We start from the raw sequence: 576,716 nt of genomic DNA, 5'->3' as shown, positions 1-576,716 counted from the left end.
GAATACTTGCCTATATGCATTTTCTTCGATTAGAGGTTTGCCGAAATCATGAGATGCAACTCTGAATTAATGTGTTTCTGTATTAAAACACAGATTAAAATAACAAAACCAAATAGCATCTAAACTACTTAACTGTTATAGCATAAAAAGAATACAAAATGACTGAGATCAATACATCATATCATTACTAAGGTCTAAAAGATTTTAGTTATACAAGTAATCAGTTTAAACACTTAAATAGGGTTTCTTTTAGGTTTAGGTTTCAGAACTAACTGTTCCAAGGTGGTGCTTCTATGTGTTCCTTATTCGTTGTAATTGTTGTCCATGATGTCGGAAGAAATCTTTCCCATAGGAAACATTCCAATCACCGCAATATACTAATAAGTTTAACCTAGCTTTAAATATTTCAATGAGTTATACCTACTCTATGGCCGCATGCAGTGACTCGGTAGCGTACGGAAAAGAGTAGCACCTACTTTGATGTCAGTTTATTTTACATTGCGACATCAACATATACATTTTCTAGGATTTGGTTTGAGTGGTACTTTCTACTAATTTTTTGTCCTTTCGTTTTCAAGCTGGACCAATCGATCCGATATTATAAAATTACATTTGTTCGTTGCAGCTGTTCATCTTAAACTAATATTGTATAATTCATAGGTTATTTATCAGTACAGTACATGAGAAGTGTAACAAAATTATTATGCTTTTGAAGTAAATAATGATACGCAATATGTGTAATTTTACATGTTTAAACAGCGTAATGTATCGATAAATAGAAATGAGATAATCTAGAAATAGTAGTAGTATATTTATAGTGATTCATCTACATTATTTACAAAATAATTTCACTTTTCCTTTCGCTAATTTAAACACCATAGATTTTTTAAAGAGAGGGGGAGAGAATACAAGATGCAGCATGGTTTTGACACTCTGCAATAAAAGGGTGAAATTAACAGACGTGCAATATCATGTCTATTTTACAAAATTAAATCCAAGCTAGAAAACAAAACAAACAAGAAACCATTTATTATAGCATGCTTTCCATGAGTTTGCACGGTAGGATTATCTCCTTAGTACGGCCTACATGTTTTGTCACGGTTTTGTTCGTGGAAAGCATGCAAAATAGACACCTTTACAGCTAAAGACTTTAGTTTACACGAATAAATTTGATTTCATAATTGAATTGTATAATATGTACAAACACATTTCTGAATGGCATACTTAGACACTATAAAAGTAGACAGGGTGAAGCAGAACTATTTTTAAAAAATGAGTTCGGATCTAAATGATTCACATACACAAATGCTGATTAGAAAAATCAGAAACTTGATTCATAATTAAATAGATTCTTTCTTTCCTTGATTTCTATGGAAAACCTAGGATCAAGGCCAGTTCATAAAACATGTGTGTGCGTGTTTTACTAACATGTATGTTTTTGTTTGTGTTTTTTTTTTAGTCTGTTAAATTTCTCGGTTTGTTGCCATTGTCTATTGCTTGGTTTATTACAGTAACTTTATTTTATCATATTGTAAAGAGCAAACTTCTGGGCATGTAATGTTAAACAAAAGTACCGTTATGTGGACAAGGACATTCAAACAAATTGGGAATAGATTCATCTTTACATGTGTCTCGTTTTTCCGAGGAAAGTTATTATTAGTATACATATTTTTTTGGAAAAGCTCGTTTATAAAATAATTCTCGGATTTCAATGTTTATCCGGCATTTTCTGGCGGAATTCAAAGTTTCAAAAGAAAAGAAAAGAAATTTATTTAAATGTTTTCATTTTTTGTTACATGACAACACGAATTTCGCACGATCATAAGCTAACATGATGTTGTTGTCTTTTTACAGAAATGTAAATTATATCTTTGCAAGAATAATATTTCCATATGAATCTATAAAACAACATGATTTGTATATATAAATAAAAACTGGCTACATGTTTTGTTGCTTTCTATAGAGTAATATGCGACCTTATTTTCCGTGTGTTACCCAAAGAACAATATTAAGATCAATGCAAATTCCGCGACAAAAAATATTGACTTGTGTCATGTATGAAACGACTTTAGCTAATGTAAGGGAGATAATCCCATTTGAAGGGTATCGCTTTAAGATAGTCAATAATTAAGGGAGAGAATTCTTAAAAATTCTCGTTAAAAGCTGACCTTGTTTGTCTTCTGAAAAGTGATAGAGCGTAGGATTTTACCTTTTTTATTCTTACATTGTTTTATGATTATATTAGCAAGTTTCGTTATATTATGAACACAAGAACATGAGGCTATGTTTCTAAACTATCTCAAAAATGCAAGATGATAAAACAAACATGCCCGAAGCTTGAGCCAGATTCTTATGTTTTTCCATTACATATAATCTGTCAGTAACTAAGTTTTAAAACATTCTTAAGAAATATAGTAATAGTTTCAAAATATCTAAAAAAACATCTGTTGTCGTACGATCTGGCGATCAGTGCCTTTATTACCATTTTACTGTTTTTTGAGTATGGACTGGCCTATAGGAACACAGAGATGTTTTTAACATTAAAATCCTAATCAGTAATCAACAAAATTAAATCACATACGCTGATGATATGATATTGTTGAAAAACAAATTTGATTTACAATAAATGCTTTTGTTCTGTTGTCAAGAAAAATTCTATGAAAGCTACAGAAATATATTTTGCTTAATTAATCCAAATATGTATTTATTCCTATTACTTTCAAATACAAAGAGATTAAGATATCAATCTCCTTATCATTCAACGTTATGTATCAAAAGACTATCGACATAGATATGAAATATACCAAAACATATCAGTTTTTCGTTCGTTTTTGAATTAGTACGAACTAGTTTTTGTTAGAGTAAAGTTTCCAATTAAAATAATTCAGCATGTTGCCCATTGAAAACAAAAACACTTGTCTTCACACATTTCCCCCTTTAAATAGAATGGGAATACAAAATGCTTGGATATTTGTTTCTAAAGGTAAACTTTGCTACTAACCTCTATATACGGCTAGAACTGAAATGAAAATTTTGTGACTAGAGTGCATACCAAAAAAAAAAGAGAGAAATAAACATGAACACATTTTATATCTCAAAATATTAAAAGGTCAAGTTTCATTTAAATAACATATTAGTTCTAAAATATTGATATTATGCACTCCTAAATTTGGTATCCAAAAGAAGTTGAAGTTAAAGCGATCCGCTTATATATTTTATATAGCATATGTACTGGCATACAAGTGCATTACTTTTTCAACTTTCAACAGATTGCTGATCAATTTGCCGAAAAATTTATAAACCCTGTTCTAATAAGATATTATGGCATATGGTACGAGATATAAGTATCATGAAATGAAGTATAAATTGACATTTTCTAACTAAAATGCATACAACGATGTGATGCTGAAGCTATCATCACATGTACTAGACATTGCAAGATGTTTACAAAGCGCTAGTTAAGTCCAGCTACATAAAAATCTAGGTTAAATGCACAATATGACATACCCGTAACTACTCGTCTGTTAAATTGTTTAATCGAGGCACGATATATGATATTAACAGGTTCTAAATGATAACAGAATAAGCAGAAATCATAGTTTTGTGTGCATACTAAAAATAACATTAATTTATTTCACAAGAGAACATAAAGTCCTTTAACTGTTACATAGAAACGTTTCCTTGTATACATAAATAGAAATTTGAAAATTATAGCATCCCTTAACGATTTTAGGATTCCATCCGTTTTGGCAGCAAAATCAAAACAGATTAGATTTCCTGATACTACATATCATTCGCTGTCAAATGAAATGAAATAGAAAGTTTGCATGAGCTCAAAAATGTGAAAAAAATAAATGCCCTGTCTCTTTGACTAAATATGTTATTTACCCACCTAGTATAGGTCATTCCCATACTAAACGTAAGCCTTATTGATGAATGATTGTAAATATGATTGGGATATTTGTGGATGATGTTTAGCAATTTTATATACTTCAGAGATTGTTATGGACATGCTGGGTAAGACGAAATTTAAAAGTATGTTTTCCCACAATATTAGCGTTGTTGTGACAAACCTCAGTCACGTGACCATGTTTTCCTTGCATATTGGTCGGGTTTATAGTTTTTGACTTACTAAACACGTCTTCACAACAGTGGTACTCTCGCAATGGATGGAGATTTGAAATACTTATAAAACTTTGATCTGCATTATTATGTGCATTGTTATGTTTACATAGAGCACAATAGCATAGCCATTTAGTTCTGTCTTATCTATATTATAATGTAGGCGAATTGCTAAAGCCTTTCAGACAATTGGTTCATGTAAAATATTAACTTTCAATCGTCTGTATATGATGAAAAGAAGATTTCTTTGCACATCTTTATTAAATGCACAAGACATTTGCAACTTTTAACTATAGTTTAATATATTACTGACAGCAGGATGTTTTGAACTTCTTTGGGTTTTACTAAAGTTTATCAAGTTTTCTGTCTTCACTTTATATCAATTTAAACATTAACTTCTCTCTGATAACAGCGATTTTGATAATGCACTTGAGTGAACACACTGAAAGCAAATAATCTATTTTGCAGATGATCTAATGCAGCGTTATCAAGTAAATTTGTCAAAACTATTTTATTCTGTTACTTAAACAAGTAAAAAGTTTATATTTCCATTATTAAACAATTAATGGCCGCCAATTTTAATTTGCCACGCCAATATGTGGCAAAAACAGCAAGTACTTCTGTACACGCTATCTTAAAAATTCTTTCACAAAAGTAAAGTACTTCAAATTCTGATGCACGCCATACTTTTCAATTTGATTTTATGCCACCAACAAAGCAGCAGTCAACATTAAAATCTTAACTTTCCCATGGGAAATGCTATTTTCCCATAGGAATGCGGTCTTTTCCCATGGGAAATCCACTTTCCCATGGGAAAATAACTTTCCCATGGGAAGAACATGTGATAAATTTTCCCATGGGAAAGTGGATTTCCCATGGGAATTTCCCATGGGAAATATATTTGTTTCTTAAAATGATAAATCATTATCTTTTAAACTTATTCTACACCAGGCACATCATAACATGACTTTGGAAAAAGTTATTTGTCTTTTTATTTTACAGATTTTCCCAGGAAACCGCCCATATTCGGCCATGGGAGGACTTCCAAGGGGAAATCACCCCTATGGAAAAATTTTTTCCGAGGGGAAGACTTTAGATTATTCCCAGGGGAAATATTTCCTAGGGGAATTTTCCCCCAGGGGAAAAATTTTTCCGGGGGGAATGAATTCCGGGTGGAATATTAAATATAAAATAAGCAGTTAAAATTTTTCTAAGAAAAGTATTTTATAAGAAACGAATATTCAAACTAAATAATACCTTTTAGATATAAAGCTTCGAACAATCTTTTAAATTTGGCATCAAAGGGGAAATAGAGTTGTCAAAGGGGAAATAGAGTATGGTCTGTGTCTTCTAAAGGCGATATTTCTTTTCTACATTTACTTACGAAAAATTAAAATCTAAACCGCACGCGTGACGGGAGTTACTACTCGACTACTCTAAAAGCGGACACGTTGACTTCTTGCGGCCATTTAAATCAACAATTTGCACACCGTGCAGCCCGACTGACTGCACGCCCTTCAGGGGTTCCTTTTGTAAGCACCCCCAAAAACATTAATTGTACCCCCAAAGTAAAAGATGGACAAGTTTTTGTAAAAATTCACGGGAAGGCTAAAATATATTTTTAATACTCCCTTTCCTTATACGTTCAAAAAGGCCAAAAACTCCAAAGCGAAAAAAAACAAACCAAGCTTTAATTAAAACCCCAAAAGTCTACTCATTTTCTTTTAATCATATTTCCTATGCCCCTTTTGTTTTAGCATACAATAAAAATACTGTAAAACACGAAAAAAAAACAAAACAAAAAAACTGACATAGCCTTTTTTTGTACTCCTTAAACAACCCCTTTTTCAAATTATTTTGATCGATCTGCACGTGACACATGGGAAACAGTCCATTAAACAAACCCACAAAAATGCTGGTTTGCTTCATTATCACAAACAAAAATAAGATCAAAAATTTATACCAGATGGTGTGCTAATTTTAAATCTAAAAAAAATTTGCAATTTAAAATCTTGGGAGCCTTGCATTTTAGCGTCCCTATAATAATAGTAGTTTAATAATGTCTTAAATTCAAAATTAAAAAAAGGAACTTTTTGTGAGAATGAAAATATTTGGGGGCAGCGCCCCCAAAACCCCCGCTTTACCCTACCCCCCCAATTTGCTGGCATGCGCATTGAAACTTCCGGGACCGCAAAGTGCATTCTACCCAAATTTTTCTTTTAAATATGGTTGCTATTATAATCCAAAACATATTTATTTCTTTCGAAAAAGTACTATTTATGTGTGCGGCCTTTTTTTTATCTTAAATAACAGGGATACTTTTTTTCGAGTTACAATTATAACTTGTACGAAAAAAAAATCTAATTTTAAAAATTACCCCCAATAAAGAATAAAAGTTTCCAAATACGAGGCTCACAATCGTCTGAGTTTTTACTATTTAAAAAATGAATCAGCAAATTGGGGCCGAGTTTTGGTAGCGACAAAATACGCTGCAAAGGACATATGATTTATTAAGGACCAGGGTAAACTATTTTGGTGGGTTTTTTACTCGGGGGCTGTGCTCATTTTTACAAAATTGCCAAAAAAGAAGGATAAAAGGAGGGAATGTTTTCAATAAAAATGGTGGGGGGGGGTTTGGAGTTCCCCTGCCGAATAATTTTTTCGTAAAAAAAAACCAAAATGTAGATTCCGGGGGCGTTTAAAAGGGCCCATAAACCTTAAAAAGCAATAACATTGTATTATTTTGTTTTTTAAAAATGTGCAAAATTTGTCGGAGGATAACCCACCGAGACTTTTTAAAGCACAAAAATGTTGAATTCTGTAAAACGAAGAAAAAATGGTTGAAAGACACGTGGGTCCTCCCCTGGGTTTTATTTTTAAAACATCCTACATAAACATAAATGGAATTCTGGCGTGTTTTGGGGGTTTTAGATAAAATTTCTTACCCCCCGGACTGGCGTTTCCCGGGTGTTTTACCACCCATGCCGGCAACGATGAAACTCATTGCAGTTTTGGAGCGTTTTCGCGCATCCCCAAAAGGGAAATTTCAATTGTAGCGCACGGGCAAAAAATATATTTTCATGCCGCACCTTTTAGTGTCAAAATACATAAAAACTGCCAAATTTTAGGGTTAGTACAATGGTTACAAAATATAACATTTAAGATATTTTTCGTTAAAAATTATTAATCCGGAAAGAACCGGAGTCGAAATTTTAGGGCCCTCCAATCGCTTTGTAAGCGCGCAAAACCTTTCGGGGCACCCCCATGTTAGATGATCTCGTGCTTTTAAAAGACAACCTAAAAACGAAAAAAGCAGGTCCTTGATATTTTTCTCCCATTCCTTATAGAAATTTTTCTTGATTCAAATACGTTGGTTTAACAAACGTTACGCAACAAACGATAAAACAAAAACTGGAACTTTGTTACTAAGATTCGCATAACGCAAAACATCATGACGTCACTTCGTTTTGGGAGTTGATTTCCCCGCCCCTTTGTACATTCTCTACATAAAAAAGGTTGCGGGGGCCTAAGTATTTCTACATTTATTTGTAAAATAGGATAAAGGGAAAATAAGGGCCCCAAATAAAATGTAAATGATACGATATGAAGCCTCTTTACCGCCCAAGCGCAGGTGCCTCTATCCGTTTCTAACACATACTGATATTATTTCCGACACAAAAAGTTTTTTTTTCTTTTAAAAAGGCGGGGGCGCAGCCACCACAAATATTTAAAACACAATTAAAAAGAAGGTAAATGTGCCGGGGGCTTACTCGAATAATTTTCCAAAATAAATTTCCCGACGTGATTTAGTTTTTATTTGGTGTATACATGCGAGTGGTGTTCTGGAGTGCCCCCGGAAAACCATGAAAATGGTGGGTTCTTGTGTCAAGAGGGGTTAGAAATTTTTCATTTACTCTAACTGAAGCTTCCTCGCAAAAAGGTATAAAATGTCAGTATAAATTTTTTTTTTATCTACAAATAAGCAAGATTTTCATAAATTTTTTATCGCAAATTTTGGGTTTTTTCTTCTTTTTGTATACGACGATAGAGAACACCCGGGGCGGGCGGCGGCGGGCGCTCGAAAGGTTTTCCAAACTAACTTAGCATTCAAAATCCAGTGTTCACCCACTAAACTTGGTCCGAAGTTCAAAACCGGGGAAATTTTTCGATAATCCCGGGATTGTCATATTCTGGGGGTACACCCCTTTTAATTGCTTAAAATTGAAAGTATTGACAACGCCGCTTTTTAAACTTGCCAATGAGCTTTTTATCCTATCCCCCAAAACTTTGTCAGGATGTGTTTTGAAATAACTCGGCCAAGACGATAACTAGTCGGACATCTCAGTACTCGGGAGCTATACCACTCGAATAACTAAAAATTGCAAATTTTTTTACAGTTTCCGCTCTCTTACTTGGGCATTCTTTGTCCAATTCCCACCAACTTGGTAATAATTTTTAGGGGCATAAATCCCGCGCAAGTTAATGACCGCTGCAAAAAGCATTTCCCCTTTAGCTTTTTGTAGTTTTAATGTGTTTGTATTTTTTCCTGCATTACGGGCGTTTTTTTGTGACAGTTTCGCACTCTTGTTTATCTGTGAAAATTGACAAGCCTTTTCACAAATAAATTTGGGAACGTTGCCAATTTCCCCTTTAGTATTTCCGTTATGTCAAAGTTAATTGCTTTGACCCTCTCACGGGGTTTTTCCAAATGCCTTTTCGACTGATTGGGGTCGTTAAAATTTTTAAAAGGCAAAAGGCCAAAGGGCGGATAGCGACAAGTTCCATCATGATTTTTTTGAAATAATAGTCCATCGTCACAAAATGTTCTTTTTGTAAATGATGAAAATTTTTTAATACGTTTTGCTTTGGATTTTATATATCCATCGATTTTGGTACTAATTTTTGTAAAGTCCAAACGCGTTGAGGAAACGCTTTTTGGTAGAAACCAAAACTGGGGCCGAATTTCGGTAGCGACTACCAAAATCGTTGCCCCCATTTGAGATCAACAAAGCACTGTAGCAAGTCAGAACCAGGGTTAGTATAAGAAAAATTTCCCCAGCCCCCGAAAACGCCGTATATATTTATTCTTCTTTGTTGCCCTGAAATTTTTACCGGGCTTTTTTTTCGAGTTTTGGGTTAGGTTTTATGTCATCCGGAGACTGGTTGTCGCAAGAAAAAACACAGCACCAGAATCATCGATATTCCAAATCGGGCAAAAAGTTTCGTAATGAAAACTGTATATATGCAAGGGAAAAAAGCAAACACCTTTTAAAAAAAGAAAAGGAAGTGTAAATGATTCAAGTTTCTGCCCGCGTGAAAACAAACAAAAATCCAATCCAGGCGGGAACGCGGAATGACCCCACCGCACACCACTCCCGAAAATTTTTTGCAAAGTATTTTATTTGCGTAAAGTATGATGACAATAATGTTAACTGTTTCGAGCGTGTTTCCCCTTTTTAGAGTGGCGAATATATAAAAGAAAATTCCCATTCTAGGGGTTCTAATTCATAAAAGGGAAAAAATCCCGAAAGAAACGTCCGATATAGTTATTCTCTTTGTGCCCGCATATATTGAGGCAATTTTTAGATTTTTTTCCTTTTCCGGGTTTATGTCAGCCGCAGACGGTTTACTGCTTTGGAAAACGGGGCCCCCGATCATTTTACAAAAATTTCAAAAACTCCCAAACAAGTTTCCCCTTTTTGGGCTGCGACAGTCCACAATCCAATGTTTTAAAACCGATAAGGGAATTTTCTTTAGCTCTTGTATTACAAAGTTTGTTTGGCAGTGGTGCGGGTAATCGCGTGCCATCCCCTTTTTCGCGGGCCTGTAATTTTCGCAATATTTGTGACAGCGAAGTTTCCTGTGGAGTTCCGCAGGAAACATCCCTGAAAAGAGCTCTGGACAAACAGATGGGCGACATAGCATGCTCCCGATCCTTTTCAAAAATCATTCATACCGTTTACCTGGGCTTTTTTCACAAGCGCATCACATCCAAATAAGCTCTATACGGACGACATCCCTTTTCGACCATAGAGCTTATCCACATTAAGCCATCGTCACATTTTTGACGCTAGAGCCACATTTAAGCTCTAGCCTGTAAGCCACTGCAGTTCCCCCTGACTTACACAAAAACACAAAAAAAAAGACTGAACTTCCGGAAACTACCAACTCAATTTACTATGTTTTATAAACTTAAAACCTTTATAAAATATAAAAACAAAAAAATATACATTTAAAAAACAACTTTTTTACGACCGATTAGTAGTTGCCAGTACACAAGTTTTTTTAAAATACATATAAAAAAATTTGCTTACTCATATACTTAAACCATTCTATTACTTTGAGGGTAACGTTTTTATTCTTTTTTTTAAATTTTTTCCTTTCGTCAATTTTATTAATGTTTTTCTATTCTGTCTTTTTTTGCATTTTCCCAGCAAAAGCTAATTTTTATGACCGTAGGGGAAAAGATGATTTACTCAAAAAAACAAGATACTATTTACATCGCGCGTAAAAATTTACAAAAAATTTAATTGCTTTTTTGCTTTCTTTTACTTAATAAAATACAAAAATCCCATAGGATCAAGCTATATTTACTGACAAAAATACGTACCACTGCGCATGACCACCGAAGGCACGGAGGATGGTGAAAAGCAGGGACGATGTTTGAAACGCGAGGGTACGAGGGAAAATGCATGGACAGAAGAAAACGCGATGACACGATGAAAAACAAGATGTATGAGATGAAAAGCAAGGGTACGATAGAAAAAAACGGATAGTGCGATGATAAACGCGATAAAAACATAGATTTTTCACCATCGTACCACGCGTTTTCATCATCGGCCATCGCTTTTCACCATCATACCTTTTTGATTCACACGTACCCTCGTGCATCGCGGGGTTTGGGATTAGATTTTTCCAAACGGGAAAACCGATTTTTTAAACAACTTATATAAAAAATTTATTTCGTCCGATACTTTTTCCATCCAGGTTATTTTTAGATTACACGCCACGCCATGTCATTCGAAAAAATTTACCAAAGCACTTACTGTTCGCATTTTAAATTAACAATTTCGCTTTCTGTATGTTTTTAAACTGATGCATTTTTTTATTATTAAAGATTTTTCCCATTTTGGGTTTTTTCCTTTTCCAGCAAAAGTCTAAATTTAAAAATTGAGTATTTTAAGTTTTTTACTTTAAAACATAAAAACTATTTACGATCGCGCTGTATGAAATTTTCCCGGAAATTTACTGCAAAACCCGTTTTTTTATGTAAATTTTTTGATTTTAAAGTTTTTACTTTAAAGAAAATGCCCGATTTCAACTATTTTATCCTTTATCAAAGCGAAAGTTGAAGCAAATTTGAAATATAAAAACTCTACCCGTTTTCCCGGTACGGGACACCTAAATTTTGAGATAAACTTTTACTAAAACTTTTCCCGTTTCCTGTTGCATGCTTAAGTTTTCCTTCGCGTCTGCTTTTTACTACTAGTTTATCCATGGGGTCTTTTTCTTTAAACCGTTACTTCGGTCTGAAAGTTGTTTATCTCACCATAAAATCCCTAACATTATTATCTGCCTAACTTTTTTTAAAATAAATTTACTACTGGGTTACTTCTTGATTCTATTAAAACATGTTAAAATGTGTAAAAAATTTTTTTTAAAACTGTTAAAACAGCTAAAATTTTACCAAAACGAGTCCCCCTTACTGAAAACGAAAAACAAAACTCATTTCTATATTTCTTGTGCCAAAGTTTTAAAAATTTGATAAAAATTATATTAAAACTAAAGTAAAAAACAGGTGACCATCATTGCCCAAAGTAAATGGGTGCCGGAAACTCTTATTTTTTAAAAAAGAGTCTAAAATTTTCCTTAAAATGGTTTAAAATTACGTAGTTTTCTTTAATTTCTTTTATTTTTGAAAAAACTTCTATTAAAATTTTTAAATGATAGTTTTCAGTAAAGGTCTTTAAACTATTTTTTATAAAAAAATAAGAAATACAGTATATAACATTTATTAAACAAAAATATAAGATAAATTAAAAAAAATAATAGTAAGAACCCTTTCGGACTTTTTTAGGGTACGCTCATTAATAATCAGCTCCGTAACTAGTTTAATATTTAAAGTAATAAAAAAAAAATTTAAAAGATAAGAATAATTGCGATTTACACATCTTCATTAAACGAGTGAAGACCCAATTTCAAGAAAGTTTAAAGCTATTTCCACGGCCGCAGGGGCTAGCGTCCAATTTCCGCAGTCTTTCTCACTGCTTTTACTGGGAGTTTTTGAAATCCCAAACGGTTAATCAGTGGGCGTATGCAGAAAAATTCCCGGACCACCTTAATCCAAAAAATTCTATTCGCAGATAAATTTCCCTTTTTAAAGCACATTTTTTGTTGGGATTTTTTATATGAGCGGATCAATCTTTTTTTTTCTTAAATTTTATTAAAAGAAAGTAGTTTAAAAAAATCTAAAACTCAAAACATGTTTTAGAGAGTAATCAAAACTGCTTCCGTTTTGGGGTAATCGTATTTCTTTCTTTTTTTTAATTTTAAGGTTTATCATAGCGCAAAGTGAGGTTTTTAAAGCCTGGCACCAAACCTTACCGCAAAAAAAAAACTATGGAAACAGGGGGTTAATCATATTTTTTAAGGACCTTCGAAAATTTTTTTCTGGCACACAATTTTTATGGAATACACAAGATTGATTGTTATTTCAAATATTTCATTAAAATTGAAAAACGTTTTTGACGTAAACCGCTTTTTTAGATATTAAACCGTTCCGAGTTTATTTGGGAATTTTGTTGCCGGATTCCCAATTTTACCTTCCTGGACACCCTTTTTAGATGAAATAATTTGATATAGTGTATTGTTTTTTATGCTTAATAAAGATCAAAAAATATTTTGTCTGCCTTTGTCAGATTAGGAGAGGAGAAGATAGCCGGGAATTTATACATCCCAACCTTCCGCAAAAGAAAAAATACTTAATCATATCTTTTATCTATTACATTTTATTTTATTTTTTTATTTTTTTTTTTCTATTTCCATTTTATTTTTTTTTATTGAAAAATAACTTAACAATTCACAATTTTCGTTTTGAGTGATATTCAATACTGAAAAAAAAAAATTTTAATTTTATTTAAAATTTACACTAAAAATTGAACTTGAACCACAAAAATTTAAAACCATTACTTATAATACACCGAAGCCGGGATGGGAAAAGCAACCTCCTAATTTAAGGGCCCCATTTTTTTTTAACAACATGAACACAACACCGCATGCGGTATAGCATTTGAACTTTCTTTTGGACCCCCGGATATTGGCCGCGTGTCATCACAGGGGATTCTCGCATACCAAAGGGCTACCGGGTTCCCCGGATTTTACGAACATCTGAGAAAATTCAAGGGCGCCTTTCAAATTTAAACATTTTTTCAAAAAGCAAAAAAGGATTTGTTCGTTTTTTTTTTTTTTTGGTGTTACTCATATACCTTTACATTTGTTCTTTTTAATTTTTTTGGGTTAGTTCCCTTATTTTCCAACGGAATAAATACAATTTTTAAAATTTTTAGACGTACGCACTCAGACGGTATAAAAACCTAATATTTGATTTCTATAAGGGGAAAAAAAACCGCTGCTCCACCCCGTATTTAGTTATCAAAAAAAAACTAAATTTAGAAAATATAACAAGCTTTAAAAAATTTTCATGGAGAGGGGGTTTCATTTTTCAACAGACTGAAAAAATTTAAAAAGATCAGAGAAGCAGATCATAATAATTGGGGGGTTGTGGAGATGGGATGTGCATAAAAAAGGGGTAAGGGGGGGAAATGTGTTTTGTGTGGTTGTTTCGGTGGCGTCAAAGCTTTTTCCGTTTCTCTTTTAAATCTTCGAAGGGCGAAAATTTTATTTCTTCTGTTTAAGAATACCTTTTGCATTCATAGATTCAAAAAATCAATTATCTAGTTTCACAAAGAAAAATTTTCAGGGTTACATAATGATTATATTTAAAAAATAAAAACAACTGGCTTAAAAAAACTTGAATTCAATCCCCCATTCAGATTTAAAAAAAAAATCCCGAAGAAGAATCTTTTTTAAGAATTTAAAGTGTGCATGGGGGAAATTTTTAATAAAGAAATTTTAAACTTTCTTTTGGAAAATGTTTAGAAGAGAATATCCTTTAGGGGTTGTTTTTACGGATGCCCTTTTTTAGGAATAAGTGGAACATTTTAACCCAAATATTATTATTTTGAAGAAATTATCAGGGGAAAAAACATTTCTTGCTTTAAAACGATTTTATAGGTTTTTTTTTTTTGCGGTTCAAAAACAGTTTTCAGATCTGTTTGCGGGAAGTTTTTAAAGAATCTAAACATAGCCTTTAAACAAAAATTAAGAAAGGGAAATGTAAAAACAAAAAAAAAAGGTTGCATAGCAACTGCTACACAAAAAAACAAGTCATTAAAACGGCTCAATTTTTCCCTTTTATTTTTGAAAAAAATTGAAGATGCACTACAGTGGCAAGTAAAATCGACTAAAATAAAACGTTTATCATTTTTATTATTCATTTTATCAACAATTTAAACCTATTCGAAACAAAATTTTGGTTGGGAAATTTTGGCCCTATTTAAAAATATTTTCCCCCCTTTTAACCTCAAATTCTCCCAATTTTCGCCCCAAATTCCCAAAAACAACGGATGTCGGGTCTGTCTGTGCTTATAAAAATCACACAATTGCACTATATAATGGGAAATTTAGGTTATTAAAAAAGATGTGTTTGATAATTAGATTTTTTTTTTTCAAAAGCTTCAAACAAAACGTAAATAATAAAACAGTTTTATTGAAAAAAAAATTGGAAATTTTTCTGCCGACGGCGAACTTCGGCGAGTAAACAAAACTTAAGTTTAAATACAGCCGATATCATGTCGCTTTTTTTTGTGTAAATTTAAAGTTTTATTTGATGCTACATATTTTGATATTTTGAAAGTGGGGAACCCCGAAAACGATCACACTTTTGAAAATTAAACTAATCTATTTTTTATTTTTTACCCGTACAGTCCTGTGAACAAAACTTATTCAAGGACGGGAGAAATGTCACGGGCACAAAAAAGTCAAGGCTTCCCCTATTTGTAATCATTTATAACTTAATCAAAGGGAAAATTAAAAATGTTTTCCCCAAAAAACCCCGGTTTTTTAAAAAAATGTATTTTAAAAAAAATAAATTTGCTGGGCTAGTCTAGCTCCTAACCTGCATTTTTTTCTTTTTTATTTTAAATTGGGATGTCCCGTCTATATCCTAGTTCGATCATATATAATACAATCTTCCTTTAAAAACCTAAAAAGACATCATTTGTCACATAACAAATCAAAAGAAAAAATTTTCAAAATTGAAATTTTCGACAAATTCTTATTTTCGTTTTTTGGGTTAAACCCTGTCTTAAAAAAAAATCGACAATTTTATGTTTTTGGACAAGCTTTGCCCCGGAATAATGTTTTACAATTTCTACCAATTGCTTTCTTCTGAAAATTTTTGAAACGAGAACTCAACGCCAATATATTCTTTTTACGCGAATTTTGTGGGAAAAGGATTTTGGGACAATAATTTTAACTATTTTTTATTGATTTCCCATAAACAACTTTTTAAAACTTAACCTCACAAAGCAATGCGGCAAATTTTTCGAACGTAAATACAGCTTCCCCGCACAACTTTCAGTGAAAACTAGAGACGCATAAAAGTTAGAAAGAAATTTCCAAACTGTTACTAAAAAAGAAAATGACATGGTTTGGGCAAAAAGAAAAAAAATTAGCACCGTTCTCTGATTTGTTTTTTTTTTGTATAATATATTTTTTTAAAGGCATCTTTTTAACAACATAATTAAAATCTTTTTTCTCAAATTAAAATTCTAGACATGAGGGAAATACATTGCAGTTTACGCCTTCCACACTTAATATATCACAGAATCATCATTTTTGGCCCGTTTTGTTTTTTTTTTGTTTTATCATTTTTATTTGTTTACCTGCCTGCGTAGAGACGTTTTCCCTCTAAATAATCAACGTAGGCCCACGAAATTTGAAATTTTTAGACCCTTGCCCCGTTCAGGGGTCCTGGGGATTCCAAAAAAATTTGATTCATATTTTATGATCAAAATATATTTTTGCAAAAAATGGAGAAGTTGAAATTAAAAAATTTTAAAAACATCGGCGATTAATAATCCCTTGAACAGCGGGTCGATGCCCCTTCTAAGGAAAAACAAAAGACCGAAATTTTAACAATGGGTTAAAAAAGATTTCAAAAGTGAAAAAGGGAATTTGTAAAACCCTTTTTTAACGAATTGAATACATTTTTTTTTTAAAGAATAAATATTCTAAATTCCTTTTTCACTTGCCACTCTCAAAGGGTCATTTTAACAAAATTAAACACTTTTTTTTGAATTCAGCTTTTTGGACCTTTTGGGGATGTGATGGAAAGGCAAAAAAATTTATTAAAAGAAATTTATCTTTTTTCCAGGGGAAAAAAATATGGTCAGGGTTAAGTGCCTTTCATTTTGTCCAAAAGTAAAGACCTTTTTAACAAACTTTTCCCAAAAAAAGCAGTTATAATTGTTTTAAAACAATTAATTTAAAAAAAATGATGCGTTTTTTATCAGGGAATGTTCGTTACATGAAAGAACAGTTTTTTTTTATAGGGAAGGGAAAAAAATAAACTTAATTTGGAAAAATTTTAAAAAACTTAGAACTTTAAAATAAAAAACAACAAATTTTCGATAATATGTAATAAAAAAATTTCTGATCGTGTTTAAAAATGTGTCAAAAGTTTCAGTTTTTGAAAACTTTAAAATAATGTTCGTTTCATGAAAAAAATTTTTTTTTTCAGGAAGGAAAAATTACATTTCTGGCTTAAAAATTTTAAACAAATTTGAACAAATTAAATAAAAGAAAACCAAAATTATCGTTTTTTGCGTAATTCAAAATTTCTAACGTGTTTTAAAATGATAGGTCAACATTTTATTTTTAAAAAAAACTTTAAAGAATTTTCTTACATGAAAGAACGTTTTTGTTACGGGAAGGGAAAAAAATTTCACATTGGGGCTGGTAAAAGTTTAATAAACTAGAAGATTTCTAAAAAACACCAACTTTGTCGTTAAAAGCGTAATTCAAAATTGCTGATATATTAAAAATTAATGTCAACATTTCTTTTTTAATCTTTAAACTTTTTGCTACACGGAAAATTTTTTTCATTGCAAAGAAACATTCTAAATGATCGAAAAAACCAATGAAAATCCAGTCAAAGTCAGTGCTTTTGGGGACTTGACATGAACAAACAAATGTTAAATTAACATTATTTTTACCACTGACGTGTAGAAATTTTTACATAAAGGATGTTTTATTATAGGGTGAATAAACACCAGGATTACATCTAGCAATACTATTTGTAGCCCCTACATTTTTTTGGGGACGACAGTCGAATGAACCAATTCGGTCTTTAAACTTTTTTTCCCCAAAGAAAGAATTGTTTATTTTTTGCCTTTGTGTCATACAGCCTAAAAGTTTTTGGGGGCATTACTTCCCTCACAATATCAACATAGGTTTCCCATTTAAAAATTAAAGAAAATTCAGATAAATTCTTGTACAAATGTATGTCATATATTTTTATATATATTTATTCAACAATGTTGTAAAAGTGAACTAACACTGAAGCAATTGTATTTTGATGGATTTGAAAAAAAAATATGGATTTTTACATTGTCGTTTTATTTCATATTTCAGTCATATCGACATATTAGGAGTTGCGATCTTTAAAGTGTTATAACTTTTTTTAAACGGTTAAAATCATTTCAAATTTTGGATATAATTCACTCAAGTGATACAGATAATAAATATATAAAGTTTTGTCATATTTGAAATGTGACCTATTGGGGTCCTAAAGCCTTAAATAAACATGTGCTCCTTCGATATCTATATCTTTAGAAACTCCATTTACATCACTATTTTGTAAAAAACTTTCAAGATCATTCAAGAAAATTGAAAATAAAAAAGGTGACAAATTTTCCCCTTGACGCAAACCGACAAGGCAATCAAAACAAGGTGTACATCCATCAGAGGTTATTACTCTTGACTTGATGTTATTATAAAGACTTTGTATAACATCAAAACATTTCCCATTTATGTTCTCTTGTCTCAATTTTTGCCAGAGTCCAACTCTCCACACAGAATCAAAAGCTTGTTAGAGAGACAACTAAACTCAAACTGAGTGTTGGTAACAAAGGGTCTTAAATAATTATTTCCCTACAAAGGTAACATTTGCTTGTATGACATAACATGTCAAAGTATACATAAATTTAAAGCATGGATTTGCTCAGTAGGTACAGCAGAAGACTATAAACAGAATTACCTACTGGCTTCTTAGTTCCGATGAGGTCTATATTCACCTTATAGACCACTTAAGAATAGCACTTTGTAATATTTTTACAACCCGCATATGATTTTGATATCATATTAAAGTAGAAGTTATCCCTGGCATGAATGTGTAGCTGTTTTCTTGATTATTAGTGAAACTTTTTAGCTATGACGTCGCAAACATTACCATGCACGTCTGTTTTGGCGCCACGTTAGCAAGCGATAAAAAGTCGATTTATTTTCTTTCATTTGTTTATATTCAATTTACGGCAATGAAACTTACATCTTTATGTGTGTTATACAAAGATCTACGGCGCTGGATAGTATTTGTCACTTATGTTTTCAAAACGATGGTAAAAATGAAGAAAAACGACATTCTCAAAATTTTAGTTGTATTGAAAACATCGCACACTCGTTAAATTAACGGGAAAACGGCTCGAAATTTTTTTTGCCAAAATTTTATATATTCAAGATAAAATAATGTTTGTTAAAATTTCAAAAAATTGAGAACGTTTACCATCTAGTATTCTTTTTAATCACTGATTTTGTCCCCTATCCGACGAACAAAAAGTGACGTCAAAGTGCGTTTTTAGATACAACGCAGGTAGTGTTTCGTAAGAATATTCTATATACTTAAAAAGGCATTATGCACTGAATGTTCCCCTATAAATGTAATTCATTTTTTCCCAATTCCTAATTGTTTTATAACAAAAATATTTCATGAATGAATTTTATAACAATTTTTTTTCCAGATCTTGTTTAATCTGGCAAAAATGTGCTGTCATGTAGGCAATCAAAATCATTTATAAATATACTTTTTTTTTTCATTTTTTACGAAAAACATTTGCTTGAAAATTTTAATAACTAAAGAATGTAAAGCTGAAGAACATTAAAGAAGGATCTTGAGCCCGCCCGCTTCGCTCAGTAGTGAGAGCGCAGATATGCGGGTCGCGGGTTCGTGAGTTCGAGCCCTGAGCGAGGCGTACGTTCTCCGTGACGATATGATAAAAAAACAGCTGAAATCATTCTCCTCCACCTCTGATTCATGAGGGGAAGTTGGCGGGGGGAACATGTTTGTACTGGTACAGAATCCAGGAAGACTGAATTGGTCAACTGCCCGCCGTTACATAAATGAAATACTGTTGAAAAACCCAAGACAAACAAACAAAAGAAGAATCTCATGACTACAGTGAGGTCACACGAACATGTGACATAACAGATTTAATCAAGTGTAGTGATAAAGACAATGTCTTACAGGAAGACTTTTTCCGCAGGTAACATATCTTTTTTACTAAAATGTAGTAGTGTTTGACAATTACTTGTTTTCCTTTAAAATTATAATACTTTGCAGTGATAGGTGTTGGAATATAGATGTTTAGATTTTCCCTTGCTAGTAACTTAAGGTTTTAGTATATCACAAAACAACAGATATTTTAACGAATGAACAACATCTTGACACACAGCTTATCTGTCCAATACATGTTTTACTGTTCACCCCACAGAGTTGGTACTTAAAATATTCTTACTGAGTTGTCCCCCTTTAAATAAGAATGCCATTTGTAAAGAAATAAATGTAAACAATTGTCAAAAACGATGTTTTACCTAGTTATGTAAAGTTTAAACACTCGCACGATGTTGCAAATGCATCAAAACGAAGACGTGTAACAGCTTTTAAAAAATGGTGAGTTTTTAAAGGCGCTGAACTGTCCAGAAGTGTGGCCCCTTCATGCAGTCCCTTTCCGGAATTCAATACATATATCAGTAAATTTACAATGGTTTTGTAGAATAATATAAATTAATGTTTTATACACTGTTAAATTTTCATGTAAAACAATGCTTTCTTTCTATGATTTGATGACGTTCGAACTTTTTTCTCCGAAACATGGACCTATACCTCAAGCAAGAGTTCGTGCATTAATTTGTTGATCATTAGAGATGTCGCAGTTTTGATCATTTCAGTTTCAGTTCACGCTTATTATTACATTGATGAATAAAATTCAGACGTAGGTGTACATTTGTGATTAAAAGCGTTTTCAAGCGGATGTTAATACTACGGTGGTATGTTTAGGACATTTTTTGAAGATTAAAACATTTCACGCGCACGACATCTTATCTCGTGCTCTCGACAACTTATCACGTGTGCAAGATATATTATCTGGAGAGCACGACATTTTGGCATTTTAAAATTAGCATGGCGCACCGGGCTTCCGTAGTCTCATTACTATACTACTATAAACGTAACCCGCTTCCAAAATAATAAAAATTGAATTTCTAAATAATAAATTATAATATATAAAAAATAGCCGCTGTGCCATTCAGTTCTTTCGTCTGTCTGAACACCACAACCCCCCCCCCCCCCCCCCCCCCCCCCCCCACCCAAAAAAAAATATATATATTAAAAGAAAAAGAAACGTCGTATCAAGTTTGGCCTTCCGGAATAACGAAATCCGATTGTATTAATCAAATTTGAAATAAACAGTTGTGAAAGTAATGAAAAGTTATAATATATTTGTCTGTCCCCAACGAAATATTACTACTCTATCCCCACTTACCTGACCCCCACCCCACATCACTCAGTTCATCGGTGAGTCAACAGTGACACGATATGTGACTTTTGAATAACAAAATTTTTCATGCTGTATAGATACAGGGAAATATTCACGCGTGATTGCATGCAAGCGTACGTGCGTCCGTCCGTCCGTCCGTCCGGGCTAATTTTTGTCCAGATCGTAACTTCGTCGTATATTTTGAAAATACTTCATGCTTTACTTAGTGAGATCGATTCTCGCGAGCAAACATAGGACCTCTATCTGTAGGGTAAATTTAACATTTGACTGAGGGGGTTAGAGGAAGGTTGTGCTCACAAAAATCATTATACTGAGGCAAGCATGTAGCATTTTCCCAATGCGGAGCAACAAAAATTAAACTAACGGATGTTGAGAATGACGTCACACTGACACAATTTTAGTCATATTTCTAGCTTTTGATGTTCCCGTTTGTGCATTATTCAAGCGAAAAGATAAATTGTCATGCGCAGGAGATAAAATGTCGAACACACAATATAAAATGTCATGCGCTCGATATAAGACGTCGTGGGCTCGAGATAAGATGTTTTAGTCTAAAATAAATGTCTTTTCCCTAAACATAACGTCGCATAATACAGTGCTGGTATCCTTAAAATATTAACAGTGTAAAGTTCGATCTTGTTTGTAGACAGGGATTGTTTCTATAAAGAATCAAAACATTAGAAGTATGTCAACATTCAAATTATTTGCAACTTTGTTTTCCAACAATGCTAAAATTGGCACATTGTCGTGACCGCGAGCAGGGAATATGCACAATATCAACTGAGAAGGTCGGAAAAGGTGCTAGTGTAACTAACTGGTCAAAAATAATGAACTCATTGTCATCATATTTTGATAGGAAATGAAAATGCAATGTCCAATTTTAATGTAAGTTTCAGCGCTATTGTAAGTACACATATAAGAGTAGCATTTCATTTCTAAATTTCATATTTTTTAAACTCCCGAGTTGTTGAAATTCAGAATACGACAACTTGTGCAACTTCATTGTACACGCTTAAAATGCACTTGTAAAACAAAAATTTGATAAGTTGTACTTATAGCTATGTGTAGCGGGCAAAAAAGGTGGAATTTATTTGTAAAAAGTAATATGCAAGTTTTTTTTAACATCCATAGAAGTTCACTGCACATACGTGTAACAGTTTGGGATCGCATCGATATTGCGCGGAACAATCTATATCAAATGTTTAATCAAATGCTATGTGTCTTTCAATCTTATCCTTTCGTACTTCTCTTGTTCAAACTATGATGTATGTATTTAATTTGTATATGTATTACTGGGAATAAAATATGTTTAAACTAAATGCAATAATACATTTTCCCAACTGTTATGAAGATGAGTTAATGCGGTTTTTTTTTCCATTCAATAGTGATTTTTGATTTATTCTAAAAGCAAAGTTGTGACATGCAACACTTTTTTCACTTGTGTTCAGTGGTTTAATTTTTTCGGTAATAGAAATGTTTTAAATAGAAAATAGAATAGAATTTTTTATAACCTCCACACAGGAAGAGTAGGTAATAATGTTATACATGTATAAATACATTAAATATAAAGTAATTCTTAAAAAATAATACATAATGCAAAAATACTTAAAGCTTGATACTTTGCGATTTCTGTCATATGCACAATACAAACAAAGCGTGAGTGAAAATGTATTGTGTCTGTTTATCTATATTATTCTATTGACGCAACATTAATTAGGTAGAGTTTATATTTCGACGTCACATTTACTGACGGATATGTTAAATAAACCATTAATTAAAAAATAACTGGATGGTAAAGGTACTTATTTTTTTAATATTCTATCAAACATAAGTCTATCTTGAAAATATAAAAAATGCCAAAAAAAAAAAAAAAAAAAAAATTCGAGCCGTTCCTCCGTTAATTAGACAAGTGTGCTATTTTTTCTAAACATCTGAAAATTTGAGAATGTCGTTTTTCTTCATTTTTTCATAATTTTAAAAATAAAAGTGACAAATTCTGTCCAGCGCCGTAGATCTTTGTATTATACACATAAAGATATAAGTTTCATTACTGTAAATAGATAAATAAACAAATGAGATAGAATAAACCGATCTTTATTGCTTTTTAACTTGGCGCCAAAACAGACGTGTATGGTAATGTTTGCGACGTCATAGCTAAAAAGTACTACACATTCATGCCAGGGATAACTTCTACTTTAATATGATATCAAAATCATATGCGGGTTGTAAAAAAAATTACAAAGTGCTATTCCATCTTAAGAGGTCTATATCAATTTCCAGACCTGTCCTACCTGTACTGTTTACACGAAGATGACGATAAATCTCAATTGCCTGTAACGGGAATCGAACCCGAGTCGCTCGGATGACAGTCCAATGCTCTAACCACTGAGCACAATTGTCGACACACTTACGCACTTGTCAGAGATTAAATTTATGCATAAGCGACCGAAACAATGCAGTAGAATCGTGGGAAATCCGTGCCTGTCATTGCAGGTGAATGCGTGACTGACTCCGTAATTATAGTATCACTGGTTTCAAAAAAGTAAAGTTTAAACATTCAATTCTAGAAAGGTCTTTGTATTTGTCTGAAAGTTAATACGGACAAACTCGTCCTTCTAGGAGGAGAATCCTTCACGAAACAGGACTTTTTATTTTACAATGAAAAATAATGACAATGATATAATTGCAAAAAAATACAAAACACAAATTTCCTCCAGGTTAATCAATAATCTCTATTGTAAATTGTGACGATTTTCTGTACAATCAACTTGGAACATAAATTTAGAAAATAGCCCAGTTTAATGATCCTGATACATTCCAAACATGTCTGAAATAAGATTGACAGTTTAAACATATGTAAAGGCAGTTTTTAGGTAGTAGTAATTGATGGGTAACTGGTCATAGTACATTACTTGTTTTCTGAAAAATGTTCTTTTTTTGCTGAATGTCGTTAATTCATATCAAATTAACAGTTGACATTTCATTCCTTTAAATATCCTAAGATAGTTTGCACTGTACAAAGTTTCGTCGACCTAAGTCTTTCATTCGTGTAAAACTGTCAGTTTCCTGGATTATATACTTGTATTTACATCCACATATATCTGACAACTTCGTAACGTATATCAGACGTGGAGGACCAGAACGACTTTAAACTATATAATATATATTCAAATCGTCGTCATGACAATTAAGGACTATGCTATTTTGACAATGTAAAATTCCTATGTAAAATTGAGATTGTCGTAACAACACGAGAAATGCACGGGGATCAAAGACTAATAATAATGAAAAAAATATATCTCCGGGTAAATTATAAAGTATCAAAACACCTAAAAGCCTGCCCTAACAGTGCACTAGAAGAAAATGCATAGAAATTTTCGGTGCAAGTATTTGGTACCGTAAGTCCGTAATATTTATACAAAATATATATTAATCAATCAAGGATATGTCAGTGTAAATGAGCTGAGTGTTAGTTTTCTAAGAAATTGTCGTTAAACTGTGTTACACAAATCACACGTGCACCGCTTTTTTACAAAAATATGTCCGCCATGTTTTCTTCAGTGAACGAAATAAAAGTAATTTACCTTGGATTTCCTTATTGTATAGTACGATTCACTTTCTAATCTAAATAAAGCATATATTTTTTATAACATCCCACTGTCCGATCTTTCTGATCACTTAACGATCACTCACAACTATAACATAAATCCAACGTGTCACCAAAATTATCAGTTTACACGGCTTCATGTACATCACGGCCTACTAACATTAAATTTGTAATCATGCGCCAACCAAACAAATGATGAAAGATCGGGACTTTTTCAAAGGTATGGTTTTTTTCTGTAATTTCCTGATATTCTAACATGACGATTCACATACTTGCTCGCAAGTTTACCTACAGATATATCATTTTAACTTTTATCATATTTTTCTTTTGTCCTTGCATTTCGAAAGCTATTTTGAGAGTTCTGTTTTTTCACATGAATTTCTAATTTCAATTTTCGGAAGTACCTTAATGAAATAACTTTTATCAATTATATATAAACATTGTCTAAACAGATATGTGATTTGAATACTATGACCGCCAACGGTTTCGTCGGGGGACCATCTCAAAATGTGCCCCTTTTCGTTAAAATATGCACACTTCCTCATGTAATATTGTAATATGTAATTAACTTAATATATATAAACATACTTCTTCATGCCTTGTCAGAGGAGTCCGATTTAAATAAATGATAACTTGTTGCAAAGGGCAAGCCAGTACCTAGAGAAAAGAGGAGTGCCTTGACTGCTCTGAAAAAGTTCATATTTTGAGAATATTACCGGAATTTGAACTATGGCCTTGACCCCTAGCCCGCCAGATTCGAACCTGACGTGGCCTGTTTTCTCTAGGTACTGGCTTGCCTTTTGCACCAAAGTATCATTCATTAAAATAGGACATCAAATTATAAAGATTATGATTCACTGACAAGGCCCATCTCTCTATTTAATATATGAAGAAGTATGGATATTTTCACGACAAATGATACATTTTGAGACTGTCTTCCAACAAAACCGTTGGCGGTAAAAAGGAGATATAAAAATTACTTATCTGTTTAGATAATGTTAAGGTTTAATTCAGAAAAAAGTTATTTTATTAACTTGTGTTTGGAACATTCTACAATTATTTGAAGTTAGTGAAAAACACGGACTTTTCCGTGCGGAAAAGTACGGAAATACAGCTTTTATCCTAAATTACATACAGACGGACGAACAGATGTTGTCTTTTTGTCATAAATTTTCAGATTTTGTCACTTTCTACCAAAACAAGTTTTTATTTGCAGTAATTTACCCATAAATAAATATTTTATAAGCACTTTTCCTCATTTTACGGCTAATATTTAAGCCAAAAATGGCAAAGTTCAGCAAATGTTCCCGACGGCGTGTCCGTCGGAGAAGAAAATTGTTTTTCATATTCGATTAGACAATATTTTCAACTACTTATCAAAAGAACTGTCAGTTTGATACCTTACTTTTAACGCTTTTTACAATAAAATGAAATTAATATTTTTTCGAAAACAGATTAGCATTATACAATCCCTATAGCAAGTCTGCAGATCGTACAGACGGACAAAACTTACCTAAGCTATTTATTTCCATAGAAATAATTGATATTCACCAAAGTGTGTTGCTTTAGAGCCTAAGTTGATGTAAAATCCTTTTTTGTAGGAAAAATAAGGTGTATTTTCATGCATTTTTTCTTTTTTACATCATGACACCCATGTTCGAGCCCGAACGACCCTTAGGGTTGCGTTGGAGCATTGCGCTATACTTTTTTGAAATAGTTCCATAGTAGTTCTACAAATGCATGTAACTTTTATTAAGATACCTTAAAATACTTGAAAATGACCGATTTTTGAAAAAAGGAATATATTAACAACATTTAACCTAAATTACCTGGACATGTGACAATTCCTGTCGAGTGTCATTGCCCGTTAAACTTTGAATCTTCAATCTTGAATCCCGTTGTCGTGTGTCGCATTGAATGTCGTGTGTCGTGGTTAATGTTGTGTGTCGTTGTACATTGTAGTGTGTCGCGGTTAATGCCGTGTGTCGCGTTTTCAGGACAATACACACTCAAATGTTAAAATGTCGTGTGTTCTTGTACATTGTCGACCGTCACGTTGAATGTCATGCGTCGTGTCGTGTGTCGCGTTGATTGTCGTGTGTCGCCCTCAATAAAATTACTTCGACATGCGACAATTCCGCTACATTTGCGCTATATCATGTTGAGTGTCGTTGTTCCATTACCAACTTTTAGTAACATCGATCTATCGGAAAATCGATAAATTTGCCTATATAAACAAAGAAGGAAAAAATTACTTAAACTTAAATAGAAAAAGTTCTATTTGGAAATCAAAAATTCGATACCCCACAAATTAAACTTTAATTTATTCCAGATATTATGAATATTTTTTTTATAAAAATATTTTAATATTTGGTTGGTCCTTTTTGGCTTTAAATAGACCCACCTCAGTTCATATAGACTCTGTAGGAAACCGGTAAAAAAACTGACTTTTTCAAATATAACAGATAAAATGAGATATTTTCCGCAAATAATCAAAAAATCGATACCCCTAAAAATGTAGAAAAATTATTCAATTTTCGTTATGTGAAATTTGTTTTAAATTTAATAATTGTTTGTTTGCTCCTTTTTGCATGGCAAATGTAATTTTCTCGTACTGATTTACAAAAAACTAGTAATGATATCATATGAAAACATACTAACTTTAAAATAGGTGGGTTAATGTAACAATTTAAGGTAATTTTCATTTTTGTAAAGCGCGTATAAATATGGGCTGAATTTGCCAAATACCGGCGTGGCAAAAAGAAACCGGCGGCTATTATATACGTTCAAAAACGTAAATTTCGTGCTTTCCGATCCACATGGTGTGTAAAGTTTTGTAATTAAAAGTACGGTGTATTCGGCAAACCATTTGTAATTTCTGACGGTAAATATCATTGAGAGCATCATTTGATAAATATGTTCGCGAAATTTAATCAAATATTTAAGTTTTATACTTGCAAAAAAGAAAAGAAAAAAAAAGAAAGAAAAAGTGATGGTCATGGTCGCTGGCTTCGAATTCCCCGCCCATTACCGACGTGGGATGGAACCGTCACTTGATGTGTAAAACTTTTCACGTAAGGAAGCCATCCAGCTGAGGTTAGTGTTTCGATCTAGATACTAGTCTGAGCCACAATAAATGTCTGGAGGGGCACTTGGAGTATTTCCCCACCAACAAAACCTGGGAAAACTTCACTGTTTCGTTTCGGTGTTACTCTCATTATACAAAACAAACATTATTCCCGTTTTTATTTGTTTGTTTATATTTTTATACAAATGAATATGCAAAATGATATTTGTTTGTTTCAGTGTAATGTTAAAATATATTATTACAATTATATATCAACAGTTAACGCCAGATGTATTATTTTTTCACGAGAGGTTAATGCTTTGATCTTACATGTAAAACAAACATATTCCTAGTGTATAAAAGGTAAAGGTAAAGGTCTTGTTTATTATAGTGCCACCTCTGTTGAAATGGTCAGCCAATTTGGCTTATGAGACACTGTAATTGTGCTTTCCAATTACCTCCCAACTCCTACCACTATGCCAGGCGCCATGCGGATAAAGTCGGTAACTATTCATTCAGCTCGCAGCTCAAGACCTGGCCTTATCGGATCGAATTCCATGACAAACACCCCCATTTATATATATACTATATGAGTATGTACTCGTGAAATTATATGTTAAGTGTAAGGAGTATGTATTCACAGTGCAAAGCATCCATGCTAAATAATACGTACGATCTGTTTGCTTTCTCATTGTCTAACATGTCCGAAATGATTTATTCGATTTTTATGATAGAGTTCTAATTTAATTTTCACCTTACATTAAAGCAAACGTGTTCAATATAATTTTAAACTTAAGCTTTGAAGTTTAGTAGGTTGTAGCAGTCTTTAGATTAAGGGTATTTTACTACCTTCTGTAGTCACTTATTTATTGTAAAAATGCATTTTTAACGAAAATGGAAAATATCAGGTTGAAAGTGCAGCTTTCTAAAAGGTCAGTAAGAATTTTCGATGTCATTTGTCAGACATACCTTGTAAATAAATAATATTATTACATAATTAATAGTGATATTTCTTTTGTTGCACTTTGTGGACTTATGCTGAGCAGTACAATCTCTGTAAATGCGCACTACATAAGCGCTCAGGCCCTTCTCGCACACCATACCTATACTTCGGATTTCTTTAATGTGTAAAGGCATGTGCACAAAAATGACAATTTTGCCAATACCTGGTAAATTGTAATGTGTTTTTTAGAAAAGTAATAAATGTGAATAGAAAAATAGCTCTCACCTCATTTACACGGATAGTTCAGCTTTATTATGTATGTTATAGTTTTTCGCAGTTATGCATGATGACATAGAATACTGTCCCCGAAAATTGTGACACGAACTTACTGATAACTTTTCCCACTTTAGTCTTTTAATTAAAGTAAGAGTTCAACACTTAATGTGTTTAATGTATTGTCACACTGGAAAAAAGTTTGTTTTACAGTAGCTTCGAAATTCCTCAGAAATCATATCATGTACCCCACCCACCTAATTCATAATTTCAAAATAGCATAGTTCTTAAAACAGAGGCCTTGAACTTCAATCTTGTGAATTAGTTGTACTCATTACTTGCATTGTCAAGAAGACTGAATGTTTTAATATATTCTCGATGGTGTGCGTGCAGTATTTTTAGCATTTCGTTTTGTCTTTTTGGCGTGGGCCTGATCACGGTATATTATGATAGCATTTCTTGTGATAATTAATGATAGATCTCTACTTTTGTATATGGAAATGTATATTTAGGTAGCAAATTCAAAAACTAAATAAACGCAAAGTTTCTTAAAATAATTATGAAAAACAAGAGCTGTCTCTATTGGTGAGAAGTGTCCCTGAAGTAGGCCCCAGTTGTATGCGTAAAAAGTCAGATATCATTTTGTAACCTTGACCTTGCCCAAACAGGCCTCGGTCATAAACGTGACACATCTCCTCAATATGGTAAACATTTGTGTCAAATTATTTTCAAATCCCTTGATAAATGGCAGAGTTATGAACCAGACAAGAAACACCTTTGATTTCTAAGTGTGAACTTGACCTTGGAGCTAGGGGTCTGGGTCCCGCGCATTACACCTCATCTCATTATAAATCATGGAACATTTATGCCAAGGAATTTCAAAATTCCTTCATCAATGGCAGAGTTATGGACCGGAAAGAAACAAACCATGTTAACATTTGACCTATAATTGTGACTTTGACCTTGGAGCTAGGGGTCTGGGTCTTGCTCGTGACAGGTCGTCTCCATATTAGGACAAAGTATGCCAAGTACTATTAAAATCCCTTATTGAATGGAAGAATTATGAACCGGACACAAAACATACCCTGTTAATCTTTGACTTATAAGTGTGAATAAGCGTGACCTTGACCTTGGGAGCTAGCGATCTAGGTCTAGAGTATGACACATCGCCTCATTATGATAAACATTAATGCGAAGTTGTTTCAAAATCTCTTCATGGATGGCAGAGTTATGGACCGGACACGAAACAGACCATGTTAACTTTTGACCTCTAAGTGTGACCTAGACCTTGGAGCTAGGGGTCTGGGTCTTGTGCATAACACTTTGTCGCATTACAGTAAACATTTATGCCAAGTTATTTCAAAATCCCTTTATGGATGAAAGACATACATCCCAGACAAGTATTTACCGGACGCCCACACGCACGGAGGCACGCGCGGACGGACGGACGGTGCGATTTTTATATGCCCATCTTGCGGGCATAAAAAAAACTTATAAAATACCATTTGCGTCAAATTCTAACTAATTGACTAGACAGACATTGATGATCTCAGAAAGAGACTATAATCTTCCGAATATTTCCCAAATGTGCACGGATTTTTCATGCAAAACAAAATGTCATGTACTAGTTGCTGACAAATATATTTACAGGTGCGTAGCAAGTTGGGCCTTTCGTTATATTAATAGTATCCGATAAATTGTAGCACATATTGCCTTGTCCCTTCTTCTAACTATTTGTTTGTAATCTTACATACACGTTACAAACGTTCTTCAAATCCGAAACCAATCTGGACTATGGGAAACAAAAAAACATGTAGGTAAGTCAGTTATCATTCTCGGAATAGATCTGCATAGTGTTTATACGCTCGCTTGGTTCACAAATCCCTCACAGGTCTTTAAACACAATGCAGACCTATTCCTTGAACAATAACTATTACATGTCGCAACCAAATCCCTCTTTGACTGTACGTCTGGACACAAACAAATTAAAATTGTGTATTATCTACCTCTTACTCCTAAAGGGAACCTTATGGGAGTGTGTCAGTTAGTTACTGAGATCAGATAAGTACTTGTACTAAAGGAACGTATCAATTATAAATGTTTTAGTACCTAATGGGTGACTGTAAATACGTAACTACAACAATTATACTAATTTATTTTTGAAATCATAAGGGGAATACCCAAGCCCTAAATGAATGACATTTATGGATAACTCGTGCTCATTATCGCCGATTAACCCATTTGAGATTTTGTTTTATTTCAAGAAATGTAAACCGTAATATCTTATTTATGTAAAGTATGTAGATTTGTACCAATATAGCGGAGAAGACACATTTTAGTGTTACTAAGGCAATTGAATTAAATTGTCTTGTCTAAAATAGTAGCCATAAAACAGTCCGTCGTTTTCGCCAGTCTTATTCTTCAATGAGTGTTTCATTACGTGTATTAGACGAAGTAGTCTCATTTACATGCAAGATGTAAATGGATCACTGAAGCTGGCAATGTATGAAAGAATATTACAATGACTTTGTGCTGAGGAGCTCAAGTACGTGTACAAGTGACTTATTTTGTTCGTGTTGAATAATGCCCTTTCCGGGCATTATTCAACACGAATTGCCAACTTGGTAGAACCACTGACCTTCTGTTCATCATACTATATTTAGGACCAGTGAAGAAAAAGTATTTCTAAGCAGTCATCCATTCATTTAGTCAAAAGTAATTCAATATGCCGGTGATCATACTGTGACTTTACCATATTTCATATTTCATGAAAATACATTAAAAAGATAAGAAATAAGTCTGAAATATATTTGGCCTTTAAGTCAATATACTGACTGACAAATCATCAATACAAAATTGTATGATTTACCTCATCTCCGTATACCAAATATCAACACACCATGCGCAGAGTGGATCAGTGACACAGTCTTCACAAGACGAAAAGTATCTGCACGACTCTACGGGCACCTTCAATACCTGCAATTATATGATAATAACGTTTATATGTCGAAGCTGTTTCATGCTTAGTATGAACTATACCCGATCCATGCTCTTTGATGCACATCAACCCTTCCCTCCCCCCCCGTACGTCCCCCCCCCCCCCCACACACACACACCCCCAACCCCACTCCCCTTCAATCTTCCAGTAAGGATAATGCACAATGATCATTTATTATTATATATACCTAAGTCGCCATATTTGAACACGAGACAATTTTTTTGAAAACTTTTAGAAATTTAGTAGTTTAATGAGAGCTTTGATAACAAAGACTGAGATATTCGTGAAGCGGAGATATTGAGCTAACATTTGACAGTGATATCCAGTGAAATTGTGGTGCGAGTTTTTCATATTTCGTCAAGTTGTCGGAACGAACTATCGACACGAGGTGAAGCATCTGTTTTCATCGGATCTAAATAAGAGTAACATTAGATTTCGCGAGGTCAACATAGTCAATTCTTTCGTCTGTTTCATGACTGTGTGCATCATTGAGATTATATTGTATGTACAATGGTGGTGACAGATAATCGGGTACTGTCAAGGGGTGCTAAGAAGGCAGACAAGGGGAATCAACAAGAGAAACGGCACTCTGAAAATAATTCTGTGATAAACAATGGTCAGATTGACATTAACCTTGATGCTGATAATTATGTTGATAGTGTTTTCTGTTCTTAGCCAGCTGCTGTTCCTGTTATGAGAACTCCTGTGACTAACAGCAGAAAGAGAAATCTTTCTGCCCCAGAGATAGATAGTGATTTGAAAAAGGTGAAGGTGGCGTCGTTGACAAGTCTGGATAGTAAGAAGGAAAAGCGCTCCATCAGCAAGGCGAGACGTAATCTGACAAATTCATCATCATCCAAACATTGTGAGAAAAGTGCCGACAAAAGCAGTAAACAAGGTAAAGCTGGTTCAGTTACAAACAATGATAGTGCTAGTAATTCAGTTAACAGTGTTATACATGTCGCTGAAGTTCACTTCCCTTCAGGTGAAAACCCAGACTTTTCGCAAATGGACATACAAAGTCTGGCAAAAATGATATTCACAATGACATGCGACATGCGGACCATGTCAACAAACATGCAGAGAATCAACTCTAACATGAGTGACATTATCGGTAAAGTACATGAGAGAATTGATGTAATGGAGAAAGCGGTTGAAGAGAATGTTACCAAGAAACTGACAAACACCATTGATAAACAAATCACTAGTGAGATAAACAAGTTAAACAAAGTAGTACATGAAAAGGTGGAAAATGCCAAAAGGGACGTTTTAGCCGAGTGTAACTCCAACATAGACAGCGCCAGTGATAACATAAAGGACCTTGTGGATGATTTGACTGTAAAAGTCTCCAAAACTGATTCTATAGAAAATAATATCATTCTCCGTAATGTTACAGAGTCGGAGAATGAAGATGTCTTGCGGAAAGTAAATAACATACATACAGACGGTTTGAGGGTGCAAGCACGAGCGGTTCGAGCAGTACGAAAGGGAACGCAATCTCGGGGATCACAGGTCATTGTGGCAACAATGAAAAGCAGAGCAGATAAAAGTGAGGTGATGGATAAAAAATCGGTTCTGAAAAAAACAGCTGTTTCGGTAATGTGTTTATTGATAGTGATAAATCTAAAAGTGAAAGAGTTCAGTGTGCTAATTTCAAAAAAGTCATTGATTCATTGAAAAAAGGTCAGTTGGCTGATCTTGAAGTGCGTGGTGTACATGAAGTGTCAAAAAGTGATAATTCAAGGAGGAGTAATTCAGGAGATAGATACAGGTCGAGGCGCAGAGATGCCTCGAGGTAGCACAATAACAGACATGACTCTAGGGTTTCACCTAGAGGTAGAAGCAGACATGATCAGGATCGGCAAAGAGACTATTGACGTGATCAAGATCGGGTTATAGACAGTCAGCAAAGATATAGGGGAAAAGATAACTCGTACCATCCCCGGCGAAATTAGGCCATATGCGGGTTTTGGAACGTTCAGAACTGGAACTGTGATAATCTTTCAGAAAATCATAATTTTAGAGAACAATGTGTAAATGATTGTAATTTTGATATTTTAGGCATTGCAGAAACGCATCTAAGGAAAAATGGAGAAATTTGTATTGATGGTTACACTTTCATTGGTCATAACAGAACTGATTTACATGTAAATGCTAAAAAAGGGTCAGGTGGAGTTGCATTTTTAATTAAAAATGAATTTTTAAATGATTTTAATGTTTCAGTACTTGATAAAGATTTTGAGGGAATATAATGGCTAAAATTTACCTGTAAAAATGGTGAATATGATAATTTAATTGTATGTGTTTGTTATTTACCCCCAGAGAATTCTTCTAGACAGGTTGATGGTAATGACTTTTATGAAAATCTTCTTTGCCAAATAAGTGAATATCATGAGGAAAATGCTGTAATGTTTTTGTGCGGCGATTTTAATAGTAGATGCTCAGATAATTTGGATTTTATACAAGGCATTGATGAACTGCCGGAGAGAAATATCGTAGATTTTGGCATTAATCAGTATGGATCACTTTTGAATGAATTTTTAGTCGATGCCAATTTTGCAATTTTAAATGGTCGGAATGCTAAAAGTAATGATTTTACCTTTATTGGGCCACAGGGTGCATCTGTGGTCGATTTTTGTCTAATTCCGTATGAAGGTTTATATAAATTTGTTGAGTTTGAAGTAATGTCTATGTCCAATATTTTAGATAGCTCACATAGATTTACTCAGCTTTGTACTTCTGTTACACCCTACCATTCAATTCTTAGATGGAATGTTGTTTTTAAACACCCAGATTGCAGTAGGACTCAGGCGAGACCCAACTCGGACATACATTGTACTCGAACTATCTATAATACGAAATCTGTAAGTGATGATTTTATGTCTGGTCCTGATTGTCAAAGAAGCGTTTTCCAGACCATAGATCAGCTAGAAAGTGCGGCTATGTCACAGGTGGGTCTTGACGAGACATATAGTACATTTGTTGGAATTATGCACAATGAGATGTCAAACAAACTATCACATAAGTCATTAGTTCTAGTAAAAGAGCAACTAAGAAGCATAAAGTCTACAAACCTTGGTGGACTGAACATTTAACTGTTTTATGGAAAAATATGTGTTTAGCTGTTGGTGAAAAGAAATGGCTTAAATGTACAAATGGTAATAGGCGTTAGCTTAAACATGTATATGTTACAAAACGTAAAGAATTTGATCGTAGCGTCCAGAGAGCTAAGAGGCAATATGTTTATCAAGCTCAGGCAGAGCTAGAAGCTGCCGTTTCCAGGGATTCTAGAAATTTTTGGAAAAGCATAATAGGTAAAATTGGGGTTGGTAATGAAAGATTAAAAAAGATTCCGTTTGAAGTCCCACAACTTGATGGGTCCATTTCTTCTGATCCTAGTTTTGTTCTTCAAAAATAGGGTTCTGATTTTGAAAAACTTCTCAACCCTCAGGATGCTACGAGCAACTCTAGCTGTTTACCACCTTTTGATGAGACTGTCCGTGGTGCGATGGACGGGTTAGATTTCAACAATTTATTCACTATCAAGGAGGTCCGAAAATGCATATTACAGGCAAAGACTGGAAAGGTACCTGGTCATGATGAAATACCGAGTGAATTGTTGAAAAACGACCTGGCCTTGGCAATGCTGTATAGTCTCTTTAATAGGTGTTACACCAGTGGAACTGTACCATCAGAGTGGTCTAAAGGTATTAAAACACCTATTCCAAAGTCATCTACTTATGACACTAGGGATCCCTTTTCCTATAGGGGTATCAAATTAGCACCTTGTCTGTACAAGATTTACTGTAGTCTTTTGTATACTAGATTAACAGATTGGTGTACACAAGAAAATGTTATATGTGATGAGCAAAATGGCTTTTGTTAGGGAAAAAGCACTGTTGGCCAAGTACAGTCTCTTACAACAATTATAGAAACTCGTAAACTTAAAAGGCTTCCAACTTTTGCCGCGTTTATCGATTTCAAGAAGGCGTATGACATGTTAGATAGAAATATTTTGTGGAATAAGTTGCAGCATCTTGGCGTGCAGGGTAGACTGTTTCATGCCATAATGTCACTGTACAAGGATGTTAAATGCTGTGTTCGTCTGAACGGCTTTGATACACATTGGTTCGATATAAAGTGCGGCTTGAAGCAGGGTTGTCCGCTCTCCCCGATGCTGTTTAACTTGTATATTAATGATTTGGCATCTACAGTCAATAGTTTAGATAAAGGTATTAGGATAAGAGATACAAAAATAAGTATTTTACTATATGCTGATGATGTTGTACTTATAGCTGAAAATGCTGCGGACTTAAAGTTCATGTTAAATCAATTGTCAGTTTGGTGTTCTCAAAATAAAATGATGGTAAATTGTGAAAAGTCTAAAATTATACATTTTCGCACAAATGGTACTACAGTGTCAGATCATGTTTTCAAAATTGGAACAGATGTATTAGAATATGAACATAGTTATAAATATTTAGGAATTGTACTGAATGAATACCTTGATTTCCATGAGATAGCTAAAACTGTTGCTTTGTCGGCTTCAAGAACTCTTGGACTGATTATTTCAAAGAGTAAAGCTTTTGGTGGTTTTCACTATTCGACTTTCACCAGGCTGTATGATAGTATGGTGTGGCCAATTATTAGCTATAGCGCTCCATTGTGGGGGGACAGGTCATTCTCATGTATCAATGCTGTCCACAATAGGGCCATGCGGTACTATCTTGGGGTAGGGAAATATACTCTAAATGCTGCTTTGGTTGGGGAGATGGGTTGGAAGCCACTAAACGTTAGACTCTGGGGTTCAGTATTCAGAAAGTACTTTAGAGTTATGAATATGTCAGATGCAAGAAAGAACAAAGTTATATTTTTATGGTCAAAAAAATGAAAATATTAGGAATAGTTATTATAGAATGAAAAACTGTCTTCAGAATATTAACTGTGTTCATTTGTTGAATCATGTTGGTGGAAACTATAAACCTGTAATTAACCTTATTGAAGAAAAATTGTTAAATGTTGAAAAAGTGAAATGGAAAGCATTGTTAGATAGAAATACTTCTATCAGAGGAAATGGCGGTAATAAGCTCAGAACCTATAGAATTTGTAAGTCAAAATTTTTGTTTAGAGAAATATTTAAAATCCAATATGCCTTTTCATTATCGATCAGCTTTTACAAAATTTAGATGTGGTGTAGCACCATTACGAGTGGAAACCGAAAGATATGAAAACTTAGAATTAAGGAGAAGATGCTGTTTTAATTGTCATGATGTTTTAGAAGATGAGAAACATGTTTTATATAACTGCCCCTTGTACAATGAATGTAGAACTGAACTGATTTCTGCAATAAATAGTATGCCAAATGTTACCTATGACAACTTGTCAGATGACGAAAAACTACTTGTAACATTTAAACATGATAAGAATGCATATATTGCTGCCAAAACCTGCTATAAAATTTTATCCGAACGTAGGAAATTCTTATATTCTAGGTCATAAATGTACTTCTATATATATATATATTCTGAATTCCCAGTCTCTTCAAAAACTTGCTATATATGATTTGTACACACTATATATATATATATGAATTAGGCTTCTTACAATTTTAGCATTTGTGTACAGTAATAAGTGTTGTTTTTATAACTTGATTTTTAAAGTTAATATAGAGGTTGAGTATTTCTGTTGCTAACAGAGTTATTGACTTTGAAACTTAATACTTATTTACTATCAATTCTCTACCAACTTTAACAATACCCGTAACTCTGATTTAAATCTTGATAGATCTATGTCCCTTTAGTGTTTTTTTTTTTTATTTTTACTTGAGGCTTAGAATGGTGATATACTATCACAGTCAACGCCACTTAGATTTTTTTTGACAATTCAATATTTCTGTTAATATCAAAGATTTTAACGTGAAGCTTGAAATAGTTATTTACTATCAGGTCTACACTAGTACAAACAATTCCCATAGCTTAGACTTGAATTCTGACATGGGTTATGCCCCTTTTTAACTTAAAATTCTTTTTTGTTAGGGTTTTATAAAAAATTTATTGGCAGGGCTCTAATCCAAAATCAAACACTAACTAATAGTGTTATTTTAAACAATCATAGAAACGTTTTAAGATTCTTTGATGTGATTTTATGGTATATCATTGGTTTTAATGATGATAAGGTTTTTATGGTAGAGTATTGTTTTATTGTCATAATGTACAAACTGCCATATGTATAGTCTCATAAAAATCATTTATGATTGGTCACATACATGTTCTACTGATATTTCGATAATTGTAAATTGTAATGTACATGTAATATGAATGAGACTTTAATAAAATATTTGAATTTAAATATTTGAATTGAATTGAATTGAATTTATTGGCAAAAGTTGAAATAGGTTTGTATGTTTATCTGCTTTATTTCGTATAATATGTAATGCGCCAAGTCATTAGCATGTCAGAGAACCTGAAGATAGTCATTCACTTGCCTATAATATCGTCGGATTTGTTTTGGGACATTGGTAACGTTCTTTATAACGTCATTGTAGGTGCTTTTTTATTTATATACCGGTATGGTAAAAACATTTAATTGGGTGCACAACGTCTTAGAATGATTCTTTTTAAGCGCAATTTTAGTTGTATTTTTACAATGATATTTATTTATTTATTTATTTATTTGTGTAATTTCATATTCATTAGCTTACACCTGTCATGAGATAAATATGAGAAGTAAATTGCCTATAGCAGATTAAAATATGTCTCTTCTTTGGAACTCAAAATTTATGTTCAGCCATGGATCACTTGTTTCCAAACGTGAGAGAATGGGACGCAGAATTGTGCAAAAATGAATTGATGATTTCGTCCCGAGCTAATCTTGAATAAAGAGAAAACATAAATTTGTTTTAATTTATTTTTATTATCCAGATATGATTAATATCAATAGGATTTTAATCTGATATAGTTTTACGCATATATTCGGTGTCAAGCAATATTATGTCATTTTTACAAAGATTTGAATTTCTTGGGCTTTTTGTCTTTATCATTATTCGTTTCAGGGATTGAAGGTATTTTAGTTAGAATACAAAACTCAATGCAATTTAGGATTAAGCATCAAGTTGAATGCAACAGGTTCGACAAAGTTGGAGTTATAATAATATGAATTTGGCCCATCGTTTAAAATGGTTTCATATCCTGCAATAAAAAGTAAGAAAGGACTGAATATATTTGTATCCAACGACAGTTTTCATTTCATTATCATTTGTAGAGATCCCCATAGTTACCAATCGTACTGGTGGAGCTGACAAAGCTTCCAAATTTCCGTGCCTGGGAGCTCTCTGACGGAGCTCCAAGAGGTCATAGAGCTCATTAACGAAACCCTAAGACCTCCATTTGGAAACAAATGTACTACACCGGCACCCTCGCCCGACCATCCCACACCCCCTTCCGGACGAATGGCAAGCGTTCCATAATTGTATTATTTTCTAGAGCTACAATAAATACTACGGAAGGCTCTTGATAACCTGTTGGGGAGTCATTAAAGCTCATCTTCAACAAAAGGGAACAAGACTATGAGTGTCTTTTGAGCTCAGTAACGAAGTTGTTAGATCTCCTTCAAATTCACTGGGTGCTAGAGCTCTTGAAACTCCGTCACTGAGATTTAGAGCTCTTCATCAAGTACAACAATTGCGAACTCTGATGTTCGATGAGGTAGATATGCAGCTATGAACCCCTCTCAAAAGAACCCTGGTAGGTTAAGTAAGCCAATTACCTTGATTTTAGTGCATTTCTACATACCCTTCGGAAGTCTTGGAACTTTTCATTTACAACAGAAAGCCAGAGTTCTTGCAAGTCAGTTCATTGATGTCTTGGACTTTTCCGCAAACAGTTTTAAGGCAAACATCACTGTAAACTTTACCAAACGAACTTTTATATTTTAAATACTAGGAAGCACGTGTAGCTCGTTTACATCCATCAGATATTTCTGAGATATCTACGCTAGGAACAGAAAGCAAATGCATTGGAAGTTCCAGAATTCATCATAAATAACAAGCGGTTCTCGGATCTGACAAATAACTTTACGTTCTGGGAGCTCAGTCAGATAACTTTTAACTCCTTCACATTGTTAGGCGACCATACCTATGGCCGTTTGCCAAAAGAACACTAGACGATTTGGGATATGTTGAAGCCTCTACTCTCAGGATCCACAAAAAGCTCTTGGAGTTATGCCAGGGAATTCTTAGAACTCAATCAAGGATGTCTTTGAATCCTCCACTTACTACTCTGAAAACACTATTGCTAAGGTTGTTTGACAGCCCTTGGATAGTATATGTGAACACGGACCCAATCCGATATGAAAATTTCATGACGAATCAAGTAATTGGATACATATACATTTCAATAATTTGTGGTTGTTTGATAAATAAAAAAAAAAGAAATATAAAAACACATCGTTTAATTTATCACTTCAAATTTCACCAAATTTTAAAAATTTGTTCATTCAAACACTTTTTATCAAATTTGACTATTTTGTTAATAATCGGAGACTAGAATCCATAGTGCAGTCCCTGAGGGGTGTCCGTGTGCACGAGAGGTCCGGAGAAAATTTCTATAGAAATGATTAGAAGAACATCTTAGATGAAAGATCGACGATGAAGATGTGGTCCGAGAAAATCCAATATGGCCCAAAAAATCTACCCTTTTTAATTTCCACATTCTATAAATTTCTAGTGCAAATATTTGTTTTGGTTTGTCATCATTCTGAATCAAAGTTTGTAACTTCAGAATGAAATGTAACATTGGTTTTAATAAAAATACAATGAAACTTAGTTTGGCCTTATAATTATTTGTTATTTGTTCATCGTTTTCTCTGTATTTTTTGCTGAAATTATGTTGAAAATGTCATTAGATATCATATTGATAATGTATTAGTATATATTAAGAGTTTATGTAACATAAACCGAAAGTAGCATGCAAAATTTCAACCGTTATGTAACATCACCTTCGATGATTTTCTTTAACCTCATATGGTCCACTCATCCATAACTGGAGTCAGGTTCAATCGCTCATGATAAAGGGTAAAAATACTGATAAAATATTTCATAAGTTTTCCCCACCCACTCATTGTACTATATGTTGATGTTTATAAGGTCAATTATGAATTTATGCATTTCATAAAATTAATATCAAAATTTTAATATTTGGCACATAAAAATGAAATTTGAATGAAAATAATTCTATTTATGTGAATTCCAAATTTGCTGTTTCAGGGGTAGTAATTGTAAATAAGCTTATATTTGTTTCTAGGTGAGTGTTTACATAGCAAAAAACGCATATATGGATATATTGTCGATAAAATGAAAATCTATAACAAACGAAACATTTTAAGAAACTACTTGATTTTAAGCCATTGTTGTTTTTTTTTTTGTCTCACCAAAACTCGCAAATATTTGAAATTGCTAAAACTATTATAAAAAAAGTTGCTATTTTTGTATAATTGAGACATGTGTTGTCAAAAATGAGCAAGAATAAAATCTTTTGTAGCTTTGACTTTAAATGGTAATCGAATTTTAGTGAAAATAATGATTGAACCAGCTTACAAAGTATACTATGGTAAAACAATAAATATCATCTGGAAAGTAGATCCCTCGTAAGCACCGATAATAATGCAAACAGTGAAAATTGCAGACACGGTTTGATTGACTCTGTTCATCAGCAGTAATGGAAAATGCAACACTGCCCAGCCCCCTAGCACCGGCTTAAGCAGAATTCAATTTTCAAATCTCAATTAGTTGAAATCAATGATCCCGAAGGACCAGAAAATACAACAACAGCCTAACATATATAAGATAAGCTAAGCTAATTTTCAGGGAATGAAGTTTATGGATACACTCGAACAAATTATAATTGAACGATAACGGGGCTTAATTGTAAAAACAACTGATAACAAGGACAGTGGTAACTTATTTTTATACTGTTAGGTAATGTCACTGTCATGATTATATTTAGCAAGGATTCGAATTCGGCAAGAGAAAATGCTTCTATAGCATAAATACTGTATATCTGTGCATAGATGTTTATCATAAGCATCATTCTAAGTAGTGATACAACATTTGAAAATAGACTGTTCAAGACAAAACTGAAGATAACGTTCTGTAATATTAAATTTTGTTGAAAACGCAAAGACACGCAGGACAATGTCGAGCGGATCCAATAAGATACATGTACATCTACTCCCCTAACCTCTCCCGCCCCCGTACACACACAAAAGAAGAATTGAAATAATTGTTTTAACTTAAAAATGTCCAGATATGTACCATTGCTATCGTTAATGACAGTTATGACGAAAATATAGAAAACTATTTATTGTATAGAATAACTGATAAACGGAGGTAGTTGGTGAATTTTCTTTGACGACAAAATGACATTGTTTGCTTATTAAACTAGAAATATTATGGCAGAAATACAGGATTCAATTGCACGCTTTTCGGTCGCATATTTCGGCATACTATAAACTATACTATAATCCATTTTTCCTATCATTTAGCCAGACGTAGTCATATAATTTTCGTTTGTCTGTTTCATCAATTCATATTTTACATATATCACTATCCAAAGATATAACTAAGTTGGATTAAACTCGCATTTATAATACTACAGCCATCTCTAGAAACTATGATTATACATAGAAAATTCAAGTTATTTTATATTTATGTAACGCTACAGGGGTTTATTGACGAATACAAGTGATGGTGATAGAAGAGTACAGGAAAAGCTCAACAAGTGTTCGAAACAATAAAAACAATTTGTGAATTTATTCACTATTCTCAAGAGACGGTATCTAAAATACTTGTCACCGAAAAGTTTAATATAATTATAAAGATCGTATAAAGAAGGGTCGATTTGAATAGGTCTGTTTAAGAGAGAAAGTGCAGTTTGCTACGCCATTCACACCTCCAGCACTGGCTTAAGCTGATTATATTATCTTATATTATCATAAAATTAAACTGCCTACAAGATCCTAAATGTTGTGTGTGTGTGTGCGTGCGTGCGTGCGTGCGTGTTCGGGTTTAACGTCTATTCTAACAAGCTTTCTGTCATATAAACGATGGTGTCTACTTGTAGCAGTAAGCACTATTTCCAACTTTATAGTGCAGCCTCACTGGAATATCAAGCCGTAGACACGTGACATGATACCCCACCCAGTCACATTATATTGACACCATGCTGACCAGTCCTACATGTAGCACTACCCTCTTAATGCTGAGCGCCAAGCGAGGAAGCTACTAGTACCATTTTTACGTCTTTGGTATGACGCGGCCGGGGATCGAACCCACGACCTTCCGCCTTCGAAGCGGACGTAGATCCTAAAGGTCTAGAAAATACGACAACACTGCGTCCAAGTACGGGAATTATATCTGGATACCAGGTTAGATTCCACTACATTTTGATATCAAATTTTGCTTTGGAATGTAATATTCTTTCTCAATCAAAGCTTTAATGATTTTTTTATTAGTTTTGAATACATGGGTTTAGCAAGAAATTGTTCAGTCCATATGAATAGAAATTCAAAAAATTCAAGTTGGTACGATACTTCTAATAATAAACGCATTTTATAATTAATTAGTAAGTACACTAAGATATTTTTTAAACTTTTTAAATTTCAACTTCATAAAAATAGAATAAATGAAATGTCGTGATATTGTGCTGCTGACTCAAGTGTACCAGGTTCGCGGAAATTCTCCCCGATGCCATGTAAATTCAAATGAGTACTACAGAAACTGTTTTTATTACGGTTTATTAATTATTACACTTTTTATAAAACAAAATCATGTGTATAAGATGTAATGGCTATACCTGTTTCGTAGTTAGCACAAATATATGTTTCTGATCTTTCGAAGTGTACATGTCCTGTAGGATCGTATGCCCAACTTTTCGAATTACTGGTTGCTTGATTGAAACTGCTGATGCAGTAGGATATACAACAGCCTGTACCATAAAATAAGAAAGGTTGTAAAAATATAAAACGTTTTCAAAATGAGCACAATTGATATTTTAGCATGTGTTAAGGTACCGTTTTGACTGAAGAAGAATCAAACTGTTCTGTTTATGTCAATATTAACACTATTATACAGTGTAAACAATTTACCTTTAAAATTGTTCTTGTTGCGGTGCCGAAAAAGGCAACTACTTTGGAGTCTACAACTGACACTGTCACTGCCGTTAGTTGTACGTCATACTGGAGGACCGGCTGCGAGGTCAGAATCTTGGTGCCAATTACATGATGATATAATTCCAGATTGTCCTTGTTACACAAAAAATAATCATCTGGCTTTCTGAAGGTTTCATTATCTGCCTAGAAATTATAAATAAACGCTAATCAGACATAGATAAAACAAACGTAATAGACAGAAATGGGTCTTAAACTATCACCTGTTAATACATCCTCGGTTGACTATAAGATCAGACAATTCAAAACATTTGCCTTAAATTGTAGTTTTAAAGGAAAGGGATTTGATTAACCTGCTAAATTTTGGAGTGTCTTGACGTAACAAATCTTCAAAGTGTGTATTTAATACGGCCTAACAATAGGTAAATAAAATCTTTTGCCAACATTTGTAACTCAAAATATATATTTACAACCTTTAGGATGCAGCGCCAGAACACTAATGTAATGTACTCAGATATTAATGCTTTTTTCCAACTTTATTTTGTTAAGTCCTTTTGGAATTTTAGAAACATGGAAGAGCTCACTGATACGTGCTATCAATGCTTTTAAAACATATTTCATTGAAATTTCATCTGAACAAAGATAAATACAGTCTTAAGTCAGAGCTCCGACATTCAGTGTATATTTGTGTCGAAATAAAACATATTTAAGTTCGTATAGACAACATTGGTGTAAAAGTATCAAGAATGGCCCTGTCCGCAAGATTACATGCGCAATCTGACGTCATTCATAAAAGAAAAAAATCTACAAGATGGCGTCGTTCGAAGAATTCTTTCCAAACTGGACACCTAGATTTCAAAAACGAACAATACAATATATCTAACATTTGTTTTGTGGTGGTGCATACCAAAATTGAATCGACGCGACTCTATGAGTGTTCACTTTAGTAAACGACATTTTAAACGAAAATCTATTTTTATCGGAAGGTTAATTAAAAAAAAGATAATAGGTAAGGGTAGATTACTCGGAAGCACACAGCACTAAAACACAGCCTCAGAGTCATGCATTTGCGAAGTAGGCCCACAACAAAAAGAAGCTGTGACAGAAAAATAATACAGACGGGTTGATTCAAAAATCTAAGAAGCACATACAAATTTATGGCAAATATAGATAGAGGGGGAGGAAGTGGTAAGGGGTAGAAAGGGGATAGGGGGAAGGTTGAAGGGGAAAGTAGAACAAGGATGAATATACGAAGGGAATGCTATGTTCCTTAATCAACCCTAACGTTAGCCGGTCTTTGGGCTGTTGTCGTACTTGATGTTGAAAAAATGTTGGAAAGATCGATATCCTGACATTCATTTAGATTGTCTGATACTCAAGGAAAGCAAACAACTTACTTTTGAAGCGAACTAGAGTAAGAAATGTCGGTAAAAGAACACACTGCTATTTTCCCGTATTTATTCGGGTACATACCACATTAGGAATTTTGCAAATCATCAAATAAATTGCTATTCATGTACTTGCTAGAAGTCGTATGATTGAGAACTGTACGTGAACAAGAAAAAGAACGAATTTATACAGATGGCATTGTTCAAATTCGACTAGCCAAACACCAAACACATCTCCTTAAAAAACATTCATTTGATAACAGCCAATTACAAATAGTAAATGAGCTACTATAAAATATACTGAGAAGAAATAGAGAGTGGTGATTGGGCGGTGAAAATATTATCAGAATATCATAAGAGGGTTACTAATGTACCATTTTGGATAACTTGACATCATTGTATTTCTAAAATAGACTATACATCCTGAATATATAGAATATATAATTCATTATATTTTATATTCTATGACCTAAAATATGTGTAAAACATGTGCGATTGTTTTGCCTGATATGACACGTAATGCAGTGAGACATATACTTGTTTGGATTTTAATCAGATTTATTTATTCATGATTCATTTACTCTTCTTCATGCGTTCTTTCGTATTTATGATACACGTACGAAAGAATGTGTTGAAAAGAGAATAAAATGTGTCTGACAAGGTAACTATAATTTTTGAAACATGTTAACAACAGCAGATTATTTGATTGATGTGAAGATGTCAAATGTGAAAGCACAATTAGATATCTCCATGCATTTCTTGACGAAACCTTGAACTTAAAGATCATGTAAGTCGCGAAATACAACAGTTCTAAACAAGCATTGTATCACTTAAATTGGTTGCCGGTGAAAGCAAGAATTATTTTCAAGGTACTTTCTTTTAGGTATAGCTGTCACATTGGCAGAGCACTTATGTACTTACGATGGCACCGTTAACCGGGCGATGGGGATGAACCTCTATATGCAGCCCGTCTCTGAGCGTACCATGTAAGGCTTTAAGCGCCGGTATTTCCAATATAGGTAAAATGACCTCAAGGAGAAGTGTTTGGTCATGAATGTTTGTTAAAATAAAGCAGTTAATATTATTATTGTCATTTTTAATATTATTTTATTAGAATTATTATCATTAATCGATAACATGTATCATTAACCTATACTGTGGTGTTGCGCCGTAAAACCCAAATAAATAAATAAACATGTATCATTAGCATACGAGGAATGTTCGAAAAATATTGTGTATTGTGGTCTGAAACCTTGAAAACTGATGGAAACAATCATGTTGTCATTATTTTCATACTCTCAAAATAATCCCCGTGATGTGAGAAATGCAAAATTTTAGTCAATGGATCCATTTTCAGGAACTGTCACGTTAGACTGATTTCAGTAAACTACGCAGGTATTGACGGACCGCAGAACCGAGAGTTGGTCGCGATCGATATGTACGAGCAGAAAGGAAGTTTTTCAGTTTCGGAAACAGAAAGTAGTCGCATGGCGCCAGATCTGGGGAATAAGGTGAATGTGGTAGCGCAGTAACTCTCTCCGACTTCAAAACATGTGTTACTGTAATAGAGATGTGCGCTAGAGCATTGTCATGCAACAGTCGAACATGTTTGAAACGTGTGACTGGGCGTCGTTTCTTGTAGTATTTTTGTTACCTTTTTCAAGATAACGTCATGGTAGTACTCACCAGTGGCACTTCAACCTTTTTAAGTTGAATCCGTACTCCTATACCTTCGTTGGATTAGAATATGGCATACAACTCTTTCTGTGCATTCAAAGTGCGTTTTGCAATTATTAAACTTTTGTTATCAACCTTTCTGACTGGTTCAGAATAATGCACCCAGGTTTCATCACTTGTCACAACATTTTCAAAAACCTTTTTGCTGTAATTTTTGGAACATTTTTAGGAATCTTTTGGCAGTTTCAACATGTAGCATTTTTTGTTAGTGAAATTCCAAAAATGCGTGCAATATCGCGTACAGTATATCGAGCATCATTTTGAAGAATTTCTGTCATTTTCAGAACATTTTGGTTACACGTTGCTGTCTTTGGCCGACCTGACTTTGGGACATTTTCAACAGACTCTACAACATAATTAAATTTCTTTTTCCACCTGCTAACCGTCTCATAAGACGCTTTACTAGACCCATAAACACAGGTAATATGACCGAATTTCTTCAGTGTTTGTTGTTTTTTTTTTCACCTATTTTTGCTACAGTGGAAAAAGTGAGGTTACATATTTTCCCTTCACGCATCTCCTCAGTTACATGAGAAAAATGGAGATATATAATAATTGTTAATTTTTGAGACACATGATTAAAAGATATATAAATTCCCAACTTTATATATGCATATATGTCAAATTACTTTATAGTATATATTTAAATTTGTGTACAATGAAAACCAAATTTATTTCTAGCAGAGTATGTATGTGAACTATCACTTAAAAGTTTTTTTAACAAGGAACTGTTATTCGTTTAGTTCATTTTTATCGTGAATGTTACTACAAAAGGACTTTTTGCTTATGTATTTAGTCAAGTAACATTCATTTGATGAGGATTTTCTTAATTCACAGTGAGTAAAAATGTAACAATAGCTCCACCAAGCTGTACACTATACGCCCGAAGGTATATATCAGAGGAGGACGGAAGCAATATTCAAAACGGAAAAAGCACAATTTAAAGGTTTATTTCCCTTGGAGGGGGTGTGTTGTGTGTATGGGTAGGAGAAGGGTGTGTATGTGATGTTGGTGACAGGATACTAAAGGGCAAAAACTAAATTATAATTTTTACATTTTAGGGGGTTGGGATGGGGGTGTTATATACATTATTGCAGTGACCAGGTACCAGAATACAAATTAAAGGGCAGGAAACTAACCTTTTTATAGGTGGTAGGGGATGGAAGCAGGATATTTAGTGGCGAGAAACTTAATGAAAAAAAAAAAAAAAAAGATCTTTTGCGGGAAGAGAGTAGGTGTTGTCTGCGTATTGGTGAGGGTTGTACAAGGGCGTGGAGGTATGAATGTGTGTCTTGGGGAAAGCAGTGCGTATGTGACAGGATACGAAATGTTAAAAAATTATGAACTTTTGTTGTTGCTTTTTAGGGGTAGAGGTGTGGGAGGATTTAATGTAGATTTTTCATAGTCTTATCACTATTTGCCTATATTACCCGTTTCAAGTCAATACCTTTGCTAATTTTTAAGTTATGCTCTGGACACAAAATTGGACGGGCATATTTCACCTTGCTGTAACCTTGACTTTTGACCTACCACGTCTTATCACCGCCTACATACACCTAAATCTTGTAGTTGATATATTAAATGGATAAGAAGTTATGCTCGGACACTAGATTTGATCATAGAGCTTACTTTGCGACCTTGACCTTTGACCCACATTTCCACAATTCTAGCCTCCATAAGGTTATCCGATTCCACAAATAGGGTAATATTTCAAATGGTGACCCATGATTTTTTTTATTTTTTGTATCATTTGAAAGAGTTGTGTCTGCTACAAAGGAAATAGTATATAAAATGACCAAAAATTATATGCAAGAATCATTACAGTCATGTTTTTGATTGCGAAATGATAAAACTTACACTGTAATAACTGGATTTCTTTTGATGTATCGTTGAAGACTATAAAGTACCTAAAACAAAATTTTGTTTTTTCAGTAGGCAATTTCAAATGATACCAAAATGATATGAGCTTACCAGTCATTAATATCTCAATAAGTATTTCAATAGCACTATAACATAGAACTTACCTAGTTGCGGATCAGATACCTTAATCGAACACTTAAAGAAATCAACAAAGAAGCAACACTAGTATTTATATGCCTGTTTATGAAAATATGGACGCATTTTCTGACTCTGCAAGGCGTCCGTCTGTCTGTCTATCCGTCATGTCCCGTTTCCGGAGCATAACTTAACAACAACCATTCAAGATAATTATTGACTTTTAACATGGCAACTAGGTGGCGGTGCAGCAATGTGCAGAGGTCAAGGTCACAAATTGAGCTCAAGTATCAAATTTTTCGTCATAGTTCGTGCCGGTGCATATATTATTTGTTACTTTTCACCTGGCATATTTGTGATGACAATGAATAATAGATGAGATCGGTAGGTCAACTTAAGGTTACAGCAAGGTAAGATATCCGTCAGATTTTGTGTCTGAGACATAACCGTTCAAGGTGTTGAATTCAAATTTAGCACGTAGGTAGGTGCTGATGACATAATTATGCGAAACTCATGACTTTGATACGAAGGTTAAAGAATAACGTCACAGACTGAGTTAATTATTACAGCTTTGACTTTTAACTTAAAATATAGATGGATAATGATGAGATCCGCATTACTCCTACTGCCCACCACCACCCTCATACCTTCCTCCCCCCCCCCCCCCCATCCTACCCATAAAAAAAACGGACACAGTATTTCCGTTTTCTTTTGTCGTAGTCTTCTGTCAGTAACCCAGCCCAAACCCACACTTCACACTACATACACCAAAAGGAATTTTTTTTTATCCCTCGTCCTCTGATCTAGAAAATACAGGAGTGCATTTCACGTTTTTCTAAGCACTTGCTTTATCATGTTTATAATATCGTAAAATCTGTATTATTGAAAATAATGTAAGTAGATGTTGTATAACCGTTACTGTCACCTGTGAACTGTATTATTTGATAAAGCTATTCATTTAAAAGAGAAGTAAACTGTTTACTTAAACAACAACTCAATAATGTGATCGATCTAAATTTGTCTGAATGGGGATTCAAGATCAGTTTTATTCATATATTAAAAGGAATGTTTATACCTTATTGTCATTTTGTTGGTGAAATACTAGTACCTGGTTTCTAGGTTTCCATTGAAAGAAAATACATCATTCGAGACCATCTTTAATTAAGATCTTTTAACGGATTCATTCAATAACTTATCACTTCCGACTGATTAATTAGTTTCCAGATGCCTGATGCATTATATTCTATTTCTTCTTTTGAGATGTATGAATTTGATATAATTTCATCGTCTGTTAAATAAATATTTTTATATCTCAGAATAATCTTTGTTGAAATCCTAAACAATTACTTATATTTGAAAGAACCATACATTTTTTCTACATATGGCTGCTAAACGCGTTGCATTTATTTTCTGATCAACTAGAAATACTCCTTGACTGTTGTTATTCATAGTTTTCAGCTCATTACCATCGTCAGTATCAAAATTACTTACATGTTTACGAATTTTTGCTTAATACTTGTTACATGCGATTTATACGCTAGTCTATATGCTCAGAGTGTCTGTTATACCTATTCCTTGCGCCCTTATACACGTTTAAGCAGTTTTACATTCTAGTCCGATCCATGATAATCATTATGTTTTTATTGCGTAATATGTATTTGCTACGAAAAAATTCATCAGCACTTTTTAACGGCCTATTAGACAATTATTTTCAAATTATCAATGTAGCGTTGGTCAACTTGCTTTTCATTTGTGCATTTTTCAGACTTTCCATTCTTTATTTTTTATTTTTTTATTTTTTTTTTTTTTTTGAAAATATCTTTCTCGAATTATTCTGCTATCCACTGTAAGATAAAATTATCAAACCCGAGTGAGAATTATACTAAAGCATGGCAATAAGAATTGTCCTCGATAGTTTTCAAGTAAAAAAATGCAAATATCCAGATCTTAAAGTTTTTTATGAATAAATGACAATATATGATTCGGTGCATGAAATGGGCTTAAACCGAGTCTGCAATTTTCACTGTTTGCCTTGTTCTCGATGCTTCCGAGGGATCTATTTTCCAGATTTTATTAAACGGTCTGCCATGTTTGTTTTGTGATTTATTTGATTTTTACCTCATATTTCACTAAAAGGTTAAAACAGAAAACAAATTAACAAAAGTTTTTTTCTTCATCTTTAAATGAATTACATATATATGTACACTAGCGTATAAAACACTCTTATCGAAAAGGACTGAACATCGGAAAGGATTTCTAATATATTTATCACAGGGTATTATTTAAGTATTTCTTTGTATTTCATTTATCAATTGGAAATGAAGAATAATTTTTGTTTTTAAATGAAAGAAAGACAAAATACTAGTCAACGCATAAAACACACTGATCGTAATTGGAAAATACCTGATATATACTTATCATTATTCTTTTATGAGTCATATAAAACACATAAAGAAAATAAATGCAGTGTTAGCCAAATAACACAACAAACTTAACTACGCGTCGTAAAACAGGTAACAAATACGATCAATTTACGAAAAACATGCTTCGATTAGTTTTGATTGAGTTTGATTAGATTATCACACTTATTGATTATAACCATTAATACGGATATTTGCAAGTAAAATGTTTGCACGGGAAAAATTTTCCGCACACTTTTATTACAATATCATTCTGACATATCCTACGCTAATACACCGGTAAATAAGGAAAGAAGGCTGATTTGGGATAGTGATAAAGTTTTTGATTATAAAAACAAACTCATGAATAATAATGAGCAACTACAACAGTTCACTACCGATATAGTTACCGAACCAATTGATCACGTGGTAAACGGATTTTCGAAACTATTGTATTCAGTGGCAAATGAGATTTTCGGCAAAACTAGTTATAGTAAAAATAGCCAAAGCGGCGGACAGAAAAGGCAAAATAAAAAATGGTTCGACGAAGACTGTTATTTAGCTAAATGCCAATTTAAACGCGCGCGTAATAGTTTTAGTAGAAATAAGGACGAAATTTCGCGAGAAAATTTTATTTCATCTCGTACAAATTATAACAGAACGAAGAAAAAGGCGAAAAGAAAATACAAAAGGGAAGAGGGAAAACGTATAAATGATATGGCGGCATCAAACCCACGCATGTTTTGGAAAAATATTAAAAAGTCCTTAAAAAAACAGGAAGTAAACCTGATTCACTCTTAATAAATGATCTATTGCAGCATTTTAAATCTTTATCTGGGGAATCACGAAATGATGAGGGCACGCATACATACGAGGATATGCCAAATATTACAAATATAGATCTAGATAAGGATTTTTCTGAGCAAGAAATTAGAGCGGCAGTCTTTTCACAGAAAAATAATAAAAGTCCTGGTATTGATGACATCTCAGCAGAAATGATCAAAAGTTCTTTTGAAATTATATCCCCATTACTATTGAATTTATACAATCGTATTTTTTCAACGGGAGATTATCCGCGGACATGGGGTGAAGGTATCATATCGCCAATCTTTAAAAAGGGAGATCCAAACGATGCAAGTAACTACAGAGGAGTCACATTAATTAATGTTCTTGCTAAAATATATTCGCAACTTTTATTGAACAGATTAACGAAATGGTCAACGGAATATGAGAAAATATCTAATAACCAGTTTGGTTTCCAAAAGGGTAAATCTATTGTCGACTGTATTTTTATTCTTCATTCTGTTATATCAAAAGTGCTCGCCTCTGGCCAAAAGTTATACTGTATTTTTATTGATTACCAGCAATGTTTTGATAGAGTTGATAGAGCATTTCTTTGGCAGAAACTCATAAATGAAAATATTAGTAGCAAACTAGTTCAAGCAATTAAGTCAATGTATGCCATGGTAAAATCATGTGTCCGTTATAATTCAGAATATTCCGAATTCTTCGCGTCCGAAATAGGCTTAAAACAGGGAGATCCGAGTTCTCCTCTACTCTTCATGCTATTCGTGAACGATATCTCAGATAATATTAATTCTGATCTAGATGATATATTCACTTATAATGAAATAAAGTTTTTCCTTCTGTTATATGCTGATGACCAAGCACTTTTGCGAAGTCACCAGAAACGCTACAACTTATGCTTACAGATGTTGAAATGTTTTGTAATGCTTGGGGTCTTAAAATAAATACAACGAAAACCAAAGCAATGATATTCGAGAAAGGGCGACATACAACATTTGATTTTTACATATATAATTCAAAAATAGAGATAGTGAATTCATTTAAATACTTGGGAATTACCCTGTTTAAAAATGGTTACTGGTCTAGAACCCAAAAAGTATTGCTCAGCATGCATCATTTGCATTGTACAATTTATTGAAAGTATTCAGAAATATAGAATTACCTGTGTCACAGAAATTTAAGCTTTTTGACACCCTAGTTGCATCAGTTTTAAATTTTGGAGCTGAAATATGTGGTTTTCATACTGCAAAAGAGGTAGAATTAATACACACAAAATTTATAAGAAGTATACTTGGTGTTAAGAAATCAACAAACTTGTCGGCACTGTATGGTGAAAACAGGGCGGTTTCCATTTGAAGTACTAAGAAAGATGATAATGCTGCGATATTGGATGAAAATATTAAACCAAAATAATACTTCACTAGTAAAACAGGCATATTTCTTACTTAGGCAAGATGCGGATTTAAACAGAAATTATAATAACAATAATTGGGCGTATCAGCTTAAACATTTCTTAGATTCTCACGGATTCTCTCAAGTGTGGATTGATCAAGATGTTATAGATATCCCATATGAAATTATTAAGCAAAGAGTTTTTGATACTTATAAACAAAACTGGTATTCTGATATAAATAACTCTGGTAGAATGCGGTCGTATGCATTGTTTAAACATGACTTTGAATTAGAGAAATATTTAAGGGTTGTTCCTGAAGGTAAATATAGAAACGCACTGTGTAAATTTCGAACTTCATCACATAAACTCCGCATTGAAACAGGAAGGTATGAAAACGTATTAAGAGAAGATAGAATATGCACTTTTTGCAATATGAGTAAAGTGGAAAGTGAATATCATTTCCTACTTGTCTGTCCATTTTATAGTGAAATAAGAAGAAAATGTTTAAAACCATATTTTTGTCATTGGCCAAACATTAACAAATTCGAAAGTCTTATCTCTTCAACCTCTAGTAAAATCTTAAATGATTTAGCAAAATTCATTTACCTGGCAATGGAAAGGAGAAACTCATAATATATTTGGTTTACAGTATAGGTATATATAGGGTGTATATACCCCTGAACACAGGTTTAATTGTTTGATATCAAAGTGAAAATATATAAGTTTTGTGATAACATTGTGACAAATTGTTTGACTTATTAGTTTATTATCTCTTCTGAAAATATCTACGTACTCTCTGTGCTCCATATTATATGATGTTTGTATTTGCTATAGGCATTGTATTTACATGCTTTATGCAATAAATCGAAAATTGAATATTAAACCTTTGACTTGTAAACAGCTGACCACCTCTATGTCTTTAGGTGCTTTCTTCAAACAATTTTGCTTTGATACTATGGATGTAAAGTGTTTTAGTTTTTTACTATACATGATTTTAGATAAAATACACAAAGGATTATTTGTGCTCTGTTTGCATGGAACAGTGTGACTGCATATCCTGTAAGGTAAATGCATTTAGATATGACTGTGCAACATATGACATAATTATCCATATCATTTAAAAGTGAAGAACAACAGGTAAATTTGATATAATAGTCTATTTTTACAGAATGAAGATACAACCGTATTCCTGTAAATTTCCAACGAATGATATGTCAGAGCAAGATGGATTTTTGTTTCCGTTGTTTATTTTATTCCTCCTCTTTTCTCTCAGACGTTCATGTTGACAGAATAAGACCAGTCATTTTCCAAATAACTCACATCTCTATTTCTTAAGTTAATTTATCGGAAAAGAAAGTTGCTTCGAAATCTACATTTCTCTTATCAAAATTTGTAACATTTGTAAGCATCGAGAAGTTGGCACTGACATCGAAGATCGAAAATCGAAATTAAATTTCTAGCCAGCTTTAAACTTCGAGCCAGCTCGAAGATCGAAATTCAACATTGAATATGAATTTCGTGCTAGCTTTTAACTTCTAGCCAGCTCGAAGATCGAAATTCAAGATAAAATTTCGAGCTGGAATTGAATTTCGAGCCAGCTCGAAGATCGAAATTCAGATTTTGAAAAAGTTGAATTTCGAGCTGGGGTTGAATTTCGAGCCAGCTCGAAGATCGAAATTCAGATTTTAAAAAAATTGAATTTCGAGCTGGGGTTGAATTTCGAGCCAGCTCGAAGATCGATATTCAGATTTTAAAAAGGTTGAATTTCGAGCTGGGGTTGAATTTCGAGCCAGCTCGAAGATCGAAATTCAAATTATGAAAAAGTTTAATTTCGAGCTGGGGTTGAATTTCCAGCCAGCTCGATATTCAGATTTTCAAAAAGTTGAATTTCGAGCCAGCTCGAAGATCGAAATTCAAATTATCAAAAAGTTGAATTTCGAGCTGAGGTTGAATTTCGAGCCAGCTCGAAGATCGAAATTCCAATTATCAAAAAGATTTTCAAAATCTGAATTTCGATCTCCGAGCTGACTCGAAATTCAACCCCAGCTCGAAATTCAACTGTTTAATAATTTGAATTTCGATCTTCGAGCTGGCTCGAAATTCAACCCCAGCTCGAAATTCAACTTTTTGATAATTTGAATTTCGATCTTCGAGCTGGGTCGAAATTCAACTCCAGCTCGAAATTCAACTTTTTCAAAATCTGAATTTCGATCTTCGAGCTGGCTCGAAATTCAACCCCAGCTCGAAATTCAATATTTTTTTAAGATTTTGAAAAAGTTGAATTTCGAGCTGGGGTTGAATTTCGAGCCAGCTCGAAGATCGAAATTCAGATTTTGAAAAAGTTGAATTTCGAGCTGGGGATGAATTTCGAGCCAACTCGAAGATCGAAATTCAAATTATGAAAAAGTTGAATTTCGAGCTGGGGTTGAATTTCGAGCCAGCTCGAAGATCGAAATTCAAATTATGAAAAAGTTGAATTTCGAGCTGGGGTTGAATTTCGAGCCAGCTCGAAGATCGAAATTCAAATTATCAAACAGTTGTATTTCGAGCTGGGGTTGAATTTCGAGCCAGCTCGAAGATCGATATTCAGATTTTGAAGAAGTTGAATTTCGAGCTGGAGTTGAATTTCGACCCAGCTCGAAGATCGAAATTCAAATTAAGAAAAAGTTGAATTTCGAGCTGGGGTTGAATTTCGAGCCAGCTCGAAGATCGAAATTCAAATTAAGAAAAAGTTGAATTTCGAGCTGAGGTTGAATTTCGAGCCAGCTCGAAGATCGAAATTCAAATTATCAAAAAGATTTTCAAAATCTGAATTTCGATCTCCGAGCTGACTTGAAAGTCAACCCCAGCTCGAACTTCAACTTTTTGATAATTTGAATTTCGATCTTCGAGCTGGCTCGAAATTCAACCCCAGCTCGAAATTCAGCTTTTACAAAATCGTAATTTCGATCTTCGAGCTGGCTCGAAATTCAACCCAAGCTCGAAATTCAACTTTTTCATAATGTGAATTTTGATCTTCGAGCTGGCTCGAAATTCAACCCCAGCTCGAAATTCAACTTTTTCATAATTTGAATTTCGATCTTCGAGCTGGCTCGAAATTCAACTCCAGCTCGAAATTCAACTTTTTCATCATTTGAATTTTGATCTTCGAGCTGGCTCGAAATTCAACCCCAACACGAAATTCAATTTTTTTTAAAGATTTTGAAAAAGTTGAATTTCGAGCTGGGGTTGTATTTCGAGCCAGCTCGAAGATCGATATTCAGATTTTGAAAAAGTTGAATTTCGAGCTGGGGTTGAATTTCGAGCCAGCTCGAAGATCGAAATTCAAATTATCAAAAAGTTGAATTTCGAGCTGGGGTTGAATTTCGAGCCAGCTCGAAGATCGAAATTCAAATTATGAAAAAGTTGAATTTCGAGCTGGAGTTGAATTTCGACCCAGCTCAAAGATCGAAATTCAGATTATGAAAAAGTTGAATTTCGAGCTGGAGTTGAATTTCGAGCCAGCTCGAAGATCGAAATTCAGATTTTGAAAAAGTTGAATTTCGAGCTGGAGTTGAATTTCGAGCCAGCTCGAAGATCGAAATTCAGATTTTGAAAAAGTTGAATTTCGGGCTGGGGTTGAATTTCGAGCCAGCTCGAAGATCGAAATTCAAATTATCAAAAAGTTGAATTTCGAGGTGAGGTTGAATTTCGAGCCAGCTCGAAGATCGAAATTCAAATTATCAAAAAGTTGAATTTCGAGCTGGGGTTGAATTTCGAGCCAGCTCGAAGATCGAAATTCAAATTATGAAAAAGTTGAATTTCGAGCTGGAGTTGAATTTCGAGCCAGCTCGAAGATCGAAATTCAGATTTTGAAAAAGTTTAATTTCGGGCTGGAGTTGAATTTCGACCCAGCTCGAAGATCGAAATTCAAATTATCAAAAAGTTGAATTTCGAGGTGGGGTTGAATTTCGAGCCAGCTCGAAGATCGAAATTCAAATTATTAAACAGTTGAATTTCGAGCTGGGGTTGAATTTCGAGTCAGCTCGGAGATCGAAATTCAGATTTTGAAAATCTTTTTGATAATTGGAATTTCGATCTTCGAGCTGGCTCGAAATTCAACCTCAGCTCGAAATTCAACTTTTTGATAATTTGAATTTCGATCTTCGAGCTGGCTCGAAATTCAACTTTTTGAAAATCTGAATATCGAGCTGGCTGGAAATTCAACCCCAGTTCGAAATTAAACTTTTTCATAATTTGAATTTCGATCTTCGAGCTGGCTCGAAATTCAACCCCAGCTCGAAATTCAACCTTTTTAAAATCTGAATATCGATCTTCGAGCTGGCTCGAAATTCAACCCCAGCTCGAAATTCAATTTTTTTAAAATCTGAATTTCGATCTTCGAGCTGGCTCGAAATTCAACCCCAGCTCGAAATTCAACTTTTTCAAAATCTGAATTTCGATCTTCGAGCTGGCTCGAAATTCAATTCCAGCTCGAAATTTTATCTTGAATTTCGATCTTCGAGCTGGCTAGAAGTTAAAAGCTAGCACGAAATTCATATTCAATGTTGAATTTCGATCTTCGAGCTGGCTCGAAGTTTAACGCTGGCTAGAAATTTAATTTCGATTTTCGATCTTCGATGTCAGTGCCAACTTCTCGATGCTACATTTGTAACGCTTACAAGATGAACAGGTTCAATGTAGATTCAATATAACTCCATTACCTTGGCATCGGGTGCATAACGAAACTCCATGCTTAGCAACAAAATGCGAAACACTATACTTTACTTTACAGGGACATATTAGAGGATAGCAAACCCACATTCCATCTCTATACTACCTCCACGGGTCATGTTCCTTGGAACTGGATCCGCCCCTGACAATCACCGTGAAAATGTGCTCCTGACAATAACCGTGAAAATGAAGACTGTGTATACTCTTTCCATGCAGTTTATTTTTGTGAAAGTCTGTTTTTCAGTTAATTAATATTTAAGAAATAATAAGTTCCCAATCGTGGTTTATCGCAGAATAACCCGTGATTTGAGTTCTTACGCGTAATAATATATCAGGAAGGCCATAGGCCTGAGTGATATATTGTTTCGCATAAGAACGAAAAACTCGGGCTATTCTACGATAAATACCACTTTAGAACTTATTATTTCGATTCTAACACAACACACTAGTATCAACAGTTACTACTTTTTACGACCGTGGTACGCACCTGGATAGGATAACGTCATTGCACGCGCGTCGGTTACTGCAAAATAATCCGCGATAGATTTGTCTCATGTATGTAGGTTCTTTGCTGGTTAGAATTTTTAATATAACAAGTTTGAAGCGTAGTACACTAAAGAAAAAATCTGGTGTCGCATTATGTGAGCCGTGCCATGAGAAAATCAACATAATGGCTTTGCGACTAGCATGGATCCAGACCAGCCTGTGCATCCGCTGTCTATGCTGTTCGCTTTCAAAGCCTATCGCAATTAGAGAAACCGTTCGCGAACAACATGGATCCTGACCAGGCTGCGCGGTCTACGCAGGTTGGCCTGCATCCATGCTGGTCGCAAAGCCATAATGTTGATTTCCTTATGATGTGGCTCATGTATATATAGATATTTTATGATTATATTTAAGAGTTTAGAATAATTGCTGATTTACGCAATGTTAAGGCGAGATTGTTGATCGTCAATAAAGTGATAAAGTTTCGGACACACGGTCTAGTGTCCCATGTGATACGCTTTATGTACGCATCTGCATTCTCTGACATACCTTATCATGCTGATAATGTGACCTACGACCTAAACATTTATCCGGACCAACTCTTTCTGCTATATTCTATACCATTTCGCCTTAAAATACGTTCTTAATATTGAAATCGAAAAACATTATATCATATAAATTGCTAAATAGTGATTTATACAGTTAGATGGATGTCTAATACAGTTAGATTTAAGGGAGGGATTTTGTCCGCTTCATCATTCATATTATACTAGTATATGAGGGTGTCTTTTTAACTGACATCCCGATATTAATGAACTCCGATTCCTTAAACAACATTTCTACATAGAATTATTTTAATAGGTATGGCTCGAGATAGAGATGTCCCCACTCTCTCCCGCAATATATCCTTTTTTAAATATTACCGTTAATCGAAATTATTTGCAAAAATAAATTGAACATATTCAGTTTAAAAATCGAACGCTTACAACAACAACAAAAATAACATCGACAAAGATGTTATCATTTTCACATTTACGCAAAAATTTTACCAACTGAAATCGCATTAGAAATACAGAAGTCATGTAGCATAAATGATTTCTTTCTTTACACACTATAACGGTACGGAAGATAACATCAAGTTTGTGCCTTTGTTTTGTTTTATTCATTTTTATTTGTTTACGCTGCGCTGCGTAGTAATGGCTGTTTCCAGCCAAACTAATCAATCGTAGGCCCAGCGAATTTGAATTTTGAGACCTGTTATCAAATACAGATCGATGACTGAATATGTTCCAAAATGTGAAAGATGTATGATATATGAAAAATGGGGGCCTTAATTCAAGGTCCAGATGTTATTTTAGAACATGTCTGTGTATTGGTGGAGGTGTTTTAATTTGTTTTTGTTTTTGTTTTATTTAATTTTGCTATAAATTAGTCTAAATTGCCCAATGTTATATAAAGTAATAATAATTTCATTGATTTAATTTAAGAAAAATCATCTGAGAGGAGCCTCGTGGTTACCCTCCTGACTTACACATAAGCCACGCAAGACTGCCACTGCCCATGAACTAAGTCTATGCACTACTAATTTATTTGATAACTTTTAAACCTTTAAAATATATTAAAACTTTAAAAACACCTTTACAACAACAATTAAGTTACGTCCGATACATTTCCATACACAGGTTTACTTTTAGATTACACGCCACGCCTAAATGTCATATCGATAAATATGTTACTCCATGTACTTTACTATTCGCATTATGGTTAACGATTTCGCTTTACTGTATGTTTTTAAATTGATGGCAATTTTTAATTATTAAAGATTTTCCTATTCTGTTTTTTTTTTTCTCTTTTTTTTTCTTGCCTTTGCTAGCCGAAAGTTCAAATTAAATGTTCGTATTGATTTCAATTTATTTACCTTCAAGACAAAATAGCTATTTACGATCGCACTGTATGAAATTTTACCGGTAATTTTACTGAAAATCGGTCGTTTTTATGTAATTTTGTTTAGTTTGATGTTTGTATCTTAATGAAAATGCTCTGATATTCTAGCTACATCTATCTTTTATCGATGTTAAAAGTTTGAAGCAAATCTGTTGGATATTAAAAGCTCCACACGCGTTTCCTGTGTACAGGACACCTAAATTTCGCGGTATAATTCTTAGCTAAAATTTACCTGCCGTTTACTGTACGTCCTCACTACTGGAATTTCCTATGGTGACTATAAGGATCTTACATGCCTGCCTGTGTAAGACGGGGTTTTCCCTACCCGAGGGACAGTGTGGAATGGAAAGCCGAGCGTTAGCGAAGTTTTTTATCTATGCTGTCCCGAGGGTAGGGAAAACAGCTGTCTTACACAGGCAGACATGTTAGATCATTTTTCTTGCCTTTCATGTTCAAAATAGATCGTGGAGACAAATAGGTTTTTGCTATTACCTGACATTATTTATAAAGTTTATGACGTCACAATGGTACAAGTACTGTGTGACGTCACCTGAGTGCACGCTATTTTAGACAAGGTTTTTCCCTAGGGAAAGACAGGAATATCTATCCCCGGCGCGTGCTCGGATAAATGAATACTGTCCACGCTAGGTAGGTAAGACTTCTTTTTATGGGCCCGAAGGGAGGCATATTAGTTTTCAACTGTCCGTCCGTTCGTTAGTTCGTTAGTTAGCTCGTTCGTCACAACGTTAACTTTTTGCATGAAGGCACTTTACTCGCGAACCACTGCACCCAGGACCTTCAAACTTCACATGCTGATAGTACGTATTGAGTACACGACCCCTACTGACTTTAGGGTCACCAGGTCATAGGTCAAGGTCACCAAGTCAAAGGTCAAGGCGCTGCGGGGGCATTTGTTACCGTTAGTGCCAGCTCTTCTTTATACCTATTACCCTGCTTTGTATTTTGTTTATACCACCATAGGTCCGTAACATCCATTTACAAATGCTGGCCTAACTTTACTTTAAATGATATTTTCTTCCTGTGATTACTATTTGATTTCTTATAGTTATTTCTTATTAAAGTTTTATTACCTTCGTTTCTGTTCTATGTAAAACATGTTAAAGGTGTTTAAAATTTTGGTTAAAACTGTTAAAACTAGCTAAAATTTGATAAAATCAGAATCGGCCTTTGCCGAAAAACGAAAACACAAAGACTCTTATTTCTGATTTTTATTTTGCCTAAAGAATTAATAAAATCTAGTTATAAAAATATATTTAAAAGTTATTTAGTAAAAACAGGTGACCATCCTTGTCGAAATATAAAGTGGTTGGAAGGATATGTCTCCTAGTTTTAAAATCATGGTCTAAAATTAGCCTAGTTATGGCTTAAAATTATGTATATACTTAAAACCAGAATAATTTAAAAGTTACTGTTTGATAAGAAAGTTTTTTTTTGGCCTTTTGACTATATAATATTTTAACAATAAAAATAACATATGTATATATACATTTAAATTAACTACAAATATAAAGTAATATAATAAAGTTTATGATATTAAAACCTTTTTCGGGCTTATTTCTTTAGATATGCTTCATAGATAGTCGGCTCCTGATACTATGTGGTTTCTGAAATTGATTATTGCTATTCATAGTTGAAGCCCGACCCTAACAACTTTAATAGATAGCGCCTTTCACCCTGAGGATATATAGCTAGTATTGTCCGTACCAGTGCCTCTAGCCTTACATGTTACCCCCAGACGGGGTGCATATACAAGCTCAACCCCCACCCTCCCCTGATTATTGACGCCATCTCTTTTGAACGAAGTTTAGGATTTTAATATGATTATACTCGTTTCCCCTGAGATTATATTATCTCTATTGACCGCACCAGTGCCGTTACGCCTTACATGGTACCCCCAGACGTGGTGCATATAGAGATTCAAACACCCTGGTACTTTGTCAAATTGTGATATTAAATTAAGGCCAATATTATAAAATTAGTCGTCCGGTCAGGCCCCACCTATGTAATGTTTATGTTTTGATTATGTTCTGTTCAAATAACCTATTTTTTGTAATGAAATGTATAAGGAGGCTGTAGACATGCTGCTAAACTTCCTTTGGAGGGAAGAGGAGTGTTTTTTGTCGAGCCCGCTTGCGGAAGCGAAGACATAGTTGCCCAAATGATTGTTCGGTGTATGTGCGTGCGTGTGTGCGTGCGTCCGTCCGTGCGTCCGTCTGTCCGGATTTGTTTTTCCGGACCATAACTTTGACTTGCATGGAGCAATCTTGTTTATATTTAGCATGAATGTTAACTCAGTGAGACGGAGTGTCATGCGCAAACTCCAGGTTCCTATCTCAAAGGTCAAGGTCACACTTACAGGTCAAAGGTCAAATTCAAAAATGACTTTGTCCGGAGTATTTCTTCTTCATGCATGGAGGGATTTTGATGTAACTTGGCACAATTGTTCACCACCATGCGACGGAGTCACAAGAATCACGTCCCTAGGTCTAAGGTCAAGGTCCCACTTAAAGGTCAAAGGAAACCAGAATGACAACTCTGTTCGGAGCATTTCTTCTTCAGGCATGGAGGGATTTTGATGTAACTTAGCACAAATGTTCACCACCATGAGACGAAGTGTCAGGCATAAGAACCAGGTCCCTAGGTCTAAGGTCAAGGTCACACTTAGAGGTCAAATTTCAGATACAAGAATGGAGCATTTCTGTTTTATGCATAGAGGAATTTTGATGTAACTTGGCACAATTGTTCATCATCATGAGACAGAGTGTCATGCGCAAGATCCTAGAATTACTTCCCTTTGTTGTTACTATAAATAGCTTATATTCGTAACATTTTTATTACTGATCTGATCTGTAGTACAACATGCATGTTACACCCAATTTCCAAGTGTATCTCTACTGGTGAAGATTTTTGTGTGGACTTAGATTTTTTTTTATGATTTATGTCCTTTTGTTTTTACTTTATTTAAATAACTTATATTGTAACTTTTTGCAGTCTCTTTTTTATTTGGCATAAATGATTCACGCAGTGAGACAAGGACTGCCATGTGCAATTCCAATTCCTTTTGACAGCTGGCGGGCTCGACATGTTGCCCGTGGGCATCTAGTCTGTCTATACAGACCAACCCGAGTTTCAGGAGTCCACATTCCAGTTCCAATCTGTGTTCTGCATTTCGTGTACACTCTTTGTGCATGTCAGAGAATACGTGGTTGAATGTTTCGTATTCTGGGCATAGATATTTATCTGAGTAATTCTCCCAGCACAGACCGTTCCGCCCCAGTCTAATCTGTTAATGATCTTATCATGGCCGGTCTTTGTGCTATAAATTTGCATCTTACTGGAATATGTTCTGAAAGAGCGCAGCGCATTGTGTCTTGTTACAGCCATCTCTGTCTAAAAAACTCCCTTGATTTGGCCTTTATTATGCTGTTTACTTCAGATACTGCTAATTTGACCTCTAATTTGACGGTTCCATTTTCGGACCCTTGCTTTGTCAATTGATCGACCCTTTCGTTTCCCATAATGCCTACATGACTCGGGACCCATATTAGGGAAACATGTATACCTATTTTATTGAGATGGCTGATTTTATGAATAATGTCAACTATTATATCAGATCTTGATTGTGACCTGCCTGTACTTATTGATTGTAGCACAGACAAACTATCTGTAAATATAGCTATGTTACTGGGCTTGTTTTTGGGTATCCATTTCAGTGCATATTGGATGGCTACTGCCTCACACGTGAATATGGAGACCCTAGGGTCTAATTTGAGGGCCGACGAGCAAATTTCTTTGCCAGAGGGATCAAAGACAACAAAGGCCGAGCCCGCTTTATTTTTGCTGGGATTTTTACTTCCGTCTGTGTAAATATGGTGATGTGACCTATAATGCTTCGTTATATGCATTTCTGTTATATTTTTGGCCTGGGTGGTATCTTCTGTTTTACTGATGAAGCATTTAAGGCTTAAATCTGGGGTTGTGACCTTGATCCCAGCATTATATGAAAACACCGGCTCTTGTACATTTACGTCATTTAATTGGTATTTATCTAGTAACCTATTAACCTCTCGAGTGTACGACTGTGTTCTGAGCTCTTTTCTACCAGTGTGACCGTTTCTAACCCTTTCAATGGTACTGGGGCAATCTTTCAGTGCTTTGATTGTATTATTTATGGGCAGATTTTCACCTAGTCGGCTTGATCTGGCCCAATATTTGAGCATATTAACCTCTCTTGTTAGATCTAATGGTAACTGGGTCGTTTCTACTAGTACTGCCATTTTATTAGTTGTTTTATATGCACTAATGACTACTCTTAGGGCCTTACTTTGTATTACATATAGCCTTTTAAATTGTGTTTTGCAGGCTGATGCATATGCTGTGCTACCATAATTAATTTTGCTCACAATTAAGGAGTTATATAAAAGGAGTTTAGTTTTCTTATTAGCTCCCCAGTTTGTTCCTGATATTAGTCTCAAGAGGTTAATATCTTTTTCACACCTATTAACTAGATCATTTATGTGATGGTGCCACGTTAAATATTTATCAAAATACATTCCTAAGAATTTGGCGGTCGGTGCTATTTCAAGGGTTTTACCACATAATTTAAGTTCGATTTTGCTAGAACTTTAAGATATGGTTGCCGGCACACCATTAGCGCTTGGGTTTTATTAGGGTTGATGGTAAATCCCTATTCATTGCTCCATTTTTCTATATCCTCGAGGACCTTTTCACCTTTTAGTAATGTACTACGAGGGTTCGGTGATGTTACCCATGTGGCTCCATCATCTACAAATTGGGCGAGTTCGGCCCGGTCACCGGGAGGAGACTGCTTGTTGTGTGTATCTATAGCCGTGTTTAGAGTGTTCATGATGAGATTAAAGATCAGCGGAATAATCACACTTCCCTGGGGGTGCCATTGTCAGGTTCCACTGTATCTGACAATTGGCCATTAACCTTTACCTTAATTTTTGTGCCTTGCAGGAAATTAGCGATCCATGTAAGCATTCTCCCCTTAATGTCTAGAGATATTAGATTTAAAAGAGACCTTTTATTCCAATGCCTATAAAATGCATTACTTAGATCTAAAAATATATGCCTAGTAGGTAATAACCTTTGCGAAGGGCCTCTTTACAGTCTGATTCGAAGCGAAGGAGGTGATCTTCGCACGAATGGGCTTTCCTACATCCTGACTGATATGGGGAGAACAAGTTATTATTTTCAATATAAGTTTTCAGTCTTGGTTTTATCATTCTTTGCATGACCTTAGTGAGGGTTGACGTTAGGGAGATGGGGCGGTATGAAGCAGGGTTAGATTTTTCCTTATTGGGTTTAAGTATTGGTACTATAATGGCCACACCCCAGTTTTCTGGGGTGGAGCCTTCTTCCCAAGACTGATTGTATAGCTTTAAGAGTTTTTCTTTGCATGTTTTGGTAAGTTTTTGATCATATCACGGTGGATCGCATCTTCGCCTGGGGCAGAACTATTACATTGATCAAGGGCCATGTTTAATTCAAGGAGGGAGAATGGTTTATTATACTCAATATCATCTTGTGGGGCTGTGTTGTTATCATTGTAGAGATCGTATTCCTGCTCTTTAGATTGTTTATTTGCCAAAATTTCAGCACTGTAATTGTAATTACTGCTGATTTTCTTTTAGTGTTGCACCAGAAAATTTGCCTTATCTTTTCCCATAACTACCGGAACGTTGTCATTCAGACGTGTACCAATGGAGCTAGAAGATTTGCCTCTAAATTTATTGACAACGTCCAATACTTCTTCTGATGTTGTTTTGTGATTTATTTGCGTTATGTGCTTTTCAAGACTGGTCCGTTTTGCTTTTTTGATGATCTCTACAGCCTTATTGCGAAGTGACCTGTATTTTTGAAGATTTTCATCATTCTTATTTCTACTATAATTTTTCCTAGCATTCTCCCTTTCTTTAACTGCATTTGCGCATCCCTCAGTCCACCAGGGTATAACCGTTTTCCTATTGTTATTGCTTTTGACCACTGGTATACTCTTTTTACTAATACTATAGACACCGTGTCCAACGTATACGTCGCATTTACGGTGGGTACGCTGCATACATGGTATATTGTACGCTCCATTACCGGCATTTCCTGTTGATTTTGTCAACATCCCGTATAGTGAGGTAAGAAAAACTACTTATTTTCATAAAAATTCAACGTGTTCAAAGAAGCGACATATTCAGTACGAGCTGCAGATCATTCAAGTTCCCCATGGTAATGTGATTTTGGTCATTAATTCTCTAGTTTCTTCAAACATTCGAGTAAACTGACGTGTGAAGTCGGTTTCGAACTCGGACGTTCACTTTCAGGTTCTTTTTCTGTCTCTTAAAATCATTCTATTGACTTTTCATCTGTTTAACGTGAGAATAGTATAACAAGTTACAATTAAAAATATATATCATGGCGTAAATTCATGTTTTAGGGGAGCTTTATGCCAAAATTAGCGATGTACGCCCCATAAAACGGCGCGTCTACAGAAGTACGCCACATAAAAAGGCCGTTATCTGTATCTAAAATTCAACAGTTACTGTCATTATTGTAAGGAATTTCCGGGAAGGATACATAAACCCCACCACTGCGTACTATGATAAATTCCTAGCAAAAAGTCTCTTTAAAATATTAACTTTAATGTCGAATGTTATCAAATAAACTCGGCTAAATATATGAAATGACTGTGTTTGTAGAGTTACATTCACAATTAGATATTATGTATAATAATTTTCAGTCAGTTGTCCATAAGCATTTACCTGGCACTCATTAATCTTCGCCAATATTTTTGGGCGTTTACGTTAGCTTGCGAAAGAATCGTATCCTGAAAATAATTACATGTGTAGAAAATACATTACACGATGGCGTAGTGGTGTCTCCGTATAACGCAATGTTATTGGCATTGATTTTATTCTTATATTATTTCACGTGCATGTAACATATTTTACGAATTTTAATTGTTTTCATTTGTAGATTTGAGCTGCAACATCAGAAAACAAACATGCAGTGGCTTTGCGACAAGCATTCTGGTCAGGATCCATGCTATTCGCTTATGGTTTCTCTAATTGTAATAGGCTTTGAAAGTGAACAGCATGGATCCTGACCAGACTGCGCGGATATGCAAGCTGGTCTAGATCCATGCTGAAAGCCAATATGTTGGTTTTCTCATAGCGTGGCTCATTTTTACTTTCTGGAATCACTTACAACAGGAAATATGTCTTTCTTTCTTCTTAGATACTTTAAAAGAAAAATCGACAATGTCTTCCACGGTTTTCATGGAAACAAGTGTTTTTCATTCAGGAAATGAACAAGAAATGATGATTATTAGTTTGATCAGATAAGTAAGGGAGAACGCTGTTGAATGTGCCACGGGTTGGTTGTGCCACACGTGACATAATATTTATTGAAGAGCTTAGATGTCATTTGCAAATATTTTAAAAACGCCATTTTTTCAAATACTCTTCTTGGAAAGCACAAGCATTGTAAACAAAAGGTTAACGAAACTGTGTTTGAAATACCGACTTTGACCGCTATAAGTAATTTTTGACGTATTACACATTTGTGTTCTGACAGTTCGTTATCATGTAGATATATCGACATAAGATATATTATGAAATTCAGCATTTCCCTAAGGTTAAATGCCATGTACTTTCATACTGCTATACCATACTGAAAGGTAAGGGTGTACCCCGCACAGTGTACCCCGCATACTGTCACAACCTACCCCAGACGCGGGGCAGGTTGTGAAGTTACAGGCCATGTTCACACTAGCAGTATTCGTTTTGTCCGCACTCTACCTGAAAATACGACATTATGTTACTTGTGAAATACATTTTCAGTTTTTATTCGTTTTAGGTTCCGACGCCGAAGATTACTTTACGAAAATATATGGAATGTTCATGATTCCCAAGTAAAAACTTTAACGGGCAATTCTATACCGGACTGTTTATACAAAACAAGCATGTTTATTTTATCTTTCGAATAATTAATATTACTGTTATTACATTATGTAATTCCAAAACCGTTTATAATTGTTAAAAATTGTAAATAAAATGAAAGAATAGATGCGAGTGAGGACATACGTAATCAGTTGCTATAAATATAACGGCCGTTTTATGTGGCGTACTTCTGTAGATGCTCCGTTTTATGGGGCGTACATCGCTAATTTTGGCATAAAGCTCCCCTAAAACATGAATTTACGCCATGATATATATTTTTAATTGTAACTTGTTATACTATTCTCGCGTTAAACAGATGAAAAGTCAATAGAATGATTTTAAGAGACAGAAAAAGAACCTGAAAGTGAACGTCCGAGTTCGAAACCGACTTCACACGTCAGTTTACTCGAATGTTTGAAGAAACTAGAGAATTACTGACCAAAATCAAATTACCATGGGGAGCTTGAATGATCTGCAGCTCGTACTGAATATATCGCTTCTTTGAACACGTTGAACTTCGATGAAAATAAGTAGTTTTTCTTACCGCACCACATAGGATGTTGACAAAATCAACAGGAAATGCCGGTAATGGGACGTACAATATACCATGTATGTAGCGTACTCGCCGTAAATGCAACGTATACGTTGGACACGGTGATAGATAGCATTTATAAATTATGTGTGATTTTCATCCACTGTATTTCCTCAGTGTTATAATGGAAATGCCTGATTGCGAAGTCATGATATTGGTCCCAGTCTGCTTTACCTATCTTATATTTGCGGGTGGTATGAATCGCCTCTGTTTTTATTGAAAATTCTAATCCCAGCAATATTGGAAAATGTTCACTGCCAAAAGTATTATTAATAACTCCAAAGAATGCATAATGTGCCAAAGTATGAGAAACTAGTGCCAAATCTATTGCTGAGTCTTTTCGATTTGGCAAATCACTTAACCTTTTTTATATTTTCATCATTTAGTACAACTAGAATTGTTCGTGATAATGAATTTAACATAGTTTCAGAGGCCGAGTCACACCCTGGATCGTCCGGGGGATTCCAGAGTGGGTTTTTTAATGTTGAAATCTCCCAGAATTACTGAGTGGTTTCGTATGTTAGAGAACATTTTTTTTTGGTAGTGTTCTTCGGTGTTATATTTTTCAAGTGCTACATAACAATTGTAAATTGTTATGTTTTTGCTGTGACCAAATATAGTTATGCCGTTAAGGACCTCGGACATTTTCCTATTCAGATTGCCTATCCGATTAAGGAAAAAGTGACATAGGGATAGACTTCTGAAATCGCATAGCTACGATAGTTGAAGACCATTCTTGATAAATGCGACTTCATTTTACAAGTTTATGAACAAAAAATAGACTTTGTAGACATTTCTCATTCTCTTTTCTATTACAATATGAACATAAATCATTTTTACGTTTTAAACATCTTTCCCCCCAGTGACGCAACAAAATAGTTCACATGCCTTTGTAAATAATTATTATATACGTATGCTGCAAAAATGGCACTTGGTCACAGGTTGGAAAGTGTTCAAAATTGAAAAAAAACTACGTACAGGGTGTCAGCAAATAAATTTTTACATAAATATTTGACACTTATTGCATGCGTTTCCTAAACATATCTACAGCTTTATTCATTTTTGTAAATATTTCAAGCACAGAAAACAGTAAACTAAATAATTAGGGGACATAGAAAGTGAAGCTAGAAAGCAGACAGATCCTTATAAGTATATCTTATGAATTTTTCAATCAGATCTGTTACCTCTTGACAGTCTAAGTCCGTCGATTGAGTGTCATCATAACTGCATCTGTCGTAAGTCAAGAACCAAGCAAGTGGCTTCGACATATTACATATGTGTCTTCAACGTAAACATGACAAAGAAATACAGACGAACTTCTATGGGAATAGTGCCACTTAGGTGCAATTTTTTTACCTTTTGTAGGACACAGTTGAAGCGAACCTAGAATGCATTTTAAGAGCAACATTTGCTTTTATTCGATCCAGCATCCTATACCCTAACAGAACTACACCAGACACCATCTCATTAACTAACCTAGTTGCTTCCAGAACTTACACTGACACCCATAGAACTAATACTGACTCGCCCATAACTAACACTGACACCCCCGGAATTAACATCAATTCGCTCAAACGTCTGAAACTTATTTCGAAGCCAACCGAAATACTAGTAAGGACCTCAAAGAACTAACACAGACACCCCAAGAATATCTATATAAATGTGGATACTAGCTAGTGAAGTTCTGTTCCACTGATATAAAATGCTAAAAGTAAGGCATCCCTGAACCCGCAGTGGAATAGGCAGTCTCCTGCACCCCTCCGTTTCAACTAAAAAAGGCCAACTACGCCAAAGTATGGCCAGCTACACCACTACATGTATTCAATAATAATCCTCCACATAATGCCCGGTCAGTATTGTACATGTGTATAAATACAGTATAGCAATAGATGTATAGAAAACAAACAATAGGATATGATCAATGCATCAGTGTTATCATGGGCACTCGTGTGGAAATAACTGAAGTACAGTTAGGGACCAAAAGTTGTGTTCCACTTTTATTTTTTCCGTTTCGTTTATTTTCAAAAATGTCAATAAAACTGATTATCTGCATGGTATCAGTTTATTTATTGTGTTAAAATATTTCATAGTAGACATACCTTAAATACCAATGCTTATTTTAACTAAAAATACACATTTTAAATTTTTCAAAAATATGACCCTTAGTTACAAACTGTTCGAATTTCAAGAAAACGAATATAAAATAAAACTTTTTTTGTGACAGTTTGATAGGAATATAACTTATTTATCAGTATTTGAAGCTGTTATATAAAACTATCAGCTACTGAAGTCAAGAAATAGCAGTGAACTTAGGGCAAAATCCCTAGCATAATGTCCGATGTCCTTTCATATTCATTGTGAATTATTGATCTTTCGACTACGAATTTGATGCCCTGTTTGACATATATTTTTGTACCGCCTCCTCTTTGATCTGTGCGTTTTTGATATGTGGCTATTTCGTAGTCATAAAGCTTTGGTGGTGTTATTATTTTTACCATAGCTAAACACTTCCTGGATACATGCGGCATGTACTGTATTTGGATTGACTTAAGGAAGCTGTTTAATTCGGTGACCTTTGTATTTTTGTCCACTGCAAACACCGGGCGTACCAAGACATAATATTAAAATTACGCTTACCTGCCGTCTTGGAACCTACACCGGACATTATTAATTAATTAATTGTATGGGTTTATTGTTAATTAATTTTTTGGCATTTAGATCTGATGTCACCTAATAGGGGCCATATCCGGCATACCACTGGTGGTGGCGGGGGTGGGGGTGGTGAGGGACCCACCGAGGGCGTCTGCGACCCATTGTACCCTGTGACCTTGCATGTCTGTTTACCCTGTTGTATTGACGAGGTCCAGCTGACCTTCTGTTATGAAATCTGGTTGCACTGCCTGTTTGTGATGAAGTGTGTGGGGTGGGGGCTTTCCCTATTCCAGAGGCCTGTGTGTTTTCCTGTTGCTCTGGTGTAATGTTGCTCTGCGATATGGCTTCATCAACCAATTGTTCAAGTATCAGGTCGTTTATTTGTTCACCTTGTATCTTAGGTGCTATGGTTTTGCTGCTTTCTTTGACCTTGGACTTGTGTACATATTCATGATTGTTGTGTAGTTGTTGGTTTTGAGTGTTGTTGTTTGTTGTCTGTGCGGGTGTGAGGCCAGCATTTCTCATTCTGACCTCATATTCAGTTTTGATTGCATTGTTTTTCCTGTCAATGTTCTGCAGGTAGTTAGTGTTGTATGTTAAGCACCATTTGTATGCTGCACTGTGTGGACCATTGCAATTTGCGCATTTTTAATGTTACGATATTTGCAATCATAGTGTGAGTGTGGGCCTGCACAATGGGGACACATTGGTTTTCCTGTGCATTTGACTGCCGAATGTCCGTGCTTTTGACATTTGTTGCACATTAGGGGTGATAACAAGTTGGGGCATACTGGTATTTGAGTGCCGTCATTGCGTTTCACCTTCAATGGTGCTTTTTCGGAACTAAACGTGAGTTTTATAGTTGATGATGGTACCTTTCTTCCATTGACTATCTCAAATCCCCGGTGGTAAACCTTTATGTTGTTCTCTTGTGCCACTTGTTTTACATTATCATTGTAGTTTATGTCCTTAATGTATATGACCCCTTTAGATTCTATCTTTTTTTTTCGGGCTAGAGCGTTTATCTGCGTTCAGCGGCTCTAGCACGAAGCCATATCTTTCATATGTAAATTGCTCGGTCAAATCCAATTTGTCTTCACGTGTCATAAAAGAGGGGCATCCTCCCTCGGTGGACGGGTCCTTAATGAAAGACCCCCCTACATATGCTATGAAAGCTGAGGATATATCTTGTATCCTCTGCTTGGGGAATACGCATGCCACCGTGCGTAGTGTCATAGCAACAAAGCATATAGTGGCAGGGTTGGGCACTGGAGTTGTTGCTTTGTGTTTTTTGGCCATGGTCCTTCAGCATCAGCTTGCACCGACATGTTTGTTGACGGTGCACTGGTGGTACAGGGTGGTGATCCGTTATGTAATGGTTCATGTTGCCCAGGATGGTGGTAGACATTGTTTACCAGGCATGGTAGGGTGGGTGTAGCCGGCTTAGATGGACTGCCAAGCTCTGGGAACTGCTCTTTATAAGGGGCGGTGCACCAGGGTGCTCATGACCCGTTGCACAGGGTGTTGACTCAGCATCATCATCCTCAAGTACATTATTGGTCCGATTGTTGTGACCATCTTGTGTTGGGTTTAACCTGGGCAGACTGGGAATTGGCGGTGTCTCAATTGATCCGACACCTTCTGGGGGCGCATACTGAAGAATTGGGCAAACATCGATTCTATTATCTTTCCTTGTTTATTGAGATCAACGCTATACCTTGTTGTCTCCCTTCGACCGTCTAGCTAAATATCGATCACTATCGGATATTTTTTAGATCGTTATGGTTCGGCTATCTCCGCTTATCGTATCACGGGAGGTGCCGATCATAAAAAAACAAGGATTATAGATTAGAGATCTCCTGTAAAAACGTAGTGGGAAAGGTGATTTATTTTACACCAATTTTAAGTACCGGTAAAACAACAACAGCAAATATAGTCATTAACTTGGTTTAATTCTGTCTTTCAATAATGTAAAATAAGGAGCGGAAAAAAGAAGACACTACGTTATTTATTCTTTTATTTTGCACAAAGAGCTATAAAAAAGTGTTTTATACTTCTTTGGCATAGTATATGAAAATATGATCAACACTATATAATCTTCTTTATATTTTACATTAAAGAAACTGAGACATAAAAACAAATATAAATACACAAAATCATGTATATTTGGCGAGCATAACATACATGTACGTGAAACTACTATTATCTTAAAAAATAGAAAGCAGGAAAAAAAAAATATTTTTTAAAAGTGCTTACAAACTTGACAATTTCATTTTCAGTTATTATAAATAGATGTAAAATGCGTTTTTTATTGTTGTTATTAATCATATTTTAACTTGTCAAAATTAATTTTGCTATGTAATGAACATTTGAAAAACATATTGTCACACACTGATGAAAAATGAACAGAAAAACAAACTAGCAAACATACTTGACAATGTAAAAGGTAAATTGTTGTTTTTGCTGAAGGTAGACAACCTATATATAATTTTACTTTTAAAAATGAAGCCCTAGAGGTCGTGAATGAATATAAATATCTTGGTCTGTATTTTAATAGAAATGGCTCTTTTCTTAGTTGTAAAAAACATATTTCAAACCAAGCAACTAGGGCAATGTATAGTCTTATTAAAAACTCCAATCGTCTTAACCTTCCAATAGATTTACAAATAGATCTCTTTAACAGAACTATCAGACCTATTTTACTTTATGGAGCTGAAATATGGGGTTTTGGTAAACTAGATTTAATAGAGCGTGTACAATTAAAATTTTTAAAATATGTATTAAAATTAAAAAGGTCTACTCCTAATTATTTTGTTTATGGTGAAACGGGATGTATGCCATTGTCAATAGATATAGAAGAAAAAATAATTTCGTTTTGGTCCAGGCTCTGTGTAACTGAAGGTGGAGACACCCCAAACAAATTATCAACTGCAGTTCATAAAAATTATTTACAATCAACAGAAACCATACCTATTGAAATGCTTAAAAAAAGTACCCATGGTTATACAATGTTCGATCTATTTTGATTAAATGCGGCCTTGTTAATATATGGACAGATCAAAATTTTCCGAATGCAAAATGGTTAAAGATGACCGTTAAACAAAAACTACAGGATTTATTCTTAAATAATTGGTTTTTTAGTTGAAAATTCAAGCAATAGCACATTCTACAGAGTATTTAAGAACTCTTTTGGTATTGAACCTTATTTATCCAAACTACAACCCTCTCTATTATATAATTTCATTAAATTTAGAACAAGGAATCACCGCTTACCTATTGAAACGGGAAACTGGTCAAGAATACCAATAAATGAAAGAACTTGTAACTCATGTAGAAACAAAATTGGGGATGAATTTCATTATTTATTCGAATGCGATCAGTTCTCCGATGCCAGAAGACAATTTATCAAATCATATTTTTATCGACGTCCGAATATGTTTAAATTAGAAAAATTAATGTGTACTAGCAACAAATCAGAATTTTTGAAGCTTTGTAAGTTTGTAAAGGTAATCCTACGAATTGCTAGAAATTAGAATGTAATCTTTCCTCCATATTTACAGATTATTATTTCTATTAATATGAATTGTGCATATAGCATGTGTTTAATATTAATTGTTTATAACTGATATACTGTACTTTGATGTGTTTATATATGGTAGCCTCGTAATAGATCATATTGTCTATTGTAAATTCCTCATATTTGCATGTGTGTACATGTATTGAGAGAATAAACGAGATGTTCTGTTCTGTTCTGTTCTGGTATCTTTTTATGACACCAGAGCCTGTTAATTGGAAGTGTGACCTATTTGCCCCCGAGCCAGTCATCGTGTAATAAAGTATGTGCGAATTATGACTTCTCAAGGTTTCTCAAAAGGGACTGACTGACTGATTTAATAAATGTCAGATTTTTAAAATAAAAAGTGGAAAACCTAAGAATAAAACAAGCACACCATAGAAAAAAGTCTTTTAGAAAAGATTTAGGATAAAGTGACACTAATGTAGTGTAAAGGTTATTCATAATAACTATCACGAATATGTTTACTACATTAACCGGGGATTACAGATTTTTCATATCTTTTAGCGCGTGCTATACCTTCTTGAGATTAGCTGTGCGTACATTCAGTTCAATTCAATTTCGATTTATTGCATAAATACAATGCCTACAGCAAGTGAAAGCATTATATAATATGGAGCAGAGAAAGTACATAATAATTTTCAGGAGAGACAATAAACCAAAGAGCTATAAAAAAAATAAAAATGTATTTTATACTTCTTTGAATAAACTAATAAATCAATAAACGACAATTTTTCACAATGTTGTCACAAAACTTCTATAGTATAATATTTTCACTCTTAGGCGAACTTTTAACACGTGTTCTATATATCTATACTTTAATATCGAACAATTAACCTGTATTCAGGAAAAAATACTGTTAATCAAATACAAGTAAATACTCAATCACTGTCCCATTATCTTATGAAAAAAAATATTTATTGTGTATTTAAGTCTCGTTCATTAAACATGTTACAATTTTCAAAATGCTCTTACGCAGTCACCGAGAAGATTATTATCTGTGTAATAAAAAGACCTGATCGTCCCTAATCCCCTAATAAAAAGGTGTTGATAATCAATAAACTTGCAAAAAGCTATTAATTGGTAATAAACAACTATTGAAAAGCGCTTTAATATGGCTGTTTCAGAGGCTCTGAAAACAATTTACTCAAATGTTGCATTATATAAATTCTTTATAACATATTTATGGTTAAAACTTAAACTAAGGGGTATAAGTATAATTAAACGAATCTTTAAAATACGAGACAGTGGTTTAGAAAGAAATATATATAGTTGCAACGTGCATCATGTCTTATATTTTTTTTATTTATTAACATATGATACGTCAGCATCTTTCTCTGTAACATTTATTTTGCGGAAAGCTTGTAATTCCCCAAAACTATGGTTCGCCTTAATATAACTGAAATTATTCCCGCACTGTTATTATCACTTAATACTATACTGTAACAAACATATTTTCTGTATCATCGGCAGCTAAACTTCGGGCGAGTTCGTGCGTTTCCGCGCGCGTCCGGAAATACTACGGACACGGCAAATAAAGAAATAATACAAAAATCACCAACTTTTAAACGTCTAGGGAAGCAAGAAGACATTAAAATAATTTCAAAATAAAATCATATATAAAAAGTTTATTGTCTGTAGAATACTTCAATAGGATAATAAATATTCTCAAAATATGAATAAAGTGGCTACAGGGAAAAGAATAAGATACGTATCACAGGTTTTTGCTTATTTTATTCAGTAACTATATGCCGTAAACAGAGACTGATAGTGATGTTTTTAATCGCCAAGGGAAGCATTAATTCTTCATTTTAGATAAATAATTTTTATATCTTTGTAAAGAGAAAAGAATGACGAACACTTCAATAGGATAATAAATATTGTGTGTTCATTCTAATTAAAACAATATTTGTTCAAACTTTTTTTCCTTCTTTGTTTCTATTGGAAAATATCAACCAGATGAAAATCGATATCGCACTACCAGGTGATTTCAAGGGGGATAATTTTACCGATAAGACGACAAATTTTACCTAATTGTTGATCATGGGTATACCAGTGTGATAATCATCACCTGATATTGACAGAGGGTCACTGTCTATTGTAAGCCTGCCCGGACTCCCGCATGAGTTTGAGTCATTGGGATTGGTAACCGGGCTAGGCACAGGGTAAGTTACATTACACAGGGGATGGAGTCATGTTGTTGACAACTCCAGGGATTCATCAACTGAGTCTGAGATGGCCTGAGCTTTGTTTACTGGGCTCCCAGAGGCACGGGGGAGGAACTGTTACACGAGACTCGGTTGTGGAGGATATCATGTTACAGATTTAGGATGCTACTGTTACAGTATTCCTGGATAACGTTACAGCATTCGGAGGATAAAAATCACTGTTGGTGTTTTGTTTGCCAAAAAAATAGTAAATATTTATCTCTTTTTTGCAAAAGTAAAATTGTTTTTCTAGATCAGTGGTATGTACGTTTGCTGAGACATGGTTTAACACGTGAAACACAGTATATTCATGTCTATCAAGCGTTTAATGACAAAATCCGAAATTTTGATAGAAAATTAACTAAAAGAAGTTGATTAAAATATGTTTCAACCATATTTTGTGCTCATTTGCATCGAGAAAGACCCTCTTTAGGCATGCAGTTATAACACGAGGTACAAAAATAAATGTGGGTCTAATTTTTCGTGGTTTTATAGAATGTTACAGTTGTGGGGTGCTTCTTCTGGGTGTGTTACAGATTTAGGATGATACTTTTTATAACACATTTTGACAATATACAATACCAGGATAGCAAATAAAATTTAGATATCATGAATTATGCGGGATTTTTTGTAAGATGTAACAAATATATTATACCAAGTGCATCTTTTTCTATTTTCGAAATTCTAAATCTGATTCAACAGCTATATATAATAAAACGATATATAAACATTTTCAATGGAAAGCTAGTGTTCTATATCTAATGTATATGATACCATAATCACCAATTCGCATTGAATCGTCGTTTGCACTTTAGTAAGCTGTTCTTTCATAAATAGTACCTGTTTATGCTACATGTGTTAAGCTAGCAAACGATGTGTCCTAGCTTCAGAAGAGTTTGGCAATGCGTGTCTTTGTCAACGATTTCAATTACTAATAAGCTTAAAAGAAAATATCCTCACGGAATCGGTAATGGAGAACTTAAGAAATTAATTGGCTTTTCTCACGACAACTCGCACATGTGCAATAAAACTTTATTTCAAATAACAAAAGATTCTTTTTTTTTGTTAAACATGTACACGTGTTTACTGTTGGAACAATCATCGAATCATAGTCTGCTTGCAGGCGCGTAGCTGCCTACAAGCAGATATGCGTCTGCGCAATGAAGATTTGGCAAGCATGCACAATCAAATAGGCTAATCTGAAGCACTGAATCTGTTTGGTCACAGTTAGGAGCCTAAATCATTTAACAGAGGATTTTATACGCAATCATTTAACAGAGGATTTTATACGCAATTCATAGTTAAAATGGATAATGTTTCAAGATTTTCATCTAAAAGTATATGCATCTTTGTCTTTGTGTGTATGACGGCGGCAAGGGCTTATCAGAACTGTGCGCCATGAGAAGGCATGTCTCAGGACTGTAGGCATTGCGTAAACGCGAGCACGAGCACATTAAATTCGGGTTGTTCAAAAATTAGGAGTTACCTTATAAACATAGTAACTCACTCTCTTTTTAGATTTGAACGAAAGTAATTAATCTATGTGAATATAAATAAATACACACTTAAAACAATTTTACACACTTAACAATTTTATGACTTTAATCCTCTCATGCCCCTGACAGATAGTTAACTACTGTTTGAATCAACATGTGAAGCACAACTGTCTTCCAATGCAGATTATTGACCAGTTTATGTCACCGAGAAAGCTTGAAAATTATACTATTGTTTATTTTCAATTCAATTCACGCGCCACTGTGACATTTTACACTTAAGGCAAAGAAAAATATCTCTGGAGTATGTGTAAGCAGATCATTTAAATAAAATCTACTTCTCCTTAATTGTTAGCAAAAGCAAATCGCAAATTAAAATCTTATTGATAAATTGAATTGTGGAATTATGCCGCTGATAATACGTAAGTAAGTATATGTTTTATTAACGTGACATGTGCATAGGTATTACAATACATATACACAAAATAATACAGCACCCGGCTATATGTGCCTAAAAGTCACCTAAAATCATATAAATGTAATTATCTTAAATTAAATATAGCGAACAGGCTTTACCCTAAAAGTATATTTTGTGGTTCATATTCATATACAAATCATCTATCAGCTGAGAAATATATATCACTGACATATGCAGACAACAATAAATTAGAACGTCTTTTATTAACTAAATGAATAAAACCAATGTATGTTAATGATGAAACAAAAGAATTTGAAGGATTACATGTTCAGAAAAACGATTGATTATATTATTGAAAGTATATTCTATAAGTTTCTGTGGTTAATTTGCTTACTTATAAGCTATCGTTTTACATTTTAAGTAAAATGGAGGGAATTCATAGTTTCGCTGAGATTTCCTTAATTCACGAGATCACTTAAATCTGATTTTATTGACTTATTACAAAAATTCGACCTTAACACAAATCCGTTATGGTAATAGATGATAATGTCTCTATTGAATGATACGATTCAGATTTTCACGGTTATCGTTTCTTTTCTCGCTGCGCAGGCGCAGTAAATTCTCGTTTCACGGCTCTCGTTCAACGGTGCGCATGCATATTGCATTTACACTTTTCACAGTTATCGTTACATGAACACTTACCTAACGAATACCGTCTCTTTTCCCGAAATCACGGAAATTTATCGCAAGCGACACTGGTATTGATAACTTAAAGACGCTCGCTACAGTTTCGTTTTTTTTTTCCCCAGAAATAGATTTTGATGAAATGTTCTATATTTATTAACAAGATCATGTTATGATGTATTGAAAAAAGAAATATAATTGCTAGGTCACCGGCACTGTTTCAATTTAATTAGCCCTTAGATATCGTGCTACATTTTGTATTTTTAACATTTTTCAAAATTTCCATACCCCGAAAATAAAATTCAGTAAAGTACAATAATGAGTATAAATTTGATATCTAAGCATTCTTACAACGGAAAACAAATATCTAGTGGAAACATGCTCAGGGAAATCAAAAGAAATTGATTTTGTAAAAGAGAATACTTTTTCAGCAGACAAAATGGGTATTATTTTCATATTTTTGTCAATCTTACGTTGGTATTTCTGCTATTATATCGAGTTTTATATAATAGAATTAAATCAAACTCTGCACACACATTTGGCTATGTCTACCTAATCTAAAACAAGAAGAAAATTAATAGGTCATCGTATTAGATTTGGCTTAAATCAAATTACAACGAGGCGGGGTGTGGCGGGCATTTATACAACGCATGTTGGTACGAAATACGTAATCAATTTTTATTTCATACAAGGGCACATATTCAGCCAAACTCTTGACAATATTCTGTATTTGTCCAGAGCTAAAGGCAGAGATAGTTACCAAGGCCCCAGGGAGATCACCTGGGAAACATCCGGAATAAACTCGCTGCAAGTGTGACTGGATTCACTTTTGTTTTCTTTATTTCTATAAGAAGAAATCATGTTTGCTGCTGCATCCTTTACCTTTACCATATTTATCTTAAAAGCAACAGGGGTTGTATACTCCATATAGCCAATCACCCCTTTATGTTTGAAAAACGCGGGTTAAAGGTTTTTCGACAAATGCTACGGAAACTCTTTAATTGTTTGTGCAAATGACCTAGAGATATATCAAATTATCAAACGGCAGATTTCTTGATAAGCGGATTTTACATGTTTCTGAAGTATTTTGATGTCATAGAATGATGTAGGTTTCCGCCATTGTCCGAGCAAAACCTATAGTTTACGAATACGGATGTACGGTATGGGTACGGTAAGCTAATTAGAAACAACCAAAATGGCACGGTGTTTGGGTAAATATCGACCCGTTCGAAAAAACTACCGCAAGCGTCTTTAAAAGTAAAATAACAAACAACTGATACGAAACTCACATCATAAGTACTTTTCTGTATTTTGACACTCTCCTGGTTGATACTTTTTCAGTATTTCAAAAACTCTCAATTTGGGATTGCTTTTAAATATCACATAAAGTTTTATGATCATACTAACATTAAATTAACTAGAAATAATCATTTTCTATATAACTTAAATCTCAAGCGGAGCTCTGTATATTTCGAATATTTGTGTTTGTTTCTATAAAACAGATATTACTCTTTATATGCTTGTTAATAAATTCTTTATTTATTTCCGTTATATAGTGTTCATCAAGGTTACTTTCAACAATGAAAAACATTTATATATTCAGATAACCGAAATTCTACGGACATGATTCGTCTGTTAAAGCCACACACATTTGCGTCTTTGACATTTTTAACACTTTATTGTTAACTCACTGGTTTATGATTGTAGAATATTTCAGATTTATCTCACAATGATATGTGTCTACGATTGCGAGCTTTCCGTTTAAGTATTGACTGGTATGGTTGTTTTTGCACTTAAGACAATAGGTGGCAGTTTCGATCGGACTCATCATCAGTCATGGCTTATCTTCCAATGCCATCATAAATTTTAAAAGATGTAAGTTTTTGACATATTTGTAGCATTTGTATAGGGTTCTCTATCTTATATAAACCATTTTGCCGAATTTCTTCCCAGTAAGAAAATTCGTGTCAGAATATTTGTTTGTTAAAGATAATTTTTACGGAATAATCGATGAAGAGAGTTCCTTTCTCTTGCTTTTGGCCTTCATGTTCTTGTATAGAGGTCAAAATCTGGATAGCGCCTGTTCCGTCACGGGATAGATATTCTCGGTTGATGTCGAAATCTGTCCCCTTCTGTGTGTACTTTTTTGACTAAATTAGCACAAGTTTTTCTCTAACAGAGGAACTTATCGACGATGGGTCCGATCTGATTTTACCGTTGGGCAGGAGCGACAACTTTTGGTATTATGTTTGATCGGTAATAAATTATTGGGCAGAACATTGACAGTCAAAGCATTCATCAAACGACGAAAATGAACTCTCAATAACTCCTATTTACCCGGAAGCTTTATTAGTCCTCAGATATTAACATTAATGAAACAACGATTTAAACTCTCAATTGGAAAACAATTGATTACAATTACATGCAAGAATAAGGGACTCATTAAAATGATTTATTACATTTAAGTCAGCGCATCTCCAACAAACAATACCTTAAATGATAAACTATTATCATAACGCTACGATACAGAGTAACTCATTTTAAAACACAAGTGTTCATGATATCGAGTTTATAAACAAAACGTTTATTAGGCCTTTCTAATTCACAGTAAGGACACACTCACTTCTTAGTTTATCAGTCCATCTTTGTCCGTTCTTTATTTGAAACCCTACATTAATACTTTTCACATGAAACTTATCGTCATGCTTTTACCGAGAAAATACGTGGTAAGATGTTGTTATTATTTTCTATATTCAGTACACAAGCTTAGTCTGAAACAAAAACAAAATATATATTTTAAGATAAACTCACAATTGCTGTTTTGCATGGGATACTTGACTGTTGGAAGTCGATATAGTCCTCCTTTTCTGATACACGAATGCCTCTGTAACAGTCTTTAATGTTTTCAACAAACCTGTAATATATCAAGGTTAATATCATGTAGCTGTAAATCGTGGACGTTCTTAAGTTTATATGTCGGAAATATATAAAAATTTTAAAAATAACTGAGCAAATAACCTATATAAAACGATATAAGATTTTTCTATAGAGGTAAAGAATGGAAGCAGCCTTGTTTTGGCCAGCTTGATCGTTAAGGGCTTTCAGACTTCATACAGAAATGCGGAAGGGGTGAATTTTAAAGTAATTGATGGTGGGTAGATAAAATATTTATTCCTAAATTGAAAAAAAAGCTCATTTACACCTGTAATATTCAGTAGGTTGTTGATAAGCATATTAAGCAATGAGTGAAATAAAGGCTCCATGAAAGTACAGCCAACACAAAGTATCAGCTTTTGTATAACGAAGGAACATATTTTGTACAATACCAGTGTAACAAAAAATGTACATGCATTTTTGAGTTTTTCTTTCTAAAGTACCGGCTTTGCTTAAACAGGTCAAAATTTAATGGCCGTCATCTCAGCTTAGGATGAACGCCATTATTTTCTCATTGATAGACATATTAACAAAAAAAAATCAAAGTGGGATCAGCATTACAGGAGCAAAGCGTGAATTCTAAGAAAAAAGAATAGCTCAGTACAGGTACCAAAGATACTTCTGTGGTCTGGTGAGTTAAAAACATAATGTCAATCACTTAAAATAGATCTTGAAAAAGTGGTTAATCTTAGTTAATTTACATGGTGTTTACTCCGGCTATTCGCTGCAAAATGTATCACTCCACCGGACGTATGGTACCTCTAATCATAGAATAGAAGGCGACATAGTTGGAAGAACGCTTGTACTTTTTAAAATTATCGATGTTAAGTATTTCTTGTCAAATAATGCATTTTATTCAAACCTTATACATGTATCTTAAATACTTTAGTATCTGAATTATAGTTTTAATTTTTATTGACCTGTACCAAAACATTTAACTTACAGCGGACTATTTCCCAAATCGAAGTCATTACCCCTTTCAGTTGTGAGGCTTTGGATAACAGTAACAAGTACAATAAATAATGACTGCTTCTCCAAAAAGAGTAAATATAGTTGTTAATACAACATCCTACTTGTTTATTTTCTTGAACTGCAGTATAATTAATTAAGTACGTTTAGATTGTATTGCATTTACAAAATGTCTGACCCCGATACTGTTACGTGAATGACAGCAGTCTCTTGCAACACGCAGAAACAAATTAATGAAAAGTACGTTGGGAAATTCCAAGACAGTTTAAATGGCATAACAGTGAGGATAACTGTATTTGTGTTGAGATTTGGTCCTTGACATTCCTGTTGTATATTAATGGATATTAACTTTTGTGACATAAGATAAATAAATGACTGGATATTCACAATGAGTCATATGTAGATCAACAATATCTTTCATTTTTAAACTATTTTTATCTTTATTTCGATGTGCGTTCCATTGTCTACTCATAACAGTTGAAAGTGTGTCCATATCATATACCGAAACTTTGTACTTTTTCACTGACAAGTTTTATCGTACCCCATCTACATTTTTTCTAATTTCAAAGACTGCGTCCCCTTAAAGGTAATAACATGTATATTGCCGTAGGCGGAACTCCTTCATTATACCAAAAGGTTGAATAAACACTATGGTTCCAAAGTGAAAGAAAATGTAGCAACACTGAAACAAAGCATGGTGAAATTTTTACAGCACTAACACTACAATTTAAGGCTACTGTTGTACACACCTTTTAAAAAAGCATATAATGCAACAGATAGATATAGATAGATAGATAGATAGATAGGCTGCTAATATTATACAATTACTCTTACTTTCTTTTTACATTCTCCATTGTGAAAACGCAAACAGCCGAAATACTATTGTCAGAGAACACAATCACGAAAAGCTTTTCTGTTCCTACTACGACTTTTTTTACTGCTTTAATTTCCTTTAATTGTCCACACTGCACTTGCATATCAGCATATGTATATGGTGTTGAATAATTGTTATCTCTTTGAATGAAATGTTGGCACACTTGAGCTATCTGACTTCTCCTCCTTCCTGTTGCTTTCACTGTTTGCTTACTGAAAAATAATCTTAAGTTATCCACAGTTAACGCATCAATGAACTCGTCTGTCAAAACTGGAGTTTTATCGAACGATTTAAATCCAAACCATGGAACACTTTTGTCATTTCCATGGTTCAAATACCATGCTATACCAGGTTTTGTGCATTTGCCACCAAGCTTTTCTTGACCTTCTACATGCGGACATCCGATAAATAGAAAGTTATCATTGGGCTTTCTGTCGTCTGGTTTAGCATACGTTGCCACAAATGCTTTTACTCCATTAATTCTAATAGTAGGCTTAAAATAATCACCAAAATCGTTGATTCCGTATAACCATTGATAACAAAATGGAAACCCCTTGCAGCAAAGGAAAAGATGATTTTTCGTTTTATCATATATCATTTGTGTTGTTCTACACTTGACATTTCTTTTAAAAGCGAGATTTTCAGGACTAATGTAATATACATATCTTTCATCAGCTATAAACAAGTGCTCTCCATCGCTTGTCAGCAACATGCTGTGTAGTGAGCTATATTCTTCAGAGGACCAGGCGACAAGTTTATTTTGCTCTAAACATCTTACTGACATGACACAACAGCAAACACAGAAAACTAGTTTTAACAGACTCATTGCCATTGTATCTGAAACAAATATTTGATTAAAATGTGAACTAAATAACAAATAGTATATTCAAGAAACGCCTATTAAATTTTCATATCACCTGTGATTCATGCAAATAATTTGCTTCTTACGCGTAATAAACACCTACCATTATTAGTGACCAACAGCAATATTGTAAAAAAAAAGATATTTTACATCCATACCTTATACGCTGGCTTTATTCTGAAATGATTTCTTATCACAAAATGCTAGCAACTTTATTATGAACAATGTTACCGTAATGATTTTTGCTATTAATATGTTTGTATGTTTGCTTCAGGTTTTCTGCCCTCGTAATATCTAGTTTCTACCATATCAAAAGCATTTTAGCCTTTATAATTTATAATTCATTAACTTTTTAAACCAGCGCTATTATTACAATGCGATGAGTAAAAAACATATACCTGAAAGATGTAACCCAATAGTCATCAAATATTTGCAAATGTCATTCAATTTTGATAGAATATTCAATCACAAACAAAAATAAAAGAAATGAATATGTTTCTGTATTAAATAATCAAATTCAATAAATGTAAAAACATGACATTGTTCATTAAACTAACTTTGTAAATAATACATTGTAAATCAATTGACGTAAGTTGTTGCATAAAACACTTGAACTTTGAAGCACGTAACACTTAAATCAGTCCGCTATAAATCAGTAGGTTGGCCAGATATATATTTTTCTGTTGATCGCGCACTTCGGAGAGACAAAATCACACTATATTGAACAGTATTACTTTTTGTTTATATAATATGTCTGTGGCATAAAGATGTTTTACTTCAATCCTTAAACGTGTAAGAATTACGAATCTCTATACATAAACCTATTTGCCCGAAATATTCAGTCGAGCCTCTTGCTACCTTAAAATTGTAGTGTTGGATTTGACAGGCACATTTTAAAAGCATAAAGCTAAATTGTATATATAACTTACAGTTCTCTGAATTCGGACTCATTAGACGGTATGAAATCACATAAATATGTGAAACTTGATTGTGTAATAAGGTTTGAAAATTTGATATACGGTATAGCGTTGTAATGGATTTCGGAATTTTAATACTTATACATTGTATATTTTATACATGTATATAATTTCACAGTGAGATATCAAAATATTTTTATGATACGGAACTATTTGACTTTTAATTTAGTGACATTGTATTTCATTCAAACTTATTATATTGACATGAAAAACGTCACTCGTTTCCTAGTCCACTTAGCATGTTATCCTGTATAAGTCGATTATATAGGAGGTAACAGTAATTGTATTTTCCGTACTAATAATAACAATTTTGCCTAAGCTTTAACTCCTTTTATAAATGCATCATTGAATAAATATAACTATCATTACTTATATATATAAAACATATCAAAGGAAAAAGGTTAGGTATGATTTTCTGGAAGAACTGTACAACCCAAACGAAGCCATAGAGCCATGAAAACTGAGGTGAAATATAGCCGACGGGTTGTTTCAGAAATCAAACAACAAATACATTTTAGTTATATGCTAAATATATGCATTTATTTTCTGTTTATTTTTTCGTTTATGTTTGTTTGTGTTGTCTTATTGTGATAGGAGTGAATCGTGTACATGTACTTGGATCACTTGAATTATTGATGTTTTATCTACCGGGAGTAACAGTAGGTAACTGTCATAATTGACTATTTACATCGGGTAAATATTGCCGGAAACTGCAATGAAACTGTTGCTAACTGCTGAAACTTTTGTTGCTCTTATCCTAAACAAAATGTTGTTGAAATTATCATTACCAAACTGATTTCATTATATCAGTTAAACAAATTCCAGTTGTAGGAGATGAAAGTGTATACTATTTAACAGTTTTGACAGACTTCGGTTAGTTCTGTCAATCGTTACATCGTGTTTTGTTCTAGTTTCATGGTAGTATAAGCAGTTTCCTTTATATTCTACCAGTCGTGCAGCTATATTTCTAAATGTAATACAATAACAAGCGCAGTATTTCTAAAACATCATTTGTACGCGTTTGATATCGTAACGGTTGTTTCCAGTACATGTAGTTAACTTCCTATTTCTGAAAACAGATTCATTCATGAACTTTCTACCAGCGGGAATATTCATTTGTATTTATATAGCAGTTACAGCAATAATTGCCTCTAGTTTAATAATTGCGTTTACCAAAAATCAGTTCAACTCATGTCATATTTTTATTCATTTCGAGGTAAATTTTGTTTCTAATACTTATATTATTTATATAAGTTCATTTAAATATGTTCCATTGTCTTTCTTACATCTTTTCAGTTAGTTTCCTATCGAAAATAGCCGCCGGTTTCTTTTCTGGTATTTGGCAAATTCAGCCTATATCTATACGCGCTTAAATAACGTAAAATTGTAATGTATAACAACTGTTTAATATTACTTTGAGTTATATTTTCTATTTCTAAAATTCATTGCCAGCTTTTGTACTATTGAAAGATTGCAGTTGAATACATATGTAATGAGGGATAAGGCTTCAATAATTAATTTTGTTGATCAAAACATTTTATTTTTTTTTCTTAAGCGTTACTGTCAGCCTTGTTACAACAAAGAAATGAAGTGCCTATTTTGCCATGGCAGAATTCTGCTATAACAGCGTCATTGCAATAAAACTTCCATAAAGATTGCAAGTTCATGGCAAATAAATGCCAACTAATTAAACCAAACCAATTCCAGTGAGTTTCTACTAGAATTTAATCTGATTCATACAATCTCTGCAAATTGTTTTTCGCGGCATTTGAATCCTAAAGTAAGTGTAGGTTGTTGAATTGTTCCCTAGAAAATCTTATCCGTTTCCAACAGTTACTGCCTGAAACTATACATGTTGTTCTAACAGTTTGTACCAGTCTTATGGGTTTTAACAAACAATGTTTTTCATGAAAGCAGCTTTGTACACATTTATAAAGCCTCTGTCAGCAGTTAAACAAATTTTTTCAACAGTATTTGTATCAGTTTTCAAACGTATCTGCAAGTAATATAGTTTCTAACTACATAGAAATCGATTTCAACCTGCTGTAAGATTATTCCTATAGCAGTTCATTTAGTTTAATATCTATTGTTACAGCAAACAATTTATCTGTGCTATATATTGCAAGTTTTATCAGTTTCATGTAATTATTGCAAGCTGTTAAGTTACATTTTATCATCAGTTAAATCCATTTCCATAGATATTGTAAACATGAAATAGTATTTCTAATATCACAGATTAACCGGCTATCTTGACGCCATCTGGTCCAAATAAACCCGCTTGTCAATGACAAAATAAAACTCGCTGAAAAAATAACCCCGCTTTAAATGAGTATGTAGAGCTTTTCATTTATTTCTTTTGATAGAAGGCCAAATCCTTGCAATTCAACTTGGCAGTTTTGTTAGATAATGGACACGGCGAGGCTGACTACCGATCAGATCATCTTCTTTTTTAATTTTAATTCATTTCTCATGTATTCTGACCGATCTTTTTTGGGTCCAGTGATTTAAGAAGAAAAGGGACATAACTATACAAAATTTTAATAGCCTCAGGAGTTATATCCTGTGCTCAAAACACAGGGTCTGAACATAGACTAGGACATGGCTTACATTTACAACTTCTGGCCTAAAAACTTTTTTTTATAATTTTAAAACATTTTAACAATTTCTTAAGTTTGAAAAATCTAACAAATTCCAAAGTTTTAAGCAAATGCCTTTGTTTTTTAAAAATCTGTGAAAATTTAATCTTTTGGGTTAATAGATGTATCTTTTCGGCGAAATTTCTAGGCACTAGGCTCTTTCTGAAAAATAAATAATAGCCGTTAATCATATACGGGTGATAAAATATGACTGCCGAAAACGGCAACCGACGAAGACGGATATTAGTTTCAGAGTGAAGTTGTACACGTATATGAATTTCCCGAGCATTTAAGTAATGTTAGATATCAACAGGAAGTCGTTTTGAATTCAGACTTTTGTAACCTTGTTTTCAACGAAGATAATTGTAAAAAAATCAAAAATAAATGTAAATTTATGGATAAACTTAGAATAAATAGATAAACTATAGAATTTTAGGCGTATTAAAAATGCTGTATTATACGAAAGAGCATTAATGCCAGCTACGAGTTATTTGATAAAGTATGTAACTCTTAATCTCGAGTTCTAACCCTATATTTTGAACAGTTTCATATACCTTACTCGAAATTTCGTCTTACTATTTCGACATTTCGAATTAAATAACTCGAAAATTGGATTTTCTAATATCTAATACTCAAAATTTTGACTTAGTATCTCGAGATTTCGTCTGAACAATTCTATGATAAAACTGGATTGCGATAACAGGCATTGCAAGTCCCATCTCCAGATTTGGCACTGTCCACGCAAAATGCCACTTACGTAGCCATATGGTGACCGCAAGATATTTTTGTCGTAGTTTTTATTTGAAAGTCATATGGCTGATCAACCGGCAATTTGTATTTTCTTTTTTGGAAGTCACATGACAGGCCGATCGACCGACATTCGCAGCTTGTATAGCTCCAACCCAAGCTAAATATTTCATATCACGCGCCGATCGTATATCATTTCCGTATTCGCACATAAGGAAAATTGGAATCACTGTATCACTGTATATCACTTTATTTTCTGCTGCCATTCTTTTTGTATTGTGTTTGTTCTGTCGCAGTGACATAACGACAAACGTCGTTATGGCGCCATGCCAAGCCTCGCCCTGCAGAACATCGTTATGGCGCCCAGTCAAATGTTGCCTCTCCGAACGTCTCGTCCCGCCAAATGTTCCCCGTTGAATGTTGTCCCACCAAACGCCGCCCCGCCTAACGTCACCCCGCCAAACGTCGTTATAGCGCCCCGTCGACTGCCACCCCGTCGAATGTCTCACTGCCGAACGTCGCACCGCCTGACTTCAGTGCCTGTGTTTTGCATAGCACTAGCCGTATCATTGAGGAAGTTAAACAGATTCTGTATTAAAGTGACTGCTCGGATAATACTTGCCATAATCTTTGCCAAACCCACTCACTCAAGTGTAGAATTAACCTTTCGGAGAGGGATCTGGTGCTCGCACGACAATTTATCTTGCGCGTATTGCCCTCTATCTATATTCCAAGAAAAATCGTGTAATTCAAGATCGTGGCGTGGGAAAGTTTGCGAAGGGGGAATGGTGGTGAGATTGAGTAATATTCTGGTAAAACTTCATAAAAGACAAATTTCCATCAAATTTAAAATCTTACAATCTTTTATCTCCAATTTAATTGATACTGTCATGTCGACGTTTGACTGGACATTTGGCGGGCCGACGTTCGGCGGGCGCCATACCGACGTTTGCCGGGGTGACATTTGTAGGAGCGACATTCGGTGGGGCGACGTTTGGTAGGGCACCATAACGACGTTCGGTGGAGCGACATTTTGCGGGGCGACGTTCGGCGGGGCGACGTTCGGCAGGGCGCCATAACGACTTTCGGCAGGACAACATTATACGTTGCGACGTTCGGCAGGACGCAGTAACGACGTTTGTCGTTGTTACGCTGTGACAGATCTAACTAATGAAATATCAAAGATCAGCCACTATTTTTCATTTCAAGTTATTTTGTCGATTAATAAATATATAAATCCTTAAAGGTCGATAATAATAATCCCAACAACTTAAATCATTTAAACATACAGTTGTTCCATATATATATATATATATGCAAACATAATTGGAAAGCATGTAGTGATTCTAGAAACAGTGAACATACGTGTGTCTTTTGATTATTTGCAGGCACGAACAATTAAAAGAAGTTAAATAATGCTATATTTTTATTAGTTATAGTAACAAATCTATCTGATTTATTTTCTAAAACAATGTATAATGATCCTTGGAAATAAATTACCGTTTGCTACAGCCCTGTATCTTTATATGCGTATATACTTAAAATGCATTTGAGAAAAAACCCAGTATTTAATCAGCATACGACATTCGAGTCAGCATCGTGATAGGCTAAAATGCCTATTACTGACATTTTCATGGAAAGAATACGGACAAAATTCCCGTGGATAAAAATGACAAAGCGGGCAAACCATACTATTAAACATTGTCCTTGCGAAAAAGTCCTGACCTTCGTGGTATTATGAATTTTTGTGTTATTATCCTCTTTAACGCTAGGACAATTCTTTAATTTGTACATCTGCACTGAACTCAAAACAAGTCAGGCAGAGCTATAGCTAAATTGCACATACAGATTTACTGTAATTAAAAATGTTTTATTTTTTAACATTGATGATATTCAGTACACAATCTGAGAAAACGTTTTAATACATGTTTGTTTCATTTTAATGTTTAAAGTGCCTTTACAGAACTAAATATGAACTTGGCCTTATAATACGTGCGTCAGTAGTTACCCATGATTTGTCCGTGCTGAGTTTACAGTTTAATAAGTCAAACAATTTAATACAATGACGGGTCCAGGTGGAGTCATTATGAATATTAATTTAGGAAAATAAAATCTAATTCAAATTTATGTCTTCTGTTGAAATTCTGTTTTGAGTATGTTAGGAAGGAAACCCTTACTGCTTGTTTTGAACATTCTGTCCTTGTCCGACCGTCTGTCCGTCCGAATTTGTTTAATGCATATCTCAGAAACGTATTTGATACAGAGTCATCACACCTCACAGGACAGTTATTCAGCATGGTGTTTTAATTTGAATCTCACACAACAGACCAGACTTGGTAAAAATATGCATAAAATGCCTTAAAGTTGGTGCTGCATGTATCTCCAAAACTGTTTTGACCTGGAATTATGAAAATTACACTGATAATGCTTTGTTGTCGTTCTTTTTTTTTTTTGTCTTTGTAGCAGAAGGGTGAAATTACATATTTCTGGGTAGGAAATGTATAAAAGTATGTTATGTCAAAATTTTTAACCAAGTTTACACGCACACTACATGAGAAAGATAGATCTGCAGCATATCAAAACTAAAGGAAAATTATATTTTTGTACATTAAGTATTTGCTTATTTTCAGCTGTTTTCGACCGAAAATGTCATACCAAGAGCTTTTCTGTGGTACAATTCTAGGGCAATTTAGGGGCCGTGATTTACAGAGAGTATTTGGCCTAGTCTTTTTTTTTCTGAAAAGTTTGGTGTCGACTTTGGCAAAAGTCAAATGTTTCCTTCAGACTTATTATTGCAACTATAATTTCTGTAAAACGTTTCAGTTTATATTTCTTGTAATTTCATAGTCGGATGTACTTGCACCTCTCCATTAATCTAAGAATGGACAGTTACATGTTTATAATGGATAGTTATAGTAAAATAATCGGGCGGTATCGCTACAATAACCTATATAATGGACAAAACTAACAAAAGATTATGTCACAACCGTGTTTTAAAGACTGAAAAAAGCCTCAAACTAGAAAATGCTTTTGTAAAAAAGCGCATGTCACCCCCAATGCAAAGTCCTATAGGCAGGAAGTCAATAGGGGTCAGGAGCGAAAGTCAAAGAGACACTGATGGTTGGCTGCAATAGGGATCATCTACTTGACATGTCCAGTAATCCCGCTAAGTTTCAACACTCTTGGCCTAGCGGTTCTAAAGTCACTGTTCAGGCTCCTGTGACCTTGACCTTTGATCAAGTGACCCCAAACTATATAGGGGTCATCTACTCTGCATGTCCATTCATCCTATTAAGTTTCAACATTCTAGGTCAAGTGGTTCTCAAGTGATGATTTTACATGACTAGGCCCCTGTGACCTTGGCCTTTAATAGACTGACCCAAAAATCAATAGGGGTCATCTACTCTGCATGTTCAATCATCCTATGAAGTTTCAACATTCTGAGTCAAGTGGTTCTCAAGCTATTGATCGGAAATTGTTTTCCATGTTCAGGCTCCTGTGACATTGACCTTTAACAGAGTGACCCGAAAATCGAAAGGGGTCATCTACTCTGCATATCCAATCATCCTATGAAGTTTCAATATTCTGGATCAAGAGGTTCTCAAGTTATTGATCGGAAATTGTTGTCCATGTTCAGGCCCCTGTGACATTGACCTTTAACAAAGTGACCCAAAAACAACAGGAGTCATTTACTCTGCATGACCAATCATCCTATGAAGTTTCAACATTCTGGGTTGAGAGGTTCTCAAGTTATTGATCGGAAACGGTTTTCAATGTTCATGCCCCTGTGGCCTTGACTTTAACAGAGTGACCCAAAAATCGACAGGTGTCATCTACTCTACATGACCAATCATCATGTTAAGTTTCAATGTTCTGGGTCAAGTGGTTCTCAAGTTACTGACCGAAAATGGTTTTCAATGTTCAGGCCCCTGTGACCTTGACCTTTAACAGAATGACTCCAAAATCAATAGAAGTCATATACTTTGCATGTACAATTATTCTATGAAGTTTCAACACTCTTGGTCATGTAGTACTGAAGTTATTGATCAGAAATTGTTTTCAATTTTCAGGCCCCTGTGACCTTGACCTTTGACAGAGTGACCCTAAAAACAATAGGGGTCATCTACTGTACATAACCAATTATCCTATGAAGTTTCAACATTCTGGGTCAAATGATTCTCTGGTTATTGATCAGAAATTGTTTTCAATGTTCAGGCCTCTGTGTCCTTGACATTTGACGGAGTGACCCCAAAATCAATAGGGGTCGTCTACTCCAGCATCACTACAACGCTATGGAGGTTGAAGGTTCTAGATCAAATGGTTCTCCAGTTATTGATCGGAAATGAAGTGTGACGTACGGACGGACGGACGGACAGGGAAATAACAATATGTTATGGTGGGGGGGGGGGGAGACATAACTTTCAATTATTTGTTGTAACTTTCTATGGATATACAACTTACACGTGTTAAGTTGAAATAACATTATCGGTTATACTTCGTGATACTCCGCTTTCAAGCTACACAGATACGAGATTTTAGAATGACAATCGAAAAGAAGTTATCATGCACGTAAAAATACATGATATAAAGTAACGTCCGTTTTATATTAAGATTGATGAAATGTCCTTTACGAGAATTTCGCAGAACTTTCATATACAAATATTTCAGTATCTGCGATAAACTGGTATATTTTCGGGATGTATTTGTTTTCGACTTTAATACCAGTCTTTTCTCTTTGTTGATCTCATCCCTGACAGAAAATAACAACATAGAAATACATACAATGATCCAATGAATTTTTACGAATTTGTTACATAACAATGTTGAATCTTTCGGATTGGATAGAATATAAACATACATGCGGCATTATAACTAAATTCTGACGGAGATGTCTATGCATAAATGAATATACGTTGTTTTCGGCGCCAGCCGACGAAATATTAATCGGTGTACAAATGTATCAGTTATTCAAGATGAATATATCTTTTCAGGCGTTTAAGATATATTTGATTGAAGATTTACTATTCCACTGTAACGAACAAAAATACGTTGTTTCTCAAGTGAGACAAATGTTAATTTTCATAATCTTACATTGAGAATAAAGCTGGTATGTATATCCTCCTACGCACACGAACTAGGTATCTGACAATTTGATAAAAAAAAAAATCTCACATATGGAATCAAAAAGCTTTTCTGCAGGCGCATTTACGATGTTCCGTTAGGGCCAGCGCCTGCTCCCTGTGAATATGAAGCACGGTACGACGGTACGATGGCAAAGCGCGACAGTAAAATGGTGATAACACGACATTATGATGGCGAAGCGCGACAGTACGCTGAATTAGTTGAGATAACAATTTACACTGGCTTAGTTAATGTGACAGAGGCTTTTGAAAAGTCATGCTTGAATATCCATTATTTGATGCCAGAATATTATAAATACATGTTGTTGCAAAGGACACGCTAATTTGCATATTATGTTGTTTTACCTTTAATAAGTAGTCTTGTTAAACAGTAGTAGTTGACAGCATGCTACTTGTCCAACAAAACAGTTCCGTGAAATGACATTAATTAAAATAATCACAATAAGACATACCTTACATATTCTAACACGACCAGCAAATAACCTACATGCATGTGGAGCAAAATCTATCTCAGATTATTCTGCAATAACCCGCGTGTGCAATGACATCATCCAATCCAGGTGGATAGCACGGTCGTTAAAAGTAGTTACCGTTTTTCACACTACTGATACTAGTATGTCGTGTTAGAATCGAAATAACAAGTTCCCAAGTGTGATTTATCGTAGAATAACCCGAGTTCCTCGTTCTTATGCAAAACAATATATCACTAAAGCCTATGGCCTTCGTGATATATTCTTACGCATAAGAACTCAAGACACGGGCTATTCTACGTTAAACCACGATTGGGAGCTTATTATTTCTTAAGGCCTAAATAAATTTTATTTTATTTTATTGAGTAAAATGCATTGAGTATATCAAACGAAATGCGTACAAGCGCAGGTTGCTAACAAGTAAGAACACGATATATGCTGTTGTTATAGCAATATCTGTGTCGAACAGTATGGGCAGGTGCTTCGTTTTGCAGCAATTGCATGCCACGTCAATGGGCTCGTAGGTGAGGAAGATGTCCTGCTGGTACCTAGCTGCTTTAAGGTTCTCGCGAACAACTATTATGTATGTCTTGCTGTGTAACGACTCTCCGGCCCGTACTATCACGGTCAACAACATACAAGTCCCGTTGAAACACACACGCGTCTATACACTTGTATCCTTCCGCCGTTGTGGTATAAGGTTAACCGACTCTCGTCCGTGAACAGGACTTTCGACTACTCTGCCGAGGTCATACACTAGTGCTGGCGTGCCCATTGCTCCCGTTGTTGTCGGTGACGTGATGTCAAAATAAATCCCCTGAAGGCCGCTTAGCTCTATTCCATAAAGGCGGAGCCGCCCTGCGACTGTTTATCGACTTATGGGTCTACCGTGCGTGCAATTGGTCGCCCTCGCCTCATGAACGCATGTCTGCCAAAGACTCGCGCAACCTGTAAAAAAAAACTCATGCTTAATTTCACTGATAAATGTACATTTTATTACAAATTTTGTAAATATTTGCAATTAAGATATCGTTATATGAATGCATGTCTAGCTTGCAACATACGCTACTGACTGTTGGGCCTCAGTGGCCGAGCGGTTAAGGTCGCTGACGTTTAATCACTTGCCTCTCACCGATGAAGCTTCGAGCCTCAATCGGCGCGTTGAGTTCTTTGTGTGAGGAAGCCATCCAGCTTGCTTACGGAAGGTAGTGGTTCTAACCAGGAGACGGCTCGTGATGAAACAATGCAAGGAGGGGCACATAGGATCATTTCCACTCAAAGCTGGAAGGTCGCCATTTGACCTATAACTGTTTCTGTTTGGGCGATGTTAAACACAACAAAACAAACAAACGCTGCTGACTGAAGCTTTAGTAGGCTAAAAGTCAATTTCTGCACACGTTTTGATTTTCGGGGTATGGGGTCTTTTAGGCTATCTTTCGGTATTGCCTGCTTTAGAAATATCAGTGATGTAATGTATGTATGGAATGAATTTCTTAAAATATTTTTAATCGACACATTTTTCAATTACACTTGAGACATTTTTCTTACTTTTCCATTCAGAACTTATGCGATTAGTATCAATTCCTAATGATTTTCATGCTTGAATACAAGGCCATTCAAAGTATGTAATCCTGATCTGAAGTGTCCGAGAAAGTCAACATACTCTTTATAGGGGCACCTGAACGAGCCTATGCAGAACACATATGATTGTCTGCATCTCCACATAAGCATTCCTGTGATAAAATATTCATGGAAATCATGACATATTCATTTTAGAATATTTCTTTATACAAAGGGTGTGCTTGTGCCTACAACGAAAGCAAAATCTTGAAATAATTGATTCGAATCAAAAGCAAAGATCAACAATAACCTTTAAAACACAAGCGTTCTCAATTTTTCAGTTGTAAATATGATTCTTCACTTTAGAAGCATAAACATAAAACGTATCATTAAAATTGTATAAACAGATCAATAAGACAGTTGTTAATTGATATATCCGACTGCGTAAATGATATATAAAATTAGAAACAATGTACTTAGCAAACAGCCTACGATTAGCCTGAACAGGATGTGTCTCTTAGTAGTTTGTAATACGTTAGGAAGACTGTTTGAAGAGATATTTTATCACATGATATAATCAGTCTGAGTGTTGGTTGACGTAACAATTGATAAACGGTATATTATATTTTTATCACATAGTACTCCAAACCGCACTTGCAATGTCAACATATCTTCAATATTAGGTAACAATATCAATGAAGATAACCATTTTGCTTCAGAAGATAAAAATATAAGTCTTAGACTATTTTTTCCATGTTTCGAACTAAGATCCCAAGCCTCATCATGCATTTTCCGTACCTGATTTGAACTTAATCAGTAAATATGAATAATCTCAACGTTTACCTTAGGACTGATTTTTTTTCTGTTGTTCTTGCATGTGCAAAACCTAACAAATAACGCGCCCACATCGTTAAGACGTAAGGAATCGTACAAATATAAACAATGTTGTTGTTCTTGTTGTTGTTGTTGTTGGTTTCTTTTCACCAGAATGTCAAATAAGCTGTACATGGTTAGTCGACGTTTAACTTAAATGATTTCTGTGCAGAATTTTATATATCGGTTTCGTGACACACTCCATGTGTGCAAATTTAAGTTCCACTGTGTTATGGCCATAGCAGTAAAAAATATTTTCGCTGTAAATACCAGCAGTTAGCCTGAATGACTGAGTGTTTACTAGAATATTCAGAATCTATGAATAGTAAATGATTTTGTTTTTAAGATTGGCTATCGGAAATCAGTGTTTTATGTTATAACTTAGACATAAAAGAGTACCGCATACGGGTGCCATCGCTCTTCTGTAAGTACTGGTCAGTCAGTAAGAAAAATACAATAAAAAATACAGAAGGGCTATATGCTTCGAATAATACTGATAATTTAGATATTATAAGTCAAAGGATATGGAATCTCGCAAACGACATACTTTGTGGAAAGTTTAATATGATAAAGAATATAGATGAAAACTTAAATGTCTTTGTTTGCTTTTGTTTGCCCTAAAAAGCCATTTAGTAACAATTATGTTGTTATACCAGATTGATATAGCGCCCTTGTCATGATAAACACGTTTAAAGGCGCTTACATATAGCAAACGCAGCCTCACAGGGCGCGAAATTCTCTACTAGTAAAGACACAGAACGATCTGACAACAGGGACAGAGTGAGATAAAGCCCCCGGAACAGATAGAGAGAATTCCTTTTTAGATACAGGCCTGTCCGGCTAACTTAGCCTAGCTCTTTGCGGATAGACAGTCTGGTTCTTTAACGTGCCCTGTGTATAGTACCGGTACACGCGAAGCCGTCTTTCCTGGGAAGAACCAGCACATGCCTCTTAGTTAGGTGGGAGACACTCAAGAGAATCTCAGAAATTTCCAGTGCCGGGACCGAGATTCGATACCCGGACCTGATTCGATCCCCGGACCGGTCCCATGGACAATCCATGTTGTATCTAGGCACTTTTGAAAGGGCTTTCTCTAAAGTCATTTTGATTAAGTAGGAACATGTACGCAATCAACCACCACAATATTTAAAAATTTATGCGCAGCGATAACATTCTGGCCACGCCTCAGCCAATTAAATTACCTGACTCCGCCTTTCAAATGATAAGTTTACTATTCATCTAATCGGATCTAAACGCTCTATCGCACCAATAAACCACGCGACATTTACCCTGCAATCACAACAACTAGAAGATTTTTGTTTGTTTGTTTTGGGTTTAACGCCGTTTTTCAACAGTATTTCAGTCATGTAACGGCGGGCAGTTAACCTAACCAGTGTTCCTGGGTTCTGTACCAGTACAAACCTGTTCTCCGCAAGTAACTGCCAACTTCCCCACATGAATTATCAGAGGTGGAGGACTAATGATTTCAGACACAATGTCGTTTACCAAATAGTCACGAAGAACATACGCCCCGCCCGAGGATCGAACTCGCGACCCCGCGATCCGTAGACCAACGCTCTTACCTACTGAGCTAAGCGGGCGGGCGGTCACAACTAGAAGAAGGAGGCAATTAGCTTGTTTTGATAACAAGTAATGCTTGTAAACTACAATTTAAGTTGTAATTCACACATCTGTTTATAGTCTATAACTGCAGTCGGAAAGTTACGGTTTACCGATACGACAAACAAATCAACTGTCTCAGATTCTTATCATTTCCTCTTACCTTTACTAAATATTTATAAATACCAAAACATAAAATACTGTAAATGCTGATTTATTGATAAGTATAAAAGATAATCAGTATTGTTAACAGTAAAAAAATGTTTTATCGATCAAACTCATTTGCATTAAAGTATTTATAATACTGCTTATACTGCATGCTACCCATTTAATTAACCTTACACTGTATGTAGTAGAACTGTTTACGACAATCATCATTTATTACAACCAGGTAGGAACTGTATGTAACGACATGGTCAAATAATTACAAACAGCTTTTACAAAAAGGTCAAAAACACCTGCAACATTTAAATATTTCCTTAAGCCTCGAACAGAGAAAAATATGTGTATAATCTAACGATGATCTGCTGAGTTTCCGCAGTTGATTGTTGACAAAATTAAGTCACAGAACTTTAACTCGAAACATGGTAATCCAGGTCCAAAAATGTATTCTGGGATACGCTCAGAGCATGTATATGACCGCTTATGTTTTGTGTCATAGCTTTTTTTTTAATATCTAAGACTGAACATTTAAGCATCGTAGCACAAGATTCAAGCTCAACCAGGGGAAGTTTTTCGTCATTTATATTTTGTTTTCTTATGTACATTTAATATATGATTATGTTTTCCTCAAACACTTGTCTACACATGATTTTAACTGGTCAGTTAGTCAGTGTATAAATAAAAATACGGTCCATCCACCCTTTCAGACACAATGAAGCATATGAATGCCCCCATAGGGTATAGATCGAAAACTTGTCCCTTTTCATGTGCTTTAAAGGTGCTATCACACCCGTCGTCATCATTGTCGAATCCTTTTCGCCATTTTGAAATTGGAAAGTGATCTAAATTGAAAGCAAATAAGAGAAAGAGGTTGCCAAAGCTTTTTGCCAGAATTCAGAGTTTATTTAAAACATTCTGTCTAAAAACATCTATAATACATATATTTGTACATCGAAGTGAAGACAACACAACAACTAAACCAATCATAACTATTATTCGAGTTTTTCAGCCATTTTTTGGTCAAACAGAAGCTTGTTTTTACTTATAAATATTTTATCATGTTTATCTTGTTATTTGTTTTTGTGACACTTTTTGTAATGTGAAGGGTATTGCCGAATAGCGTTACACAATTAGCTAGTTGTACTTTGCTCATTCCATTCAAATCAGTTTTCTTCTTTTTGTTTTATATTTCTTAAACGTATTGAATTGTATACTGTGTTTACCTTTTTGTATAAAAGGTGTTGGCTTTTATGCAGGCTTGAAATGTGCTTTTACAATATCAGTAATTGTTTATTAAATAATGAAATTTTATAGCAGTAGGTCTATTCAACATTTCTTCTTTTTGTTTCATCAAACGTCCAAACGTTTGTTGTTAACTACTTACATGTACAATAGCTCAGTGTAACTGCGTTCTGATTGTTTGAAAAAAAAACTGCCTAATTTTAATTGGTTCGTCAAAATGCAAAATTCTGTGAGTCCTCTCAGTACAAGGTTTTATTATACCCGGTATACTATAAAGGTTTGGCGAGATGATATTCTACCGGGTTTCGTGTCGTGCTTTTCATATTCATAAGGAAATGCTTACAGTCCGGGATGGGGACCCGGTTTCATATCATCTTTGATGCTCAGTTGGTGTCCGGGCTTATAAGTCGACCTTTATTTGTTTGGGTAGGGTATGACCGTGGTACTTTCGACTGACTGAACACCTGCCTTTAAAGTTACCTGCTTACTTAAGAGCAATGCATATTGACTATGACATTAAACTATTACTCGGTGCAGACAGTCAATTTGGACAAAAAAGGTAATTTGGTCTAATGATATTTCACATTGTTGGAACTTGTTCCCATTATTTTGTTTTGGACGCATTGCGGTCATTTTGAACCATGTTTTGTATCATCCATTCTATAAATCCTACTTTCAGCTTTTTTACCGGGCAAGGGTCGGGTCCTTCTTTATTTGAGGAAGTGGAGCTGGGAAGGAAGATTGCGACTGTTGGCTTATCAACAGCCCTGTCCTGCAGTTCATGAATATTTGACCAAACTTGATGTGTGCGTGCGTGTGTGTGTGAGAGTGTGTTGAGGTTAGTTACCTTCGCAACCGGTTGAAAACCATATTGGCGAGCATAACTCAGCAACATAACAATTATTCAGCTTTATTCCATTTTGCTACGTGTAGAGTGTGTACCATAGTTCACAACCTAATATCAGTCTATTTAGATCTGATATTAGGTTGTGAACCATGGTACACAAAGACAATTGTGACTGAGATGGGAAGCCATTGCAATACCTTTACTTTAGAAACTACAGTTAGATATAAGGACAGACTTAAAAGAAGTAAAATTAGTATCAATATATTAAAACACAGTATACGTGTCACGTACAATGTATAATGTGTCTAGATAGTTTGTGTTCCCCCATTTAGCTTCCAATGTTTTTTTTTTCAAACTCATTATAATATGAAACAACAAATTAATAACTAACCCCTAAATATATGAGCTGACAGAGACGACAGGGTCAAATTACTTTAGAAAGTTACATTGTTTACATTTTTCAGCCGAACAGCATATATATTAGAAGTTTACTGATTAGCTTAGAGCGCATTGTCTTCTTTGTCGTGATTGGACGGCTGAAAGTTGTTTACAAATCAAGTAGGTTAATCCGATTGTCGTTGAAATATCTGAAATAAAAAACGGATTGACCTGCATGACATCGGGCCTGAAATATTATTGAATAACGCAAAAGTCATGCTAGCATTCATTATGCTATTTACGTGTCATGTGTTGATTCCGGATATTCTGTATATTTGGAAATATTTCTTTTTATTAAACATACTATGTGATAATGTCACTGTTGCCTTACCTGTGTCAGTTGTTTAGAATCATTATAGTAAACTGGAGAAATGTTCTGGATAAAAAATATGGAATAAATACCACTCCAATCTTGCGGAAAAAAGATAAAATGTGTCAAAATCAAATAATTTGAAATAGAGATTACAACTATATATGGATGTTTCAGATGTGCTTATACCTAGTGCCTTGAATGGTCAAATAAACAAAATTAAAACAGAAAGGGTGAAACGGTTGCAATTTTATGGAAAATCTAAATAGCAAGAAAATATTTTTTTCTGCTAATGTGGAAAGAACAAAGAAACATATAAACAACTGAAAAGAGCTATAACACAGAAGGCTAAATGACAGATAAGAAATTAATAGACTGTGTAACTTGTATGGCAAAATAGCAATATTTACCAAACACATATGACAGAAAAGGCTACATTAAACATTTGGAATTTTGACAATGTAAACAATTTAAAGTAGAGATAACAACTATATATGAGTATCCTGGGGTATTTTCTTTTAGTTGGAATTTTAGTTAATATTTCGAAAGGTCAAAAAAGCAACAAAAATAAACAATATCTTAAAAAATGTAAGACAGATTTTATGAAAATTGCAATTCATAGGAAAATAAGATATTGTTCGCATAAGTGAAAGTGATAATGTTTTTGAGAAAAATTTGTATTTTAGAGAAGCATTCTTTAGATAGAATACGAATTTGACATTTTCATGGAAAATACCAAAATCATGTATGTAAGAAAATGATAATGAACTAGGTATTTTGGCAATAAGTCAGCAATATAAAACAGAGAATGCATATATATAGTAATGTTCTATGATACTTTCTTTTATAGGGGTATATAGTTATTGATTTGAATGGTCAAACACACAAAAAATATGAAAATGTCAAACTGCCAAGATTGTATGCAAACTTTACAGGAAAATGAGCTTGGTTTGTATATGTAAAAATACTATTTTTTGTGAAAATTGTTTTATCTCCATAAATATGTACAAAACTATAATTACGTAGGACAGGCATTTAAATGAAGAATAATTGGTGAAAATGTCATGACAAGATAACAATTTTAATAGAAAATAAGCATGAAAAACATTAATATGGTGCTCTGCAAACTTTTGGCAAAAGTAGATATTTTCATGTACAGATAAGAAGTATAAAAACACAACCTAAAAATATTTCCTTATACAGACAAGTAGATATGAATTCTAATGCCTAAAAACGAACTTAAAAGTAGCAAGCAATTAATTTTTAATGAAGAATTGAAAGTGGGGGTAATTTGGTATTTTTGTTCTTATTTTTTTCTTCAGATGTGAGATTTTATTCCTGCAGTCGTAAAATCTTTGAGAAGAGAAAAACAATTTGAATTTTGAAGATGTTATTTAGAAAAGAAAAAAAAAAACGTTTTTTTCTAAATTAAACAGATGTCTTTTAGCATTTCTAAAGCTCGCAAACTTTTTGGGTGATAAAGGAAGTTATGACAGATAAAAAATGGTGCCTTTAAACTGTATATTCTGAAGGTTTGAAATGGAAATATTGAGAAAAAAACAATTACACATATACTTTATGAACAAATAGATACGGATTTAAATGACTAAAAACCGAATATAAAAACATTAAGCAATGAATCTTTTATAAACTATTTAAAGTGAGCTAAATAAGGGGCTTTTATCAGATGTGAAATTTTGAATTATGCAGTCGGAAAATGTTTGAGAAGAGAAAAAGTTTTGAATTTTAAATACAATATTTAGATATTCAGGAAAAAAAGCTTTTTTAAGTTGTTCTAAATTTCACAGTTCTCTTTCAGCCTTTTTTAAACCTTCTCAAACTTTTTAGGGGATAAGGGGAGTTATACCAGATATGAAATATTGCCATTAAAGAGTATATTCTGAAAGTTTGAAATGGAAATATTAGAAAACCCGTTTTCTACACATATATAAATCTTTAAAATGGCTCTATTTCCTTCAGTTTTGAACAAATTTAAATCAAATTTCTCCATGATGTACATACAGTGGAAATTTACATCGATATAATCAAATAAATTGGTTTTATTAATTTATAAAGTTACTATATCGATTACAAATTTTGAAGATTTTTGTCAGAATTCTAGCCGTATAAATTGTATTTCCTCCCGTGGTATACCTCAAATTCACCTAATTGTCGCCTCAAATTCCATAAATACCACGTGATATCTGGCGTTTGTCTACACTATTACTACAGCAAGGTCATCTGCACTCCGCGTAGTTCTATATATGAGAAGGAAAACAAACAAGAAAACTTAAAAAAGTATTTATGATCAGCCAAGGCGCTTGAAATTCTATCAATGAAAATATGCATTATCATATCCCACCCATTCAATTTACTATTAAGAGATCTAACCTGCATAATGTATTTTATTTATTGAGCTAAACGAAATAAATTTGCAGAGAATTGGATTCATATTTTACTGCCGTCGGCGAACTTCGGCGGGATACAGTAAGGTTAAAACTAGAAATGTTTATTTTTAATATAGCCGATATCGATGGTGTGTTTTTTTTATTGTGAACAATATATAAATATGTTTGATTTGATATTTTCTATATTTATATACATGTAGTTGCCCCATGGTTGAAAGAATATTTGTTTGAAATAGCGCAACTACTAATGATTATGATGATGATGATGATGATGACGACAGTTTTTGTAGCATTATTTGATGATGATGATGTTGATGAGAAGTATCTCCTTTGCATTGTTTTTTTTATAATGCTGATGATGAAAATACAGCTTATGATATTAATAGCACTGATGATGTCTGTGGTGATGAAAGTGTAATTGAAACATTTGTTTTAAGTGAAACTTTAATTAAATGTTATAACTATATATAGGGTTTGAATTTTCAATCATCATCATCATCATCAGTAACATCAGCATCAAAAAAATCCATTGGAAAACAGTTTATTGGAACTTTTTTTAATTTTCAAATTATTTCTATATCAAATTTGAATTTCTCAACAAACAAAAATAAAAAACAAAACAAACAAGCAAAGGGAAAAGTGCAACAAAAAATGCATCGTGCCAATTTGGACGCATGAAAACAATAACCATGTTTATATTATACATCGAAAACACTGGGTTTATCAGTGCCAGTCATGGCATAATTCCACTGCTGCATACTTGGGTACTCCTTTATTACCGCTCTACTTATAATATCTTCTCCTTAGAAAAATTCATGATCGATAAATTGCAATAATGAATAAAATTTGCTCTTGCTGTTGAAAAAGGACCATTAGAAGATCAACAGTTTTTCATTTTCCACACGTTTCAGTTGTTACAGCTGCAAATTGTTTCTTTAGTATGTGCCTTATAAAATTTATTCATTATGTAATATTTTATGCTTTTACACATTGAAGAGTCACAGAAACTTGAATACTATTATATTGATTAGTGTCGTCCTCATTATCATCAACATCAGCATCATCACAACAATCACCACTATCATAACAACCACAACAACAATCATCATCATCTTCATATTTATCACCACTATCATCATCGTCGACACTATTATTACAACCATACGACAATCATCATCATTACAAACACTATCATCATCATCAGCATCATCAAGATCATCATTTGAGTTTCTTCGTTGAAATGTTTGAAAAATAATTCTACTGCTTTTAATTTTAATAACTTTCAAACTTTAAATCAAAAACCATATTAAATTTGACTCCAAAATATCACTCCAAAATTAGCGATCAATGTAACTGCAAGATGTCACTCCGGACTCCACTCTTAGACTCCAATCTATATTTTCTCGTATGCCAAGTCTGATTTTAGAAGTTTAAGCTGGGTAAACACAAACACTTTGCTGTCGAAGATCGATGAAATATAAAATTTTAAAAAGAAGCACAAAAAAGTACATTTTAATCCAAGTTGTGGGACATTTTTCCACCTTATTCCACTTCTGGCCTACTGTCTGGAATTTGGATTGATGATAATTATGGCACACACCTTAGCACATGACAACACGATCAAGACAAAACTAAATTATAGATATATGTTAGAGATGTTAGTGATGCTCGCCCGTATAGGTATACCCGACTGCGAGGATAAACATGTGAAAACACACACGCATCTACTTGCACATGTAACATTTGAAATAAGTCAGGCCTGCGCTATATCTGTAACATCTGTTTAAAGACAAGAAAAACTTTTTGCAAACTAAAATAAAGGAAAATTAAAGAAAGGGAAATGTATTTCAAGCTGCAATTTCTCTGTCAGACTGCGTCACTAAATATATCGCACTTACACATTATCTGAGCATCATTATTAGTAGAACACCTCCCTTACTGATGACCATATAAGAATATCTATGTGGCCAGATATCACAATGAAATTCTAACCTCTCAACAAAATTTGAGAAGTAATAAAATTTCCCCATTCCGCTATATTTCAGTTTCCTATGTGGTGAGGCTTTTTTAATATACATAAAGTTGTCTCACAAACGCTTGTGATAACGTTAGCTCTATATCATTTACAAATGAACATTTTCGTAGTAGATTGATAAAAATATACATATTTAAAGAGAAACTTAAAGTACAAATATAAACAATATGGAGTCTTTTGATTGTAGCTCCCGTTCTCAGCTACAATTTGTGCTGATCATCAGACTGGATACTATTTTAAAACAATGCCTCGCGTGTGTTTCCGGCCTACTTTTCAGGGCCACTATAAAATTATAATGATTTAAAAATATAAGTTCATATAATTTTGTATACATGTTAAGAAATGAGTAACACGCATTAATTACGACACTATCATTATCATTGCGATATTACAAATGTACATCAGGATGTCTGCAATACGTAACATAGTGGGATGAATTAAACAGCGGACATCTTTGTTTACAATATCAGTTGATGGACTGTCCGGATGAATCTATCATCTATTTGGCTAATACATTATCAATTAGTGATTTGGGGCGACAAATGGGAGTAATTACGGGGTTACAAGCGGGAATGCTATTAAGATATTTCATTGCGTGTAATCAAACTATTTGCATGTTAATAATAGCTGAATGCGAGCACATTTTCAAATAAAACTTATATATTTAGATAGGAGTACATACCACCTTTATTGCTTATATCGTATAGCCTCCTGATATATTTATTAACAGAGCCAGAGCCATATTAAGAAATTATCGGATGTATTTAAAACGGTTTCTATGCAACACATTTTTTAAGATTTTCTTTTTAAACTTTCAGGTTTTATTGTTCAATGGTAGAAGTTTACAATTGTAAAAAGTCCAATATGATTTCCCGGATGCTCTTTTGAATGGTGGAGGGTCAATATATGTGTTTTTTATGGAAATGAAAAAGAAAAGAACCTTTTCATTCTTCACATTTTCTTCAATTTTTTCAATCAAATTTCCTCATAACATTCCTTAACAATAAGTGTTTCTGTTGATATTATGTTTATTAGATTATGTGATCTTTTGCAAAATTTTCCGACACGAAAATCGGTAAATTTGTAGTTCTAAAAATCTTTTCATTTTTTCACATTTTTTATATTATGTTTTTTTTGTTTTTGTTTTTTTTTTTGCATTCAATCATTTCGTTATTATTCTACTTGTTCATATAAAGAATCTTTTTGTAAATCATTATTATATACTTGTAATCTCTCATATAAAGTTCCTATATTTGACAAAATCTTTTAAACAATCATAATACAATGTAGTGCATTTCTTATCTAAAAGTTGCATCTTTTCAAAGAAATCTTTGCAATCTATTCCTTATTTGTGTGTCTTACATATGCCAGCTTATTATTTGCGCTCTTATATGTACAAATACTGATTCTTCTTCAAAAACGTGCATGCATCTAGCCTTTCCTCTAACATTTTGTATTGTTATTAGATGGTTGTCACATGTTTGGAGAGTATACTAATTTTCAGATGAATAAAAAGATAATTAAAATAGAAAACATATAATAGATTTATAAAACAGATTTGTAATTTTTTGTTGTTTTTTATTTACCGTACTACCCACAATAGTACTCTAAGTATAAAATCTAATATTTTTCCTGATACAGACGAGTTGATATGGATTCAAACGGCTAAAATCAGAAATAAACAAAATTAAATATATTAAATAATGAATCTTTTATGAAAAATTTAATGTGGGGGAAGTTTTTTTTCATATATGAAGTTTTAAATTTTGAAGTAGGAAAATATTTTAGAAGAGAATATCCTTAAAAGGTTTATTACCTTTGTATATTGGATACACATACTATTTAAAAAGCATGTGTGAAAATTTCATATATATCAACAAATATAATTTTGAAGACATTATTTAGAAAGGAAAAACATTTTGTTTCTGTTTTCAAATTTCATAGGCATCTTTCATCCTTTATAAAACTGGTTAAACTTTTTTGGGGATAAAGAGAAGTTATGACAGATAGATCTTATAGCCTTTAAAAAGAATATTCTGAAAGTTTGAAATGAAAATATAAAAAAATGGTTTCAAAGCAACTGTTTCTACACATATATATAAATCTTTAAATTGGCTTCATTTCCTTCAGTTTCGAACCAATTCAAATCGAATTTCTGCATGATGTACAGTTACATCGATATGATAAGGAATTGGTTTTATTAATGTATTTAGTTACTTTATCGATTATAGATTTTGAAGATTTGGTCAGAAATTCAGCTGTATTTCCTCCCGTGATATACCTCAAATTCACCTAATTGTCGCCCCAAATTCCATAAATATCACGTGATGTAAAGGTCATCTGCACTCGGCGTAGTTATATATATGTGTGTGTGTGTGTGTGTGTGTGCGTGTGCGTATGTGTGTGTGTATGTGTGTGTGTGTGTGTGTGTGTGTGTGTGTGTGTGTTCGGGTTTAACGTCTTTTTCAACAATGTTTCAGTCATGTAAATGACGGTGTCTACTTGTAGCAGTGAGAAGAATGCGCAACTTTATAGTGCTGCCTCACTGGAATATCACGCCGTAGACACGACATGATACCCACCCAGTCACATTATACTGACACCGGGCTGACCAGTCCCAGCACTACCCTCTGAATGCTAAGCGCCAAGCGAGGAAGCTGCTAGTGCCATTTTTACGTCTTTGTAATGACGCGGCCGGGGATCGAACCTACGACCTCCCGCACTCGAAGCGGACTCTCTACTACTAGGCTACCGAGGCGGTATAGTTATATATGAGATATACATTATGTGTATGGAAAAGGAAAAAAAGAAAACAAACAAGAAAACTTAAAAAACATAGAGTATTTATTATTAGCACAGGTGCTTCAAGTTCTATGAATAAATATATGCATTATAATATCCCACCCAATTAATATACTATGAAGAGATCTAACCTGCATATATTTTATTGATTAAGCTTTAAAATCCTGTGTTATAAGGAAGAACAAAAGAAAACAATTTGCAGAGTTTTGGATTCGTATTAAATGGAACATCAAACTGCCGTCGGCGATCTTCGGCGGGTTACAGCAAAGTTAGAACTAGATTTTTTTTTTAAATATAGCCGATATCATGTTGTGTGTGTTTATTGTAAATAATATAAATATGTTTGAACTGATATTTTTTGATATTTTGATAGTGTCCCTACCGAGGAAGCGGCCGTCAAACGGAAGAACACATTTTAAGAATATATTTTAACATTTATTGACAACATGTGAGGCTTTATTTTACTGTATAATTCTTGGAACAAATAGATTTAGAGATGCTGTGGTTGGGGTTTCACTTGAAATCTAGTATGTTTAATTTCTACATACTTGTATATAATATATACCTTGTATATACCGCAGAAGTGTAAATCTCTTTTGTTTACAATTGTAAAAAGTCCAATATGATTTCCCGGATACTCTTTTGAATGGAGGGGAAATATATGTGTTTTTTTATGGAAATGAAATAGAAAAAAAACTTTTATATTCTTCACATTTTCTTCCAATTTTAAATTTCAAATTTCCTCATGACATGCATTAACTTATTAATAAGTGTTTCTGTTGATATTATGTTTATTAGACTAAGATCTTTTACAAAATTTTCCGACTCGAAAATCGGTAAATTTCTAGTTCTAAAAATCTTTTCATTATTTCACATTTTTTAAATTATGTTGTTTTTTTCTTTTTTTCTTTACATTCAATCATTTTGTTATTATTTTACTTGTTCATATAAAGAATCATTTTGTAAATCATTATTAACTACTTTCATATAAAATTCCTATCTTTAACAAAATGTTTTAAACAATCATGTAGAGTATTTCTTATCTAATTTTACTATAGGTTGATCTTTTCAAAGAAATCTTTACAATCTGTTCTTTATTGGTGTCTCTTACATATGCCAGCTTATTATGTGCACTCTTATATGTACAAGTACTGATTCTTCTTCAAAAACGTGCCCGTATCTAACTTTTCCTTTAACATTTTGGTATTGTTATTAGATGGTTGTCACATGTTTGGAGAGTATACGTATTTTCTGAAGAATAAAATGATAATTAAAATAGAATACATATAATACATTTATAAAACAGATTTGTAATTTTTTGTTGTTTTTTATTTACCGTACTACCCACAATAGTACTCTAAGTATAAAGCCTAATATATTTCCTGATACAGACGAGTTGATATGGATTCAAACGACTAAAATCAGAAATAAACAAAATTAAATATATTAAATAATGAATATTTTATGAAAAATTTAATGTAGGGGAAGTTTTTTTTTCATATATGAAGTTTTAAATTTTAAAGTAGGAAAATATTTTAGAAGAGAATATCCTTAAAAGGTTTAATACATTTGTATAATGGATACTCATGCTATTTAAAAAACATGTGTGAAAATTTCATATATATCAACAAATACAATTTTGAAGACATTATTTAGAAAGGAAAAACCTATTTTTTTTAATTTTTTTTTCAAATTTCATAGGTATCTTTCATCCTTTATAAAACTGGTCAAACATTTTTGGGGATAAAGGGAAGTTATGACAGATAGATGTTATTGCATTTAAAAAGAATGTTCTGAAAGTTTGAAATGAAAATATAAAAATATGGTTTCAAAGCAACCGGTTCTACACATATATATAAATCTTTAAATTGGCTCCATTTCCTTCAGTTTCGAACCAATTTAAATCGAATTTCTGCATGATGTACATACCGTGGACAGTTACATCGATATGATAAGGAATTGGTTTTATTAATGTATTTAGTTACTTTATCGATTATAGATTTTAAAGATTTGGTCAGAAATTCAGCTGTATTTCCTCCCGTGATATACCTCAAATTCACCTAATTGTCGCCCCAAATTCCATAAATATCACGTGATGTAAAGGTCATCTGCACTTGGCGTAGTTATATATATGAGATGTAAATTAGGTGTATGGAAGAGGAAAAAAGAAAACAAACAAGAAAACTTAAAACATATAGTATTTATTATTATAATAATACTGCAGAAAGGTAAATCTCTTTTTTTCTGTTTATAAATAAATATGGTTTTAGCAGATACTGCTTGTTTATGTACCTGACAAAAATAAGGAGCACACGATATGTCGGGTCCATACAAGAGTGAGACAAACTTATATTTATTTCATCAGTTTGTCCCACCACGTGTTAGATAACCCAGACATTTCTGATGACTTCAGGGGTAAACATTTAAACAGTTTTTCCAACTATATGGGAGAAAACAGAATTTGAATGCAGTCATCTTACATGTTCAATTGACTTGAATTACATATTGTTTATTCAGATAAGAACTTAAGTTCATACCAACAATCATCATTCTTATTATAGATTGCAATAGCAACAGCAACATTGTATTTCGTCTTATGAAATTTCAACAAAAATTCCAGTGGTTAAAATCTTAATTACTTTTCAAACTTTAAATGAAAACCCGTATTTAATTTGACTCCTAAATCTCACTCCAAAATTAGCGATCAATGTAACTCCAACATGTCACACCAGACTCTACTCCAAGACTCCACACCATATTTTGTAGTATCCCAAGTCTGAGACAGTATTTTAATCTAAGAAGCTTAAATTGGCTCAGGCCCGGATCCAGGGCCCTGCCGAGGGGGCCCGTGCCCCCCCCCCCCCCCCCACCCCCCAGTTGGCCGAGAAGTGACTTGTACTCATCAAAGATGCCCCTCAAAATTTAGACCCAGAAATGCACCAGAGGCCACCATTTCATACCTGTAGTTCATAATTTTCCAGGGGAAGATTTCTCTGACCCCCAATCAAGACGGGAGTATCATACTCCTCCAATACCTTAAAATTTAGACCTAAAATACACCAGAGGCCACCATTGTATGCATGTACTTCAAACAATTACAGGGGGAGTCAATCTGATCCGCACCTGACCCCTGAATCCCTACCTAACATGGGCAAAGGCGCCCCCTCGAAAACCTTGCGCCTCGGCGTTGATGTCTTCGTTCAAGACTGGTGCCCCCCAGTCAAAAATTTCTGGATCCGGCCCTGTGGGTACACACATAGACCTAGCTGTCAGAAATCTAAGTATTTTAAGATAACAGAATTTTAAAAGAAGCACATAAGTAAGTATTGTTTAAATTTTAATTTGAGGAAAAGTTTCACACCTTAGTTTTAATCCAGCCTATTGGACTGAATTTGGATTGACAATTGTGGTACACTCCTAAGCACATGACAACTTAATGAAGAAATAAATAAAAAAGTGAGATAATTATATTAGTTATGCTCGCCTATATGGATATACTCGGTGGCGAGGGTAAATAAATGTAAAAAAACAGACACCTTCTTGCACGTGAAACATGCGTGCGAACCGGATGGAAACAAGTCAAGCGCGCGCTATTCCTGTAACATCTGTTTAAAGACAAGGAAATCTTTCTGTAAGCTAAAAAAGGGAAAATTAAAGAAAAGGAAATGTATTTTAAGCTGCAATGTCTCTGTCAGACTGCATTATTAAATATATCGCACTGATCAGCATAAAATCAGCCAGACTGATGACTATATAAAAATATCGACGTGGCCAGTTATCACAATGAAATGCTAACCTCTCAACAAAATTTGAGAAGTAATAAAATTTCCCCAGTTTGCTATCAGCTAAATATTGTCTAATATGTGGTAAGGCTATCTTATTTAATATATATTTGATCGACTCACACTTGTATGAGCTCATGATAACGTTTGCTCTATATAATTTACAAAACGAGCTTATATTGCAGTAAACTGCTAAAAATATACATATTAAAAGAGAAAGATCAAGTATAGGTACATACAATATGGAGTCTTTTGACATAAAGGGCAACTTGTATCTCCCGTCCTGCCATGCAATGTGTATTTGATCATTAGGCTGGATACTATTTTAAAACAATGCCTCGTGTGTGTATCGAATCAAAGCTACATATATAGATATCAAAATAATATTTGAATGCTTCCGTCCCCAGATGTACATTTCAGGGCCACTTTAAAGTTATATAATGCATTAAGAATTGTGTCACATGCTTTGGCAACCTTTTAAACGACGCTGTTATTATCATTACGATATTTCACGTGTACACCAGGATGTATGCAATACTTATATTTAAAAAAAAACACAGTCGGATGAATTAAACAACAAGCAATCAAGATTTTCCCACGCTCTTCTTTTTTATTTGTTTACAATATCAGCTGATCCGACTGCCCGGATGCATCTCTGTTATCTGTTTGGTTAATAAGTTGTCAATTAGCGATTTGGGGCGACAAACATGAGTAAATACAGGGTTACCAGTGGGAAAGCTATTAAGATATTTCATAGCTGGCAAACAAATTATTAATTTGCATGTTAATAATAGCTGAATGTGAACTTACTTTAATATAAAACCTATATATTTAGACAGGTGTATATACCACCTATATCGCTTAGAAAGTAAAGCCTTCTGATATATTTACTAAAAGAACTAGAGCCATTCTTAGAAAATATGGGGATGTTCTTCAAACATTTTTTAAGATTTTCTTTTTAGACTTTAAGGTTTTATTATTCAATGGTAGTAGTTTACATTTGTTAAAACTTTTAAGTCCAATATGATTTCCAGTATGTTATTTTTTCCATGAAACCTTTATCATGTTGTGACCTTGCACATTTGGCATTCTTCTTGAGAATCTTAGCACATATTACAGAGTTATTGCGCTTTAAATAGCCAAAATAGTGGATTTTTTGTTTGTGATGCTCATACCCCAAAAAGTATATGGCCTAGAATAATGAGTCCTTTAATAAAATGTTCGTTGAGGCTATACCTCATTAAGACTGCAAACATTTGAATTATTGCCCCTTCTTTGTGACAAATATATCAGTGGGGGCACACCTTGTGTCCTACAGACACATTCTAGTTTCACAGTGCTTGCAAGTACCACATGGTCTCCGGGACAACGCATTTGCAATTTCATGACGATTTCCACTTTTATGTTCCACTTCCAAATCATAGAGGCTAAGTGTGTTTATCCACCTACTCATCTGTCACATATGTGTTCTAAATTTCAAGTCCCATGATAGAGCCGAACGATCTGCACGTATCAGAAAAATGTACATTGACGCTCTGCATGGTTAAAGGTACGACTGTTATATGCAACGACGCGAATAGACTCGTCTTGCTTCTGTTGTTGTTGTAGTACACTACCTAAACAATATGAACTGCAATCTGTATCTAGTATATAAGTTCATTAGAATTCGGGTAACCTAGAACTGGTGCCTGTCAGTGCTCTCTTCAACATGTCAAAAAAAAATCTATAAAACGATCCTTTGAAAGCAAAGAATGCAACCAAAAAGAATAATAGCAGACTCGGTTTGATTGAGTCTGTTCATTAGAGGTAGCCAGCTGACAGTCCTCAGTCCAAGCAAATCTTGTATCTTTATTGGTTAACTGGTATAAAGGCTGTGCAATCTTTGCAAAACCCATTTATATTCCACGGTAGTATTAAACGAGCCTTAACAATTAGGAAATTTAGCATTTTTGAGTACAGGCCAGTCTTGAACGGTTTTGACCTTTTCATTATTAGGAGATATTCCATTTGATCCATTATATGGCCAAGAAATTGCAATTTTATCTTAAATAGATAAACAGTCTTAGGCATTTGTTTTAACTTGGCCTTTCCAAGTCCTCTGTATACTTCCTCTAATTCGGTAATATGTGTCTTAAAGTCAGCTGTGAAAACCAAAATCAACATATATGAGTACTGTCTGATATTAAAGGTCTGACATTATGCATTTCATAAACTGCTGAAAAGTAGCTACAGCATTGGTAAGGCCGAAAATCAAAACTTTGAAACGATATTTGACTTTCTGGCATACAAAATTTTATCCATATCATCGGGGTCCATCTGTACTTAGTGGAAACCAAACGGGCAGTCTAAAGAACTATAATATTTTGCACCTTTAAGGCAGTCTAAACAATCTTGTATTCTTGGTACAGGGTAACTGTCGTTAAGAGTCACAGTATTCATTTTCCTGTAGTCTACCGGAAGCCTAATTGATTTATCTGAATTTCGGACAGGTACTGTAACAATGGGTGCAGCCCATTGGCCATTGCTTTCTTCAAAGAGACTCGCCTCGAGTAGTCTGTCTACCTCACTATTAACTTCCTCTTCTACCTTTGGTAGTAGTCGCCTTGGATGCTGTTTGATTGACAGTGCCAGACCGGTATTTATCTTGTGTTTAACACATTCATGGAGTAGTCTCTTTTCATAAATGTCAGTTAACCAAATTTGGAAATTCTGACAATTCTATTCCAAAATTTAAGGATCCCTGTATAACCGTTTCACTGTATGGCGGTAACTTCCTGATCTGAATAGTTCTAATTATGTATACCACCGCAGATTTTATTCTTCTATACTTTTTATAACTATGCCTTGTCACTGGACCTCACCATTTCCTATATTCAAGGTCAAACTATGTTTTGCATAAAATCCCAACCAATGATACACGGCAACCAAAAAAATCATGCTTAAATATCAAAACACCATCACTGGATATCCCCCCCCCCCCCCCCCCCACCCCCGCCACCTGCTGAAAACTGAAGCTAATGTAAGGTCTCTAAAATCTGGTGGTATAATTTCCAATTCTCAAATCTTAATATCATCACTGAACTCCCAACGTCTAAAAGTGCATATAATAATAAATTGTTAATTTTAAAGGGCATGCAATATGTCCCTAATTGTCTAGTTGTAATTGAAGGGTTTAAGGTTGAGGGATTTGCCTCCCTTAATCCACTCCTAGAATTTGTAGGGTCTAAGGCCGACGAACTTGTCTCCCTTCTTTTATCAATTGATCATTTTCTAAAATTTAACTTAGCTGAAGGTCGGACTTCTCCCTCAGTTAATAACCGTTTGTCTGGTTCTGTGGTCTAGTATCTTTACTACTTTTCTTCTGGTATTAATTTCTAGGCTCTTGGGTACCTCTATATTGTGGTATATGTTTTAAGGATGATGTCTGGTATCCTTTAATTGGGGGCAATTGCTTTTGTAATGACATGCTAGGCCGCAAACAAATCATACGCCTGATTTGGGTTTCCGTTGTGTTATTCTGTTTATCTAACCTGTTATTTCTGGCTTCATTCTTTACCTGTGCATTTTCAATTTGGGCTATTAACAGATACATTTGAGTTTCTGAACGTCTCTCCATCTCGTCCACATTCCGCAATATGCCATCTAATATTTTATTTTAAACCATTCGGGAATAAGAACCTTGACTTATACAGTTTAATTCTGATTCTACAGCTAATCTGAGTGTCTCGGATATTGTTTAGGGGCCTCCTTCTATCAGGGCTCTGCAAAACTAGTCGTCGTTAAGGGCCTGCGAAAAAGCGTCATCTCTTCCCTGCAATTCATGGCTAGATCTGGGATGGCTAGTCTAATTAATTTCTTTACGTCATTGGCTAGGTCATCTAAAGACTCATTGCGTATTGATATTTCAGTGGCATTGCCCCGTAGACTAATGGCTAACTGGAGGGTCTTTCTATCACTGCTTCAATTATCTAGGTCACTTGTCATTTCAAACTGTGTCAAATAAGAACTATGGTCAGAAGTATCGTTATAAGTGGGTGGTTTAATGCTGCTTGATGGCATAGTAGTCATAGTTGTCATAATCGTGGTTTGTACTAGGTACTGTAAAGGTCCAGGTGGCATGTCTGAAGACAATGGCCTTCCAACATCTTTATTCCCAGGTAAAGAAGCATTGAGGTCTGCATCAACACGAGTATCACCGGGACAAAGGAACCGTTCTGTACTGGCCCCTACAGTAACTCGGCTCCTCGCACTCTTAAACCCCGTCAAAAGCTCATCCAGTGGGCCTACATCTGGTTGTGACCAGGGATAACACGGGATCGTACCGGGTACCTATGCAAGAGGTGCAATATAATTTGACGTACAATTTTAACTTTTTTTTAGAAATCAGCTAATTCAATTCGTTGAGTTCTCAGTATACTGGAGTGGTTAAGAAATTAATACACCATCATTGCAGTAAATATCTTGGTCAAGTTTACGAATGTTTAAAAACACTCGCTTAATGATCGATTCTGGTAGTACATTAGTTATGCTGCAATTCTATTTCGGATGTGTGGTTCTGGATACTACTAAGCTGCCACCATTCTATAGTGCTCCGAGGTTCTGAAATTGGGTGGAGTAACTGTCAAATAAATAGACCAACGGTAAGGGGCCTACAATCAGGGGACTAAGTTCTTCAATTACAATACTATAGTGCTATTTATTATTGGGATTACAATATGTTGAGTAAACTAGGGTCTGACCCTATGGGCTGGTAGTGCCCAGGACAAGGCTCGTAGCGCCCTATAAATGCCTTGTAGCGCCGAAGGTAAAAGGCTGGTAGCGTTCAAGGTAATTCTTAACAATAATAAATATATATTATGACTGAATAAAATAGATCGGATGAAATATGGCACAAAATCGAGAAGCAGGCGGACCGAGACTGAAACTTTAAATTTACAAAGTGTTTCTATGAGAAAAACAGCTAAAAACAGCTAAAAGATATAACTTTATAATTTAATAATAATAAGTACTTAAAGTTTCCAGATACGGATAATTTACAGAAGTATGAATGAAAAAATGTTTAAGAGCAAACTGAAAAAGAACCAGCTTATACGAGAGACGATGCCAAGTACAAATCGATTTTGGTCCGCCTAGAAAGAGATAGGTCATAGGCACAAAAATATCCAAGATGGTTGACAACTATCAAAATTTCAACTGACAAACTTTTATCAATCTTTACACAGTCAACAATGGACAAATCATGAAAACGTCGATTTGATTTAATACAGCAGGTAATTGTTGACTGAACAGTTGAATGATGCAGGCTGACATTACGTACTTTTATAAAGAATCCCTGTGAAAGCTACAATTAAAGTTTCACTAACTGATACAATCACGTGACCTATCATTTTGGAATGTACAACTTAGTAAATAACAATTTAATATTGTAAATGGTTATCTGTCAATACCTAGCTCAGGTGAGCTAAAAATTATACTCTATATAAATCAATCTTCAGAATGTTCATTACAAAACTGAATATTTAAACTCTGTTTCTTAGTATGAATAGTTATCTCAAATTAGACCTATACTTTATTCTTATACTTGACAAATCTGTTCTCAAGGCTGAAAAAGTATTACTTTGCTGCTGTTTATAACCATTTATAGGACAAACTCTCAACCGAAAGTATATTTATTCTTAACAATCTACTGTTGAGCTTTATTTTTTAAATGATAACCTTATACTTACTAAATAATTTCAGGGATCAGGTAAATCACTAAATATTTCACGCTAACAATCAGTTTATAATAATCAATTCAAACTCCTATAGGCTGGAGATACTATACTTGACTGGTCTTTCCCGTCAGACAATCTCTTTAAACAACAACGCAGGAGTCCTATCGCATAGATGCCCAGCCAATATTCTCTTAATTAAAGCTGCTACTCAATATATTTGCCGTGTCTCCTGGATGCTCAGCGCCTATATGCTATCACTTGCGATATATTGCTATAACTGTGGATGAAACTTTCCTGTCATCATATTGTCTGTCTTTATGTTCCTGATCTTTCTTTCTCTAGTCTTTATGTATTGCGTTCCATGCCTATCTCTCTGTCTTTCCTCATAGGATATCCTGCTGGCTAATGCAGCACCCTTTATTGTTCTATTGGATAGGTCTCTGCATTCCCGTGTCATATGACCTTCCTTATTACATACAACACATGTATGCTTTTTAAGAACTGGCCTTTCTCTTTATGTAGGCTGAGATACTGGCTGGACCTCGGTCGAAACTGTAGGTCCTTGCCGCATGACAAATGACTTTTATTAGTCCGGTTAGATATGATAGAGTCACCATGAGCTTCAATATATTGTTCTGCCATCTGTGAAATCTCAGCTCTCGACTCTTTCCTTAAAGAATAAAGCAAGGTCCTTGGAACAAGTTTGGATGAATTGTTCTCTGATCATAAGGTCTTTCAGCATTCAATATAATATTCAAAAATTATAAAATTATAAAGGTAGGGGGTTTACAGACAGCGATCTGCATACATTTTAAGGTATTGGAATTAATGTTTAAAGTAGCAGTCCTAAGGCGGTGAGTTTTATATATTTTTAAGGTATTAATTAAATAGGAAACGAAAATAAAGCAAAAAAAAAGGCGTCGTGCATTCTTAGCCAGCACTACAGACACTATCGTTCGGTTCAGCCTGTGCTGGAAAAAAAAACAACAAGAATATATGACATTATACATTCCTTGTGAAAATGCAGTGGTGCCTTAAACATGTTTTACTCAGCTGAAACGCTCGGCACTCTAATGTCACACATTCAAAATGCAATCAGCACAACAGACATCACTGACTAAGGAGAAGACACAAACAAAGGATAATGGAATATTTTAATAAAGTAAAGCTTCTATTTATATTATTTAGTTTTTTTAGTGAAGAATGTGCTCATCTTTAATTTAAATTTCCAGTTGTGTGGGCAATAAAAGTTGAATTTATCATCTATATTTTTTAGTTTCTCTTGAAAATAAAACAGGGGGAGTGTTGGTCTATAAAATTTAGTTTCATTTAAGTGCAGACTGTGCAGTTCTTTAATTTTAGTTCCCAGTTGTATGTGCAATAAAGTTGAAATTATCCTTAGTTTTTTAGTTTCTCTTGAAAATAAAACAGGGTGGAGTATTGGTCTATAAAATTTAGTTTTTCATGAAAATAAAACAGGGGGAGTGTTGTTTTATAAAATTTAGTTTATCTTAGTGCAGACTGTGCTATTTTTAATTTTAGTTACCAGTTTTATGGGTAAAAACAGTTGAAATTAATATCTATATTTTTTAGTTTTTCATGAAAATAAAACAGGGGGAGTGTTGTTTTATAAAATTTAGTTTATCTTAGTGCAGACTGTGCTATTTTTAATTTTAGTTACCAGTTTTATGGGTAAAAACAGTTGAAATTAATATCTATATTTTTTAGTTTCTGTAGAAAATAAAACAGGGGGAGTGTTGTTGATTAAACAGTAACGTATAACACAATAAATAAATGATAGTCCATCCATCTTTTAAAATATTTTAGCCATGTGTACAGACACTATGAAAACTTAAATACCAGTCTGCTGTATTAAAACACATATGATCCGAGAAACGAATGTAACCATGTAGCCTGTTGTATTCTTGAATCTCACAATATTTACATAAACATTTCATCCCAGTCCTAATTAAATAGCTAAAAAATGAAATGGCACATACCTAGAGCTGAACAGTTTCCAAAGACATCTTTACTTCTAAATTTCTATATCATCATTTACAGTCCATTTATATAATGTATCCTTTCTTGGCGGATTATATCCGAACTTGACTACACTACGGCGCAGTGTTCACAGAGGCATCATGTACATTTCACAGTCTAAATAGATATTTCTAAAGAAAATTTGACTATAATAATTAAAGCAAATAGCAATGAAATCATAATAAAACCATTCAATTCATAATACTTTACATAAACTTGATCATTTCTATCGTCTGCTTCGTACACCGGAAGGCACGGAGTGTAGCTTTCCTGCCGTACCACAACCGTATTTCAGTATGAGTAAACTGTATACTGACCTAGGGGTCTATATGAAAATTTTACAAATATCATTAGGAAATGAGCATTATGATAAGAAAACCGACTGATGTAAAATGTAATACTGCCTGTATTAGAACATTTAGCTGTACAAGTAGTATTTAAGACAAACTGGATACTGGATCAGGTACTATAACTGTCCATTATCACCTATCACCGACTATTGAATTGTGACGATAATCAATGCATTCTGGTACAAAAATAATAAAGAATTAAGGAGAATAGTGATGATAAAATTACACCAAAGTCACAAGAATATGCAACTATTTAATTAATAAACTGTAAAATAACCATATTCGGATATAGTGATTGTACCCACATTATTGCCACTAGAGACTGTATAGTTACAGAAACACGCCTATCATATGACACTTTCTACCTGAACAAAAAAAGAAAAAAGAGAATAAACACAGGCATGGGGAATGGTTAATGTAAAAAACATAACTAGTGGAGCATAAAAAAAGAAGCCAAAACTGAGCATAATGAAATAATCCAGAATAGGGACCCTCACCCTGTATTCATGAATCTTGTAACATCAAGTCATAATAATGAAATGAATGAACTGGCACGCAGAAAAGTGCCATTCAAATATTCCAAATATAATGTAAACACAAAGTCACCGCATCCGGTTAGATATGATAGAGTCACCATGAGCTTCAATATATTGTTCTGCCATCTGTGAAATCTCAGCTCTCGACTCTTTCCTTAAAGAATAAAGCAAGGTCCTTGGAACACGTTTGGATGAATTGTTCTCTGATCATAAAGTATTTCAGCATTTCAAACGTATTATCAACGTCTGCCGTCTCTGTCCGTCGACTAAAATACCTGTCCAACTTTGCCATGAATTGAAAAACAGTTTCACCTTACTCTGGCTTACATTCCCTGAACTTCAATCTAAAACCGTCCACTGTTTACTGATAACGCTTCAAAACTGCTTTCTTTATCTTGTTTCTGCATACGCTTGTCACGTTCCGTATATTCCTTCTTTTTCCTATCCACATAATTGCTCACCTCCGTACCAGAAATGCCCATTCGTTCACCCATTGCTACCCATTTATCATCGATCGTCTCGAACCCTTAGACGGGACTATCTCTGAAACGCAACTACATGTATATGTAGCTAAGGCTACCTTCATTAGCGCCTTCTGGTACACCAACAGAATGTTAAAACCACCAGTCTCTGTACCTCCTTGGATATAGATTCCGGACGAGCCCCCAAATTGTCAGGATACTAGTTATATGACCCAGGGAAGTGCTACTGCTTTAGTACATGTATCTTGAACAAGGAAATGGATGCAATTGCTAATAGGGTGACTATGTCTTAGACTAGCTGAAAAACGATGTAGAAAGTCCTTTGTTACAACGTATAGCTGGTGAGACTAAACATCTCATATAGTGAAGTTTCCTCTGGCTACGTTGCCTAAGTGATTAGTTAACCAATGATTCGTAAATGATTTCAATTAGGAGCTAAATAATTTCTGGGATCAGGCAAATCCCTAGATATTTCAAGCTAACAATATCAGTTTATAGTAATCAGCTTAAACTCCTATAGGCTGGAGATACCATACTAGACTGGGCTTTTTGTCGAAGTTTCCGTTATCAACAACGTTGCAGTCCAATCGCATAGATGCCCAGCCTATGTCATCTTAATTAAAGCTGTAACTCAATATATTTGTCCTGACTCCTGGATGCTCAGCGCTTATATGCTATCATTCAACTACCATTTAGGTATAATCCGGATGCGTTTGAGACTAAAATGCATTAATTTCGTATTAGTACTCAAAATAAATTATGTGCAGTTGATACTTTTCAAAGAGATTGCATGATATTGTCGGATGATTGTAGGTGCCTTACGGTCAGGAAATTTACAGAGAGGACATTTACATGATACATTTGTATCTGGATAAGCATAAACTAAGAGAGAGTGATGATGTACAGGATTTTAAGTCCAACTTTCTCATCATACTAAAAAATCAAAATCATTATGTTAGATGGCTACCTGCAAGTGTTATTTCTGTCATAGTATCGTAGAGTTAAAGGTTTCATATCATCAAGACAACCAATTAAATAATAAGCTTCATATACAGCACATTTACTAGATTAAGACTTCTTCCCTTATCTCAACTACGTCATTTGCTTCTAGCTAATTGTAAAAGCATTGTTCCTTTACCTGAAGTCTTGACTTGGACTACTAAAGAAGCGTTTCGGTAGAATGCACAAAAACTAGCAACGAAACCATAATTTGAAACAGTCTTGTTTTACTGGTTAAAACATTACTCTAAGTATAGCATGATAGTATACACAAGAACGGTACTCTGATTCCTTGGGCGGCTGAGGCCGGCTGGTGTCCATTCCTAGAAGACCTGCAAGCAATTAATGGCCCTGGGAGGATAATAACGTTTTAAGTTTAAAAGGTGTGTGTTCGAGTTTAACGTCTTTTTTAAAAACCTTTTCAGTCATATAAACGACGATGTCTACTTGTAGCAGTGAGCACAATGTCCAACTTTATAGTGCTGCCTCACTGGAATATCACGCCGTGACATGATACTCCACCCAGTCACATTATACTGACACCGGGCTAACCAGTCCTAGCACTACCCTCTTAATGCTGAGCGCCAATCGAGGAAGCTGCTAGTACCATTTTTACGTCTTTGGTATGACGGGGCCTGGGATCGAACCCACGACCTCTCGCACTCGAAGCGGACGCTCTATCACTAGGTTACCGATGCGGTAGAAACATAGCTATTGATCTATTTTTTTCGGTGGTTTATAGAATGTTACAGTTCAGCATGATATATTACAGTTGTGGGTGCTACTTCGGATGTGTTACAGAGTAACACATCGAACACATCGAGCACACTGGGCTTTTCAGGGCAAGTCATGGCATTATTCCACTGCTGTATGCTTGTGAAATCCTTTATTACCGCTTTAATTATAATATCCTCTGATCAGAAAAAAAATCATGACGATAACATGCAATAATAAATATAATTTGCTTTTGCTGTGTGAAAAGGACATTTGAAGGTTTTAGGATCAATTGTTTGTCATTTTCCACATGTTTCAGTTGTTACACCTGCAAATTGTTTCTATAGTTTGTGTCTTATAAAATTAATTATGTAAGCCTTAATGCTTTGACACACTGAAGAGTCACAGGAACTTGAATAACATTATATTGATATTCATATTTATCATCAACATCATAATCATAATCATCATCATCATCACCACCATCAACAGTATAAAACCAACCATCGCCGCATTCATCATCATCTACATTTTCATAACCACCATCTATCATCATCATCAACACTATTATTATAACAAGTACTATCATCACCAGCCGTATCGACGAGATCACCACTGAGTCACACGTTTTACCAACCTTTAAAACGACACTACACTACTATTTTCATTACGATATTACAAGTGTACATCAGTATGTCTAAAATATGAATGACTTAAACAACAGACAAACAAGAATTTCCCACGTTCTTATTTTTTTCTTTGTTTACATCAGCTGATCGGACTTCCCGGATGTATCTCTGTCATCCGATTGGCTAATACATTATCAATTAGTGATTTGGGGCGACAAATGGGAGTAATGACGGGGTTACCAGCGGGAATGCTTTTAAGATATTTCATGGTGTGTGACCTAACTATTTTCATGTTAATGAATGCGAGCACACTTTCAATTAAAACCTACATATTTAGATAGGAGTACATGCCATCTATATTGCTTATAAAGTACTGCCTCCTGATATTTTTATTAAAAGAACCAGAACCATTTTAAGAAATTATGGGGATGTTCTTAAAACGGTTGCTATGTGATTTTTTTAAACTTTTAAGTTTTATCATTCAGTGGTATCAGCTTACATTTGTCACAGCTTTCCAAGTCGAAAATAATTACCCGTTTACTCTTTTGAATGGTGGGAAATATATGGGGTTTTTTTGTGTTTTTTGTTGTTGTTGTTGTTGTTGTTTTTAATAATGAAAATAAACGCTTGTTCATATTTTCTTCAAAATTAAAAAAAAAATAATCACATTTCCACATAACATCCGTTAATAGTAAGCGTTTTTGTTGATATTATGTTTATTAGAGTATGACCTTTTACAAAATTTTCCGACACCAAAATCTGTAAATTTGTAGTTTTAAAATTCTTTTTTTTTTGTGTACTTAATCATTCCGTTATTGTTCTGCTTGTTCTTGTAAGGAATCATTTTCTAAAACATTATTATATGGTTTAATCTCTCTTACAAAGTTCCTATCTTTGCCAAAATGATTCAAACGGTCATAATAAATGTTTTTCTTAATATCTTATTTTGCTATAAGTTGAAACTTTCCAAAGAAATCTTTACAATCCATTCCTTGTTTCTATTACATATGCCAGCCTAATATGTGTGCTCTTTTACGTACTAATACTGATTCTTCTCCAAAAATGTGCATTTGATATTGTTATTAGATGATTGTCACATGTTCTGAGCATACACTCATTTTCTGATGAATAGAAAGATAAATAAAATAGAAATCAAATAATAGATTCATTAAACAGACACTCCCCGACCCCCCTGTGTGTAATTATTTGTTGCTTTTTTATATTTTTATTTACCGTACTGCCAACACTAGTATCTAAAATATTTCCTTATACAGACAAGTAGATATGGATTCAAACGGCTGAAAAACAACAGAATAAAAAAAAGAATTTAAATATTACATTAAAGAATTAATGATTTATGAAGAGTTTTAAGTTGGTGAAAAAAAATTGGCAGATGTGAAATTTTAAGTTTTGCACTCGGAAACATTTTGAGCAGAAAATAAAAGCTTTATTATTTCGGATACTGATACTATTGAAGAAAAATGTATGAAAATTTAATTGAAAACAATATAAGTTTGAAAAAATAATTTAGAAAAATCATGGTTTTTTTTTTTTCGTTTTTTTTTTCTTTGGTTTTCTTTTTTTCAAATTTCATGGGTATCTTTTAGTCATTCTAAACCTTATTAAACATTTTTAGCATAAGGGAAGTTATAACAAATATAAATAATAGTGCAAATGATAGGCAATATAATGCCTCCTTAAGGAGGTAACCGGTCTACATCTGTAAACAAAGGTTTTTATATATCAAAATGTTCGTAAGGAACTGTAGATTATAGAACTGCTTGACGCAGTTGCAATTTCTGTGGTAGATTCCCGATATTCAAGATGGCGTCCAAGATGGCCGCAAAAATAGATAGGTTTACATTTATTTACTTTTCCATGTAAAATAATAGCTTTTATTGTATTATTAAGCTGATACTGGCTGGATAGTAACATATAAATAAGAAAAATGCAGTAATATAGAGAAAAGAAGCAAATAATACTATAATTAAGGAAGTTCAGGTCAAAAACAAACAGAAATAGTACATTTCATAAGGGTTTCCAAACGGTTTTGCTCTGTATATATTCAATATTGCATAAATATATTAACTACAGGAGGTCCCGTTTAATACTTCTTAAACATTATTTATTTATGGTACACAACATACATTTACTTTCCAAGCTGGTTATTCATCCGTGTATTTGACATAGTTATTTCCCTTGTTACTATTTTTGCCATGAAAAAAATCTGAGAAAGAAAACAACAATAAAGTATAGGCGCATAAATAATTTCTTGTAAGGACAATCTTTCTTTAAGATGTACTGTCCATATGTAGATTTTGAACTGAATTTAAGAGTCATAACTTGTTCATGCAAAAGTGGTGGTATATATGAACAAAAACAAGAACACCTCCGTTTTCAGACAATTAAAGGTATGGCATCCTTCGTACGATGTACAAATGCAAGTCATATGTAACTCATATAACTCTAGAAACTAGTAAATTTATACAGAATCATTGTATAAAAACCCAAATGGTCTAGGAGGGCTTGATTCCATTTTATGTATTTATCAATGAGTAGTTCCATGGTAGCTTTTGATCACTTTTTGGAACTGAAAACCCAAATTGCCTAAAATGTCTAGAGGTACGTCCAAGGATAATTTATAAATCTAAGAATCACTTGGGTAATTTGCTCAAGATGTGAGTCTCACGGCTTCACATGTATCGCTCAGATATAAGGACAAACTTGTTGAGGACATCAACTATGGTGTGGGAGAGGTAATTGATTTGAAGTTAGCAACATTAACCAATCCACTAAGGAAGTTCTTATTCCAAATTAAATTGTCTTTCTCGTTATAAGGTCACTATTTCTGTACTGTATTTTCCTTTTTCTCTTTTTGCCGACAGATCTTAATTTGTTTTGACAAGTTAAATTCTTTCTGCAATTGTTTAAAATCATATCAGGTCAGGGCACAGCAGTTCATATTATGTTTTTGCGTTCAACAGGGTATGTTTCAAAACAGAAATTAAATATATCTTCTTAGTATTGTCTTGGTTGTTTCTTGGTGATATTAATATCTGCAATGTCTAATCATGTTACATTGAAGTACAAAACAGACTTGACATATCTAAGTATGCAACGAAGAGAATATTTTCAAAGATGCTTATTGGCGGCTGTAAAAATTCTCCCCACACTGTTGTATTTTCTGTTCCGTTTTAATCGAAGGGTCCATTCAAAGACTATATATGATAGAGATCTGCTTTAGTTAGATGTGTCAGGCGTGTTGCACATTTCATTTTTGCATTAGAAAACTCAGTCACATGTTTTATTATTTTCGGTTGTTCTATGCTTTCATAAGATCTGCTTATCGAGTCTCTGAATGAAGCAATAGTAACAGATTAGATATAGATACCAACTTCAATCAGTTTGTGTCATGTAAACTGTGAACTGATGAATGTTACAGTTGAATCTATCATTTACCCAATTGCTTTATCTGTTATGAAATACACCCAATTTGTGTTGACAAAGAGTGCAATGTTTAAATGCATTTTCATAGGACAATCCTGATTATTTGATATAAAAGGAATTAAAACATTGTTGTCTTGAAACTAAAATCTTATTCAATATCAAAAGGTCAAGTTGTACAGAGGTCAAAATCAGTATTACAGGCAATTCAAAACTATCAAACACCTCATCCAACAAAAAAATAGGTTATCTTATAAAACATATATCAAGAACATTCTTGACATCAAACAGACTAGTAAAATTAACTCGGAATGCATTGGTTAAGCAAACATCTGAATAAACAGGTTCAGTCTGGGGTTTTTTTCTGGAGTTTCTACACTCTCACTGACCCAACTATGTAAGAATACCCAACTATGGTTAATATTGTCTTTCACCCCAGAGGTATCCTGAAACTTATCCAAAACCTAAAGGTGGATAAGGCAGCTGGCCCAGATTTGATAGCCCATTGTCCTGAAGGAGCTCTGATTTGAGATCCTTGACATAGTACAAGTTAAAGCATACCAAAAGTTCCTTCTAGGGCACATCTATATAATAAATATAAAATGACCATCTTGTAAAATTTTGGTTGCAATGTCTGTTTTATACTGCCAAAAAATACCAGGTAAGTATTTACGCTAGTTATTTAACATAAATTGTTAAATCCAACAACAAATTAAATCTGTTATTGGCAAACTGCCTCTTAATGGTGCATTCTTCATAATTCCCCAAAAATTCAGTAAGAACCCGATTCTTATTTCATAATTTTTAACTGACAGGTTTAATTGGGAAGGTCATGATAAGACCACAATCAGATGATAAAGGCAATGTATTTATCAGACTAATTTATTGTGGCATACTTTACAGGAATGAAGTGACATACTGATATTATGAAGTGTGAAAATATTTAATTAAACATTTAATTCTTCGCTCAACATAATCCTCTGAAACAAACTGAAAACGGTCCATCATTTTGCTAGACTTTGGGCTCCAAAAATTACAGACAAAATAAATGATGTAATTCACACTCAGCATACCTCTAAAGACACAAATTTGTTTGACAACAGCAACTTCATGGTTAATTAGGAAGGTCAGATTTCTTCACACAAACATATGTGCCAATAAGTAGGTAAGATTGAGAAAGAATAGTTTAACTTAGAGGTTATTTCTAAGGTCACGGAGTTTCATTGGCCAGCTTGTAATTACAACAGCTTTCGGCATCAGTAGCTCAGTCAAGTGTGACTTATTGAATTAAGATATTCCTTCTCAAGAGAAGGAATAATTACTGAATTTTCAAAGATCCCTAAATATTGGTCAGCTCCTATCGGAATGGACCAAGGAAAATGTTGCCGCATAGTTTAAAAAAAAGGTGATACTAGTGACTAAGCAAACTATAGGCCCATATCTCTAGCGTGTGTTCTGTGCAAACTCTTAGGACATATTATTGCTTCTAGATTATCCACACACTTCTCAAAACAGAACATTCTATATGAGCTGCAACACGGGTTCTGGGAAAAACGGTCCTGTGAGACCCAACTACAGAACTTGTTGATGAAATATCAAGGAATCTTTCCTCAGGCAAACAAACCGACCTTATCCTAATAGACTTCGATAAAGCCTTCGACAAGGCTAACCACCTTACATTATTATTCAAACTCCAAGAACATGGTGTCCCCAAACAAATCGTGTCTCGGATCAGGTCCTCCTCAATAGGCAAATCCCAATCTGTCGTGGTCACCGGTCATATGTCTGATCAAGTCCCTGTTGCATCAGGGGTCCCCTAGGGCCCTGTCCTGTGGCCCCTGCTCTTCCTACTGTACATTAACGATCTCCCTGATACAGTCATCTCCCAGGTACGGCTATTGCAGATGACACAGCTGTGTACCTTGCAGTTTCCTCCCTCACAGATTGCCAAAGGTTACAAAACGATCTTCTGAACTAAGAAACTTGGGGAAAATGTGGGATGGGACATGGAATTTAACCCCAGCAAGTGCCAGGTCCTTCACATCAAACGTAGAAGAAAGCCCACCCAGTTCCCCTATAAACTACATGGTCAAACACTGTCCCCAGTTAAGGATGCAAAATACCTTGGTGTCGACATCAGCCACGACCTCAACTGGAACACACATATCAACAGAATACTAGTAACAACAAATGCAAACAGAACACTAGGTTTCCTTAAACGCAACATCAAAACAAAACACGAAAACGTCTAAGCAATATCATACAAAACACAGGTCAGATCACAGTTGGAATTCGCCTCATCTGTGTGGTCTCCCACATTCAGGTTAACATACATAAGCTGAACATGGTCCAGCAACCCACAGTCAGATGGGTTACAAACGATCATTCACGATACAGTAGCTAGCGTAATGGACCTACAGAACACCTAAGGCTGGAGCTAACTTGAGAAGAGACGTCTAGACTCCAAACTGGTCATGTTCTACAAGATTTATCTCCATCTTGTAGCCATCCCGCTTCCAACTTACGAAGAAGCCCCAACCAGGTTCACCAGACAGATGCACCCCTCAGTTTCCGCCAAACTCATGTCAACACGGACTTCTTTAAATTCTCCTTCTTCCCTCACACCACAGTCCTATGGAACAGGTTACCCCCGCATATTGCGACTCTGTCTGATCTTGAATCCTTCAAGCAGGCAGTGGCTCTTTCCAGTATTAAATATAGCAGTTGTTTTAACCTTCTTTTACACTAGATCTTATCATCTATTACTGTTTTTAACATTCTAACAATTATGCTATGTCTCATAGTTTCACTATATCTGGAAGATTTCTTCCAGTTCAACTTTTATTCTTCACTAATACCCGGCGTGCACCCTGCCCATAATACTCACTAGAGGCATGAGGCAGTAACAAGATAGATAGATAGATTTGGCAGCTATCATGAACACCATTTTGGATATTAGTAATGTTCCATAAAAATAACCTTTTATAATCGTCTTGACAACATAACATACATTTTAGTGCATTTCAATAAGATATATACAATTTAGCACTCCTGTATATACATAGTCTCCATATACAGAAATTTAACAATTTTTGGCGGCCATTTTGGATGCCATTTTTAATATCAGTTATCTACCACACATGATGCAATTGCATAAAGCAATCAATTCTGTAATCTAGAGAGTGAAATGTGTAAATGCATTTCCAAAAGACAGTATTGATTATTTGTTAAAGGAATTATAACATTGCCAGTTTGTCCACGAAGTCTTGAAACAAAAATCTTACTCAATTTGGCAGCCATCTTGAACGCCATTTTGGATATTAGTATTGTTTCATACAAATAACCCTTATATTATCCTCTTGACAACATAAAATACATTTTAGTGTATTTCAATAAGATGTATACAATTTAGCAAACCTGTATATCCATAAGGCTCCATATACAGAAATTTAACAATTTTTGGCGGCCATTTTGGACGCCATCTTGAATATCAGTTATCTACCACACATGATGCAACTGCATCATGCAGTTCTGTAATCTACAGATCCTAACAATCATTTTGGTATATAGAAACCTTTGTTAGACCGGTACCTTGTCAGATATGCTTAGGTATTTGCAGTAGTAAAAGTATATCTTTTACAAAGAATATTCTGAAATCAAAATGTAAAAAAATGGTTGCAAATCAACACATTTATATAAAACTTTAAAATGGCTCTTTTTCCTTCGTTTTGAACCAACTTAAATTGGATTTCTGCATGATGTACATACTGTAGTCAGTTATATCGATATAGTAAAATAATTTGGTTTCATTAATTTATTTAGTTACTATATCGATTGTAAATTGTGAAGATTTTGACCAGAAAATCAGTCGTATAGATTGTATTTCTTGCCGTGGTATACCTCAAACTCACTTAATTGTCACCCCAAATTCCATAAATACCACATTATTTTAAGGTCAACGGCACTCGGCGTATATATATGAGATGAAAATTAAGTGTATGGAAGAAATAAAAAAAAAGAAAACATAAACCAAAAAAAAGCTTAAAAAGTTATAGTATTTATTTTAAGCACATATGCTTGAAGTTATATCAATAAATATAGTCATTGATCATATCCTACCCACTTAATATACTATGAAGAGATCTGACCTGCATAGATATTTTATTGATTAAGCTTCAAACACCTGTGTTATAAAGAAGAACGAAAGGAAATAATTTGCAGGGGTGATTCACTGGTCATCTAATATGTTTAAAGTCTCAATAGTTATGTATATTGTATGTCTTGTACCGCAGAGATGTAAATCTTCTTTTATAAATAGATAAGGTTGAAGCAGTTTACTGCGTATTTATGTCCTTGACAAATAATATGGAGCACACGTTATATCGGGTCCATACAAGAGTGAGACAAACAAGCCCAGACATTTCTGATGACTTCAGGAATGAAAATTTAAACAGTTTCTCCAAATATATGGGAGAAAACTGAATTTGTCTCGTGTGTATCTGAATGCTGACATCTTATATCTTCACTTGACTTGAATTGTATAAATTGAGTCTTGGAGTGGAGACATCGAGTGAAAATCATATGTTTCGTATCAGACATATTAACTGCATAATGAAGGCCTTAAAGACGAAGAGTGGAGAAAACATAGTGCTGTTGGAAATATAGCAAATGAGGATAATGGTGATGATGATGATGATGATTATGATGATGATGATGATGATGATGACGACAGATTTTATAGCATTACTTGATGTTGATGAGATGTATGCTGATATTACCTTTGTCATTACTTTTTTTAATGCTAATGATGAAAATGCAGCTGATGATGTTAATAGCACTAAAGATGATGATGTTGTTTTTTTTTGGAATTAAGAAAAGTAGGAAGAGAATGACATGTAGTTATGCCTCTTCTTTTTGATCATTCTATTTTGATTTTTTATTGTAGATTTTGTCTGTTTAGGCTAATAAATTGGTTTTCAGGATATTAATGATGATGATAATGTTGACGGTTACATAATTGGTGATAAAAGATTTCATCCTATAGAGACATGCAAAAATCAGTGGTTTCTGTTGTAATAATAATTATATAACTAAAATCGTCATCATTACCATAATCAAAAGTATAACTATCAGTCTTACATTATATTATTAAAAAATATCAAAATTGATTCTTAATATTAACAATCACCATTCTTATTATAGATTGCAACAACAACAGCAACATTGTATTTCCTCTTATGAAATTTCTACAACAAATCCACTTGTTTTAATCTTAATAACTTTTCAAACTTTCAATGAAAACCCATATTCAATTTGACTCCAAAATCTGACTCCAAAATTAGACTCATGTCACTCCAGACTCTACTCCAAGTCTCAACTCCATATTTCGTAGTCACCAAAGTCTGAGACAGTATTTTAATCTGTATAAGTAAGAAGCTTGAATTGTGAAAACACAAAACATTGCTGTCAATAAGATCATAGAATCTTTAAAAAAAAAGCTCATAGAAAGGTACTTTTTAATTTCAACTTTTAGAATATTTTCTTACCTTATTTCTAACCGACTTCTGGTCTTTTGGCAGGAATTTGGAATGATAATTATGGCACACACCTAAGCACATGACAACTTATTGAAGAAATGAATAAAATAGTGAGATAATTATGTTAGTTATGCTCGCCCATATGGATTTACAAAGTGGCGAGGGTAAACAAATGCAAACACACACATCTACTTGCACATGAAATATGTGCGCGAACCGGATGGAAATAAGTCAGGTGCGCGATGTACCTGTAACATCCGTTTAAAGACAACGAAACCTTTTTGTGAGCTAAAATAAAGGTAAATTAAAGAAAAGGAAATGTATTTTAGCTGCAATGTCTCTGTCAGACTGCATTATTATTAACAAACGAACCCATATATTGCAGTAAACTGCTAAGAATGTACATTAAAAGAGACAGATAAAGTAAAGACATATACAATATGGAGTATTTTGACATAAAGGGCATCTTGTACCTCCCGTCCTTCCCTACAATTTGTGTTGAAAATAAGGCTGGATACTACTTTTAAACAACGCCTCGCGTATGACTTGAATGAAAACTGCATTTATAGATATCGAAACAGTATTTAAATGCTTCCTTCTCCCGGCAGTAGGCATATTTGAAAAAAAAAACATTGATGAATTAAATAACAAACACTCAAGATTTTCCCACGTTGGATTCTTTGTTTACAATATCAGCTGATCCGACTGCCCGGATGCATCTCTGTTATCCGATTGGCTAATACGTTATCGATTAGTGATGATTTGGGGCGACATACTGGAGTAGTTACGGGGTTACAAGTGGGAAAGCTATTAAGATATTTCACGGCGTGCAAACAAACTATTTACATGTTAATAATAGCTGACAGCGAACACACTTTCAAATAAAACCTATATATTTAGATAGGTGTATATACCACCTATTCTAACATGACTCGGGTTGATTTCCAATAAAACAAAGAAGGAAATCAAGCTCTGTATATTCTGCGATAAACAACGGTTGACGCGCGGACCGGTAAGAGAACATTTTGACGTCAATTATGACGACAAATTGCCACATAACGTCCGATACATTACTCCTCGGGTGAATGAAGTATAGCATAATATTCTTTAAAATATTTCAATAAGCATGTCAGAATGAAAACAGTCAAGGCCTTCTTGCGATTTATCATCTAATTTACCACAGTTCATCGTTCAAATGCTTCAGTATTTAACCACCTGAGCTAACGTCCTCGTGGTTCAATTCCTACGCATCTAAACTCTGATCAGACGATAAACCACTCGAAAGCCTTGATTATTTTTTTTAAACATATCGCTTATAAAGTGTAGCCTTCTAAATATATTCACTAAAAGAACATAAGCCATTCTTAGAAAATGTGGGAGTGTTCTTGAAACGGTTGCTTTGCAAACATTTTTTAAAGATTTTCTTTTTAAACTTTTAGGTTTTATTATTCAATGGTGGTAGTTTACATTTGTTACAGCTTTCCAAGTCCAATATCATGTCGAGCATGTTTTTTTAATAGAGGGTAAATACGTGTACTTGTGCTTTCATGGAAATTCTAAAAATACGTCTTTTCTTCATGTTTTCGTCAAGTCAAAATTTGAAATTTTTTCAAACAAATTTTCACAAAACACCATAAGCTGTTAGCATTTCTGTTGATATTTTGTTTGTTAGAGATTGATTTTTCTGACACCAAAATCTGTAAATTTGTAGTTTTCAAAATCAAATGATTCACTAAATTTAAATTCTTTATAAAAGTTGCATTATTTCACATTCACGTGGTGTCTTTTTTTCGCATTTGATTCATTAAGTTTTAATTATTTTACTTGTTCATATAAAGAATTATTTTCTAAAGCATTATTATATATTCTAATCTCCTTATAATGTTCTCATCTTTGCCAAAATGTTTTAAACTATCATAATGGTGTTTTTCCCATCTCATTTTGCTATAATATGATTTTTTTCAAAGAAAATCTTTACAATTTCGTCATTAATTGTGCCTTTTTTCATATGCCAGCCAATTATATGGGCTCATTTATATAGTAATGCGGATTCTTTTACAAAACCGTGCCCGCATCCAGCTTTTCCTCGAACATTTCGGTATTGGCGGGAGAGTATACTTATTTTCTGATGAATTCAAAGCTAAACAAAATAGAAATAAAATGATATATTTATAAAACAGACAAGAACCCCTGTTTATTTGTGTGTTGCTTTTTATTTACCGTATTGTCCACAATAGTACTCTGAGTGTAGCTTTTTCCTTTGCTATTGGCGCATTAATACATTTTTGACAATGTGAGTTATTATTTTTTTCATTTTTTGTCTGTATGTTATAGATTCAAGACAGTTCATACCATCCCTCAATGCAAGAGCTACAATACTGTAGTGCCCCCGCGGATCTGTACTTAAGCGGGGTAACTGTAAAAGGACAAGGGGCCTACAGTCGGGGGACTGAGTCTTTCATTTACAAGAATGTAGGTTTATTTATTATTGAGATTACAATATGTTGTTTAAAATAGGCTCCGCGACCCTATAGGCTGGTAGTCTTATGAGCGCCCAAGAAAAGGCTGGTAGCGCCCGAGTTAAAATATTCTTCAGTTAAATGAACTACAGACAACATTTGTTTCGGCTTCAAATAACATTTATCTAAGGAAAACCTACAAATATATATTGATTAAAACTGAATAAAAGAGATCAGATGAAATAAGGTAAAAAGTCAAGAAACTGAAATTCTAAATCTATGCGGAAAATAGCCAAAAAGCAGCTAACACATATAACTGCATAACTTAATAATAATAAGTACTAGTACCTAGAAATTTCTAGATATGGATAATTTACAGAAGTATGAATGAAAAAAATGTTAAAGAGCAAACTGAACAAGAGCTCATAGAACACGAAAATGCCCCTCCCCTCACACCCGCCTTGATGCAGTCAGTAATTGCAGAAATTATTTGGTCACTGTACACAAAGGTTCTACTGTTCTTGGTCAATTTGACCTTGACCTTTGACCTATTGACCTAACAATCAATAGGGATCATCTGCTCGTCATGGTCAACCACCCAATCAAATTTCGTGACCCTAGGCCCAAGCATTCTCAAGTTATCGACCGGAAACGGTTTAATTGTTCCGGGTCGCTGTGACCGTCACCTTTGACCTACTAGCCTTAAATTCAATATGGGTTATCTGCTGGTCATGACTAACCTCTCTATCTAGATTCGTTATCCTAGGCCCAAGTGTTCTTGAGTTATAGTCCGGAAAACGTTTAAATTTTCTGGGTCGCTGTGACCTTGACATTTGACCTACTGATCTCCAAATCAATAAGATTCATCTGCTGGTCATGTCCAATCTCCCTGTCAACACATATGATCCTAGGCCCAAGCGTTTTTGAGTTATCATCCGGAAAACGTTTAATTCTTCCGCATCACTGTGGCCTTGACCGTTGACCTACTAATGTAAAAATAAAAAGCGGTCATCTGCTGGTCATCACCAACCTCCCTATCAATTTTTGTGATCCTTGATCTAAGCGTTCTCAAGTTACCATCCGGTTTTACTGTTCCGGGTCAATGTGTCCTAGACCTTTGACCTACTGATCTCAAAATCAATAGGGGTCATTTGCTGGTTATGACCAACCTCCTTCATGATCCTAGACACAAACATTCTTGAGTTACCATCCGGAATCGGATTGGTCTACATACAGAATGACCAACCGACCGATATCTGCAAAATAATATACCCTCCTTCTTCGAAGTGGGTGTGGGCATATAAAACAACCTTACTATACGAGAGACGGATGCAAAGTAATGATTCTTACGGTCTGAGAATTAATATGCGGAATGCAAATGAGGATATAATACCATATTTAAAGGGCTATAGTCGGAAACACCAGGATAGGTCCTTAACCGAGTTGAGACTACGAACTTACTTCGGTCGACCATGACGTCATACGGAATCCGAACATTTCCTTATAATTATGTAAATAAGGCGGAGCTTACCCTCTAAACAAATGTAAACAGCCTAAGTCGAACGAAATGTAGTAAAATATTTTATAAAAAACACTGAAAACATCGCGACATGCCAAGTACAAATCGATTCCTGTACGCTTATAAAGAGATTAGGCACCCGGTACATATTAGGTACAAAATTCCAAGACGGTTGACAACTGTTAAAATATTAACAGATATAAACTTTAATCAATCTTTACACAATCAACAATAGACATAATATCACACCCTATAAACGACTATTCTACCCCTCTTGCTCTTGCGAGTTATCAAAACAATAAACTGACAGCTATAAGTTGAAAAACAGCATTTTAAAGTGACTGATTTGCTTTGAAGGTATGTATATTTATATTTTATTGGAAGCTGAACATGATATGTTTCTGTATATAATGTGTTAGTTTGATTACAGGTAGAATTATAGAAAAAAAAATCGAATGATCATTTATTTTGTCCAGAAATTGTACATTGTCGGCGTCAGAAGTACATATTTCCTTGCTTGAAGAATGACCTACTTGTAAATCCCACTGTTTAATGGATAAAGAAAAAATACTAGTTTGGTAAAATAAAATAAAATCATTGATAAATTCTCCAATTTGTTTATAACCGTCAATGAAAGAAGATTTGGTGTTATTTCCTGACTGTATGCATGCTTGCTCAAGAACTGTACAAGTGCTTGAGAGTTTCGTAAAAAGACTGTATGCCTGTTTGAGAGTGACTTGTTTATAAAGTATCGGCGTTTCTTATGTTCCTGTAGTATTTCTTCATAATTATAACCCGCAAACAAAGTTTGAAGGAAGGCGGTATATAGCAGTCAACATGCGGCCTGTCTGTTAGGTCTGTTTGTACATGTGTCCTCAAAAATTTGGTCGTGCAATTACTTGAATAGTGTTACACCTACCTATCTCAACATTTACACACAAGCATCGTCAATATGTAGTTAATGTCTGTCTTATTCTTTTCATTTTCTTTTTAAAGTGACACTTAAAGGTGAAACAGGGTCTGTTTTTCGTGTCCGTGCCATAACGTCTTTGTGCATTAAGGGGTTCTGAAATAACTTGGCACAAATGTTCACCATCATGAGACCACAATGAGACGGAAGCTAGTTAACAGTCTAGAGGCCACAGTTGTGACCATTTATTAATGACAATTTTCAGAATGTTACTTTTGGTGATATTTAGGTCGAGTTCAAATCTGGGTCAAATAGGTCAAAAACTTGGTCACTAGGTCAAATCAAAGGAAAAGCTAGTTAACACTGTGGAGGCTACATCTATAACCATATCGTAAAGAAACTTTGTCAGAATATTAATCTTGATAATCTATAGGTGCCTTTTAAATTTGGGTCAACTGGGGTCAAAACGTAGGTCATCAAAATCAAAAGAATAGCCTGGTAACTCTTTAGAGGCCATAATTATGGCAATATCTCTATGGAACTTGGTCAGAATGTTAAAATTGATGATCTTTAGGCAAAGATCAAATCTTGGTCAAGTGGGGTAAAAAAACCAGGTCACCTGTTTTGACATCAAAGGAAAATCTTAAAAACACTCTAGAGGCCAAATTTATGATTGTATCTCCATGAATCTTGGTCAGAAAATTTATCTTGATGATCTTGGTGAAATTGAAACGAAGACAAGGTACAACTCACGCAATTTTTTAAACAACGGAAGTGTATTGAGCCAGGCTTAGCACTGAAAACGACTAAATCCGCAAAGACAGATTCCCGATGTATGCAAGCGTTATCACTATCAAATGTAAATTATTTTAAATAGAAATAACAGTTAAATCTTGACAGGTAGTAAACACGATGGTTGTACTACTCGCGCACGGTAATTGTAACGATAACATATTTATGTTATTATCGAGAAAGGGGGAATCGGGTAGTGAAACCATTAGGGTATTTGTGACAAAATAATTGTACTTTTTTTAATCTTGTCGACTGATTTACCATGAAGTATACCCTGAATTACTAATAAGGACTTCATCGACTTTTCCGATAATGTTTTCGTTAACAGTTTTCTATTTATACGTCCATTCGCAGAATACAAAAATCTGAAGATCATTATGTTGGTAGACGGACACACAGGTGAATGTCACACTATAGTCCCCTCCTGTCTCATCTCATCGATATTTTAAAATCGTCAGGTAACATTTCTTCGCGTGATTTCCATAGGGAATCGACGGTTAATTTCTTGCATGACATAGTATGGACCCTGTGTAAACTTTCAGTTTCTTATTCTATATTTTATGATAGTATATGTGTGTAAAACCAACACTGAATACTTACAAGTAAACGCATTCCATTCATTATATGCCCCCCCCCCCCCCCGCACCCCCCACACTCACACACACAAATATATTTACATTAAAAAACGCAACAGATATGAAACATCTTACTTGCAAATATTTATGGAGTATGCATACGTATTTCTGGAAACATGGGTTATTTGATTACAATCAATTTGACGTGTTATTCATCTGTTTTGTGACTTGGTCGAGCGGATTTTCATGCAATGAGTTTGATTCAGTCAACATTTTGTAAACATTATCTGTCAATTTCATCCCTCATATTACCATATACACATATTTATGCTAGACTTATTGTTAAACTCAAATACACATACAGTGTAAAGCAAAATAATTAATTTCAAGAAGAATTCTTACCTTCCGCGTGTCTGTTTATTGTTTTGATCACTCGCAATCAGTCGTTTATAGGGTGTGAATATGAAAAGCATCGATTCGTTTTAATGCAGCTGAACTGTTGAATAATTCAGGCTAACATTGGGTACTTTTATCAAGAATCCCTGTTAAAGGTATAATTAAAGTTTCACTTACTGAAACAAGTTCGTGACCTAATATTTTGAAAATACAATTTAGTAAATAATAACAATTTCATAATATGACAGGTTATCTGTCAATACCTAGAAATGTTACAGAACAATGAACTGTGATTTAAGAGTAACTGACAGATAGCCTATCAATTTTGAAATCAAACATGAAAAACTACTGAAAGGCCTAAAAAGCAATACAAGACAATTGTATGAAACGAGAACGTGAGGCCTCACGCCTCACAATATATAGATTTTAAAGTAAAAAAGATTTTCTATATAAATCAATCTTCAAAATGTTCCTTACAAAACTGAATATTTAAACTCTGTTTCTTAGTATGAATAGTTATCTCAGTTTAGACCTTTACTTTATTCTTGTACTTGACAAATCTGTTCTCAAGGCTGAAAAAAGTTTTGATTTTCTCCTATTTTTAAACTTTTATTGGATAAAATCTCAACTGAATGTATAATTATACCTGACGATCTATTGTCAAGTTTATTGTTTTAAATAATAAGTTTATGCCATTAAATTTTATAATATACCTTGCAATTTTATTGACAAGAATAACGTGTTAAGCGTTAAATTTATACTTAGACTAAAATCAAAAGGAAGGAGCACCTGTGGGCAGCTTATTTTAGTTTGTATATTTAGATTTTACAGTCAATCTATAATCTAAAATGAGTTTTTTCCAAAGCATTGAAAAAAGATGCACGATTAATTTTTGGTGGATCAAGAATATTTTAGATATTAAATTCTAGGCCAGAGGATTCACTTTACACTGGGGACAACCCCGTTCAATTCCATTAATATACTGCCCGGCAATGCATGACAGCAGACAGACAGACAAACGGACGGACGGGCGAATAGATAGATAGGTGGATGGATAGATCCATTAATATTAGAGACACTTAAATGGATTAAATGAGTATTTACATAAAAGTTCTAATTTAAACAATGAAAAAATAAAAATAAATTGGAATTCTTTTTTAAATAAAATAATTCATATACATTAAAATAATAAGAATTTACTGTGGAAGAATGGGACGCAACAAATCAAAATAGTAGCAGTCTCAGTTAACTTGAGTCTGTTCCTGAGAGGTAAAAAATATGCAATACCATTCATGCCCTGTAGCTCTGGCTAAAGCTTGGGCTTTTGATGACCTTTTATTTAGATTGCTCAATTGTTGGCACTTTTCTCTATGAGTACACTTGAAACTTTAAAACTATTCTTATTAGAAACTGTTATCCCGATTTTAAAATAAGTTCGCGCAATTGCTCATTGGATGACCCATTACTGGGATTGCTCAAAGTAATCTGATTCTTTAATAATGGTTGCCAGTGGACGTTGTCACATTTTCATGTATGTATATCTAGTAGACATTTTTGAAAATCTTCTTTTCAAAAAATACTGTTCTGGCTCGACTTTGAAATAATTTTACACAATTGTTCCTAGGGTCGAGCTTGACCAAGATTATTCAAGGTCTTCCAATTTGTAAGAAAAATCTTCAAACAACGTCTGGTTCTAAACGGTAAAGTTGTACTAAATTAGTTTTTAATTGTCGTATTAGTTTATAAATGTGGCAGCCAAAGGACATGGTGTCTTTCCCTGTATAAATATAGTGGCATATAAAAAAGAAACATCCTCTTGTAAGGAACTGCCAACCCTACTTTAAAATAATTTCTCCCGAATGTTCAAACGGTGGTCCAGTGTGTTATATGTTTTTTATGAATATTCAAATTATTTTGAGCTTTCAAAAACATCGCCGCCTAAGCTAAGATTTATATTCTTCTGGTGCATTCTCTTTCTAAACCATTGTTCGAATACTTAAATATTTTCAAAGAAAAGTTCCTCGGGTGACCCTCTGCTGACACTGTAACTGCATTTTTTGAATTGTCATAAGACTTGGCTGACGGGTGCCGTCATGCTTATGCAGCATAGATGCGATGGGAGTCAGATTTTTGACACCTCATAAATAGTTTATGTACGAGTTCAAAATGGACTTTAGTACAAAACGAAAACCACACGAACACGAACTCGTTGCTAATACGAGTACAAAAATGCTAAAATGTTTTTTTACAGTGTGGAAAACAACAGAGCAAAGCTATGTATTGTTGCTTCGTGTACTTCTGTTTTTGTATAACTTTCATATTTTCTTTTAAATATTAGTTTAACATCTAAAAACGAAAGACACATTATATCCAGTATTCCTAGATTAACGAAGTTAGAATGGAAAGGGCGCATTTTTCAGCAACTTTTCCTTTTTAAAGTCATGACATGTTACAGTAGATACCACAAAACGAAACTTCAGTACTATCTTATTAGTATAATATACAGTGAATATAAGAATCATTGTATTTTATTACTTTCAATTAAAGTAAAAAATAGCACCTTTTAATGTTCGTAACATTTCCATAAACCTAAAGGCATGTCACGCAAACGACTCATCAGGATGAATTATCTTCCCTGTGTGAAAAAACCATGTCTAAATACAATTATTATTTAATTTGATGGTTGTGTAAATGAACCCCTCCTTTAATTACCATCATAAAACACAAATTAGAACACGCATGTGTATCAAACATTGACATTTAGATCTGTTGCACACATAACCAAAGGTCTCCTACAATCTTTAGTGAATGCTAAGTCTTAGTAAGTAACCCAATTTGGGACAAACAAGGTTCCACCAACAGACCCCCTCGAATTATTGGACAACAGATAACACATATGCAGATCTTCATGATAGATTGCAGCGTTACAGCTGTTTGTTTTGTGACATATATTTGCGCTGTGCTGGGTGAATGTCGTCCATAATAATATTGTAACATTGTAATAATGTATCAGTACCCGATAAGAAGTGTTCTATTATAAAAACTAAAATAAAATAAATTGTAAATTAACAAAAGAAGGTGAAAACTTTAATTTATAATTATTAATTAATACTATATTATGCAGTTTATGAAAGTCGTATTTATACTGAGCAGCATTGAATGCACACGCCTGAACCTTGCAAAGTGTCAAGTAATCAACTACAGACGGAATTCGAGACATCCGAACCCATTGTCCAATGAAGGATTCTACAAGTATTCGAGTCATCCGAACCCATTGTCCAATGAAGGATTCTACAAGTATAAACTACAGACGGAATTCGAGTCATCCGAACCCATTGTCCAATGAAGGATTCTACAAGTATAAACTACAGACGGAATTCGAGTCATCCGAACCCATTGTCCAATGAAGGATTCTACAAGTATAAACTAAACCAGCGACTCCAAACAGCATCGCATATTACGTAGCATCAGCCGCAGACATTCCTTTTTACAATCAAGCATCAGTAAAGGTTATATTTGGCACAAAAATGGCCTTTGCCAGACCGGAAAATTATCACTATATATTGATTAGGACAACATTCGAGAATATCCAGCGAATTATTACCTTCATACCCAGAAGAAATGTCAAAGTCTTCACAATCAATTATTTTGTACACGAGTCAATTGTCAAAATTTTTGCAAACTTTCAGTTTTATAGACTGGCTATGGTCGGACTACGGCAATTTTAAATAGGCCGTCCATACCTGCAAAAAAACGTGTCAAATGCATAAATTAGATATGTCAGCTTTTCATTAAATTAGGTATTATATGGCCTTACTTTTCATACTTTACCATATGATCCAAGAAAGCAGTCATCAATTTCTGCCATTCCTCTTTATAACAAGGCATCAATAAAGCTTGTATCTGGCACGAAAATAGCCTTTACCAGCCGGAAAAAATGGCACTATATATTGATATGAACTACATTAGAGTGGACCATAGTGGAGTTTCCGGCGAATTACTATCATCGTACTAAACTCGATATTTTTTTTGTTTTACATGAACTATATTCAGTCAAAACCAAAAATTTTACCCACTTTAGAAAAATCCTTGTCGCTTGCATTCTTGTTTATTTATTACAAACACATGATGAATAAATTACATTGAAAAGAAGTTTTTACTTTAGTCAGGGCATATTCTTCTATTTTTGTACCATCTATGTGCGGTAGGATTGAAACAAAAGCTTTCTGCTCATTTCTGCCATGTCGCCAAGTATATAGAGCCAAATAATAAGTCTGTTGATAGCACAGGAGTACGTCTGTGCACCAAAACTACATGCAGTATCATGAAAGAGGGTTCATTGTAATTGCGGAAGGACATTTTCAATAGCATAAGCACAAAATGCATCCATTCTAGTCATACATATTACTATCGCCCAAAACAGTACTCACCTACCGTAACATTAACTAATATATTAAAAAGTATTTTGAAAAAGGTAAAGATGTGACAAAAGTGTCACACACTGTCGTCAAATGATATAACTTTATAAAAATGACTCCCTTGTTACTATCTGATGAGTAAATATTTCTGATATTATCGTTTCCAGTTCATCTATATTTTGGAGACTTCTCCAAATATACGTGATAACAATGGTGCTTTCCCTCCGTGTCTGTTTCATTACCTTGAATGCATTAGTAAGAAACCTTGTTTTCAGTATATGCCATCAAGTTATCAAACAGTTATCAAATATAAAAATAATTTTATCTCTTCCGTAACTTATCACTTCCGTAACATAACATCTTAGCTGTTCTAACTGCCTACTGAAATGCGGAAAACACAAAAAAAGTTTTTCTCATGCGTCACTCGAAGGGAGCAGAGGCTGATCTGCAAAGATTTTTAAGTATAATTTGAAAATTATTGACGGAACAGTATTTCAAGTAAATGAGGTAAGTTCATAGTTATATAAAAATCATTTTAACACATGATGTTTATGAGATTATGTTTTAAGGTGTTTGAATGTGTTTTCTCTGCTTTTCTAAATTGGTTTGAACGTAAAACAATATACTCAGTTCCAAAAGAAAGTGTACACTTTTTAAGTTTAAATATTTAAAAAAATTCCCCGACGTTTTTGTTTCATTTTTTCATACATTAACTCTCAGGTATAACTCAAAATCTAAAATGCACACCAATTTGTTTACGAACCGATTCAAATTTTGGTACCAAACATTATAAGTTTTCATGAAAATAACCGAGAAAAGATAACAGAAAACTAAGTGCGCACTTCCTTTTGGAACTGAGTGTACATAAAATGTGTTATTTATGTAGTTGAAATAAGGTATTCTTGGAATTGTTTTATTGTAATTAGGTTTCTCTGAATTTCCTTTTTTGACAAAATTGACTATTCTTCTTCCATGTACAAAGAAGATATAATGGCACAATAATTTGAACGGACTTAATCAAACCGAGTCTGTTATTTTTTTAGTTGACTGCATTCATTACTTTTAAAGGATCTTTACAGATTTTATTATCCAACAGAAACTGTTGAATGTTGGACGTCCGAAACATCGATGTGACAGAATAAAAGACAGACAATGTTAGTAAAGAAACGTTTATTAACATTATTTAGTGAGTTGGAATTGTTCAGAGAATGGTAGACAAACGCACTAACATCAGAAAAGTAACCGAAAAATGCAAATGCATCTGCTACTGACAAAATACAGAAATTTGGGTGCGAGGAGACATTTTGATGGCTGCGTAATTTAAGACATGGCTCATGATAAAGTTATGATTAATTTTCTTACTGAATCTTGGAAATATAAATAACAAATGCAAAGTCCCATTCGTCCAAGATGCAAAAAGGATAAAAAAAAATCAGACGTATACAAAATAGTTGATTATTTACAAAAGACAGGAAAATCAAGAAATGTTCGATGTTCTTTGACGGAGATCGTAGAAGGATAGAAAGCCCACACAATGTGAGAGCTTTATCATTTGAACTGTTTCTAAAGAGCCCTGACGTTTTTATATTGTGCTCATTAATCTACTATACACAGCAGTTTGAATATTTTTTTTGGTTTGATTTAACGTCGCACCGATACATGATAGGTCATATGGCGACTTTCCAGCTTTAATGGTGGAGGAAGACCCCAGGTGCCCCTCCGTGCATTATTTCATCACGAGCGGGTACCTGGATAGAACCACCGACCTTCCGTAAGCCAGCTGGATGGCTTCTTCACATGAAGAATTCAACGCCCCGAGTGAGGCTCGAACCCAGTTTGTATATATGCTTAACTATACATGTAACACGCATTATCACTACCGTTACTAGATGTTCCAATATTTTATGTATATACAGATTTTGTATAAATGCCACACATGGTAGTTTAGTTGCTGTTTAGTCTTATGCAGGTTTATGTTTGAAAATGTACTGTTTCAAGGGCTGTCTCTTTAATAAGATGTCAGTACTGTAATATGTTAACTTATTGTGTTGTTCATTTTTATCAATGTTTTAAAACATTTGATAAAGTTCCAAAACCATGTTCCCATGGTAGAAAAAAACAACAACAATATATTCTTTAGGCTTATGATTTCATTTCATTGTAAATTTTATCAATTCCGTAACGGAGTTGTATGTTTTTAGAATCGCCATTCCAGCACTGTGCTATACGTACAAATGTGTAACACATCTATAACTTTTTGTGTGGTATTTAGAACATTTTAAATTGAGAAAGGGATGCCATTTTTCTTCTATACGATGTTCAATTTAATAATTATAACAAGTGTAAATATTCAAATTTTTGTTTTTAAGAATACAGTTTAAAATTGTCAGTCATATACCTTTATTTTCTCTCGGTATTGTCGGTAGAGAATATAGTATTGATCTGATTGTGATTCAGATGTGTTTTTCAATTATGTTGCATTAAGGTAGTATGCGCCCTTTGTCGAGATTTTCAAAAAGTCGTCGGATTCCTTTCAAATTTGGATTAAATAAACGTGATACAACTGCCGTTTGTTTTATGAACTTTTTGTTTTATTCTGACGCCGGTACCATAGCAACATAATGACGTCAAAGCGCCATCTGTCAGCTCTAACTGAAATCGGGGTGTTTCTGTCTTTTTTCGTTGTAGCTTTTTAATTAGTGCATCAAACTTTAAAATTCAAACTACACTAAAATCACAAAGAAAATATCTATGAAAACATAACTATATATTTGTCGTTAATTCTCCGAGAGTGTGTAAATCAGTAAAAATGCAACGTCAAAACGTTATAAACGTACCTGTTTTTAACGCACTGTTGCATCTTTGACTGCGTATCACGAAAAACGACGCGGTAATTTTTTTTTAGAAATTTGCTGTGAATTCCTCCATTATTTCTGCACTAAATGGACTAATAAAAAACATACCTTCTCGATTTAGATTTTGCATAATTCAACTCAATTTGAAACGCGGCGCATTGTGCGTGTAACGTTATTATTGACGGTTTATCCTGATCTCCGTGTCTTGCCCGTTTGATGAGCTCATAAAATAAGGCTGTTAAATACGGGAAAAGTACATACACATTAAAGTGCACACAAAGGAATTCCTGAGAGGGTGATATGCAAAATGTTCACCGCGAGATATATGAATATCGACAGAGGCGCCATAATGAAGGCCGGATTCACACATGCACAAACACCAGAAAAGGTCATTTAATCCTAAAGTATCTATAAACGCTTCGTATGAAAATGTATCATCTCAGTCTTTTTATCAATGCGAAAGTATAGATATCTCAATGGGAGATATGAAAAAATAATATCACATGCATAGAAAACCAAAATAGCGTAGTTGTGCATGTGATATGAAATTATGCATCATATCACATGCGCTTAAATTGAAAATAACGGCTTTGCGCAGGAATTATAAAATCACTGGCGGGTATGATATATCATTCCAGTTAAAATAATGGAAATATAATGGAAAATTTGGATTGGATATTTATGTGAGATAAAATAATATGTAAATCTTGCTCTCACGGGAGGGTGATATAAAAAAGCCGGTCGTCGATGAAATGAGATGAACAAAACCAATATGGTATATAGTAGTAACTGGGTGAAAAATGTGCTTTCGTGATTCAGTCGAAAGAAGTCTCTAATAGATTAATCAGAGAAGAATTATTTAAGACTATGTGGCTTTCATTCTTATCTTTTCCTACTTACCTTGTTCAAACTATGATGTATGTATTAAATTTGTACATGTATTACTGTGAATGAAATATAAACTAACAAACTGATCCTGATTTTCCCATTTTTCGTGCATTTTCGCGTCAACCGGGTCAAAATGCGCATTATTTAACTAATGAAATGAATTTTACATGAAATAAGAAACTTTTCATGCATGTTTTCGAGCTGTTTGCTTGAAAATGAAAGCAGGATATTTATTTTACAGTTCGCTTTCTGAAATGCGGCAATATAAGGGTACCATGATTTCAGCTGACTTGTATTTCACAGCAAACTATTCAACACCCCTTTTTCTTTTCGTTTTCTTGTGTGGATATCTTGTGGAAAAAATAGATCTAGACGGGGTGAAAATCTAGAAATTGTATTAAAAATGTTTTGAATTTTATATGAAACAAAGAAAAATTTCGTTTATTGTTATGTACCCTTTGGGCATGTTCTGTTATCAGCCAGCGCTCCATGCAAGCGACCGCTGGGATTCAGATTACTTTCATCAGTGAGCCGTAGCGCATAAATTTCGCTCATGTGATATTTCAATGTTACCCTCAAGATTGATATGACTGCGCATCGTTATACGCATGTTTGAATAAATATACGAAACTTATCCCTCTAAACTGGTTATCCTTGTATCCCAGATACCGGACGATTTTTTTTTTTTTTTTTTTTTTTGAAAAATGTTTCCTATGCCTTGTATCATCATTTTTTCAGTAAATCAGTTACTTACTAACTAGCATTTTACTTTTACAAAAAAGACGCCTAATTTAGAGGCGTTCTACTGTTCTTGCACTGTTCTACTCTCTACAACGATGACAAATAGAAATAGCTGGTATTATTGGAATAAAGTTCTTTTTCACTTCTAAAATATGTTTGTTACCTTCACAGTATTGACAATGGTCTGTTGTCTTCCTTCATATTACGGAAACTGACGGACAAGGCCGATATTCGTAGTATGATACATCTGAGGAAGACAAGACCGTTGTCGAAATTGTCATGGTAACAAACATATTTTAGTAGTGAAAAAATTTATTCCAATGGATTACAACTACTAAATGAACAGCTTCAAGAATAGCTGGTTGTAGTAAATAATTGCTGTTTTATTTTTTTTTTTAAATATTATAACGACAATGAAATGTCCGTAAATTGAAGTGTTGTGTGTTGTTTTCATTGGTTTATACCCAACACAATTGAACAGTTTTCATAAGTTTTCATTTTAAACATTTGTTTTAGTGTTTGGATATCGAAATTTTAAGAAATTAAACTGATATGAATCACTGCAAAGTGACATGATAAATATTTGACGTTACACAAACAATGCATCGCGTTTGAATCGAGCTGAATGCTGAAAAATCTAAATCGAGAAGGTATGTTTTTTATTAATCCAATTAGTGCAGAAATGATAGAGGAATTCACAGCAAATTTCTAAAAAATAAATACCGCGCCGTTTTTTCGTTATACGCAGTCAAAGATGCAACAGTGCGTTAAAAGCAGGAACGTTTATAACGTTTTGACGTTGCATTTTTACTGATTTACACACATTCGGAGAATTAACGACAAATATATAGTGATGTTTTCATAGATATTTTCTTCGAGATTACAGTGTAGTTTGAATTTTAAATTTTGATGCACTAATAAAAAAGATACAGCGAAAAAACACAGAAACACCCCGATTTCAGTAAGAGCCGGCAGATGGCGCTTTGACGTCATTATGTTGCTATGTTACCGACGTCAAAATAAAATAAAAACTATATTTACGCAACGGCAGTTTTGTGACATGTATTTAATCCAGATTTGAGTAGAATCCGACGATGTTTTAAAAATCTCTAGAAAGGGCACATACTACCTTAATTAAAGAGTTTCTTTTGAATATTAAGCAACTGCGTTAATTTCTTAATGTCTGTAAGTGGGTCAACATTTTGGTTTTGACTGTCTTAAGTTATTGTTCATGTTATTAAATATGAAATTTAAATCTAAAATACCTTTACGCTAAAGCGCTTTGGCTTGAAACTGTTTTAAAATCGAGCTACCAATTTCTGACAAAATTTTCGAACTACCTCCCTATAGTACTTTTATAACGAATCGTAATACATTTCTTGGAGGGTCACCAGAGAAACATTGCTATAAATGATTTCATACATAATCATATCAATGCTTTAGGTGTTAGCCGACAAATAAATAGTAATTACAACAGCTCACCTTGTGCGCAACGTTCTCTTGTGAACTAAAAAGAATGAAATTAAAAAGATGTACCTTACCCATTGAGTCAACAAACAGACCGATGTTGGTCGAATGAACTGAGAGAGTATTCCATGGATGAAATTGAAATAGTATTGTGCAGACGAGCGAAGCTTCCTGTCGGTAAGATTTCTACTATGATGATGTTGGTCTGCACTGACTAGGTTACTTTTGATTTTTGTAATACACTACCAGCTGGTTGTGGAGAGACGGTGTTGTTCTTAGATTTGCCAGTTTTTGGGCTAGTAACATGTAGAAATTTCTGCTTGTGTTGGCAATTACGGACTCCTCTTATCATTTTATGGAGGATGCATTCAACATTGCTATAGTGGTAAATCGTTCACACATGCTACCAATTCTCATAGCAATTTGCTTTGCCTCTATTTCTGAAAGGTGTTTAACAGAGTGATGACAGTGTCTCTACAAAAGGTTCGAACAAAAATTGTTTGAAAATTGTTTTAATTAGAAATCAATACATATATATTAACAAATGACATTTTTATAATAATATCGATAGTACAATATAATCTGTAACAGTTATGTCTGACCAGGGCTATTATTAAAACGTCAATGCATAAGACTTGACAAAATCCTTTCACTATATCCAGCATTAAATTCAATTTAGTTCATTTTTTATTACTTAAGTTGTTATGAAGTAAACAAAGTCACCGGTAACGCCAAATACTCCTTCTCTAAAACATAACAATTAAACAATTGTATACATGTAACTATTTTGTATTTTTAAAGTGATGCAAACGAAAAAAATAAAGAATCTGGAGATATCAATGACACTATCATTGTTAAATTACACTGCACTTTTATTTTTACCAGAGATAATGCAGCTTAATCCAAAGGATAATCACTCTAACTTGCCTCAACTTAAACTAAAATGTATTTATTGAAACATCTACACTTCAAAATGAAAACTGAAACCGCTGAAGACGAACTAGAAAACAAACGTTTTAAAAAGTGACTAGACGACCGGCAGAATTACCGTAGGGTAACTCTAATAGACCAAAAATCACTTCTTTTACAGAGATATAAAGCAGTATGTACGTGTAATAACTTCATAAAATTTCCTTATTTATAGAAATGTTCCATACGCCTACACATAGTAAGTACATATTGGCCATAAAATTTACATTTTCAAATAATATTTCTAAACATCACTCCGGAAATCTAAAATAAAATGACGTAAATTTTTATCAGATTCTTGCATACCTAATCGACACTTCACAACAAACAAGGTATACGGATTCGGTAGATTAAGCATTAAATACAAAGCTGACCATATAATTCACAAGGACGAAAGTTTGACATTATATGTACAACATTTTCAAATAATTATAGCAATGAATTACATTTTAAAGGAATGCAAAGTTGGCTGAAATTATATATACAATATAACAATTAAGGAGCGTGGAATTAAATGCTTAATACAAAAAAAAACGTACAATTGGCATCACAGATTTCAGTGCTGATACGTCTAACAATCTGGTAATTCCAAACATATATGTAAGAAATGAATACATTGTAGACAGTTTAATTGTGGATATAAAGTAACATAGTCTGCAATTATGGTGTTTGCCTGCAACTGACACAAAAATAGTCTTTAAAGTGACTAATGTTGACTGTAAAAGGTATTTTGTGGTTAGACATTCTCATATCTTCCGCTATCATCCTTGAGTCTGTTCAATGTTGATTTCGTTTCCCATAATCTCACATAAACAAGCTCAATCAATCTGCTATTATTTTGCTTGATAAAATCTATACTTCTAAAGGATATGACCTTTCAGATCTTTAAAAACTAGTATAGGAATTCTACAAAAAATGCATTAGATTCACAACCTGAAAACTACATAACAATAAACAGAACAGGAAAATATTTGTTATACAATGTCACTGAACATTAAAACATTGTCAATTGAATGAATATAAAAGTCGAAAAAGGCATAATTTTGTAAAAATACATATCAGTGTTATACAACCTGCACAGTGCATATTAGCTCATGACAGTGGACAAGTGTGTTAAGTTTCATTTTATTTTTTATTTTGTTGGGTTTAACGTCGCACCGACACAATTATAGGTAATATGGCGACTTTCCAGCTTTGATGGTGGAGGAAGACCCCAGGTGCCCCTCCGTGCATTATTTCATCACGAGCGGGTACCTGCGTAGAACCACGACCTTCCGTAAGCCAGCTGGATAGCTTCCTCACATGAAGAATTCAACGCCCCGAGTGAGGCTCGAACCCACATCGGTGAGGGGCAAGTGATTTGAAGTCAGCGACCTTAACCACTCGGCCACAGAGGCCCCGTGTTAAGTTTCAACCCATTCCTATTAGTGGGTACAGAGATACCAGCTCACATACAAAACTTTAACCAAAAACTGCTTAGTCGAAAAAGAGGCATAATTTTGTAAAAATGCAAACCTGCGAGCTGCATGTCCGATTATGACAGTGAACAAGTGTGTGAAGTTTCAATCCATTCCCATTAGTAGGTTCTGAGATACCAGCTTACATACAAAACATTAACCAAAGATTTCTAAATCGAAAAGGGGGCATAAGTTTGTAAAAAAAGCAAAGCGGAGTTACAAATCCTGTGCTGCACAAGTCAGTTTATCACAGTGAATAAGTGTGTGAAGTTCGAATCCATTCCCAAAAGTGGTTATGAGATACCAGCTTACCTACAAAAGAACTTAACCAAATCGAGACGCCGGTGCCGACGTGGACGGCGACGCATGAGCGAGTCCATTAGCTCTACCTATTCTTTGAATAGTCGAGCTTAATACGACCTGATTTAGTGGTGTTCACCTTAGATATGCCATTGCCAAGTGTTAATTTACATGTCCAACTGACTACTTGAAATTTCTGAAAGATAATAATTCTTTAAATGAGGTGTACAAATACTAAATGTTTGTATTAAACAGATACATGGAGTTGCAAAACACATAACTTAAGTTTAAACATAGTATCATATATAAAATATAGTTTTAGTAGTGAGGTTGCGAGTTCTAGTATCACCTCTATGTGTTGTAAATGTCTACATATTTTAAAAAATATCAATCAATATTTATCCATATTTCTTCCCTCATATAAATCTACAAGTTAAGTGCTTATATTTCAGTTAACCAAGCTCATAAATACTGGATCTGAAAGCCTAATCTATTGGAAAAATACTAATGTTCTAAATTTTGCCATCTCCGATGCATTACAAATGAAAGATTTAAACCCTGCATGTAAAGATGGCTGTAAAAGTATAAAAACGCAAACCTTCTTATATCTTAGTTTAAACTGTTAATGCATACTTTCACGTGCCATTATTCATTCTTATTCCAACACTGCAGCCAAGAAGCTCATTTTTATTTCACTTGCTCCATCATCCTCTAAAACCTTTATTGAGCCAACAAATATCACATTAGGCCGTTCAATCCGTCACTAAGAATGTTCACTATGCTAATGCTATATGAACTATATGTATACTTGTTTAGAAAGCCCATTTAATTCATACTCGCCACAACCATTTTTGTTTTGCTGTTTTATTTGAGTTGATGATTTATGTTTTATAAATGATGATCTGTCAGTGGCAAAATTCCATGATACTACCGAGTCCATTTCTGTGATCATAAAGATGTAAATGTTTGTCAAGTATAAACACAAAACCGAGACAACCTTTAAAGCCTTTATAATAGTCTTGTGGTAAACCTGATGGAAGATCAGAACGTCCTCCTGAAATGTAAAATATAATTTCAAATGAGACGTCCACAAAAACTGTTTTAACATATCGTCTAATAAGAAATACAATGGAATTTATTTTGCTACTGCTCATATATACTCGGCGTCACTGAAAAGATACTACCTAATATATACCTCTTTACTATTTTATACAATATCTACGTCACTTTTTCATAGCCTCTGCGCGCTCTATTACTCATAGACCCTGTCTGATCATGTCTCCTAACCCATTTCATGACTGTCAGGTGAGAACAGCACATACGACGTGCAATTTCGCGACATGGAAGTTCGGCGTCAACCATGGTAATGGCCTGATGGCGTTGATCGTGCCTTAAACGAGGCATTCTTAGCAAGGATATTCTAGGTTTTTTAACGTATTCCTTTCAGTCTGTCGACTAACTTTCAAGTGCGATGAATGATTTGCGACAGAAAATTCGTGCATGTCGACATTGCTGGAAAAGGTCCTTTTGCACGTGCAGCCCGTGCCTCAAATGGAGTTAATCGAATTTGACAAATCTTTACACCAGTGACGTCTCAGCTGCGTCAAAAATGTAGTCGTGTTATGCATTTAACACAGTCCAATGCGATTTTTAACATATAAGGACCATTAGGGTTGTAACTTTTCAGTGACGCTGAGTATAATTATCAATTATCGCAATAACTGTTATTTAACTTTTCATGTGGAAAAATATGCTGCTTACTCAACAGATTAAAACTTTTACAATGACGCGATTATTTTCCTATCAAACAAAGAAGTCTGAAAGTTGTGTTACTATTCAACGATTCACTTTTTTGCTTGAATTGTACACGCAATTACGCATAGGTTTTTTACAATCAATATACAAAAAAAAGGAGTTATCCGCCACTTCAACCACCTTTAATATGTAATGTCTTTATCATTTATCACATACTATGCACCTATAATAATCAGAAGTGGCAGTTGCCAGTTACTACATTTTCGTAAGTATCTATATTATACCCTAACATGTGGCCTTTCATTTCACTTATGCGTTTATGGAACGTTAGGGGATATAACTAGTCACAAGTTGGGAACTTCTGGTTTGGAACATCAGGGGGATTAGGTACAGTCGCAGCTATGGAATATCAATGGAGGTAACTATATTGACAGGTTGTGACTTACACATATATTACTCTAACAGACCAGACATGAAAAGTAACCTTGTTTTAATCAATTGTAATTTAGGTCAATAAACAGCGTTACACATGCATTACTTTAGGTTCAGGTTATATTGCCCCAGTAAATGGAAACATACAGGTCATGACAATTCGTAAGTATTGCTTACGATCTCCAATTTTTGGAATGTAGCCTGACAGACGTTTCCATATGACTGAAGAAGACGCAGTCTTATATTGAAAGTTACCGAACTCCTCACTATACAGCTTGCTAAGCTCATGATTCAACAGTGATGTCAAAACAATGAGAAATCATGAAATGTTATGTCGTTTATAACTCAGATATCAAATAACAAGGAATAAATCATACCTATTTCACAAAAGACTGGATTATAAGTAATGTGTGAATTGCTTAATTCGATAATAAAATGTTTTGCCTTTACAATCTGCTACATTTGTAGTAAAAAGTGATATCAATCGCAGTCTACATCACTTGTCATATACCGACCTCATCAGAAGGCAATAATTGTGAAATATTCCAAATGAAGCCTCACCAAAACTATGTCACAGTCAATCGTGAATCATACTGGCTTATTGATTTTAAAAATTATTAATACCTATCCATAACATGCCGTCAGTATCAAGTTGTGTTGCCCCAGAATCTGAGACAGTAGTAATCATAGGTTCTTTGTCAACCTGCAAACTACCTTGTCTGTGGTCCCTGAAAGGTGTAAATGTTCTATTGAGGCCATGGTGTGTTTGTAAGTCTGAATTAATGTTGACAAAAGTATATCTTTACTTTGTAGTTTAAATAACTGATTTTTTTTCTAAACTTTATTTCAGGTTTTCTGCAAGTAAGCTAGACGGCTTCCACACAGGAAATCAATATGATGTGAGCCGAAAGAGATTCATGTTTTACGCCGTAACCAGCCAAACATCGGTCAAGTTTACATGTCATGTTGCGGTAGCCATATTTTCTATCATCCTTTGCATCATAAGCATGCATGGGTATATCTTACATATTGTATGTGCGGACAAGCCACTTTTCCTATTTTTCTGTCCTATGGAGCTCAGGGTCCGAGTTGTTAAGTGTACCACTTTTAAATCATTTCCCAATACCTCTTACATTAATCGCTTGAAATGTAGAATACTTTCACTGGAAGAAACCATCCGACTGGCGTTAAGAGGATCGGTGGTTCTAACTATGACTCCATCAGTGTCTGACATAATGACCGAAGGGCACCTGCGGTCTTAACTTCACCATGGAAAGCATAGAATGAAATCACCATGTGAGCAAGAATGTTTAACACCACAAAACTAAACTTCTTCTATCCTACAATTACAAATTATATGTCTTTAAATGAATATTTTAACATTAAAGCAATAGTCATTAAATGTAACTGACAAATTTAAAGAAATTAAAAAATAAACAAAGAATTATCCATTGCAAAAAGCTATTTCAGTTAAGGTTTGGTAAATTGTAAATAAGACATTTATACTGAAAAAAAACCGTTAATCTTCCAATACATTGGATCTACATGTCATCTTCATATTTCTGACAATAGCATACAACTACATTGCATACATTTTGACATTTAGTGAACACCTCTTATATACTTCCGTAATCCTAGCCTATTCTCATAGGGTTGTCTAGGAATACGGAACTTCCTACAACCGGAGGCTAGGATTACGGTACCGTTATCGTAGCCACTGCCTTTAGTGAAAGTATGGTAACGGCAAACGCTGCAGCTGCAGATCACTGACATTCTTGACGTCAGATTTTTTTCACAAAGTCGTGGCAAACTGCGATATGCAAAGGATAATTTTAATTGCAGATGGCACAAAGCATTAATTTCCACCTATATATCTTCATGTACTTTTGTACTGTTTTTCCTATTTATGGCACAAATTTTGATTTAGCGTGCGGTGGCATGGCGCTTGAAATATACCTAGAAATCTTACGCATCTAAAACGGAACAATCCGAGCAAATATTTACCCATGTAATCTGCATTTAGCGTACACTTTAAAAAAAAATTGTAACGATATAACTACGAATATATTCCATGACGGAAGCAGTGACATGACATTCAAATCAAATCTGTGTATATTGTGAGTCAGATGATTTCATATCAACAGAATCGCTAGTATATGGCCCAGATCAAGACTGAAGTTGGTAAGATAGAAAATTAAGAATGTAAGATTTAACCTTTCAGCATGCACAGTATGCCATTCACCATCACTGACGAACACAGAGGACCTTGCTCTTAGAAGGTTGTTTATAGTCTGTTTGCCGAGGTTGTATCCTAATTCCACATAGCCATCACTTATCACTAAAGCAATATAGTCACTGACAGTTGGTCCCTGGCCTTGGAATATCATTAAACCACTTAACTGATGAGTACGGAATCGGAACTGATACTTGTTCAATTTCTGTGCCGGTTGGCTGAAAGAAATTTAGTAAAAGATTGTTAAAGTATATTTAAATAAATAATTATCCACAGTCGGAATAATATTAATCTTCTGACGACATATAATACGTTGAAGAAAATTGTTCATTCCAATTAGAACCAAAACTTATAAATATATTATAACATCATCAAAAGTAAACCTCACTGTTATGTTATCTAATATACTTACCCTGTGATTATGTTATAAAATCCCCCAAAATTATCCCCTTAATTATGTAACAATAGTGTCATAATGAGAAATCTAATATAATCTTGTAACTGTTGCAAATTATGTGATTTAATCTAAATTTGTTTGGGATGATCTGGTAAGTGTATCCGCATATACTACTAAGGGAAATCAAACACACAGTTTAGAGTACTTCAATTATGGTGTTCGAGACTAATGCCATACAGAAATGTCTGTGTTATTAGTTTTCTTAAATTCTGACGTTCTTCAGACGTACATGTACCTAGAGGTGTGCATGGCTGCCTCTAAAAACCAAAGATTGTCGATAGAGTATTCAGAGAACACGTAATTTGACGATTGTCATTACGGGTCTACTACCTTAATGTAGTTCTGCATGTTTGATAAACCGGAAGTGATGGCGTCACGTCATTTATCCGGAAAATGTAGAATAAATACTTGGCGTACGGAAATGAAAATCATTTTACGAATTAATCGCAACCTGTGAGTAAATTTATTACAGTGGCACTGTAACTATATTTCTAAAGTCAAAATATGATATCGAAACATATGACAAATTACATAATCAAAAATAATGTCTTAAAATTAGCGTGAAATATCCAGATCACTTTAATCATGGTCAAATATCTCTAAAAATAAGCGCACGAACCTATACATTTTATTTCATCAAATAATAGGCCATGTCTTTATTTACAACTGAGAAGTTTTATCAAAATCTACATTGTAGAAAGATTTCTATTCGCGAAAATGTTATGAAGGTTATGGTTTTCCCATTGACTTCCATTAGATAAGACTCATTTTGAAGTAATCTTATCATAATATCTTAGCTTGAGGAGATCCAAGGTGAATCTTAGGACAAGTATCAGCAGACAAAAATCTTAGCTTAAGAAGGTTTCAGTTAAATGCTAGGACAAGTGTTTGAAGTGACTAATCGTAGCTCGATGAGGTCTCAGTTAAAATCTTTGGACATGTATCAAGGGAGACAAATCTTAGCCATAAGTCACAGTTAAATTTTAGGACAAATATAAGTGGAGACCATTCTTAGCTTAACTTGATGGATCCAAGTTAAATGTTTTAGACCAGGTTTCCGCGGAGACAAATCTTAGCTCGAGGAGGTCTAAGTTCAAGGTTATATAAAGTATAAAACCCTTAGCTTGACGTCTGTTAAATTCTGCGAAGACAAATCTTAGCTTTAGGAGGTCGCACTTAAATCGTAGAACAATTAACAGCAGAGACAAATTTTAGCTTGGAAATGTCTCATTTTAATCTTAGGACAGGAGTCAGTGGATAAAAAATTTAGCTTCAGGAAGTGAAATCTTAGGAAAAGTAACAGAATTAAATTTACCTTGAAGTGATTTCATTAGAATACTGAAGATATGTTTCAGAATCAAATCTAACAGGAAGGCTTGTCTCTAAATTTTCTGCCACTGCAAAAGAAATATAAAAATACAATTATTTTATAAGAATAAAGTACAGTCCAGAAAGATATTCAGTTTGTTTTTAAGTCGTACAAAGCCTAAAGAAGTGTTTCAACTGTATACAATCATATAATTTGGTAAGCAGTTTACTTTACACACTGGCAATTCAACAACCTTGTTTCACTGCAGGTTATTATCATCTTTGTCATGAATAAGACAATCAGCAACGAGCACATTACATTTTGCAAAGCATTCGGACATGAAATATGTGCAACTTATAAAACAAACTTATGAACAAATGGAAATGAAATTTAATGTAAATATAAGACATGAATTCCTTTTTTCTGAGTTCATGGATTTGCAAAAACCATATTCTGCTGTTACTGTAGAAGGATTTCCGAGATAATTAATTCATTTCTTAAGTAACCTTCTAAAACACAAAAAGAGAGCTACCTTTTTCACACCACTGTCCAATAAATCGTTTTGGACATTTACAGTCCACTTTGTCGAGTTTAGGTACACAGACTCCACCATTCATACAAGGGTTCATCTGACACGGTGGTCCAGTGTACTGTGACACGTGAAACATCTCTAGGGCAGAACTCATTGGCTCTTCAATCAATTTGCCATTGATGTAAATCTAAATAGATTTACTTTTTCTTATCCATTTGAATTATCAATTCATCAGTTAAATTATCAATTCATCAATTGGTATGACTGATTTAAATTTTTGTAATACTGAGTGTACATAAAATGTATCAAAGCTAAGTTTTTCCATATTTCTAGAAAGGATATTCAGTTTTACAAAATTCTCTTGATATTATGCCCTAAAAGTTTCCGACAACAGAATGATGTACAAGACCAAGCTATGGTCAAACAGATATTGTCTTACTACATTGCAGTGCTTGTGCAAACTTGGTAGAAATTTCGCCGAATAAAACATTACTGAGACTGGGTAAATAAACAGGTCGAGTTCTACACAGAAGTGTTTAAACGATTTTGTTTTGTTTTGTTTGTTTTGGGTTTAACGCCGTTTTTCAACAGTATTTCAGTCATGTAACGGTGGGCAGTTAGCCTAACCAGTGTTCCTGGATTCTGTACCAGTACAAACCTGTTCTCCGCAAGTAACTGCCAACTTCCCCACATGAACCAGAGGTGGAGGACTAATGATTTCACACACAATGTCGTTTATCAAATAGTCACGGAGAACATACGCCCCGCCCGAGGATCGAACTCACGACCCCGCGATCCGTAGACCAACGCTCTTACCTACTGAGCTAAGCGGGCGGGCTTAAACGATTTTGTACATGCATGGGTAGACAAAAGAAAAGGTATGATCTTCATCTTTGTTTTAGTATTTAAATCTTACAAAGTGACAAACACGAATGTATATATTAACTTCCCGTACCCTCTGAATAACACCTTTCAATCTGTCCGTTATTTGAGATGCTGGTGGTAGATCACTTTTGTCTTTAAAACCACCTACATAGAGACTGCCAGTAAATTGTAGTCCTGTAAGATCTCCCTGAAAGTAACAGTTAATCATCATTAGCTTTTGTCTTTATAATAACCTTCATACAAACAACCAGTAACTGTATATAACAGTTAATTATAATTCGATCTACCACCTTCTTACAAAACGAAAAGTAAACTGTATGTTACAGTAAATTATCATTAGCTCTTGTTTTCATAACCACCTTCATACAAACAACCAGTAAACTGTATATAACAGTATATCCTCATTAGCTTTTGCTTTTACAACCGCGTTCAAACAAAAAGTGAAATGTAGGTCTGTAAAGAGCTCCCTCTACGTAAGATTTAATTATAATAGTTTTTTTTTATTACCATGTACTATATTTCTGTGTTTGTTTTTAACCCTAAAGATAGCCACCCTAAGCAATATATAAACAATTCCTCCAGAAGACTGTTAGAAATGTTAGTGAGAGGACAGTGTAATATACAGATGAAGCTCCAACTCCAGAAGAAATCCTTGGTCTTAAACGTGCCAGGTGTAAAGCACCCATACCAGAACTCTTATCACAATTAAGTATGTCTTTAAGCAGGACCTTGAACTGGTTCATGACCCATGGTTTCGTATTTTGACTGTGTTGCCATTTGACCACTTTGCTCGCTATAACTGCATACATACAGACTACCTGTAATTTGAAGTCCTGTAATATACCGTATAACTGGTTATTTCTGCGGGTAGGTATTTTCTGCGATATTTTGCGGGTCTCTTCCAGCCGCAAAAATTAAATTCGCAAATATTTCGTAGTTTCTTATATCGGATCGCCCCGTTTGCCGCCTTTTTTTACCTGTGACTTTAAATCACTTAATCAATACACGTATACCGCTAGTAGCCCCTCCACTAGCAGTAAAGTACAAATAATTTATCAGTTTATGGTGTACAATCAGTTTTAGCCAGTTTGGTGCTTGTAATAGTTCAAGCAAGATTTGTATATTAATGGCTCTGCTGAAATACCTTGTTAGAAAGGGCTTGCCGGATCCCAACACGCCCTTGTATGATAGCTTGTCGCCACGTGAAATAAGTAAATGAATTTAACCTCTCTACAGAAATCCGCAGAAATTAAAATCGCGGAAATTAGTATACCAATTTTTATGCCCAAAACGCAAACATCTGCACCCGCAGAAATAACCAGTTATACGGTATCCCTAACACTAACATTAATGCATTACTTGCTATTGTATTTATCGCCAAATACAAAGAGACTTAAAGTATTCTGTAGTCCACTAAAATATCCCTGAAATAACAGTTATGCATCAAATGATCTTGTTTATGACCATATATATACAGACTAATGTATATGCTAGTAAAGTAAGAGTTCTCTGAAATCAACAGTTAGGCATCATAACGTCTGGCCTTTCTTACCACCTACATACATGTACAAGCTGCTAGTAAACTGAAGTCAAGTAAAATGTTACTAAAACTCATTATTTATGGCCGTTATTACCATATACATGCATACTGATAGTAAACTTAGGTCTAGAAAAATGTTCTCGAAAGTAATAGCTAGTTGTATCATTATGTCACGTTGTTAAAACCACATACATACTGAGCAGTCCAGTAAAGTTTCCCAGACAGAAAGTAACTATGCAAAATTGACTGATGTCTTATAAACGTTCACAAACATAAGACTTCCAATAAACTGTAGCGCTATATGTTGTCTCTGTGTGAAACAGAACTCTGACTTATTACCAAATGTGACTGAAATTACCTGCTCCTTAAATACAGCGTTTTGTATCAATCAAACCCTTGCATTCGTAATGGTGAGCAAATCAACATGTACCATTTTTATTTTTTTTGGCAATCCTTTGATTTAAATAAATATAATGAAGTTGTAATCAGTGGCAACACTAGCTTTTTTGACTCAAAAGCCTTGGGTCAGGGGTTACAAAACAGAAACATTACTATTCTTAAAACAGGAGCTGAGACAGACACACTTTTCAGCCATTTCATCATCTTATACTAGTCACAAAATATCAAAGGCAAATATTACAAGAGGTGCATATAGCTCTTAATAGATCACCTGAATACCTTTGCCCTTAATAAAAAGTGAACATCACTATGACTAAAATGCTGTAACCCAGGTTCAAACATATTTATAAAAAGATGACAATAATCATATTATACAAAATTCTTGAAAGAGGTAAAACTGTTAGGGTTATACTGTTGTAAATTTATCATCTTTAAATCTACCTGAGATGAGCCTGTATTTGGCAATCCATCATCAATTATCAACTCTGCATCTTTAGATGTTCTCCTCACAGTTACTTTATGCCATTTGTTCAACCTCAGTCGTGTTGAACTCCTGCAATATGACAATAACGGAGTAAAGTCCCAGTGTTTACCTAGACAGCACCCCATGAGATGATGATCTTACAGTATAAATTCCATCATTTTTGCACTTCCAAGATAAGCTTTATTATGTCCAAGTGAAAAAGTGTTATGTTCAAAATGAAGAAACAGACCCTAGAAAATTCAATATAAGGTAAATTATTATAAATAAAGTATATTTATTTATTCTAGTGAGAGGTGTGGTGTTCATCTTGTGATTCAGTAATTTCACATACTAAAATGTTTATCGAGACCACCTTGCTGTACAGACTACTTTTTCTATTTCAAATAAAAGAGTTAAAGTATATATGTTGAATCTAGTGAGCGAAGACCATCTATATATTGCATAAATAATCATGACCAAACTGACTTTACAATGACTTTGTGGCGGCAAAAAAAAATATGAAAAGTACTTAGACTCAGAGATGGATGATGCAAATTAAAAATTTCCTCTCAATCATTCCACAGGGTCTACTATTATTTTGCTTGGTTGCATTCTACACATTGAAAAGATCTTCTTTTATACTTTACTTATACATCCTTAAAATATAATACAATATCAGTTACCTAATCACTACAGGGGAGTTCCCTAAATCAAATATTAGTTCTACAAATCTGTCATCAATATTCAATGAAAGAAAATCACCACTGCCGCCAAGGTACTGACTTGCAAACAATAACATTCCTGAAATGTACATAAATCATTCCTGTAAATCTGTAAATTCCAGTTACTACAAGTGAAATAAATTTTATATGAAAGAAAGTATCCATTGGCCCCAAGGAATTGGATTGCAAATAATAACATTCCTGAAATGCACATACATCATTCTTATCAATGTGCATACTTCCAGCTACTACTAATGAAGTAAGTATTTATAGATGCCTAGCATAATTTGCAGTTTATTCGATATCTTTAGTTAGCAAGTATTTTCTTTAGTTGCTTCAATACAACGGGTCAAATCCATGGAGAACATTGACTAGCTGAAATCACTTCCAGTGGTCATTACTTACGTACATGCTCATCAAAAACACAAAGGTAATATATATGAGTATCAATTTTCCGGTAGATGAGCATGGCATTAGATTAGCTGATTAATTTTGATTAAAAATAGCAAGGAATTTAGATGTCCCTAATTAAAACACTAATTAAATAAATTATTTTACATGTCTTTTCATACCAGTTGAAGAAAGAAGAAGTTTCAATATTTCCTAAAAACAAACTTGTGATAAAAGAATCTAACATTGATGACTTTCAACACGGAATTGATTACCAATGTCTCATAGAGATTAAAAGTTGAAAACAATGTCGACATCAAAATTTTATTACACTAGTGGTATACCAAATTTACAGAATGGCTTTATTTTACTCCTTCCATGTCACAGGTGATAACATCGATGTGTATTTTTTTTAAATTCCAGTCATCACTTTCCAGACTTACAGATGTAATGTAAAAAACAACACTTGCCGTTTACTGATTTTGTTAGGAACCACACTTCTATGCTGGTCTGAGTTGACAGGTTATCTGATATAGGTAACACTAAATAGGAGTCACCACGGAATTCTGGTACCTCGATTTCAGCTAATTTCTCTGTTATATAGAATATCATTTAACTGAATATACAATAACGCAACAACAAAAATCTCAAACAAACAAAATTAACATTCTGTATTCACAGTACTCCTGGATAATGATAGAAATTTTCAAACAAACAAACTACTTTCAAAGTACCTCTGGACAGTGATATGAAATTTCTAACATACATACTGTGTTAGATGTTCTGCCACTCTCTAGTTTCAAGACAATGGCTAAATTAATTTTGTACAAAAACACTATTTCTGTAGAGCTTTAATTCATTGACATAACATTAAATAAGAGGGCCATCATGGCCCTATATCGCTCACCTGTTATCATTGCACTTAAGGACAAGAAGCTATTTATAGTAACATAAAAGGGAAGTAAATTAATTAATTAAATAAATAAAAACATTATTGTAAGTGAACAAAAGAAGGATATGCCAAATAAAAACAAGAGCACTGCAATGCAACGCAAATGCAAAGCAATATACACACAAAACAAAGTCATATTACCTTTAATCTCTTAGTGTGACCTTGACCTTGAAGTGAGCCATCCGAAACATGCGCTTTGCACGTCGTTTTGACGAGGTGAACATTTGTGTCCGGTTTCTTTTAATCCTTCAAGTGGTTCAAGAGTTATACAGCAGAAGGGAAATTGTAACCAACAGACAGACAGACAGATGGACACCGAGGTGATAACAAAAGGAATCGATTCCATAACTCTGGAACCTATTATGGGATCTGGCCGGTTCAAGAAAGGAACCAAGATCTTATGGTGACACAAGTTTTGTGCAAGTTTGATTAAATTCAAATCATAAATGGAGCTGCTATTGTGCAGGCAAGGTAAAAAATAGCTAATTCTGGCCCTTTCAGGGGCCACAACTCTGGAACCCATTATTGAATCTGGCCAGTTGATGAAAGGGACCAAGATCTGATGGTGATACAAGTTGTGTGCAAGTTTGGTTAAAATAAAATCATAAATGAAGCTGCTATTGTGCAGACAAGGTCAAAATAGCTAATTCTGGCCCTTTCAGGGGCCATAACTTTAGAACCCATCATGAGATCTGGCCACTTCAAGAAAGGAACCAAGATCTTTTGGTGATACAAGCTGTGTGCAAGTTTGGTTAAAATAAAATCATAAATGAAACCACTATCGTGCAGACAAGAAATTGTTGACGTATGCACTTTATGGCCCTTTAAGGGGCAATAACTCTAGAACCCATGATTGCCAGTTTTCGAAAGGAACCCAGATATCATACCAATACAAGTTTTGTACAAGTTTGATGAAAACTGCTTGCAAAATGTGGTCTCTATCGTGTTCAAAAGAAATTGTGAACGGACAACGGACAGACGACGGACGAAGGGCAATCACAAAAGCTCACCCTGTCACAACGTGACAGGTGAGCTAAAACATAGTGTTTGCAGTCACAAGTTCCTTTCTCGTTTCTGGACAATGACGCAAACAATTTCAAACATACCATATTCAAAGTACTATATATCTTTCCTTTTTGAACAATAACATATATCTAATAATTTTAAAGAAGCTCATATCATTCCCAGAACTGCTAAGCTCTGGTTTCCAGACAATAATCTAAATAATAACAAAAAAATATATCATATTGACTGTAATTCTGGACAATGATACAACATTTCAAACACACAATGTGCGCAGCACTGCCCTTATCTCGTTCTTAATGACATGAAGGATTTCAAACACATCGAATTTCCTGTTCTGTCCCTCTCTGGTTTATTGAAAATGACCTAAATACTTTGAAAAAACGTACCATATTCACAATACTGCCCTTCTCTGTTTTCTGGACAATGACACAAAATCTCTCCAGATTCTCCTAGACTACATGTGGCACTTGGGTGACATGGTGAATTTGTGCATATATCTATCGGGGCCTCGCAGTCTAATCCTGCAACATAAGTAACTTATACTGTGAAATCAGTAATATTGGAATAGATTTCGTTGATTTCGAGGTTGTATTTTGTAATCAACCAAAAATTATAGTAGAATGATTTATTTACTTTATTTTGTTGGGTTTCAACGTCGCACCGACACAATTATAGGTCATATGGCTTTGATGGTGGAGAAAGAACCCATGTGCCTCTCCGTGCATTGTTTCATCATGAGCGATCCACCGACCTTCTGTTCGCAATCTGGATGGTTTCCTCATATAAAGAATACAACGCCCCGGGAAAAACTCGAATCCTCATTGGTGAGGGGCAAGTAATTTGGAGTCAGCAACCTTTACCACTCAGCCATGGAGGCCCCAATTGTAGACGAAGAACCTTGCAACCCCTTTTGGGTATTATTTCTTTGGGGTACTGGCAGGCTTCTAGAAAGTACTATTCGAATGGATGGCTCAACATAAAAAATATACTGGGCTTGAACTAACAAAGGGCCAAGTGATTTGTTATCCATACAAGTCATAAGAGGCCCCTGAAACAGGTTTATATTGCTATCCTGCACCGTGTCCATCTATAAACCAGCTAAAAGTCAGGATTGGTGGTTAAGTGGTAATGTACCAGCTGTTCACCTCGAGGTTCTTGTGTTTGAGCCCACTGGTCAACCATGACCAAACCTTCTCATATGACACCAGTACCATAATTCTTATCCAGGAAGCATACTCGAGTTAATCAAAATAAGCTTGAAGCTTCCATCAGAATCAAGCAAATACAAATTAGGTTTGGCTAAACCATGAATCCTATCTATCTATATGTATTGCCATTTTCCCTTGCCGATATGAATGGCATCCTTAACTATTATAACCAAATACAAGTCATGAATCCTTCACTGTATTATGTCCACAAATATAACCAAATACAAGTCAAGTACATAAATATCACCAGCTACAGTTATAAATCCTTTTTTGCATTATGCATTATGTCCACAAATATAACCAAGCATGAATTATTTACTGCATCATGTACATAAATATAACAAGCTACAAGTCATGAATCCATTACAATGTCAATCAAGCTGTTGGCTCCTAAAGAATATAAAATGGACACAACAAATATGTATCTACAGTCTTGGGCTATCTTAATGATTCACAATACAAACTTTAAACTAAAGCCGACAATTAAATATTTCTTTAAAAATACCTGTGTAGCCTTTAAAGCATTGACACTGGTAAATATCTTTGTTTAGCATCATGCATGTGGCCCCGTTTTTACATGGCAAACTTCTGCATGGGTTTTCCTCACATGGACCTGAAAGGCAAAAGGCATGAATAGAATATATAGGTGACAAGCTTATAAACTACTAGACATTATTTATTACTATAAGACTCCTTACATAAACTGCAAGTCCATAGTCTGTACTATTGACCAGTCTATAGTAAGACATTAAATATTTTAAAGGCTTTTTCTATTTTTAGCTGTCAGCCCCTAAAATCATTCAAGCAAAACCATTTGAATAATTTGAGAGAAGACCGTACAAAGATGATCCAGACCACGTTTGGTGGTGATCCAGCAATCGGATCAACATATTAACACGTTGTTTATAAGTTTTTCATCTCAAGTATGTACTAGCACACAGCCAGTCAAATATTAGCGTCTTGATGCGTGTCTGAAAGTCAGTTTTATATTCTAAAACACAATTCATGTATCAGACCTTAGCATTTTCTATTAACATCTCACTTACCAGCATCTAGACCTTCTAGTATTTGCGAAGAAGAACTTGGGTAATCCAAGTTATATATCCTAGCCATGTCCATATGTCCTGCTGTGAGACTTTCCACACAACCAACAAAACCTTGGTTCACACCAACTTTCTCAGATAAGCTGAAGTAGAGAAAATATAAAATATGTCCAAACTTATATTATTGCATCTTCTGTATAGAAACATAACTGGAAAGTCTGTTAGTTGCTATAAAACGGTTGAATCACAAATAAAGTGTATATTGGATAGAGAATACCAAGCCTAGTACGGAAGAAATTGCTTTCAAAGGACTCTTATACTGTATATATAAGTGCTAGGGACCTCCATGGCCGCATTCTTAACACCCCAGGATACAAATCACTTACTTATAACCATATTGCTATGGAAACAATATATAAAATCTATTATACTTACAAGCTTAGATTTTGTGGTAAATAGCCTAGATACAATCTACCAGACAAGTCTAAATAACTTTCAGTAGTAATGGTTACAGCCGCAACTGGTTCCATATTATCGACAATCAGCATTGCGCTCTGGCCCATTTTCTTGGCTATAATCTGATGGACTTCATCCTTTGAGATTTCATATGGATGACGTATTTGTTTTGGTCCGTTGCCTGTATCATACCTACAATTAGACGGACATTATTCAATACCAAATACAGGTGAGAAATAAGGCGAGGAAATAAATCATGAATTTCAAAATGAGCTCAAACGTTTCTGATAGCTTGAGATTTTTTTCTGATGAAAGGATAAATGTTTTAAACTTGTTGTAATATGTGACAATTCTATGTATTCTAGGTGACTTATTTAGCCAAAGGTCTCATCTTCCTTGCATAAACTATTGACTTTGCCTGTTTTTTTGTTATATGTTACGGACTGTTTTCCCACAGTAAGTCAATAACCTTATGGCAGGCAGTTGACCTATCCAGTTTTCCTGGATTCTATACCAGAACTAACAAGTTTCCCAGAACGTCCAACGTCTCCTCAAGTATCAGGGGCAGAGGATTAAATGACGACTCAAGTATAAATCTGTCTTTTATACATAAATCCCGACATGGGAGGAGGGGGGAGCGGTGACTCTATACTGTTGAAAACGATTTAGTTTCTTTTTATCCAGCAGCAAGAAATACTTAAGGCACAAGGTGATAAAACCTTTGTTTGTTTGTTTTGGGTTTAACGTCGTTTTTCAACAGTATTTCAGTCATGTAACGGCAGGCAGTTAACCTAACCAGTGTTCCTGGATTCTGTACCAGTACAAACCTGTTCTCCGCAAGTAACTGTCGATTTCCCAACATGAATCAGAGGTGGAGGACAAATGATTTCAGACACAATGTTGTTTATCAAATAGTCACGTAGAACATACGCCACGCCCAAGGATCGAACTCACGACCCCGCGATCCATAGATCGACGCTCTACCTACTGAGCTAAGCGTGCGGGCTAATAAAACTTTTGACTTCCGGGACGAGTCTCAGACTGCAGCCAATTTCAAGAATTCGCTTAGAATTATCTTATCAGAAATTTGAGTTTTTGACTGATCTACTTAGTAAAGGAAGTATCACAAAACATTGTAAATTACACTTTTGTATCGGTCCATTCTGATTAATAAAATCTGTAAAAACATCCTTTGGAAGCAAAGAATGCAACCAAGAAGAATAACAGCAGACTCGGTTTGACCGAGTCTGTTCATGAGAGGTAATGAAATGTGCAACACCTCTATATGAGATAACTGTTCATGAACCATAACTCTTTATAAATTCTACCTAAACTCTACATAACCACCACTGATTGCTATCGAGATAAACTGTCCCGTCCCATCTTCGTTCTGTGAGCTGAACAGTAGAATACCATCACGGTTGAAGGTGTGAAAGGCAATGTCGAGATAGAAATCTTCTGTAATGTTTCCTAGAGGCTGTAGTGTAAGATATGAAGATCCAGAAAATGATGGGGTTGTGAATGAATTTCCTGAAAATGAACAAAACAAACAAAATTTCTCTAAGGTATTACACTCTATCATAAACATAAACATCGATATCCATTGCAAATTGGTTAACTTTGTATACCTAACTGTAACATCGGCTACCTTCATGATGTCAATCTTATTCAAGTGGAGCTATCAACCATGTTCAAACTTTGTGATTTATGTAATACCCGGAGTGTATTCATATATGACTCAGACATACACTGAGGTTGCATGAGACTACATAATAAAACTGATGGAAATTGCAAATGGTCAGTAGATATGGGTATTAAAACCTTTTTATCAATGACACAAGCTTCAAAATTCGATGGATATTTGAGTAAACCTATGCCATGAAAATCATTAAAAATATTTTGTTATCGATGACATGACTTTGTAATTATGGCATTATATCGTGACATATATGTCACATAATTCTCTACCTAGTAGTATTTTAGGAGTGGCTGAAGTACAAACTTCTGAGATTGCAATATTCCTAGAAGTATCAAACTGTATCATTATAAGATCCTTTGTATGTATATAGAATGCTTAGTGTCTGTTACTGAAAGATGGTATTAAAATGTTTAACATCCCATGCTTTGTATCGCCAGCTTATACGGAAAACTATTATACAATAACATTTAACATTTAAGTTTAGAATGAAAGTATGGTTCAAAGGAAGTGGGATCATGAAAGCTGTATAGACACATCTACTTCCCCTAACGGCAGTTATTACGCAAGTAACTAACTTTTGTTGCATATGTTTCCTTTTCTACCAAGCCTGCACAAGCACCGGTACCCAAGGTTATCATCAAGTTTACACACACCAGAGTGTAAGCAGGGATTCAGTGTACATGTGTTTATTTCATCTGGAATAACTTCATCTGTATTTTCTTGAACCACCTCTGCAAATGTGAATAAACTTTATTTCATATTAATGTTGCAAGGTCATAAATTTAACTGTATATATATATTATGCCATCTAATACTTTAAATACAAAAACAGACATACAAAGTTGTGTAACTTTATAAAAGTACAGTTTTCAAATTAAAGGCACACACAGTCTTTAATTAAGCAAAAGACACTCAATCTGGAGGTCTGATTTCAAGCCGCACTGGGGCTTATGGCTATACTTTCACATAACTGACCTCAGTGCTGCTTTGTCCTGGATTTGGGTTCTCAAGTGGTTAACATAACCTTCGAGCCTTTTACCATAATAGAATTCTTAACCCGAAACAAGAGATTTTTGTAAACAACTCTAGTATGTCTGAGGCAACTGGGTATATATTTTTATATGCAGTGATATTAATCTTTGACCTTGCGTACCAAAAAAACAAGAGCTGTCTGATGACAGCACGCTCGACTATTCGAAGAATTGATTGAAGAATGGGGTCAAAATATTTCCACGGATATTCAAACAAGAGAAATAAATAGATTAGACAAACAATGTTCCTGTATTACTTTGATTTCGATAAGTCTTGCACTAAATGGCAATATATGAGCCAATTTCAAAGTCCAAAAAGGGCCATAATTCCGTCAAAATAGTTATGTACTCTTGCCTACAGATGGAAATCATAATAATAAACAAGTGTTCAAAGTTTATCCCTAGTGAAAATGAACATCTGGAATACCACTGGAACATCAACTGGAATTCCATCTCAGTTCCACTGGTATTTTTCAACGGAATAGTGTTGGTATTCCACTGGAATAGCGATTATTTTCCAGTGGAATTCATTTGGAATACCAGTGGAATCCCACCAAAATACCATTGAAAAAATACCAGTGGAATTCCACCAGATACCAGTGGAATTCCACTTAGAATACCAGTGGTATACCATCAAGGTTCCAGTTGAATTCCATCAAGTTTCCAGTGGAATTCCATTTGAAATACTAGTGGTATACCATCAAGATTCCAGTAGAATTCCATCAGGTTTCCAGTGGAATTCCACTTAAGATACCAGTGGTATACCATCAAGACTCCAGTAGAATTTCATCAAGTTTCCAGTGGAATTCCATCTGAATACAAGCAGAATATCATCTCAATACCAGTGAAATGCTGATGACCCCCACCCATAAAGGCAGTGGAAATCCTTTTTGTTCTAGTTAAATTACATCCACAACTCTCACCTGGAAGAATTCTAATGGAAAATAAATGGTATTTCAATGGTAAGTCAATGAAAAAAAATTGTACTTTAATGATATCTAATGAAAATCAATGGTAAATCAATGAATATAAATGGTACTAATGATATCTAATGAAATTCAATGGTAAAAAATGCACTGCATGGACAGCATTTTTCCCACTGCAACTGGCGGGCATTCAAGGGACACTGAACAGATGACGATTCTGACAGATGGCCCTGTCTGTCAGTGGATATTCATTTATCATGTGACTTAAATCCTTGCGTTAGGTAAATATATATCTTGCAATGTTGCTTTTAATTGGATGTTGGTGTCATCATCATGTGTAAAATAGGAGATGTGCAAGTTTACATCATGATAAAGACTCATGCTAGTTTTTATCAATTTATATCAAATACATTATGAGCCAGGTGAGTCACTAGGTGAAAATGTACATTTTGTCACTATTTTAGGGGCCACAGCTCTAGAAATAGGCGATGGCCACGAAATGTAGGAGGTGCCCGGAAGTTCATATCATGTTATAGACTCATGCAAGGTTTCATTAATCTATATGAAATTCTTTTTGAGGTAGGTGCATCATCACAAGATGAAAATGTGCATTTTTCACTATTTCAGGGGCCATAACTCTAGAATTTGGGAGAGGGGTGCATTGCCAGCTGGAAAATAGAAATAGGAGGTGCACAAGGTCATATCATAATAATTTAGACTCATCAATTTATATCAAATACTTTTTGAGCTTGGTGCGCCACAAGGTGAAAATTTGCTTTTTTGACGATTTCAGGGGCCATAACTCTAGAAATAGGGAGCAGAGACAGACGAAAAATAGGAGGTGCACACGTTCATATCATGTTAAAGACTTATGCAATATTTCATCAATTTTTATTAAATACTTTTTGAGCTAGGCGCGTCACATTTTTTTTGCCTACACACATACACACAAACGGATGGACGTACAGATGCATGGACGACACTAGACTAAAATTATATGCCCCCACCACTCATAGTGGGGGCACAAAAACACATATTTTGACAAAGTAAGAAGCATGGAAATCAAGAACAGATCAAAATATTTACATGTATAAGAATAAAAGTCATGAAAACCTGAATGACAAAAATATGACTGCATCTGACTAGAATTATATGAATAAAAGAAACAGAAAAAATATCACATTTTATAATTGATTTAAACTTCTTTTGTTTTCAACATATATAAGGCACTTACTGTAGCTGATACCATGCTATTCACATAAATCTGGTCCAGAATTTCAAGCTAAATAAAAACCATCATTTTTCCGCCAAAACTGGTGCTATTTTATTCACAAATCATGAAATTCAGTTGAGTGGAATTCCACTCGTACTGGTATTCCAAATTCAAATTCCAGTGGAATTCCACCTGTACTGGTATTTCAAATTCAAATTCCAGTGGAGTTCCACCTCTACTGGTATTTCAAATTCCAGTTCCAGTGGTATATTTGGTAATTCCACTGGTATTCCAGTAACATAGCAGATTCCAGTGGAATTTATGTAGCATTCCACTGGAATTCCGTTGATTTTTTCACTAGGGAAAAGCCATATGTCAAATAGTTTTGACAAAACATGGACTTGTATGAAAACAGAACCAATTTCAAAGTCCAAAAAGGGCCATAATTCAGCCAAAATAGACGATAGAGTTATGTTCTCTTTCCTACAGATAGAGACTATTATACTAAACAAGTGATAAAAGTTTCAAAGCCATACGTAAAACACTTTACAAAAAATATGAACTGGTACGAAAAACTTAACCAAGATTTCTGAGTCAAAAGGGGCCATAATTCAGCCAAAATCCTTGCTGGAGTTATGTACTCTTGCCTATAACTGGACATGGTGATGGTAAACAGGTGTTGAAAGTTTCAAAGCTTTATCTCGAAAGACTTTGTCAAAATATGAACTGGTACGAAATATTAACCCAGATTTCTAAGTCAAAAGAGCCATAATTCAGCCAAAATCCTTGATGGATTTATGTGCTCTTGCCTATAACTGGACATGGTGATGGTAAACATGTGTTGAAAGTTTCAAAGCTTTATCTCAAAAGACTTTGTCAAAATATGAACTGGTACGAAAAACTTAACCAAGATTTCTAAGTCGAAAGGGGTCATAATTCAGCCAAAATCCCTGATGGAGTTATGTACTCTTGCCTATAACTGACCATGGTGATGGTAAACAAGTGTTGAAAGTTTCAAAGCTTTATCTTAAAAGACTTTGTCAAAATATGGACTGGTACGAAAAACCTAACCATGATTTCAAAGTCAAAAGGGGCCATAATTCAGCCAAACTCCTTGGAGTTATCTGCTCTTGCCTATAACTGGCCATGATGATGGTAAACAAGTGTTGAAAGTTTCAAAGCTTTATCTCAAAAGACTTTGTCAAAATGTAGACTGGTACGGAAAACTTAACCAAGGTGTGACGCCGACGCTGACGCCAACACCGACGCCGATGCCTAGGTGAGTAGGATAACTCTACTTATTCTTCGAATAGTCGAGCTAAAAATGACAAGGTAATCTTTTGGCTACATATAAAGGTACTCTAGATATTTATCAGGAAACAAATTCTGTCTGAAGGCTATTGTGAAACTGGCCTTTGTCTACGAAAATAATACTAACCATAGGCAATCATCATAAGAAGTTGGAATATAATGATAGATGAGGAAGACCCCAGATGCCCAACTAGGCATTTTAGGCACCTGCTAAGAAAGCCTGACCTTCCCTTAGCAAGCTTACTGATTTTTGCAGAGACCCCATGAACACCAAAGAGGGTACATTAAAACTGTCTAATTTCTTATAGACATATATACATAGAAAACTTATCTGAAAATTCTAAAGCTTGACTGAAATATCAAACTAACACTAGAGTTTGTTTCATATACATGTGCATATGTTTATCATCACACTGACAAAGTAAAATGTAACTGAGCACATTAAAGCATTATCTGAGCACTGAAGAACTTTACTGAACACCATTACTATGAAAAACATACTTCAACACTGTAGAATTACTTGAATGCTTTAGAATTTGTAGCATTACCCGAACATTGAAGAACTTACTTGAACACTGTAGAACTACTTGAATGCTCTACACATTGTAGCATTACATGAACATTGAAGAACTTACTTGAACACTGTAGATTTATTTGAATGCTCTAGACCTTGTAGCATTACCTGAACACTGAAGAACTTACTTGAACACTGTAGATTTATTTGAATGCTCTACACATTGTAGCATTACCTGAACACTAAAGAACTTACTTGAACACTGTAAAATTAATTGAATGCTCCAGACATTGTAGCATTACCTGAACGTTGAAAATCTTACTTGAACACTTTATTTATTTTAGTTAAATGCTAAAGAAATTGAAGCATTACCTAAATATTGCAAAACTGACTTGAACATTGTAGAATTATTTGAATGTTCTTTACCTTGTAGCATTACTTGAACAATGAAGAACTTACTTTAACAGTGTATAAGTATTTGAATGCTCTAGACCTTGTAACATTACTTGAACATTGAATAACTTACTTGAACACTGTAGTACTACTTGAATGCTAAAGACCTTGTAGCATTACCTGAACCATGAAGAATTACTTGGATGCTTAGAAGTTGTAGCATTACCCGAACATTGAAGGATTTACTTGAATGCTTAGAAGTTGTAGCATTACCTGAACAAATAAGAACTTACTTGAATGCTTAGAAGCTGTAGCATTACCTGAACAATGAAGAATTTACTTGAATGCTTAGAAACTGTAGCATTACTTGAACATTGAAGAACTTACTTGAATGCTTCGAAGTTCTAGCATTACCTGAACAATTACTTGAATGCTTAGAAGCTGTAGCATTACCTGAGCTATGAAGAATTACTTATATGCTTAGAAGTTGTAGCATTACCTGAACAATGAAGAATGACTTGAATGCTCAGAAGCTGTAGCATTACTTGAACACTGAAGAACTTACTTGAATGCTTCGAAGTTGTAGCATTACCTGAACAATTACTTGAATGCTTAGAAGCTGTAGCATTACCTGAGCAATGAAGAATTACTTATATGCTTAGAAGTTGTAGCATTACCTGAACAATGAAGAATTACTTGAATGCTTAAAAGTTCTAGCATTACCTGAACATTGAAGAACTTACCTGAACAATGAAGAATTACTTGAATGTTTAGAAGCTAGCATAACCTGAACATTGAAGTATTACTTAAATCCTTAGAAGCTGTAGCATTACCTGAACATTGAAGAACTAACTTGAATGCTTAGAAGATGTAGCATTACCTGAACAATGTAGAATTACTTGAATGCTTAGTATTTACTGAACAATGAAGAATTACCTGAACGATTAGAAGTTGTAGCATTACCTGAACATTGAAGAACTTCCTTGAACACTGTAGAATTTATTAAACGTTTGTTTCAAATACATATACCGTATGTGTCCATCACTACGCTGGCATATGAACTATAACTGAACGCTTTACATTTAAAAGTTTACTTGAACACAAAGTATTTTTGTATGCATACATACAGGTTAAGCATGTGGCAGCAATTAGGTTTGCATAGCAAACTTAACCAAATACTTTAATGCTATTTGAGCACAGAAAACTGACTTGAACACTCATTGGTATACAGTTATATTTCGATTGTGACACTGACATAAAACTTATTTGAACACATTAAATCTTGCCTAAACACTGAAAACCAGACCTAAAACTTACTTGGACACTGCAATACATGTAGACATGCATGAATGATCATACTGAAATACAAAGTATATTGGTCATACTTTGAAACTGAAAACAAATTGAGGACTACATTTAAGAACTTACTTGAACACCGAGTGTTTCCATATGTAGGTATATATCCGTCATCACACTGGCACAGAGCCAGGTAACAATGACTGTGAGGTATGAAACAGTAGCTGTCCTCTAAACACAGGTCTCCTATTCTACCTGTAAAGTTATACACAAGAACATTCTAATTTATAACCTGCTTTGAAAAGAATTATCAGTTCTCTACAATGAGATTTGCTATGTATTCCAAAACTGTTACAGGAGAAAAAAAAAATCAATTTTGGCTGACATAAAACAAGAAACAGATACTGTATATGTATATAATAAAAGGGTCATTAAAGCAGTACACTGGTCTGCAATGATGCATTTAGCTCTCATGGGTATGGCCAGGCTGGATCACACTCGGCACAGACTCCCCATGAGATTCAGGTCAAGCAAAGATCGCTCAAGCAGATTACAACATTGCAGATCATGATATTGTTATAATAACCCTATTATACTGAGAAAATGTGTTGTTATAACTATAAAAATACATGACAACTATTATAATTTTAGACTAAATACTAAACTTTAAATTAATGAAATCCTAGGTAAAAAAGAATGCTTCATGTACCATATTTTGAGAAGTCCACATTTATATATATCGGTGAGCCTGGTGTAGGACTTGGCTTTTTAGGTGTCATGTAGTTACTAGCCTGTATGTGTCGTGTTGTCTTGCGTGATCGTGGTGTGTACGGAACATCTGTAGGACCAAGGGTGAGAACATCTGGATAATACAGCACATATTCTACATTTAATATATGGTATAACACACAACAAGCACATCTATGAAAAACTATTATTGTAACACTTACCCAATAAAAGAGTGTGCCTTAGGTGGTCATAGGTACAACTATACCTATCTTGGAGCTAGGCCTAACCCTGTAGACAAAGTGCTAATTGAGGCTTTGGAGCGCTAATATTCATAGAAATCATGTCATTTCCATGTAATGATCATATGCAGGGTACAATTACATGTATCAGTAATGCATTAAATTACAATTACACTGATTTGATTTGATTTTGGCTTTAGTTATTGATGAAATGCTATTAATCTGTAGATAGCTAGGTAAAAAGTGTATCAAAATTTCCCTGCAAGCTGTTTTATTAAATTCTGAAGCCAAAATTTAGTACAAGAATTTAATGCAAGAAAGCCTACATTTTCGACCACTGAACTGATATTACAGTTTATTTAAGTCAAAAAGTTCCCTCCCTTTGTACCTTTAAATGAAAGATCTGAAACAATAACCTGCATCTTTCAAAATAAAACCATAATTCATGAAAATCCCTGTAATGGATTTTCAAAGACAGAGAACTCCATACTCATCTCTTTGAGGGGAGCATAAGATTTTCCTTCACAAAAATAAATCAAAATCAGTAAAGTTGTCATATGTCCTATAACTGTGTCAGTGTCCCGTTAAACCAAACAAAACCAACAAACTAAAAGAGCTGACCCTTCTGGTGTCAGAATAAACTCGTGGTACTTTGCTTATTTCAAGAGTTTCTAGAATTTATGTCAAGTATTTAACACCTCATTTATTGCCAACAGATTGTTTTTATCTGGAGGAGCAGCCAAAAAAAAAAAAAAAAAAAAAAAAAAACAGGAAAAGGAAGACAAAAACATTGTCTTACAAACATGAAATCAACACTTATTACAACTTTACTAAACACTGAAATCTTAATCACACTGCTTGATGCATGAATCATTCACAAGGTATTTCACGACTTTGATCTGACTTTGTAAATTATTCGTTGTTTTAAATGTCTCGATAATGGTCACATCAACAGTTTGAACTTTAAAATGTATTCAGTAATGTCAGTTTTGTGGCTAACTTTATACTTTTCTAAGTATTCTAAGCCATGTGTTTTTCTTTTCTGAAACTTTACAAATTGTTTATCATGTACATGTTGCTTTAACATTAACTAAGACATTCTGCAAATTTTATAATACCACGCAAACACTAGACAAATGCAGCCGAAACTTACATTTTGAAACATTTTGTGCCCCAAACTGCTGAAATTTAGAAAGGAAAAACCCCAGCAAAAAAACTTTTGACAATGAAATCCAAGACTAATCAAGATAACTTGAAAATCAAAATAAAATCCTTCTAACAATTTTACCACAGTGAGATTTCTTTCTTTTGAATGAACACAAAGGGTGATCGAGAAGTTCATACACTGTTGCTAGAAAATAAAATGCAACTCTATATACATTGAAATTATACATATCTTTAAAGGTGGATATATTTTGTCCAGGATGTTAAAATATCGGGTGAAAATATTCAACAATAAATAAGTCTACGAACTTCCCGTTAACCCCTCGTATAATATGAATAATATTGTCAAACTTTTAAAGAAAGGTCAAAGACAAAAATTGGCTCGTATTCATCAAATATTCGAAGTCTAAATCTTAAACTTAGGCTTTAAATTCTAGATCCTATTGTTTTTCCTCCATCATTGCTGAATAAGCTAATTATAATTAACCTTTACACAAGGCAGTCTGAAAGACAGCTAAATCCCCCCACTTCTATGGACAGTGAAAGGATAAACCTTTGATTTTAGCTGTGACCTTGACCTTGATCTGACATGGCTGACTCGTGAATTCTGCACAATGTCTTGATGAGGTGATCATTTGACCCAAGTTTCACGAAAATCCTTCAAGGGGTTTAGGAGATACAGAGCTGAAACCTTTGACCTTCAGTTGTGACCTTGACCTTGAGTTGACATGGCTGACTCATGAGTTCTTGATGAGGTGATCATTTGACCCAAGTTTGATGAAAATCCTTCAAGGGGTTTAGGAGATACAGAGTGGACACAAAATGGAAGGCTCAAATCTTCGACCCTTAGTTGTGACCTTGACCTTGAGCTGGCATGGTTGACTCATAATTTCTGCACATTGTTTTGATGAGGTAATAATTTTACCCAAGTTTTATAAAATTCCTTCAAGGGGTTTAGGAGATATAGAGCGGACATGAAATGGAAGGCTCAAACCTTTGACCTTCAGTTGTGACCTTGACCTTGAGCCGACATGGCTGACTCATAAGTTCTGCACATCGCTTTGATGAGGTGATCGTTTGACCCAAGTTGGATGAAAATCCTTCAAGGAGTTTAGGAGATATAGAGCGGACACAAAATGGAAGGCTCAAACGTTTGACCCTAAGTTGTGACCTTGACCTTGAGCCGGCATGACTGACTCATGGGTTCTGTACATCGTCTTGATGAGGTGATCATTTGACCCAAGTTTGATAAAATTCCTTCAAGAGGTTTAGGAGATGTAGAGCGGACACAAAATGGAAGGCTCAAACCTTTGACCTTGAGTTGTGACCTTGACCTTGAGCCGACAAGGCTGACCCATGGGTTCTGCACATCGTCTTGATGAGGTGATCATTTGACCCAAGTTTCATGAAAATCCTTCAAGCAGTTTAGAAGATATAGAGCGGACACAAAATGGAAGGCTCAAACCTTTGACCCTAAGTTGTGACCTTGACCTTGAGCCGGCATGGCTGACTTATGAGTTCTGGACATCGTCTTGATGAGGCGATCATTTGACCTAAGTTTTATAAAATTCCTTCAAGGGGTTTATGAGATATAGAGTGGACACAAAATGGCAGGCTCAAACCTTTGACCTCGAGTTTTGACCTTAACCTTAAACCGACAAGGCTGACTCATGGATTCTGCACATTGTCTTGATGAGGTGATCATTTGACCCAAGTTTCATGAAAATCCTTCAAGGGGTTTAGGAAATATGGACCGGATACGATTTTGTTACGGACGGAAGGACGGATGCAGACCATTCCTATAATCGCTCCGCCACGGCAGGGGATTAATAAGTGTGCATTCTACCGTCCGGGGAGCTCTGCAAACTTTCATTAGATAAAATATTATATAGAGTTATTGTGACTTGAATACTGGCTGTTATTACAAGTCTAAAATTCAGACTTCTAAAATTGATGAGTAAGAACACTGTTTAAGGTAGATCAAATAGATATGACTTATTTTTGCATTCATTGGCATCCATCTGATTCTCGTTTATCTTCCACACACAACAAGCTTATATCCCATGACCTTTTTAGAGACACCTATCACACATTTTAAAGGCATTGCATCTCATTTCTACCATCCTTCCACCGGCACATAAATACAGTACCTTTACACGGTCCATGGTAAGCAATTCGAATGTCCTCTTGCCTCAGACAAGCGTCTTTCTTCAAACTACATTCACTTAAGTAGGTCAGACCATTACTGGCACACACATAACCAGTGGTTGGGAAATCATACTCTGGACAATTATAGTCACAGAAGCATTGTGGGATGGTAAATTGGTCGGAACAAGTGGCACCAAAGTAACAAATGAGCTCCCCGCATGACTTTGTTTGTCCTGAATTGTAAAAGAAAACACTGTTTCAGTTTTAGCCTAGGATTAATTAAGAGAGACAACATGTTTTAATTGGAAAATTAACTTGTCCTAAATGAAAATTGAAAACAGTATTTTCATACTATTGTCTGTTTTGTTTTGCTTTGTAAATGAAGCATTGTTTTAATCCAAACAGATGTGTGAAATTCCCTTAAATTGTAAGGGAAGTTAATCAATCCTAACCTATCTTTTCTTAAACTGAAAAACAGAAATCAATATATAATATATGTTGCAATTAATTTAGAAGGACACCATGAAATTACTCAAAATTATTCTTGTCCATATTGTAAAATACAACACTGCTTCAGAACAGTTTACAGTGTTCATGCACATAGCCTATATTGTCCTGAATAAGACAGGGAACTGTGTCATAGTCATCACCTATTTTGTTTCCAATTTTGTTTTCAATTTGAAATAAAGCAATTACTTGAACTCAAAACTATTTTGCCCTTAATTGAAAAAAAACAAAAAACATTATTTATATCATATCCTATCTTCTATTGCTGATATTTTACCTTTGTACTGAATGTAAAGTCAAAATATTGCTTCAATCAAATCCTAACCTATCTTGTTCTTAAAAAATAATACTTTGTTTCAATTTTAGGAACTAATTTCCTGAACTTTAAATCATTATTTGATAAACTTATAAAACAGAACATTGCTTAAACCTTTACCTATCTTACTTCGCATTTAAAACAAAAACATTAATAGAATCCTATTACTCTTTCCTGAATCTTAGATGAAATCATGGCTTACATCATAACCTATATCGTTTTGAAATTTAAAATGAAACCATTGCTTCAATCTCAGGCAATCCTATCCTGAACAAAAAACACATTTCCATATTAACTTTTCTTAATAAATACAGTATTCCTTAACTGTAAAAATATTTATGTCTCTCTAAATACACAATGGTTAAATCAAATGTCCATATGGATAGAAAATTTTGTGTAAAAGCTAATACAAACAACTACTTCCTGTACTATAAGGAGATATTTTACATACTTCACATACAACAACTAAGGACAAACAAAGTTGGCTCATTGTTACTTGGTGCCAGCACAAGACACAAGGTAATGTGAAATGGAAATAAAAACGTACATTGGCATGGGCTCTTTTTTCCAACTAAGACAACGTACCATTTCAATAATCTATATGTTGAAAAATGTATCTATATAGAATGCATACTCTGTATTAAGCCTTAGAACCAGCTGATTGGCTCCCACTAATAACTGTTCTTAGCAATTAACCAATCAGACACTGTATCAAGCCTCAATGATTGGCTCCATTAGGTCTCAAGGCTACCCAGATAACTGGCTAATTGGTTACTACTGATAACTTATTATCACCCTGATACAATAAACCAATAATTCTCTTCAAGTCTCAAGACAAATAATTGGTTAACAGTGACAAGTTTTTTTCTTAAAACAGCCAATCAGACATTGTCTCAAGTATAAAGACAAATAACTGGTTAATTTAAAACAGAAAACAGTAGAGTCAGACAACTTCTAAAAATAAAGTAAATGAAAGTAAATTGCGGTGTTCAACTCCGTCGTCACTGTGAAATAACAAAGCCTATTTTCCAGAACATGTCTGTATGCAGACTGATACCACAATGTAAAACAATACTGGGCTATAATCACCCTTGTTTTTATTTATAACTTTGAGGTTTAAGATTGACATGCAAACATAAAGAATGCTCAACTTATCCCATCTTGTTTGTTTGTTTTAGGCTTAATGCCGTTTTTCAACAGTTTTCAGTCATGTAACGGCGGGCAGTTAACCTATCAGTAAACCTGTTCTCCGTAAGTAACTGTCAACTTACCCACATGAATAATCAGAGGTGGAGGACGAATAATTTCAGACACAATGTCTTTTATCTAATCGTTTCGGGGAACATACGCCCTGCTCCGGCATCGAACTCACGACCCCACGACTCCATCCCCTGTCTTGTGTCAAAGTTATGCTAACTAAAGCTGTCTTCAGAATGACACATTTATGTAAATATACTAATGCAGCTCTATACACAATAACCCTTTGGTTCTAGGCTTGACACAGAGCTATGCAGATTGACACACATTTCTGTCATTTGATAGAACTATCCACTGCTCACTGCAGTTTTGTAACTTCCAATAAATCATAAATCGTGCATTATTAATCAAGGTTCTATAACCGCTGTCCACACAGGTGAAATCAAATACAAGGGAATATAACACAAACGTCAGCTTACCACCATCATAAAACTCTGGTTTAAATGCTACAAAATGAAAACTATCAATGTAATACATTCTACTTCACGCACACAAAATAGTACCACAGAGCCAATAGGACAAAGGATGAACTATAATAATTATGCACAGCTAATATTATCTCTGAGGTAACAGATCTGTAAATTAATAACTGATAATTGGCAAATCACGTATTCTACATATAAAAGTCAATTATTTCCTACTCTTTTTTTAAGTAAGTTACATGTCCGTTGTGTTATGATACTTAATGTCCAAAGAATGCCAAATCGTCTAACGAGAATACGTAATCACAGTGTCATTACAGATCCATTACCTTAATATTTATATAATATACTGTAACAATATTGTTACTATAATGTGGCACAATTTCAAATTTGCGAATCAAATTAACAAGCCATTCATGTATATCTTACCCTATCATTATACTTGACCAACATTTGACAATTATCTAACCGAACTAACCTAGTAGATCATTATTTTTTATTGAACCTCTTTGTTTACTTTTACAGTGTACTTCTTGGTTTAACAGATATTTGACCATCAACTCAAAATTGTTCAATATCTGACCATCTCCTTTTGACTGGACCTGATCATCACTATTTGACCATCAGATATTAATTGGACCAATACTGAAAAATCACTTGTTGTCTTGGCCATTTATTTACTATGACTTAAATCAAACATAATATTATATTAAACCAATTTTAGATTCTTGATTTAATAAAATCTAATCTGAAAAGTAGATTCCTCGGAAGCACCGAAAACAAGACAAACAGTGAAAACTGCAGACTCGGTTTGATTGAGTCTGTTCATGAGTAGTACTGGAAAATGCAACACTGCACGTGTCCCCTAGCTCCAGCTTAAGCAGTATTTAATCTTAATATAAGTGAGTTGAAATCAATGATCCCGAATGCCCAAAAAATATAACAACACTGAATATAGAACATTTTAGTATTAGTTTAAATTGACCAATACTAGACATTTATTTATGAAAAACTTACATACAATAATTATTGGCAGATGAGCAAATTTATACAGGCAAGACACAGACACGTTATAATGACAAGATCATAAAAAAGTAATGAAACTGGTCTTAGTGTACGTGGTTATAAAACTGAGACTGGGGACCATGTAACCTTGGTCAATTTCAAATATGAACTCAGAAATAACATAATTATCAGATCTTTCAATTTTAAGACTGATCTCAAAACTCTGGTTTATAGCCTTGAAACTTAAACAGACAATAAGGAAATAGAACTCACCGCCTTCGCAACCCATCTTGCCAGGTGACTTCCCTGTGCCTATACATCGTCCACATTTGTGACCATCATATCCCCTATTGCAAAGACACCTGCCTGTGTTCTGTTGGCAATCTTTACGACTCGCTCCCACAGGATCACAATTACATGCTGTAATAAGATTTCAAAAGATGTTGAAACCTCTTCCTAACACGATGTTTCAGATCCAGATTATGCAAAACCTTGTACAATATTTATTTTAAGCAATGCTTCAGCATATACCAGTCTTACAAACAAAGCCAAAACCTGGTCAATGACTTGCTGTGTGCAATGCTTCAGTGTCTACCAGTCCTACACATAATGTATATAAACCTGGTACACTGTCTGGCTGTGTAAAATGTTTCAGTGTCTACCAGTTTTACTAACAAAGAATAAACCTGGTGCACTGTCTTGCTGAATGTTTCTTGCTGTGTAAAATGTTTTAGTGTCTACCAGTCCTACAATGTATAAACCTGGTACACTGTCTTGCTGTGTACAATGTTTCAGTGTCTACCACTCCTACAAACAAAGTATAAACCTGGTACAATGTCTTGCTGTGTAAAATGTTTCAGTGTCTACCAGTTTTACAAACAAAGCATAAGCCTGGTACACTGTCTTGCTGTGTAAAATGTTTCAGTGTCTACCAGTTTTATAAAGTATAGACCTGGTACACTGTCTTGCTGTGTAAAATGATTCAGTGTCTACCAGTTTTACAAACAAAGAATAAACCTGGTACACTGTCTTTCTGTGTAAAATGTTTCAGTGTCTACCAGTTTTACAAGCAAAGTATAGACCTGGTACACTGTCTTGCTGTGTAAAATGATTCAGTGTCTACCAGTTTTACAAACAAAGAATAAACCTGGTACACTGTCTTTCTGTGTAAAATGTTTCAGTGTCTACCAGTTTTACAAGCAAAGTATAGACCTGGTACACTGTCTTGCTATGTAAAATGATTCAGTGTCTACCAGTTTTACAAACAAAGCATAAGCCTTGTACACTGTCTTGCTGTGTAAAATGTTTCAGTGTCTACCAGTTTTACAAACAAAGTATAGACCTGGTACACTGTCTTTCTGTGTAAAATGATTCAGTGTCTACCAGTCCTACAAACAAAGAATAAACCTGGTACACTGTCTTGCTGCATAAAATGTTTCAGTGTCTACCAGTCCTACAAACAAAGTATTAACCTGGTACACTGTCTTGCTGCGTAAAATGTTTCAGTATCTACCAGTTTCACAAACAAAGTATAAACCTTGTACACTGTCTTGCTGCATAAAATGTTTAAGTGTCTACCAGTTTCACAAGCAACACACAAACCTGGTAGGCTGTCTTGCTGTGTGCATTGTGTCAGTGTATACCAGTTTTACAAACAAGGTATTAACCTGGTACACTGTCTTGCTGTGTGCAATAGGTGAGTGCCTACCAACATTACAAAGTATGAATCAGGTACAATGTCTTGCTATGTGAAATGTGTCAGTGTCTACCAATATTACAATCACATAGCTATCCCTGACTTATCATGATATTGACCTTGGCATTGCTTATGGATGTCCAATCTTGTTAATAACAATTATTTGTACATTTACAATTATTTAGAATTTTTTATGCTTACGGACATTATAAAAAGATAAAACATCTGATGTATCGTAAGCCATTGACCTGCGTGTGTGATCTTGACATAAGCACATAATACCAACAGACTAAATTTTCTCACTGCCACTAGATTGGAGTTTTGATTTTGTTTTTCAACAACACATGCCACACCTTGCAAAAATACATGAAAAACGCAGGCTGTTTTGTGGCATAGAATATGGAATTAAAGTTATTATCTACAGACGAAAGTATATTGAACATTATATATGGCAGTACGTAAGCGCTATGTATTAATATCAAAGGGGGGAATACACAGGTTTTATGTATAAAAATCAAAGGGCTGGAACCCTGTAAAACTCATTCATCCCTAAAACTGATACAATCTGCACAATGAAAGGGATGTCTCAATCCATCTCTAGAAGTTGGTACTGAGATGCCAGCTTACAAACAAAACCTTACCCAAAAAGGGATGCCGACGCCAACGAAACGAATAGTTCAATAGCTATTCCTATTCTCCGAAAAGTCAAGCTAAAAATTAACTTTAAGTGGTCATAACCTCATAAAATATAATCAGAGAGGGACATGAAAATGAAATGTACATCTAAGCTTCTACCAATCACCCCTGTGGAGTTTCATTGCCTATACAAAAAGTGAATGCAAATTCAAGACAAAAACAATGTATCTCCCATGAAAATGTAAACAAGAGGGCCAAGATGGCCCTAGGCCGCTCACCTGAGAAACACATCATAACAGAGTAAACATGTTTCCCAAATGACACATATTTGAACTTTGCCTAGACTTCATCAAGGCAATCATTCTGACTACATTTTATGATTTTCCAATGTAAAATGCAGCCCCTATTGATACACAAGATTTTTCTTTAATTTAACCGGGTGACCTAGTTTTTTTACCCTAGATGACCCATATTCAAACTCGACCTTGATTTCATCCAAAAAAAAAACACTCTGATTGTATGTCATGAAGATCCTGTGTAAAATGCAGTGCTTATTGCATACACAAGGTTTTTATTTGATTTGACCTAGTGATCTAGATTTTGACCCAAGAAGACCCAACTTCAAACTTGACCTAGATTTCATTAAAGCAATCATTCTGACCGATATTCATGAAGATCAATTGAAAAATACAGTCTTTATCACGTACATAATGTTTTTCTTTGATTTCAGCTAGTGACCTAGTTTTTAAGTCTATATGACCCATTTTCAAACTTGGCCTAGATTTTGTAAAGGTAATCATTCTAACAAAATTTCATGAAGATCTGTTGAAAAATATAGCCTCTATCGCATATACAAAGTTTGTCTTTGATTTGACCTAGTGACCTAGTTTCTGATCCCAGATAACCCATGTATGACCACCTCCTAAATTTTATCATTTTATAAATATCCAATGTAAAATGCAGCCCCTATTGCATACACAAGGTTTTATTTTAATTTGACCGGGTGACATAGTTTTTAATCCCAGATGACCTACATTCAAACCTGACCTAGATTTCATTCAACAAACATTCTGATCAAATTTCATGATGATTTAGTGTAAAATGTAGTTCTTTTTCTTTGATATGACCTAGTGACCTAGTATTTAACCCCAGATGACCTATATTCAAACTTGTCCTAGATTTCATCAAGGCAATCATTCTGACCAAAATTCATGAAGATCAATTGAAAAAAAAAACATCCTCTATCGCATACACAAGGGTTTCTTTTATTTGACCTAGTGACTTAGTTTTTGACCCCAGATGACCCATTTTCGAACTTGGTCTAAGTTTCATCAAAGCAATCATTCTCACCAATATTCATGAAGATAAATTGAAAAATACAGCCTCTACTGCATACACAAGGTTTTTCTTTTATTTTACCCCATATGACCCATTTTTGAACTTGGCCTAGAATTCATCAGGGTAATCATTCTGACAAAATTTCATAAAGATCAGTTGAAAAATACAGCCTCTATCACATACACACGCTAAATGTTGACAAACAGACGACGAACGCCTGACATCGAGCAACCACAAAAACTCACCTGAGCAATGCTCAGGTGAGCTAAAAACATAAAGCTAAAATGCAATCATTATTTGTGTTGAACCTTTAAACGTTAAGAAGTGCAGTTATATACTTACGCATACAGCCAGGGTTTCCATCCTCTTGAATCAGCGCAAGACCCCAGTATCCTGGTAAACATCTATCGCAGTGTAAGCCTCCAACCCCTGGTTTACAGGTGCACTGCTTAGTCCCCGGATTACAGGTTGTGCTCAAAGACCCCATTGGATTACACTGACACTGATCTGTATAAAAATATAAGAATCAAAAGAGGCATTTAATTTGTGTTCTTTTTAACCCAGCCAAAATTTTTCATTTTGAGCCACTTCTGTGGAATTTTATGTCAAAACTCAAACCAAGCATTTACCAACATAACAAAGTTCTACTTGAATGTCTGTTTTTATGAAGGTCAAAGTTCGAAAGTCATATGTCACAGCATTTTTATCTGAACTTGATATCTTTATTTTTATTGAATGTTTAATGAGCTTATTGCTACACTTCAAGATAGTAATAACAATTTGTTAAAATTTACTAATTAAAATTTGTAAATGGTGGTATGATCAAAAGAATAAACAGACATATTTGTTTTATATATCCTAGATATTGTTGTGTTAAAACTGGTTCCGAATTTTGGGTAGTTTTGCACTGAAATACAACAGAAAAAAACCAGCACGTAAAAACCCAAATATTCTATGGCATATAAAAAATCATATATATTTCCTTTAAAAGTTAGCACTCCAGAACAGTATAATCTTAAATATAGATGTAATTTTTACCAGACATAAACAAATCTTATTTGCCCTTTATTGTTCTCTCAACCTTACAAGGTCAAATCCAAAAAGAAAGATCATGCAGCAAAAATAAATATGACGTGCATTCAGTAAGTAAGGTACCACAAAACATCCAGGCAAATGTCAAAAACTGCAACTTAAACATGCTAACTGTTCACTAAAACACCATAAATAATACTAAAGATCAACATAGCTAAGGCAGAGGGTGCAACAACATATTTACTATTGCATGCAGATTACCAAAATCACCACACATCTGCTTAGTAAGTCTTCGGCAATGTCATGAAAATAAAAGAACAATAACTTATTCAGTTTCTTTTAGAATGAGTGTATAGGAACATGATATGGTTTCTTACTTATCATATTACTGTATTTTAAAAGTTACCTCAGCTTTGCATATAATCCTTGGCCTGTCAAATACTCTTTAATTTAGATTTTAAGTGGCTGATTGGTTTACTGATCTCATTTATCTTCAATAGTACTGTACTTATCATTCAGGATAATGTGATAGTTGATCAGACCCTTATGAAAACATCAAATATTTGAAAGTAGTGAGTCAAACAGATTTCAACGATATAGTGACTTGATAGCTGGTCACGTAACTATTGTAATGTTATATAAATAAAGAACAAGATACTATAGTTTTGCGCTCAGCCCATGAAATTTACTGTTACATTTTATCTGCAGACAGATCACTGTCGCACTGCTTGCTGTGTTGTGACACATGTATCAGAGCTATAACACAACAAGAGTGGCAGACTGTTACAAAATACGCCTGTCATCGAACTTAGCCTAATTCAAGGGCCATAATCCAAGAGTGTACCGGAGCGATTTGGCTGGTTATAGAACTGTTTGACTTAGAGGGTAAACAAGGCTAAATTTGCAGATTTCAAGTAATTCAAGGCTATTACTGAAAAGTGCTTTATGCGATTTTGCTGGTTATCAAAACTGGCCGAGATATTATACCCACAAACATTGTCACCAAGTTTGGTGAAGACTGGATGAAAACTGTTTGACTTAGAGGGCGGACAAGGCTTAATTTGCAGATTTCGAGTAATTAAAGGGCCATAACGTAAAGAGTGCCTTGGGCGATTTTGCTGGTTATCGAGGCTGGCCGATATATTATGCCCACAAACATTGTCACCAAGCTTGGTGATGATCGGATGAAAACTGTTTGACTTAGAGAGCGTACATGCTTTTGGTCGCTGACCTGCCGCCCGCCGCCCGCCATTGGTGTTCACATAATACGCCCCGTTCTTTCAGAGACGGGCGTACAAAAATATCACTGTGATCCAATGACACATATTCCTAAATGATTAGAATCTTTGCACGATGACCAGTACCAAATGTTGTTCAACTTAATCTATTAAGGCAGAACTGTACTTTTAACTGGTAGGGATCAAAGAGAACATAATTATAAGTCAACTGACATAATATTTCTTTTACCTTTGCATAATTTTAAGTACCAGTATTGATCATATTAATGCACTGAGGCAGGACTGTACATGTTTAGGGAGGATACTACGTACTGTAAACACTAAACAGAACGTGAACATCACCTCTCATTTACATTAGATAATCTATATGCAGTACAATTTGGTATTCTATAATTATGGACTCCTTGAAATATAATTTACTAAAGCCTAACATTTATGAATGTATAAAAAACTTACACAGTTGTTTGACAGACAAATAAAGCCAATCATCTTTTTACTGCACAACTGCTAAGCTTTTTTATCAAATGAGGAAATATTGTGCTACCGTACATCATATATTCATAAATGCATCATATTTACTTTATTTCTACAAAAAATAAAACTATGAATGAGGGCAAATTTCTTGTATCTACCGGGTATATACTAAAATCAGTCGGTAGATCTATAATGAGAAAAAAAGCAGGAATGTGTGAAATCTATAATCAATAGAATCTTTGTGGAATGCTCCCTGCAAACTTATCCTTTAAGACAGGATATTAAAACTTAGCATCGTTTGGACAAGAACTTGACAAGATATGATAAGAACATGACAAGATGGAAAGATAACTTGATATGATTGAAAGATAACTTGACATGATGTGATTACATCTGACATAATGAGCTAATAACTTAACAGGACTGGAAGAAAGCTTGACATGAAAAGATGATAACTTCACACGATATGAAGATAATTCGATATGATGCGAAAATGACTTGACATGATGTAAAGATAACCTGATAGGATGTGTTTTTTAAAATAACAGTGACAACTAGAGATGTAGTAGAACTTCTATGACCAAACAACAGTATTGAGCCATGCCATGAGAAAACCAACATAGTGGGTTTGCGACTAGCATAGATCCAGTCTGGTCAGGATCCATGCTGTTCGCTTTCAAAGCCTGTTGCAATTAGAGAAACTGTTAGCGAACAGCATGGATCCTGACCAGACTGCGCGGACGGCGCTAATCCATGCTGGTTGCAAAGCCACTATGTTGGGTTTCTCATGGCGCGGCTCATATATGATTAAACTTTAAGACACAAGCTAACAACTCAGTTGAAACATCAACCTTCTCAGTACTAGCTTGATTCATTCCTCATGCTAAAGAATTCTGACTGTACCAGTTTTTAAACTGTTTTGCATTTTCTTCTACTTAAAGAATGAATAATAAATTTCAGAAAAAAAGCTAAAATATATCATCTGAAAAACTTTTAAACATTAAAAAATCAACCCCACAGGTGTACTTTTGAGTATATTATGTTTTCAATTCCGTATTAACACACAACATTATGTTAAAATGAGCAGTTGTACATACCAGACTTTTGATATCCTGTTAAAATATTATTAAATTTTAAATATCATTACAGATTTAAACTTTTTAATTTCACTAAAAATAAATAAGATTTTTTATCTTGCCATGTCAAATATAAGCCTAACCTTGTTACTTCCATAATTTACAAGAGCTCCAGTTGAAGCAATATTCGTCCAAAGCATTATATCGGAGGACAGAAGTAAAATTTAAAGAAAATGCTGAAATTAAAGATTTATGGAGGAAAGTTTGGGGGGGACCAGGAGGGTTATATGTGGTGGCGGTGACAGGATACTAAAAGGGTAAAAAGTTAAATGAAATTTGTTTTGTTTTTTTTTTTGGTGGGGGTGTAATGAAGATTGTTACAGTTTGTATATTGTCTAATCACCACCTGCCTATATTCCAAGTTTCAAGTCAATAACTTTAATAGTTTTTATGTTATGCTCTGGACATGAAATATGATGAGCAGATTTGACCTTTGTGTGACCTTGACCTTTGACATACCACCCTCATTTATGCACGATGCATATTGTCTCATCACCAACTACCAACATCCCAAGCTTGAAGTCAAAACCTTGAATGGTCAATAAGGTATGCTTCGGACACTTAATATGACAGACAGGTTCGACCTATTAGCTCAATTTGTGACCTTCATCTTAAACCTACAGTCCAATTCATTTTCTCTCCACATTGTCTCATGACTTCTTATCTACACCCAGTTCGAAATACCTTTGATAGTAAATAAGAAAGCCCTGATGCTTGCTTCACTGTAGATTTATCGTATATTTATTTACATAATGTTCCAAATTATTTAAACTATTTAGCAAACCTCTAAAATGCGCTGATTAACCTTATCAGAATGATACACATTTTATGTAACTAAGCCAATGTCAAGCCAAACTTGCTTGACCTTTGCCCTCAATATCAATACAAGCCATCTGTTAGTCATGATCGACATTCCTGTAAAGTTTCATGATCCTTGGCCTAAACGTTCTCAAGTTAGTGTCCGGAAAAGCTTTAAATGTTCCAGGTCACTCTGACCTTTGACCTTTGCATCTCATAATCAATAGGAGTCATCTGCTGGTCATGACCAACCTCCCTAATAAGTTTTGTTATCCTATTCCAAAGTGTTCTGAAATTATTGTCCGAAAACCGTTTTAAATGTTCCGGTCACTGTGACCTCGACCTGTGACCCTTTGACCGCAAAATGTTTCGAGTCAATGTGACCTTGACCTTCGACCTACTGACCTCAAAGTCGAATTTGACCTGCACTTCATGATGATATACCTGTGTACAAAACATCATGGTCCTAGACCCAAGCGTTCTAAAGTTATCATCCTGAAACCATTTAACTGTTCCGAGTCACTGTGACTTTGACCTTTGACCTACTGACTCCAAAGTCAAACCTGACCTGCATTTTATGATGATACACCTGTGTACTGAAATATATCCTAGGTACAAGCATTCTCAAGTTATCATCCGGAAACCCTTTAACTGTTCAGGGTCACTGTAACCTTGACCTTTGACCTACTGATCTCAGAATCAAATTTGACCTGCATTTCATGATACAGCTATTTCCAAAAAATCACGATCCTAGACCCAAGCATTCTAAAGTTATCATCCAGAAATCGTTTAAATGTTAAGGGTCACTGTGACCTTGACCTTGACCTTTGACCTACTAACCTCAAAATTGAACATGACCTGCATTTCATGATGATACACCTGTGTACAAAAAATAATGATCCTAGACTCAAGCGTTCACAAGTTATCATCCAGAAACCATTTAACTGTTCCGACTCACTGTGACCTTGACCTTTGACCTACTGACCAAAAGTCGAACTTGACCTGCATTTAGTGATGATACACCTGTGTACCAAAATATATGATCCTAGGTCTAAGCGATCTGAAGTTATCATCAGGAAACCATTTAACTGTTAAGGGTCACTGTGACCTTGACCTTTGACCTACTGACCCCAAAGTCAACCTTGACCTGCATTTTTTGATGTTACACCTGTGTACCAAACATTATTTAAATCAGTCAAGCCTTTCAAGAGTTATCATCCGGAAACCATAGAACCAATGGACTGACAGACGGACCGACCGACAGACAAGCTCACTCCTATATATCCTCCCCCCTCCCCAACACCAAACTTCATTTTGTGGTGGTATAATAAATCACCTACATTTTCCATAGTTGCCATCACCAACAAGAATAACATACTTTTAGAAGTACTTGTTACTATGGACTTCCATTTAACTGAAAATGTTTTACTTTAAGTTACTTTTGCAGAACCACTCATCTACATTAAGTTCCTCATACAGCTATATCACCAAATAAATCATATATTCCAAGGCGTGTTTTGAACCCACAGCTGAAGTCAGCAACCTTAACCAACCAGTCAAAGTGGCTCTAAACATATGTACTTAACTGAGCACTATTTAGATGATTAACATTAAAGTCACAGCAGACAATATTACAGCTGTGGGCATTAATAATTTTTATAATAACTTCGCTACTCTTATTCTAATTTTAAAAGAAGTGGGCATAAAAGCAAGTCAGCGCTTCATAAATATATGAGCACTGCTAAGCGAAAACAAACATATTAAGTGTTTTGCAACCATCAAATATCGAGATCAGTGCACATCCATACTGTTCATTTATACACACAACCATACTGTTCATTTATATACACAACCATACTGTTCATTTATACACACAACCATACTGCTCATTTATACACACAACCATACTGTTCATTTATATACACAACCATACTGTTCATTTATACACACAACCATACTGTTCATTTATCAATTTTAGCACATGTATGCAACAAATAATTGAACAGTATGGATCGAGATCAGACTGCACGGATATCCTGGCTGATCTAGATCTATACTGGTAACAAAAACCTTACGTTGGTTTTCGCACAGCAGCGCTCATAAAAATTATGTTTTAAGAACTTGCTTAAGGAGTGAACACAGTTAAAAATGTGAAAAATTGCTGCTGTTATGGATAGTGAGAGTGTTGATAGTATTGGGTGGAAGCATTGACTTTGTTAAGCATATTTTAGTGTCCATGTATGAGGAAATCAATGAATTTGAAAATACTTCAAGGGGTTTAGGAGATACAGAGTAGACACAAAATGGAAGGCTCAAACCTTTGACCTTGAATTTTGACCTTGACCTCGAGCCAACATGTCTGACTCAAGTTCTGTACAGAAAGACAGACAGACTGATGGAAAAATGGACAAAGTGAATACTAAAGAGCTTCCAGTGAAAGGTAGGCCTACTCAAAATTCATAAACGTAATGTTATGACAGCGGTAGCACAGACATTCAAACAGTTTAAGATTTCCGTGGCAAAGTGGCAACTTTGCAAGAATCAATGATAGTATAAGAGGTGGCATAGTCTTTTGCAATAATTCATGATTCTATGACAGTGGAAGTGAAGTGTTTGAAATAATCAATGATTGTATGAGAGTGGTGGTACATATTTTTTGCAATATTTTCTGATTCTATGACACTGGAAGAGAAGCTTTTGCAATAACATCAAGATCATATGAGAGCAAGGGCAATATTTTTTACAACAGTTCATGTTTTATGATGTTTGTATACATTTTCAAAAATATCTTGTAAATACAGCTCAACAAATATTAAAAATATTCTAAATAGCTTTTAAGACATCTTATCCCAATGAAAATATTTAGAAAACAAACACCAAAGTTTCACAACAAAAGAACATCCATGTATTACCTGGGCATCCACTTTTGTCAGGTCCTGGAGAAAAAGTCAGCTGATCATCACAACATCCGTAAGCACTCTCTGTGCAGTCCCGAATGTAGGAGGTGTCCGATAAACGCTCTAATAACGAAATAATTCAACATAACAGCATGCAACAAAATAGCACCACAGATTTATACACAAGACTGGACAAAATGTTAGCATCACAAATATAGTGGAACCCCTCTAAACCTAACAGGTATTAGGACTAAATTGAAAGTCTAAGATTATTTTCAAAAGGTATAACTTATTAGGTTACTAGCTCTGTATAAAGAAATGATGCTTAGCTAATAATCTTTTTTTACATATGCATAAACCTTACCAATATGTTTTACTGTTGTAAATTTGTTTTTAAGCCAGGAGTATAACTCAAAGCAATTACACATACTAACATGATTTCAGGCACCTGGTATGAAGCCTGTGCATAATTATGGAAAAATATTAGTCTCAGGTCCTCAGGTACCGGTAAGTGAACAGAAATTGAAAAAAAAATCTTACAAGTAAAATATGCATTAAAAATAAAACAATTTTTTCGCATAGGACTTTTCCAGTTTTTGGGTGTTCTAGTGTAGAAGGTTTCCACTGTACCCGGAAAAAACATGTTTGCTAAAATGCTGCAATAAATATATATATGAAAAGAATAACTTTCAAAAATTCCATCAAATACAGTCATACCAAAGTATTTCAAGATGCTGATTATGGTTATGAATAAAAATACCAATATAAACACTCAGAATATGATTACAAATAACACAAAGTATTATGTTTAAGGTTTCGATGGAGGCCTTGAGAAACAAAAATCAAACAACAACAAATCATAGAAAGAAAGAGTTGTTTGACATGAAAATTGAACAGCATGTAAAACATGTATATTACTTTACGAAACAAGTGTCAGTATACTGATATAAACATTGAATTCCGGAAAAGGGCTGCCTAAAGGGGCTCCACTTCCGGACAGTTAAACGCCTTTAAAAACTCACCATTTTCAAGGAACAGTTACACATGTTCGTTTTGATGCATTTGCAATAGCGTGCGAGTGGTGAAATTTCGCATAACAAGGTGGAACACAGTTTTCAGCAATTGTTTATCATTATTTCTTTACATATGGCATTCATTTTCAAAGGGAGACAACTGTTCCCGATTATTTTAAGTACAAATGGCATTCATTTTCAAAGGGAAACAACTTGTTCCAGTTATTTTAAGTAATCTTTGAGAAAAAGTTGTCTCCCTTTGAAAATGAATGCCATTTGTAAAGAAAAAAAAGATAAACAATTGCTGAAAACTATGTTCCACCTTGTTACGTGAAATTTCACCACTCGCACGCTATTGCAAATGCATCAAAACAAACATGTGTAACAGTTCTTTGAAAATGGTGAGTTTTTAAAGGCGTTTAACTGTCCGGAAGTGGAGCCCCTTTAGGCAGCCCTTTTCCGGAATTCAATGTTTATATAAGTATACTGACACTTGTTTCGTAAAGCAATATACATGTTTTACATGCTCTTCAATTTTCATGTCAAACAACTCTTTCTTTCTATAATTTGGTGTTGTTTGATTTTGTTTCTCAAGGCCTCCATCGAAACCTTAAAAAGAAAGTCAATGCCTAAAGAAATACCCAGAAGAAACACTTGTGCCTATGTAACAAATATACACAGATATATTAGAAATTTACAGCTTAAATGTTTGGCTGATCTGTCATGATCTGTCATATGTGTTCTTCATTTCAAATGCAAGAAAATTATTATAATTTCATTCAGATTTATCAATTCCTGGCAGATAACATACCCTGGGTGCTATTTTTCTAATCTGTCGAAAACACCCTTAGTAATCTCAGTATTAATGAAATATAAATACCATTATCATAACTGTCCAATTTCTTATAAAATATGTTTAATTATTACCCTTAGAAATTGATCAAACACCTATATACTTATTAATAAAGAGGCCCAAAGGGGCCCAAATCGCTCAACAGAAAAGGACCTTACATTCTGACCTTACTACTGACCAAATTCAGTGAACACCAAGAAGAAACTGATTAATGTTTTCTTTTCCGGTCTGGTAACTCCTATGCGCGTCAACCTGAACCATCTGAATGAACTTGAGGCAGGTCGTACACAGATATCATGCCAAGTCAACAAATGATTCACTATTACTAAGTATTAAATGCAAATAAGTCATTAGATTTATTTTTTGAAATGTTGCCCCTTATCGATAACATAACAAAGCAGACCTGAAAAGAATCTATACAAGAACACTACATGTCCAGTTCGGTGAAGATCCATTACATGGTTCAAGAAAACAAATTATTTTAAGGTTTTCCTTTTAAAGCTCTATCAGCATCTAAAAGTGGCCAAGCGGAACCATTCGGAAAAACTTGGCAGATTTTTGCACTATAGACTAAGCTAGTGTGTTGTAATTCTGATCAGCAGTTACAAACAATACGTCTAAGAAAGAATATTGATGCAGGATGACGGAAGACAGACAAAGGATGACGCACTTGCATCCACCTATACTAAAAGCTCACCGAAGTTCGGCTGAGCTAATGATATCATCTTCACTGACAAATGACATCTCACCTGATTATCATGAAATTCAGCTCTTAATTCTTATAGTTGCAGCTCTCTTTTCAAAGAATATAGAAATGAAATCAGAGGGATGGATAACAGTATTCAAGCATTATATTAGGAAGTAGTTTTCAACATTCCATTAAATGATATAAAGAAACAAAGAAGAAATATGAAGTAACACCAGAAGCTAACAAAACAATATTTAAGAGGCACACCACCAGATATATATTTCACTTTAGGACATTCTCTCAGTTGTTACTAACTGTAAATATGAAGTAAAATCTATGTATTAAATTATCACTTAGAGCATTTAATATACCCTTACCAAATCTCCTAACGCCCTCTCGAAATCATGCCAGTGTCATTGCAATTGAAAGCATTTGGCCCATATGATTTCCATAAAGCGAGATAATTAAAGTAATAAGCAAGGTAGTAGAAAGCATTGCAAAAACTATTGGAGCTGGATGAAAATACTGAAAGTGTTATAAGTTTTTGTTTGGTTTAACGTCACACCGACACAATTATAGGTTATACGATGACTTTCCAGCTTTGATGGTGCAGAAAGACCCCAGGTGCCCCTCCGTGCTTTATTTCATCATGGTCAGGCACCTGGGTATAGAACCACCAACCTTCCATAAGCCAGATGGATGGCTTCCTCACATTAAGAATTCAACGCCCCGAGTGAGGCTCGAACTCATATCGATAAGGGGCAAGTAAATCCAAGTCAGCGACCTTAACCACTCAGCCACTGAAGTCCCTTAAATAAGGGAATTATTTCAGAATGTAAGCAAATTACAGCTGTGGTTCTTTTACATGACATTTTTCTGTAATGTACTCTTTGTATGTAGACTACATTTGTTTGTTTTCTTTTTTGGAGGCGTTTAACGCCATTTTTCAACAGTATTTTAGTTATACAAGAGGGCAAAGATGGCTCTATATCGCTCACCTGTTATTATTGCACTTGAGGACAAGACTGAGACCAAAAAATCATAATCAAGATGAATCAAAAGAATTATGAGAAAATATAGTTGAAATTTTCTTAATGCTACTTCAAATAAAATTATTTTCAAATCACATCGAGCAAAATTTTGACTGATGAAGCCCAAAGGACAGGAACAACAAAGGGAAGAAATTAAAAATAAATCTAAGTCCTCAGAAAAAATATCTAAGTCCAAAGGACAAAAACAACAAAGGGCAAAATTTAACCAAAAAGAAATAAAAAATTCTTACAAGGTACAGATATGTCAAAATACACCTAAAAATTGGAGGTACCATCCATGTTGTACCACAGGAAAGTGGTCTCGGTTTTTCCCTACGGCCAATAATAATAAAGTTACTTAATAAGCTATTTATAGTAACATAAAAGGGAAGTAACTGAAAAAAATTATTGTAGGTCAACAAAAGAAGGATCTGCCAAATAAAAAACAAAAGCACTGCAATCAACGCAAATGCAGAGCAATATACACACAAAACAAAGTCATGACTTTTGACCCCTAACTGTGACCTTGACCTTGAAGTTAGCCATCCAAATGCGCTCTGCACATTGTTTCGATGAGGTGAACGTTTGTGTCGGGTTTCTTTGAAATCCTTCAAGGGGTTCAACAGTTACAGAGCAGAAGGGAAATTGCTAACCAAAAGACATACAGACTGACAGACACCGAGGCGATAACATAATATGTCCCTTCGGGCATATAAATAGGAATCAAGATCTTATGGTGATACAAGTTGTGTGCAAGTTTGGTTAAAATCAAATATTAAATGAAGCTGCTATTATGCCGAAAAAGGTCAAAATAGCTAATTTTGGCCCTTTCAGGGGCCGAAACTCTGGAACCCATTATGGGATCTGGCCGGTTCAAGAAAGGAACCAAGACCTTATGGTGACACAAGTTCTGTGCAAGTTTGATTAAATTCAAATCATAAATGAAGCTGCTATTGTGCAGACAAGGTCAAAATAGTTAATTCTGGCCCTATCAGGGGCCATAACTCTGGAACCCATAAAGGAATCTAACCATTTCAAGAAAGGAACTAACATCTTGGTTCGATACAAGTTGTGTGCAAGTTTGGTTAAAATCAAATCATAAATGAAGCTGCTATTGTGCAGACAAGGTCAAAAAAGCTAATTTTGGCCCTTTCAGGGGCCATAACTCTGGAACCCGTTATGGGATCTGGTCAGTTCCAGAAAGGAACTGAGATCTTATGGTGACACAAGTTTTGTGCACGTCTGATTAAAATCAAATCATAAATGAAGCTGCTATGGTGCAGACAAGGTCAAAATAGCTAAGTTTGGCCCTTTCAGGAGCCATAACTCTAGAACACATAACGGGATCTGGTCGGTTCAAGAAAACAACTGAGATCTTATGGTGACACAAGTTTTCTGCAAGTTTAATTAAATTCAAATCATAAATGACGCTGCTATTGTGCAGACAAGGTCAAAATAGCTAATTTTGGCCCTTTCAGGGGCCATAACTCTGGAACCCATAACGGAATCTGGCCAGTTGAAAAAAGGAACCAGGATCTTATGGTGACACAAGTTGTGTGCAAGTTTGGTTAAATTCAAATCATAAATGAAGCTGCTATTATGCGGACAAGGTCAAAATAGCTAATTCTGGCCCTTTCAGGGGCCATAACTCTGGAACCCATGAAGGAATCTGGCCAGTTCAAAAAAGCAACCAAGATCTCACAATAATACAAGTTGTGTGCAAGTTTGGTAAAAATAAAATCATAAATGAAGCTGCTATTGTGCAGACAAGGTCAAATTAGCTAATTTTGGCCCTTCAGGGGCCATAACTCTGGAATCCATAATGGGATCTAGCCGGTTAAAGAAACGAACTAAGATCTTATGGCGATACAAGTTGTGTGCAAGTTTGGTTAAAATAAAATCATAAATGAAACCACTATCGTGCAGACAAGAAATTGTTGATGCAAAAAAAATAGCAAATTCTGGCCCTTTAAGGGGCAATAACTCTAGAACCCATGATGGGATCCGGCCAGTTTTCGAAAGGAACTGAGATATCATGCCAATACAAGTTTTGTACAAGTTTGATCAAAATTGCTTACAAAATGTGGTCTCTAACTTGTTCACAAGAAATTGTGGACGGACGGACGGACGGACTGAAGGACTTTTAAAAACAATTATGGTCACCACAAAGGCACAAATATGGTAAACTATTGTAAAATTAAATGATTTTACCTAAAGCCAGGGCACAGAAACTTATTTAAACAGAGAAAAGCCTAGAAACAATGAAATTGATCCATCTTCCAAAGTTCTTCTTTCAGCAGTCCTAAAACATTTCCTGTGTAAAGTTTCCAATGGTAAACACATCAATGAAATAAAAACAAGTAGGCCAGCCTATTTTGTAGATCTGACTCTGGGAAACTTATTTTGGCAACAATTTGTCTATGTAATATTTAACTGTCAAAATAAATCATCTCCGTGGACAGAAACATCTATCTTAATGATAAATGTTTAAGCAGAAATTTTGTCTTGTTTATTTCCTACCAAGAAAATCAAAGAAAATTGCATAAAACAAGCTGGCTCTTAAATAATGTAAATTTTAAACTAGTTTGTATACAAACCTTGTGACTGGTTAATAATTAAACCGCCAATGGGATGCTGGCATTTTCAGACTGGTTCCAAAATTTAGAAACCAGCCTGAGTTTAACCCATAAAATCAGTACCTCTTAGATGTATGTAATTATAATCAATGGTCATGTATCCATTCCCTAGAATAATAAAAGTTATGAAACTGCAATTTGGAGAAGAGTCCCATAACAGAACCTTTCCATTGGTCAATTCAAAATATGTACTCGGAATCAACCAACCACATGCTGCAGTGTTCAGACTAGTCTCAAAACACAATTAAATATAAGTCCTATATCATTGGGCCTTGGAGACAGACATAGGATAAAAATAATGTACGTTTTGTTTAGACTGGTTTTAAAACCATTTGTCAATAGTTTTTCACTACATAAGGAGGTCAGTTAAATGACCAATTCACAAATTTCTACCTAGTAAGGATTTGATTTTTACAAGCTACAGACAGCTTCCCCAAATAGATAAAGACTTTGTGTATTTCACAAAGACTTTAAGAAAACAAAAGATTTATTTTCAATATATAAATATATAACACAGAACAATCACTTTTATTCAAATATTTAAATATTACTCTGGTTTGGCAGGACTTGTATAATTCACTCAATGATCCTTTTTTAACACACATTAATACAAGAAACATGTTTTTTTTTCTTTCGACATTTACAAATCAGTAACAACTTTGTCCTAAGTTACAAAAGGAATTTGTGAGACCAGTCTCAGACTGCAGCTTTGCCATTGGTCAATTAACAAGACTGAGCACATAATCAACCAATCAGATGCTTCAGTTATGGGAATTAACTCCAAACTCAGATTTTATTAACTTGGACACATACATTTTAGCAAACATTGTTATTTCATTAAGGAGACACAAAAAATAAGTTAAGATTTGCACCTAAAAAATGAAAGATAAGGGTAGTGTATCTCAAGAAAAATCATGCGGGCCATATTTGGGAGAAAAGTGTTTTTTGAGACCCCAAATTACATGTACACTTCTATGCATGCTCAACTGACAGTGTTTTCTTTCATAAAGTGCATTGTTTTCCATATTTTGCCAGTTATTAGGTCAAAGAAGACATAAATGTTTATAACTTATCCAAGCAAATTATTTAATATTCTTACAATTTTCAAGGTTAAAAAAAAAGTAATCAGAAAAAAATGCAAAATGTATTGACATAAAAAAATGTTATCGCAAACCATGACATACAGATTTCATCATAACAGGACATAAAAAGTGGAACAACAGCAATATTTTTTGTGATATATATTCAACTCAAAATGCAAAATATATTTTAAACTTATAAATCTTAGAATAATGCACATGTGCTATAATGCAGCCTCCATAGTTATATGAACAAGCAAGGATTGTTGTTTGAGACATAAAATGAAAAATTAATACTTAAAAAGGTAAAGCAAAATTCAAGCAATTACATAAGAGCACATTTAACATGTATCTTGGTTTATAGACAAACACAATTTAAGACAGTACACAAGCAGACACAATTCCATACATAAAAGACAATTTAACTACATGTAAACACAAAAAAAATGTAAAAGAGAGAAAGCAAACCATTCTGCTCTGAAAGGGAGACAACTTATAATAAAAGGATGTGCAAGAGTGGCCTACCTTCATTGCAGCACTTCCTGTATTGCACATGGCAGTAACTTCCTGATGGACAGTCATGGCCACCTGTACACTGGTATGGAATGCCTGTCACAGAATCTATCACTGGACTAAGGCCATCGCATAAAACTTCGTCCATATCTGAATGCAGAAAACAATGTGTATGCTGAAGTTAGTGTTCAGGGGTGGATACAGGATTTAGTGTTGGCAGTGTGTGGGTGGGGGGGGGGGGGGCATGCTCCCCCATAAAATTTTGAAAACAATGGATCCATCTGGTGCATTCTCATGTACTTTATTTGGTATTGAAAAAAAGACAGATTTTGTGACAAAATCAACACAAATAACATGCAAAATTATGATGTGTCAGACTTATTCTTGCGTAAGTATCTCAGACTTGGAATGGAATTTCTTAGCCCGATTTGAGGATTTTTATTGCGAGGGGTTACTTAGGGCTATTAACACAGAAATGGTAAAGAGTGTTAGAGTAGCTCATGTAAACTTAGTTTGATTGTACTTTGCAAGCGTAGCGAGCGAGAAAAAATACATATTTTAATTATTCACCCCCGTCCCCATCCCCTGGATCCGTCTTTAGTGTTAAGCTTCTACAAATATCCAGTAGCACAAAAACAGTTTAGAGTGGGCCTATCAATCTCTGCTTATAATTTGCAGGTTATAGATTACAGATACAAACTTTTAGTCCCTTGACAAAGCATTTGAGCAATTTTAATGGGGCCTATGAATCTCTACTTATTTCATGCATTATAAAAACAATTTATAAAAACAATTTTGATGGGCTATTCCCGGCAGCATTAGCAAATTTTATCAGTCTCTGCCTATTTTTATTTATTTATTTTTTTTTTGCAGCATACAAACTATTACGATGAGCTCTCCCATTAATTTTCGCCATATTTTAGGCTGTATAGGATCACTGAATATAGGGCCTTTGAAATTCTACTTATTTCTTGAAGCATAAGAACTATTATGACAGGCCCTCAATACAGCATTATAGTAACAATTTTTAATGGAGTCAATAAATCTCTACTTATTTTAGGCAACAAGAGATTAACCCTTAGCCTGCTAAATTTCTTAAACTGGTCCATCATTCAATCTGGGCAATACCATTTATTATTCGAAGGGGTGTTCACTGAAAATTTACTTACTGAATAGCGAACAGTGCAGATCATGATCAGACTGCACGAATGTGCAGGCTGATCTTGGTCTGAAATAGTCGCAAAGGCAGATACAATTGCCACCAGCAGGCTAAAGATTAATTGATGGGCTCCCAATTGTACTTATTTTAAGCAGCATATAAATTATTTTTATGAAGCCTATGAGTCTCTACCTATTAAGGGCAGCATAAGAACAACTAATGGGCTTCAATTCAGTTATTCTAGGCAACATAAAAACAATTTTAATACGGCCAATGCCTCTACCTATTTAGGGTACTGTCTCTCCTAATTTCAGAAATGTCAAAATCACTGTATTTTTAGTGTAAATTTCAACAATACTGTTGATCCATAGAATTTCTACAAAACTGCAGGACATACAGGTTTGTATAACAGCAACATGTTTATGTACATATTTTGGACATTATTCAAAGCAAAAATGTCCCATAAGAAAGTACGTGCTAAGCGAATTTAAAGTTACTTTTGATATTCCTGTTGTTTTCAGAATGATAGTCAATTTAGGATTTTCTTTCTAATGTGTTATTTTTTAGTTTATACTTAATGTTCCACCATGCTTTTAACTTTATGTTAAAAACAGAAGAAGCAGCTGTCGACAGAGGAATACGACTTTATAAGATCAAAGCCATAAGTGAGGTAATCAAAAACAATGGATTAAATAATACTTTCCAACATGTGAATCAAATATTCAATCTTTGAAAACTATATGAGGAAATAGTTATCATGGTTATTAAAAATGAGATTATCAAAAACAAAATAATATATTTAATGCTCATTACAAAAAAATACAGTAACCACATTATAAACAAAGTCATTATAGCCCTCCAAAAATATTAGTTAACTATTTTGTTGTTGTTGTTGGATTTAACGTTGCACCGACACAATTATAGGTCATATGGTGACTTTCCAGCTTTAATGGTGGAGAAAGACCCCAGGTGCCCCTCCATGCATTATTTCATCACGAGCGGGCACCTGGGTAGAACCACCGACCTTCCTTTAGCCAGCTGGATGGCTTCCTCACATGAAGAATTTAACGCCCCCAAGTGAGGCTCAAACCCACATCGATGAGGGGCAAGTGATTTGAAGTCAGCGACCTTAACCACTTGGCCACAGAGGCCCCCTAACTATTTTGTTCTATTGGTTCTATTCTATTCTGTTCTTTAATTTTACTTCTACTTACAGACCAGAATAATAATATTAAGCTCGTTTACCATGTAAATACAGAACAATACTTTAAAAAATGACTGTCCATAAATCATTCACAGTGTGTCAACATGATGCATTATTTCTACACAAAACTGCCTGATTCTAGCTGGGAACAGATTATTATCAGAAATATAACTGCAGAATGCTTTTAAGAAGAACATGCAAAAAACTGGCTTCATTAATGGGTATTACATTTTGAAGCAGCTTAAAGCTGTTGTAGCAGAACTGATTTTGAGAGAGTTAGAATTAAAACAAAAGCTATACATTATTGAGAGAAAATTCCATGGGAAGTTATAAAATTGAAAAAAGTCAGACCTTAATTTTCTTAGCCGCAAGCCTTCACATTTATGTCAACATTTTCAAAATCTGCACTGTTTGCCATTCAGTCATTATCTTTTTGGTAAGCATCCCTTTTAACAGCTATTGGTACTGTCCAAATTGAAAGATGGACAAGTTTATTACACATTTTCAGAAACCTGCTTACCATCACAACTGTCCATAGATTGCACAATGATTTGTTTTTGTTGGTCACAGGCAGCTTTCTGCAGCTCACATTTGTTTCCATATGTCACACCATCCGAGCCACACACTGGAGATCTGAAATCAGTGCCGCAAATGTCATTTACTACTCGAGATGTGACCATGTAATGGATTTCTAAAAAGTATTGTTTGAAGTGTTTAAACTCAGCTTTTCTGCTTGAACATAGGGTGTAAATCCTGCCAAATCAAAACCGTTTGCTTAATCTCATTCTTTTTATTTTAAAGGTAGGTAGATCTAATCCTTTAGTTACAGTTATATTATACAATTATGTTCATTCATAGCAAGTAAGGTTGTTTGTACAATATTTGCGTTAGGTTTTAAGTCACAACAGCACAGCTTAGGCCATATGCTGACATTCAAGATGTAAATTAAATGGTAAAAGTGTAGTCCCTGTGTTGCAAGTAGGCAGTGATTTTTTTTGGAAAAAATAAAGGTGCCTGTGCCCGCTGAATTGGGAAAATAAGCGCGATAATTCCCAGAATTGGGAAAAATAGAAATATGTTTAATTTCCATACTAAGTGATATAAATCTGTATATTTCCTAAATGAATGTTGTTTGAATTCTTTTTAAGAGTTAATATATTTTCAAAACCACTTTTGGATTTAAAATCGTGAAATTTTTGGGTGAAAAAATAAATTAGGCCACCAATACAACTTGTAAGAATTGTATTTATCAATTTTCACTTCATGCCCTTGAAATTTGATAACGTCCGAAATTTTGTCTATCCGAAAATCGGTACAATCGCGGAGATTTTGATCTCCAATTTTTCAAAAATTAGGAGAGATATTGTCATTTTTCATTACCATAAATAATTAACTGACATAATGGAACATATTTAAACCGACTGAAGTCCATATTTCTCTTGAAAATCGGCAATGTTTCGTTTGTCACGTGTTTTCGCGACGGTAACCTTGATGCGATTTTGATCTTAAAACAGACGTTTTTGATGTCATTTCTGCCAATTTCATGTTAGATATCGCGGATCTCACGCCCGAATATAAACTGTTACATTTTGGAAATAAAATCTTATAATTTGAGGGGGGAAAACATCTCTTTTTTAGGGGAAAAATTGATGATTTTTTGGGAAAAAATGGCCTATTTTGGCGAGGGGAAAGTGCCGATATTCGGCAGTAAAAATACGCAAAAAAAATCACTGGTAGGAAACCACCAACCTTGAACAAACCAGCTTTACTTGAAATCATGGTTCAAGTTCATACTGAGGAAGGGCAAGTTACAGTCAAATCTGTGCTAAAGACCAACTGTAAGCAGGGACCACCTTGCTCAAAAGACCACTACTTTCATTTCCAATACATCTATTTTTTATTCATTTTAACTACTTGCACATAATGACAATTTCTGGACTTTCTCAAGCATGGTCATTAATACAGGTGTTACTGTGTAATTATGTAAAAAACTTACCTAATAGCATCACAGCTAAAACTACAGGAGCATCTGGAGATTCCGTCCATATCAAGGTAGCATGTTCCACCATACTGTTCACAAAGACTATCCTCACAGTCTGACCCTGAACCTTCTATAGGGCGAAAGAACTTAATTTTCAACATGATAATTGCTACATTTGACAGTCAGGCCTTTACCGTTACTCAGTATGTTTTTCAATTAAGATTAAGCCTTTTTTAAAAGTGTTATTTAATTTTGCATCTAGTCAGTGGCATATGTATTTTAATGGTGTATTTGTCAAAGAAGAATGTCAGAAATAATTTTTCTATATGTTGTTTTTATTTGCTTAGCTCATACTGATATGTTGACCGTCAATACATCAGTACTGTTTACATAAATGAAACTAACTAGATAGTAACTCATTTGGCCAGTTTTCTCTCCACATGAGCACTAAACTATATAGCTAATTCCAGTCATGTAACAGTAGCCAGATAACTTAACCAATGGTTCTGCATTCCGTACCATGCAATATTGCCAAATAATTTCCTCCTCAAGTAACCTACTGTTTCTAAACGTGAATGATAAAGGTCAGAGTGGACAACTTAATAAATAATGTTTTCTGTTAAATCGTCACAAAAATACATTCCTCTCTCGCCATGTTAAAATTCACACATTTCAATTTGTGGTCTTATGAACCACTTACTGAGCTTACCAGACAAGCTATCTGCAAACAGGGTTATGCTACATTAATGAAAAGAAAACTGAATACATAATGAGGTATCTGCTCTGAAAATAGGATTTCATGAAATGAGCCGTGCCATGGGAAAACCAACATAGTGGCTTTGCGACCAGCATGGATCCAGACCAGCCTGCGCATCTGCGCAGTCTGGTCAGGCTCCATGCTGTTCGCTTTTAAAGCCTATTGAAATTGGAGAAACTGTTAGCGAACAGTATGGATCCTGACCAGACTGCGCAGATGCGCAGGCTGGTCTGGATCCATGCTGGTTGCAAAGCCACTATGTTGGTCTTCCCATGGCATGGCTCAAATTTGTTTTCATATTTCAAGTACAAATGCTAGCTATAAAGACCTAAAATAAAAGAATAATATCACCTTTTTTGATGTGTTAAACATATATATAGGGATAGACAAAAATACAGTTTACAGCTAAGTATGAGGAAAAAAAAACTGATGTGTTCAAAATTAAATAAATGTTTATTCCAAATGTGATGCTTCAACCTTTAATTGATTACAGTGTTCAGACCTACCCAATAATAATTTCCACAAACCCATTTCGTTCTGCCCATCTACCCATCAGTTTTGCCCACTTGTCCTTCAATATCGCCAACCTACCTATCGGTATTGCCCACCTACCCATCAGAATTTCCCACATACCCATCAGTATTGTCAAACTACCTACCAGTATTTTGCAGCAACCAATTGATAATGCCTACCTACCTATCAGTATCGCCTAACTACCAATTAGTAATGCCCACATACCCACCAGTATTGCCAACCTACCTACCAGTAATGTGCACCTACAAATTGAAAATGCCCATCTACTTACTTATCCGTATTGCAAATCGACCCATCAGTGTTGCCCATTTTACCATCAGTATTGCCTGCCTACCAATCGACTATGCCCACCTACCTATAAGTATTGCCCACTTATCCATCAGTATTGCCCACTAACCCATCAATATTGCCCACCTATCCATCAATCTTTCCTACCTACTCATCAATATTACATGTCTACTGATCAATATTGCCCATCTACCACTCAATATTGCCCATCTACCAAATAATATTGCCATTCCATCAATCAATATTGCCCTTAGTCTTTTAAGTTTGAGCATACTGACAGTACAGAATTAACTTTGTATGAAGTCATGAAAACTGAAATAACTTCTTCATTATGGATTCAAATTTGCTTGCCTTTATTTCAATAAGCTCTGTATGCACTGAAAGAAAATTAATTATCCACATTCACCTCCAAACACTCACCCATTTAGCTATCAACCTCTAAAATTCTTAGTTGAAGCACAACAAAAAAAAAAAATTATGGACAGTTTCATTCAACAAACACTTCACTGCCCTTAATAACCTGGTATAGCAAATTGATATCACTAATGTATATTATAAATAATATCCTGAAGAAAGTGCAGAGTGAAAATAGCTATACAATCAATGTAGAATATACACTTCAGTGTAAAGTCATAAAAAAGTCACAAAGTATCTGCAGAGTGTAGAGTGAAAAAAACATTACTTTAAGACATGACAAAAAGTAGAGTGTAAAGTGTAGGACAATGCAGCTAGGGAATATCACACAAACCCTAAATAAAGTGTATAGTATACAAACTGCAATTAAGGTATCAGAAAGGACTCTAGAAGCAGAAAGTATCTACAGTGGGAAAAAAGTCTACACACATAGAAATGTTTTTTGCATTAAAATTTTGATTTTTTAAAGTCTAAAGTAACAGTTTTCACAACAGACATACAATATCTATAACAGTTTTACACTTCAACTGTCTACTTTATATCAAAATGTGAGGTTCAAAATGAGAAAAAAGTGGAGTATAAATAATGTATGACAATGGAAATATCTAAAACGTGTTTTCTATGACATATTCATACCAACTATACACTTACAAAGTACTTATATAAATGCTGTGGTCATATAACTTTCGGTGTATTCATATGAAATTTTACATTAATAATCTATTAAGTGCAATCTTAAAAGATTTTGTGCTTTCAGAAAAGTTTTAAAAACATAGCAGGTAAATGTTTCAAGAAATAATTCTTAAATGATGGGTCATTTACAGTATAAAGTAAACTATTCCTGTGTTGCGTACATTGCAACTTAACTTCAGTGATACAGCAACAGCCAGTTAACCTATCAAGCATTCCCTGGTTCTGAACCAGTACTGACTGGTTCCCTGTAAGTATCTGACATCTTCTCCACAGAGGCCAAGGACAAATGACTTTTCACAAAATGTAGTACATATCTATCTTTGTTTGTTCTGGGATTTTTTCAGAAGTTAGCCTAACCAGTATTCCTGGATTCTGACCAAAACAAATCTGTTCTTTGCAAGTAACTTCCAACTTTCCCACATGAATCAGAGGTTGAAGACTGAAGGACTTCTGACAAAAAGTCTTTTATCAAATTGTCACTCACTCACAAAAAACATACGCCCCACTAGGGGATCAAACTCATGACCCCACAATCCGTAAATCTGTGCTGTCCAAATTGAGCTAAGCGGACAGGCTTCCATATCTATCATAGAGAACATAAACGACACTTACAAATCAAATCAAGGGGTGCAATTAGATATAGTTTCAATCACTGGGAACCTGCTAATACTTTTCTAACAAATGACCTTAGTCTATAATAAACTACAGTACATATAACACATGTAAAGAGTTTTATCTTTTTCTGAAGATTTTAAAGTGGCGGGCCTACCCGGTATATTGACAAAATGGTACCGAGTAATCTTCATGCAATTTTATATATTATTGAGACATTCTTCATCAGAAGAATAAATGACACTCCAAATTTGACAGACAGAGACCACAGACATTGTTAAAGGAGAATTGTTATGTAATCTTTTGATATCTGCAGACTATCAATAGAGGTCCAATACAATAAAAGATATTCCTGAAAAACATTGGCAGTGAATGAATTTTTCACTTAATGTATTTTCTATTAGATTCTGTGTTAAGACTAAAACTTAATACATCAAAGCAGTGACATTTAAGTTAATGAAGACTTAATGACATTCCAAGGAATTATGGGAAACCTAATTCTATTTGCACAGGAAACTATACTTTTAAGATCAATATTTGAATGGATGAGAAGATTCATAGAAGCATTAACCTTCATAAACAAAGTTAAAAAGCTTAAATCTTCATATGAAATCTTTAACATTAGCATTTAAGCAAACATTTTTTTTCCCAAATGCATGACTCTGACAGTAACTCATTCTTTGTTTTTGACCCTGATATACAAAATATGACCTTGACCGTGAACCTTGTAAGGCTTAAGCATAGGTCTTGTACAAAGTTTTAATGACTACGTAACAGTAATCTTAATTTTTTCTGTGCAACAAAATAGCCAGAATATGAGTATTCTGTAACCAGACCGGTGCTGCCTATTATAATTGTGAACTAATGAAGTAGATAAAAGGATTCACAATAAATCTACAGTAGTTGCAAAAATCCTATATAATGTAAACAATGATTTCTACACTCATATTAATCTGTATCGCTTACTAGATACAGATGTTCAAAAATTTCTTCATAAATTACCTCCCGACCCAGATATGCTGCTATCATGACAGTCACCGCCCCTGATTACTTCAAGGTCTATATTCAATCGGCAAGCCTCTTTCCGCATTTCACATTCGTTCCTGTATGTCTTCCCATCACTAGCACAAACAGACTGGTACCCACTCGGACAAATCTGTGGACAGACACACAGGCCCTGGACACAGTCTGATCCGTACTTGCAATGTACGCCATTACAGTCAACTGAAAGGGTAACATAATGTACGTACAAACAGATGAAATCAATGTATTTTAGGTCCAGCTTATTTTTACTGAGTACTTATTAATAAGTACTCTGTGTGCAGTAGCTTTTCTATGAGGTATTCCACAAAACATTGCATCTATTTTGATTCTTGTAAAAAATGTGTCAGACAATGCAGCTCAAGATAGTCACCTTTGAAATATTTCTGTAAAATAATTAAGACATCAAGTCATCAATTTCTGACTAAAAGATTTTACAAGTTTCAAGCAAATTTGTCAACTATCGAACCTACAATCAATGCTAAGTAAGGTAATGAAAGCAGCTTACCACAGTCACCAAAAGATGCTTGGTAAATATGCATCTTATTCTTGCATGATGCCACCCTCAGCTCACATTCACTGTCATATGTCTTGCCATCCGTACCACACACTTTAGAATTAGACTACAATAAAAAAAAGACTTCTGTATTTAGTGAAACTTACTGTAACAGTTATAAGAAATACAGGTCCAAGTATAGTTGACAACTTTTTATGAATACCTAAGATGCTCCTCATCACATTATTTCAGGCAAAGGCAAGCACAAGGATAGACCTACAAACATCTTGCAAGGCAGCCAAGAAGAACTACCAATCTGCCACAAGCATGCCAGGATAAAACTACCAACCTCTTACAAGCCAGCCAGGTTTAGACTCCCAACCTTCCGCAAGCCAGCCAGGACATAATGACCAATATCACTCAAGCCAGCCAGGACAGACCTACCAACTTCCCAATAGCCAGGAAGAGTAGAACTACCAACCTCCCTTAAACCAGCTAGGAAAGAAATACCGGTACCAATCTCCTTCAAGCCAGCGAGGATTTAACTACCAACCTCCCTGGTCAGTCAGGACAAAACTACCAACCTCCCTGAAGTCAGCCAGGACAGAACTATCAACCTCCCTGTAGTCAGTCGGGACAAAACCACCAATCTCCTTGCAGCCAGCCAGGACTGAACTACCAGCCTCCTTGAAGTCAGCCAGGATAGAACTACCAACCTCCCTGTAGTCAGACAGGACAAAACTACTAATCTCTTTGGAGCCAGCCAGGACAAAACTACCAACCTCCCTGAAGTCAGCCAGGACAGAACTACCAATCACCATCAAGCCAACCAGGACTCAACTACCAATAATTTTCCTCAAGCCAGCTAAGATTTAACTAAAAACCTCCCTATATTCACTCAGGACAAAACTACTGATCTCCCTGAAGCCAGTCAGGGCAGAACTACCAATCTCCCTGAACCAGCCATGATTTAACTACAAACTTCACTAGTCAGTCAAGACATAACTAACAACCATTTGCAAGTCACCTAGGAGAGAACTACCAACCTCCTGTAAGTCAGCAAGATGGCTTCTTGACATGCTGAGTATAGTGATTACATAATTATTTGTCCTGAGTATGCTGTGTCTTTTGACCATGGAAATAACAGGTGATTTACAGCCCATAAGCAATACCATACTATGAAGTTTGACTTTTTAATACCGAGCATATCATAACTATTGATTGGAAATGATTTTAGACTCAAGGTATCATTGACCATGCTGATCCTTAAAATAATTTAAGTTTCCTACAGACCACAGACAATAGCTATTCTATGATATTTGACCAATGTAGAGTCACTGAGCAAAAGCAGTTTTCAGTCATAAAGACACAGTGGCCTTGACCTTCAATCTTGAATCCTCCAAAATCAAAGGGTGATCTACATACCACTGGAAAATTTTCACATTATGTTTGTTATTGTAGACCCGAGTATTCTCCGGTTACTGTATGTATTCCAATGACTTACAGTAAAACCTTGCTAATATAAGGAACAGCTGGGGACCTCTAAAATTTGTTCCTTATAACCGAGGTTCTTTATATCGATATAGCGAACTAGTTCCTTGTAACCAAGGTTTGTATAACTATCAAAATTTGTATAGCAAACACTATTTGACTGACATTTAAAAAGGGCTATGTGTTCACACTATGGGCTGACCATAAATCTGTATGTGAGAAAGTTGCAAGTCTAGTGCCGGCCCTTTTCTGGAGAGATGGTAAGGTAAACTGCCTGCATGTAAGTAACTGAGAAAGTGTTGAAGCCTTTAAACCTAAACTTAGCCAAAATGTACGTCGATAAGATTTTGACCGTAGTTTTTGTTTATTTTTTGTCGGTTATTCCTATCTTCTTTTTTAGACAGCAAGGTAAGGGGCATAACTGCAACATATCTTATAATTATGACTATAAGATATGTTGCAGTTATGCCCCTTACCTTGCTCTACTGCATGTTATGTGAATAGGCATCAATACTAATATAAAATAAATGTTCAATTTTCTATTTTGCAGACGCCAGACAAAGGTGTCTTACATACGGATTAAAGTGTAAATTATACCTATAATTTTTTTTTTCATTTGAGGCCCCTTGCGGGTAACCCCGTTTATTTTTATACATGATACTTAAACATACAGTTCATATATATACACAAAGGTTAAAATAGTGTAATATTCCAATTTATGTTTAAATATCATGTATTTAATAATATAAAATGTAAAGAAAAATAATGATATTTTTGTTGCTATCCCACTTAATAGAAGAGTTGAGAAATAAAATAACATGAAAAGGACTACGTTAAAAGGATAACAAAAGACCAAAAAAAAAAAAAAATACCTATAATTTTGCTGTTGTCTATTTTAGCAACTGCTATAATTTTTACAATGGAAATTAGGTAAACTGGACTGTTTGCCATTGTTAATCACGCGTAATTAGCACATTTATTATGATATTTCCATCGTGACGAATATAGAATAATAATAATGACCAAACATTTGTATTTATATAATAATCCCATTTCTACTATCGAGTAGTATTACTACTACTAGTAATTGATTATTGTTAATGATGATATTATATAGTTTCTTTTTATTACATATCCTTGAACTAACAAACTAAAGATCATTGAAATGAAATAATTTGTTTTTATTCAAGTGCATGAAAGCGTGTGAAAGTGCCAAGATTACTCTGACGTTATCAGCGATTCTCCTGTTTATTTCCGATTTTCAATAATTTTTATTCTTTATGTCTATTCGCTATAACCGAGGGTTTTTCCACTGAGTTTCATACTTTGGGACTTGAAAAAGTGTTCCTTATAACCAAGTGTTCCTTATAACCGAGTTCCCTATCACCGAGGATTTTTACTTTGAATAAAGAAAGAATTAGATTGTGGAATTGAAAACTGTTCTTTATAACCGAGTGTTCCTTATATCCGGGTTCCTTATAAGTGAGGTTTACTGTATTTATAAAAGAAAAACATCTTGTTATTAGCTCACCTGTCACAAAGTGACAAGGTGAGCTTATGTGATCGCGCAGCGTCTGTCGTCCGTCCGTCCGTGCGTGCGTCCGTGCGTAAACTTTTGCTTGTGACCACTCTAGAGGTCACATTTTTCATGGGATCTTTATGAAAGTTGGTCTGAATGTTCAACTTGATGATATCTAGGTCAAGTTCGAAACTGGGACACGTGAGGTCCAAAACTAGGTCAGTAGGTCTAAAAATAGACAAGAGGGCCATGATGGCCCTATATCGCTCACCTCTTATCATTGCACTTGAGGACAAGAAGGTCCTCAGAAAAAATATCTAAGTCCAAAGGACAGGAACAACAAAGGAAAGAAATTTAACCAAAAAGAAAAAAAAAATTCTTACAAGGCACAGATATGTCAAAATACACCTAAAAATTGGAGGTACCATCCATGTTGTACCACAGAAAAGTGGTCTCGGTTTTTCCCTACGGCCAATAATAAAAAAGTTACTAAAAATAAGCTATTTATATTATTGTAAAAGGGAAGTAATTAAAAAGAAAATTATTGTAAGTGAACAAAAGAAGGATCTGCAAAATAAATCTGTTGACATAAATGAAATTTCAGATCAGTATCTGCATTAGTTACGGAGATATACCCATTTTAATTTGAAATAAAGGGAGGTAATTTGACATAAAATCAGTCCTGATTGACTCAGTCCAACTAATGATAATAATGAAATTTCAAATAAGTCCTATAAGTACTGATATAAATCCATTTTGACTACAATCAGGGGAGGTAATCAGATATAAAATAACTCTGGAACCTAAGATTGGATCTGATTTGTCATGGAATCCAAGATTTATTGTTGTTGGAGATATTTTGGAAGTTTGTATCAAATAAAACCATAAAAGAAGTCTCTATATGGCTGCAAAAGCCAAAATAGCCAATTTTTGACCTTCAAGGGGCCATAACTCTGGAACCCATGATGGAATCTGGCCAGTTCAAGAAAGCAACCAAGATCTTGTGGTGATACAAGTTATGTGCAAGTTTAGTTAAAATCAAATCATAAATGAAGTTGCTATTGTGCAGACAAGGTCAAAATAGCTAATTTTGGCCCTTTCAGGGGCCATAACTCTGGAACCCATTATGGGATCTGGCCGGTTCAACAAAGGAACTGAGATCTTATGGCAACACAAGTTTTGTGCAAGTTTGATTAAATTCAAATCATAAATGAAGCTGCTATTGTGCAGACAAGGTCAAAATAGCTAATTCTCGCCCTTTCAGGGGCCATAACTCTGGAACTCATAAAGGAATCTAGCCAGTTCAAGAAAGGAACCAAGAGCTTATAGTGATACAAGTTGTGTGCAAGTTTAGTTAAAATCAAACCATAAATGAAGCTGCTATTGTGCAGACAAGGGCAAAATAGCTAATTCTGCCCTTTCAGGGGCCATAACTCTGGAACCAATAATGGGATCTGGCCAGTTCAAGAAAGCAACCAAGATCTTATGGTGATACAAGTTGTGTGCCAGTTTGGTAAAAATCAAATCATAAATGAAGCTGCTATTGTGCAGACAAGGTCAAAATAGCTGATTTTGGCCCTTTCAGAGGCCATAACTCCGGAACCCATAATGGGATCTGGCCAGTTCAAGAAAGGAACCGAGATCTTATGGTGATACAAGTTGTGTGCAAGTTTGGTTAAAATAAAATCATAAATGAAACCACTATCATGCAGACAAGAAATTGCTGACGGACGCACGACTGATGACGGACGAAGGGTGATCACAAAAGCTCACCTTGTCACTATGTGACAGGTGAGCTAAAAAACCTTGTGACCTCTCTAGAGGCCATATTTTTCAAGGGATCTGTATGAAAGTTGATCTGAATGTTCATCTTGATGATATCTAGGTTAAGTTCGAAACTTTGTCAACTGTGGTCAAAAACTAGGTCAGTAGGTCTGAAAATAGAAAAACCTTGTGACCTCTCTAGAGGCCATACTTTTCAACGGATCTTCATGAAAATTGGTCAGAATGTTCAACTTGATGATACCTAGGTCAAGATCGAAACTGGGTCACGTGCCATCAATAACTAGGTCAGTAGATCAAATAATAAAAAAACCTTGTGACCTCTCTAGAGGCCATATTTTTCAAGGGATCTGTATGATAGTTGGTCTGAATGTTCATCTTGATGATATGTGGGTCAAGTTTGAAACTGGGTCAACTGCAGTCAAAAACTAGGTCAGTAGTTCTAACAAGAGGACCATGATGGTCCTGAATCGCTCACCTCTTCCCACATGACCCAGTTTTGAGTATGACGTCGTTTTTTCTATTATTTGACATAGTGACCTAGTTTTTGAGCTCATGTGACCCAGTTTTGAACTTGACCTAGATATTATCAAGATAAAAATTCTGACCAATTTTCAAGAAGATCCATTGAAAAATATGGTCTCTAGAGAGGTCACAAGGTTTTTCTATTATTTGACCTATTGACCTAGTTTTCGAAGGTAGGTGACCCTGTTTTGAATATTACCTAGATATCATCAAGGTGAAAATTCTCACTAATTTTCATGAAGATCTCATGAAAAATATGGCCTCTAGAGAGGTCACAAGGTTTTTCTATTTTTATACCTACTGGCCTAGTTTTTGACCGCACATGACCCAGTTTCGAAACTGATGTAAATATCATCAAGGTGAACATTCAGATCAATTTTCATGAAGATCCATTGAAAAATATGGCCTCTAGAGAGGTCAAAAGATTTTAATAATTTTAGACCTACTGACCTAGTTTTTGAACGCAGTTGACCCAGTTTCAAACCTGACATAGATATCATCAAGATGAACATTCAGACCAATTTTCATACAGATCCCATGAAAAGTATGGCCTCTAGAGAGGTCACAAGGTTTTTTTTATTATTTGACCTACTGACCTAGTTTTTTAAGGCACGTGACCCAGTTTCAAATTTGACCTAGATATCATCAAGGTGAACATCCTGACCAATTTTTATGGAGATCCATTCACAAGTATGGCCTCTAGAGAGGTCACAAGGTTTTTCTATTTTTAGACCTACTGACCTAGTTTTTGACCGCACATGACCCTGTTTGCAAACTTGACCTAGATATCATTAAGATGAACATTCAGACCAACTTCCATACAGATCCCATGAAAAATATGGCCTTTAGAGAGGTCACAAGGTTTTTCCATTATTTGACCTACTGACCTAGTTTTTGATGGCACGTGACCCACTTTCAAAACTGACCTAGATATCATCAAGATAAACATTCAGACCAACTTTCATACAGATCCCATGAAAAATATGGCCTCTAGAGAGGTCACAAGGTTTTTCTATTATTTGACCTACTGACCTAGTTTTTGAGGGCACGTGACCCAGTTTCGAACTTGACCTAGATATCATCAAGGTGAACATTCTGACCAATTTTCATGAAGATCTCATGAAATATATGGCCTCTAGAGAGGTCACAAGGTTTTTCTATTTTTAGACCTACTGACCTAGTTTTTGACCGCACGTGACCCAGTTTCGAACTTGACCTAGATATCATTAAGGTGAACATTCAGACCAACTTTCATACAGATCCCATGAAAAATGTGGCCTTTAGAGAGGTCACAAGGTTTTTCTATTATTTGACCTACTGACCTAGTTTTTGAGGGCACGTGACCCAGTTTCGAACTTGACCTAGATATTATCAAGATGAACGTTCTGACCAATTTTCATGAAGATCTTGTGAAATATATGGCCTCTAGAGAGGTCACAAGGTTTTTCTATTTTTAGACCTACTGACCTAGTTTTTGAAGGCATGTGACCCAGTTTCGAACTTGACCTAGATATCATCAAGATGAACATTCTGACCAACTTTCATAAAGATCCCATGAAAAATGTGACCTCTAGAGTGGTCACAAGCAAAAGTTTACGGACGGACGGACGCACGGACGCACGGACGGTAGGACGACGGACACCGCGCGATCACAAAAGCTCACCTTGTCACTTTGTGACAGGTGAGCTAAAAATAGAAAAGCCTTGTGACCTCTCTAGAGGCCATACTTTTCAATAAATCTTCATGAAAATTTGTCAGAATGTTCATCTTGATGATATCTAGGTCAAATTCGAAACTGGGTGACGTGCCGTCAATAACTAGGTCAGTAGGTCATATAATAAAAAACCTTGTGACCTCTCTAGAGGCCATATTTTTCAATGGATCTTCATGCAAATTGGTCAAAATTTTTATCTTGATGATATCTAGGTCAGGTTCGAAACTGGATCACATGAGCTCAAAAACTAGGTCACTATGTCAAATAATAGAAAAAACGACATCATACTCAGTTCAAAACTGGGTCATGTTGGGACAGGTGAGCAATTCAGGACCATCATGGTCCTCTTGTTTTTTAGATATTATTCTGTTTCCTAAGGCAATATCTTTCTAAATATGTTTAAGAACTTAGTCGAATTTATTACAAAAAGATTCTGGCAGCATGTGAGAGTTGCTCGCATAATATTTCTCTAGAAGCAAGAAAAATGTAAACAAGTGACAGACCGCTACTTCCAAGAAAGGGTTATGTTTCATAAAACGTAATTATTTTAGTAACGTTTTGTTAATTCTTTTAATGGTGAGCAGTTCAGAAAAAATACATAATGTGAATAAAAGATTCTCCTTAAGAACTTCATCACATCCTTTGCACATGCACAGCGAGCACAAGATTGAAACTTTTGGAGGCAAATCATAGAAGCGGACAATTTTATTCCTGCAATAAACAAATAATTATGAGGGAAGATATTTCTTTTTGTTTGCTGCTGAAATTATCAAAACTGACAATCATTTCCAGCTTCCTTGGTTACTAAGTAAAAGCAAAGTTTTCTTAAATAAAGTCTTCTTCCTTAAGGAGGCACAAGAATGAAAAAGCAACATTCCTGCTCTTAGAATATACTTTTACAGTTAATATATCATTTTCATACCTTTGCACAATTTCTTGGACACACACATCTATGCTGACCATCAGATGTTTCACACATTGAGTAAAACTCACAAACGTCTTTGTCATTTTTACAGTACACTAGAAAAGACAAATCAAAAGTATATGAGCCACACCATGAGAATACCAACATAGTGCATTTGCGAGCAGCATGGATCCGGACCAGCCTGTGCATCTGCGCAGTCTGGTCAGGATCCATGCTGTTTAGTTTCTAAGCCTATTGGAATTAGAGAATTTTTACTGTTAGTGAACAGCATTGATCTTGACAAGACTGCGCGGATGTGCAGGCTGGTCTGGATCCATGCTGGTCGCAATCGCACTATGTTGGTTTTCTCATGGCGTGGCTCAATTATGTGTTTAAATGGATGATCACAGTTATATCATATTTTTAAAAACAGAAAACATATTAAATGGTGAAGACCTACACCAAAAGAAAACATAACACTCTTTCTATTCTATATTAAGGCAGGAACACACTAAAATACTGGTCTTCTTTGACTATATAAAACTGCAGGACATACCAGGACCCATTCTACATGTGTGTAACTTCCATTTTCTTAAAGAATATTGTCAGTGTTTAACAAAAACTAAAAGGAAAGTGGGAAGCACATTTGATGTAAGAAAATTATTTTCCTATATTAGCAGCTCACCCTGAGCGTTCGACATCTCAGATGAGCTAAAAATGAGACCCCAAATGAAAATGCCATCTAAATGTGTACGACTTCAGTGGAAATTAAGGAAAAATTCACCAGTTATTGATCAGAAACCAAATGGTTGAAAGAAGTCCTGACCAACAGACAGCCATCAAACTGACAAATAGATGGATAATGAGCAAAAAGTAGCTCCCAACTTCTCCAAATTGATGCAAAAAAAAATCAAATAAATAGGCTATAAATAATGTTACAATTTTGAAGCAAATGTTCTAGATAAGTTTTAAAGTTTTATTTATGAAGATAAGGGATTTTCTGTCGATATTACCACATCTATCGTTCATTTTACTGCGAAAAAGGATTCAGTGTACTGAACTGAGTCAAGACTACCCACAACACGACTCTGATTAACCTTTATCATGCTGGACATGACTGATTCAAGATCTGCACTGTTTACCATTCATTCAGTATCTTCGTTTTGGTAAGCACGCCTTTTAAGTTAATGGTACTGTCCAAATTGAAAGATGGACAAGTTCATTATAGGAATTTAGCAGGGTAAGCAAATGCCAAGCTCTCCATGTCCATACAGAAACAAGACATGAAAAAGTTCAACTTCAACACAGCTATGTGAAATTGAGAGACATAAAAAAACAAACTACAAAGTCTTGCTCAACTTCTGTTACCCTATATTGTTTACAATACTCTATCCATTATGTGAAAAAAAATATTGAAAAAAGGCCCGCTGTATACTCTGCTACTTACTACAAAGTCCTCTGTGTTCAACTTGTGTTCTTTTACCCTGTTCACAATTTTCTTTCCTTCTTTCACAATCATTGTCATAGGAAACACCATTGTCACCACATATCTGAATAAAAGACACTCAAAATAATTACTTATATCATCTCCTGTTTTATAAAATACATAGGGTTATTATAACAGTAGCTCAATCTGTGATGCTGTATTCAGCGTGAGTGGATAATTTGCCAGATTGGATCTCACAAGGCACACAAGCGCCAAGTATGATCAATCCTTGCAAAATCCAAGAGAGCTGAATACAAAATCCCAGATTTAGCTACTGTTATAATGACCTTTTTATTATATACCTCCACCTTTTTGTTTGTTGTTTTATCAAACAAAATTTTCAATGTTTGTCGATGTTAAAATAGAACTTAGTGAAGTTTTTATGTGCGCTATAGAAATGTCAGGTCATGCATATTAAATGGAAGTAGTCCGGCAACATACAATACAAAAGGTACAATACAGAATTTTTTTTCTGGCTGTTCATATTTACTTCAGAAATACAGCCTTATTTTTGACAGAATTTATATATATACCTATAGGTACCTTTGCATAGGGGGTCTCTGTTGCTGAGTGGCTAAGGGTGCTTACCTCACCAGCTGTGGGGATCTTGTTAGCTTTGGGTTCAAAACCCTACATAGGAGATAGATTTCTCCCATCTCTTCAACTGACTTATGAAATGATACTGGTTCTATTCAGAATGTAAGGACCTGCTCATGCCTGAACTAAAGGCTCATCTTGGTCTGCACTGGTCACATTTAAGGCAGAATCACTTGATGCCAGCAGGCTCAAGGTTGAACATTCGGTCACTTCATGACCATAATTGTCTCTGTGTTACTTTTTAACCATATAGGAACAAAACAAATCCTACCACACAATGATTTCTGTTTAGAGAAACCATATTTGCGGCATCTTTAATAAATTTCTGGGGTGTCAGCTTAAAACATAGTTACATAGAATTGCTTTGCATGTAAAAAACACATTGAAAGTTTAAGATAGTACTAACCATTCAGGAGAACTTGGCAGTTGAACAGATAGATACAAACATGTTATATTATCCATAACTGATATACTGTTGAAAATATCCATCATTTATTGTTTGTTTGTTTTGGGTTTAACACCATTTTTCAACAGTATTTCAGTTATGTAAAGGCGGGCAGTTAATCTAACCTGTATTCGTGTATTCTGTACCAGTACAAACCTGTTCTCCGCAAGTAACACAGTGTCTTTTATCAAATCGTCACAGAAAACATAATTTTATGCCCTGCCCAGAGATCCATATCCATCATTCTAATAATGATATATCAGTAATTAATATGAAAACATTTTCTTAACAAATAATGGATCCACTCTTATTAAATAAACATTTTTTCTCAACAAAGACTTATTTTGTAAAAAAATTCCTTGAAAAAGTATGGATGTGCTGCAGAATACACTTACCGGGTCATAAGGCTCTGACCTGCAGGATGGGCACTCACACTTTGGTCTGCCATCTCGAACAATGCAATCAGCATCATGTTCACATTCCACCTCCCTACATGGTCCCTGATCCTCTGGAAAATAATCTGACAAATATACATATAACGAAGCAAGAAATAATTTTCTCTGGAAAATAACCAGAAAAATATTACATAAAACGAAGAAATAAATAATTTCCTCTGGAAAATAATCTGACAAATATACACATAATGAAGCAAGAAATAATTTCCTCTGGAAAATAATCTAAATAGCATACACATAACAAAGAAAGAAAGAATTTCTTCTGGAAAATAATCTGAAAATATATTTATATATTAATTTCCTATGCCAAATAATCTTTAAAATAATACTACACAAGTCATAAAGTGGTCAGCTGAAATAATTCCCTCTGAATCAGATCTCACAAAATACACATTATTTGGCTTGAAACAATTTCCTCTCACTGTAAGAATATCTTGCAAAACTATATCTAAAGGGCATGAAAAATCTTTCCTCTGCAAATTAAATCTCACAAAATTACTGATTATATAAAATAGCCTGAAATAATTTCCTCTGCAAAATAATCTGACAAGTGGTATGAAATAATTTCCTCTGCAAAATAATCTGACAAGTGGTATGAAATAATTTCCTCTGTAAAATAATCTGACAATATGTATTTTATAATTATTATATATATATAAAGTCCTGAAATGTTTTCCTCTGCAAAATGATCTTGCAGTGACAGACATACACACAAAGAAGCCTGAAATATTTTGATAATATGATTATTTCTATTAATGTATGTACATATACAGCAATTTGAGGTAGTGTCACAGTTTCTACAAAAAAATATAGAAATATTTCTTGCCTTGTAAAACCTATTAAATACATTTTGTATTGCAAAATATATTTAAGAGCATCTTTTGTACTGCATTGCAGCTCTTTTGCCTATTTAACATCCCTTTCTTTTATGAAGAATTTCTTAAATTGCACAAACAATAGAATACCCGCTGCATTTATGGTCCAGGAGCATCTTTTGTATTCTAATTGTCTCTTGCATTAATGTAGATGCTATTGCATTGTTTAATTCATTGAAAACTCCCTGCAATTTATAAAGTATTGTGCTATTTTTTTAACCTGTCAAATGTGCATACATTACACGCTCTGTGCATTCGATATTATAATATTCGGCCCAACTTCGGTGCTATCCGTATGTTTTACAGAAAGGAATTTTAGTTGTGTCTAAATTTCATTATTAGTATTGAAAGTGAAACGCGTACTCGTCGTTCGTATCTGTGGCCCAGTGGTTACAGCGCATGACTCAAATGCTGGAAACCGCTGGTTCGAGACCATTAGGAAGAACATTTTTATTTGTTTATATGATTTATATGACTCGATGACAGCAGTACCGACACCGCCAGCAAAACTGAATGATGAATTTAGCTAGTTGTAATTTATATGTATGAAATTTATAACGTAGTGAAATGAACTGTGAATAAAAATAACATAAACATATACTTGAAATGAGAAATTAAAAAACAAAAAAAACGAGAAAAAAAAAGATACTTGTGAAAATACAATGAAGGGAACATTGCATAAAAATGTATATGTACAAAGTGTTTCTTGAAATTTGTGAAAAAAAAGGAAAGAAAAGAAAACAGACTCAGAACGGTTTCGATCTTAAGATCTTCAGGTTTCAAGCTATTGACGATGACCACTTAGCTATCGTGACTTGCGGACGTTTGTATGCACGCTTTAAATATAAACCATTTTAATTCCTGGTTACTTTCTGTATACTATACGGAATGTACCGAAAATCATCCGAAGATTAAAATATTCTGTGCACCGCCCATGTAATCAATATGCATTTGACAGTTCAATAAAATAGTACAGTACATATCACTGCTACTGTATAACCTACTGAATGTATCTTGCATTAACATATATATTTTGTATTGCATTATCTACTGAACAACTATTGCATTTATAAAGCATCTCTTGCATTGTATAACCAATTGACAATCCCTTGCAATCAAGGTGCATCTCTTGTATTGCATGACCAACTAAAAATCTCTTCCATTTATGAAGCACCTCTTGTGTTACATAACCTCTTGACCATCTCTTAGATTTATGAATCATCTCTTCTATTGACCTTCTGAACAACTTACATTTTATAAAGTATCTTGTATTGCATAAACTACTGAACATTTCTTGCATTTATAACATATATCTTGTATTGTATCATCCAATGAACATTCCTTGCATTTATGGAGTATCTATTGTATTGCATAAACATTTGCACATCCCTTGCATTTATGGAGTATCTCTTCTATTGCATGACCTTTTGCACATCCCTTGCATTTATGGAGTATCTCTTGTATTGCATAACCTTTTGCACATCCCTTGCATTTATGGAGTATCTCTTGTATTGCATAACCTTTTGCACATCCCTTGCATTTATGGAGTATCTCTTGTATTGCATAACCTTTTGCACATCCCTTGCATTTATGGAGTATCTCTTGTATTGCATAACCTTTTGCACATCCCTTGCATTTATGAAGCATCTTTTTGTATTGAATAATTTGCTGAATGGCCCATGTGACTTACACAACATGAATTATAAACAAAAAATCTTTGGTGCATGAACAATTAAGTTGTCTACAAAATGTACAAGCTGTATTCTGTACCATCAATGAAATGGCTAGACTTGTTTTAATTCTCATAAACATAATCTAGACTCTATTTCCAGAATATTAGAAGCTTTCTAGACAGAGATAATGTGAAAGTCAATAACAAAACTGCAATTAGGTGCCAGTTTATAAATGGCATAAAATCCTCTTGCTTACAGTTAAATCTGAGATTTTACCCCTAATTGATGTGCCGGCAGAATAGAATTCCTTTGGGGGATTGCATTGGAAAAACTAATGGGCTTGTCAGGGATAAGGAAAATTTATACCAGCTGTAATTAAAAATAACCAATGGTATACTTGAAATGAAAGTATTGTTTAGTCATGAAATCCAAAACAGAGATTTTCATGAATTTCATATTTGAATATATAATTTTATTTTACAGAATTCTTAGACCAAATGATTATTATTATTTATTCATTTATTTATTAATCTTTAAACAATGATTACACTTACCTAGGAATGAAACTAAGAGACTTAAAAGACTTACTTAGCAAAAACTAAATTTAGATTTTAACCCTAATATCATGCGAACACGTTTGATTCTGCCTTTGCGACCAGTGTAGATCATGATCAGCCTGCACATCTCTGCAGTCTGCTCATAACCTGTACTGTTCGCCATTCTGTTAGTATCTTTCTATGAAGCACCCCTTTTAACAGCTAATGGTACTATCCAAACTGAAAGACGGACAAGTTCATTAAACAAATTTAGCAGGGTAAGAGTTAAGACGTATTTAAAACTTTGTTGAATACGAGCCTGAACTTCCTTTCTTTCTGCTGTGTCAGACCAGAGCCATAAAGAAGTTATGCTATTTTACAGTTACCTTCCATGGAATTGCAAGCATTCACATATTTTATTTACGGTTTCAGACTATGCAAATAGCAATTGTTACAATTATATACCTAAATTCCAAATTTGGTTACTTTGTAATCGCTTATTTTTCATGGAGTTCCGAAACCCACTTTTAGTATATGGAATCGGAAGTAAAGTATTTTCCTTGATTTGGCCATATGTCAATTGCAAATGTATGTTTTGGTTTACAAAGTAATAAACAGTTTTCCAGAGAATCGTTTATGATTTCTGTCTCAGGTTCTTACGACTTTTTTTTACATCAAGAAATAGATGTCTGTGCATGCACCAAGGTTACATGCATGTGCATTTTTTATTACTGCTATAATAGTGGTGGACTACAGTAGTGGTTCCGTGTTATTTCGCATCAAAATCTTAAAAAGAACACCAATTTAAACAATTTTCGCACAACTTCAATATTAAAAACAAAATCATTTGCATTTAGCAGATTCTTTTTTCTGTAACGAAATGTAATCATTGTATGGAAAGTAGCTTGAAGGAACTTGACAATTAACAAAATTAGTAATAGGAATTAAATTCTTCTTTGTCAGCACAAAATTTTCATCTGTCAATGGTAAAAGATGCCAGAAACACAATTAGGTCCTCTGAGCATCTTCAGTTGCTTTGAACTGTATCCTTAAAAGCAAATTATGCTGATAGTCAGGCCTGCTAACAAATTTCTCTCCATTTCCAGCATTTTATTGTACTCTGTGGAGTACTTAGATTCAATTAAATGTAAAAGTATAGTTCCAGAAAACATTTTATATTTATCATAGTTTGATATCTGGTAAATTAAATCCTCTGTTTTAGCCAGTAATAACATACATGTCTTTTGCACGGTTATATACTCTATATAATAAATGCACTACTTGAAGGAATTTGAAAATCTCACTTATTCAAGTTTTTCTATATATTTCTATACATGATACTTATTTGTGTACATTAACCTTCCTTTGGCAGATTATAAAAGCAGTGCCATGAGAAAACAAAACATAGTGGCTTTGCAACCAGCATGGATCCAGAATAGCCTGCGCATCTGCGCAGTATGGTCAGAATGCATGCTGTTCGCTGGCAAGCCTACTGCAATTACAGAAACTGCATTAGCGAACAGCATGGATCCTGGCCAGACTGCGCAAATGCGCAGGCTGGTTTGTATCCATGCTGGTCACAAAACCACTATGTTGGTTTTCTCATGGCGCGGCTCCAGCAGTTGATTGTTTGTTTCTTAGTACAGTGTTAAAATTGACCAATTGCAAGGCTGCATTTTGAAAATTGTCTTCAGCTATAATTCTAAAAATGTGACATAAATTTTATTTCTACCTCTTAATTTGTTTTGTCCAATGATTAATATTAACATTGTTTTGTTTTCTTGCAAAAGTATTAAATTTCATTTTAATAAATTATTTTGTTCAGTCAATAAAACCTACGTTAAATGTACATCATGGACACATATAAGAATGCTTCTTTGTGGCCTCAGTACATTTAAATTGTCATTAATATCTTCCCCACATGAATAACAAATGGCAGAACAAGTTTTTCAAAACCTTTAGTATTTTTTGATAAAAACATAGTAATAGCGTGGTCTTAAATTCGCGCATCGGTCCTGTGCGAAATACGCAAAAATTCGTCCTACATGAATAAAAATGATTTCACAGTACTTGAGTTTTAAACCTATTTTTAATAATGTCAGTTTTATGGCAATTAAAGTCCACATAAAATTCTGAAATTTTGAAATTCTTTTTTTTAATTATTTTTAAAGTTTCAATACTAACTAAGATATTCTAAAAGTTTTAGAACAAATCAACAATAAATATATATATATATATATATATATATACAAATTGATTTAAAAGTTGGAGTACTGTGAATAGATTAGCACATTGATGAACATCAAGAACGTATATCAAACTTACGACTGAAAGACGAAAATTACCATACAAAGTTACTTCACCTAAATGATTAAATGTTTGATTGTCACCTTGTTATGGTGAAAGCTTGTACAAATTTATTTGAACATTCTTCTATGTACATAAAAGTTACAGACCTGACAAGAAAAATGGCATTTAGTGGTCTAATTCCCAGTCTTATTATGTTGAAGGTTTGCGCCAAGTTCTTTGCATATCCATCTACATAATTATTATTCAAAAGTTATAGATCTGACCAGAAAAATGAAGTAAACTCTTTGACATGGCAAAAACTGAAGCAATAAAATCTTTGACCACGAAATGTGTGAACAAGCAATAATTTAACACATCTTACAATAAAAAAACATTTTTCTGTTTATTTAAATATTCACCCATATATAAAATATATATCTCTTAAAACTCTGACCTCTTAGTAAGGTTGATCTTGACCTTTTTATAGCTTGGAGTTGAGCTCTTGCATGCAACACATGGTCTAGTTGGTGGTAAATGTTTGTACCAGGGGACATCCATCAATTCGAACTAAATTTATAGACCGCACACAAAAAATTATGTAAAATATTTCACCTTTAAGTGTGTTTCACACCCTTAGCTCAAACTTCCGCAAATAATGCGGAATCCCACAATTCCACCACATAACTATTTCCGCAATTAAAGCAGAATAAATGCAGAGTATTGAGCCATGGAGATCAGCAGCAAAACCAGAATGCGGAAAAAATGCGGAAATTGGGAGCAAAATCAGGTTGCGGAAATGCTACCATAATTAATGCAGAAAGCAGAGTATTGAGCCGCGGATATCCGCAGCAATTGACTGGAATGCGGAAAAGTGGTGGAGTATCTTCTGCATGCGGAGTATCCTCCTCATTTCATATTTAAATTTCTGTGTTTCTTTGTCTTATTTTTTCCAGGGAAGAAAGCAGATGATAGAAACATGCACATGAATACACGGACACAGACTGGGGTAACACTGTATGTTGTTCTTCACACTTCCACCTATTTTTAAGAAAAAAGCAAACAGTGATGTTACAGAAAAATTGGATCCCAAACATCAATTAAGTTACATTTTGAATTACAGACGTGAGGTACTGATTAAGGCGGGCTATAGCACAAATTTAGTCAACTAATAAACAATAGTCACAAATGAACACAACCTAAAGTGGTTTAGTTCAGGTGCATGTCTATTACAAAGGTCACTTTACACCACAAAAGTACAGTATAACAATACATAAACAATATACAATAAACACGTCATTATAATTGGCGAAAAAAGGTGCTAGGGTTGAGAAATAAGCGTACCACAGGGTCCTGGGTGAGCTATATATATCCGTTCATGCTCGATACAAGCCTGGCGCCGCAGTTCACATGCGTTATCATAGGTAACACCATCGCTACTGCAGACTGGGTTTAACACCTGTTGGCATGGTGATGGACAGATACAGGACGCCTGACCGAGGCGGTCTATAACACACTGCTGATACGTCTCACACTTCATTTCAGAACACGGGTTGTCTGTTGGCAAATATACACATCACAATAACAGATACACTCTGAGACCATGAAAGTTTGCAATACAGAAATTCTTTCTTCTTCTTATAAAATTATAGAAAAATTCTTCAGAAATGCTGCCAGGATCTTTATTAATTCAAATATGAGAAATATATTTCATTGTTATACAGTTCTTGCAAAACTTTTATTTCATTAATTTATCATATGCCATGAATTCCAGTATACCAAACAAGAGGGCAATGATGGCCCTATATCGCTCACCTGAATTTAGCGAGAGATCTTACAATCATGCTACATACAAAGTTTGATGAAGATGCATCCAGTGGTTCATGAAAAGAAGATGTTTAGAGGTATTTCTACTTTACAAGTTTAATGAAGATCTATCTAATGGTTGATGAGAAAAAGTCATTTAAAAGTTGTTTTTCTAGCTTTAGTGGTCCCTAGACAGGGCCAATTAAGTGCCTGCATTTGAATAAGATTGAGAGAGGACCTTATAATGATTCTACAAACCAAGTTTGATGAATATCAATCCAGTAGTTTATGGGAAGAAGTCATTTATAGTGGGTTTTTTTCTATTTTTAGTTCTAGCAGCCAAGGTGCCAAGTGCCCCAAATTCAACAAAGTTGTAAGGGAGTGTCTAGCCGTCTGGTAACCGGATGCCTAGCCTGCGTTCTAGTCGTCCGGTTACCGGACGACTAGCAAATCCTCAGGGGATTTTCTAGCTGTCCGGTAATTGATTTCTTAATGAATTAGTAATGATTTTATATAGTTTTAAATGTTATTTATTTAAGATATCAATACTTATCTGATATTTCAGTTAATAAAACAAATGAGATCGTGTTTGTACACAAATCCGCTGATATTCTATTTTTAGAAATGATAAAACATTGTTCGCCGAACGTCCATGTTATTTTGTAAAAGTGATGTTTTTCTAACAGCCTAAACTTTAATTCTTAAAACACAAAATATATTCGTTTTGCAGAATAGAAAGCTTATAAAACAAGCAATTCATTAATTAATTTTGACATTATTTCGAAATAAAATGGATTAATGATAAACGCTTAACTACTGTTTTACAAACAGTTTTGAACATCACACTGCCGCTATTGAAATTAAATGTCATTTGAAACAGTTATTCATTAAAAAATATTTGAATACTAAATATGAAAATTGTAAGTAGAACCTATTTCAAAACTGTTTTAATTTTGAAAATCCAGTGAATAAGTTGTTAAAACTTAAATATTCCGAAAATAAAAGCCATCAGATGAACAGATTTTAATGAGTGACGTCACGGCGATCTCGCCATTATTGATTTCGGCAAACTTCCGTTTTATTGGCTGATTAATGCAGTGATTTATTGTAAATCTTTAATATGTATTCACTCAAAATTTTGTTTGCAGATAACTATCGATATCTTAAGTAAATAACATTAAAAGTATATAAAATTATTATTTATTCATTCGGAAATCTATTACCGGACGTCTAGAAAATCCCCGAGGATTTGCTAGTCGTCCGGTAACCAGACGGCTAGAACGCAGGCTAGGCATCTGGTTACCGGAAGGTTAGATACTTCCAAGTTGTAAAGGGCCTTACGATGCTACAAATCAAGTTTGATGAGCATCTATCAATCGGTTCATGAAAATTAATCATTTAAAGGCATTTTAACACAGCTATACCGGCCCTGAAAGGGACTAAGCACCTTCATTTGAACAAATTCTGGAGAGGATTGGATAATAATACTAGAATCCAAGTTTGAGCAAGATCCATCAGGCTGTTAATGAGAAGAAGTTGTTTAAAGGTTTATTTCTAGTTTTAGATCTGACAGGCTCTAAAATGAGCCAAAACAAACTTGATAGAGGTCTATACCAGAATACTATACTAACTATAGGTTTGTTGAATTCAGACCTATAGTTTCCGAGATGTTTAAGTAAAATTTTGACGCGCCAGGAGGATGGACGACCGACGACAGATGATGGAAGCCAAACCATCCACCTATACTAATAGCTCACCCTGAACAAAATTAATAAAAAGAGCTAATGAACATGTTCAGGTCCTAAGATTTATGTATGTCAGGCCAACCACATATAGCTAAACCTGACCCTTTGGTGCTGGTGAGCTAAAAGAAGACAATTTGTTAGTATGTTTTGGAATTAGCACCATTTTTCAACACTATTTCAGTTATGTAACAGTCAGCAGTTAGCCTAACCCAAGTGTTCATGGATTCTGTACCAATAATAACCTGTTCTCTGCTAAAGTACCTGCCAACTTCTACACATCAACGAACGATGAATTGACCAGACATAATGCCCTTTTTAAGACCCCTAAGGAGCACATAAGCCTTGCCGAGGGATCGAATAGTGATCCCATAATCCATATCTTTGGTCTTGTTGAGCTGAGTGGGTGGACTAAATGTAACTATAGTACTCTTCAGGCAAAGATTTTGGAACAGAATTTACTCAATTAACCCATGCGCACAGGCCAGCCTGTAACCATAAATATAGCACAATATGGAAGGCTAGCTTATCCACATGTCATTTATTTACAAGAACAGACAGAATCAATAACTTTTTGTTAGATGTCATAAATGCAGACAAGGTAACCTTTAAAATGTTCTTGTTTTAATTACAAGCCTTCGAGACACAGGGAACACATAATGTGCTCTTAGAAAATTTAAGTCCGAAGGAAGGCAGCTTACCCTTATCACGCTGGACATGATTGATTCTGCCTTTGCGACCAGTGTAGATCATGATCAGCCTGCACATCTGTGCAGTCTGATCAAGATGTGCACTATTCCCTACTCAGTCAGCATCTTTTTTGGTAAGCAACTCTTTTAAAAGTTAGTGGTACTGTCCAAATTGAAAGATGGACAAGTAATTCATTATAGAAATTTAGCAGGGTAAGAGTTAAATTACTGCCTGGCAAGGGAAAAGACTGTTTTATTTCATGACATTCAGGTTTTGCATTCTTTATTTTAAAGTAAATGGTCAAAGTTTCAAAGTAAAGGGGGGTGACTTGGGGATCCTCCCATTTATAGAACTTTACTTCCTTAAAAGGAAAAGTAGCCTAGGATTCTGACAACTATAGCAGGGGTAAATGCTCTGTGACCTTCCAGCCCTTAATGAAACCCTTGGTAATTTAAAATAAGTTTTTAGCTAAGCATATAGAAAATGTTGATAAAGCATCCCTTATATAAACCATTATACCATAATGTTTGCTACCCTGCAGTTAAAATTGGTTGTCATCAAAAGTCACTAAAGTAAAATTGAACATTTTCATCTTCTAAAAGGCTTATTGAATGGCTTGTTGGACATTAAGCAGTTTATAGACTTGTTCAGCTATCAACTAACCCAGACAAAATGATGACCTTGGTTGACTATGATCACCACAGTTTTTGATGGTTGACCATGTTTTAATGTGGTCTGAACTATCAAATACCATGGTGAGAACATGGTAAGGTGCACGGCTGGCCTGATGGTCAACCATGGTGAGATCAGATTGGCAATGGTCTACCATGGTCAGAAAAGACGATCAACAGTTTGACCATGGTCGACCATGGTCAACTTTTTTCAACCACGGCTGACTATGAACCACCATGGTCATGTTAGTAATTTTTACACTTAACAAGTTTTACAATGCATCAAAGATTCCTGACTGCATTTTGGCCCAAAAAGTTTTCCTTGTTATAAAATAGTTTTCCTGCATTTATAGACAGATTCAAAGGTGAACTTTCATAGTCTGACTATAATTTGTTGTCATCTTAGCAATTTTAAGTAAAATAAATGACTGACTTACAAAACTAGATATAGACTGCAATTGTCATGTATTTTCACGACCCTTTCAAATTCATATTTATACATTTAATTACTTATCTCTCTTGGTGAAATATTTTGATATATTTTAAACAAACCTTCAACATGAATGTTTATAATTTGTTGTAAGTGCAAAACATTGTTTCAAATATACTGATTAATGAAAATATATAAAAATAGAGTATTTTGATTTCTTGTTACTATTTTTTGAAAGTCAATAATCACTCGGTCAACCATGGTCGTGGACTACCATGGTTGTCTACCACTGTCATAAAACATTTTATCAGATCATGATCAAAACCCTGGTCAACCATGGTGAAAAATCTTTGGACAACCATGGTTTTTTGACCATGGTCTGATACCATGTTTTATTACTGTAGTGCCAATTACCATAGCCACGGTCAAGTACTGTCCCATGACCATGAACTACCATGGTAAACCATGAATCACCATGGTAATAAAGCATCAATTTCGACTGGGACCTAAATTAATACACTGAATTTGTTTCACCCCTAAATCCATCAATACTGGTCTGGCAGCACTTCCATTCAAATTTAAAATGAAAAAAAAATCAAAAAGCATAATAGTATGAAAAAAGTATGCATTATAGTGATAAAAGAATTACAACAAGATCTAATCAAAATGACACAAATATTTTCCCATTCAAAATCTGATGCTCATCAGAACAAGTTTAAAGAAGGTTGTCTTATATAATGACCTTTCCAAAAATTCAAAATGTCTCAATATATATCTAGCCTGATCATTTTGTTTAAGTATAAAACTGGTTGAAAGGTTTTGACCTGACAAAACTAATAGTTCCAAAAAGATAATATATTTCAGGCAAAGTCACAATTCTGGTACATGTGGGGCTTCAGACCACTTATGGTGTGTGTGTTTTAAGGTAGTGGACCCCTAGTTTTAATTTCATATTCTCTTCTCTTTTTTTATCATTTTTCGGCTGTAAATGTTGTTCATTAACGAACAATCGTTTCCATGACCAGTATTTAAGTAGAGATTACTGTCTGTCTTTAATGGTCCACTACCATCAGTTTGATGCTTTGACCTTATGCACTGGTGAAAGTGGTGACAGTATCTGGTATAAAATAATAGTTAAGTTTAAAAAAGGTTGCTTGCAAAGTATAAGGAAAACATCTTCATGTAATGCAAGCTGCTCATAATTTTATGAGGATGCCAAATCTTATGTAGCATTAATACTTATAATAGACGTCTCTGCCAAAATGCTCAGTGAGGCAATATGGCAAAATGAAAGTTGGTGAAATATTTATCTAGTGTGCTTTAAAGCAACTCACTAGCAGTAAAATTGAAAAGTTGAAGTTACTTTATTTGATATAAAATGTACATATATGATAAAAAATATAAACAAGAGGGCCATGAAGGCCCTGTATCGCTCACCTGGCCTACTGGCCTAAAGATCATCAAGATTAACATTCTGGCAAAGTTTCATTAAGATATGGTCATAAATGTGGCCTCTAAAGTGTTAACTAACTTTTTCTTTGATTTGACCCGGTGTCCTAGCTATTTATCCCACATGACCCAGATTCGAACTTGATCTAAAGATCATCAAGATTAATATTCTGACTAAGTTTCATGAAGATATAGTCAAAAATGTGGCCGCTAGACTGTTAACAAGCTTTTCCTTTGATTTGACCCAGTGACCTAGATTTTGACCTCGCATAACCCAGATTGATACTTGACCTAAAGATCATCAAGATTAACATTCTGACCTAGTTTCATGAAGATACAGTCATAAATGTGGCCTCTAGAGTGTTAACAAGCTTTTCCTTTGATCTGACCTAGTGACCTAGTTTTTTAACCCACCTGACCCAGATTTAAACACGAACTATAGATCTTCAAGATAAACATTCTGACTTAGTTTCATTAAGATATGGTCATACATGTGGCCTCTACAGTGTTAACTAGCTTTTCCTTCGATTTGACCTGGTGACCTAGTTTTTGACCCTACATGACCCAGATTCAAACTGGACCTTGAGATCATTAAGATTAACATTCTGACAAGGTTTCATGAAGATACAGTTTTAAATGTGGGCTCTACAGTGTTAACAAGCTTTTCCTTTGATTTTACCTGGTGACCTAGTTTTTTACCCCAGATGACCCAATATCAAACTTGTCCAAGATTTTATTGAGGGTAACATTCTGACCAAGTTTCATTGAGATTGGGCCAAAATTGTGACCTCTAAAGTGTTAACAAACTTATCCTTTGATTTAACCAGGTGACCTAGTTTTTAACCCCAGATGACCCAATATCAAACTTGACCAAGATTTTATTGAGGGTAACTCTCTGACCAAGTTTCGTTGAAATTGAGCCAAACTTGTGACTTATAGAGTGTTAACAAGCTTATCCTTTGATTTGACCTGGTGACCTAGTTTTTGAACCCAGATAACCCAATATCAAACTCGTCCAAGATTTTAATGACGGTAACATTCCGATCAAGTTTCATTAAAATTTGGTGCAAGGTGTAAGGTAAAGATTAATTTTTTGGCATTCATTTACTATAGTGTCATTCTGGTCATGTCACTTTTACTTGAGTAACCTTCGCCTTGTACACATTAATCTCCTTAATCCTATCCTCATCGGTAATATAGGTTATAATAGTATGTCCAAATTATTTTAGCTCAATTAACTGCAATGAAACTTCAAGTTTATTTGAGTCCACTTCTAGGAAACACCAACACTATGGTGTCATAGAAGAAGGTCAAGACCCCTAATCATCCAACAGAAAGATAATCTGTAACGAATTCTTTAACTTTCTGGTGGCTCGATCACCAAGTGGTCACATTTTAATGGGATTCAAGCCTCTGACCTCCCACTCCCAAGATGGAATGCCTTAACCATTAGGCCATGGGTATTTAGGCACACAAAACCCCATCTTCATGTTGTCCACTGACTGCAAGTGAGCTTAAATTGCTTCAAGATTCTTCCAGATCCCACCTACAGACCACTTAAGGTACTCTATATGTGTAGAAATGACATCAATATTGCCAGGACAGACCCATTGATAATGTCCTACATATATCATTGTTTCTGTCCCCTCCATTTCTCTAGGAGAAAATAAATCCATTAATGTATTTATGGATAATTATTTTTCAAAAGGGTTATGAATTAAGGTAGTTCTGCACCTTCGGATAAAAATATTCCTACAACACAGATTTTGATTGAACCTTGATTTTTCAAAACTTTAGAACATGATTAGAAGATCTGGCAAATAACTGATTTGAAAAAAATTTGGACCTCACATAGGTTTTCATAATGGGAGTCTATGGGAAAATCACAGTTTTTAGCAAAAAATATTTTGTCTACTATGTAGATTTTAATGAAACTTTTCACAGTCTTAAATAAACATAATGTCCTATACTATGGTGCAATTTCACATTATATTTTTACTTTTGAAAGATAGTAACGGTGCCATTGTAATACATTAATTTTACTCACTGGCTGCCATTAATTTATAAAATGATTTTCATTTCCCTACGCCAAATCCATGCTTTATTCTACGGTATCCTGATGAATGACATTATGCCATCACTTCCAGTTTAACAAACATGCAGAACTACCTTAAATAGACTTTTCCGAGACTTTGCGAGCAAACAGTTTTTCCCAACTCTTGATTAAGTTTTATTCTAACTATAACTTTCTGTGGTTTCAATTTCAAATAAAAAAAAAACTCCCAGAGTGCATGATTTCCCCTAAATCCTGGTAACATGATTGTTCTTCCCCTGAATCCAGTGATAACATGTTTTCTATAATTGCATTCTAGAAAAAGTTCATGATCTGACCAATAAAAAGGGATTCTATTGAAAAGAAATTCAATTTCATTTGTGTTATTTTTTTCTGCTAAATTTTATAGAAAAAAGTACTAATAAAGATCTTGACCAGTAACATATACATTTTGACATACAAACCTGCCTGAAGAAATACCAATACAGAAAGTGCTTTTTATCTTCTATAAAAACTTTCCCCAAAGAAAATATACATATTAAAGTGCTTTTTTTTTCCTTCCTTACCTTTAACAAACTCAACAATATCAAAACACAAAATCTCATTAAGTTTTTGACTAATCAACATTTACCTAGATTATTAATAATATGCAAGAAGAACACTATTCTCAGGTATGACATATGATTTCTTTTTTTTTTACAACCAAACTGTCTCAGGCTTGCCTTATAATATAGTATTTATTTCAACATTACTTCCTTATATTTTAAACATATAAATATCACTAACCTCTGTATTTAAACAAGTATTTACAACATGTAACAATTAACATGCAAATCTCATGCTCACTACATACCATGCTGGATAAATTGCTACATTGGTTAGGTATAAAAAAAAGCAGATTAAATATGTTGAGACAGAATAATTTAATGCACCTTTCATTTATTATCATATACAGCCATGCTCTCCTCCTGAAGTTTAAAGAAATGACCAGGAATTATATAGCCTGGTTTATAAGTCAGGCTTATCAAGTCCATTACAATTTTAGAACTTAATAATTGGAAATGTGGTATAAGACTAATGTGACTGATAGTATTGTATTACTAGCAACAGTTACTTCCCTTTGTTTTGCAAGATCCTATTAACCATTTGTTTTTATTGAACATTGTTTTAATAAAACACTAAAAAGATCAAAATTTAAGAAGTGCAGCACAATTATGCAGCTAGCACAGAATTAAGATATATGTGTATCCATGATGACTAAATAACTTCCCTGATTCTCACAGTTTTTCATGATAGCAGGGTGTCAGTCTGAACTGTCTGGACTGGAACTAAATGAAACAAAGTTAAGGATGGCCAATACAAATAAATGCAGTAAGTATAGTCAGTATTTAAGTCATATGACAATCACATGGACTGTCATGTGCCAACTGGCAAAATAATGAATGAGGTGACTGTATAAGAATCACCAAATTAAAGAATTTACTTCTCCAGCATATCTTTAATATCCTCCTTAAATTGCTGTTTATATCATACCTTTAAATGTATAATGTTAGGGTTGTAATGTTTATAAGTTCATTAAATTCCACTAGGTATATAAGGTAATTCTTAGGTTTTTAATATACATTGTTTTAAATTAGCTTTTCTTAATTAAGTGGTCAGTGGTGACTGACAGGAAAGCAGCACAATTTTATCCCTACAGAATTTGATGTTATTTGACTTCATCATCTGGTAATTGATTAAACTGAAGGTAAAAAAAGTTAACTTTCCATTTCTACATTCAGTCAACATTGTCACTGGATCAGCAGACTAATGACCATAAAACATACATTACATAATAAATTATATAGTCAGAATTAATATTTAAACAATCTCAAACTCAGTTCTAGCAGTCCTTTGTGCAGTTGTACACTGGGTTATATATGTAACCAATTTCGTTACTTTTGCTAAAATTTGCTGACAGAGCCACACGCTTTAACAATTGCAATGACTTGTGACTTTTGAGTAGTATTATCTTTAAAAACAGTAATTTAACTAAACACTTTGAAGTACTGATTCTTATATGGCAATTGGAATAATATGTTGTCCATGAAATCATGAAATATAAGTGATACTGAAGTTTCCCTGTCTACCTGTCTACAATATATTAGGCAGTAACAATCACTGAGGCATGAAAAAAATAGGCCCAAGGGATTGATCTATTTCTGTCACAATGCCATGAACATCTCTTTAAATTATGAATGAGCAAAATGAAATGGAATGGCAGATCAATGTTCTTTGTAATGCTTATTTGTTTTATAAAGTTATGTAAGGAAGAGCCAATTTCTAATACACATCTAAGAAACAAGGGGGGGCCTTCATCAGGCTGAGCGGTAAAGGATGCTTACTTCGAATCACTTGCCCCTCACCAATGCGGATTAAGCAACATATTTATAGGGTGTAGAATCTCCTACATCTACAGCTTTGGAACAGAGGATGATTCTATAAGCAGGTGTCTGTGCTTGCCTGAATCAATTCCTAGAGCAGACCCTGGGATCTAAGACCTTTCACCATCAAAAACCAGAAAAGTTCCCATAGGACCTAACTTGTGTTATTATGATGTACTTTATATGCTCAAGTCATATCAATAATAATGTCTAAAAATAAACTTAAAATTTAATATATACTGCAAGGAGCAAAATTTTAATGCTTAGCTCATATAATATTGTTTTCTTTTTTTATAATATGTATCTGTTAAAAATGTAGCATCTAAATACATACATCTTATTTAGATGTCTTGTACTCAAAATCTGTTTTCATAATTCTGAGACTTAAAAAAGCACCCAAAAATTAATTTTTATAATACCCTAGCATGAGAGATATAACAGAAAAGAATTGTGTCTAAACTCCTTTTTGATATAATATAGTTTGCAAAGGACTCTTGTGTATTAATCTTTCAGCTGCTTTTAAATGAAAAAAAAAAATATTGGTTTAAAGTTATTTAATGATGGAAAGGAAGGAGGGTTTTTTACCATTAGTTTCATTCATGAACTGCCCATTTGTATTGCTATATTGTTTTGAAGGTTGCTGCATCAGTCAAATATCGAATAATTCAAAAGAAACATAAAGTATGTATTTGTAACTAATATTCCGACTGTAATTTAAGGGTATTTATGCAAGTTGGAATCAACTGCTGGTATGCCAAAACAGTAATTGCTCTTTCAGTCCTTCTTCCATGCACAAGATCATGTATGTTTTGATTGCTAATTTCAAAGGTGTCCACCGACAAATCATGATGTACTACTGGCACACGGTATTTGTAACAATAACATGTTTATGTTATTATTGAGAAAAGGGGAATCGGGTAGTGAAACCATTATCCGTGACAAAATAGTTGTACTACTTTTGAAAACCCTGATTTACCATAAAGTAAACCCTGAATTACCAATAAAAACATAATCGACTTTTCCGATAACGTTTTCATTATCGTTTTCTATTTCATATATCATAATTATGTAAATTAAGCTTGCGATTTAAGGAACCCCAGTTTTCATTCATTTTGGTTATTTATAATTTTCATTATGTGTGACCTAATTTACATATAGAAAAATACATTTACATTCATGTTATCCTATTTGTTACTATTGGTGATCCAATTACATTTATTTCAGTTTCATTCATTGAGTCAATAAACTTTGTTCAATTAGCGACCGGCTTTAATTGATACAAGTTAAAGCATAGCAAAAGTTCCTTCTAGGGCACATCTATATAAATATATATTGATCATCTTGTAAAATTTTGGTTGCAATATCTGTTTTAAATATTGGTCATCAGTGTGTGAAACCCAAGGGTCGGACACAAGGACAATACAATCTACCTTATTGATATTCCGTATCCCTCCCCCACATTTAATCAGGGAGACCGTGGCACGGTGGTTAGCAGGTTGGACTACAAAGTCAGCGATCCGGGTTCGATTCCCGGACCAATCCGAGTTCGATTCCCGAACCCAGATCGATTCCTGTTTGTGTCTGATATCCTGACTAGCGTTAATAAGGTGGAAATAAGTTGTCGACTACCCATGTTTAACAAGAAACTTTACTTATTTTCAAGCGTCCCTGGTGGGCATTACATTTTGCACCAAGGGTGCTTTAAATACAAAAAACTAAAAGTCTGGAAAAGAACTATGTTCTTTTATATTGCCTAAAAATGTCGAGTAAGTATTTACGCTAACATAAATTGTAAAATCCAACAACAAAGTGAATCTAAGCCCGCCCGCTTAGCTCAGTAGGTAAGAGCGTTGGTCTACGGATCGCGGGGTCGCGAGTTCGATCCTCGGGCGGGGCGTATGTTCTCCGTGACTATTTGATAAACGACATTGTGTCTGAAATCATTAGTCCTCCACCTCTGATAATTCATGTGGGGAAGTTGGCAGTTACTTGCGGAGAACAGGTTTGTACTGGTACAGAACCCAGGAACACTGGTTAGGTTAACTGCCCGCCGTTACATGACTGAAATACTGTTGAAAAACGGCGTTAAACCCAAAACAAACAAACAAAACAAAGTGAATCTGTTACCACTTTCAGTTGAGTAAATATGGCAATAAGAATACACTGACTATACATGTTGATCCGGTCAGTAGTGTTCCATTCAATGCGTGAAATGTTGCGCATAATTAGAGGGTCGCAATTGGGTTTATTTTCACATATTGACCATGCATTCGAAGGTAACGATAATATTCAGTTATTTACATGTAAATTTGCTCTATGTCTACCTACTTGTACACATGTTATGCTCTTCAAGAATAAAGGAAATAAAAGAATCAATCAATCATCCTCGGGTTTAGTAATTTGTAATCCACGGAGTGCGTTCAATCAGAGAGTCGCCTCAATTAGGAAAGAATAATTTTAACGTCAGAGGTTATTTCTAAGGTCACGGAGTTTGATTGGCCAGCTTGTAACGACAACAGCTTTCAAGTTCATTGCTCAGTCAAGTTAGACTTACCAACACTAAGTGTTCCTTCTTAAGAGAAGGAACAATAAGTTTTTCTCTTTGATAATGGGTGTTGATACTCAAATGATTTGAAAGTGAGGCTAGTTAACATGTCGTCTGCATAACTTATGATTAATAAATCATAAAATTATTGGAATTCTTTTCTGGTCGGGAAATGCATGTTATTTTTAAAAGCATATGAAAAAGTGTAACACAGTGACACATACTTCCAAATACCGGTATAAGAATTTCATATACTATATCAAATATCGATCATTCTGTATTGATACAAATATCGCATCAATCATTCCAATCAATACACAGCCCTACTCACTCTTAAGCAGTCACCTGCTCCCTTGACTGTTGCTAACATAGCTTTGACTGTAAACAGTCTTTCATAAATCTTTTTACACCTAGCTAGCTTGTAGTTTGCGAAATTGATTCCATACATAATTTATGACTGTAAAGTTGTAAATGCTACAAAGACTAAAATGGATTATAAGAATATATATATACACATTCCCAGAGCTACAATGTATCTATACCAAACTTAAATTGTAGAAACACACAAAATGCTCTATTCATGACCTGGTAAACATCAGAGCTACCTCTTTGTTAGGAAATTTCCAGAGTTATCAATTCAAAGTCCTAAATTTTGTTCTACTCAGCTAGGTTCTAGGAATATAGCAGAACAGTAAGAAGTGGATCTGTGTAAAATGGTGTCTGTTAAACACCTAGCTAGCTTGCACCCAACATTTTCACTTTATGTCAAGTGTCAGACACCTGCCTTATTATTCGAAAAGTGTCCTGTTTTGTATGGACAGCTATATATGCAGGTAGGTAAACTACACTTTACAGTGTTATAGTTACGCTGCTGGAATACTAGACAGTTTTCAGTCCTTATTTTGTGGAATTTTGTCGTACATTTATCTGGTAGCATTTTTAGTTATAATTGATGCAAAATTTACAGGGAATTTCAGATGATATATTAATTAGAAAAAAATAAGTTACCATTTTTGGTAAGTCTAAAACTGTGTGACTGTTGCCATAATATCTCTTTCTCAGTTTGTATGCATCTAAGAAAGAGGTAGTTCTAATATTTATCAGGTGACGTATCACGTTTCCGGCTAAAAATATCTGCTTTGCATCTAAAAAAAAAGTGACAAAAGGTCCAGGCTTAGCACGCATTCACAACCGGCAGTAAATCGTTCTGAAAAAAAACGGCTCAAAATAATAAAATGTTACGTCATTCAAACTAATTTGATTTTAAAAGGCACTGCAAAATAAGTTCATTCAATAAAGGTAAAGATTCACTTCTAAAATTTTCAAAGTCATCTATGGTACAAAGGGCAATGCATAACATTTTACAAGGTAGCCTATATATCAGAGATAAATAATTCAATTTTTGTTATAGAAAAATGTTTTATAGTATATAAATTATATGAGCCGTACCATGGGAAAACCAACAAAGTGGCTTTGCGACCAGCATGGATCCAGACCAGCCTGCGCATCCATGCAGTCTGGTCAGGCTCCATGCTGTTCGCTTTTAAAGCCTATTGGAATTGGAGAAACTGTTAGCGAACAGCATGGATCCTGACCAGACTGCGCGGATGCGCAGGCTGGTCTGGATCCATGCTGGTCGCAAAGCCACTATGTTGGTTTTCTCAAGGCACGGCTCACATATATTCCAAAAATATCAGTAAAATTGTTATTTACTGCTGAATTTACTCAGACATACCCCTAGAGTTTGGACAGGTGTCATGTCAAATCTGTAATGACAAAATTAATGTCAGTTAAAATGTTTGAACGATTTTCTATTGTGGAAAATTTGTCAAAAAAGAAAGATGGTTTAGTGCCTTAACTACTCTAAAATTTGCAATTTAATGTACAATCAAACTTCATTTGCTCATACTTGATGGGACCAGCAAATTTATCTGAGTTATCAGTAGTTCCAGTCATCAAACAATATATATAATATGCGGGGTTTTTGCCAGGACCTAACGGTGAGTGCAAAGGACAGTGTTTGATTTTATCCAAGTTTGAGAAAACGAAGTTTGATAGTATATTTTAAAGTAAACTTTTCTATATATGGTCCCTCAGTGTAAGTCAATTAAGCCAATTAACTGTTTTAACACTGCCTAAATGACTAAACAATTAAAAGTAAGATTTGGCATGACCTTTGACCCCTTTGCACGTCACCTGGACCAAGACAAGCTGCAGCTCTTGTAAGACAAGCAGCTCTGGTTCATTGAGGTTTTAACTCTGCCAAATAAAACAAAGATGTTCAATGCATATCAATATTTTAGCCTAGATAAGATTTTATATGAGTTTTGAGCCTTAAGTGTAACCTCGACCTTGAAATAGGGGCCTGGGATTTTTGCACAACACTATATCTCATTGCGGCAAGCATTTATGCCAAATAAAAATAAGACTGCTCCATGCATGTCAAAGTTCGGATGGGCTCTCAAATGACCTTTGACCCCAAAAGTGTGGCCTTTAACTTTGAATTGCACCAGACGTTTGTACAGGACACTCCAACTTAATTAGAAAAAACATCAATGCTAACCTGACTAGAGTACACAATCTTCCATATATGGAAAGCACATAAAGCTTTCATAGGATATGATTTTATTATAATAATCAGATTGCATTTATGCCAAATAAAATTAAGATTGCTCCATGCATATCAAAGTTATGACCTGGAAAAGATCTGACATGACTTGTGCTTGGCCCTCCATCCCATTGGAGTGTAACATTTACATGCACTAACTAATGCACTAATGCAAATACAAAGAACAACCATTTTGATGACTATGGTATGTAAAGTCCACTGCAAATGGATTCAGCAAACACAATCTCACACACTTTCTACACTTTGTGACCTTGACAGTAATGATTTGGATGATTACTAGTATATGGAAAATCTAGTTCAGTTTCAAAATCTGATTCACTCAGTTATTACAGAGACATTCTGAGAGATAATGAATAAAAACATTAAATTCTGAAATTCTTTTAACAAAAGGGACATAATTCTTTGAACATTTCTGACAAAGTAATGGACTCTGTGCTGTATCTGCAGCTGATGATTTCAAACAACTGTTTTGATTGTTTGAATCACATCCATTTAGTAATAACAAAGACAGACTGAAAGTGCAACACATTTTAAAAGTAATTTAGTCTAAGTAAAAAGGGGCATAATTCATTAAATATTAATTTTGATTGTGTGCTATGGGCCTTGTGTAGTATGATGTGGACGATGATGGTGAACAAGCAAATTGCATAAAAACGTTGCTGGGTACGTGAACACATGTAGACACAAGGTTGAGTAGTACAAAAACCTTGAACTTGCTAGATGGTAGCTTAGAAATAACCAGACTGCAGCACAGAGTGTGAAGAAAACCAAACATTGTTTGGGACACCATGCCCCTAGCTGCCCCTGCCCCCACTCCCATTTCTCCGCACTCTAACACCATTGGTATTCCATCAGTCATATACTCATACACATACTTCTCCTGTAAAAATTTAGACTGGAAAAATAAAGTTCGCAAAAATCTGCCCCAAGAAATCATTGCTTTTAGTGCAATTTGAAGGAAAGCGAGAACAAAGCAATATCTGCAAATTCAGTTCTCTAAGGAAATCTTCAAAATGTCATAAAACTAAGTTATATCCTGGAAATCTGATTTAAGCTCCTGTGAAAATGTTTATTGATTGCCCTTTGTATAAATGCATTCCTTCCTAAACACACACAGTTAGACGGTGTAGAAATCGTTACCGTCTACGATGCCGCCGGAACGACCGTCATCACCTGTTTTAAAACAATCATTTAAATTGCAACATATTTTTATGTACATGAGTTATCAATGCAATGTAAAATCATGTAAAATATTTTGGGAAAATCATGAAGAAAATGACATTTATATCATACAGTTTATATATGGTACATTAATTTTTCAACATCATTACATATGATACATGTATGCATACATATTAATATATGTTGTGTGTAATATTGTCTTATCTTATCTATGATAAGATTTTCATAATAATTAACAACAATATTTCAAATACATCTTAAGGTTGTGTAGCATTATAGGGTTTTAGATTTGCATTTGAAAATATGCCCACATTCCTCTGCAACAACTCTATAAAAAAATGAGTACATATGAGCCGCGCCATGAGAAAAACCTACATAGTGCGTTTGTGACCAGCGTAGATCCAGACCAGCCTGTGCATCTGACAGTCTGGTCAGGATCCATGCTGTTCGCTAACAGTTTCTCTAATTGCAATAGGCTTTGAAAGCGAACAACATGGATCCTGACCAGACTGCACAGATGCGCAGGCTGGTCTGGATCCTTGCACTATGTTGGTTTTTTCGTGATGCGGCTCATATATTTTTCAAAGCGAAGCTTGATATATCATTTTATTCACTGTCATTATCGATGTCAAAAAATTTACATATCAATATTAGAAAATATTTGTTCAAAAGTAAGTATGTTATAATCTGCAATGTACTGTTATATCATTAAATGACATTTCAATTTGCGGACATGAAATTTCATGGTTTTGTCTAAGACAGTTATTTTTGTGGGGACATCAATCTGTTGATTTCCCCTGATCAAGATAAAATGAACGGGACTTTGTTATTCTCCATACTCTCTGAATAGTAATTTTAACCAGAAGGGATAAATGCAATACTGGTAAGTGGTATAAGCCCTTCTTTATTTTAAAACAACTTTGATAGTATTGCATTCAAAATGTGCCTCCCCCCACCACTGCCCCCTCCTCAAATTATTACCAACATGCCCTGGAAGAGGTATTTAGGAAAAAACTTTAAAACATTTCTTCAAATAAATCTCCACTCCATCTGTAACCCATCTGGAAACATAGTGCATTTGCCACCTGCATGGATCTGTGCAGTCTGATCAGGATCCATGCTGTTCGCTAACAGTTTCTCTAATTCCAATAGGCTTTGAAAGCGAATAGCATGGATCCTGACCAGACTACACAGATGCACAGGCTGGTCTGGATCCATGCTGGCTGAAAACACACTATGTTGGTTTTCTCATGGCACAGCTCAAATAAGACTCCTTGTATGGACCAATTCATATGAATGAACAAAATTTATGTAAATAATATTTTTGTATACTCCCATCATGGACCCTATTTTAAGGGATAATGGATGGGGCACAATTTTACTGATAAACAAAAACTCATGTTGAGGACTTACCGGTACCTATACATTTTCCGTCATACAGCGGGGTGATGTCTCGCCCAAGACGGCAGGCCTGTTGCCTCAGGAGACACTGATTACCATACGTTTTCCCATCACTCCCGCATACAGAAGCTATCTCATCGTCACATGATGTTTCGCACTGGCATACAGCTTTACGGTCTTTATCTAACTGACAAACCTCATTGCCTTTGCACTTTATACCATCACAAGGATCTGCAAATAGAAAAAAGTAGTGGTAAGAAACTGTGGAAGACTGGTCAATGTGGATTTTATGCTTAGACCTAAAAAAACAATTCTTTGTTTCCGGTAACATGCTGAAACATTAGGACCATGATGGTCCTGAATCGCTCACCTATCCCCACATGACCCAGTGTTGAACGGAGTATCACGTCGTTATTTCTATTATTTGACATAGTGACCTAGTTTTTGAACATATGTGACCTAGATATCATCAAGATAAAAAATTCTGACCAATTTTCATGAAGATCCATTGAAAAATATTACCTCTAGAGAGGTCACAAGGTTTTTCTATTATTTGACCTAATGACCTAGTTTTTGAAGGCATGTGACCCACTTTTGAACTTGACCTAGATATCATCAAGGTGAACATTCTCAACAACTTTCATGAAGATCTGATGAAAAATATGGCCTCTAGAGAGGTCACAAGGTTTTTCTATTTTTCAACCTACTGACCTAGTTTTTGACCGCACATGATCAAGTTATAAACTTGACCTAGATATCATCAAGCTGAACACTCTCACCAATTTTCATGAAGATCCATTGAGAAATATGGCCGCTAGAGATGTCACAAGGTTTTTCTATTTTTAGACCTACTGACCTAGTTTTTGACTGCACGTGACCCAGTTTCGAACTTGACCTAGATATCATCAGGATAAATATTCTGATCAATTTTCATGAAGATCTCTTGAAAAATATGGCCTCTAGAGAGGTCACAAGGTTTTTCTATTTTTAGATCTACTGACCTAGTTATTGATTGCACGTGACCCAGTTTCGAAACTGACCTAGATATCATCAAGGTGAACATTCTGACTAATTTTCATAAAGATCCCATGAAAAATATAGCCTCTAGAGAGGTCACAAAGTTTTTCTATTTTCAGACCTACTGACCTAGTTTTTGACCGCATGTGATCCAGTTTCAAATTTGACCTAGATATCATCAAGGTGAACATTGTGACCAATTTTCATGAAGATCCATTGAGAAATATGGCCTCTAGAGAGGTCACAAGGTTTTTCTATTTTTAGATCTACTGACCTAGTTTTTGATGCCACGTGACCTAGTTTCAAACTTGGTCTAGATATCATCAAGGTAAACATTCTGATCAATTTTCATGAAGATCTCATGAAAAATATGGCCTCTAGAGGGGTCACAAGATTTTTCAATTTTTAGACCTACTGACCTAGTTTTTGACCGCACGTGACCCAGTTTTGAACTTGACCTAGATAACTATCATCAAGATGAACATTCTGACCAACTTTCATAAAGATCCCATGAAAAATGTGACCTCTAGAGTGGTCACAAGCAAAAGTTTACGCACACACAGACGCACGCACGGATGGACGACGGACGATGGACGCCACGCGATCACAAAAGCTCACCTTGTCACTTTGTGACAGGTGAGCTAAAAAATTAGCCTGGTAGTATAGGTCGGAAAACATTTTTTTTTTAATTTTCTTTTTTATTGAGGGAGACTTTTCGAAAATGATTTTTGTGTCAAAAAATGAATACAAAATTAAGGCGGTTATGTCTTAAGAGCATCAGTAAGTTGACTTCTAACATCACTAGCTATGTTTTAAGCATAAAAACATTTAGGGCTGGGCCAAAAATTTAGGGTAGGTCGGGATACCGGAAACAAACAATTTTTTTATGCCTTATATCACAGGCCTTTTTATCATTTTGGGAATGTGCACCCAAGTTGGTGGAATTGGGAAAATGTTCTTTGAAATTGTCTCAGTTGGGAAAAATTAGATAATACCAAAATGTACCTGAAGTTATTTTTGTGTGTTAAATATTCAAACAAAGGGGATGGCATTGTCATAATTAATCAGTATACATGTATATTATAACTGTTTTTCATTTATCTAAAATATTAACATACAATTTAAATAGCTGTTATATAAAACAGCTAAAACCCCTAAAACTTGACAATTACATTTAGAAATTGAAACTTTAGAAGTTTAAAAAAACAACTACTATACTTTTTTGCTTTGCGACCACCTCCTTTTATCAGGTGTAATTTTATAGAGGAAAATAGCCTTGCATTTGTCAATGAAATGAAGTTCCCAACAATCAAATGAAATTATCATGCATTGCTGACATCAATTTAATTTGATTTTACATTAATTCTACATAAGAATGACAAAATAACAACTGCTTGGCACCAAAAAAATAATTTCTTTGCTTTTACGTATATGTGCACTTAATATGTTCTTGAAACTATCAGTAATATGAATCTAGTTGCCGTTGATCCTGATCAGAAATAGTGTTTAAGAAAATTCAGTCTGAATGAAATTAGTGTTTTTAACATGTAAGATACGTTACTGAACTGCTTGGGTATGTTTTATGTACATATAAAAGGAATGGTACCTATTTACAGAGTACTATATCTTATCATTCATATTGGTATAATATTTTCTCTACCCATAGGTACTGATTTAAACTTTGCTTTTACTGAAAAAAATTTTACAGACGTTTCTTGTAGATATTATTTCAAAACAGTAAACATATCTACAGTTAAATTTATTACTGACTTAACAGTTCAGCATAAGCTACATTTCTGACATCAACTGAACTTTAAACACCAAAATTATGTCATAATAAAACCAGTAGGCTACAGTTTATTGATAATTTTAACACAAATATGCTCAACTGGAACAAGAGTTAATTCTAAACTAAAGATACCAAATGTAACGTATCTTGTCTTGTATTCAAACATTCTACTGAGAAGTCAAAAACAATTAAATCTCAACACCTGATGAACTACAAAGCAGATGTTATATACCGGAACCCTACTTACTTATATATACTCAGATCGCAGATATACTGGAACACAGAGAAACTCACTGGTAACGTATCTTGCATACTCTAGTTGTGGTCAGCAACTTGTTTACAATAACATTATTTTTTTATTTTTGTCTAGGAGAAATGAAATCTCAAAATTTTCAGCTGGCTTGTGTTCGTTTGCGGTGACTAGAATATCAGCAAAGGAACCCAAAATTCGTCTACAAAATTTGTACAAAACACCATCTCATGATTTAGTTTCATAAAACTAATGTGTGCCTCCTCTTCATCGGTATCCATCACTTTGGCCAAGTATCACTTCCCGTTGTAAGTTGCGGCCCCAAATGACTCAACATCGCGATTTTATTGAAAACACAGACAAAGACAAATTGATGTGTGTCCGTTTGCGAAGACATGATTATTGAGCAGTAAATAATACAGATCCGGATCAGCTGCCACTTTTTTAGGTCTATACAGTTTGCAGCATAATAATTGTGGTTTTTAACAACAAGTACTTTCGTGACTTTTGACACTTTTTGTTTCAGAGAATTGATTGAGTAAGAAGAGGTATATCATAAAAATAAAAATAGTTATTCTTACCAAATATAAAAATACTTCGAGTCTTGGTGCCTAAATCTGATTTCAGTATGTTTGCAATTGTTTCTATGGTCATTTACAACTAAAAAGGGATATACCTTTCTCGGAAGTATCACCTTCACGTTTGTTACCGTAGATCCAGTGAACCTTCCACGCATAACAATAATTATCATTATCTTTAATATTTATCATCAGTATTAATCATTATTATAAAAATACAAATCATAATAATAGTATAAATTATGAATTATTATTATTATTACAATTATTATTATTATTAGATCTATATTACGAATATAGTAAGTATTATTATAATGATGATGATGATGATGATTATAATTATCATTATACATGTTGTATTTGTATTGTTGCTATCGTGTTGTTGTTGTTTGTCCAGTGCACAAAAATGTAATATATATATAAAGATAGGATTATATGATTTCAGTCGTTCTATCAGCAAGATACGTTACCACTACACATATAGTCCAATTGTTAGCATTGGGTAAAAAATCAAACACTTTAACTAGAAATACATGCTCATTGTGCTAGTGCAAATACACATCTGCGACATGTTCCTCTTATATAAGGAAAAATGGTAGACATTTCTTCAAAACATCAGCTGTTCATTTAAGAACTGACTATATCTACATGATGCATGAAATGCCTATGTTAAAATGGACGCGATACTTGGACAAACCATTTTGTTTAAAATAAGATGTGCGTAAGATACCTCAACCATTGTTAAGGAAATGTTTTCCTGCCATGGAAATGTTATTTTTACGATTTAACTATGATGTAAGGACAATATTTCGAAACAGCAAGATACGTTACTGTCTGTGTAAGAAACGTTACCATAACTGCACGTCCAAATGGCACAGACATTTCATTTCGATTTCTGAAATTGCTGTTTGTCGTAGTAAAACAGTTTCATAAAGACATAAACAGCAGTTGGTGTAATAAAATCTGCCAAAATAATATCATTATTTAGATATAAAATTGACTTACCCCGATTTCAGATGATGCAGAGAGCAGTATACAGACACAAAACAATGGTAAAATGGCTTCCAAAATTACGAAGTTATTGACACACTGAATCATGTTTTTAGTACTGTCAGAAATCGATGCGATTACATCATAAATATATTGTTGTGTCTAAGTGCTTGCTAGACTGTATCGTATCTTGCAGTAACGTATCTTGCGAGATTAAAGTTAATTAAGGTTTTATGAAAGAAAATTAACTTCATATTGTTTAAAATTAAGTTTCTGTTAAATATTATGTGAACAGTGAGTCAGCAATACTTTTAAATCTTGGCCATTCTGCTTCATTCCAAAGCTTTAACTGCTTTTACAGGTAACGTATCTTGCATGAGTTAAAGTAGCATTGCCGATTTCAATATTTGACCCATTTTAAAAAGATCAGGTGTTATTGGTGGATGTATATGATATCAATTCGGGGTAGCAAATTGATTCATTAGTTCGGAAATTACTACTGGAGGCACAATAGATCGTTCTTAATTATATTTTTGTACTGAGATTTCCATGTAACGTATCTTGCAGCCATTTTGGAGACAACGTGTTTACGATTTTATTAAACAAGATATACATGAAGTATTTCTCTGGTGATATTTTTATTCCTACTCTGACAAATCTAAATACAAAAAAACACTAATAGCACCGGAAAGAAGTTTTCCCTGTTATTTACACACAGACAAATTGAATACTTTGAAGTGGCGACATGAACATTTTCATTATTTTGTTTTGATAAATGGAATATCTCACCTAATATTGACATCAAAAGTACAAAGTAAGTGTTTGTCTGCTTAGATGTATTGTAGTTTTGCATAACAAAACACAATAGACCCAAATATACCAGTCAGGTTATCCTATACTTGTCTGAGACACAAAATGAGGGCAAATTTACATTCTTATTTAGAATCAATGTTTATACATGTAAATCAAGTCAGTGTTCTGGTTTATTTCATTCCTTTCCAATGGTATAAACAACCATTTTAACCATTTCATTCACATGGCTTCAGGTGCAACATCAAGACATCAATGCAACATAAAAATGTCATGCAAGACAATGTTACAGATTTCTGTTACATCATTTCAATATGAATGTGTTGTGCATTTAACTATATCCATCCTGGCCTTCGTTGGGTGGGCAGTAAATCTCCCGTCTTGAATGTATGCACACATTCAATGTATAAATAGAGAACGCCTGTACGAAAACTTACGCCCAGAAAAATCTGACAAAACTGCCTAAGGTGTAGGCGGATTCCGCTTAAATTGCAATTCAGGTTAATATAGCAGGGATTCTGCCTATAAGCAGGAATATGCAGCGAAATATGCAAATTTTCTAAGGCGGAAACCAGTTAAAAAATCCACCTACCCAATATTTAGGAGGAAAAAATACGCCTTAAAATTCCACCTAGAGAATTCACTAGCAGGAAAAAAATACGCCTTAAGAAATTATTAACAAGAAAAATGTCTGCCATTTGGTTAAATTGTAAGAATCTAAAAAATACAAAGTACAATGCTGCATGTACATCAAGATTTCAGTGTTGTAACAATTTATAGCTTTAACTGTAATTTTGAATTTCATTTTTCTAATTATTTAAGAAAAATACATATTTTTGACAAAATAAGAAGCATGGGGATCAAGTACTGATCAAAACATTTACAACGTACAAGAATTAAAAGTCATGAAAACTGATGACAAAAATAAATCTGCATCTGTTTAGAATTATATGAATCAAATAAATGGAAAAAAATATCACATTTTACTTTTGATTTCATGCCTTGTGTATTTTATATATATAAAGGCACTTACAGCACATGTAGCTGATACCATTATGCTATTCACATAAATCTACTGTGCTCCACATGGTCCAGAATTTCAAACTATACAAACTATCATTTTTCTGCCAAAACTGGTGCTATTTTATTCAAAAATCATGAAATTCATTAAGTCAGCCTAACTTTTCCGCCTAAGCCCTTAGGCGGAATTTAGGCGGAATACTGGTAAACTTAGCAGGATTCCATGTCCGTCTTATTTTAGCAGGAAAATCTTTGTTAGACAGATATTTTAGGCGGTTTCCTGCTTATTTAAGGCGGAATCTGGTTAATATTTTCGTACGGGCGATAACAAAAACATTATCGGAAAAGTCGATTATGTCTTTATTCGTATTCCAGGGTATTTTGTACAGTCAATACGATTCAGAAATAGTACAACTATTTTGTCACGGATAATGGTTTCACTACCCGATTCCCCTTTTCTCAATAGTAACATTAACATGTTATTGTTACAAATAACGTGCGAGAGTAGTACACTATTAAATCTATGTTAAACCTAACCCTAACCTTTAGTCAGTAATATATACACTCAATAAATGCGCATATAGGAGTATGGTACCAGTGTTGGTAAGATATATATGTCTTCAGAACTGGAAGAGTAAAATCAGCTCCCCATAGAAAACACTCTAAGCTTGAGATCTGTTCTAAAGTCACTGTTTAGAACAGTATATAAACCAAAGACTGAATCTGAAAATCCCTAAAAAAATGGTTTCTAAGGTTAATAAAGGACATTATTTTACAGCAATTAAATAGTGTCTGGGAATTTACGGAGTGAATCTACCGTGAATCGAGGCTAAATCAATCTCTATATCCGAAATAATTAAATCAAGTCACACGATCAGCCCTCTAGGAACGCGAATTCCATTACTTGCAATGAGAAATCAATAGTAGGGTGCTTTTTTTTTCTGGGAGATCTAGAGTCATTACCACAGACACAATGATGTATCTGAATGCCTATAATCATTTTCTATACAGTCCCAGTAATGTAACAAACACTCTGTAAGCAGTCTTGATCAATTGTGTTCGAGAAAAATAACACAGTGCTAAATTATTCAAGAAAAAGTCTAAACATGAACTTGGTATGGTATTGTAAAAATGCCTAGAAGGCAAAACAATTTCTATTTTTTACAGATACATAAAACCATAGATGAAAATTGGAAACAGTTCTATATTTCTCAAACAATACATCAGTAAAAGTTCTATAATAACACAGTGAGTGTACTAATACACAAGAACAAGACAGAAACCTGAAACCCTCAGTATAGTTATAATAATGATACAGTGAGTGTGTTAGTACACAAGTACAACACAGAAACCTAAAAACCTCAATATAGTTCTATAATGATACAGTGAGTGTGTTAGTACACAAGTACAACACAGAAACCTAAAAACCTCAATATAGTTCTATAATGATACAGTGAGTGTGTTAGTACAAAAGTACAACACAGAAACCTAAAACTCTCAATATAGTTCTATAATGATACAGTGAGTGTGTTAGTACAAAAGTACAACACAGAAACCTAAACCCTCAATATAGTTCTATAATGATACAGTGAGTGTGTTAGTACACAAGTACAACACAGAAACCTAAAAACCGCAATATAGTTCTATAATGATACAGTGAGTGTGTTAGTACACAAGTACAACACAGAAACCTAAAACCCTCAATATAACAATGATACAGTCAGTGTACTAGTATACAAGTACAGCACAGAAACCTAAAACCCTCAATACAGTTCTATAATGATACATTCTGTGTACTAATACACAAGTACAGCACAGAAACCTGAAACCCTCAGCATAGTTTTATGATAATAGAGTCAGTGTTCTAGCACATAAGTACAGCACAGAAACCTAAAACCCTCAATACAGTTCTACAATAATACAGTCAGTGTACTAGTACACAAGTACAGCACAGAAACCTAAAACCCTCAATACAGTTCTACAATGATACAGTCAGTGTATTAGTACACAAGTACAGCACAGAAACCTAAAACCCTCAATACAGTTCTATAATGATACATTCTGTGTACTAATACACAAGTACAGCACAGAAACCTGAAACCCTCAGCATAGTTCTATGATAATACAGTCAGTGTTCTAGTACATAAGTACAGCACAGAAACCTAGCTAAACCCCTTAGCATAGTTCTACAATGATGTAACAGTCAGTGTACTAGCACACAAGTACAATACAGCTAGAAGCCTGAAACCCTCAATACAGTTCTATAATGATCTATAGAGTGAGTGACACTACTAGAACACAAACTTGTATAGCAAAGAAACCTGAAATCCTCAGTACCTAGGTCTATAATGATAGGGTACATTCTGTGTACTATTTTTACTAATAGATAAGAACAGCAGAGAAACCTGAAACCCTCAGTGATACAGTCAGTGTACTAGTACAAAAGTACATCAATCCTGTCCAGCAGTGATTAGGATTAAAAACTGAAAAGTCACCATTATGACCAGCACTGCATTGGTTTGTCATAAAAGGACAGTTAAACCCTTTAAAAACTCACCATTTTCAAAGAACTGTCACATATGTTCGTTTTGATGCATTTTCAATAGCATACAAGTGTTGAAATTTCACATAACTAGGTGGAACACAGTTTTCAGCAATTTTTTATTTTTATTTCTTTACAAATGGCATTCATTTTCAAAGGGGGGGCAACTTTTCAGAATATTTTAAGTATCCGTTGTACAGGACAGGACGGCAGAACATGTAATGGTCAGGTAAAAATGTTGGAAAGATGTGGTTCGTTTATCAAATATTTCTGTGTTTTGATGAAAATGTATTACTCCTAAACCTGAAATCAACACATAATATGTACATCTGGCCAATCTTTTTGTATACTAAGGAAGCAACAGCAAAAAAAAAAAAATTGTTTAATCTAAAATTTCTCTGCAATGAGACAGACTGAAATATGAATCAGAAACGCAACATGACAGGCTTCCCACTTGTTCATAATAAGGTATTATGTTATAACCACAGAAGACACAGTTCACAGAAGTAAGAAAGACAGAATGATTATAACTGCCTTGAATCAATACTAAATCAGTTTCTTTCCTGAAAATTTAGCACAATAGAAATACAAAATATTCTTGTGCCAATTACTTGCTTCTTGGGATAACACAAGTATTTTTTAAAGATACAGATTCATGATTTATGTATTCTATTTTACTGAATTAGTCAAAAGAAACAGAAAAAAGGTCTTTTTTGCTAAAATATATCTTGATGTGGTATTAAATTAAAGGACCTCGGACATTTTCCTATTCAGATTGCCTATCCGATTAAGGAAAACGTGACATAGGGATAGACTTCTGAAATTGTATAGTTATGATAGTTGAAGACCATTTCTTGATAAATGCGACTTCATTTTACAAGTTTATGAACAAAAAAGAAGACTTTGTAGACATTTCTCATTCTCTTTTCTATTAAAATATTAACATAAATCATTTTAACGTTTTAAACATCTTTCCCACCAGTGACGCAACAAAATAGTTCACATGCCTTTGTAAATAATTATTATATCACGGTGCCTATACCACGTGACTTTAATGGCTATGTGTGGGTATAAAAAACATAAACAGCCGTCGATTCAAGGAACATTTTTCATGATAACTTTCTTAATCCTGCACCAATTTTATTCAAATAAAGACGAGGGCCCGGCCATAAGAAAGATACAATCACGGCCCATCAGTTTGAGAAGAATAAATTCGTATTTTTGTCGAAAAGTGCATCCGCACATTTTTCAGTCAGATTGCCGACGTGCTATGTGTGGGTGCATTCTGTTAAAATCGTTTATAAAACTCTTAAAAATGCGTTCAGCGACAGGGCAAATGGAACCGAGAATGTAATTTTACCTTGTTTGACAGTTGCAAAATGATCGTTAAGAAATATAGCGTATTCCTCTCGTTTTTTAAATAAATAAAAACATGCTATGTGTGGGTGCCGCTAAATTTATGCTATGTGTGGGAGTAAACTCATAAAAATGATACCGTTGCTTGAGATACTTGCACTAAGTGAGTTTTAACTTACTCGTGTTACGTTCATAGAAATGAGTATCCATCTAGCATAACTGATCTTTTTTAATTTTTTTTAGAAAGTCGCTGTGTTATAGAGAATAGCGCGTCAGATTCATTGTTGTTATTGATTACGAGCGCGTGTTATCAAACATAATTATTTAAACGTTAAAACTCGGAAATATGTTTGAAGTAAAATTTATGAAAAAGTTATTTCCAATCTCCTTCAGTTGTATTAAAGTGTTGTTTTTTATCTTGATGCATAAACAACGTTTTTCATAAACAAACAATTGAATCAGTGTCCCTAAGGTAGTTTTAAAGGGCAGTATGTGTGACAATATAGTGTAGAGCACATATCGTAGCCTTTGATGCTGCTCCATTGTAAATTCCACTGCTCATCTAGTTCGTGGTTAGTTGCAGCTAAAATGGTATTTACTGTAGCTTTGCGCTATACGTTTGAAACAACACAAAATACTACTATTACAGGGTTGTAGTTCAAACCACTTTTCAAGCATAAAGAAAGGGCTTCAATCCCTCCAACGAAAGTAAAGTACCTGCGATAGTGCATGTAAAAAACTGCTATTAAATTCATACCACACACATAACACATGGAGTCATTTCATCAGAGTCGTTATTCATACTTAGATCACTGTACGTCAGTATTGCGTCTTAACTGTTCACACGAAAAATAAACACATAGTTAAGAAATGATATTTTGACAAAAGTTTATATACAGAAACAGTAAAAAGGTAAGACAATATGGTGAACTCTTCCGTGCCAAACAACAAGGTGAATCATATTGCATGGAGAGTTTACTTGCCTGATTACCCATTTTACTATTGAAAATATTTTGTATATAAACAATGTTCAAAATATCGTCTGTGAATATAACTAATATTAGGACTGACATGTATGTTGTGATGCAGTAAGTTTGTTTGTTTATTCGTTTGATTTCAACGCCCTGTTTCAACAGTCGGAGTCATATGAAGTTTTTGAAGTTTGAAGTTTATTCAAATATATTCCACTGGGCTATAAGCCAACGGTGGCACACATATACATAATATAAACGAACAGTGGTGATATACAATATATATGGGGAAAGTAAGACAAACATAATTTTCACAAATATTTAATGAATTCCATATACATAATTATTTACAACTCAAATATAATTATAATTATGACATATGAGGCGGGCAGTTCACCTAACCATCGTTCCTGGGAAGTACTAGTATACTAGACTCCCATCCTCCGTAAGCAACTGCATACTTTCTCACAAATAGAGACATAGTGGGTAGCTGGGGCTCGAACCTACGGTCCTCTATCAATGAGAGGTTACAGTGGTTGGAAGTCAGCGACCTTAACCACTCGACCACGGAGGCAGGTCACAGTTGATAAGTATAATGGAGTGTCCTTTATCACTAACAAAGTAGAAGACAATCAAAATACTGGTAAAATTATGTCTGTTAGATCATTTTAAGAGAAGTTCCTTGGACAGTTCACCCCCTTCGTAACATACAATTTTATTCTTAATTTGTTTGATAATTTCTTTGGAGCCTTATTTTCTGCAATGGTCTTGTTAGAATGAATGTAGGCGCTTACAAAACCAACACAAAAAAGCAAAAGCTATGATAGATATTATCTCACAACAGACCTGTGACGAACTCTTCTAAAATCACAAACTGAAATTTTAATTATCAAGAAATGTAATTGATTGAGTGTTTCTTTAAAATTATTTGGCTGTACTTTTAGCGACAGACGCGCTACAGATTGGTTTTGTAAGCGCCTACATTCATTCTAACAAGACTGCGCCCTCGTGATATAATTCCTTTGCATCTGAATTCCAAACAATGATTTATTCAGCGACAAATCACTGGATGAGATATATTATTTCTTAAATAGGCTAGCGGCTCTGATGAAATGACTCCATGTGTTATGTGTGTGGTATGAATTTAATAGCAGTTTTTTACATGCACTACCGCAGGTACTTTACTTTCGTTCGAGGGATTGAAGCCCTTTCTTTATGCTTGAAAAGTGGTTTGAACTACAACCCTGAAGTAGTAGTAATTTGTGTTGTTTCAAACGTATAGCGCAAAGCTACAATAAATGCCATTTTAGCTGCAACTAACCACGAACTAGGTGAGCAGTGGAATTTACAATGGAGCAGCATCCAAGGCTACGATCTATGCTCTACACTATATTGTCACACATACTGCCCTTTAAAACTACCTTAGGGACACTGATTCAATTGCGTGTTTATGAAAAACGTTGTTTATGCATCAAGATAAAAAAAAACACTTCAACACAACTGAAGGAGATTGGAAATAACTTTTTCATATATTTTACTTCAAACATATATCAGAGTTTTAACGTTTATTCTAGCATAAAACTGCTGTTATTGTCACTTTTCGGGGGTGTTTTAACAGGAGAGAAAACGTGTGTTAACAGAGAGATTCTCGGGCTCACGTGCTGTTATAACACATTTATATATATGCACGTTCCATGGCAGAGCGTAACGCATTACCTGATTACAGCCCCAAAACGGATAATTCAAAATGAAATGACGTCAACGTGACAAAACAACGTAGACTTTACCGCGCATTTCATGGAAATTCAATGACATTGAGGAACAATATATTAATTTTCCCGTTTTTAACGCGTTTTATGCTAGAATAGCGTTAGCGCATATTCTTTTCGTGTTAAAACATCTTTAGAATCCCTTGGGAATCGTTGGTACCCTCGTCGTAACGGGCTCGGGTACCAACCAATCCCTCGAGATTCTGCAGATGTTATAACACGAAAAAACATGCGTTATCCCTACAAAGTTGTTTGATAACACGCGCTCGTAATCAATAACAACAATGAATCTGACGCGCTATTCCGTATAACACAGAGACTTTCTAAATAAATATAAAAAAGATCAGTTATGCTAGATGGATACTCATTTCTTCTATGAATGTAATACGAGTAAGTTAAAACTCACTTAGTGCAAGTATCTAAAGCAACGGTATCATTTTTATGAGTTTACTCCCACACATAGCATAAATTTAGCGGCACCCACACATAGCATTTTTTTATTTATTTAAAAAACGAGAGGAATACGCTATATTTCTTAACGATCATTTTGCAACTGTCAAACAAGGTAAAATTACATTCTCGGTTCCATTTGCCCTGTCGCTGAACGCATTTTTAAGAGTTTTATAAACGATTTTAACAGAATGCACCCACACATAGCACGTCGGCAATCTGACAAAAAAAATGCCCGGCTGCACTTTTCGACAAAAATACGAATTTATTCTTTTCAAACTGATGGGCCGTGATTGTATCTTTCTTATGGCCGGGCCCTCGTCTTTATTTGAATAAAATTGGTGCAGGATTAAGAAAGTTATCATGAAAAATGTTACCTGAATCGACGACTGTTTATGTTTTTTATACCCACACATAGCCATAAAAGTCACGTGGTATAGGCACCGTGATATACGTATGCTGCAAAAATGGCACTTGGTCACAGGTGGGAAAGTGTTTAAAATTGAAAAAAACTACGTACAGGGTGTCAGCAAATAAATTTTTACATAAATATTTGACACTTATTGCATGTGTTTCCTAAACCTTACATATATACAGCTTTATTCATTTTTGTAAATATTTCAAGCACAGAAAACACTATACTAAATAAATAGGGGACATAGAAAGTGAAGCTAGAAAGCAGACAGATCCTTATAAGTATATCTTATGAATTTTTCAATCAGATCTGTTACCTCTTGACAGTCTAAGTCCGTCGATTGAGTGTCATCAGGATTGAGACAACTGCATCTGTCGTAAGTCAAGAACCAAGCAAGCGGCTTCGACATATTACATATGTGTCTTCAACGTAAACATGACAAAGAAATACAGACGAACTTCTATGGGAATAGTGCCACTTAGGTGCATTTTGTTTACCTTTTGTAGGACATAGTTGAAGCAAACCTAGAATGCATTTTAAGAGCAACATTTGCTTTTATTCGATCCGGCATCCTATACCCTAACAGAACTACACCAGACACCATCTCAGTAACTAACCTAATTACTTCCAGAACTTACACTGACACCCATAGAACTAATACTGACTCGCCCATAACTAACATTGACACCCCCAGAATTAACATCAATTCGCTCACATGTCTGAAACTTATTTCGAAGCCAACCGAAATACTAGTAAGGACCTCAAAGAACTAACACAGACACCCCAAGAATATCTATATAAATGTTGATACTAGCTAGTGAAGTTCCACTGATATAAAATGCTAAAAGTAAGGCATCCCTGAACCCGCAGTGGAATAGGCAGTCTCCTGCACCCCTCCGTTTCAACTTAAAAAGGCCAACTACGCCAATGTATGGCCAGCTACACCACTGCATGTATTCAATAATAATCCTCCACATAACACCCGGTCAGTATTGTATTATAAATTATTATAAATTATAAATACAGTATAGCAATAGATGTATAGAAAACAAACAATAGGATATGATCAATGCCAGTGTTATCATGGGCACTCGGGTGGAAATAACTGAAGTACAGTTAGGGACCAAATGTTTTGTTCCACTTTTATTTTTTCCGTTTCGTTTATTTTCAAAAATGTCAATAAAACTGATAATCTGCATGGTATCAGTTTATTTATTGTGTTAAAATAGTTCATAGTTGACATACCTTAAAAACCAATGCTTATTTTAACTAAAATTACACATTTTAAAGTTTTCAAAAATATGACCCTTAGTTACAAACTGTTCGAATTTCAAGAAAACGAATAAAAATAGAACTATTTTTTTGTGACAGTTTGATAGGAATATAACTTATTTATCAGTATTTGAAGCTGTTATATAAAACTATCAGCTACTGAAGTCAAGAAATAGCATTGAACTTAGGGCAAAATCCCTAGCATAATGTTGATGTCCTTTGCTATATAGCTGTATACATTTGAGAAACTGTAAATCAAGAATATGAACATAAACTCCAATTGTCACATCAAAGAATTAAAGTAGTAACAGGTACAACCTTCAAGTTCACATTTGCGGAAACTATGTGGAAAGGGCCATATTTTGATTTTACACCCCAGTGTATTGTTCGAAGGAAAAAGGGCAATTAGCTGTTAATATATACGGTATATGTTACTTACAACTCATTTCGCAGGTTTTCTAAGAAACATCTACTGAAGTAAAATGTTGTATCTGCCACTTAATACCTTTAAAGATTGCATATTAGTTGTTTTTTGATACAACAATTACATACCGTAGGCCGTTCAATGACCTGTCATTACTGAGGCTTGTAAAAAGGCATATATTACACAATTTCTTAAATACATTTGGTTCCATAAAATATGACAATCACTACTGTCAGTAAAGCATCCACTATGAGATTGCAATAGGAATGTAACAGCTTTTGTGAGAAATCTGTGAAATAAAATGTGCAGTTTTCTTTCAGTAACTTCTTAAAAGTACTTGTTTTTCACTTCCGACCAACTGCAGTAACACGACCTACATGTGTACCCATAACATTTTCTGTGGCACAATTTTTTCAGATTTTTCCTATATGACTATATGCAAAAAAAATTACCCACACACAAAAAAAGTTTGGGCCACGTTACTGCAAACAAACAATTTTTAATTACAGCCTAACTAAAGATAAACTTTTCCCCTTCATCATGTTCATGAATATTGAAGGAAATAAAACATCATTCTGTCTCTGCTCCTAAATAAATGAAATAAAATTTAAGGAAACTGAAAGTAAATATCCTTTTGACTGCCACTATGACATGTCATATACAATTGCGCTACCACAGCAGACCAATAAATCTTTCTCCCTTTCTCCATTACGGCTCGTTTTGCTTAAGATCTACCACAGACAGCTTTTGCATACCTGAGAAAAATGGGGTTGCCTTATAATCTCCCTTGTCAAGTTATGCAGGCTTCTGGTATAAATTGGTTTATCTTAATTGCAATTATTGAACAAAGAACAAAATCCCTAGAATTTATTATATTTTTTCGTAATACTATGCAAAACAGCTGATACACGATGTATTAGTCATCTCCATCGTAAATATACTATATGTTAAAAACATAAATACACTTTATTTATGCTTGCTTTTTTGTTTTGTTTTTTTTTGATAAACGCAACAGTCCACTATGAAACTAACTGAATTAATTAACCCTAATTGCCCTGCTAATGAACTTGTCCGACTTTCAATTCTGACAGTACCATTAACTATTAAATTGGGTTCTTACCAAACAGATACTGATTGCATGGTGAACAGTGCAGATAAAGATCATACTGCACGGACGGACAGGCTTATCATGATCTACACTGGTCGCAAAGGAAGAATCAGTCATATTTAGCATGATAAGGGTTCACCATAGGGTTCACCATAGTGCCATTATATAGAGTAAGTGATCAATGTATAGTCTACAAAACTCATCAGTGGCAGATAATTGTGATGTTTTCAGAATTTAAGAATGCAGAAGCCGCATAATGCAGACTACAGCAAATAACGGAAATTGCCAAAGCCCAGAAATGAGTAATTAATTTATATTTTAAACGCCACTTCGTTAACAACCGAAACCAACAATCTGTAAAACTACTTTGTATTTCTGAAGAATAATTAGCCTGAAATGCACTGCCTTATTTACAGTCTGAGCAATAACAATAATTTTAGTGCATTACTAGTTGGACACATGGTGATTTATTTTCTTTTCAAAAGTATACTATGACACCTGTGATTTATTGCACAATTTAATGCAACATAATCATGTAAATGATTCAATCAATGTATATGAATATGCAGTAATTAGTGAAAGTTAATACTTCATAGTAAATTCTGTAAAAAAAAAAAAAAAAAAGAATAAAAAATAAAAAAAATAAACCTATAGATTCAACGAAAACCTAAAAAAATCCTGGTGGTCAAGCGCTTGAGTTACATCTAGTCAAATTGCTTTACGTTAACTGCATCTACTTTTATTTGTAATATCAAGCGTAAAGCGCAACATTTAGCATAATTAGTTGATCAAAAACACTCTCAACTGAAATCCTTATATATAAATGTTAGCTATACACTTCTTACTAGTTACATAGTGATTTAGTACTAGTCAGCATTAGCTATGCCCCCCATACATTTTTGTTTTTATTGAGATCCCTTTAAGTCAATATTCGTTAACTGTGGTGATTATATGCCTACCTTGAATATGAGCTAAATTTTGCATCTTCCAAAATTTTTATTGCACTATTTAGATACTGATTACATGTAAACCTGAATTTTTCAAAACTTAAAGATATATATCTACAAAAAATCCCAAGTGTATTCAGCTTGCAAAATATGTTCGACTATTGTTTCAAACTGCATAAAGTTTTGCAAATAAACAAGTCTTTGATACATCTGCGGATGTTTTTAAATTAATTTTATTTCGGGATTTGTAACTTGTGTAGATGTTGAGTTCTGCTCAACCCCGGGTTAGAGGGCATGGAGGGTAGCTTGCATTTCCACTGCCACCCATGAACAGACAGATTCAATCAAACCAATCCTGCAACATTTTCGTTACATCGTGTTGAACAACCTGTGGTTTTCCACTTTTTTTATTTGAGTAATATTGCTTCAAACACTGCACACTTTTTTATGCGAATGAACTTTTTAATCATAAATGTGTAAAGCAGGCAGTTGTTTTGCAATACAATGAGTGTGTCCAATACCTAATCAGTTATTGTAAAATCAAATCTTGCACCAATGAGAGTGGGAGAGATAGATGTAGAAAATGTATATACTTATACTTACCACATTTACCATAGCGTGCTATTTTTATTTCTGTCATAGTGTTACATGAATCTCTGCGAAGTTCACAATAGTTATCATAATCCTTGCCATTATTTCCACACACGGGTATATTTTCTTCACTATCTCCATAGTTATAACACACTGCGGGGCACTGGCAACGGGCTTCCGTCCCGTCCTTCGATGAAACACACACCGCTCCTAATTCACACTCCATATATTCGCATGGGTTTTTCTTGCCAGGTGGGAAAACATAGCATGAGCTACAAACTGGTACCAGTGTTTGGATTAATAAAGCTATAACTATGCCCGTTTGTAAAGTGTTTAAGCACCAAAATGAAGAAGAAAATCCTTTCAAACTTCTATGAAAAGCTAGGCCATCTAAAGGCCAAATCGTATTGCTTTCACAAGAGTAAAACTTCTTCATTATTCGAAAATTTCCTCTATATGATAAATCTCTACCAGATGCATCTACAAAATCTGCAGATTCTGTCATGATACTGCTACTAATTTTCAATTTGCTCCTTAATTTAGTTTCATTCGAAGGTTTCTCCATGTTCAGTCATACCAGGTTCTGGTGTAAGCACAAATTGTTAACATCCATAAATACTTCAAAAAACAACAGTTCTGTGGAGCTCAAAGACATAGACGATGAATTTCATCTAATCAAAAAAGAAAGAAATTCTAGTAACAATCTAACCTGACATTCATTTGAGAAACAATGCGTAGGCTGAGCGCGAAACTATTGTAAGTGTATAGAGATAAAGAACAAGATACAATAGTTTCGCGTTCAGCCCTTGGTATTTAATGAAAATTACAACCTTACAGATCAAATTTATCAAGCTAAATTTTCTAGATGCACCAAAACTTTAATCATGAACTAACTTTTAATCCATGGAAGAGGAAAGAAACACAATTATTTTTTAAAGATTAAATCACACTCATTGCAAAAAAAGGAGAAAAAAAAGGTTTGGTTTAACTTGCCATCCAGCTTACACTAAATTTATACCTTCAAACCGAAATGTCTGTTTACAAAAATTTAATTACGTCTTTGTCTAAAATTCCAAATTAACAGAAAAATATTTCCAGTAGCCTACGCATAGACTCAAACGTGTCCAAGTCAATCCCAGGACCTTTCTTACAATGTGTCATTCAAAACTGACGGATACAATGTGGAATTAATTTTCATATTCGTTAAGAAATACAACAATATCCATGATGAAAATCAGTGTGACGCATTATTTTCCAATAATATCGGTCTGATTTTTCTATTCTCCTCTAAAACGGCTTCTCTTACACACTAACATATTCTATACAGACCCTAACATCTCCTGAAAGCATTGCCGCAATTCCAATAAAACACACAAGTTCCTCGCCAGCTTTCATTCTGTTCATTCCGCTGACGACTCTCAAGGGGATGATGTAAAATCTCTAAATCAAGTTTTACTGTTCTATCCAAATAAGTGCAGATGTCGATAAAAAGAATGCTTCCTTCTTTAAAGGTTAAATTAGATGAGAAAGGAATCAATATGTTAGTGCGAAGTTAGTGATACAATTGTGTTAAGGAATTTCTTGTAGAAGTAATGCAAACTGCTCTAAAATGAAGCGGATACAGTCATTAAGTCACCTGACATCGAAACTTCGACTTCTTCCACCTTGATAATTATCCTGATGAATATTTCAAGGTTCTTTAATTGTAATATTCCAGGAATATTTACACTTCACAAGATTGCTTTAAATATTTTATCACTGCACATAGATTTTTGCAGTGTTATGGATAGACCTTGTCTTTTCCTTCCCACAGTTAAGCCGCTTTTATCAAAATGTCTTAATAAATATATGTTTCATTACTGCGCTCTACCTATTATACCAAGTTTGAAGTCAATACTTTGAATGATCAAGACAAGAAATACAGCAGACAAATTTGACATCTAAGAAACTGACCTTTGGCCTACTGACCTGGTTAAGCTCTCTGCACTTTGTTTTATCAAAATCTACTTATATGCCAAGTTTGATGTCAGTATCTTGAGTGGTTATAATTATATTCAGTTGTGATCCAGACAAGAAACAATGCAGACATATTGACCTTTGAGCACCATTTGTGACCTTTACTTTAAAGAGATTTTCAGACAAACGAAAAAGAGTAGATCGGACAAACAAAGTACCTGCATTTTGTGGATTTGGATAATAGTCTTGCACTATACGGCAATGTGTGACCATGATGGTAAGCAGGTGTTCAAAGTTTCAAAGCCATATATAAAACAGTTCAGGCAAAATATGGAACGGTATACAAAACTTAACTTTTTCTATTTCAAAAAAGGGCCATAACTGAGCTAAAGTCCTTGTCCTAGTTATGTAGTCCTGCTTGCATATGAAGACTATGATGGCAAACAAGTGGTCAAAGTTTCAATGCCATATGACAAACAGGTTAGGCAAAATATGGACTGGTATGAAAAATCAATAACTGATTTCAAAGTCCAAAGAGGGCCATAATTCAGTCAAAATAGTGTGACGTGACAGAGTTATGTACTCTGGACAGACAACGGATGGACGGTGAGGGATCACAATAGCTCACCCTGAGCCTTTGGCTCAGGTGAGCTAATTAATTAGTGAAACCAAACTCTTTTTTTCTTTTGACATTATCACAAATACTTCATTAACTGGCACCAAATCAAATCCATCAATAAATCAAGTCCTTCATTGTCGAGCAACGATGAAATCCTTCAGCAACAGACATTACATATTTATTTAACATTAAATCAAATATTTTAATACCTGATATTAATTCAAATCCTTTGATCACTGACATTATAAGCAACACTTAGTCAAATCCTGTTAAGACATGAAGAATTATATACTCCTTCAATTAAAGATGATAAATCAAGGCAACAATTAGAAATGTCATTCATTTCTTAATACATTTGTATAATTATTAAACCCTTAGTACGAACAAAGTTCATCCTATCCAGAAAGCAAATTCAAATACTTCAGTTAAATTGGCGCGTGAAGTCTTAAAATTTCAACCAAATAACAAGTAAGTCGTTATTTAATAAGAAAAAGATACCAACTCCTTCTTTCTGTGATGTAGAGATAACACATGATTTTTTATGTTAAAACCTCCAAGTCCCGATGGTTTGATTGGTACCCAAGCCCTGTAGGGCAAGGGAACCAACGTATCCCAAGGGATTCTGCAGATGTTATAACAAGAAATGAACATGCATTAAAGCTTTTCTAGCATAAAACATGAATTCCTAAAAAACAATCAAGTGCCCATCAATGTCATTAAATGTACTGGAATTTCAGCATTGTTTGTTCACACTGATGTCATTTCCCTTTGAATTATCCTTTATAGGGCCATAACATGTTTACTGTAAAAGTTAACTTCTTTTCGCTGGGTCAAACCCTCGCAAATTTGAAATTTTGAGTATCTTTGCATGGTTTAATATTTGCGAAATTGTAAATCTTGGTATCCTACTTGAATTTGAATTATACTAATGGTAATTTATGCAAGGATTACTTTTTGCAAGATGTAGGGCCTCGTGAATATAGTGAAAATTAATCCTTCGCGAAAATGTCTGCCTTTACAGTATATGTTTTGCCACAGAACTCTCATATATAAAAAGGTACTTTAGCAGCACATAAGTGCGAGAAGCTATCTGTAATTACCACACATTGACTCAGTTTTGTTAAAACAACAAGAACAGCAGTTTTATGCTAGAATAATTTTTATGCAAATCCTTCCGTAATCCTCTTACAAAAGTTTAAATATTAATCAGTGACATTATTTTTTAAGGGCTGAAGAAAATTTAACAACTCTACAAATGATCAAATCAAGTCAGAGCCTGGAACATTCAAAGAAAAACAATCATGTCGCATGCATAAGTTCAGATTTCTTTAACACTCTGATAAAAATTACTTGAATTTCATGCGTTTTATTTCCTGGAACGCATCAAAACATTCATCACAAGATATAAAAATCCTCTCTAAGAATAAAAGCACAGACTCCTTGTAATATCTTTATCAATTTTCCCATTTGCGTGAGCAGCCTCCTGACAATTTGATATTGACTGGTCGTAATGTGTCTGAATAGGCTGGTAGTATTGCCTAATTTGAGACCATAGAAGCTATTATTGATCAAACGATAGAACCGATAGAATGTCTTGTAGAAAATGATGACCATAAAATGTTGTTTAATTCAGCATAGAAAGCCAAACTGTCTGTTTACATGCGTTGTAACTATATTCTAAACTTATGAAAATCTCTGTCCTTCAAACATAAAAGGTTAAGATCAACTGATCATGGATTTACTCAATCTCTTGTGTCTGAAATCATTAGTCCTCCACCTCTGATTCATGTGGGGAAGTTGGCAGTTACTTGCGGAGAACAGGTTTGTACTGGTACAGAGTCCAGGAACACTGGTTAGGTTAACTGCCCACTGTTACATGACTGAAAAATGGCGTTAAACCCAAAACAAACTTTCCTACCAACATCAAACTTTAAGATCATGCAATCTCAGAATCTCGATCTTTCCTTCCAACATCAAAGGTGAAGATCATGTATTCACTCAATTTCTGTTCAGACATCAATGGTTAAGATCAGGCATTCAATGAATCTCTTCCTTTCCAACATCAAAGATTAAGATCAATTGATCATACATTTATTCCAACATCAAAGGCTGAGATCAATTGATCATGCATTTATTCCAACATCAAAGGTTGAGATCAATTGATCATACATTTATTCCAACATCAAAGGTTGAGATCAATTGATCATGCATTTATTCCAACATCAAAGGTTGAGATCAATTGATCATGCATTTACTCCTTCTGTTACCTTTCAACATCAAAGGATAAGGTCATGCATTCACTGAATCTCTTTCCTTCCAAGATTAAAAGTTAAGATCATGTATTTACTCAATCTCTTTCTTTCCTAGATCAAAAGTTAAGATTATGTATTTACTCAATCCCTCTCCTTCTGACATCAAAGGTTAAGATCATGCATTCACTGAATCTCTTTCCTTTCAAGATCAAAGGTTAAGATTATAATATGTACTCAATCTTTTTTTTTTCCAACATCAAAGGTTAAGATTATGCATTTACTCAATCTCTTTCCTTTCAAGATCAAAAGTTAAGATTATGTATTTACTCAATCTCCTTTCTTCTGACATCAAAGGTTAAAATTAGCATTCAGTGAATCTCTTTCCTTTCAAGATCAAAGGTTAAGATTATAAAATGTACTCAATCTCTTTCCTTCCAACATCAAAGGTGACATCATGCATTTACTCAATCTCTGTTTAGACATCAAAGGTTAAGATCAGGCATTCAATGAATCTCTTCCCTTCCAACATCAAAGATTAAGATCAACTGATCATGCATTTATTCCAACATCAAAGGTTGGGATCAAATGAACATGCATTTACTATATCTGTTTCATTCCAACATCAAAAGTCAAGAAAATGTATTTACTCAATCCCTCTCCTTATGACATCAAAGGTAAAGATGAAACATTTACTCAATCTCTTTCTTTCCAACATCAAAGGTAAAGATAAAGCATTCACTAAATATTTGTCATTGTGATATCAAAGGTTAAGATCATGCATTCACTAAATCTGGTTCCAGCAACATCAAAAGTTGAGTTTATTGCTAAAGATCAATATATTTTAGTATTATTACCCTGGTGATCAAAGGTTTCATCAAATGCTGCACTACACCAGTTTATCAATTATTTGTTTCACTGCTTTATAAAACCAGTTGTAAACCTCAAAATTTCTACCCTTCTTCAAACATGATAATGATTCCTAACAAATTCTAAATGCTGTCTAAAGTTTCATGATCCTGGACCTCGTGCAGGATGTTTATTCAATCAAGAACTGTTTTATCGATAAGCTATAAACTGTTCATAAATAATTCATGCTGTTCTATTCATGCATTCAATTTTATAGCACTGAACTAAATTAACTGTCATCAACGAAACAGCATGCCAGAAACCATTTAAGCTAATAACTGAAACTTAACTGTTATTTAAATTATTTAATCGAGGTTACTGATCCTTTTGAAATATTATAGCCACTTGTAGAAAACGAGGTGCGTATTAATAGGATACTTGTCCTCCCACTTCCTGTCAATGTACATGGTTTCATGACTCTAGGCGAAATATGTTTAAGATAATCATGATATTAATGCAACACACACTTTTCAGCACTATGTGTATATTTCACTGTCAAGGACCATAACTCTTGTCTGGCTGAGTGAAATGCCGGTCAGCATTAAATGTCCCGTATGGAGTGTATGCATGCATTAATGTACACTATTAAACTTGTGTTAAACCTAGCCCAAACCTTTAGTCAGTATATAATACACCCAATATAATATGTGCGTACATCCAATAGCGGCTATTTAATGTTGGCGGTGAAATCCCAAACAGTCTAAACACCAGGTGCACAACTTCACACTCTACTTAATAATCATCTAATATCTAATAATAATGACTCTAATGCCAATTTATGCATTTTTTTTTTTCTCAAATTTGCTTTACCTCCAAAAAGGTGTGAATCTGTAGAAATATGGAAATGTTGGTCAGTATCTATAAAATCACAGGAAATAAAGGATAGTGAAGTAGTTATATTTTAGAAACATTATAATTTGAAAGGCTTGCCTGAGTCAACAGTAAAAACCATTTGCAATTTTGACTACATAAACCACCGCAGCAATCCATTCAATAAAATGCTTTTTTAAGTAAATGACATGAATAATTGTTCACCAATTTTTTTTTCAACCTTTTACTGTGACACTGTCTGTCATATAGAACAAATTATTACGCAACACCTTATATAAATTGCTGCTCCATAGTGTGTGCTAATTGACCAGCTGTTTGCCTTTGGACGTCGGGCAAACAGTTTTGACTTCTTATCTGAAAGCCGTTCAGTAAGTATAATATTGTCAATCTTAGATACGAAAAGCAATTTAAGGTCTGGAGTTAGCCATTCAATAAGTATTATTACACAACATCAGAAATTTAAATTAATATGTTCAAAGATTTTCTTCTAGTTGTAACTTCAGCCTAACAAACATGTGTTGAATATAGAAAGGTCATGTGACACAAACGCTGGACTGGTACTATATACTGCCAGTAATGTTATGACATGTATGAGGAGTCATGTAAAACATTATTATAATGTTAATAATCAAGCGATTTCATATTGGCCTTGTAATTTGACTACTGGTTGTCGTATTTGCCCAAGGCCATATTGGTCCTATATATCTTTTGACCCAGTCAGAATGCTTGAATTCTGTATTGGCCCGGTTTTGTCTTAGTGGCACCTCTTTTCTCATATTGGCTCAGTTGTGCTTGGTAATAGCTCTAATTGTTTCATATTGTAAAGAACTTGAATAATATAAATACCGGGTAATGAATTTTTTTTTAATTAGAAATTGATTAAATTTTGCCCAACATTTATTTCTGTATGAGTAATATTACATGCCACATAAATAACCATGAAATAATTTCATATAGTACGTAATGGGCACGGAATTTCATGGCTTAAATTGACTAGAACAGCTATTTTTGGGAATATTATTATTACAAGTGGATTTTTTTTTCGATATAAAATGAATGGGCATTTTATCTATTAATTGAAGTTTATGTTCTTGGATTTTCTCAACCATGAAATCCATGAAAATTAGTGCCCATGAATACAGTAGATATCATTTACAGAGAAATGAATTTTATTTATTCATTTAATTCAATCCATTAGCTTTCAAACTACATGTGTATCCAAAACAACTTCATATATCAACTACTTTACCATAAAACTTCATACAAATTTGTGTGAATTATTAAAATATGCCGTCAATCAAGAATATTCTATATGGCATACATGGAACAAATGAGACGTAATATATGCTTGAACTTTTCTCATTGTGTTATGGTAAAAATATTCATACTATTAAGCCCAAAATTAGTGATCTAAATTAAGGCATAATTTGTGCATGAATTGTAACTACCTAACAATCAGTAATTTCCGAGTAATTTTCACAATTTTTGATCTAGCAAGACCATAACAGAGCAGAGTTTTTTTTTTTTTTTTTTGTGTTTTTTTTTTTTTTTTTTTGTTTTGTTTTGCTTTCTGAGAATTTAGACTTTATTTTGCAAGATCAATATATAAATTAAATACATAAGTCTTGAGGTATCTACAGTGGTAGTAACATCTTGTTGAATTCTAAAGATGTCTTACAGGGGTCCAATATTGATAATGGCCATCCCTGCGTAAATTTCTGGCTAGCGGAAAGAGTTTGATTTCCGCTTCAAAACTTTACTATTAATCAATTATATTGAAATACTCTTAAGACACAGAGATATCCTGAAATAATAAACCATTGCCATATAAAGCTGAAATTGAAATTTTATATGTTTTTAGTAAACTTTAACTATCCAATATTGCCGAGTTATAATTAGTAATTACCTTATTAGTTTTTTAATATTCAAAGAATTTATTAAAAAAAAAAAAGAAGAAAATTTTGGAAATTTAAGAAGTCACTATCTCTTGTAACTGAAGACTTAACGTTTATTAAAATAGCCTCCCATATAGATGGTACTGTCTTATATCTAGAACAAGAGCCATGTTACACATGGCTAATCCCCAGGCCGGGCATATTATAATTGAAGGCTAAAGTTCCTGGCAAGTTAGTGTCTGAAAGTATTAATTTTGGGGAAAGCTTTGAAGAACAGTTTAGTTGTGGTCCGCATCAGGGGTTTTAAAGATGTGGAAGAAAGAATAAGTCAGTAGTGAGGTGGTTTACTGCTAAATTTTATTAATTTTCATGAAGAGTATAGCTATGATGTTTTTCTATATGGCTACTGTAAAAAGAAGGAATGGAAAGCTAACAGGGAACAAGAGTGCCAGAATGTCACAATATATGCCCGTCGCAGCAATTTCTTTATTCTAGCAGCTGTATTTGCAAATGGAATGTTAATTTTGTGGTTGTTTAGTAACCATTGTAAGTCTTTGTTTTTTTAAGTCCACAAAAAAACTCCTTACCAGGTAGAAATACCTTATATATAATAAAATACACCTAAAATTGGAGAGTAACATCTATGTTGTACCACAGAAAAGTGGTCTTGTTTTTTCCCTACGGTCAATTATAAAAATGTTACAATATAAGTTATTTATAGTAACAACTAAGGGAAGTTAATTTAAAAAAAAATATCAAAAAAAAATTTAAAAAATTGCAAGTCCATACAAAAATCTTTATCAGGTAGTGATTGGTCAAAATACACCTCAAAATTGGATATGGCATGCATGTTGTACTACAGAAAAGTGGTCTCAATTTTTCCCTACAACTAGTAATGAAAAAGTTACAATAAAAGCTATTTAACGTAACAACAAAGGGAAGTAATTCTAAAGAAGGGAACTGCGCATGACACTTCGCCTCGTGGTGATAAACATTTGTGCTAAGATATATCAAAATCCCTCCATGCATGAAGAAGATATGCTCTGGACAATTTTTTTTAAGAAAATATGATAAAGGGGAATAACTAAAAAAGTAGGCAAGGCAGAGTTATTGTTCTTTCACATTGCACTTCCCCCCAATGTGTTCTATCAGTGTATGAAGTTTGAAGAAAATCCCTCCAGTACTTTTGGAGTTATGCTTCGGACAGAATGTTTTAAGAAAATATGATAAAGGGGAATAACTCAAAAAATAGGCAAGGTAGAGTTATTGTTCTTGCACACTGCACTTCCTCCCAATGTGTTCTATCAGTGTATGAAGTTTGAAGAAAATCCCTCCAGTACTTTTGGAGTTATGCTCCGGACAAAGATCGTTGCGGACGGACGGACGGACGCACGCACGGACGGAGAGCATTTTTAATATCCCCTTCGCCTTCCCTACGGTCAATTATAAAAATGTTACAATATAAGTTATTTATAGTAACAACTAAGGGAAGTTAATCTTAAAAAAAAAAAAAAAAAAAAAAAAAAATTGCAAGTCCATACAAAAATCTTTATCAGGTAGAGATTGGTCAAAATACACCTCAAAATTGGATATAGCATGCATGTTGTACTACAGAAAAGTGGTCTCGATTTTTACCTACGACTAGTAATGAAAAAGTTACAATAAAAGCTACTTAAAGTAACAACAAAGGGAAGTAATTCTAAAGAAGGGAACTGTGCATGACACTTCGTCTCATGATGGTGTATAATTGTGCCAAGTTACATCAAAATCCCTCCATGCATGAAGAAGAAATGCTTCGGACAAAGTCATTCTTGTATCTGACCTTTGGCCTCTAAGTGTGACCTTGACCTTAGACCTAGTGACCTGGATCTTGCGCATGACACTCTGTCTCGTGGTGGTGAACATTTGTGCTAAGTTATATCAAAATCCCTCTATGCATGGAGAAGAAATGCTCCGGACAAGGTTTTCATTCTTGTATCCTTTGACCTCTAAGTGTGACCTTGACCTTAGACCTAGGGACCTGGTTCGTGCGCATGACACTTCGCCTCGTGGTGGTAAACATTTGTGCTAAGATATATCAAAATCCCTCCATGCATGAAGAAGATATGCTCCGGACAAATTTTTTTAAGAAAATATGATAAAGGGGAATAACCCAAAAAATAGGCAAGGTAGAGTTATTGTTCTTGCACACTGCACTTCCTCCCAATGTGTTCTATCAGTGTATGAAGTTTGAAGAAAATCCCTCCAGTACTTTTGGAGTTATGCTCCGGACAAAGATCGTTGCGGACGGACGGACGGCGAGCATTTTTAATATCTCCTTCGCCTTTGGCGGGGGGATAAAGAAGGTCATGGAAAAAGTTGGATCAGGCAAAATATAGGATTTATTACATCCTGAACAGAAAACAGTTCCTTTCGGCATTTTTAAAATACATTTATTAACAGATGAGTGTCTTTTTTAAAGACTTTAATATATTCCTCTTCTCTATGTACTGAATGTATGTTGATACTGTCTAAAATGAAAAGCAAATCAATGAGGAAGGGAATGTAATTCAACGTAGATGTTTATTATATGCAGTAACAAACTGTCTCCCTTAGTACCAAAGAGAAAAAAGATAGGTAAGTCGCTCTCAATCAAGAATGGACTAATACATTTGTTTACTTCCCTTTTACGGCTACATATCTGAACATGTTCAGTATTGCCTGTAAGGCAGGAGGTTTTTTCAAAGTCACAACTTAGTCCAGCTTATGCAGTGACATTCTATTCACTTAAAAATTTCAATGGTGGGGAAGACAGCAAGGTGCCCTTCCAGACATTATTTCAGAAACGCCACATACATGGATCTCAAAAAGTATCTGAAAAATGAAATAATATTACCAAGAATCATCTGTGAAGCATTATAATGGCATTGCTCTTCAGAAATCAAAATTGTACACCTGCAAGGGTTTTGTCTGAGAAATTACAGGGCAAGGCCGCTGAGTTTTGGACTTGATTTAGTAAAATAAATGCATAAATTTATATATAATTCTTCAAAAATTACTTCAGCACATAATGAGGAAGGTATTTTACCTAGAGTATTTTAGCATGAGGAACTGAGCACCAGGGACTTCATTTCTGATGTAACTTCACCCCCCCCCCCCACCCCCAAATAAAAAAATGAATAATTATTAGACTAAGCCTACATATTACTCTTTTAGATTATTGTATTTTAAGTTCTTTGATGGTGTGTTTTACCCCAGTGTTACGTTCTGAATTGTTTCACCAAGTACGATAATTTTTTTGCTAGAATGATTACTTCTGTAACTTTCAATAATATCGGATGGTATATTTGAAGCTGAAAGAAAGCTATAAGGAATATGTTTGAAATGCTTATTTATAAAACTACTCTACTTTCCTAAATGAAATGAAACATATCATTCCTACTATATTTAATTAACTAATTAAGAAATAAAATAAAAAACTAGGTCCAATTCTTTTTTGCATTCCTGCCATGTGTCAACATAATCTTTAAATGCCATAGGGCATGCTTGATTGATGTGTCAGAACTTGGACAGAATTCCATTCTAAATATTTTATAAAGACTCCCAATTGATACTATAGAACCAGAACATACAAAATATGCCACTGCATAATTTAACAACAAAACAACCTTAATGCAATCACTTTACGTTCTCTGTCAACTTATGCCTTAGCCTTTTTCAATTTATGACAAGCTGCCATTACTGTTTTTACACAATTAAAATTACTCATGAATTAGAATACTGCTGATTCTAGATCTACTCAATCCACAGGTTTGAACTGTCATATAAATTGAAACAGACTTTTGGTGCACCCACCTGGACTATTTTAGATTCTCATTGCATTATTTCAGACACTTTAAAGAGCTTCATTTTACAGTACATTATTATTAGATTATTAAATCCCAAAGCCCACCTTTGTTTACCTAGACATCAATTACTGCACCGACTCAAACTATTTCAAAGAGCAAATGCACCTAAATGCATTATTACAGATATCTTGCATTATTTCAGCCACCCATGCACCTACTTTTATTTTTTGAAATCCCCTTTGTGCACTACATACATATTTCAAGATCACTGGTGGGCATTTTCAAATAATGTCAAACAAAACTGAACTTTTCAGATTTTGGCGCATATGCCTGCATAAAATGTAATATCTCTAGTGTACCTTTTTTCAGATTCTAGGCACACCTATTTATAGCATTTTTTTCAGATCCCTGTGGCACATTCTCCTATTTTTACAGAATGCTTCAAGTTGCACCTAATTATTGCATTATCATATAAGTTCAGATCCTGTGGCACCTTCTTCCATTATAATGGATTCAAGATGCACCAAACTTATTATTTCAGATCCCAATGTCACAGGCACCTTCTTACATTACTAATTTCTGATTCAAGACACATCTAATCATGGCATTATTTCAGATCCCTGTGGCACCTTCTTATATCGTTACTGCATGATTTCTGATGCACCTAATTTATAATGTCAGTACTTCAGATCCCTGTGTCACCTAGATTCTTCCATTATACTTTAACAGATTCTAGGTGCACCACCTAATTATTTCATTACTTCTGATCCCTGTGGAACCTTCTCCCATTATTACGGATTCAAGATGAACCTAATTTAATTTATTGTATTATTTCAGACCCCTGGTGTATGTAATTACCTTTAATATCTAATCCCCAAGCGTACCATCTTGCACTATGCTGGCTAACCTGCATTTTTTCAAACACTTGCGAACTAACTTCCTCTCTTTCATACCCCAGGTATTTTATTTATTTATTTAGTCACATGCAGTTACTAAATAGAATCATATACATTAACATGAAACAAAGAAACCTCCAACAAGATTTGAACCCACTTACTGACAGGCCTCATCTTGAAATCTGCAGAGAAACTGTTAATTAATCAATTTTCATGGGAACAAATTTCGATGGGAACAATTTTTATGTCAGCCCAAAGAAATACAGTTCTGCTCTATTTTATCTTTAATATTTGTCTCTCAATGAACGTGTAGTTTGTGAACACAATTTTATATCTTTATAATGAAGAAAAAAGAATTTACCGTGACAAATTGATTCATACTGCACTTTGATGCGCCTCTGTCTGTAGCAACTTGCTAGCTTCAGCTGGCACTCATTACTGTATGTCTGTCCGTCTGTACCACATACAGGGTATACGAGATCGTCCTCACAGGAATCTAGGCACTGGCAATATGGCTGCTGTGAAGTCTCATTGACTTGACAAGTGGCATAGAAGGCACAGAAATGTCCCAGACATGGTGCTGAAAGAATAAAATTTTCAAGTAATCACTTAGTCTAATCAAAAATAACAAATAAAGAAAACAAGAACACTTCGAATGTATGGTTACGTGTCCATAGTACAAGATGCCCATGGAAGTGTAGGCAATACAAAAAAGGTGTAGAAAAGTTTCAAAAACTGACATTAGTATCCAAGGTCAAATGTCTGATCAAGGACACTTCATACACAAATAAACTCTTGAAATAATCTATGTAATGAAATTAAGCAGATTTCTAGATCTATTGAGACGATTCTTAAACTAGCATTTTCTGAAAGTGTGTCAGAATCGAAGTGAGGTCAGTTTTTCCATCTTTTCGTCAAATAAGCCTAATAAGTAGGTGTGGCCCTTGGTTGATGATTAAATCACAATAAATATCCCATTTTTACGTGTTAATTGCTCAAATAAAGATATTTGTTAATCTAAGATTGTTAGAAGTAAATGTCCAATATTATAAAAATCATGAAATCAACCTTATAGTGGCAAAACAGTGCGTAATAAAATGATGATTTTGTGTAGGTTTTCTTGTCGTTGAGAGTTTTTTTTGCCACACGTAAAGAGCGAACGCGCGTTAAAATCAGAACATCCGTGGAATTTGCATAGTTACCGTTACTTGGGTAAAAAGGTCTATATTGTATATAAAATTGCAGCGGAAAGGTGTCCTTAAATGCTCCTAAAATGCCCCTGGAATGCAGGAAATGAAGCGCTGAATTCCAAAATTTTCCAGTGGGGCATGCCCCGGACCCCCTAGCTGGGCCGTGATTTTTCTATTTCAGTCTGTTCAACAAAGACTTATTGACAACCCTGTTCTTTTATACGGCTAACATCCACACATAAAAACACTCCATCAAATTATTTAGTGTATAAAGACACATGTTTGTCATAGCTTGAACGATTGATACGTATTTGCTAGACCTTCCTGGCCTTAGCGAGGGGGGCGGTCGGATCCCCTCTGAGAAAAGTGGCTGGATCCGCGCATGGAAAAAACATTGAAAAATATAATTTATCTAGATAACAAACTAAATGTTTGTAATGAAGACGGCATCGACTTTGTTCCCTGCAGACTCGTTACAATGCATTAATAAGATTATGAAAACTATGACTTCTTGATCATTCTAGCATAAAACTGCTGTTCTTGTCACTTTTTTGGGTGTTTTAACAGGAGAGAAAACGTGTGTTAACAGAGAGATTCTCGCGCTCACGTGCTGTTATAACACCTTTTTATATATGCGCGTTCCGTGGCAGAGCGTTAACGCATTACGGCCCCAAAATGGATAATTCAAATGGAAATGACGTCAACGTGAAAAAACAACTCGGATGTTCCCGCGCATTTCATGGAAATTTAATGACGTTGAGGGATAATGTATTCATTTATTCGTTTTTTTTTTTCGCGTTTTATGCTAGAATAGTGTTAGCGTATGTTATTTTCGTGTTATAACATCTTCAGAATCCCTCGGGATTCTGCAGACGTTATAACACCAAAAAAACATGCGTTATCCCTACATTTAAAATATTAGAATTACGTAATATCTTACTTTGAACGTGTATATACATACGTATAGCATAAAAGACCTCGCAACAGCACCGACTTAAGCAAAACACTCATAACCTTTAGCCTATTGGCGGCAAGAGATTCTGCCTTTGCGACTAGTGCAGACCAAGATCAGACTGCACGGATGTGCATGGTCTGCACTGTTCGCTATTCAGTCAGTAAATTTTCAGTGAACACCCCTTCGAATACTTGTGTACTTCGAAATAAAATTGGAAATAGATTGTTCGCAATTTTTGTAGGTCACCATACAGCAAGGATGTTAAGGCTAATATTAAAAGTCACACTTTCAGAACTAGGTGTAACGTAAGACAGTGATTTTTTTTTTTTTTTTTTTTTTTTGTTACGAAAAAAATTATTATCATTCTATTTTAATATTCCTATTTTTTAATCGATGCTATTCAACTGGCTCCGGAAAGCAATGTTTCAATTCTCAACTTAGTCTTTGCATCCAAAAATAACCAATGTCCGCATTTATATACAGCATACCTCATTTAGAAATATAATTTATTGCGCAATAAATATCAATTGAAAATTGATGTCGTTTTAAAATCGGATGATTAAAGATAATTTCCCGCCATTTATCTTCTATGGTCATTTGACAAACACGCAATTGTGCAAGATGCTTTACAGCGTAACACAATCTGACATGTTTGTTATTGAAAATAACATGAACCTATGGCACAAGCTTTGAGGTTTGATCACAAAAAAAAGTTTCCGTAGTAGTATCTTGCAGAATTGTATTGATATCCGGTCCACAAAATAGCAAGTTCTATATAACAGTGCTATAAAAATTAATGAAATGTTGATGCCTGGTAAGCTCATAATTGAGCCGCGCCATGAGAAAACCATAGTGCATTTGCGACCAGCATGGATCCAGACGCACAGTTTGGTCAGGATTCATTCTGTTCGCTAAAAATTCTCTAATTGCAATATGCTTTGAAAGCGAACAGCATGGATCCTGACAAGACTGCGCGGATGCGCAGGCAATCCGCGCAGTCTGGTCTGGATCAATGCTGATCGCAAATGCACTATGTTGGTTTTCTCATGGTGCGGCTCATATAGATTTGGTATCATTTGAAAATGTATTGTGAACTGAAAAACAAAATATAAATTACATGAAAAAGATCTGAAGAATTTTTCTTTTTTCTTTTTTAATTTAAGGTTTTCAGTGATACTCCATGAGTATGTTCAGCAGACACAACTCTTTCATATGATACAAAAATCAACAACTAAAAACATGGAGTCACCAGGCATTGAAATCTTGTGAATCGAGTACTTTAAAGCAAAGCGAAACAAATACATTGTACATTGTTTGTAAGTTTGCTCTTTTACGTGATATTGATAAAGATAGTGCGCGCATCCTTCTGACGTTAATAGTTCCATACGCACATTACATTAAAAAGAAACGAGAACGGCAATTTCGGACAATGAAAATTTGCCGATTGTTTTTTTTTTAATCCATTACCTTAATGGATAAGAGTTAAGTTGATGCTCAAACTCGGTAGAGCCCGAAGCCTAAAAGCAATATAGGTATCTTTTAAATTAGTAAACATTGACTACTCTAAATTACCACCATTCCTCTGCATGAGTCAACCGTATGGATTACCGGCGGCAGACACCAAATCTTTATGGTTCAGTGCTTACTTTAACTTCGTTTCACAAACGTCTTGTTAAAATGATCGAGTGGTCTTGCTTACAGTGCATAATAACTGGCTTACTATGCGGGGAGTGAACGCGAAAGAGTTAAAAAGATGTTGGTATTATTTACGAATCCAATAAATCAGTTTTGACGTACCCAATAGGCTACAGAGTATGAAAGATTGCTGTTTGCCCATCTTGAACATCAAATATTATGTCAAAAGGAATAAAAGATTTATACCGCTTGTGACATACCCAAATTGACATTATTCCAACTGCCTTTTTTTGTACTTACCCGTTTAATTCTCTTAAATTCCTTTTTCTTTAGTTCATCCAGTGTTGCATACTTTTAGATCCATATATTTCAAAAACTATAAAAAATCGTTGAATGTCGGCTTTGTTGAAATAAACTTTAAAATGCGATTTGCCAAAAGTATATCTACCTCATCTATATCTCAATATTATTTGCAATACAGATCTCTGTTTCCAAGTAATTACAGAATAATAAAAAAAAAAAAAAAAATGAAATATATGTCCTTTCACTAGCCACATTTCTGAAAAAGCTAAATAAGTATTACTTTTGACTACAATTTCGACATCGGAAGCTAGCGTCAGATTTAATTTTCTACTGACACGAAACGTACTCAAAACTCCAGTGATTAAACTGGAACTATATATTTGAGCCGCACCATGAGAAAACCAACATAGTTCGTTTGCGACCAGCATGGATCCAGACCAATATGCGTATCCGCACAGTCTGGTCAGGATCCATGCTGTTCGCTAACAGTTTCTCTAACTGCAATATGCTTTGAAAGCAAACAGCATTGATCCTGACCAGCCTGGTCTGGATCCATGCTAGTCGCAAACGCACTATGTTGGTTTTCTCATGACGTGGCTCATTTTATGTAGATTTTCTATTGTGTTATATTATTTTTTTCTGCCGTAGTATCTTTGTGAAGGTTCGACCATTTAAAGTTAAATGTGCAAGTAAAGATTTGCAAATTGTTGTCTGTTTCATTTTTCAATAATTTGCTAAAGAAATTTAAAAACCTTCAATCAAATAATTATATTTCAAGGTTCTTTGTGGTCCTGGAATTCAGTTAATGCATCCGTATAACCGAATTCCGTTTTCAGCCGGTACTAAAAAGCTTGAAAGAAGTGTTTTTATTATTATTATTATCTCTCATGAATAAACTTATTAAAAAAAAGGTTGCTATTATTTTACTTTGTTGTGTTTTATGCTTCAAAAGGATCTGTTTAAAGATTTTTTTCTTACGTCTGACGCGCTGAAGAACAAGGAAAGCTTCTGAAACATGCCTTGCAAAGAGTGAGATTTGGCGCACACGATTAACGGGTTCAAACTCTCCTGTGCTTTATTGCTATGACCGTTCCATGGCGGGGAATGATGTTTTCGCCTAATACATATACGTTGAGGACTTGTTTTAATTGACCATTTACCTACTGTATAACTTTTATAACGTACACATATATATAATCACCGTTACGTGCTTAGAACGTGTGTTTTGTCCTTGTTTTGTCTGAAATTGAGGTACGTCCTGTTTTCTGTTTTAGTGATCGAGTGGCGCGTAATATCTGGCTTACCATGCGGGCACTGAACGTGAAATGCAATAAACTACTACAGATGTATTATTCAAGGATTCAATAAATCAGTTTTGGCGTACTCAGGAGACTCCCGATTTTAAAAGCTTGCTGAATGTCATTCACTCAAGATATGTGAATAGGAATAAAAGAATCCAGCTTTTGATATTGAAATAAACGCAAAAGTTCTGTCTAGACGTACATTAGTATGATTTTATTTGATACTAATCAGGTATTTTTGAAAGGTTTAGACTTTGAAGTTTCAATATAGAAGAAAATGTGTCTTTCCATTTGTATTAAAATGATTTATCACATGTTTGATATCACGGGAGTGAAATAAAGCCATTACATAAATTTGATAATACATTAATAGTGTAATAAAGCTGTTTAAAGTATCGGATACGTTGGTAAAATTGTTTTTAATAGTTAAAAAATTAGATTTTTTATGTTTAGGTAGGATAAGCTAACATGAGATAAAAAGGACTTAATTTACATTTGTGACTTTCCACATTGAATTGAATAAGATCGATAAAATGTTCGGCAGAGTTTCGCATTTTATTATTTTATTCAACTCGTTTAATAAATTCTATATGAAAAGACACTAATGTAATATCCTCTATATGATTACTACTAAAAAGAGTTCTGTAATGGCACTGGAATCACAGACCTAATCTTGCAAATATTAAAGTTTACAATGCTTGTTTAGTTGAAAATTTAAAGTTATCCTCGAACACTCACAGGTAGCTTCAGTTTACAAAGGAATATGTTGAGAAATTTAACTGCATCTGATATTTACTCACTTTTTCACAATTAAACTATGCTCAATGCTGAAGTGGCACCATCTAGATCACAGGTAGTACCTGCAGGTCTGTGAACATATAGTGAAAATAATAAAAAGAAATAAAGTCCCCAGTAAAATCATTCCTCTATCTCAAAAACGTCCCGAATGTCGGTCAAAATAACTGAAATGTAGATAGTTTTGCATAGAATTTTGTGATATCGAAAATTGTATTTCAGTTAACTTCACGTCCCTTATTATTGCGGAGGTATATATATGAGCCGCGCCACGGGAAAACCAACATAGTAGCTTTGCGACAAGCATGGATCCAGACCAAATACCTTCTTCAAAGTATCAATTGTTGCGCAATAAATATCAAGTGTTTACGTCATTCTTAAACGGATGCATGCTGTTCAGGATCTATGCTGTTCGCTAACAGTTTCTCTAATTCCAATAGGTTTTGAAAGCGAACAGCATGGATCCTGACCAGACTGCGTGGATGCGCAGGCTGGTCTGGATCCATGCTGGTCGCAAACCCACTATGTTGGTTTTTTCATGGCACGGCTCATATGCTAAAAAATTGTTTTCTCCAGCAAGCATTTTGATTTCTGGACTAAGACTTTAGTAATAATCAGAACCCATATTTTTACAAACATTAGTCGATACTTTGAGATGAGAAAATCAAAGCCAAATACCTTCTTCAAAGTATCAATTGTTGCGCAATAAATATCAAGTGTTTACGTCATTCTTAAACGGATAATTAACGATAATTTCCCGCCATTTACCTTTTATGATCATTTGACAAACAAGCAATTTTATCAAATTACCAGCAGCGATTCCTCTGCCATGTCAAGTAGCTTCTCATGTTTATAATATTCTTGGCCATTGATAGAAAATAAGAATTTAAGAAAACTGTCTAATATCAGATATGTTGTGAACAATTTCATTTGTTATGGAATTATAATATGTGTTTCTGTCAAAGACGCATTTTCTATCAAGTAGTTAAAAACTTGAAATGAGCTGAACTGGGGAAAATACATTTTAATTTTGTTTTCATTTTACAGTTCCGTTCCAAGACAGAACGTAATCCTTATGTACGTTAATCGCGGAGTTCTTTTAATGTGCAAGACCGCTTGATATTTAGTTTGAAATGCCGTTATTTGAGAATCATTAACGAAATTTTATTGTTGACTGAAACAGAATTCATAACTATTTCAGTCAGTACTATAACCCTATAAGATTTAATGTTATCCATAACAGCTACATCTCATTCTCAGTATCCTTTAGTAAGCAACCGATTTCATTGTATTCCGCAATGGGCTTTAGCCAAACCTGTTTGTAGAGAACGCCCTTTGGTAACTAAAAAACAAACGCGGTCTCAGAATGGTGTACCTTCATCCGTATGTTGATAACCACTCCAGATTCAGATCAAAAATGAAACCAGCTACCTTTCTAGCCAAGGGGAGTTTGTACAAAGGTGATATTAACTCAAATTTGCCTTAATGACATACTATTGAAAGACTTTTAAAGTAGTTTCCAACACTTCAACGTGATATACATACTTATCACAACTCGAAAGTCTGTTTGGTTTGGACAATATTCGTTTACAGATATATATTAATGCGTCAGGGTTGAGGCATAAGCTATAAGCCTGTATTAAAACCTCTGTCCTGAAATTCATTTTGTATATGTCGACAACATTGCCCTCTTCAGAAGGCAAAATCAAACCTTTTTTTATCGTGTCTGCAACTCCTATAAAATTAGTGCGTTTGACAACGATAACAAACAAACGTCTTGCCCAGACATAGAGGCCGCGGAAAATTACGTCGTAAATAGCCACTTTTTACAGAACGTAATGATTACTTATCCGCCCAGCTATCACCGAAAGACTAATGTCTCACCTCTGTCTACAGAAAATTACCGTAGATACACATAAAGAAATAAGGTGTAGCACCACAGCAATTACATAGGCCAGCTAATGAAACTGACTTTGCAATATGACTGTAATAAAACCAGATTTGTAATAATTATAACATTTCTCGTTTTTATTACAAAAGTGGTTGCAAAGGTTCAACCACATTTGTAATAACCAGATTTGTAATAAATATCGCAAACTTTTTTTTTCAAGAGATGTGTTTTCCCATGTGATATTCAAGCTAATGTATGCGTTATTAAGCACGTGCAGGTCGAATTGAACTGTCCTGCGTCATTTAAGACTCCAAATGTTTTACCTGAAATCCTTGTTCATGGACATATTTTACTTTAGAAAATTATTACATTTCTCGTTTTTATTACAAAAGTGGTTGCAAAGGTTCAACCACATTTGTAATAACCAGATTTGTAATAAATATCGCAAACTTTTTTTTTTCGAGAGATGTGCTTTCCCACGTGATATTCAAGCTGATGCATGCATTATTAAGCACGTGCTAGTCGAATTAAACTGTCCTGGGTCATTTTAGAACTCCAAATGTTTTACCTGATATCCTTGTTCATGGACATAATTATGTTACTTTAAAAAATTATTACATTTCTCGTTTTTATTACAAAAGTGGTTGCAAAGGTTCAACCACATTTGTAATAACCAGATTTGTAATAAAAACCTAAACTTTTCTTTTCCAGAGATGTGTTTTCCCACGTGATATTCAAGCTTATGCATGCGTTATTAAGCACGTGCAGGTTGAATTGAACTCTCTTGGGTCATTTAAGAAACTCGAAATGTATTACTTGAAATCTCTGTATAAATATTTGTCTGAAGACACTGAACTGGCATTTTTAAAGGTTCTAGCTTGATAGAAGATGTCGGAAAATAGTTATGAATCTAATCCAGAAATTCTTACGTATATTATCTTTTCAAAAAAATTTTACTTGCCAAAAGGCCTGTAAACAAAACAATTTCATATCAGCAGGTTTTAGTGGATTCTTTATGTAAGCTAATTTGTAGCTATATATCACACATGCGCAAAATAATTTCTGTAGGGATTAATTCCTCAAAATTTCATAAATACCATCTACTTTTAATTCTAAATGACCCTAATCCCGTTGTAAACAGTTGTCATCTTGGGGTATTCAAGATCATCTTTAGTGAAAGGTCGTTTTTGCATTAAGCCTATACTCTTACAGCTTACCTGATACATGGACATAGACACGAACACCAATGGCAAATATTGGACTTCAGCAGAATCATTTGATATAGGAAATAATCAAATAACAAGCTTATTAAGATTTAGCTAAATTTATTAGGTCTATATCCTTTAGACCCTTTAAGGTATTAGGCCCATAATAGAGTATCTCCTTTTTGAAGAGTATTCAATTTCTATCATAAACCTACTTTGACTGCAATTTTCTGGGGGGCGTAGGTTCAAGCCCCACTGGGACCAAAATTTTTTTTCCTTATTTTTCTTTATATCTGGTAAGTTTTTACTTCTTTCAAGACTTGTTATTGATTTATTGTACAAAAGTGGAAAATATTCATTTGATAAGCAATTTCTTGCTATTCAAAGTGAATTTACGTCTGAAATAGAAGGGGTAGAGTTAGACATCTTTAAAAATACTGAGTTACGTGCAGTAAAAGTTCTCTATTTTGCCTTTATTCTTTGGATTACATATTGTGGAAGAAATGTAGGTAGGTTTTACTTCTGCCCCACAGTTATTTTTGAATAAAGTGAGCAAAATTCAAAACAGACCTGCAGGATTCGACCTTAGTTTTTCAATGTTGGAGTTAGAATTCTGTCTCATTAAATCTGTTTACTTGAGGCACCCTAGAAAAAATGATATTGACAGTTTTATTTTTTAATTTCTTAATTGTTTACCACTAGTTTGACGATTCTTTCATAAAAAATAATGGTATAAAGAATTCTCTGCAATCGTTTTGAATAAAGGTAGCGACTTTAAAATTTGTATCTACTTGAGCTTGAGGAAATACCATAAATTACACAAAATTTATAAAAGACGACACGGTAAAAGTTTTTAAAAATTTGCAACAAAGTGCGAAGCACGGTCAATTGTAATACCAAGCAAATGCCATTTTCTAAACATTACTATTAGGGGCCTAATACCTTAAAGACACATGATCACAAATAACGCAAAATTACACAACAAGTATCGTAGTATCGTAAGCAGGCATGAAATAAGGCACAATGCTACAAAATCAGGGTTACAACATAGCCTTTAGTATCAGTCATGTCAGTGTCTTTGACTCTAATGACCCCAACACCTAACGTCTTCCGCGATTCACATGCTAAGGATTCACATGCTGAGTCAAAGCAGGCGACAGATGCAAATAGTTACAGACACACATACACACGAACATTTGAACATTTACACACACGCACACGAACGCGCACACGCACACGCACAACCTGGCTGGTAGAAATATACATACGAGCTTAACAATACTTTTATATGTAACAAAATCTAACTTAAAATGTGGCATAAATATGTAAAAAAAAAACCAACTCATAACAGAGTTGTGGGGGAAATCATTACTAGTGTAAAGTGTTATAGTAGAGATCCAATTTCAGTTTCCAGTCAATACCTTTGAAAGTTACTGATAAATTGAACTTTTATAAAACTGTACCATAAAGGTTCTCGGTGCAAACGAAGCATAACTCTCTGTTCTATTAGGGGTTATGGAGATTGTTTCTACTAGTGTAATCTTTGACATTAAAGAAATATTTTAAGTTTCAAATCAATAGCTTTCAAAGTAACAGAGATGCCATAAACAATAACTTTAATCTAAAAATTCTAAGTATAACACTTTACACTAGTAATGATTTCCCCCACAACTCTGTTATGAGTTTTTTTTTCTTTTTATATATTTATTTCTGACAGGTTGTGCGTGTGCGCGTTCGTGAGCGTGTGTTTAAATGTTCGTGTGTATGTGTGTCTGTAACTATTTGCATCTGTCGCCTGCTTTGACTCAGCACGTGAATCGTGGAAGACGTTAGGTGTTGGGGTCATTAGAGCCAAAGACACTGACTTGACTGATACTAAAAGCTATGTTGTAACCCTGATTTTATAGCATTGTCCCTTACTTCATGCCTGCGTACGATACTACGACACTTGTTGTGTAATTTTGCTTTATTTGTGATCATGTGTCTTTCAAGGGTCTAAAGGATATAGACCTAATAGATTTAGCTAAATCTTAATAAGCTTGTTATTTGATTATTTCCTATATCAAATGATTCTGCTGAAGTCCAATATTTGCCATTGGTGTTCGTGTCTATGTCCATGTATCAGGTAAGCTGTAAGAGTATAGGCTTAATGCAAAAACGACCTTTCACTAAAGATGATCTTGAATACCCCAAGACGACAACTGTTTACAACGGGATTAGGGTCATTTAGAATTAAAAGTAGATGGTTTTTATGAAATTTTGAGGAATTAATCCCTAGAAAAAATATTTTGCGCATGTGTGGTATATAGGTACGAATTAGCTTACATAAAGAATCCACTGAAACCTGCTGATATGAAATGGCTTTTGTTTACAGGCCTTTTGGCATGTAAAATTTGTTTGAAAAGATAAATATACATAAGAATTTCTGGACAAGATTTATAACTATTTTCCAACATCTTCTATCAAGCTAGAACCTTTAAAAATGCCAGTTCAGTGTCTTAGGACAAATATTTATACAGAGATTTCAAGTAATACATTTCGAGTTCTTAAATGACCCAAGAGAGTTCAATTCAACCTGCACGTGCTTAATAACGCATGCATAAGCTTGAATATCACGTGGGAAAACACATCTCCCGAAAAAAAAAAGTTTGCGATTTTTATTACAAATCTGGTTATTACAAATGTGGTTGAACCTTTGCAACCACTTTTGTAATAAAAACGAGAAATGTAATAATTTTCTAAAGTAAAATATGTCCATGAACAAGGATTTCAGGTAAAACATTTGGAGTCTTAAATGACGCAGGACCGTTCAATTCGACCTGCACGTGCTTAATAACGCATGCATTAGCTTGAATATCACGTGGGAAAACACATCTCCCGAAAAAAAAAGTTTGCGATTTTTATTACAAATCTGGTTATTACAAATGTGGTTGAACCTTTGCAACCACTTTTGTAATAAAAACGAGAAATGTAATAAGTTTTTAAAGTAAAATATGTCCATGAACAGGGATTTCAGGTAAAACATTTGGAGTCTAAAATGACTCAGGACAGTTCAATTCGACCTGCACGTGCTTAATAACGCATGCATAAGCTTGAATATCACGTGGGAAAACACATCTCTCGAAAAAAAAGTTTGCGACTTTTATTACAAATCTGGTTATTACAAATGTGGTTGAACCTTTGCAACCACTTTTGTAATAAAAACGAGAAATGTAATAATTTTCTGAAATAAAATATGTCCATGAACAAGGATTTCAGGTAAAACATTTGGAGTCTTAAATGACCCATGACAGTTTAATTCGACCTGCACGTGCTTAATAACGCATGCATAAGCTTGAATATCACGTGGGAAAACACATCTCCCGAGAAAAAAAGTTTGCGATTTTTATTACAAATCTGGTTACTACAAATGTGGTTGAACCTTTGCAACCACTTTTGTAATAAAAACGAGAAATGTAATAATTTTCTAAAGTAAAATATGTCCATGAACAAGGATTTCAGGTAAAACATTTGGAGTCTAAAATGACCCAGGACAGTTTAATTCGACCTGCACGTTCCTAATTACGCATGCATCAGCTTGAATATCACGTGGGAAAACACATCTCTCAAAAAAAAGTGTTTGCGATTTTTATTACAAATCTGGTTATTACAAATGTGGTTGAACCTTTGCAACCACTTTTGTAATAAAAACGAGAAATGTAATAATTTTCTGAAATAAAATATGTCCATGAACAAGGATTTCAGGTAAAACGTTTGGAGTCTTAAATGACCCATGACAGTTTAATTCGACCTGCACGTGCTTAATAACGCATGCATAAGCTTGAATATCACGTGGGAAAACACATCTCCCGAAAAAAAAAAGTTTGCGATTTTTATTACAAATCTGGTTATTACAAATGTGGTTGAACCTTTGCAACCACTTTTGTAATAAAAACGAGAAATGTAATAATTTTCTAAAGTAAAATATGTCCATGAACAAGGATTTCAAGTAAAACATTTGGAGTCTAAAATGACCCAGGACAGTTTAATTCGACCTGCTCGTTCCTAATTACGCATGCATAAGCTTGAAAATTACGTGGGAAAACACATCTCTCGAAAAAAAAGTGTTTGCGATTTTTATTACAAATCTGGTCATTACAAATGTGGTTGAACCTTTGCAACCACTTTTGTAATAAAAACGAGAAATGTAATAATTTTCTGAAATAAAATATGGCCATGAACAAGGATTTCAGGTTAAACATTTGGAGTCTTAAATGACCCATGACAGTTTAATTCGACCTGCACGTGCTTAATAACGCATGCATAAGCTTGAATATCACGTGGGAAAACACATCTCTCGAAAAAAAAAGTTTGTGATATTTATTACAAATCTGGTTATTACAAATGTGGTTGAACCTTTGCAACCACTTTTGTAATAAAAACGAGAAATGTAATAATTTTCTGAAATAAAATATGTCCATGAACAAGTATTTCGGGTAAAACATTTGGAGTCTTAAATGACCCATGACAGTTTAGTCCGATCTGCACGTGCTTAATAACGTATGCATAAGCTTGATTATCACGTGGGAAAACACATCTCTCGAAAAAAAGTGTTTGCGATTTTTATTACAAATTTGGTTATTACAAATGTGGTTGAACCTTTGCAACCACTTTTGTAATAACAACGAGAAATGTAATATTTTTTTAAAGTAAAATATGTCCATGAACAAGGATTTCAGGTAAAACATTTGGAGTCTTAAATGACCCAGGACTGTTTAATTCGACCTGCACATGCTTAATAACGCATGCATAAGCTTGAATATCACGTGGGAAAACACTTCTCTCGAAAAGAAGTGTTTGCGATTTTTATTACAAATCTGGTTATTACAAATGTGGTTGAACCTTTGCAACCACCTTTATAATAAAAACGAGAATTGTAATAATTTTTTAAAGTAAAATATGTCCATGAACAAGGATTTCAAGTAAAACATTTGGAGTCTTAAATGACTCAGGACAGTTTAATTCGACCTGTTCGTGCTTAATAACACATGCATAAGCTTGAATATCACGTGGGAAAACACATCTCCGGAAAAGAAAAGTTTGCGACTTTTATTACAAATCTGGTTATTACAAATGTGGTTGAACCTTTGCAACCACTTTTGTAATAACAACGAGAAATGTAATAATTTTTTAAAGTAAAATATGTCCATGAACAAGGATTTCAGTTAAAACATTTGGAGTCTTAAATGACCCAGGACAGTTTAATTCGACCTGCACGTGCTTAATAACGCATGCATAAGCTTGAATATCACGTGGGAAAACACATCTCCCGAAAAAAAAAGTTTGTGATATTTATTACAAATCTGGTTATTACAAATGTGGTTGAACCTTTGCAACCACTTTTGTAATAAAAACGAGAAATGTAATAATTTTCTGAAATAAAATATGTCCATGAACAAGGATTTCGGGTAAAACATTTGGAGTCTTAAATGACTCATGACAGTTTAGTCCGATCTGCACGTGCTTAATAACGTATGCATAAGCTTGATTATCACGTGGGAAAACACATCTCTCGAAAAAAAGTGTTTGCGATTTTTATTACAAATCTGGTTATTACAAATGTGGTTGAACCTTTGCAGCCACTTTTGTAATAACAACGAGAAATGTAATATATTTTTTAAGTAAAATATGTCCATGAACAAGGATTTCAGGTAAAACATTTGGAGTCTTAAATGACCCAGGACAGTTTAATTCGACCTGCACATGCTTAATAACGCATGCATAAGCTTGAATATCACGTGGGAAAACACATCTCTCGAAAAGAAGTGTTTGCGATTTTTATTACAAATCTGGTTATTACAAATGTGGTTGAACCTTTGCCGCCACTTTTATAATAAAAACGAGAATTGTAATAATTTTTTAAAGTAAAATATGTCCATGAACAAGGATTTCAAGTAAAACATTTGGAGTCTTAAATGACTCAGGACAGTTTAATTCGACCTGCACGTGCTTAATAACACATGCATAAGCTTGATTATCACGTGGGAAAACACATCTCCGGAAAAGAAAAGTTTGCGACTTTTATTACAAATCTGGTTATTACAAATGTGGTTGAACCTATGCAACCACTTTTGTAATAAAAACGAGAAATGTAATAATTTTCTAAAGTAAAATATGTCCATGAACAAGGATTTCAAGTAAAACATTTGGAGTCTTAAATGACCCAGGTCAGTTTAATTCGACCTGCACATGCTTAATAACGCATGCATAAGCTTGAATATCACGTGGGAAAACACATCTCCCGAAAAAAAAAAGTTTGTGATATTTATTACAAATCTGGTTATTACCAATGTGGTTGAACCTTTGCAACCACTTTTGTAATAAAAACGAGAAATGTAATAATTTTCTAAAGTAAAATATGTCCATGAACAAGGATTTCAGGTAAAACATTTGGAGTCTTAAATGACGCAGGACAGTTCAATTCGACCTGCACGTGCTTAATAACGCATGCATTAGCTTGAATATCACGTGGGAAAACACATCTCTCGAAAAAAAAAGTTTGCAATATTTATTACAATTCTGGTTATTACAAATGTGGTTGAACCTTTGCAACCACTTTTGTAATAAAAACGAGAAGTGTTATAATTATTACAAATCTGGTTTTTATTACAAATGTGGTTGTAACAATGCTTTACTCCTCTATATAATTGAGCCGCGCCACGAGAAAACCAACATAGTGGGTTTGCGACCAGCATGGATCCAGACCAGCCTGCGTATCCGCACAGTCTGGTCTGAATCCATGCTGTTCGCTAACAGTTTCTCTAATTCCAATAGGCTTTGAAAGCAAACAGCATGGATCCTGACCAGACTGCGCAGATGCGCAGGCTGGTCTGGATCTATGCTGGTCGCAAACCCACTATGTTGGTTTTCTAATGGCACGGCCCAAATATATTGAATGAATCGATCTGAATGTACACAAACATAGAATTAGGGACATTCCTCTAAAAAATATTGATACAAGCAAAGTGGATACATTTTTGATATCATCTTAATGTAATAAAAGCGGAAGAAAACCCAGATCAATAACCTTACTGATTTGTTGTGATGTCCAAAAATAAAAAAAAAAATAAAAAAATACAGTATTAATTTTTAATGACGGCTAAAAGCAAAGTTTCGTTTTATACATTAAGCATGTGTGCATGTGTGGTCCCCAATGACGCCTGAAGTGTCGTATTAACTGGAAATTAACCATCCTGAAACGTAATAGTGATGGGGAGAGAGAGACAGAGAAACAGAGAGAGTAAACAATTTCATGCAAACATTTGTCCACAAAATCAATCACTATCTTTGTATAACATCATATATTGTTCTTTAGATAGTCGCTACAATATTCCAACCTTACATTTTGCAACACTGAAAATATATTTTGGGCATGTTCAAATTTCTATTGAATTATGTCCCTTATCAAAATATGTATTAAACGGAATTTACCTAAAAAAAGTAAAAGTTAAAAGGAAACTAAAATGAAAAAAGTCTAAAATTAAGATTAACATAGATTATCTTAGTCGGTAGTCAGAATCTACTTTCGCGTGCAATAGCTGTTAACTACACCACTTTGATATACATTATTATCACATGTGTGTAATAAAGCCATTCTAACATGACTCTGTTTGATTTCCAGTTAAACAAAGAAGGAAATCAAGCTCTGTATATTCTGCAATAAACAACGGTTGACGCGCGAGAGCATTATGAATTATGACGTCAAATTGCCGCATGACGTCTGATACATTACTCCTCGCGTAAATGAAGTCCAGCATAATATTTATTAAAATATATCAATGAGCATGTCAGAATGAAAATAATCCAGGTCTTCTTGTGATTTATCGTCTAATTTACCACGGTTCATCGTTCAGATGCTTCAGTATTTAACCACTCGAGCTAACGCCCTCGTGGTTCAATTCCTACGCATCTGAACTCTGAACCGTGGTAAATCAAACGATAAACCACTCCAAGGCCTAGATTATTTGTTAATTGCATAAAAATGATAATACACTAGTGTAATAAAGCTTTGACGTCAACGTCGTTTAAAGTATAGGAGACGTTGGCGAAACTGACTTTTTATATAGTAAAAGAAAGGAGAATTTTTGATGTTTCTACAGGAAAAGCTGACATGTGATAAAAAGAATATTACATTTGTGACTTTCTACATTGAATTTATTAAACTCGCTGAATAAAATGCATAAAATGCTCGATAGAGCCTCGCATTTTATTATTTTATTCAACTCGTTTAATAAATTCAATATAAAAAGACACACATGTAATATCTTCTATGTACACATACTCGCTTTCATTTTCTATTAGGTTACAATGGAATACAATGGAACCGGAATCGTCCATGATGTCTGAATTTCATATCGATGTCATTTTAATTTATGTCGTCGTTTTATTTTTATATACATCAGTTTTTGCCAATTTTATTCGGGCTATTAAACAAATTCATAATATCTATATAATATTAATGTGTAGAAACATGTACATATGTAGTGAAAAGATTGCAAAATTTGCATCGAAAGATATTCACTCGTTCTTTAGCGGAATATTATTACGCTCCTACCTAAAATCGCACAATATTTCCGCTATAAAACTCGTGCATAATTTTCGATATAAAGCTAATAGCCTATAAGTTCAACCTGAAAATCATAGTTTTTACATTTCTGAGTTTTTTCAATTGCAATAATCTCCAACTAGTCTTGTTATTTTAAAATCTTTCTATTTGCTTATTAGTTTTTTTGTAAGTGTGATGACATAAGAGCACGTATTGCACTGTCAGCTGTTCAGCAGAATCTTCCATATTAGAACAGCCTCTACCTGATGAAAGCAGAAATGTCACTGAAGTGGGTAAGTATTAAGTAAAATACAACACGTACGTGATCCGTGCTATTCTGAAGATTATATAGATATATTTCGTCCCCCTAACCCTGAAAACACGATCATATTTTCTATTGACAGTACTGTTTTCTGCTTCATTCATATTGCTTTTACTGATAGGTGCATATATATTTTTCTAAGAAATCCAGAGCTTCAATACAAACTGATATAATGTGTCTATTTCGAGTCAAAATGAGAGCTTCATCTATTATAACTTGGCAAACCTACAGAGCCTACTAAATCTTGATGAGGTGTTCATAAAAGATACCAATGCCAACAATAAATAAACTTAAATACACACAATGGAACCAATGCTGACAGGTCAATGCTTACTTTAGTTTCGTTTCACAAGCATGCTGTTAAAGTGATCGAGTGGTCTTGATTACAATAAATGAGCCGCGCCATGAGAAAACCAACATAGTGGGTGTGCGACCAGCATGGATCCAGACCAGCCTGCGCATCCGCGCAGTCTGGTCAGGATCCATGCTGTTTGCTTTTAAAGCCTATTTGAATTGGAGAAACTGTTAGCGAACAGCATGGATCCTGACCAGACTGCGCGGTTGCGCAGGCTGGCCTGAATCCATGCTGGTCGCAAAGCCATTATGTTGGTTTTCTAATGGCACGGCTCAAATAGTAATTGGCTTACCCTGCGGGGACAGGACGAGAAACTCAATTAAGCCATGTAGATGTTGGGATTATTCAAGATTCCAATAAATCAGTTTCTTTTCATAATACAGACGTACTCAAGAGACCACCGATCATGAAATCTTACTGATTATTATTCTTCAAGACTCACGACATGTCAATAAGAATCAAAGAATTTAGCTTTTGTTACCGGAAAGATTTGTCTGGGCTTGCGTGGTACTAGAGTTCCATTTGATACTATTGTTTGGTCAAACCTTTTCTTATCAAGTATTTTCCCCTATGTCTCTCTAGATATTAAAGCTATCAAATGCGCATCTTTCAGTAAAACTGTTTATTTTCAGACACTAAGTTTACAGGGTGAAAGTCCCCGTTTTAACTAACTGCGCTTCTTAAGCTACGATAAGACTTAGTAAAAGTTGATTTAAGCAATATAATTCAAGCTATACATCAATGTAATGAATGGAGAGGATGTTTATTAGTTGAACTCTTTCAATTTTAAAATATGTTGATTACTTTTGAAGTTATCATCAAGAACAATTTTAATGGGGATATTTTCTGTGTAAATTTCAGCAATTTCGGACACAGAAAAAGTTCTTTTTTAATTGAAAGTAAATGTTGCGGATACCATAATTAAATGTAGTAATAGGTAACATTTCCACTGAAAAGAAACGATGAACGAAAAATAAAACGGTTATTTAAATGTTTCATTGGCCCGAAATTTACAAAACTGAGTCGTAATGATATAGAAGATGCAGTTCGCTTCTTTTGCCACAGGCAATTGATATAGAAATAGAAGACTGCAGTTATTTCATAGAATTGACACTTTACATCTTCTCAGCTCCCGAAAAATAATATTTTGTGTCCAGCTAGCTTGGCAGACAAAGACAATCGAATAATGTTTAATGAAGTTGCAGATATTCATTAAACAAATTAACTTGACCGATAACTGTATATCGTGAATTCTGATCAATCTTCTTTAAATTTTTTATGAAGTGTAATTCTTAATTCAGATTTATTTACAATACGGTACGACTGCTAATAATGCAGTTTAAGGTTCGAAATATGTTTATATCTGACATATGTTTGTATACAATATATATAATGAAACAAAAAAAACCTATTCTTTTGCCTTTACCGCTTTCTCTCAGAACAAAAATTTTCATGAGTAAGTATATGTGATGACAGTTGAACGACATGTCCAATTAAAACTATCACAGCCAACTAGTGGCGCTATACTGCCTATACTAGAAACACAAAAGAGAGCTTATAGAGACCATTTAAACATGAAGCTGGTATGCCACAAGCTCGACCCCCGCCAACTCTCCAAAAGTCTCACAAAGGTTAATGATCGTTCCAAGGCTTTTCCCTATTTTCGACTTGCATCATGTCCGCATATGTATGTTGTTTGGTATGTTGGTAGTCGTGTCCGCATGTGTATGTTGTCTGGTATGTTGGTGGTCGTGTCCGCATGTGTATGTTGTCTGGTATGTTGGTGGTCGTGTCCGCATATGTATGTTGTCTGGTATGTTGGTGGTCGTGTCCACATGTTTATGTTGTCTGGTATGTTGGTGGTCGTGTCCGCATGTGTATGTTGTCTGGTATGTTTGGTGGTGTTAGTATCTAAAGACACCACCTATAATCTATATGAGTGACATTTCCAGATGAATTTTAGTAATTTAAATAGAGAGGACTATGGAAGCGTATGCGGTACACCCTGATGACAATATACTGTCGTTTATTTTTGAGATGCAGTAAGACATGTTTGTTTATTTACACTTTACATATCAATTTGTCAATAGAGAAGTTGTCAACTCTTTATACAACGTGTCATGTTGTCAAAAGAGAACTAGACTTGCCGTTCTAGCTACTCGACTTTTTGACTTAAAACAATTTTAATTAGACCTAATCCAGTCCTACCTTTTAACCTTGAATTGTCACTGAAAAAGATTGAAAATCCTGACTATGAACAGTGACTTCTGTTAATGTAAAGTCTATTTTATATTGAATTCTATACAAAATACCTGTGGTTTTGCGTGCTAAAGTGTGGCGTGTGACCGTTAACTGTTACCTACTGTAATCACGGGTTGCATACACACAACAGAATTTGAATAGCCGCGGAGCAGGGCTTTAAACGACAAATCACATAATGCAGATGCCGTCTTACGCTTATATAACCAGACAACAATAACGTTCTCGACAAAGAGTGTTTACCTATGTTGGTTTACAAAAAGATGCAAGCTTTTCAACATAAAACTTTCCGATATGACCAGAATCATTCATTGGAACTGGTTGATAATAAATGTATGTAGACTGGTAATTTACATGTAATTTTTATGCCACAACAGAATACACTTCTTAACACACTTTAAAACGTCTATTTAAAGAAACACAAAGTTTGTTGAACATATATCATAATAAAGTCATTTCAAGTCAGTTATCTAACTTTCACTCTTACAGCTTCTAAATACAATCAAGACATACCGGAGAATGGTCTAACTTAAAGTCAGGATGCTACTTAAGACAAGAATGAATATCGAAAAGTAGAACAGTAGAGTAGGAATGGTTGAAGATGGTTGACGGATGCCAAGCCCTCTTACTATACTAATAGCTCACCTGGTTTCGGAACTCGAGTTGAAAAAGCACTTGTCCTAGCATAATTCTTTGACTTCATGGAAGTCGGAAAATACATCAACACAACAGTGATATAAACATATCGTATGTTCAAAAGAAAAGAAAGTTCAGTTTCGTTCGTTATTAAATTGTGAATTGATAGCCCCCCGAATCTACAAGATCTGACCAAATTTATAACTAATTACCGTTTAAAAAACAACACCATTAAAATGCAAATAAGAATCGGAAAATACATGACAAACAAATGAGCCGTGCCATGAGAAAACCAACATAGTGTGTATGCCACCAGCATGGATCCAGACCAGCCTGCGCATCCGCGCAGTCTGGTCAGGCTCCATGCTGTTCGCTTTTAAAGCCTGTTGGAATTGAAGAAACTGTTAGCGGACAGCATGGATCCTGACCAGACTGCGCGGATGCGCAGGCTGGTCTGGATCCATGCTGGTCGCATACCCACTATGTTGGTTTTCCCGTGGCACGGCTCAAATTATTCGTGACTTTAATCACTCTGAGCTCATGTTTAAGTTTCAATCACCGGGTTGTATAGGTTAGACTGGTTTACGTTTGCCCATATTAATTTGTAAAATGTATAGGTGTAGACACAACCAATCACACAAGCATGTCGAGCTTGGGTAGGTAAGGAAGTTGTAGAAAGTTAGTTCCGTGTTACGCACATTGATGATTTTCTACACAGAGAAACTCATTTGAGCTGAATCTTTTCTATCCTAAATCATTTCTACAGAGACACGTAATGGAGATTATGATTTAAAGCACAAACCCTACCGATATAACATGTTTTCATGTATTTTATTATCATTATTATTACCAAATTACATATAAAGAGCAAAATGTTCCTCTTTCCGTAATTTAGAGCATATCAGCCGTACTATAGATACTTGCTTCCATCAATGGTTTGCAAAAAAAGATGTTCTTGGTAAATGGCATTACTAATATCGTTGAATTGTGGTGAATAAATGACAGGAACTCGTTGAAATACTATCCCTTCTGGAAATGTAGATTATCTGCTACATGTACTTGAAAACTGATTTTTACATTAATATAAAGTCCCCAATTGAACGATGAAAAATGAAATCTTCAGAAAGTCCGATTTATTTTTTCTCGTGTAATACAATAAACATATCAGAATAATTCTTTTCAACTAGATTTATCAAATCATCTCTTTCTGCAAGAAAACCGAGTTGTCGGCAGCTGCCTGAGCTGGTGCATCGATGTCGAACTTTTATTAAAACACAATATTTGTTTATTTTGAAATATGATTTTTGAAGAAATACGGCTCGTGAAACGACACATAATGTGACTGTATTTGCACGGGATTGTGTCTATTAGGTTTTTTATTTATAAATCTGCAATAGCGATTATAATGAAAACACAAGAAAAATGAACTCCTTTAGGAGATATTTTCTGATGACACAGCCTGTGAAGAAATAAATTGAACACCACAGCAACTATATAACACACACTGGCGATTTTTAAAAGTGGCATGTTCAATACAGAATTGTACGTATTTAATTACGAGCCAAGATAAAAGCGTCATTATTTTTTTCTGCAAATCATACAGAGCCTGAAATAAAACATGGACAACTCGTTCATGGTAGATAGTTGACTATAAACAACTAAAGCAAAAACAAATAGCGAAGTGCTTACGTAACTTTCGTTTTACAAGCGTGGTGTTAAACTGATCGAGTGGTCTCGCTTACAATAAGTAGTAATTGGCTTACTCTTTGGGACAGAACGTGAAATTTAATTAAAACCATTTTGGTGTTGGTACTATTCAAGAATCCGATTAATCAGTTTTCTTTCATAATACAGACGTACTCCAGAGACCACCGATCTTACTATTTACTATTGTCGAGACTCATGACGTATTCGTTCGTCTTGTTTAACTTAATGTCAGTACTCCTATATTCTATTCTATATTCTGCATTATATATTTAAAGGTTTTGCATCTTGTGTCATTACATTCAGATATTATCAAATCCGATATATTTTTTGACAGATCTTTTAATTCTCTAAACAGATGTATCTGACTGCTTATGATTTCAAAAGATAGAAATCATTAATGGGAATAAATCTCTTATCCATCATCAAGTTATAAACTTTGCAACCCTTTAACGGCATTGTTTACGAAGGAATAGTGTCATATATTAACAAAAATATTTATTTCAATTTTATGACCAACATTTTGCGACACGTGAATGCAGTACAACCATTGGGTTTAGTGTTGGGGGAGGAGTGGGGGTGCAAGCCTTATTCAAAAATTAAAGATTGGCAAGAGATATTTTAGAAATGTGCCAGAGTAAATGTTTTATACTCTTAATTTTTCATATATCAAGCTATATATACTTGAAGAGCACAGGACTATGGCCGAAAATGTAAACAATCCAGATCTATTAATCCCAATTATGATAGCCCAGCATTGTCCTATACCTCTGTCTTAATCGAGATCAAAATGGAAATCAAAATCAAAAGAAGAAATGTTAACAATAGATATATCAGATTATCAGATTATCATACAAAGGCAACACATTCGTTTTAATTACATCACATACTTCACAAAAACACAAGCTGGAAGTACAACATAGGAATTGTGCTGAAATGACTAGAAAATGCAATAAGTGTTAGGTTGTCCGAACACAATTCATTTAATTACTCGAATCTTTCTATGAATTACTTAATCCTCGTTTAAGTTTGTATGTAATTAGCTAGTTATTACTGCAGGATATTACATCCTATAAGCGTTTATAGACGCAAAAATGTTATACCGAATGTATTCCAGAACAGGTAAATTGATAAGTCTCCTTTGCGCCATAGGTAATTACTATCACGCCAAAATTTCCCAAAGGTGATACAGTAGACATAGACACTTAAAAGGTTTTATGGTTGTTTTCAATCATTCAGTAGACCAATATCGTGGCATGATATTTTGTTACTGTCCAGCAATGTACAGACGAATGCACAACTGCATACGTTTTATTTACGGTGTATCGATGAAAAAAAAAGAAGATATAAGCATACGTCAAAGAGGTATCTTACAATTAAACAATCCTCTTATAAATATCTGCCCGGTCAATTTTGAATGTGATGAGATTTTGCATAGATTACGTTACATACGTAATACATACAAAAATGGACATGTGTCAATGTGGTTGGGAAGCTCTCTAATCTGTTATTTATAAATACGAATATTTATGTAGAGACAATTTGTTATGTAGATGTAGGGGTTAGAGTCCCTCGGACAAAACTGAAGTCATATGGCGACTTTTCCCGCTTTTGATTACGCAGAAATACGGCAGGTGCCCTCTTGGCATTATTTGAAACATTTACAACTAGACAAAATCATTAGCGTTCAGTAAGCTAGCTAGATGACTTTCTACGCTTAACATTCTACAACCAAAGAAGAATTTCAAACCCAAAATATGTGCGAGGAGAAATGATTCGAAGTTAGCAACCTAGCTTACCCAATCGGCCATAGATGCCTCGATATTCAAATTAAAAGTTGAAAAAAGTCAACATATCAATACATTATTGAATGCCTAGCGAGCACTATTCTTCATTGAGTAGCTTTCTATTTTCAATATTAGAGACAGGAGTAAAAATATTCAAAAACCAAAACACTTCATAATGTATGTACAAAGGAACCTACGTATAAATAAAATAGAATTTTAGTCTTAATCATTACAATACATAAAAAGTGAAACAATCCAAATATGATATCTCAAACTTGGCAGTTAATCAATGCATTTAGGAGCACACGTGGCTACAAATCAATGAATCCAGGAGCAGACGTTAAATTTATTCGACGAATTTAAGAGCAAACGTGCCAGTCAATCAACGCATTTAGGTGAAATCGTGGCATTTAATCAATGAATTTAAGAGAAAACATGGCAGTCAATCAACGCAGTCAATCAACGCTTTCAGGCGAAATCGTGGCATTTAATCAATGAATTTAAGAGAAAACATGGCAGTAAATCAACGCTTTTAGGTGAACTCGTGGCACTTAATCAATGAATTTAAGAGAAACACTAGTGACATTAAATAAATTAATTTCAGAGCAAACGCGGCAGTCAAATTAATAAATTTAGGAGTAAACATGTCAGTCCATCTAAACTCTTCTTGGAAGTATTTCAAATATTACTGACAGGAGCAAATAGGCTGTTTACCATTAAACATCAAGTAAAATATTTAAGGTCATTTCAGTTCAAGATTTTGAGACATTCATAATTTGTTTACAAAGTCAAATGAACCAACAATCGACTACGACCACAATATTACCACTGAGAATGACAAAAAGTCAATAGTGGAAAATAAACTTGATAAGTTGTAAAATCTTTTAAACCACTCCCCTTGATATATGACATAATAATGTTTGTCAAAGTACTGGGAAAGATGAAATGAATGGCAACAATAAATGACTACTAAATTTCCCGGTTATAAAATGATATCAAGTCATCATTGAAAATCAAATGCTCATAATTCAATATTTTGTTATCGGCTGAGTTTGTTTTATCTTGATATTTTCATTTGAAATATGGGTAAATAAATTTCATGAGTACAAAAATACGTTTTATTCAATGATTGGGCTATTGCCTTCTGCTGAGCATTTGCTGACGTTTTCTGGTCCCAGGAAACTAACACATCTACTAAGTTTTATTTACTTAACATTTTAGATGAGAAAAAAAGCAAACATTTAAAATGAAACTAGATCGAAATGCTAAAAGGAACAGAGGGAGAGATGATAACTCTTTTATACGTTTTAACAGCAAATATATTCTTATGACTTTCGGTCTTGTTCATCTTCTACCGAGAACCCGAACTCAATGTTTCTCGAGAACAGGATAACCGAACTATTCAATAATCTATGACTGCCTGTTACTGATCTCATTGAGATCTTCCTATTTCATACAACACTACATCTCAATGACCACAATGGAAATGAAATTTTATTTTAGCTCTTTTTAGTGTTATCCTTGACATATAATGTTGACTGGCATGGCTATATTTAATTCATATATTGTTAATAGTTTGTTGTATGTATTGATGTCATATATCATATTGCCATGTAATTCGACATTTTATGTTGAAATTTATCTATCTACTTCCGTAGATTTGAAAAAAAACCTCAAACTGTCTCGTGAAAGTATTATTCGCACCGAAACAAGTACAAATTACATTTGTTTGTTTGTTTGTTATGAGTTTAACGCCATTTTTCAACAGTATTTCAGTCATGTAACGGCGGGCAGTTAACCAGTGTTCCTGGATTCTGTACCAGTACAAACCTGTTCTCCGCAAATAACTGCCAACTTCCCCACATGAATCAGAGGTGGACGACTAATGATTTCAGACACAATGTCGTTTATCAAATAGTCACGGAGAACATACGCCCCGCCCGAGGATCGAACTCGCGACCCTGCTTTCCGTAGACCAACGCTCTTACCTACGGAGCTAAACGGGCGGGCTAATTACATGACTTTGGTCTTTTTAAAAATGTAATGTAATTTTGATACATGGCAAACCTAGAACTACCAAATCATGACAATCAGAAAGAGATTATAATTAGTCTTATCTCCAGAGAATGTCTGTACTATACAGGAAAACTGGATTAATGGATTGGTGAATATTATCAATTTGTACCTAACTTAACTGAGTTTTAGATCTTGTCACTACAGAGCAGTCTTCAATGACGTCATTATAGCGTAAGAGTGTTTTAACAGGAACAAGCAAATTAGAATTCAAGTTCAAAAACAAGACAGCTAACATTTGACCATTAAATAATTATCTATGTGATAAACAAATTTACAAAAGCTAAAGGCACAATTTGCAAATTACAGGAACTGTCTGTGTTTTCAGTTTATATGCTTCTGCTATTGCAGTGTATCGTATGAAACATTTGGACAATTTGACATCACTGCTATCGGCAAAATGTTTTCTGACACAATGTCTCCTATCGCACAATTCTTTATTTCGTAACGCACACTTATTTTTCGTTGCGCGCAATTATTCATTTTCCACCTGACTGTCTGGTAAAGTTACTGAAAATGCTACCTAACAATACGCGTAAATCAAGTAGCCGCTGAGGACATTTTTACACAAATGGATAATGCGCCGAAAGAAACTTTGTTATTAAATTTTCTTGGCTGTCATTCGTCAAATGTGTCCTTTCCCTGGCGATTCATTAAATTACTCTTTTCTTTTGTGGGTATAATCAATGAATTTATCAATTATACTGGAACAAATAAGTCCGCTTTCGATTTATTAGAATCTGATTTGAGTGGCTCTATTTTTGGCTATGCAAATTGGATTGTTAATACTGCTACGATTAGTATTAAGTTTGTTATAAACTCATTGTTTCATTTACAGTAACTGCAGTTCGAAAGGAAATACAAAGTGTCGCAACAGGAAAATACTGAATTTGTTTCAATATTAATAACCCTTATACTGGACACGAGTGCTTCTGCCTTTGCGACCAGTGTAGATCATGATCAACCTGCACATCCGTTCAGTCTGACTAATATCTGCACTGTTCGCCATTCAGTCAGTATTCTTTTTTGGTATGCACCCTTTTGAACAGTTAATGGTATTGTCGCAATTGAAAGATGGACAAGTTCATTATAGAAATTTAGCAGGGTAGGGGTTGAGCATGTCAGTAAAAAAATCATTTACAGTCTACTGATAAAATTAACAGCCATGAAACCAATAACTACAATGTCTTAATGATATAAATGAACTGATTGACACGTGTAATACCCCGTCGAATATTTTGGTAATATCTTCCATAATTGTAACCCTAGTATGTTTGTCAAATTCCTTACACACTGAAACATATCTATTGTAAACAAGATATCAAAACTGCAACATGGTCAAAATTTATAAAAATGTCATTTTGTTTGTTTTACTACCACTACTAATTTATGTCACACAATTTTCATAAACAGTGTTTTTCTATAAAGCAGGCAAATATTTTCATTTGGATACAGACGAGTAGATACTGACTTTTCACCGAGATATTATCCAAAATCAAACCAAAATATCACTTTTAAATGCATTCCTAACAATATATATATGATAGGCTATACAAAAGTTATTTTGTGTTTTCTTTTCAATATAAGTAAATTCTTAAATTTGTGACGACGTATACATCTTTATGTGTAATTTTATATATTTTTATTTCTGGACTTATGTTGTAGAATAAATAAGATAATACCTTAGCATTACTCGATTTTATTGAAATGTTTATATCATTTCTCGTTTTGTCTTTCTACATTTGTCAGAAATTAGTCTATAGACTTAGTCCCTATAGACTTTTCTTAAAATGTCTACAGAATGATGTTATTTAGATAAGCATGTGAACGATACGAATCGTGCTATTTGCCCACAGATGTGAAATATGAATGCTATAACTTGTGTACTCGTGTGAATTATTCCCTTTGTAACCTGTGGTGAGTTCGTGCTTGAACATCATGGAATAAGCTGAATTAACCGTTTTCAAGCCGACTTCAAACTCTAACAGATATTTAGTCATCATTTTAAAGTACATTATTATACAACTTTACAATTACTCAAACGTATTATGCATTAAATATTTCATCGATTGTAGGTTAAATGCTCAAACGTATTTTATTTGTTTTTTACGCTTGCATCATATTCATACAACCGTCACCGGGCGGTTAGGTAGATATTATTAAAATCTTTCTCTCCGGAATGCAATGCTTATTATATACTGTTGCTATCAATATTTTTCATATATTTCTTTCCGGAATTCAATGCTTATATACTGGTAGATATCAATAAGTTTCATATATTTCTTTCCGGAATTCAATGCTTATATACTCAGTACAGCATTTCGCTTTTCCTTACTCTACTCCATTCAGGTTTTGTGTGTGAGTTGCGGACCCATTTTCCCGAATGCAAATAAAATGCTTTTCAAAATATACGACTCACATTCCTAAGATATATTTTGCCTCGTTACGACTGAATCAGATAAAAGTAGAGTTGTCACAGGAGTGACGAATAATATCCCTACAATATAGCCTTGTCACAGAACTAAGTCAATGTTAAAGCCGAACTTGCTTGACCTACTGACCTTAAAATCAACACAGGTCATCTGCTGGTCATGATCAACCTCCCTATGAATTTTAATGATCCTCGGCCCAAGCGTTCTTAAGTTATTGTCCAGAAAAGGTTTAAAGGTTCCGGGTCACTCTGACCTTTGACCTTTGGAACTCAAAATCAACACGAGTTATTTGCTGGTCATGACCAACCTCACTATGAAGTTTTGTGATCCTCGTCCAAAGTGTTCTGAAGTTACTGTCCGAAAACCGTTTTAAATGTTCCAGGTCACTGTGACCTTGACCTGTGACCTACTGACCTCAAAATCATAAAGGGTCATCTGCTGGTCATAACAAAACTTCCTTTCAATTTTCATGTTCCTAGGCCAAAGCGTTCTCAAGTTATCATCTGGAAACCGTTTAACTGTTTTGTGTCATTGTGACCTTGACCTTTGACCTACTAACTTCAAAGTCAAACTTGACCTGTATTTTATCATGTAAGTATAAAAAATATAATCCTACACCTAAGCGTTCTCAAGTTATCAACCAGAAACAGTATAGCAGTTCCGAGTCACTGATCTTGACCTTTGACCTACTGACCTCAGAGTCAAACTTGACCTGTATTTCATGATGTTACATCTGTGTACAAAAATTTATGATCCTAGGCCCAAGTGTTCCCAAGTTATCATCCGGAAATACTGTTCAGGGTCACTGTGACCTTGACCTTTGACCTACTGACCGCAAAGTCAAACTTGACCGGTATTTTCTGATGTTACACCTGTGTAACAAAAATTATTTAAATTGGTCAAGCCTTTCATGAGTTACCGTCCGGAAACCATGAAAACTATTGGACCGACAGACCGACCGACAAGCTCACTCCTATATACCGCCCCCCCCCCCCCCCCCCCCCCGCTCCCTAAACTTCGTTTTGTGGGGGTATAATAAACTTTAAGATGCGGTAACATTTTACTTTTATAGGAGGAGAACTACTCCAGGTGTTTCAATATTACTGCAGACACAGATTCCGGCCTTCCGGAAGGTGACAGAACAACTCTCTCCTTTGAAATAATTATATTTTATTTTTATTTATTTATGTCTCATTCATTTACACACGTAGAAATTTACATACAACATAAAACAATTGTAAATGACCGTTCTAATTATGAGTGGCGATTACAACAGCAAGAGGGAATTATCATAATTGAAATTTCTTTCATGTAGCCGCCGAGTAATTAAGTCTTGAACTATTTCGAAGCATGAATTATAAACTAAATATGGGATATACTAAGTGCCCCTGACGAACAGGTTTTGGACAGACTTAGATATTCTATACACAATTCCTGATACGAGTATATAATGCGTACCTTTTTAAATTTATATATTGCTCAACTGAACTGACGCATGTGTTTAACTTGAATTAAGAATCAGCTGAAAAAAAAACCCCTAAAAGGTACATAATAACGAAATTTTGTCCCAAGAAAAGACCGCTTTTGATCGATGGCAAGAGCGGTTATAGAATTACAAGGCTTTAGACACAATATTTAAATGTCTGAGAAAAGTCCTCGATGGTCAGACATTTTATTTGTAAGACAAATATGATTTAAATAATACCGAAGTAAGTATCGCCCTTGTAGGATTGCATAATATCTTCAGCTGATTGGTACTAGGTGGCAATTGAAACTTTTCGCGTTTATACATATGCATATACTTAATACTGGTAGATTGAAACTGCTTCCATTTCACTAACCTGTAAAAATTTTAACAACGTTAACTCGCCAGATTTCTTTAACACTAATTCATTCAAATCCATTCCCTGTAGAAATTTAATTTAAAATTAATAAACATTGAACAGAACTCTTATAAGACAAATGTAACATCTTTCTAGATTATGTCAGAGAATGAGATCATTTTGGGAATACTAAAAAGTACCATTGGAATGATTACAGCTTTTACCTAACGCAACATTATAATAAAATTTGGCGCAATCATATTCCATTGTTTGGCTTTTTTGCATGAGATTTTGATCTGCACTTATGCCGAAACATGCAACTTATCTCCGTCGACAACTTTCCCAACATGCTTGGTACTATAGAGCTGTTAACATACGTCTGAGCACTGTGCTTGACAAGAAGACGAGTTTAAAATTTCAATATGGAAACGACTTAGACTTTTAATAAACGATTTATTAGTCATAATTCAAAAAATATATATTATATAAGTAAAAAAGTTATTTCCGGATAAGACAACAGCTAGTATACTATTTTACAGAGATGTAAAAGACACTTTGTCCATGCTGTTCACACAAAGATTGCCTACGTTTATGATTTTTGTTAAATTACTAAAAAAAGTGACAGACTTTTTTCAAACGCTTTATTAGTCATAATTCAAACACACATATAAGAGGAGTGAAGAAAGGTCTTTCCGGATAAGAAAACAGCCAGTATATTATTTTACAGAGCTGTAACAGACACTTTGTCCATGCTGTCCTCACAAAGACTGCCTACGTTTATGATTTGTGTTAAACGACTGAAAAAAGTTTAATGAATGCTTTTCGATGATAATTTGCAGACATCTTGCAGTCAATTTAGAAGTAATTCTTGAGTAAATGAGTTTGTATCATATAAACAATGATTAAAGATCTGACCTAAAATGTTGGTGTTAGAATCAATTTAAAAAGCAGATATTGTTATTTACCCAAAGGAAATTTTCTGACTTTAGTATAATTATAGAACAAATTGCGTTCTCTCCAATAATAAAACTTAACAGCCACATTTCTGTAGCAGCAATACGTCAACATATGAGCCGTGCCATGGAAAAACCAACATAGTGGCTTTGCGGCCAGCATGGATCCAGACCAGCCTACGCATCCGCAGATTAAAATCTCATAAAAAAGCCAGACAAATGGAATATGATTGCGCCAAATTTTATTATAACTGTTTTGATATACGTACATTTTTATAAATGCTTTAATTTTAGGTGTGAATATGTAATTTGATATGAAATAAGGCATTAATCAGAAAAACGTTAGGTATCAATGTAACAAGAGACAGTCGTATTGCTCACAACAACTGTGTTTTAGAGTGAAAGGGGAGAAAAACCTTAAGTTATTTCTCAGCATTTCCAGTGATATTGTGTTCAAAACTATAGTAAATTATAGACAAAAGGCGAGATGAAAATCTGAAAACTGTTCACCATTTACTTTATCTTATTACAATCTGTATGATGTAATGTATCTTAACATTTCTGAGTTTAAAAAGAAAATAATATTTTCCAATATTCATCTCGAATTGCTGCTTTGATAGCAACTTATAGAAAGACTTGAATTCACCAGAAATAAAACTGTCGCCTGCTGGCGAGTAGACAACCATGATTATATATTAACAAAATTTCTTTATGTATAAATAGGGATATTGAAGAAATCCGGCTCAGGAACATATTTTTAATTCAATACGATTGCTACTGCAAGTAATTTTTTGATTGCATAATGTATTTATGAAGAAACAATATTAGATGTATAAATGGGCAATGAAAGTTTTTATAGAAGTACAGGCCTTAGTAGACGTGCCCGTTAGTCTTCTTTGGTTTTCTGTCTGTATTTTGACATTCATGTTGAATTAATTCAAATTACAGGCACGTGAAGATTTGCAATGTTTAGTGTTTTTTAAATATTATCAATAAAAGTCTTTAATTAATTTAAAAATTGCTGCATCTATGCTTGTACAAATACGTGAAGTTAAATATCCATGCTTTTAGCAAAGGTCAAAGGTTTTAAAGCAGAAGCGAAATTCAATAGGTTTATTTGCCACTTTAAGGAATTCAATATAAAACACATATTACAAAATATTGGTGTTATTAGTACGCTAATTGCAGAACAGATTAAAATTAATTAAATAAAAAGTAATCATACTGCGAATGAATATTATTAGAAATGCAACTTTAGTTTTGACGTAACAGTAAAAACTTACAGTTTACGCACATATTACGCATTTTTTTTTTTTTTTTTTTTTTTTGATATATGAAAATTACGAAACTTTACAAAACGCAGCAATGTTTCAATGCAAGATCGTCTCAATCGTAATTGATGTTGGATAGTTTCTGAACACTTATAGTAGGCAAGCAAAACCTGCCTGTTATTAAAAGAATATAACAGGCATTGATAGGGACAACTTTACATTTCAATGCACACAAGACAGCGTTAAATACCTACAAAAACTTTCAGCAGTCAGGCCTAAGTCAATCAAACCAAGCTCGCAACATTTTCATTTTTATCAACATTTTCATTTTCATCATCTTGGGTGAGCTGTGGGTTTCCACGTTTTTCTATCTTTTTCTTTCTAATAATCAATTACCCAATCAGTTTTGGATGTGATTTATAGTACATTTTTAAAATAACAAAGAAAAGGCAGTTATGGCGCTCCATATTTTCAGCCACCGTTCTTCATTTCTTTTGATATGGAACATCCAATACAATTGTAATCACAAAGAAAATCATCCTGCGAGCCAGTGTTCTTCAATAATCATGTCGAAAGTGAAATAAATGCTTTTCTGTTTTTTATTCATATTAGACATTGAAGCACCAAGTGGATATGTATTCATTCTTTCCAACAGGAAAAAAAATGGATTTGATGTTTCATTTAGATTGAAACGTACTGAAAATTCTAAAGAAGTGAAGAAGATCTTAACAGATAAGCAAATGCGAGATGCGACATTAGTAAAATCAGTCAGAATGACAAATCTGCTTGATGGTATTTCATTCGAGGTAACTTGCATGCTTTTTGTTTAATTCAAGGTTGTTACATCATAAAGGGCAAACAATTACAATAATTGCTAAAACTTCATATAACAATATTCAAGCAAGGAGAGGCCACCCTATTCCCAAATGCCTTACAGCATCGCAAAAATTGTTCCCTGAATTTTTGTACGGTAAAAATATAATGATAAGTCACTGCTTATAAAATTAATCAGAAAACATGTACTCAATTTTATCGACAAACATTCCCTATGCAGGAAACAGTGCGAACATAAAGTATATTTTGGTAAAGGTTACCTCGAGCCGTGAAACCTGTCCAAATATTTATAATGGGTGAGGCATTTTATTCCATTCAGTTGAAATTCATTTTTGTAATCATAACCGCTATATTCAGTTTCGATATTTAACATTGATTTCCAAATATGTTTAAGTTTATAATTTTTCTATAATTAAAAAGCTTCCTTGAAGATATTAGCGAACAAAATATAAATCATCATACTCAATCTAGAACTCTTATTGCACCTACCTGTCAGTATTTGAACTTACAACGAGAAAATATGACCCATTAATTGATATTGTAACACTTTGCTCCAGAAAATACTTCAGAAGGGTTTAAGAATATGCTGATAATTGCTTTCTGTATGACATTTAGCGCAAATAAAATGTAACAAGCCCTACAAAGCGCGATGTCGTCAAATGCTTACAGTCCAATTCTCAAGATATAGCTGCGATTAATAGGGCAGAAGTACATGTATGACATCAAAGGTAACACTGTGTAAAACATTCAACACGTTAGTCAGTAACTTAGGAAAATAAACACGTTTAAGTAGTACTGTGATGAAATTGTCATACTAGTAATTCTCTTTTTTTGTATTCCTTGCTGAATATTGTTTTATCTAAATTTGTTTTCCGCCTGCCTTTTCTGTTCTTATCGAAGTATTGATTGAACATGATACAGCCAAGCCATACAGCTTATCGCTTGTTCTATTTCCTCTATGCATTTAATAAATTTGACACGGAGTGACACTTAAAGGCCAAAAAGGCAGCCGTTTTGCTCCAATACTTCTTTTTATTTAAATTGCTTTCTTAACCTTTTAATCGAGCTTTAGGCAGTTAAAACTGACCAGTTACAGAGCGTGTATTATTTTGTTGCTTGGTTACGTTGTATGTTTCTATGGATGTTTTCACAAATTCAATTAACTACATCAACAGTGGTCTTTAATTGCCGTGTGGCGGTCGTACGTTTTTAGGATCACGGAGATAACTCATATTTAATGTAAAAAAAGCCCGCCTAAGCTGTTGCTAGGGGATGTGAGAAGTGTTGCACTTCACATTACCTCTCATTAACATATACTCAATCAAACAGAGTCTTCCATTAAGTTGCTTGGTCGCGTTCTATGCTTCCAAAGGATCATTTCACAAATTCTATTAAACCAATTAAATATCGCATAGACCATAATATCTTTTTATTTGTTGAAAATATCTTTATAAAATCAGGTTTATTAACTTTTCCCTTTTAATGTTGAGCGCAAAGCAAGGGAGCTACTGGTACCATTTTTCATGTCTTTGGTATGACGCGGCCCGGGATTGAACCCATGACCCACCACACTCGAAACGGACACTCTACCACTAGGCTATCGAGGTGTATATAGTTTGATTCAAGTAGTAGTATGCAAAAGATGACCTCATCAAACAATTTTATTTCACATGACCTTTTGTATATTAAGGTTTTCTGCCTCTTTTGTCTGGTCAAAATGTGGAACAGGCAAATCAGAGGAGAAAAGAAATGTTTCGGAGGCAATTATTGCGGACGACACCTTTGAAATGATTTGTCTTTAAAGTTAGGCCATACAATTTTATTGACATAAAAGCACGTCATTATCCATCTTAATCCATGTTCATCAACTTCTGTAAATAGATATGAAAATCATAGTTTCCGTTTAGCTAGTTTTGCTCAGTAACAAATTGCTATGGAATCTAAGATAATATGAATAATAAACCGCAAAGTTTAGTCAATACCTACGATTTCTCTACTTTATATATCACTTTCACATAATCATATGAATGAAAACTGTAATGCATAAAATCTATTCATGGGAGATTTCAACATTTCTGGCATGTGATTTCAGTAAGGTTTCGAGAAGTGTTGCCCTATGTTCCTTTATTTGTGTTTGTTCTCATCGTTTTTGTTTTTCATTTTACTCGATCTATGTTATTTTGTGTACATATATCCTGTTTATTTGCGCCCCAAGCTGCAAGCATTTGCTTCGAAAGGACAGCATTCTTGATTTCTAGACTTAATTTCGTTGATCCGGATCTTGCTCCAGGTTTGATACAGGAGATGGCGATGATTAATCTTCCTGTGCTCCAATTAGAATATATTGCATGCCTTCCGATTTTACTTATTTTCTGTCGAGAAGAGGCCAGACAAGAAAGTATTACACTAGTTATCATAAACTTTTGTCGATATGAGACTGATATAACTGGGTGAAACTCCAACATGAGCTCAGGTGAAAGTATTATATACACAAAAACAAATGCAAATCGCATAATATAGGACTTAATCTGCATTGTTCATGTACTTTTGACTTCAGAAATATCAAAACATTTAGAAATCAGTTTTAAAATAGTTTCCAGTATACCCAGATCTTGCAAGTTTCTGTGATAACACCTCATTGATATTTTATTCTAATTACCATTTTATCGTGCTGTTGTGACTTCTAGGATGACACTCAGCAATACTTAATAATTGGTGAAATCTCCAGAGAACGTCTGTATCATAATGAAGAACTGGTTTACTAGAATCATGAATAATAGCAATACCTACATCTAATTACTTAACTGAGTTTCAGATTCTGTCCCTACAGAGTAGGGTATTCGTAGTAAGCAAGTGAATATATTAAGTACATGCACGTAAGATCAATCTCACAAAGGTATTGTGTTGTTTGATATTTCGGCGAAAATGCGTCTTAGCCTCACAGCTACACTCAACCATACTTTTCGTTTCACAAATACATTTTATTACAGATGTACTATGCTAATCTTATATTAAACTGAGGCAGAAACGACTTCAATTATCTCCATTGCAAATGCCAGACTTTTTAGTGGTTATAAAAAGGTCTATTTTCTTTCACAATAATTGCGTTGTACGTCGTACGTCGCTGTGGGCCATTCTTGAGAAATAAACTAAGCGGCAACTCATATATTTTATTTTATCATTCTTTTAAGTATGTATTTTTCTTTATGATAATGTTATTTTTTAAATTAAACAAAATGACTCAAATGCTTTAAGTCAAGGAAACTACTCGTAACTGCGGGTTAAAAAAGTAATTACAGTTGCTCGTGCTTGACTGATATGGTGTATGTAGAATGCACTCATCACTTTTATACTTTATAGAAGAAATTGCATCTATCATCACTGAAATATGAAATATTCTCCACAGACTCTCTTGCAAATCACTACAGAATGATGGCATTAAGATAGATGTGAACGATATGTATCATGCTATTTGTCTATAGATGTAAAAGATAAATGCTGCAATTTGTGTAATGGTGTCAATTATTCCCTTTGTCATCTGCTGCAATTTCGTTCCTGTCAAATTGATTTCAAAGATAAATGGGAAATATCAATGTGATTATAATGGTAATGAATCAACACTTTTAAATTAATTTATATTCTAATAGATAACAATACTATATTAGAATAAATGAGTCCTTTTCGAGTACTTTAATGAATACAACTACAGAACATGTGAGAATATACTGCATAATTCATACAAAATTATATTGATATAATAATTTACTAAGGTTTCTTGTCCCATGTTCAATAGAATCATGTTGGGTTTCCGCACATCTGGCATTTCTTCATATCATGTTGACTTCTATGAACACTAGATGCCTCGGAAGATTTATTCATTTTTGTATCTCTTTCACCAAAATGAAATAGACCAGCAATTTACTTTCTGTTTTAATTTCACTTCCTTTATTGTCTTTCATTAGTAACAAATTATTAGCACGCAAGCCCATTCCGGAAAGAAACATTTTTTATTTAAGAAATAACAAATCTGTTCCTATATTTTATCAGTTAATAAAATATGGGCAGGAGTTTGGATGCGTAATAATTAAATCACGAGTGCGTAGCACGAGTGATTTAATTATTCGCATCCAAACGACTGCCCATGTTTTATCAATTGATAAAATTATTGGAACATATTTATTATTTCGATTCTAACAACGCAAATAATTCACATTTTACAGTACTACATTTTCAGCGTAATACGTCATTCGGGGTCATATGCTGTTACAATTTACCCCCTATGGTTAGAAAGTGTTGCATAGCCAATGGAACGTATAGATATTTGTTTCTTTTTTATCAGAATTTTGAGAAGTATTCATAAATTAGTAATCTAACAGCTCGCAAACTAATTATGAACAGAATCATCAAATTAGGCGAGTTGACCCTGTGTTATGAGTGACGAGCTTAACTTTTATATGACGTCACATCAGTATGACGTCATACTTTAGGTCACATTTATGACGTCACCGCTGAATCATAATTAGGCTAATTGAATTCGCTCGTAGAGATCAGAACGTGTTTTACGGACCTACACATAAGTCAGAATGACTTTTCATTATATTCATGTTTTTGAAATGCTGTTTTCAACCGTTTGGCCCTGAAATAATTCGTATGAAATGGAAGAAGTAGAATCTCTTATGTTACAATCTTAGTGGGTGAAATGTAACAGCCAACCATATTTTATCGTAGATTTATGTATAGGCGATTTCGCTATATGTTTATATAGCAATTGCTGCGGATCGTGTTAGAAATATATTTAGGGCAAATATTGAAAATACAGCCAATGTGATATATAGTTTGGTCATTAAAAACGTTACCACGTGTCAGCAACGTTAAAGGCAACTTTATTACAGACTTATCTGATCTTTTTGCCACTAGCTTTTCTATTACTCTCGCTTATTAACTTTTAACCTGCTATATTTCTATAATAGACTGGTCTATTATTCAATTTGGTACCGTTTATCATTTGAAGGGGTGTTCACTGAAAATTTACTGACTGAATAGCGAAGAGTGCAGACCATGATGAGTCTGCATGGATGAATCATTTGCCACCGGCAGGCTAATGGTTAATGCAAAGATATACCGTTTTGTAGAGAATATTGTTTCGTCAGAAAATGTAAGTGTAATTCTGCTTTATCTAAAAACAGTGTCAATCTCCAATCAAGATTGTAAATAATGCTGCAGGACGGAAACAAACATAACACTTCTTCCTTAATGATACACGTAGCAGGGAGTGAAAAACGGTTAGATTGTACAAAAATAGAGTATACGTTTTTATTAATGTTTTAAATGTTCAACAGGAACAATTTACTTCCTATGGCGTATTGTTGTACTCCTTCTTGCACATTATTTTAGACATTATGCTATGGCAATCTCGACATGTACAAATATATGAGCTGCAATTTATTTCCAAACCCAACTGACATGTTTTTCACTTGAGCAGACAAAAAGGCCCGAAGAAAATGTCCCCTGAAGAAAAACAAACAACGCTTCTGACCAAGGACAGGAATGGGTTTGTATTTACAAAGCTTCGTTAGAAATAAAAAAAATGTGTGCAAAATTTCCTAATCGAGTAGATACTTTGTGTGTATGAGAAATTTTAAAGTTCTGGCCTTGTATGGTATCTAGTAAGGAGTGTTCTATGGCTTAGAAGAACTGAAACTGGTATTTTTAGACTCTTTCTAGCCAATCTAAACTGAATTTCATTTCAAGTTATTCTATTTAAGAACATACTCAACATTTAATGCAATCATGTCGTGAAGAGGCAAAAGCATCTATTATAACTCTTTTCAGGTATGACGAAGTGGTTTGAATATTTATTCAAGTCATGTTCTATTCAATGACTGTTTTTGTTTTCGTTTGAAGAATGATTTCACAAAATCATTTAACAAGACTAGGAAATATAAATTCATTTTAACCAGATTTGCAAATAATAACAAACTGGAAGAATAAGATGATTTTGCGATTACAAAACATAAAACTGGAACGAATTTGGTTTTATTTTGTTTCAAAATCAGAGTTCCCTACGAATTTGAGACGATTCTATTCTATTTGATCTGCCATATCATGCAAAATGAAATAAAACGATATTTTGGAAGTTTTGTAAGAAGCATACAACATTTAATATCCATGATTAAAAGATTACACATGATTATCTCATATTTAAAAGTATTGTACGTTGTTTGTGAGAGGTAACTGAGTTGACTTAGTGAGGAATGTAAACTTAAGGTTCTGTGTTAAGTGAAAAAATTCAAACCGGATTTACTCAGATATGTATTACAATTTTTTTTAATGTTTGAAATTATATTCAATACTGAGTCTCGTTCCAAGTTCAGAATGCTTGTTTAAATATACGTCCAATTGGAAAATCTATATGGCATTTTATTCTATAACCAAAGTAATTGCTTTTTTTTTTTGCACAATTTCCAAGAGATATCAAAACAGACGCCAGATAACAATTCATAATGCACTAGAATTACAATGATGACACTGTCTGTCTACAAATGAAGATAATTTCATTACAGATGGTAATTTTGAATTATTTTCATTCAGTAATAATAATTATTCATGAAAACATCAAATCTAACGAAGACAAGTTTCTAACAGTTCGTCATGAATAGCAGCGTGGAATATATTCTAGGACTAGTTTAAAGTTGTTCCAACCTAACACCAGCTCTTCAAGAATAGAAGTATTGTGTTGGCATGAAATATATGATATAATTTATGCACGTTTATACTAGACTTTTGAATGTAGACATATCATAAACAGTCAATACTAGTTTTATTCATTAACCACACGCTTAGAAATTCACTTTAGAAACCAAGGACTCCGCAAAGCGGGATAATATATGGCAAAAGTTTTAGATCTGATAAGAAGGAAGTAAAATTTAACTAGATGCCCACGGGCAACATGTCGAGCCCGCCAGCTGTCAAAAGGACTTCGAGTTGCACATGGCACCCTGTCTCAATGAGACAAACATTTATGCCAAATAAAAAATGATTGCAAAAGTTACAATATACGTTGTTTATGGTAACAACAAAGGAAAGTAAATCTTTAAAAAATCTAAGTCCACACAAAAGTTCTTACCAGTAGAGATAGGTCAAAAACACCTCAAAATTGGATGTAACATGCATATTGTACTACAGGAAAGTGGTCTTGATTTTTTCCTACGACCAGTAACAAAATGTTACAATATAAGCTATTTATAGTAACAACAAGAGTGCAAGAATGTCACAATATACGCCCGTCACAGCAAATTTCTTTACTCTAGCACCTGTATTTGCAAATGGAATTTTAATTTTGTGGTTGTTTAGTAATAACTAAGTGTTTTGTTTTTCTAAGTCCACAAAAAAACCCCTTGCCAGGTAGAGATACCTTAAAATACACCTAAAATTGGAAAGTAACATCTATGTTGTACCACAGAAAAGTGGTCTTGGTTTTTCCCTACGGTCAATTATAAAAAAGTTACAATATAAGTTATTTATAGTAACAACTAAGGGAAGTTAATCTTAAAAAAAAAAAAAAAAAAAAATCAAAAAAAAAAAAAAATTGTAAGTCCACACAAAAATCTTTACCAGGTAGAGACTGGTCAAAATACACCTCAAAATTGGATGTAGCATGCATGTTGTACTACAGAAAAGTGGTCTCGATTTTTCCCTACGACTAGTAATGAAAAAGTTACAATATAAGCTATTTATAGTAACAACAAAGGGAAGTAATTCTAAAGAAGGGAACTGCGCATGACACTTCGTCTCATGATGGTGTATAATTGTGTCAAGTTACATCAAAATCCCTCCATGCATGAAGAAGAAATGCTTCGGACAAAGTCATTCTTGTATCTGACCTTTGGCCTCTAAGTGTGACCTTGACCTTAGACCTAGGGACCTGGTTCTTGCGCACGACACTACGTCTTGTGGTTGTGAACATTTGTGCCAAGTTATATCAAAATCCCTCTATGCATGAAGAAGAAATGCTCCGGACAAGGTTTTCATTCTTGTATCCTTTGACCTCTAAGTGTGACCTTGACCTTAGACTTAGAGACCTGGTTCTTGCGCAGGATACTCCGCCTCATGGTGGTAAACATTTGTGCCAAGTTATATCAAAATCCCTCTATGCATGAAGAAGAAATGCTCCGGACAAAGTTTTCATTCTTGTATCCTTTGACCTCTAAGTGTGACCTTGACCTTAGACCTAGGGACCTGGTTCTTGCGCACGACACTCCTTCTCATGATGATGAACAATTGTGCCAACTTTCATCAAAATCCCTCTATGCATGAAGAAGATATGCTCCGGACAAAGTCATTCTTGAATTTGACCTTTGACCTCCAAGTGTGACCTTGACCTTAGACCTAGGGACCTGGTTCTTGCGCATGACACTCCGTCTCATGATGGTGAACAACTGTGCCAAGTTTCATCAAAATCCCTTCATGCATGTAGAAGATATGCTCCGGACAAGGTCTGTGGACGCCGCCCGCCCGCCCGCCCGCCAGGGGCGTTCCCATAATACGTCCCGTTCTTCAAACGGGCGTATAAAAACGGGAAATAATTCTAGGTTATTGTACATGACTCTCCGTCTAATGATGGTGAACAATAGTGCCAAGTTACATCAAAATTCCTCCATGCATGAAAAAGAAATGCTATGGACAAAGTCATTCTTGTATCTGACATTTGACCTCTAAGTGTGACTTTGACCTTAGACCTAGGGTCCTGGTTCTTGCGCATGACACTCCGTCACATGGTTGTGAACATTTGTGCCAAGTTACATCAAAATCCCTCCATGCATAAAGAAGAAATGCTCCGGACAAAGTCATTATTGAATTTAACATTTGACCTCAAAGTGTGACCTTGACCTTTGAGATAGAAATCTGCTGTCTGCGCATGACACTCCGTCTCACTGAGGTTAACATTCATGCCAAATATAAACGAGATTGCTTCATGCATGTTAAAGATATGGTCCGGACAAACAAATCCGGACGGACGCACAGACGGACGCACTGACGCACGGACACACGTACATACACCGAACAGCCATTTGGACAACTATGTTTCCGCTTCCGCAAGCGGGCTCGACAAAAAGGAACTGTTTTGTTTGTGCGTGTTGAAGGGGTTTGTTCAATGAGGCATTGGATCGTGGCTTATTGGGATTACTATGGAACTGTAAACTAAAGGATTTCCGGATTTAATGGACGGGAGTTTAATGTGAGGTGAGAGTACGTAGATAATCTGGACTGTTGTCCTCTGCACATCGTCTCATTATGACAAATCTGTAATCCAAAGTTCAAGACATTACATTGAATAGTTTTTTAAGTTGTGCCCGAAAACAGATGTGGGATTTGATAAGACAATACCTTGAATGGTTAACAAGTTATGCTCCGTACAAGAATTGTGAGGACTTTTACCTTTAAGGTCCATTTTTACCTTTACCAACCTTGTATGTCTGCCCTGTACATTGTGTAATCATCACCACAGATAAATATGCCAAGTTCAAAGTTCAAACATTGAATGGTTAATAAGTTATGCTTCGAACAAGAAATATGACGACAGGACCGACTGGTAGAAGGATAGACACATTCGCAATCATATGATTACGTCCATTTTTCTTAAACAGGTATATATACATATTTTCATGATAACATACTGAAATTTGTGTATTAATTATTATACTCCCTCAACCAAGTTTTGAGACGTTACAAAAGTACACCTGCATAATCAGAAGCAGAAAAATCATGACAAAAAGAAAACGACGTTTTCTGTATGATATAAGAACACACATTTGAATGGCCGCATTGAATTACTTTTACTTTTACCTGGACGTGAGGAATGATGACATGGGATACTAAAAATCAATATTAAAAATTCAAGTTGGACACGGGGTGAGAGGTAAAAGTAATCATATCCTTGAAGAAATTTGGTAGCGAGTCAATCTATGAACATTAATTTTGTGAAAAATTTTGTGTGAAATTATACTGAATTTCACTTATCAGTTTCAGAGGAGTAGAGGTTATTTTGTAGTTTTTCCATTTAGCAAAATAGATAACACTAGACTAAGTTTAATTCTTAGGCAGCAAGTTTTATCACAAAACATCATGGATTGAAGGACACTGGTACAGAGCCGCTCTCAAATTATTCTGAAATCGAACAAGCGATTTGAGAGGAGAACCGTTCCCATATTTTCCATATAGCCGTATAGAAAATACAGACCCGACTCCTAGCTTTTAACACAACAGAATATACTGACACAGGATATTCCTGTGAAACCATTTTAAGAACTAAGCCGGCAGTTTCATATGACATGTATGAGAAGATATTTAACGTTTTCCATGAAGCAGCATAGGGAAAAACTTGCCCGCCCCCTTGGGCCATGTTTTTAACGTAAAAAACAACTTAAAGTATTCCATATAACCATAAGTGGCCACTATCTCTGCGCTCTTGCAGTCTCGTTTATATCGAAAAAAGGGAATTATTAAACAATTTGATATGGGTGCATTAAAGCTAAATTGTTGAGAAATTATTTTGAAATCGGGCCAGCAATTTTAAAGAAGTAGATTTTTTTTACATAACCATACAGGTAAAAATAACCACGCTCTTAGCGGCCATATTTTCATAGCGAATAGAATGACTTGAAAGAATCTAGCTGACAGTCACCAATGAATCATTTCTGTTCAGCTATAATAATTGTCAAAACGAGCTAGAAGTTTTAGAGGCGGGTAACTTCAGGAACATTGCTGTGGAATTATTTCGAAATCTGGCCAGCAGTCTCAGAGAAGAAATTTTTCAAGGTTTTCCATATAGCCGTACAGAGAAAGCTATATAAACCCTGCCTTTGTCAATTAATATTATCATTATTATTATTATATTAATTAACCTCATTATATAGCACTCTTTTCATATAATATAATATAAAATACGTTCAAAAGTGCTTTACATAAAAGCATCTATATAATGTTAAATAAAAATTGTAACTGAGCTATTGTAGAATGAATCTAAACTTACATTACGGTAATAAGGTACGTAGCGTTTTAAATTATGGGTAAGAAGATCAAAACATAAAACAAAATACAATAGCGTAAAAAATTTACTGGCCTATCAAGTACACAGGTTAGAGCAGAAAAACTGAATGATATAAAAGAATTTGGTAGAGAATCACCAAATGAACTCTTCTGTGAAATTATTTCAAAATCAGGCTGGCAATTTGTGAAAAGGAGATTTAAAAGTTTTTTTCTTTCGGTTGCCATGACAACTAGAATCCAGTAAGGATACCTAGATTTGAAGAAAACTGTACGGAAACCATCTAGGGAACACTCTGTGAATTTTGTTTAAAATGTTTTCCTGGTTTAGGAGGAAATTATAGACGACGAATGAATTGACGGACGACGTCTTCCAACGATCCTAGAAAAACATGTATATATTTGCACTTTTAAAACTACTGCAAAGTGTACATTGAAAAGAATAATGTTACTGCATTACTTTACTATCCTAAAATTTTATTGTATTTGAACAAAGCATTTTTATAAACTTGTGATCTACTGTCAGTACATCAAATATAGAATAAATATATTTTGGGGAGTTTTTGTACTGTTTAAATATACACATTTATCTCTTTTCACAAGATAAGAGTGCGTCACTGAATAAAGCACGTTATCGCTGTCACTTTTTTTTAACAGTCAATACTTAACGGATGTTTATTTTCTCTCTCACATATAACGACGTTGAGACACACGCAAATCCACGGATTGAAACAATCTTGAATGAGGTAATATCCTCCCAAACTACTTAAAACTATGTATTGCTACATTAAGCCCAAATCATATTAAGTCATGATGTATTTTGAGACATGCAAGTCAATTGGAAGACCCGCGATATCGCATGCAATTGCCTGTAAAATTGAATGTTTCAAGCGATTCAAGTCCTGACATCAGCAAATCAACCGTTCAAGTAATGACCTTGAATCACGCAGTAGAGCGATTTGTCAATCATGGACCGGGATGTTTCATTACCAAAATGTCAGGAAATGTCGTTGTGTCTTTTTGGGAAGGCATCTAAATTGGCAAATTTAGTCTGGGAGTGGGATATTAAAGACACGAGCAAATCTTTATGTCACACAAAGGAGTCTTACAAAATTACGTAAAAATTACAATATTCAATAAAACTTATATTAATCAATAAAACTTACATTTAGATGGTGGAGGCTCGTCAAATACAAAATCTGAAATGAAAGAAAAATACAAATATTAGTTCGTTGGTATTTATCCGTATCATAGAAGTCTTACAGATTTAGTCATTGACACACAAAAAACCATTCACGAAGTAATATAATATAGATTATATGACGACTTTCTCAAATTTTGGTGGTTGGTAAAGACCCCAGTTGTCCCTGTACGTTCACTTTTTAGTTGTAATAATTCTTTTCAATATATAAGGGATTGCTAAAAACTTGAAATCCACAACAAACAATCTCCTTTTGAACAATCTGGAACGTCAGCTGTACTGCTAGAAATATCACTGTTTCGGTGTAATATTCTATTTAATGAAAAGTTTCAATTTTGTCTGACATGTTACAAAATTTGAACAAACGATGGTTCTTTTATGCTACCTAGGGTATTCCTATCAATAAAAAAATAAAGCCAGCATTGATATTAAAACATTCTGGTGACGTTGATATGACATTACAAATAAAAGTACAAAAAGTGACAGAGTATTGTAGTAGTAATACGGATGTCCTATACAGGTGGAAATCTTTATTAGTGTTCGTCCCTTTTGGTTGCTGGCAACAGTGGACTAAAATGCTTGAAGGCATTAATACACTAAGAAACAACAAATATTTGTACTTAAATTTCAATAGTGACCTTGACCTTCAAGAAACATCATGTACGTGACACATTGTCTCATCATGGGGAACATCTGTGTGCAATACGAAGACATTCCATCAACGTACATAAAAGTGACCTTGACCTTTGATTGGTAAACCATGGGTCATGTCTAATCATGGGGACAATTTCTGTGTAGCAATAAAATCCTTCAATGCATATAAAAGTTATGGAGTAGAAGCAAAGTTTTACATGACCTTAAAACGTAACATTGACCTTTAACCGACAAGCATAGCTCATGTGTTAACACATTGTCTCATCATTTGTATCTAGCACTAAGATAATAAATCAATGCATATAAAAGTTATGAAGGGAAACAATTTTTACTTGACCTTCAATAGTTATCTTGACATATGACAAGCATAAGTCATGTACGTGCATAATGTACATATTGCCCTCTATTAACATACAAAGTTTTATGAACCTAGCTTGAATACTTTTTGAGTAATTGCAGGATCCAGATTTGCGAATAGAAAATCCGCGCAGTCTGGTCAGGATCCATGCTTTTCGCATTTAAAGCCAATTGCAGTTAGAAAAGGCGTTAGCGAACAGCATGGATCATGACCAGACTGCGTGGATACGCAGGCTGGTCTGGATCCATATTGGTCGCACTTGCACTATGCTGGTTTTCGTATGGTGCGGCTCAAATTACGGTAATTTTGATGTTACTGATTCTGATTGAGTTTTCTGCATGTTTAGATGTGCTTTCAAATGATGGCGCTATTTCTAAAAGATGTTTGTGCTATCCTGTGGTATCTTGAGCTGTGAGTTGGGAAGTCTACTTTGGAATGAAATATTTTTGATGTTATTACGTAAGGTGGCGTTTCCTTCGAAGCCGTATAAGTCTAGTCAAATAGACTGCAAATATGGTTCGTTTAATCTTATTACGTGATTACAGTGGGTCACGTGAGATCACTGAGGAAAATGTTTCGGCTGACAAGCTTTGTATAACAGAGTTCCGTTTGCTATTGTGCGATACGGGTGTAGCACAATACGTTAGACTCAATCAAACTGAGTTTGCCTTATTCAAATTGATTGCGATTGATGCCTCCAAAAGATCTTCTAACACATGTAAATTTTATTTACTCAGATTTAATCCTGTAAAGGTACACAATACCAATAACCATCTAAAGGAAGCTAAATTTAAACTAGATGAATTGTCCACGAAAAAGACTTTTACACGTATTGGATGAAGCTATCAGTATGGACATATAATCTCAAACACAAATTTCCTCAATCAGTTGTAAATTGTTTCCTAGGTGACCAATCATGCCATATTAGCGCTCGAATTGTCACAATTGTAGGGTAAGATATTACAGAAGATGACAGATATTGAAGACATATTTTTACAGTTTGATATAAAAGGGTCATTACAACTCTAGGTTGATCTGTCTTCGTAAAATTCACTAAAGCCGAACACATTCGAAATCAGTTTCCTGTTCCATGCATGCTAAACCCTTTTATTTTGAACCTCCGTCTAATTTTCTGGTCTTTTTTTTTTTTTAACAAATTCACTATATAGAACTAGAGCTGCTTTTTAGAAAAGCGCATGTCTCCCGCAACTGCCTAATCATCTGAATAGTTATGAGTCAACCATGCACTAATACTTGTATCACTGGCATCTGTGTACAGAGTGATTTTCGGTAATTCAAGGGCCATAATTCTGAAGTACTTGGCCGATATGGCTAGTTATCGAACTTGGACGAGGACTTATTGGCAAACACATTTTGTTCAAGTCTAGTGCAGTTCTTCGACTTAGAGTGCGGACAAGTGTGTACTGAGCGATTTTCGGTAATGCAAGGGCCAAAATTCCAAAGTGCCTACTAGTAGGCCGATTTTGATTGGTTTAACGTCGCACCGACACAATTAAATGTCATATATTGATGGTGGAGAAAGAACATAGGTGCCCCTTCGTGCATTATTGCATCACAGGCGGGCATCTGCGTACAACCACATAACACTCTCATTTCTTTAATGTATTCGTCTTGATTTACATATCCTATAGAATGTTACCTAATTCATCCTAAAATATGCTATTTTACACAACCGAGTGAAACATTGTCCCACTGATGTTCGTTAGTGTACAATTCCATTTCCTTTTTTCTATGTTCTTTTGTCACTAGATTCAAGACAAAATGGAAATCCATTTCCGTCAAGAGATATCTGTTAATCAAATATCACATCCTATTAGCATTCCTTATTTGCAGTTGAATAATATGTCCACAAAATGTAATGTAAGGCTCCCTATCTTAGTATAGTAATGTTAATGTGGCATCTGATTTTGATCTGTAAGTGTTCCTTTTTAAGTTGCGGCATTCTCTTCTGTTAGTACATGTATTATATTGTGAAATGTTTCATCGCAGACAGAGACTATCTAGGATAGTGGTTTATAGATTGTAAACTGAGAATGTATAAAACTTATTAAGTATAACTTTGTTAAAACATGTGCTTTGTAAACTAAGGCCAGATAATCTTTGTAAACTGAGAACATATAAACTAAAAGTATAACTTTGTTATTTTTGTAAAACTTTGTTCACATTAAACTTTAAGTATAACTTTGTTATTACTTTGTAAATTGAGAACATAACATCTTTGTGAATTGAGAACATATAAACTTAAAGTAAAACTTTGCTATTACTTTGTAAATTGAGAACATAACATCTTTGTGAATTGAGAACATATAAACTTTAAGTATAACTTTGCTATTACTTTGTAAATTGAGAACATAACATCTTTGTGAATTGAGAACATATAAACGTTATGTATAACTTTGTTATTACTTTGTAAACTGAGAACAGAAAATATTTGTAAAGTGAGAACATATAAACTTTAAGTATACATTTGTTATTATTTTGTAAACTTTGTTAACATTTAAACTTTGTTATTACTTTGTAAACTGAGAATATTTAAAGTTTAACAATAACTTTGTTTTTACTTTGTAAACTGAGAACATAAAATCCTATAGAACTACTTTGTAAACCCGTACCCATAAATAAATGCTTCGGCGTAACTTGTTCTATCTCCTTCTCACGAAATGGTATCGAAGTAACCATTTAAACCAAAAGGCAGAAGTAAAAGAATCTTTCTGATGAGGACCAACAATAAGAAGTTCGAGTTGACAGTTAAAAGCAAACGTACCTGCCAAAGCATATTAAGAAGCGGAAAAGAATGCAGCTCTAAAAGAGTTGGACTGAGAATTATGGGAACTAACAAATTATAAACGTAGGCTTTTGGGGTAACCATGTAAAACAGTTTCTTAGTAGATAGACATAATCACCACGTAGACGCAAAAAATAGATGAATCCTTGGGGAAAAAAGTTATGTTAATTTATTTAGAATATATCTAGCAAAGAATAAAAACTTTACTCGTTTAGGAACCAGTGGCACAAATAGAGTCGGAAACGAGATAGAATAATCTGTAACTGGCAAACAAGACAGAGAATGTAGGTGCAGAAAATGTGTTTCATGAGCGTGATGAAATAAAATACAATTAAGCAGTATATGTCTTACATATGGAACAAAATATGAGCCGCGCCATGAGAAAATCAACATAGTGGGTATGCGACCAGCATGGATCCAGACCAGCCTGCGCATCCGCGCAGTCTGGTCAGGCTCTATGCTGTTCGCTTTTAAAGCCTATTGGAATTGGAGAAACTATTAGCGAACAGCATGGATCCTGACCAGACTGCGCGGATGCGCAGGCTGGTCTGGATCCTTGGTGGTCGCAAAGCCACTATGTTGGTTTTCTCATGGCACGGCTCATATGTATTAGACACTGCATGTCTTAGTAAATGAAGTGAAACAAACTTGGATGTTCCCTCTTTACTTTTCATAGCACATTTCGTCATGTGCACTATACTATTCCCTTTATGGTATTTTAGTAGATATCGAACGAATCATTACATGATGCATGGATGAATACATTATTCAATAAAAGGGTTGTTAAACTGTTAAAATGAACTTCAGTAAATTTTTTATCTTTGATAGGAGAGAAAGATGAATTGGAGATACTATGTCGGAACGAGAAAACAATCGGAACGAGATAACGAAAAGAAACAAAATACTTGATCGTCCCTATTTTTGCATCAAATACTGTATTAAGTGTACCACATTTCAGGAGAAAAATGCCTTTATACACACTTGGTTCCTAGGATTTTGATCCGCTTTGTGTGATGCAAGAACATGTGCTAAATTGAGCCGCACCACTAGAAAACCAACACAGTGCATTTGCGACCAGAACTGCATCCGCGCAGTCTGGTCAGGATCCATGCTGTTCGCTTACAGTTTCTCTATTTCCAACAGGCTTTGAAAGCGAACAGCATGGATCCTGACCAGACTGTGAGGGTGCGCAGGCCGGTCTAAATCCATGCTGGTCGCAAATGCGCTATGTTGGTTTTCTCATGATGCGGCTCAATTAATTATTCAGGAAACGATCTCTAAATTGTTGAAACAAAGTTCAATAAAGTGAATCAGCTGTCACTTTACAGATTAATAATCAATATTGCAAGCTCTTAAATCAGATAAGGCCACAAGATTTCAGTACTCCACTGAACTTTTCCAGCAAAAATTAGACTGAAAGATTCAAATGAACAGTGAATTAATATTTAGCTTTAATACAATCAATGATCAGGCGAAATAACAGAATTCAGTAGAGTAGTTGAATTCAAATGTTTCACGTACTGGTCGATCTCCATCTTCTGATTATATCTGAGAGGTCTGCATAATTGCTTATAAGCCAAGGTACAAACTATTTACGCAAAAACAAAGACCTGCTAAAATGTACGATTAGTCAAGTATTCTTAAAATGTAAACAATGTAATTTGTGTAAAGGGATATACAGGCAAAATTATGGAAACGTTAAAGTCCTTATGTTTATATAAAAACAATATTACTGTCTCTTTTAACTGGTTTACTTACTTGGAAATAGATTGTTCTTTGCATTGATAAAGAGAATGCGCTCTTTGTTACTATTTTGCCACCCTGACCTCGCATGCAACGCCCTAACATTGCTGTTACCTTTACTTTAATGTTTTACTTACTATATGTTATCACGGGACAAAGTAAGATGTGAGCCGTGCCATAGGAAAACCAACATAGTGGGTTTGCGACCAGCATGGATCCAGACCAGCCTGCGCATCCGCGCAGTCTGGTCAGGATCCATGCGCTTCGCTTTCAAAACCTATAGCAATTAGAGAACCTATTAGCGAACAGCATGGATCCTGACCAGACTACGCGGATGCGCAGGCTGGTCTGGATCCATGCTGGTCGCAAAGCCACTATGTTTGTTTTCTCATGGTACGGCTCATGTCATGTTTTTAGGTGTACGATTTGTCATATGTTTTCGCAACAGACCATTCTGATCATTCCTCTCCCCAAACTGCATTTACACCTTATTTATTCTGCAAGATATTGACAACACGAAATGTCTCTTCAATAACGTTGCAGATCTAAACACATCCGGTTACAGTTTTTTTCTTCAATGATAACTTGTTTTACGACATCATGTGACAAGCTATATTTAAAACCTGTAACCGGTTTTCATTCGTTTTTGTCTCCATTGACGAAACAATTATTTTCCGATTCTGAACTGATACAAAGTGCTATTTTATGTTGATCACGTGTCAGATGCCAGCAAATAATTTAGATTCTGTTTACTTGGTTCGTTAAAATCGTGTAAATCATATCAGTTATTGGAAAATTGCGAATACGTATTTTTTTCTGTATTGTACTTGGTGGATTTTTGGTGCAACCACTCTACAATATTTTTCCGTTACAGCATCTTTTTGTTGCGGGCCTACTGTGCGTATGCTGTATGTCAACACGCTCCATATCAAAAGACAGGTGATGTAAAAAAATAAAATATCAATGGAACTAAAATAGATATTAAAATTGGGATAGGGTCTTTTATGTTTTTAATAGGCTGATAGTCATTTAGTTTAAACATATTTATTCCCAAGAGTACATAACATAGATTTGTATATTTACAACAACAAGTTAACATGATACTAAGGAAAGGATAAGAATGAAAGACATGTCTTATAGAATTCTTCTCCTTAAATAGTCATTTAATGTTTAGAGTAAACCTCTAGTACGCGCAAAATGCAAATGACGAGAACTCCTTTTGTTGTCATAAATTGTACTCACGGAATGACGTACATTAATGTTTATATTTTGATTTCAAAATGTCAAAACTTTCTTCTATTCCTGAAGCAAAATTCTTCTGCTCTATATTATCATTTTATATACATGTAACTTGTACTTATATAGTAGTTTTACATTTTAGCATTTATAACTTAAAAGTATTATAAAAATGATACGAAATTGTTCTTAAACCTGAGTAAAACTGAAAAAAATATCGTCGCAAAAGAACTTTTAAACGCAACGAGATACATGAAATTTACGTCACAAATGAGATCATACACCCGATATGAAATTTGAACGTCAATATCGAAAAATATGGACGTTTTAGGTTCCATTGAAACTTACCCCATGGAGTTTATAAATCAGTATGTCATAATTTTCCACATTCTAGCATTAAACTGCTGTTATTGTCACATTTCGGGGGTGTTTTAACAGGAGAGAAAACGTGTGTAAACAGAGAGATTCTCGCGCTCACGTGCTGTTATAACACCTTTTTATATATGTGAGTTCCGTGGCAAAACATAAACGTCATTCGGCCCCAAAACGGATAATTCAAAACAAAATGACGTCAACGTAAAAAACAACTCAGACATTCCCGCGCATTTCATGGAAATTTAATGACGTTGAGGTAGGATGTATTCATTTATTAATATTTTTTCCGCGTTTTATGCTAGAATAGCGTTAGCGCATGTTCATTTCATGTTATAACTCCTGCAGAATCCCTTGGGATACGTTGGTACCCTCGCCCTACGGGCTCGGGCACCAACCAATCCCTCGGGATTCTGCAGACGTTATAACACGAAAAAACATGCGTTATCCCTATATTGACGTTCAAATTTCATATCGGGGGCGTGACGTCCTATGTTACGTCAAATCATTCATGTTTTACGCGTTAAAAAGCTCTTAACGACGATATTTTCATTTTTACTCAATCTAAAGAACAAATCTATACGATTTATATAATAATCGTAAATGTGTGTATGTTATACAACGATTAGTAGATTTGCATCTCGTTCTTTCGCGGAATGATATTGCGCTCCTAAAATCGCGCAATACTTCCGCTGCAGAACTCGTACACATTTCTCGATACAATTCTAATAACCTATTACTACTACACTACAATCAGTTCATTAATAAATAATCAGTCTATGTCTTAAAAGGAACATTCAAGAAATCGTTTATGCATTCCTTACATGGCTGAGTTTTTTAATGTTCCAAACAAAAGACAAGCAAAACAAGATACTGTAAGGCAACTTTCTTGAATACGTAGGTTATAATGAGTGTTGAGATTCAAGGAAAATGAAATATAAAGTCTATGTTGTAGGAAGCGATAAAAAATAAAATCGGGATGCTATTGAATGAAAAGGAGGCAAGATCATCAAGACTGAATATCACCCCCACCCCCACGTCCTTCCGTAAAATGAGCCGTGCCATGAGAAAACAAACATAGTGGGTTTGCGACCAGCATGGATCCAGACCAGCCTGCGCATCTGCGCAGTCTGGTCAGGATCCATACTGTTCGCTAACAGTTTCTCCAATTCCAAGAGGCTTTAAAAGCGAACAGCATGGATCCAGACTACGCGGATGCGCAGGCTGGTCTGGATCCATGCTGGTCGCAAACCCACTATGTTGGTTTTCCCATGGCACGACTCAAATACTTCATTAATTGTAGTTTAGTGCATTTTCTCAGTAAAACAAAATTTGGTCTATTTCCTATCTTGGTCTTTAATCAATTTCATGTTAATCTTTATGTGAAGCAAGAACGCGGGGTGAATTAATTATTCATGAAACGATCACTAAACTGTTAAAACAAACCTCAATAATGTAAATCAGCTGTCACTTAAAAGATTAATAATAAATGTTGCCTGCTCTTAAATCAAATTAATGCCACCGGATTTCAACATCTAATCGAACTTTTAAAGTAGAAAGAGATTAAACGAACAGTCATTTAGTGTTTTGTTTGGAAAGAATGATAATATAAAAGAGTACGCTTCTAGTATCGAATGCCCTGATAAATTTGATAACACAAATTATAATAAGCGACTCGTTACAGAAATAAAAAAACATCCTAGACAATTCATTCTGAACTTATAATAGACTGGTTGAGCTTCCAATATATCTACAAGTAGTCATACACGTTGAAATTGTATATACACATTTAGCTCTGATCAATTACATGATTAGTCGGAAATCCCTTTATACAGGTGAAAATAATCGACATTTCATAGAATTTCAGAAATGTATTTTGCGAGTTCCCTGCTGCGTTCGCAAAATTTCAATATTCTTTATTTTGATAGTGCATGTGCTTGCTCAGGTACCTGTTTGTACCCTAACCTAAGTTTGAACAGATTCGACACCAACGTAGACGATATATGCATTGTTTATGACTTAAGTGTTCTAATATTTACTTTGAATGTTGATATTCCGACTACTGAACAGAGAAGATTAATAAATCAGTTTTCCAAAAACTGCCATACTTTAGAGAGCTTTTTTACAGTCCGTTTTAAGACTCTTGCCATTTTCAGATTTCTCTATGAACTATAGTCACTATTTTCTCATTCCTTACTATCTGAAATGTCTGTTTTATTTCCTTCCATATCTTTGAAACTGTGAGCATTTCCGGTGACAATTACGTCTTTAACAAGTCTAGAATCATAGGTACATTTAGCCTTGTATGTTGTAAGGCGGTCGTAAGAAGGAAACAATTATTTCCTAAAGTAGGCTATTTCATGTTAATCACGTGTCAGTTATCAGTAAATGATTTTAAGCTGTGTTTATATCGTTCGCACGAACCTGTGAAAGTTATATCCGATTAGAAAATACTGTTCTAAATAAAACGATATCGCCTCTTTCCCGATGAGTATATGTCGAATTACTAAAGCTTAAATCAGATCTTTATTACCACCGCCCGCTTATAGGTTAAAGGTCAGTAAATCAAATCCTTCTTTGTTTCATATAAAAAACGACAACTTCAGGTCCTCTTTATGTATCTTTAGAGAACATCACTTTTTCCTACACCTATTTTTCATGAAAGTTCTATCCAAAATAAACGAAAAAATGAAAAGAAAATAGGGGGTTGAATAGTTCCTAGTGAAATGCCAGTCAGTTGTGGTCTGCTATCCTAAAAATGGCGCATATTTGCTCTCGTCCGCGCAATAAACACCTACTTCTGGTTTCGATCTGCAAAACTTGCCATGTGGGGTGTATGAACATGAAAACCGTCTCATTTCATGCAGAATGTATTCTAGCAGTGAAAAAGTTTGATTAAAGCACTCGTTCTACACGAATTTGCGCAAAAATGGGATAACTAGGATCTATTTATTATGGACTTCTTTCGACCACGGAAGCACATTTTCGACCGAATTACTGACCTTATTCCTTATAGGAGAGCGCAGATCTAGGGATCGCGAGGCCGTGAATTCGATTTCCGGGCGAGGTGTATGTTCTCCGTGGCGACTGATAACAAACATTGCCCCTGAAATCATTCGTCCTCCATCTCTGATTCATGTGTTTCTTGCTAAGAACAAGTTAGTAAACTTGAAAGGTCCACTCCCCGCCGTTATACTTATTTAATAACTCCGTTTAGTTTCGATAGAACCTGAAACGTCAATATTTTTCCATATTGACTTTCTTTCATGTCGGGTGTGTGACGTCATTTGCGAAGTCAATTTTATGTATGTCGTCCATGCTGTTCGCTAACGGTTTCTCTAATTGCAATAGGCTTGAAAGTGAACAGCATGGATCCTGACCAGACTGCGCGGTCGCAAATGCACTATGTTGGTTTTCTCATGGTGCGGCTCAAATATGATATTCATGTCTCGTTCAATAATGTCAAATGTTCACTACGGTCAGTTCATAACTAAATAACTGGACAATGCTTAAAAAAAACAAAGTACAAATGAACATTCATCTGGATTTGCTAAAACTATCAATTTATTCTTTAAATAGGACAAAACACTTGATTTTATAATGCTCTCGAAAATAATCCAGAGACTGTACGGCAACTTGCATGGGTAATTATGTTATTATAAACCATTATGTTAAATTACCGATGGAAATAACAGGGAATTGATAAAAAATTATCGCTCTCATCGAAATTGTCTTGGAGTGAGGAAACAACAACTTTGTGGTGATCAACGTTTCCTCCTGCCTTTCTTTCATAATGTTTGCATACAGACATGGTGAATATATAACGAAGGTTCTCATGCAGAATGTTTTTTATTTATAAAGTTAAATATGTAAAAAACAGCTCTTGTTTTTTCAGTACCGAACGATCTGCTTCATGTAGTATAACACTTGAATAATGTCTACATAATAACAGAAAATATTTTATTAAAATCGAAATTACCCACCCACCCCCACCCCCACTCCCCCTAAAAAAATAAAAAATAAAAATAAAAATAAAAAAATAAAAAATAAAAATACACTCCAAAAACATTAAGTCTTAGAGTATTAATCTTATTTATGGAAGCCCTCGCTTCGACTGAATGAACTTTTTTTAGGTCGGGGTTTTTAGGTCGATGATTGATTATATCGACCTCTCTAAAAGGAAAAAGAGTAATTTATTTTTACCATTATGAATAAAAATGATAATATACTAGCCCATTGTCATAAATTGAACTTCGTAAATATGCATGCGGGTTTTGGAAGCAACTACTTTATTTCAGGGTCCTTAAAGTAACTTACTAGTAACTGACTGATTACTTTTAAGTGAGTTCTGGCAATTGCATTAAGAAAGAGGATAAAACTAACATTTTTGCTATTTAATCGAAATATGATATTTTCAAGTTTTGCAACTTTAGGCTTATTAATACTCAGGCTCTAAATAAAATGGAAACTTCCAAAATACGCTTAATCATATAGATGTAAAATACACTTTATAAATATCAACTTCTTACTACGTCTTTAGATGAAGCGTTTATTATATCTTAAGAAGTTACTTCATGTGAAAATGAATAATGAAAGACAGACTACTGCAATGAGTTAATCTAAAAGAGAAGGCTCACTTTTGCCCCAAAATGGCCTAAAAATTGAAAGTCTCAAAATGGAGTGGAGAAGAAGTTTTTTCTTCGTCAAGAAGTATTGTTTTATCAAGCTGCATGAGATATCTTACACTTTATTCATTATCACAGAAAATATCTGACGTAAAAACTTTTAACATTTAAGGGTATGCCTTGGGAAACCTTCAATTTTTAACTAACTTTCGGAAAGAATCTGAAATTTTCAATATGAGCACAGCTGTCGACCACAATTAAAATGACCATAAATTCTTTGAAAGAAGCTTGGCCTATGGTCAAAATATTTTTGTCGTCTTTGAGTGTGCCTAGGTGACCTTAATACGGCAAAACTGCTCATATTTCTTTTCAAATGTCAGTGATTTCAGAAATATTCAGTAACATGTTTTGATCAAAATTATAAATTTGTTTCTAAAACAACTGAATTCGCTGTACAAACCGAATGTTGTTTTTTCTAAATATAACAATTGTTTTTTAAAAAAAAATCCAAATTGCGTATACAGAGGCCATAAAATGCTTAAGTGAACTATGTTCTTAATATCACTTTTAAACTTTGTTGTACAACTCAAATATATATAAGACAGATCATATTTCTTTCATTTGCCGAAAACATCGGGCTGTTAAACCGGATTTTCCGACGTATTTACCTTTCATACATGTACTGCATTCCACAGTCTATTAACTATCAGTTTGGGTAAACATCGGTACGAGGTCAATTTTATATTTTAGTATTCGAGGTATACATGTAGAACATTTAACAGTTACGAACTGGTTATCAACAAAAAAGATACACCTAGCTACGTATATTGTGGATTAAGTTAAATATATCTTTAACATGGGAGAAAAGAAAACAAGAAGTTTTACCATCAAAATGGGATATGTTACTGTAGTAAATTAGTTACGGAAGAAGAGGAAAGAAAATGGAAGTACAAAAATTCTCTTCCAAATCTTAAGAACAGAAAGGAGGACAAAATGGGAAAATACGAAACAGCAGATAAAAATGACACAGTTATACTAATGGAGAAATATCATTCTGATGCTGACAAGGACGAGGAACATTTGCAGAAGAAAAATAACCTTGATAAATATCTTCAAGATATTTACGACAGACACACTCTTTTTCATTTAACTGAAGCACGAATCAATGACATTGAAAGAAGAGTTGTGAATGTTGTTTCAGAAATTGTTGAAAACGTAATGAAAGAGAGCAGTTCTGATGTCAACAAACTACTCATATATATTGGAAATGTATTTCATAGTTTAACGAAAGCAGAACGTCTCACAGGAATGATTTTGAAAGTCGGTAGTTTCTATGAAGAGACAAAAAATGGTTATCCAGATGAATTTGACTTTATACTTGTAATAGGCCGTTTTAACTGCAGTAAGAATATTGACTCAAACATATATTTTAATGACACAGTAATTCACGATCGGATACGTAATTTCTTAACGGGTTATCATGAGAGAGGTGAATTCTTTACAGGACAACGTCCAAAATACAAAGATCAAGCACGCACAAGTCGTTCATTGAAAGAAAGTCCCAAAACTCACGTGGTTTACATTGGACAAAGAGGCCCATCGGCTAAATTCAGAATCGATCTTAATGGTGTCGAAATTAACGTAGATTTAGTTCCAGCAGTGTTGGTTTCAGGTGTAAATGATATCACCTATATCAACAAAAACCTCCAGTGTCCAGACCAATTCAGGAAAGAAATCAACCGGACAGGAAGCTTTTTACTTGTTAATGGCAGATTGTCTTTTACACAAACAGAGGTACATTTTATGAAACATGTTTTGTCGCCAAAGCACCGAAAAGTGTACAAAATTTGCAAATATCTTATTGATGGAAATAATAACTACTCTGAACTAATTCGACAGAAATATCGAGGTTTATCCTTATGGGAGTTTCAGAAGGCGTCCGTTTCAACATATATGATAAAAACTGAAATCATTTTTCATCATTATGAATGCACAAATACAGATACTCCAGAAGGTGAATGTGTGTTAGGAATACTTCGAAAGCTCCTTAACATTGAATCGGGCAAACCTATTCGTTCTTTAACGGATGCGAGTCGGACGCCACTGTTCTACAAAGACAAAGAACGATGTGAGCACTTGACAAACATGATAAACGATCTTGAACACATGCAAAAGTCTTTTAAAGACTATAGTTACCACGAATGTCATGTGACACCATTAAATAGACATATATATGCACTCTCAAAACTTGATGACCTTGGGAGGCCGTCTCCAAGCTTAAGTTATCCATATTGTTCAAATAAATTGTACGTTTGTTGTATAGATGACAAAATTACAACAATTATCATCGGTGTTTTGATAGCTGTCTTCTTTATCATCCTGTACTTTGTACTTTAGTTTGCCGCCAAAAAAAAAAAAAAAAAAAAAAAAGATTTAACATTTAAACGAGCATGCTTCAGTCTTCAAATAACTTTTGTACTTGAAGGAAAATACAAGGACAGAAGTCCAACAGGAAAAGTCGCAGTCAATCAATGCAGACATCCGGCATGCGGAATGTAAACATATCTTTGCAATCTTAACAGTACGAACCAGTTTCAGTAAAAGCTATTCGTTCACGGCTGAAGAGAACGCTTTGTAGAGTGTTTATTTTCACGCTGTTTGCTTAGAAATGTACAGCTTACATAAAGAAATAAAGATGTTAAAACTGCTGTTGAAAATTTATAAAAAATATATGCAGATTTTTAATGGCGTTTATAACTTTGCAAGCGTCTAAGACATTTTATTCATTTTGCATAATTTATTTCATGCCTAGAGGTAAAAAGTGCATGGTTTGCATGAGATATTATAGTCACCAAAACCTACAAAAATGGATAACGTTTTATCGGAGACACCATATGCTCCAAATATATTACCCAGGATCATGTCTTTTTCGATCAGCTCAGATAATTCTTTTTTTTTTCAGAAATAGATATTTCAAACATTTTTTTCAGACTGTAAACTTTGATGCAGTTATCTATATATAATTGATAGTACTTACTTGAAGTTTGTAGTTTTAGTTCCAATGCCTATATGTTGTGTTTGTTTTGCAATAAATACAAAAACCAACTGTTGAGCTTGCTTAAGAATCGGTCGCCGTCCACTCTGGTCTTAGACCAGAAGGGAAACGCCACTGTATATGCTATACCCAATTCCTAGGTATACCATAATCTTGAATTATGGTCATGAACGGGAAAATGTACAAAACCGTTTTCAATCGCACGTTTATCACTTAAAACGTGCAGTTCGATAAATGGGTATCGTTAATATTGAACAAGTGGTAATTCATCTTTCACCGTGCACCAGCCACATTGTTTCAACACTTCATATCGAAATGATGAATGAAAGTCATTCGAACTTGAAATCATACGCAGATCTATGGATCGCGAGGTGGTGAATTCGATTTCCGGGGTAGGTGCATGTTCTCCTTGGCGACTGATAACAAACATTGCCTCTGAAATCATTCGTCCTCCGTCTCTGATTCATGTATTACTTGCTAAGAATAAGTTAGTAAACTTGGAAGGTTCACTCCCCGCCGTAATATAACTGAAATACTATCGAAAAATACTAAACCCAAAGCAATCAAGCAAACACATCTATAACTACTAATCAAAGTACTTAGAGGTGACCTATCAATTCTATGGACACATATTTAAGCTTTTACTAGTGATGTAATAAGATGAGATACCAACCGTACTTTATCAAATCCCGAATAACTCTGGAAAGTTATCAAAATGTATAACACAATGCAAGCGCAATTTGTCTGTACACAAGCGTTTGTAAAATGATGTTTTGCTTATTAATGGTTGAAGGTTAAATTAAGTACTACTGGGGTTTGTTCCGCGGAATTCTGATGAATGGAACTAGTACCCATTCATAAAAAGTGATTTATGTTCAAGACCCTTCGCTGCAACATGTGTTAAACCTGTTCTCCGCAAGTAATGCCAACTTTCCTACATGAATCAGAGGTGGAGGACTAATGATTTCAGACACAATGTCGTTTATCAAATAGTCACGGAGAACACACGCCCCGCCCGAGGATCGAACTCGCGACCCCGCGATCCATAGAGCGACGCTCTACCTACTGAGCTAAGCGGGCGGGTTCTTTGTGGTAAATAGGCCTATTTAGTTATGTCGTGAAACGGTACCATTGGATATTGACTATTATTACATACATATTTAATAACTCCGTTTATAGTTTCGATAGGACCTAAAACGTCAATAATTTTCCATATTCCACGTTCAGATATCATGTCGGGTGTGTGACGTCATTTGTGACGTCAGTTTCATGTATGTCGTCGCGTTTAAAGGTTTTTTTTTAACGACGATATTTTCAATTTCGCTTAGGTATAATCACACTTTTTTTTTATCATTTATGCAATAATTTTAAGTATAGATGCATACTATTTAATAAAAGGATTATTAGATTTGCATCAAGAAATATGTACACTAGTTCTTTCGCGGAATAATATTGCGCTTCTAAAATTGCGCAATATTTCCGCTGCAGAACTCGTGCATATTTCTCGAAACAAATCTAATAACCTATAATCATATGTTCAACAAAAACTTAGAAATTAAACTCCAGGCAAAGTGGTATACAAAATTCTACACTACAAAACCAATAAGACGTCTCAAGTTAGTTTTAGCTTTTTACTCAGATGTGATACGAACAGGGATTATTTGTTGTTTTCACTGCTGCTGGCTTTACTCCTTTTTCATTTCGCAGTCTTACATTCTCCTGCTGTAATTTATTTCCTGCTGTAATTTATTAACAGCAGACCTGAACTGTTGCCCGTCCAGTCAGATAATTCCACCCGCATTAAATACAAGCGTCTTCCTATAGGGGCTAATAGCGGCCGGTTTCTTTTTGCCACACCGGTATTTGGCAAATTCAGCCTATATTTATACGCGCTATACAAAAATGAAAATTGCCTTAAATTGTTAAATTAACCCCCCCTTTTTAAAGTTAGTATGTTTTGATATAATACCATTACTAGGTTTTTGTAAATAAGTACGAGAAAATTGTATTTCTTCAAAAATGATTCTAACTATTTCACAACGTATGTATAGGTAGAAATATGATGTTCAATATTAACTATTTTTATTTTTTTTTATTTTGCCATGGCATTTTGCGATGTCGAAACGTACATTCGTTATCATCATGCTATATAACGTTTCAATAATTGAGCCGCACTTAGTGCATCCGCGCAGACTGGTCAGGATCCATGTGTTCGCTTACGGTTTCTCTAATTGCAATAGGCTTTGAAAAAGAACAGCATGGATCCTGACCAGACTGCGCGGATGCGCATATGCACTATGTTGGTTTTCTCACAGTACGGCTCAAATATGATCTTCATGTCTCGTTTAGTAATGTCAAGTGTTCACTAGGTCAGTTCATAATTAAGTAACTGGACAGTGCTTAAAAAAGAAAATGCAAATGAAAATTTATCTTGATTTGCTTAAACTATCTATTTATTCTTTAAATAGGACAAAACACTTGGTTTTATAATGGTCTGGAAAATATACCAGAGACTACACGGCAACTTGCCCGGGTAATTATATTATTATACACCATTATGTACAATTACCGATGGAAATACCGGGGAATGTCCCATTGATAGAAATTTATCGCTCTCATCGAAATTGTCTTGGAGTGAGGAAACAAATATTTAGTGGAGATCAACGTTTCCTACTGTATATTTTTTTTACTAATTTGTCCACACGAGAAATAATTTAAAGTTGCCTTACTTTCGAAATGTTACTTTATTTCAGGTTCCTTAATTAAAGTAACTAACTAACTGTTTGATTACTTCTAAGTAAATCCTGGTATTTTCAGAAAAAAGTAGATACAACTAACATTTTTGCCATGCTAACGAAATTTGATATCTTTATACGTTTTGCAACTTTGGGCTTATTAATACTCATGCTCTACTAAATTAAACGGAATTTTCGCAAAAGATATTTTGAAAATATTCTTAAGCATATACCTGTTAAAAACTACACTTGATAAATATAAACGACTAACTACGTTTATCTGAAATTTGTAAAAAAAAAAAAAACCCATTTAATCCGTCTTAAGCAGTTACTTCATGTTAAAATTAAAAATGTAAGCCAAAATTACAATGAGTGAAACTAGATTTGATCACCTTAATCCTTTAAGTAAATATCAAATATACATATGAGCCGTGCCATGGGAAAACCAACATAGTGGGTTTGCGACCAGCGATACATGAACATTTTACACATGCACTTTTTTCCGCTAGTATATATAGTAGTCGCAACTTGACCGCGATGGTTGACCTTCAGCTGATTATTCACATCGATTATTTCATTGAGAAAATAAAGGGTGATTAGGGTAGCCGTGTATATTTATATGGAATAAATATGTATGCAGTGCAGTATCAAAGTATGTATACGCAATTTGATCAGTTAAAACTTTCCAATACACTAATTCATAATTACACAATTTCATATTTCCGCTTTCTCGTGCAGCTCGTGTTTTACGTACACTCCCTTTGAATAACAGGTTGTGCCTCATTATGTATTATAATACAAAGGTCAACCATCGGGGTCAAGTTGCGTCCACTATAACAGATCATAAATTCATTTATTTGGCTAAAGTGTCGGGGTGTAAAAACCCGGGTTTTCCAACGTATTTACCTTTCATACATGTACTGCATTTCACGGTCTATTAAATATTTTGGATATACATCGGTCCGAGGTCGATTTTGTAATATTTTAATGTTCGAAGTATACTAGCCTGGCTCCCTGGCTGCATGGTTATTTTTTATATATGTATAAATACAGGAAACATTTTATTAGAAAATTTTAAGCCTCTAAAATAGCACAATTTTATCTGATGGCTGAACCATACATGTTTGGAGCCAGGGGCAATAAAAATGTCAATGTAGAAACAACCCTCTGGAGTTACTTCCCTCTTAATGAAGAAAACTGATATATGTAAATAAGAACAAACATAGGGACGGGAGCCAGTCTAGAAGTATACATATAGAACGGATTAGAGTTACGAACCGGAGGTATTAGTTATCAACGATATACTGTTACACCTACGTATATCGTGGATTTAGTAAAGTATATCCTTAACATGGAAGAAAACGCAACAAGATGTTCAACCATCAAAATGGGAAAATATGGTCCTGTACTAATAAACTTTAATAAGTCCAGGGGTGTTGAAAGATAATCCGTCATAAAATTATCTTGGGGCTATATTGTAAAGTAATTATTTGTACCTGTATTGGAAAATAAAAAATAAACAGTGTCGATTGTATTGAGGTCAACTGCCACATTATCAAAGTTCATTAATAGTTACGGATGAAGAAGAAAGTTTACAACAGAAAAACAACTTTGATAAATATCTTGAAGATATTTACAAAAAGCAAATTCAGTTTCGTATTGATCAAGCACAAATTAATAAAATTGAAAAAAAATGTTGCGAATATTGTATCAGATGTTGCTAACCGTGTTATGAAAAGATGTGAAATAAAAAAAGTACTTGAATATATCGAGGATGTTTTTCACAGCTAAACAAAATCAGAAACAAGAAAGGAAATGATTTTAAAAGTTGGCAGTTTCTACGAGGGCACAAACAATTTTTATCGTGATGAATTCGACTTTATATATGTGTTCGGCCAATTTAAGGATGACTACCCGTAATAGGCCTAAATTTCACCAAAAGCGTATACATACAACTTGATTATGTAAGTTTAGAAAATGTCAAACAATAGATATAAGGTGCATTTTAAGAAGTTATGTAGTGACAGAAGTTCTCAAAAATTTCCTTTTGATTACCTCCCCTGATAGTTTTGGTTTTTCATGAGTAATCTCCCCTGAAAACTGGAAAAAAATTATTTTCTCCTTTTCCCTACGAGGAATTTTAGATTTCTTTTCGATATTTGTGTCAGAATCATAAATTGCAGCTTTCTATCGCAAAATTTTCTCGAAACTCGAGTTCAGATTCTCATAATCAAAGAAATTACATATTTCCCACAGGCATCAATGTTAACTTCAATACCGATTATCTCCCCAAAAAATGATAAAATTTGAAAAAAATCTCTCGGTAAAACGTTTTTAATTTTGAATGTCTTTAAAGTGACCAAATGTCATTTAAATATTACCATCCAGTTACAAAATATGAAATATGGTTTTTACACCATGTTATCCTTAATTGCAATCAGCATATTGACTCATATATATATTTTAATGACAAAATACTTCACGACGAAATACGTGATCACGTGGAGAGAGTAAATGAATGAATGAATGAGTGGGGTTTTACGGCGAATCGACACAAAAAGGTCATATATCGCCGAGAAAAAGTTAAATATATAACGTTAATTGCAAAGCATAAATAAAACTATTAAAGTAAAAGCGTATATACGCAAATAGTGTAAAAAATCAAATGCAAACATCAAAAAGTATAAAAGTGAATAAAAATCTAATAAGGTTCAGATTTTATGATATATTCCTATACGTGGAGAGAGATTCTAGAACATTCTGAGTTGGACAAACAGGTCCGTCGACGAAATTTAGAATCATTCTCAATGGTATGTATATTAACATTGATCTAGTTCCAGCAGTGCTAGTTTCTGGGGTAAATCATATCACTAGTTTAGACAAAACGCTCCAATGTCCAGTAGAATTCAGGGAAGAAATCAATCAGACAGGAAGTTTTTTACTGGTTAATGGCAGATTGTCTTTCACAGAAACAGATGTACATTTAATGAAACATGTTTTGTCACCAAAGCACCGAAAAGTTTACAAAATTTGCAAATACAACATGTATCTTATCGAGATATATGGAAATAATAACTACTCCGAACTAATTCGAGAGAAATATCGAGGTTTATCCATATGGGAGTTTCAGAAGGCGTTCGTTTCACCATAAATGATAAAAACTGAAATCATTTTTCATAACTATGAATGCACAAATATAGATACTTCAGAAAGTGAATGCATTTTGAAAATACTTGGAAAACATTTGAACATTGAGTAAGGCAAACCTCTCCGTTTATTAACGGATACAAGTCTGACACCACTGTTTTTAAAAGATAAAGAAAGTGTGAGCACTTAAAATACATAATAACACATTTAGAGACACTACAAAAGTCTTCAAACACCTATAGCTACAGCGAGTGTCATGTTACACCATTAAATGAGCATCTATATAGACTATCAGAGAAGAACGAGGCGCCTCCAAGATATACACATAGTTCAAATGAGGTGTACATTTGTTGCCTGAATGACAGGATCACAGCAGCATTCATCATTGTTTGTATCTTTATCTTTTTTTATTATCCTATCCTTTGTCCTTTAATTTCTCGCTGAGGAACAGTATATAAAGCAGATTGCTCGAGAATTGTAAACTGAGTCGCGTAATGATAAAACCAACATAGTGCATTTGCATCCGTGCAGTCTGGCCAGGATCCATGCTGTTCGCTTTCAAAGCCTATTGCAATTACAGAAACCATTAGCGAACAGCATGGATCCTGACCAGACTGCGCGAATGTTGGGTCCTAATCTATTCTGAACTGAACTAAATCCGCAAAACTTTTTAAAATACTGCTTGTCATAAACTTGTACAGTAAATTCAATAAATAGAAGCTATAGAAGGATTCCTTTCACTGAGTTGTCTGCTCTTTGTAAATACATCTGAAGAAGTTTATTCAGTTAGTATTCTTCCGAACGTAACAGCTTGATGTATCTGAACGTAACAGTTTAAAGTATCTGAACGTAACAGCTTGAAGTATCTGAACGTAACAGTTTAAAGTATCTGAACATAACAGCTTGAAGTATCTGAACGTAACAGCTTGAAACAGTTTGAAGTATCTGAACGTAACAGCTTGATGTATCTGAACGTAACAGCTCGATGTATCTGAACGTAACAGATTGAAGTATCTGAACGTAACAGCTTGATGTATCTGAACGTACCAGATTGAAGTATCTGAACGTAACAGTTTGAAGTATCTGAACATAACAGTTTGAGGTATCTGAACGTAACAGTTTGAAGTATCTGAACATAACAGTTTGAAGTATCTGAACGTAACAGCTTGAAGGAAAGCCATCGACATGTTATAAGTACAGATACGGAATAATACCTTCAAGGGACGGCGAAAAGAATTAACTGTTATTTTTCAGTATCAAAAATATTTGTTTCACTAATGTAGTTTTAATAGCTTTTAATACATAGGAATTTTGTTTAATAAAGTGGTCTTATATTGAGAAGACATCAAAGTAGGGGTAAGGTAATTTATAGCATAACTACCTGTTGAGTGATGACATTAAGCCATATTTACTTTTGCGTGTTGTTTGATCCACAGCGAGTTGCTTTTAATCATTGACTGAACGGAACATTGCATGCATTGTCGTCTCGTTACGTTTAATCTCAAGAATGCAGCATAATGATACAAACAAGTACGACCACCGTATAGTGCTTCGAAGACCTAATCATTATAATAAACATGTAGACACACTCGTATGATATTCAAATCATCATTTGATTAAAAGCAACGGCGCTGTGCAATGGAACATAATAATACGATTAGCGTGCAGTTCGGGAAACAAAAAACTCTTTTGTCCAAATCAATAGACCAAAATATTTGACTTGCTTTAAACACATTCTAATTAGATGATGGATTACATTTCAGTAAATGTTGGCATTTGCAGAAAAAAATTGAGAGAAAGATTTTCCTTTTTTGTTTTGGCAGAGAAAAAGCAAGTTCATCAATATATTAAACAGGGACATTTAGTTTTTGCAATAAAAAGGATTTTGACTTTTAGAGTTTTAGATGTTCTATGTATTTTGAAGCGGATCTACCAAACAGTTTGTTGTTTTTGTTGCTAGGTTTAGAATCACATCGACACAGTTTAGCCCATATGGCGTATATTTCAGCTTTTGATAATAACTGAAGATGACTCCATATCCACCGCCTCGATCTCCGACGGCATTGTTTCAGGCACGCGTTGACACCTGGTTTGAACCATTAAGCTTCAGTTTGGTAGCGTCATTGCATGAAGAATTCTTTAACTTCAGAAGGGTTCCGAACTCGCATAAGTGAGTAGCGGCCTTAACTACTGATTCCCCAATACAAGCTGACAAGTGGGATAATAGATGCATATCAATTTCCTGCAAATAACCATTAAAAGGAGGGCGGACTTTAAAATAAGTGTGCACAAGATACTTTGTACGGTTTTCCTTCCTGTTGAAGAACTTAAAAGGCACTGGTTGTCGACTGTGCGAATGAGGACTTACGCATTTAGATGTTGGTTTGCCTAAATTGATAAACGATATGCATGCAATATTTATTTTAAAATAAAAAGCAAAGGTCAATCACTGGATCTGATTACTTTTCTATATCTTGAAACTTTCTGGAAGTTTAAAATACATGCGTTTCAAAATCCCTACAAAAGCTGCCACTGAATGGCAAACACAACTGTTTAAGTTTGGCAAGTTTGACTCCACTTTGTGTAATACAGAGCATCGTTGTCGGCACACATTCCATGTCAATACGAAATTATGAAAGTATTTTGAAAAGCAAATCTCTTTTGTTTTTAGTTTCCTAAACAAAATATGTTTTAGTGAATATTTCATGAAAATGAATTTCATGTTTTTATGTTTAAAAGACAACCCTTAAAGTAACACATTCCTCGTAAAACGTACGTATCAAATGATATAGTCAAAATACTAAACTTGATGAAATTACTATGTTTTAAACCACATCCAAAAATGGCCAATATCACAAAATATATTTGTGAGGGCTCTACTACTATTTTTCTGCACATTTACAGAGCGCAAAAATTACCTGTTTTTTTAGACCACCGGTCAACAAGTATATATTATCTTTTCATTTCTCACGTGTGGTCTTTACAAACAGGTTTGACTGTACTCGAATACCCAATAACGCTTGGGATGGAAAATGATATCAGATATACAACCTAGAGGTTGAAAAGTCAACAACTGTTCCCTATGCGCTATTATATAAATACCATATGGCAGCGTGTGTGACATTGATATTGTCAACCCGAGGGCAGAATGTCACCCGAGGCGAAAGCCGAGTGGTGACATTCTGTTCCGAGGGTTGACAATATCAATGTCACACACGCTGCCATATGGTATTTATTTTATTATACCGAACAAAACTAAACACAAAAAAATAAATATGTTTTTGATTCATTTAATTCAGTAGTTTCATCTTTAGCGCGGTAATCAGTTGTGTACACATTGAACAGCGACGTCATTATCATATGATATTCTGTACAAGGGAGGCAATCATATGGCTAAAAAACTGAAGTAGTTATTTGCCCTTATATGACATTCAAAATATCAGCGCGGTCACATGACCTGACAGTCACTTTCGCTTGGTCACGTGTTAAAAAGATTAAAAATGTTTCTGACAGTCAAAATATCTCCTTTTCGGGTAATGGGATTTTACCATTGTAGACAAAAGTGAGGTATAATAAATTAGGATGGAGGCTGTAGATTTAATATTGGATATCAACATTAGCAATTGCAGTTGAATAATAAATTATATGCTAAAAATACTTTAATATGCGAAAACGTACATTTGTATATGCCTTTATGTACTCTGATTAACTATCACACATTTGTATTTCGGAACCGTGTCCATCGGTCGGGAGAGACCTTTGTAATGTTTGCATTTGTATAAAATTATTGGATCGTGTCTGTGCATGTTTCTTTTCTTCTGCTTTTAAGAAGTTCTCAACTGTTTCATAATTAGTGAATGAAATCCATTATTCCCAACTAATAAATGAGTGTTCAAAAGAAATCAGTTACTCTAGAGCGATATAATAATCGATTTGTTGATGAGGGAACTAAACAATTAAACCCTGCCATAAAATACGTGAATCTGCAATTAGTTTACCTTTATAATGCAGTGAAAACTAATAAAATTGTAGAATTTATGGCATTAATGAGGCATTGAAAAAGCTTTTAAAATCTACCTATCTATAGGTGAAGTAACAGCAGATTTATTTTATATACTTTCGCCTCGTTTTTATGGACAATATTGTCTTTGTATAGAGCAGAAACTTTAGAACTGAGAAACAGAACAGAAGGAAGAGAAGCGTCCCATTGCGGCATCTTTTATGCAAAATATTTTACTCTGTATTCACTCTCAAGGTTGGCTTTTTTCATATGTTATCCTTGCAGATTTATATTTGAACAGTCTCCGGATTTAGTTTGCAAATCCGGAATTTTCGCAAACTCAGCTACCTTTTATCTTTGACTTTTTTTGTGATCTTTTGACACCTAACAATAGTTCGGGTCTCATAGAGAAATAATTGGTCATTTCCTTTCAAATATCTCAAACAACGAACTCTTGGGACGGCTTCAAAGTTGGTCCTCCCATGGGAGTATTTTTTTCTCCCGCGGGGTTTTCGCTATCCCATGGGAGGTCCAATCGGAGGTTTTCTCCCACTTTAAGAATTGCGGGAGAAAAACCCCATAGGGTTTTAACAAAATTTCTGAAATTCATTATTTATCGCTGGTAAGTATTTCTTAGTATTTAATGTTGTGTTGTTTCTATATTAGACCTGAAAATAAGCGTTCTGAAAATCTCCCACTGGAGGTTTCCTCCCACATGTGATACTGGCGAACTCCAGCGGGAGAGTTCACCTGCGGAAGAATTTCTCCTGTTTTGAAAATGGGGTTATTCTCCTGTTTTGAAAATGGGGTTATTCCCCCATTTATTCTTACTTTCATATATAGAATCAGTTCTTGGTAGTTTACGCAACAATTTGTACTTACAACTGATTTTCTTAAAATAACAATAATAATAACAACAACAAGTTAACAGTAATAATAATAATAATAATAATAATAATAATAAATAAATAATAATAACAACAACAATGATAATAATAATAACAAGAACTCTAAATGTTTATTTTCGTGTAAAGAAGAGATCTCATCTCAATTAAATGTATGCTAGTTATCTTCTATTAGAGGTTACAAATTAACATTGTATTTGTTTGCATACAAATATCATATTTAATATTAATCCTACTTGTTGATAAATACTACTGGAACACAAAAAGGTACATGTCTGTGTCATAAAATCACCTGATGAATAATAATTGTATTCAACAAAATAATCATTTATATGTATGTGCGTTGCACGTGTGTGCGACAGTGCGTGTGCGCACAAAATGTGTGTGTTTGTGTGTTTTAATAGAGATGTTTTGCTAGATGATTTCATTAGTATTTGTATACGTGTTCGAATTAAGTAATTTATATTTCAGGTCGAAGAGAAATATACGTCTCCTTGCGGTAAACCAGAATACAGCACGGCATTTTGCTTCATATACGTGATATTCAAGAGACAACAACAGTTTAAAGCCAAAGGAACCCAATCTAACAAATTGTGTCAGTCGTTGGACATTCAAAATCATGATCAGATATATCGATTGGAAATTCTCCCCTTTGCTGATGAAATACCATCTATCATTTTTGGATATTTAACTAGAACAGAACGGAACAGAACAGAACAGAACGGACCAGAACAGAACTCTCAGTCAGCATTTACATCTCTGTAAACGGCATCGATATTGCCATTTAATTTCTCATATATTTATCGATTTATAACTGGTATTCTGCGGACTCCGTAATTGATACATTGACATTTTCTTGACAAAATATTGATAAATCAGTTGATAGATCGATATTGAAGATGGATTTTGCTGTTATCCGAATTCAGAAAGCAGCATAATACAATAAGTACAATGATTATCAAGATTTATAAAAAATGTTTCACCTAGAGTTATTTTGACATAGGAAATTCTACACGTCTGACAAACCGAAAGTAAAGGCATGACGTCATTTAACCGGAAATATAACACAAAACCTGGACTCGGCATATAGATTCTCCTTTTCGTTTGCCTAATTTTCTTAAAATATCTATGGGTTTGAAAACTTAAGATTTTCTCAATTCGAGCAAACAACAACAGCAACTACAAAACCACCATAATGTAAATTCTGTATATTTTGTGCACATTTGTCAAGAGGATACATGTATATAAATGTGTACATGATATTTTAAATTAATTGTCAAGAATATTATTTACATTTGTGATATAATAGATGAATCTAATATAATGAAGTTATACATATCTGTGTTTTATTTGATAATTGCAACTTTTTGCTACCTCGGACAGTGTTTTGGATACCTTAACATCATTAAGCTCATTTCGTGCAAGTACCTGACGTAACAGGAACATTTTGAGGTTGATTTTTTTTCAGAATTTTCCTGGAGACATAATTTATGCTTCATCATGAATTAGAGTTTTGAAGTGTTTTTTTAATACTTCATGACAGGTCCATTCCACCACATTTTAGACTCGTACCCGCACCGTCCAGTTGCGTCAATTAAGTGTCGTGAACATTGCATGCCCTTTATTTGATAGCGATAGATCGGTGGCCATAAATCTATCTTATTATTGCCTTCCTGTCGGACATGCTTAAAAAAAGGAAAAAAGAAGAAAAAAAAATGTATTAACTACGGAGAGATTTATTACGCCTTCATTACGCAGATAATACACAGGAAGCGTGAGAGCATTAGGTGCACGCAGCAGTTCGATGACTCGATAGTGATTTCGTGTACACCTGACTGGACTAAACTCGAAACCGTTTCTATAACATAAATATGAATTATTAAAAACACATGCACGTTTGTTAAATTATTATGAAATGACTGACAAGAAAGGCGCGTTCAGTTTTTTCCACGAAATGCTTGTATGAAACTACAGTTTGTTTTCAGACCCTGTGTTTTGTTCACAGGAGATAACTCCTGAGTTTGCTCAAAATTTTTATAATTATGTCCCTTTTATTCTCAGAAACGCTAGATAATCAGAGACAAGACTGATGAAGTCAGAATATTCAACATAATCTTTTCTAAAAAGATGGTTATCTAGCCGGTAGCCAGACTGACTAGCATGGAACTTAAATGTTCCCTATTTCCTGCAGGTTATAAAGAAGTAATTCAGTCAAAATATACTTCCGTGGTGTAGTTCGAAAGTAGACCATTATGATAATATAGATCCTATTTGTTCCATTTTTAGCGCATTGGTGCGTAAACCGGGAGCCAAATGGGTATTATTTCACACGTGGAAATTCAATGTATTTTAAATAAAGTAAGACACTTTGCATGCGTTCCGGTTGTTTGTTTGAAAACAAAAAGGTTTTTATTCTGCGGACAGCGGTAACCTGAAGATATTTGACTTCTTCACTGCGTATTACTCACTACCCCTTTTTCTTTTCGTTTTTCTTGTAGCAAATGCTTTGATCGATATTTTGTTGAAAATAGGTCTTTCTAGAAACTGTATCAAATTGGATCTGAAGTCGCCATATGACCTATGATGTGTCGGTGCAACGTTAAATCAAAAAAAAAAAAAAAAAAGAAAAGAACTGGATCTGAAGTAGCAGAATTCTATATGAAACAAAGTGCAGTTTCATTTATTGGTATTTTCTTGCAAAGAATCTGACTATTTATAAACATAACAATTTGATTTCATCCCATTTTGTTATATTTCAATTTCGGCGGTTGCATATTTTTGATAAAATCAGATAACAGTTTTTAATTAGTTTGGTGTATAAAAGACCACTTTCAGTGTTTTGAGATTTTTAATTATTTGACTTTTGGAGGTTATTGTTGTAAACAAGTTTTAACATCAGTATAATGTTACAATACAACCTCCTCCAATATTCACGGCTTTTGTCCCTAGGACGACCGACATATTTTTATTTTAAAACAATCTCGCCAGGTATACATACGTCTTTGACAACAAATTTCCTGTTGATTCTATGAAAGCGTTGAATAGCCTTCAGACGGTAATACGTTTTATAAGGCCGCCTGGGATATACCAAAGTAATGATGTTTTCATACGCACAAGACGATAGATCACTTAATGTTCTTAAAATGATATAGACTAGCCACTAGACTGATGATAGATATATTTCTACATTCCCCTTTTTTCGAATTTAATTCCATAAAGACAAAAGCCAGTCTGTTTGAGAGATTTTACAGAGGATATTGAACATAGGATATATTCTCTACATTGTCAAAAAATGCAAAAAGATATCATAGTCTATGAGCTTGTCTAAAAATGATACTGAATATTACATTCAGCGGGACGGAATTGATAAATTGTTTGTATGATAAATAAAGGCCAAGGTTTCGTAATGAAAAGCAGACGACCGCTTTGCACTTGACTAGAATCCACTTTTCCATACTCAAAAGTCAAGTTAAACATTCTACACAGATTGAGAAGGTACAGCTACAGTAAACAACAATTAAGTTAATATTTTTTAAGGTTCTTTGCTGGAGGATTACCTTAAAAGGTTGCATAAAACAAAACCTATGTGTTGTTTATGCTCATGACGTATACATAATACACATTAATGGAACCACATATACACTGCGAGGCTAGTACTACCTACGGTAGCACAGATGTGGCATAGATGTTTTAATACCTGTTTATGTTTTTATTTGTTTCGTGCTCACATGCCATCTAATACCTGCGCGTATTGATATAAAGATAGCATCTGCGCACGTATTAAGCAATATTTTCGCAGGTAATAGCTGGTAAGTGCTTACACAATAGTAAGCCAAAACACCGGTACTTTCCAACATGGCGAGTGTTACATTTTTACATGTACGAGGATATATGAGCCGCGTCATGAGAAAACCAACTTAGTGGCTTTGCGAACAGCATGGCTCCAGACCAGCCTGCGCATACTCGCAGTCTGGTCAGGATCCATGTTGTTCGCTTACGGTTTCTCTTATTGCTATAGGGTTTGAAACCGAACAGCATAGACTCTGGCACAGGCTGTATGGATGCGCAAGCTGGTCTGGATCCATACTGGTCACAAAGCAACTATGTTGGTATTCTCATGGCGCGGCTCATATATATTTTATATTGATATGTGCGCAGCTATTTCAATACAAGTATGTGCGCGTTTAAGGTCTATTACATCCGCCCGAAATAATTATTATGTGCTCACGTATTTGTGTGAAATACAATAATCTTTATTTCTCCTCGGGTAACATTCTGCCCTCGGGTTGACAATATCAATGTCAAACACGTACGCTGCCATATGATATTTATATTATGTAAACTCTGTGCCACCGTAACAAACACTATATTCCCCGATATTTAAGATTAGTTCTGTTATTTTAGGAAACGAAAAACGGCATAACACCTCTAAATTTTATCACCTCCATTTTCGGATTGATGAATATTTATTTCAAAAAAGTATTCACTAACAGAGCAGACAACCTAAACCGCACCCACTTCTTATATGTGAGGTCGTGCGTTCTATCTCCGACCGCTTATTTATGAAACTTCATACTAAGAAAATATTTTAAACGGTCTGGTAAAACATGGCATTTATTCTACAATTAATGAAGAAGCACTTATCGAATGGTACGTTAAGTACATACTGATTGTAGGCTTTCTGCATCATTAGTACAAAACACATTTTATAACATGTAACGGACATATAGTAAATGAAAGAAAATAGCCTAGATAAATGGTTCGGAATATTTAAACTCGATATTAAAATACAAAATATGGTACGAAAGTCTAGTGTTTTTAATCATCAAAGTAGTATGATTGTTCGTAATTGACAGAATAATGCCTTTAGGACTTTGACCTCAAATACCACTGAGCTGCCGAGCGTACCGATCGCGTCAAAGCAGAAAATAACTCCTACATAAACAAATTATTAATTTTTAGTAGTTGCGTTGCTCAGAGGTGTCTTTCATGCCTTTTTAACATTTGAGGAACCAAACATTTTTTTCTTTGAAAATGCCGCTTAAACACTATCAACTTGAAAATAACGCCGAAATGCAGTTGATTCTTTGGTAAAACATTCAATGTGTTACTTTCAATTTCACTTTACAGCAAACTCGTAGCTATTAAAAGTTCTTATACCCCCACCCACCCAGTATGTATCTTTTTATGTACGGTTGCTTAAGAAGAGATAAGTGCGTTATCCTGTTTACTTCAAGTAAGCTGAAACATTCTCTTAAAATGTTTATTTTAGTAACTGCATTCTGACTTGATTTAAGTTTTTTAATCCTAGTATTAAAACAGTTATGATCTCGTAAGTTTTTAACAGTTAAAGTTACAGTATTAATTTTTCAAATTCTTATCAAAACTGGGTGGGACATTTCTCAGGTCTTATCATTATATCGTTCTTTCTGTTGATTTAATTTCTATAATGGTTCTTGACTGGTCAAATTACGGAGGAGAATTTTTCCAGAAGGTGCGGTATGTTTAGGTTGTTGGAGGATGGTCATTATGTTTTGAATTCGAGTTTATTTTGTTAATAATGTCATTATATTGAAAATTATTGATTTCTTCGCATCGTATTTTGAACAATTTTATGAAGAATACTAGTACATTTGATGGAGATATATTAGGCATTTCAAATAAGAAAGGAAGTACTTAATAATGATTTAAGTCTTTGACATTAGCATTATGACAGAGGCAGATCGGGTTAGATTTGGATATGTTTTTCTTTGTGAACTTCAATTTAAAAGGAGAGTTTCCTCTAATCTCCTGCATTTTTTTAATTTTTGGATTAAAAAAGTCCCGCGGTGCATATTTGTCAGGTCAAATATATCATAAATGCTTCAGTAAGTTTTATGACCCCGTCTTATTATGTGACATCGTTGAGATCGCAATGCTACGGTCATGATCAGCAAAGCGGCCTGTGTTTAATCGTGTCGGTGGCATTGTAATTATACAATGTATAATATTTTCGCTGAGTAGAAACCCAGATGTTACTTTATGATGGAATATTAGTATTAAAATAAAAAACTGATGTTTTGTTCTGTCAAAATGTCACAATATTTATTTTTTATTTATTTTCTAACCTCCCACGGGATTGTGCTCCCATTTAAAACAATGGGAGGTTTTCACCCGTGGGGTTTACGATTATTTTTTATTTCGCACAGTAATACATCTTTAAGTTATATTTGAAATGATATTGATAAAATTATAATTAATTAGCAAAAAGTGAAACATTAAATGCAATTTCAAAAATTCATTGAGTCGCCAGTGGGGGGTTTCCTCCCATAACGAAAATGGGAGTTTTTTCAAAAGTCGTTTTTCAACGCGAAATCATGTCACAACAGTTTTTTATTGTATAAATTATTAATTTGAGTTAAAATATTTTCATTTGAAAATTTTAGAAAAAACCCACGGTTTTTTTCTCCCGTAATTGGTAAAGTGGGAGAAATCCACCCGTGGGACCTCCCATGGGTTAGCAAAAACCCCATGGGAGGAAAAAATACTCCCATGGGAGGACCAACTTTGAAAACCTCCCATGAATTCATTCTTTAACATATAAAGAAGAAAACGACCAATTATTACTGTATGGGATTAGAACTATCGTTTAATGTCAAAAAATCAGAGAAAAGTCAAAGGCAAAAGGTAGCTGAGTTTACGAAAATTCCGGATTTGCAAACTAAATCCGGAGACTGTTTTTGTCAGCCTGTTAAATACACTCTTCATTGAGGAAAAGCTGACATGGATGATAAGCCATTTTATTATTTATTCAGTGACTACAAGAAAGTCCTAAAATGGAATATCACGCCGTAGACACGTGACATGATACCAGAACAAAAATATAAAGAGAGCTCTTTCTGTTAAAAGGGATAGCAGCTGAGGTAAAAGAGCTAGCAGTTTGTTCAAGCTCAATCTGCAGGTAATACAGGTACAAATTTATTTGAAACATTTTTCAAACGAGACGACAGTTAAAGTTCATTTATTTCCTCTAATTCAGATTTTTGACCGATCAGAAAAAGTAACTTCCTTCTGTTCAAGTCATTGCGTATGGAGCGGCTGTTATATTTTTGCCAATTGAGTTAATCTGTTTCAATCAGTTAAAATAGTAGTGTTAAGCAGATATCTCTTTTGGTATAACAGCAAGCGCTTTTGCGAAATAGATATCTCTTTAGAGAGAAAAAGGAACACATTTTAAATTCAGAGCTGTTATGTGTTATTAAAGAAACAGGTTTGTAGTTAATTGAGTTGCTGATATCTCGTTATCGTAATGCTATTTTAATTACCAAAAAATATTTTTCTAGAAAAAAAAGAGCTACCAGTCACTGATCAGAGATGCCTAGACTGGCTTTCATCCATGTACATATATCAGTTTTCTTCATTAAGAGGGAAGTAACTCCAGCAGACTGTTTCTACATTGACATTTTTATTGCCCCTGGCTCCGAACACAGGTGTATCAGCCATCAGATACAACTGTGCTATTTTATTTCTTACAAAATGTTTGCAGTATTTATATAAAAATAACCATGCAGCCAGAGAGCAAGGCTAAGTGATGCTCAGAAATCATTTAATCTCGTGGGCAGGAAATTAATTTTATGGTATGGGTTAAAAGGGCTATTTCATTTAGGAGCGACTTCATGGATTTCAACTTTTGAAGATAAATAATATTTTCGTTCGTTGGGGTTTAATTTCAAGACATCCATGAAAATTAATCCATATGAATATCGTTGAATTCACAGTAGCTATCTTAGACTACAACTCGTTATTAAAATAAACTTTTCATGTAAGCACTGAATCAAAATAACACGACTAACCGTAAATATGCACATTCTGTACAATCATCAGAAATAAATACTGGAATAGTTTTAAAAGGACTGCCGTGTGACTGGCTTAAAAAAGAAGGTAAAGCATCTATAAAATGGAGTAAAAATGGTAGTTCTGTTACACTCTACAATCCTTATAAATATAAAAAATCTAAGGATTTCTGATGAGGTGAAACTTTCAAAAGCGATACGGTTATCATATAAACATAGTTATAATAACTTGATGAATATTTGTGATTGGCTTTGTGTCCCAAATGCGCATAGTAATGTCAGTTATTGGGAAAATAATGCAATTTTAGATAATAGTTCGAAACTGAATTCTCAAATGACATGTTTCGTGTGTAATTCCATTAAATGACGTCATTATTTCGTGTTCTATATCTACGATATTTGTTTTATGTATTATAATACTTTCTTGTCACGAGATTAGTTACAGTAACTTCCACATTTACTTTCATAGCAAACAGCAAAGGGGCTTTTGCTTTGACATTCTTCTCATTTACGAAAAGTGCAACATTTACTGTTTCAATATATTTTTTTCTCGTTTATTTGAAACGGGTATGTTGTCAACGAAATGAATCATATGTGTTCCGAATCTGTGCTAATAACTGTCAATCAAAATACTTGTAAATGAATTTACTGAACTGCTGGGATTGTTGAAATTAGCAGATAAAAATAAAATCTGTTTTGAAAAAAAAATGCATTTACTAATTAATAAATTATGTTTCATGAGAAGTTTGTTATGTCTGGACGATTGAGCTGTGCACTTTATTCCTTTTCCTAAAATCCTTGCAAAACATACAACCTTTTGTATTTACTAACAATATGATAATTCCCACTGGCTGAAGCTGAATAAACCAGCGTATTTGAAAAATTTTCACCCTATTTGAATATTTCGCGAATAGGTATACCATATTGACCTCATAAAAATGTTGATTATTCAAGTAACAAGGTTTTAGTCATGGCAATAATAAACAAGAAACGCGGCAATGCCACGAAACCAGGTTTTCAACACTTTTCATAAGAATAAACAAGAGTGCCAGAATGTCACAATATACGCCCGTCACAGCAAATTTCTTTACTCTAGCACCTGTATTTGCAGATGTAATTTTAATTTTGTGGTTGTTTAGTAATCATTGTAAATCTTTTGTTTTTCTAAGTCCACAGAAAAACTCCTTACCATGTAGAGATACCTTAAAATACACCTAAAATTAGAAAGTAACAACTATGTTGTACCACAGAAAAGTGGTCTTGGTTTTTCCCTACGGTCAAATATAAAAAAAGTTAGAATATAAGTTATTTATAGTAACAACTAAGGGAAGTTAATCTTTAAAAAAAAAAAAAAAAAAAAAAAAAATACAATTTTTTTTTTTAAGTCCACACAGAAATCATTACCAGGTAGAGATTGGTCAAAATACACCTCAAAATTGGATGTAACATGCATGTTGTACTACAGAAAAGTGGTCTCGATTTTTCCCTACGTCTAGTAATGAAAAAGTTACAATATAAGCTATTTATAGTAACAACAAAGAGAAGTCATTCTAAAGAAGGGAACTGCGCAAGACACTTCGTCTCATGATGGTGTATAATTGTGCCAAGTTACATCAAAATCCCTCTATGCAAGAAGAAGATATGCTCCGGACAAAGTTTTCATTCTTGTATCCTTTGACCTCTAAGTGTGACCTTGACCATAGACCTAGGGACCTGGTTCTTGCGCATGACACTCCGTCTCATGATGGTGAACAATTGTGCCAACTTTCATCAAAATCCCTCCATGCATGTAGAAGATATGCTAACCCTAACCTAACCCTAACCTTATTTTTAGTAACAATGACCTTGACCTTGATCCCAGAAACCCTAAAATCAATCCCAAGCTACAACTTTATATAAGTTTTCTATACACCAAGTTTCATCATGATAGCTCATTCCTAAGTTAAGTTATTGACCGGAAACCCTTTTTCTATTTTAAGTAAAAGTGACCTTGACCTTGACCCCAGAAACCCCAAAATCAATCCCAGCCTTTGTCTTGATATAAGCTACCTACCGGTATATACCAAGTTTTATTCAAATATCTTTACAGAAACAAAAGTTATTGACCGGAAACCCTTTTTCTATTTTAAGTAACAGTGACCTTGACCTTGACCCCAGAAACCCCAAAATCAATCCCAGCCTTTGTCTTGATATAAACTACATACATACCAAGTTTTATTCAAATATCTTTACCGAAACAAAAGTTATTGACCGGAAACACCAGTTTGACGCCGCCGCCGCCGCCTGCCCGCCCGCCCGACATCTGCCCCAATCTAATAACTCAGGTTTTCGTTGAAAACCTGGTTAATTAGTGCGCTATTTACTAAATATATGCAGACCATGAAATTTCCATTTCTTTGATGTCCTAGCCTATTGAACGTAGGTCAACTAATTTAGACGGAACAAATGAATGAAAGAAAACGTTCATTAACAATCAGGAAAAGTCCGATATTTGACCTATCTGCCCAATTCTAGGCAGTCTTTTGCGAATGCTTCTCAACTCAAGAATAAGCCTACATCAATCACGTGTTATCTGGGTCGTGACATTTGTAAATGGAAAATGTGCTCTTTGGCAGTAATGTCAATAAGTCGTAAATTGGCCGTATGCGTTTCTTTATTCTGGCATTATGTGTTTACATTAAATAGTTTGACAATATCAAATTAAATGTCATTACTTCCATCAGCATATCTACAGAACTGTCAAATGCATAAAGTATTCGGTGTTTGCAGCATGATGTTTAGATACATGTAGATGCTACATCTTTCTATTGCAGATAATGAATGTGTAGAAAAAGGGACACTACGAACTGTTATTGAATGTATAGAAGAAGGGATAATATAATAATTTATTGAAAACCAGACACTAGTTTTATCTGGCAAAGCAATGTCAGTATTACTAACAATATCAATCTTAACGACATAAATGGGTATTCAACATTATTCTTTATTAACTCAAAACATATCTGGTGCAGCAAACCATAAAAGTCTTTCTTTGATAAACTGCTAAATTAAATGACAAACGGGGTTACCATCTGGGCCTCAAAAAAAATAAAAGAAACAAAGGACAAAAAAAAAAACAACAAAAAGACAGAACACTAAACAGACAAACAAGACATAACACACATTGCGATGTTCTCTTTGTGATCACGAATTTTCGTTATTTTGCTGAATAAGTGACCATTCTTGTTACTATCAACTTCCAGAGTGCCGATTGGTGATTTCGCGAAAATAACGTTATCTATCTTCCAAAAAATTAATTATATAGACAGGGTGAAACATTGACAAATCGTCAAGTGAAAGACGGTACATATTCAAATTAAGACATTGGAAATAATTACATTTCGGAAAGAAGACACAAGTGAACATTGACACGTTATTGTTTGAAAGAAAACGCAAAACATTAAGTGATAAAACCAAAACATTTTACACTTGATGTTAAAAGATTGTTCACATTTCTGGTCGTTTTACCTACAGTCGTGTTAATGAATTATGTGTATAATTGCTAGGGGTGTACAAAAGGCGTAAATATATTTCTATAATTGTATTTCTCCTTAGATAATAGTTCTCCAAAGGTTTGCATAATATTACCATTTGCGCTTTTGTGAAATATTTATAGCAAAACTAAATCAAAAAGGAATAATCTACAAAAGATCTTTTAACTTCTTTTATTGCCACATAGAGAGTCATTGAGGTGAAAATGAATGTGTTCATGAAAATCATAATTGCAATGAGTTGGATGAAATGCGTGCAAGTCATGTTAACAGATGACAAAGAAACTTAAGTTATGGATGCTACTTCACGGTGAATATACTTTTAGCTGTATAGTAGTCGCAACTTGACCGCGATGGTTGACCTTAGGTCGATTATTCATATCGATTATTTCATTGTAGAAATATGGGGTGCTTAGGGTGGCCGTGTAAATTTATATGGAATGAGTTTGTATACATCGTTTTACGTACACACCTTTCAAATAATTTGTGCCTCGTTATATATTATAATACAAAGGTCAACCATCGGGGTCAAGTTGCGTCCACTTTACTTGTGGAATAAGTAGCCATGTTTAAAGTAGGTAACCTCTGTGATTAACAGCTCGAAAAATGTCAAAAGTACATCTGACTTAATTTTGTCATTATTTGTATATTTGGTGTATATTCTATAACTTCTTTGGATAAAAGCCAGTGTGTCTGTCAGATTTGTCTGTTTAGAAGAGAGAAAGGACTAGTAAATAAATGAATGATTGATGTCTATGATTATCTGATACCTTTCTGGGCGGCCGTTGTGGATTTTGTACAAACTGTTAAAACGTTTACTTATATTGATACATCCCCTTAAATTCTAATTCCAAACATTCGTTTTTGCTTCTTTCATTCTTTTTTAGGCAGTTACGAACGTCAAAATGTACAAATATATTGCCTTCGAGCATATCTGTAGAAAATGGAAGTTTTGGTCTGCTTTCGAAATGTTGACAGATTCGTGCGAAAAAAAAAGTGTTATATAACATTTAATTTTGAGACAGGCATTTTTAGCTAGCATTGGATTTGTGTGCCCCCGAATTTTTTTTTCGGGGGGTGGGAGAGGGGGCACTTACAGTGTCCCTTGTTCGTCGATCCGTCGGTCGGTCGGTCGGTCCGTCCTTCTGTCCGAATTTGTATCATTCATGTCTAAAAGGTATTGACCCAGTGTCATCAAACCTCACAGGATTGTTATTCAACACGGGAAGTAGTGCCACAGGGCTTAATATGGGTCTCATACAGTCACCTGTGTGTCCATCTAGTCTTAAGTGAAGTTAATTGTTTGGTTAGTATTTTAAATGAGCTTTCAAGTCATTGAATGATTTAACTTGCATATGACTTTCAACAAACTATTTTTATTTAACTGCGGTTTCTTAAAGGCATAACATTACACTAGTAAATAGGAGAGTTTATGACTTTATAACTGTTTTGTAAGAAGTTGTAATAATTGCATGCAATGTTATCTTATCCTGCTGTTGGTGATAAAGAAAGCTGTGGTCATTATTGAGAAAAATAAAGATATGTTATGTTTTATATATGGTCTATTTACAGAATAAAAAATAAAAAAAAGACCAACTTATTTCTGGCATTAGAAAACATAATTATCAGCAGAACTGTTGTACTTCAATGTTTCCTAGGGACCTAACTGGCCGAGCTGTTAATGTTGCTGTCCTCGAATCTCTACGTATCGCTATTGGTTCGAACCTAGCATAGTATCAATATTCTTTCCTGAGAGAAGCCAACAACACATTTCTATATACTTACCTCAATCTAGATTGAGCATGTTTGTGTTATTCTATATTATCTACATTTATGAGAACATGAAAATGATATAAGTAATATAACGTGCAGAAAGTGTCTCAATTGCGTGTGAAATTTGTATAACACGCATACCTCTGACTTTGTTACAAATTTTCTGTGAAGTTTTCATTTACGACTAATTTGTGCTTAGTAATTGCGTGTCATGAAATAAGAAAACTTATTATTCTTGATTAATACTGACAAACACAGAACATTAAAGGGACATGCCACAAGATTGGTGACAGATTTGGAAAAATCAAGAATGAAAAGAACATTGTTATTTGTCAGTATCTGTACTTGGTGTCATTCAAAGAGATCTAGACACAGTTCTTTCAAAGATAAGAAATCAAAATGAAATGGTCAAGCAATTGTGATCTTTACAATTTGACTAACCAACTAACGCACATTTGTAAATACATTTAATTTAACATTTAAAGTTGATATTAACATTTTGGTAGATTGTGAAATTTGTGTTAGTCTGCAGTAGCATGTATTTAAATGAAAGAATTTTGTAGCACTTTATGTTATACTCAAAGCGACTCATTCACACTTTAAGGGGTGATATGTTTTAATCGATTAAATGTGGATGTTGTGGACGTGACCAATGGTGCAAACGAATTTTGCAAGATATCCTACTTCATTGTGCAGAAGGAATTAAACCGTTGTGACGCTTTTGAATAATGGAGAAAAAAGACATTCTTATTTTTCATTCGCTTTATCATTTTTCAGTGCCATATATTTAATCTATGTCAAATCTGGTGGAAATGGACATGTAAAATGTCATTTCAGCTGTTGGCATAGCTAAATAATACAGAAATATCCCTGCACGAAAGTTAAAATTTAAAACGTTTATTAAAAGTCTTTAACAACATGCGTCAAAATGACCAAATCAAGACTAAAGTATAAGAGTATAAGACTCGGTCTTAAATATTATATGTAAGCAAGCAAGGTTAATTTTAATTTTTAATTGTTTTTTTCCCCATAATTTGAAACTTGAGGTACACCGCTATATTAAATCTGTGAGTATTTTTATATTCTAAACGGGTTACGAATATCATTAGAAGTTCCTATAGATCCTCATCGTTATGATTTTTTTTTTAAATTCATAGTAGCGGCATTTAAATTAATCAGAAATACTTAATATTTTTGCTGAGTTAGAGTGAGGAAGAACATTTCGATTAAGAAACAATTCAAAGTGATTGCAAGCAAGTTTATTTTAAAGTGTTCAACATAACTATCCAAGATCGAAGTATCCTAAAACAACGTATCGACAAAGAGTAATCATGCTGGCAACACTACTCATTAATGTCATCGTCTATGTTGTAAATGGGATATTTGGTGAAAACAACATAATCTGTCTTTTTCAATAACCATAGTCAGTGACACAAAACATCACAATAATAAGCATGCACGGCAACATTGACAGTGTTGTGGAAACGACTTTTGTAATCATTTTCTTCATTTTAAAATAAACAGCAATATGAGCCGCGCCATGAGAAAACCAACTTAGTGCGTTTGCGACCAGAATGGATCCAGACCAGCCTGCACAGACACAGCCTGCGCAGTCTGGTCAGGATCCATGCTGTTCGCTTTCAAAGCAGTTAGAGAAACCATTAGCGAACAGCTCGGATATCCTGACCAGACTGCGCGGATGCGGATCCATGCTGGTCACAAACGCATTATGTTGGTTTTCTCATGGCGCGGCTCATATATGCAGTAGGTCGTAGCTTGCTTTATATACAACAAGAAATATCTTTAAAAATGATGGTCGGCGAATTGTAATAAGGAAAGAAGTTTATGAATTTTTCATCTAACATTCATCTTTCATCTAACATTTTTCAAATTGCAAAACTAAACACCGCATTTTAACAATTTAAATGGTTCTCTTTTAATTTTTCGCAAAGGTTTCGTAGGGTTGCAATTTTGTTTCGTTTATCCTTAGACGAATAATTACAGCAGTAGATTGATGAAGATTCATGAAGCGGTTCATGAGAAGAGGTCATTAAACGTGTTTATATTTTTAGCTAAATTGGTCCCTATCCCCATTTGTAACAAAATAGCAGGAGACCTTACGATATTGTTACACATCGAGTTTGATAAAAATCCATTACATTTTAGTGGTTAATGCGAAGAAAGGCATATCTACTTTTAGCTATAGTGGTCCCTAATAGGGCCCAAGTTCCTATATAAATAAATTTGGAAAAGAACCTTATAATGATGCTCCAGACCAAGTATGACAAAGATCCACCAAGCTGTTCATGAGACGCTGTATAAAGGCATTTCTAGTTTTAGCTCTAGCAGCCCCTGAAAGGGGTTAAATGTCCCAGCTGAACAAAGTTGGCTGCGGGCCTAATAAAGATGCTACAAATCAAGTTTGATTAGAAAACATGAGAAAAAATCAATTAAAGGATTGTTTTATTTTTTTTATTATTTATTTCTAAAATAGGCCAACTGATCCCGCTTTAACAAATGCATATTCGCTATTTATGAATCTTTGGACAATGACGTCACACCAATAAAAGTGTGAAGGTCAAGCAAAACATACAAGTGTAATTATTTCAATATTTCTGTTTCATAAGCAAAGTTTGACCGTAGTCATATCACATAGATAAACTGTATGCAGCGTACCTTCATTTCAGTGTAATGAGATTCAGTCGTTATATAGCATATATATAATAAAACAGATTTCAACTGAGTTCAATATTTGCATACCATACTAAAGAAAAATATTCATATATAATAAATCAGTTAAATAATTTATAACAAATATATCAAAGCAAAGAAGTACTCATTTTAATATGCAATCTGAAAAAGTCACAAAAGCAAGAAACATTTTCATATACAGACGACAATTGTAACAAAGAAAATCTTTTAAAAAGCACTTCTCTACATAAAAGACTCTTATCACACCCTTATTCATGTGATACGCAGATCGTATTCAGCTCTTTCTTTAATTTGATATATGTTGGTATTTGAACAGGTTTTTTTCATATTTATTAAACTTACTTATCATTTTGAGATATATCAATATTCTTGCTAAATATACTGAGCCAAAGTTAGCTTTAAAACTGTGAACAGCGTTGTTTAGGATAAACGCTTTGTCTACATTTCACTCAGCGTAGCACAATCAACAGAGTGAAAGAAATTGACACTCTCGTCCAATCAGGCAGAGTGTTGCATAAATCTTCCATTTTGATAAATTATCTATAATGCGTTATCAAGTAGTTTGATTTGCAAACTGAAGTCACGTGGCATAAGTAACGAAAACGAAATTAGACGGCGTCGCCGAAAAATATCAATACAACATTACAGGACTTGGTTAAATGAAAAGTTATAGGAGCAAGAAGCAATAAAAATATATACATGTATAATTATCTTGCTTATGAACGTGTTTGGTGGAATATTGTATCAGAAATTGCTATTTAAAAATAAGTACTAAAAATGCTTAATCAATATCAATATTCTTTTATAATTTGAAATGCAAAAGATTATTACGTGACTGCATTTTTGTATTTATCTAAAAAAAAGTTGAAAGTATATATTGAATAACACAAACATATGTACTGAAATCTACAAGTCTTATCAAGTGATATGTGTGTGCTATGAATCTCTTCTCTTTACCTTTTTTTTCTTGGGGGAAACACGTAATATTATCGACAACAGTGCGCACTAAATGAAGCAGGTAAGCTGTATGTTAAAAATTAGCTTACTTGAATCACAATACATATATATTTATTGTGGACTTTTTTCTTGTTTTTGCATTATCTTATCTATTGAGTATAAAGGGAAACAAATGAAACGTTTTCTACATTATTTAACCTAATTGTACGATATAAGTTTGAGTTTTCTTCGTGAGTTATCATTTCAATATACCGAGTAGTTTAAATCACCGACTTGAGAAGCCGTAAACGTGGCAATCCTCTCGCCGCCCTCAACATAATTTCAGGAATCAGTTAGGACAACGTCCAGCGCTATCTTGAATATGTGAACCTGTTAAAACAAATGTAGCACATGATTAGTGGGAATCTGAAATAAACATACGCACAATTATCGCGAAAACCTCTCAGGCCTTTAATGTTGTATATTTCAAAGTTTCAAATCGTGCATAATTTACCACTACTACGTTACTTATAGTGTAGAGCATATTTTATGAGTTTTTTTTTTTTTTTTTTTTTTTTTGGATTTAACGTCGCACCGACACATGTTAGGTCATATGGCGACTTAACATACATGTATTATGTGCGTTAGTGAACTTGCGAGAAACATTGCCGTAACCAGCTATAATAATTAGATAACTGCTATACCTTGAAATTGGACAACATTCAGGCTTTGTGTCTCTTCTGTCGATGTTTTCGGTATGAGAATCTTAGATTATTTCATGAATAAATAATTAAATATGATATTTATCAACGCAGATAATGCTTTTGAAATATCCGCTTAGATACAGATACGTTCTATAACAATAATGGATCAAAATCAAATTTCATCCAAACAGCGGGTAGTTCGCCGCATAGATTAATGTAAAAACAAATCATTTTCCCTATAGATTTGACATTCTTCAAAAGATAGTGTATTTGGAACATTATCTTATGTTTAACGTTGAACTGTTTGTGCTAATCAAATGATAACATTATTCGCATTGATATAATACATTATTTATAATGATCATTCTTTTGATAGTAAAGAGGCAACAATAGCTTTTTGCCATATGTCAAAAGAGTTCGGCCGTGTATAGTTTCAAGGTTTACCGCAGGAATATGATGATATTGGTGTAAAACCAGTTGTTAGTACCAGTAACTTTATCTCATGTAGCCAGCCGGCAACATCGCGTCGTCCTTTACAACTCCCATACAGGTTAGGTAAATAAAATATAACTTCCAGAGTCCCAAGGTGATCAATCTTAGGTCACGTTATTTTATCTACATTAACGATAATATCGAGACACATTTAGTCAATCCAAAATACGCTTATTTGCTGATGACACATTTTTTGTACAGTTTCTTTTTGCAATTTCTTATTGTTCAATTACTTGACAAAGACATAATGCTTGCCACGACACGTCTCATAAAATTAAATAAATGTCAATCTTGTTTTGAGATTCTTACGTTTATCTTGACATTTTAAGGGAATTCAATACACTGAATAACTTGAAGCGAGTTTTGAACATTACACCGGTGTTACAACACAAAAGTAGAACTAGACAGAGATCTTTAGCACTAGTACAAGGGCATTTATTTAACATCATTATGTCACATACAACGCTTAGCAATCATTCACTATCCATTGACTGGTCCTGTTATACTTCTGTCAATCATCAATGTCTGCCAATATACTTTAGATATTCACAAATACCTCCGGATAACCTAACTACATAATATTCCTCTAAACCCATAACGTAAACAGATAAACCTATTATCACTATTTTATTTATTATAAAATTCGCGGTTTTTACATAGTACGTAGCCCCATACTGAAATTCAGTGTCTTCCCAGCGGATGATATATAATGTAATGTATATAAATATTTTAAGCACAGAATGTTGGATAGAATTTTCACTACTAAATACATTTTCTTTCACTGTTCTCCTACTGAATGATAGCTTTTCTTTTATTAGAAACGATCCGAAGAACTCAAATGACTTTCGTAAAATAACGCAATTTGAAACGCTGTTTTATTAATAAGGAACAAAAAGGAACTATCCAGGTATTTGATTGTAACCACGGTTTACCTGGTGGAGAAAAATCTTATTTACATTGTCCTTGTTATATGAACATGGCATGACTTAATCAGAGAGCGGTATGGCGCCAGTTATCTAGTTTAAACTCACCAGTGGTGTTTTCCCACTGACCGTTCGAAGGCGGTGTTCCTTCTTCTTCATGTATGTTTGCGCCTGTTCACGATCGGTACTTCTTTGTTAATTTTGCATTCGTTTGTGTTCGTGAGTACTTGAGATCAGCTAATGTACACATATTTCGATGTGGAATAAATGTGGCTATTTCTGTTTGTTTCTTATGTAGCTGGTAAATATTATTTCTCAAAGTAACTACATGTGATTCGTCTTACATCCTGTTAGCAAGCTCGTTTGATAACACTGGAAGGTATCGTGTATACCTTAAATTGTTCAAAGAATGTAGATATATATTTTTTTATTTCACAAGCCAGGCTAATGAATTTTAAACATCGTTTTATTGACCTAAATGTCTACACAAATATCGGTAAAAATATAATATCTTTTTTTCTTTTATTTTTGCTAAAATTCCGTGCTTGGCTGTGCACGTGCAAATCGTGATTTTGTCATTTGTATTCTTACAATTTGGTTGAATTTAATTTTTGTTGCGTGTCTCGAAAAGCCTGGCATTATGTCTAAACAAAAAGCAGAACACATCTGAAATAAACTGAATATGCCTCGGATGCGACTCGATGAAAGATCGCATGCTATAGAAATGCTGGAAGCACGGGATTTAAGCAAAATTAGAATTTATCAAAAACGCCTCGGTAAATATTAGCAAATAACGAATCAATACAAAGTTGCAGAATTACTATAATCTGAAATGGATCCATAATTTCGAAGAAAAATAAGTAGTTATGAAATGCACACCTAAATATTTTTCATATTACTTTACACAAGATAAAATGTTCCAGTAATTCATATTCTGACGGCGATAGTTTTAGCATTATTTTTAATTTAATAAGGATCTGTAAGAACTGGTCTTACAGTATTCATATTATATATATATATATATATATATATATATATATATATATATATATATATATATATATATATATATATATATATATATATATATATATGCACATTTGTTACCTTATCTCTACCTACATTTATTAAAATTCTGCGAGGGCATATTTAGTTTCAAGGAAAGCTGGAGATAAAGACCAATATGATACTGAATAGACATCAATATGTAACGTTTAAAGTGATCTGCTGACAAAACGAAAATGAAAAATGAAATAAAAGTAAATAATTATGTACTGAAAGTAATCTATTATAAAAGTAAATATGTTTGTTGGGTTTAACGTAGAACCAACACAAATACAGGTCATATGGCGACTTTTCAGCTTTGATGGTGAATGAAGACCCCAGGTGCCCCTCCGTGCATTATTTCATCACGAGCGGACGCCTGGGTAGAACCACCGACCTTCCGTAAGCCAGCTGGATGGCTTCCTTACATGAAAAATTCAACGCCACGTGTGAGGCTCGAACCCACATCGGTGAGGGTCAAGGGAGTCTCAGTCAGCGACCTTAACCACTCAGCTACGGAGCCTGCCTGATTCCCCGAATGTATTTGAAAGTATTTTCAATGATCATAGAAGAATCGTACATTTTACGTTCTAGTTGAAATTTTAATCGTTCGGAACAGAGTGGATTTAATTAGGTATTTGCTCCGTAGACATCGTTTTAAAATCCTCCCAACATCTTGACTGTTTAAAAAACTGATGCCAATAACATTTAGTTTTTGTCACGTCTTTTCTAAAACGCAATGAGTTTTTTGTCAGTTCTATATCTTTGACCTCTCGGCCGTAAAATAAATTAAAAATATTTATAGCATTTCTAGATTTTGTTGTAAGTTCAATACTTTCTTGTATATAATTCAACACTGCTTTAAACATATGAAACTCTCGATTGTCAAAAAATTATGACAGCAGACAGATTTCTTGTATGATCATTGATAATTCAATCTAACGCCTTTGGTATTTTAGTTGTTCAGGTATTGTAGACTATATACTTACAACTTGGTCCATCTTACCATGGGAATTAAGTTTTATTTCAAGATTTCAAAAGCAAACATTTTGACTGGCCTAAAGTATCACAATTCAATATATTATAAAAAGACGATAAAGCCTTATTTCCACAGCGTATTACTTTTGCAGAAATAACGAATTGTAAGCATTTACTTCTCGCTGCAAAGTTATTTGGTCTTCGTGTGCAATTTATTTTGAAATCCGTTGTAGAGTCACCATCCATCTAATTGGGGATAACTAAACAATACAGAGTCAATTAGACGGATTTTCTCTCGTAATGAGTTTTGTTTCGTTAATGCCCATCTACACAAGAATTGCACATACATTTGAGCCGTGCCATGAGAAAACCAACATAGTGGGTTTGCGACCAGCATGGATCCAGACCAGCCTGCGCATCCGCGCAGTCTGGTCGGGATCCATGCTGTTCGCTTTTAAAGCCTACTGCAATTAGAGAAACCGTTAGCGAACAGCATGGATCCTGCCCAGAATGCGCGGATGCGCACGCTTGTCTGGAGCCATGCTGGTCGCAAAGCCACTATGTTGGTTTTCCCATGGCACGGCTCATTTGTATTTTGAAAAGTGTCATTACTGCAATATAATGACATAATCAATTTCTTTTTAAGAACAAAAAAGGAGTCATTCATTAATCAAGCAAACATACTTATTACTTCCGTCATCGAAATTGTAAATGTGTTATTTTGTGAAAACAAATATCAGCAGTCTTTTCAATAATCCTTGTTACTGACAGAAACCATTACAGTAATAAGCATACTAAGAAACAGTGACACATACACTTGCTAAATATGATTTGTAATCGTTATTGCTTAGTAAGATATTTTCAGATAAAATACAATATATTCAGAATGCAACTTGCTTCATATTAAAGTATACCCGTACAACAGTAAAAACAATTTTGAAATTACAAATAGTAGCAGTTAAACAAAATTACATGCGAGAAAGTTTCTATGAATCATTTCTTGCTTTCAAATGTGCTTTAGACGGAACGTTAGGACTTACATGACTATGAAACCACTTAATTACGGATGATATATCTAAAGAAACTAAACATTCAAGATTGTGGTATGTTCTGGTACATTGTGATCATACAGTTCATTCAATTTTACTATAATTGAATTCCACTTAAGTGGGTTCGAGAGGGCGTGAAGGTTGCTGCATGCTTCATTACCTCTCATGTACAGATACAATCAAACCAAGTCGTTTTATGCTTGTGTGTGTTCTATGCTTCCAAAGGATATTTTTATAAACAGTGTAAACATATATCAGTAATATTTTTATCAATTAGAAATGCATAAATAGAAAATAAATGTTACGTTTATTTCCTCTTAAGTAAAGTCCAAATTGTGTATACTAAATAATATGCAAACTTATACATATATAATGATCATACAATCAACAGTTCTTGATGATTCTTATTTTGAAGCGATAAGTGTGTCCTATATATCTCTTCTCTTTAATTTCTGTTTCTTAAGACGCAGGTAAAGAAGACAGTAAGGTTTGTATACTGCATGGACTGGGTAAATGGTATGTCAAAAAGGATTATAGGAATTTAAGATTCTGACGTAACTAATGTTGACTATTCTGGTTTTGTACTTGTGTTATTGGAACAGCTAAGTGGACACCAGGTTAGGTTAATATTTCCTTTGTCGATATGTCCTTGGTCAGAAACTACGTTAATATTCATGCATATGATCTTTAATTTAATGAACTGAAATGCTGCTTGAGACATGGAAAAATACTAAAAGATTATGCTCAATGACATATGCATTCATATCTATTTTAAATCCAGAATGAACACGTCAGCTTATTCTTTTTAACAGGTAGCACTAATTTGTCTATCATTTGATTATTTATGCCGTAAAAATACTGAAAACATTTGCACCATTAACCTATGGTGTCTTTCCAAACGACAGTTAAACTTCAGAACGACTATTCGTTCAGATACCGAGACGTACTATGACATTTGTGTACTAATATTGGACCAAAATCAAATTATTCTACGGCCAATCCAATAGCAGAGAATTAAATTTATATATTTCTCAGAGACGAAAATCCTTTTAAAATTGTTGCTCGTGTTTATAAATATCTTGGTGACTAAAATAGATCTGATATATGGGTCTATCACACTGCTGTTTGGTCATTTCCAACGCACTGTTGATTTTGAACTGTTGCATATCTAAGCTGACTTAATGCCATGGAAATCGAACAAGTTAAAATTGTTGCGTTTTAACCGTATTCTGACAGCCTTGGTCACTTACTCCCAATACTTATGATTTGATAAATATAACTGACATTAAACAAGACACACTGACATTTGTTCTCTAAACTCTCCAATTGTTTATCAGACAAATCAGTCTTTAAAACAGATTTGTGATAATTTCATGTAATTGGAAGATATTAGCTGGAATGAATAATTAAGATTCGGACACAATCCTTTGTACTTTTCAGATCAGTTATACGCTCTGTATTTGCACACAACAGCAGTGAAAAAAGAGGAAAAATGTTTGAGACTGATATTTATTTAGCTACTTGTAATCGGCATGCTAACTGTATACATAATTTTATGGGTTGTATAAAAATTGCGTATCAGCGTTCCATATGTTCTTCAAGAACAAATATAAAAACACTCTCATTCTATTGGTCTCAAATTATGAATTAAGGTTGAAAATGTTCAAAGATTTTAATTTTATGGTCAAAGTGAATATTCCACAAGAAACGTAATCGGTCATCCTAAGCATTAACATGATTACGTAAACAATCTTCAAATTTCTGAAGAAGTCGAATTGTCATTCATATTATTTTGTGACAGACGTTGCAAAAATATCTACCTGAACCTGCATTAAAGAAACCCTCATAAAAAGTTTCCATTCTTAAAGATTATTTACAGCAATGTTATCATACCTAATAGATTAAACCATATAGATATAAGCCGCTGTTACGGTATAGACGAACCGATCATTCATTTAAATATTCAGTTAGGATTAAAAAATTCATATCACTTCAAAATTAGAATAAGCACTTTATGAACATCAAAAACTCGTCTTCTGTATGTATCATACATATATTTCCATAATTTTGTATTTTGATAATTACATACAAAGACTGTTAATGGAATGAAACTATAACCAAGTAGCGGTTGAATGACCTCATTAATATTAATTTGCAGATATCATTTTAATGGTAATGTAAGCAAATAGTTCTCGTCCTGGGTTTCTAGACGCAGTCAAACACGAAGTGACGCAGTCAAACACGATGCGACTATTGTGTCTAACATGTTTTGGCACGAGTAAATTGTAAAGTGTGAGTATATCAGGCCGGACGTTGAACTTATCGTAAAAACTTGCTTGAACAGTTGATCTCTAAAAATCAGTATCTGAATGACCTTTTTAGTAATATTATTTGCCACTGAGGTGACTTAAACGAAGATCGGAGAAGACCAGCAAAACCTTAAACTACACTCTGCATGAGCAGTGACAACGAGACTTTTGGAAAACACGTATATTTTAAGAGATCCATACCTTTGATAGCACTCTTATTGATAGAAATAATTGTTGAAATTATTTATCAACAAAATATTTGAATAGCAAAAATTAAAATATGGCTGTAACGTGAAACGCGAGATAATTCTCTAATAATCAACTGATTGTTTGCCTGCTGCTACATGTATAATAATGATACGCAAGCTTTTATAATGATGTTAAACAGGGACGGATGCCTTTTCACCTAAGAGATATTGTGGATATAAAGGAACAGCACAAACCTCTCTAAACAGTTAGAAAATGTTTGCTGCAATTTTACGTATTTTAAAACTGTTTGTGTTGTCAGTATTAACGCATACAGTGTAAACATCTGTCTTCTCAATATTAAGCGATGCTTGTTATTTTAACAGAGACATAAAATCCCCACGCTGACAGGTTATCGACAACTAATCGAATACAAAATGTACTGAAAATAAGCAAGTGGTTACCTGATGTGTGAGTGGGATTATCACTGACAAAACATTTCCTTGGAAATGGAAACGTTTAAAACTATTTCAAACATGAGCAATTCAGCTTAAACGTCATAGTCATGAATATTTTATTTAACCCTTAGCCTGCTAAATTTCTAAAATGGACTGGTCCATCATTCAATTTGGGCAATACCATTTATTATTTGAAGGGGTGTTTGCTGCAAATTTACTGACTGAATAGCGAACAGTGCAGACCATGATCAGACTGCATGGATGTGCAGGCTGATCTTGGTCTGCACTGGTCGCAAAGGCATAATCACCTGCCGCTAGCAGGCTAAGGGCTTAACGATGAAAATAATACGGTAGAAATAAACATTGACTCACAGAAAAGACTAAGACCAGTACTCGATAAAGTGTCCCGTCTAGTCATATGATATAATCATGTTCTACATACGTTTTGTCTTCGTAATGTTGGCAATAACATATGTTTGACAACAAATATTTATTCGTACTTTGTAAGATTAATATACTGCATGTACTGACTGTTTATCACATCTGATGGATATTGACAGGGAAATTCCCTTGCAGACAGTTTAAGCAATTGAACATGATTATAGAGATAGTTATATCCTAGACAATTTATATTTCCACGAAAACATGAAACCATTCAAAAGGCATGAGTGATGGTTGGGGAGTCTCTACCAATGCAACGAAAGGGTTAATTGGTTATTTGAATATTATTTGCTTTCAAAGGATAGATTTGGGATTACGCTTACTCTCCCTTAATATATATATCAAGTAAACTAAACTTTGTGCTTTGTGAAAGACTTAATTACCGAAAGACACGAGCGTTATGGTAGTAACATAATGGCGGGTTTAAATAGTTCATATTTGTTATGCGTTGTACGGACAGTCTATGCTACCAATTTTCATCATAAAAATAAACGCTTGATACTCCGCCATTGAATGACTCAGACGTCTGTTTTGATCCATGTGTTAGTTAGACTAAAAATATATTTCTTTCATCAAAATTGCTGTGAGTTAGTGTCAAAAAGTGCTACGTGGTCTGTTGGAAAATACCAGCACTTGAGAGAGTGTTTCGTCTGATACAGAAAGAGGGTCAGCTATTTACTGTACTCATACATTGTTTTCGAGCATATCATGACTACCCGTTTTATAAGAGAACGTGACTGTATAGATTTAATGTCTTGCCATTGATTATTTACAAATTACAGCACTTTGTAGCTTTTACTATACACGTAAAGATCTCATTTTAAAAGCGTTATTGAGGAACGTAGGATTCCTTTTTAAATATTCATCCTTGTTCCACTTTCCCATTTACGCCCCCTACCCCCGCTTTCTACCCCCTACCTCTTCCTCCCTTTTTTCTTTATTTTGCATAGAGTTAAAATGTACTTGTTTTGTTTTCGAAGCAACCCGTTTATAATATTTTTCCCATACAACTTCTTTTTGTTGTGGACCTACTTTGCAATTGCGTGGTTCTGTGGCTGTGTTTGTAGTGCTTTGTAATTCCGACAATTCGAAGAGAGAAGTCATTCATTATTAATTAGATTATAAACTTGAGGAAAGGTGGTTCCGTTGCAAAAAAAAATCACAAAAAAAGAAACAAACAAAAAACCATAAAAAAACCCAAAACAAACCCAACAAATTCTGTTAATTCTGTATATCTGGATCTGGAAGGCAGATTAAGCAGTTGAATTGTAATGTTGTGGAGAGTACATGGTGTTTCATTGTTCCTAATGCCTTGCATATCTTGTTCCGACTTTTCAATTGTTTTACATGTTTGATATACTTATATCTTAAATGATATTGTTGTAGATTGAATAATTCTTCTTTTCTCACTGGAAACGGTAACTATTATACATAATGACTAAACTCAATGCTTTCTAGGTGATACACTGTATGTAACGTGCAATAATTTAATGACGAATTACATTACATGTTTGACATCATTGCTTCTAAGCGATATTGTTATAGATTGAATAATTTTCCTATTCTCGCAGGATATGGTAACGTTTATATGCATAATGACTAAACTCAAAGCTTTCTAGTAGATATGTAACGTGCAGACAATAGTTTAATGATGTGTTACATGATTAGGAGTGTTCACACGCACAAACTTATCTATCAAAATTGTATAAAGAATCTTATGATACAAAACAACGCATAAAACATTCATTGTATGCTATGATATTAGAATTCATTAAGATATCGGCAAATACAGTGATCGTACTCAAATTGGTGCGTGACAATGATACATCTTTGTGGTTACATTTTCTTGATAGGCTTACATATTAAATATTTAAAACTCAATCTTCCTTATATCAAATTTTAATTACATTATCACCTTTTGTGTGGTACAAATACTTATTACATTCTTTTTAAATCCTGCACGAATTCAAAATATAAGCTACATTTGAAATTTTGCAGGCTAGTCATTGCATAAAGAATACACGACACAATTGTTCAATTCATCATTATACTATTCATTACATAGATAATAGGACAGATTTTCTATAATTCATAAAAAAATACCAGAAAAACAACTGTAAATGTGTTTTTTTCAATACATATACATCGGTTTGCAATTAAAGTTTATACATATTTACGGTCACAATGCTTATACTTTCATTCACGTCAGACCGGAGTACTGATTTTCCTTTTAACATTTGTGTATAAATTTGCCGTCAGCAAAAAGATTAATGTCTTACTAAGCCGACTACCACTTAAAAATAAGAAAGAAAACAATGACAAAGAAAGGTTGGAAACAGAATCCGTGAGACAACAATATGTACTGTCCGTTAAAGCATATAAGATGACTTACCGTGTTTTTGTACTGCTGCCGTGTAAACAAGAATAACCAGAGTAGTCACTGCGCACCAAAATAATCCAAATATTGACACTAATACTGCAAGTTTATTATGTCTCCAAATAGTAATTAATTCCATTTTTGTATAAACATGTTTAAACTTCAGAAAATTCATTTACGTGAACATGTTTTCCGTATTTCCATGGTATCATATCTAATTTATATTCGTTGGTCTTTTCATCTATGACACTAATTATAACTTTTCGAATATTTAGTTATTTCCTGATTTCAGTTATGTACTAAAACCTGATTCCTGAGGCCATGGTTACAGTTAATTTTCTCTACATGTTTTGTTATCTTATATTATTCAATTATTTGAACAATGACACTCTGAAAAAGCATGCTTGGCAAAATGCTTTTTATGTTGTGAATAACATCCAATAATTTAGATCTTTGAAATTACTGTCTCCCATTTTCAACATTTACTAGATCTTACAATTCAAAAATAGATATAAACAGTGATCTTCAGCATTGGTTACACAAGATAAGTGTCACATCATTCCGTCACATACATCCTTCGACAACAGTTCTGTATTCATTGACTGGTCCAGTGAACAGATATGCTTCATCAATGTCGGTGAATAAACCTCAGACATTCGCCAATAACTCAAAATAAGGAAAACTATACTAACAGGATTCTGTCAAATCTCTTGGCCAGAAACCAATATAAAAACAGCTGACCAGATCGATGGACCATTTAAAAAGACTTTACTCAATCAGATATTTTATGTAGATGTTATGTTAGCTCACACGTGATGTTGTCTGAATAAAACTTGTAAAAGTAGTATGTATATATATGCAAGAAGATATGCTAGTATGCAAGAAAAAGGGCATATAATTTTAGCATGAACATTGTAATATGTCTTTGCAATTCAATACAATTTTTATTTCTTACACTGCACAATGTAAGGATATCTTATCTAAGACATTCACTCTGTCATCTGTCACTGAAATTGACCAAGCACTAAATAACAAAAGAAATGAATTTCAATTTGCAGTAATTGTCGGTCTGTTGATAGTTTCAAATTGCAAGATATTTACATAATCTTTTTTAACCTTTTCGAAAAAGAGTTTTAATGAAACTACAATCATGCTGTGACAAAGAAGACTTAATGTTTATTAATTTTCTGGTAACAGTATAATAATGTTGTGAGGAAATTTTCCTTGCATATCCTTAGACAAGTTAAGCAGGACAAATGCGATCAAACATGTCACAATTAACTGCCAGTATATTCTATACTTTTATCATTTCGGACATCACTATAATCAGTCACGGTCAAACACCTAACTAGACGAGCCATGAACATTTCACTATTACAATACATGGTACTATTTCCACAGCCGAATACATTTTTTTACTGTTCCACTTATGAACATTACGTTACGTTACAGAAGAAATCACATGACTTTCCTGAAAAAAAAACTAACGTCTTTTGAATCAAGAAATGTGCAATCAAAAAAAAAAAAAAAATAAATAAATAAATAAAATAAAAAAAAAAATAAATAAATAAATAAACAAGAGGGTCATGATGATCCTGGATCGCTCACCTGAGTAATATGAGCTACATGTTTCAAATGTCAAACTGATGATAAAATATTAAGAAAGTCAGCAGCACACATTCATGGTCAATGAAATTCAGTTTTACGATTGGTTTGCAAAACTGTGTATGTCATCAAAATTTCAAGGCTGTATCTCAAAAAACAAGAACGTAGGTCAGTAGGTCAAGGTCACAGTCAAGTGACATTATATTACTTGGGGTCATCAGGTAATTATAATTAAACAAATAGGATGAGATGATTTTTAAGTATTTTTCATATATATAACTCACATAATAACTAAGTGATCCCAGGGCGGGGCCTCTTTTAATCCAAGGGGCATAATTTGAACAATTTTGGTAGAGGACAACTAGACAATGTATCATACTAAATATCAAAAGCCTAGGTCATATGGTTTCAGACAAGAAGATTTTAAAGCTTTTTCCTATATAAGTCTATATAAATCTTGGGACCCCCAGGGCAGGGCCTCTTTTCACCCAAGGGGTACAATTTGAACAATTTTGGTTGAGGACCATAAGACAATGCTACAAACCAAATATCAAGGGTCTAAGTGTTTTGTTTCAGACAAGAAGATTTTCAAACTATTTTTCCTATATAAGTCTATGTAAAATTTGGAACCCCTAGGGCGGGGCTATATTTGAACCTAGGGGGATAATTTGAACAATCTTGGTAGAGGACTACTAGGAGATGCTACATACCAAATATCAAAGCCCTAGGCCATGTGGTTTTGTACAAGAAGATTTTCCAAGTTTCCCCTATATAAGTCTACATAAACCATGTGACCCCCGGGGTGGAGCCATATTTAACCCTAGGGGGATAATTTTAACATTCTTGGTAGAGGTCTACTAGATGATGCTACATACCAAATATCAAAGCCCTACGTCATGTGGTTTTGTACAAGAAGATTTTCACATTTTTCCCTATACAAGTCTGTATAAACCACGTGACCCTTTGGGCGGGGCCATATCTGACCCTAGTGAGATAATTTGAACAATTTTGGTAGAGGACCATTAGATGATGCTACACACCAGATATCCTAGCCCTAGGCCCTGTGGTTTTGGACAAGAAGATTTTTAAAGTTTTTCCTTTCGGTTGCCATGGCAACCAGAGTTCTGCATGGAATTCAATTCTTTGAACAATTTTGAAAGGGGATCACCCAAGGATCATTCCTGTGAAGTTTGGTATACTTCTGCTCAGTGGTTTTCAAGAAGAAGATTTTTTTTAGAAATTGTTGACGGACGACGCACGACGCTCTACGCATTTAATGTAAAGGTAATTCGATGTACGAGGTTTACAGCCTGAGAGTCCTCTTACAACCACTGAAAACAAAAGGAAACCCCCGTACTACATGTAAAAACAAATGGTATATATTATTCAAGGAACACTTTTATCAAAATTCGTTTCTGTTTAACTGTATAATATATCCATTTCAACAGAAAGAGCGAAATGGTAATTTTCTGCACATTAGTGAAAACAATATAAGTGTTATATTTCCGAAAAAAAAAACTAGCATGTCTGGCTGAATCCCAATGGGATATTGTAGTTTAGTCTATGTGTTATATAACATGCAGACAGTATCTCAATTCTGTTTAACTGTTGTTGAGAGTGTTAACACGCACATTGCTGTCTATCATAAATTTGTAACAATTATTTCGTTTGCATTAACATGTAATATCTGCTTGCCAAAGACATCTATTTATTGCGTGCTCTGAAATAAGAATTCATCAAAACATCTTATTCTTGATTAATATTGGCAAGTACACAAAACAAATCAATATAAAAGTACAAAATTACTAATGTAAAATCCGACATGAAAACAAAGCAAATCAAAACGCAAGCAAACAGCTGAATGCGTTTAAAAATGGAAATAACCATCGAAAACATTCCGATAGAAATTATCTAGTAATTTGCCCACATTTCCGACTGTGTTTAACAGTAGCTGTCAATGTGCACTAATATAATGCAAGGACACACACATTCAGTCAATTAATACTGCTGGTTTACTATGCCATTTCGTCATTGCACAAACATGTTTATATTTCAAACATTTTATTCATTACTCGTCTATCGATTTGGTATTTAGTATGTGTCTTTTTGTCTATATCCATTTATACTTGATGATAATTTTTCGTGAGTGTTGTAAGCAGCAAGTGAAATAAGATTCCCGAGAGCTTGCATCGATCTATATTTTCATCTCATTTATTAAAAAAAAAAAGAAAATAATAAACAAAAATACAAAAATGGCCGTACAGTTAACAACTTTTGATACCATATTTTGTCGTAGCCAAAATAAAACTATAACTGATTTTGAATATTATTAGTAGCACGATAAGTATTTGACTAAGCTATAGCATTATAGAAGATTAGAACATTTATATCGTGAACAATTGTCAAGAAAATAATATAATGGTTGACCAACAGCACAGTTATCACCGACTAGCTCAGTCAAAAGATATACTCCAAATGAATGTAAAATAACAATAACTGAAAACACACTAAACTGTAATGTACAGCATTTTATCAAATATTTGGCCAAAACCTAGAATTTAGATAGTTTCAGCTTTATACATTTTTTAAACAAAAGTAACCTAATCAGATATATATACCTCACCGCATCAGGGATTCATTTCACAAACGTTCACAAATTTCTACATATTAAGTTCTCTCCTAATCTATATGTGCTTTTAAAACAGAATAAACACAATAATATCATAGGATTTTTAAAATTACATATCCTTTAAAGGAAGTGTCGTAAATTCAATTTTAGTAAAAATCTATTTTATTTTTGTTCAGCTCAAATTATAAGAATAGCTAAATAGTTAAAAATAAATCTAAATAAGAACATTCGATGGAAACTTTTTCCACGTGCAAAGTGTTTTAAATTCTACAAATGACTATTTCAGTATGTTCTCTATCATTTTCAGCAATCATAAGTGTATGTCACTATGCCCGTTTTTATGTTCAAGACAGTATGTGCAGAACCAGTTTAAAATTGGTATTCAAATAGGAAAGTAAATTATGCAAAAATTTTATGACAAATTGCTTAAATTTTCTTAATTTTCCACATTTTAATTTTACATTATTATAAATTATTTTACATTTCTATTCTTGAAAAAAATCTTACTGAATGGATATGCTAAAATGTAACTAAACCTGCATCATTTTAAATCATATTTATTTGGTAAAAACATTTCAATTTTTTTTATTAATTTTGGATTTATCATAAAAATACTGAAGTTATTTTCCATTTGAACATCAAAAGTTATAAAATATCAATTTGGTTTTAACACGTTTAGGATAATTACGAGTATCTTAGTCAGCTTTAAAGCAAAATTTAGTTTACCTTAAAAAACACATTATTTAAAAACATTTCATCGGGGGAAATGTTGTAAATGCATAAAAAAATACATTTTGAACCATAAAAGTGCATAATTAAATATATCTTTAAAGTAACAGAAGTCTGATATCAGTACTTAAGTCTTTAGAAATGTATATATTAAGTTATATTTTGGATTCTGCATATAAACCCACACTTCACAAAACACCCTGACATCAACACAGAAGTATATGGACGATAGTTAACTGTATTTAATTGACTCTTTGTAACATGCAGTTTCTGTGTGATATTAAGAATTAAAAGAAAACATAATGACAAATCCATTATATTATTGTTATACTTTGATATTCTACCAGCATCAAAGCAACTTCCAGCAAACATGTAAATTGATCAGTCATTATTCCAAATTAACAACCGATTGAAGAGTTGCCACGTTATAAAAGTGATCTCTAGAATTTATCAGTCTACTATTATTGTATTCCTCAGCTTGTTTACATAATAATGCTGAGTGTGTACATAATTTTAATACAAAGTATGTCAATGGTATCATGAAATAAAGGTTTCAGTGTGTACTCAACAGTGAATCAATATTGATATGCACTTTACATGAACTGAACAAATATCTCCTTGCGTGATGCTAAAGTTCTCTAACATTTAGCCTGCTAAAGTTAAGTGATTCTGCCTTTGTGACAAGTGCAGACCATAGGCAAAATCAGCCTGCACATCCTCATGGTCTGCAATGTTCGCTATTCAGCCAAAAAAAATTCAGTGAACACCCCTTTGTATCATTAGTGGTTCTGCCAAAATTGAATAATGGACCGGTCCACTTTAGAAATTTAGCAGGCTAAAGAGTACCCGGTCTTATATCATTAAAACAGAACTTTGGATACCATCTGACATTGCAGTCTTACCATTAGTCAAATCATATAAATTTGCTCGAAACAACTACCTTTAGGCTGGTCTTTAAACGCATGAAGTTTCAAACTAATTCGCAGCTTAAGATGAATCCAGCTTATTTGTGAGTAAATACCTAGATTTAGTTACAAGTTTATGCTACACGGAATTGTCATTTTATCCAATACTCTTGAACATTGGCACTCACATATGGTTCTTCCTCTCAATGTTGTCAGATTAGATTGTCTTGTGTGAATCAGCTTGAAATAAGTGATATTTAACAGGGAAACAGTACAAAATCTGTTCCTGTTAGACAGTTAGACATCGAAGAGGTCAACAATCTATCTGTATTGAATCAGACGATAAAAGTAAAATCACAAGATATGACAGACCAACAAATTTTCTGATTTTCTGTTAATTATAATTAATTTTATATCTTCAATTCTAAGTACAAGTTATAACCCAATTATTTTCAAATACGGGTTTTCCCCTTTACTTGTGCATTGACAAGAAATCGTTTAATACCAGTTTGTATTTTTCTGACTTTCTGTCTTAAGCATTCATTAAATATATTTGAAATTATGATATGCTGTCATAATTATTTATAATTAAGAAACATAAATGATCTCAATCCAAACGGTCTATAACGTATATTGAATAGCACTGAGTTGTTTACTATTTTTATAACTGTTTCGGTACAGGTTTATTAAAAGTTGTAATAATTTAGATAAGTCAGTTCCTTAGGCTTTAATTCAAGACATAGCTGAAACTGGTATGTCAATAAACCCGACAGAGCAACGGAAAATATGGATAGCCAATTTCCGTGCACTATAAAAATATAATAAGACCTATTATGTTTCTGACTTAGATGAAAACTTCAGACACATCTTGTATATCTTATCTATTCTAGACTCCATAGAATATTTTACGCTACTTAGAAGGTGGGTTCCTGTAACATGAAGACGTATCGCAGCAGCTTTTCGGACGATTTTCATACGAACATTTTTTATTGATGTACGTTTTTACTAAATTGCAATATGCTTGTGAAAACATGCGCAATGATTATGAATAGGTCTGGCGTCTACTGTCTAAATAATATAATATGTTAAAAGTACTTTGTCAAATTGCATACACACTTCATCTCTCCTCTGTTCCATGACCAAAAATCGTAAGTTTGATGAAAACTGCCAATGATAGAGCAATGCTTAAAATTAACATGTTTTTATCCCCCGCCGATAAAATCGGGAGTGGGTATTGAAATGGCGTTGCCCGTCCGTCACGTCCGTGCGTGCGTGTGCGCATCCGTGCATCCGTGTGTCCGTCCGCAGCCATTTCCCAGTAACTAGCAGGTAGAATTTCATGAAACTTGAAATAAAGATGAACCAACATACTGCGATGATGATTGTGAAGCTTTTATTTAGATTGGTCAATTTCTCTTAGAGTTATTGCCCTTGCTTTAATGAAAAATGCCCAAAAAATGTCCGTTCGCAGCCATTTCTCAGTACCTATCAAGTAGAATTTCATAAAACTTGAAATAACCATGCACCAACATACTGCGATGATGTCCGTCAAGTTTTATTGCCCTTGATTTAATGAAAAATCCACGTCTGCAGCCATTTCTCAGTAACGAGTTCAGATGCAAAGGAATTATATCACGAGGGCGCAAAGACAATGATTTTATTCAAGAGCAAATCCCTGAATGAGATATATTATTTCAATTCTAACACGTTACTAAGGATTTTGAAGTACATCCTTGACGACATTCATTAAATATTTGCCCGTTTTTATATTAATCGGTTTCTTTTCCAGCGCGCCGTTATGCCGTTTGATGCTATGACGTAATTACTGTGACGTCAGAAAATGAATTGTTGTATAATAATTCACTGTTTTCAGCCTTCTTTGTTTAATAGGAAAATGAATCGGGTTCCACAAATTGTTTCAAAACAATCAAGGGTAAAGAAGTGACGCCATCGCCATTTTTATGTGATTCGTAACCCGTTTACAGGGGGAGTCCCCCGTCGCATACATATTCGTTGAGCATTTTCCATGGGAAGATAATTATTTATGTATTTCTTTCGAACAACATTGGTGCAATAATATCAAGGAATGATCTTTCCACGACACTGAAAGGGTGAACGGACTTTGTTCAAAAAGATATATGTAAAAATGGCGTCGTTCAAAAACTATTTTGAAAATAGGCAATCAAAGTTTCAGAAAGAACGTTCAGTGAGAGTTAATTTTTTTCTTAAGACTTTCATGGATTTAAGAGTAGTTTGTGTTAAATCAGGATCTATGTTTTTATCTGAAGGTAAATTACAATTTAACGTGGGTTGGTGGTTTTGCCTGTTCTATAAATTTATTGTTACGGTAAAGATCGATACACAGAATTTCTTTATTTGATTCCATATACATAGATATAACAAACATTTTGATTTCTGACGAATGACCCATGAATCGTTCATTGACTTGCCAGAAGTCCAAGTGTTGTTTATACCTGTACAAATATTTACGTGCTGTCAGCCACTTAAGCATTCTTGGAGAATCATGGAAATTTTCTTTTGTAAATACTATGTAAGCTTTTGGGCTGTATTAAAGCGGTCCTATAGTATGTGTAATGGGATATTTTGTTGCCTAGTAATATAGATTTTGACTGATCTTCCCTATTTATTAATCCTGCACAAGAGCTGAACATAAATTTGCCAAAGATCTTTACAAAGAACTGCTTCTGTTGCAGCGGATAGGCACAGTTCTCCAATCGGAGAGCCTTTAATTGACATTTGAAAACAGTACAATTCATATAGATAAAACCATCAAGAAACCTCAACAATTTAGATCTTTAGCATAAATATTGCTGTTATATTTACTATTTTAAGTAACAAACATGTAGACGTTACAAAATGAGTTACATCACATTTGGAACAGGAAATATATTTTCCTATTCTCGCAGGATACGGTAACGTATATGCATACTGACTAAACTCAAAGCTTTCTAGTTGAACTGTAACGTGCAGACAATAGTTTAATGGTATATTACATGATTAAGAGTGTTCACACGCACAAACTTATCTATCAAAATTGTATAAAGTATCTTATGATATGAAACAACGCATAAAACATTCATTGTATGCTATGATATTAAAATTCATTAAGATATCGGCAAATAGAGTGAACGTACTCAAATTGGTGCGTGACAATGAAACATCTTTGTGGTTACATTTTCTTGATAGACTTACGTATTAAATATTTAAAACTCAATCTTCCATATCAAATTTTATTAGATTATCAACTTTTGTGTGGTACAAATATCTATTTTATTCTTTTTAAATCCTGCACGAATTCAAAATATTATCTACTTTGGAAACTGTTTTTCAGGTTGGTCAATGCATACAGAGGACACGACACAATTGTTCAATTCAACACAATACTATTTATTAGATAGATAATTAGATAATTTCTAGATATTTCATGAATAAATTACCAGAAAAAAAACACACTGTAAATGTGATTTACAATACATGCACATCGGTTTGCCATTAAAATTTATAAATACCTACGATAATAATGCTGATGCTTTTATTCAACTCATTACAAGGAGTACTGATTTTCCTTCTAACATTTGTGCATAAATTTGTCGCCAGCAAAAGTGTTAATGTCTTAAACGCCGACAACCACTTAATAGTAAGAAAGTAAACATAGATTGCAAAGCAAGGTTAAAAACAAATATCACACAACTGAATACGTGAGACAACAGAATGTACAACCCGTTTAAGAAACATTCTATAAGCATATAAGATGACTTACCATGTTTTTGTACAGCTGCCGTGTAAACAAGAATAACCAGAGTAGTCACTGCGCACCAAAATAATCCAAATATTGACACTAATACTGCAAGTTTATTATGTCTCCAAATACGAATTAGTTCCATTTTTGTAGAAACATGTTTATACTTCAGAAGAATCATTTACGTGATCATGTTTGCCATATTTCCATGGTATAATATCTAATTTATATTCGTTGGTTTCTTCTTCTGTGACACTAATTATAACTTCTCGAATATTTAGTAATTTCCTGTGTTTACTTACATACTAAAACCTGATTCCTGAGGACATGATTACATATGATTTGCTCTGCAAGTTTTGTTATCTATATTGTTTTATTATTTGAACAATGACATACTGAACAAGTACATTTATATGCTTGGCACAATACTATTGAAGTAGTGAATAACATCCAATAAAATAAATCTTTGAAATTATTGTCTTCCATTTTGATCAGTAATTAGATCTTACGATTCAAAAATAGAACAAAACAGTGATCTTTAGCTTTGGTTACACGAGATAAATGTCACTTCACTCCTTCACATACAACATTTAACAACAGTTCTGTATTCATTGACTGGTCCAGTGAACAGATATGCTTCGTCAATGTCGGTGAATAAACCTCAGACATTCGCCAATAACTCAAAATAAGGAAAATTATACTAACAGGATTCTGTCTTATCTCCTGGCCAGAAACCAATATAAAAACAGCTGACCAGATTGATGCACCATTAAAAAAAAAAGGTTACGCAATCAGATATTTTATTTAGATGTTATAATGTTAGCAGACATGTGATGTAGTATGCTTATATACACAAGAATATATGCTGGTATGCAAGAAAAAAGGTCATATAATTGTATTATGTCTTTGCAATTAATACAATTTTATTTATTGTTAGTGAAATAGGAAGAACGTGCTCAAACTATAACAATTAACTGTCAGTATATTCTATACTTTTATCATTTCGGACATCATTATGATCGGTGACTAGATCGATGAACATCTCAAAAGACGTCTGTCTGATCACATGATATCATATGCCTACACGAAACTTTTAGAAAAGAAAAACAGGATGGTTAGCATAACTCTGTTACGTAGTTGCATAAGGAGTATTTATTTGTAAACAAAGGAGCCATCATGGTCCTAAATTGGCGCTAGAATGGTTAAGCAGGTAACAAACTAATATATCTTAAAATTGGGTTTAAAGTGTATGTCAAGAAGAATTATAATTCCCACTACATATATGTAGAAATTAAAGTATGATCAAGAACCCTAGGAGTTATTTTTTCCGAAAAAAAAAAAAAAACAACAAACAAACAACAACAACAAAACAGGACTAACAATGGCAGAGGTTTAACAAGTCTATCTATAAATAATACTCTTAAAACCCCGACTAACTTAGAAACGTTTGACAAAAATCTAATTTCGAATACATTACAAAATGACGAAGACCGTACTATTATAATATTCGTGCTAGAAACACGTTGCTAGCAACACACCATCTGTAAGTGCATTCATTACAATATACCTCGATTCTGTATTACACCCCTGTATACAAAATAACCACAACAGTCACCGTGTATCAAAATAATCCACATATTGACACAAATACTGCTAGTTTATTATACCAAAAGCCTGACATATTTCTTCATTGGACGAACATCTTCACTTCCAATGTACTCATTCATATTTGTGTTTAAATTCCATTGATACTACACTAAGGACAAACTTCTGAATTGTTCAATATGTTTTCTCGTCAGTAATCAAATAAGTCAGAAATCAAGAAAAATCTGATTCTCGAGGATGAGCTTGGTTTGTTTAGCTTATTATTCGATTATTTTTAATAATAACATACGGAAAACAGTATTATATACATAGTTTTACGAACCAATAATACCGGTATATTAATATATCTTCTTTCAGTTCCTGCATTGACTCTATCCATACTGTATTGAACATTTATTTAGATCTTAAGCTCACAGAGATCTCTAGGCCATAAATGCTGTTACGCGATCATTAATATTTAACATGCATGTCACATCATTCCATCATATAAATTTTTAACGGTTTTGTCAGATGAACAGATGTTCTTCATCAATGTCTGTCAAACAACGCCAGGCACTCACCAATTATTCAAACTATGAAAAACTTACTGTACTTTGTAGAACTCTGCAAATATTGTTTGTCGAAAAGCATGATTTTAATTTATAAACATAAATTGCTATTTCATTTTTAGAACATTACTACAGAAGATATACGACTTAAGTTTTCAAACAAAAAAGTATTTCCAAGATGAAAGATATTGCTTTTTCAGATAAATGATATATTACGCAAGATATATTAGAAATAATTGAAAAAAAATACATGTTAGTATTTTCACAGCCGAATACAGTTTTTACTGTTCCACTTATGAACGTTACGTTACAGGAGAAATCACATGACTTTTCTAATAGAACTTACGTCTTTTGAATCAAGGAATGTGCAATCAGAAAAATAAAAAGTAGATCTTTAATGAAAATTTCACTTGCTGCTTACAACACAAGCGAGAAATTATCAGGAAGTATAAACAGATACAGACAAAACGACGCAAAAAGATGCATACTAAATATTCAATCTATAGACTAGAACTGAATAATTATAAATAAAATGTTTGAAATATAAACATTTTTGTGCAATGACGAAGTTTATCAAGTTTGGTGGGATAGTACACCAGCAGTACTAGTGTTTGTTTTTGGATTATTGTGGTGCACGTTGACTGCTGTTGTTATTCTGGCATACCAGACCACATTAGGAAATGTGGTTCAATTAATAGGTAATTTTCTAACGGAATGTTTTGACGGTAATTACTTTCATTTTTATACGCATTCTTTTGTTTGCTTGCTTTGCTTTGTTTCCATATCGGTTTTTAAATTAGTAATATTGTACTTTTATATTGATTTGTTTTGTGTACTTGCCAATATTAATCAAGAATAAGATGTTTTGATGAATTCTAATTTCAGAGCACGCAATAAATAAATGTCTTTGGCAAGCAGATATTACATGTTAATGCAAACGAAGTAATTGTTACAAATTTAAGATAGACAGCAATGTGCGTGTTAACACTCTCAACAACAGTAAAACAGAATTGAGATACTGTCTGCATGTTATATAACACCTAAACTAAACTACAATATCACATTGGGGATCAGTCAGACATGCTAGTTTTCTTTCGGAAATATAACACTAATATTGTTTTCACTAATGCCCAAAATTATCATTTCGCTCTTTCTGTTGCAAAAGATGTATTGTGCAGTTAAACAGAAACGAATTTTGATCAAAGTGTTCCTTGAGTAATATATAACCATTTGTTTTTGCATGTAGTACGGGAGTTTCCTTTTGTTTTCAGCGGTTGTAAGAGGACTCTCAGGCTGTAAGTCTCATATATCGAATTCGAACCATAATTCCGAATGTGGTCTTGCATGCCATAAATATGATTCCTGAGAGCTTGCATCAATTTATATTTTCATCTCATTTAATACTGTTGTTAAAAATGACCGTACAGTTAGTAAAACAGTCTTGATATAGCACTGGAATAAAATTATAACTACCATGATTAAAGGTCCATTACTAAGGGAAAGTGAGTTGGCAATCTTTTTCATAGCCAGTGCATAGACTTCTGCAAGACACTAAATAATGAAGATTGGCAGGTCAAAATTTACAGAAGGTCTTTGGAACTCAAAGAAATGTATGTGTATTATGTTGAAATTTAAATAAATCGACAGAATGACCCCCCAGGTCTTTTTAACTTTCTTCATACTTCATAGAAAAATAATTGTACATATACTGCGATTTATTTCGAATTTCTACATACTAACTTTCATTTTCCAATAAAATGAAATAGTTTCTGTGCTTTTTAAAAGAAATTAAAATGTTCACTTTCCTTAGTATTGGACCTTTAAATATCATAAATTGCCTATTTTAGGAGTAGCATGGCATGTATTTGAAAAACCCATAACATTTTTGAAGTTTAGAACATCTATATCATAAACAGTTGTCAACAAAATGATCTAATGGTTGAACAACAGTTCAGGTATCACTGACTAGTTCAGTCAAATGATATTCTCCAAATGAATGTGAAATAGTGTGCAGCATTTTGTTTTATATACAATGTATTTTAGGTTGATTGTGAAGGAAGTTCTACAAGTTATATTAATCACTCTAGACACCTCATTCCTGATGGAATCCATCGCCACGAGGGTATGAGAGAAGAGGCCAGTTTCCCTTTCAATGCTGAGCGCCAAGCAAGGGTGCTATTGGTAACATTTTTCATGTCTTTGGTATAACGCGGCCGGTGATCGAACCCATGACCTCCCGTACTCGAAGCGGACGCTCTACCACTAGGCTATCGAGGCATTTTATTAAGTCTTTTGGCCAAAAGCCAGAAAATAAACAGTTTTGCATTTATACAAAAGTTAATAAATTTCTTTATATATTTTCTCCTAAGTATGTGCTTTTTAAACACAATAAACCCAATAATATCATAGGATTTAATCATATACATGTATCGTTTAAACGAGGTGTCGTTTATTCCATTTTCAATTGGAAAAAAAATCTTATTTTTGTTAAGCTCAAATTCTAAGAATATGTGAATAGATCTTAATAAGAACATTCCCTAGAATATTTTTTCCAAGGGCAAAATTGTTTTAAGTTCTACAAATATCTACTTCGGTACGTTCTCTGTCATTTGTCATTCAAATGTGAAAGTAAACTGTGTATGAATTTTATGACAATTTCACAAAACACCCAGCCATGAACACAGAATTATATGGACGGTAGTTACCTCTAGGCGAAATTTAAATAATACAAATGTATCTAATTGACTGATACATCTCTTTGTCATATGCTTTTCACGTTTCTGTGTGATATTAAGAATTTAAAAACATAATGACAAATCCATTATATTATTGTTATACTTTGATATTCTGCCATCATCAAAGTAACTACGAACAAACATGCAAATTGATCAGTCATTATATCAAATTAACAACCGATCGAAGAGTTGCCACGTTATAAAAGTGATCTCTAGAATCTATCAGTCTGCTATTATTGTATTCATCAGCTTGTTTACATAATGATTTTGAGTGTGTACATACATTTTAATACCAAGTCTGACAATGGTATCATGGAATAAAGATTTCAGTGTACTGTGCAGTGATCAATATTAATATATACTTTACAGCCATGAACTCAACAAATATCTCCTTGTGTGATGCTAAAGCAAACAAAGTAGTTCTTTAACATTTAGCCTGCTAAAAGTGATTCAGTCTTTGCGACAAGTGCAGACCATTTAAAAAATCAGCCACATCCTCACGGTCTGCAGTGTTTGCTTTTCAGTCAGTAAATTTTCAGTGAACACCCCTTTGAAACATACGTGTTTCTGCCAAAATTGAATAATGGACCGGTCTATTTTAGAAATTTAGCAGGCTAAAGGGTAACCGTGTCTTATATATTAAAACAGAACTTTGGATACCATCTAGCAATGCAATCTTACCATTAGTCGATTTTTATAAGTATGTTCGAAACAACTACGTTTACGCAGGTCTTCGAACGCATGAAGTTTCATACCCAGATTTATTTACATGCTTATGCTAATTTTTTGATTTTTTGTTAATTATATTAATTTTATATCTTCAGATTTAAGTACATGTTATAACCAAATCATTTTCAAATACGTTTTTCTTTTCTAAGTCCGTTACTTGTGCATTTACAAGAAACCGTTTAATACCTCACAATTAAAATCAGTTCGTATTTTTGTGTAAGCATTCATTAAATTATTTAAAATTTTGATATGCTGTTATCATTATTTATAACTGACAGACATAAATGATCACAAAAGTAGGGATTTCAATCCAATCGGTCTATAAAGCAAATCGAATAGAACAAAGTCGTCTACTTTTTTTTATGACAGTTTCGGTAAGAGTTTGTTAAAAGCTGTAATATTTTTGATAAGTCTGTACCTTAGGTTTTACTTAAAGAAACAGCTGAATCTGGTATGTCAATTGACAGAGCAACGGAAAATATGGATAGTCAATTTCCGTGCATTATAAGAATATAACAAGACCCGTTATGTTTCTGACTTGGATGTAAAGAAACATCTATCTGTATTTAGCAAATCTTATCTATTCTCCATGGAATATGTTACGCTAATACGTCTTTAAAGGTTCCTGTAACGTGCAAACGATTTTCATACAAACATTTGTTTTATTTACATGTATGTACGTTTCGACCAATTAGCAAAATGTTTGTGAATTGTGAAAACATGCGCAAAGATTATGGACAGGTCTTACATCTATTGTCTTAATAATATAATATATTTAAAGTACACTGTCAAATAGTATACACTCTTCAACTCTGTAAAATGAGCAGTATAGCAACACTGCCTTAATATTGTATCTGATACCTATAAATTGTGGACATTCTACAATATCCTTTTTATAAACCGCTGAAAAATATCTATGTTTTATGCCTCTGATGCAAAAAGACATACTTTTTTGTTTACAACACATGAAAAATAAATCGTTAAATGTAAATGTCAAATAAAGCTCGAATATCTTTGATAAATTTTCATAAATTGTTTCAAAATAAGCACAGCTAAGGAGTGACGTCATCGCCATTTTTATGTAAATGGAGCTTTTATCTTCGTAACTCGTTTAGAGGAAGAGTCCCCAGTCGCATACATATTTGTTGTGCATTTCTCTTGTAAAGATAATTATTTATGTTTTTCGTGCAATAATATTAATGCATGCCCTTTCCGCGAGACTGAAAGTGTGAACGGACTTGTCCACAAAAATATGTAAAAATGACGTCGTTCAAAAATATTTTGAAAAAAGAGGCAATAAAAATTTCACAATGAACCTCCAGTAACAGCTAAAACTCTCTTTCTTGAGCTTTCCTTGGACTTAAGAGTAGTTTGTGTTAAATAAGGGTCTCCACTTTTATCGGAAAGTAAATTACAATCTAACACGGATGGGTCTGTTTTTCCTGTTGTATAGATTTGTTGTTACGGTAAAGATCGATACTCAGAATTTCTTTATTTGATTCCCTATACACAAATATAACACACATTTTGATTTCTGACGAATTACCCATGAATCGCTAGCGCGCGATTCATTGACTTGCCAGTAGTCGAAATTTGTTTATACCCGTACAAACGCAGAAGAACCAAATTATTTACGTCCTGTCATCAACTTTAGCAATTTTTGAGAATCATTGACATTGCTTTTTGGAAATACTACGTAAAGCTTTTGGACTTTATTAAAGCGCCCCTATATTATGTGTTAGGCGATGTTTTGTTGCCTAGTAATATAGATAAACGGTAATTTACCATTTTCACCGATCCTCTACATTTATTAATCCTGCATAACAGCTGAACATGATATTGCCACCGATCTTTAAAAAGGACTGTTCCTTTCACAGTGCACGGTTCTCCAATAGGTCGAGCGTTAAATTGACAGTTGGAAAGAGTACAATTCATATTAGATAAAACCATCATGAAACCTCAACAATTTAGATCTTTAGCATTAATATTGCTGTTATCTTTTTAAAGAACTGCTTCTTTTACAGTGCACAGTTCTCCAATAAGTCGAGCGTTTAATTGACAGCTGGAAGGAGTACAATTCATAGTAGATAAAACCACCATGAAACCTCAACAATTTTGATCTTTAGCATTAATATTGCTGTTATCTTTATCATTTGAAGGAACAAACATTTAGACGTAACAAAATAAGTTACATCACATTTGTAACAGGAAATATATTAAATCAAACTTCTAGAGACCAATCAAGAGAATGCCTGAAAATAGTCGCGTTAGAAAAAAGACCATTCTCATTCTAAGGACTGCATTATTAAATTGAGATTATAAAAACACAGCCGTATTTTAGATATAGAGCAAACAGTTGTTAGTACAAACTGATAACTTCAAAGCTCCGAAACTTGTACAATACTGAGGCTTCTTCTCCTTGTCCTTATTTTCGACAAATGAACCGCACCATAAGAAAGCCAACATAGTGCATTTGCGACCAGCATGGATTCAGACCAATCTGGTCAGGATTCATGCTGTTCGCTATGGTTTCTCTAACTGCAATAGGCTTTGAAAGCGAACAGCATGGATCCTGACCAGACTGCGCGGATGCTGTTCGCAATTGCACTATGTTGGTTTTCTCATGTTGCGACTCAAATAAGTATCTCAAGCATACTTCATGAATAAATAATTGCCTACCGTATCATTGAATGTAGATAACGCACACGACTGCTTGGAAATGGCCTAAGAATAATAGATTATGGAATAGATTCACTATGGATATTGCCCAATAACGGGTAACTCATTATGCCAATTACTCCGTGGAGTAGGAATATTTCGCTGAAAAAATAGACGTTGTATGGCATTTGTACAGAGAAAACCTAAATCGAATTAATATCATACTTTAAGGCATGTATCTGTACCGATACAAAACCAAAATCAAATTATATCATACTTTTAAGCACTCAGACGTCTGAAGGAAAAAGTAGGCAATCATTCAGGAAATATTTGTAGAATCCTTCTGAGAAACACGTGGATATACTTCCTGTTTTTACCAAGAAGGAGGGCGGAGTTTGCTTAAATAGGAAACAGGTCTTTAACGGATATATGAAAGCGGATGAAGGGGTAGACATTTAGAAATAGATAAAAGAACTCACTGCTGCAAAAATATGATTATATACAGCAACTTAAAACGGCATCTTTCATGTTTCGCATTTATTTCCTTTTGTTCAATTTTAGACATGCGTCACGATTATCGTAACTTGTTTTGATATTCACACAGCCTTGCTGAATACTGAGGCTAACTAAATGTAGATTGCATATTCCGTACACACATAAAAAAGTAATCTAAAACATCAATTATTTAGGGAAACGCCCATTCAAATGTTTTTCTTTAAAGGTCCAATACTAAGGAAAGTGAACATTTTAATTTCTTTTAAAAAGCACAGAAACTATTTCATTTTATTGGAAAATGAAAGTTGGTATGTAGAAATTCGAAATAAATCGCAGTATATGTACAATTATTTTTCTATGAAGTATGAAGAAAGTTAAAAAGACCTTGGAGGTCATTCTGTCGATTCATTGAAATTTCAACATAATACACATACATTTCTTTGAGTTCCAAAGACCTTCTGTAAATTTTGACCTGCCAATCTTCATTATTTAGTGTCTTGCAGAAGTCTATGCACTGGCTACGAAAAAAATTGCCAACTCACTTTCCCTTAGTAATGGACCTTTAACTTAAAACAGACTATTATTTATTGCAAACAAATTGTGTATATTTTGGCAATCATTTCTATATATTTCTACCATGCTACCTTTGTACTTTGTATATTTGCTAGAAACAATGTAAATTGTTTAATGCAATAAACTATTCGTATTCGTTTTCGTATATATATTAATAACTTCATGAAAGCAATTCAAACAATATCATGCTAAAAGCTATTTTTTCCGCTTAATCAATTAGAGAGCAGTTGAACGTTTTTTTGAGATAAATTTGCTCTATTTCTTAACTCTAAACAAGCAGCATTTTTCAAACAAACCTTGTGATTACACATTGACACGACAAACAATTCTTGCATCAGCCAGCAATTATAGTTTATGTATAATATTTCAAAGGGCCATTTACACCTTCTATGCTCTATTGCTCTTCTAAAAGTAATAGTGATTTGCGTGCTCTTACTGACGCAAGTTCAAAGAATTACGTTGAGCTGAAATCGTGTTTAGGCAGTTAATACAAGAAAAACGATTTTTCAAAGACGTTTCAACAGTTTATTTGGCATCTTCATTGCTAGTACAAAGTCTGTAATCCATTCGCTACATACATGATTATTCAACATTTACCTCAACTAAATGCTACAAACAGCTTTAGGCCCCATACTTGTTTTGTTAATTATGTGAATACCGAAAATATTTCTAATTTAATATTTGTCCTAAAGGCTATACTGGCACAAGTCTGAATATTAGAATTCAAATATGTGTGAACTATGTTTTCCGTGAAAATCAAATACACAACATTGTACGAAAATTGTATCGCATAAATCGTATAACATAATATCAAATGGGATTCTTTCACACATCTGATAAAAAAGGGTTTTAATACACAATAGAAAATCACTGTTGGAGACACATTTTTTGACTCTATCACAATATCATGGGTAGCTATAATCTACAGCTTTGACAACAACCACAAAATATTTGCCTTTTTATATTTCTCCATTTTCTGCATATCATTATGACGTTTGACGCTATGACGTAATACTTGTGATGTAAAAACGATAATTCATGATGTTACATACTAAAGTAACACTTTAAGTCTTCTGTTAAGTATGAATTCGGATTGTTCATAGAACCGTTTCTTACGTAACGTTGCTAGTCATTGCACTATTCTAAATTCGGATAAACGCAATGATAATAAAATTGATCAATCCTATAATGTCTAGATCATGTCAATATTTTAATCTGTGCCTTAATCATTATCAATAACTCTGTCATCCTTGATCATGATAGGATTTTAGTATTACTTATAGTGGACGCAACTTGACCCCGATTGTTGACCTTTGTATTATAATACGTAATGAGGCACAACCTATTATTGAATAGGTATGTACTTAAAACGCTGTATGCAAACTCATTCCATTTAAATATACACGGCCACCCTAAGCACCCCTTATTTCTACAATGAAATAATCGATATGAATAATCAGCCTAAGGTCAACCATCGCGGTCAAGTTGCGACTACTATACCACAAATGTTTTCCATAATGAATCAACATGTCTTACGCAACACTTTTCCCTAACTCAAATGTCAAGGTCACTGTCAGAGATCAAAGGTCAATAGGAGTTTTCTTTCCTTTCTGGTCCATAACTCTGTTCGCCATAATGAGACAATACTCAGATCCCTAGTGCAAAGGTCAAGATTAGTATTTTCCTGTCCAGTCTGCAAAATATTTTATAATAAGCTCATGTCTCATATGAACCCAATTAAAATATGGTTGGGGTATTTTCTTAAGAATTACTTCCCTTTGATATGATTATTTCATACATGTTTTTTTTCTCATATTTTCCCACAAATTTCAAAATAAAATGTTATCAAAATTGAAATTCAATCCTTTTCTTATTTTTACAGATGTTGTGAAATAATAATTTATTTATTTGGGTTTTACAGCGCACCAACACAGTATAGGTTATATGGCGCCAAACAGGACTACAAAGGACAAAGTTCACTTAAGCCTTATATGGCCTATGCAATTTTGAAAATTTTCAAACTGGCTAAAATTTGAACAACTTTATATTGTTTGCTACCAGAATGTTTATCATTTGTAAGGGATTAAGTTTTTCATAAAAAGATTTATCATTTTGTTCAACATGAATCACTGAATATTGCTGAAATCGCAGATTTTTAAGAAAATGGTCAATTTTTGCGATATTTAGGTCACATAGAAATATTTTTAGTAGTGAGCACACTCAAGGACCACAAAAAAATTTGACCATAGGTCCAGCTTCTTTCACAGAATTCATGGTCATTTTTTGATTGTGGTCGACAGCTGTGCTCGTAGTGAAAATTTCAGATTTGTTTAAAAATTCTGTTAAAAACTGAAGGTTTCCCATACCCATAATGGTAAACGCATTTTCATTTATGTCAAACAAGTTCTTCTATAATAAATATATCGTAAATTGTATTGTGCAATTTGATAAAACAATACTTCTTGATGAAAGAAAACATGTTTTTTACCACATTTAGAAACTTTCAGTTTTTAGGCCATTTTGAGGCAAAAGTGAACCGTCTCCTTTTGGTTTCACATCTCATTTACATCGATATAAATACACGAGGTATTGAATCTAAAGTTGCATAGCTGCTGGAATCACAGAGTTACAGCAAAACCAAGTATTAAGACCCTATTAGTCGCATCTTACGATCATGCAAGGGTAAGGCAGTGGTTCGTATTCATTTCATACACAGATCGTCCCAGAACCACATGGGGCATGAAATAATCAACAACTGTAGATTTTTGTATATGCAAAATTTAATCCAAGTGATTTGTTATAACATATTATTGTATATATAGTACAAACATTGTCGGATATAAGATCATTATGTAATATTGCAGTAGAGAAAATTACGTGCCTTCCAGTAGGGAACTTTGTATTGCATGGCAGTATTTTATTCACATGTTTGATCTAGAATATTACTATGTCTTTAAACTTGATATTTAGCTTTAACAATTTACAAATCTGTCTACTTGGTACTTGTATAATGATTCGTATTTGTGAAATGTTCAAACATAAGCCTAACGGCTGTAAACACTAGTATCTTGAGTTAAGTCAGAAGGAACTAACATTTAAGGCTGATAATGCTTAGAAAAATGCATGATTTTTCACCGCTAAGATCTAGATGAGAAAATATTGCGTATAAGCACATCACTTTTTAACTGTTCGTGTGAGCCTTTTCATTTTTTAGGACACGACTGAATCAGATAGAAATGATGTTCCCTGCAAATAAAATGGAAATAAAATGAAGTGAGAGAGAAAAGATATGACCAATAGAAACAATGTTTTATAGTGTGAATTACAATAAAACATTTACATCCATGTCTGGATTCTGCAAAATATGTGTTATGTTGGTAATGTCCGTCTATCCTTACGTAATAAGGTATCGATGATACCGCGAAGCTCCTTGGACTGAAATAACAACATTTTATTATGTATACTACGATTAAATGTCGTCGCGACAATGCTCAATGATTTCTTTTTTCTTTCTTTTTTTTTGATTTGGAAGTTTCACCTATTTTGCTTCGTCTGCACTGGTCGCAAAGGCATATTCGCTTGCCGCAGGCAGGCTAAAGGTTAAACAAATTTATTATTTTCTTCAAACCATGTCACTAAATATTGTTGAGATCAACTTTCAGAAAAAGAGCAATTCTATCATATAAAGTTATATGGGAATGATAAGTTTGGAACACATTCATGGACCGCAAACATATTTTGACCGTATGTCCAGTTTTTTTTCAGCAGAATTGGGTTATATGTTTTTGTTGTGGTCGAAAGCTGTGCTTGAAATATCAGATTTGAATTGTTTTGAAAGAATCGGTTAAAAACTGAAAGTCTCACAAAGCTGAAATGTTAAAGCTATTTTTTTTTGTGCCAGAAAATTTCTTCGATAATAAAAAAAATGCTAATTCTTGCATGCAGTTTCATAAAAACAATAGTTCTTCGTGAAAGAAAACTTGCAATTTACTGAATCTAGTGACGTTCAGTTTTAGGCAATTTTGAGGGCAAAATTGAACTTTCCCCTATTCTACAACAAATACGACAACCTTTCTGCATGTTCAGGCAAATTTGTGTTAAAATGGCGTGCTTGAATAGCAAATGTTTGTTTTTATATGATTGTTTTTAACCTTTAGCCTGCAAGCGGCAAGTAATCCTGCCTTTGCGACCAGTGCAGACCAAGACCAGCCTGCACATCCGTGCAGTCTGATCATGGTCTGCACTGTTCGCTATTCAGTCAGTAAATTTTCAGCGAACACCCCTTCGAATAATAAATGGTATTGCCCAAACTGAATGATGGACCAGTCCATTATAGAAATTTAGCAGGCTAAGGGTTAATCAACGAGTCGATTCATAATAAAACGTTTATGTAGCAGAGGAACTACAAGAGGACTTAAAGACGTTTGACGGAATGTCGAAATAAAAGAACGCTTAGTCCATCATAACCTTATCAATGATATATACTGACAAAGATCATTTCTCTCATGCAATTTTTAGTTAGCAAAAGTACGATGCAACCTCTATAAAGTTTGTTTTTCTGTGGCGAATTTAAATGTGTATTGTTTCATTACTAAAAATTTGAAATAGTTGGTTGACGTTAAATAGAGAAATACTTATAGGTTTTTAACTTTTATGTGGATATATGCACGAGTTCTGCAGCGGTAATATTGCGCGACTTTAGGAGCGCAATATTATCCGCGAAGGAACGAGTGCACAACGTGCGCGTGGATGCCATGGACGTCACGCGATTCTTTCCATTACAACGTTAAGAAAACATTCCACGTCCGATATGAAAACGTTCCACGTCAATATGGAAAAATATTGCACGATCGCGGTCCACTAAAACTCAATGGAAAATAATTTTAGGTATGTAATAAATTGTATTTATGAAATAAATTTGTATTTATGAAGTATGTTTTAAAGCGATGCATTAAAAGACAGGCCAGAGTAGATTGTTGATAGAAAATTTATATTATTATATATATCGTACATGAAAAGCTTACCTTGATTTTTGACTGCAACCGTATATGTCAGGATAACAGCAATTGTCACTGCGCACCAAAATAATCCAAATATACACACTAATATTGCTAGTTTATTATGTCTCCAAAACTTCATCAATTTTCTCATCGCTACATGTTAAAATTCTTCAATGTTTTAAATAATTTGTGTCAACCATAATTCCACTGATGACGTATTTGTATATACTACTGTCTTTCTTGTCTGTTGTTACGCTTACGACTATTGTCGTTTTACCCGTTGTTATTCGCAAGTACACTCAAGCCTTTTTTACAGCCATTTTGTTTAATGAGTTGAATGCTGCGAATTATACCCAATTGAACGAGCAAGTTTCTCAGAACATGCTATCAATCTCTTAAATGAGCTGACACAAGCTAACATATTTTCCCTTGCGTTTTGTACGAGCAAGTATTGACTTGGGAGTAAACTTCACAGAAGTTAAGAAGAGCTGTATTTGTAATATTTTCCGGATACTTACTTAAAAGATAACACAGAGCAGACGACATAGTTAACATAAGCAATATGTGCCAGTCATTCAGTAACCTACATGTTCATTAACAACGGCGCTACTAAATTGAATTGTCTAATAATATGCTTCGTCACTGTCTGTAAATTAACACAAAGATCTCACGCTAAAATACCAGACTATGTAAAATCAATTCAAGGTATAGGTGATGCGCTTCTTTAGTATTTGAAGCACCAGTATTTATAAACAAAACTTTTAAATGTTTGACTGCTTTCACTATTAGTGTGTCAAACAAAAAGTTCATTTTTTTCCTTTAGCCTGCTGGTGGCAAGTTATCTGCCTTTGCGACTACTGCAGGCTGATCATGGTCCGCATTATTCGCTAATCAGTCAGTGCATTTTTAGTGAACACCTCATCGAATAAAAAATTGAACCGCCCAAATTTAGTGATGGACTAGTCCATTTTAGAAATTTCGCAGGCTAAATATTAAGATAAAAGTGATATGCTTCATCAATGTTTATAAAATAGCAACTAGTTATAACCAATATTTAAAAAAAAAATCTGTTAAATACTGGACTGCTTCTACTATCAGTTTGTCGATCATTAAAACTAAAAATCTGTTAAGGAGGTAGGTTACCTTGTTACAAGGGTAAATTCAAATTAGTTGAACCGCAACGTCTTTTTGTAGTTCGTGTTATATGAAGTTTTAATTGCTAAAATCTCAGTTTCTTTGTCTCTGTTCCTTCAAGTTCAGTTTTTATTCAGGTTTGAAGAACATGACCCTCCAAAGGTATTTCATATGGAAAGAAGAAGGAAAATACGGATATTTAACACTTTTCAGTGTATTTTAGTTTCATTGATATCCGTAGAAGTCAGCATAATCTATAATTTTACTAGTATGCACGTTAGCTTTCTAATATAAGCTTAAAATGTATATGTCGCGGGGCTCGTGTTTCCATGGTAACGCATTTTCTCTCATTTTTAGACAGCTATGTATAAAAATAGGGGTTTTCGACGGCTTCAGTGCCATTCTGTTAATGAACAACATGGAATATTTGGGTAATATAATTAGCAAAATACCAAGCACTATACATGGTACCCTATTTTTCTTAAAGTTTAAAGTAACCATGACAACAGAGATGTTTAAAATGGCATATATCTTGCTTTTTGTCGTAATTTCTTATAAAATAATATTGAATAAGATTATCTTTCTAGCTGATGTAGCTTTAAAACATATTATTTCTAACGTAAGTTATATTTTCGTGTTATCTGCATTTATTCAAACACATTTCTAAGCTTAGAATACTTACAGCAGTACCCCTCGTCTGGCATTGTTCATGGAAAAATCGTTCAGCATGCTACTATTATTCTCATGGATATTGATGAAATGAAAATAAAAAGCCGAAGCTGTGTTTCTTAAATAGACTAGTGTCAACGCTTTTGAATTTTACCTTTAGATACATAGGTCACGGGCTTCGTTTCCATGGTAACATCATTTCAATTCAAGAAACCACAATTTTCTACTGAAATTTGAACAATTTTAGATCTTAGTTTTAGTATATAAGTAACCAATTATCAACGGAACCTGAAAAATAGGTATAACAAATCAAACTGCAAGATTTTTTATTTGAAAATGGCCGTAACAAGTAACCTCTCACCTAACTATATTCCAAATAACATTGGTTACCATCATCCATTTTCGTACATTCCGCATAACATTTCAATGTAACTACATAAAAGAAGCAAAATATTGATTATTATTCAGAGCAAAAGACTCATAAAAAATATTTCAGCAAATAATGGTTATTTGAAAATAGTTTGAATAAAGAAAATGCACAGAATTACGTACTTTCAAGATAAAAGCTATTAATTTTGCGCGGTAACTGACACGTAACGTCATGACGTCAATGACGTCATTTTAAGGCAACATTGTTTTGAAGCGTTTCTGCGGCAATTTATTCATTATTTCTGCATTATTAAACCATAAAGCGTCAGATCGAAGACAGGTCTATGATTTGTTTGCAGAAGAATGAATATACAAACACATTTAGTTTGTCGTAAACGTCGTCGTAAATCGTCACGTTAGCTTCCGGTTGGACATGCGCACATACAAATATAAAGGTAACCTACCTCCTTAAAAAAAACTATCGTGAAGCGCTTACTCAATGTATTTAATATAGCATCTGGCAATCACTTAATATATTCAAACAAAACTTTTAGATACTGGACTATTTCAATTGTCAATGTGCCGAACACAAAAAAGAAAAATCAAAATTAAAATTTTTGAAACGCTTAATCAATGTCCGTAAAATAGCGGCTGACAATTACTCAATATTTTTATACTTGACTACGTAAAAATCAAATTAGAATATAGTGCTGTGCTTAATCAATGTCCATGAAATAGCAATATTATCAAGAGAGAACTTTAGATACTGGACTGTGTTTAGCAATCCGTTTGCCGTTTTAATTTAAGATAAAGGTATAGTGTTTATGTAAGTATGTGACATTGCAACCGACTGTTCCCAATATTTTCACACAAAACTTTCAGATACTGAGCTATACCGTTCTCGAACACAAAACATGAATCTAAGTTACACATTGGCGACCGAGTGATTAAAGAGAAAAACACAATTGTTTTGCTTAACTTAGTTTTAAGCGGTAAATAATTATTCCTTGGATTAATTACAATTGTATACGAAATTCGGGACACAGATTTGATTCCGTTTGTGCGTAAATATCTTGATACAAAGTTCGCCACAAGAAACAGTTCAGCTGCCGAACAGTTTAGCTTCCGTATTCGCATAGAAGTCTAGATACTATGTTCACAACAGAAAACAGTTTAGCTGTAGTTTGAAGATGGAAGTCTTCATTCTATGTTCATTAAGTAAATATTACTTTGTGCAGGAAATTCCTGATATTTTAGATGCCATTTTTGCATTGATGTCTTGATATCGTTTAAGCATGAAAGTCACAATACTACAATCAGCCGCCTGTTGAGCTGATTCAGAGTTTTCATTGTTTATGTATAGCTAATATAACTTTATAACGTATGGACATACTTATATAACACTATTTTTATTTATCTAACAGTGTTTGTCTGGTTGCGATTCCCAAAAGGTTTATATTAACGGGCAAACGTGTTACTCTTGAAAAGTTTTATCGTCATGGTGAATTTTAAAGAGCGCTGCTGCAACAATAACTCTAAGGCTTTGTGGGATACATTGTATACTTTCAAAGTAAAATGTGAGTTTAATCTGTTACTGAAGATTTAAAGAACTTTGTAAAAATCATTGTTGTCTTTCCTGCTTACAGTAATCAATATAATGAAAATTAATGACAGACGGAGCTTTCCTTGCGATGCAGAGTACGGTAGAGTGTTTTAGTCTTGCTCTGTGTAATGCTGTGTAGTGCGAAAGAGCTATATATAGATATAACTAATGGATAGAGAAGTATTATGTATTATATATACATTCATCAAGTTTGTAGTATAATAATGACATAGCTAATATTATACTTAATGATGTAAGCGGCGAGCTAGCAATAATAATATTGAATAATCGATTAAATAGGTATGCCACAGCGCTCTCCCTGCTTTTGAGAATATCTTACACACTTAATTCTAAAATAATATTAAAGACTCTAACAATACAAGAAACATTATTGAAGATGCTGAAAATTAAAACTCTCGATTGATTATCAACTTATATGACATATGAAAGCCTATAATATTGTTAAAATTGTCTAAAGTTGTGTGCGTGCGTGCGTGTTTGTGTGTATGTAACACGCGCGTTTATTATATGTTTATGCATAATTATGTAATAACTGTTTATTCTCCATCTCTGAATAATACTGTAGTTTATTAAATAATCTTGTTGATTTATTTTAGATCAATGTTCACGTGACATTATTATCTAAATTATATATAACAATGTGCCAAGTACAAGCCTGTAATATAATTCTGTTCTATTCTGTGCTAAAAACATAACTGTTTGATTTCTTAAGTAAATAATGTGGTACGTCATATTTCTTTTGCTATTTTGATATAACGAGCGTAACATTTATCATCCAGACGGATACTCAACATTTAATTTGGTTAACATGAAATTAATATACAACTAAGACATGTTTAGTTACATATATGCTACTTAAATATCGTCTCAATACACAAAAACAAATTCCATTTTAAATAATATACACGTATTGAACGCATTACCGATCAAAAGTCAAAGTACATATTGTTTGGACTTTTGGCCGTCAAGTCATTCAAATGGGTTTCATTATATTACAGAAATAAATGTTGACAGAAAGAAAAACATTTTATTACAGAAATAATTTTAAAGTTTTAACTTCACAGCAGGCGTGTTCCATATAAACCGGCCACACAACACAAACTTACGACAATTTATATATGTGGTCAGCTAGTTAGAATGTCAGCACTTCAAAGCAAAGTGCTAAAATATGACAGAATGGCTGCAACTCGTTAAAATGGCTGACAACGTCAACGATTGCACTATTTCAGAAATAATACAAAACTTATTACTGCAGCAATTTGATGAGATGAATACTGTATTAAACAAAATGTGATACGTAGGTCTGGTGTACTCTGTATTCGTTATATATTCGTTTGTGATTGCCAATGGGATAAGATCTTGTCATACGGTTTGTCATTAGCTATCAGCCGTATCATTTATATTGCTCCTGCTATTCTAAAGACGTTTATAAGTAGCATTCTGTAAGCAGAACGAAACTAATTTTCATGTCATATTCTAGAAATGTAAATACATGTAATATTGAATTGAAATATAGCTTTCACAGATTTAGTATGTGGCTATTCTTCCTAGTGGTTAATATGGTTATATGTAGATGATAGGAAGGGGTTCAGTGTTATAGAGTTAGAATAGACGTCGGCTGCCGACTCGTATGTCGGTTGCTCGAGTCCCTGTGTAATAAAAATATCTAGGTGTCAGCACTCCTTTCCTAATTCGTCAGTCTTGGCATTAAATCCAGGCAACAATTATAGAGTTTAGTTAACATTAGTTGTTAGAAAGTATTGCTACAATGAAAAATGTTAACGATTGAACTAAACTAAACACGAGAAGTTCAACAGTTAAACGTTCTCCACTTTTAGTTGTATGGGGAAGATATGGGTAGATTTATTAGAAGTAAACAACGACGTGTTATGTTAGTATTATTATTATACCACATTTATATACTATAAGCACTCTTTTCATGCACATGTACACGTTCAAATGTGCTTTACAGAATAAACTGCAAATTTAAAGTACAAACAAATAACCATACAAAAAATAATGCATACCACATTAACAAAAAGCATGAATGTAAAACGTATAAAACAAATTCCACTTTCTTTTTGAATAGCACATAGACAGCGATGACATTTTATGACAGGACAGTATGCTGTTATCTTTTGCAATACAACCGTTACCGAGAAAGTAATATACGGCTGTTAGAAACAGTTCACAATAATAACATATGTGGCAATATTGGTGTTAATTGCGCGAAACTTGCATTTTCATTATATTTGTTGATTTATTTATTTTGTTGGTTTCCACGTTGCACCATATGGAGACTTTCCAGCTTTGATGGTGGAGGAAGACCCCCTGGTACCCCTCCGTAAATCATTTCATCACGAGCGGGCATCTGGGTAGAACCACCGACCTCACATGAAAACTTTAAAGCCCCGTATGAGGCTCGAACCCACATCGATGAGGGACATGTGATTTGAAGTCAAAGACCATAACCACTCGGCCATGGAGGACCCCTCATATCTGTTGAAGATGATAAATATTCGAATATATTTGATATTTTACCTTGGGTAAATATCTACTACAGTACTGTAGTTGGTTTCTCTGTCATCCAGGGTATTAAAAGGTTAACCAGAGGAAGAGTGCATAATGTTCCTACACGATAAAATATTATTTCGATTTTATAATAGGTTTACGGAAGTGATGAGCTTTGACAATTGCAGGGAACCCTGTTCAAAACTATTGGACAGAATGGCTGTAAAATGGGGTTTTCTTCTAATAACAATAACTGGCGAAACTGCTTCACAAATTAATGTATTTACTCAGACAAATTAAGTGTTATTTTGATGCATATAATTATGTCTGGCCAAAAATCACTAGCTATAACCCGAATGAATTAGACGTAATAATTTGAAGTAGATAATTACGTTAGGAGTTTGAATAGTATTGTATATTAATGTCATTTACCAAATACATCAACAAATAAAGAAACATTGATCAGTAAGCAATATATACTTACACAAACTAGCTCTTAGAAAGACGGCAATAAATGCCTTATTTTGATAGATTATCACCAAACAGACTCCATGGTTGATTAAGTATCATATGAACGAGGATTTTGTAGGATGGCAATGAATGCCATTTTTGACGGAACAAACCAGTAACTGTCAGGAGAAGGATGAATTAACCAGTCATATTTTTGCTTCATATGTATCTGAGTAGCTGTTTTTTTAAAAACTTAAATGGTGTCCTGTAGACTAATGTTAAGTGTTAAGTATGACAATAATAAATAAATAAATAAATAAGAGAACAACTCGCATATAGACTGTATTAAGCATAGGGACCTAACCTGATTTTAATGAATCATTATGCATAATCTAAATTGATTTTGAACATTCTGAATACATCAATACTTAGTTTGGTTGAATTTTAGAAGATTATTTGTGTCTCTTTTAAAATGATGTCTTTTCATCTAGCCAACAGTATTAGTCTGGTTACGCTTTCTCATGGGGTTTTAGACAAATTTTAACACATTTTATCATGTTATATTAAAAGAACTTGGCTGCAACAATAAACACTATTTCGTTGAGGGATTTGTTTTTTAAATGTATTCTATACATTATAGAATTGTTCCAGGTATTTCTGATACTGGCTGGTTTTATTCATAACAATATTTACTTAATTACAATGACTACAGAGCATTTTACAATACAGAGGATGGCGGAGGTTGATGATATAGAGCTGCATACATTCACTTGGGAATAATGTAATATGTCATAAAACAATTAAAATAACAGAAGTTTGTACAATGTCATATAAATAATAGATAGGTTAATGTTAACGGATTTCGCTTAATTATGTCCTATGTCATAACCTTTTTATGATCCTATAAGGGTCACTCAATAAGTATAGCAATGGTGCCTATATTCTGTTTGTAGTATAACCATAGCATGGGTACCGTCTTGATATTGTACTAATATGCTGGCCAATATGTACATATAGATGCGTAGGAAAAAGACCTTACGATTTTTGACTCTCTACACACTAAAGCAGTTTATATCATATTCATTTGCTGCTGGACAATTGCTATTCATTTAACATATTTAACAGAATGGCAGAATTAAATAATTACTATTTGATCGAAAATGGTCTGGCGATTTATGAAAATAGATCTATCTTTTTGTGATTTCATATGATGTGAGCTAAGTGAAATAGTAGTAGACTTACATGTGAGACACCCATCGGGCATAAATCTTTCTTAAACCGAAGTGCTTCCTGTAAATCTCTCATGCCAAGAAAAGACACGGTGTACCTTCGCCGATCATAAGTCTTTCAACATTAGCGTTCTTTGACGTCACTGCTGTTTTAGGAGTTCCAGGTGAAGCACTGTCTTTAAAGACAGCCAGACCATTTTTTAAATTTACGTACCCATCTGAAAACAGATTTCTCTAATACTGCAGACTTGAAGTTCACTGAGTATCTGCCTTGCAGGTATTTATAAAAAACAAAACAAAAATAACATACTTTAATGTACTCTCTGGTTTCAGATTTGTGTTCGCTATTCAAAGCTACATGTATTTTCTTAGTGTAAATGATTACATCTGATACAAGAAAATATACGATAGTTTTCAGTATTTTTTTTTTCAGGATTATAGAGGAGTCATTTATGTATAATTCATGTAAAATACCAGTTTCTTGCATGTCAAACTTCTGCGGAAGTACGCGATTGTCATTAGATTTATAATGGCTCTTTGTAGAATCTACTGCGACTCATACAACGTTTAAATGAGGTCTGTCTAATTACGGTATATTACAGGACAGATAGCGTAGATTTAGTTTGCCCTAATGTGTTTCGATAGAAATAATGTTCTTGATTAATAATGCAAAAGGTAGCGTAGGCTATGGTTAATTACTCCAATACAGAGGTTTTGCTGACAAGCTTGTGATTAATTGTAAAACAAAAAACATGAACGGACTTAACCAAACCGAGTCTACTTTCAATAATTTGCTTGATTGTTTTCCGCACATCCTAAGCGTCATGGAAACATAACAGTTTTTTTTTGTACTTTTTCAAAACACGGGATTTTCTTGTTTAACGTCCGAAAACTATAGCAAGTGTATAACTGATAATTAATTTATTGTTTCGTGGCGTAAATAGCTGCTAATATGTGGAAACGGGTGCCATTTATAGTAATGCTAGGTTTTACATGTTACCAATCGTGCAAACTCGAGCTGTTGTTACAAATTATATTGTAAGAAACATGTATAAAATCATACCACATGACAAAAAGGTCACTTTTATCCTCATGGGTAGACATACCAACGATTTTGACTTTTAGTTTTCTTGTTTTTAATTTTCTATTCAGTTGGATCACCTTTACATGTTTTTTGTAGCATGTTAATACATATTATCAGGGGGTTATTGAAATATAGCATACTATGTTTATCATTTTCATTGGTTTAAACAGTGAAATTATAAAAATGATAATTCCAATGGCATGGAACGACACTCAAATGCAGGACAACGACATGTAGACAAACCGGAAATTCAAACCAAACATTTACCTCAAAATTTAATTATATAGAAAAATATATATCACCAATAACATTACAAGAAATATCTTTAAAAATGATGGTCGGCGAATTGTAATAAGGAAAGAAGTTTATTAATTTTTCATCTAACATTCATCTTTCATCTAACATTTTTCAAATTGCAAAACAAAACACCGCACTTTAACAATTTAAATGGTTCTCTTTTAATTTTTCGCAAAGGTTTCGTAGGGTTGCAATTTTGTTTCGTTTATCCTTAGACGAATAATTACAGCAGTAGTTTGATGAAGATTCATGAAGCGGTTCATGAGAAGAGGTCATTAAACGTGTTTATATTTTTAGCTAAATTGGTCCCTATCCCCATTTGTAACAAAATAGCAGGAGACCTTACGATATTGTTACACATCGAGTTTGATAAAAATCCATTACATTTTAGTGGTTAATGCGAAGAAAGGCATATCTACTTTTAGCTGTAGTGGTCCCTAATAGGGCCCAAGTTCCTATATAAATAAATTTGGAAGAGGACCTTATAATGATGCTCCAGACCAAGTATGACAAAGATCCACCAAGCTGTTCATGAGACGCTGTATATAGGCATTTCTAGTTTTAGCTCTAGCAGCCCCTAAAAGGGGTCAAATGTCCCAGCTGAACAAAGTTGGCTGCGGGCCTAATAACGATGCTACAAATCAAGTTTGATTAGAATACATGAGAAAAAATCAATTAAAGGATTTTTTAATTTATTATTTTTATTTATTTCTAAAATAGGCCAACTGATTCCGCTTTAACAAATGCATATTCGCTATTCATGAATCTTTTGACAATGACATCACACCTATAAAAAAGTGAAGGTCAAGCAAAACATACAATTGTAATTATTTCAATATTTTTGTTTCATAAGCAAAGTTTGACCGTAGTCATATCACATAGATAAACTGTATGCAGCGTACCTTCATTTCAGTGTAATGAGATTCAGTCATTATTTAGCATAATTATATGAAACAGATTTCAAACTGAGTTCAATATTTTGCATACCATACTAAAGAAAATATTCATATATAATAAATCAGTTTAAATAATTCATAACAAATATATCAAAGCAAACAAGTACTCATTTTAATATGCAATCTGAATAAGTCACAAAAGCAAGAAACCTTTTCATATACAGACGACAATTGTAACAAGGAAAATCTTTTAAAAAGCACTCTCTACATAAAAAACTCTTATCCAACAACTTTTTCATGTGATACGCAGACCGTTTTCAGCTCTTTCTTTAATTTGATATATGTTGGTATTTGAACAGGTTTTTATCATATTTATTAAACTTACTTATCATTTCTAGATATATCAATATTCTTGCTAAATATACTGAGCCAAAGTTAGCTTTAAAACTGTGAACAGCGTCGTTTAGGATAAACGCTTGGTCTACATTTCACTCAGCGTAGCACAATCAACACAGTGAAAGAAATTGACACTCTCGTCCAATCAGGCAGAGTGTTGCATAAATCTTCCATTTTGATAAATTATCTATAATGCGTTATCAAGCAGTTTGATTTGCAAACTGAAGTCACGTGGCATAGGTAACGGAAACGAATTTAGACGGCGTCGCCGAAAAACAAAAATGGCATAATATAAAATTAAATGTGATTGATTTACATGTAAGATAATAACAGACCCAACAATTTTACTCTTTGTAAATGCTGTCACATTTCTGTTTAAACAACAATGTCGTTTACAATCAACCATTCGTCTAAATGACAACTAAAGTATGTTAAATCCATATAAATGAGCTGTAATGTATGTTTTAAACATTTTTATTACAGTTTCATGTCATGGGAGTAACATAAAGCTATAATATAATTTTGGTATCAAATGTCGACGTTGTTGTTATAAGTAAATGAGCATTGCTTCAATAGGTATAGAAAGAAAAACAGTTTTACTATGTTTCTGGAGCAAAAACAAATTATTATTACATTTATATCTCTCGCATTTTATCAATTTATTTAACTCGTTTAATAAATTCAGTATGAAAAGTAACTAACTCAAATAATATCTTCAAAATAAGGAATGAATAAAAATGGCTAAGGTCAGCAGCAGAAAACTAATACGTTTCATTTTAGGGTATTTACAAGAATCTGGAAAGGTTGTCATAGTATAAATCAAATCATCTTTATATATAATTTTGTCAGCCAAATCATCTGCATATATATTTTTGTCAGCTAAGATATCATGTTGTTGTTATACGATAAATAAAATCATCTGCATATATGTTTTGTCAGCTAAGATATCATTTTGTTGTCACAGGATAAATCAAATCGTCTGCATATATATTTTTGTCAGCTAAGATATCATTTGTTGTCATAGGATAAATCAAATCGTCTGCATATATATTTTTGTCAGCTAAGATATCATTTTGTTGTCATAGGATAAATCAAATCGTCTGCATATATATTTTTGTCAGCTAAGATATCATTTTGTTGTCATAGGATAAATCAAATCGTCTGCATATATATTTTTGTCAGCTAAGCTATCATTTTGTTGTCATAGGATAAATCAAATCGTCTGCATATATATCTTTGTCAGCTAAGCTATCATTTTGTTATCATAGGATAAATCAAATCATCTGCATATATATTTTTGTCAGCTAAGATATCATTTTGTTGTCATAGGATAAATCAAATCATCTGCAAATATATTTTTGTCAGCTAAGATATCACTTCATCTGCATGTATATTTTTGTCAGCTAAGATATCATTTTGCTGTCATAAGATAAATCAAATCATCAGCATATATATTTTTGTCAGCTATCATTTTGCATACGTTAACTCTAAATGACCAGTAAATCATAATTACACTGATTAAAGTAAGTTCTTCAGCTGAGTGTGATTTTTAAGGTAATATATAGATTGATTACAATTACTTACAAGCATTTCATCTAACTTTATTTGAGCTAAGACATAATCAACAATTTATAGGCATACTGATTAAAAAATCATTTTTCAGGATTTCAGAATTTATGTAAGCAATGCACACACAACGTACGTTAGCTTAATGAAAAAAAAAAGACATTTAGTTATCGGAATAAGTGTGTACATAATCTTGTGAAATCTGGCACTGTACATTATTTTCACAATTTAGTTTATTTAAAGACATGGCAATCAATAAATGCTAAATGTCTGTCTCAGAAACTAAACCACAAAATGTTTATACTGTTAATAGTAGTACTTTATAATTTTTCTGTATAGTGATAACTATGTGCGTACTGACATTGACTGAGAAGAAAATTACATGTATCTTGGTTGGTTTTATCAGGTAACAACAAAACTGTATATATTTTCTTGGAAAAAGAACGGACACCATTAAGTTGAAGTTTTACTCTGAGAAGCATCGAACCAGTAACTGATTTAAATACAAAAATACACATGTGCCCTAGTGAGTACGTTTTGATATTGAATATATCAACTCCTACGTACACATGTTACATGACCTATCATTTACTGAATATAAACTCCTACGTACACATGTTACATGACCCACCATTTACTGAATATAAACTCCTACGTACACATGTTACATGACCTATCATGTACTGAATATAAACTCCTACGTACACGTGTTACATGACCCATCATTTACTGAATATAAACTCCTACGTACACGTGTTACATGACCCACCATTTACTGAATATAAACTCTTACGTACACGTGTTGCATGACCCACCATTTACTGAATATAAACTCCTACGTACACGTGTTGCATGACCCACCATTTACTGAATATAAACTCCTACGTACACGTGTTACATGACCCATCATTTACTGAATATAAACTCCTACGTACACATGTTACCTGACCTGACCTATCATTTACTGAATATAAACTCCTACGTACACATGTTACAAGACCTATCATTTACTGAATATAAACTCCTACGTACACATGTTACATGACCTGACCTATCATTTACTGAATATAAACTCCTACGTACACATGTTACATGACCCATCATTTACTGAATATAAACTCCTACGTACACGTGTTACATGACCTATCATTTACTGAATATAAACTCCTACGTACACGTGTTACATGACCTATCATGTACTGAATATAAACTCCTACGTACACGTGTTACATGACCTATCATGTACTGAATATAAACTCCTACGTACACGTGTTACATGACCTATCATTTACTGAATATAAACTCCTACGTACACGTGTTACATGACCTATCATTTACTGATTATAAACTCCTACTTACACGTGTTACATGACCTATCATTTACTGAATATAAACTCCTACGTACACGTGTTACATGACCTATCATGTACTGAATATAAACTCCTACGTACACATGTTACCTGACCTGACCTATCATTTACTGAATATAAACTCCTACGTACACATGTTACAAGACCTATCATTTACTGAATATAAACTCCTACGTACACATGTTACATGACCTGACCTATCATTTACTGAATATAAACTCCTACGTACACATGTTACATGACCCATCATTTACTGAATATAAACTCCTACGTACACATGTTACATGACCTATCATTTACTGAATATAAACTCCTACGTACACATGTTACATGACCTATCATTTACTGAATATAAACTCCTACGTACACGTGTTACATGACCTATCATGTACTGAATATAAACTCCTACGTACACGTGTTACATGACTTATCATGTACTGAATATAAACTCCTACGTACACATGTTACATGACCCACCATTTACTGAATATAAACTCCTACTACGTACACATGTGACATGACCTATCATTTACTGATTTTAACTCCTACGTACACATGTGACATGATCTATCATTTACTGAATATAAACTCCTACGTACACATGTTATATGACCCATCATTTACTGAATATAAACTCCTACGTACACATGTTACATGACCCATCATTTACTGAATATAAACTCCTACGTACACATGTTACATGACCTATCATGTACTGAATATAAACTCCTACGTACACATGTTACATGACCCCTACGTACACATGTTACATGACCCACCATTTACTGATTATAAACTCCTACGTACACATGTGACATGATCTATCATTTACTGAATATAAACTCCTACGTACACATGTTGCATGACCTATCATTTACTGAATATAAACTCCTACGTACACATGTTGCATGACCTATCATTTACTGAATATAAACTCCTACGTACACATGTTGCATGACCTATCATTTACTGAATATAAACTCCTACGTACACATGTTACATGACCTATCATTTACTGAATATAAACTCCTACGTACACATGTTACATGACCCATCATTTACTGAATATAAACTCCTACGTACACATGTTACATGACCTATCATTTACTGAATATAAACTCCTACGTACACATGTGACATGATCTATCATTTACTGAATATAAACTCCTACGTACACATGTTACAAGACCTATCATTTACTGAATATAAACTCCTATGTACACATGTTACATGACCTATCATTTACTGAATATAAACTCCTACGTACACATGTTACATGACCTATCATGTACTGAATATAAACTCCTATATACACATGTTACAAGACCTATCATTTACTGAATATAAACTCCTACGTACACATGTTACATGACCTATCATGTACTGAATATAAACTCCTATATACACATGTTACAAGACCTATCATTTACTGAATATAAACTCCTATATACACATGTTACATGACCTGTCATTTACTGATTTTGTATTTCCCGAGTTTTCTAGTACGTTTATCTGAAGTTATAAAAAGACAGAGTGTAATTAAATTCTGCATTGTATAAAATATGTGAATCGAATGTGTAAATATACCTTAAAGACGGCTGCATTAATCTGCATTAAATTAATGCATTACGAACAACAGGACAAGTATACATTTAAAACATCACGGAGGAAGATAAACTTCCCTTCACTGCGGTAAGTTTATATATACATATATATATATATATATATATATATATATATATATATATATATATATATATATATATATATATAAGGGCAACATGGAAATTCAAATGTAAGGAAAGAAATTTGCTGAGAGGACTCATGAAAATATTTCAGCAATAAAAGGATTTTAAATTTAGCCAAAATGATAAATGATTGCTAAAATCATGTACTTTCAAGGGCCATTAAATATGCGCGGTTACTTACAGAGAACGTCATGCATGGTGCATACGCATTAATTTTTGTAGCTTTATGTACTTTTTTAATAATTCATTTCTGCATATTTTGACCATTATATCAACAGTGCTAAACAAGAGTGTACAAAATGTACACACACAGTTTGTCGTACATACATGTCATTGCAAATTTATCCATATTATATTATTCCGGTCGGGCATACATTGTACGCATATTCAAATTACAAAGTATACCACATCATTAAAACATCTTGCATACTGAGGAATGGATTCCAAAGTTTCTGTAATGCAGCTTCAGCGGACAATGATTTATCCAAAACACGAAGTGGCGCTGTAAATTCCACTACGTTACTAACACGAGATAAAAGGACATTGGCCAATAAAATTATAATGAAATGTTGCCGCATCGGTTTAAGCATTGAAAAATGATTAATGATCAATGTAACACATCTCAAGTTGAAGCTTTGTAACAATAAAATACATATGAGCCGCGCCATGAGAAAACCAACATAGTGGGTTTGCGACCAGCATGGATCCAGACCAGCCTGCGCATCCGCGCAGTCTGGTCAGGCTCCATGCTGTTCGCTTTTAAAGCCTACTGGAATTGGAGAAACTGTTAGCGAACAGCATGGAGCCTGACCAGACTGCGCGGATGCGCAGGCTGGTCTGGATCTATGCTGGTCGCAAACCCACTATGTTGGTTTTCTTATGGCACGGCTCATATGATCATATGAAAATAGAGTGTTTAAATATTTGTTCAACACCTCTCATATATATCAAACATTATTTTATGATGAAATTGTGCATTATATTTCCACTTAATTCACACCTTAAGGAGTGACAGAGCTTAACATCACCTTGAAGAAAAATAATTGTCCTCCTCCCAAGATTGATTTCTCTCTTGAGGATTCTTTCACTTTTGTGCAGTGTGAAACAAGTAAAATATGTATGCACTATGCGGATAAATTCACAGTTAATTTCACTTAATGGCAGAAACAATGGTAAGGGTGAAAATTAACAGTGTTATTTCCATTGGGTTGTTATTCAATAAATAATTGTGCCGGTTAAAACAGTTATTTAAATAGAATCAAGCTGTAGGCTATTTTCAGATTAATTTTTTTTTACAATTTTCTTTAGCTCGAATCGTTTTCTCGCTGCCGCCGAAAAGCTGCAACGATCGCTTTTTGTACAAAAATACAACGACCGATTGTGCTGAAGGAAAATTATTTGATTCTGTAGTTTTCTTCGTCACAGAAAGCAAACTCCCATTACAAAACACTATGCATTACATGCTAAGCTCAAAATCCACCGTTTTCAGATGAAGCAAACAAAATATTGCTGTATAATTCAATAGATGAACAAATATAAGAGAGACTTCAGAGCGAATATTTTGAGAGGGGAAAACAGCAGTTACGGACTTAAGAATTTGTAACCAGACTGTATCTCAGAACTCAGATGACTGTCTTCGCAAAAATGTTGTTGTTATGTTCATTGACATTGACGTGATTGCAACCCTCCCCATCCCTTTACCATATATTTTAAACGTCAGTTTTAAATACATATGGTATGGTTTCTTTAATCTATCTTCAATAAAGTACGTTTAATGGTTTGTTTTCTTGTTTGCTATCTCTGCCATCGTAATCAAGACAGATTCCAGTATACATTTGCTATCAATTCGTGAAATAACTACGATATCAATCTCACTATCCTCACAAAATTTCATGTTCTGTTTTAGGAACATATACTCTACTTATTATATGAAAAAAAATGCAACAGTGTGCAGAATTACGTAACGCTACATTTTTCTACTGTGCGGGTGATTAAGTTTCTATAGTGTAAAGTAACGGCGAATATCACAGTGTATAAAACAATAATTACTATTTAATGCTTTTCTTCACATGTTCTTCTGTAATGACGTTATAAATTATCATAAAGTTCATAATTCTTGGTTGTTTTGAAGATTTTCTCTTCACATACATTTGATGTAATTGATTGAATAGTATTCACTTTTCTTATCTCATTCTATACAAAGATATTATATTGGTGGAGAATAGTTTGAGAAATATTGAAAGTCAGTCCATCACTGGTTCAATCTGAGTGAGTAACTCGTTAAGACCTATGGCTATAACATCATCTATTCACACATTTCCACAAGGAATGTGTAATTACCTTCTAATGACGAGATCCATCTAATATTGGTAAGTAACTCTGCAGAAAGCAACGATATATTGTCCGGCAATATGTTTGTATTTGATCAATGGTGCGAGCTTTGTCATTGATTGCCTAGCATAGAGAAGAATTATTATAGACTGTCGTATTAAAATCAATTGTATGTCTTGATTTATGCAACACGTTATGAACATAATAATTTATATTTGTTTGCAGTATACTTTTAAATAATAAATTCATACGATGGATTTTCTCAACAATATTTCTGTCCTATACGGAAGTAAGATTTCCTAACAAGGTACTTGGTTCCCGCATGTATCTGACTTTATACTGTAAAAAAAGCAACTGAAAGATTCATATTTAAACTGATCTGACTGAATATTATCAGCAGTCCAGAAATTATACAAAGTTAAGTATTTCAGAAAGTCAAGTAAAATGTAGTTTGTTTCAAATGATATTCAGGCATTTCTTTTAACACTGTTCCAGTCAGAATTGTGCTCACCTGCGCGATACCTACAAATGTTTCTGGCAAACCATATAATTGTATCATTTCAAAAACCTTTAAAACAAAACTGTTTTAGACAATCTTAGCATAGTAATAATGGTTAACAGTATTAAAGCGTTTGTTCCTCCCAAATCTCATATGCGATACGGTTACAAAATGCATACATATCGCTTCAACGTTGGCCATTGTAATGTCAATGTATCTCTCAGAGTCGATTAAATAGGTCTTGTTAGCAACTGTCTAAAATACCAGAAATATGAGCCGTGCCATGGGAAAACCAACATAGTGGGTATGCGACCAGCATGGATCCAGACCAGCCTGCGCATCCGCGCAGTCTAGTCAGACTCCATGCTGTTCGCTTTTAAAGCCTATTGGAATTGGAGAAACTATTAGCGAACAGCATGGATCCTGACCACACTGCGCGGATGCGCAGGCTGGTCTGGATCCATGCTGGTCGCATACTCACTATGTTGGTTTTCCCATGGCATGGCTCATATGTATTTCTACTTCATTTCATTGACACATTTTTATTTTATTTACTCAGATTTTCAGGCAACACCCTTCTTACGATAATGCACAATAATTACAAATATTCTATTCATGAAAGGTAATGAAATATGCAACAACGCTTATGCCCCCTAGTACTGACTCAAACGTTTTTGTTTTCTTTTTGGTTGGGTTTAACGTCGCACCGACACAATTTTAGGTCATATGGCGACTTTCCAGTTTTGATGGTGGAGGAAGACACCAGGTGCCCCTCCAGACAGTAATATAACTGCTGTATTCTTGACATAAGTTTTAGATATAATGATAATTCATAATATTAGTTAAAACGTAAAAACATAATTTCGGTATAATTACGCAGTTACATCAGATCTATCTGACATGCTGCTTAGCAACATGCTTAGTTTTTGCAGTGAGATTGCTAAATGCCCAAACGTCACAACAGAATTTCAGAATTTCCTTAGCCATATTTTATCTTGGAATGTCGAAGTAGCACGATCGAAATTCAAGAAGGGTCTTAGGCATTTCGCCTTGATTGAATTTGTCTGAGAGTTGCATTGCTAATAGACTGCCCAGTTTGTTAGTGTTACTGAAAGACTAAAGGCATGTTGTTAAATTTCAGGCAGGTCTGATTTCATTTCATTACAATGCATATATCTATATCAAATATTAAGCATGTTGTTGAAATATGCAAGGAAATAAAAGATACTGCAAAGTATAATCATGTGCATGACTCTATAATCTGTACAATGTATAATTAAATGCCAAAAGGCATGTATCATTAATTTAATAATCACACGTTAACATGTTACGCGATGACTATTGTCTGATCTAACGTTGTTTTATGTTTTATGCGCAAAAAAGTTACCATGAGGGCGTAAGCAACAAATCAAATTATAATATAATTAGTAATAAAACTATACTTTAAATCCGGTACAAAATCAAATCAAGATGCTGCTTTTTTATCACGCACAAACAAAATACAACACTGCCTTTATATTTTAGAGATAGCACATACATTGCTAAGACAACACTTATGTCTACAGTTTTGCTTATCCTTTTGGGGACGATATATTAAAAAAAAGTAATGTGATGTAAGTTTGTTTCAGACAACGTCTCTGCTGTTTGCTCAGTTAAATTTTGTATCAGTACAAATATCACCAGCGAAGGTGTATTACTGACGTTTCAACCATTTAAAGGTGTTCACAATACTTCATCACAGACTATGTTTGTTTTGATTTTAGAGTCTTTCATATATTTGGACAAAATATTAAATTACCACTTATTGTTCTCTCTGCTACCTTAAACAGTATAACATTTATACCTTTTACCAGTCCTTCATCACGGAGAATGTATTTCATTATTTCATTGTGAGCTATCAACATCAGACTAGCAATCAAGGTTTTTATGGCCATCTTGATTTGCATTCTTCAATATTCTAATCTAATGTAGATATTGATCAATTGTTTCTTTTAGATGCATTTAAATGTATCTACAGCCCTTCTCCACACATTTGCATCTGTTTCTTTTCTATTGTTTGTTCGCTTATATTTAGATTGTTTTACCAGTCATTCACCACGGTTAATGTTATAATTTCTTTCATTTTATGCTGCCAAAACAGCTTTCTCTAATGCCTTCATTTCTATTCAAGGTAATTACCTATCATTCAACACAGGCAATACATTAAATTATTCAGGTGCTTGCTCTTTTTGATTTAATTACACACGAGCGTCCGTGCCTAAGTTGGTCGCTGTCTTCAAATTTCTAGCCCCTCTCAACATTTCGGTTCAAAATCTCAATTAGGGTGTAGACATTTTTCATCAGCTGACTAACGGAAGGTCAGATGTTCTACATGTATCCAAATGCCTGCTCATGATAAAAATGCCCATTGAGGCGCCTGATGGCTTTCTCTACGATCAAAGCGTTAAAGACTCTATATAATCTACAAACGAGTTTGTTCCACGTTAAACAACACAGAAACAAAACCTTACAACCGAAAATGATATTACAGGAACTTTGTGGTTCTTTTGCAAGCAACATGGGGAAAAAGTTATAGACACTCATTTTCATCAATGATAAAAGGTAAGGGTAGATTTCCCGGAAGAATTATCTTAAGTTTATGACCAAATAACTATGACCTGGGCATACAATGCTACTTATAAATTTAATATCATATATAGTTCATGGGATCATTCTTGATGTTTATAAAGTTAACTATTAACGTAAATGTGTATATTTACTATTTAGTAACAATTATGCACTTGATTAATAATGCAGGGAATGGTATTGATAAAGGCTTTGAAATGCAGCCTGGTTAAAAGCATTTTGCTTCGATTATCGTGCTAGTTCTATCGCATTTCCTTGAATAGCATTTCAGGCACATGCATATTCGAAGAGGGGTGTTCCTCGATTTAATTTAGGTTTCAAAATAATGCTAATGTGTTTTGCGGAGGTAGATGTAAAGATTGCAACATGGGGTGGGTGGTTTTGGAAATATTGTTGTTAGCAAATTAGTCTCTTCATAAACGGGTGTAACTTGGGACGTCCGAATTGACAGTTTAAGGAGGTAGGTTACCTTGTTACAAGGGTAAATTCAAGTTAGTTTAACCGCAGCATTTGTTTGTATTTCGTGTAATATGGAGCTTTACCTGCTACAATCTCAATTTCGTTTGTCTTTGTCCCTTCAACTTCAATTTTTATCTAGGTTTGAAGAACATGACCCTCTAAAGATATTTCATATTAAAAGAAGAAGGAAAATACGGATATTTAACACTTTTCAGCGTATTTTAGTTTCATTGATATTCGTAGAAGTCTGCATAAATATTAATTTTCCTAGTATGCACGTTAGCTGTCTAATATAAGCTTTAAATGCATATGTCGCGGGGCTCGTGTTTCCATGGTAACGCATTTTCTAGAATTTTTAAACAACTATGTATAAAAATAGGGGTTTTCGACGGCCCAAGTGGCATTCTGTTAATGACTAACATGGAATATTTGGGAAATATTAGAAGCAAAATACCATGCACTTTACATAGTACCCTAGTTTTCTTAAAGTTTACAGTAACCATGGCAACATAGATGTTTAAAATAGCTTATATCTTACTTTTTGTCGTAATTTCTTATAAAAAAATATTGAATAAGATTATCTTTCTAGTTAATGTAGCTTTAAAACATATTATTTCTAACGTAAGTTATATTTTCTTGTTATTTGCATTTATTCAAACCAATTTCACAGCTTAGAATACATACGGCAGTACCCCTCGCCTGGCATTTTTCATGGAAAAATCGTTCAGCATGCTGATATTATTCTTATGGATATTGTTGAAATGAAAATAAAAAGCCGAAGTTGTGTTTCTTAAATAGACCAGTGTCAACGCTTTTGAATTTTACATTTAGATACATAGGTCACGGGCTTCGTTTCCATGGTAACATCAATTAAATTTAAAGAACCACATTTTTCTACTAAAATTTGAACAGTTTTAGATCTTATTTTTAGTATATAAGTAACAAATTATCAACGGAACCTGAAAAATAGGTAATACAAATCAAACTGCTAGATTTTTTATTTGAAAATGGCCGTTACAAGTAACCTTTCATCCAACTATATTCCAAATAACATTGGTTACCATCATCCATTTTCTTACAATCCGCATAACGTTTCGATATAACTACATAAAAGAAGCAAAATATTGATGATTATTCAGAGCAAAAGATTCATAACAAATATTTCAGCAAATATTTGTTATTTGAAGATAGTTAAAATAAAGAAAATGCACAGAATTACGTACTTTCAAGATAAAAGCTATTAATTTTGCGCGGTAACTGACACGTAACGTCATGACGTCAATGACGTCATTTTAATGCAACATTGTTTTGAAGCGTTTCTGCGGCGATTGATTCATTATTTCTGCATTATTAAACCATAAAGTATCAGATCGGAGGCAGGTTCATGATTTGTTTTCAGGAGAATGAATATACAAACACATTTAATTTGTCGTAAACGTCGTCGTAAATCGTCACGTTAGCTTCCGGTTGGACATGCGCACATACAAATATGAAGGTAACCTACCTCCTTAATGCACATAGACCGGCATAGAGACATATATGCCATTAAACGCTGCATTGATACTGGACTTTGCTTAAACTCTTTGAGCGTGGTTCATACAGTTTGTTTGATGTGGCGACAGTTAGCTTCTGCTCAAAAGTATATTCATTTTGAAAATAATCGTTTAAATCAGAACATCTTGTTCTCCCCGTAAAATTACTGCACAGTTTCACGACATATATGTTATATATCTTGAGATATCAAATATTCAATGACATATCATTTCGCCGATATAATACAACTGATTATGTTATAAATACACGCACTAGTCTCTCTGTATTCCAGCTGAGTAAGATGCAGGAAGAAATAAATCTAAGATCAAAAGGTTTTCTCCTATTGATATGGACAAATAATGTCATGAAAGGTTATCATTTGTAATTTATAATTAGATATACTACATGCAATGTAACGACCACAGCCTCCATGATCACTGCAGAGAAATTTCTTGATTTGTTTTAAAGTGCTTAGCTGACATGTTCAAATATGAATGTAAATTAATATGCATTATTTATATAGAACGAGTATGTAACTTAAGACCAGGGATTTAAAATCTATTTAAAAACGATAATATAATTATTTTTTCTATAACCTTTTAAACAGCCCAATGTTGACAAAATTATGTTTTGGATACTATGACAGGAGGCCATTTATGAAATCTGTCAATTTAAATTGAAACATACCATTTCCATTCAATTGCGTGCAGCATAGCTTTCAATTTTTTTAATTTTTACTTTATTCCGAAGGTTAAATGTTTTATTTGTAAAGTAGAAGTTTGCATTTGTTGTCCACTGATGAATAAAGCGTGTCATAATATATTTGAAGGATATCCATATAAAGATCAATTTTAATTTTCTTAAAACAAATATCTTAGAAAAATCTCTACATGATCTACGGCTTAACGATGTCAGCTTTCCGGGATATTAGCTAGCAAGAATGTTTTATTTCATAGTTTACTGGCATTTTTTTATAACCAAAGGTAAAGGGATATTAGCTAAAAGAATGTTTTATCTCATAATTTAGTTGTATTACATTTTATAATCAAATGAAACTGGAGATTTATGGGGTTTCTTCTGATCAACTTAATGTGTCCTTCTAGCATAAAACTGTGGTTACTGTCACTTTTCGGGGGTGTTTTAACAGGAGAGAAATCGTGTGTTAACAGAGATTCTTGCGCTCACGTGCTGTTATTACACCTTTTTATATATGCGCGTTCAATGCCAAAGCGTAAATGCATTTCAGCCCCAAAACGGATATTCCAAAAGGAAATGACGTCACCCTGAAACACAACAACAACAACAAGAACAAGAATAGCGTTAGCGCATGTTCTTTTCTTGTTATAACATCTTCAGAATCCCTCGGGACCTACGGGCTCGGGTACCAACCAGTCACTCGGGATTCTGCAGATGTTATAACACGAAAAAACATGCATTACCCTTATATTGATAGGAAGTGAGAATCAGAATAAGACTGAGGGGTTACTACGTAAGATTCATAATCAGAATGAGATTTTACTAATCTTGCTACGGTGAAGTAAACATTTAATGTGCACCTATCATTAAATTTTAGAATTAAACAAAGCCTTTCCGGGACTGCTCGAGAAAAAAAGTAATCACCAACTCAGTGATAAAACAATATATTCTAATATTGTAACAAAAACTAATATAGAATTTAGGAGAATACTGTTTCTAGACATAACAAAGATATACCCATACTAAATAAGGTTTAGTACATGGTTTATTCAATAGTCCTCGATACAGCGACAGATGTTGTAGCTTGTTTCGCTACAAGAATTTGTACAACACTGTAGACATTTTATGGATGGTCATTGTAGTCTATAAATTCTTCAAGTGGGTTTGAGAAGTAGTACTTCTTGATACTGTCAGACAAAGCAATGATGTTTTAAAGTTTGCGTATTTGTTCAAATCTCTTTAATCATAGAATATAAAATACAGACATGCGAACCTACACATGTTATTTTATCATATTATAGACCATATGTGTATTGATGACTGTAAAAAGGTTAACCGAAACCTACATAATGATAGCAGAATAATTTCTACTAGTGTTATTAAAATTGTGATTATATCATAGACGCCTATAATGAAAACTTGTATGAGGTCTAAGTTTTTCAAAATTGTTTAAGATAAACCATCCGCACACGACCCTGTTTTTTTTTTACTGAATTTTCTAAGCACAGTCTGAAATTCCGCATATTATAAAAATATTTGAACCGAACGTGCAGAACTACCATAAAGGATGGCCGCATTGATTAATTATAAAAATAACAACAGTACAAGAATACATCAACATGTCTAAAGAAGATAAGCTTCCTCACAGTCCAGTTACACTATGGAAGTTAGTCAATTAGAGCAACAAGGAAATTTTAGTCTGTGAAGCGGTATTGCACTGCAAAGTTTTCAATGTATATCCAAATGTCACCAAAAGAAATATGTGGGCGGACAGAAATTTGCTCAGAAGACGCATGAATATTTTAAATGTATTTTACAGTAGCCACAATAATAAAAGATTGGTCAAAACCATGCACTTTCAAGGGCTATAAATTTTGCGTGGTTACTTACACTTAACGTCATGTTGCTTACGCTGTAATGTTTGTAGATTTATTTACTTTATTCATGTTTTCAAAATAATTTGACATCATCATCAAATCGGAGTCATCTTAGTATCGTAGTACAAAAAAAAAATTAATATACAAAACAATTAGTCTGTCGTATAATTATGTCGTCGTTAATTAAACAAAATATTTTCCGGTCAGGAATACGCATATGAGCCGTGCCATGGGAAAACCAACATAGTGGCTTTGCGACCAGCATGGATCCAGACCAGCCTGCGCATCCGCGCAGTCTGGTCAGGCTCCATGCTGTTCGGTAACAGTTTCTCCAATTCCAATAGGCTTTAAAAGCGAACAGCATGGAGCCTGACCAGACTGCGCGGATGCGCAGGCTGGTCTGGATCCATGCTGGTCGCAAACCCACTATGTTGGTTTTCTCATGGCACGGCTCATATTCAAATTTTAAAGTATACTAAAGCCTCAAAACTTCCTAAATACCGAGGAATGGATTCCAACGTCTCTGTATGCATTTTCAATAGATATATCAACTATGGTATATGAAAAATATGAAGCGACGACTTCAAAAGGGCGCTATAAATTCCATAAAAACTTAACAAGAAAGGAAAAAAATGACTATAAACTATAATAAATAAAATTTTCCGGCACTGATTTAAGCATTGCAGAATCGCAATAAAATTATTTTGTATAAAACATTATGCTCAAATAAAATTCTGGAGTTAAAACAATATGTGAATATTGGAACTTTAAACACACACTAAGGAGAGCCAGAGTTATACATCACCTTGAAGAAATTAAGTAAATTGATTGTCCTGTATCAAAGATCAAATTCTCTCTTGAGGGCACTTTCGCTTCTGCGCAGTGTGAAAACGTAAAATTTGTAATGATGTATTACGCTGATAAATTCACAGCTATTTTCACTTTATGGCAACATCAATTGTAAGGGTGAACATTAACAGTGCTAATTTCATAGTTTGTGTTGTTGTAATTCAATTAAATGTGTGTGGTTAAATGTTTCTTTTTTTTCTCCAATTAAATGATAATTATTGTAGAAGCAGCAATTGTGTTATCAGGGGCTGTTATAGGCTATTATTAGTTGCAAACGATTAAACCATTTTTTTTTCAATCCAAAACGTTTTCTCCTACTAGTTGCCGAAAAGCTGCAACGATTGCTTTTTGTACCAAAATACAAATGTCCGATTGCGCTGAAGGAAAATTATCTGATTCTTCAGTTTTGTTTGTCACAGAAAGCAAACAATAATATGCATTACATGCTAAGCCCTAAATCTAGCGTCTCCAGATGAAGCATACACATTATTGCTGTATTTAAGAGATGAACAAATAATAGAAAGATTTTAGAACGAATATATTAATAGTAGTCATAAAATTCAAAATATATACCCAGACCGTGGGACACAATTAAGATAACTCTCTACACAAAAATATGTGTCTTATAATTATGTAAAGTGACACAGGGTTATATCTCCTTTACCATGCACTATGTCATACAGTTTAAACGACAGTTAAAATATATGTGGTATGTTTTTTTCAAGCAAGCTGGCAACAGAATGTAAAATACAGCAAACAATCGCTTTTGTTTGTCAGTGATTCAACAGTTCTTTAAAATATGTTCTTTTTAGATATGATAAAAAATATATATGATACTTATAAATTCCGTCAAACCAAATATTTTGTTTCTTGTAGATCCCTGCTTTATGTTTTGGAACGTATCCATTCAACTCTAAAATCTAGCTTGGCGTTACCAAAGCCAAGTCTCCATATAATGCAAAGATGGTAATGATATCAGTTCTGTATCTTGCACTTGCGTGACATGTGAAAAGCGTAATAATGGAAAGTCCATCCTATTGTCACCTTTCTATCTTTAAAAAGTACGTTATGTTTTCTTGTTTGCTATGCATGCCGCTGCTATCAATACAGATTCCAACATTTATTTGCTATTAATTCGTAAGACACTACAATATCGATCTCTAAAAGCACTTTCCTCACAAAACTGTATATATTCTGTTTTAGGAACACTAAGATATACAGTAATGATTATATGAAACAATTTGCTTCCGAACCAAACACGGCATATTGTTGAGTTGGGTTTTACGGCGAATCGACACAGTGACTATGGTATGCTTTACTACAAATATTACACTGTTTTGGCGTAATGAAGTAACATATTTCATGGTCGATTTGAAGACATTCTCTTAACAGACATTCATTTAACTGAACTGTATTCGCTCATCTCTTTTCTTTTTTTATTAAATAGAAAGAAATATTGGTGGAAAGTAGTTGCATGAGTATTGAAAGCCAATACGACATGGGTTCAGTCTGAATGAGCGACTCATTAAGACTTGTGGCTATAATATCATCCATTTCCACAAGGAATTTGTTATTGCCTTCTAATGATGAGATCAATCTATTATTGGTAAGTTATTGTGCAGATAGAGAAGATTTATTGTCCGGCAAAGAGTTTTCATAACAATTATGTATTTGATCAATTTTGTCATTAACTGTCTCTGATATTGAGGAATTATTACAGGTTGTCGTATTAGAATCAGTTGCATGTCTTGGTTTATGCAACATGCAATGAACATATATTTGTCTGTTTTTACTGTAAATACCACAAAATTTCTCTACAATATTTCAGTCCTATACGGATGTACGATTTCCTAGTAACAACTTATTTGTTTTCCGCATGTTTCTGAATATATGCTGAAAAAGTAAGGCAGTCATGTTTAAAAATGATATGATTGAATATTATCAGCAGACCAGAACTTATGCCAACTAAGAATTCCAGAAAGTAAATATTCCTAGCATGCTTAGTGTCTTTAGACATAACACAATGAAATAATTAAAGGTTATTAGCTTTGTATCGGGAAATATGCACGAGTTCTTCAGTGGAAATTTTGCGCGACTTTAGGAGCGCAATATTCTTCCGCTGAAGAACGAGTGCATATTTCCCGATGCAAAGATAATAACCTTTTTATTACATACGCATAAACACGTATAGATATAATGTAAATATCATAAATTTGTTCAATAGCCTGAATAGGATTGGCAATACTGAACTAAATAGAAAAAAATAGTGCAACAACACACACTGAATTACGTCACGCACCCGATATGAAATTCAGGCGCCAGTGTAAGGAAAAATATTGACGTTTCCGGTACCAGTGTAACTTAACGGGGAATAGAAACGAGTATGTAAGTATTCTTTTTCGATATGTTTGATGGGAGGAACAAATAAAGATAAGCAGAGCTGCGCCTTTTATGTTTTCAGTTTGTTTCTCTTACAGCGAACGTAAAAAGGCATTTATAAGGTTGCTACAATGTCCCATGGCATCAACTTGTACTACCACCTGGAAAAATCATCACTTTTATATTATTTCACTTTTATTGCAGATACTTCAACAATAACAAACAGTAATACCAGCCATCGCATATTCATATGTTTTCATATGTTTCAGATATGATAATATTATAATAATTCACAACATCAGTTCAAAAGAATACACATAATTTGAATATAATTATGGAGTTTTATCAGTTAGATATGTTTACATTCAACATGTCTATTTTTGCAGTGTGATTGCTCAACATCCAAACGTCGCAACAGAATTTTAGCAAAACCATGAGAAAACCAACATAGTGGCTTTGCGACCAGCATGGATTCAGACCTGCCTGCGCATCCGCGCAGCCTGGTCAGATTCCATGCTAACGGTTTCTGTAATTGCAATAGGCTTTGAAAGCGAACAGCATGGACCCTGACCAGACTGCGCGGATGCGCAGGCAGGTCTGATCCATGCTGGTCGCAAAGCCACTATGTTGGTCTTCTCATGGTGCGGCTAATTTAATTTCCTTAGCCATATTTCATCTTGTTCTATTCAAAGTCAAGCAGTCTTTGACGTTTTTCCTTGATTGAATTTCTCTGAGAGATGTATTGCTAATTTGGTGACGTTATTTATTTAACAGACATGCCAATGTGTTGACTTTTCCAGGCTACTCAGTGTGTAAGCGTTACCGAAAGACTAATGACATGCTGCGAAATTTCATTCGTACAATGTATGTATGTGATATTAAATATCAAAGAAGTTGTTAAAGATAGCTAGGCAATAAAAGGTACTGCAAAGTATAGTCATGTGCAAGACTCTATAAACGGGTACAATGACTGTACAGTTCACCCACCAGATAATGAAATTCCAAAACACATGTATTTTTAGTTTGATAATCATACAATAACATGTGCGTTTTCATGTTATTCCGCGAGGTCTATTGTCTCATTTACCGCTGTTAAATGTTTGATGTGCAGAAAGTTAGCACGATGGCGTAAACAACAAATCAAATTATTATAGAATCTAGTAATTAAACGGTACTGTACCTTAAATCCCGTACAAAATCAAATTAAAATAATGCTTTTTATCAAAAAGAAAAAAAACAAAAGACAATACTTTCAGTTTACTTTAGACATACCACATACATGAAACGTTTAATTTCTTACGATATTTAACAATCGAAAATAAAACTTTGAATTCATATATGCCTGGTGTGCCTAAGGAGATTTTTCTTTTTGGGGGGACGATAAAAAACAATAAATACAAACTAAAAAACTTCTTTGCTGTTCGTTCAGATGGAATTAGTATCCGGCGGAGAAGTATTATTGACTTGGTTTATTCTTACGTTCAACCATTTTAAATTGGTACCGATATTTTCAGGTATTTTTCCGTCTGCTTACGGAAGCAAAAGTACGTTTAGAGGATTTTGCAGTCTTTCATAACGGGCAAAGCATTACATAAGTGCTTATTTTTCTGGCTGCTATCAGTTCTTTGTTTTGTTAGGATATGTAGACCATTTAGCAGCCCTTTACCTTTGACAATGCATTTCGTTATATTACTATCTGCTATTAATAAACTAGTGATACAAGGTTTTCAAGACCCTTTTGATTTACTTGGTTGCGTCTGCATGCTTTACTAGTGTGATATTGATATTTACTTCTTTATCTTCAATTGCGTTTACATGTATTTACAATCCTTCTCCTCATGTTTTGCATATATTTGTTCACTTACATTTAAATTATTTTACTAGTCATTCACCGCGTACAAGGTTATTAATAATTTGACTTATGCTGCTAAGATTATTGTTTTCTTCAATGTCTTCCTTTTTATTCAACGTATCTACAAGTCTTTCACCACAGTCAATAACTGAATTATTCCAGTGTCTGTTCATTACCCCATGACTGGGTCGCTGACTTCAAATTGCTAGCCCCTCACCACATTGTGATTCGGAACCTCTCCTAGAGTGTAGAATTCTTTCTTGTGAGGAAACCTTCCTTCTGGCTAACGGAAGGTCAAAGGTTTAACATGTAGCCAGATGCCCGTACATGACGTTAAACCCAACAAAACAAAAACAAAACCTTACAGCCCAAAATAAAATTACAGAATCTTACTTGTTCTTGAGGAAGAAATTAACACTCAAGGACATAATCTTAATGATAACCGACTGATTATGACCTGGGCATACTATATCACTTATCAGATTAATTTGATCAAGAAACTTTCATATTAAAATATACGATCCATATTGTTAGCGTATTATCAACGTAAATGTGTAGGTTTACTATTCAATAACACTTATGTTCCTGATAAATTATGCAGGGACTCGCACTGGGAGTGTAATTGATAGACTATGAAGTACTGCTTTGTTACAAACATTTTTGTTTAATTATTGTACTAGGTCGCATTTTAGGAGGTAGAATGAAAGACTGCAACAACAATATGTTTTGTGATAAAATGTTTTAGAAATACTAGTTTTAGCATAGTCACCTTTTCACAAATGGATTTAACTCGGGAGTCCGAATTGGTAAACTAATGCTCATACTACAGGCTGATATATATGCCAGGATAATACGCCGATTTTATGATTTGTAATTGAAGTGTGTGGTTGGTGTTGCAAAATTAAGCCGCTGCCCAAAAGCACATACTTAAACAAACTTCGAAAAAAGACTTCACACGATCTTTCCTAACGATATCAGTCTTCCAGAATATTAGCTAGAAAGAATGTATATGTTACTTGTATTTTTATGATCAAAGGAAGAAAGCTATTAGCTAAAAAAGAAGAAAGAATCTTTTATCACAAATTTTACTTTCAGTTTTATAATTAAAGGAAAAACAATATTAGCTAGAAAGAAAGAATTTTTATATCATAATCTACTGCCATTTTTTATAATGAAAAGGAAAAGGATATTAGCTAGAAAGGATTTTTATATCATAATCTACTGCCATTTTTTATAACCAAAGGAAAAAGGATATTAGCTAGAAAGGATTTTTATATCATAATCTACTGCCATTTTTTATAATCAAAGGAAAAAGGATATTAGCTAGAAAGGATTGTTTGATTTTATCTTACATTTTACTGACTTTTTTATATCAAAGGAAATTAAACATTTACGGGATTTCATCTGATCAATCATATTGGGTAAGTTCACATCGGAGCTCTAGAGAAGGGTAGGCTTTTGTGTAAAACTTATAATCAGCTTGCATCTATTGATCCAGTGCTATATTGTAACCTTATCTTATCACAGTAAATATATATTCTAATAAATGGCACACTTTTTTCAAAGAAATTGTACTTATAAAATTCAGCGATGCCCCTGGTATCTACTGATACAGTGCTGCATTGTTTTCTTATCACAGTAAATAATGTCTTAGTAATTGCACACTATTTTAAAAGAAATCGCACATACATAAATCAAGCAATGCCCAGGCATTAAAGAAAAACACTATTCTGTACATTTATTAGGTGATTATCGTGATAATGACGTGCCCTTTATGCAGTTTAACCTGTCTTGCTTTCAGGAGTTCCAAGAACCACCGAAGTCATGCTGATTAATTGGATATTTTTTTTATTTTATATATGCCTTAGTAACATCCGGTGTGGCTTCAAATAGTCGGTGATCACGAGCCTGTTTATTAGTTTTGTTTTCGAATAACATGCCCCTAACTACTATAGCCTCGAAACCAATTGTATTTCTTTTCATTCTCCTCGTGACTGAATGCATATCCCAATGGATCACGTAGGAACTTCCTCTATCATTTACCGCTGGGAATTCGCCATATAAGGCATAAGGCATGTTGTTGGTACGACTTAAAATCAAACAGAAAATAGGGGAAAAAAACAACAAACAAATCTACTGAAACTGATGTAACTGCTGTTTGTTATTATTATGTTTTTATTTTCAGTATAAATACGTACGTTATCTTAATTTCATACTGTCGTTAAAATTATTTTTGATTTACTAAGGAAACATATTGCATAAAATAATTGGAACAATTCAAATTTACTTCAGACATAAAACTTCCTTAAAAAATTACTTTGGGCTCTTATGCCATTCAATAAATCATCTTCATCATTAAACAAAGAACGTCTTTTTTTTTTTGGCGATTGCCTGCGCTTTTAAGAGAAATGACAAATACTAATAAGCTGCTGAGCAGACAGCATAGATTTATTTCGCCTTGGTGCATGTGCTGAATAATAATTATGTTTTTGATTAATTATGCAAGGAATATCAAGGCAATGGAGCTATTATACCAGCGCTGTGTCTGAGACCGCACTAGAATAAACGATAAACAACCCACCTCTACACCTACACACACATATATATACACACAAAAGATGACCATTTATGAACAAAATTCTCATTTATTCCCGAAAGAAACAAAATTTGATTTTGGTATCGAATACCTACAAACTGATGTCAATGCTAAGTTTATAAAGATACTCATGCCAAAACTTCGAGCTTCATTTACAGCTTTATCATTAGAACCATATACAAAAGCAATACACGTAAAACAAAATTCACCTGTCCCTTTTTAGCAAAATGTCCATGTTTGATAAACACCTTCTTTAAAACTGATATCTTCTGATTCTAATCATCATTTTAGATGTATGGGGAAATACCTAGGATAATACATTTAGCAAAGGCGAAGTCTTTAACAATTTAGTTGATGACATACTTATAATATATCAACTGCTTATAGATAATACATGTACCGTATGTCAAAAAGAACAACATAGTGTCCTGAACCATTTGCTAATAAATAACACCGTATGTAAACAGAATACCACAGTTTTCGAAACTCAACTGATAATAAATAAAAATATTGCATGTCAAAAATACTATAGATTTTTTTATGGCCGTTTTGGGAGGCTGCATGTCAATTGCGGCATCGTATGTAAATAAAAATATCGTTTAATGAAATATCAACAACGCTCACCTATTTATATGTATTATAGTAAGTCAAAACGATGCAAATTGGTTTTGAAAACTAAATATTTTCATAGGCACTCTAGCCTAAATACCACCGTATGTCCAATGAAAGCCACAGTTTCTTCAACGTCTGCAATTCCTCTGATTCAGTCATTCAGTGGTTTGTAACTTACCTTTTATATACTTGTTGCAAAAAGTGTATTTCTTCTAAATGGAATGAAAATTTGAAAACCAAGTTCAAGTGCATTACAGTAAGATACGTAAAGTCACCTACACTTATATGAGGTAAGACGTACTCAATGCTTTACTCGTACACTGATAACAAAATCAAGCTCCCAACTAAACAAAAAAGAAATTACATCATCTAACCAGTTATACAAGTCAAATATAAACATTCATTTCGCAGTAAAATTTATTGGAAGTCACGGATGGGGTTAAAGACATGCGGCGACTTATGCTAAATGAATTAACAGTGATCCAGACATTGTGACATAAAATGGTTGTATAGGTAACTTTATTGTTTTTTCCTTTTGTTTTATGGTAATGATAAGCCGTATAAGGACATTTGACAGAGAGGAAAATTATCTTGTCGGCTTTATCAAACGACAATAAAATGGTATTTGCTTGGATAAAAAAGCGAGACATATTTAATATATGTTGTTCCGCTGTGAAGAATTTTTGAATTGTTAGTTTTTTGTCTAAGAACAATTCTATTGCAAAAGTTTAAATCTTTCAATTCAAGCATTTTAGCGCGACAACCTGTCTTACATATATCTAGGTTTTTAGCTTTTAGTTTCAGGATTTTAGCTAAACTTATTTCATTAGACCAAGTAAAACAATAAAACCTTACACTACAGCAAATAAATATTATGTAAAGTTTATTATGCAAACGAGGATACAATTTAGAAAAGACCAATTGTTTTCAATGTTAAACGGCAATATGAACTCGTGTCTGCAGTTTACGTCAACAAATGATGTCAAAGGAAGTTGATCAAAATTTCAATTAGCCTTTGACATTTATCCTTGATTAAATATATTTGAAAGATGGATGTTGTAGTTTGGTGTGTAACTTTCTCAAGGGAATACTGTAGCCATTTCCTACATTTTTATTTTATGTACTTTCTTCTGGGAGTACTACGTTTTGACGTCTTTCAAAGCATGTTTCTGAACGGGATTTGGTATAATTCAAAGTGCAATCATGATTAGGCTCACCATATAATTTTTTTTCATAACATGTTGTCTAATAAAAATCATAACGCGACTGTACTGAGTAAATGCACGTTTGAATATGTTACGCGTAGCCACTTGTAAATTATTAATTTTATGTCCATGTTTAAAGCTACTCGCTCCAAAATTGGAATGCCTTTTTCAACATGTTCGTTTCTCATTTTGGCATACAATGTTTATATTACCTAGACGATTATAGTGTGTGAAGTAAGTATTAATAACATGAATGTTGATTTTCTCCATTTTTGAAAAGCTTTGCAATGGATTGCGCCTCTCTGCACAGTTTTTTTGTGATGTATTAGAATACTTTGCAAAAACCACATGTGACTATATAATTCCGTACGATATATGAATATAAACTTTTAATCCTTAGTATTATACAACAGACCAGATCTGTAAAACTTAATCATGTACACTTTTGGTAAAAAAAGTTCTCACCATTTGAAATGATTACTCAGAATAGTGTGATGTTACTAGTGAGTCGAGTAGTGACTCAGACATTATCAGAGAATAGTTACACTGAAAATGTGCAATATTGGCACAGATATTAGATAAACAGTATACCGTCATTTCATTACATCTCTGAAGATGTTGAACATCCTCATAACAGCAGATATTTCTTGTCAGACTAGACTAAATTATCAGTAATTTAATATATAACGTCAACAAGGACATTTTAGGCTTCATGGCAAGTTGCACTGCAATCAGCGTACTTCGAGAAGCCGTCTTTGGTATGACGCGGCCAGGAAACGAACCCACGATATCCCGCACCCGAAGCGGGTGCTCAGTTTTTATCTTTCTGCAAGATTGCAATTTTTTTTTCGTACACAATGGGAACGTTGAAACTTTACGATAGTTACGACAATCGTTGCTTTCAAATGAAAATATTTGATAAGATGATCAGTTTTATGACAGCACACTCGAAAATGTGACACATAATACTAGCTTACATACATGACGACATGTGAAGAGTTTGAAAGCATTCAGTACACTAGCTCCTGAGAAAAGACAGCACTCATTCAGTTTCTAAGTTAAATAGAGTTATGTGACTTGTCATGTGTTGTCAAGTAATGATACGAAAACATCTTTAATGTTTGAACGCATTTTGTCAAGCAGTTTTTGAGGAACCTGTTCACTTGCAAATTTTGACGTGGACGCGGATGCAGATAAAAGGGTGATTATGAAAGCTTTGCTATCTAAAAAAAAACAGTTGCATAACTAAAGACAATAGGTAAGGGTAGATTTAACTGCAAGAACTCATAGCTACCTTTTCTCGTATTTTATAAAATAGCTAACGTTGCAATTCAATTTTCATGGAATAATAACAAAAACATGAATACGATTAACTTTCAAATTTATTGAAGCAGTTGCTATATAGTGACTATTTTTGTGAAATGATCTCCGTAATACATCGTTACAGATTCTATGATTAAAGGAAAAGCATCCTCATGAGGATAATACCTTTCCGATACAGGGAAATTAATTTTCTTGACGGTGATATTAAAGTCAGGCATTCAACAATACTTCGTGATTTCTGTTTAAATATGTCATCAGACTTTCTGCAAAACATTAATAGTTAAAAACATGTGTAGTCTATGGAAGTTTGGGTTGCCATGATAATTGCTAAATACTAAATGCCATACATTTAATGCTGAATGTAAAAATGCATAAATGTGAAATACAAACATACTAAATTAGATTGCTATTTACTATATTCTAAATACTACCTGCCAGACACTACATGTAAAATATTTACAGAAAATGTTTATAAGAGAGAAAGTTCTGTAGCAATCAAGCTCTTGATTTCAATACCCAATAAGCATTTGGCTTTTATTACTACTCCCGTGTGATAATTTAAACGACAGCATGTTTATATTATTGTTTGATTGTTATGGTTCTCATGCATTGTTGAACTCAAAAAAGGTTGTTAATGATAGAAGTTAAGTATATACTGCAATGTTATACAAAAAATATTTTCTGTATTGAAACGTTTTAATGAAGAAGAAAAAAAAATATCAACATGTTATCGTTGTATCCGTTGAAAATCCGTTAACTACATACAGTGTCTAAAGTAAGAAGTAAGGCATGATGCATGAAAAGAACCAAGTGTTTCCGCACCTTTACCAGAAACATTTCTACTGCGTGTATGGTTCATTTACTTTATATACTTCTCTGTCCAATGGTTTTCTTTCTAGTAATCTTTTATTGTTGTTCTTCAAAGATATGAGCACTCTTCCACAATGCAATATCCATTTACGATATGAATGATCTTGATTCAAAGTCTCCGTCATGTTAACAGTCAACCGACGTAATTGATTCGAACCTTATGTACTTGTCTTATGTCATAAATACAAAGGGATATCGTTGCAAATTTGTTTTAGAAACAGAACAGTAAAAGTCAATCAAATATAGCTCCAGTGTGTGGTAGCGTCTAATTAAGCCCTATGGCGATATTGTCATCCAGCTGAACATTTCCACAAGGACTATGTTATTGCTTTCTAACGACGAGATCAATCTAAAGTTGGTGACTTAATGTGCAGATAGCGAAGGTTTATTGCACAGTAATATATTTTATAACAATTATATACTTGGCCGCAAGTGCACGACTTGCTGTTAATAGCCCATGCTGTTGAATAATTTGCTTACATGCTATTGTAATTAAACGTGTATAGAATGCATTGCGTGTTCTGATTGTGCAGCATTCTATGACCATGTATATGTTTGTTTTGTACGATAAATTACAAATACACATACTGAATGTTTGGACAGGTATTTAAGTTATATATGAAAGTAAGTTTTACAGCCAGTATTCTTGGATGCCGTACCAGAACTCTAGTTTTCCGCAATCTTACATTGTGATGACACTTTTGTTTTAACGTAGTAAAATTAAGCAATTGTTAAATATATGCATAAATCAATATCTGTTCGCTACACATATGCCTTAGATAAAATAAAATCACAATAAGTTTATAAGTGCGCAAACAATTGATAATAATTAACGAACTTTTATCAGTAACCGCTTTTATATGACATTTTTGTTTAACATTCGGGTGTGAATTTGTCTAAGTTTGACAACAAAACATAATGACGTCACAATGACATTTGTCAATATCCTTGGTCATATTTCATCTGGTGCTATAGGCAACACTATCAAAATTCAATTAGACGTTGGCATTTCTCTTTGATTGGAATTTCTTTGAGAGATGTATTGTTAATTTGATGGCGTGATATTATTTGATTGACACACTACGCCTGTTGAATTATGTAAGGTGTTCTCTGTCCAGCGCTAGCTTTAGTGTTATAGTTATGCAGAGACTATAGGCATAACGGCCAATTGCTTTAATATTTGGTTTCAATATATGATTCCTATCAAACAGATCCTATATCATAGTGAAATAGACAAGTTTTATCTTTCTTGTTTATCTATGGTTACCGTAATGTTATTACACGATTTTACGTGTGCATGCAACTGTCTAGTTGTAGATAATTATTATTCGAAATAAAATACAGAAGCTGCCTTTCACTCTGTACGTACACTTTACAATGACTCTGTCTTGCAGGCAATCATTCCATTAATTGTATATGCATGGCGTTGCATGGAGTTAGGGAGCGTGCTGCACAATAAACAGACTCAGTCAAACTGATTGTGTAGCCGGCTTGTTTGGTTGTTCTTTACTTCCAAAGATTTACTTTCTACTTTTCAGAAAATCCATAATATATCTTTATTAATTAAAGTGTGCATTTTCAAGCTGCGGATATACAAGTTTTAATTTCATATCATACAAGGATGCATTTTATGAAGTATAATCATTACTGCAGGCAGTCACATATGTTGGATTCTTCATTCGGTCAACATCAATTTTAAATTGGACAGGCAATATTGCTTTATACAAGGATTTTATTCTAAAGGTTGTTATCCCTTTTTCATGTTGCTGCTTTTTTTACTTATACATATATGTATGTTGTATAATTATCTCATTTTATGTGCCTACTTTCATGTAAGTACTTTTCTAATTTAAAACATGGATTACAAACAGTAAATAAGTATAAATGTCTCGCCGACCTATGCATACGATGGTTCTCATGGACATCATTTGAAAATACATTACGATAAATTAAATGAACTTCACACACGTATGACTCATTCCTAAGTTTAAATAATAATGTAAAGGTCATTTTACAAGACCTGCATTTTTTTAATCTAATCAGTTTACCCTTTTGGCAATTACAATCTCACCATTTTGGAATGATAAGTGCCAAACATGTGTAATATTATTGAGGACAATGAAAAATGAAAATAAATGATATGTTGTGCATTTGATTTAGTAAATAGCCAGAATTACGAGATAACCAGAATTACGAAATAGCCAGAATTACGAGATAAGCAAGTTCGAGATATAAAGTTTCAACTGTATGCGTCCTACATGCTTTGTATGATCCTAGTAAAGCTTAAATGACATCTACATTTTATGCTTATAACTGACATGTCTATGAATTCCAATCTGACTAAAGTACATCTCCTATTACGCTACGCATAGGATCTGAGAACGACCTATTCATAGCCTCGTTCTGACGACCCTTTCCCTAGCCAATCAGAGCTTAACTTACAATATTTTGCAAATCTACCTGTATCCTTGACTTTTGATATTTACAATTCTTATGTCAAAATGTATCAGATAGCCGGTTAGCTCAGTCGGTAGGCTACTTGCTTTGTAAGCGAGGGGTCACGGGTTCGAGCCCTGGAATGACTGCACATTTTTCTTACTCTTTGAAATTGGAACAAGTCGTCTGATTGGTTAAAATAAAAATAGCAATACTGGAAATCCAAAATATACGGAAGGCGTATGTGAATGGGTCGTTCTCAGATCTTCGTTTAGAAGATCATGTACTTAAGTCAGATTGTATGAATTCTATATGCATATTTAACCAATGATATTTGAAAAAATTCTGCATAGTTTTATACTGCCTACAAAAATAGCGAATATATATGAATGCGAAAGAATATAATTAAGTTTGACATTTCTATGGATCCTAAATGCGTTTTTTCTAGTCAAATTTATATTTATTCAACATGCATTGTTTACCAGAGACATTTGTACGACCTCTTTATGTTCTATTTACTAGTTTTATTCAAAATAAATCTGAACAAACTGGTTTCAACTGACATGTTGAAAGATTCCGCATTGTTTGCTAGTGTCATTTTGAAAAAAAATCATATTCCAGTAACAGTTGCTTTTTTTCGCACTAAGGTCTCTGTTCAATTCATACCTCCGTTAAAAATGAATGATAAAGCGGAACTCTATATTGTTATGCGCCGGCATCTACTTAATGTGAGCTTAATAAACGTTTGAAAACAGAATTGCAAATATCTGCATGTCAATAGTCGGTTCTGCTACTGTTGTTAAAATGGATTAGAATTGACTGTTTCCATAACGCCCATGAAATAACTGTATACTTTATGGCTTTCCCTAAATTCGGATGTTTATATAAAGATATGTTACTCATTTTCACCATGTGTTTTTCCTATTAAAATTTAAAACCTCAGTAAAAAACAACTCTGTATCCTTGCATAAAAACCATAATTAATGAACAATTCCCATTATATAAAACATGTATGACAAATATCAAGTGATTCGATCCGCATGCTGACACCAATTACCAGAAACTGTAAGACCGATTTATTTTTAATCACTACGTATATACTCATCAAGGTTAATATATCATTGCAGATGTTCAATGTTTCTAATTCGTTGCTCTTGTTCTCCAAACCTATGGAGCACTCCTCAACAACGTACAGTGTATTTGTTTTAAATGGTTTCATTATAACCTTTTTGTGTTTGGTAATTCATTTTTTTTCTTTTGTTAGGGTGAGTCCCCCTATGCAAATTAATTCATATGGCGGCTTTTCCAGATTTTGATGGTATAAGGACACCAAAGATACTCCTCCGGGAATGCTATGTCAGGAACGGGCGAATGACCTTCAGTTATCCAGTCGGGTGGCTTCCTCACATTAATGTAACATCGATGCCGTGAGAAACATACTTATATTTAACATTATCCAATATTCTTATTTCATTAAATACATTGTGTTGCCTAAGGAAAGCAATAGTTTTAGAAACAGTAAAATTCAATCTAATATTGGTTCAGTGTGAGTGAACGTCTAATTAAGTCATAAGGCTACAATAACATTAACAAGGAATATGTTATTGTCATCTGATGGTGAGATCTATCTAATATCGGTAATGGTAATGTGTAGATAGCGAAGATTTATTGTTCGGTTATATGTTATAATGAGGGTGCTAGGCTTAGAGTCAATAGCATCTGATATTGAAGAACTCCTGTATAAGTATGTGCGGTGTGTTCTGATACATGCGTCATTATATTTATTTTTACGTACAAATGTATTTACTAAATTTTAAATTTTCCCAACAGTACTCCAGTTAAATACGGAAGTATGTTTTCCTGCCAGAGTATCAATTCTAACTTGTCTTAATGTATCTGAATATATACTGAAAAAAAATCAATTTGTTTGAAACTGATTCAAGCAACATTACATAATGTAAGTTCAAGTTTAGAATGTCATAAATGCAAGGAAACTTTCTTTTAAACGTTATACAAAAAATTGTATAATGCTATACCAATCACATCACTCAATGCTATACACTATTAAACAAAAAATAGTTTGTCGTAATCCTTTATATCCAATATGTTTGACTGAAACAAGAAATCTAGATAAGACAAGATGTGCTTGGATGTTTTCTTGTTTCCATAGTGCATACTCGTACAAATCAAAGCCCCGAAAGGACTGACAGTCAATGCTTTTCGAGTGATATTTCGACCGATACACCTGGAGAACCAACATTTCATTATGCACAGACCGGTCATGATCTGAACAATGCTGGTAGAGGTTCACTAGACAATGCCGCATGCCAAAGATCAAAGTTCTGTGCATTGTGGTTCAAGACAAGAAGATTTTTAAAGGTCTTCTCTATACAACTCTATGTAAAACTAAGTTTTCCCCAGGGGTGGGCCAATTTCAACCCTAACTCTAACCCTAAACCCTGACCCTAAACCATAAATCTAACACTAACCCTAGAGCGGAGTGATTCCGAATATTTCTAATATGAATATAAAGTTCATGATTGTTGTAGAATCCGTTGCTGTTTGTTTTTGTTGTTTAAAACAATAGTCCCCAGTTGCTAGCACACTCGCAAAATACAATTTGTACCAAGATTATAAAAATATACATGGGACTTTTTTTACACTTCCAGAATATTTGTGTGATGCGGTCACATAGAAAGAGAAGGAACGCTGAAACGACGCGAGGCTGAAACTTAGAAGTTGATTTAGAGCTATAGCCAGATGCTAAAGCACTGGCTAAAAAGGCATATACAAGATTGCCATAGTGTCTTAATGCACCACAATTAAACATCTATTAATTTTGTAACAGGTTTATTTTAATGCATCAAACATTGTCATGGCTTATATTAACAAATTACTCTGCGAAGAAATGTCACCGATTTCTGACATTTGACAATGAAAGGACCAATATCTACGTGACTAATCCACATTATGCGCCCCTATTTTATTGCAAAGGGAATATCTTACAATGCACTTGAATGTGTTTTATTGAAGTGAAAGAAACGATTTACTTGATGTCCTAGTTTTACGCAAACATGCTCAAAAGAAAAAAATATCATTATAAACGTCTTGGTAATTGTAATCATGTGAACTGAAAGCGTATTAAAGTTTTGAATTTATTGGACAAACATGGTAAACAAAACTACAGTCTATGTGTCAGGGGCTATTTAGTTTTCACATGATAAAACTTGTTACAATCATGCATTAAGGTATTAGGCCCCTAATAGTAACGTTTAAAAAATGGCATTTGCTTGGTATATTCTTACAGTTGATCGTGCTTCGCACTTGTTCAAATTTTTACACTTTTACCGTACGTTTTTTATAAATTTTTAAATTTTATCTCAATCAGTACTACAATTTAAATGAGGATAGTTTTCCCAGAGTTGCAAATTCATAACATGTTCAATGTTTGAATATATACTGAAAAAATCAATTTGTTGAAATATCAAGCAACATTAATAAGTAACAAGTTTAGAATCATAATTGCAAGGAAACTTCTTTAAACGTTTAAAAAAATTTATAATCTAACATACATAACTTCAACTGCATACAGCGTCTATTCAAAAAATTTGCTATCCTTCAACAAATTACTGAAAAGAAACTAATAAACAATGTCTTCGAAATGTTCTTTTCCATAGTGAACCGTACAAACTTAAGCCCGTAAACTGACAGTCAATTTTTAAGGATGTTCACGATACACCTGAACCAACATTCTATTGTCAGACGGTAAATCTACATGCTGTAATCACAGACAATGCGCTATGCAAAGATCAAAGTTTGTCCACTTGTGTTACAAGACAAAACAGATCTTTAAAGAGTAACTTCTATAAAAAACATAAATAAGAAAACTAATTTTCCCAGGGGGGCATTAACCTAACCTAACCCCCTGACCAAACATCAATCTAACACAACCTAGACGGTGAATTCGAATATTTCAATAGAATATAAAGTTATGGCTATTGTTTAGAATCCTGCTGTTTGTTTTGTTGTTTAAACTAGTCCAGTGCTAGACACCGCAAAACAATGTTGTACAAATATAAAAATATACTGACATTTTTTACACTATCCAGAATATTTGTGGTGCGGTCACATTAGAAAGAACGATTGAACGCTATACGACCAGCTGAAATTAGAATTATTTAGCTATTTACAGATGCTAAAGCATGGCTAAAAAGCATATCCAAGATTGCATAGACTTTGTAATGCACCATTAACATCTATTAATTTGTAAGTTTTTTATGCATCAACTTGTCATGCTTATATTAACAAATACTGCGAAGAAAGCACCGAGTTCTGACATTGTAATGAAATGGACCATATCTACGTGACTATCCTTTAGTGCCCTATTTTATTTCAAAGGATTATCTTACAATGCACTTGTTTTTGAAGTAATAAACGATTTACTAGTCCTATTTACCACAGATAATGCTCTAAAAGAAATAAATATCATTATAAACGTTCTTGTAATTGAATATGTGAATTGAGCTATTAAGTTTTGAATTTAGTGACAAACCTAGTAAACAAAACACAGTATGTGCAGGAGCACTGCTGTAATTTCTAGATGTATCTTAGATAAAAGTAAAACAAGTGATTAAATAACTATTTTTTCAGATAAAATTGATGGTCGCGTTTTATATTTCACAAACGATTGCTTGCACCATACGCACATATTATGTCAATTTTTAATGCAATTTTATCTGGTCTGTCGAGCAACAGAATTAAATGCATAATAACTGGTATTTATCATTTTCAGTTCAGTCCGTTCTTTAAAAGATTTTTGTAAATCCAGATTTATTGCAATGTACCTTGCCAAAATCATCTCTACCAATTGCATTTATAAGGTTTTACAAGTCCTTAGTATGCTACTAAACAATATATTATCTGTACTGAATAATTGTTCCATTAAATTTAGAAGATTTTATCTTTCCTTCGGCATATGCAGTGCATTTACGAATAACTTTAACTGTCTATTTTTTGTGTTTAGTTTCAATCTGAAGATTATGTAAGTCCTTCGTAAAAAGACAATGCATACAAGTACTGGACTATTTCATGTCAGAAAGTATTCAATTTCTTATTTACATTTCTTCGATTCAAAGCCAGATGTATATATTGCTTACTTGATTCTTCTGTTTTCTGTCATTTATAAAAGTTTAACAGCCATTTAATCTAACTGTCTGCTCATATTTCAAAGTCGGCATATATCTTCTTTGGTTACAATAAAATGAAATGTTCTTAACATTTCTTGTATCATTACATGTTTCTGACGGAACATTTCAAGACACTGTTTAATGCAATATTTGTCAAATCGGGAACGGAATATTAATTTGAGCTTACAAAGTTACTCAGAAGATAATGTCCATTATGTATTGAAAAATATACTATAGCATTGCTTACAAATGATAATAAAATATGTATGAACATCCTTTGGAAGCAAAGACCGAACAAACAAATTAATAGCAGACTCTGTGTCTGTTTGATTGAGTCTGTTCATGAGAGGTACTGGTAAGTGCAACACCCGTCACGCCCCTAGACCCGCTTAAGCGAAATCCTAATACATAAATACTGAGCGCACTCCATTAACCCAAAGGACCAGAAAATATAACAACACTGAATCCAAAATGCTTACTTAGTGTTAATCATTATTGATTTTAGATTTTCTATTCAGTACCAATGATATACTCGATTAAAAATGCCAGAAAAAAATGTTTCAGTCTAACTGCTTTGATTGCAGGAACAATTAAATTTTAGAATGAACTGACTGTTTTCTGTAAATAAACTGGGATACATTAAATACAGAATCATATAATTTTATGAGAAACATCGGTACGATATCCAGATAAATTGATAGCCGTACAAAATGCAATTGTTTAAACATATTTACATCGACACTACCTAGCCAAGCGTAATGAGTTTCTGTGAAGGATTAGGTAGATTAACGGAAAATTTCGAAGACCTCCTGGTTTAACGTATTACTAAATGCTTGACTTTCAACAACGTTTCCAAATTCTGAGTGAATGTCATGTCATGTAACGTGATGGTCTTTTTGTCAATAACCATTATACAGCATAGTGCACATGGTCATCGCAGAGCAAATTAATATTTTGCAAACAAAGTGCACTATTTTCAATGTACAATAAATGCACAGCGCATGAATTAAAAAGTAAGTGCATTTGATTTATTTGTATATAAATAAGAAGTTCTGCGCGCGTGTTTCGAAACACTTGCTTGAAATATAATATTTACATGGACCCTTTTGAACGACCAGTGTGAAAAAAAAAACTGTCATAATTATTTTGTTTCGAGATACTTTAATAATAAGTTTAAAGCAGTAAAAACTGAAAAATATTATCAACGTCAATTGTCCTATTTGTGCCTTTTATCCGAAAATTGATATTTTCATGATTAATTTTATATTCTGTTGCTGTCATGACATGCAGAATCTCGTGTAAACATCAATTTTAGATGCTTTGTGAAACTTAATGCTGTGAAAAACATGACATGATTTATGACTTGACGATGGCAGCTTTCCTTCATACATTTTGTATCAGTTTGACGAATGTTTGATTTCATAATTTACTGACGCTTTTTACAAACATAAAAACTTAACGAAATTGCATCAGTTATGTTGTAACTTATATTAAGAATCATGCAAATAAAAACCATCTAAAGTGACGTATAATTATCCAGCAATAAAATCACATCTAATAAGAAATATCAAATTTTAATGGAACCAAAATTTCACTTTGAATTATTTGTACAGTATATTCTTTCAGGCAAACCCGCAATGTCTATAAAGTTTAGTTTAGACGTGAAATTGTGAAGGGTTTTGAAAGATAATCTTTCAAAAGGAAAGTCTGAAACGTTTTACCACATATTTGAGATCATGGGAATGAAATAAAGCCATTACATTTTTTTTGTATTACACAAGTGTAATAAAGCTTTGACGTTGACTACGTTTTAAGTTTAGGAGACGTTGAGCGAACTTACATGCTCTATAATGATTAATAAAGAAAGAAGACATTTTGATGTTTCAGCAAGCTTACATGTGATAAAATGTGTATTACATTTGTGTATTTCCACATATGTATTAAACTACGTGCATTCAAGTCAAACAATTTTCTCCAACTTTTGCTTGATTTATTCGATGCAAAGTTTCATTAAGTAATGTTTACTTTGGAGATTTCTAGAAAATAGATCGTAAACATTGATGAACAGGGTGCATATACAGATGTCACCGCAAGCAAAAGTTTATGATTTGCATAAAGTAAAATGAAGCACGCGATATTGTCAGATGCAGTATCTAGTCAGCCTGGTAAGTTACATTGGGAGAAGAAAGCACTACAAAACAAGCAGTATATAGTTAGTTGATTTTCAATGAAATGGTGCTCTTTTGTGTTTTAGATGTCGCTGTCGAGCTGTATTACATAAAATAACCGCAGAGACAACAAAGCACAAAGATACAAGAAAGATAAATATTTTAAAACGTTCAATCAGTTTTATCCAAATCTGTACCATTATTACAGTGCATTATTTTACATTTAACAGACTTTTCATTGCCACTCCATTGTTAAACAGTCAAATAGCCCTTTACAATAAGTAACAAAACTATAGAGCGATTCTCGAACGACTAAAGTCATTAGAAATGTATAGGTTCTCAAAAGCTAAGCGAAACAAAAAGTGATTATAACACACATCTTATGATTAAGTACAAGCTGCAGAAATATTGCTTTAGCATTCCCACGTTTAGGATTTCCTTTGGGACAGCTTAGCACATTTAGTTGTTATGTTAACCATATTTCCAGAAAAGTTTTCTAATTTACTGGTGATATATACTACAATGTTCCCTGTTTACTGTCATTCTGATCTACAAGCCCACGTCCCTTTTCAATTATAACTAAAACAGTGGTTAATTTTATTGTGGAACCGTTTATAAAGTAAGATTTTTATCAAATCTTTAATATTTCTCCTCCTAAATTAGTTGCATGATCACACATGGCGGAATCCTTAGCTCCAACAGACAGAATCTTGTGGCATACTTTTGTTCAGATGTGATTTAAGGAATGTTATAAATGAGCCGTTTAGACATAATGTTCAAAATCACTTAAATGTCAAATAACTAAATTACAAAAGTACAGGCTTTTATAACTTAATGGCTGATTATGAAGACTATCGACTCGGTTTCAGGAAACGTTTCAGATGCAATTAAATACAATGTTGTGTGTTTCGTTAGACTTCATCTGGAAATATATTTCCAAATTAATGCTGTCTAACATTTATTCCCGTTGAGCCACTATTTGTTCTAGTTTAATTTCTTCTTTTGTAGTCATATTTCCTAAACGTAATAGTTATTAATTAAAAAAAAACTAAGAGCAATTATATCAATTGAATATATATTTATTCAGTAAAACATAACTGACTTTTCTAATAGCTTGTGACATAAAGTTTACCAACTGATGTGTAAACGTGCTACAACTCTTAATTTTTGTATTTATAAGACAGTTATTACAGAAACGCATAAAAGGCTTTATTTGTTTGATATGCTTTTAAATTAGATTTATAATTATTTCCGAAGGGTATATACTTACTTGAATATAGCTAAGTTGTTATATACATTAAGACATGCATTCACAAGCACTTCAATATCTTGTTAGGTTTCCAAAGAGACTTCTTAACATCCTTAATTTTTATTTACTGTCTTATTTCCTGCTAACGACAACTATAATAATAATTAAAAATTATAGAAAATATCCTAAATTGTAAAGCTGTAGCTTCGTCTTTTTAAAACGGTACCAACCATATACTAGTAACATTATCGTCGTGATTTTACTGTTTTATGACAAAGTAATGTTTATACAAACAACACGAATGCATCTGATCAAGAAAAATTGGAAAGAATAGGATCGGAAAAACAGATGCTCATACAAATGACATAATAGCAATTGATCGAGTTAAGTTGGAGAGAAAGTTTTGCTCAAAGAAATGACAAAATGGGATTTGATTAGGTAAAGATGGAGAGCATAACAAAGGGCATTCATAAGACCAATTCATATACATATATCTGCACTCCAACAACGAACACTAATCGGTTTAAACTTTGATAGTTACTTAGCTGTGAAATCATTGCGCAATTGATTTTAACGCAGTGAACTACATTCCAATACATATTCCGATATGTAAGTGTATTCAAACTATACATCTTCCATCAGTCCCATTTACTAATTCTAAAGCTATTTGAATAAATAGTAGATTTTCAATCTAAGTATTATGTTTCCTGTTTTTACTTATTCAGAAGCCAGTGCCAGTCTGTGTGATCTATAACAATAAACAAAGCACCAATGTGCAATGGAAATAATTCTTTCAGTTTATCCTTCTTCTGTCATATATTCAAATATCGCTATTTCCTTGCAAAATACACTTTCTTGTATCTTGTTTGTGTACCTATGTACATTGTCTTATCTTTGTCATCAAAATACTTTTAAGGGTTAGCGAAACATTTCTGGTAGAAGGTTACCTCTGTTAAAATTTTCAATGAAATTTTCCACAACCATTGGATGGTAGTATGGATATTAAATAATGCAATTCTGTAAAAAAAATACTTGGAGTCAAGAAAACTACACAAAATGATTTCATTTATGGTGAATTAGGTCGATATTCATTCAAAACTCTTCATATGTTTCGTGTCATTAAATATTGGTTGAGAATTTTAAGATTAAGTGGAAATAAGTACGTACATTTAGCATACAATATGTTAAAAAGTGATTTTGAACATAATCCAAATAAAAGTAATTGGTGCAGTTATTTAAAAGACTTGCTATGTTCTCTTGGTTTTGCAGAGGCTTGGATTTATCAAGGTGTAGGAGATGACAAAGTATTCCTTTCGTTGGTAAAGCAACGATTAAATGATCAATTTGTTAAAAAATGGCATGAAAGAATACAAAATTCTAGCAGGGCATTATTTTATAAGACTATTTCGAGATTTCGTTTTCAGCCATACTTAGATTGTTTTAATATTAATAAGTTTTGTCAAGCTTTAACTCGTTTAAGAGTATCATCCCATAGATTGCAAATCGAAGCTGGTAGATGGAATAGACCTCAACATACACCCATATCTGACAGAAAATGCATACTCTGTGGCAAATTAGAAGATGAATATCACTTTATTATTGAATGTACGTTATACCAAGAGATAAGACAGCGATATATACCTCGTAGATTTTGGATAAGACCGAACATGTTTAAATTTACTGAACTTATGATGTCAGAAAACAAAGCTTTAATAAAAACTCTTGGTATTTATACACATACAGCCTTTAAGACAAGAAACACACTTTTGTATAGGTAATTCTTCAAGGACTCATCATAAATATGTATAACCTATATTTTCTATTGGCAAAGTAAAGTATCTTGATTGTTTTCCTCTAATTTTACGTTTACTTACCAATGATACGTTACTATATTACAGAACTTGTACTTTCTCTTTTAAATTTTTTTTTAGGGTATAAATAATTTGACCTTGTTTTTCGCTGATTTCGTATAAGGTCTTCCAAAGCTAAATGTTGTTAAATGTAAATCATATGTAGGATAGCTAGTCTTGTATTTTTATTTTCGACAAGGCTTGGCATCTATATTGTAGTACATAATATTATGTACTGTGTATTATATGTACATATTTGTACTTATATAGCTAATGTGGCATTGTGTTGTTGTTGTCTTTTTGTAGTTGTTTCTGTTCAAATGTGGTTTTCAAATGTGTTACATAATAACGAGTTAAACTGATTGTGGAACTTCTTTTTGTAATCGGCTTACCAGCCTCGTTGTTATCCTGCTTCCTGGTAAATATTAAACGAAAAGGTGAAATGTCGCAGTAATGTTAATATATTTGAATGTATTCTTCTAAGACATTATTTTGGTAACTTCTTTCTATCTTCTATCGGCCTTCTCCGGGTGAATACATGTACTTACCTCATCTAATAGGGTTTCATTTAAACGCAATGTCAGTTTTGCTAGTCGTATATGTTATATATGTCATTGTATATATATTTCTTTTGTACACTGTCCGCTGTTGTATTTGTGACTATGTATGTCATCATGGGCTTTTTAGCCTATTTGATTTGAAATAAAATGTCTGTCTGTCTGTCAAATAATATCGAGCTAAATGCACTCCACGATTTGGTATAATTACCAACTGCATATTGCATGGGAATAATATGTCTTTCAGTAGAATGATTTCAGAATGAATTATAAAATACATCATAATATTGCCATCTAAAAGTGGTAAATTTATTTGCTGACAAAGTAAAATTACTATGCGGAAATGTGATCCAATAACAATAATGTACTTGACTATTGATGCTGGAATTCGCACTGGGAGTGCAATTTACAAGTTTTGTTTTTGGTATCATTTCGATGTATGCATTTTATGAATATATGTCTTCATCTGCAAGGCTTCCGAGTAGATATAGGACTAACTCATTTTGTTACACAGTATTTCAGTTACACGTACTTACTTAGAGCAGATTTATAACCCTTAATATTGTTATTGTAACATACTTATTAGAATTGCAATTAGTAGCAAACAAAATTCCAACACAAAAATTTGGGGGGGGAGGGGGGGTGTAAAAGATTTCTAGCAGAACTTTACGAGGAATATGGAGAGCTATCCTACTACCCTTGCATCGGCGTAGGTGCCAGAATCTGTGTCCAGATTAAATTTAATGCTTTACTGCACTTTCGCTTTTTTGACAACATAAACTATGAATAAGAAAAACACCTGAAACCAAATATATGTACATGTATATCTATAGGCTATTCAGACAAGATTTATCAGAACGTTATTGTATCAGGACAACATACTCGATACAACATCAAATGGAAGTATAGTTTTCACAGCGAGTTTAAAACGGTGATTGTTAAAACTTATAGCTGATTATCAGTTTATTTTCCGTTTATGCAATTGAACACTTTATTTTCGTACAAAATACAAACTTCAAAGCTTTTTGTGGGCGGAGACACAGCGTCTTATAGTTAAAAGTTAATATACCTAACTTGAAATATCCCATAAAACTGCTACTGGTAATAATGCTGAAATTCCTAAAGTTGTTCCTACATTTTCAAATATCTCATTCCTTCTACTCAAATATGCAACATTTTTTAACATTACATTTTGGATTGATTTACAGCAAAAACAGCGACGATAACAGCGTCATCTTTTTAACAATACAGTAACTGTTGCTTTTTGCCATATTTTGGAAAACATTTGGAATGATATACGTCAACACCACGTTACAGATTCTATGCTTTCACATTCGGTTCAACTAAAATTATTGTCGAGGTTTTCATGAGGGAAACAGGCAAAATCAATTTCGGCATTCTATAATCTACGACTTCACTTGAAATACCCGCATACCATATGGATTTATTGCCAAATTAACTACAGAATATTTTCAGTCATTTGTAAATTGTATTTTGCCTATCAAAAGTTTAACATTTCTTTAAAATAAAAAATACACAACACCATATCCTTATACAGAATCATAAATAAAAACAATACTCCTTATATAAATAATGCATGACAAGAACCAAGTGTTTCCGTAATTCAGGACCTTGCATCTGTATAGACCAAAAGATCTACCGTGGTTTAGTCCCACATCAATGTAACGTCTATGCCGTAAGAAACATATAATTGCATTTACAATCATTCATTTTTCTTATTTCATTTAAAACAATGAGCTGCCAGAGGAAAGCAACAACATTAGAAACAGTGAAAACCAATCTGATATTGGTTCAGCGTTACTGAACGACTTACTAGTATTACACCCTACGGATATAATGTCATTCAATGGAAAATTTCAATAAGGAATAAGTTTCTGATTTCTAATGAAGAGATCTATCAAATAAAAGTAGATGGCCCAGGGTTCGAATCTAAGAATCTCCTAGATAGCGAAGACGTTTGGTAATATGTTATGTTAAAGGTTTCCTTACTGTATAAGTATGTGTGGCGTGTTCTGATAAATGCATCATTGTATTTATTTTCACGTACAAATGCATTTGCTGAATTTTCTCAACATTTTATAGTTATATACGTAATGTTTTAGCACATTTTATTGTCTTATCATATCTAACTTGTATTTCAATATATATTGAAAAACAATAGATCTTTCTGTTTTAAAACTGATATAAGCAGCAGTCCGGAATTTGGGATCTGTTTAAGTATGTTAGAAATTCAAGTTAACTGTCTGTTAAACACTGTACAATAGAATTTTTAAAATGCTATATCAAACACAACAGTTCATGCTAAATGCAGTTAAAGCATTCATAACGTATGACTAATCATTTTACGGTATGTTTGGTTGCAAGAGGAAATCTAGATAGGAATAAATCCGGCTGGGTACACTGGACACGGCTTACAGTAAACACGGCTTACTGTGGAAACGGCTTACAGTGAACACGGCTTACAGCACGGCTTACAGTGATCACGGCTTACAGTTGACATGGCTTACAGTGAACACGGACTATATTAACTTGAGCTTAGTATCATCATTTCCATTATATGTTCGAAAATAGACTATAACATATATATTGCTTACAAAAGATAATAAAATCTGAGAAAACAATCCTTTGGAAGCAAAGACCACAACGAGGCAAAATAATAGCAGAATCTGGATCTGTTTTATTGAGTCTGTTCATGGGAGGTAACGGTAGGTGCAACCACGTCCTTAGACCTGCTTAAGCGAAATTCTGTTACAAAGATATTGAAGATACTCTATTATCCCAAAGGACCAAAACTATTACAACACTGAATCCAGTTAAATATGTTTTGTGTTGTTTGTCATTATTAATGCTTAGATTTACTAGTCAATAACAATAATATACTTTATTAATAATGCTTGGACAAATTTCTTTCGTTCTAATTGCTTTGATTGCAGGAACAAATATATCTAAAAAACAAACTGAGTAGAAACATCTGTAATATCCAGATAAAGATGTACAAAATGAATCAGTTTAAACATATTTTCATAGACAATTCTTATTCAGGCGTAATGACAGGTTCATGGGATTCTGTGAAGGATTATGGAACGACCTCTTTGTTATACGCCAATGCTTGACTTCGGACATTAAATGTTCTGAATTCTGACTGAACGTCATGTTATGCAACGTGATTTTAGTTTTGTTGTGGTCTGCAACCATTAAAGGTGGATAATCAGATTTTGGCCATGTAACGGATTTGTTCGAAACTTTAGCATCTGATCATTTACACTCATTTATGTTCACTTAACACTTAATACAAATTAGATTTTCACTGGAGGTATTTTTAAAATTTCATTTTCCTATCCTGGTTGCCCAACCAAGATAGAGTTATTTTATCATAAATATAAATTTGATAAACATACTTTGCCTAAGGAAATGTATAAATATTAGACATACTGTAATATATTTGTAAAATATTTGCATTAAAAATTATGTATTTAGATGGAATTCATTAGAAACGCAAGTTTGAAAAATTATTATTACCTCCCTTTGCCTATCTTGCTTGCGCAACCAAGATAGATTGGAAATAAATGAATTCAGAAGCTACACACAGCTTTAAAACTTGCATTTTGGTTCAGATTGTTCAATAGTTGATATGTCTATCAAATGCAAATGTAAAACTAGACATTGTATCGAAATAAAAAGAAATACCCAGCTTTTTATATACTTTCATATTAAAGGGGAGTAATTACAAAATTGTATAAAAATAATAAAATATACATTTCAAATAGGAATCTAACTCTATGTAATCGGTCTTTTTGTTCCTTAGATAATTCTCTACCAGAATATACAAAAAGTAAAAAATGTCATTAAATGCTGTTTAAATGTGATTGACCACCTTTAAAGAGCACAATGAACAGCAAATTAATATTTGTTAACAAAGTGCATCACTTTCAATATAGAATAGTTGTACTGTACATGAATAAAAAGGTAAGTGCATTTAATCTATTTGCATAAAAATGAGGTCAAAACACGTTGTTTGAAATACTTGCTCCAAAACATATTACAAGGACATAATTTGAAAGACGATGTGACAGAATACCGTCATAAATATTTGGTTCTAGATCCTTTAAAAAAAATAGCAATACAAACTGAGAAACATAAAGGAAAAGCGCACAAAGTGTACTGTATCTGTGCCTTTCATCAAGAAACTGATGTTTTCATGATCAATTTTATGTCCAATTGATGGAATGACATGCCATGAAATATTGGTAGAATCTCATGTTAACATCAGTTATAGATGATTTGTAAAGCTAAATCCTCTGAAAAACTTGACATGATTTATGACTTGACGATGGCAGCTTTCCTTCATACATTTTGTACCAGTTTGACGAATATTTGATTTCATAATTAACTGACGCAGTTTTGGATAAGCCAAATGCTAAAAAACGACATTTCATTAAGAAAGATGCATATAAAAAATACCGAAAGTGATGTGTAATTTTTCAGCAATACAATCGCATGTAATGAGCAACATTTAACGGAATGAAATTTTCACTTTGAATTATTTGTACAGTATATTTTTTTAGGCAAACACGCAATGTGACATGGAGTGGTTAAGATTTTTGTTAAAACGTTTTATCACATATTTGATGTCTGGGATTGAAACAGTAAAATACAAATTTTTCAGTGTTACCCTTGACTAGAGTATAATAAAGCTTTGACGTTGACGTCGTTTTAAGAATAAGAGACGTTGATCGAGTTTACTTGGTTTGTAATAAATGAAGAAAGAAATGTCGATGTTTCAGCAAAAAAGCTTACATGTGATAAAATAGATATTGCATTTGTGTACAGTATATCCATATTGAATTCATAAAATTCGTTGAATAAATTCAGTATGAAAATGCACTTTTGTAATATTGTCTATTAACATCACATCATGTCGTTTTTTAATTATTTTGTATTACCTTCACTATTAGTTGCATTATAAAATTTATCCAAAAAAAAAAAAAAAAAAAAAAAAAAAAAAAAACAACAAACAAACAAACGAAAATAATCTTTTCGACAGCCTAACTTTTGATAGAGAAATGCAAATTCCGCTAAAAAGTAATTAATCTTAGAAAAGATGTGTTAACATGAATAATATTTTTCACTCATGTGCATGTCCAACTTAATATACTGAAGAAAACTTTAGATAAATAGGAGCCAACATTTTTTAAGTGTCGAGATTTTTATTTTTTATTTTGTCATTGATAGAAATATATAAAGCATTATCATTTTGGGTCTATAAAAAGGTGTATTTTATTCAGGTAATAAAGTAATATATAGCATGTAAATGTGTGCGTAAGATCAAGCTGTTCAAATACATAATTACAAATCAGACTCTACACAGACTTTAAATTTTATACTCGATAATGACTTGCTTGACTTTAAATCAGTACATGTGTGGTTTGGCTAGGGGTTATGGAGTCGGTGGTGGAAGACCGCTCTCGTCGTGACTCAGACCAAAAAATCTCCTGACAAGGATTTTGACTTTCTGCCGCTTCACAACTTCGCTTCACTATTTTCATCTTTTTATAAAACATTCAATTATCATTCGTGTTTTAAAAATTTGACACGAGAGACAATTGTACTTGACATGAAGTCTATCCGCTATTAAATTACATGCATTTAAGTCAAACATTTTTCTCAAACTATTGCTTGATTTATTCGATGTCAAGTTTCATTACGAAATGTTTGCTTGGGAGATTTGTAGAAAATTGATCGTAAACAGTGATGATCAGGGTGCATGTGTGCAGATGTCACCGCAAGCAAACGCTGACGACTGGTACAAAGCTGAAAAAGCTAGCTCAAGGTTCTTGTTGACAGATACCAAACGTCTTGGCGACTGTGTTCTTTGAAAGTGTTTTTCCTGTTGGACATTAAGAAATCAAACGAAGTAACAATCTTAAGAGAGCTGGAGTGTTGCAAATATTCGTATTTTTATTTCAATTCGTAGAAACTTTAAAATAAATTAATTGTTTGAAATAAAGTACATTTAAAAAACGCCATTTAATTACTTGTATTTGAGTCATGACTTACTGAATCAAGGTAATCCTCAGTCTGACTAAAGTACTTGATCTTCTAAACGAAGATCTGAGAATGACGTATTTACATTCGTCTGCTGTATATTTTTGATTTCCAATATTGCTTTTTTTATTTTCGCAAATCTACTTTTATTTGAACCAATCAGACGACTTGTTGGAATGTCAAAGAGTAAGAAAAATGTGCAATCAGTCCAGGGCTCGAACCCGGGACCACTCGCTTACAGAGCAAGTGGCCTACCGACTGAGCTAACCGGCTATCTGACACATTAGGACATAAGAATTGTAAATGTCAAAAATTAAGGCTAACTATAGATTTGCAAAATGTTTTAAGTTAAGCTCTGATTGGGTAACAAAAGGGTCGTCAGAACGAGGCTATCAATACCTCGTTCTCACATCTTAAGCGTAGCGTAATAGGAGATGTATTTTAGTCGGATTGCGTAATCCTCAAAGTGAGTCTTAAAATCGTGAAAAGCAGAAAATGAATCGTTTTTTATTTCACCGTTTATATCTTTAGCAAACGTTTATACCATTGATCAGCTACCATTTGTAAGTCGACTGTTTTCGATCAGATGAAAACTGAATATTTTAAAAATCAACTACGTGTAAGTTAAAGAAGTAATCACAATCCAGGGAGTGTATTATTTGTGTTGCAGTAACACCACATTAGACTACATCATAGCAGTTGTTATCGTTTTGAGGGAATTAATAACCATAAATAAATAAATCCATATAGTACCTAAATTGAACATAATACCGGACAATGTCATCTGCCTTAGAAAAAAAGTCTGAGCAGTATGTAGAACGTCATCCGGGATATTAGATAAATAAAATGGTAGTGGATATGATTTGTGACAGTCCGAGCAGTGGGGTACCGGTTCACCTCCAGGAGCCATCCGACCGCGGTTCCCGAGGCAACCGCCTTGCGGGACAGACGACGGGACAGGCGATTCCGGTTTAAAGTCAGATATCAAGCATTCTGGATCAAATATATTTTGCATATTACATGATGACAAGGTAACAGCATAATACCATGCATATTTACATCATAAATGACAAATATGTGCTCCTATCGTAATATTAAAGTACGTCAACACGAAAACAATTACGTTTAATGACACAGTCAAACCGAATAGTGTAGGAAATTGTTATAAACATTAATTTTAAATGAGAAGTTATATTATATACTTTATCGAAAGTGGTATCTTGGTAGCCCGATAAGTCTCTTTCAGAGAATAAAATACTACAAAAAAAAGAAGTATAGAGTTAGCTGATTTTAATGAAATTGTTTTTTTGTTATGTTTAGATGTTGCATTCGAACTGTTACCTACAGTAATTGTAGTCAACAAAGCACATAGAAAGATAATTATTTTGAAACGTTTAATCATTGTTATCCATATTTGTCATGCAATCAATTAAGTATACTCTCTTCCATCGCTGATTTCATATACCATTCTTACAATTCCATTAAACGATTTTTATATATGTGACAGGCTTTTCATTGTCAATCCACAGTCATATAGCCCGTTACAATAAATAACAAAAATATAAAGCGATGTTCGAACGACCAAATCAACAGAAATGTACATGTTCGCCAAAGCTAAGCGAAACAAAAAGTGATTATAACACTTATCATATGATTTCGTACAAGCTGCAGACATATTGCTTTAGCATTGCCAATTAAGGATTTCCTTTGGGACAGCTAAGCACATTTAGTTGTTATGCTAACCATATTTTAAGAGAAGCGTTTCTAATTCACTGGTGATATATACTAAAATGCTCCCTCTTTACTGTCATTCTGATTTACAGGCCCACGTCGCTTTTCAGTTATTACTAGAAAAAATGGTTACTTTTATTGTGGAACCGTTTTAAAAGTTAGATTTTTATCAAATCTTTAATATTTCTCCTCCTAAGTTAGTTGCATGATCAAACATGACGGAATCTTTAGCTTCGACAGACAAAATCTAGTGGCATAATTTTGTTCAGATGTGATTTAAGGAATGTTATAAATGAGCCGTTTAGACATAATGTTCAAAATCACTTAAATATCAATTAAATAAATTCCAAAAGTACAGGCTTTTATAACTTAATGGCTGATTGTGAAGACTATCGACTCGGTTTTCAGGAAACGTTTCAGATGCAATTAAATACAATGTTGCGTGTTTCGTTAGACTTCAGCTGGAAATATATTTCCAAATTAATACTGTCTAACATTTATTGCCGCTTAGCCACTATTTGTTCTAGTTTTATTTCTTCTTTTGTTGTCATACATCCAAAACGTAATAGTTATAAATACAAAACTAAGGGTACAATGTAATTATATTCATTGAATATATATTTATTCAGTTAAACGAAACGGACTTTTCTTTATCTTGTAACGCAAAGGTTACCAACTGATGTGTAACTGTGCTACAACTCTTAATGTTCATAGATATGCATAAAATGTTTCGTTTGTTTGATATACTTCAGATTAATGATAACCTTACTTGAATATAGATAAATTGTTTTTTTTTATATAATAACTTAATAAGACATTCATTCACATTTCACAAGCATTTTCTAAAGTTGTACAGTTTTCAAAGAGATTTCTTTACATCCACAGGCTATCATAATTTATATTATTATTATTATAAATAACTGCCTAAGTTTCTGAAAATGACATATAGAAACGAACCGAAATTGCCAAGGTTTAAATCCGCCTTTTTAACATGGTGCCATCGATGTAGCATACACGGTGTGATTATACAATTTTGGAACAAAATGATACTCAAACAAATTTCAAAATGACGTTTTATCAAGTAAAGTTAGAGAGAAGATTTTACTATTGTTGAAAAAGAGATGCTCATACAAATGACATAATGGGATTTGATCAAATAAAGAACGATAGATCATAAATATTGCCAAAAGACATCCATAATTAGTACAATTCGTTTACGAGTAGTTGCATCACAATAAAGAACATTGATTGGAAATAACTTTAATCAACTTAAGACATTTAAAAACTGTTAGACTCGACAAAATAATTTGTTTTAAAATCATTATACAAATAATGTTTACGACATGAACTACATTCTACCTTTTATTCCGATATGATGATGTATTCAAACTACACAATCTTTAATGAATCCCATTGATCAAAAGTACCCTATGCATCCTGTTAAATGAATACTAGATGAACAATCAAAGTATTGTTTTTCATTTGTTCAGAAGCCACTATCAATCTGTAAGATATATAACAGTAAACAAAAGGACCAAGACGCAATTGAAATGATTCTTGTCGATCTCTCATTTGTCTTCCATTCGTAATGGTCCCTCTGTCTCACTGTTACTTTGCAAATTCACTATCGTTTATCATTAATATCTATGTGCATTTTCCCTTCTTTGTCATCAAAGTATTTTAAAGTATTAACAAAACATTTATGGTGAAAGGTCGCCTCCTACAATTTTAATACAATTTTCCTCAATGATTGGATTGGCGTATGAATATTAAATCAGTTTGGTAATTATGCATTGGTTAATGCACAGCACTTTTGTAGTGAGATACAAAAAAAAATGTTTACAGCGGGTTCTGTTAAAGATAGGGAGTAACTGGAATTTGTAGTTATAGACCGCATTTTAAGTCATGATCCAAATAACGACTATATACGATATGGGAATACTATGTTCTTCAGTAGAATGATTTCAGAATGAATTATACAATACATAATACAATTGCCATCTGATAGTGGTTAGTTAAGTCTGCTGACAAAGTAGAATTACTATGCGGAAATGTGATCCAATAACAATAATGCACTTGATTATTATTGCAGGAACTCGCACTGGGAGTGCAATTTACTTGTTTTGTGGTATTATTTTGATGTATTCATTTTATGAATATTTATTCATTTGTTTATATGCCTAGTAGATAAAGGTCTAATGCATTTTATTTTGCACAGTATTTCAGGAACACGTGTTTTCGCAGGGCAGTTGGATATATTAATTGTACCATTCTTATCTGATTTCAACAAGTAGCCAACGAGATTAAAAAAACAGGTAGAGGGCAAATGATTTCTAGCTCGATAATCTGATTTTAGCTTATAATATCCCCGATCCATATCATACAATTTATGTAACGCTGCCATCAATATTTCATCAATTTAATCCTTTTTACTTAACATTAAAGTTATGTCCGCTATCACTTCCAAATCATTCTTTTAGATTTTTAATTGCTTGGCATATTTTATTAAACGGTTTGTCTCACAGAAACTCGACTTTCGAGTTTAAAGATTGAGATATTGTACACCTACACTACTGCGTTTTCCTTTTGTAATCTATTTTTTTTATTATTTTCCATTATCAAAGATACACATTTGTATAACATCTGTTCTACAGCAAAATTTCATGATATTCCAGATATTCTATTCATTTTACTCAAACATTGTTTTCTTAATATACTGCTGCCAAGTTTTATTTCGTATTTGGTGAGAGGAATTTAAGGGAATTTAAGGGAATTGATAGTAAACATGGCGTCTGTATTCAGATGTCCCAATGTACAAGATTCATTTGGCGTGTGTATTCAGATGTCAATGCATGTAAGATGTACATGGTACGTGTATTTAGATGTCGAACCGAGCAATAGGTACAAGATGTGAACATGTATATTCAGATATTTTCAACCCAGGGGCATAATTTTAACAAACTTTATAGAGGACCATTAGATGATGTCACATGCCAAATTGAGGCTCTACTCTTTGTGGTTTTGGACAAAAAGATTTTCAAAATTGTTCCTATAAGTCAATATTTGTAGGTGACCACTAGATGATGCTACATACCAAATATAAATGCCCTATGACCTGTGGTTTTGGACAAGAAGATCTTTAAAGTTTTTCTTTTCGGTTGCCTTGGCAACTAGAGTTTTGTATGGAATTCAATTCTTTGAATAATTTTTGTAGTAGACCATACAAGAAACATCCCTATGAAGTTTCATCAAAATTGGGCTTGTGGTTTATGAGGAGATGTTGTATAAAGGAAAGTGTGGACGGATGGACGGACGGACGACGAAGGCCGGACGATGAGTGATCACAACAGCTCACCTGAGCCTATGGCTCAGAATGAAGAGCTAAAAAAACGGTCGAAAACAACAAGTATTGTTCGAATCAAGGTATAAATACGTGTTTCACAAAAAGCATCTTACTTGTTTAATATTTATTGGATGTCAACTTAAAAAACTAAGAGAAACTCCAGATAGATAGGATTCCACAGTTAGTTTTTTAACTTTTTAATTGACTTTGTTTGTCTTTTGTCTTTTCAGTAATTTAAACCTCAATTCGAGCGATTCATGTTATCCTTTGGCCGATAGCCAAAATCTGATTATTGACGTTAAGGAGGTAGGTTACCTTGTTACAAGGGTAAATTCAAGTTAGTTTAACCGCAACATGTTTTTGTATTTCGTGTAATATGATGTTTTAACTGCTACAATCTCAATTTCGTTTGTCTCTGTCCCTTCAAGTTCAATTTTTATCTAGGTTTGAAGAACATGACCCTCTAAAGATATTTCATATTAAAAGAAGAAGGAAAATACGGATATTTAACACTTTTCAGCGTATTTTAGTTTCATTGATATTCGTAGAAGTCTGCATAAATATTAATTTTCCTAGTATGCACGTTAGCTTTCTAATATAAGCTTTAAATGCATATGTCGCGGGGCTCGTGTTTCCATGGTAACGCATTTTCTCTCATTTTTAAACAACTATGTATAAAAATAGGGGTTTTCGACGGCCTAAGTGGCATTCTGTTAATGACTAACATGGAATATTTGGGAAATATTAGAAGCAAAATACCATGCACTTTACATGGTACCCTAGTTTTCTTAAAGTTTACAGTAACCATGGCAACATAGATGTTTAAAATAGCTTATATCTTACTTTTTGTCGTAATTTCTTATAAAAAAATATTGAATAAGATTATCTTTCTAGTTACTGTAGCTTTAAAACATATTATTTCTAACGTAAGTTATAGTTTCTTGTTATTTGCATTTATTCAAACAAATTTTACAGCTTAGAATACATACGGCAGTACCCCTCGCCTGGCATTTTTCATGGAAAAATCGTTCAGCATGCTGATATTATTCTTATGGATATTGTTGAAATGAAAATAAAAAGCCGAAGTTGTGTTTCTTAAATAGACCAGTGTCAACGCTTTTGAATTTTACATTTAGATACATAGGTCACGGGCTTCGTTTCCATGGTAACATCAATTAAATTTAAGGAATCACATTTTTCTACTAAAAATTGAACAGTTTTAGATCTTATTTTTAGTATATAAGTAACAAATTATCAATGGAACCTGAAAAATAGGTAATACAAATCAAACTGCTAGATTTTTTATTTGAAAATGGCCGTTACAAGTAACTTTCATCCAACTATATTCCAAATAACATTGGTTACCATCATCCATTTTCTTACAATCCGCATAACGTTTCAATATAATTACATAAAAGAAGCAAAATATTGATGATTATTCAGAGCAAAAGATTCATAACAAATATTTCAGCAAATATGTTATTTTTGAAGATAGTTAAAATAAAGAAAATGCACAGAAATACGTACTTTCAAGATAAAAGCTATTAATTTTGCGCGGTAACTGACACGTAACGTCATGACGTCAATGACGTCATTTTAAGGCAACATTGTTTTGAAGCGTTTCTGCGGCGATTGATTCATTATTTCTGCATTATTAAACCATAAAGTAACAGATCGGAGGCAGGTTCATGATTTGTTTTCAGGAGAATGAATATACAAACACATTTAATTTGTCGTAAACGTCGTCGTAAATCGTCACGTTAGCTTCCGGTTGGACATGCGCACATACAAATATGAAGGTAACCTACCTCCTTAAGCTGCTCTTAGTTATGAAGTGAATTCTTCGTGAAAAAGAAACCGATAAGGAGGGAAACGGAGCGTAGCGGAGAGACCGACCGAGGTTTTTTTTTTCTCGAAGAATTTACATTATTTACATATTTACATTATATTTTCTTTCCATTTGTAAACCAAGATCATTATATTATAAACTATACACATTTTGTTGCATTTAACATTAAAATCAGCTTCCCGACCAATCTGTTCACCAGTATGAACAACTGCCACGTCATCTAAGAAACCTTCTCTCTGACTATAAGGGGTGTTTTCAGAACAGCGGCCCGTTATCACTAAGCAGCGTTGACGTAACTTTCGCGCCTTGCCTTTAACTGCACATAAGAAGTGAACGTCAACATTTTCAATGGAAAAGAAAAGGAAGAAATTCAATGTAAATATAATAAATAAATAGACAGATCTCGCCAGATATTGAATTAAACATTATATTGTCCTTAACTATAACTTCCAGTTACTTTCCATCTTAAGTAAAAATGACACGGGAAATATACAGTGTAAGATATTTTATAATCCTAAATTCCTCACTTTTGTAATAAATTATGTAAAAAAAATACGCACTGACTGTGTAGGATACATTCAGAATGAACATGATAGAACTAAGCAAGTGTTACATAAACTGTTGCATTTGTTTTCCAACTGTTTGCCTCACATAAAAATGACAGCACCGAAATCATCCCAAGATTATGATTTAAATATAGTGTTATCAAACAATGAAACAAGACTCGACTCTTTAGTGAAACAAGAAAAAAATATTCTATCATTGTGGCATCTGTGATAAAAAAAACAAGGTTGACACGCGGATTTTTGCGACAAAAACCTGATGTCAAAATGCCCCACGACGCCTGGTTCATTACTTCTCGGATGAGTGAAGTTCGTCATAAGTTCATTATGATGTTTAATCAGGAGAATGGATATAACCATTGTCTTCTTGTGGTTTATCTGATTTACCACGGTTAATCCTGATCATGCTGGACACGACTGGGCTTGCCTTTGCAACCAGTGTAGATCATGATCAGTCTGCACATCCGTGCATTCTGATCAAGATCTGCACTGTTCGCCATTCAGTCAGTATCGTTTTGGTAAGCACCTATTTTAAAAGTTAATGGTACTGTCCCAATTGAAAGACAGACAAGTTCATTATAGAAATTTAGTAGGGTAAGGGTTAATCATACAGTTGCTGCGATAATTATCACACGAGCTTAACGCTCCCATGGTTCCAGAACTCTGAACCATTTTTAATCCGACGACGAACAATGCAAAAACATTGATTATTAAATAACTGAGCCGCGCCATGAGAACACCAACACAGTGCAATCGCGACCAGCAAGGATCCAGACCAGCCTGCACATCCACGCAGTCTGGTCAGGATCCATGCTGTTCGCTAACGGTTTCTGTAATTGCAATAGAATTTGAAAGCGAACAGCATCTATCCTGACCAGACTGCGCGGATGGTCTGGATCCATGCTGGTCGCAAACGCAATATGTTGGTTTTCTCATGGTGCGGCTCAATTATATTTACTACAGGTGGTTTGTGAAAACATTCCTATTTTTCAATGCGACAGTTAAAAACCCGAACGTCACGATAAAACTTATCAATATATTTGTCCTATTTCGTCTGGTACTATCGAGACAAGACGATTGAAATTCAATAATACTTTGGCATTTATGCTTGATTTCTCTGATAATTGTGTCGCTAATTTGATGACATGAACAAGTATTGTAGGAACACTACTAGGATGTTGAATGGTGGAGGCAGTTTTTGTGACCAGAGAGTTGTATGTAAGAAGTTTTAGTGCTTACAATGCTATCGTTTTTTTTCAGAGGTAAAAGGCAGGGCATTAAGGATTGATATGATTTATATCAAACAGCAATCTGGATGATAAAAGCACAAGCACAGGACCAGAAAGAAAATGCCACTGTTTATGAAATAGCCTACTGAAAGGTATTTTATAAGATCAAAATAAATTATCTGAACGTTGACGAAAACATGAAATTCGCAGAGTGTCTCTGCGATACGAAATAATGATACAATGTGACAGATAAATTACCACTTGTTCAATATGCATGGTACCTATTTATCGAAATGCGCGATTGAAATAGGTTAGTATATTTTCCCGTTACTGATCATGGTTCGTAAAGTATACCTCGGGTAAGGTATAAGGTATAGTGGCAATTTCCTTCTGGTCTGGTTGCAGCGGGGCAATGCCGACTCTGATAAATACAAAATAAATTGTACTGAAGTTTTAAACACTGTCGTACTTAATACAGAATACTATTACAAATGTAATTTAAATTCCTTATCATGATTTCACATGCTATGTCAAGAAGATACTTTTTTATTCAGATATGTAGTTCTATTAAAATGTTGCCATGTAATGTGTAAATACTGTTACTATTTCCTCATTTTACAACATATTTGTTTTTTACTTCGTTTCAAGACACACTGTCAATATTTCAGCTTTTAGTGATCAAAGGAACCAAAGTGCCATTCCGTTCGTTGCCTTAGAGACGGACGGGCGCCTTTGTAGAAAACAAACATTCCGGAAACCACTGGATGGCTTCCTTACACAACAACATGCGCGCGGCACAAACCCATAACAGTGAGAGTTACATGATTCGAATAAAGAAGTTATAACCACTCGTCTAAAATAGTTCCTTTCAGCATTCGACGTCAGGTTGAGAGATTTTTGTTGTGCCTGAATGCAGCAAATTATTTTTAATTTTTATTTATTTGTACTGAATTTTGCAGTAACATCACAAAGGATTTTGTTGGGGAAAAATGTTTCAATGATTATGTTCTGGTACTATCGGGATATCATGTTTGTATTCTACTACTACAGCCGTCGATAAAACAACATATACTACTACTGATGTATTAATTGAAACAGTGAAAACAGTTGTTAACAGCAATAAAGCATTTCAAATATAATTATTGTAAGAATCAGCATAATAAAAGGTTTAATACAGGAGGTAAGATTTTCTTCTACAGTGAGATATATAGCGAGATTACAATATCATATTTGGCTCTTGAGCTGATGAATGTATAGCAGGTTTTATGTAATTGGTAACAATGCTGAAAACAGTATTTGCCACAGTTTTAAATAAACTTATTCCTAATTGAAAGTATAGATGAGACTGAGGGTGATCAAACTTATTTAACATGAGCATCATTATAGGCTTGCACTTGTTCCCTGTTTAGCTTCTCAAAATAGAAGCAGCAGTTGTTTCTTTGTCCGTTGATGTATTGGCATGTCATAACATATTGACAGAATCTCCATGTAAACATCATTTTAAATAATTCGCAAAACAAATTGCAAAGGAAAATTCGACATGATTTATGACTTGAAGATGTCAATTTTCTAGGATATCAGCAAAACCGAATGTTTGATTTCATCATTTACTGACGTATTTTGGATAATCAAAATACAAAAACTTTCTCTCTTTCAAAATGTTGTACCCTTGGATACAAGCACGGAACGCTTATAACGAAAATGCAGTAAGTTTATTGAAATACTTAATCATTTGCGGACATTTAAACAGTTTGATAGCATTTCTTATTTTTGCTTAATGTTGCTTTGATTTATTACCGCCACGAATTAAATCATTACCTTTGACCAAAATTGTAATAATTTCATCATGTTCACTTTCGAAGACGAAAATAAACTTATTCGGTTTAGAATCATTGTAGACGTGTTTCAACATTTGGACATATGTCTCTCTTATACTCCGGGAGTGATTCTTCTTTAACAGCCTATGATATTTTATGTCAAACGGAAGAAAGTAAAGGAAACTAAGGATAAACTTAAGCCAGTATTTTTGAATTTTTCCAAATTTTCTTTTACAGCTGATCGAAATTTATATGGTTTCATTAGTTGTTGGTTTGCTGAAACACTTACTTCCTTCAGTGTTCATGTACATATTCTAAACTTCAGTCTAAGGTCCTTTAAGATTGCTTACGACACATAATTCACATCTACCGTTGCCTTTAATGCACATCTACCGTGGTCTTTAATGCTCAGTGTGCGTACCATATGGTTTGGTGTTAAATAAAGGCCAAGGTAGATGTTGTTTTTTTTCTGGTTGGGTTTAACGTCGCACCGACACATTTTAGGTCATATGGCGACTTTCCAGCTTTGATAGTGGAGGAAGATCCCAGTGCCTCCGTGCATATTCATCAGCGGCCTGGGTGAACACCGACCTCCGTAAGCATGAGGTCTCCATGAGAATTCAGCCGTGAGGCTCGAACCACATCGTGAGGCAATGTTGAAGTCAGAGTGTTAAGGTCCTGACTTCAATCACTTGCCCCTCATCGATGTGGGTTCGAGCCTCAATCGGGGCGTTGAATTCTTCATGTGAGGAAGCCATCCAGCTGGCTTACGGAAGGTCGGTGGTTCTACCCAGGTGCCCGCTCGTGATGAAATAATGCAAGGAGGGGCACCTGGGGTCTTTCTCCGCCATCAAAGCTGGAAAGTCGCCATATGACCTAAAATGTGTCGGTGCGACGTTAAACCCTACCAAAAAAAAAAGAAGAAAAAAAAACATCTATCGTGGCATTTAATGCACATCTACCGTGGCCTTTATTTAACACCAAAGCATATGGTATGCACACTGTCAAAATCATATGACAAAGACTGTGGTTATTTTAAACTGAATTCACAATTTTTTTTTAAAAAAAAAGAGAGGCATTTCCATTGGACTGTCAGTAGTTTTGTCCTACAGTGAAATTTCGTCATATGCGAGAAACTCTGTGCATTTTATTAAAACAGTTTTCTCCAAATATTGCATGATGCATTTGTTTTGAAGTTTTATTTGGTAACATTTAAGTGAGATATTTCTAGGAAATTGATCATAAATGACGATGCACATGGTGTGTTTATTCAGATATCACCGCTAGCAAAAGCTAATTATTGACGTCAAGCTTTTAAATTGTTGATAATGTTTCACAAGCTGTGTTAGAAATTCAATAAAGTAAATTTAAAAAAAAAGTTTGTTCAAATTCTTCGAAATTTCATGCTGTAGAAAAAGTGGTCTAGATCTTTATTTTATTAAGGATGACTTTAAGAATACTTTCTCTTTTGGAATCGTTTGAAAAATTACCATTTGGTTATTAATATATAGGACCAGACTGGAACTTTTAATTTAAGACGAGGAAAAGTCCTCGAGTCTTAACCATCTTGAAAAGCAGGAAGTATGTCGACAACATACAGATTTTCCCTGTATGTATGTCCAGTTTAAAACAAGCATTTGATACCAACCATCACTCACTACAAATGTGTCTATTTCATATTTTAACTTAAGGTATTGGCCCCGTAATGACATTCATGCTAGGATAAGACCCCTGCTTAAGAAACCAGGTTTTGAACCAAACATTCTCAAAAACTACAGGCCTGTGTCTAACCTCCCTTACATTTAAAAAATCTTAGAAAAGGTAGTAGATGCGCGTCTTGAGCGACACTCAAGAGAAAATAAGCTACATGAGGGACTGCAGTCTGCTTACAGAAAGTTTCATTCAACTGAGTCGGTTTTGATAAAGGTACAGAATGACATCCTCACATCTTTCGACCAAAATTCTGTAACAGTCCTCGTGCTACTCGATCTGTGTGCAGCTTTCGACACGACTGACCACCAAACACTGTTACACCGACTCGAACATCATTTTGGAGTCACAGACAAAGCACTTGCATTGATGTCATCATATCTTAGTGACCGCTATAAAACTGTGTGCGTTGACGGTGAGTTGTCGACGCCTATGTTGATGAAATACGGTGTGCCCCAAGGATCAGTGCTTGGTCCAAAGAACTATATCATGTACACTAAACCCGTCGGTGTCATATGAAGACGTCATGGACTTCTTCATCATTTCTACGCAGATGACTCTCAATTATACCTATCCGTTAAGCCGATAGAGGCTGTGGCCAGAATTGAAGCTTTGCGCCGCACTGAGAGCTGTCTGGCTGAAATTGTCTCGTGTATGCATTGCAACATGCTGACGCTCAATGCTGATAAAACGGAGGTAATACTATTCACATCAAAGCGTAACTCCAAGTACATTGATGACGTCTCTGTGAAGGTCGGTGACTGTGATAAAATCCACAAAACGTGTTAGGAATCTTGGTGCAGTACTTGACAACAATATGGACATGGAACAACAAGTCAACTCTGTGTGCCGGGCTGGATATGCACAACTTCGCAGAATAGGTCACATCAGACAGTATTTTACCAGTGATGCAACAAAGACCCTTATCAACAGCCTGGTTACTTCACGGTAAGACTACTGTAATGCCTTGTTAAGTGGTATTCCGAACAGCACACTTGACAAGTTGCAACATGTCCAGAACACGGCTACTCGCGGCATCACTAAGTCGCCCCGTCGCAATCATATAAAACCGGTTCTGAAGGAGCCCCAGTTGCCAGTGAAATACAAGGTGCAGAACAAGGTTCTGACCCACACTTTAAGGCTTTACACAATCAGTCCCTTGCCTATATTAGGGATATGATAGAAGTGTACAAACCTGTCAGAAGACATGCTGTCACTAGTTATGCCAAAAACTAAATCCATGATGTATGGCAATCGCAGCCTTTCGTGCGCAGCCCAAAAGCTTTAGAACTCCCTTCCCGTCAAGATCAGGGAAGCTGACACGCTAGCTGCTTTCAAAGGCCTGCTAGAAACTCACTTCTTTGTACAATATTTTGTTAACTGACCGATAGATTGATGCTTTTTTTTCTTCTTCTTCTTCATAAAACAGCGTAGAACAGTATTTTTATCCTAGTGTCATTTAAATACTTTTAAATATGTATGTGTGTTTATCTTGTTTAACCTATACGTTTTACACTTATGAATTTTGTTAATGTGGAATGCATTATTTTGTATGCGTATTAGTTAGTATTTTTACATTTTTTTCTGTGAAGCACTTTTGAACGTGTACATGTGCATGGAAAGAGTGCTATATAAATGTGATATAATGATAATAATAATTTGGCAATCGGCCGTTTTCTGAAGCAACATATACAAAATAGTTGTCATCTAGTAACGAAAAGATTGAGATATCAGATAAATATGAAACTAGACATGTTTTAAAGCTGTTGTTATTAATATTAATAATGCAGTTTTGCCATTTCTAGTGTCTAGCTAAATTTGAAAATATCGCACCACGATCCTTAGAAACATGCTGCAAAATGATTCATTAAGATTTATTCAATAAATTTTAAAATATATTTGGACAGTTACATCATTTATAGAAATACCCTAATATATGTGTAAAGGAAAAGCTGTGTTTGTCTCTTTGTCTACAAATAAATCCACTTCCATAACAGCTCTAAATGCTCTGGAATAGTTTTCATTATCAAAACATCTGACACAGGAAAACATAGGATTAAGGGATTTGTATGCAATGCATAATATTATTGTTATCTCTAACATTTCTTTGGAAATCAATAAACAAAGTATCCTGTTTGGGTAATTTAGCATCGGTCTTTTGTGCGTTTGTGCAGTGGTAGAGTCTGCTTTTGTCTCACAGTGGACAATATACAAGTTGATAGTATGATTATGTGTAAAACGGAAGTGTATGTAGTGGTACAAGTCATCATAAATAGTAAAATATGATTTCCGTATAACAGTTTTTTCGCTATAAATAAACTTTCTCAAGGATAGGTAGGTAAGAATTTTTTTACAATGCAGAAAGGGAAACACAAAGGGAAAAGTATAAAAAATAGCGAAAATATCGATTTTCTTCCAACGCCATAAAACATTTAGGGTCGAGGCAAACTTTTAGGGTAGGTTGGGATCATACCGGAAACAAACCGCCTCGATAGCCTAGTGATAGAGCGTCCGCTTCGAGTGCGGGAGGTCGTGGGTTCGATCCCCGGCCGCGTCATACCAATGACGTGAAAAATGGTACCAGTGGCTCCCTTGCTTGGCGCTCAGCATTAAAAGGGCAGAAACTGGCCTCTTCTCTCATACCCTCGTGGCGGTGGATTCCATCAGGAATGAGGTGTCGAGAGTGATTAATATAAGTTGTAGAACTTCCTTCACAATCGACCTAAAATAAATTATGTATAAACTAAACTTGACGAATACGTTATTTAAACACACTGCATAAAATGTAAAAATCTGTATATCATAAGTGAATTTTATCATAAAATATGTATATACAGTTCATCTAGCCCATAACTTTTTAATTCTGGTATTCAATTCAATTCTTTATTACTCTCATTTCATAATGCACATGGTGTTGAAATATGATATCACGTTCCGCTATCTGGGTAACGAAATTTATCTCAAGTTAACTGTGAAATAGTTTGGATATCATATCCCAGGCAACCAAATGCATCTTAAATATGTATTGTCAAATAAGGGATAGACTTAACTGTTCGGTTGTGTAAAACTATTACTGTTTCGGTGACATTACATGAGCACAGTCCCAGAAACTGCATTTTTAAGCCGATAATTTTAAAAATAATTGACAATTAAACAGCTTTGAAATTCAAAGACTTACGTCTATGCAACTGAGTTATTTTCTGTCAACGTCTTCTTTATTAGTAGTATCAAAGTACAGTAATTTCCAAGTTTTTTATGTTGACAATTGATAAATGTATTATTAAATGCATGCAATTTCAGAACTGAATTTCTTTAACTAGTTGAATAAAGAATAGCCTCGTATAAAACAACTTTATTTATTTCCTTCAATAAAATTTTTAATTTAGTACTGTTATCAAACTCATTTTGTTCCCTCTATATGTTGCCCGCTGAAATATTATCATACGAAAATATATTGGCAGAATGGCAATGCTATGATTGATGTTGTTTTATAAAATGCAAAACTGGTAAGAAAAAGATGAATATGATTTATGACGAGAAGACGTTTCCAAGACATAAGACGGAAAGAATATTTGATTAAATAATTTTTGTCTTCAATATCTGGCAATATCAAAGAACAAAATGGTTCGTAAATCATAGTCTTGCTCTCTTACAATAGAAATAAAGAAAGAAGCTTAGAATAATTTGATAATACTCAATGGATATATGTTCTAATGTAGGCTACTCTTTACACTGTCGATATACTATTTGCACATATTTGAAGCATTTGTCAAGTCCGGTTTTTTTATAGTATAATTAAGCGTTTTCAAAAAAGCTCAGTTACATGTGCCTTATTTATGTATTTCGAAAGGCGTTTTAAGTAGATCTACAACAAAAGCTATGCAGTTTGAAAATCTGGCGATGCTCACATGTGAACCTTTCCTCGAACTGAAGAATATGAACGTTGCGAACATTAATTGTATTTGATTTAGTGGTGTTGAGATTCAATTAGTTGACGGTTTCTCCCTGATTAACTATCTGTGAGCGATCGAGAGATGTATTGCTAATTCAATATTGTCGGTTTATTTAATAGACGTCATAGTTTGATATATGATGTCGTGTTTATTTTCAGACTTGTTTTCTCTTAATTTATTGATATTGGCAATCAGGACCTAAATATGAAATGCAGAATTATCTGAACGCATCATTTTTGAGACTTGTAATAGGCTCAGTGACATCTGTCACCTTTTGTCATTTTTAACTCAAACTAATATATTCTTGTTTTCGGATACATATTTTGAAAATATTTTCATATAAAACTTACTAATCTACATGTGTTTTTTTTTCTCTATTTCGAGAAATTTACCATAAGGAACAAAGCGCAACTGTCAAGGTATTTCAGTTTTGTCAAGTTTCGATCACGTAATATAGCCCAACACATCTTTGAATTTAATTTGCTAGGTAATTAAATGATTACAATAACTTTTTCCCCTATTACTGTCATAGTCGTACAAGCATGGCAGTATTATTATTAGTATTATTTGATAGTTATGTGTAATTATACAGAATTTACTTTTTCACTATTTGTTATTCATATGGCACCCACACAAGAAGTCCAACACGCCTAAATATTATTCCCTGTTATATTTTCTATAAAATGGACAATGTACACAGAGCTGTCACCACCAGCTAGATCCATTTCAGAGTACAAATCCTTCCCTCATTTTGAAGAATTATTCTAAACAACATATAATAAAGAGAAATGTATGGGTCATGTGTCTTCTAGGTGAGGTTTTTCCTGTCACATATGCTTTCTGCAAAATCACATTGCTATAACCAGTTTGTTCCTTTGCGTCCACGATGTAAATCACTGATGGGAACAAAGCCGTCTTTTCAGGGAAAAACACAGTACTTGCCTATTTCTTATATGGAAGATATATTTACACGAGTTCCTCGTGACAACTAATAACTATTGATCAATGTCTATTGTTTGGATGTTTAAAAACTATTGTTGTTTTTTTTATTTATGCCAAACGTAAAGCTGTATAAATCGTGAAATTAAGTCACAGCCTTTATGTACATAACTGGGTCGGACTTTCAGTATTCAGCATTTATCAAAGAAAAAAAAAACGAGATTTTGGGGATTTGTATGTAATGCATATAACTATCTGGATATTGGCGAAAAAGATTTTGTCCGATTTAATTTGTTATCTGTTCATGCCATCACTAATGTGACATTGTGCTTGTTGGAACCGGTACTGGCCCATTAGTTAAATGGGAGGCGGGAGACATTCAAGAGTATTCTCAGAAACATATATATATATCTAGTACTCTTGTTAAGCAATTCGGCAGTCTTCGGACGTAATCATATCTCAAAGGGCTCATGCACGGCTTTCCGTTAGAAACGGATAATACCGGAACAGGATACTAAGAGTACGTACTTGCCGATTGTCATCACGTGTCAACTTCGTTTAGGATATCACTCGTCACATATTAGTAATAAGCAACTGCTCCAACTGCAAACTACAATGTTACTAACACTTCGCTTTACACAAAAATTTCGATGTTCAAAATTTGATTTAGTTAGGTACGGTCTACAATATCCACCAAGTCTTGCCATTACATGTTGCTGACTATGTTAAAGTATTATAAACTGCAATAGTCATAAACATTAGCCTTTGTTTATTGTAGCTAGATATCATTTTGTGAAATCTAGGTATTTCTCCTAATATCGTCTAAGAAGTACGAACATATAATAATTGTCCAGCTATAATCTTATGGTAGAACGTAACGCAGTTTTACACTACGGACAGGCACCGAGATTTTAGCTTGCAGTGAAACTGCCGTGTTTCACAATTAAATGTCAATCTTTGCCAACACTCTCATTAAATCCCCTTTCGTCTGGTACCGCTGAGGCAAGACTATCAAAATTCAATTAAGCTATGGCATTTATCATTGATTATTGTTTGCGGGAGATGTATTGCTAATCTACTGTCGTGGCTTTATTTAATAGACGTCATTTTATATGACCATGGTTAGCCGTACGTAGAAATTGTTCTTATTTGTTGATTAAGAGCATGTAATATATTCATTGTCTTACTTATTAAAAGGGTGCTTGGGATCACATTAAGTCACTGTTCGGGCATATAACATCAAAAACATGTCGGCTGTGATGTACACTATAATAATCTGTCGTATAAAACGCAACCTGAATAAGTCTGACCATTCTTTAAAGAGGTATTGACTACATAGTTTGACAATATGTATGTTACAAAGTTTAGAATAATTGCATCTATCTATTACTGCATGCATGATTAGAAATGTGTTTTGTTATCTATTCTAATGCAAAATATTATTATTAACGTAAAATCTACGTAGTATTTGCACCCTACAAACTTATAACTACCTAATTAACGTCGACCTACTATCTTCAAAAGAAATATAAAATTGAAAGAATATTTAGCGGAATACTGCTTTCATATAACATCATTTTAATACTGTAAATCTCTTATACACCGTGTAGACGATCTCACTCGTGCTACGCCCTTGACAAAAAAAATCTGCAGTGATATAACCTCCCCTTTTTAGTTTAAATATTTATTCTAGAACTGTGATTGTAAATTAGTTACAGCTATGAACAGTAAGAAGTTTTAATTTTATTACTAAATTGGGAAGACAGATATTGGTGCTCATTGTGATTAATGTACTGTTCCACTGTTTGACCATTAAGCAGCATTATATACGGTGTGAATAATGTAATAATGATACTACTAGTGTAAGGACTGTTTATCTTGCCTCCTACAAGTTTCTTGCATTTCTATTGGTCAATAGATGTCACGTGGAGACAGGATCTATTCCATATCCTGCAAGTACATTTCAGATATGAATTTGATTTAAACAAAATGGCTGCCGCATCGCTGACGTAATTGAATCAAGTCAGATTATCAATTAGTTCTATCGTTTCCGAGAGTAAGTTTAGTGTATTTTTGCTGTTTTCATTCTACTGTACTTAGTTTAGGCTCGTGAAATTTGACAAAAGTTAGCCGTAAAAGCGGAATAACTTTGTATGGGAGAAGTATCGAGTTAACTCGTCCCCAAGTCAACATGTCCCCGATTTGGTCATTTCGTCCCTAAAAATTGGTCATTTCGTCCCCCTCATGATAACATTTGGTCAATTCGTTCCCCTTTTGGTAATTTTTCCCCCTAAATATATGAGGCATTTTTGCTTTTTTATGATATCTTTGACTTTGAAAACTGGTATTCAAAATCATCGTGAGTTTTGAAGGAGTTATATTGGAAATGGTTAACTTTAAATAATTAGGTTGAATAAAATAGTAAAAGAAATGGGGGTTGGGAGGAGGAGGGAAGAGGTAGGTATTATTACATATGTTATCATCATAATGTCATAACGAATCATTCTTAAATAAGGAGTTTGACTAAATTGTCAAGTTTCAAAATGTATCTTTAAATTATAACTTGAATGACCATAATATAATTTTTCATGTTATTTTAGGCTGTATATCAAACATATGTTGTTGTATGTGTATATGTATAAAGATGATATGATTATGTGTATATATATGCAAAATTTAACGGTTTGTGAAAATTACAAACTATTTTTTCTTGGTCTTTTTTTTGATAAATTTAATGAAATAATATGAATGTGCACTAAGAAGAGCGAATGTGCATTTTGATGACGTTAAACTATTACTTCTTTTTCAGTGCCTTTGAAGGTTACATTACACCAATTCAGTTCATCCTTTATTTGAAATAAACAATCAAATATTAAGACCTCATGTTCAGTGCTGTAGAGTATTTAAAGGATATGTTATGAATCATAGCCAGTTAGTATAACATGTCTTCTTACCAAAAATTAAAAATATTGAGACGTAACATAAAAAATATTGAGGTGTTATGTTACACATAAAATAAATAATCTCTTCTGTAAAACAAGACTCTCTCAAAATCATCTCAGGAAATTGTTTGTTTAGTAATTATGCGTGTGAAGACATTTTCTGAATGAATACAACTAAAACCCGGGCATTCACAATGAAAGTGGTCTGCACATTTTCTCAATACAACAAGCTATAAAACTAAGCAATTAAAATCCAACTTCAACGTGCTCATACAATCCTTTATACCATACTTTATCAACAACATGGAACTACATTTTGGACTACTTCAAATAAGACACGAAGAAGTAAATTCCTGATAAGTTATATCTGAACATAAATATTAAATTCTTCTACCGCTACTACCACCGCTGCTACTGCAAACTACAGCATATTTTAATCTATATGATATTTTTAAACAACACATGCGGTTGCAGATTTTAATCTTTCAGAATCTTGAAAGAGTCTACGACGAACAAGTCGTTCGAGTCAGAACAGCCAGGCTATTAATTAGATTAAGGAAAAATAATAGACTATAAGCACATTGGAGAGATACATCAGTGATATCGAGTCGAGTAATATATATTTTGTTCAGTGTGATATTAAGCTCTCACACTCATTCCTTATTTTCTGGATTTCCATTTTACTGAAAACACGCGTTTATTATTCTGCAATCTATTCACCGCACTCTCATTTCTTGATTATTGTATGCTGGTCATTCGCTAAGATAAGATAAGATATTATCTATTATTGTGACATGTGCATGAATGAAACATAATTACAAAGCATATAACAGAAAAATATGACACCCGGCCCATTGGGCCTATATGTCACCAGGATTATCAAGTAATTATAAACAAAATTAAATATATTAAATTTTAAAAAATGTTACGACGAATGTTATGTTGCGGAAGTGACAGATGTTCGTTTTGAATTATCTGTTAGACAGTCCGAAAGTGTTCCTTGTTTTAATTTTTGTGAAGTCATCTAAATTCGTAGCCCTGGAATTTCGTGATTTTTTTTCCTTACTGATAACTTTGTTGCCATTTGAAGTTTAGAAATATAATGTGTTTGTTAAGATTTAATTTCGTTGATGACGCAGAAAAGTAGTTTTTTACAGTGTTTGCTACTTTCATAAAACTTTTTCAGCTTAGTATAAATATCAACAAAGTTATATGTCGCGTCAAGCAATGTAATATACTATGTTTTGAAATTAAATATAGTTTAGAAAGGTAAAGTTCTTGTTTAACGTGGGAAATCGACGAAAGTCCCCACATGGAATGGATGAAACATTTTATTTCTGACCATGCCCACGGCAGGTGTCAGATATACCTCCCCAGCATCCAGTCTAGGTCCAGACTGCTATAGAAATAGTGCAAATTCATGTAAATCACCCGGCGCTGACACTATTCTGGATATCAGATGCGGCCGTGAATCGAACCCGGGTCGCTGGCGTTGTTGTCCAACATGCTAGTTGGGCAAAAATGGTTTGGAATAAAAATTTTGCAAATACGCACTTTTGTCAAGTTAAGAAATATGTTTTATTCTGCTCACACATACATACTGACAATGTTCTGATTTATTAAAGAACTGGTAGGGGAACGATCAATCATTTATCGGCTGATATAATTATTATGTTTGCCAAAAATGTGATAGACTCAATTTGGTAAATGGCTCTTTTCATGATAAATTGATAAAAACATCATACTTTAAGAGCCTACTCCAAAGATCTAAGGGTGCTGGCGGGATTACATTATACTATGACAGCTGTACTATTGTAAATGTCTGTATAAGATAAATGGATACACGAAAATGGAAATGTTCGCAGGAATTGTCCAGGACTATGATTTATAAGCCGTCTGGTGCTAGTTTCATCTTACATTTTGTCACATTGTACATAAATATAATTGATATAGCATAGCCGGTATTCGAATAGTGTGATACACAAATCTGCAGGTTTTATGAGAAATTATTTAGAAACATAGTGATATTTCAGAACCCACTTTTTAGTAAGCAAATGTAAGAATTAGCTTTAAGCTTTAAAATTCTTACAGTGGTTAACAATACGATGTTACGGAGATGTTTCGCCAAAGTACAGAAACCTTCACTGATGATCGGGTCATAAACACGCAGAGAGTTAAGTTCGAAGGGGAATAATTACGCCAGTACGGTAATTTTAAATAAATGAAGGTTATCCTTTACATAAAGAGAACTGGCTTTTCAATACAATCGTTTTTGAGTCGGACAGTTCTGAGACGCAAACATCCTCATCTGATTCGCCAGCTTAATAACTCCTTATATTCACTGTTCTAAAGTTGCAGGCACCAGTAAAAACTAGAATGAATGCAGTTCATTGGCCGTGGCAGTTGCCCCTTGGATGTGTTGTGTGCAAGTCCGGAGGGGCGCCGTGGTTCTTTTTATAGATGAATTTTGTAATTTATAACATTCAGGGGACATAGCATCTAAAAACAATAAAACAATACCTCCACCAGTACAAAGACATGTTCTAAAGTAACACCATGGCTTTGAATTAAGGCCCATTGTTTAATATACAGCACAAATAACTACGATTTGGAGTACATCCAGGCACCGACCTAACATTGATAACAGGTCTGAAACTTCAGATTTCGCTTGGCCTACGACTGATTAGTTTATAACTGCGCAGCGCAGCGTTAACAAATAAGAATGAATAAAACAAAACAAATGCAGGTGCCAGTTCGCATTGTGGCCCGGGTACGTCTTTTTTCTTTTTAATAAAATAGGCATTTAAATACAACTGGTTATGTATGACGTCTATAGAACTAAGGCCAATTGTTTTGTAAAAAAGATGAATGATTGAATGTGCGCTCAAGATAAGATGTCGTGCGCTTGATATAAGATGTCGTGCGCATGATTTACGATGTCGTGCGCCGAAGCAAGATAAGATGTCGTGCGCATGAGATAAGATGTCGTGCGCATGAGATAAGAGGTCGTGCGCCGGGACAAGATGTCATGCGCACGAGATAACATGTTGTGCGCACGAGATGAGACGTCGTGCGCTCTTGATAACATGTCGTGCGCACGAGATTACTTAATCCTAAAAATATGCATGTCCTACACATGCGCAGGTCCTTTTAAAGACTGTTTTAAAAATCATTCATCCATTTCCATTGAACCGATAAAGGTTACAACTGAAGTTCTTCTTCCTGCCATGATAAAATTATAAATTCTTCTTTTTGACTCCAGTTAAGCCTTTAATTCATAATAGTACAGAAAAGCCAGTTACGTTTATTGAAAAAAAAATCGTATTACTTTCACTTCATCTATTCCATGAACAATATTTTAAAGGGTCCGTAAAACTTAATCGTGAAACTCGCATAAAATCTTGTCTTTATTACCTTAAACAGTGTTATCAGAATTCGGTTACGTAATTTGAGAGTGATATATGATGGTTTATAAAGAATCAATTCGGAACCTTTACAACACTCGTATCAAATCTTGAATCTTTTGTAAACACTCAATGCCTGCTTATCTTATGGTATATTGAATGTTTTCACCCCCGATATCTTTTATTTCGCTTATATAATTCAACCCTTGTTGTTAGGCTGCAGTATAAATGTATGAATCTGTCAATATCAAAGTTAAGTTCAACAATGATTTTTGCACAGTTTTTATCGGGTCGTTTCACAGTACCATCTCTTGGCGTGCAGTTAACTACGTGAAAATAGATGTACACCTGTGCGTTTAAAAATATAGGCATGCACACATGAAATAATAGGTCTACATATTCTGTATATATTAAATATATTAAACATAATTCGAGAGCCCCGTAGGCCACGTCAGAGACTTTTTTAACATGTCTTTATCTGCTTTTTCTACATATTATGTCATCGATGTTGTTAATAAGAAATTCCGATATGAAAAATCCATGCACATTTCTGACGAAATACGGAAATTGGACGTCAAGTCGACATACTGTCTGGGCCATACAAGCACCGAGAAAGAGGGCTACTGTACTTCATTATAAATTATAAATGACGTTTCAAAATCGAAATGATGTAACAGATTGATGTTACTTTCAATCAACGTATATTATATAGATTTTAAGACGCATAAAATAACTCATTGGACGTCTACACACTCCCAAATCATTCTGTATTTAACGTTGACGTCACCTTGACGTACTACAATTTGCGCCATACATACGCTATGAAATAGTTCTTTTCTATTGACCTGGTTTGCAATTTGAAATTGTTTACTGATTTGATTAACTTGGAGATGTTGAAATAGTTGTGATCATGGTATATCACAAGTACATGATATAATACCGAAAGGTTACTAGCTACCATAGTTTTACTGTTTTTTTACATTATATAAAATCCACAATTGGCTTGATACTGTACAAACAATAGAATGTTTAATATTACGTCTATCAATGTGATGATATTTGATTGTCTCACTGTATACAATGTTGTTTTATTTCATGTCACAATCCAATGTTACAGCTTAATGAACCAATGAAAGTGTTCAATGAGTAAATTGCAATACTCTGCGTTGTCTTAATAAAATTAACAGGGTGACTTCTTATGTTATTATTCAATTAAAAAAAATGACTGTAATACAAATACAGCAGAACGGTAAAGAATTCTAAATATTTTAATCATATCTGCTATATGTATGTTTAAGATTTAAATTATCCATAATTATAATTATCATTAGTAAATGAATAGAATATTTAAAAAAAAAAAAACCCCTAAATGTCTATGCTCAATACTAGAGCAATTTTACTACTTGTTTAAAATATGCATACCAATGTTTAACCAATCCTAAATATAGTTATAAAATACACGTGCTGTGCATTCCAACATGAAAAAACTAGTGCAGTAATTGCGACAATTAACACTCCTAGTTTGCAGTAACAATACCATTTTATTTCTTTGATTTTATAGCCGATAACCCCGCGTTAACTGATGAGAGAGGGGAGGAATTTCGTATCAGGTCGTAATCAGGGTTATATATATGTGTGATATGGGTTACCCTTAATTGACAAAACTGGGTTATGACTGATAATAATCAGTTAAAATATTGAAGGAAAATATTTTTAAAATGTTATGAGCGCATGAAAATATGTTTAATATCGGATATAAAATTGTTAAGAGGAAAAACGGGATTTTACCTCTAAAAATGATTTATTAATTTATAACCTCTTCAGTCATAAGTCGCTATGTCTAAAGATTGTATGTCTTTATTTATTGACTACCTTAATTATTTGCATAGAATCCATATTGAAGAGTTTTATGACTGGACATCCCCACGGTCGAGACACACTGACATGTAGATAATGATTTAAAGAGAAACATCGGACGTTAAGACCAGCGCTTAAGAAGTGGAATTAATTTATAACAGAAATGTACCGCCTTTAATTATGATAAACGTAGTGTTGAAAAGGGAAAATATCACAGAGATACATACAACTTACATATTTTACAAAATAGCATGGCATTACATAGTTTTTCTACCATTATACAAATCGATTTAAAAAAAAAGATGTAGAACATGTTGAAACCGTTGTTTGTGATAAAAAACACATACATATTGTTTTGTACATAGCAGAGTCTGAAATAAACACATTAATTATTTAGTCGAACCTGTCTTAAGCAGTCACTCAAGGGAAGGAGCCAAGCTAACTATTCTAACCGTTGTTGCTTAACACAGGTAAATTTACCCTGAAGGTATAGAAATTTGAAATGGTAGTTGAAACTGCTAAAGGCAAGTGGGCGATTGATAGAGGTGACCGTTCATTTGGCGCAGTGACTAGATTTTGATTTTTATATGACGTACGAAGAAAACACATATGAGCCGCGCCATGAGAAAACCAACATAGTGGTTTTGCGACCAGCATGGACCCAGACTAGCCTGCGCATCTGCGCAGTCTGGTCAGGATCCATGCTGTTCGCTTTCAAAGTATATTGCAATTAGAGAAATTGTTAGCGAACAGTATGGATCCTGACCAGACTGTTCTGGATCCATGCTGGTCGCAAAGCCACTATGTTGGTTTTCTCATGGCGCTGCTCAATTAATACCACATATGATTGTTACCCGTTCTTTTTTAAATACTGTAAAATCAGATAATCTTATTCGGCTAAACTTTCACGAACCTTTAAAAGGAAGTCATGGGATCAGGTTTAGGTAATGGTAATTCATTCCGAAGATTTCGCGACGATTTGTTTTCGTGATTTAATTCAAACTGCTTAAGTAGCGAAAATAATTCGTTCGCGAAAATATCTGATTTAACAGCAAGTCTATTCAAACGTTAAACGTTACTTACTGCGCACGGCTGCTTCTACACGTTTGAGATTGTACATCGAGATTGGCATAACTGATGACATCACTTTCAGAGCACGAGCTTTCACACTATAATCCAAAAAGAATATTTTAGAATCTCCTTTCATAACGTCGCTGTGACATATATCGCTAGTTCCAAGCCCCGTCAATTTGACAACCTTGTTATAATTTCCGGTAATACTACGGTGCGACACTTTTAAGTGAGGTATACTCATAATTATCTCATCTCCTTTGAAAACTCTCTTTATCTGAATATTTGCTGAATAAGTAGTTTTTCTTCTGGTTTTAAATAATTCCAAAACTTTAGCTGAAACAACAACATCAGCGTTGTTTTCCTTATTCTCTACAGTACTTTCCAAGCATTCACCTTCAATACTAACTACATTTTGTGTTATTCCAAAGTGTATAAAATAAACTAATAACAAACAACATGTATAAATCTCATATACATTTTTGAACATCATTTTTCTTTAACTTTTCCAACTAATTGTTTACTCCGAGATCAATCATTTACAGTTGGTCTATAATTAAATCGACTTTGATACTTCTTAAAGTTAAAGTAAACTATTTGATATTAATAATATCTACAATGCACGTCTACTAAAACTGCAGTAAACGAAAATTATTTACAACCATACATTGATATCTCCACCAATAAATTCCTGATATATGTGAATCCTTTAAATTTAGCTCAGACAGATTTGACCTCATTTAAGGTCATTTTAAAATTAAATATCACGAAAAAATGAATGAAAAAAGAGATAGTAACTACTCAAAACACTTTGTATCAATACACAAAATGGTTATTAAAGAAATTAAAGCCGTTTGATGTTTACATAATATTTGTACAAACATAGACTTCAAAATATCTTATCTACATCATAAGTAAATATCGAAATGAAGGTTCAGTTCAGGTTATACCTGTAGTCTGCCTTACCCGACGTGTTTTTATATATTCACAATTTGTATCTCTGTAAAGAAAAGGATACCGAAGAATTTTGAACCACTGGTGATCTTAAAGAGGGTCTTCTTAATGCGTTACAAAAATCAGCTTTAAAGTCGATACAGTGTCACTGAAATCTATGAGGCAAGGGCTCTTACCCTCTTCTAGTAAATCATAATAGATTAAACCAGATTTACAGAGATCATCATCGTAATCATCATCATCAAAATCATCACCATTATCATCATCATCATAATCGTCATCATCATAATCGTCATTATAATCATCATGACTATCTCATCATCATAAATCTCTTAGTCTCACCGACACTTTAATTATGGTAATCTTTCTCATCATCATAATCATCATCATCAGTTTCATAATAAAATCAACATCTTAGTCGTCATCATCATCAGTAGCAGCACCATTCAATACTTATATAGCACACTTTATGCGTATATTCAACGTTTAAAAGTGCTTCAGGGCGGGCATTCAAAATAATACAAGCAATTACAACGTTTAAATAAAATAGACATAAATACAAAACATAAACAAACATAAAGTCAAACATTAACCGATTACTCAGTCAGTTTGAAAAGTGTTGTAAAGATATACAGATGTTTGAAGGTCCTAAATCTGTGTTATAATATATTTCATAAATATTCCATGCGAGTTTGATTTCGTCACCGATATTGACCTAAAAGTCCACGTTCACGTTTTATACCATTCGGTTTCTTGTAACTGCGCTTTTTTTCTTGTTATGTGTAGAGTCACACCGACACAAATTAGGTCATATGGCGACCTTTCCAGGGATGACCCCGAGTGACCCTCCAGGGATTGTTTTGAGGCACGGACGGGAACCGGGGTAGAACCTCCGGCGTTTTAGTGACTCAAATAAAGATTCCAACGGATTTAGCTTCTTTCTAAAACGGGCGTTGATATTCAGTTTATCTTTTCACCTTAGATTACACAACAATAATATTTTCGTTGATCCTTAGTTAAACATAAGTGGGAATATAATTTACAATTCAAATATAGGTACCTCTATAATGATATCAGATAAATGGTGAAGGGCTATCTGTTTTGTAGCTTTTGTAAACATAAGGATCATAAACTTTGAGGTTTATTATTTAATGAAGAATTTTAAACCAATATAATGTGAAGTACGGAATGACAAGGCCTGGTATGAATGTAAGATATTAGATTGAACTGTAAACTTTTGAAACGAGATTTATTTTTAAGGCCATGCCTTTAAACTTAATTGTTTAGCGTTTATTTTCCTACAAACAAAACACCACTGGTGCTATACCAGAAATAAAATGCCACTGTACATGTTATACCCTGCCTCTAGGTATGCTATAAGAACTATATAGTAATGAACGGGAAAAATGTACTGATCGACCCATTTCAATCGCTTATTTCTCACCTAAAACGTGCAATTCTGTAAATGGGTACTATGCAAATTTAACAAGCAGTAATTTATCTTCAATCGTGCACCAGTCACATGGGGCGTCCTTGGGCGCTTCATTCTTCTTGCTCTTCCGTGTCCAACCCAAGATAGAATCGCCCTAATGACACGAACAAGGCGCAAGACATTGCTCTCGGGTCAAAATTTCACACCACCTCCTAGTCGGGAGGACCGAGAACAATATGGCGGAAGGAGAAGGAACAACTTTAATGTCAAAGAAACATCGTAGCGAAAGAAACATATGATATATTTAAGACCAAATAAAATATATTATCTGAATGAAAAATAACATAACTTTCGTTGGTTTACCCCCATCGATAATGTAAACATGCGCCGTAAACTCTTGGTAGACTAACAAAGCTATAAAACGCCACTTCCGGTTCCCGGTGTTAAAGCGTTTTACTCGAGCTACGTGATCCGACTCGACACAATTCCATCCGGGTAATAAACGTCCAAGGACGCTCATGGTTTCAATGGTTCATATCACAGAAACACTCCGCATATTTCATGCTTCCGTCAACGGTACAGAAAAAAAACATGGATTGACTTCTCTCTAGGTAACACGGTCGTGTGCACATTTTAGGCGAAAACTATTCACAGTAGGAATTATAAATGGAAGTCATCTTAGAAATAATTTTGAATTTGAAGTCATACAGTTGTACACGGTTGTATTATTTATTTAATTCACATTGCACATTTATGTTGCATGTACAAATTCTAGCGTACATGTGTAGTTAAATGACGATTGACATACATTTCCAAATCAGCTAAACGGAATAATTTTGTTATTTAGACCGAAACTGCATATATTAGACCTACAATTCGTAATGGAAGTTAATATCCAAGTTTTTATTCTGTTCATCACAATGGTTATAACAGTATATCTACAGGTATGGCGAAACATAAACAGTGTTTTATTATATTTCTGACCTTGTGCCAGTGACAACACCAATTTGAAGGACAACCCGTCTGCGATATTGTACGAGCAGTTAATGTCATTCCATAAAAATCGTTAAAAGTCAATCTTTTTTTTCAAAATGGCAACCTATACTTCAAAAAGACATTCAATTTAGGGTAAACTTGTTTCCCTAATAGCATAGATGCCATAACATTTTGATTTATTGGATTAACCCTTACCCTGCTAAATTTCTATAATAACCTTGCCCATCTTTCTAGTTGGACAGTACCATTACTGAATGGCGAACAGTGCGGATCTTGATCAGACTGCACGGATGTGCAGACCGATCATGATCTACACTGGTCGCAAAGGCAGAACCAATCCTCTCCAGCATGATAAGGGTTAAAGGATATTCTGTTGGATGGCAAATTACAATTGACATGGGCACTTCTTTTAGGTTGAATTTTTTTCCATTTTCATCAAGTTATGACAATCTTTTGTTGGCGAATTTTTAATAAATCCATCAAATTACTGAATGCCATAAGCACGTGCGTATATATTAGGATGTGCACAGATGTGCCTACTTTCAGTCATTACATGTTCCTTAGGCATAGTTACGTGTCTGACTGAGTTTTGCTGGAGAAAATTTAGATATATGAGGCAATTAAGATTTTAAAATTTTAGATTTGTCAGTTTAACATCAGTTATTACACGTGTGCAGCGGCTCACGTGCACTATGTGCTTACTAAGCTTCAATTTTTAATAAATATGGGCATCGAAGGTATAACTCGTTTATACTCGGCATGGAATACTAAATGTATATTAATAAAAGAATGGTGTGGATTAGAAATATTATGGGGAAAATATGGCTATTAATTAACAGTTCTTTTTTTGGCGGCACTGCCCGTTGTAGAGATGACAGTGTATAATTTACGGTTAACATATAATGCAAGTTAGTATGTATTTGATTTTCGTTTTTTGAAAGATCTTGCATTCAATATTTTATTGTTTACTTTCAAGGAAGTGTTTCAGAAATGTCAGTTTTGTCTGTTTAAATAAAAGCATGGAATGGCTTACTGTTTAAATAAAACTTCCTGAACATCTCCATAGCTCAAGGGGACACTAATATTATTCTTAAGATCTCTGTTTAACGGAGGAAAAATACTTCTACCAACTTTCCAAGAAGTTATTATTTTGGTACTGTGCCTCTTTAAAGACAACCAGCAACAACTAATGCAATTGCAGTTTATCACCTATCCTGCGTTTGTACTGAATGGTAGAGATATACTAGTAATTCGCAGCAAGCAATGCTGACCAACGCAGATGATTTATTTAGACAGACAGAAAGTTTTAAGTGCTTGAAAGAAGAACGTTTTTTCTGCAGCAGTTTTTTTCGATGGACAATGAAACAAAACCCCGAAATTGTGACTTGCCAGAGTTATATCTGTAGATTTGAAGCTTGGAAAAAGGAGTCTTACAGGATGTCTTTTAAGAGCTGAAAATTTACAAAGGAAACCAGCAAGAACATATTCACGGACGTGCTGGCTGATCTTGGTCTGTACTGGTCGCAAAGGCAGAATCCATTGCCGCCAGCCGGCTAAACAGACCACATGACTGTAAGTAAAATAATACCTCCGTGAGTGTCAAACGATTTGAACTACAGATGTATTTTAAGAATAACTGTCCCCAATATGTGAAGTCATGAAACCCGGAAGTTTATATGAACAAAAAGAAATCCGATTGCAGTATCTAAAATCAAAATCCTAACTAAACATTAATACTGGGTTTTCTAAAGTGTACCTGCTGATACATTCATTCGTCATTTTAAAGTAAATAGTGCCAATGAGATTGTCTAAAACACCCTACACACTTTCGACATATCGACTTAATACTTGGCCTATTGTAAGACTTACTCACACTGTTTGTTACATATTTTGGAATAGTAAATTATCAACCTCATAATTTGATAGTTTTGGAATTTGAAAATAATAATGTTATCTCTTTTAAATGTGTAAAAACTGCATTATCACCATGTAATACTGTAATAAAATAGTAAACCCATACCTCAAAAAATGTTCCCGGTAAATGAATGTATGTACAGTGCTGCATCAAGCTGTTCAGGAAAACTAATATTGCACTGACATGATCAAAATATTCTAAAGGTTAATTTGCATCTTGCAAATGTTAAACTCTCTCATAAATTATAATGAAAAACTGTGACGGTCGGACAAGCTTAAATAAAACTCGGAAAGAATTGGTTAAATAAACAATATAAGAGAGTATCATTCAGCTAAATGCCGGCTACTCAAATGCGTCTTCCAATGATTCCGAGTCAATTTGAGATTCCTTTGCAGCCTTGCGGGAACATTTGTAGTGCATTGAAGTTAAGTGTACATGCACTTTGGCTTTGATCTTTTGAGTACCCACGACATGAATACAGACATTGGACCATAAAAAGCTTTGGACATCATATGTTTTCATCCCGGAACCAAAAACAGTCTCTGTGCGAAGGAAGTTCAGGGTTAGCTACGTTTATTGCAATCCATATTTTGCATGGCAGACTCGCCCTTTTGACATTCTCTGTGAAACTAGGCTCAGAGGGTAGGAGTCTATTAAGCAATGTACCCTTTTTAAGATAAGTCTTTTAGAAGCGAACTCGTGTTGAAATGCGTATTTTGATGAGTGCAAGTGGGATCGTACAAAGCAGCGTCAAACTTACTAGATTCTAACACTAAGACGTCTAGGTCATCCTGTGAAAGAACCTGTGAATCAGATAAACACCTTTTCTCCTGTAAATGATCAACCGTTTTCCAAACTTTCTTTTTTACAAAACCATATATAGAAGATACAATTTCACAACCAGTTAGAGCATGAATGCATCCAAAACGTTGTCATTTAAATGCACACGATTGTATGTTTAGGAACCAGCCGTCTTTTATAGGAAGATGCTTTTTTCACCCTGATTTCCATCCATATCTGTCTTGTATTCTCTGAAAATGGAAAGTAGTGTAAAGCAAGCACGAATACTTCAGAATCAGGATATTTAATTCTTACTTTTCCATTCTCGTTTGTGAAGCAAATTCCATATATCTGCACCAAAAGCATGAAAGAGCATTCAGTCTTGTGTCAGCGTCCTCCTGCTTCGAATATAGTAAACCTACATTGGCAACGCCTGTTGCTGACACACATACAGTTATATCACCATTTCGAAACTCACCGATAAGATATTTCTTTCTACCAGCATTGTAGCTTATTGCCGCGCATGTTGATGCGTGCTCACAGAAATGTGATGAAAGGAAATCTGAGACTGATGTTTTATTTTCGGAGACAGCCAAGAATTCATCTCAAGGCGGTGACTGTCGCACCGGTTTTGTTTGATATACCCGAGCACCTGGCACGGATTTTTGACGCCGGTGTCTTTCTTCACGCTTAACATAATTTTCTTTGTCATACTGATGGAACCTGTCAACAACTACATCAGCTTTCCGGAAACACTTTAGAAGTAGTTTCATATACTTACAATGTATATGAAAGGTCCCAATGCGTTTTGCAATTGATGTGAAATTGATGTAGCTCAGCTATAGCAATACCAGTTTATGTTACAGGTCTGGGTACAATAGCACAACTAACACCTGTCATATTTGAAATACAAATGTCGGTAATAGCAAATCTGGACAATAATCAAGTTCATATTTACAAGTTTTCCCCATTGCTCCGCCTTAAAGGAAAAAAATGAATGTCGGAACTGCCGTGACATGGAATTGTCTGACCTGTTCTCAAGATATTTAATTGCGTTCTATTGTAATTGCGAGTGATCTAAGAAATAGAGCTTCGCTTCGGTTATAACTGTTGGCCTTTTACCTACCATGACAACCGACATTTACCTCCTCGAAGTGGTAAAAGTTTTCAAGTTTGTTTTTGCAAGGGGTGCATAGAATCTCTTTGTTCCTGACAGCGACAGAGTACTTTCAATAAAAGAAAGCATTTGTTTTTCCGCAGCTGTCAAGGCAGTGAGCAAATAATCTTTAATTTCTTCTGAAATCCCAGTTGAAATATTTATCATCTTCTTGATTCAATTTGAACGGATTTATCATACTGTCTAGTGTCTAGCAAGTATTTTAAAAGCACTTGTGCATGAGACTCATTCCTTGAAACGGCAGCTGGTTTTATTTGGCTGTATCCCGGTTCATCGAAGGACAAACAGACACTGTATTGTTTTATTGCCCTTGTATATTCACCGAGAATATTTCGTGTCAAAGCCCAACGAACTAAAGATGCCTCTTTCTTTGTCAGTCTTACTATACCACTTTCTCTTTTTGCATCTCAAATAACGGTTATTTTTGTTCCATGTCAGACCATATGGCAATGAATTGCCCAGATATTTGTCGCACCGTACACTCGCCATTTGAAAAAACTTTTTCACCTTCTTCTGGAAGATTAGTCATATAAAGTAGGTATACTGGCAGCCCCCTGTCATAATTATAATATATGAAAATATGCTAACATTGTATGTTGAGTGGCAAGATGAAGGGACCAATCCCCTTCTCTTTCAGCAAAAATATTGGACAACGGTATAAAACTGCATCGATAAACATAGACCAATAGCGAAAAGTAGCTGACATTTTTGAACTGCCTAAAAGACTGCGATAGAGTTTGTGTCAGCATTGTACTGGTTTCCCCTATCGCTGATTTTAAAGCTTCAGGTGTTAACGAATTTCATTAGTTTTAAACGCATAGCCAAAGGCCCGATCTTTTCCCCCCCCCCCCCCCCCAAATTCTCTGGTCAAGTCTTCATCATTCTGTTGAAAGTATTCTAAAAGCAGTATCTGTAACAGTGCTTCAAAACATAGGAAAATACCTCTTGTTGCTAGATATAACTGTTTTCCGGAGAGCATTTGTACTGCAGTATTTGCCGCATACATGTCACTTTCTACAGGTAGATCATTCAACCATCATCAGCCCAAATATACCACCAGAGGATATAAAAAATGTTTACACGCATTATGGAATCCTCCAAGCCGCAAACCATGTTTTGTTTTCGTTTAGGGCGCAGCCATTATTTTGTCTCGGGACCATATGCCGCTTTTCATGGAATTAGACTCTGTGCATCATTGAAGGTTCCATGTGCATCGCCGTACGCATACATCTGCGGGTATCTCTAAATTACATTCTGGTACTTATAACATGTACTTATACTCAACCCAGGACTAGAGGGCGTGAACGCTTGCACTTCCACTACCGTCTATGAACGGGCTCAGTCATTTTTTTGTTTATGTCGTGTTGGGCGACCTGCTGTTTTCCACTTTTTTATTTTGGAAATTCAAGCGGCTTTGTCCATTACACTTGCTGGGATACTGCTTACAGTTGATGGCCCATGGTTTGAATAGGGATATCTTGGCCCCAGTCATTCTTCATTTCCTTGGTATTGTTGTGTACACAGTTAAAGAATCTAATCGCTCTGCATTTATATTTGGACGAATGTAGCAACCGTTACAATGTACTTGTCACTAGATGTTATGGCGTTAAAACCAGCTCAGAAAGGGATATAATGCGGATTCAAGTATCTGGTTTCAAGAAGGAATGGCAAGTCACCTCTTTGCAACATTCTCAGAACAACCTACGTTAGATCTAAGGCTTGGACGATATTCGCAAATCACATGCCAACGATTGGATTGCGCTTAATGCGTGCATTAACTGTTCGAAATGGTTCTGGGAATTCTTTTCAATTTTCAAAGTATGCAATAGATTCCAAAGGTTGTACATTCAACATCATTTTTGGCTTCAATTTGTAGTCTTTTGGTTGATACTCTGTGTGATTACAGAGGCTGTTCTTGAAAATCAACTCTTGCCATCGAATAAAACGTTCCTTTGTCATATGTCGTTCGCAAACAACATTGTCATCCCCTTAATGTATCAATTTTCCTCCAGTCTGCCGAAGTCCATTTGCAACATAAACATTCACTTTGATGCGATTGATGTCCGCTTCTGCAGCAGATGTTAAGAAAGTACCCAGGTCTTGATAACTTATAGTAAATCAATGACTATGTAGAATGTCAATCGGTTCCGGCTTGACGTAACTGTGATGGAGCTTGGTTTCTAGACCATGCTGGAGCGGGGACTATGTTTATTTCACATGTATATATCAGGCACTGATCAAAGCCTAGGGCTATGCGATTCATTTTGTCTGAGGTAACGGGGTTTGAATCAACATTTTCAAAAGCATCATAAATATGTAGAAGCAGATATGTTTGAGATTACATCTCGTTGTACACCAACATCAGCAGGTAGAATATTTGCTTCATTTTGCCTTAGGTGTTTAAAATTCAGGTTTCTCGGCATGAAATGCTTCTTAGAGCTTTGCACATTCTTTTCTGCGTCAGCTAAAGACACATGACTGTTTATATATTCATATTAGTCTGACCTTGTTCACGCTGTGTATAAACAACACTGTCATCCCCGTAAAATCCTACAGCTTACTTCGAAGCTCGCGTAATTGATACGAGTCAAAGTTTTCCTTTCCACGGAGCGCCTAAGAGCAAAACAATTCACTGTCAAACCACTGAAATGAAAACAAATAGAACAGAAACAACAATAACTGAACTGTAAACAAACACTTTTTGTATTCACCTTTATCATTTTTTTTTTCAAACCAGTTGTTATATGAAATACAGTTTCAGTATGCTTAGAGGAACCAATATAGTTTGAGAAATATATATCACATCAGTCAAGAAAGTTTTGCATGTACGTTGTAACTTACAGTATCTTCACATTTAGGTCAGATTAGTTATTTAAACACTAAAATGCAAAAGCTAGAAAACATTGAGATACATCAATCAATCAAAATCAATCAAAAAGAGCATAAATCATTCTCCATGCTTGCAAAATTAATTTAAGCAAACAAATGCAGAATCCTCAAAAACGTTTTCTTTTATGTACGTTTAATTTACATCTGTTTATTTAGGAGAAAACAATTACCTATACACGGTAATCAAACTTAGCTAGGTAATTAGCCGCAGCTCAAGAAAAGCATGGACTTCATATCCATTGATTAAAATTCAATTTTGAATGTACACAATGAGAAATGGTGTTCAAAAGGTAAAAAATTCTGATACAAGATATATAAATATATTTCCTATTCGGCATAAGGATTATTTAATGGGGGTGGTTTATATGTATTCGCGGCAACTAAAATAAATTGAAATTACTGATGAGAAATCATTCCGGTATTTAAACGACAGGAATCATACAAGTACATGTATATATAATATAGTTTTCTGAGATTTATTACTAGTAAAATGAAATCACGACACAGTCTTGAATTGCGACATTTCTTAATAAAGATATGACCGCAATGAACACTCAAAATATGACCTCTTTTACAAAATATAGGTTTTAACAAGAACTATATTACAAAACTGAAACGGAGTCAATTCAGAAAAGATTAAGATGCAGACATACTAATCTGTGTTTACTTCAAAAATATTAAATCAAGTCACATTCTTGTGTTTTCAATCCATTAGGTTATACCAAAACGCTATCCAATTATATACCAATGCAAATAAACAGGATGACAGTTAATATGTGATCATTTCTGTTTGTTTGAATAGTAGAACTGACATAAAGATCACCAGAAGTATAGAATAACGCTATAAATTTGTTTTGTATAAACAAATTATTCACTTACAAGTAATGCATGTGTCAGTTATGTTATTTGGCACGTGTGCTCTAAATTTTAGTAAATTGAATAGCAATGTCCGTTGTTTTATATTAATGTGACATACAATTATAATGAGTGTCAAATATCAACCGAATATATTTACCCATTTTCATTAAAACTGATCTGAAAGAAAACCTGAATTTTCAGACATGAAATATTTCATCAATCGTTGCCATGGGAACGCACATCGATACATTTCTACGATCAGTTTTAAATGCGAGTTATTTTTTCATTATTTTACTATCTTGTTTTTATATGTTAAAACGCTTTGAGTGATAGGTAAGTTTTGCAGATACTTTGAAAGTTTCTCCGTTTATACATAAGCAAATAAATCGGTGCTAGGGGGCGTGAGAGGTGTTGCACATTTCATTACCTCTCATGAGCAGACTCAATCAAACCGAGTCTGCTATTATTCTTCTTGGTTGTATTCTTTGCTTCCAAGGGATCTTTTTACAGATTTTATTGTATTACGGCCAGGGTATGTTCGATTTGGCAAAGTGTTTAAATGAATCATTATCGTGACTGTTTAGTTCACCTGAGCCAAATGCTTATGGTGAGCTTTTGTGACCGCTCAATGTCCGTAGTCCGTTGTGTCACTCGTCCGTCTTGCGGCGTGCGTCCGTCAGCAATTTCTAGAAAAAATCTTCTTCTTGAAAACAACTGGGCAGAATTACACAAAGCTCCACAGGAACAATCCTTGGGTAGCCCCTTTCCAAAAGTGTTCAAATAATTGAACTCGACGCAGAACACTGGTTGCCATGGCAACCGAAAGGAAAAAAACTTCTTGTCCAAAACCGCAAGGCATAAAGCCTTGATATTTGGTATGTGACATCATCCACTAGTCCTCTATGAAGATTGTTAAAATTGTGCCCCTGGGGTGAAAGAAGGCCCCGCCCTTGGGGTCACAAGTTTTACACAGACTTACATAGGAAAACACTTTAAAAGTCTTCTTGTCTAAAACCACAAGACCTAGGCCTTTGATATTTGGTGAGTGGCATTGTCTTGTGGTCCTTTACAGGGGAGTGATCTCAAGTTTTACATAGACTTATATAGGAAAAAACTTTAAAAATCTTCTCGCCTGAAACTGGAAAGCCTAGGCTTTTGATATTTGGTATGTTGCATTGCCATGTGGTCTTCTACCAGAATTGTCAAAATTATGCCCCTGGGATGAATAGAGGCCCTGCCCTGGGGGTCCCAAATTTAACATAGAATTATAGGGGAAGATACAAATCTTCCTGTCTTTAAGTTCAATTATGCCCTTTGGGTGGAAAGAGGCCCTGCCCCTTGTTATATGGGTGATATAGGAATATATACTTCAAAAATTATTAGATCATATTTACTAGACTGTTTGATTATAATTACCTGATGACCCCAATCGATTAGGGGTCACTTGACTTTGACCTTGACCTACTGACCTACTGTCTTGTTTTTTTTTTAAGAAACAGCCTTGAAATTTGGATGGTATTATACAGTTTTGCACACTGACTTTCAGTGACCAGTTATGTGACCTACTGACCTACTTTCTAATATTTTTGCATCAGTGTGCCATTTTAAAGATGTGGCTCGTTTTACTCAGGTGAGCGATTAAGAGTCATCGTGACCCTCTTGTTATGGAAATATAGCACCGTCCTTAAATACCATGATCGTATATTTCGTATGCATCAAACATGATTTCATCTAAAAAAAACTTCACACGGAAGGAAATTATAAGTGTCTATTCTTACAGTTGTTTTCAAACAATATGCAGACGTTATATTTTCTCTGAAAAATGGGAAAAAAAAAACAACAACAAAAGAAATTACGTTCATTTTTCAAAACAATGGAGGAAACGGACACACTTTCAGAGCTAGAACAGAAATCTGCAACATCAAAACCACCAATTTAACTTTCCGCAACGAAATCAGTTAAAGATTTTGAGGGCCATCTTTTTGTATTGTAAGCGAAACAGCGATCGTCATCGAAAGTGAAACCTACAAATCTGTAGTGGCAAATATATTCTTTGCATTGAAATGACATAAAAATCCCAAAACAACAACTAATTCTCTGTACTGTATTTTTATTGCTTCAGGTCAATGTCATAACCAAGTAGTCAACCACGCCATATCTAGCCGATAAAAGGAGGTCCTGCAGTTGTACCTTAAATATATAAGAAGCAAAACATTAAAGAATAGACCTAGGTACTATCATAAATAAAATGGACAAACTGTCAAATAACATGCTATTGTTAATATCACTGTAAAAAGTCAAATTAAATGCAATAGTGAAGATTTGCAATTAATCTTTGACACTTTATAGACACGCAGCAGACATGTGCATAAATAACTTATGTTAACGTAATAGCCTACTGTATTGACACAGGATTGGATGGACCTCTCCAACAGCTTGGACATGGTGGTGTGTAGAGACGGTACTTCCACACGGTAAATCATCCCATTTGCCATGCTTGTAAGGTATGAAAACAACACAGTCCTCTTTACTGTGGTGTTCAAAATTGCTAATGTGGTTAGGTACCCAGTTTGTGTAGTGGGCTGTATCCCCTGTATAAAATCATGTATCTAGTTTTACACTCACAACCTTACTCGTCATTACATTTTGCCAATGTCCTATAAAATGTTATGCATAACTTAAGTGCAGAAATACGTGCTCATAATTATTTTATGTTTGTTTGAATGAATGAGATTCAGTTCAGAACATGACTTCAGCTATTAGTATGCAAATCCACTTTGCTCTTATAAAATACCAGTGTACTATGCTATTCTGAACGATTATCTCTCATTAAAGATATAAAGATCTCCTGCTAAAATATTACCTGAAGTCCAATGAAAATGTCCTTCACTATGATGATCAGTCAGCCCAATCCAAACCGCTTGATGTGGCGAGTACCTTTGCATAAATCCCTGGATGAAAGACTGCTGCTTTGAATTACTTATATGTGCTAAATGTCCTCCCCTGTTCTGACAGAAACTTTCTGCTTGACCCCAAGTCTTGTTTGTATCGGGAACGATTTCGTAACAGCTTTGCCCATACTGAGCTAATGTCCCTGCATCTCTCGAAGCTTGTTGGTGCAGGTGACTCGAACAGAGATTTAAATTTCCTACAGAATACATTGTATGTATGTAAATGATGAAAACACGAACCGATAGAATATGAAGTATAACAGCTGTTACTATTAAGATAAATTTTACTTTTATTTTTTTTCTAAGTGGCAATTCAGCCGGTATTCTTTATCTTAATAAAACAATTTAAAGAAAAGTGTATATTACGATTACTTCCCCTCTTAAACTAATGGTTTTCTGGCTGGTAAACAACGATGACAATAGAGAATCGCGATTAATTTGGTGTTTTATGAAATACGCGAGAAACTATAAGGTAACTAGAAAGTTGCTTTACCATCTAGTAATAGGTTTAGAGGTGCCGCTGAAATGTAAATTATGCATACGTGTTACATATTCTTTGATTTATGGATTTGTTGATCGTTTTCTGCAATAGTTATGAACTCTAATAATAATAATGTTATAGTTGAAAACGCATGCCATGGAAGATTTTAATAAACTGAGACTGAAAAACTGATTTCAGATCTATTGAAATTGACAGTTTACTTTTTACAGTCTCAGTCTGGTGTCTTTACAGTAGAGATAATGTGTTTGTAATCGTGTGTTACATTGGTAGCATCCACAAAGCTTAGCTGGCACCAAGATCCTTAAGGAAGAAACACTACTTTAGTACAAAATATTTTAAAAATATTTATCGATAGTTGTGTTAATAATACTCTACAGGCCGTCATATGCTTCCGTAATGATATGGAACTCGCATTATATATCAAAGCTGTGTGTTAACTGCACATACACAAACCTTCTTGCTAAATCACCAATATTAAAAATGATAGCAGTTTTACATTTATTTCTAACATTTGATTTGCAGAGCAAAGATAATGGCTCACCTGTCGTCGCAGTAACCGTCCCTGAAAATTTAAACATATAAAAATGTAAAACAAGGATAAATAACAAATAGGAAAAGCCACCTTTCAAACTGCTACCTCGACATACCATAACAGTTTGTGTATTTCCATACCAGTTGTTAAAAATACAAATGAATACGTATCTTTCGCTGCATTTAATTACATAATTAGACATGAAAAACTTTTGATATTGATATACCGGTAGCCAATTGTTTGTCTATCGATCAAACATATGATAAAACTAATACATTTAACAGACTGAGTGTTCTCACTAAACAATCTTTAAGCGAAGAAGACATAATTAAGACAAAGATTCAACAACTTTTGCACATATTAATATATGTAATAAAATGCAAGTGTTTCAACTTTGAAAACCATTTGATTGATTACCAAACTGGCATATGTATGCATGACGATGGTCCTGGTGACTTTCCTCTTTCGGAGTATCTCCCCCGCAAGCTCTATCGTTCCAGAGACCTGTGGATGGTGACATGAATACACAATCCTGCACATCATGGTTGTGTTTTTTTCGTCCAGGTTGCCAGTTTGTGTACGTTACAGAGTCACCTATAATGTACATTATACATTAAGATTTGTTAAGCGTCAATGCAGGTTGCACACATGTAAAGTAAGCCATGTGTGATCTTTCAGGCATATACAATTCATTTCAAAGTGCAATGCTGTGACATTATGTTTGAATTTTAATATATAACATTTAGAAGAAAGAAATATTGTCTAGGACAACGTTCCATTTATTGATTAGAAATAAACGAAAACAAAACACCAGAATGGCAAGTTTTCTCCATAATTCGTCAATTACAAAAACCATAATTGAAGAATGGCAGACTACCTACCTTGTTTTTACATTTGGCGAATATGACATGTCTATAAACATAATAATCAAATAATTATTATATTCGTCCATGGTTTTATGCCAAAAACACTGCGACCAAAACAGGTGAGCATTGGACAAGAAATATTCGAGTTAAGAGAGCAAACATTATATTTTTTCACTTTTTAGAAATTCAAGTGCCATAACTGTAAAGCCACTAGGGCAATTCAAGTGGTAATGGAAGTTGCCGACATGTTATGCCCATATTGTTTATAACCCAGTTTAGTGAACTCACAACATAAAATAAAACCAAAAATACCTTAATTTTTGGTGCATGCTATGCACCCTCACCTGATGTCCATTCAAAGTTTTCTTCATAGTTTCTATCATGGAGTCCAATCCAAACGGTATGGCTATGATGTCTGACCAAAAAGTTGTGAATAAAGTTCTGCTCCTTTTGATTAGCAATATGAGTTAGATGGCCTCCATTTTGTTGGCAAATTGACTCTGCATGAGACCATGACACTGTGCTTTTATCAACTTCAAAACAGTTATCTCCGAACTGTGCAAGAATTGCATGGTCTTCCTGTGCTGCGTGTTGGATTCGACTTGAACAAAATTCTAAATGACCTGAAATATAAAGTTATTATTTGGCATCTAATAGTAAATCTAAGAAATACACCTTGTGAATTTTAGGCCAGGTATGTTAAGCTTTGTGGTTTTTGTTGGATAGCATATTGAATTTTGCAATACGCCATATAGATAGGTACCCGGTATATCACTGGGGACTTACTGCGTCCTACTCATTGCTGATTTGCTTTTACACCGTTGGAACACGATTTGACGCTTAGTTTGTGCAGTGAGACTAAGTTTGACATTTGTGAAGCTTTTAATGACACCTCAAGATACATTGATGATATTTTAAGTATGGAAAGCTAATAGTGTTAAAAATGTCGAAACAAAAACATATGATGAAAAGACAACTTTACTTTGAAATACAATATAGCGTAAAAGTTGTAAAGCCCAGTGCTTGTTGGTTGTTTGACCTCTCCAAAGTTAACTGATAACCTTCCTGTTCGATAAAATGATTAATAATCAGTTGTGAGACCCTGTTATGCTTTCCTCCTTAGTACTAGTCTATATTAACGGAAGAAGGGATAGACCTTTTGCCTTGAAACATGCCTATATTAAGCCCAAGATACTCTAACTTTAGGCAAATTATAAGTAGTGGTTTAGTCTACATTTAACTGGTATAAATCCCGTGCCTAGGCGTTACTTTAAAAATAGAGTCTGACAGTTTGTCACTTGTGTTATGGCGTATTTCATCATGGAAATTATTTTACCTAGTTGAACATAGGGTAAGTGTGAGGTTGGCATACCCTACACGCGTTTAACTTACATATAGCAAGCAAAGCTATTCTACCACTGACACTTTATTCAAACGTACATCCTAACTACTTAATCAGTCATTTTTTTACCTTGAATTGTGTTTGTTATTGGCTTTTGGCTGCTAGGTTTTGTTATTGTATGTAATTGTGTCAGAGTGATGGTCTTTGTCGTCGTTAACTGCCATGTATTTGACGTTTTGGGATTTTGTGTTGGTGACATGGTAGATGAAACCGTGGTTGGTTGCAATGTTGTTGTAACCTCAGTAAACGGAGTGATAGATGGTTCCTCTGCTGTTGTTGGTGCATTTGTAGGTATGTTTTCTGTTGTTACAGTAGTCGTTTGTTTTGTACTTGTTATGCTTTCAATCGTGGTGGTAGAGGCAGGTATAGTTGTAATTGTAGTAGGTTTATTCGTTGTTGCTGGAACCGGGGTTGTCGGTGCAATAGTTGACGTATTTGTTATTGGAGAAACTGCCAAAGTAAAGAAAGGGATAAATAGAGATTGTCACTATTGAAAATTATATCTAAAGCGGTACTTTATGATGGGTATGTTGATGTGTAAAAATAGTAGTATTTGCAAATATTGTAAATCTACTCATTTGTACTTGTATCAAGTATTATAGAAAAGAGCTCTACAGATTAAATGTTATATATGTAAGCAATATAATGTTTTTTTTTCTATTTAGAAATCCGACTGAACAGAAGCAGTTATCACGATATGAAAACCATATTTAAGAACTGATATCAGAGTAGTATAAGAACGAACGTTTGTCTTCATCAGGAACACTTCCCATACATGTCTGTACCTGTAGCTGGTCGTTTTTTGCAATATATCCGACCTAAAATAGAAATAATATTCTATAATTTTGTTTTCATTTACTGAGAAAATTGTATATTCTGGATCACATGCGGTCCGAAGTCATTCTGGATTACAAGCGGTCCGAAAGTTGAGCCCTGTGTCGCATTTTGGCTGAATCGACAAAGAAGTGTGATCTGTCTGTCTTACGATCGCATACAGAATAAAAAATAAAGAAATATTTAGTTTATACTTATTTATTTTAGCTCCATCGTGATAAAAGTTTCAAACTTATTTGATCCACGCTTAGACCTACTTCCTGATATAACAAGTACAGGTGTCATATGTGAAGGCGTGGTCGTGACATAAGTGGAGCTCGGACCCAAGACCCCCGGATTAGGCGGCCGACACCTTAATCACTAGACCACCAGTCCCCTTAAAATGTTTGAAGTAGTATTTTGAAAAACGTGATACCAACGATTAATGTACAACAGTTTTAGGATGGCTGATGTTGCTATCATCAGGTCACTTGCCTCTCGTCGCTTGTATGGCGAAACTGTTTGTGGTTAAAATGAAATGTTTTAATATGAATAACTCTTTAATGCCAATGCTTTTTTTCAAAATTGTAGAACTTATTTGTGGAGTTGCGTGTCAAATCTTCTATTGCAGTTTATTTCTGGAGGTAGGTAATTTGACAATTACTGTTTTTGTGTGATTTATAAACATCTCAAAACGAACTAACAATCTAGAAAAAAAATAAAATGATTGACAAAGTTAGAATAATAGGACTGTGCTGAGCAATGGTAAAAGGAAAATGCTTACCTGATGTTCATAAGCAACTGAAAACCAATTGCCATCAGACGACTGTCCTCCGTCTGGTTTACAGTCAAATTCGTACATATAACCTAAAACGTTCCCTTCAAGTGAAGGCTGAAATAAATTAATTTATACTAGTCTAGTAGTTTATTGGTAAAGCTTGGTAGGCCATTTTGCATTGGAGGTTTCCCTCCTATTTAACGTGTAAAATTTGAGACATGTGCGCGTTCTTAATCACTTCATCTACATTTCAATTAATATTTAGCAATGTGGGGTTCGCTTGATATTACAACAAGAAACCTCAAAGATGTTTAAATAGATGGAAGCCAGGCAATATATACAGTAATTAACGAGTTAGACTGTATAGTGTCTATCCTTTTAACAGTAAAGCGTCGAAGTACATTATGCCATTTTCTTTTGTTTTATGAAACGCTCTTTCTTAATTATTACATTCAATTTGATTCTTAATTTTATAACGTGAATCATTTGACTTACCTTAGAGTACACTTTGTTTCAATACTGTAGCTGCAGACACATTTATAATCTGAGCGAACAGAGATCACAGAGGAAATGAAAACTGTTATGGCAAACCAGCGCATCTTAACTAAAATTAATCTAAATCAGTTAGGGAGACACATTTCGTTACAATATTCCCATGAACCAAAATAAGTGTTTTTTTTTAATTAAGCTGTGATACAATGAACTTAAGTTTTTTTTACAATCGAAGTATTTTATGTAAATGTGCAACTTGTTACTTGACCTTTTGTCCGTTTTCTTTTTCACGTAAATTGGGAATAAATGAGGTTGCATTTTGTACTTTATTGTGTATTTCTCAATTCAATTAATGTTACTTGACCAAAACTTTATAACATTATGTTGCAAGTGCTAAATGCTAAATTAAGTATTAATTTGAACGTTATGTCGTAAACGTCTTTGTAACGTTACAAGAAGCCTCATGTTATTTTCGTTTACGCGCTGCTGTTTCACTCGCTTATATTATAAATTGTTACAAAATGCGTAGCTTAAGCAAAATACGATTACACTAAACGAAAAAAAATTGTTATGGGTATATTTGGAATTTATCTCATGTCAAAGTAATAAAATTGTCAAAATTCTCGGGTAAATATGTTCCTTATTCACCAAAAACAAAGGAATATATTTTATTCATCACATACAAACTGTAAGAACATTTCAGTTGTGACTGTCACAAAAGACCAGAAAATATAACCATACAGTATAATATAAGAGCCGTGCCATGAGAAAACCAACACAATGGCTTTGCGACCTGCATGTATCGAGACCAGCCTGCGCAGGATCCATGCTGTTCCCTTTCAAAGCCTGTAGCAATTAGAGAAACCGTTAGCGGGCAGCATGGATCCTGACCAGACTGCGCGGATGCGCAGCCTGGTCTGGATCCATGCTAGTCGCAAAGCCACTATGTTGCTTTTATCATGGTGCGGCTCATATAATGAGCAAAGCAGGTAACCCGCCTTGTGTTATTTAAGAAATATTTAAAAAAGGAAAAACTTAACAAAAGTTCTTTTTATTTAATTAAGCAAACATAAATGTCGAAATGGGATTAATAACATATCAATATTTCAAAATGTGTAACTACACAGAGACATGATTTTATCAAGAGGATGATTACAATTCATAAAATTACAGACGTTTCGATAGGGCACGGCAACGGCTATACTGTTTTGCCAATAACAGATTTTGGTAATTCGTAAATTCTAGACCTTTTAGGGTATTTTTTATGACTTTGCAAACGTGGATAGAACTCGTAAAATGAATAAATATGTATGCCATTATTTGATTAAGGTTAACCTTTTAACTGTGATTAACAACATAATGTTGCAAATGTTTGTTAAATTACAAGAAATTACTTTCAGCAGCATTGAAGATGTTGGCAAAGTAACAATTTATGCATAACGGTTTAACTGTTTTGTTCTGTATATAACATGATCCTTTAAGACAAACGTGTTCTTACCTATAAACATTCCGTCATGATGTGACCTTTATATTTCTTGTGTCAATTTATAGTCTTCTTTATCTAAATGTGATCCACATTTAGACAATTAAGCAAGGTATATTTGACTGACGGCAAGGTTTAGAAGCTATATAGATATAGTCTGTTATAATAATGGTCATTGGTATGTCATGATCTGGCTGAATCAGTTTTTCCAATTATATTGAAACTGATCTAGCAAAGACTATTGTTACTGCTATGTCATGGTCTGACTGAAACAGATATTTAGATGATGTTGAAACTGATAAGGCAATAGTTATGGTCATTGTTATGTCATGATCTAGCTGAATCAGGTTTTCAGATTATGTTAAAACTGAATTGGCAAAGATTATGGTCATTGCTATGTGATGATCTAGCTGAAACAGTTTTTCAGATTATGTTGAAACCAATCTGGCAATGATCATGGTCATTGTTATGTCATGGTTTGACTGGATCAGATTTTCGGATTATGTTGAAACTGGTGTAACAATAATTTTCTAAATGTTTTTGTCTGTTTACCTAAAATCATTTCCTTGCTCTGAAAACCACGGTACATCGAAGCAGAGATGACTGACTAGTATTTACAACAATTGCCGAATTGCTTCCAAAATCATGGTGTAGGCCTAAATAATGTTTCTTTAATAAATGTGGTAATTTGAGTAATTTTTACATAAGTTAGTCCTCATAACGTTACTAATTGTGTAAACACCGACACATTGCCTTCCATTACTGTAAACACAATTGCAAGAACTAAAAACATTCAATAGCTAGGTTTTGAATTTGCTATATTTTCATAAAAATATTATCCAAGTTTCGATTACGGCCTGTTCCTGACAGGTAATAATACGTTGGGAAGGCACGTATACATATAGAAATAGTCAAGTTATAAACAAGGGAAACAACTACGACCTGTGTTTTATATCTTGCTGTTAAAGAAAAAATGAGATTAAATATATTCGAATTTCTATAGCAGTCATCTACATATTTCTATTATTTCGATTTATTGTATTTTAGGCTAGCCTACATACACTCATAAAATAAAGAATTGTTGTTTCTCAGATAACAATTTTAAAAGCCAGAATGTTCTTTCTTTTTGTTTGTTCTTTGTTTTTGTCGTAATGTGGTGTAATTTCTCTGTCAGTAAAACCCGTGGATATGTTTGTAGTATTGACAAATATAAACTGAAATGTAGACAACAAGCATTCCTTTGTAACTGATTCTATGAATGTAATGACCATGCAATAATCAAACATGCCCTGTCTAGCAAATCAAAGAAGTCAATTAATTGTACGCGAAAAAAAAAAACGATAACAATAATAAAAATGTAAAGATTCACGAAAATAACTGTTCAATGGCATTGCAAATAAATAAAAAATAAGAACATTTTATAAATGTAGATTGGATGAATGCTGAAGTTAAAGGATAATTTCGATAATACAAGTAAAGAAAAACAGCATTAATTCAACAGCTCGCGGACTTGTGACTACAGATGCCATAACGTGTTAAACTCGCTCTACATGTATACTTTGGTAAGCTTGTCCTTAGGCTAGATGTTATATTGTGGTACGCTTGCTATAGATGTTATACTGTGGTACGCTTGCTATAGATGTTATACTGTGGTAAGCTTGGTCTAGATTTTATACTGTGTTACGCTTGCCCTAGATGTTATACTGTGATAAGCTTGCTCTAGATGTTATACTGTAGCAATCTTGCTCTAGATTTTATACTGTGGTAAGCTTACTCTAAGATGTTATACTGTGATAAGCTTGCTCTAGATATTATACTGTGGTTAGCTTGCTCTGGACGTTATACTATGGTAAGCTTACTCTAAGTTGTTGTACTGTGAAAAGCTTGCTCTAGATGTTATACTGTAGTAAGCTTGCTCTAGTTGTTATATTGTGGTAAGTTTGGTGTAGATGTTATACTGTGGTATGCTTGCTCTAGATATTACACTGTGGTAAACTTACTCTAGATGTTATACAGCGGTAAGTTTTACTCTAAGATGTTATAATGTGATTATCTTGATCTAGATGTTATACTGTGGTTATCTTGCTCTACATGTTATACTGTGGTACGCTTGCTTTAGATATTATATTGTGGTAAGCTTACTCTAGATGTTATACTGTGGTAAGATTGCTCTATTATGTTATACTGTGATAAGGTTGCTCTAGATGTTATACTATTGTACGCTTGCTGCAGATGTTATACTGTAGTGAGCTTGCTCTAAGATGTTATTCTGTGGTAAGCTTGGTCTAGATGTTATACTTAGTACAGTGGTTAGTTTGCTCTAGATATAATACTGTGGTAAGCTTGTCCTATATGTTATACTGTGGTAAGCCTGCTTTAGATGTTATACCGTGGTGAGCTTGCTCTAAGATGTTATTCTGTGGTAAGCTTGGTCTAGATGTTATACTGTCGTTAGCTTGTTCTAGATGTTATACTGTGGTACGTTTGCTCTAGATGATATGCTGTGGTTAGCTTGCTCTAGATGTTAAACTGTGATAAGCATGCTCTAGATGTTATACTGTGGTAAGCTTTCTCTAGATGTTATACTGTGGTAAGTTTACTCTAAGATGTTATACTGTGGTAATCTTGCTCTAGATGTTATACTGTGGTTAGCTTACTCTAGATGTTTTACTGTGGTTAGCTTACTCTAGATGTTATACTGTGGTAAGCTTTCTCTAGATGTTATACTGTGTTAAGTTTACTCTAAGATGTTATACTGTGGTAAGCTTTCTCTAGATGTTATGCTGTGGTAAGTTTACTCTAAGATGTTATACTGTGGTAATCTTGCTCTAGATGTTATACTGTGGTTAACTTACTCTAGATGTTATACTGTGGTACGCTTGCTTTAGATATTTAACTATGGCAGGCTTTCTGAAGATGTGATACTATTGAAAGTTTTCTCTGATATGTTATACTTTGATAAGCTTGCTCTAGATGTTATACTTCCGTACGCTTGCTCTAGATTTTATACTGTGGTAAGCTTGCTCTAGATATTATACTGTGGTAAGCTTGCTTTAAAATGTTATATTGTAGTTACTTTCCTCTGCTTGCTCTAGATCTTATACTGTTGTAGGCTTACCCTAGATTTTATGTTATATGCTTACTCTAAATAGCGTGCTCTAGATGTTGGAGCGTGGTAACCTTGCTCCAGGTGTTATGGAATGGTAATTTTGCTCTAAATGTTAAAGAACGGAAAAATTGTGTAATATAATAATAAGTGATACATTTACTGTAATAGTATAAGCTTAATTGTTATAGAGTGGTGCTCGTGATGCTATAAAGTGTTAAAATTGATCTACATGATACAGTGTGATAAGCTAACTCTTGATGTTATAGTGCTATAACCATGCTTTTGATGTAATACAGTTGTAAGCTTGCTGCAGACGCTATAGTGTGGTAAGCTGGCTCTAACGAGACTTTGCGACAAGCTTTCTCTCATGTTTAAGTGTGGTACGGTTGCTATTCATGTAATAGAGTGGTAAGCTTTATCTAGATGCTATAGTTTGGTAAGCTCGCCCTATATGTTACAATGTCTAAATAAACACAAAGGACAAAGAGGAGTTTGTTGTATTTTATGATATAGTGCAAGTCAGTGTTTATACATCTATCCAATGAAAGACGGTCCTGATGAAATACCTGAAAATAAACAAATATGTAAATATACTGACAATTTAGCATCTATTCATGTAATGTTCATTAAATTACCCATACTGTATATTACCCGGTATATGCTACAAATCTTGAGGTATAATAAAACTAAATGGCTGTTGAGCGAAATAAGAATGCCCCTAGTATGTTATGTAACAGTATATATATATATATATATTGAGGCATGAAATCTAAATCTAAAAATGTATTCAGTATAGGCTGACAAAATCTGATACAAATGTTTACAAACATTCTATTTCCATTTGACATATGTACGAACTGTAATTCATAGGCATGGTACCTTTCTCCATCTTTTATAATTGCGCACAAATTTGGAAATAAATGAGAACTTGCATGTATCTAACACGGAAACCCTTAATATGAAATGTAGCCTGTATAGTAGGTTGGGTTGAAGTTAGGATGATCTTTCTTTCTACAGTATCATAGATTATGAGAACTAAAACAATAATTCAACACATTTCCACTGATTGTTAGGGTATATGATTTAAAATATGTATCAATATGTATTATTCAGCTGGCTTACGGACGGTCGCCGGTTCTACCTAGGTATCCGCTCCTACCTGTAATAGTGTTTGATTGAGGCATTTTGGATCTTCCTCCCCCATCGAAGCTAACAAGTCTCTTCATGACCTCTGCTTGTGTCGTTACGTTAAATTGGAGAAAAAAATGCATTGTAGATTTGTTATCGTCAAAATATTTCTTACTGTATTGGCACAAGACCGGATGGACCTCTCCGACGGCTTGGACATGGTGATGTGTAGAGACTGTGGTTCCACACGGGATATCATCCCATTGTCCGTTCTTGTAAGGTATGAAAGCAACGCAATCCTCTTGACTGTGATGAACAAAATTACTAATGTGGCCTGGCACCCAGTTTGTGTAGTGAACAGCGTTCCCTACAATTAAAGCTTCATGTTTTAACACAAATATACTGTACAGATTTAAAGCTGCATGTTTTAACACAAATGCACTGTACAGATTTAAAGCTGCATGTTTTAACACAAATGCACTGTACAGATTTAATGTTTTAAAAACAGATGTACTGCAAAGATGGAGTACATAAATTTACTGTATTTACTGTAAAAGCAGAAATTTTCGCGAGGGTTTAATTTTCGCTATATTCGCGAGACCCTACATCTCTCGAAAATTAATCCTCGCGTAAATATTCACCAGTAGTATAATGCTAATTCAAGTAGGATACCAATTTTTACAATTTCGCGAATATTAAACCTCGCGAACATTGTCAAAATTCCAAAATCGCGAAATTTTGACGTCGCAAAAATATGTGCTTTTACAGTATCATGTATTTATTTTATATATTCACTGTGAATGTATGACTGTTTGTTCAGTTAATTAGAATTTGTAACTAGAAATTGGTATTCCTTGATTACAGTACATGTACAATCACAAACCCACACCAAGAAGACCTCTCTATTCTCTTTGTATAGTTTTGTAACTACAAGTTATTTAAGAAATAATTTATCTCAAACAGTGATTTGTTATTAATTAAAAACATAGTTTGCAGTTTAGTGCGAATGAATTGTATGATATTAAAATACGCATCTAAATGAAAATCAATGATTTTATTCACGAGCAAATCACTGTATGAGATATATTATTTCGATTCTTACACGTTTTCAAGAATTATTATGTACGTCCCTGATAATATCCATAAAATATTTGCCTGTTTTCTGTTGATTTCTTTTTCAGAGCGCCGCTATGCCGTCTGACGCTATGTCGTAATAGTTGTGACGTCAGAAAAATGAATTGTTGAATGTCAGAGCAAATAACATACAAATACGCCTCATTCAGATATCAAAACTATTTAGTTTTTTATTACCTGACGTCCAATGGAAATGTCCTTCAGAATGTCTGTCAGTGAGACCAATCCAAACAGCATGTTGTGGTGAATACCTTTGCAGAAATCCTTGGATGAAACTCTGCTCTTGTGAGCTACTAATATGTGCTAAATGTCCTCCACGGCTGTGACAGAAACTTTCTGCTTGGCTCCAAGTCTTATGTGTATTAGGAACGACTTCATAACAGCTATGGCCATACTGAGCTAGTGTCCCTGCCTCTCTTGAGGCTTGATTGATCAAATGATTACCGCATAGATGTACGTTTCCTGAAAGACACATTGCATATGATAGGGATTGTTGATAACAAATACTTTTAAAGCCTCTGTAATTACGATCTTGGCTCTTATCGTGGACAATGCTATGTCAATGTGAATGTAAGTGACATAACTGGTGGGGGGTAGTGCTTTTTTTGTATTGTCCAATAAAGCTTCAAATAAGCCGGTGCCAGGAAATGGAAAAGGTGTTGCACGTTTCATTGCCTTTATGATCATACTCTATGAAACAAATTTGCTGTAATTTTGCTTAGTTGTGTTCTAAACTTGCAAAGGATCTTTTTATAAATTATAGTATCTGTACATGTACTGTAAGATACCAAACGCGATTTGAATAGTTTTACTAGCTCATTCATAGGGACACAACATCAAATAACAAGAGTTTTTTTTGTGTATTTTTATAAAGTGCAATATTCACTGAGTGCAGTTTCTAACCGGACAACTCTGTCGTTCGTCTGTAGACAGAATATTAACACATCCTCAGTATCAACATCTTTTTATATAACATATTAATACATTTAATTTATTTGTTTGTTATGGGTTTAACGCTGTTTTTCAACAGCATTTTAGTCATGTAACGGCGGGCAGTTAACCTAACCAGTGTTCCAGTACAAGTAACAAGTAACTGCCAACTTCCCCTGAATTATCAGAGGTGGAGGACGAATGATTTCAGACACACACACTTTGATCAAATCGTCACGGAGAACATACGCCTCGCACGGGGATCAGACTCGCAACCCCGCGATCCGTAGGCCAACGCCCTACTGAGCTAAGCGGGCGGGCTAATACATTTAAGTTTGGGTGAAAACAGAAAATGAGTGAGTAATTTAAAGTTAGTATAGTACCCACATCCCCCAAAAGGTAAGGAGCTTTACACCTCCTATGATCCTTCTGCAAAAATATGAGCTCAATACCCATTTGTCATTGATAGGTCATGCTCTGAACGTCGTTTGTTTAACTATTTTAAATATGTGATACTACTGTTTGCAGATCAAATTGCCCTTTCGTCTTTTCTTAAATCGATTAAACTTGTACCTTTACAGCGATGCTGGAGCTATTTTTGGATCTCGTCTATACAGGTAACTCCGCCTTTCCGATACGAGTAAAAATTACTGAATGAACCTGTTTACATAGACTGCGTTTAACTGGATTGTAACAGATGTACTAGAATTAATCTTCATTTAAAATTTAAATGAATCTTGCCACAATGCAAACTACATTTAGGTAGCGTGGATATGAAAAAAGACACCCTCTTGTACATTACAGGCCTTTTTCTGCCTAAATTTCAGTACCTTTTGCTGCATACTTTTAAATAATGCACCTCGTGTTTATTTCTTTAACAATAATTATAAAACGTTACTGACTCGAGTTGTTGGATTCGCTCATCGTTGATTGAAGGGTATAAATTCGATTCCCGGAACCGACCATGCTTCCTTTAATGAAAAAAAGTCGGCAATTTCTTACGGAATATGTGAGTCTTAGTCTAACTAATTTGACGCGATCCTAGGAATCAGTTACGAGTAGTTTTCTCCACTCGAAAGAAATTGTCATTGCCATATTTGGGTTTAAATACTGATATTGTTGCGAATTTAAGATAAATTCAAATAAAACTTACAGGTAGTCCAAATAATTTTACTCAAGAGTTGAATATCGTTATATTTTTGACTGGTTGATAACAACTATCTATCATTTCCATACACAGGTTTATTTTTAGGTTACACGCCACGCCTATGTCATCGACATTTTTTTATTTACTCCATGTTCTTTACTATTCGCATTATGGTTAATAATTTCGTTTTTACTGTATGTTTTTAAATTGATGGCATTTTCTTCTTATTAAAGATTTTTCTATTCTGTTTTTGCCTTTTCTAGCCGAAAGTCCAATTTTATTTTTCGCATTGATTTCAATTTATTTACTTATAACACATAATAGCTATTTGCGATTGCGCTGTATAAGATTTTACCAGTAAATTTATGAAAAATCGGCCGTTTTTATGTAATTTTGATTAGTTTAAAGTTTGTATCTTAATGAAAATGCCCTAATATGCTAGCTAGGCCTACATCTATCTTTTATCGACGTTGAAAGTTTGAAGCAAATCTGTTGGATATTAAAAGCTCCACACGTGTTTCCTGTGTACGGGACACCTAAATTTCGCGGTGTTATTCTTATCTAAAATTTACCTGGTTACCTGTTTTCGGTTGCCTGTCGTCGTCTGCTTGTTTATTGTACGTTTTCACTACTGGATTTTCCTATGGTGACTTCTTTCTGATATCCATTACTCTCTGCTCTGTATGTTGTTTATGCCACCATAGGTCTCTAACATCTATTTACAAATGCTTGCCTGACTTTACTGTAAATGATATTTTCTTCCTATGTTTACTATTTGATTTCTTATAGTTGTTTTATTACCTTTGTTTCTGTTCTATGTAAAACATGTTAAAGTTGTTTCAAATTTTGTTTAAAACTGTTAAAACTAGCTAAAATATGATAAAATTTTATAAAATCAGAATTGGCGTGTGCAAGCGATAAAACCAATAAGTACTGTGATTTATCTTCAATTATTTTGGTCCTTTTAGAGTGACCTTCACAAATATAAAACAAACTAAACGTCGAATTATTTTGACATATCAGAGTCTATAACTGGTTCTTTCCATGAACGAAGACAAGGCTTATCAACTGCCTGTATTTTAATAACTGATATAGTGTTTAAACAACTTCAAATAAATAGTAGATTTCAGATAAATTCACATAATTTTACACGTAAACCCCACAAAAAGTCAAATAAAAAAAATAAATAAAATAAATCAGTTTTTATGGATATAACAATTACATTTTCTACAAGTGTTGCGGAGCTTGAAGGTTCAATGATCAATGACGATACCTTTCTATAAAACCATGTATACTTTTGCATGGTTAGAAATTTCGTCGATAATAATTGTCATAACAAACAAAAAAACGCTGTTTTCATTTGAACGTAGTTGAAATATTCTATATTCTACTTTTGAAACAATATATATCTATTATCTCCTTATTCATTGCACTTTACAATGTATGCAAGTACGGCGATACTTCAAAGATAGAGTCAGAGCGCGCGCTTTGTGTGACGTCAAGATAAAGAAAAAAGTTTCACCACAAAGTGAATGAATGAGGCGGGGTTAACCTGTCAGCATTGCTCCAAAAATAGCTTCAGCTTCACCGTTTTTGTGACGTAAAAGAGTAACTCTATCGATTTCAAAAAGGAGGAAATGGCAATTTCATCTGCAAACAGTAGGCCTAGTAAGTGTATGTTGGAGCCTAAACAATCGATAGTCATTCTTTAAACAGTCTAAAACTCTTATGTTTGCAGAATGTTCGACTTTTGAGTTTTTGAAAGTAAAAACTCGACAGTCACCCAGAACATAATTGGAGTGCCATCAGGATGCGAACAACCGTTTAACCTGTACCTGTAATCAACTGTAGCAAAAGATATATTCTTTAAATGGAAAAGTGAATATTTGATTTATGTAGCGTTTATCGCTGCCTTATAATCATTGTAGGCAAACTTTAAAGAAGCAGTGAAACAGTTTTCTTCCATAATATACTGTCTTTCAACCGTGGACCCACTTTCATATGTAATTTGACATTTGCATGCCCATATCCGTTTAAAGATCTAAATCGAAGCAAAATCGTTGGATGGAACAACCAATACTAACACATTTTAAATAGAAATAACTACAAATATAATATGAACTTTACCGTCAAGTGCTGGATTTAAGGTTGAAGCTGAAAAATAAGTACATAATAATGTCATATTAACTTTTCTATCAATTTTGAACTCTTTTTTGGCACCGATGAACAATGTAAAGTTGAAACATCTGCTTACTACTACAAAGTTCCTCATTACAAACGAAATCCATCAAGATTCAATATACATTATTATATAATTATATATATTTTACTGGATTTAAACACCCTTTTCATTATAAACACGTATAAAGTTGTTTTACGTATTAGTGTATATAAAGGCCGCTAAAGTCATTCTTTACGAGTAGAAACACAACGTGAACAGTGCGAGAGATAGCCCCAAGAACGCACAGCACTGGTGCACGCGAGAAGCCCTTTAATCCTGGAAAGTACAAGCTCTTAATTCAATAAAAGCATACTTTTAAAGATCAGATAAAGCCTGTTAAATTAGAATATTGATTAATAATGGGTCATTATAGCTGATTAGTGCATGTAGACAATATCACCGAGCAGTGTGTTGTTATATAGCGCTGTCAAAAACATAAATTATATTGTATGCCTTAAACTTGACAAAAATCATATTATTTAGTCCAAGCATAAATAATGGTCTCTTCTGCTAGGCCTACTTCTATTCGTTATTGCATATGTTTTCCTTTTCATCAAAAACAAATTAGAAAAAGCAAACGATGAACCATTTCTTCTGCTGTATAAGGAAATGTATACCTGTTGATGTGATAACCGTCGCTGTAACAGAAAAGATATGTCACATGTAAATACTAAAATATACTCTGTTTCATATTTTGACTTAAACCCTTCTGTAGATAAACAGTTGTTATAATAGTTTTCGGTTTCACTATATCGCCAAAACCGGATGTCTTCATAGTCATCAAACGTCGTTGCATTATTACACTAACTTCTATTCATTTTTGGTAAAAATAAATATAATATAAAAAATAAAATATAAAGTAAAAAAAAAATAAAAATAAAAATAGTAAAAATACAGTATAAACTCCAAATTCATTCGAAGAAGGCTTAAAGTAAAACATACAGCTAATCAGGATAAACTATTTTGCACTTTCTTGTTTGTAATCCGAAAATGTGTAGTCGTACATTTGTTGTAACCAATTATTACTGTAATGTATTAGTTCAAGTCATTTTTATTACTAGAAATAAATTTGCATAATGACTCATATAAAATATGCATACTTAAAATCCTACAGAAATCACAAATGAACTTGTGTAATGGAATATTAAAGCATTGACCAAAACTGTTTGAATTCCCACGAGCTGGCTACCTTTAAGCTTTTGCATATATTACATGTGCATTAGTTTTCATTTCAGAACGAGTTAACCCTTTTCCTTTGAACTATGTTATATAAAATACATTATACCTTACCATTATGTTTGGATTAGTTACAAAATTGTATATCCAAACCTAATAATTACCAAACTGGCATATATATGCATGACGATGGCCTAGTAGTATTTCTGAAAATAGGTTATTTCCTCCACATTGTGTGTCGTCCCATTCACCAGTAGTCGGTGACATAAAAACACAGTCTTCTGAACCATGGTGCCTGTAGTCTTTCCGTCCGGGTTTCCAGTTGGTATATGTTACAGCGTCACCTTTATAAATAATGTTCAGTCTCAACAACATACGCACGACATATACCATATACATATTAGACATTACTAATTAAATAAACATCTTATGTCATTTGAAAAAGAAGTAATAATGCTGTTCCAAACCATAGGTTAAAATGTTAATATATAGAAATTATTCTATTGCCTGTTTTGTATTCTCACCAGATGTCCACTCAAAGCTTTCCTCGTTGTTTCTATCATCAAGTCCTATCCAAGCTGTATGGCTATGATGCTTGACTAAAAAGTTGTAAATAAAATCCTGCTCCTTCTGATTAGCAATATGTGCCAGATGTCCTCCATGTTGGTGGCAGATTGACTCAGCATGAGACCATGACACGCTGCTTTGATCAACTTCATAACAGTTGTCTCCGAACTGTGCAAGAATTGCACCATCTCTCTTAGCTGCTTGCTGGATTCGACTGGAACATAATTCTAAATGACCTGGAGAAACAAGTTAAGCTGCGATTCAATAACATTATCAAATTAAAGAGGTATTTTTCTAAAAAAACAAATAGTTTCAATTTCAGTAATACAAGCATCTATGTACTTATTTATTACACAGATAGGTGAACTTTGAAAATGAACCTATTAAAGTTTTACATTGACCAGAAATCCATAATTGTGTGTGTTTATATTGCCTTAAATGTGCTTTTGAATGTTCTACCCAATCAATTTAAGTTTTACCTTGAATAGTGTTTGCGCTTGGAATCGGGTTGATAGTTGTAGCTGCCATTGTTTGCGTTGGTGTCTTTGTAGTAGTTGCTTTAAATTGTGTTGTCTGTATCGGTTTTGAGGTAGTGGGAATCTGTGTTGATGTAGTGATAGGTGAAGAAGTGTTAGGTGTTGTAGTTACTTTATTCGTCTGAGTGGTAGAGGGTACTCTTGTCGTAGTTGACGTGCTCGACATGGGGGCTGTTGTAGTCGTTGGTGTTCGCATAGTTGTACTTGTGGTTTGCTTAGCCGTGGTGGTTGTGGTTGGGGCAGCTTTACTTGTGATTTTCACTGATGTTGTGGTTGACACCTCGGTTGTTGTTATTTCTTGAGTTGTAGTTGTTGTCAGTTTCATAGTTGATGTAGTTGTCATTTGAGCAACTGCCAAATAATGACATGGAACAACATAAAATATTAAAATCCAAGTGTAAAAGAGAAACAAATAAACATACTTGCTGAAAAGTATGAATATATTTAACTGATTTGTATAATAATGACTGAAGAATAGTTTGTGAACGACTGAAACATAATCGTATACAAAATATTCTAAATAAATAAGGTATTGTAAAAGCAGAAATGTTCGCGAAAATTTTATTTTCGCTCTATTCGCGACACTTTGCTAATTTACTCCACGCATATGTATTCACCTTTAGTATACCATCAAGTAGGATACCATTTTTCACAATATCGCGAAAATTTATTATTTGATCTCGCAATCATAATCAAAATTTCAAATTCGTAAAATTTTGTCCCAGCGAAAAATGCGCTTTTAGGATATTTCTTAGCTTCATAGATATCTACATTTTTCTGCATGAATGGAGTATACTTCAGCCAAATAACGTTTATACATATTTATTGTAACTGATTTGCCGAAAAATAAAGTTATAAGAAAGAGAAAAAATTCAAATATCTAAAACGTACGTTTGTCCTCATCGGGAATACTTCCTTGACATGTTTGAACCTGTAGCTGGTCATTCCTCTCAATATATCCAAGCTGGAAATAAAATGAAAATAGATAAGGAAATGTAAATGTACAGTCTTTGTTTAAATTAATGACGTTTCATGTATGCACGACTTTTGGCTAGTAAAACAAAATAGTATGCCATATTTGTTGCAGGTAAGCACATATTTATTCTGTTTACAAAAAGCACCAAAAGAAAAAAATGCAAATAAAATTCAAGTACAATAATATCAAAATCAAGTCATTAAAATGTGCGTCGAAAGAGGAATAAGAGCGTTTAAATATAACAAAAAGAATAATCTAAGTAAGTTTGAAGTAAGTATGCATAAGCCTTCCTCAGTTGTTGGCCAGAAACCATTTTAAATTCCAAGATAATTTTGAACTTGACCTTAGACCTACTGATACCGAAAAACAATACGAGTTATCTACTGGCAACAGGCAATAATAATATGAAATTGAAATTTGACGAAAATATGTTAATACTTATTAAGGTACTGAGCTGAACCCTTTTCCATACCCAAAGTAAATGTAATCTTGGCCTTGAACTTACTGAATAGGTTTCAGTTTTTGTCGCATCATTATCATATGAAGTCTAACAAAACTACGCCTACATGCTCTTTAGCTTTTTAGCGGAAACAAGGCCACCGTGATCTTTTACTTTCATCTAATCTACTGACGTACAATTAACATGATTATTCTGCTTATCACATACAACCTTCAATACTCTTAAGGTGGAAAATAAATCAGGTTAGATAAGTGATAGGAAATACAATTCGCCCCGTATTACTTTCTCATAAATAGATTTTGTTTAAAATGCTTACCTGATGCTCAAAAGCAACTGTAAGCCATTGGCTATCTGACTGTCCTCCTTCTGGTTTACAATCAAACTCGTACAGGTAGCCTAAAACGTCACCTTGAACTGAAGGCTGTAATGATATAGAAGTTTGCATAGCAATAGACCACTTAAAAATATTTCACCGTAGTTTGTTATGCAGATAGAACAATTAAGCAGGATAATTTATATTGCTATGAATTATGTTTGATCTTTTAAATCTTATGAATATTTGGAACCAGTGGTGTTTTAGCGTCTTTTCGTTGAGATCATAGAGTCCACTCAATGTTCGATAGTGATTAACCAGTGCTGAATAATGTAAAGGCCATTGCACGTTACACTATTTCTTTTGAACAGACTTGAACAAACCGTACGATTGATATCACTTTGCATGGTTAGGCTCAAATCTAAATGATTCTATTACCAAGTGTTTCTTTTTCATTTTACGTGCTTCATTTGATTCATTTTAGTCATTTCTATTTCATCTGGTTCAAAATTGACTTACATGTTTTTTCTTGTTTTTAATTCATTCATACAAGCTATAGCACGTTATGATTTATTTTTTCCACTATTTGGCAACTGTGAGCCTCACTTTATTTTTTCAACCTGCTGCATATTGTCATTTTGATAAAAAATGGGGAAAAAGAAGGCCATTTTACAGAAAAAAACTTAGTGATAAACAAATATTATGTCGTAAAAGCTGTATGTATGTGGCGATATAGATTCTGGCAATGTTCATTCCTTTAAAATTGTTATACTTTAGAATACACTTCAAATTTTATAAAGTGAAAATTGTTACTTACCTTAGAATATACATTTGTCTCAACGCTGTAACTACACACACATTTATAATCTGAGCGAACAGATATCACGGACGAAAAGAAAATGGCTACGGCAAACCAGTGCATCATACCTGAAATGATTCCAAATAAGAAAGGATACTGAGGTGTTTACTATGTTTCAGTTTACGAGCAGTTACTCTCGTGAGTTCAGATTTTGTAATTAAATCAGGGCGTGAGAAATTTGCAGTCAAAATAACTGGTTAACTTAGATAGATTACAGTATACAGTTTCTTAAAGAGTTTTTCACCAAATGTAACTTGAAACTTGTTTCATATGAATATATACAAATTACTTTTTCTGGATTCATTTGAAGCCGAAAGGAAATTCAACTTTCTATCAACTGAGTTAATGAAATAACTTGTAATTAACTCGATAAAAAATTCAATGCCATATTAGTATTTATCTGGATTCATTTTTGTCGTTTTTCACATGTTTGTTTTTACTGAGTCAAATCCTGACTGATCTAAAATATAAAAGTTTCAAAATTGACTCATACTGTAAAGTTATCGCACTAGTTAGAGTGCAGTGTACTTGTGCCTTTATTTGTACCCTTAAATACAAGAATTGTAACAATAAGTTCTACAATGTAATACCTTTACCATTTTAAATAGAAACTCAAGACACTGCTATATTTTATTTCGGCATTTCAATCAAAATCAATGATTTTTTTCAAACTTTCAGTTGTATTTTAGGACTGTAATTTTAGAACTATTCATATCGAATTCCTTACATTTTAAAAATAATGAAGAGTGTTTTAATAGAATGGAAATTACAAATCACTGCATAAACTACCAAAACTACCCCCAAAATTATGTATACCCCATAATTCTTATACAAAGTTTCAACCATATATATATATCTAAATATGATTAAATTATATTTAAAAAGTTTAGGTTTTGGATGAAAAAAGCAAGAAAATGGTTGCTTTTCTCCATTATTTTAAAGTGTTGCACTGGTTTGCTCCCTTCTGCACGATGTTTTAGCCATTTTTAATAGGCTGCCTTGAAAATATACTACTAGCTATGTCCGTGTGTTTGTACCACTGGTAATTTTTACAGTATCTATATTCTATGGGTTTTGGAGAGAATGAAAATAAATCCTAAAATAGGTGGCTTTAAAAATAAAGCAAATAGGACAACGAGATTCAGCTTCGTATCTATATCTTCTTTTTTAAGATTGCTGAAATCGAGATTATTAGACTATTAAAGTATACACTTATCTAAGATTGACTAATCAAATCGAATATAAATTCTTTGACTGCAAATGATGTCATACAGTCAAGTAATACAATAAAAAATGCGAATAAAAGCAGTTTTCATATATGTTTTAAATTTGTAACATAGAACTTTCAGTCGCGTACATTTCTTACCTATTACCATGTACACGTAAAATATCCTTTCAGACTGACATATATATTTCGTTTGTCCGTTTTCTGACTTTTGTATCTATAAACGAATCACCTGTAGATAAGACTGCAAGCAATGCACAGGGTCAAGCGAAACAATTATGAATACAATAGTCCCTGGTTTATAACTATATGATGATAAAACTAAATTTCCTGACTTCTTTCCTGTTCATTATTTTGTCAGTAAAATATACTGACAAAACAAACATATTATGTATCAGTGATCTTTCTTGCTATTTAAAATTCTGAAAAGTATAATATTACAAAAACAAAACAAAAAAAAAAAAAAAAAAAAAAAAAACAAACACACACACAAAAAAAAAAAAAAAAAAAAATACAACACAAGAATTAACTGACTTTAAAGTTTAAAATATATTGTGTGAACAATGTAACTTGAAACAACAATGTATTATTAGAGTAAAAGGCGGGTTGGGATGAGGACATGTATAGAAATATTCAGTGATCTTATTCGGGTCAATTTTTTTTAAGTTGCTTATAATCAAAACATTGTTAAAGCCCTGCTCCGCTGCTATTCAAATTCTTTTGTGTGTATGCAACCCATGATTGCAATAGGTAACAGTTAACGGCCACGTGCCACACTGTAGCACGCAAAACCACAGGTATTTCATACAGAATTATATATAAAATAGACTCTATTTTGACAGGCGTTACTGTTCATAGTCAGTATTTTCATGCTTTTTCAGTTACAATTCAAGGTTAAAAGGTAGGACGGGAGCAGGGCTTTAACAAACTACACTTTGATCAAACAAGAGCACCGCCTGTAGGTGCCAAGGCTCGTCTGTAAGTGAAATACGTAGGGCAATACACAAGAAAAGAATTATGGTTCTTGGTCCTCTTAATCAGCTTTAGAAGAAAAATATATGTTATGTTTTTGTTTAGTTTAACATGGCGCCGACACAATTATATGTCATATATCAGACTTTCCAGCTTTCATGGTGAAGGAAGACCCCAATGTGCATCATCATGCATTATTTCATTACGGGCGGGCATTTTGGTAGAACCACTGACCTTCCGTAAACCAGCTGGATGGCTTCCTAACAAAAAGAATTCAACCGCAGAGTAATACTCGAACCCACATCGGTGAAGAGCAAGTGATTTAAAGTCAATCAACGACCTTAACCGCTCAGCCACAGAGGCCCCGAACAAATACATGTATACAGATTCAAAGCTAAAAAAATAATGACAAGTAAACCTAAATAAAATAAAATAATAACAAGGTTACAACAAAATGCAAAAGAAAATTCTTTAACAGCTTACTAACTAAATGTCAATAAATAAGTGTGCGAAAAGTCCAATTATAGGTAAATGAAGGGCCATGAATTTGATAAAATGTAAATCAGAAGTATAGTTCTTGTCCAACGCAGACTGTACTTACCTAATGATGATAATCAAGTTTACAAAATATCAAAGCATTTATAGCTCTAAAAGGTTTTGCAAAATGTTATAAACAAAACATTTAAGCAAAACCAACGCCGACGATCAAGTGATGTCAATATCTCGTAGATTTGTTTAGAAAAATGGACAAGTAAAATAAGGTCGTTACAAGTCAGACACAGTTCACGTTAAAGTTAACGTGTTTTACAAACAGAACCCTCAATGATCACAAGCATGATGTTTCATGCGGACAATTTTAACCAAACTTCTAAGATCGAATTGAATGTTATATATTGCGCTTACTGTTTTCGGAAAAAATATGTGAACAAATCATTGTGAAATAAAGTAAGCACATGCTGTTGACATGTGACATGTAGGATTACCCTGCACATTTAATATATGTATATGAAAGTAATGACACCCCCCCCCCCCCCCCCCCCCCACACACACACCTTCCAACAAAAGCAATATAAAAAAGCCTTCTCTGACATCCGTTGCACGAAAACATATAACCTAAAGATATTTTCTGTTTGACGTGGTTAATAGATGCACAGGGCAAAACGGCGATAACACAAACAGTAACAAATAAATGTCCCGAACTTTTTGGTGTTGATGGTTGTAGTAACTTTCGTCTTTGCAACCATTTAGCGAAGTACTTTGAAATATATCAGGTATCTTAAAGCAGTGCCAAGATACTCCCGTCTTTACAAGAAAACTGCTTCAGGACAGCGAGAAAATGGCACGTCGAAAGTGCTGCCCAAACCTGTTGCTTAAAAAGAGGGGGAAGTTTAAAATTATTGGTACTATATTCATATGGCCTAAGGAAAGGCGATGGCTCGAGGGTCCCAATTCGAGAATAACAGGAAATATTTAAAAAAAAAAGATGAACGGCGCATTTACATTAAATCCATTACATGTATCTTGGTATATGTAAAAAATACACAGGAACTTACACATGCTTTTCTTGCCTGTGCAGGCGTGATTAAAACTGTGATATTTACTGTTAGGATTTAACTCGGGGTACCTGAGGCCCACTTCTTCAGTTGTGTCTTTACAATATAGCTTTGCTTTTCTATACAGTTAAATAGTCACAAAACAATACTCTAGTGCGCTTTAATGTTACTTTAGTAGACGGGCCTCAAATTGTCAACGTATTTAATGAAGGTTTATTGTTGTGTCATTTTATGACAGGTCACGAGGTTTTCGTGTTTTGACCTAGGCCAAGTAATTTTGTGTTTTTGCTTCTCTGCCTTACTCTATCGATTCGACAATATATGTATCTAGATATAATTTAAACATTATTTTCTTGGTTAGTAGTTAAGGCAGAATTCTAACAATAAATGAACAAATCGCAACTTTAATTTCCTGTATCAGTTGTAAATGTGTTAATTCAGAACTTAAAAAATAGGAATTAGCTTGCATGTTAACCAAACAATATTTTAAATATGAAAATATGAGCCTAAAATCCCAGGGAATCCCACGTTTCTATTAATCGCGCGTTTTTTTTCCCCATAGACGATAAAGCGAGTTTTCATTGGTCCAGTGATGCTTAATATGCATATTCAGTGAAAACAAATTAGTCTGCCAATATCCGAGGAAAATGTGACTTCTGGTGGCTTTTTTTGTTAATGCTCGGATATTATCATAAAAGTGTACCTAAGAACCAAACATGAAATTTAAAAGGGGCTGTCGCCTTCTAGGGTTCCTCATTACAGTATAATGGGGTCAAAGGTCAAATGAATGCATTTACAAATAAATTATGCCGCTGTGCACTCGTTTTATTTCCATATAACCATCTAAATTGGTTTAAATATTGTGTCTCAACGTCCTTTAGTATTTTGCAAATAAAACTGATGATAATATTGAAAATATATGTTATATATACTATATTATATTATATAAAATAATATATTTCTGTGAAAAGTGGCATACGATGGCAAAGTATGCTATACTTGACATGTTTGCTAATCTATATTATGTGGATCAACTGCAGAAATATTATTTGTACTGTCGTATCCAAGGGTCATTTTTATGTAATTTCAAGGTCACAGACATGTCAAGGTCAAAACCAAACTTTGGAAAATGACTTCTAAGGTATTAAAGGAAGCAAAATGGTGCGTATATTAACAATATACTCCAAATCTTTTCTAACTTTACACCTGTTCTTTTTTCTTTTATCGCTAATTTTTGACAAATTTGAATGAATGATTTACACAATGTTAATGATTATTTTATTATAATAAAACATAAAAAATGATCATAGCTTGATATATATTTATTTAACCGTAAGGGTAACAATAAGTTTACCCTTGAATAAAAAGTCACATAATCCTATGAATTCAATACAATTCAATTTTTTATATTCTGAATGTTCAACTATGTTTAGTTGAAACGGAACATCCGTCAATATTTTCAATATAATTTTATATCAGTTTTGTGACGTCAATAATGACATTAATGAAAAAATTGTTTAATCCCACAGATTGCAGTTCTTGCCACATAGAGACCAGCACCAATTCTGTGACTTTTCATTTTTGGGTTACCTTATTTGAACTGCCATGGCTCAGTAAATGTACGCACAATTGAGGTCGCTGTTATGTTAATTTACTTGAACTGGTCATTAAACAATGTGTCCAATTGTCATTTAAATCCTTCAAAATTTGGCAGAGATAGAAACAAAAGTCAGTTGTCGAGTTAAAAAAAATATTGAGTAAATGATTATAAAATGACACTGCAAAGGTATGTTTTGCACCTCAGGTGGCAATAAAATTTGAATTTAAACATTGAACTAACTATCAAAAAAATATTTAAATATGGTACACCTTTTGATAAATGTGTGCGAAAGAGAAAATATGGTAGGTTTTGAGGAGAAAGACTTCAACGGAAAATGAATTACATATAAATATATAAAAATTCACACACAAACAGTTAAAATAACTTTACTGTCATGTATACAGTCAAGTACTTTTAGCTCAATAAGGAGAGCGCAGATCTAAGGATCGCGGGGTCGTGAGTTTGATCCCCGGGAGAGGTGTATGTTCTCCATGACAATCTGATAATAGACATTGTCAGGAGTAATTTCCTCCTCAACTTCTAAATCATATGGAGAAGTTGGCAGTTACTTGCGGGGAAAGGCTAAAGCTTGTAAAGACGCTAGAAACACTGATATGTTAATTGACCGCCGTTCCATGACTGGAATACTATTAAAAGTAACAATTACATATATGGAATGCTTCTCCAGCTCCTAACGAAATGATTTCAATACTGGTGATAATTCATTATATGATATATATTTATGTTAATTTGATCGTGCGGTGATGATTAGATAGGACCATTTTAGAAGAATAACTGAAATATTGGTCACATTAGAGGTGTACACAGCACATGTACGGTAATATACAAAACAGAACAGATCTGTAGGATTTCAACTAGTTAATATATACACCATGTCTTTGATTTGCTATAATTTCTTTCTATTTTTACTATCGGTCAGACATTTATCATCATATTTTATGTATTTGTAATTAAGTAACACATTTCAAGAACAATCACCGAAGCTCTTAATGCGATATTTGCATTATTTTATTCTGAAAATTCAGCACGCTATTTTTGTTTCGATTCTTGTTATTTTTGGCCTTGCTTCTACACCCTCACTTCCTGTTCAAAACAAAAGTTAAAAACGAATCAGATCGTAACAAGTTACACATCTGACACTAATTTCAGACAGGATGCCTTGATAACACTGTGAAAACAAAGCTAGTATCTTGGAACTGAAACATTAGTCATTCAGATGTTTTACGAATTAAATGTAAAAATAAAGATATAAAAACATCAAAAAAGTTGCTTTAGATATTTTTAACAGCAACATAAAGGCACATTAACTGAAATATTACAGATATATACCGATATACCTTTCGATATTTTCATGATTACTGACAGATGATGGTTCAGCTTATCAAAATGATGAAATATGTTTTTTGTTTGGTTTTTTTTTTTTTTTTTTTTTTTTTGGTTTAACGCCGTTTTTCATCAGGATTTCAGTCATGTAACGGAGTGCAGTTAACCTAACCAGTGTTCCTTGATTCTGTACCAGTACTAACCTGTTCTCCGCATGTAACTGCCAACTTCCCCACATGAATAAGAGGTGAAGAACGGATGATTTCAGACAATATGTCTTTTGTCAAATCGTCACGGAGAACATACGCCCCTCCCGAGGATCGAACTCACGCCCCCGCGATCCGTAGACCGACGCTCTCCCTATTGAGCTCAGCGGACGGGTTGGTTCGATAGTAACTTAGAGATATACAATGCGTAAAAATAACTTCCTGCAGGATGAAAAGAGCATGAAGAAGAGATCTGAAATTCAAAACGATGGATTTATGATAAACACATACTGCCGATTGAATATGTCAGGCTGAGACGTCTATAGCTTTTGAAGTGAGACTATTATGGGGTTTATTCATTTTTTTTTAAATAAGGGCAAGAAGTTATTTTTATATAAGGGTAGTTCATTCTAGTATTCCGCACAGAATTTAATTGACAATATATTTATTTTTACATGTTTAATGCTACAGTAGCGTTAGGTCACATTCGTTTCATATTATAACATCAGTAGATTCCTTCATGATACATTGGTACATTTGCTCTACCCGGTTCTATCACCAACCAATCACTCGGAATTCTAAAGGTGTTGTAACAGGAAAACAAAACATGCTTTACCCCTATATTCACAGTCATAAAAATCAAACTAATAACATTAAATATACTTCCAAATTCACTGACACCGAGTTTGCTATTTTTACGTCCTTGAGTTCTATGCTTCCGAAGGAATCTTTAGATCTGTCAACAAATAGTATAGTCAAACTATGTTAACTAGAGCTCGACGGGACAAGCAAAATGTGTTCGAGGTATCAGTAGTACAAGCCAACGTGACGTATACATTATATAGACCTGATGGTGAGTTCGAGCCAAGAGTAGTTAGCGAATAATCCGAATTCAAGCAAATGAAGTTTGACTATACCAGTCTTTATAAAATACGCGCCAAAGATTTAACTACCTGTACTGTTCGTACAGACAATCCTACAGGCAATCAACTAGCCTTTTTGGAAATTGTTAGCCTGAAAACGGATGTTTCAGAAACATGAAAAAGATAGCCTTCATAAATACACAAAGGATCAGAGCGTACGAAAAGTTTGCTCATTCTATAGAAATGACTTTAATCGTTTTGATTTTTGCCAGTCCCAAATGCAATAAATCTACACGAAGTAATTTATTTTACTTCTCAAATTCATAATTATCACCGAAAAATTACAAGTTTATATTGAAAGGTAGCAAAAATGGCGAAAATTTGACGTTTATAACAAAAATGCACTTATTGACCTTTGACCTTGTGCTGTGACCTTATTATGACCCCTAGAAGGCGACAGCCCCCCTGAAACTTTTCCAAATTTTATAAAGTTAACAATGAACATGGCTGTCGGGCATTAACACAAATTGCCATCAAGAGCAATTTCTAGGCCTTTTTTTCTGGATATATAGGCAGACTAAATGGCGGCTCCGAAAAAGGTAGTTTACTTTTAGTGAAACGTAATTCTATAATAAAGCAAGCTGAATATATATTTTTTCGTTCCCGATGCATAACCTGATCTCTTATTTCCAGCACATCAACCAGAGACAAAAATGTTGTCGATGCTTGAATAATACATATTCAATTTCGAAAGTACAGTTTAACTTTCACAGGTCATTGGCTTTGATGCGAATCAATTGAACTATGTCACCATTCAGATTATTTGTCAGTAAATGTAATCAACAGCTATGTACCGTTTCCTACAACACAGAAAACAAACAACATGATATGTATGTGCAGCGAAGATGTTATTGGGGCACGGAATAAAGAAACATTGTACTGAATACTAATATTTATTGATTCAGAACATTTTATCTGACCAACAATATTGTTTAGCCAACGATTGGCGCTTGACTGACTGTGTATATGAATAAAACATAATTCTTCAGATAGTAATAAGATTATTTTTTTATATTCAAATGAATGCTATTCTACATTATAATTATGTCTCCCACCACACAGTGGTGTGGGAGACATATTGATTTACTCCAGTGTGTGTGTGTGTGTGTCTGTCTGTCTGTGTGTCTGTCACAAAGCTTGTCCGCACTCTAAGTCGAACATTTCTCATCCGATTTTCACCAAACTTAAACAAAATGTGTTTGACCATAAGACCTAAGCCAAGTTCGATAACTAGCCAAATCGGTCCAGGCGTCTTGGAGTTATGGCCCTTGAATTACCAAAAATCGGTCTTTTCACTCTTGTCCGCACTCTAATTCGAATATTTTTCATCCAATCTTCACCAAACTTTAACAAAATGTGTTTGACCATGGAACCTCAAATAAGTTCGATAACTAGCTAAATCGGTCGAGGCATTTTGGAGTTACGGCCCTTGAATTATCGAAAAATCGGCCTTTTTACTCTTGTCCGCACTCTAAGTCGAACATTTCTCATCCGATCTTCACCAAACTTGAACAAAATGTGTTTGACCATAAGACCTCGACCAAGTTCGATAACTAGGCAAATCGGTTCAGGCATTTTAGAGTTACGGCCCTTGAATTACTGAAAAAAAACCGTCTGTTTACTCTTGTCCGTTATCTAAGTCGAACATTTCTCATCCGATCTTCACCAAACTTGAACAAAATGTGTTTGGCCATAAGACCTTACCCAAGTTCGATAACTAGCCAAATCCGCCCAGGCACTTTTGATTTATGGCCCTTGAATTACTGATTGGATCCACTCATCCAGACCATCTAATTGGATCCACTCGTCTAAAACATCTAGAGAAACTAACATTTTTCATAGGGGCAGTTGTGGGAGACATGCGCATTCTCAAAAGCATCTCTAGTTAAATACTATAATTGCTACACACAAATGTTAACCTTAACCCTGATAAACTTTAAAATGAACTGGTCCATCATTCAATTTAGGCAATTTAAATATTAATAAAATAAATGTTTAATATTCAAATGACGGCTAATTTCCCCTGTATTTAAATACTGCAATTGCAATTATTGCTACACAGGATTGCTAACCTTTACCCTGTTAAATTTTAAAAATGGACTGGTCCACCATTCAGTTTGGGCAGCACGACTTATTATTCAAAGGGGTGTTCATTAAAAATATGTTGACTAAATAGCGGTTAGTGAAGACCATGATCGCGCAGGCTGATCTTGGTCTGCATAAGGCAGAATCCCTTGGCGTCAACAACTAAATGTTAATATGGTTTGAATTGCGGTGTCAAGGCATCACAGTACAATTGAAATATATAACAAAATGATACACCATCTACAGCGCATGTTCCTGATTATGAGCCGTCCATTATATTGGACAATGGACAGTTATACTTCTCCACTGGAATCGGAAACCAGAAAAAGTGCCGGTTAATAATTGATAACTAAAGAAAATGCGGCTTTGGTCTTTTCTTAAAGAATTCCTAGTACTAATACATTTAAGCTAGAACAAATAGATTGATACTATTATCTTGATAGAATTGAAGTAGAATACTGCTCGTTCGCAAATGACTTACTCAAGTAAAGGCTTTAAAAATAAGCTCAGTTTTTTTTTTACAATTATATTATATAGTTTTTCTGTACTGGAATGCCAACTTTGAGTGAGCTTTTCTAAAATTATGAAACTAAAGTCGACATTGTATTAAGAGACCATCCAAGGGACTGCTGAGAAGTGGTCTCTAAATGAGTTTCAGTCCGATGAAAAGGAAAGATATTTTTGATTGTTAATACATTGTATAACTGTATTTATTATGAACATACATGTATGGTTCCAAAATCTGTTTTTACATCGTGAACACTTTTCCAAGTCAACAAACCGTGAAAATTATGGCTAAAAAGCGTAATATATACTTATATCTAAGCCTGTATTAAGTACAAATATCAAAGAAATGTAAATTGTGCCAGAGGATTTAATATGGCCAATAACAAAGTATATAAAGTATGTTTTTCGTAAACAAAGTCAAAGAGCAAACAGCAATGTACGTGTATTTCTTTATTTTGGAAGTTAACAAATATTCTGCATATAAATGCCACTACTTGCGGCATCTATCCCACAAAAGACGGACTTGTCGATATACCTGAAAACAAACATATAAACCAATTAACTGACATAGTGACTATCAAGTCTTGAAATATTCGATGAAATACACATACTGTATACATGTAAACGGTATACTAGAAGTATTTTAGAACGATTCACAAAATTTGAAATAATATAAATAGCTTTAGCGTATACTTGATTAATGACGTAAAATATTTATCAAGCTAAATATAGAATCGCAGTTGTTCATTATTTCTTACTGTATTGACACAAAACTGGATGGAGCTCTCCAACGACGTAGACGTGGTGATTTGTAGAGTCTGTAGGTCCGCACGGAATATCATCCCATTGTCCGTTCTTGTAAGGGATGAAAACAACACAGTCCTCTTGACTGTGATGAACAAAATTGCTAATGTGGCCTGGTACCCAGTTTGTGTAGTGAACTGCGTTCCCTGCAATTAAAGCATTATATTTTTAACATACATGTAATGTAAAAATTTAAAGCTTCATGTTTTTATCACAAATGTACTGTATAAATAAAGTACATACATTAACTGTATAAAACATGTATTTACGCAATGTTCGTTATGACAGTATGACTTTATTTCATTAAATTATAATTTATAACTAAAATATGGTACGTCTTAAATACAGTGCTTGTACAATCAATATCGACAACACCTTTTGAAACTTTTTGTATAGTTTTGTAACAACAAGTTATTATATTACCACAACTCGAATCAGTATAAACGTTATTGAAAGTCAAAGAAAACAGCATACAAATACACCTCATTCAGATATCCAGACAATTTAGTTTATTATTACCTGATGTCCATTGGAAATATCCTTCAGAATGCTTATCACTGAGACCAATCCAAACAACGTGACGTGGTGAGTACCTTTGCAGAAATCCTTGGATGAAACTTTGCTCTTGTGAACTACTAATATGTGCTAAATGTCCTCCGTGGCTGTGACAAAAACTTTCTGCTTCACTCCAAGTCTTTTCTGCATTGGGAAAGACTTCATAACAGCTATGGCCATACCGTGCTAGTGTCCCTGCCTCACTTGATGCTTGGTTGATCAAATGATTGCCGCATAGATGTACATTTTCTGAAAGCCACATAACACATTATTGGCATTGTTGAAAACAAATACTTTTAAAGCCTTTTGCCCGATCGGGGACCTTGCTGTGTCAATGTAAATTGCTGTGACATTACCCGAGGGATTTGTGTATTGTCCAACAAAGCCTAAAATCAAGTACAATGTGCACGGGATGCCATTTCTAACCGGGTACATGACGAAACATTACCACATATGCAATGTACTTTATAGAATATATAAATACATTTCAGGTCGGACGTAAACAGAAAATGAGTGAGCCATTCGTTACAATCAGGTTTAGGCTATAATCACCTGGTATAAACCTTCTGCTCAAATATGAGCTCAACAACTTTTTCTCATTGATAGCACATGGTCTGAACATCGTTTGATTGATTATTAATAATTGAAAGTATATGTTTAAGCATAACAATACGATAGCTATTCCTTTTACAGTCAAACGTCCTCGAGCTAGACAAATGGTTGATTTTGGACTTTCTGAATGTAACAGTCCGCCGGTAAACGAGGACATGATCCAAATATTATCAGGATGTGGACAAGCGTTAAACGTGGACAGGTAAGCCACAGTAAATATTTCACAGAATACATTCTTTAAATAGAGAGGCGAATGTTTAATTTATGAAGCGGACCGTATAGAGCCGATCACATTACGATTTATACTGTCACTGTTGCTTTGTTATTATTGCAGGCAAGCTGAAACAGGCAGATACTTCAATCAGGGACCAACAGTTATATGTCAATATCTGTTTTAAAGATCTAAGTGGAAGCAAAACATAAAAGCGGTTAGGAACAGATACATTTGAATACTTAATCTAATAAACGATATTTTAAGGCAGTGGGTCTCGCCCGCATAGCTTAATAAGATATGGAGAGCCAGATCTACGGATCGCAGGGTCGTGAGTTCGACCATCGGGCGGACCTTATGTTCCCCAAGATGATTTGATAAAAATCATTATGTCTGATATCATTCGACCCCAACCTCTGTTTCGTACATGTAGGGAAGTTGGCAGTTACTTGAACAAGTTCGTACTTGTACAGAATCCAGAAACACTGATTAGGTTAACTGCCCGTCGTTTTATAACTGAAATACTATTGCAAAACGGCATTGGGAACGTCCATATTGCCTAATGACATTTACTTATATTCATTTTTTTGTGAAGTATGATCTCTAAGACACGTTATCGTTTTTTTTTCTGTCGAAGGTAGGAGTAGCTGTACTTTTCTCTGATGTCGTAGTTGGCACCTCGGTTATTGTTGTAAATTCTTGAGTTATAGTTGTTGTCGGTTCCACAGTTGTCGTAGTTGTCATTGGATCAACTGCCGAATAATTATACAGAGCAACATAAAAAAGTAATGCCAATATGAGTAAGAGAAAAAACGAACTTGTCGATATGTATGATACATTATCATATATAAAGTAATTGTGTAAGATAAAGAGTAAAGACTAGTCTGCGAACGTGTAAAACATAATCGTGTCAAAATATTGCAAATAAATATGGCAATTTACAACTGCATATATATCTGCATTCTTCTGCATAAATGGAGTATATTTCAGCCAAATAATGTTAATATATGTTTATCGTCAAAATATTGCAAATAAATATGGCAATTTACAACTGCATATATATCTGCATTCTTCCGCATAAATGGAGTATATTTCAGCCAAATAATGTTAATATATGTTTATCGTTAATCAGTTGTAAAAAAATACATTGATCCCTATAAAGAAAAAAAATATGTATTTCAAATATCCAAAACTTATGTCTGTCCTCATCAGGAATAGTTCCCTGACACATTTTAACCTGTACCTGATCATTCTTCTCAATATACCCAAGCTAAACATAAAAAAGAAAATAAAAACGGAAAAAAAGTTTTAAATAACAAATTCAAATATATAGTCTTTGTTTATAGTAATGGTGTTTCAAGTGTGCACCACTTTTGGGCGGTACAACGAAATGGTATACCATCATGATTGCTTGTAAACAACCATTTGATCTGTTTAAAGGTCACCAAAAGAAGAAAACATCCAAACGAAAGACCAGTGGAATAATATTAGAAAAAGTGCAACAAAATTTGAATCAAAACAGGAACAGAAGCTTTGTATAACACAATACCCCATTGTCTGTTGGAGGAAACTTATTTTCAATTAATATGAAACAGAAACCCTTTCACATTCAATCTGTCTCCCAAAAACAATATTAGTCATCTATTGAACACAGGCAATCATCCCATTTAGTCTCGCATGTAACTTGTGCTATTGTTTATTTTTAAGGAATCAGTTAAATATTTGGTGAGTATTAATTGTTATGGCATTATCTAATTTCTCGAAGAATGTATTTAACATGTTTGAACGTTTGTCTCTAAAGTAATATAAACACTAATTGGTAATGTTATGTTTATAATAAATATAGAGATAAAAAACCACTCAAAAACATCCAGTACGTGCTTTTAGTTTTGTTGCTGATTTCCTGGCCCTGGTGATGGATAATTAAAACATGTTTACCGTTTTCAAGAACAACAGAATGATATTTAAAATGTACCGGAATCGTCACCACATATGAAAACAATACATTTAGTCGTCGTGTTATATGTTTTTTTTATGTATGAATAGCGGCAATACACATTTGTTTCGTGTATTTACATCTGCAGAAGACGGTATCGGTCACAAACATATCCCGCGGGCTTCTACAAAGGTTAATACACAAAAATATATAAATTCCAACATAACTGCGAACTTGAACTTAGACCTACTGACACCGAAAACAATATGAGTTATCTACTGGAAACAAGCAATCATCATATAATATATGAAGTTTGACGACTATATGTTAATGCATTTTTAAGTTACTGAGCCCTTTTACAGACTCAAAGTCAATGTAACTCTGGGGCCGTATTCATAAAGCATCTTAAGTATAACTATAAGAAATTGATTATTTACTTAAGTATCACTTAGGTAAGAAATTTATTTTACTTAAGTATATTTGTTATTCATAAAACACCTTAACAAGTAATTCCTGGCTTTTATTGTGAACGAAAACATTAAAAACATTAATTTCAGATAGATACAACATGCACAATTTTGTTTAAAGTGTTTTTACCTGAAAAACAACACTTTAATCGTACTCACGACGCAATTTGTTTTTCTGACTTAAGTCATTTCTAACGTAGCTTAATATAATCTGGATAGTTTAAGCTGTGTTATGAACAGGACTTAAGAGTATTTACTTAGACTTTAGCTGAAATCACCGCAAATTTAAGTAAAATCTTCAACTTAAGTCAAAACGTATACTTATGATGCTTTATGAATACGGCCCCTGGCCTTTTACTTAGTGATCTTAAGACAACACAAACAATAGGGTTCAGTTTTTGTCGCATAATTTTAATATGAAAAGTCTAGGACTGCGTGTTTATTATTGTTAAGCGGAAACCGTTTCAGTTTCAAGTCAATCGTGACCTTTTCCTTTCAGCTGCTGATGTACTGTTAACAATATCATTCTATTGATCACAGACAACCATTAATAATCATATTAAGGTTGAAAATCAATCGCGTACTAGATAAATTATAGGAAATACGATTCTATCCGTATTACTTTCTCATAAATAGATTATGTCTGAAATGTTTACCTGATGCCAAAACGCTTCTGTAAGCCATTGGTCATTGGATTGTTCCACTTCTGGTTTACACTCTAACAGGTAGCCTAAAATGTCACTTTGAACTGTAGGCTGTAAATATATATATATATGTCTGTCTTGTAAATATTCAATGTAAGTTGTTATGCAGATAAAATATTTGAGCAGGAGAATTTATATTACTATGGTTTTAATCTTTAAGTGATTTGTGGTGACTAGAACAAGCACATGGAACTAATGGTAGTCGTGCGTCTTTCTATTGTGATCATATATATATCAATGTTCAATCGTGATAAACCAGTGCCGGCAAATGTAAATGACATTACACGTTTTATCATTTCTTTTGACCAGACCCGAACAAACCGTGTAATTGATATTGTTCCCAGGAGAGGCTCAATTCTAAAGAATCCTATTATAGAATGTATTATCTATTTTACGGGTCACGGTTATGTTATCACTTCAATCATTTTCTATTTCATCTGAATCAGAATTTATTTTTTAAATTAATTCATGCAAGTTTTAGTACATTATGAATGTTTCTCGATAGTTCTGTGATCTTCGCTTTATTTCTTCACCCTGTGCCATATGGTCTCTTTCATAAAAGACGGGACAAATAAGAAGTCCATTGAACAACAAAGCATAATAATACCGTTACCTTACTATCTCGTAAAAGCTGTTCATTCCTTTAAAAGTGTCATACTATGGTCACATCTAAAATTTTATAAAAAGTGTTATACTATGGTCACATCTAAAATTTTATAAAGTGATCATTGTTACCTACCTTAGAATATACATTTGTTCCAAAGCTGTAACTACACACACATTTGTAATATGAGCGAACAGATATCACGATCGAAATGAAAATGGCTACTGCAAACCAATGCATCGTACCTGAAATGATTCTAAATAGGAAAGTTTCAGTTTACAAGCAATTATTTAATCTTTTTTTTTTGTAATTAAATGGGTGAGAGAATTTTGAAGTCGTCAAAATTACTAGTTAACTAAATTTACATATCCAGTCTCTTAAAGAGTTTTTCACGAAATATAAGCTGAGGCATATTGCATATATATGAATATGTATAAATCTGATTTTTGGATTTATTTGACAGCCGAATGGATTCAACTTTCTACGAAATAACTTGTAATCACCTCGATGAAAAAGTGTCATAACCATGGACTCATTTTTATACGTTTTCCACATATCTGTTTTTTTATCAATTCAAATCCCTTCAAAGGTTTTAAAATTAACTTATACTGTAAAGTTATCAAAATATTTAGAGTGCGGTGCACATGAAGTGTTTTGACATTATTCGAAAAAGAATGTGTTAACCCGTCAATGCAAGAATTCTCACAATAACAGCGCAACAACGTAATATATCTTCACCATTTTGAATGAAAATAATTTGAAATCATTGAGTCAAGACACTCCAATATTTATTTAGCATTTTAATCAAAATCAATTCAATTTGAAGAATGTGCAAATAATTCTTGCTAATGGTGCGTACACGTATTTACGGATGGTAATTTTAGTTCTATTCATATCAATACATTTTAAATGTAAACAATGTTTTAACCTTAATTTTAGAAATTTAGCAGGCTAAGTGTTAATATAATTGCGGATCTGACATGGAAATTACAAATCACTAGTAATCCAAAGCTCCCCCCAAGATCATGTATACCCCATAATGTTAATACAAAGCTTCAACCGTTTTTCTTTTAATTTCCTTAAACTATTCTTTCGTAGTTGGGGTCAATTTTTTCAACATGTATATTTCCACAAAGATTTTGAGTAAACAACCAAAAAGAATGTTGATTTTCTCCATTATTTCAAAGTATTGCACTGGTTTACTCCCTTCAACACAATGCTTTTAGCATTTTATTAGGTTACCATGCAAAACTTTTATGCTATTAAGTCTGTACCACATTGTAACAACAAGTTTGTACAACACTGTAAGGACTTTAGTGAGAGAAAATAAACGCTAAAATATGTCGCTTTATAAATCTACCAAATATGACTACGATATTTAGCTTATTGCCTTTATCTTCATTTTCTTAATATTCTTAAATGGAAATTATTAGCATAATATGGAAAGTTTTAATGGAATTATAAATTTTTTGACAGTGAATAATTTATCGAATTTGACAATACACAAAACCTTCCGATCAAAACCATGTGTTTTCATATATGTTTCAAATTTTAAACTTTCTTACCTATTACCATATACATGTACAATATCCTTTCAGATTGACAGATATATTTCGTTCATCTGACTTGAATGTATATACAATACACTTATAGATAAGACTGCAAGGGAATGAAAAGGTCAATCGAATCAATTATGAATACAATAGTCATTGGTTTATAATTATATGATAAATATAAATAGTCTCTGGTTTATAACTATATGATAAAAATAAATTTTAGACCTTTTTCCTCTTGATTGTTTTTTGTCAGTATATGTTTTTTTTGTTCTTTCTTGTTATTTATAATCATGCTATACATTATGAAAAATAAGATATTACAAAAAATACCAAGAAGACACTTTTTAAAGTTTAAAGGATAGACAGTGCAAAATCAATGTAACTTGAAACGAGGTATTATAAGAGAAAAGTAAACATGTATACAAATTAATAGTAATCTTACACAAGTCAGTCCCATGCCCTTTCTTTGTGTATAAAAAATATTATCGTCTTTACAAGAAAATTACTTTTAGACGACAAAGAAATGGCACTTCGAAAGTGCTGCTCAAAACTGTTGCCTAATAAGGGGAAGTTTGAAATTAATGATATCATATTTATACTGCGTTAGTAATGGCGAGAGCACGATGGACCCAATCCCGAAAACAAGACGTTTTTTTATGAAACGTAATTCTATTATAAGGGAAGCTGAATATATGATGTTATGTCTGAACACTTATTTCCAGCACAACAACCAAAGACAAAATGTAGTTGATGCTTAAATGATTAAAATATGATAACATTCATCAGATTAACCGTCGATAAATTTCTTGAAAACAGCTGTTTTACCATTTCATATAACGTGGAAAACATAAAACATGATATACATGTACGTGCAACGAAGAAGTTATGGAGTCACATACTAAAGACAAATTGTACTGAAGAGTAATATTTATTGATTCAGAACATCTTATTCAACGCACTATATTGTTTAGCCAACGACTGGCGCTCCACTGAGTGTGTCTGTAAAATAAAAAGAATTCTTCAGATATTGATATTATATAATATGCTTTATATTTAAATGAATGGTAACTTACCTTATATTTAAATACTGTAAATTGCAATTATTGCTACATACGATTGTTAACATTTTTAAAAATGGACTGGTCCATCATTGAATTTAGGCAGCACCACTTATTAATCAAAGGGGGTTTCATTAAAAATATGCTGACTAAATAGAGATTAGTGCAGACCATGATCGTGCAGGCTGATCTTAATCTGCACTGGTCGCAACCGCCAGCATCTAAAGGTTTCCACAGTTTAAACTGCATGTCAAGGCTTTACAGTAAAACTGAAATATATTACAAAATGATAAACTTTCTACAACATATGAGCCGTCTTTTACTTGTTCAATGGGCAATTATACTTCTCCACTGGAATCAGAAATGAGAAAAAGTGCAGGGTAGTAATAGATTTTGTCTTTCCTTTAAATATTTCTAGTAGAAGTGTATTCAAGCTGAAACAAATAGATTGAAACTATAGTAAAGTATTTTTATACATTATCTTGATAGATCTAGAAAACTGGTCGTTTGCAAATAACTTATCTCAAGTAAAGGTTTTAAGAATGAAACTGAAAATGCTCACAATTATATTAACATTCTTGATAGCCGAGATGGAACATTGAAACTCACTATATTGACAAAGTAATGGATGTGTTTCACCAACATCGGTTGTTCCTGAAGTATAGTGATGTGTAGTACCACAGGGAGCAGTAGTCCACTGTCCTTTGTTGTATGGCATAAAAATAACACAGTCAGCATGGTTACCATTTACATGATTTGGTTTCCAGTTTGTAAACTGAGTTTTTTCCCCTGCGTTAAAACAATATGTTAATTTACAGACTCTTGCGAATGAATTATTTAATGTGGTAGAAAATCCCCACATTAGAGCCCTAATACGCAAAACATTGTACTACTTCAGGAAATAAATTTTGTAATTACTACGAGTTTCAATATTTATGGTTAGCAGTATTGATTTATTTACATCTTATTTATCACATAGTATCACTTTTAGTCTTATAAAAATATATTAAAAATGTAATATTACCTGAAGTCCAGTAAAAATGACCTTCTGATCTCCAATCAGTGAGCCCGATGCAAACAGAACTATGTGATAAATACTAGTACTGCTGCATAAAACCCTGAATAAATGCCTATTCTTCCTCATTTCCGATGACTGCCAGATGTTCCCCTCTGCTTTTACATATATCCTATGTGTGTTGCCAGGCAACGGTAACATTGGGAATAAGCTCATAGCAGCTATGCCCATATTGACTGAGTATTGCTTTGTCTTTTGCTGCGTGCTGATGAATACGCATCGAACACAAATTTAACTGCCCTGAAAGAGATACATTTCATGTCATACAAGGACAATGCTTTATCATAGATAAAATCAAGGACCATTGATATTATAGAGTTTGACCTAAGTCTGTGTTAGAAGACGAGGGGCGTGATGAACTTTACATTTCTTCTCACTAATAGACACCATCAAACCCGATCCGAGCAGTTTTTGGATAGTTACTTTCTGAGCTTCCATCTTATTCATTTATTCAGCCTGCAGGATTGTTCAAGAAACACGTTAGCGTTTGTCATTACTAAACTTATATCCACAGAGACAAGATAAAGTAGAATCTCTTGAACTCAAATATATCTGTTAAAGATTATAAGGATCTTACATGCCTGCCTGTTTAAGACGGGGTTTTCCCTACCCGAGGGACAGTGTGGAATGGAAAACCGAGCGTTAGCGAGGTTTTTTATCCATGCTGTCCCGAGGGTAGGGAAAACAGCTGTCTTACACAGGCAGACATGTTAGATCATTTTTCTTGCCTATCATGTTCAAAATAGACCGTTGAGACAAATAGGTTTTTGGTATTTCCTGACATTATTTATAAAGTTTATGACGTCACAATGGTACCAGTACTATGTGACGTCACCTTAGTGCACGCTATTTTAGACAAGGTTTTCCCTAGGGAAAGACAGGAATATCTATCCCCGGTGCGTGCTTGGATAAATGTATACTTTCCCCGATAGGTAGGCAAGAAGTACTAAATCTGAAACTGTTATCTTGCATTATATATAATTTTGTTTGTGATTTCTTTAATCAAGGTAAGAGTGAAATATTTAACTCGTCAAAGAGCTCGGTTAATATTGCAAATGGCCTGCTTCTTAATGAAAATACAGAATGTGATTAATTACTTTGATCGACCAAAATACACAACTTTGCTTACTTACATACATTTCTGATTGTAAAACAAGACGTACACGGAAGCGAGTTTGGATGGAGATGTGAAAATATTGTAACATTGTGTCAAAATAAATATTATACATACCATCGAGTATGTATATGTAACAGTAGTTGAAAGAAAACAACAGATGAACAATAACAAAAATGGTTAAACTTAAGTTAAAGTTTTAGTTTAGAGGTAAGACATAAATGTACCTGAATAGCTCATATCTATCACTTACTTGTACTTACCTGGTGAAATTAGTTTGCTTGACAGTGTTCAATTCGAATCACAATTAGCGCAGGTCAAATTTTTTGTTAATATGAGAAGACCATAACTTTACAAATTCTTTGTTTTACCATAATAATGGTATTATCTCATGAAAAACTTATTGTACTTAATAGGAAAAACGTTTATTGTTCATATAATTAAAATTGTCTTAAATGTATATATAAACAAATTGTATGAAATAAAAAAACATTTAAGATATTAGGGAATATAAATTATTCAAAAAGATGTCCTCATATTAAATATATCCACTTTAGGTCATATAATGAATGCATGAATCCATTTCTTACTGTACTGGCATATATAAGCATGGATGGCCAACTTGTTGCTCAGTTAATATATTATCACTTCCACAATTTATGTCGTTCCATGCACCATCTCCAGACATATAGACACAGTCTTGTTTCTCCAGTGGTACGTGTTTTTTCGACCAGATTTCCAGTTGATATATGTGACTTTTTGACCTGTAAATATAGCATTGTCGGTTTAAAATTTGAAGAAATAGAACATCTAATTCAAAACATGGTTGTACATGGCCACATGTGTTAAATTGCATTATATTTTCTGATTGATACGAGCAGTATAATCACATATTGAAGTTATTTGTGGAAGTATGGTATTAAGATTTTGAAAAATGATGTTTGCTTAAAATTTTATTAAGTTTGTTTTGTCCTTACTTGCGTGCCATAACCAGGTCGATCATACCTTAACGTATCAACTTTAAAATTAATGCTTGTCTCTAGCTGAAATCGCTCACCTACATAGCTCAGAAGGGAGAGTTCAGATCTACGGATCACGTGGTCGTATTATCGATCTCCGGGCGATGCGTATGTTCTCCGTGAAGATTTGATAAAAGACATTGTGTCTGACATCACGCGACCTCTTCCTCTGATTTATGTGGGGAATTTATTTTTTTTCTAGTTACTTGCGGCGAGCAGATTTGTCCTCATACAGAATCCAGATACACTGGTTAGGTTAACTGCCCGCCTTTGTATAAGTAAAATACTGTTGGAAAACGGCGTTAAACAAAAAAAATACAACAACAATATACAAAACAAACAAAACTAGCAGAAATTGCATGTTTGAAAACGGAGCACAAAGATCATAGGTACATGTCAAACATGTGTAAATATACCCGATGTCTATTCGGGCTTTTCTTCCCTATTTCTGTCATGAAGTATGACAGCATGACTGCGAATGCTTTTGAGAAAATTGAGGATAAAGTCCTGTTCTTGTTGACTGTGAATATTCACTAAGTGTTACTTTGACAAACAGTTTCGGCATGAGACCATGAAATCCTCTTTTAAACAACTTCATAACATTTCTTTCTAAATTGCGCCATTTCCCTTCGCTTCTAATTGAATTCTTATAGGTCATAATTCTGTATGGCCTGAAAACAAAACTGTTAAATATAAGAAATGTGCCTGGTTCCAGGTTTTCAACGTTACTTCCCTCCTGGTATATAAAGAAGTCGTATAAACAACGCATATAACGGATGTAGTGTGAAGTCATAAATACTTTCATAAGACTATAGCTACTTTTCGTGGGTTTCCTGGTTGCGTCAATATACGAAATGCGTAACATTACCTCTTATTTAGTCTTTAAATACTGCAATCTGCAAATTCATATTCTCACGAATATTAGTCGATATGGCTAAAACCAGAAACAAAAGAAACAAACATGCCCAAAGATTAAAAATATTCCAGTGTATATTGAATAACAACATTGATTATAAACTGAAAAGGTTTTTTTACGGATCACGTACAGCACCATTGCCAGTAATAAATACGTAAGAATTAACAGAAAAAATGCCTTGAAATATAGAAAAGTTTCAAACGGCCATCTAGCTTTGGATAGGCGTAACCCTTGATACAGTAACTGTTGCCTGTACAGTGTTCACATTTTGTGATGTGTTTGATGCAGGACTAGTAAGTGTGGTTGTAGTTGTTTGTTTAGTTGCCGGGGTAGTTGCTCCTGTTGTTGTAATTGGTAGTTGTATGGTAAGATTGTGAGCAGGCTCATGGGTGGTTCATTTCATTTTTACTGTTATTGTGGGAAGAGCTGTCTGTGTTGACAGGGCTGTTACTCGTGTCTCCTTAGTGGTATTTTGGATTTGTGTTGTACCTAAATATGGGTCAAAGACTGTTGTTGATGTCGTACCTATGGTGGATATAATGATCGTAGGTACGGTAATTGCAGAAGTAATTGAATTCGTTGCTTTGTTGAAATTTGATTTGATTTGTTAAACGTTCTGTTGTTACCTTCTGCGCTTTTGATATAACCACTGTGTCAGATGTAGAAGAAATTGCAGAAGTCTGTGTTGTCATTGTTGGTTGGGGAGGAACTGAAAATACCATGCTTCGATTTGAAGTTTTTCATTTTTATCAATGACTTCCATCGACTATTGTGTGATGTAACGCCATATATGTAGATTTCAAATAGTGCTTGTCTTACTATAAATAATAGAAACACAGAGCATGCATTATGGAAAATTTGAAAGAAATAACGGCACATCGTTGAAGCCAGAACACATCCTATAGAAAAATGTAATTCTGACTGTGTATCTGCTAGTATAATTATGTGGTAAATATAAATATAAATGGTAAAAGTAGAAATGATTGAACACTGTACGTTTATCTTCTCCAGATATACTGCCAGGGCATGCTTGTATTTGTAGCTGTGCATCCTTGTCTACATACCCTAACTGAAAACGAAAGCATTTACAATTTGATTAGTTGTTCGTTTTAAGATGCATCGTCGTGATTTTTAACAATATGCAGTATTGAAGTTTTAATCGTTAAGGCGGATCACTGAGTATTATTTTAGGCAAAAAAGGGCCTGATATAGATAGCTGACCGAACTCTATACGTTGACTGAGACTCAAACCAACAAACGAAGTGTTTGACTCTAGACTAGTGTCCTTCTATTCTCGCTTTGCCACGACATTTAATAATATAAACGACCATCTAGATTGCTCAGTGAAGGTCTATGTCTCTAACCAGGCACACACCCTACACTTAAGCTATTCCCCTTGGGGTACTCCATCAACAAAAGTCAGAAAGTCGCCTTTTGACTTAAATTGTGTCTATTTGACCCAACGAAAGCAGAAACATAATATTTTAAATATCAGATTGGAATAAATCTTAAAACTAACTAAAATAAATACAGTAAAAGTGTTTTTTTTCTTTTATTTTTTGTTCATTAAATGATTAAAAGTATCAAAAGTAAACAGCATTATATTGCTTGGAAGGACATGAACCTCGTTCTAAATAACAGTTCTGGTACCTTTACCCGAATGAGTATTCCAGGTTGAGGCTGCTTTGCTCGAAATAGTTGACTGTTTACTACTGGCTCTGCTCTGAATTGAGCAGAATAGCCATCAAATTCGATTGCAAATCATAGTGTTACATGTATAATTTATTCTCGGAGGTCCGTCAATGAATTGAGGATATTCTGATGAAGTAATAAATATTAAAATGGCCAATACTCTAGAGAGGATTTTGTGCTTATAGGATACAATGCTTGCTTTTGTTATTAATTTGCATTCTAACAAACAAGGAAAGGAATAGTAAAACGTTTAGATAAATTTAAAAAGAATTTACGTGATGCTGAAATGCTACCGTTAGCCACCCATTTGTTCCTGAGTCCCCCGCATCAGGTTTACAGTCAAACTCGTACATATAACCTAAAACATCTCCAGTTGTTGATGGCTGTAAAAGATCGACATCATTAACATATTCCATGCCATCTTAAAATTTAGCTATTGGATTCGTAATTGCGTCTTCTTTAACACAATGTATTCGGCAATTTCCGGCCGTTGCTCATACAAGCACATTGTTTTCTGTTGTAATGAGAGAAGAGAAAACAGAAATCGAATATTTAAAATTTGTACTCTTCCTACGTATACATTAGGCAAAGCTAATTACATATTGATTCATATTCAAAATAATATAGATATAATAGAGATAGAGATAGTACAATATAACTTACAGTGCTATAGATAGATTTTTCCACATTATAGTTACACAGACATTTGTAGTCACACGTGACAACTGACATACATGCTATTACTATAACGCTAAAGTAAAGCATCATCGTGACTGTAAAACGTGTCACGCAGTTAAAGTGAAAGCTAACATTATATATTTCAACCTTGAAATGTTTAGTAAACGTTTAGTATTACATGTATAACTATCCACTTAGAGAAAGTATTGTTAAAATATATCACTTTGGCAATGCACCCCATTCTCCATTGCAAAAAATAATCCTTTGCATTAAGGAAATAGCTATCATGCAATTTTCGCTTTAGAGAGTTAATATAAACCCGAACCGTTAATACACACAATATCAAGTGTAACTGTAGGTCATTATGTAAAACGTAATTTAAGTAAATCTTTGTATTTTAATCTAATTTTATGTTTCAAATGTTGCGTGTGAACACGTTAACGTTATATGATTGTTACATGTCATAACTCGTTTCTTGTTCGTTCCCATGCCAACTATTTGCCTTGCAGAATATATTGCATGATATTACAAGAAGGTTTGATCGTTACTTCAAACAGTAATTTGATACTTTTAATAGGCTGCCTGATATTAAAAGACTCTTGATGATTGATTTTGACGCATTCTATAAATTGCATGATATTACAAAAGTGTTTGATTGACCTCTTACAAGTGCTTGAATACACTGATTTACAAATTCACAAAGTTACATGAAATTGCAAGTCAGTTTGATCAACCCATCATAAAGTAATTTTCTGTATTGATTTTACAAAGACATTTTGTAATTATACTAGTTTTAACAAATACGTAAAGAACGCTAGTACAGGCTGGAGGTTCTATTCTAACACAGATATACATCTACGAAACAAAACATGTTGCTGAAATAGCAGCTTACTTGTCTGTTATCGATGAATTTCCATTTTCACATTAGAAATAGTAAACATTTTATGTTCGTCCTTGTATTCTTATCTGTAAAGTGTATGCTACAAATAGTAACAGATCTACTTTAAGAAGAATGGTTATATGTGTCAGTGTACGTATATCAAGTGCCACAAGAGTGACATCTTCACTATATATTTTTTTCGTTATCTAATACGACAGAGATTTCTTAAGAACCTTAAACTGAAATTTATATACTTTTAGCTTATTTCCTTTTCAAGTCAATTTCTGCATTGATGATTTATAAATAACATACTAGCTATAGTAGCATAATCAATACCGATCAATCCTAAGTTTAACCTCGAGTGACGTTAGGCTTAGACTTGATCTTCAGGTTTACTCATGAATAGGATATGGTCATTGTCAACTACAGCTCTACTGAAAATTATAGAGCGACAGTAGAATCCATTGGAAGCAAGTTGCCCAGTAAATACAGCCAGGATCACACACTGCACAGCGTAGCACCTACAGATACAAACTGTAGTTAAAAGATACAGCATACTGTGTGCTTCAAATTCCCGTAAACATGAAACATTGAAACTATATTAAAGCTGTCTAAAACAAGCGGTGGAAGGAACTGTGGGATGTGAAAAGAAAAATTATAAACGGAAGAAGGGTAGAGATGTAAAAGCTCTAATAAAAACAAGTCAACATACATAACATACAGAGTAGTTCGGACAAGAAGGAGTTTGAAAATAGAAACAAAGCCTTGGAAGAACATTCAGTTAGGGCCTTGCCATCCTAACACATCGAGGGTTCAACGCAATAAGGGCGTAACTACATTTTTGAAAACTTTACAAGAGAAGAAAAAAACCACTTTGTTTTCTTCTGTGTTCAGTCACATACAAATTTACCAAAGTTTTTCACTTAATATTAGACATGTTATATGAAACATTAAACAACATGAATGAAATTTCACAAAGTTACAGTATATTTTAAAACATTTGACTTAAGCCTTTATTGCATGATTTTTCATGTTAATCTGGAGTAATTTTATATGCAAGATGGGCATAAGTGGACTTGCGCCTTTATTGCAGGAAATTTTCTGTTGAAGTTGGTAAAATTGTGTCATGCAACAAGGTAGTATGTACAAAAAAGTAAATACAACTAAAGCATACTATCACTTCTATACTCATTTTAAATGAAACATTTAAGAACATAATTAAAACTAAAGAATATAACAGCCTATTTTAAAGTATCAGACTTAACAGAAAGATTTTTTCATGTAAATCCGGAGAGATTGTATTTGCAAAATGGGCAAAAGTGTTCTTTTGCAGTAAAATTTCAATTAAAGTTTTTGATGAATTTAATATTTTTTCACGTAAAATGATATTACTATACATCAGAATACAATCATAAAACTAATTTATGTCTTCATTTTCTTTAATTAAACTGAATATTACGCAGTCATCTCATTTTTTTCCTCCAGACTTGAATAAATATCTTTCTATTTGGCACTATAATAAAGGGGAAAAACAACAACAACAAAAAAACCAACTTTAAAATAGCAAAGCGGTATATAGGGTGTCTATCAAATATCAAATAGGACAAATGAAATCTGTCAGTCACTCTATTTCTTAAATTTCAGTCTTGCAATCTTTATCAAAGACAAATGACATTAATTGTATATCTGACAAAATGAAAACACCACAAAATACAGGACATGACACACAGGAGATGGCCTCAGTTACCACAGCACAGTAACAGCATCTTTACCGCATGTTATAACATGGCAATTTTCCTTGCCTATTAATCAATAAACTGAAACGGGGAGCGGTAGTCTAGTGGATAAGGTGTCAACCGCTCATTCATGGGGTCGTGGGTTTGAGCCCCACTGGGGTCACAACCATGACCTCTCATATGACACCAGTATTGGTTTTTTTTTTCAGAAGCAGACACAAGAGTGGTTCCAAACTGAAAACTAGATGTGTGTATAAAGGTCACAGGTGCCCCCACCTCCTGTCACTGTACATAATTATTATTATTATACTATTTATATAGCGCCCTTTTCATGATAAATTTCACGTTCAAAGGCGCTTTACATAGTTCAAATGCAGCCACACAGGGCCCATAATTCATCCTCTACTAGTACAGACACAGAGCAATCTGACCAGAGGGATAGAGTGAGACAAAGACCCCACGCCAGAGAGATTTGAAATCAGATACAGGCTTGTCCGGCTAACTTAGCCTAGCTCGTTGCGAATAGACAGCCTGGTTCTTTAACGTGCCCAGTGTATAGCACTGATACACGCAAGGATTGCCTGGGTTCCTGACCAGTACACCTCTAGTTGGGTGGGAAACACTGAAAAGCGTTTCTGAAAATTCCAGAGTAGTTGCCGGAGATTGAACCCCCGACCTCAGTATTGGAAGGCCAGTGTCCAAACCATTGAGCTATCCGTCAACCTATACATCATGGTTTCATGACTCTGGGTGAAATATCTTAGATGCATGCAACATTATCTGATTACCCGAGCCTGTATTGCAAGATAGATATTAACACCACTGGATACTTTTTTGCATGCAATGAGGCAGTAAGTCAACTTACTTCCATATTGCGCGTAAAAATCAAGGCAATCTGAGATACGCCCTTATTACAATATCACAATAATGATATAAATAAGTGAAACATCTGGTTAAAATTGTCACAGTATATGAATTAGGTCAAAATAAAGTGAAAAATCAAAAAAAGTGATTTTTGGTAAAATATGTAGATACGCCCCTATTGCGTTGAACCCTCGGCATGCCCTTAATTCAGATTGCTAGACGAAATGATTTCATTTTGAATGACAAAATATTGTATATATCCAATCTACAAATATAAATCTTATTTAAAGGCACTCGCTACAGTTTTTCAGTACGGGTCGATATTTACCCCAACATCGTGCCAATTTGGTGGTAGGACTACTGCGCATGCCCGGAAGTGATTATCTAATGTCGCGTACGGCAAAAATTCGCAAATTATTGTATGTTCGCATGCATTTAATGTACACAATATATAATATACTGACTAAAGGTTAGGGTAAGTATTACCATGGTTACAAAATATATACATTTAAAGAACTTTTAGTTCAAATTGCTTCGATCCGACATATACTGGAGTCTGTTATTTATACCAGCGATCAAACTCTGCGTTGAGTCACAGCTTTTTCTAATCCCGTACCGTACCCGTACCGTGCATTCGTAAACTATAGGTTTTGTTAAAACAAAGGGCAGAAACTTACATCGTTTTATGCCATCAAAATGCTTCATAAACACCTTAAAATCCGCTTATTAAGAAATCTGCCGTTTGATAATTTTATACATATATTTCTAAGTCAGTTGCTCAAACACTAAAAAAGTATTTCGTACCAACCGGCGTTGTATGAATGCCCGCCACACCCTACCTCATTGTAATTTGATTTAAGCGAAATCTAATATGGTGACCTATCAATTTTCTTTTTGTTTTAGATTAGGTAGACATAACCAAAGGTGTGTGCAGAGTTTGATTAAATTCTATTATGTGAAACTCGATAAAATAGCAGAAGTACCAACTTAAAACGGACAAAAATATGCAAAAATAGCCCTTGGGTCTGCTGAACAAGTATTCCTTTCTTTACAAAATCATGTTCTTTTGATTTCTCTGAGCATGTTTTAAATAGATATATTGTTTTCCCTTATAAAAATGCTTAGATAATCAAATTTATGCTGATTATTGTACTTTACTGAAAGATATTTTAGGATTGCAGAAATTTTGAAAAATGTTTAAAATAGCACAATATCTAGGGGCAAATTAAATTGAAACAAAGCTGGTGACCTAGTATTTTTATTTCATTTTTCAATACATCATAACATGATCTTTTAACACAAAACATTTCATCAAAATCTATTATTGAGAAAAAAATTACGAAACTGTAGCGAGCGTCCTTAAGTTAAAAGTTGTTTTTTATCGCCAGAACGAATCTGTCTCAAATCACAATATCTAACTTGCGACAATAAATGTTTTATCTGATGCTGATATAATATTGATAGCCATGGTTGATTTGAAACCGTATCATTTGCTTTACAGATACCAACATCCATGTTCCCAATTACGTCACTGCCTGTGATTGGCTGGAAGGAATATTAATTACATAATCTTATCATCGTAATAAAAAGACTAATATTATAAAATGTATATTGTAGATATTTAAATGATTGAATTTGTGAAGTCTAATCTTGAAAAAAAAAAACATATGTTTCATTACATATTGGCAGGTTTGTAATTACTGGAAGAAACTTACTTATGTACATAGCTTTGATATAGGACTGTAGAACCGTTCTTGTTTTAGTATCAAATCCTGATTGTGGTTTGATGTCTTTCATGTCACTTGACACGTTTTATGTAATACTAAGACTTTTAATGTTAGAGGAGACACCAGGTACCCATAAGAGAATTATTTCATGTACTAGCAAGCACATAATTAGAAAGGTTAACAATCGACCTTCCGCAAGATTACAGGGTAGCTTTCTCAATTAGGAAGTAATATCCCGAATGGAGTTTGGATCCAGTAGCGTTGAGGACATGTTATACAAATCAGAGTTACTTACATACTGCGGAACGAACTACACTGGTGCAAGTATACAAAAATCTTATTGTTTTAACATAACATGCCTTACTGACATCATTTTGGAGGAACATGTACATGCAATAAATGTAGCGGAATAATAAGGAGTTAACATCTCAAGAGCTGTTCATATCTTAGTTCTTGCCCAATTAGTGAAAGTATGTGTAGCTGTACAATTAACAGATTTTTGTTTTGAATCTTATTTACTGACACACTTGACATAAAATGAAGGCTATATGTTAATATACTTATCAGTCTTTATATATGCCTTAATATTTTAAATGAAACAGAAAAGATACGGATACATTTAATATTTGTAAGACAATGTTTGTTCATAAGCATAACCTATATAGACTGCAAGCTCTTTCCTTTGTACGATATGACTTTTTCATACAAACATTTTCCTGCACTGCAATAGATAAAACATTACTTACTGATTTAAATATTTTCTTTGGGAAATCACCATTGTTGCATATACACGTGTAATCCGCACTTACGATGTGTATGTTGTGCAATACTCGTATAATGCCAAACACGATACATGTAGTTGAAGTCCACTGAAAACTGTTCATCTGAGATTCATTTGCTGTATGATACAGGTAGGACATTTGGAGTAGTTAATGGTGCGATACCTTAATACTGGCAATGCAGACTTACCTGAAGATATACTGACGAGAAAACAAAACGCCTCATTCAAACTCATTGTATAATATTTTGTAAACCATGATTCAAAATTAGGAATGAACAAAAATTCCATTTGCGAATCTGATGGTTTAAAAGAATTGATGGTTAATTAGACAACATTTCATAGTTGCATTGAGCTTCAGATCTTGAATTTCAATAGACAAATCAGAGGAATTTCACTGACACAATCAGTAGCTCGTGAAACCACCTCTACTGGCAATCACAGCAGCAAAACTTCGCCGGTTGCAGATACCGTGGAATTTTGGCCCTCTCCTAATGGAGCGCTGTCAGCAGTTTCTTGGCGTTGGCAGGTTTCGGTTGACGTTGATGTAACCGCCATGCAATGTAATCCCAGCATGTTCAATCGGATTGCAGTCTGGTGAGCATGTCGGTCAAGGCAATAAGTCAATGTTGCTCGTCTGTAAAAAGCTCCTGGTGACACGTGATACGTGAAAACCAAGCCTTTACGTTTACAGAATATAGGGACAACCACAGGACGTAATATCTGGTCGATGTAACACCTGGCTGTGAGATAACTTTGGTACGGCGAGTTGGGACTAAACCACATGGTTGATGGCTGCCTAGACCATAACTCCAGGTCCCATCTTAAGGATTGAGCTTACGATGGGACCTTTAGAAAGCAAATATTAGCGTAGCGCTCACGACGTCGTCTGTAGACAGCGATATGTCTGTCGGCGTTCAACAAGTTGAAACGTGACTCATTACTAAACACTGCATTCTGCCAATGCTTATCGCGATCGTTGCGAGCCCAAATTAAACATGGGTGACTCTGACGAAGCATAAGACCTTAGCAGGGCCTGCTGCAGATAATTTTCCGTACTTTTAGCTGATTTCTCACTGTATGTTGATTTATAGACCGTCCATGGTAACATACCATTAAACGTGACGCGGATTAAGCCGTCATAAATCTGTCACGTAAAGGCGCTCTAATTATTCTGCCGTACTGACGTTACATGCGGTCTGCCCGAACGAGACGCGGGGTTGTCGAACGAGAGACGTTACAAAGTCTAGCGACTTGTTCTTGCGGTCGCCTACGTTCGAGTATGACCAAAACGTGGGCCCTCTTTTCAAAATTTAGCCTCTGCATTATCAAAAACTGATTAATTGTTAGAAAATCTCTGAAAATATGGTTGTTTGTCGACTAACACATGAACCTTTGTAAAATTCGATAAATAAAACCACACGGTTATATACCCGACTGCACAAAGTTATGGGAACTTAATAGTGGGATGTGTTTGTCGGTCAGAGTGCGTTTCTGACATTTCCCATTGGCTTTAAATTATGTACATGTAATCAATATAATTATGTGGCGTTTGTTTATCTCGTCTATATACAAACAACCTTACTTAAACACAGCTTAAAGTTAAAAAATGATATGTTTTGCCGACTTACGGAGTAAATATATAATGGATGATGTTCATGTATTTTTATTCTAACATAGTTTTTAACACCACGTGTCTCATTCGTACGGCGCATGTTCCATTTGTTGTTTACGTCACCCGCATCTGCATTAAAAGGTACTTCCAGAAAACTATAATCAAAACTAACAAATTGTATCATTTAGTTTTAAGCATTAAATCCCAAATATCGATCAATTAATTCATGCCAAAAGTAATCTTTTCGAAATTACCTGAAAACAATAATTTCTGAAAAAATTCCTTCTGCTTGTCAAACATTTTACAACAGTTTATGTCGCTTATGGCAAGGACCTAACGCGTCACCCTTTTTCAATCAAATCTTCAGGTTCACTGTGTAGGACTATGTGATATACTGCAATTGGAATATTTAAGATTACGTGCTGTTAACACAAATAAATCGGTGCATTTTGTTAAACATTGTTTCTACAATAATATCAGGAATTATTGTATTAAACTATCGACGGAAAGGAAACACCTGAGGGACACTTATGTGACATCAAAACTCTATCGGCGAGCACTTTAAACATTTTATTTAAGTAATCAAGGGACTGAAAGTACTGGAGGATCGATTGTCTTTGAACGCACACAGATTATACAAGATTTTGACGATTATCATTTATCATACTTATCCGGCATTTTGCATTTGACAATTAGCATTGCGCATCCGCCTTCACAGATTCCTTTTTTTATAGATATGGCTTTCTACGCATGTAAAAAAATAAATGTTTAATAATACTCCTCGTCAATTATTTCTCGAAATATATAATTTATTAGCCTCTGATCTATTATCCGTAAGCTATCCTCTGTGTACAAATACATTAATTTTAAAAATACTACTAGTAAGGTAAGACAAAGTCCTATGCAATATTTTGCAAGACCGATAAAACCATAACCCGCCATCAGTATAAGTAATTGCATTCATGAAAACTTCTGACCGTTTTACTGAACTTGATGCTTTTAAGCATTTAGAAACAAATTATTGTTTGATTTACTAGTACGTAATATTTTTTCAAAAAATAAAATAATATTTCTATACAGATATCCAAAATGAAGGCCTGTAAAGCCAGGTGAAGATGTAGTCCCTGAAATATTTTCTCTTCCGTTTTAAAAATGTTTCACCAGTTTATAAAATTGTTGTCTAATCCAGTCCATATCTAAGCATCATTGGACCAAAATCTCTTTTATATAGAATATATATCGTAAACTGATGTCAGACTATTATAGTTTTGCTCACTGTCTTTAAGCCGGACCGACATCATGTCTAGGTCCAAGATCGATCAGTTATCACTTTAACCGGTGATACTCCGTCTTTTACGCAGTTCACCGTTAGTGACAAAAACATCAACGTTGAAATCGGCATGTCAAACAGCTTTAAGCTGCATTTCATACGACATCTGGCCAATATTTGACCCTTGTTGTTTTTAATGTGTTAAACACATACGAAATGTTAGGTACAGACTGTGATTTTTAATCATATCTTACGCACGTAGTAAAATACTATATGAGATACATACGACACAAATGTACGTCCGTTTTATGCATATTTTGACTAAGTCAATGTTCCTAACTCTAGTCTGGCTGTGTGAGATCCAATTCAAAGTAAATCCCCTACTGCACACATTCTAATGCTGAATATCAATCATTTTAGGTTGATGACTCTGGGTCTTATACTTTTGGAATTATAAACGATACAAAATGACTGATGGACGGACGGACAAGGGCATCTATGTGCCCCACACCAAAAGAAAAATAGGAGGGGTACAAAATGCCGAAACCCGCATGTCGTCCAATACGACAAAAGTAAAAATGTTGCAGATTCGGTTTGATTAAGCTTGTTCATGGACAGTAGTAAAAACATAAATGCTACCACCCATGCCCTCAAGTTCCTGGTTGAGTAGAACTCAACATGACAACTGTTATAATATACAGAAAACTGCACATGCGTTCACAAGGAGAAGTGCTAAGTATACGGTCTACCTTTTAGGCATACAGCCCTGATTTAAAATGATGGGAAAGCTAACACTACATAACGGCAAAAACTAAACAAACTAAAATTTAATGAAAGGATTCAAAGTTATGGGTCCTGTATTTCATATTGTCAAAAGTCATAATTTAACAACAGGTACCATATCAAAAACCTAACTGCAGTAAATATACCTCCTTGCCTAATTGTAAGCTTACATTAAGATTTTAGGGTTAGGACCCTTATCAAACAGTTCACGATCACTTGAATTTATTGGTATGAAAACTTATAACAGTAAGGGCCATTGTCTGTGTTTTTAATATTTTTATATTTAATAAGTTATATGTAATTTAAAATTATGTTTTCGATACTTATTTTGGATAGAAATCAATTATGTCGTCATGTAAATTAAAGTTGGCATTTCTTCTATCAAAATTATTATTTGTACCGATACATTTCATTGTAAAATATATTGCTTATGACTGGTCGCAAGTCTGTTGAAATGAGATACAATCTGTCATGGTTGAATGCTTTGCATGAGTTGGATTGGCAAAGCAAGTATATGTGTTTGGAGTATTCTGTCTAAACCTTGATAATAAATACAAGAAAATCTTAAATAATATATATCTATTTACTGCCATTAGTTGAATATCACCTCAGTCTGCTAGATCCTTTCACCACATTATATGCTCGAAGACAACTATTATTTTTAAATTGTACGCAGTGTGATGTTAAAGGTCACATTGGTTCAGTTTACCGATTCTCAATTTTTAAACATATATTTTCAACATATTAAAGTCATTTTTATCTTACATTTTATTTCAGCAGATATTTTCACAAGGGGGTAATTACTAAAAGAACTGAAATTATTTTATAAGTATTTTAACTAAAAGCGGTTTGAAAGTATAAAAATGAATGCATGACACTTATGTATACTGCAAAGCATGGGTGCAAATACTGTATGGTAACAGAAACTAAGAGGATAGGGGATAAATTATTATGCAAACGCCATTAATTGGAAAGTCAATCAAAATAATAAATTAACATTACTTTTTCGTTTTTACTGATATTCATTTGATAAAACATGTTTATGTTCAGCCAATAATTGGAGGTCCATTGACTGTATCTGAAATAGAAAACACATTGTGAGTTTTTATACATTTATGATACAAAAAAAGTTTACATATGAAATTTAAATTCATTTGATAAAACAAGTTTACATATGAAATTTAAATTCATTTGATAAAACATGTTTATGTTCAGCCAATAATTGGAGGTCCATTGACTGTATCTGAAATAGAAAACACATTGTGAGTTTTTATACATTTATGATACAAAAAAAAGTTTACATATGAAAAATTGCATGAAACGAAACGACAAATTTGAATTATATGATTCAGTTTTGTTTAACCAGTACTTTTCTTATCTAGAAACATAGTTTGGTTCAAATAGTTCACAAAACATTCTTAATGCATCGTTTATTTGCTTTTTTAAGTAGAGGGTAACTGGTGTACCTAATAATTCACTAAAGCCTACCCCGTTAAATGCAAAACTACGGATCACTGGGTGGTTTGTTTGATCTCTGTGACGATTTGATCAATTATATTGTGTAAAGTGTCATTTCGTTCTCAAGCTCTGAATCTTATGGAGAAGTTGTTGAGATGGGTACTGGTACAGAATGTAGAAACAGTTGTTAGGTTAACATTCCGCCGTTATATAACCAAAATATTCTTGAAAAACGGCGGTATACACAGTGAAGAAACATACAAGAAACCTTCTCTGTTAGAAATAATTATTTTTGTAGTTTTCTTTTAATTCATCTGACATATCTTACTAAATCAAACACAAACAGATCAAGTTTTCTGACATGTTTTCCTGAAAGCACTGCAAGAATCAAGGAGTAGCTGTATTATTTTAAGCACTTAAGTTGTGACTGTACTTACTATATTGGCATACGTATGCGTGCACATAAGTGGAAGACACGCCATCGAAACCGCAGTTAATATCATCCCATGTACCATTCACAGTCATATAAACACAGTCGTGTTTATTGTGGTAGAAAGCGTCTTTTCGATCATTTTTCCAGTTAGTGTATACGACCGGATTACCTGAAACATAATTATTGTCTTAGCTTTACCACCCTGTCATCCGTTTTTAGATATGATTCCAGGTCAGTTACATTATTGTTTTATATGCTAACGTTAACACATGGACTGGATTGATTTTAATGTGTGTCGTGACCTAGAGAGTTTTAGCATTTTAAAAGATGTATATTAAAGTTCCATAAGGCATTAAACTTGATGTTAAAAACAGACAAAGCAGCTTTTAAGTCGATCGTATGTGTAACGGCATGGTAAGAAAATCGCACACTTTCAATTTTATACAAAACTCATACAATTAGAGCCATAAAGGGAGGTACATGTATCATCAGGAAGAGATTTAATAGTTTTTCCTACTGAGTTAAGTGATATTCAAACCTTTGTAAAATTCATGAGAAAACAGTAATTGAATATATCATTTACAACAGATAGACATATTAATGTCTATAACAAATTGTATGGCAGCCACATTATGAGCAAAGGCATTATGAGCTTTTAATATCAAAGTCTTGAAGTACACCATGGTTATAACAGCTGATCAAAGTTGATGATATTAGCCTTTTATAGAGAAAAGCGCACCTCTGTAGAAATCTTGCATGACGTTATTAGCGCAATACATGTATCATTAAGAACGTACTTGTACCTATTTCTAGATACAAAGCTTATAGTCGTTTTTGTCAGGCACGCTTGCGGAAGTGAAGACATAGTGGACTAAACGACTGTTCTGTGTATGTGTGTTAGTTAGTGCTTTAGGGCGATGGTGCGTCCGTCTTGAATTTTTGTCCGGACAATAACTTTGACATGCATGAAGCAATCTTGTTTAACTTTGACATGCACAAATGAATCTTGTATACATTTGGCACGGATATTTACCTCCATAAGACGGAGTTTCCCAATGTCCCTATTGTAAAGGTCAAGGTCACACTCAGGGATCATATGCCATTTAGAGCTTGCCAAGGCCATAACTTTGACAAGTATTGATCAATCTTTTTTATGTTAATCTCTATTAGACGGAGAGTCATGCGTAAACCCCAGGTCCTATCTTGAAGGTTATGGTCACACATAGGGTCAAAGGTCATTTTATAGCTTTTCCAGGCCATAACTTTGATACGTATGTAGCAATCTTTTTTCATAAATGTTCACCTCTATGAGACTGTGTGTAATTTGCAAACCCAAGGTCCCTAGCTCAAAGGGCAAGGTCACACTTAGGGATCAATCTTACTTTAAAAGCTTGTCTGGGTTGAAACTTTGCCATGCAGACAGCAATCTTTCTTTACTCGGCAAAAATGTTTGCCTCAATGAGACGGAGTGTTCCGTTCAATTCCAGACCTTTTTGTCAAAGGTTTATGTCACCCTGAAGGGTCAAAGGTCATTTTAATGGTTGTACGTGCAATAACTGCGACATGCATTCAACAATCTTACTTTTATTTGGCACGAACGTTTTCCTTGTTGAGACGGAGTGCCACGCACAAACCCTGTGCCTCTATCTCAGAGGTCAATGTCACACTTAGGAGTAAAACGTCATACAAGTTCCCAGGCCATAACTTTAACACGCAATGATCTATCTCTTTTTTATTTGTCAAATCCCTTTTCTGTGTGGACTCTTATTTTTCTTTCCGTATTACCTCCCTTTGTTATTACTATAAATGGTTTATTTTGTTAATGTTTATTATTGGCCGTAGAGAAAAGCGGTGGTACAACATGAATGGTACTTCAAATGTTTAAGTGTATTTTGACATATCTGTTCCTGGAAAGGATTTATGTGTACTAAGAAGTCTTTATCTTTAAAATTACTTCCTTTTTCTTCCTATAAATAGCTTATCTTGTTATTTAATAACTTAAGTTTGGGTCAAGATATTGAAATGAAATGAAATTTAATTCGCTGAAATCTTTGAGTCATTCATTCGGTGTGTAAACAAATAATGAGCTCGTCATTGTTGACATTTGTGCTTCAACATTCTAGTTGTTGCAATCGAATCTGATCTCACAATAATGATTGATACAAACTAGGTCTTGAGTAAAACTGAGAACATAAATGATCATTTATTAACGTAATGACTCATATTGAGATGATGCTACAAATGCCGCCATGCACTGATATAAAATTTCGAAAAATATTGTCATATATATGGCTCCATTGTAACTCAATGGAGTAAAAATGAGTATGTTATAATAAATGTCAATGTACCTGATGTCCACTCGAATCTTTCCTCTTCATTTCTGTCATGTAGACCTAACCATACAGTATGACTTTTAATACTTTCAAGAAAATGGTACAGAAAGTCCTGTTCTTGTTGACTGCTTATGTCTGCCAAATGTCCTCGTTTGCCCTGACAAGTCGTCTCTGCTTTAGCCCATGACATTTTCGTCTGCACAGATTCATAACATTTGTTTCCAAACTGAGTAAGTTGTATGTCGCCGCGTTGTGCTTCTAACTGAACTGAGTATGGACACAATCCTATCAGACCTGATAACATTTGAAATTTATTCTACCATGATATATCTTTATACGCGGAAAGCCCTCGCGGGGCCTTCGGCCCCGCTCGGGCTTGGAGCGCTTTTAGATAACATGTATGGCGTATGTGAAATATTTGAAACAATAATGAAAACAAATGAGAAAAATATTTCCTATACCATGCAAATTGAATTTCGTCTCCAGCTGTCATGGGGGCGGCCATTTTAAGTCTTGATTATTAAGGCGCTTATTGGTCAAAGTTAGACGCAATCGCTCATTGATTAAGACCGGAAATGTTGCGAAATGTTGACTTTTGGAAAATTTAATTACGACAATATTTACGACAAACTAAATTTGTGTATATTTATTTTTATGGACAACTTTATCAATCTGTCACCGGTCTGATTTTATATGGTGAAAGTTTACTTGAAAAATGAGCGAACTACGACGTGAACGCTACAAAACAAATTTGCCGCTATATGACGTCATCGGCGTCAGTAAAAATATTTCTGCGGTCCACTATTTATACGACAAAATAGACTTGAATGGTACTGAATTAATTTGAGTGTTGAAAAGTCCTACATTCACCTGCTTACTTTTTTGCATTCTTTTCACTGACAAACAGTTCGGAAAATGCAAATCATACAAATGTCTAAGCAGTACCAGAATTCCAAAGGTTTTATTCTTGACATGCTATTATATAAGTGTCATAAAGAATGGCAGTGGTATGGGGCAATGCTAGCTATTTTAGATCTTTAATATCAACAATAAAGAATTCAATGTCTGCATATCTTGTTAGTTTCAAGAAAGGAGCCTTATTTTATTCCACTGATTTTCTGATAGCTGATTTTAGTTTAAATTTATAATGAAAGTGATACAAATATAATAATCACTCATTCTGAAAGAAAATATACTTATGAGTTAACCCCATTGTATTTCAATTCTTTCGCAAAATTACATATGCATGAAAGTTATTTTTCATTGGAAAATTACTGAACCACAGACATTACGTTCGGATTTTCTATTTCCACGGAGTTAGTGAAAAAGCATTTGTATGATGATAAGAGGGCTATTGAAGTTTAGTAGTTAAAAATGAAAAATAAAACGCAAGAAGTAAGAGCAACTCAGACCTATAAGTCACACAGACATAATTTTATTATATCTAAAAGAAAAGTATTAAAGGAAGAAATACTTTACTTTTTATAACATTACGTCTGTGTGACTTACAGGTCTGAGTTGGTGTTCTTACAGCTTGCACCTTATTTTTCATCTTTAATTAATAAATATGCAATCGCAAATTTGATATATGATAAATAGGAATCTGGACGCCCTAACTGGAAGCTTTTATCAAATTCTTGCTTTTCTCAGGACTGATGAATTACAATACAGCGATTTTTTCTCTATTTGGACGGACCCCGTAATATGTCACATTCCCTATCGCCAAATATGGCATTTAATCCAAATTTCAGCAGTTGAAATTCCCAGTTCTGAGAAAAACATAAATTTTATGTCAGTCCTTCAGTCACAGTTATGTGTAAAATACTTTTCCAATGAGAAAAAAAAATGGAAGCAGAAAAAATGTGTATTTACAAAACAGTACATTTTCCATAAATTTGGAGAATTTGTGAGTCATTTATTCCCAATTTCCAGAATGTCTATTCTGTTTGAACTATTTTTTCCCCATTTGAATGGTACCGGACCCATTCCCGAAAGAGTGGGGGAAAAATCGCCGAAATATTAAACTTAATATTTTCTTTAGTATTTAAGTATTTAAGACATGGCATGTACTCATGTACTGTTGAACTTGAGTAAATAAATAACGATGACTACCAGAAATTTTATATTCAAGAGTATATATATATATATATAGAGAGAGAGATACTAAGCCGGATATTTCAACTCCGGGCCTAGAGGTCCGGTAACCGGACCCTAGCCACTTAATTCCTTTATGCAAAGTTTAAACATAAACTTTATAAATTTATGTGTATTAACAGAACTATGCATTAAGTTTAAAATAGCACACACTGTATTAAAGTACAAATAAATACATTATACAGTATAAATGTGTAATGGGACTAATGACTGCTTTTTGAACAATTAACTGCAACTGCATGGCATTTAATTATCATGACTAAACTTAATTTATATATTCAGTAAAGTTCATAACATTTGATGAGGCTTTTATACATTTGAAGTTAATATAGATAAAACATTTTCAAGTGAAAGATGGCCATTGGATATCTTAAAGCATTTCGATTTTGTTGGATGCTTGAAGTGAATAGCCTCCTCGAAAAACACACTGGTAGCTGGTAGAATTAATCCGACGTATACAGTTTGTGCTATAATGTGATGGTCAAACTGCAGTAGCTGCAAAAGTCAGAAATTAAAAAGCAGTTACTCAGCAACAGTAAGCTTGTCTAACTGGTAGCATGAGGGGTGTTGCACATTTCATTACCTTTCATGATCGACTATATCAAACTGAGTCTGCTGTCACGTCATAACCCAGACTCATTCAAATTATTTTACTATTTTATCCACCAAATACATAACAGTTTAACACGGTTTTCATGAATTGCATCTTTACTGTAAAGACATAATTAGCTCGATTTAACTTGTGACGGGCTTTCCGCGTTATAGCTAGCACCTAATTTCATATTAGGTATACATGTTATAAACACTATGTTTTATCTATACGTCTGTACCAGGAAACAACGTTTGTCAAACTAGCTCACAAAACTTTTTCGAATGCAACGTTAATTCGGATTAGCAATAACTCATTGAAACCTACTCCTTCCACGCACTTGTGCACTTAGGTCAGTTTAGACAGCACAGATCTCCGAATCACTTGGTTTTTAGTTTGATTCCCCTGTATGTCCTCAGTGATGATTTAATAACAGATATTGTGTCTAATGTCATTTCTTTTTAACTCTGAATCTTGCAGCAATGTTTACAGTTACTTGCGGATTACAGGTGGGTACCGGCACAGAATCCAGCCATTACATAGGCAAAACACCTTTGAAAACCACGTTATACACAGAAAAACAGAAAAAATGACAACAAACAAACAAACTACAAACCTTTTAGTAAAATAATTAACATATTCGGTGTCCGAATTTAATTGTACATATTACCAACATATCATTCTAAATCAAAGACAGGTGTATTAAGGTTGCAGATATAATTTTGCTGATAGCACCACAAGAATCAGAAAGAAATGCGCAAGGAGTACCTGTATTGTTGTATGAAGTTGTTAAAGATGTTGTTGGGCTTAAATTCGCATCGACACAATTTAGGTCATATGCGACTTTCCAGCTTTGATGGTGGAGGAAGACACCATGTGCCATCCGTGCATTATTGCATCACGAGCGGGCACCTGGTTAGAACCACTGACCTTACGTAAGCTAGCTGGATGGCTTCCTCACATGAAGAATACAACGCCCAAAATGAAATTTGAACCCACATGAGGGGCAAGTAATACAAAGTCAGCGACCTTAACCACTCGGCCATGGCGGACCCTGAATTATTTTAAACACGTAAGTTGTGACTGTACTTACTATACTGGCATACATAGGCGTGCAGATAAGTAGTAGACACGCCATCCGAACCACAATAAATATCATCCCATGTACCATTCGCAGTCATATAAACACAGTCTTGTTTATTATGATAGAATCCGTCTTTTCGGTCATGTTTCCAGTAAGTGTATACGACTGGACTACCTGAAACATAATCATTTTTCTCCGCTATACCGCCGTGTCAGCATTTTGTAGATATGTCACGAGGTCAATTCATCAAATAGTCTTTTTTATATTATTGCTTTATGCAGAGGACCCTAATACTTGAAGCAGATTAATTTTTGAATTTGTGTACCGTGTCTGAGAGAGCATAAGCTTTGTTTTAGATATATTGTAAATTCAATTTCCTCATATACCCCCACGCTTTAACGACTTATCATATCTATATACTATCAGCTTTTTGTCGGGAAATGAGCATAGATCTGTTTTTCAGCGGATATATTGCATGACGTAATGTGCGTTAAACAATTCCGCGAATAACGTATAGCAATTTCTACATGCGAAGCAAATAATCGTTTTTATTCCATATGGACTTAATTTAAAATTTTGGGAAAAATGCCGTTTACGATTTCATTGTAACTCAGTGAATAAGAGAATGAATATGTGAAAATATTTGTCATTTTACCTGATGTCCATTCGAATTTTTCCTCTTCATTTCTGTCATGTAGTCCTAACCATACAGTATGACTTTTAATGCCCTCCAGAAAGTGGTATAGAAAGTCTTGCTCTTGCTGACTGCCTATATCCGCCAAATGACCTCCTTTACCCCGACAAGCTATCTCTGCTTTAGCCCATGACATTTTCGTCTGAATAATTTCATAACATTTTTTTCCAAACTGAGCAAGTTGTATGCCGTTACGCTGAGCTTCTACCTTAACTGTTGATGGACACATCTCTGTCAGACCTGAAACATTGGAAATATTTACTTTAGTTATTTGACACTGTACAGCTCAACAACGCACATAGCGTTTACATGACATTTGTTTTTCTCGGTTTCTTCTGTTTTTAGAAACTTTTAGAAAAATAATGGATATTTCTTAGAAGCAACAACTATTTTACTTTACTTACGTAATCGAAATAACGTCTCACCTTTTTAAAATTCTGTTTGTTTACTTGTTTTACTTAAAAGCAATTGTGTATGTAAAATATGCATAATAGACACCAAGTTCGCATAAGTGAAAGATACCAGAAAAGCATTAACATATAGTATCAATGTCAATTATTATATTTCGGTATTTTATGAATCATGGAGTCCATTCAATGTGATTGATAAAAAGAGTTTTGCTGATGCCGGTGCTTGAGTGGTGTTGCAAATTTTATTAACTCTTATAAATAGACTTCCCTATCAAACTGCGATTGCAATCATATGAGCCGTGCCATGGGAAAACCAACATAGTAGGTTTGCGACCAGCATGGATTCAGACCAGCCTGCGCATCCGCGCAGTCTGGTCAGGATCCATGCTGTTCGCTTTTAAAGCCTTCTGCAATTAGAGAAACCGTTAGCGAACAGCATGGATCCTGACCAGACTGCGCGGATGCGCAGGCTGGTCTGGATCCATGCTGGTCGCAAACCCACTATGTTGGTTTTCCCATGGCACGGCTCAATTATTGTTTTGTTGCATTCTGTGATTCCAAATGGTTCTCTAACGATACGACTGATATTTCGAGCTAGCTTACATATAAGAAAGTCAGCCTGCAAAGTGTCGCGTGGCGGACGTAAAAAAATTCCCCGTACATGCGTTCAGTCTTGCTATATTTTCTTGTCTTTTAGGGTTACGGAGCGCATTCTATGTTTATGTATAAGAGAGTTCCGTTTAACCCGGTGCTAGGGACTGTGAGTGTTTTTTACTTTCAATTAACTCTCATGAACATACTGAATCAGATCGACTCTACTATTGTTTTGACTGGTTGCATTCTATGCTTCCAGATGCTCTTCTAACAGATTTTATTGAAATTATGCTCCGTGAATATTAAAGGCTTGTTCAATAATAAAATACCTGAAGTTGGGTGCCAGTTTTTCGTAACAGTCGTTGGGGTGGTTGCAGTCGTGAAAGGGGTTGAGGTGCTTGCGCTGGTTGATGTCGTTGAAGTGGTTGAAGCGGTTGTAGTCGTTGAAGTGATTGCATCCGTTGAAGGTGTTGCAGCCGTTGAAGGTATTGAAGTTGTTGCTGTCGTTGAAAGTGTTGAAGTTGTTGCTGTCGTTGAAGTGGTTGAAGCGATTGCATACGTTGAAGTTGCTGAACTGGTTACGTTGGGTGCTGTCGTTGAAGTGGTTGAATTGGCGAAAGTCCTTGAAATGGTTGAAGCGGTTGCGATGATTACTGTCGTTGCAGTCGTTGAAGTGGGTGCAGTTGTTGAAGCTGTTGAAGTGTTCGTGAATGTAGCTGTCGTTAAAGGGGTTGCAGTCGTTGCAACAATCGTCGTTGGATGTGAGGTTGAGAAAAGTGCTGTTTGTTCTTTTCTGGTGCTAGCTGGAACATTTGTGGTACTTGATGGTGATGATATTGTTATAGGTGAAGTGGAATTCATAAAAGAAGTAATAGTTGATTCAGGTACAGTAACAGAGGGTATGCCCGCCGTAGTTAAATTGTTTGTTAAGTGTGCTGATGATAGATTGGTAGTGGAATTTGTAGTTAATATCGTAGTCGTCGTTGTAGTTCCTTCAGTTGAAGTAGTGTGAAATGTTGTAGTTGAAGATATCGGTGTTGGTTTTGTGGGAACTGAAAATATTAATATTTTTAACTGAACAACACTTCTGAGTGTCCAATGCAGAATCTTACAGGATTAAAAATTCTGAAAGAAAATTGTCGATATTGGAAGCATATGTTAATTTAGCATTTTATCATCTTCCTAATGATTTAACTTTCTTACTTAATATCCAAATTGGTGTTTGTGGAAGCAAATTCAAACAACTTCATTAGAGCTATTATAGAATTCAGAATTTCGAGCAGCTTAGTAAGTTACGCCTATAGAATGTATGTCTAGTAACACAGAAATGTAAAACGTAAGGTACCAGAAGAGAACTTATCTTGTAAGAATGACTGTCAACTTTTATTTCTATAACTGTAGGATAGACAGAAAAAAAATCACCGAAATATATTAACCAAAACTGTAGGCATTTATAACATACGTTTATCTTCATCCGGAATACTACCAGGACAGGTTTGTATTTGTAGTTGGGCATCATTTTGCGCAAAACCTAACTGAAACCAAAATAAGTTTTAGGTGAATTACGTTATTGATAATGGCTTTAGGTTTTTGAGACGTTTTAATATCTTTTTGCGCAAAGCGTAACTGAAATAGATACTAGGACAAATGAGCATCACCTTATAAAAAATTCTAACTAGGCTGCTGAGTCAGATCGACATCATTCTGCGCCAAACCTGTATATAATAAGTTATATACGATAAGTTTATCGAACGTTTCGGTCGCAGTCAATTAGCAACATTACATTTGACATTTATTTGCAGTATATTGCAAAATCATTGCTATACGTATTCAGTCGGACATCGTTTGTTTTCATTTAATGATGTTTTTTATCTGTCATTTGTCTATAATACACATAAAACTTGAACAAAACAACAAAATATGAACACTTGCCTATATCTCCAAACACCTGAATGTAACAAAAACGATTGCTGTATCTTTCACTTCAGAAAAAGTATAAAGTTGAACTTATTTTATTTAACAAGTAATGTGATGCTGAGATAAAGCAGCTATGTTTGCTGAAAGTATAACTTTTTGTATTCAGATATCGGCATACGGTTGTGTTAAAAATAAGAGAAAGACCCAGTTATCATTCACAGTAACATTTATTCAAATTAAAAATTGAAATTAGTGAAATTACATTATATTGGTTAGTGTAGATGATATTCATACCTTGTTTTCAAATGCTACAGCTAACCAACCATTTGTACCTGAGTCCCCTGCGGTAGGTTTACAGTCGAACTCGTACATGTAACCTATAACATCACCAGTAGTTGAAGACTGTTAAAATACAAGACTACATTTATGTAAATATTTCAACAATGGTTATATATTGTGTTAAATATCAATATCTTAAAACGTTTAGGTCTAACTATGGCAAATATACAGACAATTCAAAAGAAAATCCATCTGACCTACCGTGTCATATATAGGCTTTTCTACGTTGTAGTTGCACAAACATTTGTAATCACACAGAACAAGGTTCATGGAGACTGACAGTAATACGCAAAGGTAAATGTAAATCATTGCTGAAAATAGTTCAGATTAATTTCGGTATCAATGTGTTTGGCGAAAATATGCTGATTATTGATTAAATCACACATACAAGGATACAACACAGGCAGTATGAATAAAAGGTGAATATAAAACTTACCTGAATAAAGTTCAAGTTAATGTCAGTATCAATGTGTTTGGTGAAAATATGGTGACTATCGATTAAATCACACACAGAACACGGATACAATACAGACAGTATCACTCAATGTGACTATCAAACATACCTGGAAATACTTAAAGTTAATTTCAGTATAAATATGTTTGGTGAAATTATGGTGATTATTGATTAAATCTTGCACAGAGCAATGATACCTAATAAACAGTATGACAAAAATGTAAATGTGAAAAATACCTGAAAATAGTTCATGCTAATTTAAGTACATTGTATTTATAAATTTGTTACAAACATGGTGAATATTGATTAAATCACGCAAAACAAGGGTACAACACAGAAAGATGGCACAAAGGTAAATATAAAACATGCCTGAAAAAGTTTAAAGTAATTTCAGTACCGACGTGTTTGATGAAAATGTGGTTTAACATATCTCAATATAACACTATCTCCGGGATAATTGTTAAATGATATGGAAATAGGAAATTCTATATTTATTTCCCGACGAAAACACCTTTACTTAATCAGTTTTGAGAGAAAAGAGATAATAGTTGCCTAATTAATGTAACATTGTGATTACCGGAGTTTTAAAGTAATAATTGTTAAAGTTTCTGTTTAAATACTAATGATAGAGTAAATTGAAGAAATCGAAACTTCGTACTTGTCTCCCAGTCCTCCGTGCCTTTTCATGGTATTACTTTTTCACCTTCTCAAAATGAGAACATAAAGACCAAGAGAATAAAATTATTACATCTGAATATAGCCTCGTTATTGACCGAATTAAGTTTTGCCCTATATGACTGACCTGTAGAAATAGATTAGAAGGCTTTATAAGTGAGATCTAATTTGGTTTCGAGTCAAGGACAAATTCACTGAAAAGTGTATTTGAACTTCATGATTTCATATAATGTATTTTAATTAACATACGTTCATCTATCTATTGTTCGCGAATAAAATATAATATCATTATAATAAAAAAGCCTAAAGTGCAGCATAGATGACATAAAATTTAGAAAACAAAAACATTCTTAGATGAATCACACTATATCAATTGTCATAATGACCATATTATCGATTGCATATGCCATTAAAGCATAAGGATTCTTTAATGGTTTTAGATACTAGGACATCCTCGGAACTGTAGAAAAAATATCTTAATTCTTAATAATGAAAAGATCTGGTATATGCGTCTTGTTTCTATCATAATATACAGTATTGAATTGCTTGTAACTTGGTGCGATTGTTTGTTCTTAGAAATAATATTAATGATTTTGGAAGCATCAGTCGGTATGTTTTTATTTAACTTCTAGCCAAATTCATATAAATCTTGAAAACTATGGTAGCAGATTGCGGTTTTATTCTAGTACTTCGGACTTCCGAGCGATGTAGCCAACTCATACGGCTTCCGATATCTTACGAGATGCAGACCTGAAAATAAAAAGATACCGGTTTACATCTTACTTGAAGAAGAAATAAAACACATAGTAAACTTCGTACAAAGCATAATTTTTTAAATCCACAAGCCACCTGAAAGATAATTTCAGCCTGCGAAAATACATGACATTTCAGCCCAAATTAGCCATTTTTCCAGGTGGCCTGAAAATGTTAGGAGAAATGATAAAGCCAAATGGCCACATGCATTCAGCACTCAATTTCAAGTATTACTTGCAGAACTGGACAAAAATAGCTGTCAACCGATTACTTTTTCTCACTATTTTCAATTTTGTGAGGCCTATATGTTATTTGACAGATCTCGAGAAGCTGAATGCTGATAGTGGTATATACGAATTTCAAGCAGTTATATGAAAATGATGCCATCAAGTTTACATTCACATCTGCCAAAATTTCTGCAACGTACCATTCTTAAACTTGTTAATCAAAAACTCACATCAACAAATATTTCAAACATCAAAACAGCCTTCACTTCATGGTTTTATCTTTAATGACAGATTTTGACCCTGGCCAATTCCAATTTGTGGTTGAAAACTACCAACTGCTACCTATGCACTACGTTCATACTGATCTAAACTCGAAATGTATTCCTACTCAAAATAGCTCAAATGTAAAGTTATTATTCTTGAAGTTGTGTTCCTATTCAACAATTTTGTAAGTAATTTGCAAAATTATGGATAATGCCAGTTTTGTTTCAGAGAGAAATATAAAAATGTTTAAAAAACTTTTAGTACATGCTTTTGGTAGTGTTGTTGATTTGTTGGGCCCGGTAATTGATATCTAAAACATGTTTACCGTTCCCAAGAACAACATAATAGTAAATAAAAAATCGATGTTTCTAATTAAAGGTCAGGTACAGTCGTTATGTGCATGTGACAAAATCATTATCATCGAAGCGCACGGCGAAAATACGCAAATTGTTGCATGTCCGCAACAAATCAGCGTATTATATGTATAACATGACTGAAGGTGTGATACGAACATATTTCTTATGTCCGGATGAGTTCGTATAAAGCGAGTTTGACTGTAGTTCTAAAAATAGATAACCATGTTGGCAAATTACGATCGGTTTTTCCCTTGAAATAATTCGGACAATGCGTCATCACCCTTACTTTTAAAAAAGCACATTCCATGGAATTGTGCGCCTGTAACATTTTCGTCCATGCTTATATGTGTATATAATATATATATATACCTTTAAAAAGTGCTTGCAATTATGTTTAGCGTATCAACTGTAACATGATTCGTTATCATCAAAACAAAACTACTAACAATACTTTGTAACACTATTCAAATGTATTCGTAAAATATATAAAGGATATTTGTTTGTTTTGAGTGAATATGAAATATATCTCAATGAGAAGTGAGACACTTTCAAATAATTTCACGAGCGTGTAGCGCGAGTGAAAATGTGAACATTTTCTCACTTCGAGGTGAGATATATTCCATATTCACGATAAACAAACAAATTTTCTTTTTATTTTATGCTCAATAACGTTGATATGTGCATTTTGCAATAATTTTTAATCTCAGCGCGGGAAACAGACGCGCGTAAACAGACATGACGTCAGACGTGTTGTGACGTTATAAAGACGTACACAACATCAAGTTCCATTTTATTTTTTTTTGCTGCATAACGTTATGAAATTCTCATTAAGTAAAGTAATTTGAATCGAAAAATATCCTATAAAGAACAAAGTGCGGGCACAATTTTCATCCTGTTTTAAGCAAATAATTTAAAATTCATACCCAATGTATGAGGGGGCGGAGCTATTTCTCTCACAGTGTGAAAATATACTAAGATTTCTTATTTTCACAGTGTGAGTCATGAGATATGAAAATATTTAACTGATAGAATACAGTATTTCATTAATTAGCATAAAAATAAAAAATATTTAAAAAAATACCACCATCAATGATTGTATTTAATTAATTTAATCTTTCGGCAACATCAAAATAGAAAAAGTGGAAACTCCACAGGTCGCTCAACACAACAAAAATGAAAATGTCGCAGTCTCGGTTTGATTGAGCCTGTTCATGGACGGTAGTGGAAATGCATGCTACCGTCCATGCCCTCTAGCCCCGGGTTGAGCAGAACTCAACATTTATACATGCTTAAAGTACAAAAAGCAATTCAGAGACATTCGCAGATGTATTCAAACGGCAATGAACATGGAACCTTCAATGATACACGTGTTGAGGCGTGTAATTCCATGAAGAGCGGCGTTTGGTCCCCAGATAAAATAAAAGGGTTTGCCCCAAACGAGAAAACAATGGGCAGAACTAAACAAACTGGAATTTAGGAAGGGGATCTGAGGTTATGGAGCCTGCGTATCACAGGAACTTTCAAAAGACAAAATTAAAAAGCAGGCACCATATCCAAGGGGTGATTAAACAAAACTCAAGGCTTTGAAAGCGGTAGTATTGGAACCACCCAGGCCGAAAGGATCATGTTGAGAAACTAAACAGTACCAATAACACGACATAAAAGTCGTGCTGAACAATCTGAGAAGATCGAAATATAACAGCCCCGACTGAATGTACGGGGAGACTTTTTACGGCCGCCACACGGCACAAACAACGCTGCTGTGATAATAAAATAGAAAAAGTGGAAACTCCACAGGTCGCTCAACACAACAAAAATGAAAACGTCGCAGGCTCGGTTTGATTGAGCCTGTTCATGGACGGTAGTGGAAATGCATGCTACCGTCCACGCCCTCTAGCCCCAGGTTGAGCAGAACTTAACATTTATACATGCTAAAAGTACAAAAAGCAATTTAGAGACATCCGCAGATGTGTTCAAGCCACTGAAATAACAAAATCAGTGGTTACGTTTAATCATGTATTTATATATGTATTTTAGAACAGATTTCAACATAATAATTATTTTTCTAGCAACAGTAGAAAGTGGGGGTAGAATATAATCTCAGACTAAAACAGAAGACACTAGACTGACGACAGGTAATTATGTCGGAGTAAACAGACTATCTAAAATGAGATTTAGCTCTAAAATTGTCTTGCGGAGATCGATGATTCCATTATGTAACCACATTTCATGAAATGATACAAATCTCAAAATTTCTTTTTTCAATTTTAAAGCGGCGGAAATATTGGTAGACGTGTTGGGTATCACTTAAATACATTTTATGATGACTTTTTTGTCAGGCAGTACTCTAATGTTATTCAGATAAACCTACAACATTATTGTTAGTGTATGCTGGTTATCTGTTGAATAGTTCATGTTCCCTCTTAAGAATCATGTGTGTGATGACTTGCCATCAATGTAAATGATAAATAGGCTGCGAATTCATATTTAGTGTGTCTCTATTCAATAAAATCTCAAATATCTGAATTAACACTGTTTAATGAGCAAATATAGTTTCCGATATAATAACAATAGTTTCAAAAATGATTACCCTTAAGATACACGTATGAGTGCAGATAAAATGTAATGAACATATTCTTAATATGTCGTCTTAGATAACGTGACTGTACATTAATAAGATATACATATATCTAAAGGGTGTATCAAGGAAATTGCCTAATTAATCCGTAGATATCTAAAATTCATGTTTCAAACCGTATCTTTGTACTCATGATGACATTATATGATAGGAAAATAAGAGGGAAGTTGCACATGTTTCTACTTCAAAATACTTATTTATACTGCCTAATAGTGTGTTATTACTTGGTTGCGTTTTAAGTTACATAGGAGCTTTTTAATTCAATTTAATTTCTATCTAATATCGCGCTTGATGTTATAACTGCTTCTGTGCTATCTACTCAAATCCTTTGTGAATGAACATTTTCAAAAGTTCCATCATTTACGAGAGGTATGTGTGACTTCAGCTGCTGTAAAACATCTGAATATACCCGATATTAGCTATTTAGACACTCTGTTTACAGATTGAACAAATAAAGAAGTCTAACACAAAAGATTAACAAACATGAACTTGTTTATTGCTTTATTCATACTGCACACGTAATTGATGCTTTTCTATGTCGGTAAGAGCTGCTCAGCCGAATA

General features: G+C 34.0%; 6 protein-coding genes and 1 long non-coding RNA gene across 23 annotated transcripts; 1 reads left to right on the top strand and 6 right to left on the bottom strand.

Moving 5' to 3' along the window:
- Nucleotides 1-31,809: 31,809 nt before the first annotated feature.
- On the bottom strand, nt 31,810-86,196 carry LOC128548522 (plexin-B2-like). The gene is made up of 5 exons (XM_053523618.1): nt 85,320-86,196; nt 83,394-83,496; nt 44,104-44,310; nt 43,812-43,943; nt 31,810-31,940 (listed from the first exon to the last, which is right to left on the bottom strand). The coding sequence occupies exons 1-5, from the start codon at nt 86,189-86,191 to the stop codon at nt 31,830-31,832; spliced, it is 1,425 nt and encodes a 474-aa protein (XP_053379593.1). The 5' UTR covers nt 86,192-86,196; the 3' UTR covers nt 31,810-31,829.
- A 16,065-nt stretch (nt 86,197-102,261) lies between these two features.
- On the top strand, nt 102,262-109,244 carry LOC128548521 (uncharacterized). Its single transcript, XR_008367129.1, has 2 exons — nt 102,262-104,192; nt 108,506-109,244. It is a non-coding gene; the product is annotated as an uncharacterized LOC128548521 (long non-coding RNA).
- A 42,997-nt stretch (nt 109,245-152,241) lies between these two features.
- Nucleotides 152,242-489,161, bottom strand: LOC123527870 (agrin-like). 11 transcript variants are annotated; one of them, XM_053523608.1, is made up of 35 exons: nt 488,349-489,161; nt 327,982-328,014; nt 281,823-282,041; nt 249,993-250,211; nt 225,530-225,642; nt 224,054-224,156; nt 222,625-222,722; nt 214,684-214,798; nt 214,137-214,358; nt 209,852-209,966; nt 208,376-208,488; nt 205,505-205,642; nt 197,695-197,802; nt 193,946-193,960; nt 190,447-190,611; nt 186,708-186,854; nt 185,427-185,453; nt 182,930-183,160; nt 179,357-179,509; nt 178,780-178,902; nt 172,539-172,694; nt 171,593-171,794; nt 170,244-170,456; nt 169,812-169,951; nt 169,271-169,378; nt 167,944-168,078; nt 166,050-166,172; nt 165,151-165,268; nt 164,446-164,557; nt 162,136-162,252; nt 161,181-161,367; nt 160,655-160,736; nt 158,864-159,100; nt 157,274-157,377; nt 152,242-155,516 (listed from the first exon to the last, which is right to left on the bottom strand). In XM_053523608.1, the coding sequence occupies exons 1-35, from the start codon at nt 488,827-488,829 to the stop codon at nt 155,368-155,370; spliced, it is 5,121 nt and encodes a 1,706-aa protein (XP_053379583.1). In that variant the 5' UTR covers nt 488,830-489,161; the 3' UTR covers nt 152,242-155,367. The 11 variants fall into 11 exon arrangements, with proteins under 11 accessions (XP_053379583.1, XP_053379585.1, XP_053379591.1 ...); XM_053523610.1 differs by having other exon boundaries at nt 179,357-179,485; XM_053523616.1 differs by lacking the exon at nt 488,349-489,161 and adding an exon at nt 381,412-381,981.
- A 12,269-nt stretch (nt 489,162-501,430) lies between these two features.
- Nucleotides 501,431-509,202, bottom strand: LOC123526217 (C-type mannose receptor 2-like). The gene is made up of 9 exons (XM_053522776.1): nt 507,188-509,202; nt 506,336-506,408; nt 505,660-506,040; nt 504,533-504,811; nt 503,740-503,916; nt 503,332-503,352; nt 502,201-502,485; nt 501,737-501,928; nt 501,431-501,527 (listed from the first exon to the last, which is right to left on the bottom strand). Exons 1-9 carry the CDS (start codon nt 507,263-507,265, stop codon nt 501,496-501,498), a joined length of 1,518 nt encoding a protein of 505 aa, XP_053378751.1. The 5' UTR covers nt 507,266-509,202; the 3' UTR covers nt 501,431-501,495.
- Nucleotides 509,203-512,753: 3,551 nt separating this feature from the next.
- LOC123527025 (C-type lectin domain family 4 member F-like) lies at nt 512,754-525,209 on the bottom strand. 2 transcript variants are annotated; one of them, XM_053523607.1, is made up of 12 exons: nt 525,079-525,209; nt 523,671-523,780; nt 522,857-522,961; nt 521,996-522,068; nt 521,048-521,455; nt 520,526-520,804; nt 520,166-520,345; nt 519,443-519,463; nt 518,732-518,758; nt 514,705-514,989; nt 513,569-513,760; nt 512,754-512,831 (listed from the first exon to the last, which is right to left on the bottom strand). In XM_053523607.1, the coding sequence occupies exons 1-12, from the start codon at nt 525,086-525,088 to the stop codon at nt 512,800-512,802; spliced, it is 1,722 nt and encodes a 573-aa protein (XP_053379582.1). In that variant the 5' UTR covers nt 525,089-525,209; the 3' UTR covers nt 512,754-512,799. The 2 variants fall into 2 exon arrangements, with proteins under 2 accessions (XP_053379582.1, XP_053379581.1); XM_053523606.1 differs by having other exon boundaries at nt 525,070-525,118.
- Nucleotides 525,210-534,566: 9,357 nt separating this feature from the next.
- LOC123526218 (brevican core protein-like) lies at nt 534,567-550,081 on the bottom strand. Of its 3 annotated transcripts, XM_053523603.1 has the most exons (9): nt 548,726-548,837; nt 545,414-547,827; nt 543,659-543,949; nt 540,156-543,423; nt 539,369-539,467; nt 536,963-537,061; nt 535,451-535,735; nt 534,886-535,077; nt 534,567-534,662 (listed from the first exon to the last, which is right to left on the bottom strand). In XM_053523603.1, the coding sequence occupies exons 5-9, from the start codon at nt 539,394-539,396 to the stop codon at nt 534,631-534,633; spliced, it is 636 nt and encodes a 211-aa protein (XP_053379578.1). In that variant the 5' UTR covers nt 539,397-539,467; nt 540,156-543,423; nt 543,659-543,949; nt 545,414-547,827; nt 548,726-548,837; the 3' UTR covers nt 534,567-534,630. The 3 variants fall into 3 exon arrangements, with proteins under 3 accessions (XP_053379578.1, XP_053379579.1, XP_053379580.1); XM_053523604.1 differs by lacking the exons at nt 543,659-543,949; nt 545,414-547,827; nt 548,726-548,837 and adding an exon at nt 550,021-550,081; XM_053523605.1 differs by lacking the exons at nt 540,156-543,423; nt 543,659-543,949; nt 545,414-547,827; nt 548,726-548,837 and having other exon boundaries at nt 536,883-537,061; nt 539,369-539,401.
- A 9,671-nt stretch (nt 550,082-559,752) lies between these two features.
- Nucleotides 559,753-572,000, bottom strand: LOC123526219 (aggrecan core protein-like). 4 transcript variants are annotated; one of them, XM_045305272.2, is made up of 10 exons: nt 571,899-572,000; nt 570,988-571,097; nt 570,742-570,849; nt 569,993-570,065; nt 568,860-569,582; nt 567,488-567,766; nt 566,842-567,006; nt 563,021-563,299; nt 560,677-560,841; nt 559,753-559,859 (listed from the first exon to the last, which is right to left on the bottom strand). In XM_045305272.2, the coding sequence occupies exons 2-10, from the start codon at nt 571,093-571,095 to the stop codon at nt 559,828-559,830; spliced, it is 1,932 nt and encodes a 643-aa protein (XP_045161207.2). In that variant the 5' UTR covers nt 571,096-571,097; nt 571,899-572,000; the 3' UTR covers nt 559,753-559,827. The 4 variants fall into 4 exon arrangements, with proteins under 4 accessions (XP_045161207.2, XP_053379572.1, XP_053379573.1 ...); XM_053523597.1 differs by lacking the exon at nt 559,753-559,859 and adding an exon at nt 559,959-560,024; XM_053523598.1 differs by lacking the exon at nt 559,753-559,859 and adding an exon at nt 559,959-560,024 and having other exon boundaries at nt 571,818-571,911.
- Nucleotides 572,001-576,716: the final 4,716 nt, after the last annotated feature.

The sequence above is a fragment of the Mercenaria mercenaria genome, chromosome 14, assembly GCF_021730395.1.
Source record: "Mercenaria mercenaria strain notata chromosome 14, MADL_Memer_1, whole genome shotgun sequence".
In the NCBI taxonomy this organism is placed as follows: domain Eukaryota; kingdom Metazoa; phylum Mollusca; class Bivalvia; order Venerida; family Veneridae; genus Mercenaria; species Mercenaria mercenaria.
The sequence above is the reverse complement of the archived record's forward strand: the minus strand, read 5'-3'. Positions and strand labels throughout refer to the sequence as shown.

Excerpts from the sequence above, each read along its gene's own strand:
- LOC123527870 (XM_053523608.1), bottom strand. The coding sequence starts at position 488,829 with ATGATGTTCAAAAATGTATATGAGATTTATACATGTTGTTTGTTATTA. Across the intron at positions 179,510-182,929 it reads TTACCATGGACCGTGTAAAG|ATGTTCTCACCCTTGGTCCT; the intron begins GTACTGTATTTA and ends TGTATTATCCAG. Across the intron at positions 160,737-161,180 it reads TGGACAGTGGTGTGAAAAAG|TGGCAGAAAATTTAGAGACA; the intron begins GTAGCTCTCTTT and ends TTTCTTTTGCAG.
- LOC123527025 (XM_053523606.1), bottom strand. Across the intron at positions 519,464-520,165 it reads TGCATATATATGCCAGTTTG|CGACGGTTATCACATCAACA; the intron begins GTAATTATTAGG and ends TTTCTGTTACAG. Across the intron at positions 518,759-519,442 it reads GACGGTTATCACATCAACAG|CTTCAACCTTAAATCCAGCA; the intron begins GTATACATTTCC and ends CTTATTTTTCAG.
- LOC128548522 (XM_053523618.1), bottom strand. The coding sequence starts at position 86,191 with ATGGCAATGAGTCTGTTAAAACTAGTTTTCTGTGTTTGCTGTTGTGTC. Across the intron at positions 83,497-85,319 it reads ATGGAGAATGTAAAAAGAAA|GTTTGTTGAAAACATTAAAG; the intron begins GTAAGAGTAATT and ends GATATATTACAG. Across the intron at positions 31,941-43,811 it reads TTGTGCTAACTACGAAACAG|GTATTGAAGGTGCCCGTAGA; the intron begins GTATAGCCATTA and ends ATATAATTGCAG.
- LOC123526217 (XM_053522776.1), bottom strand. The coding sequence starts at position 507,265 with ATGTACGAATTTGACTGTAAACCAGACGGAGGACAGTCGTCTGATGGC. Across the intron at positions 506,409-507,187 it reads CAGTTGCTTATGAACATCAG|GTCGGATATATTGCAAAAAA; the intron begins GTAAGCATTTTC and ends TTTCTATTTTAG. Across the intron at positions 501,929-502,200 it reads ACATTTTCATTGGACTTCAG|GGGATACAGCCCACTACACA; the intron begins GTAATATTTTAG and ends GATTTTATACAG.
- LOC123526219 (XM_045305272.2), bottom strand. The coding sequence starts at position 571,095 with ATGATTTACATTTACCTTTGCGTATTACTGTCAGTCTCCATGAACCTT. Across the intron at positions 567,767-568,859 it reads AAACTGGCACCCAACTTCAG|GTCTGACAGAGATGTGTCCA; the intron begins GTATTTTATTAT and ends CCAATGTTTCAG. Across the intron at positions 559,860-560,676 it reads CGCATACGTATGCCAATATA|ATACAGTCAATGGACCTCCA; the intron begins GTAAGTACAGTC and ends TTTCTATTTCAG.
- LOC123526218 (XM_053523604.1), bottom strand. The coding sequence starts at position 539,396 with ATGGCTTACAGAAGCGTTTTGGCATCAG. Across the intron at positions 535,736-536,962 it reads AACTACGACATCAGAGAAAA|AAAATGTACATCTATGCGGC; the intron begins GTACAGCTACTC and ends TGTGGCTTTCAG. Across the intron at positions 534,663-534,885 it reads TCCAGTTTTGTGTCAATACA|GTATATCGACAAGTCCGTCT; the intron begins GTAAGAAATAAT and ends GTTTGTTTTCAG.